A 576,716-nucleotide genomic window follows, 5' to 3' on the forward strand; every position below is an offset into this window, starting at 1 on the left:
TGCGTTTTTGTTGTGTTTTACCAATCCTTTCACTTTCCTTTTTTTCCCATCCCATCAACCCCAGCCCCCCCCCCCCCCTTTCCACTCTAAGGCCCCTTGCACCGTTGTGTGGTATTTTCTCAGATATTAATTTCCTCGAGAGTCCACATCTTGATGTCTGATCCTTGAATTTACTTGCCACTGTAGGTCATCTCTTGCCGTTATTCGCTCCTGACTATTTGCGTATTTTTCCAGTTCTGGGGAGGGGATTTCTAGTTTGTTGCAAAAGTCCGGAATCTCCTCCACATGTCTTAGCCTCGCACTTATTCCGTTTTTCCTTGCTATTAGACATGCTGGAAAACCCCAGTTGTATTGAATTTCTTGCTCCCGGAGGATTTCTAATAATGGCTTTAGTATCCGTCGTCTTTTCAACGTTTCTTGAGATAAGTCTTGAAATATTTGTAATTTACCTCCCGCAAACTCTATTTGTGTTTTCCTCTTTAGGTTTATCCAGATCTGTTTTTTTTCTTCCCATTTTTCAAAGCGTACGATTACATCTCTAGGTGTTTCCCTTGCAAACCTTTGAGGTTTTTTTACTCGAAAGACACTTTCTATTCCTATTGTGTTAGTTGTTTCCTTTCCCAAGATTTGGTTGAAGAGATTGTTCATTTTTTCTATTAGATTTTCTGCTTGTTCTGTTTCCGGTAACCCACGTATTCTCAAGCTTTTCTTTTTATCTCTATTTTCTTGCTCTTCTATTTTATATGATTGTTCCTGTTGTTCCCGTTTTAATTTCTTTATTTCATCTTCTAGTTCCTTTATGTTTTTTTGATGTAGGTCTACTTTGATCTCTACTTCTTCCACTCTGTTTAACATATATCCCATATCTTTATGGAGTGTTGACATCTCTGCTTTTAGGGAATTCTCTAGTGCCGCAAACATTTTTTCCATATCCTGTTTTGTTGGCAACTGTGGCCCTTGTTGTCCTTCCTCCTTTCCTCTGTCTTCCTCTCCCATTTCTGGCTCCATTCTGGGTTCTGAGAGGTGGCTGGTTTCTGTTTGTACTTTATACTGGCCTTTTTTATCCTTGTTGTCCTTCTCTTTTGTATCTATTTGTCTGCCCTTTGAACCCACTTGTTTCTCTCCTTCTCCGATTCCTTGCTGTATATACCTGTTCATAGGGCCTGGACTTGGGCCTAGGCTGGTCCTAGGTGATTTCGGTATTGCTCCCGCACTTCTTGTTGTTTTCCCCTTCATGTTTGTTTCTATGGCTGGATTTATAAGATCTTCAAAGCTGCCTTCCAGAATACCCCTTGATTGGGATTTCTTAATGATGAAAAAATCTCCCAGCCTTTTTAAATTGACTTATTTTTACTAATATTTCTTTTATTCCGTTCTCATACCCGGCATCCTCCCCACAATCCAATAATAGAAATAAATTAATGAGATATGAGTGGTCCCCGTTTTCCAGAAGTTATGTTACTACCTTAAATACATTAAGCATTCCTTAGTGCTGTTCAATTGTTTAAGCGTTCTTAAGCTGGAAAAAAAAAAAAAAAAAAAAAAAGGCTCAAAAACGCTCAAAAACGCTATTGCAAAAATGCTGAAAAAAAGCTGGAAAAAGTTAAAAAAAAAAAAAAAAAAAAAAGTCACTGCAAAGACACCGGCGTCTTCACAGCGCTTTTCCAGCAGCCCGTGTGCATGGGGGCCCAGGTGCTCAGCAAAATAATTCAAATGTTTTAGCGATATAATGCAATCTAATTCAAGTATTCAGCAAGATGATTTATATATTCAGCAGTATAGTTCCAGTATAAGCTTATTTGTTCCACATTTTGTTACTATGGAATTTCTTCTTATTCTATAGTTTGTACTATCAAGCCTATAATTAGTACCCTTTGCAAAAAAAAAAAAAAAAAAAAAAAAAAAAAAAAAAAATTCACAAGAAAGGGAGATACTGCAGCAGCAGCAGCAGCAGCAGCAGCAGCAGCAGCAGCAGCAGGCAGGTGGGGGCTGGGAGACAACTCTTCCGTTGGCTTGTCTTTCTTTCACCTTCTCCTTCTCTTCTCCCCTGTTCCCCCCCCCTGTTTTTATTGTTTTTCTTAGCTCACTTGATTCTACTTTTTCAGCTCTTTCGCCTTTTCCCCTGCTTGTTCACTTCAAGACAATTGCAATAGAAGAGCCAAAAGAGGAGGAAAAAACAAAAACAAAAAAAAAACGCTCCAAAAACGCTCAAAGACGCTATTGCAAAAACGCTGAAAAAAGTAAAAAAAAAAAAAAAAAAAAAAAAAAAAAAAAAAAAAAGTCACTGCAAAGACACTAGCGTTTTCACAACGTTCTCCCAACAGCCCATGTGCATGAGGGCCCAGGTGCTCATAAAAATAATTCAAATGTTTTAGCGGTATAATGCAATCTAATTCAAGTATTCAGCAAGATGATTTATATGTTCAGCAGTATAGTTCCAGTATGAGCTTATATGTTCCACATTTTGTTACTATGAAATTTCTTCTTATTCTATAGTTTATACTATCGAGCCTATAGTTAATACCATTTGCAAAAAACAAAAACAAAAAAAAGACCAAAAAAAAAAAAAAGGATCACAAGAAAGGGAGCTACTGCAGCAGCAGCAGCAAACAGGTGGGGGCTGGGAGACAACTCTTCCGTTGGCTTGTCTCTCATTCACCTTCTCCTTCTCCCCTGTTCCCCCCCCTGTTTTTATTGTTTTTCTTAGCTCACTTGATTCTACTTTTTCAGCTCTTTCGCCTTCATTTACTTTCGCTTTTTATTCCATTTTATTTCGTTTTATTTCAATATGTTCTTTCCCTTTCCCTTTCTCTTGCTCCATTACTTTTCCTTTGCCTTTTCACTTCAAGACAATTGCAATAGAAAAAAAGCCAAAAAAAAAAAAAAAAAATACGGTACTTATCTTTTAGTTGTTGTTGAATTTGGGACAAAAAGGGACGCTCACTACAGCTTGTTGCAGTCAGACGCAGGTACAAACTTCCTCTGGCTTACTCCACAAGACAGCTCAGTGAGTGATGAGCAGGGGGGGCGGGGAGGGAAGCTACCTACACCTTCTCATCAGGCCGATCATTCCTCTCAGCTGCAGGGAGAGGGTTCTCAGGATCCTCACGCCGTGCACAGAGCCATTACCAGGCTCCTCCCTCCCTCATCATTCCGTATCTTTGATCTTAAAAACTGCGGGATAATGGTGTTGTGGTAACTTGCCCAAATAATAATAATAAAAAAAGAAAAAACGTAATATTATTATTCTTGTTATCACTAGAAAAAAAAGCCTTTGAAAATTTGTTTGCAATAACTCCATCAGTATCACCAGCAAAACAGCTTCATTATTATCCCATTAAAGAAGAAGAGAATTGTGCGCATGTTTTTCGAGATTTCATAATTTGCCACGTCATGAATGTTAATTCTCCATTATGAATGCTAGTTTACAAGACTGACCGCTTCTGAGGAGAGTGGAAGGTGTTCTGTAGTCCTCTTCTATGGTCACAATGCTGCTCCTACATAGATACAGTACAGTGAGAGCTCATTGTCACCCTAGGATAGGAAGTGTGTTACTGGCAGGATCACCAGGGGAAAGTCTTATCCAATTGAATTCCTGAGCCCCTTGACTTGTAGAATGCAGCCTATGCTGCATGCAGAGAATGCAGGTGTGAATGCAGCCTCCTGTTCACACTTGGCCTGTGTTAAACGGGGTTCAATAGGGGCTAACAGAGCTTAATAAAAGCTGAATTACAGGTACCATTTCATGTTTGTTAAAGTGGAACTTCACTCTCTGAATCAACATTAAAGCAGACCTTCAGTCATTTTTTCACCTTTACATCTATTAAATCTTCTGCCCTTGTTGTTTTAACTTTGGATAGTAAAACATTTTTTTTCTGCCAGTAAATACCTTATACAGCCCACTTCATGTTTCTTGTCTGGTCATTACCCTAGGCTTATGACATCACACAGCTCTCTCTCTCTCACCCTCATGAGAGTTTGCCAGGAAGGAAGGGGGGATGAGTCATAAGAGGGCCAATGAGAGTTGCAGAGCTGGAGGTGTGTGTCTGTGTGTCTGTGTAAATCCAGGAAGTGAACAGCTTCAGCTGCCCACAGTTAAAGGGGGGTTCTGGCCCTGATTTTTTTTTTTTTTAAAGTCAGCTGTTACAAATACTGTAGCTGCTGACTTTTAATAAGGACACTTACCTGTTCAGCGAGCCCGCGATGTTGGCCCCCCGAGGCCGATCCGTCCATCGGACGCCTCCATCCTAACTAAGGGAAACAGGCAGTGGAGCCTTGTGGCTTGACTGCCCGATTTCTACTGCGCATGCGTGAGTCGCGCGGCGCTTTGTGAATGGCCCCGTTGTTTCCTGGGACACACACAGTTCCCAGAAGGCAATGGGGTCGCTCGCCGAAGAGGAGGAAGCACCGCGGAATAGGAATAGGCAGATTAGGATGACTGCCTAGCAACAGGGGTTTCAGGTAAGTTAAAAACATTTTTTTTTTCAAATGTTTTTTTTTTTAAAGAATTTTAATGCTATTTTTTATTTTAGGGTGGCCCTCCACTTTAAAATGGTTGCAGCCAGACTCAGTGGAGGAAGATTTCTGCAGCATATTTGGCAAGTACAGAATCACAGTATATATAAAATAAAAGGCAAAGTGGTTGGAGGGAAGCTTCCGAATGGCAAAGATGTTTTTATTACAAATTATGTGAGCAGACTGCAGTTCCTCTTTATTTTTAAGCCTTATGCTCCTAGCATTAGTAAATAGATAGGAAAGTATATAATAATTTCTCGTTTGAACGTTATTTTTACATTTTTTCAGTTACTTTCTGGTTTCCGTCCCTAGGTTAATGATGTCGTACTTCCCAGCAGTCTTCAGGAAAGGAGGAGGGGTTTTCTCGGCTAAGCACACCCTACTGTTTGCATGCCTGAGCTAAGGGCAGATGGAGTCCAGGAAGTAAATACTACAAGAATCATCTGCCTTTACTTAAGATTCCAGAGATGCTAGGGGGTGCTTTTCAAAGTGTTTTCTTAACCAAAATAAAGCATAGAGACATGGATGGATGGGGAGTTTGATTTGAATAATAAAAAATGAATTAAATGTTGTTTTTGGTTTGTGGTGCTCAGATGCAGTGCAGTTCCGCTTTAAAATAGTTTTTTATTTTGAAATGTAACTACTGTAAGTTAATGAAAAAAAAAAGTTAAGAAAAAAAGGCAATTTACTTTCTCCTGCTTTTTCCATTTGCTTTTGCAAACTAAAGGCATTTGTATGTGTCATGCTCTTGATGGGATGTGGGAAATACTACTAGTAGCAAAACAGTTGGAGCATTGTAGAGCATCAGCTACCATGGACAGCTCAGTCTCAATCATAGGGGAGGTACTATATATTAAAAGATACTGTAATAGAAGATATGACAGCATAACTATCATAAAAGGAGATATATGCTAACAAGAAGAATATTATAATGGAATTAGTAATACAGTATAACAGGAGATACAGTATATTATAACAGGATAAGTATTATGATAAGAGATTATTATAGCATAGTAAATATTCAAACTGTAGCGTTGTTATAAACAGAATACACATTATGAAAGGAGAGATATTCTAATAGGAGAAATATTATAAAAGGAAATATATTATAACAGGAGAGATATTATACCCATAGATATAACAGAATAAATATAATAATAAGATATATATTATAACCTGATAAATTTTATAACATGAGATATATTATAACCTGATAAATATTTTTAACAGGAGATACAGTATATTATAACAGAAGAAACATTATAACAGGAGATATAATAAGATAAATATTAATAGGAGATAATTTATAAAGTAATAAATATTATAAAATGGGATTATAACCTGATAAATATAATAAGAGATAATATTATAATGTGATACATTTTATAATAGGAGCTATACTATAAATTGATACCTATTATAAAAGGTGATTATAACCTGATAAATATTATAATAGGAGATAATATTATAATGTGATAAATGTTATAATAGGGGATATATTATAACATAGTAAATATGAAAGGAGATATATTAAAACAGGATAAATATAATAACAGGAGACATATTATAACTGGGAATATAATAGATATGGGAAGAGAAATATCATAATAGGAGATAAATTATAACAGGAGAAATAATGACAGGGGATTTATTATAATAGGAGAAATACCCTGTCTTTGACAGGTATCCTGTTCCCACTTCCGGGAGTCTGCGCCACGGCCCGTGACATCACCGCTCGGCTCCCTCCTCCTCCCCCTATCGCCGGGGCAGTAGGACAGAGGAGTGGGGCCTCGCGTAAGCACAGTAGGCAGTAGGGTTCCCGGCGTGAAACCGTAGGGCTGCACTGCTGGGTTCCCTTACCCGCTATGGCAGCGGCAGCACCCGACAGCTGATGGAAACATCAGCTGCGGTGCCAACATCGCTGGACAGGTAAGTGTCCTACTATTTAAAGCCAGCAGCTGCAGTATGTGTAGCTGCTGGCTTTTAGTTTTATTTTTTATTTTTTGGGCAGACCTCCGCTTTAAATTCACTTATTGTTGACTGACTACCTCTCATGGAGGTCTGTCCCAAGCATTAACTACTCTTTTGGCACAATAACTCTTTCTAATGTTAGTTTTGAACTTTCTTCCTGCTAGTTGGAGGTCATGTCCCTGTGGTCCCATTTATTTTCATGAATGGGAAAAGACAAATGAAACTTCTGGGAGGAGAAGACCTTTGACGGGTCATGTGACCAGCCTCTCCTTCTGTGTTCTCTGTAGCTTTATGCAGCGTATACTCTGATGGACATCGCAGTCTACGCATGGCAGCTTGCACTGTCATTGTAAAGGACCAGCAAAATGCTGGCTCATTGTGGAGAAAACACTGTGGTGACTGTTGGAGAACGGATCGTGATATCGGCTTTCCATTATGAATAGCCCCATGCCTCAGACTGTTTGCAGCCTTGGTTTTATACCCATGTGTATGCGCGAGTTTATGCAAGGGCTCATGTATAACATATAGCAACGTACATTGCAATGGATGTACATACAGCCAAAAAAAGGACATATTTATGAAAGGGAAACTGGCCTTGAAGGTGAACTCCAGGCACAAAATCTATAATTTAAGGATATTTCTCGAAAGCCACAAAGGATATAAATCCACTTTGTGTGCACCAAATGCTTTTGCAAACCCAGAACTTACCTTATAAAAATAGTAGTGACATCATCACTGTGCTATAGTTAGCCTGTGCAGAGAGCAGAGCTGTGGGAGGGGCCCAGCATGCTCCACCAACTACAGGCTGCTTGCAGATATCTACAGGAGGGGGCGGAGACAAGACCAAACACCCGGCACAAAGAGAGAGAGAGCAGCAGTGACTGGTCTTTATTACAGGAAGCTCCTACACAGAGGCAAAGTTTCAAACTGGAATACGGCACAAATCTGGAAGAAATACACAAAGAACAGCAAGGGGGGCATTGTTTTTTATTTTTTTTAATAAAGGAATTGTCAAAAACTGCCTCCTGTCTGTATTTTTGACACTTTGTTTTGGTGAATGGGTAGGGGTACAATGTACCCCATACTCATTCACATAAGGAGGGGGCCAGGATTGCAAGGCCCCCTTGTTAAAGGGGTTATACTTTTGCTATAATAAATATCCAAAAAAAAAAAATTCTTCATCAGTTTAGGCCAATATGTATTCTTCTACAAATTTTTGGTAAAAAAAATCCACAATAAGTGTATATTGATTGATTTGTGCAAAAGTTATAGCGTCTACAAAATAGGGGATATATTTATGGCATTTTTATTATTAATTTTTTTTCACTAGTAATTGCGGTGATCAGCGATTTTTAGTGGGAACATTGCGGCGGACAGATCGTACACTTTTGACACCTTTTTAGTGACATTTATACAGTGATCAGAACTAAAAATAGCCACTGATTACTGTATGAATGTCACTGGCAGGGAAGGGGTTAACACTAGGGGGCGATCAAGGGATTAAGTGTTCCCTAGGGAGTTGTTTCAAACTGTGGGGGCAGTGTACTGACTGGGAGTAGAGAGAGATCGCTGTTCCTGATCACTAGGTACAGCAGATCTCTCTCTACTTCCCTGACAGAGAAGAGATCTGTCTGTTTACATTGACAGATCCTCGTTCAGGCTCTCTAAGGAGTGACTGCAGGTCGCCGGCGGACATCGCTGCCTCCCGCCACGCGCATCGGCTCCGGTGTCGCGCCGCAGACACGCGCGTCCCCTAGAGCACTTAAAGTGGCCGACATACACTTTTTATGGCCAATAATTTGCATATAAGCCTTCAAGTTCGAGACCAATAGACTTTAATAGGGTTCGGGAAAAACCCGACCTACTGGTTCCCAATCAGGAGCCCTGACTAGGAGCTGTTGGTGAGAGCATGGTAAGTGAGAGCATGCTGTCCGCACACAACCTTTTGCCACTGTGGACTGTGCCCCGAGCACACCCACTTGTGTGACAATAGCGAATGAATATTCGCTATTGTCTCCCTCATTCTCCTCCCATCCAATCAGGAAGCCCCTATTGGCCAAAGACTCCCTGGTCAATCGTGTCTCAGGACACACTTAATGTTCCTGTTTGGCTGGGAGGAGAATGTCTCTCCGTGTGCTCCCTGGCAGAATCGGTCAGAGCGGCCCTGGCTTTTCCTTCCCCCCTGCCTCCAAAAGGTAAGGCATCCGCTGTCTGTCTCCCGCAGGGGGGCGGGGTGCCGGGTGAATGCCACCATCTGTGTCTCCCAAGGGGGGGTGTTAGTTTGTGCCACCCCCCGAGAATTTTGAGCACCAGCCGCCACTGGGTGTCAGTGGGAGAAATAGTGCCCCATCATTGGTGCCAGTGGGAGGAATAGTGGCCAAAGGGCTGGATAAAGGCAAGCAAAGGGCTACATCTGGCCCCTGGGCTGCAGTTTGGAAACCACTGGTTTAGACGCATTCACCTGTTTAGGCGTGTCAGATGTTTCTAAGGCCTCATGCACACTGGACATTTTTTTCAGCTGCTCCTAGGGGCGTTGGGCATTTTCCTTTCCTACCTCCAAATGCCCCTACATTTAGGACTATTGATGCTTCAAAATGAGTGTAAGGGCTAGATGCGTTTAGCACCTAAGCATTAATTCATTTCAGTGGCCAGAATAAATTATTTTTCTGGCCAAAAAAATGAACTAGCACCCAAGCTCTTTACACACTTTTACAAGCATCGGGTGTTTTTTTCTGTCAAAATGCTTCTGCTATGAGGAAAGGCTTCTAGGAGAGTTGTCAATAGGTCCTGTGTGCATGAGCCTAAAATTGTATTCTTGGCTTTGGATACATTACATTTTTATAATCACTATTTTATACAAGTCTTTTAACTGGTTCCCACCCACCGTAAAGCCAAATAATGGCTGGGCAGGACTGCTCACTTTCTGGGAGGATGTCATGCGATGTCCTCCCATTCTTAATGCACATGCACGCCCCCAGGGGCATGCGGTGATCGTTGGTAAGCTGTGTCCCTAGGACACAGCCCATCACCGATCAGGGTAAAGAGCAAATGACAGCGGCTCTTTACCACTGTCCAATCACAGCTGATCACGATGTAAACACACTTACTGGTTATTGGCATTCCTTTCCTCATTCTAGAGTGGGTAACCGGCAAATGTGAAAGGGGACATCTTCACTCATAATCAAGGTACTGATCATCAGTGTCCTGATTATCAGTGCAGCACCAACAGTGACCATCTTTGCTGCTTATCAGTGCTCATCAGTGCTGCCTATCAGTGCCTACTGATACTACCTATCAGTGCCCTTTGGTACTGCCTATTAGTGCCCATCAGTCCCGCCTATCAGCGCCATCTATCAGTGCCACATATCAGTGCAGCCTCATCAGTGCCCACCAGTGCCCTATCAGTGGCACATATGAGTGCAGCCCCATCAATGCCTCATTAGTGCCCACCAGTGCCCTATCAGTGCCATATATCAGTGCAGCCCCATCAGTGCCTCCTCGTCATTGCTCACCAGTGCCCTATCAGTGCCACATATCAGTGCAGCCACATCAGTGCAGCCTCATCTGTGCCCCTCAGTGCAGCCTCATCAGTGCACATCAGTAAAGGAGAAAAATTACCTGTTTGCAAAATTTTACAAAAGAAACTTAGAAAAACTATTTTTTTTCAAAAATGTTTTTGTTTGTTTAGCAAAAAAAAATAAATAAAGAAACCCAGCAGTGATTAAATACAACCAAAAGAAAGCTCTGTGTTTAAAAAATGATAAAAATTTCACATGAGCAAATAGTTGCACTACTGAGCAATTGTCATTCAAAGTGTGACAGCGCTGAAAGCTGAAAATTGGCCTGGGAAGGAAGGGGGTAAAAGTGCCCTGTAGCATTTATATCAAGGCTGGATGAGAACTTCAGAGCTCAATAAAACACTTTACTGTTCCACAAGTCTATCCATCATAGCAGCAGGAGGAAGAGGATCTGCAAAAAGTAATACAATAGTAAAGAAAATGTACTGAGCCTGGAAAGGAAAAGCTAATGCAGCCACCACTTCTAAACAATGGAAAGCCCCAATATATTGTATTGTGTTCTTTGAGTTTAGTTAGTTTTATAACCATTTTTTTTCCTTATACAAGTGTTTCATTGTAACCAGAGCATTTTTATTTAAGGCTGGATGAGAACTTCAGAGTCCAATTTAACACTTTCCAGTTACACAAGTCTGTCCATCACAGGAGCAGGGGGAGAGGGTCTGCAAAAGGTAAAAAAAAAAAAGTATAAACCTGCAAAAAAAAGCAAATGCAGCCACCACATCTAAAGACTGGAAATCTCCAATATATTTCTTTGTGTTCCTAGGTTTAGATACATTTTATTGTTTTCTTTATACAAGTGTTTCATTGTAACCAATGCATTTTTTAAAGGCTGCATGAAAACTTCAGAGCCCAATAAACACTTGCAGTTCTAGGGGTCTATCCATGCTAGGAGCAGGGGGAAGAGGGGCTCTTGGTGGAGGGACAGTTGTGTTCTCTGTGCTGTGCTTGGCAGGTGTCTAAAGCAAACTAACAGCGAGCTGAGAAAGGAGCAATGCGGAGCCTTGTCAGTGACCCCTGTCCCCAGCCATTGTCCCAGCCAGGGGGGGATGAGTGCCAGGGGGACCCGCACACTCCGAGCTCAGGCGTGCTCCCCAATAAATCTGCAGCCATTCATGCAGTCACATTACCTGTTCCCCTTGTAACGTGCATGAAAACCCTCCATAAGTGACCATGTCATTTGATTTGCCAGGCAATCTGCACAGCGATTGCCCACCATTTATAATGCTCAGTCAGCATTTAGCTTTTAATTGTGTGCGTGGGTGAAAGGGGAGCGGAACCCCCCTGGCTGCTGGGCGCACAAGTGGTGAGATTCCCATGTATCGTGCAGCTTGGCTCTCAGGCCAGCGGGGGGAATGGCGTCGCCAGAAGGGGGAGCCAGGTACAAGGCGGCTCAATTCACAACCCGCCCTTGTTGCAGGTGCTGCTTTTGACGGCCTCATTAAGTCATTGCTGTTCACTTCTTATGTTCACTTCCTAACCCCGAAGTGCTTCTAATTGTTCTCTATGGCAGCTTGTGAGAATGGACTGTAAGGGGGGGGGATCATTCTCATGTAGGACAAACACTGGGCACCTCCGAGTCCGACTCCTGCCATGGCAGTGCTGATCATTGCACACTACTCCCTGGAGCCCTAATACAAGGACAAGGCACATACAGTATAGGGGGAGACCCTAATACAAGGCATGTGCAGTATGGGGGAGGGGGGATATAAGGCACATACAGTATGGGGAGGGGGGGGGGCGTAATACAAGGCACATACAGTATAGGGGGGACCCTAATACAAGGCATGTGCAGTATAGGGGGGAGTGGACCCTAATACAAGGCATGTGCAGTATGGGGGGACCCTAATACAAGGCATGTGCAGTATGGGAGAGGGGGGATATAAGGCACATACAGTATGGGGAGGGGGGAACCCTAATACAAGGCACATACAGTATAGGGGGGCTAATATAAAGCACATACAGCATGGGGAGGGAGGAACCCTAATACAAGGCACATACAGTATAGGGGGGCTAATATAAAGCACATACAGTATGGGGAGGGGGACCCTAATACAAGGGACATACAGTATAGGGGGTCTAATATAAAGCACATACAGTATGGGGAGGGGGGAACCCTAAGACAAGGCACATACAGTATAGGGGGGCTAATATAAAGCACATACAGTATGGGGAGGGGGACCCTAATACAAGGGACATACGGTATAGGAGGGGCTTGGAAGGTACTAGCTGACTGACATGCTGATCCGGTTGCTTCATCGGACCCGTAGATTGTGCACAAATGACGTTTCTCTGATTTTTTTGTTCTATCTATCGCTGTCAGAGGTAGGCTGCCATCATCTGCTGAATCATGATTGCCATTTTTGAGCCAATTAAAACCAAATTTGGGTCACAGCAAGTGGGAAGGTATCACCACACCACATCCAACCACCTGTAAAATCTGGAAACATGAAAAACAAACTGTGGATGGTCATGTGCCTTCTGATAGGGAAAGAAAGAAAGAAAGAAAGAAAGAAAGAAAGAAAGAAAGAAAGAAAGAAAGAAAGAAAGAAAGAAAGAAAAAAAGAAAGAAAGAAAGAAAGAAAGAAAGAAAGAAAGAAAGAAAGAAAGAAAGAAATTTTAAAAAATATTTAGCTTAATTAAAAAAGATAAATAGATAGAGTACCTATAAAATGCAAATGACCTAATTCAATCTTCTAACAGGGAAAGAAAGAAAAAAAAAGAAAGAAAGATAATAGCTATAAAATAAATTAAATAAATAGGTTGCTTGGCTACATTTAAAAGATGGATAGATAGATAGATAGATAGATAGATAGATAGATAGATAGATAGATAGATAGATAGATAGATAGATAGATAGATAGATAGATAGAGATAGATAGAAAAACGCAAATTACCTAATTCCATCTTCTAACAGAGAAAGAAAGAAAGAAAGAAAGAAAGAAAGAAAGAAAGAAAGAAAGAAAGAAAGAAAGAAAGAAAGTTTGCAATGGGTAGATAGAGCAATTGATTAAATAAGGATACATTTGTTTCTTTTTAAATAGGAGGAAGTTGTAGGAACTCAGATGACCCAGATAAAAGGAATAATACACAGAAGGAATGATACAATGATAATAATGGTATACTTGGGGTGTAATTGCAGTGTTTGCTAATGTCTCCTGCTGGTGCCTGTAGGGTTAATGCTGGCATCATTGTGTATGCAGAGTCGGTGTTCCCATCCATAGACAGAATTATGAAGCTCTCCGGATGATGTCCCTGATGGTGGGACAGCCATGTCCTCCTTGTCATTTCATTTGTCGGGAAGTGTGCAGATCGATGGCCCCTCATTTGTTCCCCTGGCTGGCTGTTTTGCAGGCGGTGGAGGGGGGGTGGGGGGTGAGCGGCACAAGTGGCCGGATTCCCATGGATGTCCCAGCTCTGCAGCTTGCACTGGCACCTAGGGCTGCACTCCAGTCCCCGGGAGGGGGGCACACACACTGACCTCCATGAAAGGGTCTGAAAAGCGGCTCTTTATGGTGCATTACCAGTAAAGCACACAGGTACCAGCTCCTGTATACACAGACTGTCCGGGCTGCAGGTGCCTCCTAGGACTGAGAGGAGGAAGAATGGGCTGATTAGTGAACAAAGCGGAGCCCACCTAGCGCAGAATAGCGCACCAGACACAGCCGACAAATAGCGCACCAGACAGAGCCGGCCTGTCCACATGGGAGAGTCTTCTCTTCTTCTCCTAAATGGACCTGAACTGCCCCAAATAACCCATCTGGGGTAATTCTGGGATAAGCATTGGGGCAGCAAGTGAAATGGTGGCTGATTATTAACGAGCTGCCTTATTCTGTCCCTCCAGGCTACAAAAAAACAGTTGGTATTGATATTCTGTTAAGCACACTTGGAATATAAATAGAATTTTAGCTTCAAAAAGGTCCAGCATTAGATGCATAACAGGCATACAGAGCATGAGCTGTCACCTAAAATATACTTAATATGGAAAACGTCTATTAGTTGTGGATAGTATGGAGTGCTTACAGCTGAACTGCAGGCAAATAGAAAGACACAAATGAATACAGCTATGTAATCATCATTAAACGGCATTAAACCCGAAAGCAGTCATTTATTAATGTATTTCAGCTTCCTGATTCTTAGATGTGATGGCTGCATTAGCCGTTTTTTTCCTTTCCTTTATTTTCATCTGGTGATCTGGTCAGTAAGTCTGTTGGAAATAGCTGTCCTGCAGACATTTGGCCATGGGTGCTTACAATGAAAAACTGTTACTTATTTATGTAAAACCTATCCCAAAAGAAACAAGACTGTCACTGTAACTGAAAGTGTTTGCTGGAGTTCAGCTTCAATATGTATCTAAGGCCTCTTGCACACTGCAGCTTGAAAAAGCTCAGTACAGTTTTTTTTTTTTTTTTTTTTTTTTTACTGAGCAAAAATAAAGCCCATTAATTGTAATATGCCTATGCACTCAGACTTGTAAACAAACGCTGTGCATTCTTCAGTAAAAAAAAAATAGAAAAATCTGTGTTTTTGGTCAGTAATGTACGCCTCATGCGTGCAAATATTCACGATTGCACACAAATGTGCTCAAATGCTCATTCACATATTGTGCAGAAAAAACCCCGCATTTGCACAAAAATGCGTGCAAATACATACATTAAAAAACCCAAAAAACGGCTGAAAAGGTAGATGCTCAAACAGGAGTATCCTGTGCAAGAGGCCTAAATCTGCTAGTACATCCAATGCTTGCCTTCCACTCATGCTGCTGTTCAACAGTGCCCCTGTGCTCCTTCATCCAGAGTGGGGGCATTCTAATACAGGAGGTGTGTTAATGGTCAGATCACCGGGTGAAAACAGAGAGAAAAAAGCCTAAAAAAAGAAAACGGATGCAGTCACCACATCTAATGATTGGTAAGCTGCAATATACTACATGTTTGTTTTGGGGTTATACACTTTTTTAAAAGGAGAATTATACTCAGTTTATACACACCTGTCAGTGGCAGCTCATACATAAGGGGGGCAGGGGTGCCATCCCCCTAATCCATGTGCCTGGCCCCTAATCTACATGCAGGGTGCCGGACGCATGGATTCCAATGGAGTTTTTTTTTTTTTTAAAGCACATGATTAGAGCCTGAGGCTCTAATTGGCGTCAAAAAAATCATGGGCTGGGGCACAGAGCACTGTGCCCTGAGCCCACCCAGTTGTGTGACAATAACGAATTATTATTCACTATTGTCTTCCCAATTCTCCTCCCGGCCAATCACAAAGTGGGTCCTGAGATCTGATTGGCCAGGGATCTTAGGACTCCCTGGCCAATCGTGTCTCAGGACACACTTCCTGTTCGGCCAAGAGGAGAATGCACGGTCCTGCTCTTCCTGCCCTCTGCCTCCTAAGGTAAGGCCTCTGATCGCCACCTTCCTGACCATCTCCCGCCTGGGGTGGGGGTTTCGATCGCCACCTTCCCGTTCCATCTCCCGCGGGCGTGGGTTGGTGTTAGTTTGCAGCCCCCCCAAATATTGAGCATTGGCGCCACAGCTACCTGTGCATACCTTATAAATCCCTCAAAACCCCTCCATTCCTGAAATGATGCTGTTTATTTCAGCCAGGTCACATGCACAGTTTAATCTACATTCATGGCACACTATCTGTGCCATTAAATTTGGAATGCCTGTGCTGTCATAATGTAATTCCCTGTCTGCGGCACAGGCGCTTGTATTCATATATCTATACACAAATGTTTTGCCTTTCAATACTATTTTTAAACTGAATGCGTTGTTTTACAAGATAAGGATTCACAGATACTCTAATTCCACTTTAAATACAAGCAACAGAGGTACCTGAACTTGATTTGGTATCAGCCACTTGCAGTCCTTATACAGCAGAACTCGGATTTGGAAAAGGAGAAGCAGCACAAGAAGCCAGTTAGGTGTGCTATAGTAATCACATGTCAACAAGGGACCTGCTGACAGGAGGAGAGAGAAGAGAGATGGGCTCATCAGTCTGCTGCTTCTCTTTTCACTTTCCAGCTACAGGCTAGGGAAGGGACAAGACCTGCGAGTGTTTAGACTTGTGTCAGGGGAGTACAGCTTTTCACATACACAGGTTCACATGAGTTGTAGCATTAGGCCCCTTACACATGGGGCAGGCTCCGCTGGAGTCTGCTTGCTCAGCAGAGGATATGCCCGCTAATTCCCACTGAGCGGACACAGAAACAGCCTGCTCTCCTCTATGGGCAGTCGCATGTAAATGGACCGCCTGTCTGTTTACACCTAACTGCCATCTGAACCGATCCGCCAAACGGATGGGGAACAGATCTCTATCCATCTGTTTTTATTGGACAGGATCAGATGTTGGCAGATGTCAAAGGACACATGTTGCTTGACACCTTCCGCTCCATAAAGCTGATTGGAGGGTCCAATCGGGTCCACCTAAAAACCTGACAGGTGGACCCAATCGGGCCACTGGTGTGAAAGGACCCAAAGCTGCATGCAGCCACATTACTATGGTTGGCTTTACATGGCAGAGGTAATTAAGTGCTGCATTTGCAGGTATTTGAGTGTTGAGACAAACCATTTAACACTGACAGGGCTGCTTACAATGATCAGCTTTTATTTATTTATATTAAACCTTTATCCCAAAATGAAAACAAATTGTTGCTGTAACTGCATATAAAGTGTTAGCATGAGTTTTTAGTGTATCTAGATCTGCATGTGCAAGTAACACTCCCCTCCCCCCCCAGACTGACAATGCTGCTGTCCAAAGGTGTCTCTGTTGCTCCTTCATCCAGAAAGGGGGTGCTCTAATACAGGCCCTGTGTTACTGGCCAGATCACCAGGTGAAAACAGAAGGAAGAAATTCTATAAAAAAAATAGAAAACTAATGCAGTCAACAATCAGTAGTCAATCCAATGACTGGTAAGCTACATATTACATTTTTGGATTTGAGTTTAATACCCATTTAACGTGAAACTGTATCTCTTTTTCTTTCTTTCTCTCTCTATTTCTCCAGATTTGTAGATTACTGAGAAAAAGGGAATGGGGTGGGCAATGCTTTGATGACAGACTGCCCTTAGCAGGTTGGCTTAGGTCCCTATGTGACTCTCAAGGTTTGATCTTCACTTTTGACTGCAGAGATGACTGGAATTCTCCAAAGAGTTTTTGATCTCTGGTTGTGCTACTGTAAATGTACAGTTTACTTTGTATTAATGATTGCCTACCTGACCTTGTCGCTACTACATGACATCAATGTTGTGTAGGCCAGAGGTGTCACGCATCTGCTAAATATTTAATAAATGGCTAGTGATTGGAAAACAGTAAATGTGGATTATGTGTTAAAGAAAATGAAAATAGGTGGTTCTACCCATGACAAGAAGATCTAATCCTTAAAGTGGAACTCCAAGGACTGGCCAGCTGAGCACCTTATTAATATGCCCAATTGTTGTGAAAGTGACACATAGAAAATATTATTCCTGGGGTTGTGTTCCTTTAAATTTCACAGGCATCACACTTATATGAATTTTCAAAGTGAGGCCTGGAGGAGACCAGAGCAATGCAAGGATTGCAATAGGTATATGGCCCTTTTCCATACTGGATGCTGTCAACCAGTGGTTTCCAAACTGCAGCCAGGGGCTGGATGTGGCCCTTCACTTTCTTTTACCCAGCCATTGGGGCACTATTCCATCCACTGACGCCAACAATGGGGTGTAATTCCTCTCACTGCCCCCAAAAAGGGGCACAATTGTTCCCAATGACACCAATGATGGGGCACAATTCCTCCCACTAACACCAATGATGGGACACTATTTCTCCTAATGACACCAATGAAGAGACACAATTCCTCCCACTGACACCAAGGAAGGGGCACAGTTCCTCCCGATGACACCAATGATGGAGCAATATTCCTCCAACTGACACTAATGATGGGGCACTATTCCTCCCATTGACACCAATGATGGGACACTATTCCTCCCACTGACACTGACAATAGGGGACTATTTCTCCCACTGACACCAACAATGGGGCACTATTTCTCCCAATGACACCAACAAAGGGGCACAAGTTCTTCCACTGAAACAGAGGAAGGGGCACAATTCCTCCCAATGACACCAATGATGGGGCACTATTCCTCCAACTGATACCAATGATGGGGCACTATTCTTCCTACTGACACCAACAAGGGGGCACTATTCCTCCCACTGACACCAACAATGAGGCACTATTCTTGCCACTGACACCAAAAATAGGGGACAATTTCTCCCACTGACACCAACAATGGGGCACTATTTCTAGAACTGACATCAATGATAGGGCATTTTCTACTGCCATTGACCACAGTCCGGCCCCTCTAAAGTCAGTAGGACACTAAACTGGCCCTTAGTTTAGAAAGTTTGGAGACCCCTGCTGTATACTTTTGTCTCAACCCAAACGGAATTCTTTAATTATGGGGTTTGTTTAATCATCCACTTCTTCTATGTTTTTTAGGCTCCAGTGAACAGATCTCTGGACAGAAAGTCTCACTTGGCTGTATTTTTTATTCCATTTACATGGCAGAGTATTCAGTATACAGTTCTTTAACCTCAGCAGAAGGATTGATACTCCATCAAAGATAATGGAGATACTCTGAGAAGGTGATAGAACTTGACACTCCATTGAGAAGTTATCTCCATTAAAGGCAGTGATTGATCCAAGTCATAGCTAAGTGAAACATCAACTTTCCTTATATTGATCACTGCTAGCCCCCTAGTAGGGAAATGGTTAAGTGATATTTCCTTAATGACACCTTGCAGAAGCTTCACCAGGACAGAGGTCGCAGACTGATAACGTCCTTGTCATGAAAAGCTGTGCCTGTCCTTTTCCCTGCCAGACACCTTGCCCCTCCACTTGTTGATTGATGAGGATCCAGAGACAATTATCATGTCCTGCTCCCAGGGTGACAGTCATTAGGGTGAGGTGTTTACAGAGCTCAGATAGGAGATACAGACCATTGCAGCTATACAGGACAGTTTTATTCAGTTTCAAATGCATTATAATAGCTAAAAGAACTTATTTTTGAAAAAAAAAAAAAAAGAAATCACTTTATACTTATCTTGAATTTGGGTGTCTTCTAGCCAATCCAATGACACCTTGTTCACCCCATAGCGGTATGCAATTCTTAGTCCTGAACAAAATGGCATTCACTTAATATTCATCTCCAGGCAAAACTTTTTTTAGGATTGAGCAGGAAATGATTAGAGACTTTGTCAAGTTTTTGTTTCAGTCTTTGTCCCAGTCGGGGAGATTTAACCCTCTATTTGTACTGGTGTCACAAAAAATGAAATGAGTTGTCCCCAGAACAGGAGGTGGGGGAAAATCTTCCAATGGTGACACCTGTCCTGGGGACAATTTCCTAACAGGGAGATTAATATTAGAGATTTGTCTCCACAATGAGACAAAGATAGATAGATAGATAGATAGATAGATAGATAGATAGATAGATAGATAGATAGATAGATAGATAGATAGATAGATAGATAGATAGATAGAACGAACATAATTAAATATGTGTATACAATAATTTTTATTCGCAGAACTTTGCTACACTCCATGGGTAGAATCTAAATCAGGTTGTTAGGAGACTGTTAGGAGGTTGTTAGAAAGAGAAATCAGTAAATTGTATCTAATTCTGTAAATAACAAAATATAGAGATAAGAAGGAGTTCCATATGCAGCCAGTAGGATCACACTGGTCACATATACTGTATATCTCTGACAAATATGGATCTATCAGATATTTTTGAAATATTTTCTCTTTCGCTGGTACATGTAGTACATCTGTCGGTCCTCGTTGTAAGAAGCCAGGAATGGACGAGCCTCCCATATCCCCCCACCCTCAGCCCCCCAGGTCCGGATATCTCCGTTGAATATTTTACTTAAACTTCTGTCTCTAATTTAAGCAAACAAATAGTACAAAACAAATATATTTTAGATAATATTGGTGAGGAGGGCTAATTGAATGTTGTTTATGTGTAGGAAGAGGCGACCATACACATAGCGATTATCTTCTTGACGAATGTATTGGGGACATATGATTCGTGTAGAAAAATGATAGGAAATATCTGATCAGAACAGAAGATATTGTTCAATATGTTATATATTGAAATCTTACTCTATGGACAGTGGTATAGGAGAAATAATACACAGCCGATCGATTGGAGTATGATAACAAGAAAACCAGCACACCTCCCACCCCTCAGTCCTATCTCTAGTAATACAGAAAACTGATTACTGATATACCGGTATGTACTGCGGGCTATAGATCTGACGATAACTTTTTATTGCAATGGTGTTGGTGTTGTTTGCACTTTTATGATTCCGCATATGTATGATAAATTGGACATTGAGCGCAAAAATGTCATTTTATTGCTGTCTGGAGTATAGGACGATCACAGAAAGATATCTGATTCTGTTCAACATGCAAAAGATCAAAAACAAACAACACGTCACCCCCAAATCATATGAATTACAAAAAAAGTTACATAAAATGTCATATATGTGTGATTATGTATATATTTTACTGACTGGCCATACAAGGATCAATTGCTTGGTTATCAACCAATATTATATTTGATATAAAATACACATTAAATATATATATATATGTATATATATATATATATATATATATATATATATATATATATATATATTAAATATGATATATATATATATATATATATATATATATATATATATATATATATATATATATATATATATTAAATATGATAGATAATTTAAGAATAATCTGTTATGTAGATATAAATATACATTGTATGAGAAGAGCGAGTATATTAAATCAACGAAGATTTAATATATCATATCTGTAGTTATAAATAATGTACAATTTATTTATCAAAGACATATAAAGCAGCAATCATTTTTAAAACACACACACAATGTATAGATATCGATATTCTAAAGTTTTGCTGTATGTTTTTTTCAGGCACTAATGTGTTGAATACAATTATTAAAATTGTAAACAATATTCACATAATTCAGCTAATAAAAAGAAGCAACTCTTCTGAATACAAAGCAATGTAAAGGTGGCCATACAATCTGATAGTGCAATCTCCTTTAGATTTACCATCAGCTATAGCGCAAGAGCCTGCCTGATTCTACACAAATTGGGGTTGATTTACAAAAGGCAAATAGTCTGTGCACTTTGCAGGTGCACTTGCTGGAGATCTTTGAAAACCGAGGAATATCTATTATTATTATTCTTGCATGTAATTAGGTATTCTTTGCAAAGTGAAGCTTCACCTCATTTACTAAGCTCTGGTGCAGAGTGCACAGTCTATTCGACTTTAGTAAATCAACCATTTAAAAAAAAATTTTTTGAGTGTTTTATATCCTATTGACACCTCTAAAGAAATTGCACAATCAGACAGTGTATAGGCAGCTTTGAATTATTTTTTTGATACATGTGACTGAGTGATAGAAGTGATAGCATCACCTTTTCACAGGGTTCAGTTCTCTGCTTCTACACAGGTCTGGAATTACTTTTGGTAATAGGCAAAGGTTTTAGTAAAAAATCAATGGGGTTGATTCACTAAAGGCAAATAGACTGTACACTTTGCAAAGTGAAGTTGCTCCAGAGCTTAGTAAATGAGTAGAAGCTCTGCTGACTTCCATCAGCCAATCATGTGCAAGCAAAAATGCATTTTTTCCCCCCTTGCATGTGATTGGGTATTCTTTGCAAAGTAAAGCTTTACCTCATTTACTAAATTCTGGATGCCCTTGCAAATATGTTGGGGAACAGGAGAAAGTGTAGAGAAGGGCAACCAAACTGATAAGAGGCATGGAGGAACTCAGCTATGAGGAAAGATTAGAGGAAAGGAATGTATTCTCTCTTAAGAATAGGAGATTAAGGGGGGATATGATCAACATGTACAAATACACAAGGGACCTGTATAGTGAACTTGGTGTGAGTTATTCACTTTAAGGTCATCACAGTGGACAAAGGGGCACTCTTTCATCTAGAGGAAAAAAATATTTCATCTCCAAATATGGAAAGGTTTCTTCACAGTAAGAGCTGTGAAAAGGTGAAGTAGACTCCCCCAAGAGATGGTTCTGGTCAGCTCAGTAGATTGCTTTAAAATATGTCTGGAATATTTCCTAAATGTACATAACATAACTGGATATACTAGCATGTATAGTTAATGTTGATCCAGGTAATATCTAATTGCCTCTTGGGGGACTAGGAAGGATTTTTTCCCCTGCTGGAGCAAATTGGTTCATGCTTTGCTGGGTTTTTTCCTTCCTCTGGATCAACTTATATACTGGTTGAACTAGATGGGCTTGTGTCTTTTTTCAAGCAGACTGTAACCTATTTGTCATTAGTATCTGCCATGTGTATTATATATTTATTATTTAAGGAGATTAGGATGTAAGGTTCCCTATATGATTATTCACTTTACAGATGTCGGGGTGCTAGGCTAGTCTGTATAAGCGTGTTATGGGACTGAGGAGGGGACTTGCTGTGACATTTAATTGTCTCTGGCTGTGTCTATGCAGTGTGCTGTAGGCTGCTGTCCACATGGAGTGTCCTGATTATGGGCGGCTGACACCATGATTTGTGCCCATTGTCCCCCTACAAGCCCATGATGCCCCCCCCCTCCACATTGTGCTGGCCGCCTCCCCCCCCCCCCCCCCCCCTTGTGTTGGGAAGACTCAGCAGCTGGGTGACCCATTACCTGTGTGAGAAGCAGCGAGGGGGGCGTGGCTGCCCGCCTAGCACCTGTAGGTGTTTGTAGGGGGGGAGCGAGGCGCTCGCTGATTGGCGGAGGGCTGACGGTCCAGGCACGCGTCTCTGGATGTTCTTATAAGAATCCTGGCGTGTCCTCATCTAACAGCACTGCAGAGCTCGCAGCCCCCCGGGACCCCCGCCATGGACACGGTGCTGGAACAGTTCACAGGGCTGGAGTCCTTTCCTTCCCCTTACTTCGATGAGGAAGACTTCTTCACCGATCAGTCCTCTAGGGACCACCTGGACACCGAGGACTTCTTGGAGGACGACGTTGACTTCTTGACCGGCCAGATCCAGGACTATTACAAGGACAGCCGCATCCTGCACGGGGAAGACTACTGCGACGCCGGGAACTTCTCCTTCTCGTCCACCTCGTCCTCCGGGGGCTTCCACTATGACTGCGGGGAGGTCGGCTGCGACCTGTCCCCGGGCATGAAGGGCTCCAGCTGTGGGGCGATGAAGAGGAGGAGGAGGATGAGGTCTGATGCTGAGATGCAGCAACTCAGGCAGGCGGCCAATGTCCGGGAGCGCAGGAGGATGCAGTCCATCAATGATGCCTTCGAGGGGCTCCGGACCCACATCCCCACCCTGCCCTACGAGAAGAGGCTCTCTAAGGTGGACACCCTGAGGCTGGCCATCGGCTACATCAACTTCCTCAGCGAGCTGGTGCAGTCTGATCTGCCTCTGAAGAACCAAAATACTGAGAGCTCCCTGCAACCCAAGAAGGTCATCATCTGCCACAGAGGAACAAGTAAGTGCTCACCTGGGGTGGGAGACCTAAACTTCTGGGGACCTGGAGGCTGTAGACCTAAACTTCTGTACACCTGGGAGTTGTAGACCTAAACTTCCGGGGACCTGAGGGTTGTAGACCTAAACTTCTGCACACCTGGTTGTAGACCTAAACATCTGGGGACCTAGGGGTTGTAGACCTAAACTTTTGCACACCTGGGGACCTGGGGGTTGTAGACCTAAACTTCTGGGGGCCTGGGGGGTTATAGACCTAAACTTCTCCAGGTGATGGAGGGCAGCAGGTGCTAAAGGGACCTTGAGCTAGATATGGAACTCTGTAGTTGCTGAAGAACCATCACAGTATGAGTTCAAATCTGGGAACACCAGAGAGGGGACAAAGAATCTGGGATGGTCTACATCAGTGGTTCCCAGCCTCAGTCCTTAAGTACCCCCAAAAGACCATGTATTAGAAATTTCCCTTAGATAAAATATTTGTCATAAATACCAAGCCATTGACATTGATTTAAAGCAAATGTGCATGAAAACATGACCTGTTTATTTATTTATTTAATTTATTTATTTCAGGTACTTATATAGCGATGTCAATTTACGCAGCGCTTTACATATACATTATACATTCACATCAGTCCCTACACCCTCATTCATACATACTAGGGCCAATTTAGACAGGATCCAATTAACCTACCAGCATGTCTTTGGAGTGTGGGAGGAAACCGGAGTACCCGGAGGAAACCCACGCAGACACAGGGAGAACATGCAAACTCCAGGCAGGTAGTGTCGTGGTCGGGATTCGAACCAGCGACCTTTCTTACTGCTAGGCGAGAGTGCTACCCACTACACCACTGTGCCGACCTGTTGGAGGTACTTGAGGACTGAGGTTGGGGTCCATTGGTTTACACCAGCCTTTTTTAACATTTTCAACACATAAGAACCCTTAAAATAACTTTCTGATCTCAGGGAACCCAGGCTAAAAATTACTGTATGCTCAGGATACATTAGTGTGATGGTCAGTGGAAAGAATGTTTCTTACACTTGTAATTGGGAAAAATTCCCCCTTACAGATAGCTAAAGAGAACGATGGTGTCAATGGGAACATATCTGAGAGGCAGAAATTGCTCATTGGTCAGGAAATCACTAGCAACCTCTGGAGGAACCCTGATTGAGAAAGCCTGGTCTACACCATGAAGGTCTACAAGACCTGACATTACACCATGGGACATATAAGAGAAGAACAAATAAATATGAACACTTGAGCTTCCAGAGAACTTTGAACCTCTATAAAAACTCAGGTCTCTTTTCTCTGTAGCCTCTGAAGAACTAAGAACCCAGCAAAGAAGGGTTCCTAGTTAGAAAAACGTTAGAAGTACTAGCATTGTTATGTCCTAAAGTTGTTGAGAATTTTGAAGTCCCAACTTGGTTGACTCCAGAAACAGTAGAAAGCAGGCACAGGATTCTGCTTCCGAAGCATTACTCTCAACAGGAGCTTCCAACCCTTAGCTGGTAGAGAATAGTTCTCTCTATAGTTGTAGGGGAGGTAAAGCACACTATGAGTTCTAGAAAATTGAAGTGGAAAGTCTGGATATGGGGACCTCCAATGCTGTAGCAGGCTGGGAACTCTATGTAATGGAGAACTACTATTGCTAGAATTATTGAGGAGACACAGGTGCCATCATAGTCCACACCTGCTAAGACTAGAGGACTTCTAGTCTCTGGGATTACTGGAGAGGAGGGGCAGGAGCTAAGGCTCTGGGGCTTTGGGGGCACTACATGTCCCAGCCTAAGTTCATTTAGGATGCATATAATAACAATCTTTAGATTTTGGGACATTAAAGTCCTGGTAAAGATTTGGAAGTGACATTGGAGAGGAGTGGGGCTTTGCTCTCTGGTTAGATGTTACAAGTAGTAGGTGTTCAGGAGTTAGGAAGGACCCTGGATTCGCTTTAATGTCCTTAACTGGAGTCTGTTGGGTTGATTTAATAAAACTGGAGAGAGCAAAATCTGGCACAGCTCAGCATAGAAACCAGTGCGCTTCCAGTTTTTTTGTCAAAGCTTAATTGAACAAGCTGATTGGCTACCATGCACAGCTGCACCAGATTTTGCACTCTCCAGTTTTAGAAAATCAACCCCTTTGACTTTGTCAAAGAAGTGCAGCATGTACAGAAGTTTACACTTCCACAGCAGATGTAGGGCAACTATCTGGCAGAGTTATGTGCACCTGCTAGCTCCTAGTTCTTGTGGCACTACTGGTCCCAGCTTGCCCCGAAGAAGCATGTTAGGATTAAAATTTCCCCATTTTGTAAAAAAGCCCTCTTAGTGAATATTCTGTTCAGTCATATGTTTACTGATCAACTCTGCTAGTACAGTCATTGTAGCTGAAATTAATTTCCAATCAATGATTCCAATTGTGTCAAATCGTTGGCTGCCCGAGGCCAGTGTCACCCCAGCTAAAGAACAGAAATGTCAATGTAGTGGGACTGATTTACTAAAGGAAAGGATGTACATCATGCAAAGTAATTGTTCACTTATCTTAGTAGATCAGATGAAGCGGTGTTCACGTTAATCATCTGATCATGTCCAGAAAATATTTTTATTGTACTTGATTGGTTGTTCAAACCTAACGCAACTTCACCCTTTAGTAAATCATCCACAATGAGTGTCACCATCTATGGAATATTATTGGAGACAGATTGTAGAAATTCAGCACTAGCTAGTGATTCACCTAGGAGCTGACAACAACCCGGGACATTTGTGAGACATCTCCCAATGCCATCGATCCACTTTGAATATAAAAAATCTCCATATTTCCTATAATATGATTAATAACATGTAGCAGCAACATGCATAATTAAAAATAAAGGAAAGCAGTATTAATACTGTAGTTTGTTAGAAACAGAACTGCATAACAAGATTCTCCATTCTATCTTCTAATGAAAATAGTTAAAGCTCACTAGTTGTAGAATCAGCAGAAACCCCCCTTAGGAAATGACTGCTGGACGTCTTTCAAGAATGTGAGCTGCATTACCTAAATACTTTAGAGATTAAACAGGCAAAAAGCAAATTCTGTAATAAAATGTTGACCAAATTAGTAAATATATCTTGGACAAATACACTTCAATGATTTAAAATCAATGCGCCAATATATCACTTTTAATACCTGCACATGAATTTTGCTGACCATATTGAGTTTTGCTTGCAATGTGAGTGATAGCTTCACTACCACTAATTAGGCTATTTTGACAGTGACCAGCATTGAGGGATTTTTCCACCATGCTGGATGGTCATTATGATTTATCATAGACCATTCTTCATTTGGATTCTGGTCAGCTACTGTAGTTAATTATAGGGTGTGCCCACCTGTGGTCAGCCTTAAAGGAAACCCGTTTGTAAGAGAAATGTGGAGATTGCCATTGCTAACCACCATCTGAAAATGCAAGCCCCCTGCTTGTCATGATGACCCTCTTACTTCAATCATTTGAGTCACTGACCTGGATCAAGTTTTCAGATCTGCATTTTCAACTTACTGCATGCTGGTTTCTGGTAAATAAATTAAAGTACTGAATCCAGATCAGCCAGGCAGCTTGCATTCTCAGTGCTCATCATTGTCAGCACACATACTGTATTGTTTCAGTGCAGATTTCTCTTATAGTACTCATAAACGTTAAATTACTATTAGGGTCCATACATGCTTAAGGGTTCCATTGCGGTGTGTTAATGCACATGCGTTTTTAGCATGCCTTACCGCAATGCACAAGTGTGAATAGGCCCTACTTCTCCCAATTGTGGGCATAGATACATACATAACTTACTGGAAATGGTGACAGGGGCACAAATCATACCTTGATCTTTCATTCTTCTACACGGAATGATGAATATAGCCAGTTCCATCACGATGGCAAATCACCTGGTGTGATGCCAAGCACGTTCAGCCACCAAAGATTTCCGCTACTACCCCCTTGTAGGCCAGAAACAACCCAAAGATCATAATTGTCCCTCCAAGGAAAGTCACACTTTCTATTTTTCCTGGTGGCCATTGTCACCAGGATTAAAGTGGAACTAAAGTCCTGCTGTAAACTGTGAGCAGGCAAGCTTTTTATTGCAAAAGAGACATGCACTGTCTCTTCTGCAATAAAATGCCTCTACCCGCCTGCTCACTGTTTCCTCTGACACTGCAAACTGAGCTGCGAATGCGCAGCTCAGCTTACAGTGCTGGGTCGGTCTCCAAGTGCCAGGATGATGGCCTCCTGCGCATGTGTAAGAGTGACTTCATCCCCCGCCGGCCAATAAAGAGGCCCGAAGGCCAAAACTTAGAAAAAGATGGTGGAGTAGGACCGTTGGACAAGTATGTAGACTTTCGTTCCCCTTGAATAGTCAGGGAAATCTACAAATTTGAGTTGTGATAGGAAGAGAAATAGAGTGAAAATCTTCTATTGAGGTCACAACTGGTAAAGATGGGATTTCTCACACCTTGGAGAGATCTCCTCTCACTTACTCTTGTGTCTTCAGACAGAAAGTGAAGGAAAATCTCAAAGTGCTTCAACGCTGAACATCAAGATTCCCATTGTAGCCTATGGTCTGAGCACTGTATTACTTAAAGCATTTCACTCAAAGCCCAAAAAAGTACATGTGCTTATTTGGGACAGAGTTGTGCATTTTTGTTATCTATAGACTTCAATGGAAGCTCCTGAAAAACATATTTTTATGGAAATGTCTTGCCTCTCCTTCTCCTATGCACTAGCTTTCCATTGGCTAAAACAAAAATGCTGATGCCTAAAATTGTGTGTACGAATGTGCATAAAAAATGCTTGCAAAACACTTAAGCAAGCTCAAGTGTGAACCAATGGGGCAATTATTACAGCCTAGGGATGATTCTCCTATTCTACAGAATGTTGAATGACTAGCAATAACTAGGAGAAACAAACCTATCTCTCCCTAACCTATATCTTTTGGTCTCTCTTCTTTAGGATCTCCATCTCCAAGTGACCCAGATTATGGTCTGCCCCCTCTAGCCGGCCATTCGTTATCCTGGACCGATGAGAAACAACTCCGGGACCAGAACATTGTCCGGACAGCTAAAGTCTGGACCCCGGAAGACCCCAGAAAACTAAGCAAATCATCTCTTAACAACATTGAAAATGAGCCACCCCTGACACTGTGTCTGGACATTTGAAGTGGACTTGCACTTTATTGACACTTTTGTAAATATTTATTTGTGTGTGTGTATATTTGTACATAGCTCACCTTGTGCAATGTAATTTATCATATCTGTACAAATCCAATGGCAATCAAGTTAATATTTATATATTTATTACAATTTGTTTAGGTAAACCTGGAAATTGAATGTATAATTTATATTTAATTTAATCTGATATATGCAAAAAATGAAGAAACACTTGTTAAAAATTTGGAGAAAAGTGAATATAATTTATTTTTTAATATTTCTCCTTTTTGAATAAAAGTTTTTTATACAGTATGCTGGTTTGTGTTGGAAGTAAAACCATACTTACTAAAGTAATATGGCAGAAAATAGGCTTGCTGAGTGTGAGTTTATACAGCTGTAGTCAGGCAGTATATAGGCCTTCTGGGTCAGTGTATTATTCACGGGGCCCCTCCTGTGTGGGAGTCCTGGTAGTATGAGGACATGTAAACGCTAATGCCCTGTACACACGATAGGATTTTCCGACAACAAAACCGTGGATTTTTTTCCAAAGGATGTTGGCTCAAACTTGTCTTGCACACACACGGTCACACAAATGTTGTCGGAAATTCCGAACATCAAAAACGTGGTGACGTACAAGACGTACAACGAGCCAAGAAAAATGAAGTTCAATAGCCAGTGCGGCTCTTCTGCTTGATTCCGAGCATGCGTGGACTTTTGTTGCGTCGGAATTGTGTACACACGCTTGGAATTTCCAACAACGAGTTTTGTTGTCGGAAATTCCGAGCGTGTGTACACAATTCCGACGCACAAAAGTCCATGCATGCTCGGAATCAAGCAGAAGAGCCGCACTGGCTATTGAGCTTAATTTTTCTCGCCTCGTCGTACGTCAGTTTTGTTGTCAAAAAATTTGAGAACTTGCTCTCAAACATTTGTTGGTGGAAATTCCGACAACAAATGTTCTATGGAGCCTACACATGGTCGGACTTTCCGACAACAAGCTCACATCCAACATTTGTTGTCAGAAAATCCTATCGTGTGTACAGGGCATTAGGCTGGGTTCACATATGTGTGAATTGGATGTGTTTTAAACTGGCTCACATGGTTCACGTATGTCCGTGGCGGCTGCAGTGCGGTTTAAAAAAAGGGTCCTGTGTGTTTTTGGGTCTGGTTCAGGTGCGAATTCAGGCAAAAATTTGCACCTGAATCTCACCTGAACCAGTGAACAGGAATGTACCGGACCCCAGACTGCAAACTGCAGCCGCCCATATATGAACCCAGCCTAAGACATTAGTCACCAGAACAGATGACTAATTAGAACATTCCCCCTCTTTTCCTTTTTCTAGGACGATTCAAAATGTTATGAATTCCCATCACTTTATGCAACAGAGACATTGGCCACCAGGACCAGTAGTGAGGGTCACGGGGGTCCGTAAGGGAGGGCAAGTGCCCCTCCCCTGGAATCGGCAAGGTGTCTGCACACCATCCCGTGAGCGATCCTTGCAGGGTCCGCTGCGGCCACTGCAGACTTTTTTCTGAATCTGCTGACAGCTGCTGCACCTGCTCTCTGACATCTGATTCACTCACTGTCTGAGACCATCCCTCCCTCACCTCCGATCATCCGATGCGATGGCTCGCTCGGGCCTCCGCTCGGTCGCTCTACTTCAGTCCCTACTTGTAGACTGTAGAGAAAGATGTCATGTAGATTCGGCCGGTGCCGCCCATTCAAGTGGAGTGGTGTAGAAACGCTTAGAGGGTGCCTAGGCCACTTACTCATCACAGGAAATCCTGAAGTGGCATCAACAGTAAAGAACCACAGGTAACAGCAGTTACAAATAGCAGGAGCATTTTTGATATATTATAATATATATTGGTGGGATTTGGAAAGTTGGAACAGCTATTATTGCTGAAAAGATATATGTGTTATATAAGAGATACTTCATCTTCACTTTGTGTTGGAAGTTACTCAGCCGTAGCATGCCCATATATATAGCCTAGAGAATGTACATCTTTTTATATTGCAATGTATTGCAATACATCTGTTGTGGCCATATTTTGATCTTGATGAAAACAGCCTATACACAAAAAATCTTTGTGGTTTAAAAAAAGTCTGAATTGATACTTTACAGCCCATTCTCTAGGTTTCCTCCTCAAGACTGAAAATGTTTCAGTGCTCACTATAACATAGAGTGAGGTCCGAGTTACCAAAAAAGTGATAACCTGATTATTAAATATAATAAACTATTAGTAGTCAACAGCTGTAAAAAAACGTTTACATGCCTGCGTTTCATGTGATGATGACTAAGCCCCTCCCCTTTATGACATTGTCGAAAAGGGGCGGAGCATGGGTGATCTTAAAATGATGCCCTTCCCCCCTAAAGAAAGTTCTGCAGATGCCCATGGTGAGGGTGAATGTCCTCTGCAAGAACATAAACAGCAAGCAATAGAAACCTAACAGGGGTTCCAACCCCCCATAACTCTTCAACCTCATCCAGAGCTTAAAAAAAGTGTTTGGGCTTTACATACACTTTTACCAGGGCCATCAATCAGAATTACTATTTCATTTATTTTTCTGATATTATTTGTGCCTATATTTCTTGCTAAGCTGGGGAGGTGACGGCACATTCTCCACTTGGAAAATAAGTAAATTTAAGTATGTCTCCATGGCATGGCCACCACGGACATACTGAAGTGCACTGTGCCATGTCCCTGAAAGACACAGGAGAAAAAATTGCAATCGCAGGAAGATGGGACTTTATGGGCACCGTATCAACGATAAAGAAACAAAAGTATATATTTAAACATGGTATTTTATTGACAGAATCATTAAAAAACATTAAAAACCTATTTTTGGGAGGGTGGGTACACTCACACACTAGTCCAGGCCATTCTAGATATGTTTTATTTGGTTTTAATGATTTTGTCAACAATATACCATGTTTAAATATATACTTTTGTTCCTTTTTTGTTGATACGGTGCCCATAAAGTCCCATCTTCCTGCGATTGCAATTTTTCTCCCACATTCTCCACTTGATCCAATTAATCATTTCATTTGGAAAATGCAAAGCATTCTTTGAATGACACTTGTGCTGAGCATACGACCTCCTTTCTTTTGGGGGTATTTGATCGCCTCTGCGGTTTTTATTTTTTGCGCTATAAACAAAAAAAGAGTGACAATTTAAAAAAAAAACACAATATTTTGTACTTTTTGCTATAATAAATACCCCCATTTTTTTTTAAAAAAGCTATTTTTTTCTCAGTTTAGGCCGATATGTATTCTTCTACATATTTTTGGTAAAAAAAAAAAAAAACTGCAATAAGCGTATATTGATTGGTTTGCACAAAAGTTGTAGCGTCTATAAAATAGGGGATAGATTTATAACATTTTCATTATTATAATTTTTTTTACTAGTAATGGTGGCAATCTGTGATTTTTATCGTGACTGCGACATTATGGTGGACACATTGGACATTTTTGACACATTTTTGGGACCATTGGCATTTATATCAGTGCTATGAAAATGCATTGATTACTGTAAAAATGTCACTGGCAGTGAAGGGGTTAACACTAGGGGGCGATCAAGGGGTTAACTGTGTTCCCCGGGGGGAGGGGACTGACTAGAGAAGTGGCAGATCGTGGTTCCTAGCTAATAGGAACACACGATCTGTCACTCTTCTCAGAACAGAACAGGGATTTGTGTGCTTACACACGCACTTCCATGTTCTGTCTCTCGTGCTTGCGATCGTTGGTGGCCGGCAGTCATCGCGAGCGTAAGCCACGGGCACCGGCACCCCCGCTGTGCAGCGGGCGTGCGCCTGCTATGCCGATCCCGCGAGCCGGAGTATTGCTACGACGGTTCGTGGGATCGTGCCGACCTGCCGCAGTAAAAATGACGGCGGCTAGTCGGCAAGTGGTTAAATATTAGCAAACTACACAGCAAGGATCAACTGTTGAAAATGTAAACACTTTGGCCAGGACTATGCGCTGTAAAATACACAACGTGGGCGAAATTTACTAAAACTGGAACACTCAGAATCTGGTAAAGCTGTGCATAGTAGCCAATCAGCTTCTAACTTCAAATACTAACAAAGAAAGTAAAGCGCTCCCTCCCTAAAACATGGCAGACTATGACAACTTACATCTCAAGAGAAAATAAATGTGAATATGTGTAATAACCTAACAATAATGGTGGTAACCCCCAAATCTCAGGTTTATAATCAATAAAGTGCCAATTACAATACAGACATATACAAACATATGCAAATGTAAATTGTGACAAAGTGACCACCCTAATGGTGAATCTTGAATGAAATCAGTGTAAATACATATTATTAAAATTATATATTTATTTTATATTTAAGCCCATCAGAAGGTGAACATGCCAAGCGAGCAGGCTTGGTTGTTCCCTCTGGGGCCATTTATATCACACAGGTTTTCATCCATCCTGCTGACCACCACCCAGCCATGGCATCCACTTAGAGCTGGCAGGTTTTGTGAGCAGCCAGTACACTCCCCCTCTGGGAACTGGATTTTCTCCCCTCCATTACCTTGGATGGTGATTGATGTTCAAACCATCTCCAGGCATGCCTCCCGAATGATTTATTTATTTATTTTATTTTTTTCAGGTACTTATATAGCGCTGTCAATTTACGCAGCGCTTTACATATATATTATACATTCACATCAGTCCCTATACCCTCAAGGAGCTTACAATCTAAGGTCCCTAACTCACATTCATACCTATACTAGGGCCAATTTAGACAGGATCCAATTAACCTACCAGCATGTCTTTGGAGTGTGGGAGGAAACCGGAGTACCCGGAGGAAACCCACGCAGGCACAGGGAGAACACGCAAACTCCAGGCAGGTAGTGTCATGGTCGGGATTCGAACCAGCAACCCTTCTTACTGCTAGGCGAGAGTGCTACCCACTACACCACTGTGCCGCCCACAGTGATTGTTTCCAATCCACTCTGAGGTCACTGGGAACGTTCAGGACCATTTATTTTAAACTTTGACTGTTCAACAATTTTTTTACTTTATGGAATAAATAGCACTGTTTATGCATACAGTACAATGTTGGAATTTATTTGATCATTCTTTCAGAGCACTGCATTTTGTGTTTTTTCTTTGACTGTCGCATCTCTTTCCATGCTGTGCTGGCTGCACTGGGTCGTAGTGCCGGTTCACACTACCGCGACTTGGGATCCGACTTGTCAGACCTCAAGTCGCCCCAAGTCGCTTGACATCTGAAAGTCCATGTAAGTGAATGAGAGCCGTCTATATGTACGCTCCTGAAGTCGCTCCGACTTCAGAAAAGGTCCCTGTACTACTTCAAGGCGACTTGTAGGCGACTTGTACCCATTGATTTCAATGGAAGTTGCCTACAAGTCGGATCGTGGTCTATAGTGAAGCGACTTCACAGGAAGAGAAGATGTTTTTTTCACGCAAACCCCTCCCTCCCCCAGAGCGGATTGTAGTTTGATTGGCCACTGGAAAGTCGCCTGTCTTGGAGGCGACTTGAAGTCGCCTTGTAAGTCGCCCCAAGTCACGCTGAAGTCGCGCTGAAGTCGCGCTGAAGTCGCGCTGAAGTCGCCTTGCTAAGTCGCGCTGTAAGTCGTGTTGCCCCTGTGTGAACCAGCGCTTATCCACTTATCTGATTAATCCTCATGAGAGCACTCTACTTGGCCCCTAGACTCGCAGCGCTCCAGGTGTTCTGTGTTTTTTTAGTAAGTAGGATTATGGCCACAGTGCTGAGTGCAGTGGTTGGAATTAGGGTCAGATTGCTGAGTGCAGTGGTTGGGATTGTGGTCAGGGTACTGAGTGCAGTGGTTGGGATTGTGGTCAGGGTACTGAGTGCAGTGGTTGGGATTGTGGTCAGGGTACTGAGTGCAGTGGTTGGGATTGTGGTCAGGGTACTGAGTGCAGTGGTTGGGATTGTGGTCAGGGTACTGAGTGCAGTGGTTGGGATTGTGGTCAGAATGCTAATTGCAGTGGGTAAGATTGTGGTCAGGTCATTGAGTGAAGTGAGCAGGATAGGAGTACAGTGGTTAGGACTGTGGTCAGGGAGCTCTACTGTGCAGTGGGTAAAATTGTGGTCAGGGTGCTAAGTGTAACGAATTGGAATATGATCAGGGTGCTGTGTGCAGAGGGTAGGGTTGTGGTCAGATTGTGGTCAGGGTGCTGAGTACAGTGGTTAGGATTGTAGTCAAGGAGCTCTGCTGCGCAATGGGTAAGAATGCGGTCAGGGTGCAGTAGAAGGATTGTAGTCAGGGTGCTAAGAACTTTTTAACACATCTTTTTAAAACTTTATGATACTAAATAAAATTGTAATACTTTTTATATACTTTATGAGTCAGCGTCTAATATACCCTAGAATGTACACCTAAAGTCCCATTCAGATTTTTGGTTAAGTACATTTGTTTATTGGGGACAGTACCTTCTAGGGGTGGATTCAATTGAACATTCTGTTCCCACATCCCACAATTTATCTTAGGGTGCCAAGAAAAGTAGTTAGGTGTGTGGACAGGAAGCCTTGTGCAGTAGGAAGGTTTATGGACAGGATGCTGTTTGCGGTGAGTAGTAGTATGCTGGTCAAAGTGCTGTTTGCAGAGGGTAGGTTTGTAGTAAGAGTGCTATGTTCAGTGGGCAGGACTGGGGTGAGGATGTTGAGTGCAGTAATTAGGTCTGTGGTCATGGTGCTAAGTGCAGTAGGTAAGTTTGTGAACAGGGTGCTGGTGCAGTGAGTAGGATCATGGCCACAGTGTTGTATGCAGTGAGTACGATTATGGTCATGGTGCTGTGCGCATTGTGTATTTCAGTCAGGGCACTGTGTGCAGTGAGCAGGATCATGGTGGGAATGCACTGTGCAGCAAGTAAGATTGTGGTCAGGTTGCTTGCAAGTAAGATTGTGGTCAGGGTGTTGTGTGCAGTGGGTAGGATTGTGGTCAGGGTGCTGTGTGTATGATTGTGGTCAGGGTGCTGTGTGCAGTGGGTAAGATTATGGTCAAGGTGCTGTGTGCGGTGGGTAGGATTGTGGTCAGGCTGCTGTAGGCGGTGGGTAGGATTGTGGTCAGCATGGGCATCTGCAGGTAGGGGCAAAGGGGGTCAAGTACCCCCCCTGGAATCAGGGATTGGATCGGCACTGTTAAATTCAGCACAGTGGCGTCGCTATGGGGGTGCGGGTGCCCAGGATGCCACCGGAGAGAGAGTCATGCTGCTCAGAGCCACCAGAGAGAGAGTCACACTGCCCAGCACCACTGGAGAGAGAGCCACGCTGCTCAGCACCACCAGAGAGAGAGCCACGCTGCCCAGCGCCACCAGAGAGAGAGGCATGCTGCCCAGCGCCCCCGAGAGAGAACCATGCTGCCCAGCGCCACCAGAAAGAGAGCAACACTGCCCCAGCGCCACTAGAGAGAAAGCCCTGCTGCCCAGCACCACCAAGGAGAGAGCCACACTGCCCAGCACCACCAGAGAGAGAGCCACGTTGCCCAGCACCACCAGAGAGAGCCAGACTGCCCAGCGCCACAAGAGAGAGAGCCACGCTGCCTAGTGCCACCAGAGAGAGAGCCACGCTGCCCAGCGCCATCAGAGAGAGAGCCATGCTGCCTAGCTCCACCAGAGAGAGTGTCACGCTGCTCATCTCCACCAGAGAGAGAAAGACTGAGCCACTGCCAGGGTACAGACATGCTACACTACCGAGCAGAGTCGCCCCGGAGGAACCCAGAGTGAGCGATCATCCAGCCGGAGGGATCACTGCTGTAGTTTTGCTGGGTCTGGTAAGGGGGCCTGTACTATGTCTGCAGTCTCTGACCATGACAATGTGATAATGATATTGTCAGGGTGCTGTGTGCAGTGGGTAGGATTGTGGTCAGGGTGCTGTGTGCTGTGTGTATGATTGTGGTCAGGGTGCTATGTGCAGTGGGTAGGATTGTGGTCAGGGTGCTGTGTGTATGATTGTGGTCAGGGTGCTGTGTGCGGTGGGTAGGATTGTGGTCAGGATGCTGTGTGTATGATTGTGGTCAGGGTGCTGTGTGCGGTGGGTAGGACTGTGGTCAGGGTGCTGTGTGCGATGGGTAGGATTGTGGTCAGGGTGCTGTTTGCGGTGGGTAGGATTGTGGTCAGCATGGACATCTGCAGGTAGGGGCAAAGGGGGTCAAGTGCCTCCCCCTGGAATCAGGGATTGGATCGGCACTGTTAAATTCAGCACAGTGGCGTCGCTATGGGGGTGCGGGTGCCCAGGATGCCACCGGAGAGAGAGTCACGCTGCTCAGCGCCACCAGAGAGAGAGTCACGCTGCCCAGCACCACTGGAGAGAGAGCCATGCTGCCCAGCGCCACCAGAGAGAGAGCCACACTGCCCAGCGCCACCAGAAAGAGCCACGCTGCCCAGCGCCACCAGAGAAAGCCACACTGCCCAGCACCACAGAGAGAGAGCCACGCTGCCCAGTGCCACCAGAGAGAGAGACGCGCTGCCCAGCACCACCAGAGAGAGAGCCACGCTGCCCAGCTCCACCAGAGAGAGTGTCATGCTGCTCATCGCCACCAGAGAGAGAAAGACTGAGCTACTGTCAGGGTACAGACATGCTACACTACCGAGCAGAGTCGCCCCGGAGGAACCCAGAGTGAGCGATCGTCCAGCCGGAGGGATCACTGCTGTAGTTTTGCTGGGTCTGGTAAGGGGGCCTATCGGGCATTATCCATTACCTATCCTAGGGACTGTACTATGTCTGCAGTCTCTGACCATGACAATGTGATAATGATATTGTCAGGGTGCTGTGTGCAGTGGGTAGGATTGTGGTCAGGGTGCTGTGTGTATGATTGTGGTCAGGGTGCTGTGTGCAGTGGGTGGGATTGTGGTCAGGGTGCTGTGTGTATGATTGTGGTCAGGGTGCTGTGTGCGGTGGGTAGGATTGTGGTCAGGATGCTGTGTGTATGATTGTGGTAAGGGTGCTGTGTGCGGTGGGTAGGATTGTGGTCAGGGTGCTGTGTGCGATGGCTACGATTGTGGCCAGGGTGCTGTTTGCGGTGAGTAGGATTGTGGTCAGCATGGACATCCGCAGGTAGGGGCAAGGGGGGTCAAGTGCCCCCCCCCCCCTCCGGAATCAGGGATCGGATCGGCACTGTTAAATTCAGCACAGTGGCGTCGCTATAGGGGTGCGGGAAGCCTGCACCCGGGTGCCACCAGCCAGTCAGGTGACACCATCAAGGTGCTGTCAAGCCCCCCCATCAGTGTAGTGTGACTGCGGGCTCTTTTCCGTGGTCAGTCCAGCAGAGAACTCAGCGGCGCTGTGACAGGAGATAGGCAAGCTGCGGGCTGTAAGAGGTTTCCCCTGCTTGCCCCCCTCTTTCTCCTGTCAGGGAGAAGAGACGGCGGCTCTCACTAGGTTTGCTGCCAAGCTTCCTGCCCACTTCATTCCTTCCTCATTGGCCATAACTGAGGGCCAATCAAAGGAGACAAAAGCATTATGGGACATTTAGTCCCGAAGATTGGCGGCTCCATTTTCCACAGGGAGGAGGCTACAACTCGATCAAGAGAGAGATTGAGAGACTGCAGCCTGGAAAAAATCTGAGGGAGTGAGTGCTACAGGACAAAGAAAGAGGAGTGTGCTGGGCTGAAGCCAGAGAGAGAGTCACGCTGCCCAGCGCCACCAGAGAGAGAGTCACACTGCCCAGCGCCACCAGAGAGAGAGTCACGCTGCCCAGCTCCACCAGAGAGAGAGCTACGCTGCCCAGTGCCACTGGAGAGAGAGCCACACTGCCCAGCGCCACCAGAGAGAGAGCCACGCTGCCCAGCACCACCAGAGAGAAAGCCACGCTGCCCAGCATCTCCAGAGAGAGAGCTGTGCTGCCCAGCGCCACCAGAGAAAGAGTCACACTGCCCAGCGCCACCAGAGAGAGAGAGCCACGCTGCCCAGCGCCACCAGAGAGAGAAAGACTGAGCCACTGCCAGGGTACAGACATGCTACACTACTGACCAGAGTCACCCCGGGGGAACCCAGAGTGAGCGATCGTCCAGCCGGATGGATCACTGCTGTAGTTTTGCTGGGTCTGGTAAGAGGGCCATTATCCATTACTTATCCTAGGGAGTGTACTATGTCTGCAGTCTCTGACAACGATAATGTGATAATGATATTGTCGAAAGGGGGCGGCGCATGGGTTACCCTAAAATCATGCCCCCCCCCCGAAAAAAGTTCTGCAGATGCCCATGGTGGTCAGGGTGCTGTGTGCGGTGGGTAGGATTGTAGTCAGGGAGGGTGCTGTGTGCGGTGGGTAGGATTGTGGTCAGGGTGCTGTGTACGGTGGGTAGGATTGTGATCAGGGTGCTGTGTGCGGTGGGTAGGATTGTGGTCAGGGTGCTGTGTGCGGTGGGTAGGATTGTGGTCAGGGTGCTGTGTGTGGTGGGTAGGATTGTGGTCAGGGTGCTGTGTGCGGTGTGCGGTGGGTAGGATTGTGGTCAGGGTGCTGTGTGCGGTGTGCGGTGGGTAGGATTGTGGTCAGGGTGCTGTGTGCGGTGGGTAGGATTGTGGTCAGGGTGCTGTGTGCGGTGGGTAGGATTGTGGTCAGGGTGCTGTGTGCGGTGGGTAGGATTGTGGTCAGGGTGCTGTGTGCGGTGGGTAGGATTGTGGTCAGGGTGCTGTGTGCGGTGTGCGGTGGGTAGGATTGTGGTCAGGGTGTTATGTTTGTGTGCCGTGGGTAGGATTGTGGTCAGGGCGCTGTGTGCGGTGGGTCGTGGTCAGGATGCTGTGGCAGTGGGTAGGATTGTGGTCAGTGTGATGTGTGCAGTGGTTAGGGTAGGATTATGGTCAGACTTTGTAAATATAGGTTATTGGTCGCTATAAGAAGAGATTACTGGCATGGAAACATGTGAAGATGCTACTAAGATTTGCTAATCTACTGGCAGAGTGTGAAGTGCTCTCAGATCCCGCTACACTAGCTAAGAGGAAAGAAGAATCTGAAATAACAGCGTGTGATGCAGTTGTTGCTTGTGGATCCCATATGTACTGTGGTGTGTGCACTGTGCCAGCCCTCATAGCTCAGCACTAGATCCAGCCATATCTCAGCACTGATCTCAGCCCCAGCCGAGTCTCGCACGACCCCTCCGCTTCCCCCCGCTAATTGAGACCAAGTTCAACTGTGACTTCTTGGAGTTGAGCTAAACTCTAATTCGATTGCTCCATACATTAGGCGCTCATTAAACACAGTAAGCCGCTTCTGTACAACTGCTTCCATCAGGCATGAAATCTCATTACACTCATTACAAAGTCAAATGTTACTTAGTCGGAGTTCATCACTCTACATGGAGGTGTTCCCTGGGTATAAATCAGCTGGCTGGACCTCCCTTTCCCCAGCTGGCCTGAATAGTGGCCATTTAACTCCCAATACAATGGTGCTGCAATTCCAGTATATCAGCACACAGACTTATATTGTAGGACTATAGATTTAGGGGTGCCTTGCATGCTGATATTTATAGTTCCCCAGCAGCTGGAGAGCTACAGATTCACCTTCTTAAAGTGATTGTAAACGATTACCTTGTAAAACAACCCATTTAGTTTAAAATTGAAATGAAAGGCAAACATTTGTGTATAGATATAAAAAAAAATATATATAAATACTTCCCCCCCCCCTTTTTTTTTTTATAAGTGTTCACATACACTCTGTTCCCTCTGCTCTCCGCTGTATAAAAGCTGGGGGGGGGGGGGGGGGGGGGGATAAGCAACAGCACACTGATCTTCCCAGTGAAGGGTTGTGCAGGGGGACAAGTCTGAACATTGGAGGAGAGTACACTGAGTTCCCAGCACAGCTAGGGAATAGACCACAGTGAGCTCTCCTGCCTAGTGTGGTCAGTTTTGAACAGGAAAGCAGAGGGGCTGGCAGGAACACCAGGGGTTTCACATAAAGGAAGCAAAAAAGAGAACAGGATACTTTTTCATACAAGTACATGGTACAGAAGGCTCATATCAGGAACATGAAATGATGGGGCAACAAACACTTTAGGACAACAGCAGTACAACTTTGCAGCAAAGTTTCCATTTTTTTAATATAACATTTTCACAATTTACTTTCCTGCTGAACCATATTATAAAGATAGATTTCCTATACAAATATGTATGTGAGACAGTACAATCAGCATCCTTGCTGAACAACTGCTGGGATTAAATCAATTACAGATGAGACACATAGGGGGTTATTTACTAAAGCTGCAGAGTGCAAAATCTGGTGCAGCTCTGCAAAGCATCCAATCAGCTTCCGGGTTTTTATTGCCAAAGCCTATTGAACAAGTTGAAGTTAGAAGCTGATTGGTTACAATGCACAGCTGCACCAGATTTTAGTAGATCCCCCCATAGTAGCATTATTATCAAATCATTTTGGCTATATGTAGCCATGAACTGGCCAATATCTTACTGACATCTTGCTATTGGCGAATGTGCTGCTACGCCACCTGGACCTGCTGCAATTGCCTCCACAATTCACTTGACGCATGCGCAGAGAATTACAATATAAAGGAGAGAGCAGCCGTTGCCTGCGCACACAGTAAACCTTAGCGTTCAATAACTGTCGCCTCTGACGTTCGGAGGTACTTGCTTTCGCCATCCTGGAAGCCATACCGATCTTCACTCATTTATCAAAAGCGTCGCCAGGAAAGGGCGCTTTGCTCGCAGAGAGGGAAGGCCTGGAAATTGCATAGAGATACGAAGTGGCACACCACTTTTAGGTGATGGGCAAATATGGCTGCCCCCATGTGCACGAAAATCATTTAAAATAAACATAAAAACAAAGGTTTAAAAATATAAATACACATTTATAAGACCATATGCATTAGGCTGATCACGTTCACATACACATCTCACCAAATTTTAGAAAGCTATAGATTCCCTTTAAATAGAGTAAGCTGGGAATTAAAATGTGACTACACTGTCCCCCAATTGTGCTCCCTGCCCTGCTCCCGGCAAGGGAAGCCAGCTAGCTCTGCAGCATATGTCAAGGCTTGCTATGTGCCAGTTGGTATGTTCTCTGGGCACAGCCAGACAGGGCTTGGGTGTCAACACTACGCTATTCAATTATCCCTAATCACACTGCCCATTCTTCTGCCAACACCAAATATTCCTCTACCAGGCTATGAAAAGATCAGTGTCAGGGCACTCTGCTGCCAGACACCAACCACTTTACACAGGCATGGGGTACAATGCACATGATGACATTACTAGTAGAACATTAAAACGGTTTTGTATATAAATACATTGGACATTCTTAGGTTTATAAAATTGTCGCATTTATCATCTCCCCTAACAGGAAACCTAATAATAACACATTTTGTTAAAACATATTTTGTATCTATATAAGTAAATATTATGATAAAAAGTTTAAAAATCGATACAATGATAAAAAGCATTAAAAGCATCCATGCACTAACTTGCAACATTCAGCATCCTAACTGCATAGTAAAAAATAAATAAAAATGATATATATATATATATATATATATATATATATATATATATATATATATATATATATATATATATATATATATATAAAAGCATACACAGTATATATGTATATATATGTGTGTGTATATATCTATATCTATCTATCTATCTATCTATCTATCTATCTATCTATCTATCTATCTATATATAATATATGAAAAAAATATAGATATATACATAGATATATATAGATATAGATATGTGTGTGTGTGTGTTTTTGCACAGGTCATCTTCAACTACTCCAAAACTTTTCACTGTCTGCTATGACTGATAACCTCCAAATCACCTGATTCTTCCAATTTACAAGTATAAAGTCATCTGCTATGTATATGAATAGGGTATATTCCTATAGATAATCAAAGTGAGTTTGAGTCATTGTAGCTGAATCATGGATCCCCCCCATTCCTATCCTAATTAAAATAAAGATCCTGCTAATAGCAACCAATCAGGTCATAGCTCGCATTCTGTAAAGCCCACTGCAAAAATGACAGATGGCACCTCATTGGATGCTGCTGGCAATGCACTCAGCACCGACAGCTCCAGTGAGCTTTATAACCTAAACTAGTCATGAAATGCAGGAACCCTTGGATGCCAAAAGTCATCACCTTTTAGCACTTGAGGGCTCTCAGTGACTTTTTGCTATAGGTAGATATATAGGCTTTTATTGAGTTGAGTTTATTGAGCTGATGCAAATGCTGAAAGATTGTACAGACTTTACCATTTTAACACCATTCCATAAATATTTCCTTCAATAACATAAAGTCAATTGATCATCCATGACCTGGTGTAAGGCCACCTGTGGGGCGCAGAGACCTACAGCATTTACAACCCCGCTGCATCCTCAGGACATAAGGTGACCCAGTATGTCGCCGACAATAGCTGAAGCGGTGTACTGTACATGAGCCTTTTGGCGCAGAGCTGTCAGTCCAGTGAGAAGCTGCCCCATTCTGCTTCCCATGCCTTCTAATCTGCCAATAGTGGAGGATTAATCATATAGGGTGTGAAACCTGCTAATTCCATGAACTCATCCTATTTTCATTAATGTATCCTTGTGTGCCACCGACTACCAGCTGCCAACTTGAACAAACACCAGTTGAATCCACTCTAGAAAGAGAGAGAGGGAGAGAGAGAGGGGACAACAAGCTCTGGAGGGTAAATCTCTTCTATCCAAATGGCTTTTTCTTTTCCTGCTGGGGGGGGCTCTAAATAATTCCACTCTGGATATCTGGAATCAGAGGGGGTGAACGATTCCCACGGCGGTTTGTGATGTCTGGCCAACAGGTGTTCGGATCTGGCTGAGCAAGATTGAGTCTTGTAGGGGCAGAGCCAAGGGCTAGGCTTTGCCAGAGTCACCCTACCCAGGCGCCTGTGTGCTCTTTACATGGCGTGCAATCCCTACACAATCAAAATGATATCTTTATAGCTAGGTTCATGTCCTGGGCTATAACATATCAATCCCTGTCTTTGCTGCTCTGGGATGCACCTGGTATTCACCAACTTGTCCTTTTTGTTTTATTTTTCTGCAGCTGCCCTAATAGAAAAGGGGGCCCTTACAATGTCTCCAAGAAGTGTTGGCATGGGCTGCCACCTCTTTAATGTACCATCCACCATTGTCCTTGACACAATATGGGAACTGTAAAGCATTATAATAAAACACATTTTCAATGATACACTTTAGACTGGGAGCCTGGGTAGCAAGTAAACAACAAAAAAAAAGCCAATGGTTTTTTGTTTTGTTTTTTTTTTTGTCTGGCTTGCAGCAATTAAACTTCAGCCAATTAAATTTTATGTGCCTTTTAATTTTTTTTTTTTTAAAGTCTGGGGTGTTTTGGAAATAGACACACATTGATTTTCCTCTGCTATCACCTGCCGTTCAGAATGTACTTCCATTTATCAAGAGCAGCCAAGTCAGACGTTACTTGGAGGGACTCAACAGCAAACATAAGGCTCTCTCCATTGTCTGGCCTTGTTAATAACTCATTAGGATTTAACAAATCAACCATTACATATGTTTTCTGTCTCCATATTTTGATCCGTACGATTAAGCAGATGTTACGATTGAGATTTGTGAAAAGTCCAAGGCTGTTCCAAGCTTAAAGAAGAAAAGGGAGGGCAAGGCTTAATGACAGCCAAGGGAACATTTACTACCCCCCCAAAAAAAGAAAAAAAAAGACTCCAACCTGCTCCATTTCAAGCATTGTGTTGTTTTTGAATAATTAAGTTTAATAGGGGACCAAAAAAAAAAAAAAAAGAGGTGGGTAGACTTTTGAATGTCAAGACCACAGGTGCAGGGTTGACATGCTGAATGGTTCTCTTGATTTTTGCCAAGCTCAAGGGTCCTTCTCTTGGACTTTCAAGCAGATAGAAAATATTGTCATTTCTCTAATTCACGGCATTACTTTCAGCCAGAACAAAGGAAGCCGATGAAAAGCTGATGCTGTAATGAAACACACTATGTGGTGGCTGGTGGGGGCTTCCCCCCAAAAAGAAAGAGCCAACTCAATGGCGCAATGCGTTCATGCGCAAGTGCTCTCCCTCTTCTAACCACACAAAAGTCCCTTTTCTGGGCTATAAAGACTTCATTTTTTATCTTTTCAAGCCCATACAGCTTTATTCACGGAGCATACGGTGCTCCAGCAGCTTTCATTTGCATTGCCGAAGGCTGCAGACCTGCCTTGTGTCGGAGGAAAAACTTGCTTGACTTTGGCCAACTTTTCGCACCTTCTTCTGGCACTGGAGGACAGGAGTGCGCACGCGTAAGGCACTGCTTTGACAGCTGCAAAAAGGCTGATTTGGGCATTTTATGGCTCTGACAGGGGGTCCTGCTGGTGCTATTGGCCCCTGGGGAAATTCAGATTTGACCATTGAAGGGTTAACAGCGATGTGATCCTTGCAGTGGAGGGACACAATGGTCCTGTGCAAAGAGTGCTGATTACGCATGAATAGGCTACACAGGCACTTGTAGCTGCAGAGGCTGGAGAACACTGGGGGAGTGACAGGTAATTCTGGGACTTAAAGGGTTACCTGTAGTTCTATGCCTCTCATGTATCTCAAGGGGGCCAAAACGTCATACAACTTTCAATGACCTCTGGCATGCAAGATGTGACCTCCTGATGGAATAGCTTGTCACGTAAAGATCATCGATCAAACCTGGAGATTTTAGTTTTGCTTCCAATTAAAAAAATAAACTTTTGTTTTAGTCTGGCGTACAGTGTGGCTTTGTTTTAACCTCCAGCAGGCATGAATGCATTACAAAGGCTGCATGAGAAGCCATAGCTCATTTGGAGGGACTGTTCTTCTTTTGGAAGACCCTCTGTCCTTCTTTCTTCAGTTGTCCCTGTTTTTAGCCTGAGGCTTGTCATGCAAACATTATTGATCAAACCTGGAGATTTTAGTTTTGCTTCCAGTTAAAAAAATAGACTTTTGATTTAGTCTGGTGTACAGTGTGGCTTTGTTTTAATCTCCAGCAGACATGATTGCATTACAAAGGCTGCATGAGAAGCCATAGCTCATTTGGAGGGTCTGTTCTTTTTTTGGAAGACCCTCTGGGGTTGATTTACTAAAGGCAAATAGACTTGAATTGCAGTTGCACTCCGCAAGTGTAGTTGCTCCAGAGCTTAGTAAATGAGGTAAAGCTTCACTTTACAAAGAACAACCGATCACATGCAAGCAAGCAAAGTAAAAAAAAAATCAATGTTTGTGTGCACATGATTGGATGATGGAAGCCAGCAGAGCTCTCCCTCATTTACTAAGCTCTGGAGAAACTGCACTTGCAGAGTGCAACTGTACTTTCAAAAGTGCACAGGGGGTTATTTACTAAAGCAAATCCACTTTGCACTACAAAGTGGATTTACAAAGTGCACTTGATTTGCAAAGTGCACTTGAAATTGCACTGAAAGTGCACTTGTAAGTGCAGTCGCTGTAGATCAGAGGGGGACATGCAAGGAAAATAAAAAACAGCATTTTAGCTTGCACATGATTGGATAATAAAATCAGCAGAGTTTCCCCTCATTTCAGATCTGCCCCTCAGATTTACAGCAACTGCACTTCCAAGTGCACTTTCAGTACAATTTCAAGTGCACTTTGCACTTGTAGTTTGCACTTGTAGTGCAAAGTGGATTTGCCTTTTGTAAATAACCCCCAAAGTCTTTTTTGACTTTAGTAAATCCACCCCATTGTCCTTCTTTCTTCTTCTTCAGTTGTCCCTGTTTTTAGCCTGAGGCTTGTCATGCAAAGATCATTGATCAAACCTGGAGATTTTAGTTTTGCTTCCAATTAAACAATAAACTGCTTTAGTCTGGTGTACGGTATGGCATTTGTTTTTACCTCCAGCAGACATGACTGCATTACAAAGGCTGCATGAGAAGCCATAGCTCATTTGGAGGTACTGTTCTTCTTTTGGAAGGAAGTCCCTCTGTCCCACTTTGTTACTCACTTGCTCACTTTTGTCCCTGTTTTTAACATCCATAAAAAAAACCTCTATAAAAATGTTTTAACATCCAGAAGGCATGGTTGCATTACAAAGGCTGCATGAGAAGCCATAGCTCATTTGCAGGGACTGTTCTTCTTTTGGAAGACCCTCTGTTCTTCTTTCTTCTTAAGTTGTCCTTGTTTTAGCCTGAGGCTTGTCACGCAAAGATCATTGATCAAACCTGGAGATTTTCATTTTGCTTCCAATTAAAAAATAATAAATGGTCTGGTGTACAGTGTGGCTTTGTTTTAACCTTCAGCAGATATGACTGCGTTACAAAGGCTGGATGAGAAGGCATAGCTCATTTTAAGAGACTGATCCTCTTTTGGAAGGAAGCCCCTCTGTCCCTCTTTTTTTGCTCAGTTGTCCCTGTTTTAACCTTCATAAAAAAAAAAACCTCTATAAAAATGTTTTACCCTCCAGCAGATATAATTGCATTAAGCTGGCCACACATTATACAATTTTCATTTCCTTTAGATTTACCTTCAACTATGTAGTGCAAGGGCCTGCCTGATTGCATACAAGTTGAAAATGTTTCGGTTTGACCTCATATTATATGGTTTTAGAAAATCTAAAGGAAAATTGTACAAGAATGTTTGTATAATGTATGGCCACAAACCTGGAGATTTTAGTTTTGCTTCCAATTAAAAAAATAAACTTTTGTTTTAGTCTGGTGTACAGTGTGGCTTTGTTTTAACCTCCAGCAGGCATGAATGCATTACAAAGGCTGCATGAGAAGCCATAGCTCATTTGGGGGGACTGTTCTTCTTTTGGAAGACCCTCTGTCCTTCTTTCTTCAGTTGTCCCTGTTTTTAGCCTGAGGCTTGTCATGCAAACATTATTGATCAAACCTCGATATCTTAGTTTTGCTTTCAATTAAAAAATAGACTTCTGATTTAGTCTGGTATACAGTGTGGCTTTGTTTTAATCTCCAGCAGACATGATTGCATTACAATGGCTGCATGAGAAGCCATAGCTCATTTGAAGAGACTGTGGGATTGATTTACTAAGGCTGGGTTCACCTTTGTGGGATCACAGACATCGCATGTGATTCACACCGCATTGCTGTGAAGATCACATGCGATGTCTGTCCGATGACAAACTGTATGGCTGAAATTGCATTGCATTCGCACCAAACCCTTTTTTTAGACGCACTGGAACCAGTTCACATGGGTGTTCACACCTATGCACTCCGATTCCTGCACCATTTTACAGTTCGCACTGCGATCTGCAAACCGATCTGGGGGCGTCATTAACTTTACATTGACACCCATTGTGGTTCGCAGATGTCAGGGTGAACTGCTGGAGATTCAGGTGCAATGCGGTAACCCACACAGGGTTTGCAGTGTTTCCCGCATCGCACCAGTGTGAACCCAGCCTTAAACTGGAGAGTGCAAAGTCTGGTGCAGCTGTGCATGGTAACCAATCCGCTTCTAATTTCAGATAGTTAAATTAAAGGGTAAGTTCACCTTTGTACACTTTTTTTTTCCCTCTAAATTCCAGCTCCCCTATGCGCCAATATAGCATTCTTGTACTTTTTTTGCAAAAAATGTCAAAACTTTTCATTAAATCTACAGTCACTTACTTTTCTTTTACTCATCCATGTATCCAGACATTTCCATTAGTAATGTCTTCTTCCTGATCAGACTTTAGGTCATGACACAGGAAGGAGTTGATCAGCTGACCTCATTAGCACACACCCTGCATCATCCACCCTCCCACTCCCAGCTGCATGTTTTTTAAATGAAATACAATCAATCAGTGATCACCCTTCTCACTAAATACACAATCAGATTGCATAGTGTATGGCCATCTTTATACAAGTACATAGGAGGGAGTGGACAGAAACAGAGCTGTCAAGCCCCATTCACGTCTCTGCATAGCGGGAATTCTCATTCCCACATGCATTTTTTTTTTTTTTTTTAGCGGGGGGGGGGGGGGGGGGGGGGAGGCATTTGAGCATTTTCACTCATCACACATAGGGCAGCTCATCCACCTGAATGTGCTGCCCTACACGCAGCAATCACACCAAAGAAGTTTCAGAACTTTTTTTAGAGTGGAGCTTGGTGCGATTTTTGAAATGCATTGAAAGACACAGATATGAATGGAGCCTCATCGTTCTTGTGTTATCGCACCAAATTCCCTTTCAGACCCCATTCACATCTAGCATAGGGGAAGAGCACATTTTGTGGCTCGTTTTTTCTGTGACACGCATAGGGCAGCCCGTTGATTTCAATTGGCTGTGCTATATGTGGTTAATGGGACATTTTGGCGTTTTGTGGGTTGTGTGTTTTTTACTTTGCGTTTTGCAGCATTTGCTCCTCGTTTTTTTTCACATGGCAAAATGTGTGTTTGCTTCTGTGTTTGGTGTGTCGGTAACAATTAAAGGCAATGAAAGCGCAACTAGTAATTTTAGTTGTATAAAAATGGCCATACACTATACAATCTGATTGTACAAACATCTATGAGGACAATGAAGTAGGTGTCTGTAGAATTAATGGAAAGCTTTGATATTTTTGCAAGAGAAGTACATTAATGGTATATTGGTACAACGGGGAGCTGGAATTTAGAAAAAAAAGGTGAACAAAGGTGAACTTAGCCTTTAAGTTTAATCTTGCATCGATCTTTCATTTGGCATTTTGAAGTGTGCAGGAGATGAGATAACAGCCTATGTGGATAGAGCTGTAGTATTGAAAACAGGAGAAGGGTATCCTGAGTTCTGTAAAGTTCACCATACACTCTACAATCTAATTGTACAATCTCCTTTAGATCTACTATCAACTATGTAGTGTAAGGGCCTGCCTGATTGGATACAGAGTGATTGACTAGATAGAACAATGAGGCTCCATTCACATCTGTGTATTTCCTTGCATTTTAGAAATGCACTGCACCAAAAATCGCAATAAAAAAATGCACCAAGCTCCACTCTAAAAAATAGTCCTGAAGCTCCTTTGGGGCAATTGCTGTGTGTAGGACGGCCCATTCAGGTGGATGGGCTGCCCTATGTGTGTTGAGTGAGAATGCTCAAACCCCCCCCCCCCAAAAAAAAAAAAAAAAGGACGTGGGAATGCGAGTTCCTGCTATGCAGAGATGGGCACGAGGCTTGACAGCTGAGTGTTTCTGTATACTCCCTTCTATGTACTTGTAAGAAGATGGCCATACACTATGCAATCTGATTGTGTATTTAGTGAGAAGGATGATCACTAATTGATTGCATTTCATTTAAAAAAACGTGCAGCTGGGAGTGGGAGGGTGGATGATGCAGGGTGTGTGCTAATGAGGTCAGCTGGTCAACTCCTTCCTGTGTCATGACCTCTAGTCTGATCAGGAAGAGGACATTACTAATGAAAATGTCTGGAAATGTGGATTAACACAAGAAAAGTAAGTGACTGTAGATTTAATGGAAAGCTTTGAAATTTTTTTCAAAAAAAGTACATGAATGCTATATTGGTGCATAGGGGAGCTGGAATTTAGAAAAAAAAGTCTGCAAAGGTGAACTTACCCTTTAAGCTTTGACAATAAAAAGCTGTGCAGAGCTACACCAGATTTAGCATTCTCCAGTTTTAGTAAATCAACCCCAAAGGCCTTTATTGAGCTGGTGCTAATACTGAAAAATATGGTGTGAATAGGTATGAACACCCATGTGATCCAATTCCAATGCAGAGAAAAAAAAGGGTCCCACACCTTTTTTTTGTGCAAATGCATGGCTCAAATCGCACCGCACAGACATTGCATGTGATTTGAATAGGAATGTGGTGAGATTCCTATCCAAATCACATGTGGTGTCCTGCACCGCATATATCTGAACCAAGCCTTATCTCTTAAAGAGAGAAATCAGAACAATGCAAAATGCATCCTACTCTATAAGAACGTAGTGCAATATATATACAGTGAGTTGAACTGCTCTTCAGATGAAGGCAGCCTGAAAATGTAAAACAATCCTATACATGTCTACATTATTTATATTTTTTAAAGCAGGCCCCATTCTCTGTAAGAATGCCACCTCCTTCCATAATCAGTATAAAACTACAAACTTTCAGCAATACTTCAATCAGTGACAGTGTTATGGAAATGATTAAGAGCTCCAATCGAGCCCAAGGTTATCTGCTGCTGTCTCTAATTTTGAAAGTGGTGATATGCATGCATATAAAAGTAAACACACTGAGACACGCTCAGTTTCGTTACTGTTACACTTCTAATTTATTCAAGGCGGTGTTAATGTTTTATACACACAAATACGTCATTGCTATGTCAGTCTAATAGGTACATCTCATTGGTTAAGAAGATAAAAGAAGATGGAGAATTTTCATAACGAGGTTTGGCTCTCTTTGGTTTTATCTCCAGTTCCGCGTTCTTTTGATGTGTGGGAGGTAGGGGGTACACGCCATCTTGAGAAAATATAGGAACAGAGCAAATCTGTATACTTATATAATGAGTAAGGAGAAAAATATGTATACACATAAGAAAATAGACATTTTCAGATTACTATTATTATTATTTACATCACATTCCTTCACAATCCCCCCTAAAATGACTATTTTCTCTTTTCTGTCCCTAATACTAAAGGTCCTACTTTTTGGCCTGGCCCTTCTCCTCAGCAACTCTTTTAGACTGTATATAGAATTGGGCAGTAACTGTTCACTTCCCTCCTCGATACAGCTGGAGAGGTGCAGTCAGGTGCTATCTATCCCTATAATCCTATAGGATTGTGAGATTATGGACAGGGAGTGACTGTAGGGGAGTGAAGGGTTTGTCATCTTCCATCATAAGGAGGTCCTCTTCTTCTTGGTGGAGAAATGTAGGTGTGCTATTGTCTACAGCCTTGCTCATTAACTTTTTTACAAAAGGTAGAATACAGCATATAATCAGGGCTAAAAGATCCAGGATTATTAATACCGTTACCCGTATCTGGGCGAACACCTTCTGCCACCCACTCATCCAGCTAAAATATTGATCCCATGGGTCTGTGATACCTGAGTTCTTATTCAACTCTAGTGACAGATCTTCTAATTTCTTTATAGCTAAAGTAACCTTACCATTTGGGCCAATATTATCAGGAATGTATGTACAACAGGTTCCCGTTTTTTCCTATGATTTTACAAAACACCTCCTTTCCCAGATAACACCATGTCTAAGGCCATCCGGTCCTGGAATGTCATGTAGGAAGTGGGGGCTAACTGATCAGAAATTCCCTGGAGGGCATCTTTAGAGTAATTTACAAATCTCTGTTGGTTATAATATGTGTAGTGTCAGGTCACCTAGAGGCTGGGTGACAGATGCACACCGTTGGGATCAGGAGTGCACTGCAAGGTAGTGGACCCTACGGGTGACTGCTGCGGATTGTACCTTGGGAGGTTCAGGAAGCAGGTCTACTGGACCACTGACACAGATCCCACTGGGAGCTAGAGCATAGATTCCCCAGGGCGCGGAGTCTAAGAGCCAGCAGGTGTTCACCAGAGCCTCTAGTGGTGAGGATGGACTGCGCTGCAGTCTGGCTCCAGGTCGCGGCCCCCAGGGTCTCACAGCTCACGCTCACGCTAGACTACAGGAGAAGAGGAAGGAGGGAGCTGGCTGGAACATCAGGGTCACAGGCAAACAGGGATGGTCAGGAACAGGCCAAAGTCGGTAACAGGAATCAGATGTAGGAAACACAGCAAGTACACATAGAGGCTAAAACACAGTGGTTGATCAGCACTGCTGGCTTGCAGTGCACAGGTTAATATAGGGTTCCCTGATATGGCCTGGGGTGGGGCCATGCTTAGAGGGGAGTTTACAAAAGCAGTCAGGTGAGGGTCAGCTGGTCTCTAGAGATGAACACATGGAGACAGGTATGCTGATCGACAAACTCTATTGCATAACCATGACATGTAGTTAATTCAATCTACATTCTTGCTGACAGTTGTTATGGGGATCAAAGACTCAAAACCAGCTTTTACCTGATCCCTGGCTTTAAACTCATCAGGGACCCCCCTTGTAACCCCTATGACATGTATGTATACATGAGAATCAAAGCTTCCGGAGAGAGCTGCTCGCTTCCTCCTCTGACTGTGTGCTGGGTCAGTGCATGTATCAGGGGTATCTTTGGTTAGGATATGGGGGCTTTCTATTTTCATCTTTTTTGTCTAATGCACTCTGTGGTCGCCCAGTCTGGCCCTGTGTTCCAACCCACTGGCCCCCACAGAAACCACAACTCTGTCCCCAGTAACTGTCTGTGTGGCATACATATATGTCCTTACCGTCAGGGATATCACTGTACCAATGGCATCACCATGAAGGGTCAAACGGACAAGGTACTATGTCACAGTAATCTAAGGTAAAGGTGGTCACATGTGTACCTGAAGAGTTACACCAAAACGTAATTATGTTATCATTTTTGTGATGGCCACCTCCTGGGCCCCTCCCCCCTAGATCAAACAGAAAAAGGATATGCAGCACCCGAAAACACGCTCTCCTGCAGTGATAAGCGTGCATTCAGGTGTTCTTCCTGGCCAACTTGACTGAGGTGGCTGTGGTCAGCAAAACTTGGAATGGACCATCATAACTTGGCTCAAGGATCTCCAGACAGTAGTTGGTGTGTTCCTGTATCTAATTCAGGATCTGGAATGGAAGAAAACACCTGGACATGCATTCAGGTTAATTCTCGTGATAATGTGGTTACATAATTAGTCAACACATCAGACTGTAACTGTTGTGGAAAGTAACAACCAAGTCTGGGAGCTGAACCAAACAAAATTTCATAAGGGGATAGGGCATGTTTCCCCTGGGGGTGTGTCTGACACTGAACAGGGCAATGGGCTAACTGTCTGGCCAACTCAAGTTAGTTAGTCTCTTGGGCCATCTTTAACATCCTGTTTTTAGTGTCCCATTCATCCTTTCTACCTTCCCGCTACTTTGAGGGTGGTATGGGATGTGTAGTGCCAACTGAACCCCCAGTGCTGCCCAAATCTCTTTTGTAAGGGTTGTTGTTAGGGCTGGTCCCTGATCTCTCAATATTACCTCTGGGACCCCAAATCTACATACTATCTCACTCAGTAATTTCTTAGCTGTGGTCCTGGCAGTCATGACCACTTCCACTAGGGCGTATTCGAATCTGCCACTTCTTGGCACTTGAGAATGATCAATTTGCATCCTCTGGAATGGGGTATAGGGGTTTTGCCAGGTGCTTCTTCTGTGCTTCTTCTGTGCAGCCTGGGTTACATTTAGTGCAGATAATGTATGATCTGCAGAAGCTGTCGGTCAGTGGAGTAACTCTTGGTGCAACACTTGTTGATAAGAGAGTTCATAAAAGTCTTTGTCAAGTGGGCAGCTCCATGTGCCCATTGCACCACGGTTGGGTACATACTCCTGGGTAGACAAGGCTTCTTGTTGCACTCGAATAGTCCATTTCTGAGAGTTGTTCCTCTCCGTTTCCAGCTTTCCTTCTTATCCGGACTTGCTGTTTCCTGTAGTTCTTTTAGATAAACTCTGTCCACTGGGAAAGTCTGTAAGGTAAGCACGGGGTGGCCTTCTTCTACCACCCTGCTGTCCACTTCCAGTGGACCACCAGCTGTCTTTTTGGCAGCTGAATTGGCTAGATGATTGCCTTAAGCTTCCTTTGAGTTCAGTTTGTCGTGTGCTTTTACTCATAATAGTCACTTGGGTTGTGAGAAGCAAGTCATCAATCAAGTTTTTACAGGTGTTCCTGCAGCCATCAGGAATCCTCTGTCTTAGATAACACCATAATCATGGGCAATGCTGAAAGCATATCTTGAGTCCATATGAATGTTGGCTCTTTTTCCCTCTGCCCATTTACGTGCTGTAGTAAGTGCTTACAGCTCTGCATCCTGTGTAGACATCACCGGTGGTAAGGCTTCAGCTTGTAGAACAGTGTTTTCAGTGGTGACCGCGTGTCCTGTGCGGTCACGGGGGTAACAAGTCAAGACTCTACTCCTCCTCCTCCTTTCCCCCCTCGAGAAGTGGAAGAAGGGTGGTAGGGTTCAGTGTTTGACAACTTAATAGAGTAATGCTGTCCAGTAGGAGGGAACACAGGAGTCTCAAGTGTCTGGTAGTGGACAAGTGTTTCGGCTGGATCTTGGTTGAATATGGCAACAACGTCATGGGGAACAAGCAGAACGAGGCAGTGTCCGAGGACCAAGTTCAAAGTTTTGTCAAGCAAGTCTTGTGTAGCAAATCCAGCTCGCAGACACAATAGGCCTCCTCTTGCTACCGCATCCAGCCGACAGGAATAATATCCTATGGGGCGTAGGCTGATGCCGTGTGATTGGGTGAGTACACCTGCAGCATGTCCCAGACGTTCGGATACAAAGAGCTTGAGCGTTTTGTCGTAGGCTGGGAGCCCTAGCGCCGGGGGTGGCGCACTCAAGGGTTTCAAACTTTAGATATTTCTTCAGGAGACATCTGGAAGGGTCTGATTGCAGAGCATCAGTAGGAAGGCTTCTGGAATCCATGCTCTGCACTAGGAAATTAGTCCAAGGAAAATGACAGGTGTTGAGCACCACTGCAATTTGGGCTTTGAGGCTCTGCAGCCCTGGTTGGCAAGATAGCACAACAGGCTTTCTGAGGTGACTTCAACAGGGGGTAAGTCCGCTGCACAAAGGAGAAGGTTATCAACATGTTGGAAGAGAATCACTTCCGGGTGTTCCTCTTGTCATATGTTAAGGATGATAGCCATAGCTTTTGCAAACTGGCTTGGAAAGTTCTGTGCCCCTTGTGGCACAACTGTTTAGGTATGTTGCCGTTTCTTTCCGTGGATGAATGCGAAAAGGTACCAGCAGAAGGGGTGAGGGTGGACACTGAAGAAAACGTTTGTAAGGTCCACCTCTGTGAGGTATTTTGCAGTCAAAGGCATCCACAGTAGGTACCTGGTTCTCTTTTTAGGATTCTCTTCTTGGGGTTATTGTGGTTTCCGGGGCAATGAAGCGCCCTCTTTTAGCTTGACTGAAACTGGTGGCACCTTTAAGTTACCGTTGTCTCCCGGTCCTGTGGACCATAGGCACGCAGGGATTCTGTCAAGTACTTCCTGCAGTATTGAACTTGATGTTTTTTTTTCTTCATTAAGTGTCATCAGGAGAGGCAGAGAACACAAAGCAGATGAGTCTTCTAAAGATAGGGGAGTATGTAACTTCACCCCCCTTCAGGCGTGTCCTGATTGAGGCCTGTAGTCTGGACAACACATCAGCTCCTAGTAGATTCAAGGGACATGTAGAGGACACCACAAATCTGGCAAGCAAATCAGGAAGTGGAAAGGAAAGAATTATTAGGCAGGTTCACCGCTCTCAACACACTTTTGGCTGCACCCCTGTCAATGAGGAAAGTGGTAGGTTTTTCGTCTGGGACATCTTGGGGCTCTGCATTCTTTCCTTATGTGACCCTGTTTCCCACAGTTGTAACAGGTGATCCTTACCCTGGTATTGGGCAGTGGTGGTGGACGAGTGTAGGCGGGATCTTCATCATGGGTTACCATGAGGGGCGTTGGTTTTTTACCTTTTTTGATTTTCTATACCTCTGGCCACCAACAATAAATCAGACATTTTCATTGAATAGTATTCAGGGCGGGCCACCATCAGGCCTTTTCTGATATCCTCTCTGAGCCCTGAAACAAAAGCAGTTGATAACATGTGTGTGTGTGCCTTTATGAGTCTAGCATGATACTTCTTCACAGACTCCCCTTTATCTTGGGTAATATCTTGGATTGTGGTCTTCTGATCCGTCAACTTCTCCTTTGCCCAGTCGTGGGGTTGTGCACAGAACTCCACGCCTGAGGTGTAGGAAGTGGCACTTATCAGGCAGGCATCATTGAAGGCCATCTGCATGACTGGCCAAAAGACATATCCTGCTTTGATTTGGCATAGGCTGATCAAGTCTCTCCAGGCAGCTGAGTAAGTTTCTTGTATCTGCACTATCCTGTGGTAGAAGGGAATTGGCTGCTTCTCTGGGTCAGGCAGACTTGTCACTAAGGCCGCTGTTTGTGATAGAGTAAAAGCGACATACATCACTGGTGCCCCTTCTGGTAACCGAGACTGTTGTTGGGGCAGGGGCTGACAAGAGGCACTGTTCTTTACGGTTGCCAGCATGTGTTTGAGATCCTCTCGGAACTGAGAGTCTGGAGCCGGATTGGGGGTTAAATCAGTGGGTGGCCTTGCTGCCTGCTGTCGGGCTTCCCACTCAGATGCTTCTTCAGCATTAACATATCCGGCCTGGGAATGTGATGCTCCCGTATTGGGGAAGACAGGTGTGTGGTATGAACCATCTTGGTTTAAAACAGGGAGGGCTGGGTACAGGCTGTTTAAGCTTACTGGGTGTACCAAGATGGCCGCCGGCAGGAAGTGCACTGGACTGGGTAGAAAGTGAAGGCATGGGTGCACTAAGATGGCCGCCGGGCTGAGTTGTCACAGTGGGTTGTGCTTGGGTGGTGAGAAAGGAGTGGTTGTTAGACGGAGGGCAGTGCTGTCCCTCCCCTCCTTTGTTTAAAGTTCCAACATATCATCAGCTCTGTGACACACATATTAATACAATCGCCATCTTTCTTAACTTCCTTTATCCAATTTTCTTTATCACACAGGATTTTTCTCCCTGTCTCTTCAGCAACATAACTTTTGCCATTTCTTTCAACTTTGTTAACTATTTCAACATCTTCTTTGCAATATCACTTTCTTTTCCTTTTTTTAAAAGAGAAAAATCACTTTCTTTTTTCTCTCGTACAACCAAGGGGTTAATATTTTTCTCAGCGTTCTTATCAGCAAATTCCTTCGGTGGGAGCTCATAAGACTAATGTACGGTTAATCTCAGAACAAGAACAAACACATCAGGGGTAGTGAGGAGCTACGGCCCGCGACCCAACAGATCCTTCGGGTAGCCTCCTTCTCTGACTTTCACCAGTCCCCACCCCCTCTCATGTATAGCAAACAATAGACCACAGATACACTCAGGACAGGACATTACACCTGCCACTCTCTGAACCGTAAAGCCTCAGCAGGCTAAGATAACAACAAGGGCAGACCACCCTGTCAAAATAAACCCGTTTATAGACGTTTTTTCTACAGCTCTACACCAAGAGGCCGACAACTCGTCTTGGGGTGAGACTTCTGTAACACTTTCAGACTGCAAAGCCAGCAGCTGAGATAACCCTCAAAGGTTCCTCGAACCCAGAGTACGCCCGTCTATAAACGACTGCCACATGGAAACTATCTCATGCCAGAGGCCGACAGCTCGTCTGGAGATGAGAACACACATTCACTCATGTAGCACTTTTAGACTGCTGAGTTTCGTAGCCCAAAGAATGGCAGACAGTGAACAAATACAGCCAGCAGAAACCCATTGACAGGTTCGTTAAAACAACCTCAGGCGAGGAAATACCTGCCTCTAAAACAGTCTCAGCATACCGACAGAATCCAGCCGTCAACCGAAAGATAAGAGAGTCGTACAGTGGTAAGAATATCAATCAACTCACCGGTACTGTTAGGGCTGCGCAAACCCCACTCTCATTAATCAGTTAACGTCCGAATGCTTGTCGCGGTATAACTTCGACCGTAGCCTGAGGTCCCGGGTTTCGGCACCATCTGTTATGGAAATGATTAAGAGCTCCAATCGAGCCCAAGGTTATCTGCTGCTGTCTCTAATTTTGAAAGTGGTGATATGCATGCATATAAAAGTAAACACACTGAGACACGCTCAGTTTCGTTACTGTTACACTTCTAATTTATTCAAGGCGGTGTTAATGTTTTATACACACAAATACGTCATTGCTATGTCAGTCTAATAGGTACATCTCATTGGTTAAGAAGATAAAAGAAGATGGAGAATTTTCATAACGAGGTTTGGCTCTCTTTGGTTTTATCTCCAGTTCCGCGTTCTTTTGATGTGTGGGAGGTAGGGGGTACACGCCATCTTGAGAAAATATAGGAACAGAGCAAATCTGTATACTTATATAATGAGTAAGGAGAAAAATATGTATACACATAAGAAAATAGACATTTTCAGATTACTATTATTATTATTTACATCACATTCCTTCACAACAGTCCTGATATAGGTGTGTGAGTCATTTTCCTATCACAGCCTATTCTAACTAACTACATGTTCAATGTCCATGACCGGTTACCGTCCATCTGACTTCACTTCAGATAGACCACACTTCCCAGCAATTCCCTTTTCTTCTCCAAAAGGAACACCAGGGACAGGGCATAACTGCATTTCAAATAACAAGCAGTCAGGCCAAATTGCAAGAGACCACACTTCAGGACACAGGTCCCCTTGCAGGAATATCTTCAGTCCTCCCACATGGCAGCCAAAGACAGAACTTTCTTCATTCTTTGGCAATTGACAACCTGCTGAAGTTTACAGATTGCTTTTCAGGGTGAAACACCCCAACAACTTTAATCTTTTAGCCAAAGTGGCTCAAATGATTGTTCCCTGTAACTGCCGGCAGCATTCAGTCCAGCACAGTCCTGGGGTTACAGCTTTCTGGGATTTTCCCATTAGTAACATTTTAAATGGGTTTGCAAGGTAACTATCAGAAGAGCGTCCTTGCCATCACACAACCCATATTTGTAATTCACAAGGTATCATATTGAAAAGATTTCACCAGTAATATCTGGGATCCGGCAGTGTCACATCTTCTCCTTTGGCATTCACAGTGACAATGTGGTATTTACCATCTCGCTTGTCTGGCCTACGGAAGATAACTCTGTCTAGAAGGTATAGAGATGGCGAAGGTATTGACTTTCTTTTCCTCAGTCTTCACAAGGGAATTTGGGGGCTTCAGTAACCAAAACTGCAGTGTTTGTCCTCATGACAAATCACAGGAAGCGCCCTCATGGCTAACAGAGGACAGAATTAGAAATAGACTTGGGAAACATAACATTAATAAATTACTGGGACCAGGTGGCTTGCACCCGAGGGTACTTAGGGAACTCCAATGTAGCACCATTATTTAAAAAAGGGCCAAAATTCATCCCTGGGAATTACAGACCAGTTAGCCTAACATCAATAGTATGCAAGCTCTTAGAGGGGATGATAAGGGATTATATACAAGATTTTAGTAATGAAAACGGTATCATTAGCAGTAATCAGCATGGATTCATGAAGAATCGTTCTTGACAAACCAATCTATTAGCCTTCTATGAGGAGGTGATCTGTCATCTAGATAAAGGAAGGCCCGTTCTGTGCTGGGACCAATCCTGTTCAATTTGTTCATAAACAACCTGGAGGGTGGGGTAAACAGCTCAATCTCTGTATTTGCAGACAACACTAAGCTAAGCAGGGCAATAACTTCTCCACAGGAGGTGGAAACCTTGCAAGAAGATCTGAACAAATGAATGGGGTGGGCAACTACATGGCAAATGAGGTTTAATGTAGAAAAATGTAAAATAATGCATTTGGGTGGAAAATATAGTAGATGATAGGCTCAGCAATAGCATGCAATGCCAAGCTGCTGCTAACAAAGCAAACAGAATATTGGCATGCACTAAAAAGGGGATCAACTCCAGAGATAAAACGATAATTCTCCAACTCTACAAGACTCTGGTCCGGCCGCACCTGGAGTATGCTGTCCAGTTCTGTGCACCAGTCCTGAGGAAGAATGTACTGGAAATGGAGCGAGTACAAAGAAAGGCAACAAAACTAATTAAGGGCCTGGAGGATATTAGTTATGAAGAAAGGTTGCGAGCACTGAACCTATTTTCTTTGGAGAAGAGACGCTTGAGAGGGGATACGATTTCAATTTACAAATACCGTACTGGTGATCCCACACAAGGGATAGAACTTTTTCACAGAAGGGAGTTTAATAAGACACGTGGCCACTCATTACAATTAGAAGAAAAGAGGTTTAACCTTAAACTACGTAGAGGGTTCTTTACTGTAAGAGAGGCAAGGATGTGGAATTCCTTTCCACAGGCGGTGCTTTCAGCGGAGGGTCATCGATACTTTTAAAAAACTATTAGATAAGCACCTGAATGACCCTAGCATACAGGGATATACAATGTAATACTTTGGACTTGTGTCTTTTTTCAACCTCACCTACTATGTAACTATGTAACTACAACTGCTCCTTGTAGTTCTTCAATACTGAGCTCCTGGTCTCTCGCTAGACCCCCTGATTCACTGACTATGGATCCCTTGATCTCCTCCAAGGTTTGCAGTGGTATCAGGGCCGATCCTAGGGTCACAGATGCCTGGGTGCAGAAACAGTTCTGGCGCCCCCACATGGGCGTGGTCATCTTACTAACTCCTCCCCTTTACTGAAATGGGCACAGTGGCTGTGTTTGATGGGCACAGTGGCAGCTTTTGATGGGCACAGTGGCTGTGTTTGATGGGCACAGTGGCAGCTTTTGAGAGGCACAGTGGCAGCGTTTGATGGGCACAGTGGCAGCGTTTAATGGCACAGAGGCAGCGTTTGATGGGCACAGTGGCTGCTTTTAATGGGCACAGTGGCTGCTTTTAATGGGCACAGTGGCTGCATTTGATGGGCACAGTGGCTGCGTTTGATGGGCACAGTGGCTGCTTTTAATGGGCACAGTGGCTGCTTTTAGGTGGGGCACAGTGGCTACGTTTGATGGGCACAGTGGCTACGTTTGATGGGCACAGTGGCTGCTTTTAATGGACACAGTGGCTGCGTTTGATGGGCACAGTGGCTGCCTTTGATGGGCACAGTGGCTGCATTTGATGGGCACAGTGGCAGAATTTGATGGGCACAGTGGCTGCATATGATAGGCACAGTGGCTGCATTTGATGGGCACAGTGGTAGCGTTTGATGGGCACAGTGGCAGTGTTTGATGGGCACAGTGGCTGCTTTTAATGGGCCCAGTGGCTGCGTTTGATGGGCACAGTGGCTGCGTTTCATGGGCACAGTGGCTGCTTTTAATGGGCAGAGTGGCTGCTTTTAGGCGGGGCACAGTGGCTGCGTTTGATGGGCACAGTGGCTGCTTTTAATGGGCACAGTGGCTGCGTTTGATGGGCACAGTGGCAGCGTTTGATGGGCACAGTGGCTGCGTTTTATGGCACAGTGGCTGCGTTTGATGGGCACAGTAGCAGCATTTGATGGACACAGTGGCTGCGTTTGATGGCACAGTGGCTGCATTTGATGGCACAGTGACTGCATTTGATGGGCATAGTGGCAGCGTTTGATGGGCACAGTGGTAGCGTTTGATGGGCACAGTGGCTGTGTTTGATGGGCACAGTGGCAGCGTTTGATGGGCACAGTGGCAGCTTTTGATAGGCACAGTGGCTGTGTTTGATGGGCACAGTGGCAGCTTTTGATGGGCACAGTGGCTGTGTTTGATGGGCACAGTGGCAGCTTTTGATGGGCACAGTGGGCATTTGATGGGCACAGTAGCTGTGTTTGATGGGCACAGTGGCAGCTTTTGATGGGCACAGTGGCAGCTTTTGATGGGTACAGTGGTTGTTTGATGGACACAGTGGTAGCATTTGATGGGCACAGTGGCTGTGTTTGATGGGCACAGTGGCAGCTTTTGATGGGCACAGTGGCAGCTTTTGATAGGCACAGTGGCAGCTTTTGATGGGCACAGTGGCTGTGTTTGATGGGCACAGTGACAGCTTTTGATGGGCACAGTGGGCGTTTGATGGGCACAGTAGCTGTGTTGGATGGGCACAGTGGCAGCTTTTGATGGGCACAGTGGCAGCTTTTGATGGGCACAGTGGGCGTTTGATGGGCACAGTGGTAGCATTTGATGGGCACAGTGGCAGCTTTTGATGGGCACAGTGGCTTCTTTTAATGGGCACAACTTACTTAAAGTGGAGGGCCACCCTTAAAAAAAAAAAATCACCAAAAATCCTAAAAAAAATAAAATTAAAAAAAAATTAAACTTACCTAAACCCTTGTTGCTAGGCAGTCTTCCTAATCTGCCTTTTCCTATTCGGCGGTGAGTTCTTCTCCTTGGTGAGCGGCTGCAAGGCTCCACTGCCTGTTTCCCTTTCCTAGGATGGCGGTGCCGGGACCCGAGAGCTGAGGGACGGGTCAGCCTCGGGTGGCCGACATCACGGGCACCCAGGACAAGTAAGTACTTATTTAAAGTCAGCAGCTACAGTGTTAGTAGCTGCTGACTTTAAATTTTTTTTTTTTTAGGACGGAATCCCGCTTTAAGTTACACTTATTTGAGGCCGGCCTGGTGCAATGCAGGGGAGTCACTCACTCACAGCAAGGCAGCTGTTCTCTCTTCAGAAACGCTCCACTCCCTGTGAGCCACACTGTCTAAAGAACATGGTAGATGTGGGCAGAGCTTGTTCACCAGCCGCGGAGGCGGCTTGCTATGAATGCTGGGGCGGCCGTGGCGCGCTCTGAATGCTGGGGTGGCCGCGGCCTCTGACTGACGTCACTGTCTGCTAGCTAGACACCGGGCGATTCTAGCAAGTGAGCAACCAGTGCAGTCAACTTCAAGTAAGTGCCACAGACAGCTTCGGCACCCCTCTTCTGCAGCAGATTGCAGCGCTGGGGCGCAGTGCACCACGTGCACCCGCCCAGGACCGGCCCTGAGTGGTATCCCCCCCAAGCATCGTCCCCACTTTTCTGCTGGGTCCCTAGCTTGGCACTCCAGATACTCCTTAAGCTCCACCCCTGCTAACCGGCTCGGTCCGAGGCTTGACACACAAGGCTGCTCTGCAAACATCTCTGTGCCCTTCGGTGAGAATATGGTTCTGGTACTTGCTTCAGTTACTCACTGTGGTCCCTGGTAAAGGCGATTGGTCCCTTTGTGGCGACAGCTTCCCTTCTACCTCCGACCATGACAGGTTCTCCGGCCGGCAGAACCGTCACTTTTGGTTTGACTGCAAGCCGCGGTCCCAACCCTGTGAGGGCCTATCCACAATGTTCACCTAAAGTGGAACTTTTGCCAGCATCGGCCGGTTCAATAGAAACCGGCCAACATTCGGCCAATGTATATGGCAGCCGGTCCCACAGAAGCCGGCCGTCCGGCTCATGACCAAAAAAGGTTTGCTGACCAGCTCCCGTTCAGCGCTCTCAGCCAATGGCTGAGAGCGCTAACCAGAGTGTTCTGGTAAGCATCGGATTGTGAGTACAGTGACTCCGAGTTTAGCTGTCAGTTTTTTTTCTTCAAACCCAATAGTGGTGTGTACCAGGCTTAAGGTTGTACTTAGCTAAGAAAACACCTCCTCCCCTCTTCCAGATGAAAGAAAAAAATTTTTCCAGACTACTGGGATGTATGACATCATTTTGGCCTAGGCCAATAACCAGGAAGCAACTGAAGAAATATAAATAAAAAGGGTAAAACAAGTAAATATAATATACCTACCTATCTCTTTACTAAGGCTAGCAGCATAAGGATTAAAAATAGCTGATTGAGAGTGTTTAGTTCAACTTTAACTAAGCAAGGATTAGCTTCTCAGGCTTAAAAACCTGATGGTCTCAGAGTTACATCTAGAATGGGACATTGCCTTCCTTGAGCAGTACACCAAGGAACGCATGGTCCCAAGGGGCCTAAGGTGGACAATCCACCCACAACAAGGGGACCTTGATATAGAGTCCTGGTACCATTATTTTAATGAAGCAGGAATATCCCTATTGGGGTTCCTTATAGATAGAAAACGCACGAGAAGAACCTTTATAGATAAGGAAATCAAAGAAATTAGGGATAAACTCCTTCCACATAAATCCACCACAGAGTACATTAGTCTTTCCACTAATCTTAAAAACCATCTCGAAAAGGAAGAAAGAGAACAAAAAACCAAAAAGCAGAAGAAATACAACAGAGACCTTAGTGACTACAAAAATAAGAATGTCTTTAGCTGGCAATCCAATAGCCAGGCCAAAGACTCATCTGCCAGTACCAGCCACCCCATGGAAACAGAATATCTGGATGATTCCAGGGCTTCACATACCCCGCCAGTACTCCCCTCCCCCCTTACTGGCAACATTAGATGCCCGTCTTTCCCCCCCCCTGCCCCTGTGACCCTTACCAAGAATCCCCCTTCCCATTCTGGGAATAGAGGACGAAATAACAGGGGAAAAGGCAGGGGCAACAGAGATCGTTCCGTCCACTATGAGGACTATAGACAGGACTACTCCCCCCGAAGACGCGACACAAGTCGAAACGAATACCAATACTATCAACCCTACCCGCAAAGAACCCCGATTAATACAAGAAATAGATTTTCACCTCTTAGAGATGAACGACCGAATGATTACCGCAATTCTCAATACCGTTATGAAAACGGAGATAGAGACTACCCTGACAGGTCACCTTTTAATTACAACCAGGCCAAACCACAACCTCTGTACCAGGGGGGTTTTCACAGAGAACAGGAATACCCCATACGAAACCTAGAACAAAACGCGGCACCCGAGGGGGGAGGCGTTCCAATAAAGAGAAAAAGGGTTTAAAAGACAGTGGCATCTTCAATCTAAGCAAAGCTGACTTCTCCCCAGCGGAACTCAACGTTCTTAACAAAGGTTTAAAATTTGCCCCCCCTAAAACACTAAGCAAATTCTCTACTTTTATAGATGTACATAAGTTTGTACGCAAACTTAATGTACAAAGATATATTGCGTACAATCCGAGTAGGCCCTCACATCTTCCCACTAACTCTCATTCAGTTCACTCGGGATTAGCGAATCCGTCTCTTTTCAACCCTCCAGCTCCTATAGCTCCTTCTATTAAGGTATTCCGTGATCTAGTATTGGAAGATCTAGAGGCACTCCCAAAGAAGAAATATTACTCTGACCCCAATATTAAAATCGGCCTGAGGTCTCTTTGCGAACGCAAAGAGCTTGTTATCCGCCCGGCGGATAAGGGCGGAGGGATAGTCGTTCTCGACAGTAAAGATTACCATGCTGAGATGACAAGGATCCTAAGCGACACAGAAACGTACCTGCCCCTTGGATCCAATCCCACTACAAGCTTTAAAAGAAGACTAATAGACCTGATTGATACTGGCTTCCAGCTTGGCATACTAGACAAAAAAGAAAAACATTTTTTGGTCCCGGTAGCTCCGCGTATCCCCATAATGTACTATTTGCCCAAAGTACACAAGAACATTACTCAACCTCCTGGTCGCCCAATTATAAGCGGAATCAACTCCGTGACCTCCCGCATAGGGAAATACATTGATTACTATTTACAACCCATAGTAAAATCACTACCATCCTTTCTGAAAGACACTCGAGATACTATTAACAAATTACAACAAATCACGTACACTAACGATCTTATACTAGTAACCGCGGACGTTACTTCCCTATACACTATCATCCCCCACGATTTAGGTATAGGTGCAGTTGAACTCTTTTTATCGAGAGAAAAGAACATCCCATTGACACAAAAAAGGTTTATCATAGATTTGCTATATTTTGCCACCAAGTCAAATTATTTTTGGTACGACAACCGTTACTACTTACAGACGAAGGGAGTAGCCATGGGGGCTAAATTTGCCCCCAGCCTGGCTAATATCTTTATGGCCAAGTGGGAGGAGGATGTCGTCGGCACCCAGAGACCATTACAGCTAGTCTTCTGGGCCAGATATATCGACGACATCCTCCTCCTATGGAGAGGCTCCATGGATTCCCTCAATCGCTTTATGCTAGCCCTAAATACGAATGAGGTAGGCATACACTTGTCATACGAAGCTAGCCCGTCTGTAATACATTTCCTAGACTTAGAAATCACAGCTGTCAACGGTCAATTGGAAACGAAAACCTTCTTTAAGGCCACCGACCGCAACGGGTACATCCCGACTGACAGCTGTCACCACACAGCATGGCTGAAATCGGTACCTCGAAGCCAACTGATGAGAATCAGACGTAACTGTTCTCTCTTGCCGGATTTCTTTAGACAGGCAGAAACTATTAAATGTAGATTCCAAGAAAAGGGCTACGATGGAGGATTAATCGACCAGGAGATACAGAAAATAGCACGCATTGACCGCTCCTCACTACTAGTGGAACATCCAAAAAAACCTCTTGATGCTAAACATAGATGGGCCTTCCTCACCAACTATTCTATCCAACACAAGCAAATAAAGAATATCATTTCCAGACATTGGAAGGTCTTGAAAAATGATCGAATACTGGGCCCATTACTTCCCGACCAAGCTGGAGTGATATATAAAGGAGCACCATCAATAGGTGGCAAAATTGCACCAGGAGTTGTCGACCCTCCGAAGACGCCATCTTTCTTTCATGACCTTAAGGGTTTTTTCCCCTGCAGGAAATGTACAGTATGCAAACTTAATGTTTGCAAATCTCGCAAAATTGAAACCTTCTCATCATCTTCCACTGGGAAGGAATTTAAGATGAAACAATTTGCAACATGCACCACAAAATTTATCGTTTACCTTATTACCTGCCCTTGTGGTAAACAATACATAGGACGTACCAAACGCAATTTCTCCATACGAGTGAACGAACACATCACAGCTATACTAAAAGGACGCACCAATCATAGTGTTCCCAAACACTATTTACTTCACCATAATCAGAATCCATCTGGAACAAAGTTTCAAATTATTGACAAATTTGTTCCACATTGGAGGGGGGAACCAAACACAAGGGGTGTCTCCAAGCTTGAAGTTTTTTGGATACATCTCATGAAATGTTATGTACCATATGGATTGAACGTGGAGTGGGATATCAACGCCTTTATAAATCAGTCTTAGGCGTTGATACACCACCCCCCCTCCCCCCTCCTTTGGCAACTCTATGAATTACACAACACCTCCTTGGACTATCTATTTTTATAAATATTTCTATTTTTATAAATGTCACCAGATTGCTGTCATTTATTAATATTTTTTGAACATTTGACTTTTTCCCTTACTATGTTCTCAAACTCCCTATGGGGCTTTAAATAAGCGTCTATTCTTGCTAGATCAAATAAACATTTTCACTTTTCCACCCTGCTATCTTGTTTAGATAGGATAAAGAGTTCCTCGAATTCCCTAGTCTCTAGTCCATTAAGGAATCTTTTAACTCAATAGAATTAAAGTGCACAGTACATACTAAGTACATGCACCTTCTTTCCATAGATTCCCTTATGAGTCTCTGTTGTATACTCCCTTATTTCCCTATTAGGTATAACTCCCTTTACATTTCTCTTTATACTTCTTTCAATTCCTAGAAAATGTCACATATATTGCTGTTATACTTTTACATGTGTACTCACTAAGATTTGTTAGTAAACATCCATTGGATATACACCTTTATTTCTATATGTCCATATGCTAATATGCTGGGAACACTTCCGGGATCGGGATCACATCAGTTTATTACAAATAATTACTATCAGCGTGGATCGCTGCCGTGTTGTGCGTTCCACGCCTCTATCCATTAGGCTTTTACTTCCTCCTCTCCTTGACACGCACTTTAGAGCGTCCCATCGTCATTGCCACATCAGGTGACCGTCACATATGACGAATGGGATTGCTTCTCTGCCTATAGGTGGTCAAAAGTGAGGCTTGGCTTCTAACCACCCTCTCTAGCCCGTGATTGGCCAAAAAAAGTCATGTGACCGGTGTGTCACGGATGACGCTGCCGAACCCGGAAGCTGTCCCGTGTAACAGCGCCGATCAGCTGTTACACTCCAATCTCTCTGTATATAAAGCGCAGTTGTGTGTGGGGGGCTTATTCATACCCCAGCAGAAGCCTTAGGAGGCGAAACACGTCGGGTCCTATGTTTATACCCCACCACTATCTACTGCGCCTGTTTTTATTACTTTTATGCCGGTTTTTAATTTATTTTGGGCCGAGTTTTTACCGCCCCTTGCCTGTAACAACATTTTTTTGGAGTACACTCCCTAAATAAAGTGCTCTTATGCTTTTTGCTAATTAAGGATTTACACTATGTGGAGTTTTCTTCCTTTTTTTTTTCCTTTTTTGCCTATTTGCACATATGATGTTTTTCTGAGGAAACGGTGATCTGCTGATCGGAACCACACCCTGGGGATCCCGGACTCCAAATCGGTGCTTCGTATGAGGACTGCTGACAAGATGGTTTACAAGTTCTCCCACACACCTTTACCCCACACCGTTTAACGGTACAGGCTCGTTTGACTCACCGCTACGGCCCGTGAGTCCACCGGATCTGGTAAGGGCATTCTTTTGCTTTTTGCTTCTGCCTGTCTCCTGGTGGGAATTATCCGTTTGAGCCAAGATCCAACACATTGGTCGGGTCCTTTCCCAATAACCCTCAGGTTACCTCTTGAGAAGACAGTTCACCTGTGGGATTGAATGAGACTATCCCATCTTGCCATTTAAAAGACTTTTGAGTTCCTCTGTATATATATTTTTTGTATTTTTTCCCCTTAGGGATACCGGTGCTCTCTTTCTGATCTACCACCTCCACTGAACTCCAATTCTGTGGATTAACACACTCAGCTCACCTTACATTGATATGTATTTGCTGTACCATATATTTTTGATTGTTTCTTAACCAGTTTCTTTTAAATTTTCTTATTTACTGAGTTTTTTATATTCTTTAACACACACTGGGTTTTCACTTGTACTGTGTTTATTACCCAATATATATTTTTATGTATACCTTACAAACACTTTTACACTAAAGGAGTTTTCACTCTCTCCTAACCACTTTTTCTACCTGTTTTAGCGACAGGAGTCCCACTACCCATTAGCGCCACACTTCTTCACTCCAACTTTCACTTTGCAACGGTCATATTGCTGTGTTGGCTGCTTCACTTCCATCCAAGAGCTGGCGCAACTTTTACATTTTTTCCTTACAAGGATTAGCTTCTCCTTTAGTAAATAATCACTGGGGATAAGTGAAATTATCTGGCAAAGTTGATCTTGGCTCCATAATAACCAATTTTGGCTTTCTTTTTACTCTGGGAGGGTGGTTGGTGAACAAGTAGTTAGGGTAGTTTAGCTTATTTGATTTAAAGTTCTTTGTAGTGCCCCCTTTGTTGTGTATTTGATAATTATTTGTACAAGGAATTAATATACAAATACTGTGCTATGCACATAAGTAAACAATAGCAGCCAGCACTACAATCTTAACAAAAATTGTGTGAATGAATAAAGTGAAAACAGTGCAGCGCTAAGAATCAAATGTTGAGTATTGACATATCAACATACGGTGATATACAAAAATAAATTGTGATTAGCATATACAAAATACTCTAACACCATCATCTGGTTGATAGTGTCTCTAAATAAAGGTACCCCAGTTGAAGTCTTTGTAGACACAGCGTGTTTGATGAGCCCTTTCCATGCCATTATGCCTTTTTGAATTTTATGCTTTTGTGATCATAGAGGAGATTTTTTACTTGATGCAATACATCTTGGAATCTATGTAAAGCCTTTTTATTCCAAATAAACCCGTACCCATATGGTTTTTCACTATGTGGAGGCTTTCTGTTGTTTTTTATGGATGTTGTTAACCATAAACCTACCAAACGGTTCTGTGGTGGAAGGAGGTTTTTACCATCTGGGACATTGCCATCCTGATCCATATTCTGACATGCCGGGTCGAGGTTACCTGAGGTGCCTCAGCTGGGGAGGAGGAGCTATCCAGAGCTTTGGTGTCACATGCCACTATCCCTCTGCCACTGATCCCACCATCCCTCTGCCCCCAATCCCACCATCCCTCTGCCACTGATCCCACCATCCCTCTGCCTGATCCCACCATCCCTCTGATCCCACCATCCCTCTGCCTCTCATCCCACCATCCCTCTGCCCCCGATCCCACCATCCCCCTGCCACTGATCCCACCATCCCTCTGCCACTGATCCCACCATTCCTCTGCCACTGATCCTACCATCCCTCTGCCCGATCCCACCATTACTCTGCCTCTGATTCCACCATCGCTCTGCCTGATACTACCATCACTCTGCCACTGATCCCACCATCCCTCTGCCCCCGATCCCACCATCCCTCTGCCACTGATCCCACCATCCCTCTGATCCCACCATCCCTCTGCCACTGATCCCATCACCCCTCTGCCCGATCCCACCATCCCTCTGCCACTCATCCCACCATTACTCTGCCTCTGATTCCACCATTGCTCTGCCTGATCCCACCATCACTCTGCCATTGATCCCACCATCCCTCTGCCACTGATCCCACCATCCCTCTACCACTGATCCCACCATCCCTCTACCACTGATCCCACCATCCCTCTGCCCGATCCCACCATCCCTCTGCCACTGATCCCACCATCCCTCTGATCCCACCATCCCTCTGCCTCTGATCCCACCATCCCTCTGCCACTGATCCCACCATCCCTCTGCCCCCGATCCCACCATCCCTCTGCCACTGATCCCACCATCCCTCTGCCACTGATCCTACCATCCCTCTGCCCGATCCCACCATTAATCTGCCTCTGATTCCACCATCACTCTGCCTGATACTACCATCACTCTGCCACTGATCCCACCATCCCTCTGCCCCCGATCCCACCATCCCTCTGCCACTGATCCCACCATCCCTCTGATCCCACCATCCCTCTGCCACTGATCCCACCACCCCTCTGCCCGATCCCACCATCCCTCTGCCACTCATCCCACCATTACTCTGCCTCTGATTCCACCATTGCTCTGCCTGATCCCACCATCACTCTGCCATTGATCCCACCATCCCTCTGCCACTGATCCCACCATCCCTCTGCCACTGATGCCACCATCCCTCTGCCTGATCCCACCATCCCTCTACCACTGATCCCACCATCCTTCTGCCCAATCCCACCATCCCTCTGCCTCTGATCCCACCATCCCTCTGCCCCTGATCCCACCATCCCTCTGCCCCTGATCCCACCACCCCTCTGCCTATGATCCCACCACCCCTCTGCCTCTGATCCCACCACCCCTCTGCCTCTGATCCCACCATCCCTCTGCCACTGATCTCACCATCCCTCTGCCCAATCCCACTATCCCTCTGCCTCTGATCCCACCATCTCCCTGCTTGATCTCACTATCCTTCTGCCTGATCCCACCATCCCTCTGTCTGATCCCACCATTCCTCTGCCACTGATCCCACCATTCCTCTGCCTCTGATCCCACCATCCCTCTGTCTGATCCCACCATCCCTCTGCCACTGATCCCACCATCCCTCTGCCTGACTCCACCATCCCTCTGCCACTGATCCCACCATCCCTCTGCCGCTGATCCCACCATTACTTTGCCTCTGATCCCACCATCGCTCTGCCTGATCCCACCATCACTCTGCCACTGATCCCACCATTCCTCTGCCTGATCCCACCATCCCTCTACCACTGATCCCACCATCCCTCTGCCTAATCCCACCACCCCTCTGCCCGATCCCACCATCCCTCTGCCACTGATCCTACCATCCCTCTGCCCGATCCCACCATTACTCTGCCTCTGATTCCACCATCGCTCTGCCTGATACTACCATCACTCTGCCACTGATCCCACCATCCCTCTGCCCCCGATCCCACCATCCCTCTGCCACTGATCCCACCATCCCTCTGATCCCACCATCCCTCTGCCACTGATCCCATCACCCCTCTGCCCGATCCTACCATCCCTCTGCCACTGATCCCACCATTACTCTGCCTCTGATTCCACCATTGCTCTGCCTGATCCCACCATCACTCTGCCACTGATCCCACCGTCCTTCTGCCACTGATCCCACTGTCCCTCTGCCACTGATGCCACCGTCCCTCTACCACTGATCCCACCATCCCTCTGCCCCATCCCACCATCCCTCTGCCTGATCCCACCATCCCTCTGCCTCTGATCCCACCATCCCTCTGCCTTTGATCCCACCAACCCTTTGCCTCTGATCCCACCATCTCTCTGCTTGATCTCACTATCCCTCTGCCTGATCCCACCATCCCTCTGCCACTGATCCCACCATCACTCTGACTGATCCCACCATCCCTCTGAAACTGATCCCACTATCCCTCTGAAACTGATCCCACTATCCCTCTGCCACTGATCCCACCATCCCTCTGCCCGATCCCACCATCCCTCTGCCACTGATCCCACCATCCCTCTGCCACTGATCCCACCATTACTCTGCCTCTGATTCCACCATCGCTCTGCCTGATCTCACCATCACTCAGCCAATGATGCCACCATCCCTCTGCCACTGATGCCACCATCCCTCTGCCACTGATCCCACCATCCCTCTGCCTGATCCCACCATCCCTCTACCACTGATCCCACCATCCCTCTGCCGCTGATCCCACCATCCCTCTGCCACTAATCCTACCATCCCTCTGCCCGATCCCACCATTACTCTGCCTCTGATTCCACCATTGCTCTGCCTGATACTACCATCACTCTGCCATTGATCCCACCATCCCTCTGCCACTGATCCCACCATCCCTCTGCCACTGATCCCACCATCCCTCTGCCTGATCCCACCATCCCTCTACCACTGATCCCACCATCCTTCTGCCTGATCCCACCATCCCTCTGCCTCTGATCCCACCATCCCTCTGCCCTTGATCCCACCACCCCTCTGCCTATGATCCCACCACCCCTCTGCCTATGATCCCACCACCCCTCTGCCTCTGATCCCACCACCCCTCTGCCTCTGATCCCACCATCCCTCTGCCACTGATCCCACCATCCCTCTGCCACTGATCCCACCATCTCTCTGCCACTGATCTCACCATCCCTCTGCCCAATCCCACTATCCCTCTGCCTCTGATCCCACCATCTCTCTGCTTGATCTCACTATCCTTCTGCCTGATCCCACCATCCCTCTGTCTGATCCCACCATCCCTCTGCCACTGATTCCACCATTCCTCTACCTCTGATCCCACCATCCCTCTGCCTGATCCCACCATCCCTCTGCCACTGATCTCACCATCCCTCTGCCCTATTCCACCATCCCTCTGCCACTGATCCCACCATCACTCTGCCACTGATCCACCATTCCTCTGCCTGATCCCACCATCCCTCTACCACTGATCCCACCATCCCTCTGCCTGATCCCACCACCCCTCTGCCACTGATCCCACCATCCCTCTGCCACTGATCCCACCATCCCTCTGCCACTGATCCCACCATTACTCTGCCTCTGATTCCACCATCGCTCTGCCTGATCCCACCATCACTCTGCCACTGATCCCACCGTCCTTCTGCCACTGATCCCACTGTCCCTCTGCCACTGATGCCACCGTCCCTCTACCACTGATCCCACCATCCCTCTGCCCCATCCCACCATCCCTCTGCCTGATCCCACCATCCCTCTGCCTCTGATCCCACCATCCCTCTGCCTTTGATCCCACCAACCCTTTGCCTCTGATCCCACCATCTCTCTGCTTGATCTCACTATCCCTCTGCCTGATCCCACCATCCCTCTGCCACTGATCCCACCATCACTCTGACTGATCCCACCATCCCTCTGCCACTGATCCCACTATCCCTCTGCCACTGATCCCACCATCCCTCTGCCCGATCCCACCATCCCTCTGCCACTGATCCCACCATCCCTCTGCCACTGATCCCACCATTACTCTGCCTCTGATTCCACCATCGCTCTGCCTGATCCCACCATCACTCTGCCAATGATGCCACCATCCCTCTGCCACTGATGCCACCATCCCTCTGCCGCTGATCCCACCATCCCTCTGCCTGATCCCACCATCCCTCTACCACTGATCCCACCATCCCTCTACCACTGATCCCACCATCCCTCTGCCCCTGATCCCACCATCCCTCTGCCACTGATCCCACCATCCCTCTGCCACTAATCCTACTATCCCTCTGCCCAATCCCACCATTACTCTGCCTCTGATTCCACCATCGCTCTGCCTGATACTACCATCACTCTGCCACTGATCCCACCATCCCTCTGCCACTGATCCCACATCCCTCTGCCACTGATGCCACCATCCCTCTGCCTGATACCACCATCCCTCTACCACTGATCCCGCCATACCTCTGCCCCTGATCCCACCATCCCTCTGCCTGATCCCACCACCCCTCTGCCTCTGATCCTACCACCCCTCTGCCTCTGATCCCACCACCCCTCTGCCTCTGATCCCACCACCCCTTTGCCTCTGATCCCACCATCCATCTGCCAGTGATCCCACTATCCCTCTGCCACTGATCTCACCATCCCTCTCCCCATTCCACCATCTCTCTGCTTGATCTCACCATCCCTCTGCCTGATCCCACCATCCCTCTGCCACTGATCCCACCATTCCTCTGCCTCTGATCCCATCCCTCTGCCTGATCCCACCATCCCTCTGAAACTGATCCCACTATCCCTCTGCCACTGATCCCACCATCCCTCTGCCACTGATCCCACCATCCCTCTGCTACTGATCCCACCATCCCTCTGCCACTGATCCCACCATCGCTCTGCCTCTGATTCCACCATCGCTCTGCCTGATCCCACCACTCCTCTGCCACTGATCCCACCATGCCTCTGCCACTGATCCCATCATGCCTCTGCCACTGATGCCACCATCCCTCTACCACTGATCCCACCATCCCTCTGCTCCTGATCACACCATCCCTCTGTCCCTGATCCCACCATCCCTCTGCCCCTGATCCCACCATCCCTCTGCCCGATTCCACCATCCCTCTGCCTCTGATCCCACCATCCCTCTGCCTCTGATCCCATCACCCCTCTGCCTTTGATCCCACCAACCCTTTGCCTCTGGTCCCACCATCTCTCTGCTTGATCTCACTATCCCTCTGCCTGAACCCACCATCCCTCTGCCTGATCCCACCATCCATCTGCCACTGATCCCACCATCCCTCTGCCTGATCCCACCATTACTCTGCCTCTGATTCCACCATTGCTCTGCCTGATCCCACCATCACTCTGCCACTGATCCCACCATCCTTCTGCCACTGATCCCACCATCCCTTTCCCCGATCCCACCATCCCTCTGCCACTGATCCCACCATCCCTCTGCCACTGATCCCACCATTACTCTGCCTCTGATTCCACCATCGCTCTGCCTGATCCCACCATCACTCTGCCACTGATCCCACCATCCTTCTGCCACTGATCCCACCATCCTTCTGCCACTGATCCCACCATCCCTCTGCCACTGATGCCAGCATCCCTCTACCACTGATCCCACCATCCCTCTGCCCTTGATCCCACCATCCCTCTGCCCGATCCCACCATCCCTCTGCCTCTGATCCCACCATCCCTCTGTCTGATCCCACCACCCCTCTGCCTCTGATCCCACCACCCCTCTGCCTTTGATCCCACCAACTCTTTGCCTCTGATCCCATCATCTCTCTGCTTGATCCCACCATCCCTCTGCCTGATCCCACCATCCCTCTAAAACTGATCCCACTATCCCTCTGCCACTGATCCCACTATCCCTCTGCCACTGATCCCACCATCCCTCTGCCACTGATCCCACCATCCCTCTGCCACTGATCCCACCATTACTCTGCCTCTGATTCCACCATCGCTCTGCCTGATCCCACCATCACTCTGCCACTGATCCCACCATCCCTCTGCCACTGTTGCCACGATCCCTCTGCCACTGATCCCACCATCCCTCTGCCTGATCCCACCATCCCTCTGCCTGATCCCACCATCCCTCTGCCTGATCCCACCATCCCTAAACCACTGATCCCACCATCCCTCTGCCCCTGATCCCAGCATCCCTCTGCCCGATCCCACCATCCCTCTGCCGCTGATCCCTCTGCCTGATCCCACCATCCCTCTGCCACTGATCCCACTATACCTCTGCCACTGATCCCACTATACCTCTGCCACTGATCTCACCATCCCTCTGCCCAATCCCACTATCCCTCTGATCCCACCATCCCTCTGCCTCTGATCCCACTATCTCTCTGCTTCATCTCACTATCCCTCTGCCTGATCCCACCATCCCTCTGCCTGATCCCACCATCCCTCTGCCACTGATCAAACCATTACTCTGCCTCAGATCCCACCATCCCTCTGCCTGATCCCACCATCCCTCTGAAACTGATCCCACTATCCCTCTGCCACTGATCCCACCATCCGTCTGCCCGATCCCACCATCCCTCTGCCTCTGATCCCACCATTCCTCTGCCACTGATCGCACCATCCCTCTGCCTCTGATCCCACCATCCCTCTGCCTCTGATCCCACCATCCCTCTGCCTTATCCCAGCATCTCTCTGCCTCTGATCCCACCATTCCTCTGACCGATCCCACCATCCCTCTGCCTCTGATCCCACCATCCCTCTGCCTAATCCCACCACCCCTTTGCCTCTGATCCCACCATCCCTCTGCCACTGATCCCACTATACCTCTGCCACTGATCTCACCATCCCTCTGCCCAATCCCACTATCCCTCTGCCTCTGATCCCACCATCCCTCTGCCTCTGATCCCACCATCCCTCTGCCTTATCCCAGCATCTCTCTGCCTTTGATCCCACCATTCCTCTGACCGATCCCACCATCCCTCTGCCTCTGATCCCACCATCCCTCTGCCTAATCCCACCACCCCTTTGCCTCTGATCCCACCATCCCTCTGCCACTGATCACACTATACCTCTGCCACTGATCTCACCATCCCTCTGCCCAATCCCACTATCCCTCTGCCTCTGATCCCACCATCCCTCTGCCTCTGATCCCACCATCTCTCTGCTTGATCTCACTATCCCTCTGCCTGATCCCACCATCCCTCTGCCTGATCCCACCATCCCTCTGCCACTGATCAAACCATTACTCTGCCTCAGATCCCACCATCCCTCTGCCTGATCCTACCATCCCTCTGAAACTGATCCCACTATCCCTCTGCCACTGATCCCACCATCCGTCTGCCCGATCCCACCATCCCTCTGCCTCTGATCCCACCATTCCTCTGCCCCTGATCCCATCCATCCCACATCCCTCTGCCCCTGATCCCATCATCCCTCTGCCACTGATCGCACCATCCCTCTGCCACTGATCGCACCATCCCTCTGCCACTGATCGCACCATCCCTCTGCCACTGATCGCACCATCCCTCTGCCACTGATCGCACCATCCCTCTGCCTCTGATCCCACCATCCCTCTGCCTCTGATCCCACCATCCCTCTGCCTCTGATCCCACCATCCCTCTGCCTTATCCCAGCATCTCTCTGCCTCTGATCCCACCATTCCTCTGACCGATCCCACCATCCCTCTGCCTCTGATCCCACCATCCCTCTGCCTAATCCCACCATCCCTCTACATCTGATCCCACCATCCCTCTGCCTGATCCCACTATCCCTCTGCCTCTGATCCCACCATCCCTCTGCCTCTGATCTCACCATCCCTCTTCCACGGATCCAATCCCACATTCCTCTGCCCCTGATCCCACCATTATTCTGCCACTGATCCCACCATCCCTCTGCCACTGATCCCATTCACCCCCCCACCACCATCCTTCTGACTGATCCCATCCCCCACCACCATCCCTCTGTCACTATCACTTATATTTTGTGCATTTAGGACAGGAATGCATGTCAGGTCTTTGTTAAAACAATCTACTGAGCAGTCCAGAACTAGTTTATGAGAGAGTCAGTCTGTTCCACATTTTCACCGCTTTTACGGCAAAGAAGCCTTTCTGTTTTTCCTCTAGACGTAAAGAATGCCCCTTTGTTCTCTGCAATGAACTGAGGGTGAATAACTTGTAGCCCTCTTTTGGGATGGTTATGAGAATTACCCTCTCCAAACAGGATGTTGTGCTAAGAGCAGATGAAAATAAAGAAATGGAGTCCTTCTGACTGCTTGAAATTTTGGATAAAAACCACGCGCAGTAATCCTGATGCATCGCGGAATCGAATCAAATCGTGGCCAGGATAATCGTAATCGAATCATGAGACCAGTGAAGATGCGCACCCCTATAATATAATGAGGCTAATGAGAGCCCATTTTTGGTACAAGAATGGAAGGAACTTCCATAATGCCCAGGGGTCTTTTAAATCTCACTGCACTTTTAAAACCACAAAAAACACCTTCATTCTGGATGTCAAAGCATTTTTCCAAATGTGATATTGGAAATAGACAAATCGTTTAAAAAAATATATGATTGCGGGATGCCTTAGGCCCCATACACACGAACCGAAGATCAGGTGGTATCGCCCGTTCAATAAAAACCGACCTTCGGCCCGTGTGTACAGCAGCCAGGCCGATAGAAGCAGGCTGAACATCCTGCTTCTGTCAAAGGGGTGTGACCGAAAAAGGTCTGCTAATCGGGATCAGATCAGTGCTCTCAATCAATGGCTGAGATAGCTGAAAGTGTGTTCTGGCTCAATGACAGAGTACATGGGCAGTGCACATTTGGCTGTGGAATTCAATTTACAATTTTCTTGACTTACTTACAGCATCAGCTCCCTAATTTAGTTAAATTCAGCCTGAATAAAAAGTTTTTCCTGACAGACTCCATGGCAGCCTACGCGTGGGTTAACCCCGCCTCCTCTCCAATGCTATAGGACCTCATTTCCATAAATGAGTACTCACCACTAGCTACTGCGTGCCTTTTTTGTCCTCCTCCTATGGACCTATACATGCTGTTTGCGTCAGGATTGGATGGATCCAGGATTTGGCATACCTTTATGCGGTGCAGCTCAGAGCCCAGCCATGGGTGGGCAAGTAGCTTTAAGAGGCTTGAGTATTTCCCCTTTGGTGGATGGGTGGTCGCCTCTGTATGCCCGACGGACGGACGCATCAATGGCTGGCAAGGTCTGTGGTATCCTCATCTCTTTCTCCATGGCAGTTTTTCTATGTTTCCTAGCTACAGTGGCACTCATAAGATCAAAAGGGGTACGTCTTTACCACTACCTCGACAACCTGTTGGTATTGTCCCAAAACAGGGATCAGTTGCTGGCCCACCGGGAACAAGTGATCTCCACCCCGTCCAGCTTCGGTTGGCTCCTGAACTTAGGAAAGAGTCAGCTGGAACCAGCTCAATGTCTAATATACCTAGGAGCTCAGTTCGACACAGTGGCAAACACTATCTCCCTTCTACTACAGAAAATCCCGATGGTTCGGGACAGAGTTTCTCGGGCCCTACATGCCCGGCGACTGAAAGCCTCCCAGTGTCTGAAAATTGTCGGCACGATGGTTTCCACGACTCCCATGGTCAAATGGGCCTTATGGAGATTACGTCCCCTTCCAGTCAGGTCTCTTACAACAATGGAAGACGGGGACAAGAATCAAGTCATCCACATAACATCTACAATGAGGAACAGCCTCTTCTGGTGGCTTCAGCGAAAGAACCTCCTGACTTGCCACTCCATCGCTCCCATCTCTTGGGTGACGGTCACGACCGATGCCAGCGGTACCGGTTGGGGAGCCCTTTGCGGCTCAAACCTTGCTCAGGGCAAGTGGGACACATGCCTCCCCAACCCAGTTTCAAACATCTTCGAACTTCGAGCGGCCTGGTGTGCCCTACAGTCCTTCTCTCGCCTCCTGATAGGGGAGTCAGTGTTGTTAAGAATGGACAACACCATGGCGGTCTCGTATGTGAAGAGGCAAGGGGGTACTCGGAGTCCCACTCTCCTTCGGGAAGTCGAGCCCATTCTATCTTGGGCACAGAAGAACATTTCCAACATTTCAGCAGTCTTCGTCCCAGGGGTCCAAAACACTCAAGCAGACTTCCTATCACGTACCAAGCTGGACAACAACGAGTGGTCCCTTCATGTAGAGACGTTCAAGTGGATTTTGTCACTGGAGACCGATCCCGAAGTAGATCTGTTCGCTTCCCCCTGCAATTGCAAGCTGAAGAAGTTTTACACCAGGAGCCTCTGCACTCAGGCCTTCGGAACGGACGCCCTGACGGATCAGTGGAGGTTCAAGAGGGCGTATGCCTTTCCGCCACTTCCAGTTATGATGAGATTCCTGCAGAGGCTCCAAGTGGAAGCAGTCGAAGTGGTGACAATAGCCCCCTATTGGCCGAACATGACTTGGTTCGCTCTCCTTGTCCAACTCAGCTGTTGGGACCCAGTGCCTCTCCCTCTCAGACCGGATCTTCTTTCTCAGGGGTCAGTCCTGCACCCTTGTCCGGCAGTGCTGAGACTGATGGTCTGGTTCTTGAGAGGGAGAGGCTGGAATCCCTGGGCTGTGCCTTAGAAGTGATCTCCACTCTCATGAGTTCAAGAAGATCTAGCTTGAATAAGGTCTATGGAAGAATCTGGTCCAAATTCGTGGAATTTTGCTCTCCTCAGGGCAGGTCTTTTAGACATCCAAAAGTCCAAGATGTTCTCAGCTTTCTTCAAGCGGGCCTAGATCTACCTTTGTCTATCAGCTCTCTTAGAGTCCAATGAAGAACCCTTCTTGACGTTTTTCCTGGACCGTGTAGTTCTCATCCCTATGCTGGGTTCAAACCCGAAAGTGTCTTCAGTATTCCACGTCAATCAGGAGATCGTCTTACCTACATTCAGGTCCCCGGGGTCCACTGAAACTCACCCTCTGGATGTAGGAGAAGCTATAAAGGAATATCTCAAAGTTACTTCTCCCTTTAGACGTTCTGATCATCTCTTTGTCCTTCATTCGGGCAGCAATATAGGGAAGAAAGCCTCAACCAGGACACTCGCAGCCTGGATCGTACAGACCATACAGCAAGCATACTGGGCTAAGGGCTTGGTTCCTCCAAAGGCAGTGACAGCTCATTCCACCAGGGGAATGGCAGCTTCGTGGGCGGCAGCCCGGCACGTGGCTCCAGATACCATCTGCAAAGCAGCCTCATGGGCTTCTATTAATACGTTCATGTCTCATTACTGTATAGAGCCTGCTTCACTGTCCTCTGTAAACTTTGGGTTGAAAATCCTATCGGTTGATAGGGCAAATTAAAATTATGTTTTGTTCAGCATACCCACCAGTGTGGTTGGCTAGTTATTTCCCACACGTAGGCTGCCATGGAGTCTGTCAGGAAAAAGGAAAATTTATTGTCAAATACTTACCGTAATTTTCCTTTCCTGATGGACTCTATGGCAGATGGAGTTCCCACCCATTGGTCAAAGAGTAGGCTAGTTACGGAATGCAGTAGCTAGTGGTGAGTACTCATTTATGGGAATGGGGTCTCTTAGCATTGGAGAGGAGGAGGGGTTAACCCACACGTAGGCTGCTATGGAGTCCATCAGGAAAGGAAAATTACGGTATGTATTTGACAATAAATTTTCCTTTTCTTCATGTAGTTTTAGCAGAAGCACATGCTTTTTCATTCGTAAAAAGACCCACTTTGACCGGCGGTTAGAAATTGGCCAGATGTTCTCTGTGGCCTTCACTGTTCTCAGTGATGCAAAACTGTCCTGCCCCTAGCTAATTTCTTTTACAAGCTCAATAAGAATAATTAGACCACAGATGATACAGTAGTGTAAAAATTGACAGCTTTAGGACATTTTTTAATGAGGGAGAGTTGGCCAAAATGTACTAGAGAAAAAGAGTAAAGACTAGAGTTTGACTACCAGAATGTAAGGGGTGTTAAACCCAAAAGCAAACATTTATCATATTTCCGCTTACCAATTCTTGTATGTGATGGCTGCATTAGTTTCTTTTCAGGTTTTCTTTCATTTATATCATCTGGTGATCCAGTCAGTAAGTCTGTTGTTTTTCAAAAGAACAAGCTCACCTCCAAATGAAGGAGTTTAGAGTTTTGCGATAAACCATTTACCACTGACAGGGGTGCTTAAAATTATCAACTTATATTCATTCATGTAAAACTGTTATCCCAAAAGAAAATAAACTGTTGCTGTAACTGCTTGTGTGATTGAGCGTGAACTAGAATTTGGTTTCAATTTGTTAGTGTATCTAAATCTGCTAGTACATCTATTTACCACTCCCTTCCCCCAGACTGACAATGCTGCTGTCCAAAGATGCCCATATGCTCCTTCATCCAGAGTGGGGGGCAGTCCACAGTAGGTGTGTTACTAGCCAGATCACTAGGTGAAAACAGAGGGGGAAAAGCCTATGAAAAGGAAAATGTATGCAGTCACCACATCTAATGATCGGTAAGGTGCAATTTATTACATTTTCTGGTTTAATAACTCCTTAGGAGACTGCAGATGACACAGCAGTGTAAGATTGGTCAGCAGCAGGACAATTTTAAATAGCAAGGCAAGGCCTAAATTTAATAGAGACAAAGAGCACAGGCTGGGGCTTTATTACAAGAAATGCAATACTGCAGAGGATCCAGCAGTATAAAATTGGCCAGCAGCGGGACAGTTTTTTTCAGAGATGAATGGCCTAACTGGTGTATGCCTAACCTTTATTTTATCCATAATGATGGGGTTTGGGGTGCAGGTAAATTTGAGTGATATCATTTGAAGTGGTTTAGGTGCACATTGTTCTTGCATTTTTCTTTCGAAAGATGCAGCGGTGTGCTGCGAACAAAAGGCAGCAAAAGAACAGATGGTCAGTAACAAGTGAATGCCCTGCTTTGAGCACCCCGAGCTTAAAAAAGGCTTTATTAACATAAAAGTAAAAAATACTCACATAACAAAATACATTTCCCCAAAATACCAACCCTAAAACAACAGCCTGTTTTGCAAAGGAAAGCCTTGCAGAAAAAAAAAATAAAAAAAAAAAAAATAATAAAATAAAACCTTGCTAAGGGCCACTAATCTCAAATCAACCATGCAATAAAGTTAAAGAAAAAATCCCTCAATAATAAGAACAAGAAGCTAACAATCAAAATGAAATTACAGTTTCCCAATTGTCCTTATTCTTCCCATATGCAGTTTGTCAGTTTCCTTATACGTCCAATTCCCTGGCACTATAGCTGTTATTTCCCCCTCTTTTATAGTGAAGGGGATTAACCAAAAGCCATAAGCCTCCTTATTGGCTCTTCTAAGCTGTTGGCCATAATCCAAAGCCCATGTAATGCATTTTGGTTTAAAAACATTCCCCTGTGTGTATCTGCACATAAATTCACTAGGATTGAAATGCACATTTATGGGCCTAAACCTCATGCCTAACTCTGTATTTCCTAAAAACTTTGCAGGCAGTTACACAGTCACTTTGCTCTGGGACGCGATACTGGCTTTAGAGGGGGGAAACTTTTAGAAACTGGTATTATTTGCAGGTGTAAAGAGCAAGTTAACAGGCATTGAGAGCCTGTGCCCCCAATGGTGACAGTGTGACAGGGACAGCTGGCTGAAGGATTTCTGTGAAAACCCCCCCTTGGTGGACCAAACATAACGACACTGACCTTTCTGCAGGGGAATGAGGGATGTGCTGTGGACTGAATTAGGCACAAAGACGTCTTGCTATGACTTTTGTTCCTCTATAAGTGAAGAAATATTGCGTTTAATATGAGAAGTATTGTTCCCAGCCTTGCAGTGCCCTGTAAGAAATATTACAGTGACCATGCTTCACAATCACTTGTCTACAGCACTGGCTCTTCTAGACGCAGCTTTGGTGGTTAAAGTGTATGTGAACCTTAACAATGAACTTCTCTTATTTGCTTCCTTTTGGTCTGTAAAATGTACCATTGGAATCAGTTTGTTATATCTGTTCTGCTCGCTGCATTCTTATTATTTACATTTTTCCTGGCTATTTCTGAGGACTACAGACCTCCTCCCCTCTATGTTATGAATAAGAAAAGAGAGTAAGGTGATTGTAGCTCTGAAAAAAAAGCCTTAAAATAAATAATGACTGCGGCCACCAAATCTAATGCCGCGTACACACGGTCGGACTTTTCGGCTACAAAAGTCCGACAGACTTTCGATGGACTTTTGGTGGACTTTTGGCGGACTTGCGGCAGACTTTCTAACAAACGGACTTGCCTACATACGATCACACAAAAGTCCGACAGATTCGTACGTGATGACGTACACCGGACTAAAATAAGGAAGTTGATAGCCAGTAGCCAATAGCTGCCCTAGCATGGGTTTTTGTCCGTCGGACTAGCATACAGACGAGCGGATTTCTGGGTCTGGCGTAGTTACGATGTAAAGATTTGAAGCATGTTTCAAATCTAAAGTCCATCAGATTTGCGGCTGGAAAAGTCCACTGAAAGTCCGGGGAAGCCCACACATGATCGGATTGTCAGCCGGCTTTAGTCCGTCGGACTTTTGCAGACGAAAAGTCCGACCGTGTGTACGCGGCATTAGGACTGGTAAGCTGTTATGTACAGTGGGGAAAATAATTATTTGATCCCCTGCAGATTTTGTAAGTTTGGTCAGTTACAAAGACATGAAGTGTTTATAATTTTTATCATAGGTGTATTTTAAATGATAGAGACAGAATATCAACCAAAAATCCTGAAAAGGCACATGGTGCAAATGCTATCATTTAAGCTGCAGTTTAGTGAGTAAAAGCAGTAAAACCTTGGTTTAAGAGTAGCTTGGTTTGAGAGCGTTTTGCGAGACAAGCACATTTTTAAAATAAATTTTGACTTGATATACAAGCGATGTCTTGATATACAAGTAGCGTCATGTCACAACTGAGTATAAAAGAAAAGAGAGGCGCCTCTCAGTGTAGCAATATGGTTACATTTAATGAAGGTACAACATTTAGCAACATATTGCTACACTTAGAGGTTCTCTTTTATACCCTGTAGCTCCTGCTGGATTTTGCTTCTAATCCCTTTGTGGAGGCTTCCATTTGTGGATGGACATTTTATGGTTACACAACCACATTGCTATAATCTTTTTATATAGACTATAAACTGAAGGACCAATGAATAAATGGTTGTGGAACAAATCATTTGAGTTTCCATTATTTCTTATAGGAAGAAGTGCTTTGGATTACAAGCATGTTTCTGGAACAAATTATGCTTGCAATCCAAGGTTTTACTCTATTTGATCCCCAAGCAAAACATGACTTAGTACTTGGTGGAGAAACCCTTGTTGGCAAGCATAGAGGTGAGACGTTTCTTGCAGTTGGTGACCAGGTTTGCACACATCTCAGGAGGGATTTTGGTCCACTCTTCTTTACAGATCCTTAAGGTTTCTTGGCTGTCGCTTGGCAACTCGATGTTTCAGCTCCCTCCATACATTTTCTATAGGATTAAGGTCTGGAGACTGGCTAGGCCATTCTATGACCTTAACGTGCTTCTTCTTGAGCCATTCCTTTTTTGTTTTGGCGGTATGTTTTGGGTCATTGTCATGCTGAAAGACCCATCCACGACCCATTTTCAGTGTTTTGGCTGAGGAAAGAAGGTTCTCATCCAAGATTTTACAATACATTGCCCCGTCCATTGGCACTTCAGTGCGGCAAAGATGGTCTGTATCTTTAGCAGAGAAACACCTATAAAGCATAATGTTTTCACCTCCGTGCTTGACTGTAGGGACGGTGTCAGGGCTGGCCCAAGACATTGTGCTGCCTGGGCCCAAGAATGAAATGCTGCTCCCCCCCCCCCAAAAAAAAATCACGCCCACCAAAAGTCCCCACATCAATTATTTTATATCATGACAATTAAAGCTAAAATTAAATATATCAGGAAGTCGGATTTACATGCAACAGTGGTGGTGGTGGGGGGTTCCGTCCAATGCAGCTGTGGTGGTTCAGACAGAGGCAGTAGTGGTGGGAGGGTTCAGTCAGAGGCAGATGTGGTGGTGGGGAAGGGGGGGTTTAGTCAGAGGCAGTGGTGGTGGGCATGGGATCAATGACGCTGGAACTTACTTGCTTACAGTGTCAGTCGTGCCTCCAGCAATGCCTTTTCCAACATAGGGTCTCTGCTCACAGCAGAAAGCTGCTCCCCCTTCACGCTGTTGGCTGTCAGCTGACTTATTCTTGCAGTTTCTGCCTCGTCCTGACATGGCATTTGTCTGCAGCAATAGGAGGGAGCCGCGAGGAGGATGGGCGGGCAATCCGCTGTGTGGGTATGGAAGCGAGTGCTCTGCCCAGGCCTGGACTGGGACAAAAATTTGGCCCTGGACTTCATCCAGACCGGCCCACTTTACTCCAAACATCTATTGTTGGCACTTCACTCATCATGGCACCATGGTTGTTATGGTGTCAGGATTATTGAAGCGCATTATTTCTATTATTACATTGTAATATATAATGAAATGGTTCGACTCACCATAATGCAGAATCAGTGGGAGCCCAGAGTGTGTCACTTGCCACCAGATGCAGCATGTCACTTGCCACGTCACTTGTCAGCAGATGCACCACGTCACTTGTCAGCGGACGCAGTGTGTCACTTGCCACGTCACTTGTCAGCAGATGCAGTTTGTCACTTGCCACGTCACTTGTCAGCAGATGCAGTTTGTCACTTGCCACGTCACTTGTCAGCAGATGCAGTTTGTCACTTGCCACGTCACTTGTCAGCAGATGCAGTTTGTCACTTGCCACGTCACTTGTCAGCAGATGCAGCATGTCACTTGCCACGTCACTTGTTAGCAGATGCGTGTCACTTGCCATGTCACTTGTCAGCAGATGCATGTCACTTGCCACGTCACTTGTCAGCAGATGCAGGATGTCACTTGCCACGTCACTTGTTAGCAGATGTGTGTCACTTGCCATGTCACTTGTCAGCAGATGCATGTCACTTGCCACATCACTTGTCAGCAGATGCAGCATGTCACTTGCCACCAGACGCAGCTTGTCACTTGCCACGTCACTTGTCAACAGGTGCGTGTCACTTGCCACGTCACTTGTCAACAGGTGCGTGTCACTTGCCACGTCACTTGTCAACAGGTGCGTGTCACTTGCCACGTTACTTGTTAGCAGGTGCGTGTCACTTGCCACGTCACTTGTCAGCAGATGCAGCATGTCACTTTCTACGTCACTTGTCAGCAGATGCAGCATGTCACTTGCCACCAGATGCAGCTTGTCACTTGCCACATCACTTATCAGCAGATGCAGCATGTCACTTGCCACGTCACTTGCCACCAGATGCAGCTTGTCACTTGCCACATCACTTGTTAGTAGATGCGTGTCACTTGCCACGCCACTTGTCAGCAGATACAGCATGTCACTTGCCACGTCACTTGTCAGCAAATGCGTGTCACTTGCCACGTCACTTGTCAGCAGATGCAGCTTGTCACTTGCCACTTCGCCTGCCACCGGGTCGAAGGGGGCCCCATCAGGTAGGCTGTACGAGGCCCCATGATTTCTAACAGCAGCCCTGATGCCCACTGTAGTGGCTGTCGTGTCCAGAGCAAGAAGGAACTCTGTGGACAGGGGAGGAGAGAGAGATACACAGCGCCCACTCTGCTGCTTATTTCACAGGGACCGATCGGGGGAGTAGATGCAGTGGAACGCACGATAGGGCAGACATGATATCATCAGCCGGAAATGATGCAAGATGTGGGAGGTGATGCGGCCATCATTTTCAGCTGATGACATCACGTCCACCCCATTGTGCGTTCCACTGTCACCAGGAAGTACACACTGGTGCTCTACTGGCCCGATCGCTTCCTGTAAAATAAGCAGCGGGCAAAATGGGCTGGCTGGCAAGCGGGTGGGAGTTTGCCGCCCCTCTGAAAGTGTCGTTTGGGACCCATGGTCGGGTCGGCCCTGGATGGTGCTCTTAACTGCTTCAGCCCCCGACCATTTGGCTGGCCAAAGACCAGAGCACTTTTTGCGATTCGGCACTGTGTCGCTTTAACTGACAATTGCGCAGTCATGCGACGTGGCTCCCAAACAAAATTGACGTCCTTTTTTCCCCACAAATAGAGCTTTATTTTGGTGGTATTTGATCACTTATGTGGGTTTTATTTTTTGCGCTATAAACAAAAAAATAGTGACAATTTTGAAAAAAACACATTATTTTTTACTTTTTGCTTTAATAAATATCCCCAAAAAATATATAAAAAAACATTTTTTTCTTCAGTTTAGGCTGATATGTATTCTTCTACATTCTTTTGGTAAAAAAAATCACAATAAGTGTTTACTGATTGGTTTGCGCAAGAGTTATAGGGTCTACAAAATAGGGGATAGTTTTATGGAATTTTTATTAATAATTTTTTTTTTTACTAGTAATGGCGGGGATCAGTGATTTTTATCGTGACTGCGACATTATGACAGACACATCGGACACTTTTTGGGACCATTCACATTTATACAGCGATCAGTGCGATTAAAAATGCATTGATTACTGAGTAAATGTGACTGGCACTGAAGGAGTTAACACTAGGGGCGCTGTAGGGGTTAAGTGTGTCCTAGGGAGTGATTCTAACTCTGGGGGGGAGGGGCTATGTGTGACACAACACTGTAAATGAGACTGGCAGTGAAGGAGTTAACACTAGGTGGCACTGTAGGGGTTAAGTGTGTCCTAGGGAGTGATTCTAACCCGATTACAGGGAGCTGTGATCAGTGTCCTCTCACTAGGCAGAACGGGGAAATGCTTGTTTACATCAGCATTTCCCCGTTTTTCCTTTCCGTGAGACGATCGCGGGTATCCCTGCGGGCATCGAGTCCGCGGGACCCACGATCACACTCACAGAGCGCACGGTTGGTGCGCGCGGTGGCGTGCACGCGATGGCATGGCGGCAAATTTAGAGGGACGTATCTCTATGCCCATTTGACTGTCCGTGCCATTGTGTCGACGTAAATGTACAATCGGCGGTCGGCAAGCAGTTAAAGTCATAATCAGCATTTTTCTTCCTCCAAACACGGCGAGTCAAGTTAATGCCAAAGAGCTCAATTTTGGTCTCATCTGACCACAGCACTTTCTCCCAATCATTCTCTAAATCATTTAGATGTTCATTGGCAAACTTCAGATGGGCCTGTACATGTGCCTTCTCGATGAGGGGGACCTTGCAGGCGCTGCAGAATTTCATCTATGGCGGCGTATTGTGTCACCAATGGTTTGTTAGGTGACTGTGGTTACAACTGCCTTGAGATCATTCACAAGCTCCTACTGCATAGTTCTGGGCTGATCCCTTACTTTTCAGTGAGGGATCAGCTGAAAAGTGAGGGATTAGCAGGAGAATCGGGTGGAAGATGGAGTACTGAGGAAACTGTTGGTGGCCTTGGAGGGGAACCTCTGGTCTGGGGGAGGCACTACCCCAGGCTGAAGCTCGGGCTGGCAGTGCGGTTTGAAAGCAATGTTGTCTGAGAAGCAGCGGGAGCGAGGACATCAGCACACCTAGCAACACACAAGGGGAGATACTGCCACATGTAGCAAGCCGTTCTGGAAGACAGCGCTGTGCTTAATCTTTCCTTTCCCTTGTCCTGGGAGATCTTCGGAGTAGCCAGGTGGGCTGGTGAAGAAGCAGCCAGGTGGGTTGGTAGTTCCAACTGGGCCAATGTTCACATCCACCTGTCCAGTGTTTTCCACTACTACTCCCCAGTAGCAGAGCTGGCCCTTAACTTAGCTCTTGAACCTCCGTACCTCTGTACAGTATGGGAACCTCTGTGGTGCAATCTGCTTCCGTAGCTATGGGAGACAAACCTCTGGCTGAAGGAGTGTCAACAACATCTCCCTCAGTGCTAGAGGCTGTTCCAGCTATAAGAGGTACACTTTATTGACAGACTGCGGTAAAACTTCCATTTCCCTAGGCAACCACTTGTGTCTTCACACTACTCCACTTTACATTGATGTCGTCATACCCCAATGTGTTTAAGACCCACTCAGTGAACCATGTGTGCCAGTTACTTACATTACACCCCATGCAGTAACTTTAGACCAGTCAAGGACAAAGTTTTAAACGCTTTACTTAAGAAAGTGCAAAATATACATTTCACAGTCCAACAAATAAAGGCATTATTCTTCCCAATTCCCTAACTCTACATACTGTACTATAGGCTTGAGTGCTCCGGCCCAGCATACCTGCAAAGGTAGTGTGCATGTGGGACCAGGACCAGTGATTCAGGCCCAGAAAAGTACCCGCCAAAAACCAAAGAACCGGGAAAGGCATTAACTCCTACCCTCCAAGTCGGCCAAAACATCTAACTATTTTGACCTACCCACATGCAGCATTTCTGAGTCAGTACCGTGGAGCTTGTACCAGTCTCCACTAACTGACATATACTGACATATAATCACACACATAGGTTGGACTTGATGGATTTGTGTCTTTTTTCAGCCTCACCTACTATGTAACCAAACCAGCAGTCCTGACACCTCACTCCCAGTGACAATGTTCCATGTGTTACTTCTGATTACAGGAAACACTCTATTCTATAACTCATGCTTGTTCTCCTCCTGGGGCCTCATCACATCACCTGTGGCTCCCATGATAGATCCCTAAGAACTCTATACCACAAGGTTAGTCCCAGTATGAGGGGAACCGGTTGCTAGTGAAGAGGCCAAGCATGGTATCCCTTCACTACCAGAGTATCTGTCACCTCTGCCATGTCACCCGTTTCCTGGCTGGTTGGCTGTATGGCAAGTGACACAAATACTGTAATCATTAGCAACAACAATATAGCTTCCTCCGGACAGCATTATGCTCATTAGGTCCATGCACTGAATCTTCTCTAGCCTCTTTACCCCCCTATTGTAAGCCCTGTTCTTTTGCTACCCCTTATATGCATCCCTGTAGAGACTTCACATCAAGCAGTTTATATGAACAAATAAAGATTGTTTACTCAGGTTGTTGCAGGTAACAAGTAAACATTTCTCACAGACTTCTATACACTTTCCTATATACAGTTCTCTAGTGCCCTGAATAGTGCCCCATGAGGTGGTCATACCTTAGGCAGATGGTTAAATCCATAAAAAGTCCTTCTCAAAGCAAGACAAGTCCAGATAGATCCATAGGTTTTAGACTCCATTGGGAACCCCTGAATGGGCTCCCCCCAAGGGGTGGTTCAGACCAGCAGCTTAAAAGCTATATTTTGTCAGTCTTTCCCCTAACTACTTTTTATAGGGCACTTATGGAAAACCTGGCCAGCAGTGTTAACCCTTCTTTCTCAGACACCACCAGCTCAGCAGGTCAATCTGAGGACACAGTGCAACATTTATACACAGAGGCGTAGCTTGAAGCTTGTAGGCCCTGATGCAAAAGTTGACCTGGGCCCCCCCCCCACTACTTCCAACGTGCGTGCAGATACATCCACCACACGCCAAGATACTCAAAGTGGCTTAAGAGTTTTGAGTTCCCAGAGTTCCTCCTTACATCAGAGGACAGGGATTACCGCTGGAGAATCAGAGGACAGGGATATCACTGGAGAATCAGAAAAGAGAAAAAAAAACAGCAACAGGAGCCTCTTAGTAAGATTGCAACATTTAATGACAAATTATGCATTAAAAACACTCACATGTAACAACATGTTTGTTCGGCACAGGGGATTCCAGTAGGAGCCATGGTTGAACTCTGCAGTCCGAGATGAAGGGGAGCTTTGTTACTCTGCGCTGCGCTGCTTAGTGTATCTGCAGCGGACTTCCGGGATTCGATCGTAATCCGGAACGAGGCTTGCAACTCAGTCAGGCAGTCACATGAAGGGCTGGAGTGCAGAGTCAGGTATGGGCTGTACTGCCGTAAAGCAACGCGTTTCAGAGCATGCGATGTGGGGCGCGCTCCTTTCTCAAGCTGGAGTGAATGGATCATATGCAGCCTATTTAAGTGCTTACTCAGCACTGCCACCTAATGGTTAGAGCCGATATTGCAGACCATGTAAATACAACAGGACTGTGTCTATGGCATCTAAGTAAGGGGGATTATAGTGTATATGTATATTATGCTACATCATAGCTTGTACTGTATTTTGGTTACTTGCCTTAAAAATTGAATAATAGGTTCATATACATATATATTACGAAAAGTACATACATACATATATTAAATAAGATAAATAAATTAATATAAAGAATATATATCTACTGCAACTCCCTCCTCATTGGCTTAAAAGACTTAAATACCTTTAAATAGACTATCCCCCCCTTCAGTCCATCATGAATGCTGCTGCCAGACTCATCCGCCTTACAAACCGCTCAGTGTCTGCTACCCCTCTCTGCCAATCCCTCCACTGGCTACCACTCACCCAACGAATTAAATTCAAAATACTAACAATAAGTTACAAAGCCATCTACAACTCTGCCCCCAGCTATATCACTAGCCAAGTCTCAAAATACCAACCTAATCGCCACCTCCGTTCCTCCCAAGACCTTCTGCTCTCTAGCTCCCTCATCACCTCCTCCCATATCCGCCTCCAGGACTTCTCCCGAGCCTCGCCCATCCTCTGGAATTCGCTACCCCAATCTGTCAGACTGTCTCCAAATGTATCCACCTTTAGCTGATCCCTGAAAACTTTCCTCTTCAGAGAAGCCTATCCTGCCTCCATCTAACAACTGCACTATTTTCTCCATTAGCTCATCCCCCACAGCTATTACCCTTTTGTATAACTTGACCCTCCCTCCTAGATTGTAAGCTCTAACGAGCAGGGCCCTCTGATTCCTTCTGTATTGAATTGTATTGTACTTGTATTGTCTGCCCTAATGTTGTAAAGCGCTGCGTAAACTGTCGGCGCTATATAAATCCTGTATAATAATATATAAAAATATATATGATATATATATTTATACGCATATGTACACATGGTATGATATCAAATCAAGTATATTTGGGAAATTCATAAAATCTACATTTAATAGTAAAATAAATTAAAATTATTATATCAAAAACAAGGAGACATTTTATTGGACCATATATACGAAAGTAATTATTGTTGTGTATAATACACTCATGGGAACTGACGGATGCTCTGAAATGCGTTGCTTTACGGCAGTACAGCCCATACCTGACTCTGCACTCCAGCCCTCCATGTGACTGCCTGAGTTGCAAGCCTCGTTCCAGATTACGATCGAATCCCGGAAGTCCGCTGCAGATACACTAAACAGCGCAGCGCAGAGGAACAAGGCTCCCCTTCATCTCGGACTGCAGAGATCAATCATGGCTCCTACTGGAATCCCCTGTGCTGAACAAACATGTTGTTACATGTGAGTGTTTTTAATGCATAATTTGTCATTAAATGTTGCAATCTTACTAAGAGGCGCCTGTTGCAGTTTTTTTCTCTTTTCTACATATTGGAGTGGCTTCACCTCCCCTAACAAGGCTGCCCTGCAAATAGACTGTTACTCTCACAAAGAGCTGTAATTTGCTCTAAAGGACTATTTGGTGTTTTGCATTGTGTTTTACACTTCTTATATTGTGACCTGCACTGCTATTTGCTGTTGTATTTGCTGGAGAATCAGAGGACAGGGATTACCGCTGGAGAATCAGAGCACAGGGATCACCGTTGGAGAATCAGAGGACAGGGATCACCGCTGGAGAATTAGAGGACAGGGATCACCGCTGGAGAATCAGAGGACAGGGACCTCTGGCAGGTTACTTGGCAGAGCTCCTTTCCCATCCCAGCACTGTATACAGCCCCCCCCCCCACTACACAGGGTTGAAATCACATTCCTTTACACACAGTCTGTCAGTCTTCACAGGGTGTATCTGGCTTTTATGTTGCCCTTCTGACCTGGTCAGAATGACAGTGTAGTTGCAGTAGGCAGATACACCCTGTGCAGATCATGGCTAACTGGCTGTGTTGTAAAGGAATGTTATTTCAGACCTACGGAGGAGGAACAGTATAGAGTGCGGTAATGGGAAAGGAGCTCAGGAGCCGGGCATAGCGTGCAGGGTGGAAGGGGTGGTCAGGGGGCTTTGGGGGGGCAACTTAGATCTGGGAGGGCAAAGACATGTGACACAAAATCTGGAGCCTCCACACCTACAGGGGCCCCCTGAGGAGGTGTTAAGGGATTTGTTTTAGCAATTTCTGAAGGTTTCTCTGTCAGTGTTGGCAGGTGTTGGAGGAAGGTCACCTCCCAGAGGTGTGTGTCTTTTCCCAGTTGTCAGGGAAGTGGGGTAGGTAGACATCCCCAGGGTGGAGGGTACAGAGAATCCCAGATGGTGACTAGGAGACACTGAGCAGTGTCATACCTCACCAGTGACATTGGTCCCATCGTGGCTACAGGACGGCACTCTCCTCCTCTTGTCTTGCTGAGCTCGGTTACCATTCCATGTGCCAGCACACAGCACAGACATTTCCCCACCCTGGGCTGTTCTCACCTTGTGCTCCTCTCTATTCAGGAAATGGCTCACAGCTTCTCCCCAGCCAATGGGAACAGAGGGGTGTGGACTGTGGAAGCAAAGTAGAAGCCCAGTATTGGAGTGTGGCTGTGGGGCCCTAGGGCAGATCGGAGCTGGATTTTGTGGAGGATATGATAATATGACAGGGAGGCTGCAGAGGCTAGGAGTGGGGTTGTGATTGTGACCCCTGCAACCCCTTATGCTACGCCCATGTTTATACATTGTAACTAGGGGTTGCACCGATAAGACCGAGTACAAGTATTGACACTTTTTTTCAAGTACTTGCCCATACCGATTACCGATACTTTTTTACTTATTTTAAATGTCATGTGACAGTGGACTGTGTCAGTAGTTTTTTATTTTTTAACAATTTTATTTTCTACAATTTATTTGTTTTTATAATTTTTTACAATTTCTATTTTTTTTTTTTTTACAATGCTTTCTTTTTTTTGGGGGGGGGGGGGGGGGGAGTGGACGGTGTCAGTGTTTTTTTTATTTTATTTTTCCAATTTTACATTTTAAATATTTATTACAATTTTTTATTATTATTATTTTTTTTTTATTAGCCCTGTTTGGGGGGCTTTGGTAAGATACCAGTGAGATAAACGGACCCCTGACATCTCCCCTTTGAAACAGGGAAAGGGACTGAGGACACAGATTCCCCAGTCCCTTTCTCTGCAGTCTCAACTGCACTGAAAATGAATGGGCAGGAGACAGGGGCTCCCCCCCATTCATAAACGGAGACATCGTAACCACAGATTATGATAGTCAGTCATGTGAATGGACAGAGTCAGTGATCCCTGACTGTGTGCATTCAGAAAAAGGAAGGAGCCGGTAAATGTAATTTACCGGCTCCTTCCTCCACTCTCCATCCTGACAGAACTGGGACAGGGGGAACCGGAGGAGGACAAGGGAGGACCGGATGACAGAGGGGGACTGGAGGAGCAGGGAGGACAAGGCGGGGGACCAGAGGAGCATGGAGGACATGGCGGGGGACCGGAGGAGCAGGGAGGACATGGTGGAGGACTGGAGGAGCAGGGAGAGAGGGACATGGAGGAGGACACAGGGAATAGTCAGGGATGATCGGTGCAGCGGTGGGGGGAGTTACAAGTACCAATCTCCCTGTATAGATTTCAATAAAGCAGCTGGGGGGGGGGGGTTGAAAAGCGTCTGTCAGCTGTTTTCTTGAAATCAATACAGAGCGATCAGTGCTTGAAACTCCCCCCACCGTCGCACCAATCACCCCAACTGCCCAGGTATTGGGCGAAGCATTGGAGCATTTGTAGGAGTACAAGTACTCCTGAAAATGCTTGGTATCGGCACTAAATTTTTTTTTTTTTTTTTAGGTAAAATGTTGTAACTCTGGGGAATGCCTTGTCTGCTTATTTTTAGTTTTTCTGGTAATGGCTCTACATCTGCTTTAATGATAGTTGATAAAAAGAAGCCTAAAATACAAGACAAGTCTATCTTTTTGGTATATTGTGCATGGTTATGGTGGGTGGTGGACTTTATAGAGCAGATAGCAGGAGCAATCTCATCCAAAGGAACCTACAGTCATTAATGAGTTGAGAGATCCTGTTTCGTTCTCAGCCAAGTCCTTCACTGTTTTCTGACCATAAATGGATGCACCATGCATAGAGATTGCAGTATATTTACTTTATTTATTGCGGGTATTTATATAGTGTCGACAATTTGTTAATTACTTTACATACTATACATTCACATCAGTCCCTGCCCTCAAGGAGCTTACAATCTAACTACCTATTTCACATGTATGCATACATATACCAGAGCCAATTTACAGCAACCGGATCTTCCCCAGAATCAGGCACACGACATTTCACTCTTTCTGGCTTAATAATCAGGCTAGGGTTGGTCTTTTTTGGATTGTTTTAAGAACTTGGGATGGGGGAGGGGTGGTATGGGATACTTCAATTTTCCTATTTGCTTGTATGAGGACCTTTCACTTTGCTCACTCTCTGTGACTAGTCCGAATGCAGATTCAGCACAGGAAGTGTTCGTTACTAAATCATTTCTTTGGCAGCTAACCCAGGTAGGAATTCTGTAGGCTTGCCCACACAGAGGAGTACAGCACACAGTCACTAACATTGCTGGGCCCAGGTTAGTAATCACAATGTCTCAGGATCGCTGGATGCCTCCTTCCAGTATCCACGGACATTTTTCAGTGAGCTCTTTGGGACAGGTCCTCAAGTGATGAGTCCCTTGATTAGCTCCAGAAGAGATCATAAGACATAGGCTCCCAGCTCTGTCACAACTAAGACCTTGATAAATGGCTGCTAGAACCAGGATAGCTTCTGCAGGTGAGGGTAGCCACCCCCCACCAAGGCGGGTGGATTCCCTTCAACAGGGAGAAGAAGAGAAAAGCATGTTGCTCTAAGTTTCAGACTATTTATATCCCTCTCCAGCCACCTTCTGGGCACACCTCTCCAGGGATTGACTGGAGCACAATAAATATTCTGGATGAATTTTGCCTTGCTCAACCCTCTGGAAACCTCTGGAAGACAGGGGAGATCAACCAAACCTGCAGTCTGTGGAGCACAATAAATATTCAGGCTGAGGTTTGCCTCAGAAGTTCCCGTAAGACAGGGGAGAGCAATCAAACCTGCAGTCTGTAAGATCCAGAGCGGCCAAAAGCAATCAACAACTGCTCCACTGACTATAGAGGAGCCACAAAGAACAAAATTTGCATAGCTTCCTAGCAACCTAACTAGGAGGGTGCTAAACAATATGTTTGCTTTTCACCTTTGTGTATGGGATTGTATGATTTTTTTTTATTGGTTGAGCTAGATGGACTTGTGTCTTTTTTCAACCTGACTAACTATGTAATTATGTAGCTATGTAACTTGAGTATGGCAATTGTTATGTGACTTTGTATAGCTTTGCAGACATTTTGCTGAGAATTCTCTTCTGGGTCCCAATACAATAATTATTTTAGAATTTAGATACTCAGATTAAAAAAGTTTAGAACCCCCCTGCTGTCTCAAATACATACTCAAGCTTCCCAAATGCATCAAAGTAATCCCTGCTATACTTTGTAAAATGCAAAATACATACTAGCTCATTGCAGAATTTATTGGGTATACAGTGCCAGTATATGATAAACTGATAGACTGATATGGGAGAGACTAGAGATGGGCCGAACACCCCCTGGTTCAGTTTGCACCAGAACTCCCGAACATTGCAAAAGTTCGGACCCGAACTCGGAACCCCAATGAAGTCTATGGGACTCGAATTTGAAAAATCAAAAGTCCCCATTTTGAAGGCTTATATGCAAGGTATTGGCAACAAAAAAGGTATGGGGGGCCCAGGTACTGCCCTGGGGGACATGTACCATTGCAAAAAAAAAAAAAAGTTTTAAAACAGATCGTTTTTAAAGGAGCAGTGATTTTAATGATGCTTAAAGTGAAACAAAAAATAAAGAAAAATTCACTTAAATATAGTGCCTGGAAGGTCCCCTTAGTCTGTCTACAAAGTGGCACATCTGTACTGTGTATAGAACATACTGCAGCAAAACTTGCATTTATAAAGAAAGAAAAATGGCATTTAAATTGCCGTCAATGCAAAACCATTGTCATCAATAGAAAAATGTGAAAAAAAACAAAAACAGTGTGGAGTCCCCCCCCCCCCATCCATACCAGGCCCTTCAGATCTGTTATAGATTTTAACCACTTCCCATCCCGCCTATAGTAATATGACACCCGCAAGGTGGCTCTCCCATCCCGGGCGGGCATTGTATGATGTCCTTGGCTCTCCGGCGGTATAGGGGGCGCGCACGCCGCTGCGTCACTTGGGAGCCGATGCTCGTGTCCGGCGGCCGCGATGTCCGCCGGGCACCCGCAATTGCTTGTGACAGAGCAGGAACGTGGATCTATGTGTGTAAACACACAGATCCACATCCTGTCAGGGGAGAGGAGACAGATTGTGTACTCCTAGTATATAGTATAGTATAGGAACACCGATCTCTCTCCTCCCCTAGTCAGTCCCATGCCCCCCCAGTTAGAACACACCTAGGGAACACATTTAACCCCTTGATTGCCCCCTAGTGTTAATCCCTTCCCTGCCAGTGACATTTACACAGTAATCATTGCAAATTTATAGCACTGATCGGTCAGTGGTCCCAAAATAGTGTGAAAAGTGTCCGATCTGTCCGCCGCAATGTTGCAGTCCTGATAAAAATTGCAGTTCGCCGGCATTACTTTGGGGGCACCTTGTCCCTATGTTGATGGGGACAAGGGCCTCTTCCCGACAACCCTGGGATGTGTTTGTGTGGGTCTGCGGGCAGGGGGCTTAGCAAAATCTGGAAGTTCCCAGATCCCCCCCATGTGAATGAGAATTGGGTACATAGAACCCCTACCTGTTCACCAAAAAAGTGTCAAAAATAAATAAAAACACACATTTTCAATGTCCATCCATCTTCAATCACGCCGCCCGACGAACCCGAAAAATATAAAAAGAATGAAGCTCCGCCTCAATAGGAGACGTCCCGCCGACTGCTGTATCTTGGCTGTGACAGCTGTTATATAGGCAAGGGCGGGGCCACCCAGTGACGTAACCGGGTGACACTGCCCCTTCTGACATCATGTGCCATCAGAGGGGGGGCGGAGTCATCCAGTTACGTCAGTGGGTGGCCCCGTCCTTGCCTATATAACAGCTATCACAATGAAAAGACAGCAGTCGGCGGGACGCCTTCCATGGAGGCGGAGTATTTTCATTTTTTATTTTTCTATTTTTCGGGTCCGTTGGACGGCGTGATTGACGAAGGATGTACATCGCGGGACACTTTTTTTAATCTTCTTTAATAAAGAAATTGTCAAAAACTGTCTTTTGTGGTTTTTACTTTTTGACACTTTTTTGGTTCACATGGGGGGGTAGGATCTGGGGGCCCCTTTTAAAGGGGGCTTACAGATTCCAATAAGCCCCCCGCCCGCAGAACCCCACAACCAATGGCCAGGGTTGTGGGGATGAGGCCCTTGGATGGGACCCCAAAGCACCCTCCCCATGTTGAGGGCAAGCCCCGAAGTGCCTGGTATGGATTTTGGGGGGACCCTATGCTGTTTTTTTTTTTTTTTCCATTTTGGCATGGCGTTCCCCTTAATATCCATAGCAGACCTGAAGGACCTGGTATGGACTGGGGGGGAACCCACGCCGATTTTTTCATTGATTTCTATCCATATTGCCGGGACCCAGCAATACATTACAGCCGGAGCAATTTACATTTACATTACTTTGCAAGGGCATTTTCACTTAGCTTAGTAAATGTGGTTCAAATTTTCAAAGAATACCCAGTCACCTGAAAATCAAGAAAAAGGAAGTCAGTAGAGTTCACCAATGACTAAGCTAAAGCCACGTACACACGAGCGGAATGTCCAACAGAAAAATTCCGACATAAGCTTTTCATCGTCTATTCCGATCGTGTGTAGGCCTCATCGGACTTATTTTTTTCGAAAATTCTGACGGACCTAGAAATGAAACATGTTCTAAATATTTCCGACGGAACCAATTCCTATCGGGAAAACCGATCGTCTGTATGCTGTTCCGACGTACCAAAAACGACGCATGCCCTAAAACAAGTACGAGATGGAAGCTATTGGCTACTGGCTATTGAACTTCCTTTTTCTAGTCCCGTCGTAAGTGTTGTACGTCACCGCGTTCTTGATGGTCGGACTTTGGGTTGACTGTGTGTAGGCAAGACCGCTTGAATGTAATTCCATCGGAGTTCCCTCGGAGAAACCTTCGGAATTTATTCCGATGGCAAAACCGGTTGTGTGTACACGGCATTAGAGAAATTTCGCCTGCAAAGTGAAGTCTATTTGCCTTTAGTAAATCAACCCTAATGTCTCTGCTCAGATCCCAAAAGCATATACATACACTGATCAGCCATAATATTACCGCCCACCTAATATTAATCAGTTCCCCTTTTACCACCAAAACAGCCCTGACCCATCGAGGCATGAACTCCACTAGACCTCTGAAGGTATGCTATGGTATCTAACACCAAATCATCAGTGGGAGATTATTTAAGTCCTGAAGTTTGTGGTGAGGCCTCTATTAATTGGACTTGTTTTTCCAGCACACCCCACGAACAGTCAATTAGATTAACATCTGGAGACTTGGAGGCCAAGTCCACACCTTACAGACACCTACCTCCTTTGCTCTGTGGTCCAGTTCTGATACTCACATGTCCATTGTAGGTGCTTTTGGCAGGAGACACAGATCAACATGGGCACCCTGACCGGTCTGAGGCTACTTAGACTCATATGCAACAAACTGTGATGCACTATGTGTTCTGGCACTTTTTTTGGGAACCAGCATTACATTTTTTTATCAATTTGAGCTGCAGTAGCTCGTCTATTGGATGGCACTACATGGGCCACCCTTCACCATCCACATGCATCAATGGGCCTTGGCATCCCATGGCCCTTTTGCTGGTTCATCGTTTTTTCTTCCTTGGACCACTTTTGGTAGGTCCTGACCACTGCAGACCAGGAACATCCCACAACAGCTGCAGATATGGAGATGCTCTGAGCCAGCCATCTAGCCATCACAATTTGACCCTTGTGAAAGTTGCTTAAATCCTTACAATTGGCCATTTTTTCTGCTTTCAACACATCAACTTCAAGGTCAACATGTTCACTTGATGCCTAATATATCCAACCTACTTTTAGATGCCATTGTAATTAGATAATTCATGTTATTCACTTGTCAGAGGCCATAATGTTATGGCTGATCTGTGTATTTGAGATTCTTTCTCCTTTTGACACACCACTGTTCCCGCTAATCATTCTGGGATAGGGAGCTGTTTTTTCCTTCTCGTGGGACAGCCCTGGACTTCTGGGGACTCTGCAACTGGAAGTTCAAATCACTTTTTAAAAGCCAGCAAGTGATTCAGTGAAACTGTGCCCACCTACAGCTGAATGTTTGGGTGGAGTTGGACTTTAAGCTTTCTGTTGTGCAGAGCAAAATTTGGTCACTCTGAAGGACACTTGTAATAGATGTAAACTCCAAATGAATGACCTTTAGCTTGCTAAAGCATCATGTATAATAAACTGCTGGCTTTTCATTCTTGATCAAAAACTTTTTTTCACCTTTTCTGTAACCTTTGTTCCATCCCACTGCTGCTGATCTCTTGCAACTACTCCCTTCTACATCATTGATATTAGTGGGAGGAATAGTGTTCCATCAATGGTATTAGTGGGAGGAATAGTGTCCCATCATTGGTATTAGTGGGAGGAATAGTGTTCCATCAATGGTATTAGTGGGAGGAATAGTGTCCCATCATTGGTATTTGCGGGAGAAATAGAGCCCCATCATTGGTATTAGTAGGAGGAATAGTGTCCCATCATTGGAATTATTGGGAGGAATAGTGCCCTATCATTGGTATTAGTGGGAGGAAGAGTGCCTCATCATTGGTATTAGTGGGAGGAATAGTCCCCCATCATTGAAATTACTGGTAGGAATAGTGCCCCATCATTGGTATCAGTGGGAGGAAGAGTGCCCCATCATTGGAATTACTGGGAGGAATAGTGCCCCATCATTGGTATTACTGGGAGGAGTAGTGCCCCATCATTGGTATTAGTGGGAGGAAGAGTGCCCCATCATTGGTATTAGTGGGAGGAAGAGTGCCCCATCATTGGTATTAGTGGGAGGAAGAGTGCCCCATCATTGGTATTAGCAGGAGGAGGAGTGCCCCACCATTGGTATTAGTGGGAGGAATAGTGCCCCATCATTGGAATTGCTGGGAGGAATAGTGCCCCATCATTGGAATTACTGGGAGGAATAGTGCCCCATCATTGGTCATAGTGGAAGGAATAGTGTCCCATTGTTGGTATTCTGTCGAATGAATAGTACCTCATTGTTGGTGTCAGTGAGAGAAATAATGCCCCAAGGGCCAGATAAAGGCAAGCAAAAGGGCTGCATTTTGCAGACCACTGCCTTATAACACATAGTCTCTTAACTGGAACATTCATGACAGGATAACCTAAAATTTTTGTAATAAAAGTTCCCTGATTTAAAAATATTAAAAATGACTTTTGAAATTACATTAACATGTTAAAGCTTATATGAGATTATAGTGAATGGGTGTACAGATACTTTAAAGTGGTATTAAAGCTTAAAGCTTTTGTTAACCCCCCCCAAAAAAACAGATCCTGTCCCCTAAAGCATGTTATAGAGCACAGTGTTTGTGCTGTGTAATTTGGACCCTTGTATCACCTACAAAACCTGGCTGATCCTGCCTGGCTATGCCCTCCCCCTGTAAGCCGACCACAGTGTATCACGGCTGCTGAGCCCTGACACGTGGTCAGTTTACGTGCCTCCGTCATCTGCAGCACTGCTCTGTCCTCTCCTCCATTCCCCCCCCCCCCTGCCTGTGTGCTCGTGTCAGCGCCCGCCCCCTCTGCTCCTGCTGCTCTCATAATTAATACAAAATGCTCCCATCCCCTCTGTAATATAACAATAAGTGGCCCTGTGCCTCTGTTGTAAAAAATATGCATATCTGTCAAAGCTGCTCCCGGCGATCACGTGACTCCTCGGCTCTCTCCTCTCTTCCCCTCCTCTCTGGCTGACGTCAGTGGGAGTGCTTGGCCCTGCCCGCTGGAGCTGTCATTAGGGCAGCGGAGAGAGCTGAGGAGTCACCTGGTCGCTGGGAGACGCTGTGATTTAGGTACAGATCAGCACATTTTTTATATAACACAGGCACAGGGGCACTTATTGTTATATTACAGAGGGGATGGGAGTTTTTTTTATGGAAGTGGGTTAACAACCACTTTAAGACCACCTTTTGTTAAAATAAAAAAAAAAAAAAAAAAAGTCATAAATGCACCCATATGTGCAGGTGGAGTCAAGCACCACCTTAAAATTTGACAGGAGCTAGTGGAGAGAAGAACTCCCAGCTTTCGTAAAGAAGGTTAGGGGAGCAGTTTGACAGTAAGGCGCTGCTTGACAGTGGGGAGCTGCCTACTCTGACCATGCTTTACGTTACACCCTCAATATGGGAGAAAGTTATCAGAAAGATGGAGTTAGTCTTTAAACCCAAAAAAATAAAAATGCATATTGCAGATTAACAATTCTTACATGTGATGGCTGCATTCGTTTCCTTTTTAGTCTTTTTTTCCTTTATTTTCACTTGGCAATCTGGCTAGTAAATCTGTTATTCTTCAACTACCTTTACCAGACCAAGCTGTCCAGTAAAAGTGTCAGTTAGAGGGTTGAGAACAACAATTTACCACTGACAGGGGTGCTTGAAATGATCAGCTTTTATTAATTTATGTAAAATCTTTATCCCAACTGGAGAAAATTGTTGCGGTCACTGGAGTTAAGCTTTAGGCTGGGTTCACATATGAGCACGCAGTGTCTCATAGCAGGAGTCCGGTACGTCCTTGTTCACCATTACAGGTCTAATTTCAGCCTGAATTTTTGGCTGAATTTGAACCTGAAACAGACCAAAAGACGCACAGTGTTCCTGTGCAAAAGGACAAGGAAAACTAGCCCATTGGGACTTTGAACGAGGTGAGAGGGATAGGCACACGTACACACAAACTGCAATAAAAATTTATTTATTAATACAGAGGCTGTATAAACAAGTGGGAACAACAATAAATGTGCGTTACCGGCATAGTAGCCTAGTTAACAGCATGGGTAAAAAACAAATACAATTTCACTGCAATCAGTTTGTACATCCATAAAAAGTAGCAAGATCCATGATGAACATTAAAACCAATAAATACATATACATCATCTAACATTTGAAGGTACACAAGCATAAATAGAAGCAGTATATGAACATGGTATGGCCAACTGTGGATACCCAGCAGAATGGGCATGTGGGTAGCATCGATGGTGCCCTATGCGTTTCGCGAGTCTGTTCTCACTCAACAGGGGCAGATGCATACTGGGTTTTTTCTATAAGAGAAATATTAAAGTAGTGAATATATGTAAATATGCCCCTTCAGCTCCCGAACCAGCACTGCTCATGGCCACTATTTTGGCAACCACCTCTCCCGCCTTGATCCATCCAATGAATTACATATATTCACTACTTTAATATTTCTGTTATAGAAAAAGCCCAGTATGCATCTGCCCCTGATGAGCGAGAACAGACTCGCGAAACGCGTAGGACACCATCGATGCTACCCGCATGCCCATTCTGCTGGGTATGCGCAGTTGGCCATACCATGTTCATATACTGTTTCTATTTATGCTTTTGTACCTTCAAATGTTAGATGATGTATATGCATTTATTGGTTTTATTGTTCATCATGGATCTTGCTACTTTTTATGGATGTACAAACTGATTGCAGTGTAATTGTATTTGTTTTTTACCCATGCTGTTAACTAGGCTACTATGCCGGTAACGCACATTTATTGTTGTTCTCACTTGTTTATACAGCCTCTGTATTAATAAATCAATTTTTATTGCAGTTTGTGTGTACGTGTGCCTATCCCTCTCACCTCATTCAAAGTCCCAATGGGCTAGTTTTCCTTGTCCTTTTGCAGAATTTAGGGATGGAGGTGTCAGAGGGGTCTCTCCAGACTATAACTCCCTTTTCTTAGTGTTCCTGTGCAAATCGCACAGGAGCCGCTGTGGAGATATGTGAACCGGCTCCATAGAGCCGGTCACAATCTCCTGCTACTGCAAATTGGTTGCGGGGAACCCACATCCAATTCGCACTAGTGTGAACACAGCCTCAATTTGTTAAAGCCCATCTACATCTGCTAGAACTTCTAACACTATCCCTCTTCCCAGATAAACAATGTTGCTGTCCAAAGGTGTCACCATCCAGTGGAGTGCAGCCCCCCTAAGATAGGAAGTGTATTACTGGCCAGGTCACCAGGTAACAGTAAGCAAAAAAAAAAAAGCCTTAATAAAATCAGTCATCACATTTAAGAAGTGGTAAGCTGAAATATTAAAATTTTTCGTTTTTTGGTGTAATGCCGCGTACACACGAGCGGACTTTTCGACCGGACTGGTCCGATGGACCGAAAGCCGACTCTAGGGCAGCTATTGGCTACTGGCTATCAACTTCCTTATTTTAGTCTGGTCGTACGTCATCACGTACGAATCCGTCGGACTTTGGTGTGATCGTGTGTAGGCAAGTCCGTTTGTTGGGAAAGTCCGTTGGAAGTCTGCCAAAAGTCCGTCGGATAGTCCGTCGGACCAGTCCGGTCGAAAAGTCCGCTCGTGTGTACGCGGCATCATACTACTTTTAAATTCCCAAAGATGTGTTATTAAAATGGATAGATTGCATAGCACTTAATGGGGAATAGCCCTGAAGATTTGAAAAGTCTTGTCCAATTAATGTTGTTTTGCCCTTAATAGTCCATCATCGAGAGAGTAGCACCTCGCTCATCTGGCTAGCAATGGAGTGACACGTGGAGGCAGTTATTTTATCTGCATTTTAGCAATCCTTTTGCTGGGGCCAGGATATCTACGATGACTTAGCTGTCACACTGGCAACCTGTGTTCTCTCTACTGTTTGTTTTATCCTTTTAGCTGTTCAGTACACCCATATAACTGCCAGTACACAAGCCCTGATGAAGGGGGCTTGTGAGCCCCCAAAACACGTTGGGTATATCCTGAGAAATGTTGTCGAGATAAATGAACATTGGCTGGACTTGATACAAACTTGTAGTGCTCTCATCCTTTTATTTACCATTTTGAAGGACCTTAAGCCAGCAGTGGTGACAGAAATTCCAAAAAGCAGGTTCCTAGAATTGCCTTCACCAATCTCTTTTTATCTCCACCAGTCCCAGCAACTCTGTATTACCAACTTTCCAGCTCAGAAATGTACATGGTCCCCCTTTCCCCAACTTAGACCTCTCTATTGGGGGCAAAGTGCAGACTTCCAAATTAGAGGCTACCTTTATTGGTTACCAGGTCACTCTAGAGCACAAAGGGCCCTTGTGCAGTTACACAATTCAAAGTTCTCCTGTCGTTCGGATTATCTGAGTTGGGAAACCTAGGACTGAAAACTTGTATTTCAACTTTTTTAAGCAGTTTAAAAGTTCAAATAATTTGTAATTTTTATAAACATTGCGGAGAATAAGTACATACAGTATATGACCAAAGCCATAGGTCATTCCTATTGGGCAATTATTGAGGTAAATGCCTGTTTATGTGTACTTTCTTTTGTCTTACATGTGGAACAGTCAAATGTATTCCAACATTATGGTTTTCTTGGCATAGAAATACAGTGCCTTGAAAAAGTATTCATATCCCTTGAAATTTTCCACATTTTGTCATGTTACAACCAAAAACGTAAATGTATTTTATGGGGATTTTATGTGATAGATCAACACAAAGTGGCACATTATTGTGAAGTGGAAGGAAAATAATATATGGTTTTCAACATTTTTTACAAACAAATATGTGAAAATTTTGGTGTACATTTGTATTCAGCCCCTGAGTCAATAATTTGTAGAACCACCTTTTGCTGCAATTACAGCTGCAAGTCTTATTGGGGGTGTCTCTACCAGCTTTGCACATCTAGAGAGTGAAATGTTTGCCCATTCTTCTTTGCAAAATATCTCAAGCTCTGTCAGATTGGATAGAGAGCGTCTGTGAACAACAATGTTTAAGTCTTGCCACAGATTCTCAATTGGATTTAGGTCTGGACTTTGACTGGGCCAATCTAACACATGAATATTCTTAGAGCGAAACCATTCCATTGTAGCTCTGGCTGTATGTTTAGGGTTGTTGTCCTGCTGGAAGGTGAACCTCTGCCCCAGTCTCAAGTCTTTTGCAGACTCTTATGCCCTGTACACACAACCGGTTTTGCCGTCGGAATAAACTCTGAAGGTGTTTCTAACGGAGTTCCGACGGAATTCCGCTCAAGCTGTCTTGCATACACATGGTCACACCAAATTCCAACCGTCCAGAACGCGGTGACAAACAACATGCATCAGGGGACTAGAAAACGGAAGTTCAATAGCCAGTAGCCAATAGCTTTCGTCTCGTACTTGCTTCAAAGCATGCGTCGTTTTACGTGCGTCAGAACAGCATACAGATGAGCGTTTTTTCTGATAGTTATTTGTTCCGTCAGAAAAATATAGAACATGTTCTCTATCTAAGTCCGTCTGAATTTTCGACGGAAAAAGTCCGATTGGGCATACACACAGTCGGAATATACGATGAAAAGCTCCCAGCTCTTTCTGTCGGAAATTCCGCTCGTGTGTACGAGGCATAACATGTTTTCTTCCAAGATTGCCCTGTATTTGGCTCTATCCATCTTCCCATCAACTCTGACCAGCTTCCTTGTCCCTGCTGACAAAAAGCAGCCCCACAACATGATGCTGCCACTACCATGTTTCACAGTGGGGATGGTGTGTTCAGGGTGATGGGCAGTGTTCATTTTCCACCACGCGTAGCGTTTTGCTTTTAGGTCAAAAAGTCAAATTTTGGTCCTCATCTTACCAGCACCTTCTTCCACATATTTGCTGTTTCCCCCACATGGCTTCTCGCAAACTGCCAATGGGACTTCTTATGGCTTTCTTTCAACAATGGCTTTCTTCTTGTCACTTTTCCATAGAGGCCAGATTTGTGGCATGCGTGACTAATATTGTCCTGTGGACAGATTCTTCCACCTAAGCTGTGGATCTCTGCAGCTCCTCAAGTTACCATGAGCCTCTTGGCTGCTTCTCTGATTAATGCTCTCCTTGCCTGGCCTGTCAGTTTAGGTGGACGGCCATGTCTTGGTAGGTTTGCAGTTGTGCCATACTCTTTCCATTTTCGGATGATGGATTGAACGGTGCTCCGTGAGATGTTCAAAGCTTGGGATTTTTTTTATAACCTAACCCTGCTTTAAACTTCTCCACAACTTTATCCCTGACCTGTCTAGTGTGTTCCTTGGCCTTCATGATGCTGTTTGTTCACTAAGGTTCTCTAACAAACCTTTGAGGGCTTTACAGAACAGCTGTATTTAGACTGAGATTATATTACACACAGGTGGACTAATTAGGTGACTTCTGAAGGCAATTGGTTAGACTAGATTTTAGTTAGGGGTATCAGAGTAAAGGGGACTGAATACAAATGTAAGTCACACTTTTCAGATATTTATTTGTAAAACATTTTGAAAACCATTTGTCATTTTCCTTCCACTTCACAATTATGTGCCACTTTGTGTTGGTCTATCACATAGAATACCCCCCCCCCCTTTTTTTTTTTTTTTACGTTTTTGGCTGTAACATGACAAAATGTGGAAAATGTCAAGGGGTGTGAATACTTTTTCACGGCACTATAGTTGAAATATGCACTCATCTAATACACTTAATGCCCAAAAGTTTCTAAATATTTGGCCATCACACCTACAATATATGGGCAAAAGTACTTTAATACCCCATCCAAATCATTAAAGTAATTCTAAAGCCTAGCAGGTTTTTTTTTAACCTTAAGCCCGGGTTCACACTACAATGGGCTGCGGATCGCACAGGAGCGCTGTGCGTCCCTGTTCCCCATTTCAGGGACGAATCAGGGCCGATTCTATGCCTGAATTCGGTCCTGAAACGGACCCAAAGACACACAGCGTTTTTGTGCAGTGCGCTCCGGAGCCTCCCCGGAGATATGTGAACTGGCTCCATAGGGAGCCGGTCACATTCTCCTGCTATGCGAATTAGATGTGCGGAAACGCACATCTAATTCGCATAGGTGTGAACCCGGGCTAATGCATTTCCTGCAGTAGAGTAAAAACTCCCCACTAACTGTTTCCCCTTTAACGTCTTTTTTAATTGAATAAACACAAATGAGAATTTATAATCATTTTAAGTTCATGTATTTCCAGTAAAGGGTACTACAAAATACGAAGGCATTATGGACAACTGTGCGCTTTCAACCTTGTAGTGATGATCAGGGGCAGGTCCTTTTAGTCCCACCATGACTGTACCCCTGTGCACAAAGCCAGCTCTATAAAGACATGGTTTGAGGAGTTTGGTGTGGAGAAACTCGAATGGCCTGCATAGAGTCCAGACCTCAACCCTACTGAACACTTTTGGGATGAATAGGAATGTAGACTGCAAGCTAGGCCCTCTCCACTAACATCATGCCCGACCACGTTTGGCATTCAAATGGAATGTCCAAGAAGCTCATAATAGGTGTTCACAAAACTAGGTGTTCACAAACTATTGCCCATATAGTGTACTTACTTTTTTTGAATGTTATACACAAGCTTTGGAGCTTGTGAAAATAATTTTAACTTTTTACTTTTGCATGTTCTCCCTGTGCCTGTGTCAGGGGCGGATCCAGGGGGGGGGCAACGGGGCAATTGCCCCCTCCGAAAAAAATGCAGGTGAGTGTCACTGTCACTGTGAGAGAGCCGCCGGGCGGCTCTGTGAGTAAAAGAGCCGCTGAGTGGCTCCGTGAGTAAAAGAGCCGCCGGGCGGCTCCGTGAGAGAGAGAGCCGCTGGGCGGCTCTGTGAGTAAAAGAGCCGCTGGGCGGCTCTGTGAGTAAAAGAGCCGCCGGGCGGCTCCATAGGTGACAGAGCCACCGCTGACGTGTTTGTGAGCGGCTGCTGGCCAATCAGGGAGCAGGCGGGCGGGGGAGCAGAGAGATGACATCATCTCTCACCGCCCGCCCTGCATCCCTGCAGTTCCCCCACCATGCAGGCAGCTGCGGCAGCAGAGAGATTACATCATCTCTCTGCTGCCTGTCTCTGGGACACAAGAGACCACCTTAGCAGGTGGCAAGTGACAATCTGCATCTGGTGACAGGCGACATGGCACGTGACAATCTGCAACATGTGGCAGGCGACGTGGCAAGTGACATGCAAGTGACAATCCGCAAACGTGGCAGGCGACGTGGCAAGTGACAATCCGCATCTGGTGACAAGCGACGTGGCAAGTGACAATCCGCAACATGTGGCAGGCGACGTGGCAAGTGACAATCTGCATCTGGTGACAGGCGACGTGGCAAGTGACAATCCGCAACATGTGGCAGGCGACGTGGCAAGTGACAATCTGCATCTGGTGACAGGCGACGTGGCAAGTGACAATCCGCAACATGTGGCAGGTGACGTGGCAAGTGACAATCTGCATCTGGTGACAGGTGACGTGGCAAGTGACAATCCGCAACATGTGGCAGGCGACGTGGCAAGTGACAATCTGCATCTGGTGACAGGTAACGTGGCAAGTGACAATCCGCAACATGTGGCAGGCGACGTGGCAAGTGACAATATGCATCTGGTGACAGGTGACGTGGCAAGTTACACACTCGGGGCTCCCACTGATTCTGCATTATGGTGAGTTAAACTATTTAATTTTTTATAACAATGTAATAATAGTAATAATGCGCTTCAATCATCCTGACACCATAACAACCATGGTGCCGTGATGATTGAAGCGCCAACACCAGCCATTTACCCGATAGATGTACCCCAAAAAAATATATTTTCTGGCAGTGTCCCTCCCGAGACTAGACTCTGGATCCGCCCCTGGCCTGTGTGGGTTTCCTCCAGGCAATCCGGTTTCCTCCCACAATCCAAAGACATGCTGGTACACTAATTGGCTCCTGTCTAAAATTGGCCCTAATATGTGTATTTATGAATGTGATCTAGAGACCTTAGATTCTACATTGCTGTTAATTAAAAATCTTGCAAGCATACAGCTTGTTATTAAAACATATTTACATATATACAAAAATTAATCAAAAAAGAATATATACATAAATAACAAAAAACAAACGGCTTTTTACCACAAAGCATAAATAGAACTATATACAAAGAAACATAATTGTATTACTAGCAAACTACAAAATTATGCAAACCAAAGCCATAACCTACGCCTAAACACACCCTCGGGCTAAGAAACGATTACACATGGAACCCATGCATGCAGCCTCTTCCCAAAAATCTGATCTTATCAAAATCTAGGGGACCTGAAAAGACAGAAAAAAACTGCACACCCAGAAACAGACAAACAGCAGATACGAGGACCTGACATTCTTCCACGCCTTTGTCCAGGCCCCAGGCCCACTGGTCCTTCTCAAGACCCCGAATCTTCCCAACCTCACCCAGAATGTTGTTCACCACCGCCTCAGCGACAGGAAGGACTTTTTTTTTTAATGGAAACCTGACACTGTGCATTCCATGTGAAGAAACAGACTACTAAGCTAACTAAAAAAAGTGTCTCAAAATCAAAATCCCGATGCGTCTCAAAAGACCCATATGACCACTCCGCATAACTCAAGCGGGAAAGGGATACCCAGAGCCCCACCCACCTGCTTTTTAGACTTCTATATTGAAGGGGCACTGAAGCAAGAAATGGTCTATCGTTTCCTCCACACCACCACACTCCACTCTCGGACAACCACGGTTCTCTGCAGAGCGATGCTTCAGGTTGCCCTTCACATAGTCTGCCATGGAACAAGCAGGGACCTTAGATTGAAATCCCCTTGGGGGTAGAGACTCATGTATAATAAATGTAAAGCGCTGTGTAAATTGATGGAAATATATAAGTACCTGTAATAATAAGTAATAATAATAAATGCAGTAAACCAATGTAAGTGGGTGAAGAAATAAGTCAGAAGGATTTTTTTACCGTGATGGAGAAAGTTGGACCATGTTAAAGTCTTTGCTGCCTTGCTCTTGATCAGCTGCAAGTTTAGAATTTTTTTTATTACCTTTTTTTATGTCTAATTCAACTTGACTAAGTAAGCCATTACTGTAAGTACATCTGAGAATTTTTGCTTTGTGTTTTTATCTAATCAGTATGAATCTACTTGGTAATAATATTCAGAATAACAATAATTAAGCAAGAAATAACAACAAACATATTTAAATTAAAAAAGTAAACTTAAAGAAGCTTTCGCCCATCTATAAATTCATCAGAACACACCACAGAGACGAGCTTGCCCCGTATCCTAGGTTTCTTTTTTTTCTCGTAAACTTTTATTTACACAGCAAAAAATGATGAAGACAAATGTGATAAATTACAGATATGCAAATTTCTTTCAAGTACGAGTCTAGCTGGAGCTGAATGAGACCACGCAAGTGAATGTGTGCTCACTCTGGACCCCAGGGAGCTGATCAAAGCACCCTTTCTCTTTCATGCCTAGAGTCCAAACTATCTCTATACAATATGTTTCCATCATGCACTTAATGTGCTCAGACATAGAACTGATTGCCATCGTGCTAGTCCCCCCCGACCCTCCTTTTGTTCCCGGGCTTAAAGTGAGAAAGGACCGTGCTTTTCCTTGCTGCTGGCTTTCTCAAATGCTAAAACATGCGTCATTTTTCACCAGCTTCCTTCTTGATATTTTCAAAAGCCACACCATAAAAACCAACCTCACATCTCTTTTTAACATTAATTACCTTGCTGTCCAGCCGATCTTTTTTTTTTTTTTTTTTTTTAGCCCATTATAGGCAGTTCACAGCAGGGACTTTTATACTTGCAAGCCCATTGCAGCTGGGAATGAGGGCATTTTATAACTGGAAAATTACTTGAAAATGGAACACAAGTGGAGAATTCAGGCACTCAGTCTTATCCTATAGATTGCCATAAGGCACAATAGCTATAGACATCGCATTGTGTCTGTGCATACTAAGTGATGCCGTTGGCTTAAAAAAGTTTTTTGACTGGATTCAAACTTTTGCATTAGGTTGCCAAGGGGGACTAAAAAGTATAGGAGAGGGTCATGGTGCACAGCATTGCTTCTGTGTATACCTAAGTTACTACAGGTGATAGGGAAGCCACTATATAGGCCAGTTCCTGTAGGTTTAGGCCATTATTGGCTATGGCTGGAAGCCAGTTCTGGGAAAGATTCCAGAACTGACTCCTATTAACCCTCTCTGGTTTAACTCTGCTGGAATCCGCCTCACCAGCAACTGCCATTAATCTACTTACTAATTAAGCCAATTCATTACTAAAGGGGGAAAATTCCCCTCTTTGGAAAGAAATTTGAAAGAAGTGCCAAACTGTGTAACTGTAATTAAACCAGAGACTACGAGAACAAGGTGTTGATATATAGCAGTTTGTTTAGGGGGAATTTAACAGGTTTCTAGGGCAACACTGCTGTGAAGATTGGAAAAGAGTCCGGAGATTAGCAAGGCTCTACTTGCTAGGCATTCAACAATAGCTTGGTGCAAGTTATATAGGGTAGAAGAAAGTTTGCTTACTACAGACAATGCTTTAGAAAACACTTCAACCAATGTGCAGCAATGTCCTAGAAATTTCAATTCATAAGCTTTATTTTCAACAGCTTTTCTATAAATCCAGTGTTTAGAAAAATAAACAAATAGGTAGCCCATAAGAATAAAAAAATAAAATAAAAAAGCAGTTTTCCTTACAATTATCACTTTCAATCAGCCACTGACCCCTACAGCAGGTTTGTTTCTCCAACAGGGGGCACTCCTCTTTTGAGTTGGATGATAGCCAGTGTCATTCAACCCACTTTCTAAGAACCCAGGCAGTCATAGTCACAACCTCTGAGAGTACATTATAATGCCAGAATAGGAGTATTATTATACAAAACATAATTATGTGTGTACCACCCAGGCAACAGTAGGGACCACCCAACGCCACAGGAGAAGAGAAAGAATCCATGACATCACTGGACCAGACAGGAGGCCCTTGAAAGAAAGAAATGTACTTTTTTTATTTTTGATGTGAGGGAAGGTGCTCAAAACCAAAGTTCTTCTAATTTTAAAATATTTAGGCAAGTATAGGAAATCTGTTGCCGTAATGAGTGTTTGAAGGACATGGAGCAATCCAATCAATAGATAACAAAGTGTTAGCAACAAGTCCATTAGTGCCTGGATTTTTGTTACAGTATTGCATAATATTCACTCAGGGTACACCTGTCCTGAGTTACTAATTCCATTGTTTAGGCACAAAAGCAGTGTAATGAACTATTGAGACTAGTAGCATTCTGGTATAGAGCCGCCCCCCCCAGTCAGTCGGGTCACGTCTGGGCTGCGGGCGGCTGCTTCCTCTGCATCTCCTGCCTCCTCCTCATTGCGGCCAATCCGATTGGACCTCCTTTCGACCAATCAGGTGACGGGTCTCAGGACTCGCTTCCTGAATGGCCGGGAAGAGAATCAGTGTGACAATAGTGAATATTCATTCGCTATTGTCAGACAACTGGGTGGGCTTCTGGCGCAGTGCTCTGTGCCCCCGAGCCCACCCTTTTTTGAAGCCTATTAGAGCCTCTGGCTCTAATCACGTGCTTAAAAAAAAAAACAAAAAAAAACCCTGACTGGAATCCATGCATCCGGCGCCCTGCATGTAGATTAAGGGGCTGGACCCATGGATAGGGTGGGCGGCGCCCATGTGCCCCCTATGGACGGGCTGTTACTGGAGCTGGGGATTTAAAAATGGATACAAAAAAAGGAGCCACAACTTGGATTTCCATTACTGATCACTTGGTCATGAAGCATGCATTCTAAAAGCATGATAATATCTACTTTTTTATGCCTTTTCTTCATCACTGTGGTGTTCCTTCTTGTTTGTTGGGGTGGGAGTGTGGTGTCCTGGGTTTGGAGCCTGGTCTGCAGATTTCAGAATCTTGGTAGCATAGCTGTTTTGTATAATTTCTACAAGGAGGACTACTGTTCTGGGCATTTTATTTACTTGAGGTTGATGTCAGCACTTGTGAGAGACTCAAAAAAACATAAAATTGAAGCTGCACTCTTTATAGTATTTTACCTTTGAATAATTGGCAGGTGCTTGAAGTGATTGCTAAGGTTGGTGCTGTGTCAAATGTCACAAGATACAAAGTCACCAGCGCTCAAAATAAATGCCTTTCAAATATTTATTCTGAAGACAGCATTACAAAGTCATAAGAAACCAATGTTTCAGGGCCTCGCAGGGTCCCTTTCTCAAGGCGATATAGTGACTTGAGGAAAGGATCCAGTGAGGCCCCAAAACATTGGTTTCGTATGACTTTGTGATGCTGTCTTCACAAAAACGTTTGAAAAGCATCTATTTGGGGTGCTGATGATTTGCTATCTTCTTAGCATCTGTGAGAGAACTAGCTGTGACCAAACGTGCCATTCACAGACTGGACTAAGCTTAGTATGACAGGTGCTGTGTTCTTGAATCCTCTGGAAGTTGACCAGCATCACTGAGGGGCAAGTGAGGTTAGCCATCTCTATATAGCTTGGTGTCTGACATGTTCTCCAGTGTGGGGAGTTCGAAAAATGTACTGCTAAAGTTGTACCACAATTCCCAGCCAGAGCCACCAAGTTCCATCTTGTGCCTATAGTATAGCCTACAGAGTCAGCTTGAGGGAGTAGTATCTGCCTAGAGAGGCTTTATGGACTGTGCTCCTTGGATGGTTGCAATGTTTTCCTACAATGGAATGAAAGGCTCTGCCACTGCTTAGCCTCTAAAGAGTTCCCAGGTTTGCCAGTTGTTTGGACACCAGACTATGTTGGTGTTGTTTTTTTATCATCATCACTTGTGTGGTTTAAGCTGTTCTGAGGTGGAAATATTTAATTAATTGAGCATATCCTGTTCACTATATGCCCACTGCCACCTCTCTACCCTCCTATCACATAAATAAGTGAACAGTACATAAATTAACATAATGTTTGTAGGGAGCAATGATATATTTCTGCGCATTTAAGGGTATCATCATTTATTCAATGAATTTATTAAAACATAAATGTGCCATGGGGAGAAGTTTGAGTATCCTTTTAGCTTATCCCTTTGCATTTTTATTTTGCATGATAAAACAAAAAAAAAATACTTATTGGGCCTTAATTCTAGACAGAGAATGACAGTTCTCGAGTTTAATAATTGTTCTGACTCTTGTACTCTGTCCAGGTACTGTACCTACATACAGCAGCTATTGACCTCTTTAGAGTTCGTTCACACCAGCAGCCACATTCTACCATGGCAGCTGATGAATACCTTAAGGGAGTGGTGATGATGATGCGGTGTAAATGAAGCATTGTACTGCTAACTTTTTTTTTTTTACTTTGTTAAAAGGAAACTAATTTACATACCAAGAAAAGGAAAAAAAAAACACAAATATTTTCTTCTTTCATGTTACACTTTTCAGGTTAAGCCCACCTTTTGCAAAAAAAAAAAAAAATAATAATAAATTGGCACCATGTTACATGTTATTCCCTAAATATGGATGTATCATTGTCTAAAAGGCAGAGTTAGTCTTTAAGAAATGGAAGTCAAGGTGAATTGTTGATGTTACAGACATTGTAAGTTTACCTCTTTTCCCATTCCAATCCACCCAGAAGTGTATGCTGCAGGAGACCACCTTGGGTATGTTCATGTGTCAGATGGTGTTCAAAAGAGGAAGATAATCCACAAAGTAGCCTAGGCATGAGCCCAGTTAATTGTCCCAGGGTACCAAGCGACAACCTACCAAGCACAACTGGCCAAAGCTGTGCACCTGCCTATCACTTCACAAGGGGGTATGCACTTAGAGGCAGGAGCTATTTGATGGGGAGAAATGTCACTTCTCTGTGCCTACTTGGCTTGGGAAAAATTGTACATATTGCAATGAAACCTGTTTAATATGTCTGGCATTACATTCAGATGGCAGGTCTGGACAAAATTTTAAAGGCTTTCAAATGAAATAAATTGATTCAATGATGGTAAGAAAGAATGTTCAGGCAATGTGTCATAATTTCTGTATAAATGAAAATCTAACCAAGTTTGGTCATGTTTAGTTCATCTCTGCAGTTGGAGCTTAACCAGTTTGATCCCCTTGCTGTGCTCAGTGATTTCTTATTCTGGGGAGCTGATAGAGAAGATTAATGCACAGAATATAACTGGCAATTAACATTTATAAACAATAATACAATAGATTGTTAATCCACGAAATATCTAATTGCCTTAGGGGGTTAGAAAGGATGTTTTCCCCTAGTGGAGCAGGTCAGATCATGATTTAAAGTTTTTTTTGCCTTCCTCTGGATCAACCATGCACAAAGGGTTCCATAGGCGTGCACACACCCTAATCACCTCCATGCACTGGGCTTTCTTCTGGCAGAATTGCCAGAACTCAGTCTGGCATCTCTACTAAATATACACCAGTGGCAGGGGCTGTGCTGTGAGTGGGAGGACATTTTGTGTGTAAGATCCTAAGCAGGCAGCCCTCCGGTGTCTCTACTGCCTTCATGGGACAGGAGCAGAGTGGAGGATAGCGGCAGGCCAGTCAGCAGCTAGATGCGAGCAGGTGAGAAGACTGACAAATCAAAAAATGATAATGTAAAAAAGGCAAAGACTTATGACAAACGGTTGGCCCAAAGAGAGAAATGCTTGGCTCAACCCCAACCTCCAACATTCTTAGGAGCCACAAGTGATGCTCTGAGTGAAGATTGCATCATGTGAATTTGAACTCCCAGAAGTGTTGGAGGTGTTTTGTTTGCAAATGCTGGCTATCAAAAAAGTGGTACTTCATATGCTGAGCTGTACTGTAAAAAAAAAAAAAATGTGTATATATACAGTGGGGAAAATTATTATTTAATGGCAACAAAGGAATGGCTCAAGAAGAAGCACATTAAGGCCATAGAGTGGCCTAGTCAGTCTCCAGACCTTAATACCATAGAAAATGTATGGAGGGAGCTGAAACTTTGAGTTTCCAAGAAACCTTTGATGTAGATTTAGAGAAAATCTATAAAGAGTGGACCAAAAACCCCACCTGAGATGTGTGCAAACCTGGTAACCAACTATAAGGAACGTCTTACCTCTGTGCTTTCCAACAAGGGTTTCTCCACAAAGTACTAAGTCATGTTTTGCTTCAGGATCAAATACTAATTTTACTCACTGAACTGCAACTTAATTTATATTTGTATCATGTGTTTTTTCTGGATTTTTGGCTGATATTCTGTCTCTAAAATTTAAAATACACCTAAGATAAAAATTATAGACCCTTCATTTCTTTCTGAGCGGGCAAACTTAAAAAATCTGCAGGCAATCAAATAATTATTTTCCCCATTGTATATAATATTTTTTTTACAGTACAGCTCAGCATATTAATGTCTGCTTTTTTTGACAGCCCCTCCTTCCCCAAAAGAACTGTCTTTAAAAAGCCATTTGCAAACAAACCGTTTGCCCCCCAAAACAAACCTTACCTCAACCATACATACACTTTAAACAGAACAAGGGTGCACACACCGCTTCAGGCAAAAATGGACACACCTGGTCCAAGGTGCTAATCCCGGCTCATCACAGTAGGCAATATCAAGAAAAGAAGAAAAGAGATTTCTTTATTGTCATGAGCCAGACAAAATTGCAATGATGATCAGTTGATGCGTTTCACACGAAAAGAACCGTGCTTGTTCACAACAATTGAAATGCTTTTAACTGGTAATTGCTAAATAAACAAAAAAAAAAAAAGAACATTTTGAAAAAAAAAATATTTTCAACATTCTGTTATAAAACATATCCAATAAAATCATATTTCTTCATACATTTAAGTCAAAATGTATTCAGCTACATGTCTTTGGTATTAAAAAATCCAAATTACTGTATATTAATTGGTTTGTGTGACAGTTATAGCGTCTAAACACTATTGTATATATATTTGAAAATTGATCAATCCTGATGTACTGACAGCCTCGTTTCTTGAGCCCCTAAATTGCCAGGACAGTTCAAATACCCCACAAATAACCCTTTTCTGGAAAGTAGACAGTCAAATATATTTAGTAGGAGGCATGGCAAGTTTCTTGAAGTTGTAATTTTTTGTCATAATTTTTTGGAAAGTTAAGAAATAAAATACATTTTTTGTTCATAATTTCTTTTTTTTTATATACTGTCCCCAGTGCAGTACAGCATCATCATATGACTGGTGTGGCAGTGATCAGGAGGGATGATGACTGGTGACAGTATAAAAAAAAAGAATTGTAATATATTTTCTTCAATTTTTCAACATTTCTTTTTCTTTTAAAAAAATGTTTTTTCTTTTTCAGACTTTCATTAGAGTAGTTCAGTGTCACCTACTTACAGTGCACTTTGTGTAAACATTTCTTATTTAAATTAGAGATTTATTTAAAGGGTTTGTTTATATTAATTGGTTATTTAATTAATAAGTTAAAAAATTAAAGTGTTTATTTACATTGATAATTGTCTATTTAATGAAAAAATGTTTTAATACATTTTAAAATATTTGTTTAAATTAATGAGTGTGTCTGTGTGTATATCTATATATATATATATATATATATATATATATATATATATATATATATATATATCCACGAATGGGAGAGGTGTCACGGTGGGCTCTCAATTATCCACCAATTGCCAATAAGAGAAAAAGAAGGGACACGATCTCTAATGCAAAATGTTTACTGAATATTTATCCATACAATACATGAATTCAGCAGCAACTGTACAGTTTTGAGCAAACCATGCTCTTCATCACAGAGTATAGGGAGAGAAATATTCAGTAAACTTGTTGTATACAGTGGAACCTCGGATTACGGGTATAATCCATTCCAGGAGTATGCTCGTAGTCCAAAGTACTCGCATATCAGAGCGAGGTTTCCCATTGAAGTCAATGGACACAAAAAGAATTTGTTCCGCATTGACTTCAACGGGATGCAATACTGCATGCGGCCAGAGGCGCCAGAGAGCCTCGGAAACGTTCGAAAAGGCCCGAGGACACTTCGGCTGACCTCGGCAAACCTCGGAAAGACTTCCTACCCGAGATTTGCCAAGGTCAGCCTTACTGTCCTCAGGCCTTTCCGTGAATTTCCGAACAGCGCTGATCGGCTGCGATCGGGCGACGTTTGGCTCTGCTCGGCTCCATTGCCCCCCCACCTCAGGCCAAAAGTGGTACTGCACATCGCTTTGGCCTGAATCGTGCTCGTTTTGTGAGGCAACACTCGCAAACCAAGTTACGATTTTTAAAAATACAGTGCTCGTATTGCGAAACGCTCGTTAATCGCGTTACTCGCAATCCGAGGTTCCACTGTACACATATACATATACACACACATACACATGTGTTTGAGCTTTGCTTTGGGGTGCACACACTAATGCAATAGGCCTATGAACGGTTCTGGATATTGGAGTTTTCAATTTAATTATTTATTCATTAATTTTTCAATTGGTTGAACTAGATGAACTTGTGTCTTTATTACACTAATTATATACTGTAACAACAAATGCCAACATGATTCAAAAAGAAACCTGTTATTCATAGACAAATAATAGACCATAGTTGCTTGATATGCACAGTTCATGCAAGTTTAATAAACAATACACAAACAAACCATTACATTTTTTTTACAATTTTTCAAAGCAAAAAAAGACTTTCGCTGACATAATTTTAGTTTTTCTGACCTAATTTCCTACGATCATGTCAGAAGGTGGAGGCGGCAGAGGCGGAACTCCTTCGATGTCCTCATCATTGTCTGACACCACCTGCAATTCTGAAATAACAGACAACAGTTACAAGTTGCTTCCACTGAATAATCCAACTGTCAATCTTGCTGCGCTGGGCTCCAGCGTTTTATCTGATTAGTAAAATCCCTTGTTGTTCCGGCTTTACGTGGACATGCTCTCTCTGCATGCCTTAGTACAGGCTAAAAGGATTAACAATTTCTACACTGGGCAGAAATAAAAACCGAATAAATGATGGTCTCCTAACTGAACGTAATCTGTAATAACACTACTATAATTGTCACTGGGGTCTTGTTAGGACTGAAGTATTTGCATGTGAAACAGTCAAGAGTTCTCAATGACTACATGTGAAGGCACACTTTTATACACACAGTCAAATGGGTGATGGCTTTCACTCTTTCAACTGCAACAAAAAATTTTAAAATAAAGGTGAATTGTAATTGGTTGTTCCTGTGGAACCTCTTACCATCTCAAAGATAAAAGTTCCATGCAATGCAGAACACACATTTTCTTTTTTTTTTTAATACTGGAAGAGTGCCAATTAGATAATAATTTCTTCATATTGCTTTATTTGGCTGGATTAGGAAAGGAGCAAGAGGCTATAGGCTCTGGGCAGCCAAGATAAGCTGATATAAGCTGATAGTCTATGGGCAGCCTAAAGCTGGCCATACATGGAGTGAATGTCGGTTGGTTCCTGGTGAACTGGCTTAAATTCAACCTGAGAGGTGGCCTTATCAGCACCCTTCCACCCCACATCCTTCAATCTGAAAATCGAAAGAGACAGGCAGAAAATTGTTGGCTGAACAGCCCCTGCATTCTGCATCACCAACAGAAGAAATCTATCAATCCCCCATGGGTCCAGGCGTTGTTCGGCAGTCAATCTTCAACCTGGCTCCTTCGGATTTTCAGATTGAAGAATGTCGGATGGAAGGGTTCTCACAGGGCTACCATCAACTCAAATTTTGGTCAGTTCATAAGGAACCATCGTATATGGCCAGCTTAACACTGCAGAGTTTATATTTTTCCTGCATTGTAGTGCTCAAATAGCTCAATATATTTTCCGACCAATGCATTTGCAAAAAAGCTAATTTTTGGCATGCATTATTGCATGTGCTTATATGTGTTTTAGATGCACGTTTCTGTGTAGGCGTCAAAACACATAAAACTGAATTATACGTTATTATGCATTTACCATTCATTGCATTAAATGCTTAAAGGAAATATAAATCTGATAAAAATCTAATTTTAATGTATACTTAAACACATGGGTTCTTACATTGGAAATAAACTATACAATACTCACCTTCCCTGATATGACATCTGCATAATCCCTCGCTGGCTGTCAGAGATTGACTACCAGACGTTTGGTTAATAGAAATGTGCATGCATGAAGATTGGTTAATAGAAGTGCGCACGCGTGCAGAATATTTGGCAGGATGGTAACTAGGCATGCACGCACGAGTACGGGTGCTCACTTAGTGCTTGTTGGCTAGAAATGAAGAAAGAGCTGCGTAAACCAAATAAAATAATAATTGCAAGTAAGTGACCAAAGCAGCTGACACACAAACAAACCAAGTCCACTAAGTCTACAAAAAACCAAAGCCCGGTCCGGAATTGGAGGACGTATGCAGGAGCTGTTCGACTTCCACCTGTGATCATCGCTTCCTTTCGGTGACCGTGGCCTGTGGGATACCATCTGGCTGGATATCACGGGAGATCATCCCCTTATGCCTATTTGACGCACTGCTATACGGTATGTGCGTCCTACGGATCCGGTAAGGGTATCCATTTATACTCATTGGAGATCTATGTGCTGTGGTATCTGCTGTCGCCTTCCCATTTGAGTGCGCCCACACCTCCCAGCGTCTACTGTTACCCTCCGTTTGGAGAAGACACCTTTCTTTACCTCACATGTTATAGACTTTCACCATTTGCTGTCCTGGTTTTTTATTTGGACACTCCAATTAAAGCAGGGCTTTTGCCTGGCTTTTCACATTTGATGGTGTTATATGTATATGTTCAATAATTATTTTATTTGTTTTTCACATATGTGTCTAGTATATACTGGATACTCCTAGTGCTGCACTTTGGTTTTTTGTAGTGCTTGTTGGCGCCAGACGGACTATTTAAAGGGGCTCTTGCTCATGCTCCAGTGCTGACTGACCTTTCAGCTGTTCCCTGTATCCTGCTATTACTCTGCTTGTTCCCTTGTTGCTAACTTGGATTGCCTGAACTTGGATCCTGCCTTTGCTTTGTTGCCAGTTCCTGACCACGGCTTCGTTCCTGACCACATCTGTCTTATGTCTCAGTACCTCACTGCCCACCTGCTTCTGACCTTGGCTATCCCTGTGACCACGCTGCTGTTACCGACTCTGCTCTCACATCTGATTCAAGTGCCTATCCGGCTGTTATCTGTGTCAGCTGTGCTCATCACAGTGAGTTACTGTCTCAAGCCTGCTGGGAACTCTGTCAAGCCTTGCATTTTGAACCCGCTGCCTGTGTGGAGTGCCCCTTTAACTTCAGCTGGATCAGCTAATGTTCCTGACTTGATGTTCTGCCAGCCTACCAGGGTCTGCATCTCCTGCTGCAAGCACTCCTATCAACACTTGCCAACACTCATGTTCCTCCTGTTCACAGAGGTGAACTGGGCTGAGCTGATAACAGAGCTGATTTGCATAGAAACCTACTAGCTCACTGGATTTCTAGCAGGATAAACACCTTTTTTTCACTCATTGAATATATATTACAAGATGCTTTCAAAGGTAAATTTAATAAACAAAAGAGGAACATATAAAAAATCCCCAATAGGACACAAATGGCAAAAAAACGAACAGGGTTATAACCCTCCCTTACGCTATCCAAAAATGAAAAAAACATATTTTTTTCTCGTTTTGAAGGGAAACTATAATGGTTTGGGGTTGATTCTATATTCCTTTTTTCAAATTGATGTTTTATCTCACTTTTTTTACTCCATGTATACCACCTTTGACAAATATTTAATGCATTACAAAGTATTATCAGAGCAGTATGGGTTAACTAAAGAGACAGTACACTGGTTGCAATCTACTTTGTGGAGCTGTCTGACAAGTAATGAGTCACCATGATAAGGCATTCACTTGTGTATTTATATGCTTAAGCTATGGAGCTTTGTAAACAACTGTTTTTTTTTTGGAACAGATAGCTAAACTGTCTAAGTAAAACATATGAAAAAAAAAGACTAAAGCTGCACTTGGAGGCTACAATAGGAGAATACAACATATTAATATGCAACATTTAAATGTCTAAAAAATAGTTTTTAAAATTGTATTGTTTTCTCCTGTCCATAATACAGAAAGTACAAAACTACTACATATCCCTTTAAAAGTTGAGCTCCAGGCAGATATAAAAATATTATGTAATCCTGTTGAAGAATAATTTTTTAAGATTGTGACAAGCTGGGGTTGTTTAGCTTGTTGGTAGTGCCAAACAGTGAGTTTACTCACCAGAAGTGTGTTTTCAGGGCTTTTTATGCCCACTTTTATTTAAACAAAAGAAAAGTTCACAAATGAATATCTTCCCATGCAGGGGCTTCTCACCATCAATATGAATCAAACATAGGATGCAGCCTCCCAGCTCTTTATAAGCCCTGCGTTTCCGGCCTGGTGCCTCGTCCTCCTGATATCAAACACACTTCCTAGTGCTTGTGCACAAAATGCTGTACCTGTCAGCTTGGCTTTCCAGTTACTCTGTCTCTCACAGACTGTCTCTTTCTCTCTCTCTCTCATGCTCAGACCTTGGTCTGTCCAGACCCGGACAGCACGGTGCAGACGTACACCTCTCACTGCTCCCTTCACACACTGACCTCCTCGGGAGGGTGGGGCGATGAGCTCTAACTCTGGCTCTAATATGAAGTCAGCATACACCTGTATCATTAATCACTTGAGGATCGTAAGATTTTCCCCCTTAACTACTTACAGACCACCCACCGTCGTTATAGGTCGGCAGTTTGAAGAGGAATATCGTTGTTATAGCAGCAGCTATCTGCTATAACCCCGGTATCCTCTTCTTCAGCGGGCAGTCCGCTTTCAGATAAAAGTGGTCTCTGTGGCGGATTCCCAGCGAGATCACTTTTATTGGGGGCGGGAGAGGGGCCCCCCTCCCAACGCGCTCCAGTCGTCCCTGCCGCTTACTGGAGCCGTCGGTAGCGGTGGAGATGAGCCTGGATGCCGAGTGAGGGGAAGATGGCCCCCACTCGGCTCCATAGCATTGGAGGGCGGAAGCAACGTCAAACGTCACTCCCACCCAGTGCTCTTAAAGGGGAATTTTTTATTTTTATTTTCTATTGCATCTTAGTGTAAATATGAGGTCTGAGGTCTTTTTGACCCCAGATCTCATATTTAAGAGGTCCTGTCATGATTTTTTTCTACATGTAATAGGAATAAAAGTGACCCAATTTTTTTTTAAAAAAAGGACAGTGTCAAAATCAAAAATCAAAAGTAAAATAAATAAGGAAAAAAATAAATCAAATTAAAGCGCCCCATCCCGCGAGCTCGCACGCAGAAGGCGAACACATACGTAAGTCGCGCCTGCATATGAAAACGGTGTTCAAACCCCACATGTGAGGTATCGCCGCGAACGTTAGAGCAAGTGCAATAATTCTAGCCCTAGACTTCCTCTGTAACTCAAAACTGGTAACCTGTAGAAATCTTTAAACATCGCCTATGGAGATTTTTAAGGGTAAAACTTTGTTGCCATTCCACGAGCGGGCGCAATTTTGAAGCACAATGTGTTGGGTATCAATTTACTCGTCTAAGTAATTTTCTAGCAAAAAAAAAAAAAAAAAAATGATTTTAACTGGTAAACACCGAGTCTGAAAAATAGGCTGGGTCCTTAAGTTGCTAATGACTAGGCCATTTTTTGAGTTACAGCACTGCGTAACCTGTGTTATGGTGCACAGGTTAATGTGCAGTATTTCAGGTTCCTTAACCACTTCAGCCCCGGAAGAATTTACCCCCTTCCTGACCAGAGTACTTTTTACAATTTGGCACTGTCGATTTAACGGACAATTGCGCGGTCATGCGACGCTGTACCCAAACAAAATTGATGTCCTTTTTTTTCCCACAAATAGAGCTTTCTTTTGGTGGTATTTGATCACCTCTGCAGTTTTTATTTTTTGCGCTATAAAAAAAAAAGCAAAATTTTGAAACAAAAAAAAAAAATTTTTTACTTTTTGCTATAATAAATATCCAAAAAAAGTACATATTTTTACCAAATATTGTACATATTTTTGTTAAAAAAAAAAAATCACAATAAGCGTTTATTGATTGGTTTGCGTACATAGTGTCTACAAAATAAGGGATGGATTTATGGACTTTTTATTATTTATTTTTTACTAGTAATGGCAGCGATGAGTGATTTTTAGCGGGACTGCGACATTGCAGCGGACAGATCAGACACCTAACTGACATTTTTGGGAAACAGTGACATTATTACAGTGATCAGTGCTAAAAATATGCACTGTTATTGTACTAATGACACTGGCAGGGAAGGGGTTAATATCAGGGGTAATCAAGGGGTTAAATGTGTTCCCTCAGTGTGATTACTAACTGTATGGGGGACTGTGTGACTGGGGAAACACACAGATCCGTCTTCCTGCATAGCAGAAAGACAGGATCTGTATGATCTCCACTGTCAGAATGGAGATTTGCCCTGTTTACAATTTGAGGAATATTGCAGGGTCTACATCCCTTTAGATGTGTTTTCCTATTAGGAGTATCTCCCCAAAAATTGAATTTTTGCTGAAGGGCATGCCTGATATCCGATTTGTATCTTAGTGCAGACTTCTGGGAAAATCAGTTAGCCAATCACACAAGCAGGAAGTTATGTTTCTGGGGGCATTCTGTACACATTCTGTGTACGGAACACCTCCAGGCAGCCATATTGTGATGCATTTTACAGAAAATAGTGCTGCAGATTGAACAGGAAAGGTCATTTTTGAATAACATTCAATTACAAAATGACTTGTGTCGCAATTGTATATGCTAAATTATATATTTTTTTCATTTGCTATTTTTTTTCCCCATGAAAGTGGAGTTACCCTTTAATGTGCTTCTTTCCTCCAAATTCTGGCCCAGGCTGGCCCTGCCACAAGGGATAAAACATAGGGAGATCTGCATGTCTTTCAGAGATGTACTTTGTATGTTTTTTCCCAGACATACACAGATTTGCAAGTGCTTGGAAGTCTGTAAAACATTATGTTAATGGTCCTTGAGGAAGCTCTTAAAGCGTTTGTATACCCGCACATGTCAAAAAAAAAAAGAAAAAGGAAAAAAAAAAAAACCCTGTAAAGGCAAAGGCATAATGAGCTAGTATGCACCACATACTAGCTCATTATGAAATACTTACCTTAGAACGAGGTCCCCGTATTGAAGCCCGGTCAACGCCAAGGGAGCTGACATTTTGCCTTCTGCATTTCGCGCTGTGAGTGGCCGGAGACGCGATGACGTCACTCAAAGGTCACTTACCTACAGGTAAGCCATATTATAGGCTTACCTGTAGGTAGAAATTCAAAATAAGGGTATACAATCACTTTAAGAGACACTGCTCTTGTAAAATTTGTTTTGGTTTTGAATTGATGAAATAAGCCTCACTCGTTTCACACTGCTGCGACATGGGATCCGACTTGTGAGACCCCAAGTCACATGACAGGTCCAATTCAATGTTTCCCTATGATAGCTGTCTTAACTGATACTACACAAGTCGTTCCGACTTAAGACAAGGTTCCTGCACTACTTTGGTCTGACTTGAGTGCGATTTTAGCCCTTGTACAGGCTCCTAAATAGCATCTAAGTCGGATCAAGTCGGAAGGAAGTTGCAGGCAAAGTCGTACAGCTGTTGCAGCAATATGAACTGAACGAGACTTCGTTCATCAATTAAAAGTCAAAGAAAATTTAACAAGAGCAATGTCTCTTAAGAGCTTCCTCAGTGACCATTAATTAGGTACTCAGGCCAGGCCTGGAACACTGTACAAATACCTCAAATAGCTAAAGCGCAATTGCATAAAAAGTAAAGTATTATTTGCATATATTTTTTTATTTTAATGGTGCTCCAACCCTACATCCTTCTTCCCTGGCAGTAAGCTGGAGATCTGAACCGCTGAGGTCTGTATGGGAGAAGCAATCTACTAAAGCCCCAATTAACCACGTTTATGCTCCCTGCTCTCTGAAAAAATTTGCGTTGAAAGACAAGCTGAGTTATCTACAGAATAGAATTGCACTACATGATCAACAGTTTGTGGACATCTGACCATCACACCTAAATGTGCACGCTGGATATTTTATTCCAAAACTATGGAGTTTCCTTTTATCTTTTCTCCACTCTGGGAAGGATTTTCAAAAGATTTTAGAATGTGTCTGTGGGAATGTGTGCTCATCTAGCTAAAAGGGCATTTGTGAGGGCAGTTAATGATGTTGGATAAAGAAACCTGGCTCGCAATCAGCATTTCAGCTCATCACAAAGGGTTGAGGACAGGACACTTGAGATCTTCTACACCAAACTCATGTCATGTCTTTATGAAGTACAGGGGCACAGTCATATGGTAACAGAAAAATGGTCTTTAACAAACTGTTGCTATAAGTTTGGAATGGTACAGTTGTCTAAAATGTCTTTGTATGCTGTAGCTTTAAAAGTACCCTGGGTTACAAACATCCGACTTATAAACGACTCCTACTTACAAACGGAGGGAGACAACAGGAAGTGAGAGAAAATTCCCCCTAGGAAGGGATATTCTCTCCTGTATGACTTATCAAGGGAAAAAGGTGTCTCCACTGAAGCTTTAATCACCAATCCTTGTTTCCACAACAACCCAAAATTTTCTAAATCCGATTGTCACAGGACAGAAAGTGAGGTGAAATCTTCTGAACAGGGGCACAGCCAGCAAAACAAACATTGCAGGGGTGGTAACCCTTCCCTATGCTATCCAAAAAACTTAAAACATTTTTTTTATTGGCTGAAGCTACACTTAAAAAATGTACCTGTTCCGACTTATAAAAACAAACAAATTCAACTTAACAAATCCACAGTCCCTATCTTGTTTTTAATCCTGGGACTGCCTTTACCCATCACTGGAAACATCTGAAGTCAACAATCCAGACAGATGTCCACATATTTTTAGCCAAATAGGTATATGTGATGGTCAGGTGTCCACAAACTTTGACAAATAGAGTACATTTCTGATCCACATGCTCTGAGTCTTCCTGATTACTTCTATTAGATTTGTACTGTATATACCATATGGCCCAGCTAAGATAGTTATACAGGATAGAGCCAACTTATGTTATCATCACAAGACCCATAAATTCTGAAAGGGAACAATCTGCCACCAAAAACACCTATGCAATCTTTTGGGCAGAATCCTGATCTGGACATTCTACTATTGGCTAGTCAAATCTCTGGGGCAGCATTTCTGCAAAGCCGATATAGGCCATGGCCTAGGGCAGCAGGGTTGCCTGGGGCAGCATACGTCCAAACAGAAATAATATAGAGGTCAAGAAAGCATTACAATCTATAATAAAATATTTCATGTGGCCACCTGTCTGCCAGTGCCATCTGGCTGGGTCTTTGTTGGCGTCATTGCATAATTTTTTATGTAATAGTGTGTACCTGCATTTCCCTGAGTCCAACACCTAGAACCAAACTGTTAACAATGTATGTTGGCATTTTACCTTCTTCTTTATTAAGCTGGTCATAGACAGTTCAAACCATATAACAGCCCCTAGCAATAATCGCATATAAAATCTGACAGACTGGTTGTACACAAGTTGATTGATCGAACAACTTGGGTACATTCAGCCTGCCCATACATAGTTTGAGTCTCAGCCAATTCAGCAGTGATCGGCCGAGACTCAAACCATGTATGGGCAGGCTGAATGTACCCAAGTTGATTGATAAATTAACTTGTGTGCAACCAGCCTGTCAGATTTTACATGACTGACAGGCAGCAGCTCTCTGCTTGTGAGAACCGAGTGAATGGCGGTGTTCGATCGCTCGGTTCTCAGTGCAGAGGCGCCGGGGGACAGATGCAACATCTACTTAGATAAGTATGATGGGCAAAAAACCCCCCATATAAACATTTGGAAATACTTTGTCACATAACTGAATGTCTGAGCAAGTACAGGTTCTTTGGGCCATCTTAAAAATGACTCTTTTACCAGATCGCTCTTCTTTAGCTTTTTATCTGTCTGGGTCATTGGGGTATTTTAGGCCAGGTCAAGGCTTGAGAATTGGCCACTACTTCACACATATGCTAAAGCACTGGAGCAACTGGTTCAAATGGTCACTAAGCAGGCGTAAAAACCTTTGATGAATTCTCTCTGAGCTTGCTTTGTTGACTTAGCATTGTGGGACAATAAGCTAGCGTCTAGACATGTCTCTTGCTGTGACCAACAGGGCCTGTCCATTGGATAGAGAAGAGAAAATAGAAATAAAAACATACATATACAGAGTCAAGATATATATGTATATATGTATGCCTAATAAAAGCATAAGACACATAACAGTGGTATTACAGTATGTGTGAGTACTATGCAAGTTCATTTTTTTATTTTTTTTATTTGCACATACAGTCCATTTTTCAAGGCAAGCTTCAGAGAGATGCGGAGAGCAGTACTAAATCAAATAGGTAAAAGATCCCGGCAGTGTTTGGGCAGTAGATCCCCACAGTCCTGGAGGCCCTCTCCTTAGGCCAGAGATGCTCAGGACACAGCTCTATAGAAGTCTAAGTAGTGCTACTGTGCAAGTTCAGACCGGGCACTGAAGATGTATTGTGAGGGATCTGAAGTCTAATGCCCTGTACAAACGATCGGACATTCCGACAACAAAATCCATCAGACTTTTTCCGACGGATGCTCAAACTTGTCTTGTATACACACGGTCACACAAAGTTGGTTGGAAATCTGAATTCTGAATGAGAAAAATGAAGTTCAATAGCCAGTGCTGCTCTTCTGCTTGATTCTGAGCATGCGTGGCACTGCGTCGGAATTGTCTACACACGATCGGAATTTGTTGTCGTAACATTTTAGATCCAGCTCTCAAACTTTGTGTGTCAGAAATTCCGATGGAAAAAGGCAGATGGAGTCTACACATGGTTGGAATTTCTGATAACAAGCTCCGATCGCACATTTTCCGTCGGAGAGACCGACCGTGAGTACAGGGCATTACAGTGTAGACCTCAATGTGGGGAGCAATGAGCCCTGATTGGAGGGAAGGGACATAACCCCCTTCACTCAGTATACAGAGAGCATGCAGAGCTAAGGATATGAATCACAGGCTGTGTGCTGGAGTTCTCTTCCCCTGTTGCCTTTGTATCTCTTGGTGTTGGAAAAGAAGTTACTCATACAGATAACAGAGGAACAGGGAGAAATCACACTCAGTGCTTTGGATGGAGCCCGTATAAAAAGATGTGACTTGTTCATATTTCATGTCTGAGGCTTACAACCACTTTACACCCAATCACTAAAATCTCATATAGGGTTAACAAGTTACTATCATTTCAGAGGTCATTTTTAATATTTTTATAGCTGGCTTCACTACTATGTGTTAAAACGCACATTTATGCATGATAACAAATGGCACTGTGTGCTTGCTGTACACTGCAGTGCTATTCCTTTACAAGGCACAAGTACAATAGGTGCTGATGAACCACATTGTGGTTGCACCATAACATATATTCTGTGATTTGTGGTGTTCTACATTAACAAAAGGATGCAATTCTGGTTTGCCTTCCATTGTCATGTGCTACAAGCCCATTCTAAATGATGGGACAGCTTTAAAGTGATACTAAACATACACTGTTACATTTACATTGTCCCTTCTATTTCTGTATATGGATGATGGCATTGTAATTATTTTAATAAAAAAAAAAAACCCATCTAAGTACCTTTTTCCTAATCGATATACAGAAGTCACGTGACCCAGATCTTCCCCAGCCTGTCTACAGGGAAACATAAGCAGGAGGAGCTTCTAGTCCTCTGCTGCTGGTCACATGTTCAAAATAAAATAAAATAAAATAAATAAACTGCCTTTGGAATACAGTGTAAAAATAAATACATAATTTCAATAAACTGTTTAAATTGGCATACACATATATATTTGAAATCAAATCTTTATTATTTTGTGGAAATAACATGGTGTGGGCGGATTTCTGTCAGTCACAGGCTGTGTCACGCCCCTCCAGCATGTGTCTTCGAATAAGAGGGAGGTGAAGCCACCATTAATCTACATGTAATATCCCATCCCCATTGTGTTTAGCTGGTTAGTGGGCATGGAGGAGGAGGGAGAGAGTGGGCAGCCATTTATTACTGTGTATACGTCCACATGTGTGACTATGGTCACATGGGCTGTTTAGATGTGATAGGGAGGAAATGCTCAGCATAGAAATGCACTGAAAACTGAGCATGTGCAGAGTTGCCACCACAGCTGCAAAATCCCTGAGCTGAATTGGGGACATAGACAGAAGTGGGAGAGTAGCAGGATCAGATGAATCCCATAATGACTGAGTGAGTATGAACAGCATGTAATACACCATTTATTGATAATTTTTTATGATGTGAGTTTAGTGATACTTTAACCGGTTCCCGACCGGCTCACGCAGATTTACTGCAGCAGAATGGCTCTCCTGGGCGAAATCCTTTATGGGTACGTCCTTCCCTTTAGCGACCACCAGAGGGTGCGCCCACTGCACGGCGGGGACCCGATGCGCGTGGCTGGCAAGCACGATCACCACTGGCCACGCGCGATCTCATGCACGAGAGCCAGCACGGGGATTTGTGTGTTTAAACACACAAATCCCTGTGCTGTCAGTGGAGAGGAGACATATCGTTTGTTCCTAGTAAGTAGGAACAATGATATGTCTCCTCCCCTAGTCAGTCCTATCCCCATACAGTTAGAACACACTGAGGGAACACTCATACAACCCCTTGATCGCCCCCTAGTGTTATCCCCTTCACTGCCAGTGACATTTACACAGTAATCAGTGTATTTTTATAGCACTAATTGCTGTATAAATGTCAATGGTCCCAAAAGTGTCCGATCTGTCGCAGTACCGCTAAAAATCGCAGATCACCGCCATTACTAGTAAAAAAAAATAATAATAAAAATGCCATAAATCTTTCCTATAGTTTGTAGACACTATAACTTTTGTGCAAACCAATCAATATACGCTATTGCGATTTTTTTACCAAAAATATGTAGAAGAATATATATTGGCCTAAACCGATAAAGAAATTTGTTTTTTAAAAAATTTGGAGATATTTATTATAGCAAAAAGTTAAAAATATAGTTTTTTTTCCAAAATTGCCGCTTTTTTTTGTTTATAGTGCAAAAAATAAAAACCGCAGAGGTGATCAAATACCACCAAAAGAAAGCTTTATTTGTGGGAAAAAAGGATGCAAATTTTGTTTAAGTACAGCATTGCATGACCGTGCAATTGTCAGTTAAAGCGACACAGTGCCAAATTGTAAAAAGTGCTCTGGTCAGGAAGGGGGTAAAATCTTCCGGGGCTGAAGTGGTTAAGGAACCTGAAATACTGCACATTAACCTGTGCACCATAACACGTCACAATGGAACAACCTGTGTGAAGGGAGCCATAAACTGCTGCTTTAATTTAAAAAAAAATTGAATGACCCTTCCATAAAGATCCTTGTTTAGGCACTTCTTGTTATAATGTGACAACGTTTTGTCCCCGTCTCCAAACTGTGCTGCTACGTTGGCATCCTAACACACAGGTTTTCTGATGGAGTCTACAAGTGGCTCTTTGAACACACATTATGCAGCCATGACCCACTGTTTTCACCACCAGGAAACTAGCCCTGAAAAATGCCATGAAGCCCTTGATGAAGTGTATGCATTCAGACAGGAAGTTGCTGCATAGAGGCTGCAGAAGATCAGCAGCACTGAGATGCATGGCCACACCCGTACTGCAAGAGTTTATTGCTTGTTTCAGTCTAGGGCAGTGATGGCGAACCTTGGCACCCCAGATGTTTTGGAACTACATTTCCCATGATGCTTAACCACACTGCAGAGTGCATGAGCATCATGGGAAATGTAGTTCCAAAACATCTGGGGTGCTAAGGTTCGCCATCACTGGTCTAGGGGAACAAAAAAAAGAAATATACTAGTCCAATTAGTCACCCAGCAGCTAGACTAGTCCCCACAGCCTCTTCTCCCTTGCGCTCCAGCAGTCTAGGGTCCTGATATCATAAAAAGTCTTGTTTTTTTGTTTAAAAATAACAAACATTTTATACTTACCTGCTCTGTGTAATGGTTTTGCACAGAGCAGCCCAGATCCTCCTCTTCTAGAGTCCCTCACTGGCGCTCCTGGCCTCTCCCTCCTGCTGAGTGCCCCCAGAGCAAGCAGCTAGCTATAGGGGAACCCGAGCTGAGCCGCTGCTCTGTGTGTCCATTCAGACACGGAGCCGCAGCTCGGTCCAACCCCCTCTCTCTCCTCATTGGCTTACTGACTTTGATTGACAGCAGTGGGAGCCAATGCTGCCTGTTGCTGTGTCTCAGGCAATCAGGAGGGAGAATCCCAGACAGCCTCGGGTCTTGTGTACATCGCTGGATCGTATTAGGGGGGCTGAGGGGGGCTGCTGCACACAGGTTTTTTAAAGCATTTGTTAACCCAAAAAGATAAAAATAAAGATCCTGTTTTCTTAAATTATGTTATACAGCACAGTGCTTGTGCTGTGTCATTTGGACTACTGTATCACCTGAAATACCTGGCTGATCCTGCCTGGCTATACCCTCCCCTCTGCAAACTGACCCCGATAATCGTGGCTGCTGAGCCCTGACATTGTGGTCCATTTGTGTGATTCCGTCAGCCACAGCCTGCTATCTGTCTCCTGTGACCCCCTCTCCTCTCTGTCTGTCTCTGCTTGTACCAGTGTCTGCTTCTGCCTTAAGAACCACTTAAAAGCCCATAAACTCCACTCTATGTGTCCATGCACACATGGACGTTTTTTAGCTTTAATGAGCAGTGGAGTTTATGGGCTTTTTTCTAAACGCCACAAATTCGCATTCAAAGTTCACCGCTAAAAAAACTCTAAACGCCGATAAACGCGCTTTAATTAGCTTTCGGCGTTCTATTTTTTGAATGCATTGTGGGAGTTTGGAATGCATTGTGGGATTTTTGGAGTATCCTCTGTGTATTTTTATTAAAAACGCCCATAAACGCTAACGCTAAAAAACGCTCATAAACGCTAGTACAAAATGCTGTTAAAAGTATGTTTGTCAACCAGTGTTTTCTGCCAGCAATCTGGTGTGCAGAAAAAGCTTTTTTGAGCTTCAGTGTACATGGAGCCTAAAACCAAAGCAGGGTCTATAGACCTTGCAATGGACGTGGTGTTGTCGAGCGACAGTCCATCACTGGAGAGCATAATCTGGGATCAGGTACGTAAAACTGTTTCTCCTCTCCCCTAGACAAAAAAAGTACATCCTTGCAGTACAGGTGTGGCCCAACTGCAAGGGATCATTTTTTTAGTTTTCCGGAGTTGGGCTTTAAAAAAAAATGTAAGTGTTTATGTAAACAGTTCACTAGCAAACTAAATATTATTCAGTTAGGGTTCACTCTACTTTAATATGAATGATATAAACTGGGGGAGATTTACTAAAACTGGAGCTTGCAAAATCTGGTGCAGCCCTGCACAGAAACCAATCAGTTTCCAGGTTTTATTGTCAAAGTTTAATTAAACAAGCTGAAGTTAGAAGCTGACTGGCTGCCATGCACAGCTGCACCAGATTCTGAGTGCTCCAGTTTCACCCCCCCCCCCCCCCCCCGTGTGTTTGAACCTCCAGCTGCACATCGTTATGAAAGAAACAAGTAAAATTACTGTTTTTTCAAATATAAGTGATAATTGAATTGAAAAATACAACAAATTTAAAGGTTGTGTTAAAAACTTTGAAAAAGTTATTAAAATCAACCTAACGATGCTTGGGAAGGCTAATGACATTTCACAGGTAATGCAATTTGGGATGAATCACTCCCATGTTTTCTGTGCTAACAATGTGAATTTTTGTAAACTACTATAAATTGCAATTGAAAAGCACTAATCTTCCCGTCCCCAGTCATTTTTTATACGGATGAAATGAATGCAGATACTCCCCTTTGGGAGGGGCGACATGACACTTAGCTGGCCTCTTCTAAACAGGTCAGGGACCGTAGGAGGGAGCTCTTTGCTAAAGCGTGTAACCAAATCAAGCCAATGGTTAGCTCTTTTCAATACCACTGGAATGGCCTTGCACAATGCTCATTCACATAGCAGCACACTGGCAATGAAAAGGATGGTCAAGCTTATAGCTAACTCCCCTTTCAAAGAAAAGGCTTCCCCTTAGTCATTTAGACTGTAACGTTCAAACAAACTTCAACAAACCCTAAAAAAAGTGAACTTAAACTTTCTAAAATGAACCGATCACATAAAAACGCCAAAAATTATTAGTTATAGAATCTTGAGAAATTGTGCTCATTATATCGCTGCAAGTGTCTTTGTTTGAATCTCAAGACACAAAGACCCAACAAGCCTGCCCTGGAGATGACCTATTGCTTTCAAGTCGCTTAAGCACATCAGAAATTCCATTGTTGGGGTTGATTAATTGAAACTGATAAGTTACCATGAATAAAGATTGTTTTTTTCTGTTTAATGTGCTGGGGCTGATTTGGTAAATGCTTATTCATGTAGCTATGCAGTGCAGCATATGGACCAAGTGCATTCAGCATTGCAAACATATACAATTTATTATGCTTGTATGGCCACGGCCAAAAGGCCTTTTCTGCCTTTTAATGGTAAAGTGTGAAAAAAAAAAAAAAAACCCATTTAAAGAGTCACTAGTATTATTACATGGACAACAATGTAGGCTTGACTGTGTCTGCGTCCCCTATGAATAAGGGACAGGGAAAGGGGTGGACAAAACCCCTAAAGTACATGTCAACAAAGAGGCCCTTGTGGATTTTAATACAGCAGACAAAGAAATTTTAAGTCAAGGGGTTCGCTGGTTCATTGAGTGAAGATATTTAGGCAAGCTCATGTCAAGTGTCAGATTAGTCTGATTAACTCATCGTTTATATGAAAGGAAATATTTAATTTAGGAGAGGGGTGAGTGTTAGATCACAGATATATTTAATTATACTTTAACTACACTAATGTGTTTGGTCACACTTTCGGTCAGATTATTGCAGGAGCACAGCTGGAAAGCAAGATCGGGCAAGATCAGACAATAAATTAGAGCTTGTGTTTTTTTTCTGGTTCTCTTACAAGATGAGAGGCAAGGGATGTAGATATGTTAGGGTACAGAGTCAGGACTAAAATATGTATTTGTTTATAAGACAATGATGTAAAGTTTGACTGCCACACAGCAGAAAGTAAATGTCTGGCAGCACAACTTGATAATCAAAGCCCAACAGCTTAAACCACTCTAATTACATTCCAAGTGCATCAAAGCAAAAGGTGTTGAATGGCTTTACAGCTTGTTTTCTTTGGGAAGTAGCTAACAGCTTGAGCATAAAAGTCTGTCCCCTACCAGCATGCTATAGTAAAGGACTCTTGCTCTCTGTGTGGAAGCAGTGATCTCTCTGCAGAGGTACAACACGCCCCTGGCTGTGCTGTCTGCCAGAGTTGTGCAAATCTCAGGACCGGCTGAATTTTTTTTTTACAAACCGTTGGCAGGTAAAAGAGCCCCCTTATATACAGTATCTCCCAAAAGTGAGTACACCCCTCACATTTTTGTAAATATTTTGCTATATCTTTTCATGTGACAACACTGAAGAAATGACACTTTGCTAGAATGTAAAGTGGTGAGTGTACAGCTTGTATAACAGTGTAAATTTGCTGTCCCCTCAAAATAAAGCAACACACAGTCATTACTGTCTAAACCACTGGCAACAAAAGCGAGTACACCCCTGAGTGAAAATGTCCAAACTGGGCCCAATTAGCCATTTTCCCTCCCCGGTGTCATGTGATTCGTTAGTGTTACAAGGTCTCAGGTGTGAATGGGGAGCAGGTGTGTTAAATTTGGTGTTATCGCTCATACTGGTCACTGGGAGTTCAACATGGCACCTCATGGCAAAGAACTCTATGAGGATCTGAAAAAAAGAATTGTTGCTCTACATAAAGATGGCCTAGGCTATAAGAAGATTGCCAAGACCCTGAAACTGAGCTGCAGCATGGTGGCCAAGACTGTACAGCAGTTTAACAGGACAAGTTCAACTCAGAACAGGCCTCGTCATGGTTGACCAAAGAAGTTGAGTGCACATGCTCAGCATCATATCCAGAGGTTGCCTTTGGGAAATAAATGTATGAGTGCTGCCAGCATTGCTGCAGAGGTTGAAGGGGTGGGGGGTCAGCCTGTCAGTGCTCAAACCATATGCCGCACACTGCATCAAACTGGTTTGCATGGCTGGGGTCCCAGAAGGAAGCCTTTTCTAAAGATGATGCACAAGAACGCCTGCAAACAGTTTGCTGAAGACTAAGGACATAGATTACTGGAACCATGTCATGTGGTCTGATGAGACCAAGATAAGCTTATTTGGTTCATATGGTGTCAAGCCTGTGTGGTGACAACCAGATGAGGAGTACAAAGACAAGTGTGTCTTGCCTACAGTCAAGCATGGTGGTGGGAGTGTCATAGTCTGGGGCTGCTGGCACTGGGGAGCTACAGTTCATTGAGGGAACCATGAATGCCAACATGTACTGTGACATATTAAAGCAGAGCATGATCCCCTCCCTTCAGAGACAGGGCAGTATTCCAACATGATAATGACCCCAAACACAACTCCAAGATGACCACTGCCTTGCTAAAGAAGCTGAGGGTAAAGGTGATGGACTGACCAAGCATTTCTCTATACCTAAACCCTATTGAGCATCTTCGGGGCATCCTCAAATGGAAGGTGGAGTAGTGTAAGGTCTCTAAAACCCACCAGCTCCGTGATAGTCATGGAGGAGTGGAAGAGGACTCCAGTGGCAACCTGTGAAGCTCTGGTGAACTCCATGCCCAAGAGGGTTAGGGCAGTGCTGTAAAATAATGGTTGTCACATAAAATATTGACACTTTGGGCCCAATTTGGACATTTTCACTTAGGGTGAACTCACTTTTGTTGCCAGTGGTTTGGACATTAATGGCTGTTTGTTGAGTTATTTTGAGGGGACAGCAAATTTACACTGTTATACAAGCTGTATACTCACTAATTTACATTGTGGCAAAGTGTAATTTCTTCAGTGTTGTCACATGAAAAGATATAATAAAATATTTACAAAAATGTGAGAGGTGTACTCACTTTTGTGAGATACTGTACTTAATACTATACTTAAACTGCATATTCAGCTGTTTACTTTGAGTTTACAAGAGTATAAATGGTGGTGGCCCATTTCACATAGGCTGTCCGAACAGGTCCGCCTGTCAGTTTTCCAGGCAGAACCTGAACGGACCATCCAGTCTCCTCTATGGAGCGGTGGATGTCACCTGCTGCCATCCCATCCATCCAGTGGATCAGATGGAAATAGATGAAAACAGACAGCTGGTACGTTTTTATCCGATTGCCCCATAGAGAAGAGCGGGACGGTGTCTGTATCCACTCTGCATAGCGGAGCGGACACGGACCTGTCATCTGCCCGCTCAGCGGGGATCAGCGGACAGATCCCCCCGATGAGCAAGCAGATTCCGCTTAGCGGAGGTGCCCGTGTGAAAGGGGCCTTAATTCCACAAACAATACTCCATAATGACAATGTGAAAGAAGTTAGTTTGAAATCTTTGTAAATTTATTAAAAAAATAAAAAATTGCATGTACATAAGTATTCAGAGCCTTAGCTCAATACTTTGTTGAAGCACCTTTGGCATCAATTACAGCCTCAAGTATTTTTTGAGTATGAAGCTACAAGCTTGGCACACCTATTTTTGGGCAGTTTCTCCCATTCTTCTTTGCAGAACCTCTTAAACTCCATCAGGTTGGATGGGGAGCTTCGGTGCACAGCCATTTTCAGATCTCTCCAGAAATGTTCAATCTGGTTCAAGTCTGGGCTCTGGCTGGGGCACTCAAGGACATTCACAGAGTTGTCCCATAGCCATCCCTTTGTTATCTTGGCTGTGTGCTATCTTGGGCCGTTGTCTTGTTAGAAGATGAACCTTCGCCCCAGTCTGAGGCCCAGAGCGCTCTGGAGTAGGTTTTCATCAAGGATGCCTCTGTACATTGTTGCATTCATCTTTCCCTCAATCCTGAATAGTCTCCCAGTTCCTGCTGCTGAAAAACATCCCCACACCATGATACTGCCACCACCATGCTTCACTGTAGGGATGGCATTGGCCAGGTGAATAGCGGAGCCTGGTTTCCTCCAGACATGACACTTACCATTCAGGCCAAAGAGTTAAATCTTTGTTTCATCAGACCAGAGATTTTTGTTTCTTATGGCCTGAAAGTCCTTCAGGTGCCTTTTGGCAAACTCCAAGCGGGCTGTCATGTACCTTTTACTGAAGAGTGGCTTCTGTCTGGTCACTCTACCAAACAGGCCTGATTGGTGGAGTGCTGCAGAGATGGTTGTTCTACTGGAAGGTTCTCCTCTCTCCACAAAGAAACACTGGAGCTCTGTTAGAGTGACTATCGGGTTCTTGGTCAACTCCCTGACCAAGGCCCTTCTCCCCCAATCACTCAGTTTGGCTGGGCGGCCTGCTCTAGTAAGAGTCCTGGTGGTTCCAAACTTCTTCCATTTATAGATGATGGAGGCCACTGTGCTCATTGGGACTTTCAATGCTGCAGACATTTTTCTGTACCCTTCCCCAGATCTGAGCCTTGATACAATCCTGTCTCATTGGTCTACAGACAATTCCTTGGACGTTGTGGCTTGATTTGTGCTCTGACATGCACTGTTAACTGTGGGACCTTATATAGACAGGTGTGTGCCTTTCCAAATCATGTCCAATCAACTGAATTTGCCACAGGTGAACTCTAATCAAGTTGTAGAAATATCTCAAGGATGATTAGTGGAAATAGGATGCACCTGAGGTCAATTTTGAGTGTCATGGCAAAGGATGTTAATACTTATGCACATGTGATTTTTTTGTGTTTTATTTATTTATTTATTTTAAATTTGCAAAGATTTCAAACAAACTTCTTCACATTGTCATTATGGGGTATTGTTTGTAGAATTTTGAGGAAAATAATTAATTTAATCCATTTTGGAATATGGCTGTAACAAAATGTGAAAAAAGTGAAGTGCTGTGAATACTTCCCGGATGCACCATACCTGCAAGCCACACAAAAGAAATCTAACAGATTCCTCCATCCATGCTAATTAGTGCACATGGATGCATCTTCCCTGCTGGCTAATTATTATTATTATTATTATTATTATAATACAGGATTTATATAGTGCCAACAGTTTACACAGTACTTTACAATATAAAAGGGAGACAATACAGTTATAATACAATAAAATACAAGAGGATTAAGAGGGCCCTGCTCAGAAGAGCTTACAATCTAATAGGGTGGGTCAGGTGGTACAAAAGGTTGTAACTGTGGGGAATGAGCTGATGGAAGTGGTAAAAGATTAGTTAGAGACGTGATAGGCTTTCCTGAAGAGATGAGTTTTCAGGGATTGCCTGAAGGTAGCAAGAGTAGGGGATTGAACAATGATGATGAAGATGTGTTGGGCAGTTTGAGCTCCCTGTGCCATAAACCACATTTTTTGGCTGATAATGAGTCTGCATATAGACTCCTTTAATATCTATGGCTAGCAACAGAAATGCCTTCTTCAAGACTCATATTGTACTGGAGAAGCATTTATCTAGGTTAACTTGAGTCTATGTATTCAAGAGGACCTTTCTCACAGTCCCGTAATTTGGCACTATTGACACAGTGATCATTAAGTCTCTTCTTAATGAGCAGGCAAGACACAAATGCTGTAGATAAAGCTCTGAAGTCACAGCAATTCTTTACCTGCATGTCAACAAAAGAAAGCTCAAACACAGGTATCTGATGCACAGAAGTCACACATATTATCCCAACTGATTACATTGTTTTCCCTTTTCTTAGCACATTCCCTCTGATAATACATGTGAGGTTGGGAAGAGCATAGCAGACTATAGCTGACCAAAGAGCAAGCCAAGCTTCCAATTCTATCTCTTCTAATGCATATTATTTCTAAATGTAGTAGAGTGTGATAAAAAAAATGATTTTCCAGCTTCTTGCCAAATTTTACTGAGTGGGACCCATTTTAAAATCAATTTAAAAATCAAGCAACAATCTGGTTGGGTAGGTTATTCTGAGAGAGCACTAAAGTGTGCCTTTGACTCCCTTGCTTCTTATTGTGCAAATTGGTATTTCAACAAGTCAAAAAATCTCTGTAAAAGTAGTTGCTAATCCTTTCTTTTTTATTAATTAAATGAGATAATCATTACATTTCTAATTAAAGCAACTGCCATACATAATGATAAACCTTGATCGTTCTGCAAGAATATCCCAGTTCCTGCAAAGACAGTTAATGTCTGGAGTGGCCAGTACCCCAACAATGTGAGTGTAAAAATCAACTACATTAGCTATGGACTCATTGTAGACTGCTTTTTTCACCTCCCTGTTGTCCCTTAGACCACCCAATGTGGCCAACAGGGGTCTCTGGACATTAGCCATCATGTGGCAGCAAAAGGAAATGTCTGTGGTAAGATCCTGCAGATGCTTCAGACCCACCAGAAGCCACAGGGTATCTTTAAACTGCAAAGGTAAATATACATTGGAGAACTAATCACAAGTGTAAGAATATGAATATTCAAATCCTTATCATGACTGGTTCTCAAGATTTCCTTACAGTAGCAAAAATACATGCAACTTATGCCAATCAACCACTGACTTAAAAATGTAAGGGCCAAGGAGTGTCACTGGCAGTATCAGTGGGTGGAACATAATTAAAAATAAATAAAAAACAATGTAATAGTTATAGTCTTGACTGTAGAACCTGTGTGAACTTATATTACATTACACATTCACAGGAAAAAGCACAGATAACAGAGGGGGCATAGTTCTATATAACAACAATGGCTATACCAGGTGTTTTACACTAGCTGGAATGACTCCATGTAGTTACGTTACCATAGCACAAAAGCACATATTTTCATATACAACCTGATTTGCATAATCTCCAGCTCCCTGATGATGCTGCTAACAACAAATCCGAATCATCTGTATTACAGAATGTTATTGTTGGGGCTAATTGCTCAGTGAAGCAAAGAGAATTTATAATTAATTCTGCTCTAGCATGCGGTTTTCCATGTACAGGATACAAGAGATTCATTATTGAACTGTTACCATAATTTTATTGACCGAGGTATAGTTACATATGGCAGACAAAATATGTTGCATTCCAGTATTCATAAATATCTTAAACAACCAAGAAAAATATCTAATGAAGACTACAACCAAAAGCGATATTTCAGTCTTTGGTAGATGCTAGAGATAATAATATTTTATCATGTTCCCCAGAAACCCTGCCGGTCTTCAGTTCCCAAGCCTTGTTACAAGGGGGGTTCATATCCCTTCTATTGAACCACACATCAACTCATTTGACCCTCATAGAAATGTAGTTTCCAACCAGGACATTTTATACCTGAGAACTAACTTATAATTAGTTCTGTCCCTGTATGGGATCATTTTTTAATTGTTTGTAGTATGTGGAATGCAATATGAGGAGTGGGACAAGCAAGAATGGAGCTAGGAACTATAGTGAGGAGATGGGTAATTTGGATCTTCTATAGCTAGACTGAAAGTGGTCACATATATAACATTGACTGTATATATCCTGTTTTCTTGCAAAAGTTTTAACCATGCTTTTAATTTCTTATGAAGGAATTTGCAAGCTTCTAATTACAATGAATAAGGAAATCATTAATGGTCCAATCCTGTCCCTGATCTGGCGCCCAAAATGAAACTACTCTAACAAGTACTTTCATCCATCTAAAGGCCTCCTTATCACTCACTTTTGGGAAATATCTGTGGATTTAGCTAATCCCTACAGATTTTCACTGAGGAGGCAGAAAGGGGTTAACCACATACTTGCTACCTCCATCCCTCAGGTGAGTCCCACACATCCCATCAATACAACCGATGGGAAGATTTCTCCTCACTTTGTTCTTTTAAGGAAAGCACCTGCCTGTCTATGAGCACAAAGAAAAAAGGGTGGGACTTTGAATGTGCTAGTAAATCAACTTACAAATTAGAACATAATTAAAAGAAATACAAGGTTTATTAACAAAATTTAAAAAATTCCATGCTAAAAACATTATAATAACATGGTCTTGGTATCCTCATATATCACAGCGGTACTAAGGTTGGTACTCCCAACATGTTTTGCCCTTTGGGCTTCTTCAGGGGGAACAGCTGCTGGTACCTTACAACCCAGTATTTATTTACCAATCATCAAACAAAGTTGGCAAAAAATGGTGTAAAACCAAGGAAATTCTTTGGTGACCACAGGAGGTATAACTGGGCCAGACTTAGATGCTGAATGTACAAAGGAACAGGGCCGTCCACCTGGCTCCATCCAATCTACCTGTCTATGGCTTGCTTTGTAGCACATTTAATATAATTAGTGCTCCTAAGTATACTGTATATTGCTTTAGAATTTCCTTAAAGGATTGTCCAAATACATAGCACCCTGGCATAAATCATGTGGACAATGAGCTTAGGGTAAAGGTTCTAGTTAACGTAAACAGCACTAGAGCAAACGTGTAAAAGCATTTTTTCAATTTCAGTCCTTCTGTTACTTTTAAGTCATTCACGTTAGCAAGTAAACACAGACTAAATTAGCGAAATTAAAGTAGTACTTTTCCCTGTTGGGCAAATATTGCATTTACATCCATAGCATCACTGCGTAATAGTGCCTGAAATATTTACCTTTTCAGGTCCAGGCTTTCACCTGGGTCCTTCTGGCTCCAATCACAGCATCGAACCATGGCAGGGGGTGGGATCTGTGTACAGGGGAAGGCACTGATTGGCTGCCTCTGTGTGCACATAAATTCTGCCCAACACTGCAAATCTGCCCCAGGAAAACCATTGCACCAGTAGCTGAAAAAAGATCAAGTTTGCAAAGTGGCACGCATTCTTGATGTCTATTGGCTAGCAAGCAGCAGGAAGGTGGAAGAATACCAAAAGTTTTGCTCTTCCTTAAAGTTTAAAACTTAAGTGATCTAGTTTCACATTTAATACATATCCTGCCTTCTGTGAATTATCATCATTCACTGAGAAATCCATTGACCATAGAAATACATACGGCTGTGGGAATGCCTTGGTGATTCGTTATATCAAAATTTATTAGGAGGGTAAGTTATTCTTTATATACACGAACACCAATGTTTACATAGATTGAGGCAAAAAGAAAATGATTTGTTGATGATCACAGACACAGACTCCGATTGCTAGACACGTGTGCAGTGCCCACCTCAGAAAGCTCCACCTACCATTAGGAAGTTGACCATAATCAAATGGAGTTTTGATTTAGAAGGCCGGAGTTACAGCTTCAATAGTGTAAATTGAGCAATAGCTTTCAGACTTCAAAAAGAACACACTGCCATATCACATCATTTATTAGGTGCAAACCTTACCATTCTCCACATATACTTCTTGCTCAGAAGCATCTAGTTGGTCATCAGAATTCATATGCATAGCAGAAGGTGGCTTAGCTCCTATTTGGGGCTAGAAAAGACAGTTAGGTTAGCTTTTATTCCTTTCAAATACAAGTCAAAAAATATGTATCATATGTACTTACTAGAGGTAAGCTGAGGGGATAGAAGCTGTTCCGTACAGGTAGATCAGAAGGCAGGGATCCCAATGTACCATCTGTCTGCATACAAGATGACAACATAATGTACTATGGATTACTGAACTGAAATTCACACCCCATGGGAAACCACACTAAGAGAACATTCTACTTTTCTATGTTCATAACATGTAATGAAAAAAAAAAAAGATTCTTTATCAAAGGCCTCCAATATTTCTATCTTTGGTTGAGTAAATGGAGTATGAAACAGAGGAGCTTGGAGCAGAGAGAATTCAATATGCTGGGAACTATAGCAGGGAGATTTAAAATCTGGGGTTCCCAAGATATATCAGAAATGAGTGGGTGATTCAGCCCACAAGACATCACCTAACTGAAAAATAGCTTTTGACTGTACAGACCTTTTAAATACAGGTAACAGTGGCGGAACTACTAGGGTCGCACCGGTTGAACTTGTGACTGGGCCCTGGCTTTCCGCCACTGTGGGGGGCCCATAGCTGTCACCAGCATAAGGCACTGTGCTGAATCCCAGAGCCCTGTGCTGGAACAACTTCAGGCACTGAGCTCCGGGTTACTTGCCTAACTGTGTACGCTAGCGTGGGCACCCAGTTCACCTGCACCCCATCTCTTGCGGGGTGCATGGGGCCCCACACTGATGATCCCTCCCTCCGTGGCATCCGGCATGTCTCACCGCCGACTGCCTGCACACAGAACTCTCTGAAGCCGGCTCCTCCTCCTCAGCTCCAATGTTCTCCTGTACACAGACAGGAGGAGCCATGGAGGAGGGACATTACATTGCAACAGCCGCACTGATGATCTGAGGTCTGTGTTTATGGGAGTGCATATACAGAGGGACAGAGTAACGGGGTGGGGGCTAGTAAGCTTATACACCTGGAGGAGGGATAGGTGGTAAGAGGATGTGTGCTGGGGGGTGCTTTGGGAGGGGAGGGACTCCTTGCACCCGTAAGAGATGAGGGGCAAGTGCCCCAGGTGCCCATTCTGGTGTGCCCCGTCAAGCAAGTTACTGAAGCCAAGGGCCAGATTCACGGGACACCAGGATTTTATTTATTTTTGGGTGGACAGACCTCTAAATATACAGTATACATAGATAAAGTACATACCATATAACTGACAGACACTTTATGCAGGTTCATTGCCTGGCGATGGAGAGTTTGCCTCAGAAACATCTCATCTTTAATGGCATGAAAGCTTAATGAAAAACGAAAACAGACATCAATGTGCATTTCTCCAGAAACAATGATAAATGTCATGTTAAAGTAACAAAGTTCATGAGTAAGTCAAATGATTTAAAATAAAATGTGATCCCCAGAAAACACTTTAAAAATAAACCAGGGCCAATAGAACCCAACCCATGACGGTGCACTGTGACCTTCCGTCGACCCCCTTGGGGGGGGTGTGTGTGTGGCTGCAGATGAAGCGGAGTCCTCCGCCCCTCCCATCTCTCTATTCCCTCTGTGATTCTAATGTCCCCCCAATTCCCTGCCCCCCCCATTTTCTTTTTTCTCCACCTTTTGGCCCTCTCTTCTTTCTTAACCCCCTTGTACAGGGGGCTAGAGAGGCCCCTTTCTGCTTTTGTTACATTAAGTACATTTAACATGGGATAATAATTAACTGTGCAATGTAGCCCATGTTTATTGTAGGGTTCTATGGGGTACAACAACGTCCATCAATAGTATTACTTTGATCCAGATGATCCGGGCCAGTATGTCTGCTCTTTACTATCGGGCCTGCACAAGCTGCATGGTCTGTCAGTTGTGTTCTGTTAGACTTTGCCAAGAGGTCCATTACTTACGCTTGGAATGTCTGGTCTTACTTAATTATTGTATTGTAACACCGAAAATTTATGTCTGGAGTACACTGTGCAATTACCTGTATTATAATTGCACAGTGTACTAAATAAAAAAATAAATAAACCAGGGCAATTCAACTTAAGCATTACATTAAAATGTATTATCAGAGGTTACTTCCCTGAAAACAGAAAGTCAAAATAATCAGTATATCAAAATTCAGGCAGCTAAAATTATATGCAAATCACTACGTTTCTAGAGAAGCATAGTTGGGCCCCACCTCTTTTTACCCCAGGCCTTGACAGAGGTCAGTAAGGCTGCTTGTAACTTAAAGTGTATCTAAACTCAAAACAATTTTTTTTTGCAGTTTACCAGTCCTTAGACGAGGTGGCTGCATTGATTACATTTTTTTACGGGTTCTTTGCTTTATTGTCCCCTAATGATCCTGTGAATAACTCACTTACTGTCCCAGGGTAGCTACGTCACCCCCTCCACTGTATCTATGGAGGGAATTATGGTAGTCAACCTAGGCTGCTCTTCTGATATGGACTACAAACTTGTCCATATCTTTCCATCTACATTACATGGGGGCAGAGCAATGGGAAGTTTAGATATAGCTAGGAAGGAAGAAAAACTTTGCTCAGCTTACAGGAAGTGACAAGGACACAACATTTTTTGCAATATCAACAGGTATCTGCTGTACTTGCTAAAAAAAAATTCTTAGCTTTAAAAAAAAAAAAAAAATTATATATATATATATATATATATATATATATATATATATATATATATATATATAAAGAAAAACATAAAGAAATATATAGAGATCTGAGTCAAACTCAACATTTTCTAATACAGTTTATGAATTGTATCCCTTATTATTGTGTTGTATATCCTTCCTCCCCATGAAATAAGATTAAAACTGACAATTGTCATAAAATCTCCTGGGAGACACTATTCAGTTAAATTACAGAATATTCAATAAGTGCCTTTGAGTGTCCACAAGGTTTTATAGACCCATAGCCAGTATTAATATGCCTTATCTAGCTCTACTTCCTAGAAATATCACTGTGTATCCATATCAACATAAACTACACTGGCATGCAAATCATAGCATTCATCGTATAATTAGGTAAATCACAAAGTGGTCCACCTTTATCATGGAAAAGAATTAATCAATATGTTGAACAAGTACTCTGTCATAATCTCTCATAGAACGAATTGATCAAGGATTGACTAATGTCCTACATGTAGCTTGTCCTCTATATGAATAGCCACATACGGATCTAGTTGAACAACTATTTCTCGTATGCAGGAAAAGGATGATTGATGTGTGTTCACTGAATATCCATTCCTGGTAAGTAACAATGTATCTTCACAGTTGGCCATACTAAACATGAATGATTTCTAACCAAAAGTTATCCATGGAGCTCGTGGACAGATGCATTGTTACTTACAAAGAAAACATATTCAGAGGACACACATACAGTATATCACCCTTTTCTCACATATGAGAAATAGTTGTTCAAGTAGATCCGTATGTGGCTATACATATTGAGGACAGGCTACTGGAGGACATTAGTCAAGCCTTTATCAATTTAGTCTATGAGAGATCATAAGAAAAAGACTAATTGTTAAAGATATTGATTTTTTTCATAATAAGAAGGGTGCACCACTTTGTAATTCATCTATATGTTTTATACTTTACTTGCCATAATTTGCTTAACATACCAGTCAGGTAGACAATAAACTAGATAAGAGGCTCAGCACATATTGTTGTCCTCATGTATCCATATAACTACATATAATACAAATAACAGAAACAATGCTTTCAGAACATTGGAACACAGTGGTAAGAATATTTACATAAAGCACATCTATTTCACAGGCTAGGTTTAAAAAACAAGCATGGTGGCTTATTGGTTAGTATTGCTGCCTGATAGTACTAGGGTCATCCGTTCGAATCCCGACCAAGACATGTTCTTCATGTGCCTGCGTGGGTTTTCTCTTACAATCCAAAGACATGATTGTAGGTTAACTGGCTACTGTATAAATTGGCCCTAATATGTGTATTTATGAATGTGTTAGGGAACCTAGATCAGTCCCTGCCCTTGGGGGCAGGGACTGATGCAAATATACAATATGTAAAGTACTGCTGAAATTCTTAGTGCTATATAAGTAGCTGTAATAATAAATGTAATGCCCTGCCAAAAGTTAGGCAAAATGTAGTTTTTGGCTTCACTGAAGTCAGGGGAGTAAGGATCTGTTCTTTTGGTCTGGTTAAGGTTTCCTAAGCTGAGTGATTGATTGCCCCTGCCTGTATCTGGAAGAAGCTTCTAGTAGATAGAGCAGGAAGGTCAATCTCTCAGTTATGAATATTTATCAAACTTAGCCAATCCTTGGAGGGGGTGTCCAGCAGGTGGCTGGGAAAGTGGTAAAATTCTGGGAGGCCTTTCTAGAGTGTTCTTCTTCTGCAAGGAGGGCTCCACTTCTTCTGGGGCTGCTGCCCCTGGGAGGCAGCTATTGGAAATGCAGTTGGACCTCAGCTTGTGCCGAGGGCCTGAAGAAGATTGCTAAAAGGATTATTACAGGAAGGGCACTGGAGTTCTGGTCTGGAGACGGTCTCCCTCACTTAAGAGTGTCATGTGAAAGCTGGGTGGCAGTCAGCTCCTGGGACAGTGTGTGTAGGGCCTACTGTGGGACATTCATGTGTGTCTGCAGCTATAAGGGTTTGTGCTAAAAGTTTGTCCTCCTGATGATTACAGATATCATTTTGGAGTATCCTGAACCCCTAAATCTCCTCCTGTTCAAGTTTTCTGCAATTAATTCATGAAAAGTCATCCCCTAGACTGAGCCTGTTTTTTCGGTGCACATGGAACTGTGGCAGGCAGCCTCTGTACTAGCAGGTCAGACCTGGGCATATTTTCAGCGGCCCCTCTTGTAGGTGAGTGCTACATAAATTAAAGTGATTATTATTCCCCTTTTAAGGTCACTTTCAGCACATTTACACTAACACTACAGATACATTTTAAAATGATCCTGTACATTACCTATACAATATAACAGGTTCACGTAATAGACCACAACCTGCCCACCTGACTGCTTGAAACATTCTCTCCTCTACATTCCCCAGATACCCCATTCCCCAGCTGAGCACGGACAAAAAACCCTAAAGTCCAAGTTTGTCTGGTCTGAGCTTTCATAGGACTGAGGTGGCTCCATTTGCTTCCATGTGACAGGCCTGTGCAACTGGCCATATAAGAATGTACTGCTGGATTATGGAAGGGGAGAGTCACAAGTGTTTTATATAAAGGATAAGTGAACTCTTAACTGCACTCCACAGATCTGTACTCTCATAGTAAATATATTTTTCCCTGCCTGTCCAATGCTTATGTTTTCTCCCCACTCCCCAGGACCATGGAGGACAGAGGACATCTCAGACTTTAAATTTGCAAATCAAACATAACATTGGCTGACCACCCACATAAGTAGCCTAACAAAGAATGGCAATATAAAATAAATGGTAAATATCTCAACAGTTTTGAATTAAATTAGAAGCCATTTTTTCTAACTTTAATTTTCTATAACTTTTTTTGTGTTACATTCAGGGGTCAGGATATGTAGAAAGAGACCATTTATAGCAGAGAAAAAGACAAAGAGAAGTTAAAAAAAGGAGTATAAACATGTATTTCAGAAACAGCATCCTTGAGTTGACACAACTGAACAATGTTTAATAAAGTCAAAGATAGTGAAAGGGAAAATATGACTCAAAGCACAAACAGGCAAATCGCAGTCTATGAAATGAGAGGCAGATAAAGGACAACATACACCCTCTGGCTTATCACACAGCAGCCACAAATCATAAAGCTGTCTCTACTTATCTTTCTTCTCTCTTACTAGCTGGGGCCATACCATAAGGATGCAATTGTAGTTAATGAGCAGTCGCATCAGGCCCAAGTTTAATAATGAGTCAGTCAAATCTAATCTGAAAAACGAGGTCTCACATTCAGCCTATTCATCCTTGAAGCAAACAAGTGGCTGTGGCCTTTATAACCGCCACTTGTGTTGTAGAGATGGCGATACATAGCATCTAATTCTCTTTGGAGCGCCCTGAAAAAAATTGATGTTCTGATATGCAACTAGTTTTTCTTTTTTCTTGCCAGTTCTGCCTGAACTTTACCCTTAGCTTGTGAGACTGGCAATGATAGTGCAAAGCCAACATTGAGGTGCCAAATGTTGGAGAAGGCAGCAGAGCTAATTTTTGCATATTGCTTACAGTTGATGGATCTTGCCAGTCAACCTGTACTCTAAATTTTATTTACCTTTTTTTATCATGTTAAGTGGAAATATTGTGTGCAGCCCTCACATGAGCAACCAGCAGAATTTGGTGTGTTGGCTAGTTACACCATTATCATATCTTTTGGAGAGCCATAAGCTTTGGCTCTAATACGAGTAATAGTAATGTTGTTGCAATGCTGGGCTAATATACCAAGGGTCTGTGCTTGTGGGTATCAGTCTGTCCATCCTCTGTCTGTGCAGAAATATACAGTTAGGTCCATAAATATTGGGACATCGACACAATTCTAATATTTTTAGCTCTATACACCACCACAATGGATTTGAAATTAAACAAGCAATATGTGCTTTAACTGCAGACTTTCAGCTTTAATTTGAGGAAATTTACATCCAAATCAGGTGAACGGTGTAGGAATTACAACAGTTTGTATATGTGCCTCCCACTTTTTAAGGGACCAAAAGTAATGGGACAGATTAACAATCATTCATCAAACTTTCACTTTTTAATACTTGGTTGCAAATCCTTTGCAGCCAATTACAGCCTGAAGTCTGGAAGGCATAGACATCACAAAACGCTGGGTTTCATCCCTGGTGATGCTCTGCCAGGCCTTTACTGCAACTGTCTTCAGTTCCTGCTTGTTCTTGGGGCATTTTCCCTTCAGTTTTTACTTCAGCAAGTGAAATGCATGCTCAATTGGATTCAGGTCAGGTGATTGACTTGGCCATTGCATAACATTCCACTTCTTTCCCTTAAAAAAAACTCTTTGGTTGCTTTCGCAGTATGCTTCGGGTCATTGTCCATCTGCACTGTGAAGCGCCGTCCAATGAGTTCTGAAGCATTTTGCTGAATATGAGCAGATAATATTGCCTGAAACACTTCAGAATTCATACTGCTGCTTTTGTCAGCAGTCACATCATCAATAAATACAAGAGAACCAGTTCCATTGGCAGCCATACATGCCCACGCCATGACACTACCACCACCATGCTTCACTGATGAGGTGGTATGCTTGGGATCATGAGCAGTTCCTTTCCTTCTCCATACTCTTCTCTTCCCATCACTCTGGTACAAGTTGTTCTTGGTCTCATCTGTCCATAGGATGTTGTTCCAGAACTGTGAAGGCTTTTTTAGATGTTGTTTGGCAAACTCTAATCTGGCTTTCCTGTTTTTGAGGCTCACCAATGGTTTACATCTTGTAGTGAACCCTCTGTATTCACTCTGGTGAAGTCTTCTCTTGATTGTTGACTTTGACACACATACACCTACATTCTGGAGAGCATTCTTGATCTGGCCAACTGTTGTGAAGGGTGTTTTCTTCACCAGGGAAAGAATTCTTCGGTCATTCACCACAGTTGTTTCCCATGGTCTTCCGGGTCTTTTGGTGTTGCTGAGCTCACTGGTGCATTCTTTCTTTTTAAGGATGTTCCAAACAGTTGATTTGGCCACACCTAATGTTTTTGCTATCTCTCTGATAGGTTTGTTTTGTTTTTTCAGCCTAATGATGGCTTGCTTCACTAATAGTGACAGCTCTTTGGACCTCATATTGAGAGTTGACGGCAACAGATTCCAAATGCAAATAGCACACTTGAAATGAACTCTGGACCTTTTATTTGCTCCTTGTAAATGGGATAATGAGGGAATAACACACAACTGGCCATGGAACAGCTGAGCAGCCAATAGTCCCATTACTTTTGGTCCCTTAAAAAGTGGGAGGCACATATACAAACTATTGTAATTCCTACTCCGTTCACCTGATTTGGATGTAAATGTCAAATTAAAGCTGAAAGTCTGCAGTTAAAGCACATCTTGTTCATTTCATTTCAAATCCATTGTGGTGGTGTATAGAGCCAAAAAGATTAGAATTGTGTCGATGTCCCAATCTTTATGGACATCTTTTAATTTTAGCTATATGTAGCCTTATTGGATCCTTCATGTTGAAGAATCCTCTTACTGGGTTGGGCTGAGTGCTTTGTTACATTAATCTTTCCTTTGTAAATTCCTTTTATATCTGTATCTGAGGCACCTAGGGGTTGATTTACTAAAACAGAGAGTGCAAAATCTAGTAGAGTGCTGCATAGAAACCAAACCAAGTTAGAAGCTGATTGGTTTCTATGCAGAGCTGCACCAGATTTTGCACTCTCCAGCTTTAGTAAATCAACCCCATGGAGTGGACCTACCTGGCCTGCATTTTCAGATGAAGGTACTATGCCATATTACCAACAAGATTCAATCAACAGGGTGATCTGGTGCACTACACTATGCTTGGAAAAAAGGAAGCCCTGAGCAGGTAGACTTTTTTAACCACCTCAATACAGGGCACGTACACCCCCTTCCTGCCCAAGCCATTTTTCAGTTTTCAGCACTGTCGCACTTTGAATGACAATTGCGCGGTCGTGTTACACTGCACCTTAATTAAATTTTTATCATTTTTTTCCCACAAATAGAGCTTTCTTTTGGTGGTATTTGATCACCTCTGCGGTTTTAATTTCTTGCGCTATAAACAAAAGAAGAGGGACAATTTTGAAAAAACACAATATTTTTTACTTTTTGCTATAATAAATATCCAATTTTTTTTTTTTTAACAAATTTTTTCCTCAGTTTAGGCCGATACGTATTCTTCTACATATTTTTGGTAAAAAAAAATTGCGATAAGCGTATATTGATTGGTTTGCGCAAAAGTTATAGCATCTACAAAATACGGGATAGATTTATAGCATTTTTATTATTTATTTATTTTTTACTAGTAATGGCGGCGATCTGCAATTTTTATTGTGACTGCGATATTGCGGCGGACACATCGGACACTTTTGACACATTTTTGGGACCATTCACATTTATACAGCGATCAATGCTATAAAATTGCATTGATTACTGTGTAAATGTGACTGGCAGGGAAGGGGTTAACACTAGGGGGCGCTCGAGGGGTTAATGTATTACCTAAGGAGGTGATTCTAACTGTGGGGGGAGGGGACTGACTGGGGGAGGTGACCGATCGCTGTCCCTATGTACAAGGGACACGCCATCGGTCTCCTCTCCTCTCTGACAGGACGTGGATCTGTGTTTACATGCACAGATCCACGATCCTGCTGTGTTACCCGGCAATCGCGGGTGCCCGGCGGACATCGCGGCCGCCGGGCACGCGCACCGGGTCCCGAGTGACACGGCGGGCGCGCGCACCCCCTAGTGGCTCGGGAAGGCGAGGACGTCATATGACGTCCTCCCAGAATAACAGAAGCCTCGTCCAGCCGTCATATGACGGTGGGCGGTGGCTTAGTGGTTAAAGACCTTTAAAACTTAAGTGTCATTAAACCCAGACTATGAAAAACCCTCATTACATGTTATATAACAGAGTGTGCATACTCACAAAGCCACTAAGGCATTCGTCTTGTGTTGAGTAAAATATACCTGGCTGATCCTTGCCTTCAGCTGTTCTTCTCTGTGTCCCCATTGCAGGCTGAAATTGTGTAGACCAACTGGTGTCCTTTACTGAGCAGGTTCATATTTTAATTCCGTTCTAAGCTCTTCATTTCCTCCTTTTTCCTATCTGTGCAGCCCACTTGAGTATAGAGTCACACATGTGGGCATATACACAGTGCTAAATGACACTCCCTGCAAAGTCTGTCTGTGCCAGTCGTTATAAATTCAAAGGACTGTGTTGTCCAATAAAAGTGAAACTGTCAACCATTTTAAAATGTGAACTTACTTTTATTAGCTAATATGCCCTTTTCTGTGTGCTTCTCTGAATCTACTTTCATTTACACATTATTATCAGGGGTCTGACTTCTTTAAATTCTGGGCTAAAGCCCACCAGCTGCCATTTTCCGATCCAAAAAGTGTGCCCTTATAAGCCATTGAGGGTTTAAGTTTTGTATATCAGGAGATGGCATTTGGCATGGCTTAGCCAAGTTTACACCTTATAAAAAATCAAACTAGTTTCAGAGAGGCACAGAAAAAAGTGTTCCCTGGTTAATAAATATAACAGCAAAAATGTAAAAATGGCAGACTGCTTCACTTTAATGAGATCATACTAGGTCCCCAACAAATAAAAATGTCAGTTCCCCACAAAAAAAGAAGTAATTACAGTATACTTACCTCTAGAGCATCTCATGTCTCATGCCTTCCCTCCATTCCAGAGCTGCAGTCTCCATCAGTCTCTTCAGTATTCAACATTTCCAGAGAGTGTCAGATGCCTGTGTCCCCCACTGCACACTGTGGTTCCTTCCTCCTACCACTACATCACTTCTGAGTTCTGAGTCAAAGAAAGGATCCACAGCGCACTGAAGGGAACACAGGCTTCCAACACTCCTAAAAGTGTAGAATGCTGTAGAGACTGCAGTGGATTGGAGGCTGCAGTATTGGAATGATGGGGATATAGGAGACAGATGTTGCCAGGGAGGTTCCTATAATACTTCTTCTATTGCAGGGAACTGCCATGACTGACCAAAAATATCACAGTGTGCAGGAGGCTTGTCCTGTCGAATTATTCTGTAAGTGGTTTTATCCTGGCATTTGTTCATTCAAGGTGCCAACTGCACTGGCTGATATACAGTTGTGCTCATAAGTTTACATACCGTGGCAGAATTTATGATTTCTTGGCCATTTTTCAGAGAATATGAATAACACAAAAACTTTTCTTTCACTCATGGTTAGTGTTTGGCTGAAGCCATTTATTATCAATCAATGTTTACTCTTTTTAAATCATAATCACAACAGAAACTACCCAAATGACCCTGATCAAAAGTTTACATACCCCAGTTCTTAATACCGTGTATTGCCCCCTTTACCATCAATGACAGCTTGAAGTCTTTTGTGGTATTTGTGGATAAGGCTCTTTGTTTTCTCAGATGGTAAACCTTCTAATTCCTCTTGGCAAAATCCTCCATTTCCTGTAAATTCTTGGGCTGTCTTGCATGAACTGCATGTTTGAGATTTCCCCAGAGTGGCTCAATAATATTGAGGTCAGGAGACTGAGATGGCCACTCCAGAACCTTCACTATATTCTGCTGTAGCCAATGACAGATCAACTTGGCCTTGTGTTTTGGATCATTGTCATGTTGGAATGTCCAAGTATGTCCCATGCGCAGCTTCCTGGCTGATAAATGCAAATGTTCCTTCTGTATTTTTTGATAACATACTGCATTCATCTTGCCATCAATTTTTACCAAATTTCCTGTGCCTTTGTAGCTCACACATCCCCAAAACATCAGCGATCCACCTCCGTGTTTCACAGTAGGAATGGTGTACCTTTCATCATAGGCCTTGTTGACACCTCTCCAAATGAAGTGTTTATGGTTGTGTCCAAAAAGCTCAATTTTGGTCTCATCACTCCAAATGACTTTGTGCCAGAAGGTTTGAGGCTTGTCTCTGTGCTGTTTGGTGTATTGTAAGAAGGCTACCTTGTGGCATTTGCATAGTAATGGCTTTCTTCTGGTGACTCGACCATGCAGCCCATCTTTCTTCAAGTGCCTCCTTATTGTGCATCTTGAAACAGCCACACCACATGTTTTCAGAGAGTCCTGTATTTCACCTGAAGTTATGTGTGGGGTTTTTTTTGCATCCCGAACAATTTTCCTGGCAGTTGTAGCTGAAATTTCAGTTGGTCTACCTGACCGTGGTTTGGTTTCAACAGAACCCCTCATTTTCCACTTCTTGATTAGAGTTTGAAAACTGCTGATTGGCATTCTCAATTCTTTGGAAATCTTTTTATATCCCTTTCCTGTTTTATACAGTTCAACTTACCTTTTCCCGCAGATTCTTTGACAATTCTTTTGCTTTCCCCATGACTCAGAATCCAGAAACGTCAGTGCAGCACTAGATGAAAGATGCAAGGGTCCAAACTCATTGACCTTTTATACACACCCACTAATTACAAACAAACAGATCACAGGTGAGGATGGTTACCTTTAATAGCCATTCAAACCCCTTTGTGTCAACTTGTATGTTATCAGGCCACAATCACCAGGGTATGTAAACTTTTGATCAGGGTAATTTGGGTAGTTTCTGTTGTAATTATTTAAAAAGAGTAAACAGTTTATTAATAATAAATAGCTTCAGCCAAACACTAACCATGAGTGAAAGAAACGTTTTTGTGTTATCATTCATATTCTCTGAAAAATGGCCACGCAATCATAAATTCTGCCAGGGTTATGTAAACTTATGAGCACAACTGTATGTAGGCCTATTCAGGACCAAACCACAAATATGTATATTGAACATCACAGAGATAAGGGACATCAAGGAAATAGGAGATAAATAACTGGAACTATACACTGAAAGCGTCCTTTAAAATTAAATAAGAAGAAAATTAAAGCAGGATTTAATCGTATACCTTTGTTTGAGAATTTGAAATTTCTTTTCCCAAGTTTTGTTGAGTCTGTCAAGCTCCCTCTGCAATCTATAAAGGTATAGTGACAGATATATCATAAATGTAAACGGTACCAAGATATTTTCTCTGAATGATACACTGACTATACCTGTCAATAGTCTTCAGATCTTCTTCTCTTACAGATAAAAGTTTTTTAATCTGGGCTTGAAGCTTGTCTTTATCTGCATTCATATTCTGAAATAAACATTGTACTCAGATAAATACTACATGTAACTCGTGAAAAAAAACAATGGAATCTTAAAGAATAAGTTCACTTTTGTAAAAAAAATAAAATAAAATAAATGCATGCCTTTTTGCAGGTAAAAAATGTGCATTTATTATTTTTTACTCTGCACCTTTAATGCATTGCACCCACCTCCACCAAGATCCTGCAGACTCAGTAGGCTGCTCGTACCTCCAATATGGGCAGGCATTCACTGAATGGCAAGAAGATCAATGAACTACAGTCACTAGCACCCTCTCAGTTCTTTGAGAACTACAAGCCGTCAGCCACAATGACTGATGCTACTTATAGTCTAATTCACATGATGTGGCCATGTGGGGTGAGCCTCGCACGGCTGCGCTGTTTTCAAACTGAGACAGCGGGTGCAGGGAGAGTGTCACAAAGTGGGGAGCATTGGCAGCAGGAGGTTGCTGTATAGAAGCATGTGACATCCTAACTATGAGTGTAAAATGTAACATGCTCCTAAAGGTGAACTTAGCCTTTAAACAGGTTCTCAAGAGAATAGTTAAAGGTTCTGGAGTTTCCTGATTTTTACTCCTATGGTTTACATCTAGTGACGGTTGTGGATCTTTATGACTTACTGTGTGATTTTGGTTTCTCCCTCTGTCCTTCCCCCTATTTAATGCTAGTTTGTTCACTCCTAGCTAAACCCTCCCCATTTCATGTTTGTTCACTCAGTCAGTGCTAGTACTTCGCAGAGACAGGGTTTAGGAAAGTTATTGGGGGGCTAAAAGTGAAGCAGACAGAATCTGGTGCAGCTATGCATGGCATCCAAACAGCTTCTATCTTCAGCTTGTTCAGTTAAGCTTTGAAAATGGGCGACAGAAGAGGGGCGCATGTGTGCGAGTGAAGGAAATGGATGCCTGATTCCTCCGCTCCGTGCCGTCGGAACAAACTACCCGGCCTAACAAAGCACGGATCAAGCGTGGACGCTGCTTACCCACCTCCAGAGGCTCCGGAACACCCCAGGCTGCTAGTGGTTATGTACCGCTCTGTAAAGAACAAGTCCAAAAACCAGCAGCTTAGCAAGCCCTCCCCAGCCTCAGGCAAGGGCAAAAGCAAGATGGCGCCCGACCCTCCGGAGCCAGACAACACTACACAGCTCTCTGCAGCGGATCCAGTGTCACCTGCTGACAGCCTCAATCAATTCCCTACGGACCTGGTGAGTCATCTGCCTGTTGATTCAGATAATATGCTGGCCAAATTCCGCAGTATTGCATGAGATGAGATTACTGCGGCTTCCCGCAAGCTTTCCTCAGATTTAGTGTGGGGCCTTAAAGAGATAGGCCACCGCACTAACCAGCTAGAACAGAGCATGGACTTGGCCACCACTGTGCTAGAGGAACATGAGGAGGAGGTAGATAAAATGTCTGCTGAACTGGAGAGACAAATTAGAGGATACAGAAAATAGGGCCCGCAGGGACAATCTTCGCATTCGTGGTATCCCTGAAGTTATGACCTGCAGGGAACAGCTACCGCTTTTTTCCAGGAATTGGCCCCGAGATCCCAGTGGACAGATTTGAATTTGACCGTATCCACAGGTCCTTGGCCCCTAAACCCTCTGACAGCCCCCCGAGGGATGCCATCATTAAATTTCACTATTACCGTACTAAAGAGAAACTCTTATGCCCTGTACACACGGTCGGATTTTCAGACGGAAAATGTTCAATGGAAGCTTGTTGTCGGAAATTCCGACCGTGTGTAGGCTCCATCAGACATTTTCCATCGCAATTCCCGACACACAAAATTTGAGATCTGGATCTCAAATTTTCCGTCAACAAAATCCGTTGTCGGAAATTCCGATCGTGTGTACACAATTCCGACACACAAAATTCCACGCATGCTCGGAATCAAGCAGAAGAGCTGCACTGGCTATTGAACTTCATTTTCTCGGCTGGTCGTACGTGTTGTACCTCACCGAGTTCTTGGCGATCAGAATTTCTGACAAGATTTTTGTGACCGTGTGTATGCAAGACAAGTTTGAGCCAACATCCGTCAGAAAAAAAACATGGATTTTGTTGGCGGAAAATCCTATTGTGTGTAGAGGGCATTACAGTCAGCAAGGGAGCAGCAAGACCTCTCCTTTCAAAGGAACTCCCTCCAGCTGTTCGCGGATCTCTGGCCGGTTACTATTGCCAGACGATGGGGCCTCAAGCCCTATCTTCATATTCTGCAAACCCAGGGGATCTAGTACAGATGGGGGTTCCCATTTAAGCTCTCTTTCTCCCACCTGGGCAGCCGGTTCCACGCCACTTTTCTGTCCGAACTAAGGCGCCACTTCCTGGACCTACAACTGGGCCTGCCTTCGTCTCAATCTGATGCACTGTCCCCGTTCCCCAGACCCGGACCCTCTCGGCCTCGTCAGCCCTCCCAAGCATCCCAAAGGTCTCAATCCGGATCCCAGGCGCTGCAGAACCTACAGGCCCAACGTTTTCAGATGTCCAACAATGGCTGAATGCACCTAATTCATATCCTTGAATAACCTAGCGTTTCTTGCCACTTGACCTTGAGCCGCACCTGATGGATTTTGTCCAACTACAAGCTCTATATGGAGATCAGAGCGGCGTATTCTGGAACATGTCCCCTGCCATACTTGCACCCTGCTTTGAACCTTGCTGCAGAGCCATAGGGGGTCACCCTGCTATAGGCCACCCCACCTGTGAGATGGCGGCCAGGGGTGTTGCCTACCTCCCCTATGAACTCACGCAGGGTTTTTGGCTTCAGATGGCCTCCTAACCCTTCCCCATACTGCTGCACCTACGTTAGCCTGAGTCTGTTTACCGGGCTGTTTTTGTCTTATTTTCTTTAGCTGACTATGCCACAACTTGGGAGGGTAATGCATTTATTGCAAGGGTAACCTTCCACTGTTTACCAAATTGGTTGTGGTTTTTGTTTCCGCACCACAGTTCCCCACTCCTGTTTGGTGGTTTGGCAGAACTAAGGGAACTAAGGGGTCTCTGGCATTTATACCTTCACAAATTTATATCTTCACAAGTTTGTATATATGTACTAAGTTTTTCTATATTGTTTTTGCTTGTTCCTTTTGACCATGTTATCAGAAGTTTGTTAGATTTTGTGCTAATGACATTTAAGTTGACTGTACTATTTCACGGTAGGCTGGTGGTTGTGACGGACCACTGCCCCCCCCCATGAGTTGGCACTTGGCTAAGACGGCTGTCTTGGCCAACGTTCCACCCCACTGTGGGCCTTACAGCCCACGAACTGATGCATCTAAGTTCTCAATGCTTACTCAACTCCGAGTTCTTCTAGGTACCTTTAAGTCTTATGTCATGCCCCCACCCCCCCTTTCTGTCTCTTCTCCTTTCCACCCTTTTCTGCCTCCCTTTCAGTCCCCGGGGTGTGTGGATGGAGCACCACATAGCCATACTTTCCCGATTCCATGACCCTCCATTGGTTGTCCCTGAATGTTCAGGGCATGAATTCCCCCCAAAAAGGGTCAAGGTTTTTAAATACCTCAAAAAACAAAATATAGATATAGCATGTTTGCAGGAAACCCATTTCAGTTCCTCTTCCTGTCCAAATATTTTGCTGCAAATTGCCCCCATGTCTATTTGGCTAATGGCCCTACAAAACAGAGAGGAGTTCTTATTGCTATACGAAAATCGGTTCCATTTATTTGCAGTAAACAAATAGCAGACCCAAACGGCAGATACCTTATTTTAAAAGGTAAGATTCAAAACAATAAGGTGACTATCATGACATACTACGCCCCCAAATAACAATCCGGGGCCTTTCCTGACCCACATCTGCTCCCTGTTAATGCCCCACCAGAAAGGCACCCTTCTGTTGGCGGGTGACTCTAACGTGACACTTAACCCTTCTCTTGATAACTACCCATCAGATCATAAACTCCCCTCCCCTGCCGCAAAAAAAATCTTACATTTCTTGCAGAGCCACGACTTAGTAGATATCTGACGGGAGCTTTACCCCCTGGGAAGGGACTATACCAACTATTCCCATCCCCATCACTCTCACTCCAGGATCGATCATATGTTCGTATTACTGAAATACCTCCCTTTAACAGTTTTATCCCCAGAGACGCTGTGGGAAGCATATAAGGCTATCCTTTGGGGCCACGTTATTCGCCTAGCGCTGAAACGCAAAAAAGAGCAAGCCCAGGCTCGCCGCAATATGGAGCAGCGACTGGAGGCCCTGTCGCAGGCTCTTAGACAAAGCCCGCACAGATCTAGACTTATGCTTAACCGACGAAGCAGAACGTACCCTACGCTGGGCCCGACCAAAGTGTTATGCCAAGGCGAACAAACCTAACGCGATGCTGGCCAATAGATTGTGCACCTTCTCCCCAAAATATGCTACCATAACTTTGCGCACCTGCCACAACATCCTCACTGGCAACCCTCAGCGGGTTTTGGACGAATTTCGTCACCGCCTTGCTAAGCTTTATTCTGCCCTCGATCATTCTTCGACCCAGGGCCTTGACGCCTTCTTGACAGACTTATCTTTACCCTCTCTATCCAAAGCCCACTCCTCTCTAATGGACCGAAACATATAGATCTCGGAAGTTCTCCAGTGCATTAAAGAGTTGAAGGTAGGTAAATGGCTGGGCCCAGATGGCTTCAAGGCACTATACTACCGGAAAATAGCAGATGTTATTGCCCCCAACGGCTATGTATAATTCAGTAAAGAAGGGTCATCCATTCACACCAAACTTGCTGACTGACAACATTGTAATGATCCCTAAACCAGACAGGAACCATTCTTCTTGGGCTAACTTCAGGCCGATCTCCCTAATCAACATAGACATGAAAATCTTGACGAAGATCTTGGCCAATCGCCTGAATTTCTACCTCCCACACCTGATAAAGAAGGACCAGGTGGGTTTTGTCCCAAGGAGACAGGCGGGTGACGCCATTAGACTCCTCCTTCAAATCCAACATATAGTCCACAGTAGGTCCTTAGAAACAGTGTTTTTGTCACTGGACGTTAATAAGGCCTTTGACACTTTGTCATGGCCTTACTTGACACAGGTGCTTCGCCATTATGGTTTCGGCACCTCCTTTTTGAGCTGGGTTTCAGCTATTTATGACTCCTCCCAGGCCAACGTAAAATACTATGGTTTTGAGTCGCCTACCTTCCCTATTAAAAAGGGAACTCGCCAGGGTTGCCTGCTGTCCCCACTTCTGTTCATCCTAGCACTGGAACCCTTGGCGGAAGCCATCCGATCCCACCCGGATATATCGGGGGTGGAAATAGCGGGCACTTCCCACAAACTGTCGTTGTTTGCAGATTATATTCTGCTGACTATTACTAAACCCAGAATAACCCTCCCTAACCTACTTTCTCAACTAAATACTTTTCCTACGTTTTCGGGCCTATCAGTCAACCCTGCGAAACCCAAAGCAATGTCGATCAATCTTTCGCCCTCAGAGCTGGACTCCCTACAAGATGCATTCTTCTTTCAATGGTTAAATTCATTACCCAACCTGGGGATCAGGCTTACCCCAAAATACTCGGGACCATACCAAGCCAACTTCCCTTTACTTTTTGGGAAGTTGGTGGCTATGCTCTCCTTTTGGTCCACTCTCTCATTGTCCTGGTTCGGTAGAATTGTGACTGTGCGTATGACTTATCTCCCAAAGCTGCTTTATTTTTTTAGAGTCTTGCCGGTCCAGGTTGCTTTTCACATTTTGCGTATACACCAGCGCAAAATCATGCAGTTTATCTGGGGTTCTACGAGACCCAGGATAAAAAAACAGGTTCTATACGGCCGCAGAATCAATGGTGGCCTCACGGTTCCCAACCTACACGCATATTACACTGCAGCAGCCATCGCCCCACTGTCTCATCTTCATGAGAAGCACCAAATGCCACTGTGGGCTACCATTTATCTAGTGGATTCTCATCCAATACCATTAGCCTCCCTCCCTTGGCTCCCTCGAGTCCACTGCCCAAATACAATAGGTCCATGTCTGGCCCATTCACTTCGGTGGTGGGACATGGTCAAATACTCAGTGGGCCTGATCTCCCCCATCTTCCCCTACTCCACCTCCTCCATTGCCCATTATTCCCACCGGGTTGCGATAACCCACTTCAATTCTCATGGTGGATCGAGAACGGCTTTGTGGATATTCACTCCATGTTCACCCCCACTAAGATCATCCCATTTGCAACCTTACGTTCTTCTCATGACACCCCTCTTAGGGAGCATTATGTTATCTGCAACTCCAACATTTTCTCCGACTCATAAAATCTCAACACGCCCCTTATACTTTGACCCCTTTCGAAAGCCTTTGTAGATCACGTCCTCAATCCTCCGGTCTAATTTCTTTGATCTATACAGCCATAATTGGTTCCAAAAAACCACCCTTGAGACCTTATCACCTCCAGTGGGAGATGGAGTTTGGAAAACAGCTAGACCCGGAGGATTGGCAGATCATGACTATTGCACTGTCCAAATGATCCAAGAATGTCCTCTTTTTGGAAAACGCTCATAAAGTGTTCTACAGATGGTATTACACCCCAGCCAGATTGGCAAGTTTTTTTCCATCTTATTCCCCCTTATGTTTCCGTGGGTGTTCCCAAGAAGGTACAATGGCGCACATCTGGTGGACATGCCCCAAGGTTTGTAGATTTTGGGTCAAAGTCTATACGCTCCTTCGCAATCTTTTCAACACTAATCTAAAGAGGGACCCTTTTGAGGCTTTTCTGTGGAAACCGATCACAAAACTACTTCGCCCGGAAGGCCAACTGACATTTGCATATTTTTACTGCAACTGAATTGACCATAGCAAGGGCTTGGAAAACTCAGGCCCTCAGTTTTGAAGCAGTTAAAAACCGCGTTAGAGACATTATGGTAAATGAGAAACTGACAGCAGTGTTAGCAGATACCCATGACAAATTCCTCCGGATATGGCAACCCTGGGTGGCTCATAACCACCCTTCACGATTTGACCCAGCGCTCCTCTCTCTCTAGTGCGCATCCATTCCCCCCACCCTGTGGACTACCCTCTTCCCTTACCCCCCCCCCCTTTTCTTTTTTTTTTCTCCTCCTTTTCCTTTTTTCTTTGCCTTGCACACCTATTATATTCTTTTTCCGGTCTTCCCCTCACTGCTTCTTCCTATCTTCTTTTTTATATCTCTCTGACCCACAGGCTTGGTCCTGTTGGGATTGGACACATGATGTGAAAATGTTTTTTATTGAATAATGGTATAAACTACCTTTCTTTATGTATTTTTAAAAAATATTTTTCCTTTTTTGAAATGTTATGTTTTACATTGTCCTCTCGACACGCGAGTTACATATGGTTCTGCAAGACCACTAGCACGCAAACCTAGTTTAACGTGCTATCATCTTATCAGGACTTACGAGTGGTTGGCTACCTCTTGCTGACCATACATGATTGCCTTTGGATCTCCAAGAACTTGCATAAATATCTGTGTCTTTGATACCTGAAGTTTTTACAACTATTTCTCTATGATGTGTCCACCACTGTTTTTGTATTAACCTGTTGATCTGTATTTTCAATAAAACCCTTTGTACAAGATAGAAATCGATTGGCTGCCATACACAGCTGTTCCAGATTTCATCTGATTTAGTCTTAGTAAAAACCCCTCAATGTCTTCTTATACTTCAAAAGACTGGAAAAACATCCTCTGTACTGCAATTAACTGAAGTAAAATTAAACTGGGTTCAACTTCTGTGTCTTATTGAAGCGTTAAGCTGCCTGTGGATGATGCCAAGTCAGCAGGTGACCATACGGTCCGGATCAGACTGTATCTAAGGAGGTACTGTATGTCAGTGCATAAAGCGACATTTTAAACAGAACACTTACTAATGTAACATCCAGGTGATATGAACTATATGTTATTTATTCCTATTCTTCCCTGCGTGGCAGGTTGTTTCTCTGTGTATTCAAAAACTTAAAAAAAAAATCTAATAAAAAAAAATAGTCAAAAGACAACTTCATTTTTATTAAACGTTACAAACACTAGTCCAGCCTTTTTCAACCAGGATTCCCGGATACTCTGGGGTGCCTTCAAATTTCTTAAGGGTTGCCTTGGCAAAATGGCTAAATATTGGCCAAAAATTGTATACAAGCCAGCCTGACTTTTAGTTACACAAAGCCACAGGCTTTCATTGTGCACTATTACAACCTTCTAGCCACTGGCATCGTAATAACCAATGACGTCATCAGGTGATAGGAAGCATGTCGGGGACTTGCCAAGCATCTTTGTTTGCCCCTCTCTATCAGCACTGGGGGTCACATTAACTGAATGAGAGAGAGAAACTGAGAGAGAAAAGAAATACTGGACTACTAGTCAATGGCAGTGTGCAAAGGTGTGTTTGCTTTGTAAGAAAAAATCCCCTCCAATGTTGGGTGTCCTATGTGTGCATTTGTTGCTGTATTCTGTTAAAACAATTAGTGTCATTTTTTTACATTTTAGAATGGGGTGCCTCATGATTGTGTAGCATTTTCTGCTCCAATGTTTTTTATTCATTTAAAACAAAGTAACACAAATCCGCCCACATAGGGGCGAGAACTGACAGCATGGGCACAGTAAGGCTTATGCGATGCAAATAAAGAGGAAAAAAAAATCAACATCAGTATTCAAATATAATGACTATGGACACCAGGAAGGGGAGGTCCGGGAAAGATCCACATAGTTGGTAGATGTAAACCTGGACATACTAGGTAGCAGACAACTGTACAATATGCAATAAACCCATGTAAAAAACAATGGAAGGGAGCAGGGTCCCATGAAGAAAAAAGGAGAGCAAAAAAAAGAGGCAGGGCCATGAGAGGAAAGGAGATAAAGGGGCACGGGATCATCAGGGGCGTCAATCATAGACAACCCAAACTATTCGGAAGGAGAGTAGGAAAACCATACGCCAACCATGTTTCCCAAATCTTTAAAAACTTGGCATGGGAGTCTTTAAGGATACTAGACATTTATTCATTGAACATCAAGGCTGTCATAAGGTCTCTCAGTCCCTGAAAAGGAACCGTAGGTTTATTTCTAGTATTGGGCAATCGTTCTTTTAGCTGATAAAAATAAATAAGATACAAATGTTTGCTAGTGAGCAAACAAGTTTAGCATCCTTTAGAATGTTCACATGGAATAAAGTGTGCAATTGTCTAAAAACTCGAGACCGGAAGCCAACTAGTCACGGACATATCCACCAAGTGTGCAGAACATCTTCACGATGGCCACAACCTTAAAAACAGTGGTCAATGGAATTCGGGTTGGCATGGGCGATCTGGGCTGGAACCCAATACCACAGTAAAAGCACTTTATATGTGCCTCTAGGGTGGCAGTGTTAAATGAGCATTTAGCAGCAGAAGACCAGGCTTTGCTCCAGTCTGCCAGATCTACTTCTTTATCGTACATCACGGGACACAGAGTACCATAGTAATAACTATATGAGTTATAAGCCACCTTTAGGTGAATGGACACTGGTATAACCAAAAATGAAACAGGAAGTGCCCCTCCCTATTTAACCCCTCCCATACAGGTAGTATCTCAGTTTTTTCGCCAGTGTCTAAGGTGTTGGTCACGGTTGATGAAGTGTTAAGAAAGCTCTGCCAAGTAATCCCTGACGGGATCAAGGGGCTGTGCAAAACAGATCCATCTAAAGTGCTTGAAAGCCAAATGGATGGTACCCGGGCCTCGTACAAGAAGAAACAAGTTTTTTGCCTGTAATGCTGCTCTTTTGAGAGCTGGACCCTGGGACCTGGCACCTTGGTCATGTAAATACAGCCAAAGAGTTTTCCAGCAGTGGTGCTGTACAGGTCCAAGGGAGTGGACCCGTGAAAGGGGACTCGGTCCTTGAAGGTCTGGCATGACCCGCCGTGATGTGTGAAGGCTGGATCTGTCTGTGATAATTTCCAGCAGTCCTGCGGCAGGGATCAGGTAAGTCAGAAAGACAGGGAATGCATATATTTATATATAATTCACTTGATCTTTCTGGTGTGAGTATGCGATGCCTTGCCTGTGTTTTGCCACTAGAGGGTGTAAAAGCTACATACCTGGCTTCCAGCATTCCATGTTTCCCCTGTGATGTGCTCAAGTGTTAGCAAAGGCTTCCTGCGGCAGCTTTGCTATTTCTCCTGCTCTGTCAGCCATCAGTAGAGGTTTGGGGGGACCATCCACCATCAGAGAGGTCAGGTTCCCCCCTGCTGAAGACCCCCCCCCTCGATCCGCCATCACTACAGGGCCGGCTATCTCAACGCAGAACGCGGGAAAGGGAAAGTCAGTGGGGGCGTGGCTTAAACGCCACCGGCATGCACAAGGCTCACTGCTTAAAATCTGTACACTCTGGGAGTGTCTGGTTGGCTGACGGAGGGACACAGAGCGCACAAAGGCATGTAAGCTGTATGGGTGTGTGGATACAGGCATTTCCAAGGGGTACGTTTACTCAGCATTGAGACTGAGCATTTATAGCAGCATATTATGTAAACTGCTAGACTAACGCTCGGCAGTAGATGCATTTTATTTAGTACCTCTGCTTTTTTTGTGCTTAGGACTAGGTCTGCCTGTAGGAGGGGTAATTCATCAGGTAGGAGTGCAAAGTTGCTGCGGTCAGAGCCTGAAGCTCCTAGTCGCACGCCCGCAGTTCCATCCTCCCCTGAAGAACCTGGAGCATCTGGCGATTCTGAGCCATCTTGTCTCACAGGCATGGTGGCTACCCCCAACATGTCAGCTTCTGCATTCGTCACTAAGGACGATTTAGCTTTGGCTCTAGCTGGTTTGGAGGGAAAAATAGCCGATTTGTTCGCATCATCCTTCCAGGAGGTGAGAAAACGTGGCAGGTCCCCTTCTCATGCTCTTGACCTTCCCGTTTTGGAACAACAATGGGCAGATGATAGTGGGGTACCGTTGAGGGAATCAGGTTCAGGTGACTCCTCTTCTGAGTATTCAGCATCTGAAGAACCTTTCTCAACTTCGCAATTTCAGAAATTGCTAATTCAGTCCCTTACGAACTTGGTCCGCTCTGAATATAAGTTGCCTCCTGCAGAGGTGGATAAGGTTTACTTCTCCTCTTTGGGTTCGCTAAAACCCCCACAGGGTTCTCATGCTTTCCCTATGCACCCGTTACTGGAGCAACTGATTTATGCTGATTGGGATCACCCAGATAAGCAGTTTTCTCCCCCTAAGAAATTTTCATTTCTTTACCCTATGGAGAAAAAGTTCTCAAAGGGATTTGCCAGCAGTGGATGCTGTTATCTCCTCTGTGAACAGGAGTTTAACTTGTCCAGTGGACAATGTACAAATATTTAAAGATCCAGCTGATAAAAAGTTGGAATCTCTACTAAAAATCTCATTTGCTGTATCCGGTAGGGCTGGTGCAAGGATTCTTGACACCCTAGACGAAGCCTAATTTTGCCATCCCCTGGCTCCACCCCCTTTGCCCTGCCCATGTATACCCCACCTTTTTAATGAAGCGCCCTATAAATGCAGCCCACCAGCACCCATCAAATGCAGCCTCACCAGCGCCCATCAAATGCAGCCTCACCAGCGCCCATCAAATGCAGCCTACCAGCGCCCATCAATGCAGCCTGCCAACGCCCATCAATGCAGCCTGCTAGCGCCCATCAATGCAGCCTGCCAGCGCCCATCAATGCAGCCTACCAGTGCCCATTAATGAATGCTTGCTTGCTTCTATTCATTTGGGAGTCAGGACACAGATACAGTCCACTGCTGTCGCTGCACCTCTGGCACTAAGTGCGAATGGAGCGGCAGCTGCCTGCTGATGCTGAGAGTTAGTTACTTTATGCAGAGAGAAGATAGTAGGAACACCAGTGGCTGGGCGCCCTAGGCAGCAGTGAGCCCTAGGCAGCTGCCTAGTTTGCCTAGTGGTAGCACCGGCCCTGGTAGCCGGTGCAGTGGTACAGCCTGCAGTAGCAGCAATAGGCATCTGTCAATCCCTTCGGGATGAACTCAAGCAGGTTATTAAAAAAGTTCCTGCTCAGGCTGATGAGGCCCAAAGTTTAGCTGAGCTACCTAGGGCCCTATACTTTGCAGTGGATGCTATCAAGGATTCCATCCATCCGGCATCTCGCCTTGCGCTTATGTTGATACATATGCACAGGACTCTGTGGCTTAAAAATTGGTCAGCCGAGTTACCATGCAAGAAGCTCTTGGCTGGGTTACCCTTTCATGGAGAAAGGTTGTTTGGGGAAGATTTGGATAAGTATATCCAAAAGATTTCTGGGGGTAAGAGTACCCTTCTGCCGGTTAAGAAAAAGAATACACGGCCTTCGTTCAAGACTTCCCCTCCTATGCCTGGGGCAACAGCCTCCAGGCAGTATCGACGGCCTCCACCGTCAGGGGCAAAGGGTAAGCCTCATAACCAGACACAGGGCTACAAAAAGCCCTGGGGTTAGAAGTCCACAAAGCAGAATCCCAAGGCTTCCTTCAAGGAAGGGTGGGGGCGCCCCCGCTCGAGCGAGTGGGGGGAAGACTGCGGTGGTTTTCAGAACCTTGGCAAGAGGAAATCCAAGACAAGTGGGTCCTCTCTGTAGTAGCCCTAGGCTACAAACTAGAGTTCCAAGAGTTTCCACCATCACGTTTTCAAAAATCAAACGTTCCCAAGGACCCAGAAAAAGTCCTTATTTCTGGCACTGGACCGATTACTGCATCAGGGACTGATAATAGAGGTTCCCTCAGAAGAGAGGGACATGGGGTTTTATTCAAATCTCTTTATGGTACCAAAGACAAATGGAGATGTCAGACCCATTCTAGATCTCAGGGATCTGAATCACTCCCGCTTACCAGAAGTTTCTGCAGTTTGCGGTAGAGCAGCACCACTTTCAGTTCATGGCCTTGCCTTTCGGGTTAGCCGCCGCTCCCTGACTGTTTACAAAAGTGTTAGCCCCAGTACTAGCAAGACTAAGGGGCCAGGGTATAGCAGTAATAGCATACCTAGACGACCTGCTACTGGTAGATCAGATAATAGCAGGGTTAAATCAAGGGGTGTCCAGAACAGTCAGTTATCTGAGACACCTGGGTTGGATTCTCAATCTAGAGAAATCATCCTTACAGCCGGTAAGAAGGCTGCAGTATTTGGGCCTGATCATAGACACAACCCAGGAAAGGGTGTTCTTGCCTCAGGCAAAGGTCAACGCTCTAAGAGAGCTGGTCCAGGCGGTCAAGGCAAAGAAGGGTCCTTCTATTCGCCTTTGTATGAGACTACTAGGGAAGATGGTAGCTTCCTTCGAAGAGGTTCCCTATGCCCAGTTTCATTCAAGACTGTTGCAACACAGAATTCTGTCTGCTTAGAACAAACGGATCCAAGCCTTGGCTTATCCAATGAATCTGGCTCCAAAGGTACGCCAGAGTCTCAACTGGTGGTTGATAACCAGGAATTTAAAGAAGGGGAAATCTTCCATTCTAGTTTCCTGGAAAGTAGTAACAACGGATGCCAGCCTATGGGGCTGGGGAACAGTTCTAGAAGAGACCACTGTTGAAGGGAAGTGGTCAGAGTCCTAGAAGACCTTGCGCATCAATATCCTAGAGATTCGGGCAGTACATCTGGCTCTAATAGCCTGGACATCCAGGTTGTGGAATGCTCCTGTCAGGATACAATCTGACAATGCCACAGCAGTGCCCTTTATCAATCACCAAGGGGGCACCAGAAGCCACGCTGCCCAAAGGGAAGTGGACCATATTCTGTCTTGGGCAGAGAAGCATGCCTATCTGCAGTTTACATTCCAGGAGTGGAATACTGGCAGGCAGATTTTCTGAGCAGGCAGATTTTCTGAATGGTCTCTGTCTTTTTGGCCATATGCCAAAGATGGGGTACGCCGGACGTAGATCTATTGGCGTCCAGGGTCAACAACTTTGGGATCTGCTTGCACTCTGAGTAGATGCGTTAGCGATCCCGTGGAATCAGTTTTCACTAATTTATGCATTTCCTCCAGTTCAACTGCTACCACGGCTGCTTCACAGGATGAGTGAAGAAGGGAAGCCGGTAATCCTAGTGGCCCCGGCATGGCCCAAAGACCCTGGTATGCAGGGATCGTGAGAATGGCAGTAGGGGAGTCTTTGACTCTTCCAACTCGTCCGGACCTGCTGTCGCAGGGACCGGTGTATTCCATCCTGCCTTACAAATTCTAAATTTAACGATGTGGCTATTGAAGCCCACATTCTAAAAAATCGGGGACTTTCAGGTTCGGTAGTAACCACCCTGATTAATGCCAGAAAGCCGGCCTCCAGGACCATTTATTACAGGGTCTGGAAGGCCTACGTCACTTGATGTGAAACCAAGGGTTGGCATCCTCGTAAGTATGTCATAGGAAGAATTCTGGCCTTTCTACAATTAGGAGTAGAAATTAAGCTGGCCTTGAGTACAATCAAGGGTCATATTTCGGCCTTGGCAGTATTTTTCCAAAGGCCGCTTGCTTCGCACTCTTTAGTCCGGGCATTCATACAAGGGGTAACTCGGATAACTCCGCCAGTTAGAATACCCTTGTGCACATGGGATTTGAATCTGGTTTTGTCGATGTTGCAAAGACAACCCTTTGAACCTATACAGAATATTCCTTTGATCCTTTTGACAAGGAAATTGGTATTCCTAGTTGCGATAACCTCTGCAAAAAGAGTATCAGAATTGGCTACTTTCTCCTGTAAAGAGCCATACTTAATCATTCACAAGGATAAGGTTGTGCTGCGTCCGCACCCAAGCTTTTTGCCAAAGGTAGTGTCTGGTTTTCATCTGAATCAAGATGATTCCTTACCTTCCTTTTTCCCAGAACCTCTTTCTGCAGAAGAAAAATTATTACATTCTCTCGATGTAGTTAGAGCAATTAAAGCCTATTTAAAAGCAACGGCTCAGATACGGAAAACTGATGTTTTGTTTGTGTTGCCGAAAGGCCCTAGAAAGGGTCAGGCAGCATCGAAATCTACTGTTGCTAAATGGATTTGTCAGGTGTATAGTCAGGCTTATGGCTTGAATAGAAGGGTTCCTCTATTTAAGATTAAAGCGCACTCTACCAGGGCAATCAGTGCTTCATGGGCAGTGTATCACCAAGCCTCTGTGGCTCAGGTTTGCAAGGCCGCTACTTGGTCGTCAATACATACATTCACGAGATTCTATCAAATGGATGTAAGATGGCAGGAGGACACCGCCTTCGGGCGCAGTGTGCTGCGGCGGCTATTTGCTTTGTGTCTCCCTCCCCTCAGGTGGCATTGCTTGGGACATCCCATATAGTTATTACTATGGTGCTCTGTGTCCCGTGATGTACGATAAAGAAAATAGGATTTTTATAACAGCTTACCTGTAAAATCCTTTTCTTGGAGTACATCACAGGACACAGAGGTCCCACCCCTCTTATTTGGGATATGTGTATATATTGCTTTGCTACAAAACTGAGATACTCCAAGTATGGGAGGGGTTATATAGGGAGGGCACTTACTTCCTGTTTCCTTTTTTTTGTTATACCAGTGTCCATTCACCTAAAGGTGGCCTATAACCCATATAGTTATTACTATGGTGCTCTGTGTCCTGTGATGTACTCCAAGAAAAGGATTTTACAGGTAAGCTGTTATAAAAATCCTATTATCAGATGCCAAGTCCCATTCCCTCTGGGTCTCATAGAAAAGAGAAGTAGAAGGTGATTGACTATTCTGGGACACATAGAGAGTGGAGATGAGCCCTGGAGCTTCCCGAGAGTGTTGGCAGATGTGCTCAAACGTTGTAGTCCGAAAAAAATAGGTAGAGGTGCAAGGGAGAGAAGACAGCCAATGCTGAAGCTTAAGATAATGAAAAAAACTCCAACTGTGGAGCGCCATGAGTCTCATGAAGAGCAGCCCACGTTGGAAAAGACCAGGTGGTCAAGAATTGTTGCATATACATAAAGCCATGAGAAGTCCACCAAAGGAACGCCTGAGGCTGATCTAGGCCATGGGGAAACAAAGGATTGTTGGTAGCAGGTTACAAAGGCAAGAAAGGAAACATAAGAGAGATTGAGTATCGCATTGAATCCCATAGTTTCACGCTATGTTGCATATATGGGTTCAGGGTCACAGGGTGAAGTCTATGAGGAAGCCATAACAGCGTTTGCAAAGTAATAGGGGCGCAGTTGGGGAGCTCCACAAACACCAACAAGTGGACATCCGAGGAGGCATGAAGATAGATAGCGGAGAGATCTGGGCAGCTAAGTAATACTTAGAAATGTTAGGGTCCCCAGTCCACCCTTTAATCTTTGTGTGAAAAGAGTGGCTCTAGGGACTCTGGGATGCTTATTAGCACAAATGAAGTGTAGAATCCTACTCTGGAATAAACTGAGGAAGTGAGGAGGGAACCGGACAGGTAGGGTGTGGAAATAATACAACAGCTTGGGCAAAATCAATATTTATATTGAGCTGATACGACCTATCCAAGACAAATGCAGCAACTGACAGGACTGCATAAGGGTGGACATTGACCAGAACAATTGATAATTGGCTGCAAATAAAGAAGAGTAAAAAGAGGTCGATCGGACGCCAAGATATCCAATAGAGGAAGATGCCCAATGATAAGGAAAGTGGGACTGTAATTGCGTAGATTGTGCAGAATTTTAAAGGGTTCCTTGACTAAAAAAAGGTTGAGAAACACTGCACTAGTCTGGAGGGATGGTAGGGTACTAGGGTGATTGTTGAGCATACTAAATCTTACTAGAGCTGCACAATTAATTGTTAGAATCGAAATCGTCATTCTTTTCCCTTCCCGATCTTCAAAAGAGCATTTCACGATTCTTTCTAACAAGTGCAGAGAGTTCTCACAGCTGAAAAAAAAATTAAAGATCCAGGCAGCCTTCCAAGTTTCATCACAACATCAGTGGATAAGTATAAACAAAGTAACATTTCTGCTTAGATCAAAGGAATGAACTTCTGCCTGTATATGAGGGAAGTTTAACCACTTAAAGACTAAACCTTTTTCTGGCACTTGCTGCTTACAAGTTAAAATCAATATTTATTGCTAGACAATTATTTATGATCCCCAAACATTATATATTTATATTTTTTAGCAGAGACCCTAGAGAATAAAATGGTGGTTGTTGCAATATTTTATGTCACACTGTATTTGCGCAGCGGTCTTTGAAACATAATTGCTTTTGAAAAAATACACTTTAATGAATTAAAAAAACCCCAAAAAAACAGTAAAGTTAGCCCAATTTTCTGTACAATTGGACAGATTATGTTACGCCGCGAGAATCGTGATCTTTATTCTGAGCAAAAAAGTTGTGATTCTCATTTTAGCCAAAATCGTGCAGCTCTAACTCTTACTAACAGGGGAGTGTTAAAGGAGTGAATAGAGATCCCATCTCCACTAACCTCTATGCCCAGTTTGGCTGTCCTGGCTTTCTCATTTATCCTCTTCAGCTGCTCAGCTTCATCCTTCAATTTATTTGCCCGCTCTGCTTCCAACATCAGCTGCTCTTTATGTCTCCTAAGCTCATCATGCAGCTTTTCTTCTTGTTCTTGTTGTATTCGGGCTTGCTATAAAAATAACAACACATTTTTCAATGTTCTAATACTATATGTGGACAATTAAAATAACATTATAAGCCCTCAGAGAAATCACAGAATTAGGGGAATGCCATTTCTTCACCAAGATTAGACCCGGGTCTAACATATAGACATTGGGGTTGATTTACTAAAACAGAGTGCAAAATCTGGTGCAGCTCTGCATAGAAACCAATCAGCTTCCAGTTTTCTTTTGTTTCTGCACTTTCTAGTTTTAGTAAATCAACCACTTTGTCTCATGATACTGCTGCAAAGGACATAGATAATGAAGCAATAAACTGCAATGTGCATTGCGCAAAGGACAAGACAACCGATCAATGTGTTTATCACTTAAGATGAACAGTAAAAAATTATGTAAATCAATAAACGAATAAAAAAATATATAAGAAATATACTATAAATATTTGGTAAGAATCAAAACAACAGCAAACGTTCCCTCCCTAAAAAAAAAAAAATTAAAAAAAAAAGGGATTGGAATGCAGAAGTACAAATAAGCAATCACAAGGGCAGCAGGGAGCAGGGAAAAAGGAAAATGGTGAAGCGCAAGTCCCTTAGCGGAGAAGTGGGGGAGTGTTGTGGTTTGATGAAGAACCATCTCGTAGTATGGCTTACAGCTACTTCCTCAGGGTATTGTCATGTATAGTTACAAGGAATATAAATGAGAACAGAATACTTATATACTTGAAGGGAACATAGAGTCTTAAACAGAAGGTATTCACATCTCATTTCATCGCATATCTTTTTTTGAAAATCTTTTTATTGAGTAAAAAACATACCACATATACAGACAGACAAACAAACCATTAACCTGCCACAGCATTGGAACAAGACCCACACAGGGGTCAATGCCAGCCGGCACAATGTAATGCAACATTCATTAATTTTGAACACCTGTGGCACGTTAAAACCTTATTGCTACATTGGCTCTTTCTCAGGGATAAGAACAAGGAAATTATGACTTCCAACCAAGACAAAAATAAAAAAACAAAATAAAAAATAAGAATGGCCCCTAGAGTAACCATGGACCTCCTCATCAAGTGGTGGGTCATTTTGTTAAGGGACTGTTCAGTCAGCTGTTGCCATGAAGGTTTCAACCAGAGATTTGGCCCACACTCTATCATATTTTTTTGGGCAACCTCTATTTTGATCTATTTATTGTTTCCTTATTAAGAGCCCTTTAACACTGCCAGCGCCCGAAAAACGCTGGTAAAGCGCCGCTTAAACTAGCGGCACTTTACCAGCATTTTTCGAGCACGAGCGGGGCGCTTTAACCCCCGCTAGTGGCCGAATAAAGGGTTAAAAGCGCCCGCAAAGTGCAGCTGCCAAAGCGCTTTTCAGGCGCTTCCCACTGATTTCAATGGGAAGGGGCGCTTTAGGAGCGGTGTATTCACCGCTCCTAAAGCGCTGCAAAGAAGCTGCTTGCAGGACTTTTTTTGACGCCCTGCCAGCACAGTACCTCAGTGTGAAAGCACTCAGGCTTTCGCATTGGGATTGCAGATGAGGCTTCTTTCAGGCGCTTTACAGGCACTTTTTTTAATGCTAAAGCGCCTGAAAATGCCCCAGTGTGAAAGGGGTCTAAGAGACAAAACGTTGTTAACATGTGTTTTCCATAAAAGGAGGGAAGGTGGAGCCCGTTTCTTCCAACAGAGAGTGATCATCTTCCTGGCGTAGAAAAGTAGAAGTCCTATCAGTGTTCTCTCCGCTACCCTGGGGGCTAATTCTTCTACTAAGCCCAGTAAACAGATCTGCGGGGTTGGGGCTATGTCTATTCCCACTATGTCTTTTACTACAGAGACTACTTTTGACCAGTAAACCCTAATTGCTGGACAGGACCAGAAGACATGTATAAAATCACTGGGTCTTTGGTACATCTCCAGCACTTCGAGGACAGGGAGGTTCTCATTTTATGCAGTCTGTACGGGGTGATATATGCCCGGTGGACTATGTTGTATTGTATGAGACCATCTCGTAGCCAGACAAGTATTTTGAATGGGAAGTCCCATACGTCCTCCCAGTCCTCTGAGTCCAGTCCCGGAATATCCTGCATCCATTGCTGATGAAGCAATGACAGTTCCGGGCAGGAAACCCGGAGGAGATGTGCATATAGGACAGATTCTTCGTACACTCATATAGGACAGTTTCTTCGTACATAGCGTACGACCCTCTCTAAATCGGGTTGCACTACCTGTGTGTCATTGGGGCGTATTTGGGTCTTGAAAGCATGGGACAACTGTAAATACCGGAATAGGTATGAGGGCGGGACATTATTGTGAAACACTAGATGGTTGAATGGGTATATGGTGGTATCGATGGTAAGGTCAGAGATCAATTTGATACCCCATTTGGCCCATATTTTGGGTTCAGGTAGTGCGTAGAAGTGAGATAGGGTGTGGTTGTTCCACAGGGGAGCGTTTGGGGAGACTGCAGTCCGTGTGTATTTTTCAAGACCCAGTCCTGCTTTCCAGGTCCTTAGGGTCGTAAGCATTGAGGGGGTTAAATCGTATGGAGTTTTGGGTCCCCGAAGGGGTAGATGTGAGAGGGCCTCCACAGAGCGGACCACCGCAGCTTCCAGGACTGCCGCGGGGTTGGATGCATCCGGTACCAGCCACCAAACTGATGTGACCAACTGAGCTGCCAAGAAATATTTCTGACAGTCCGGAAACGTCAAACCCCCCTGCGATACCGGACGCTTTAGGGTGGTCAGTTTAAATCTAGGGAGAGTTGGGCCCCACAGGAAGGAGGAGAATATTCGATTTAGTTTCATGAAAAAGGAACAGGGAATCCATTGTGGATAATTACGAAACAGGTATGTGAATTTAGGTATTATTTTCATTTTTAAAAGATTAACGCGGCCTAAAAGGGATAGGGGGAGGTTCTCCCAAGCTTTCAACCTGGCCTTGACTCCGTGAACCACTGGGTCTAAGTTTAAGGGGATAAAGCTGGTTGCGTCTCTCGAAACTCGTACCCCCAAGTATACCAATTCGTCTACCCATTGGAGTTGCAGATCTGGCGGGGTTAGCCATTTGGCATCAGGGTCAATAGCAAGCAACTGAGACTTAGACCAGTTCACTCACAGTCCCGTTACTCTTGAGATTTCAGTCAAAATTTGTAGCACTCCACGAAGGGAGGAGTCTGCATTGTTCAGAAACAGTAAGAGGTCATCCGCATACAGGGCTACCCTCGCCTCCAGCCATGCCAGTTTAAGTCCTTTTATATGTGGCGAGACACGTAGTGCCTCCACCACTGCCTCCATGGCTATAGCAAATAGTGCTGGGGAGAGGGGGCAGTGGACAGTGGAAAGCAGGACATACCCCCTAATCTTATGGCCACACTTGGTGACCTGTATAGGGTTTGCAGCCACTGAATGAAAACCAATGAAAATCCCATGCTTCAGAGAATTTCCCAGAGGAATGGCCATTCGATCCAGTCAAATGCCTTCTCGATATCAAAAGAGGCAACCACTCTAGTGCCCACATTGTCATGTTTGGCATGTATATTAGTGAAGAGTCTACGAAGGTTAATGTCCGTTGACTTATGGGCCATGAACCCTGTCTGATCCATGTTTATAATGGAGGGTAAAAGAGGGTTGAGTCTAACGGTGATAAGTTTAGATAAAATTTTGAAATCTATGTTAAGGAGTGCAAGGGGTCTGTAGGAGGCGCATAGTTTGGGGTCTTTGTTGGGCTTAAGGATTAGAATAACGTGCGCATCTGCCATAGGTGGTGGAAGTGCTCCATCCTCCAGGCATTGGGTATACAGAGTGGCCAGAAGGGGAGCCAGGAGATCGGCATGAGATTTGTATACCATCAGGGCCCGGGGCCTTCCCAATAGCTAGTGAATTAATGATAGCATGAACCTCTTCAGCAGTGATGGGCCTGACTAGATGAGACCTTTCCATGTCTGAGAGCCACCCTAGGGCCAGTGGATCCAAGAGAGGTGCCATCTCGCCACAGGCCATATCTGGTGGCAACCTGGTACTGTAAAGTGTCTGATAGAAACCCTGAAACTCTTAATATATCTTCCGGGGATGAGATGGAATCACCTGTGGAAGATGTAAGTTTGGGGGTCAAGGTGAGAGGGGTATCATGATGGGACATCATTGCCACCGCTCTGCCATTCCTATCCCCTGTTCAAAAAATCTTTGTTTGGTGTGGAATAGATCTAAGCGTGTGACCTCTGTGAGATGCAGGTGGAGATCCCTTCTAGCGGCCTTTAACAGTTCAAAGTTGGAAACAGAGGAGTCTGACCCGTATCTGACCAAGGACGACTCGATTTCCTTTTCCAACCACATTGTGTTGGCTTGTTGATGTAGTTTTACCGCCTTAATTGCAGATATATAGTGTCCCCTAGTGAAAGCCTTAAAGGCGTCCCAAACCATGGAAGGAGAGGATGACCCAGCGTTATTCTCCCAGAATTCATGTAATGTTTGTGGAGTCTGCTCTGAGATTTCTTCGTGAGAGATCCAGTGAGCACCCAGGCGCCACTTGGAGCCACTGAGCCTATGTGGGTCCGCAATGTGATCCTGAGGGGGGTGTGGTCAGAAAGCCCACTAGGTAGGTACGTTGCATCTGCTATGTCATTCAGCATAAATGGATTTGCAAAGGCGTAATCAATCCTAGAGGAGGTTTTGTATGAGGTAGAGAAATAGGAGTAGGTTTTAGTGTAGGGGTGCTTCCACCTCCACACTTCCGTAACTCCCGCTGAAAGGGCCCACCCTGGTAAGTCTCCAGTAGAAGACTGGGTCGGAGTGGGCCTGTCTAGATCCGGGGAAATTATGCTATTAAAATCTAGCAACAGCAATTTGGCTGGACAGTACAGGATGATCCTCTCCAGAATGGTGTACAACACCTCGGATTTGAAAGGTGGTGGGATTCAAATTCCTGCAAAGACATAGCGTTGTCGCCAGGCCGTTAGTACCAATATCACAAATCTGCCGAGGGGGTCAGTGTGGACCGCCTCAACAGTACAGGGAAGGGATTTATTGATCATAATCAAAACCCCTCTGGCATATGAAGAGTATGAGGCGTGGAAGGTTTTCTGAACCCAGGGCTTTTTTAAAGCCAGCAGCTTACTGCCCATCAAATGGGTCTCCTGCAGGATTAACACTTGAGGGTTATATGTCTTAACATACTGGAACAGTAGTGCCCGTTTAAATGCAGAGTTGAGGCCCCTCACGTTCCAGGATATCACTGACATTGTTCCCTGATAACGTGATGCCATGGTCACAGGGGAAGGTAGTGAAAGCAGGAGGTTTGAGTCCTGACCGGACCCTATTAGATGGGCAGTAATAGAGCTTGAGCCAACCCGCAAGGGGGGTGTAGCAACTAACACACATAAACCAAATGTACAACTTCCCAAGCACTGTGTGCTTTTCCTACCAGTTCCCAGCGCCCCCCAAAAACACAGGGGATAGGCCGGGACCCAGTCTATACCCAAAACTGAATTGAACATTGTTCTTATCTAAACCTGAGAACACTGAATACTGTGAACTGCAGTAGTAAATAGTCCATCCACCACAAGTCTGCACGCATTCAGACAGTACTGCAGTGTCGGCTAAGCCAGTGGGGTAAGAGGAAAACTAAGGGCAACTGACCCAAAATACGGTCCAAGAAACTACAGGCAGAGCGAGATGCACTTGTGTGGGGAACAGGGAGAAACTACAGTAAGAGAGTCCACTTGGAGAAGGTGGCAGATAATTGGAGAGGGGGTTACCCGGTGTTTACTCTGCCTGGCTCCCTATCTACAGGATCCTTCCCATGGTAAGGTTGGAAGGACTGGTCAGGATGTTAGCCAAGGAGTATGGGCATGTTGGGCAGGTGGCAGAGATGGGACTGCAGCATATCGACTCCTATCCATATGAAAAAGTCTACCCCAGCGGGAGCAAAGTGAAAAGGAAAAAAGGGGTAAAAAAGAAAAATAGGTGGGGAACGGCAAAACAATTGTAAATGAAAGAAAGGATAACCCCAGAGTTCAAGAGGACCTAGGTCCAGATACTTGCGGATGTTTGATATCCAAAGAGTGCCTCCAACTGGGGATCATTCAATGGCAAGATCAGCGACCGTCCAGCCAGGAGCCTGCTGCCTCAGGGGTCCCTGAACTTGGTGCGATCTCCATCCACCACTCGAAGTTTGCTGGGGTAAAGGAGGCTATACTTGAGGCCTTGTTCTCGGAGACACTTGCGGATCTCTGTATAGGAGCGGCATCACTGTTGGACCTCCGGGGAATAGTCAGGGAAAAGTAGAATCTTTGCGCCTTCATGTCTCAGGTCTTGCTTCTGTCGTGCAGCTACCAGCACTCGATCCCTGTCCCTGTAATTGAGCAGCCTGAGGAGAAAAGGTCACGGGGGTGCCCCCCCCCCGTATAGGAGGGTTGGGGGGGACCCTATGGGCCCTCTCCACCACATATGTAGGCAGCATGGCGGGAAAATCAAGCAACTTGGCGAGAAATGTCTCTGCAAACTCTGTAGGTCTGGGGCCCTCTGCCCTCTCTGGGAGGCCTAAGATACGGATGTTATTGTATCTAAGTCTATTTTCTGTGTGGATGGCCTTGTCCTGGAGAGCTTTTACCTGTATTTGCAGGGCATGCATTTCTCTGGATTTTGCTCTAGTGTAATCTTCCAGCTGTGAGGTGCATTCTTCCGCCTCAGACACCCTGGATCTGAACTTGTCCATATCATGGTGTATCAGGCTGATGTCCGGCCAGATAGTCAATTTTCACCATAAGAGTGTCTTTGCATGTTTTTATGGCATCATTGCAGGCTTTAATCGCTGCTAGTATGTCAGCAGAGGTAGGATTCGCTGGTACCTGTTGTCCTGGAGGTGTTCGTGCTGCTGCTGACATGTCTGTTACAGGCTGCCTCGTGGACAAGATGGCTGCTGTAGGAGAGGAGACGCGCTGTTGGTCGGTATATTTCTTAAGCTTTCCCGGGGAAACCGGAAGGAGCCCATGGGGTGCCCAGTGCCTTCTTGGAACCCAGGGTGTCAGAAGGGGGGTTGCGGAGTGGACGAAAGGATCCCGGATGGGTTGCAGGATTCAGTCAGGAATGGAGCTCAGGCAGTGTGCGTCCTCTCAGTTACACATCCCGGCCACGCCCCATTTCATTGCATAGCTTTAAAAAAGAGGCTTATTCCATATTTCACAATGGTTTAAGAGATTCAAATCTTTCTAAAATGCCCCAAACAGCCAAATACACATCCGCTGAATATAGTGCAAATATAGCCTAATATTACAAAGAAATTTATTCCAAACTGCATACAGTTGTTTCAGGCTTTTAGGCCATCATCAGTGCAGTGTATAGTAAACCGTGGCTTCTGTGGAGTAGGGCTTGGGACATGAGATAGTATAACTATACAGGTTATAGTGAGAAGGGACTAAAGAAATCAAAAAGTCCTCAGTTTGGCTGAACCTTAGCTCATCCTTAAGTATTACTTTTTGTTTGACTTGCCCCTGTCTCTCTATAATATTAATATTAAAAATAAGAGCAAGCATATAAAATTCAAAAGGTGTGTCAACATTACTTTAGGGTAAATACTGCAATAACATCTCAAAATGTGTGCTAAACATATATTCTTTGCACTGGGCACGACAGTTCATGTTACTAAAAATTACACTTGACACCAGAATTTGTCTTTCACGCACCTATATTGCACTGGGTGGATGGAAGAAAAATGTGATTGGGTGTCTTAAATGTTTTTTTTTGGGGCACTCATTATTTTTATTATCAGAGAAGTTTTTGAGTCATAATTAACATAATTAGCTCTCTAAGTGAGAACATACATACAATCTGTGTGCTGGGTAATCGGTTTCCCCAACGCCGTCCCAATAACTGTGCTGGGAAAGCTAGGTTGCATAGTTTGCCCTTTTATGCAGCGTACACACGAGCGGACTTTTCTATCGGACAATCCGATCGTGTGTGGGCTTCATCGGACCTACAGCGGACTTTTCCAGTCGAAAATCTGACAGACATTAGATTTGGAACATGTTTCAAATCTTTACGTCGTAACTCCACCGGACCCAGAAATCCACTCGTCTGTATGCTAGTCCGACGGACAAAAACCGACGCTAGGGCAGCTATTGGCTATCAACTTCCTTATCTTAGTCCGGTGTACGTCATCACGTACGAATCTGTCAGACTTTGGTGTGATCATGTGTAGGCAAGTCCGTTCGTTAATCTGTCGGAAGTCCGTCAAAAGTCTGTGGAAAGTCCGTCGGACCAGTCCGGTCGAAAAGTCCGCCCGTGTGTACACGGCTTAAGACTCATCTTTCTGGAGCCACTGGAACTGAGTAATTATGAGCCACCCAGACTTTAAAAAGATTTGTAAGGGAAGCGAGGTTAAATTTTGCTGCCACTGATTGAACTAACCACCAATGCTGAGGGGAGGTGGTAATTTACACAGTCACTATTACACTAAAGACCACCAGTGTGGGGGAAGGAGAACCTAAATTTCACTAAAACTCAGTGCACTAAGCAGCAATGCCAGGGGGGTTTAATATTAATATCATTGCCACTGACTGCACCGACCGCCAGTAATGGGAAAAGGTGGAGGGGGGAATTTCACTATTACTGACTACAAATGTAGGGGGGGGGGGTGATTGGATTACATTTCACCACCCCTGACTGCACCAAGAAAGTTAACATCACTTCTACAGACTGTATACTGGGGGATTGTATTGAGCCCACTAATACGGGGGTAATTACAGTCACGGACACAAATTTGGGGGGTTATTATTGCAGTCACTGATACAAATGCTGGGGGTTATTATTGTGGTCACTGACACAAATGTTGGGTATTATTATTGTATTCATTGACACCGAAGGGGAATTGCGGCCACTGACACCAATGAATCCAACTTTCCTGTCGGTGTGCATTGTGGTATGTTGTAAAAAATGCACCTGGAACTAATTTTCCTGGTGTTAAAATACCTTAAAGCGAATGGGCTGGCTCACTTGAAGCAATGCACCTCAGCAGACAAAACTATGTTGCTATTGTGCGCTGGTCCTCTTAAAGTGTCAGGGGCCCTACTTGATACCAGATACCAGACATCCTCTGAAATAGAGTCTTACTTAAAGTGGAACCTTTTTTTAGACAAAAAAATCTGAAACTTTTTCTATTAAAATTAACCTTTTAAAGTGATTCACATATTATTAAATTCTGCTATGTCAAAAATTGTAAAGACAGTTTTATGGTGCTCTGCCAGCTATTACATGCAATGACAATACAAAGTGTTGCTAAAAGAAATATGACATGTAAGGAACAGAACAGAGGGGGGTCTAGCTTTGCATTTAAGCACACTGCCCACGCTTGGCTTTCATGCAGCGGATCACATTAAGCCATGTTCTTCCAAACTGTCACTTCCCTCATCAGCTACTGACACATCCATATTCAGGGTGACACCATCCCCTGTTTACAGAGCCATCACCTTCACACTTTCAAACACTTCACAATTAACATCATTTGGTTTAACTGCATCAGATACAGCTGACTTGTGTTGTGAACTCTGCAGCAGGATACCATGCATATTTATATTGTCCCTTCTCTCAGGCCTTAGGATAACAAGCATTTTCAACTAATTAAAATAACAATAATATAAAAGTAACTTTATAGTGGGAGTACTGTCATTAGAGGAACGTTAGGTGAGTACAAAATCTCAGCTTAGGCTAAACTTATATGCACTTTTTTCAAAGGGATAAAGATCTTTATTTTTAATCACATGACTGCAATTTTCATCTCATCGGGTTAAAATTAACTGTAACTTTTTAGAAAAAAATAGGGATCCTTATCCAGGTGTTTAAGCTTTGTTAGTTGAACCCAAAGATTTATAACTTTATATTTTAAACTGTTCTATATGTTTCGGCTTTAAACCTTCTTTAAGTTAACTTCCTGTTACCTCTTGTACACCAACTAACATTTGGGTTTTAAAGTAGGAATTCCTGCTAAAAGCAGAGCAAGAGGTCAGTATGCAGCGTTTATAAGCTTTTTTTTATGGTTACATGTTTTGGCAAGGGGAGTGGTCTAGGAAGCATATATTAGACAGCGGGGCATCAACCACATATAAAATTAATTTTAGACTTTTGAACGCAAGTTTGACCTCTCACACTTCAAGCAAGGCTGAACTTCAGGTAAAAATCTAAACACAAAATTAAAATACAGAAACTGTATGTGAACTAATTTAGCTGTCACATTATGTATAATTCTGTTCAGCCAGTTTTTTTTATCCAGACAGTGAGTGTAGCTCTAGATTAATTTTCACATTAGTCAATCTACGCTAAACTGCCAGCTGATAAAAGCCTGGTGTTTACAGAGCGCAATAGCTCAAGGCTAAATTGAATACTAATTATTAGAAGAGTGACTCATCCCCCCTTCCTCCACTCACTTCTTGCTGAGAGTTTAAATGAGAAAGAAAGAAAGAAAGAGAGAGATACTGAAAGGAAACAGAAAAGAGAGACTGAAAGGAGAATGTCAGGAGTATGCAATGAATTTTCAAAATAAAGATGTGAATACAGTGCAATGTGTGTGTAGTATTGGGCGCAATTTTCTAAGATGGATATTTTGTATCTTCTGGATTAGTGTTTCAACAGAAAAGGGTGCATTATGGAGTTCCAAAAATTCCTTTGGCCAAAATTGACACAATTCAATAATATGTTTGAATGTCCTGAAAAGGGAATAAAAATGGAAATGAAATAACCATATTAAAAATGTGACATTTCAGTAGATGTGTCAAATTTTCCACAAAGGCAATGTGAGCATAGTAAAAAGACACAAGGTGGCCATCCTGCATCATCAAGGTCCTTCTGAACCAAAAATGTAATGTTAGACAGTGGTGTTCAAGTGCACTGTCCAAGCCCAAAGTGGATGGCCATAAACCGAGTGCAGCAAGTAAGTAGTACATCAAATAGGTGTGATACTGAATATGTCCAGTCTCACAGGGGTCCTGGTACATCCAACAGTCAAGAGAAGTCTTATCAAACGTAGTCATAAAAGAATTGCAACCAAGAAGCTATTCCTCCAAGATGGAAACAAACCTCAATTACTATCCTGTGCACAAAAACAAAAGGACTGTGGCGCAGGAAAAATGGCCGCAGGTGCTCTGGACTGAGGAGTCAAAATCTGAAAGATAGTTTGGTTGCTAAATGGGCTGGAGACTTTTACATGGATGAATGTCTGCTAGTAGCTGTGAAGTACATTTGATGTTTCTTGCAGGGTTGGGGCTGCATTTTTGGAAAAAAAAAAAATTATGATTTGATTTGGTCAAAATTGTTCTCCTCAGAAAAGTACAAGTAGATTCTTATCCTGCATGCAATACCTTCATGGAGGCATATTACCTGTCCCCACTTTATTCTGTTGTGTGAAAATGAACCAAACAGCCAAAAACATAAAAAAAAAAATCTACTTGCAACAAAAAAAAAGAGAAACAGGGAATCTAGCAAAAAAATTAAGGCCTCCACAAAGCCCTAATCTCAATCATCAAGCTAGTCTAGGATTAAAGGGGTTGCAAACACCTGTGTTTTTTCACCTTAATGAATCCTATGCATTAAGGTGAAAAAACACCTGGCAGTGACCGGCCCCCCAGCCCCCCATTTTACTTACCTGAGCCCCTTCATTCACTCGGCGGAGACGCGCCCTCCCTCTCTCCAGGCTCTTGATTGGATAGATTGATAGCAGCGCAGTCATTGGCTCCCGCTACCGTCAATCAAATCCAATGACGCGGGCACCAGGGGGCGGGGCCCAGTCCAGCATTCGTGTCTATGGACGCAAATGCTGGACTCGGGAGCACGCCGCAAGGTAACCCCCGGGAGAGCGCTTCTCCTAGGGGGTTATCTGATGCGGGGAGAGGCTGCGAGAGCCGCCAGGAGACCCCAGAAGACAAGGTTCGGGGCCACTCTGTGCAAAACGAGTTGCACAGTGGAGGTAAGTATGATATGTTTGTTATAAAAAATAAAAAAAACGAGCCTTTACAATCACTTTAATTTAGAGGCAGCCAAAGTCTCAGTGGAACTATGGTAAGTTCTTCAAGGAGCATGGAATAAACTACTGTTCGAGTACCTTAAGAAAGTGCATGCAAGGTTACATAGCATAACTTCTGTTGTTTCCAAGATATACTGTTACATGGTAGAACTACAATGTTTGCTGACCGCAACCCAGCATGGTATACTAACTTATCCCCGCTTCCTTGTCAGCTCCCCATAGCAGGAGTACATCCTGTCTAAACACTGGTGACATCATGGCCGCTCAGACCCAAGCACTATCACATGGGAATAGAACTTGGTGGAATTTCCCTTCACTAACCACGACTATACATGAATTGAGGCGATTGCCCCTCTTTGTTCCATTCACTCTTTGTAATATTGCAGCCATTTGCTAAAATCTTTTACAGAGCACCCCATATTGACAGAAAAACAGAGAATTGTTGACATTTTTGCAGATTTATTAAAAAAGAAAAACTGAAATATCACATGGTCCTAAGTATTCAGACCCTTTGCTGTAACACTCATATATTTAACTCAGGTGCTGTCTATTTCTTCTGATTATCCTTGAGATGGTTCTACACCTTCATTTGAGTCCAGCTGTGTTTGATTATACTGATTGGACTTGATTAGGAAAGCAACACACCTGTCTATATAAGACCTTACAGCTCACAGTGCATGTCAGAGCAAATGAGAATCATGAGGTCAAAGGAACTGCCTGAAGAGCTCAGAGACAGAATTGTGGCAAGGCACAGATCTGGCCAAGGTTACCAAAAAAATTCTGTTGCACTTAAGGTTCCTAAGAGCACAGTGGCCTCCATAATCCTTAAATGGAAGACGTTTGGGACAACCAGAACCCTTCCTAGAGCTGGCCGTCCGGCCAAACTGAGCTATTGGGGGAGAAGAGCCTTGGTGAGAAATGTAAAGAAGAACCCAAAGATCACTGTGGCTGAGCTCCAGAGATGCAGTCGGGAGATTGGAGAAAGTTGTAGAAAGTCACCCATCACTGCAGCCCTTCACCAGTCGGGGCCTTATGGCAGAGTGGCCCGACAGAAGCCTCTCCTCAGTGCAAGACACGTGAAAGCCCGCATGGAGTTTGCTAAAAAAACACCTGAAGGACTCCAAGATGGTGAGAAATAAGATTCTCTGGTCTGATGAGACCAAGATAGAACTTTTTGGCCTTAATTCTAAGCGGTATGTGTGGAGAAAACCAGGCACTGCTCATCACCTGTCCAATACAGTCCCAAAAGTGAAGCGTGGTGGTGGCAGCATCATGCTGTGTGGGGTGTTTTTCAGCTGCAGGGAAAGGACGACTGGTTGCAATCGAGGGAAAGATGAATGCAGCCAAGTACAGGGATATGCTGGATGAAAACCTTCTCCAGAGTGCCAGAGCCCTGACTTAAACCCAATTGAGCATCTCTGGAGAGACCTAAAAATGGCTGTCCACTAACATTTACCATCCAACCTGACAGAACTGGAGAGGATCTGCAAGGAGGAATGGCAGATAATCCCCAAATCCAGGTGTGAAAACTTGTTGCATCTTTCCCAAAAAGACTCATGACTGTATTAGATCAAAAGGGTGCTTCTACCAAATACTGAGCAAAGGGTCTGAATATTTAGGACTGTGTGATATTTCAGTTTTTCTTTTTTAATAAATCTGCAAAAATGTCAACAATTCTGTGTTTTTCTGTCAATATGGGGTGCTGTGTGTACATTAATGAGGAAAAAAAATGAACTTAAATGATTTTAGCAAATGGCTGCAATATAACAAAGAGTAAAAAATTTAAGGGGGTCTGAATACTTTCCGTCCCCACTATATATTAACAGTGTCCATTGTTTCTGCATTAATAAAAATTTCCATCTTATCAATTATAATGAAAACATTGGCAGAATGACAAAATCCTTTGCAAACAATACCCACAATAATATAAGAATGATCTGGAAAGAAGGGTCACTCTGATGCTGTATCAAACCACAAAACTGCAGTGTGCACGGGTCTTCTTCAGAAGAGGTTTCTAATCCTTCACCACACCAAAGCAGACATTCTATTATTCAATCTATACATTTCATGTGACAACAAAAACGTGGACAGCAGCAATCCAACTCACATAACTTAATGGACACAAAGAAAAAGTGATCTCTTTGTCATCCTCCTTGTAGCTTCTTTCACACTCACACATTGCTATTGTCTGTGACTTTATTTGTACTCCTTTTGACTTCTTCTCGGCCCATCTGCCAGCAATAAGGTGACAGGAAATTTAAGAGCACTTCCCTCTGTTGTTAGGGATTGGACGTAGTTCCACACTTCTCTATCTCTATAGTACAGGAAAAAGACTAAGCCTCAGATATGCCAATGCCTCTTTGACATTGTTTGTCAACAATATCAAAAACATATAACGGGTAAGATCACCTTAAATGGATATTTAATTTGTGGTTGGGCATCTGGAGGAGGAATCAACAAACTGGCATCAAGTTTTTGTTAGATGAAAGAGGGGAGTTATGGGACATTAAATGAGGCACAATGAATGTACCTCCATCCCTGATTCAGGTAAACAAGAAAGGAATGGGGGACTTTAAATGAGGCAATTGACTTGTGGAGGTAGGGTGGTTAGTAAACATTATTTATTTGTGACAATAGTATGAAACAAGTGAAAAAGTAATTTCATATATATACATACACATGCACACACGGCATGAACATAATGGATACAACAATACATATATGTCAGCTTGGCAGCACATAAGAAGTAACTAATGTTGATAAAATGTTATATATTTATATATGTACACATGTCATAGAAACGGCATTTGGCAATAGGATGAATGATATCGATCTTGAGCATTATTAATTGTAAATATAGTACAAGATATTTCCTATTAGTATTGGTACATTGGTACACCATATGCAACAGAGCTGCTGAAAAAACAGAGGAAGATACACATAATTATTAATTAATAATTACATAGAACTCAATTAATTTTGAATGTACAAAAAGTATATATGGGCCTGTGAATAGGTAATGAGCCAGACTTGACAGCACCCCATAGAAACTCGACGTGTTTCATGGCTATATGCCATTCATCAGGAGTTGGGTAGAGAGATAAAAGGTCTGCTAAAACACTGTGCTAGCCTAGCATCGAGGAAGATGGAACCCCAAACTGGTTGTCTGTTCCGGAACTGAGGCAAGGAAACCCGCCCCGGCCAAAGAAAACCCACATAGCATGCCCGATCGCCATAACACTTTCCACATGTGTGGGGATGATTGCAACTATAGTGTTGTGTGTGTATCCAGTGAATGGGCTGTGTGTGCTACCTCCCTGGTATAAAACACATAGTGAAAATATAAATTGAAGTAGTTTTACTGGGTTTATGGCTGCAGCTGTCAGCCTTCCCCCACATCATTTTCTTCAGCAGGCAATGCTCTACAAAGTAAAAGCAATCCTAGTGGCTAATTAGCTGCTGGATTGCTTTTACAGATGGTGGAAATGGGTCCCCCCCCTCCAGTGCCTCTCTGGATCCAAAACCAGCGGTACAATAGAGGTGGTCAGGGACCACGTCATCTCCGATAACCTCTATAATCCAGGAGACCATAAGTGATGAGCATTTTCGCCACTTCTGGTTAGGGCAGATGTAAACACTGCCATTTTTTTTTTCTGGAAAGCATGAGACCAATGTTTGTTTTTTTTATGTCATGCTTTCAAGGGTAAACGAGAGATCTGGGGTCTTATGGACCCCAGATGTCTCCATAAAGAGGACCTGTCCTGCTTTATTTCTTTCACAAGGGATGTTTACATTTCTTGAGATAGGAATAAAAGTAAGCAAACACGTGAGGTATTGCCGCAAACATTATAGTAAGAGCAATAATTCTAGCGCTACGCCTCATAAATAATGTTTGGGGGTTCTAGGTAGATTTCTACTAAAAAAATGTAGTAGAAAAGTGTCAGAATAGGCCTGGTCTTCAAGTGGTTATCCTCGGCCTCATAATGGGCAACAGATGGGTGTAGCCAAGAGCTGAGATCTCACAACCCCTGAGGATCAGTCTGGTGGTTTATTTAACATTTTGGCCAAATAACCCCTTATAACAGGTAATCATGTAGTTTGAACACTTGAAAAAATACGAAATAAAAACTACAAGTAAAATTGGCACACACATATCGAGACTGTAATACATTTCTTTGAAGTAGAAGTCCAGCAATCTCACCTTGTAGAGGGCACTAATAGAGAAATGGCTGAGAGAGCCCTGCTGTTCTTTAAGGAGATTCGCTGAGTTGGAAAATTTAGCACGAACTTCTGTTGTTATTTGCCAGTTAAGCAGAGATAAGATGTTGCTGAAACTTCCAAAGGGAAGCTTTGTCTGTTAAACAATGTACATGCATGCTGGATAATAAAGGGATCTTTTAAAGCTTTTATCAAAAACAAGCAATTTCCTTTTTATATGGCTGACCCAAAAAGGGAGATAATAGTAATGGAGTGTATTCCATTCACAAACAATTGCATCATATTTTTTATTATTATTAGAGCACAGATTAGTGTTAAAATACAATAAATGAATCAGCAACCATTTTTTTATGATTCTGCATTATTAATATTATAATACAGACCTATATAGCACCAACAGTTTAAACCGTATGATATAAAGGGAGACAGCGCCGTTACAATATAACTAAAAAAAACATGGTTAGGAGGTCCCTGCTTGTGAGAGCTTACAATCTAGGAGGGAGGGGCAATTGGTACAAAAGGTAATAGCTGTGAGGGGATGAGTTGATGAAGAAAGGTTAAGCTTTCAGGTGGAGGTTGGATGGGCTTCACTGAAAGTATGAGTTTCCAGGGGTCACCTGAAGGTTGACAGAGAAGGAGATAGCTGGACAGATTGGGGTAGGGGGGTACAGAGGATGGGTAAGGCTCTTTTGAAGTCCTGGAGGTGAAAATGGGAGGAGAATTTGAGGGGGGTAGAGAGCAGGAGGTCTTGATAGGAGTAGAGGGTTTGAGTGTTATTTTGAGAAGAAGTTGGCTTTGTATGTGGTTGAATGCAGATCTTGTTTCTGTAGAATATGGCACTTTACACCTCACCACTGCACTCCCCTATTAAATAATATCTTTTTGGCATAATTATGGATGCAATGAGTGCTCCTGATTCCACAAAAAAAAAAAAACAGGCTTGAATGAAATAGAAATCCCTAATGTGTAGGGTTTTGTAGCAAGACCTATTTTTGCCATTAGGACCCATTTTTACTTTAATGCACAATCCCCCTTTTTGCATCCCTGAAGGAAAATAGTGTGGTCTTTCAGTACACCTTTTGAGTTATTATAAAGGTAAACCTTGTAAAACAACCCATTCAGTTCAAAATATACATGAAAGGCAAAACTTTTGTGTATACAGTAAATATATATATATATATATATATATACACCCTTTTTTTAAGTAATCACATAAGCTCTGTTCTCAGCTGCATAAGGGGAGAGCTGGGGGGAGAAACAGGAGTACACAAATCTTCCAGTGATTAGCAACGGCACAAATCTGAGCACTGGAGGACAGCCAGACTGTGCTCCCAAGTAGAATGCAAAGAAGAAAACGGACAACGTTGGGATGGATGTGCTTCCATGCCTGGTGTGGTAAGTTTGCAACAGGAAAGCAGGGGGACTGGCAGGAGCCCCAGGTATTTCACACAAAGGAAGAAATACAAAGAGAACAGGTTACTTTTTAAAACAAGTACATGGTACAACTTTAGATTTATTTTATGTTTTACAACTGTACTGTGGCATACTATGCTATTATTGACTATGTGACACTATTTTATTCTCCACTTTTTTGTATATCTCACCTCCAAGGCTGTGGGGGAATGTCTGTTGATGACCACTGGAAATAATAATCTGCTTTGCTATTACATTGTACATGCTGCATTTACTCTTTTGTCAAAACTGTTCAATAAAATACAGTGTATAAAAAAAGTACATGGTACAACAGACACATATCAGGCATATGAAATGTTGGGGTAACATTCTTTAACGTAAAAGTAACCATTTACCTAGCAAAGGATCTGTAAATCTGACCAGCCAGTCTGGTGATTCACACAAGACTTCCACAGACAGGCAGGTGACACACCTATTTCCAGGTTCAGCTTTGCAGCTTCCCGTGTCACCTCTTTGCCACCAGCCTGTAATGAGGCTTACAATAATGATACATGATCTAATAAGCAGGAAGGTGATGGAGGTAGCTTTAAACCTGAACCAAATAGTATCAAAGTCATGTTTCTGATTGTGTGTAAATCACCAAGCATGCTGCACAGAATTACTAAACTTTGGCAGTTAAAAGAGAAGTACTGTATGGGGTATGCAAAAAAAAACAAAAAAAAAAACCTTATACTAACCAAGGTGGATGCCTCTACACTGAGAAATGAGCAATCAAACACTGCTGCTCCAGTGCTCACTGGAGCGCTGGGCTGGGAAGGGAAGAGAGCAGCTGGCTCAGTCTCCCAGCAGTGCAGCTGAGAGGCTGAGAGCCAGCTGCAGTCCAGGCATTTGGGTGGATCCCAACTGTAAAGTTGGGATCTTTTCCCAGCCTGACAGGGTGTCACTCAAGTGCAGAATGAACTACACTCCATTGATTCATAGGAGGTTTGGCCACATTTCTCCTTTAAAGTGGTTGCAAACCTCTGAATATGAAAAATGAACAATGCACATCTCTTTACAAGCCTCAATCCAAACCACCTAGTAGGATTTCTGTCTGCTTCCCTCTGCTATCAGCATGAACCACTTCTGAGAGATTATGCCAAAACTGCAGAATCCCAGGGGGGACAACCACGCTCCCCCCCTAGCAGTCAGCAAGTGATTGACTGCCTCAGCTATGTATGTTTCCCCATGAGACTGTGTAGAGGGGGGTGTATACTCCCTCCACTGAGGTCTCAGATTACACTCAGCTCCCTGATCTATGCTGTGCAGTGTGTGATGTTAAATACCCACTCCCTGGTTTCAGAAGCTCAGAAATTATATGTCAATTCTAGACTTTGAATGGATGTAGAGAGAAGTTCGCACATAAACAGGTACAACTGTTGTAAGAGGACCTGCTTTGTTTTTGTGTATCGCCTGAGGCATGTAATTTGTATGGGTATATGTAAGGGTTTTCAATCAAATACATATATCTGCTCCCAAGTATGTTCATACTTTAATCCACTTTATGTTTCTTGCGGCAAAAATCACTATAGCGACTGCTTGGAAGAAACCAGTGGTAGATCTGGCTATTATGAAAAATAAGCTGACATGGATCATGCTCAACAAAAATCTGGTCAGTATCTTGAAGGATAAGACTGCTAAGTTTGACCGTGTTTGGGATCCTTGGATTAAGCATCTCCAACTTCCAGCTGAATGAGAAGCGTGGGCAGGGCAGGTGGGCGTTCGGATGGTCCTTCTTTTTCTTATTTCTCGTTCCTTTTCCTCTCTTTGTCTCTTCTTCCCTCTCATTCTCCCTTCTTCCACCATCTTTCTTCAATTTGCACTTTATTTTCATTTAGTTATGTTTCTCACATCTTTTGTAGTGCATTTTGTATACTCACATCCCATACCAGCTAGCCAGTGGTGAAGTATAGGTTCTAATATTTCCCCTAGCGGGGTTTTCTGAGTAGGATTGTTGTATGCTTTACAAGAACTTTTCTTTTTGTTGAACTTATACTTTTTATGGCAACCCTTTGTATTGAGAATGACTGGTGGTATACTATTTGGATCCTTTTTACATTTGTTCCTGATGTTTTGATATGTTCCACCTGTGTTGTGTTATTCCTGATGTCATTCTTTTCCTACAATTTGTGTCCTCTTTGAAAAAAACCTTCCAATAAATATATTGAAACATAGAATACATACAGTATCTCACAAAAGTGAGTACACCCCTCATATTTTTGTAAATATTTTATTATATCTTTTCATGTGACAACACTTAAGGAATTACACTTTGCTACAACGTAGTGAGTGTACAGCTTGTATAACAGTGTAAATTTGCTGTCCCCTCAAAATAACTCAACACACAGCCATTAATGTCTAAACCGCTAGTAACAAAAGTGAGTACACCCCAAAGTGAACATGTCCAAATTGGGCCCAAAGTATCAATAGTTTGTGTGGCCACCATTATTTTCCAGCACTGCCTTAAGCCTCTTGGGCACTGGGTTCACCGGAGCTTCAGAGGTTGCCACTTGAGTCCCCTTCCACTCCTCCATGATGACATCACGGAGCTGGTATATGTTAGAGACCTTGCGCTCCTCCACCTTCCGTTTGAGGATATCCCACAGATGCTCAATAGGGTTTAGGTCTGGAGACATGCTTGGCCAGTCCATCACCTTAAGAGCCCTTGCACACTGGGGCGGGGGGCGACGTCGGCGGTAAAACGCCACTACTATTAGCGGCGTTTTACCGTCGGTATGCGGCCGCTAGCGGGGCGGTTTTACCCCCCGCTAGCGGCCGAGAAAGGGTTAAATACCACCGCAAAGCGCCTCTGCAGAGGCGCTTTGCCGGCGGTATAGCCGCGCCGTCCCATTGATTTCAATGGGCAGGAGCGGTAAGGGAGCGGTATACACACCGCTCCTTAACCGCTCCGAAGATGCTGCTGGCAGGACTTTTTTTACCGTTCTGCCAGCGCATCGCTCCAGTGTGCAAGCCCTCGGGGCTTTCACACTGGAATGAAAGCAGCGGCACTTTCGGGGCGGTTTGCAGGCGCTATTATTAGCGCAATAGCGCCTGCAAACCGCCCCAGTGTGCAAGGGCTCTTACCCTCAGCTTCTTTAGCAAGGCAGTGGTCATCTTGGAGGTGTGTTTGGGATCATTATCATGTTGGAATACTGCCCTGTGGCCCAGTATCTGAAGGGAGGGGATCATGCTCGGCCTCAGTATGTCACAGTACATGTTGGCATTCATGGTTCCCTCAATGAACTGTAGCTCCCCAATGCCGGCAGCACTCGTGCAGTCTCAGACCATGATACTCCCACCACCACACTTGTATTTGCACTCCTCACCTGGTTGCCAACACACGTTTGACACTATATTATTATTATTATTATGTAAGGTACTTATATAGCGCCGTCAATTTACACAGTGCTTTACATATACATTGTACATTCACATCAGTCCCTACCCTCAAGGAGTTTACAATCTAAAGCCCCTAACTCCCATTCATATACTAGGGCCAATTTAGACAGAAGCCAATTAACCTACCAGCATGTCTTTGGAGTGTGGAAGGAAACCGGAGTACCTGGAGGAAACCCACGCAGGCACAGGGAGAACATGCAAACTCCAGGCAGGTAGTGTTGTGGTTGGGAGTCAAACCAGTGACCCTTTTTACTGAGCAAGAGTGCTACCCACTACACCACTGTGCCGCCCAATAAGTTTATCTTGGTTTCATCAGACCACAGCACATGGCTCGAGTAATCCATGTCCTTAATCTGCTTGTCTCCAGCAAACTGTTTGCAGGCTTTCGTGTGCATCATCTTTATAAGAGGCTTCCTTCTGGGATGACAGCCATGCAGACCAATTTGATGCAGTGTGCGGTGTATGGCCTGAGCACTGACAGGCTGACCCCCACCCCCCCCCCCACCCCTTCAACCTCTGCAGCAATGCTGGCAGCACTCATACGTCTATTTCCCAAAAACAACCTCTGGATATGATGCTGAGCATGTGCACTCAACTTTTTTGGTAGACCATGGCGAGGTCTGTTCTGAGTGGAACCTGTCCTGTTAAACCGCTGTATGGTCTTGGCCACCGTGCTGCACCTCAGTTTCAGGGTCTTGGCAATCTTCTTATAGCCTAGGCCATCTTTATGTAGAGCAACAATTCTTTTTCATCAGATCCTCAGAGAGTTCTTTGCCATGAGGTGCCATGTTGAACTTCCAGTGACCAGTATGAATGAGAGCGTTAACACCAAATTTAACACACCTGCTCCCTATTCACACCTAAAACCTTGTAACACTAATGAGTCACATGACACCTGGGAGGGAAAATGGCTAATTGGGCCCAATTGGAACATTTTCACTTAGGGGTGTACTCACTTTTGTTGCCATCGGTTTAAACATTAATGGCTGTGTGTTGAGTTTTTTTGAGGGGACAGCAAATTTACACTGTTATACAAGCTGCACACTCACTACTTTACATTGTAGCAAAGTGTAATTTCTTCAGTGTTGTCACATAAAAAGATATAATAAAATATTTACAAAAATGTGAGGGGTGTACTCACTTTTGTGAAATACTTTATTTCCAAACCATTTATCTACCACAGGATCTGTAATTCTGAGCAGCCAGTCTGGTGATGAAGACTTCCACAGACAGGTAGGCGACACACCTTTTTTCCAGGTTCAGCTTTGCAGCTTCCTGTGTCACTTCTTTGCCTCCAGCCTGCAATGAATCAGCATAATTACTATACTGATACAGGATCTAATAAGCAGGAAAGTGATTGACTTAGCTGTAAAAGGAAGTATCAAAGTTATGTTCCTGGCTGTGTGTAAATCACCAGACTGGCTGCACAGAATTACTTATCTTTGGCAGTTAATTCAGATCACATGTGTATATCAATATAGCCATTTGTCTTGAGTTCCATCTTTTACCATCATGTTGATAAGATTATTTCCAGAAGGTGATCTAATTTGATTCTACATATAAAACACTATAGAGTCCCTTTAAAAGTACCCATTTGCTGAAAAGAGTATATAACAATTATACAAGTGTGTTTGATGTCAACCCGTTCTTTTGTGGCTAAGAGGTCTGATATTTGTATAAATGGGATTGTTTTATTGCTGTCTCTGTCCTTTTTAATGGACCTTAATAATCTGCTATGAAGCACTGCTACTTCAATTGCCATTGAGTCAACATGACAGCTCAGCACCGTAACACAAAAATGCTATTATTGCCCACACATCGGGCTTTGGAGCGGTGAGCAAATAGGCTCAGTTAAAAATAAATATCAAACCTTTGCGAAGGCTCTGAATTAGCTGCAGGTGTCCAGGGTTTTTTATGTGTTTATGTACAAAATCCAATCAGTGCCACAATGCAAACAATGAACAAAATGTGCGTTAATAGTATGTGAGGACGTTTTCATGGTCAATGTGGTGGCTTCTTTATGATTATATTTATTCAATGTATCAGGCCAGGAACAGGAATATTGTAAAACAAATCCTAGTTCGAGTGCTGTGTTTAAACACACAGCGGAGTAAGATTGGTGGTCAAGATAGGAGTAGTATGAGCAGCTAAAACGCAGCAGGATATTAAATAAAAGTACACACATACACAAGTCACAGTTATGAAAATAAGAAAATATGGGATTGATCAAAGGATACAATTAGGAGAAATCTTATTGGTTATGGTACTGATACAGCTTATACAGGGCCTCCTCTCTATCTAGCACCTATGTTAAAGCGGACCTCAGCCTAAGGCAGTATTAACCACTTGCCCACTGGGCAAGGCCCTCTAATGTGTAGAAGAGTTCTGCTGCCTGTAAGACAGTGGGCTCCATTCATAGAACCAGATCGCCTGCAGTAGTTAGGTATTTTCCCAAATACCGTATGCGATCCTGAAAATGTCAATTCACTACTGCTTTTTGTGTTATGTACCGTATAAAGCACACATGCTCGTTAAATACTGCATAAAACAGGAGTGAAAGTCAATTCACAAAAAAAAAAAATTGCATTCGGTAAATAAGTGGTGGTTCCGGCCTGCAATATTTAAAGAGGAACTGCAGTCTGCTCACATAATTTGTAATAAAAACATCTTTGCCATTCTGAATCTTCCCTCCAACCACTTTGTATACTATTTTATATATACTGTGATTCTGTACTTGCCAAATATGCTGCAGAAATCTCCCTCCACTGAGTCTGGCTAAAACCATTTTAACTGTTGGCAGCTGAAGCTGCTGCTTGTTCACTTCCTAGATTTATATATACACACACAGACACAGAGGCACACCTCCAGCTCTGCAGCTTTCATAGACCCTCTTATGACTCATCCCCCCTCCCTTCCTGGCAAACTCTCACGAGAGTGAGAGAGAGAGAGCTGTGTATGATGTCATAAGCCTAGGCTTATGACCAGACAAGAAACAGGAAGTGGGCTGTATAAGGTATTTACTGCCAGAATTTTTTTTTCTTCACTATCCAAAGTTAAAACAACAAGGGCAGAGGATTTATTAGATGGAAAGTTGACAAAAGGACTGAAGGACCGCTTTAAGGAACCAGCAGCCACCTGCATTCTTAACAACCAGTAAACAACCTGGTTGTTAAAGAGCGGGCAGCCACCGTGCCTTTAACAACCAGCTAGTGACAGCCTGTCGTAAGGACGTCTGGGGTAAATTACTGCAAGATTTCACTACTAAAATACCGCATGACTACATAAAATAACTCATGCTGTATTTTAGCAGCAGTAAGATACAGCTTTGTGAATAGAGCCCAGTGTATGTGAAAAGTTAATTTTTTTATTAAATTGCTTTAATTTACCACAGTAAAGTGTGCTGAATAATCCTATTTAAGCAACCAGTTAACTAATATTTTATGAAGTTTGGTTTTATACTATTCTTATTTTGCACTATTATTTGTATATCTCTACTTCTGTGTTTTGCATTCCACATTATTTAAACAGAGCTTTTATATTTGGATATAAACTATGCAACACACAATATTAAATCATTTATTAATATTCATTAAAATAAATGTATCACTATTCATAGAATCGATTATATATTTGACTGTATGTGTTTTTAGCCCTGATGAAGGAGGGATGCATGTAGTCCCCGTTACCATGTTGGTGCATCTGGCTGAACACAAATTAAGCCTATTTTGTCACTTATACCAGGTGAGTGGTGCTTCTCTCTTCTAAATCTTTTTCACAATTCCATAGGGAGCTCACCAAAAAGGGTCAGTAGGAATAAAATAGCTGCCTACTAATCTCCATGTGCCTCTTGCCATAAACCATGACACACTAAGCATCACTTTCTTGAGGAATTAAAACTTTGGGCGACATCACCAGAGGGGGCGAGCTTTTACAGTTCTCGGATCTTAAACAGAAGTTTGAGCTCCCAAATCCTTATTTATTTCGCTATCTCCAGCTACGTCACGTTTTTGTGTTCCAGTTTGGCTCTGCTAAGCTGGACATTAGACCTTCAATTTTGGAGAATGTTCTCTTGGCTGACTGAAAAAACGTTAGCTGCAAAAATAAAAGTGTAGCTCTATATATTATACAAACATATTAATCAAAAAAATCCATAAGTGTATACAGACAGTAAGTGGAACCACACTTATGCCCCGTACACACGGTCGGATTTTCCAATGGACAATGTCCGATCGGAGCGTGTTGTCGGAAATTCCGACCGTGTGTGGGCGCCATCGGACATTTTCCATCGGATTTTCCGACACACAAAGTTGGACAGCAGGAGATAAAATTTTCCGACAACAAAATCCGATCGCGTCAATTCCGACCGTGTGTGGCCTGTTCCGACGCACAAAGTGCCACGAATGCTCAGAAGAAATTCCGACACGGGACAGCTCGTTCTGGTAAACTTAGCATTCGTAATGGATACAGCACTTTCGTCACGCTGCAATGTTAAAAATGGTTTAATACAGCGCACTCTCTTCTTCTTTATAATGTGACAAGAATTAAGTCGTTTTGCTGCTCATATTCACACACACTTCTCACAAAGTTTTATTTGTGTTTTTTTAGTGGGATTCCCTCAATATATTGTTATTAGTTGTCACATCTGACAGTTTTATATATTTTTTTTTTTTTTGGATTTTCAGCCTTTTTTCTTCTTTAATGTTTGGATTTTTTCCAAGGCTGATCTTTGTTCAATGTTATTTTTATTTTTACTCCAGAATATTTTTGTGTGTGTTTTGTGTGTCAAGTTACCCCAACGCCATTGATATCTTTTATTATTTAATCTCCAGGAGATTGTTTGGTGTTGGTGTCCCTTGTTCATTTCACATTGTATATTTGAAATGTACCTGAATCCTCACAAACCAACTGTCATTTTTGAAGTTAAACACATAGGAGAGTATAATTCAAAACAAAAATCCTTTATTAAGGGATCAGAACCAAACAAAGAGGAAGGCAACACTGGATCAACAGGAGAAATTAGCGAAGCCTGGGACCCCCACGGCAGACATCAATTCTTCAACATCAAAATTGGTGGCCTGAGGAGTCCATATGTAAGGGAGGGCAATCTGGTCCAGAATTCGCAGAGATCCGGATAGTAGCAGATGACATCTGTGTCCCCAGGCTGTGGTACCACAAGAGGCTGCATCTTTTGGCCAACCAGACTGAACCCAGGGCAATCACTGTCTGGTCTTCCTTCCACGCTTCCTTCTGGGCTGTGGCTGTGCAGTTGGAGATGTGGCAGGAGGAGGAGTAGGACCTGGAGGAGGAGGAGGAGGAGGACTGGGAGGACCTGGAGGACTGGGAGGACCTGGAGGAGAGGGAGGAGGAGGAGGAGGACCTGCAGGAGGAGGACCATCCCAAAGCTGTGTTTGAGGTGTAATTTGGCCCCTCATACCTTTCTTCAGAGCCTCCGATATGAGGGCCTCACACATGGCTTTTTGGCCCTCCTCCATCCTCTGCATTTTATATGCTATGAATGCAGCAATGTTCTCCTGCATGGTGTGGGGTGCTCCCAGGACCTCTGTAGCCCTCCAAAAGAATGCTATAGCCGCCTCCTCTAGGGTACTCGTCCTACTGCCACTTTCTGTTTTCAGGTGTGGTGGAGGGACCTTGATATCAGCCAGCCGGCTCGGCCCGGCCACCTCCTGGCTGAGACTTCCCTGTGTATGAAAAAGGGACATGGTTGTAATGTTTTGCATCATCAATCACAATCCTAAATTAGTACTCCCAACTAACATCTAGTTAACATCATTGATTGGACAAGCAGAAATATTTAGAGGAATGCTATACCTGGCTCAATCTGGGCTCCTCCACATATGGCCTGGAAGGCCCAGGTTGGGCGTCAGAAGCCTCAGCCAGGGGGGAAGGAAGCGTGGAAGGAAGACTGGAGAGGGATGGCCTGGGTTCAGTCTGGCCTGCCAGAAAGTGCAGCCTGTCGTAGTACAACATCCTGGGGACATAGATGTCATCTGCTGCTCCGGATCTCTGTGAATCCAGGACTTTCTTGCGCTCCCTCAGATATGTGCTCCTCAGGCCACCAATGAAAATCTTTAAATAAGTGATGTCTGCCGTGGGGATCACCTGCTTCACAATTTCACACAATTGCTCCAGTGCTGCCTTCCTCTTTGCTTGGTTCTTGAAATGGGGGTGGGTAATCTCCCACAGACAGGGCAGCTCACTTAGCATATCTATGAATACTGACATGAAGTCATTATCTTTCATTAAGATATCCATGTTCACTGCAAGACACAACACAAGACAAAGCCTAATGTCAGACAAAACTCTCCTAATCTTGTTACAATATAGGCCTCAATCTAGAAGCAGTATAGGCACAAGTTTGTCTCTTACCTTCGTTCTTACGATCGGCGCGTCCAATGCTCCTTCCTCCGCTCACAGATCGTACGTAATACGCACGCCTGTTATGCTTTATACACACTGCGCATGCGTGTAACTCCGCCCGCCCCTGACGTTCTTTCTAGTCTATTCCCCGACCCTTTTCGTTCGGCGCAGTGGGTGAAGAGCACATGGCGGAGTTACAGCAGGTGCGTGCTAATTCTAGCAACGAGGAGGAGGAGGAGGAAAGCCCGGATCCAGGCACGTCCCGATCCAGAAGGAGACGTTTTAAGGCCACAAATATGTCGTTTGGGGAGATGTTGGAGATGGTCGACATCATGACGAAGTCCGACTATGACGGAAAATATGGGCCTTACCCCAACCCCAACATCCGAAAGGCCAAGATCATGGCGAAAGTGGTCAGGAGTCTTGAGAGGAATTTCGGGGTACGACGATCGAAAGATCAGCTCAGGAAGCGGTGGTCGGACCTGAAGTTGAGAGAGCCAGAGCAGTACCGAAAGATCCGGAGAGTGCTGCAAAAAAGTAAGTAGTTGTGCTGTGTTCCTATTCTTTCTGTCTTTATTCCGTTCGTTCTGCTCCATATGCTTTTAGTAATTGTAACGTTTCAAAAGGTCAACTTTAATGTTCATGGGCCCATTATTCGTTCGTATCAAACATTTTTCTTTCGGCCTCTAGAACACCATTGCATTTTCACACGTTTTTGGGGGCCTACTTGGATGCCAAATATTTGTTTGTGTAGATGGGTTTGTTACTAGAATGAAATGCCAACTAGATTGTATGTAAGGAGAGAACACTGAGCAGCTGTTTTCACATCTGGACACTGGAGCACTAGTGTGGGACCCCAGAACACCCTTTTTATTAGGGGGGCCATACAGGTGCTCCAGTGTATACTATAGGGGGGGCTACATCTGTGAAGCTTGTACCAAACAGGTAAAGTATTGCAGCTTGACAAAGGGCAATAAAAAATATACATCTTGGAACTCGGCTAAAATAGATAATTGTACCCCACTTCCAAGCAATGTTTCCTATTTCTAGTTCTGCCATCAAATATCTGTGTGCTTATTATACCATTTTTGTTTTACATAGGGGAGAAAAGACTCGGAGGACACCCCTCATCCCAGGAGAACACAGACCCCCCCCCTCTGGAAGAAGGGGAAATACCGCAAACCCAAGAAGCTGAGCAGGAGGAAGAAGAAGATGTGGTGGAGATTGGCACCACAACAGGTGAGTGTCTGCGACCACAGACTCAGGTAAAAGAGATGGATGGTGGCAGATTTTTGAGACCTTTTTTTTTGTTCTTTATCTCTTTTTAGGTGATCGTGATCCAGAGCGCTTTACATCTGAAAGTGCCCAGATACTCATCGGGGAGATCATGGGGTGTAATCTCCAATTGGAAAACATCCAGCAACAAATCACTGATGTTATTAAAAAAAATAATAACATCATTGATGTTTTGGGGCGAATTTAGACCCCACAAAATCACCTGTTTTATCTTACGAAAATTTTTACAATGTTTAGAAAAGCCAAATTTGGAGGATGCACACAGTGTGCCAACATGTGCTATCTGCCATCACGGGAGATCAATGGATGCGTTTTGGGGGTGCAACCCCTTCCTCAATTATAAAGTCGCATTGAGGAAGGGCTTGCTCCCCCAAAACACGTCCCTTGATCCCCCCTGAAGGCAGATAGCACATGTTGACATTCGTAAATTGGTGTGCATCTTCCAAATTTGGCTTTTCCAGGGGTGATTTCCCCCCATCTGAACGCTATATCAAACACAGTTCCTAAATACTCATGTCTGATATAGCCTTCAGGTTTTACCATATGTGAACTTTGTAAGTTCAAGTTTTTTGGCTTTCTTGTTGGTTTTACACAGGCCTGTTTTATCTGAAATGGATATTTCAATTTTTGCAAAACATGCAAACATTGTTATACAACAAACATGTTGGTTTGTTTTAAAAACCTTTCGTAAATGCACATGTGATTGTGCAGCTATAAAAATGTGCCTTACTCAAGAATGTGTGGATTATTGTCTCAGCACTACAACACTTTTGGGGTGATGTAATTGCTGTTTTATGCACAAATGGGGGTTATTTCCTAAGGGCAATTACACTTTGCACTACAAGTGCAGGTTCAGTGCAGTTGCAAGTGCACTTGTAGTGAAATGTGTTTTGGCATTTAGGAAGTACCAGCCAACACTATTTTTTATAAGGTTACCCAATCACGACATTTTCTGCACTCAAAACATTTCTGTCAGGGTCAGCTAAAACAAACACAAGCAGTAAATGTCCACCAAGAATTTCTTTTGTTTGTTTTTTATTTGAAAAAGGTGTCACAGATTCTCTGGCATATTGATAGCCCCCCTACCCGCAAAGAACTCCAGGTAGCGTAACCGGACATCACGGGCATTCAGGGAGGGCAAGCCAGGACGGCCACTTTCAAGCGCCGTCAGTGTTGATGGATTTGGGATTCCGGCCTCAGGCCCAACTGAGCCAGCATAGTTGGCTGAATGTTTTCTTAAAAAATTATGGAGAACACAGCAGGCAAGTATTATATGGTTCAGTTTATACTCCGCATATGGATGGGTGTCAGAAATAATCGGAACCGGCTGGCCAGGACTCCAAATGTGTTCTCCACCACTCTTCGGGCTCTGGCCAGCCGGTAATTAAAAACCCTCTGTTCCGGGGTGAGGGTCCTCATCGGGAATGGCTGCATCAGGTGGTCCCCCAGCGCAAATGCTTCATCAGCAACGAACACAAATGGGAGACCTTCAACATTGTCCTCTGGAGGTGCCAAGTCCAAGCTGCCATTCCGGAGACACCTGTAGAACTCCGTCTGGGCGATCACTCCACCATCGGACATCCGGCCATTCTTCCCCACGTCCACATACAAGAACTCGTAATTAGCCGACACCACCGCCAACATCACTATACTATTAAACCCCTTGTAATTATAATAGTACGACCCCGAGTTGGGTGGTGGGACGATGTGGATATGTTTCCCATCAATTGCCCCTCCGCAGTTAGGAAAGTCCCACCGCTGGGCAAAGTGGGAGGCCACAGTCTGCCATTCCTGTGGCGTGGAAGGAAACTGTTGAGGAAAAAACAATAAACATTACTATTTTTTCACAGAAACATGGCAAGCAGATTATACACAAACATTATGGGGCAACCTCCAGATAGCATTTACTAAGGGGAATTTAACAAGGCCAAAGTATAAGGTACACCTATCATATTCCCCCTCCCCCCCTCTCAAGGGCCATTTCTAACATTATAGGGGGGGGGGGAACTCTTGGACAGGTAACCCTCTTCACTTCATTGAGAGATGAATGCCTAAATACAGGGTATTACTTGGAACAGCCCCTCCTTAGTTACACTATTAGCAGACCACTGGACAGGTAAGAAGTTTCTGAATACAAATATATAAATACACATTGTACACATTTGAGGACATTTGGACATTCTGCTATTACCTATCAAGATAATAATAGGATACAAAAACTTTAAACAGTTCCATTGGAAAGTATACAGGCAGGCCCTTGCACTACATGCTTTGGGGAATTCATCCATAAATCTGACCAGTAAAGAGATGGGTATAGTGTGTATGGGTTTGGCAAAGTCAGCAGATAGATGATTGAGGATAGAGAATTGGGATCAGCTGACTTAGCAGTTGGGGGGAGGGAGGGTTACCAAAAATTTGTGGACACCACAAAAAAAGCCTCTGGCACTCTGCCTGAATTTAAAGCTAAAATAACATTAACAAACATTTTAGGGGGTGTTTGGGGTAAAGCACTACTATAGAGCTGATAAAATACATTGTTAAGTGACTACATGAGGTGAATATAGGGCAGGAGACACCATGCTGGAGAGGTTATTGAAGGGCAAATATGTATGAAGGACATAAAATAATAATTACATAAAAATCCAGCATGCATGAGAACAAAGGGGACATTCACAGCATATTACAATCATGGTCATTAGGGAATGAGGAAAGAAATACAATATATTAGCAAACATTCAATACAATAAAATGTGATATAAAAGGAAAAAAATCTTACCTTCATATACTCCTTCTGCAGGACCTGTATGATGGCAGAACAGGTCTCTGGGATGATGATACCCAGAGCCTGGGGGGAGATGCCTGTCGAGAACTTCAAGTCCTGCAGACTTCTCCCTGTGGCCAAATACCGCAAGGTAGCGACCAACCTCTGCTCCGGAGTGATGGCTTGCCTCATGCAGGTATCCTGCCTGCTGATATAGGGGGTCAGCGAAGCCAACAAACGGTGAAATACGGGGTCCGTCATCCTGAGAAAGTTCCTGAAATCATCAGGATTATTCTCACGGATCTCACGGAGCAAAGGCATATGACAGAACTGGTCACGCTGAAGCAACCAATTCTTGGTCCATGAACTCCTCCCCACCCTGTTCATGGACTGGACTTGTGTCAAGGTCAGGACCCCAACACCAAGCCCCCGCACAGCACGAACTCTACGAGGAGTACGCATACGAAACATGGCTAGAAAACGGTTGGCTGCTCAGAACGAAGTAACAGAACGCACTGAAGAACAGCAAGGCCTGTGAAGAGCGACCTGAAAAACAGCAACGAGCAGGCAAGATCACACAGAAAACTCCGATACGAACTGACTGCACGCACTGAAGAGCAGATACAAACCCACAAGCACAAACTGAACGGCAGAAAACGATCTGAAAGCCACGAGTCTGAAAAAGCGCGAATCGTCTCTCACCAAACTTTTACTAACACGAGATTAGCAAAAGGAGCCCAAAGGGTGCCGCGCTTGGTTCTGAACCGGCCTTTTCTAGTCTCGTCGTACGTGGTGTACGTCACCGCGTTCTTGGCGATCGGAAATTCCGACAACTTTGTGCGACCGTGTGTAGGCAAAACAAGTTTGAGCCAACATCCGTCGGAAAAAATCCTAGGATTTTTTGTCGGAATGTCCGAACAAAGTCCCGTGTGTACGGGGCATTATAGTTATCCCCTACCTTGAGTCTATAGGTGTGTTAGCTGCTATTTTAGTGTTTTTTCTGATTTAGCGCAGCGCTGTACTTATCTCCCTATTGTTATTAAAAAACGTTAGCTGGATTATATAAGGAGCCATTTCCTGTCTCGCCTCCTTCGGTGATCAAATGTAAGGAGCAGTGGGTGGAAGAGGTCCCAGATTTGGGTGGAGAAGAGTGGGACGATACGTGGAGCATTCCCTTCACTCACTTAGTGTCCACTAGAGATCGATTAATTCAATTTAAATTCCTGCACAGGATATATTACACCCCAGCAAAGTTATCTAAAATTTACAAGGGTACATCGGCTGAATGTTGGCGCTGCTCACTCTCCCTGGCCAATTTTAGTCACGTCTTTTGGCATTGCCAGGTGGTCAAGGAGTTTTGGTCTGATGTTGGGCGCTGTATTACATTTATAGATGTGCCCTTGACAGTGGCAACATGCATACTTGGCTTGGTGGAGAGCTTAACCCAACGTACCTTACTTAGCCTGTTATTGTTTTTTTGCGCGTAAGACACTGATCCTATACTGGAAAAAAACTGTGATGCCCTCACTATCATAATGGAAAGGGCTTGAAAACAGAGTGATTCTGTTCTTTAGAGCAACATACCTGAGCAGAGGATTCCCAAATAAATTTGACAAAGTTTGGAAGATTTGGTTGGACAGTGATCTCTCTGTAGCCTAATGACTACATAGACTTCACTGAGTTGGAAGGGGAGGTCTTCCTAAGCCTGGATATTGGAATATAGGGCTCTGTTGTTCCTGCATCCCCACTGGGATTATTCAGGGACTGACTGCTGTTACAATGGCTGTATGTAGAGATGACTGCTGGACCCATTACTATGAGCACTATACATTTGCTATATTACTGTCTTTAATATGATGTTGGTATGTGTACCAGTATTGTTTTGGGGACCTTGCATGCATCCAGGAGGGTGGATTTGCTCACAAGGTGGTGAACCTAGATTGGGGGGGGGGGGGGGTGTTATGTTATGTTGAATATGATTCCTGGCCTGCGCGGCGTGTTGTTCTTTTATTTCTCTTTTTGTACTATGCAAAAACTTATAAAAAAACTAAATAAAAAAGAAATTTGCAAAAAAAAAAAAAAAAAGCATCACTTTCTTCACAAGATAACCAGTATGTAAGCAGTGATTTACCTTACTCTCATCGCTCTTCCAGCTTGTGTGGGGGGGGGGTCACCAGGTATGACCTAAACCAAGGGTGCTCAACCTTTTGAAGAGAAAGGGCCACTTAAGTGATTTGGTAACCGGTTGCAGGCCACAATTACCGATGGGGTTTTTCCACCCCCCCAAACCTCAAATATAAATGAGCCCCTACTGTCCTGAGCCCCCTATAAGGCTGCTTTCACACTGATGCGCTGCTGTTTACCCATGCCTTCTTTTACATCTTGCAGGTATGGTGCACTTTCTGAAAGCATTCCAAATGCCTTGGTGCGCTTTCAGGAAGGGCACCAAAACCGCAGAATATAAAAGAAGTCTAGGGCTCTTAGCTAACCTGCAGAAAAGCTGCAGGTGCACTGCGCATGTGAAAGCAGCCTAATAGTTAATTATTATTATTGGGTGCTAATATGCCCATTGCAAAAGTGCAGTGTATGTGATGTTTAATACACTGACCTTTTCCTCTTCAAGCTTCTGTTGGCATCGCTCTCCAGGCTGCTAGAAAGGTCCCAGGCAAAGTGCACTTGGTATCATTCCGCCTGGGACAGGAGCCAGTGCTACACTACAAAGGGAGCATCTGCTTATGCGGTTCCTGCTCCCTCTGCAGCCGCCTTTTTCCTCTGCTGTCGGTGTCAGCTCCATGCACTCTGATGCTCTGGGATGGCGGGTTGGCAGTTGGTGAATCACGATCTGGGCTTGCTTACCCGCCATCCAAGAGCATGGGCATGCGCTTCCCCGATTTGAGGTTGCGGGCCACATCAAGGGGCTCCGCGGGCCACAGGTTGTGCAATCCTGACCTAAACCCTGTAGTTTGGGCCGGCTTAACAAAGCTACTTTCAGCAAACTTTGCATTTTTACTGATCTCTTTATTGGATTGGCACAATCTTTTAAACCTGCCTTTAGAAGACACGCAGCCAGTGTTGGAGCTATGTGACTTGTGCCCCCTTATGCTTTCTGACTGTATGACCCCCTAGAGAGGAAATTTCAGGCAAGTAAAATAAATCAAATGCTATACAGAAAATGTTGTAAATGTCTTTGAAAGTCTACCAGTATCTTCTAACTTGAGTGTTATATAATTTATCACATAATCTGGAACATGCAAGCTCCATCTTAAGTTCTAATGTGTATTGGTGCAGTTGGGCAGAAGAGCAGTACCAGAATTTGGGAACACAAGGCCCTCCATTTTCTCAGGTTCCTCTTTTAACTAGCAGGGCACTCAAGTACAGAGGATAAAGTTAAGTAGATACACACAACATATATGCCGATTCCCATGAGTAAGAATAAATGCAAAATTCACATCTCATCTCACTTGAGTGAAGTGTAGGTTTAAAGGTCAAATCCACCCAAACTTATATTTCAGTTGTGGCTTTATGCTGAAGCCACTGGCTTCTTATATCTCTAGGAAGATCTCCTTCCTGGGGACTCTACAGTTCTGCTCCACATGAAACCTCCAATCAAAGAAGTGAGGCCAATTCAAAATTAGTGCTCCGATCTCCCCATCAGAGCACCCAATAAATATAAGACTGGTAACCCGTCAGCATCTACATTTACCAAAATATTGATTTGGCATAGACTCATCTTTTAAAGAAAGCCTATTTAAACCTATTATGCTGCCCCCAGGAGGGGATAGCATGTAAATACAGGCGTCCCTTTTACTTTTAGGTAGCTACTGAAAGACTCTCAAAACCTGCAAATATCAACTCCTGCAGAGGATATCTGTCTTGCCTCCACCATCAGCCCAACGCTGCTTCCTTAGAAGAACCAATAATGAGGCATACGAGGAAACAGGCCAGTGCTCATCTTTTCTGCACAATATCTGCCTAATAAAACACTTCATGTTTCTGAGGTAATTGCACTCAAAAAAGTACCCATTAAACTTTTTTTCCAACTTATAAAAATATGTGGCAATATTTTTAAGGCCACATGTGCAGTCAAAGCAATAAATGGATTGAGATCGAACTTTCTTTGTAAAGAATACCCAATTAGGTACCAGGAAGATAAAAAAGACAATTTTTGCTTGTATGATGGAAATCAGCAGAGCTTTTCCAAATGTACTAAGCTCTGGGGAAAATGAGTGAAACTGCACTTGCAAAGTGCATAGTCTATTTGCCTTTAGTAAATCAACCCCAAAGTCTCACAAGGTAGATGAATTGGGAAAGCCTGTTCTCAACATATTTAATGCCTTAAATGTGCTAGTGTCTGTACTCCCATGGATTATAGTGGAAGCACAACATAGTGGTACCTTGACATGGCACGTGAATTTTACATAATGATTATTTGAAAATGTATGCAACCAAGACCTGTATTTGTTAGAAATTAAAAATAGGTGTAATAGGTCCCCTGGGTTTTAGGAATTAATGTGGGGGATTCCTGTATTATGTGCTGGGCACTTCCCTAGCAAGTAATAACTTGCCATTTTTGCTTTCTACACAGCAACAGTGGATATGAAGGGAAATCTCCCCAACGGGATACAGAGAGCAAAAAAGAAACAGACAGGTGTTTTAACCCTTCTCTGCTCTATCCATGACTAAAAAAATGTAGCCATGCATATACCTTAAGGCTAAATGACAAACTGACGATTTAGGAAAAAGACTGTACAAAATTGACATGCATGAGATAGTGACCATCCATGGAGGTTTCAAGCCCTCGATTGTGGCCATCTTACTGCTTGTATTACATGTATTACATTATGCATTTCCAAGCAGTGATAACTGCCCTCTATTTGTTCAGTCTTATCAGTCACACAGATACAATCAATGCACACTTACTGTACATTAATACTCATCACTCAAGCATCGACAAATGTTTCTTGTTGACCAAAGTAAACACCCCACACCTGTTTTGTGTGAAAGCCAAAATCTCAGGAAAAGAGAACCCAATGATAAAACAATAAAAGGAAAATAAATAATAATGAGAGTGGGAGTTCACAATAGCAGCACTTACAGCCTATGAAAATGAAATATAAGGCACTTGGGTTTTATTGAAATACGGCTGCCCACACTTGTCCTAATTCCCAGCCACTGTGAAGTAGTTGGGTCTCAGCACTGCTAGCTGGTATTACCATATTCATTAGGCTGGTAGTCTGTGGAAAGCAGGAGGTGTCAATGAATGTTTCATTCTTTTAAAGGGTGTTTGATCCTGTCCCCAATTTAGACACAATAAATTGTATTGACAAGCTGGTTGAAAGTAGGCAATGACTGAGGTTTCAAAGCCAGTGTGGCATGCCTGGAGACGAGAATAGAAGAATAATGACATCAAGGGTACACAACCCAAATGATTTACAAACACAACAAACCCAAAACAAGAGGATTAAGAGGAATCAATTAGCAGGAGATTAAGGGGCAAAGAAGCACCTGTGTGTGTGAGAGAACAGCTATTGCTTCTCCTGGCTTTCCATGATATTAGAATACCACAACCCTTGTTTAAAAGGAAACTCTAAGTTATGCCACACCATTTTTAATCAATATATATGGAACTTCCAAGCTTCCACTCACCTACTTGAGGATGCAAAAGTGCATTACCAGCTCCCAAACCATCACTTATTTCTGTTTGGTCAGCCGTACTGTCTATTAGGCATCTTCCATGGCCAATTCTGGCTTAAATATGAAACAGGATGATCATCAAGTCTGTAATGCCGCGTACACATGATCAGAAATTCCGCCAGCAAAAGACGGATGTGAGCTTTTGGTCAGAAATTCCGACCGTGTGCATGCTCCATCGGACTTTTGCTGGCAGAATTCCAGCCAGCAAAAGACTGAGAGCAGTTTCTCTATTTTTCGGTCAGAAAAAGTTCCTATCTGAAAATGCGTTCATTTGTATGCAATTCTGACGCGCAAAAAATCATGCATGCTCGGAAACAATTCGACGCATGCTCACAAGCACTTATTTTTCTCGGCTCGTCATAGTGTTGTACGTCAACGCGTTCTTGACAGTCGAAAGTTGAGAGAACTTTTGTGTGACCGTGTGTATGCAAGGCAAGCTTGAGCGGAATTCCATCGGAAAAACCATCCAAGTTTTTCTGATGGAATTTCTGATTGTGTGTATGGGGCACTAGTCATCTCAAGCATTATCTTTCTTTATGGTGTATGAATTTCACTCTATTTTTTTTTCCATTCAAGGCTTTTTAGTTATTCACACTTCTAACAAAGCTATGGTCAGTCTGTAGTATATTTGAAATGACACTCTGAAGTGTTACAGAAAACTTCCATGAACATGCTCACAGTTTGACCTTGCTAACAGTCTACAATATCTAGCTATGCGAACATCCTTCAAAGTGGCTCTTTTCAACACTTGCCATTATTGGTTCAGAAACTGGTTGCCTCCAAGCCAAAACTCCCACTGACCCTCAACAAATCTCATTCTTATAATTTCTCCCTTCTAAAAACTTTGATTTTGAATCAAAACTTTGTAAATCCTTCTATCCTGATCCAGTTCTGGCAAGCAAGGGCATATCATTTAAAATGAACCACATCTTTGATTCTGAATTCTCTTAAAGCAAACACCTATAAAGGATTATTTCAGTAGATTCACATTACACATACTTTTCAGATGTACTGTACATGTAAAACAAACCACCATGATATAAATACTCTTTATAATGAGTGCTTCTAAATACAGTTTGTATTACATACAATAAGTACATGGAAGCAGCCATATTAGCTCATTAAGTACTGAGACTCTATTACTGTTTTGTAGTACTACATGACGGTGGTATCCGCACAAAAAATGTTTGTTAGTGAAAGTAATAACTCCATGCTAAGGGGCATGTCAGGCTGGCACCAAAATCAAACTTCCACTTTTCTTGATATAAGTTGCTATCTTGAAGATCCTTGAGTGCTAGTGAGAACATTATGAAACGTAGAACTTATAGTAGATTAAACAGCCTAAACAATCACCAATTTTTTCCCATAAAACACTTCTTCACCAATGTTTTATCCATTGTTGTCAATCTCCTACAGCCTCTTTTACATACAATCACTTAACATTGCATCTTGACCAGTGCTGGTGAACTTTCTTTATATGGGGGGCCTCAAATGTGGCTTTTCTGACATTACAAAAGGGCTGCAAATAATATTCAGTAAATTTAGTGCTACAGAAAGCTGTCAAAGTCTGTAGACGTTCAAAAAAAGATGGTCTAAGACTACAAACATGCTATAGGAGTTGTTGGAGACTGAGGATATGGTTTAGAAGATATAGACTGGAGACACATCATATAAGACGGCTATAGATCACTGTTTATACAAGGGAATAGGGAAAAACAGTGTAATGTCTGCAGGGGCGCCAAGAGTTGCACAAAAAATGGCCAAATGTACATATGTTGGCCAGCAGGGCTATAGGCCATCTGTAAGATAGTGACAATGATGGACCATGCCTGCACAATATGTGTTGGAATGGCTGTTTGTAATTTCCACCAAGGAAGTATGTGACAAGATGGTAGAAACACAATTGGAAGATGGTTGTCACCCCATTACAGAAGTGCCTAGACATGGACCTTTGTGGCAGATTCACCAGGTATTCTTATAATGAAAGCTGCATATTTAAAATGACTGAAAGCAACTTTTGAAATTAAAACGAACATGTTACTTTAAGCCAATTTGCTTTCAGGATTTTGAGATAACTCCCAAACATTATGCGCAGTATAAATCTGAGTGCAAATTTTATACCTGCAATTAGAATTTTTGCATTTAAGGCCAAAATTTTGTTTGCCGAAATCTGTTTCACCAAGATTCCCAAATCAACTGCATTAACTCTCCCCCTACATACCCATTCTTGAGCCTGTATTTTTGCAACCAAACACCTAAAGCATTATTTTAGGAATCATGAAATCATCCCACATGTTCCATCCCTCGTCACAGTTCAGGCAGCACAAGCTCATCGAATATCACCACCGACGTGTGAAGTGTGTTAAGGCTTCAGTAGGTGTTACAAAGATGTAAACTGCTACTAAGGATGTCAAAATGCCTCACAGTATTGCCACTGTCAAGCTGTCATTACAATAAAATAAACATATAACAAAAGTCTTAACAAAATTAGCAAAAAAACATACATTAGCACTATCAATCTGGTTATTTATTCAGCCCCAAGGACACCTTGCTTTCTCAGCACCCTATCAGCAATCAGGGAATGCATTGTGAAACTGGGTGTTTGTTGTACCAAGTGAAAATATGCTTGTTTGACTGGAGGAGGTCTACGTATATTGCAAAAACAGTTGCTTTACACCCTGATGTATTAGCTCAGCAAATGATCAACATATGGAAACAATTAAAAATGAAGCAAGAATAGCAAAAAAAAAAGTCTTATAGAAAAGAACACTCGTTTCAAGAAATACTCAAGAAAACTGACAGAGTTGCTTGTTAGTCCACCTCCCAACTCCATTATACTCACCTTTGCCATGCTGCCTTGCAAATCCTTGAGCTTTGATAAAATACCCAGATTTTCTAGCTATAAGGGAGCAGGTAACCAAACCCAATGTTTAGATAATGGCCAGGTATGAACACTGTCACATTACAAAAGGGGGGCCATCATCAACCTTGTGTAAGCTCTGACTATCAAACACAGTGCTTACACAGTGTTTGCTCCTTAATTCCAAAGGAGCAATGGTCCGGTTGGAGAACATGGTAAAGTTCACAATAAGTGGGTTGGTTGGTGGCCTAGCAAAAGTCTCTATGTCATGGGTAACGAAAGAATAAAATGTCTGCAAAAGGGCTGAAGGACATCAGCATCACTGGGGAGCAAAACAGATAAAAAAAAAAAGAAGAGGTGGAAACACTGATTCCCAAAAGGAAAATAAAATGGAAAAATGAAAACAGATTATGATGTACAGTGCTTTATCAAACAAAATGCTATCCAGTTAGGGGTCACTTATACTTTAAAGTGGTTCTAATTCACTTTTCACCCAAATGCTTTCTCTAGAAAACCTTCTGTGTCCAGGATTCCCCCTAGCCCCCACCTTATACTTACCTGAGCCCGATCTTGATCCAGCTCTGTGTCGGAAAGCAGTGGCTCTCTTTGCTTTCTCCCTCCTCACAGGGCAGATCGATAGCAGTGAAAGCCATTCATTCCTGCTGCTGTCAATCAAATGCTGTGATAAGGGAGCAGGGGGCAGGGCAGAGCCCCCCCGTCTGTGTCTATAGAAGCAGGCAGTGGGGATTCACCCGCACAAGTCCCCCCTTAGGGAACAGCTTTTTATGGTGGGAACTCACCAAAGAGGAGGAGCAAGGAGCGCCAGCGGGGGACCTAAGAGGAAGATCATTGCCGCTCTGTGCAAACCTATTACACAATGCAGGCAAGTGCAACATGTTTATTATTTAAAAATTAAAAGGTTTAGAATCACTGTAAAGCAGAGTTTTAAAAAATTGCCTTGCCACCCCCCCACTCATGTTTTAAAAATACCCCCCTATACACACCTAAAACAAAGGCTTCTACTGGTCAGACACATGGCATTCCAGGGTCCTCTATCTTATTCCAGCAGTGGCACTGACACCGTGGTATCAGCATTGCACTGCAGTATAATACCTTGAGCCGAGACCAACCTGTGGCATGTGCCCAGAATGCAGGTCTGTAACACCATGGGCATACAAGATTTGGGTGACCCCAAGCGCCATTCAACCCAAAAGAGGACTGGTGTTGGAAGTCTGGAATGGTGAATCTGCAGGCATAGTCCTGGAGAGGAGGCGATTAAAAAAGAAAGGGCAAATGTAGTGATGAAACTCCATTTGAATTATGGAATATGGCCAGGATATATACACTATATTATTAAAAGTATTGGGACGCCTGCCTTTACATGCACATGAACTTTTTTTCCCAGACTGGCATCCCAGTCCGTAGGGTTCAATATTGGGTTGGCCCACCCTTTGCAGCTATAACAGCTTCAACTCTTCTGGAAAGGCTGTCCACAAGGTTTAGGATTGTGTCTATTGCCATGAACACACGACCGGACTTTCCTTCAGAGTAGACTCCGACGGTCTTTCCAACAGAGTCCAATTGAAACGGACTTGCCTACACATGATCACACCAAAGTCCGTTTGTTTAGAACGCGATGAGGTACGACGGGACTAGAAAAAGGAATTTCAATAGCCAGTAACCAATAGCTGCCCTTGCGTCGTTTTTGGTCCGTCGGACCAGCATACAGACAAACGGTTTTCACGATAGGAATTGAGCCCATCGGAAAGATTTGAAACATGTTCTATTTCTAGGTCCGTCAGAATTTTAGAAAGAAAAAGTCTGATGAAGCCCACACACGATTGGAATGTCTGACGGAATGATTCCATCGGACCTTTTCTGCCGGAAAGTCAGGTCGTGTGTACACGGCATTAGCGAATGTTTGACCATTCTTCCAGAAGTGCTTTTGTGAGGTCAGGCACTGATGTTGGACAAGAAGGCCTGGCTCGCAGTTTCCACTCTAATTCATCCCAAAGGTGTTCTATAGGGTTGAGATCAGGACTCTGTGCAGGCCAGTCAAGTTCTTCTACCCTAAACTCTCTCATTCATGTCTTTATGGACCTTGCTTTGTGCACTGGTGCGCAGTCATGTTGGAACAGGAAGGGGCCATCCCCAAACTGTTCCCACAAAGTTGGGAGCATGAAATTGTCCAAAATGTCTTGTTATGCTGACGCTTTAAGAGTTCCCTTCACTGGAACTAAGGGGCCAAGCCCAACCCCCGAAAAACAACCCCACACCATAATCCCCCCTAGACCAAATGATTTGAACCAGTGCACAAAGCAAGGTCCATAAAGACATGGATGAGCGAGTTTGGAGTGGAGGAACTTGACTGGTCTGCACAGAGTTCTAACCTCAACCCGATAGACCACCTTTGGGATGAATTACAGTGGAGACTGCAAGCCAAATCTTCTTGTCCAACATCAGTGCCCTGACCTCACAAATGTGCTTCTGGAAGAATGGCCAAAATTTCCCATAGACACTCCTAAACCTTGTGGACAGCCTTCCCAGAAGAGTTGAAGCTGTTATAGCTGCAAAGGGTGGATTGAACCCTACGGATTAAGACTGGGATGCCATTAAACTTCATGTGCGTGTAAAGGCAGGCATCCCTATACTTTTGACAATATGGTGTATACATATATATATAAATCATAGCTATGGTACGGTGCATATGTAGTTTTTCACCTCTTAGGCATGTTTGCAACTGCACTTCCAGCACTGCTCTATTTTTTCAGCATGTAACCAAAAGTAGTCACAACACTTCAGAAAGATACAATTTCTGACATTCATTATCTCCGAAGAGTAATAGCTTTTTGTCAAGCTCACTAGCCTTTGAACAGGTTTCACTTTAGAGCACAGCATTTCTACACCCACAGTTACTCTATATAAAACAGCATTCCCTCTGTACTAACAAACATGCCATTTTCTTGTACCAACTGCACCTTACAATAAGAAAACCTTTACATGACCTCTTGTCTCTTATAAACGTTCACCTCCTCTCACCACTTCCACTCATCCTGGGCACTGTCAATGGCTTGTTTACAGCCGATTGACCCTCTTCTCTCCTTCAATTGTCCACATGACCTCTTACAATCTGTTTTACGCCCACAGCATTCTCCTGGAACGATGTTCACAAAATTGGCCGGTGACTTTCTCAAAGCTCCACGGCCAAATTTTTATCAGGCTGGGAGTCATGGACAGGGTTCAGGGATATTTTAGACATATCCATTCCTCTGTTCTTAGGATGGCCATACACACAATGCTACAAATGTAGATTTCAATATCTGATCACACTAAATTGGTGATTTGATAAAAAAATGTTTTTCATCAAGAAGAAATAATTAATGCTGGTACAAAATTCAACTGATTTTCACCACTAATGATCTTTTTCTTTGTTGTATTGAAGGATCATTTGGTGGAATCTGTGAAAAAGCAATCATATATAGCTGGGTGAATGGCATTATATGGATTTTCATCTGGTATCATGACACTGTTAGAGGGTGTGGACTTGCACTACTGCTGACTATTAATTCTGAATGGGCCCTGAAGCAGGAGAATTAAGTTAACTTATATTTTGGTTCCCTATAGCATAGTTGTGTTCTCCAATAATGTTGGTCTTCAATTCAATATAAACACACTGCTGTGTGCGCGACTCATCCCTGTGCAAAATCATAATGCAGTGGTGTGAATGGCCCCTAACTGCCATAAAGAGCAATTTATATAAATGTGTCAGAAGGTATGACTGTCTATGTTCAGGAAACTAGATGTTCCCTTTCATCCTCCTATACTTCAAGAGAAAGCAGAGAAGACAGAATCAATTTGGTTCTTACTGGCAACAAGGGTGTTCATAATTTTTGGTGTCCACCAGCAAACACATCTTCCATATGAATGAATTCACGGTCTGTAAAATGCATCAAAGCTGAGCCATATAAAAACATAGCTACGTAGTTGTGTGATCTGGCCCTTAAGCCTGGTACACACGGGCCGAATGTCAGGAGACATCGACCAGTTAAAAAAATTAAAAAATGGCCAACATTCAGCCCATGTGTATGTCGGTCTCTCCTTCTGTTGGATGAGCATACTGGAGAACCAGCAGCCAATAGCAGAGAGCGCTGATTGGTGTGTTATGGTGGGGGGGGCGTCTCCCTGTGAGAACACAACAGCTCAGCGGGAGAGATTGCTGTATTAACTTGGCATAGTGAGTACCAGAGCTGAAAGGTTTCTTTTTCGTTCAACTCATAGTTTGTACCCGGCTTAAGCCTTCAGCTCTTCTTTGTTGGGTTACAATGATGTCTGATTTACCAACTATAGAAACTTTGGGGTAGATTTACTAAAACTGCAGAAGGCAGAATCTGGTGCAGGTCTGCATAGAAACAAATCAGCTTCCAGTTTTTTTTTGTCAAAGCTTAATTGAACAAGCTGATATTAGAAGCTGATTGGCTACCATGCACAGCTACACCAGATTCTGAGTACTCCAGTTTGGCTAAATCTCCCCCATTGCCTTCCTAAACCTATACAAAGGTGTTTAGTGTTAATCATCTACTTATGATTGAGTATAATATAATTTTATGAGCATCAGGGCAATCTTTTAATCAGCTGTGCTGGACTAGAGAAAGGGGTGGTCCAATAATTCACATACAGTATCTCTCAAAAGTGAGTACACCCCTCACATTTTTGTAAATATTTTATTATATCTTCTCATGTGACAACACAGAAGAAATTACACTTTGCTACAATGTAAAGTAGTGAGTGTACAGCTTGTATAACAGTGTAAATTTGCTGTCCCCTCAAAATAACTCAACACACAGCCATTAATGTCTAAACCGCTGGCAACAAAAGTGAGTACACCCCTAAGTGAAAATGTCCAAACTGGGCCCAATTTGCCATTTTCCCTCCCCGGTGTCATGTGGTTCATTAGTGTTACAAGGTCTCAGGTGTGAATGGGGAACAGGTGTTAAATTTGGTGTTATCGCTCTCACTCGCTCATACTGGTTACTGGAAGTTCAACATGGTACTTCATGGCAAAGAACTCTCTGAGGATCTCAAAAAAAAAGAATTGTTGCTCTAAGTAAAGATGCCCTAGGCTATAAGAAGATTGCCAAGACCCTGAAACTGAGCTACAGCACGGTGGCCAAGACCATACAGCGCTATTACAGGACAGGTTCCACTCAGAACAGGCCTCGCCATGGTCGACCAAAGAAGTTGAGTGCACATGCTCAGTGTCATATGCAGAGGTTCTCTTTGGGAAATAGACATATGAGTGCTGCCAGCATTGCTGCAGAGGTTGAAGGGGTGGGGGGGTCAGCCTGTCAGTGCTCAGACTATACGCAGCACACCATCAAATTGGTCAAGCACCAAATCGGGTGTGAAACAAGTTAGCTGTACCTGTTAGTTCACCATCCTGTGCCATTGATGTTCTGTTTTTATTACACGCAATAAAGGTGATTGCATTGGGGTGCGGCTATCCAGCTTTGTTTTGTTCTATGATCTGCATGGCTGTTATCCCAGAAGGAAGCCTCTTCTATAGATGATGCACATGAAAGCCCGCAAAGTTTGCTGAAGACAAGCAGACTAAGGACATAGATTACTGGAACCATGTCCTGTGATCTGATGAGACCAAGATAAACTTATGTCGCGTACACACGGACGGACTTTTCGACGGACTTTCCGAATGAACAGACTTGCCTACACACGATCAACTAATGTCCGACGGATTTGTACGTGATGACGTACGACCGGACTAAAACAAGGAAGTTCATAGCCAGTAGCCAATAGTTGCCCTAGCATCGGTTTTTGTCCGTCGGACTAGCATACACGCGAGCGGACTTTTCGACCAGACTCGAGTCCGTCGGAAAGATTTGAAACATGTTTCATTTCTAGGTCCGTCAAACTTTTGGGAAAAAAAAGTCCACTGGAGCCCACACACGATCTAATTATCTGACGGACTCCGGTCCGCCGGACCAAGTCTACCATAAAGTCCGCTCGTGTGTGCGCGGCATTAGTTGGTTCAGATGGTGTCAAGCATGTGTGGGGTTAACCAGGTGAGGATTACAAAGACAAGTGTGTCTTGACTACTGTCAAGCATGGTGGTGAGAGTGTCATGGTCTGGGGCTGCATGAGTGCTGCCGGCACTGGGGAGCTACAGTTCCTTAAGTGAACCATGAATGCCAACTTGTACTGTACAACTTGATCCCTTCCCTTCGGAGACTCCTCTAAGACGACCACTGCCTTGCTAAAGAAGCTGAGGGTAAAGGTGATGGACTGGCCAAGCATGTCTCCAGACCTAAACCCTATTGAGCATCTGTGGGGTATCCTCAAATGAGTGGAAGAGGACTTCAGTGGTAACCTGTGAAGGGGTGTACTTACTTTTGTTGCCAGTGGTTTAGACATCAATGGCTGTGTGTTGAGTTATTTTGAGGGGACAGCAAATTTACACTGATATACAAGCTGTACACTCGCTACTTTACATTGTAGCAAAGTGTAATTTCTTCAGTGTTGTCACATGAAAAGATATAACAAAATATTAACAAAAATGTGAGGGATGTACTCTCTTTTGTGAGATACTGTACTTACTAGGGATGAGCCGAACACCCCCCGGTTCGGTTCGCACCAGAACCTGCAAACGGACCGAAAATTCGCACGAATGTTAGAACCCTATTGACGTCTATGGGACTCGAACGTTCGAAATCAAAAGTGCTCATTTCAAAGGCTAATTTGCATGGTATTGTCCTAAAAAGGGTTTGGGGACCCGGGTCCTGCCCCAGGGGACAAGTATCAATGCAAAAAAAACTTTTAAAAACGTCAGTTTTTTCGGGAGCAGTGATTTTAATGATGCTTAAAGTTAAAAAAAAAAAAAGTGAAATATTTCTTTAAATATCATACCAGGGGGGTGTCTATAGTACGCCTGTAAAGTGGCGCGTGTTTCCCGTGCTTAAAACAGTCCCTGCACAAAATGTCATTTTTAAAGGAAAAAGTCATTTAAAACTGCTTGCGGCTTTAATATAATGTCGGGTCCTGGCAATATGATTGAAAATCAGGGAGACAAACAGCATGGGTACCCCCCCCAGTCCATTACCAGGCCCTTTGGATCTTGTATGGATATTAAGGGGAACCCCGCACCTAAATTAAAAAAAGGAAAGGCGTGGGGCCACCAGGCCCTATATACTCTGAACAGCAGTATACAGGCGGTGCAAACAAGACAGGGATTGTAGGTTTGTTGTTAAGTAGAATCTGTTTGTAATTTTGAACTGGTACATTTTTAACGTGTTTAGCTCCAGCCAAAAAATCTATTTTAAGCTTTTTGGAAAACATAGGGAAGGGTTATCACCCTTGTGACATTTGTTTTGCTGTCTGTGCTCCTCTTCAGAAGATTTCACCTCATTTTTTGTCCCAATGACAAATGTTTTTTGAAAATTTGGGGTTTTTTGTGAAACAAGGATTGGTGATAAAGCATCAGTGGAAAGGAGAAACGTTTTTCCCATATTAACTCTTACAGGAGAGAATTTCCCTTCCTAGGGGTAGATTTCATCTCACTTCCTGTTGTCTCCTTCCGTTTGCAAGTAGGAGTCGTTTGTAAGTTGGATGTTTGAAAGTAGGGGCCTGCCCTATATACTCAGCAGAAATTTGGGCCTTAGATGTTGTTGTGGCCACAACACTGTAAGCCCTCACAGGGCCCTGCTGTGAAATATTAGATCAAGAATTGTAATTACATGCCCCTGTTGAACAGGGGCTGAAAAATTGGGCCTTAGGCACTGGTGCCACAACACTGCAACCCCTCACAGATACTCTAGTTGGAACGCAGAAACGAGCCCTGCTGCAAAGTATTGCATCAAAAATTGTAATTACACTCCCCTGTTAAACAGGGGCTGAAAAATTGGGCCTTAGGCACTGGTGCCACAACACTGCAACCCCTCACAGATACTCTAGTTGGAACGCAGGAACGAGCGCTGCTGCAAATTATTGCATCAAAAATTGTAATTACATGCCCCTGTTAAACAGGGGCTGAAAAATTGGGCCTTAGGCACTGGTGCTGGTGCCACAACACTGCAACCCCTCACAGATATTCTAGTTGGAACGCAGGAACGAGCCCTGCTGCAAAGTATTGCATCAAAAATTTTAATTACACGCCCCTGTTAAACAGGGGCTGAAAAATTGGGCCTTAGGCAGCAGTGGTGGCGCCCAGAACCAAAAATGTTCTTACAAGCTATCAGCGTGATCATTGAGGAGGAAGAGGATAATTACTCAGGATAGTCACTCAGCATCAGCATAGGCAGTCTTTGAAGGGATCTGAGATTTCAAAAAAAATTATTCGGTTACATCAGCATCAGGTGCTTGGTAGCTGGTGGTGATCCAACACTTATTAATTTTTATGAAGGTCAGTCGATCGACCGAGTCGGTGGACAGACGCACCCTGTGATAGGTTACAAAGCCTTCAGCAGCACTGAATGTGCATTCCGAAAGAACGCTGGATGCAGGACAGGCCAGTAGCTCAATTGCATACTGTGCAAGCTCTGGCCAGTGATGCATCCTCAAGACCCAGTAACCCAGAGGATTTTCAGTGGGAAAGGTGTCGAAGTCAGATCTTGCCCCTAGGTATTCCTGCACCATGTAAAACAGACGCTGGTGATGGTTGCTGGAACCGATCATACCTTGGGGCTGCGGACCAAAAAATTGTCTGAACGCATCGGTCAGACGGCCACCTTCTCCACCGCTCCTTCATTGACTGACCGAAGCCTCAGTAACACGTTGTCCAGAAACAGGAGTTTGTAACCTCCCAGTCTCTGGGAACGCGTTGCACAGACCTTTCTGCAAGGCCTCCCGAAGATGTTTCATCCTCTGCTCCCTCTGCGATGGCAAGATAAGGTCCGCAACCTTACCCTTGTAACGTTGCCAGCCAGTATTGGTCCTTCTCCTTGATACCACGAATACGAGGATCCTTTGCAGGATCAGGGAGGCCATGCAGCGTAGGTTTGCTGAGGCATTCAGTCCGGAGTCCTCTGGGTCACTAAGGATGATCACCTCCTCCCAGCCACGTACAAGTCCATGTGTTTCTTGGGACTGATCCCTTAAAGACTGCTGCTGATGCTGAGTGCCAGGTTCCACCTCCATACTGACACAATCCTCCTCCTCTGTGATCGGTGGGCACACAGGAACACTGTCTGGATAAAGGGGGCCTTGAGAGCTAAGGAAGTCCTCCTCTTCCTGCCTCTGTTCTGCCTCAAGTGCCCTGTCCATTATTCCACGCAGCGTGTGCTCCCACAGGTGGACAAGGGGGACAGTATCACTGATGCATGCACTGTCACTGCTCACCATCCTCGTGGCCTCCTCAAATGGTGACAGGACAGTGCATGCATCCCTGATCATGGCCCACTGGCGTGGGAAAAAAAAACAAGCTCCCCAGACCCTGTCCTGGTGCCATAGTCGCACAGGTACTCACTGATGGCCCTCTGCTGCATGTGCAGCCGCTGCAGCATGGCCAACGTTGAGTTCCACCTGGTGGGCATGTCACAGATTAGGCGGTTCTTGGGCAGGTTAAACTCCTTTTGGAGGTCTGCCAGCCAAGCACTGGCATTATATGACCGGCGGAAATGCACACAGACTTTCCTGGCCTGCCTCAGGACATCCTGTAAGCCCAGGTACCTGCCCAAGAACCGCTGCACCACCAAGTTAAGGACGTGAGCCAAACAGGGCACATGGGTCATTTGTCCCCGTCGGAGGACAGAGAGGAGGTTGGTGCCATTGTTGCAAACCACCATTCCTGCCTTAAGTTGGCGTGGCGTCAACCACCTCTGAACCTGCCCCTGCAGAGTTGACAGAACCTCTGCCCCAGTGTGGCTCCTGTCCCCCAAGCACACATGCTCAAGCACCGCATGGCATCTTTTGGCCTGCATACTTGCATAGCCCCTTGAATGGCTACGGAGCACGGCTGGTTCCGAGGACAAAGCACAGGAACAGGCCATGGAAGAAGAAGAGGAGGGGGTGGAGGAGAGAGGCGTGTCACAATCATTAGTAGTGGCATTTTGGTGGCATGGTGGCGGAACAACCTCCAACACTACTAAACCTTGTCCTGCATCCTTCCCAGCTGCCAGCAGAGTCACCCAATGCGCGGTGAAAGTTAGGTAACGTCCCTGTCCATGTCCGCTGGACCATGAGTCAGCGGTAATAGGCACCTTACCGCTGACCGCCCTGTCCAGCGAGGCCAAGACATTGCCTTCCACATGCCGGTAGAGAACCGGGATCGCCTTCCGTGAGAAAAAGTGGCGTTTGGGTACCTGCCACTGAGGAACCGCACATTCCACAAACTCACGGAAGGGGACAGAGTCTACCAACTGAAAAGGCAGCAGTTGAAGTGCTAGCAATTTTGCCAAGCTAGCATTCAACTGCTGGGCATGTGGATGGCTCGGAGCAAACTTCTTTTTGTGGTGCAGCAGCTGGGGCAGGGAAATTTGCCTGGTACAATCTGACGTTGGTGTACCGAAAGCAGATTGCCCACAAGTACTTGGCTGTGACACACCTAATTTTACACCTTCATTCCTTTCAGTGCAGGTCTCAGAGAGGACTGAAGGTATAGTGGGGTTGGAGATCTCAGCTGATGAGGAGCAAGGAGAGGTCCTCTTTGTTCTTTGGTGTGGGTCTTTTAAATACGCTTGCCAACGAACTGCATGGCAGGTCAACATATGTCTGGTCAAACATGTGGTGCCCAAGCGGGAGATGTTTTGGCCATGCGAGATACGCTTGAGACATATGTTGCAAATAGCAGCGGTACGATCTGATGCACTCATCTCAAAAAAGGCCCACACCAAAGAACTTTTTGAATAACGCGCAGAGACTGCAGCGCCCTGCACATGCGGAGCTTTGGGGTGTGATGCAGTCAGTGTGCTGCCCTTAGGCTGGCCCCTGGAGGGCATCCTGCCTCGTTGGTGATTTGCCACCTCCTCCTCCTCTCTCCTATCAGGCACCCACGTTGAGTCAGTGACCTCATCATCCCCTCCCTCCTCATCAATGGAGCAAACCTGGCAGTATGCTGCAGCAGGGGGAGCATGACTGCCAGATTGCTGTCCTTCTTGGGCACCCCCTCTGTCCGTGCTCACGTTACTGCCTTCATCTAGCTTAGTATCATCATCAGAGCCTTCCAAACGCTAGGCATCCTCCTGGAGCATGTACCCAACACTGTGGTCAAACAATTTGAGGGACTCCTCAGGAGGACATGGTGGGGTTATTTACCAAAAATATGTAGAAGAATACGTATCGGCCGAAACTGAGGAAAACATTTGTTTTTTAAAAAAAAAATTGGGATATTTATTATAGCAAAAAGTAAAAAATATTGTGTTTTTTTCAAAATTGACGCTCTTCTTTTGTTTATAGCGCAAAAAATAAAAACCGCAGAGGCGATCAAATACCACCAAAAGAAAGCTCTATTTGTGGGGGAAAAAGGACGTCAATTTTTTTGGGGTATAACGTCGCACGACCGCGCAATTGACGTTCAAAGTGCGACAGCGCTGAAAACTAAAAATTGGCCTGGGAAGGAATGGGGTGAAATTGCCCTGTATTGAACCGGTTAATTAAGCTTTGACAATAAAACCTAGATGCTGATTACTATGCACAGCTACACCAATTTTAGTAAATCTCCCCATGTTGTGTTCGGTTGGAATTGGATTTGCAGTGTCTTTTGTAGGAACTGAACTTGCCAGTGTGTGCTGTTGAAACTGGATACAGCAGTATTTTCCTTGGGATCTGGACCTGCTGTATTGTTTGGCTGGAACTGGACCCGCTAGTGTGTTCTGTGGAAATTTGACCAGCCAATGTGGTCTGTTAAAAGTGCATTTGTGGAAATAGGACTCACCAGTGTGTTCTGTGGCAACAGAATTCAACGTTTTCTGTGGGATCTAGATGCACCAACATGTTCTCTTGGAACTAGACCAGTCAGTGTGCTCCGTGGGAACTGAATCCACTGGTATTCTCTGTGGGAACTGAACCCGCGGTGTGTTTTGTGGGAAGCAGGCATAGGTATGGAAAGACAATAGGGTTACCCGTGTCATTGTGATTCTCTAGTTACATTCACAGTATCCAAGAAACCCTTTTAACAATTGGATTTCAAGAGCCAGCTGAATGTTGTTTGTCTATTATCAATTGAATGGCTCATCCTCACATGGACAACATAGATTCACATTGACTGTACTCCCGCAGAAGGATGAGAAAGGGGTTTGAGGTTTCCACATATAATAAAAACTGCGCAACACCTGTTTCTAACTGAGCAAATCCTCTCGTTTAAAGATCATCCAAATAATGCGTATTTTTTCTATATATTTTTTTTTTTTTTACATTTGTAGAAGAATATAGAGCCAACGATCAACATAAGACTAACCAAAGGGCAACACAGAAAGAATTGATGCTACCAACAGGAAGCCTTCCTGACTTGTCACCAAAGGGTCCAATCTAATTTCTAGAGATGTGCATGATGGAAAAATGTGTTCAGTTTCGGATTCATTTGTTAAGTTAATCATCTCATCACATTCGTTATGTTAGAATGATTTGTTTTTGGAATTTGTTTCCTATACTTGGGATTGTTTTGTATATTCGTTGTTCCAAATCGATTCGTATTTCCGAAGTTATTAAGGAAGAATGGCTATATTTGTTTTAACGTGTTAATTGGTTATTGCAGGAGATTACTTATGCACTCTGGGTTGGATGGAGGTGGATCCATCAGAATCTCCAAATCATAACATAACAAATGGAACAAAATTATTTCAGATTCATTTGTTATGTTATGATTTGGAGATACTGATTGATACACATTCATCCAACCCTATTTCACTTTATACCTTACTGTATTTACTGCAATATGTTTCCATTTCAAAGGTTGGGCATTTTTATTTATAATAATGAAAAATGTTATTGCAACATAAAAACCAAATGGATCCAAATCATTTCGGATCATTCTTTATGTCATTACATTATTTTGGATGCTTCAAACAATACCAAAAAGCCCAAGCTATCGCATCATATCATCAAATGAATTTGTTGTTTCAATTTACTTGGGATTCGTTGAAATTCTTTACTTTTGTGATTCAGAGATTCGGAAACATCCAAATCTCAGACTAATGAAAATTTTGTCCAAATTTTGATTCATAATGAAACAAATCACACATCTCTACTAATTTCTCAGGGTGCCAACACAAATGTGAATTAGAACTGGATGACACAGTATCTGCTCGATATTGATGAGCCACTCTAAACTTCTGAAGCCACTGCATCTCTATGAGAGCCAGAAAACCCTTATTTTTATAAGGAGGTCAGCAATGGCAGCCCCCTTATTTTTTGGGTTTATTTTAACCTCCCTGGCGGTATGATTATTTCGGATTTTAGGTGCTGAAAGCGGTACAATTATTTTGCATGGAAATTTGGCGTTTTATATTGTAGGTCTGTAAATCTTAACAATAACACACTTAAATCTGTCCAAACCAGAGTCTAGTAGATATCCCGGGTATGATAAAGTTTGAAACACAAAAACATAAATTATAATATAATAAATAAAAATAAATAATTTAAAAAAATTTTAAAAAATAGTAATAAAATAAATTTCCCCACAATTCACTATCGCTCAATTCTGCAAGTGTTCTAATTTACTATCGCTGTTTTCTAGCTGGTCTAAAGCCACTTTTGACGTAAAGGGACACTTTTTGGTTGCTATGGACAATCTCCAGTTTCCAGGCAGAAAGAACAGTGTATATCATGTAAAACTGCATGCAGGGCATGGGCCAGAGCACTGGGGACAAAAGGGATGTGAAATCATTTCATACAGTACTGTAATCTGTAAGATTACAGTACTGTATGTGTTATGATTTTGACAGTTTTTTTAATTTGCCGCCAGGCTCCGCCCCCGTGTGTCGCGCCGCTCGCAGGGAACGGAGCCTGGCACGGAGAGGCTTCGGAGGAGGACGGAGCCCTCGGACACTGCGGGGGACATCGCAGGATCCCGGGGACAAGGTAAGTAACGCCGCCCCAGGATCCTGCAATGCGATCCCGAGTGTGGCTCGGGGTTACCGCTAATGGTACTGAATTTTAACCCCGAGCCACACTCGGGAATACCGCCAGGGAGGTTAAGGCCCATGTAGTGTCTGGGCAAGTGCTGGGCCCTCTAACAGCAATGAATATAGCAGCTGCTGCCTCATTACTTCACCACTGTCAGCTAAACACAACAAAACATTATCTATGTGTAAACATGCACATTGCTTTACAAATCTGCATTAAACGAACATAAATTTAGGCCAACATAGATATTCATAAGTATTCTTAAAGTACATGTAAACTCAAACAATGAACTTCTCCTATGTGCTTCCTTTGGGCTGTTAAATCTTAAAACCATTTATAATAATTATATTATTATTATTATATCTGTTCAATAATTGCATAAAACTACCCGTCAATCCTACCAGAAATCCAGTCATGTCTTGTGTCCTGTGCTCTCTGCAGTGTAATCTGAGACAATGTTACTAGGTGTGTTAAGGACTATAATATGCCTCCCCCTTTTGTAATGGAGGATGAAAGAGGAGAGGGGGAGATGTTCTCTACTCCCAACATGCTGCCTGTTCTAGGATGACAGCACTGCAGCTTCATAGAGAGTGAATTCTGTCACCCCAGGACAAAAGGTTGGTTACTGTCAGGATCACCAGGTGAAAACAAATGCAGCCACCACATTTAAGGGCAAGTAAGCAATATAATACATTTTTATTCTTGGGTTTAGATACACTTTAGGTATCCATTCCACAAACTGCCACAGAGCCTGCTAAATGTGCTTCTGAGAACATAGATGACTCATGCAGCAATTATTCTGTTAACCACTACACACTGTAAATTGTAGTGGCAATAGCATATCTTTCATTATATTAATTTCCACATTTCATTTATATCTAGCCTACTCCTTTTGCTATAATATCTTGAAGTTTGTAAAATTACTTTGTGAAGATCCCCACACATTTACTTCCGTGAATTCTGTGACACTTATTTACGATGCCCTGTGAGTAGGCACTGTGGTGTCACACATTTCACAGAGCCTGCCTACTAAACTACAGAGGAGGGATTTTAAGAGGCGAAGTTAGTACAGGAATCAGTGCATGCAGACAGCAAGGTACCATGGGATATGCAGTCCTTAAAAATGAGGAAGCTGCAAAGCATGCAGGCAATCCAGGAACTCATGGAAAGAGACGGCCAGCAGACATGCAGCACACACAACATGAAAGAAGATTTTTCAAGTAAGCTTATATTGGATTATTAAACAGAAGTATTGTTTGTATTATTATTACAATGCTGATGTTGTAAAATGAAAGCGTATGCTGTAACCACAGATTTTTTTAAAGTATATATGCTGTTAAGTATATTAGATTTTTTAGTGGCAGAATATAAAGCTTGCATTTAATAACCTAGTTCGAATCTTACTGGTTGTCATCAACAGAATTTTTGGGGTTTGGAAATCGGAAACCTCAAGGCTAACATTTGATGAACAAATGTTATCATTACTGTTCAGATTGGTAAATAAGACTACCAGGTGCAAACATATAATTCCACTGTCCTTCTGATAACAGGCATTTGAAGGGATACAATTTTGTCCTCCTACTTCCACCCACTAGCCCCTTCCTTCCCTGCAGAGCACACGGAGTGAAGAGCTGTCAATGTATTGTGAATGTGCCTATTATTAGTGTTTTGACAAAGGTAAGCCTGATCCATTTTACTTCTGTGTTTATCATAGTACATGTGCCAGTCCTTGTACTACACTGAAAAACTGTGGGAATTCCAGTCCAAGCATTTTTTAGATAGATTTTACCAACAGGGCTGTTCAGATCTCTAATCTTAACCTTAAAGCCCCATACACACTATCAGATTTTCTGCTGATTTTTGTCTTAAGATTTACCAAAACCATATGATATGAGGTCAAACCTTAGGCGTTTCAGTTTGTATGCAATCAGGCAGGCCCTTGCACTACATGGTTTTGGTAAATCTGAAGACAAAAATCAGCAGAAAATCTGATAGTGTGTATGGGGCTTAAATGTATCTCACACCTTTATAATCAAAACATCCAAATTCATGCTTTTGTCTTTACTGCTTCTTTCTTAAACTGATACTAAAGTATCGTTTTTTTTCCGTTAAAATAACATGTTATATTTACCTGCTTTGTGCAGTGGTTTTGCACAGAGCAGCCCGGATCCTCCTCTTCTTGGGTCCCTCCTTGGTGCTCCTGGCTTCTCCCTCCTGTTGAGTGCCCCCACAGCAAGCTATGCGGGCACCCGAGCCGCAGCTCCGTGTGTCCATTTAAACACGGAGCCATGGCCCGGCCCTGCCCCCTTTCTCTCCTCATTGGCTCACTAACTTTGATTGACAGCAGCAGGCGCCAATAACGCCATGCTGCTGTCTCAGCCAAATGAGGAGGGGAGTCCCGGACAGCCAAGTCTCTCGTGCAACATCGCTGGATCTAGATGGACCTTAGGTAAGGTCATAGGGGGCTTTTTATCCTAATGCATATAATGTATTAAAATAAAAAATTGTCTGCCTTTACAACCACTTTAACTTGGCTTTTCAGAGCATAGTGACAGAGCCTCTCAACCACTTGTACCAAGCTTTATAGCACTCACCTGAAACACATGTGGCCATGTGTAAGTTCTATCTTGAATGGTGTCAGAGCTTACACATTATTTATGATTCCCCTCCCTCACATGACAGTATTCAAAGTAAAACTATAAAAATAAAAAAATAGGCACTAGTCCTCCTCTATGAATTATACACAATATCCAGTGATGTTGATAAATTCAACACATGTACAAATGTGGTGTAAAGTCCAACTATATTAAATGAAGAAACGTCCCCAATCACCGTGATCTTGCAAAATCAAGTGTAAAGTGATCATTTCTTTATGTTTAAAAAAAAAAAATGCTTCTCCGTGTGAAATGTACACTCACCAGATGGTTGCGGCCAACAAACCTTGTGTGCTAGATCCTGCGCATGGATCCTGTGCATTCAGATTCAGAAAATTCTGCCTTACAAAAAGAGCAAAACCAATGTTCACCCAAAAACAATTTTTTACAACTATGGCACTTTTAGGGTGCTAATGAATGCATGAAATATGCTACACAGTAAAATCCAATCATTTATAGTAAAATTATTAAAACATAAGTAATTTTGATTTTAGAATACGCGTTTCACAGACATCTATTGCACAGCATAAGTATATAAAAATCCTTTACAGTTTTAATGATTTTACAATAAACTAAACTATTGGATTTTAACAGTATAGCATATTTCATGCATTATTTTGCGCCTAAAAGTCCCATATTTGAAAGAAATAGTTTTTGGGTGATTAGTGATTTTAGGGCTGTTGGTGTCAATCCATTCAATATGTATATATATAATAATACCAATGCTGTCTACATATTCGTAAAGGATAATGGCCTATCAGAAGCAAAAAGGCACAAAAAATAAAGAAAAAACACTTTGTAATGTAGTATTCCAATATTTCTATTGCATTTCAAATCTTACATTTATTTCTGGAACTGTGAATTAGTAATGAGATAACTGTTTGGATGAAACACATTATCATAATGAGCATGAAGTGTTATTCAGAAATATCAGTCCACTAGTAACATATTTACCTGGTTATAAGTCTATTATTTGTTAGGGAAACAGTTACACGTTTGTCTTATCGCACCATGTGTCTGGTTCCCACCAAGTGTCATGATTTCTGGAAATAAGTGTGATTGATACAAAGAGTAAACAGCTCAGCATTAAGTTCTAACAAACTAGGGGAATCATTCCTATATACACTATATGTACATATTTACGGCCAAATGTTTGTGGACACCTGACCATCACACCTATATGAGATTGTTGGACATCCAATTCCAAAACCATAAGTAGTTGGCTCTCCCTTTAAAAAAGTCTCAACTCTTTTTGGAGGGCTTTCCACAAAATTTGGAGGGTATTTGTGCTAATTTGGTCAAAAGAGGATTAGTGAAGTCAGGCACGGATGTTGCACAAGAAGACTTTGCTCAACATCGGCGTTCCACTTCATTCCAAAGGTTTTCAATAGGGTTGAGGTCAGGGCTCTATGCAGGCCACTTGAGTTCCTCCACTTCAAAGCCATCAAATATACATTTATGGAGCTGGCTTTGTGCACCTGAACTCAATAATTTGTAGGGGCGTCCACATACTTGTATCCATATAGTGTACATAAATAAAAAAAGGCCCCTCAAAGACCAGTACTACTGCTCTATGAATGAGATACAATCTGTGAATGAATGGGTTGTTTGAGATATTCCTGGGTGGGAAAAGCCTATCGCTCAATGCATACATCCTACTCCCGGGGGGTTAGCGTGCTGATACATAGTGCTCTGGACTTCCGGGAGTATGATAGTAAAATTTACTCTAAAGGGCGATATATTTTTCTCCATTGTCGTTTTGAAATGTGTACTGGCATGTGTTTATGTCCCTTCACCTCTTACAGCAGTGGTGCTATGGCTTTTGCTCTCTTACCTGGATGGCAGGCCGGACGTGTCATTGCTTATAATTGGTGATTTCAACTGTTGTTTGAATCCTGCCTTGGACAGACATCCAGCTCCTAAGTCCTCTGCCTTCTCCGGGGGTACTCCTTTGGCGAGGTTGATGCAAGAGGTGGGCTGGGTTGATTTCTAGCAAATCCATAATCCAAATACTAAACAATTTTCATGCTTTTCTAAATGTCATGGTACCTTATCTAGGATAGACCTTGGGCTGGAAAGCTCGTGTATACTTCCACTTGTCTCTGATTTGACCTATAGACCCTGCCAGACCACTCTCCTTTAGTGGTGCACCTTACGGTATCTCCGCCGGCTACTAGTAGTTTAACATATTCTGGCAAAAGCTATTTCACTCTCATGGTGGTATTGAGCGGGGTATGCAGAAGTTTTTTACATTCCAGCATCTTTCTGCCTCTTGTTTACAACAGTGGGAGGTGTTTAAGGCTTATCTCAGGGGACTGTTGATAGTAGAAATAACCAAGGTTAAATGTGCATCCGCAGGTGTGCATCCGCAGGTGTAAAGGACTAGGTAGAATCTCGGGTCCAACTACTGGAGCAACAATATATTGATGATCCCTCTGACTCTACCAAGGAGGCCTGGCAGCCAGCCCAATCTGCCTATGAGCACTTGCTCTCCTCCTTGGCAGAGAAGGAGATTTTTCTCCAAGCAGGCCTTCGAGGAGGGGGAGAAAACTGGTTGCCTGTTGGCGAGGATTGCTACCTCTCAGCAATTAATCCTGCCATAGGAGCGATTAAATCTCGGCAGGTCCCTTAGTGAGCTCACCAGACATGATTATGCAGGAACTAGCCATTTTCTATTAAACCCTTTATCTCCCTGGTACCTCCTATACCTCTGAGGAACTTGAAGCTTATCTACAAAGTATACCCTTCCCTGAACTCACGGTGGCCCAGCGGCGTGGGTTGGATGCTCCAACTACCTTAGAGGAACTCCAGGAGGCCGTTGGCTCCTTTCCTAACTGTAAGGTGCCTGGGAAAGATGGGATCCCTATGGAAATATACAAGCAATACTCTGAGGTATTGCTGCCGTGCCTGCTGCAGGTTTTCAATGTGTCACGGGAGCAGGGAGTTATGCCTTCTTCTATGTCTAAAGAGAATAACATTCTGCTCCTAAAACCGGTAAAGACTCAGTCGATCCAGGATCTTATCAGCCGATCTCGTTGTTGCAGTGCGACGTGAAGGTCCTGACAAAGGTGTTAGCAATCCGACCGAATGGGGTTATCATGTCTATTGTGTATTTCAATCAAGCCGGCTTCATTCCAAATGAGTCTACTGCCATTAATTTAAGACGACTGTTCCTAAACATACAGTCTCCAGCTGACAATGTACGATTTAGGGCCCTGCTATCATTGGACGCCACAAAGGCTTTTGATAGCATAGACTGGACATGTTTATGGGCAGTATTGGAGAAATTTGGGTTCGGACTGAAATTTTTATCATGGGTACGCCTTCCCTTTAGCCAACCACAGGCAGCCTTTTGGTAAAATGTCACATACGTTCAATTTGGAGAGGGGTACTGGGCAAGGTTGCCCGTTGTCTCCCCTCCTCTTCATCTTGGCGATTAGGATTAGGTCTAACCCAGATATTGTTGGGTTCTGTTATGGTGTCATGCAGGAGAAGGTGATGTTGCATGCTGACAACACACTGCTTATGTTGAGTGACACAGATGCCTCCTTGAAGGCAGCTATGGCCACTATTACCGATTTCGGTGGATTCTCTGGACTCCACATAAATTGGTCAAAGTCTGCATTGTTGCTGTTGGATGGATGTGCCACGCAAACCATTGCCTCTGTCTGCCCTAAACCCATTACCACCTGTCCTCTGGATTTTTAATAGGTATGATTGAATATTTTGCCCCTTCTCCAACGGTTTAGGGATAGAATCAAAACATGGAATAGCCTCCGCTTATCTGTGGCAGGGAAGGTGAACTAAAACAAGATGATACTTATGCCACTGCTTCCTTACCTCCTACATAATGCCCCCATGGTAATTCCTCTAAAAAGATTTTCAGAATAGTTAACTCCCTGTTACGTACCCTAATCTGGAAGCACTGGGCCCCCAGAATAAAGTTAGAGCACCTACTAAGGCCCAAAGACGAAGGTTGGTTGGCTCTGCCCAACGCATGGTTGTACTATTTGGCGGCGCAGCTGCAACATCTGGTTGGCACTATGCGGGCTGACAGGGTGTCAGATGGCATGGGATGCAGCTCCTCCCAGGCACTGATTCTGTACACTACTCGTAAAGGTCCTATTCCACAGGCGCTGGAAGCTCAGGTTTTCGGAAAACAGCACAAACGATATCCGACATATAACCTCATTCAGAAGGTGTGGAACAAAACTAAATACCTTCAAAAAGGTAACTGGATATACTGAATTCAGTCCCATCTGGCTAAATGACACATATATGGAGTTGGCTAAACTACAGTCTGGAGCAAAGTGGAAGAAATATGGGGTGACACATCTTAAGCATTTATTTTACAACGGGGTACTCTTGTCATTTGCTGCGTTGCAGAATAAGTATAATTTACCATCCTCTATGCATTTTAATTACATACAGCTTCACCATGCTGTCAAAGCACAAAGTAGATAAAGTAATTCCTCGGAATGGCAGATGTCCAATATTCAGTCTTAATAGGGGTGTGTCAAGGCTGGGTTCAGCCCTTCCTTCTCTAAGCTGGCCGCTCAGCTGTTGGCTAATTGCCAGCTCCCATCTCTCCACAGTGACTCACCTGTTGATGATATCCTGCTCATCAGTCCTGCCTACTTAAGCTGTCCAGCCCAGATGATCTCTGCCTTTGCCTTGGTCACATCTCTAGAGACGCTCTCCTGTGTTCCTGTTAAAGACTTGCTTGGCTGACATTCCTTCTGGCTCCAGATCCTGCTTGCTGTTCTACTACACTCATTTATGGCTCCCTGACGTTTTGGCTTGTCTGACTATCTGTTCCGGTTCCTGAACTCTGGCTATGTTTTGACCTTTTTTATTATTATGAAACAAGTGTGATTTAACTGTACTTCTGTCTCAGTCTGATTCATGGTTTCTGACAGGATGCTGATTCATCTAAGGGCTTTATATCACAAAGTTACGCCATGCTCTTACACTCTTTTTTGAGGCAGTATCCCCTGAGAGTGAGGCAGAGGCAGGAGCAAGATGCTGGGCATCTGGAGGGTGGAGTAATGGGAATAGGCCTTTCAAGTAGTGGATATGTGTTCCTTGAACGTGACGCAAAGATTGACTCAACTGTACATATTATTGATGGTATATTACACTCCTTATAGACTCCAACTGATGAATTTGCAATCAGAGTCTACATGTACAAGCTGCACCAACCTCAGCCTGTTTACGGATGATGCCTTTGCCTGTCGTTTTAACCACGTTTCTGACTTCCATGTGCACCTACATCGGATCAGGCTGTTAATCGACCATGTTTTTGCCTGCCATTTGGACTGATCTTTTGCCCTTCTACTTTAGTACACAGGGGTATCACATATGTGAGGGGCTTCAGAATAGTGTTGAGTAGAGAAAATCAGTTTTTGGTTTTCTGTGTTCCCAGAACAGGGTCTGGTTGCATGGAGGCTTCAAAGAGATTTGGGTGGAGGAAGCTTCTACCCCGTCATGCTGGCCCTAAGCTTGATGGTCCTTCTTTCTGCCTGGACCAATTCTTTGGCTGTGCTGACCATAGCGCTGCCTGTAATAACCCAGGACTTTATGGACTTGGTTTCTTTCTGCTGCCTGGACCAATACTTTGGCTGTGTTGACCATATCTCTGCCTGCTGCCTCTACTGACTATGGACAGTATTTCTGCCTGGACATCTCTGCCTACTGTGCTGACAATATCTCTGCCTGTACTATGGACAGTATTCCTGCCTGCTGCTTGGACGATTGCTTTTGCCGTCGCTGACCACATCCCTGCCTGCTGCCTGGACCGATGCTCTCCTCTGTGGACCACTGCACTACTAAAACCAGATAACAGATAATCTTTTGTTATTTGGTATATACATGTTATGTGTTAGAAATATGAAGGGCCTTCAAAAATGTGATCGGTAGTCAGGAAATTATATGTGTATATAATTTATGCTCCTAGAATGCCTGGAGGTGCTATTTGGAAGTTGGGCCTCTGTATATGGCCAGGCTGTGTAAAAGTCTCACACATGTGGTATCATTATTAGTTGTAATTATCAAATTACAACTTCAAAAAACTCACCATGCCTCTTACTAAATACCTTGGACTGTCTACTTTCCAAAAAGGGGTCATTTGGGGGGTATTTGTACTTTCCTGGTTTGTTAGTGTCTCAAGAAATGAGATAGGCCTTCAGTACATCAGGTGTGATCAGATGTGATCAATTTTCAGTGATCTGCACCCTAACTTGTAGACTCTATAACTTTCACACAGACTAAATAATATCCACTAATGTGGGTTATTTTTTACCAAAGACATGTAGCAGTATAAATGTTGACCCAAATTTATGAAGAAAAATGACTTATTTGCAAAATTTTACAATAGAAACTTTAAAAAAGTGTTTTTTTTTCCAAAATGTTTGCTCTTTTTTCACTTATATCGCAAAAATAAAAAAAACAGCAGTGATTAAATACCACCAAAAGAAAGCTCTATTTGTGAGAAAAAATGATAAAGTGATAAAAATTTTGTTTGGATACAGTGTAACATGACTGAGTAATAGTCATTCAAAGTGTGAGAGCACTGAAAGCTGAAAATTGGTCTGGGCGGGAAGGTGTTTAAGTGCCCTGTATTGAAGTGGTTAAAGTATCTCTTCCATTGGATCCGAGAGTATGCCTATTGGGTGTCTTGGAGGAATACGACTGAAAAACTCACACCAGGGAGGTTATACATAGAGTTCTATTCCAGGCACGGAAATTGATTATAGTTCATTGGAAACCCGAGGATCCTCGAAGATAGGGGAATGGGTTAAAAATGATGGCGAGGTGTTGAGAATGGAGAAGCTTATTTACCAACATAGAGGCAGTACGCTTAAATATGAGCGACTATGGGCACCATGGCTGGATGTACCGGGGCTTCCCCTGGTGGATCTGATTATGAATAGACTACTTGGGCTTAATGTTGGATAATGTGTTATCTACAGATGTTCTTATATCTACTTAGTCATTATGGTGTAAAGTCATTGGCGAATGTATTTTCATTGTGTTTGGCATTGTAATATAAAGCTGGCAATGTAAGATGCTATTTCTTTAATAAACATATTTTTTGGATTAAAAAAAAAATCTGTGAATGAAGGACGGTCAGTTGATTGATAGATCCACACCCTCCATTTATAGATTGTTTATTCATAGAAGCTGTAGTACAGGCTTTTATGAATGGAGGATGGGAGACAGAAAGGACAGGCATAGTTTGGCACTCTTGATGAGTGCAAATGACAGCTCTGTCAGTTCCATTAATTCCTGTCGCATTGAAGATTATGGCAGCTAGCAGGGTTAGGGGGAAATAAATGGAGGACAATTTCAAGGAAACCAGGAGCCAGCAGAACAAGGGACACAGTGTATGAATAGTAAGTCATGTACCTTGTGCTAATTATGTTTTTATTTTTTACTACACATAAGCTGGGTACACACGGGCCAAATGTCGGGAGACAATGGCCGGTTCTAAAAAAAATAAAACGGCCGACACTGTGTATGTCAGTATGTCCAGCACCCGACCAACTCCCGATCAGCGCTCTCAGCCAATCGAGTGTTTTGAGGGGGGCTGCCCCCCTGTCAGAACACAATAGCTCAGAGGGGGAGATCGCTGAACTAACCTCGCATGGTTAGTACACCAGCTCCGACCGGAGCCGATAGTTTTTTTCTTTCAATCCGCGGGGTTGAAGGAAAAAATAATAATAGTGTGTACCTGACTTTAGGCTTTACCCTTAGTTAGAATAGACAGTGTTCAAATCTAGTTTACAACTGATAATGGGATATGCCAGCGCAACAGACAGAGTTAATTATGCTTAACATTAACTCCACAGCCCCCCTCTGCATAGCAATTTGGATGTAAGCATGGAAATACACTTTAAGGGGAAACTATACTGGTTTTAGGTCAGTTTTATTTAATGTTTTTAAAGTGGGTATGTTTTTAAATGTATGTTTTATGTCTGCTTTTTACTTTATACGAAAAATATTAGTTTTACAAATTAATTTAAAATATAGTACACCCATGACTCAGGACTTATACATTTTTAAAGAAAGCGTACAGCATGAGCTATTTACTTTTAGGCTTTGCACCTGATTGAAAGCCAATAACTCCCATCTGAAAAGCAAAAGTAGGGTAGGGTAAGGTAATAGGTCACTCCTTTGACTCACTCAGTTTCGTGTATCTTTTTAGTTTGAGTTACTGAACTCTGTGTACAACATGCTTTTTTACCCAACACAGTAGTTAAACGTAGATAGGTAAACAAGTGGAATTAAATCTACAGTTGCTCCTGCTGGCTGGAAAGGGAAATACAATAATAAGCAACATAAATGTATAGTTACATAGTTATTGAGGCTTAAATAAAGACAAATTAAACCAAAACAAATATAACCTAAATAACTAAAATTGAAAACCTGTATATACAAACCCACAGGTGCTCCAGAGGAAGGCCAATCAGATAATTCCTTAGATCAACAATATCTGGTTTTATTTCTCATAAATGTTATTCGTCTGCCCATTTAGTAATTTAATTAACAGCCTGTGCATTTGGGAATCAATCCAGTTTTTTAAAACAATAAACTGAGCTGGTTAGATCTCGTTCCTGAGTCTATTCCACATTTTTACAGCTCTTACTGTGAAGAACAAAGAGTGCCCCCTTGTCCTTTCTAATGACCTTAAAGTGAATAACTTTGCACCAAGCTCACTATATGGACAACGCATGTATTTATACACAGTGATTATATCCCCCCTTAAATGTTTATTCTCAAGAAAGAATAAATTCAGTTCAGCTAATATTTTCTCATAGCTGAGGTCCTCTATGTACAGTGCCTTGAAAAAGTATTCATGCCCATTAAAATTTTCCACATTTTGTCATGTTACAACCAAAAACGTAAATGTATTTTATTGGGATTTTATATGATAGACCAACACAAAGTGGCACATAATTGTGAAGTGGAAGGAAAATGATAAATGGTTTTCAACATTTTTTACAAAGATCTGAAAAGTGTGGTGTGCATTTGTATTCAGCCCCCTTTACTCTGATACCCCTAACTAAAATCTAGTGGAACCAATTGCCTTCAGAACCTAATTATTATCACGTGTATAATTTAATCTCAGTATAAATACAGCTGTTCTGTAAAGCCCCCAGAGGTTTGTTGGAGAACCTTAGTGAACAAACAGCATCATGAAGGCCAAGGAACACACCAGACAGGTCAGGAATAAAGTTGTGGAGAGGTTTAAAAGCAGGATTAGGTTATAAAAAAATATCCCAAGCTTTGAACATCTCATGGAGCACTGTTCAATCCATCATCCTAAATGGAAAAAGATTATGGCACAACTGCAAACCTACAAAGACATGGCTATCCACCTAAACTGACAGGCCGGGCAAGGAGAGCATTAGCCAGAGAAGCAACCAAGAGGCCCATGGTAACTCTGGAGGAGCTGCAGAGATCCACAGCTCAGGTGGGAGAATCTGTCCACAGGACAGCTATTAGTGATGCACTCCACAAATCTGGCCTTTATGGAAGAGTGGCAAGAAGAAAGCCATTGTTGAAAGAAAGCCATAAGAAGTCCCGTTTGCAGTTTGCCAGAAGCCATGTGAGGGACACAGCAAACATGTGGAAGAAGGGGCTCTGGTCAGATGAGACCAAAATCGAACCTTTTGGCTTAAAAGCAAAATGCTATGTGTGGTAGAAAACTAACACTGCACATCACTCTTAACACACCATCCCCACCGTGAAACAAGGTGGTGGCAGCATCATGTTGTGGGGATTTTTTTTTCAGCAGGGACAGGGAAGCTGGTCAGAGTTGATGGGGAGATGGATGGAGCCAAATACAGAGCAATCTTAGAAAAAAAACGGTTAGAGTCCACAAAAGACTTGAGACTGGGGCGGAGGTTCACCTTTCAGCAGGACAATAACCCTAAACATATAGCCAGAGCTACAATGGAATGGTTTAGATCAAAGCATATTCATTTGTTAGAATGGCCCAGTCAAAGTCCAGACCTAAATCCAATTGAGAATCTGTGGCAAGACTTGAAAATTACTGTTCAGAGACACCCTCCATCCAATCTGACAGAGCTTGGGCTATTTTGCAAAGAAGAATGGGCAAAAAGTCACTCTCTCGACGTGCAAAGCTGGTAGAGACATCCCCAAAAAGACTTGCAGCTGTAATTGCAGTAAAAGGTGGTTCTACAAAGTATTTACTCAGGGGGGCTAAATAGAAATGCATGCCACACTTTTCACACATTTATTTGTAAAACATTTTGAAAACCATTTATCATTTTCCTTCTACTTCACAATTATGTGCCACTTTGTTTTGGTCTATCACATAAAAACCCAATAAAATACATTTACGTTTTTAGTTGTAACATGACAAAATGTGGAACATTTCAAGGGGTATTATTATTATTATACAGGATTTATATAGCGTCAACAGTTTACGCAGCACTTTACAATAGAAAAGGGAAACAATAAAGTTATAATACAATAAGATACAAGAGGATTAAGAGGGCCCTGCTCAGAAGACCTTACAATCTAATAGGGTGGGGCAGGTGGTACGTTGGTAAGGTTGTAACTGTGGGGAAAGAGCTGCTGGAAGTGGTAAAAGATTAGTTGGAGACGTGATAGGCTTTCCTGAAGAGATGAGTTTTCAGGGATCGTCTGAAGGTAGCAAGAGTAGGGGATAGCCGGACAGGTGGAGGTAGCGAGTTCCAGAGGATGGGAGAGGATCTGGAGAAATCCAGGAGACAAGCATGAGAGGAGGAGACGAAAGAGCTTGAGAGTAGGAGGTCTTGAGAAGAGCGGAGAGGACGATTTGGGTGATATTTGGCTTTGTATGTTGTGGTTAGTATTTTGAATTTAATTTGCTGAGTGATTGGGAGCCAGTGTAGGGATTGGAGGAGAGGGTTGGCAGACGCTGAGCGGTTGGTAAGGTGGATAAGTCTGGCAGCAGCATTCATGATAGACTGAAGAGGGGAAAGCCTATAGAGAGACAGGCCAATGAGAAGGGCGTTGCAATAGTCAAGGCGAGAGATAACGAGGGAGTGAATGAGGAGCTTGGTGGTTTCATTTGTTAAAAAGGGGGGAATTTTAGAGATGTTACGGAGGTGAATTCTAGAAACTTTTGACAACGATTGGATTTGAGGCTGAAATGACAAGTCAGAGTCTAGGCTTACACCTAGTACCCTCCCCTCGAGTGAGGGGAGGGACTGATGGTTGCATTGTTGATTTTGATGGAAAAGTCGTGGAGGGGGGCACGGGCGGGTATGAATACTTTTTCAAGGAACTGTATCTTATCAGTTTGGCTGCCCTTTCTGTGAACTCTCTCAGGTTTTCCAATATCCTTTTTGAGACCTGGTGCCCAAAACTAAACTGCATTTTCCAGATGAGGTCTTACTAACACTTTCTACAAGGGCAAGATTTATTTTAAAATTACTTACTGTATGTCACAAATACCTGCACTGTGCATAACATTAGGCTTGTCCAAACCAATATCGTACAGATAAACAAGCAGGACACTTTAATGCTACTGACAGAAAGCAGAGAAATTTCAAGGTCCCTAAGAGTATTTTTCTTAGGTAGCAGTGAGGTCATTGCTGCCTGTGAAAGCGGCCCTCACTGATCTTGACACATCACTACTTTCTGTTGGTGGCATTAATATGTCCTGTCTGTATGTTCTGTCTATTTATCATGGTGCGCTGGTGATATCTTGGACTGGACTTGTGCTTTGGCGGCGCCATCCATCATTTCCCCCCCAGCACCATTCCCCAACAGTCCGGTGCCATGAAAGTGAGGATAGTGGATACAAAAGCTATTCCTTGTGCATGGATTGAATGCATGAAGTTTGTGGGTTTTTATTTGTTTTAAATTAACAATAACTCATTGGAAGGTACTAAACAAAGTAGTTACGGTATTTTCTTCTTCTATATCTGTTTGATAATCGTTTATGAGTCTAAGGATTATTGCAGAGACCGTGGTCCGCAGTGGATAACTAACCTGAGATTGGGCAAACGGTGTATGTATATTCTATCTTTTTGTTTCAAAAGTTTTTACTGAATTTGTAGAGTGGGTATCAGATATGTTACTTGTAGTTACAATATCAAGGAATATACAGTATATAAAGTCAAAAGAAGTATACCACAATCATTAAAATATCAAGCATAACCAATAAAACAGTTGAAAGTGAACAATTACAATGTAATCGAAAAAGAGAAAATATATAAATTGCTTGTTTAAATTTAGAAATGAGACTGGAAATAAAAGAAAAGAAGAAAAAGAAAAAAGGGGGGTTAGGGAATGGGTGTTGGTAAGGGGGAAAGGTGGAAGGAGAGGGTTGGAGCATGACAGAGATCAGATTCCACCTAAGTTGGTTAATATAATACGACATAATATAGGAAGCTATAGAGACCATGTAGAGTCGGTAAGATTTTCGCCTACCGACTCAATGTAATCCAGAGGTCCCAAATTCTTTGAAAAATATTGGTTCGATCAAGCATAGTGGCAACAAAATTTCGCATTAATGAAGTACCATGCTATTTTATTTTTGACTTGTACTATCGTTAGGAAATTATTTATGGTTATTATTAATTTAACTGGAATTTAACCATGTTACATCATAAAGGGCGAGTCCCTGTCTATACAAGAAAAGGAGTATGACACAAAGGTGTAAACACTGGGGGAAGTATCACTTATACTTTGTCCTTTTATGTGATGGATCATATTTTTCTTTATAGGAGTATGATCTTGAGCAGTTTGGGTTTATGCTGGGTTTATACATTATGGAGGAGACTTTAGAATCTTATTGCTTCACTGTATATGTGCAGTTTGTTTGCGTATTTGATCATTTACCGCTTATAGTTGGGTTTGTGTGGGTTTTAATTTGTGTAGAACTGCGCCTGGTTCTTATGATTTTCATTTGGTTTACAATATTTTATTTAAAGTAAGGCACTAATGATGATGTGCAAACTGCAGAGTTCATAAGTAACCAAGCAGATTTTAATTTACTTTGGTCAGACCAATGAAAACGACATATTTTTCTGGCACTATAGGTTAATGCATGACTTAAATAAGTCCCATGGCTCTGATGTCCTATTTGTTCATCTGCATCTGTTACGGTTATGTACAAAGTTTTAGAATGTACCTCTTTTTCTTTTTCTTTCAGCTTTGATTTTAGAGCGTTTTCCATTTCTTCCTTTTGCTGATGCAGCTGTAAATAGATATAACAATTTTAATAATAGTTATAATTGACTACCTTTATATGAAGCAGTGACTAGACTTATAAAATATATTTGTTTTTGGAAGATGTTTGTGGGTTTAAGGGTCATATTTAAAATGATACTAAAGCTTTTTTTTATTGTAAATAAAAAAGATGTTATACTTACATTATTGCATAGCGCGGTCTCTTACTCCCTCTTCTTTAATTCCCCACTAGCACTGTCCGCTTCTCCTTCTTCTGGGTGCCAGGTGCTAAGGGGGCACCTATGCACATGCACTCCTGAGCTGGGCTGTGTGTGTCCAAACACACACACAGCGCCAGTAAGTCACGCCCCCTCTCCTTCCCCACAGGAGTTTGACTGACAGCAACAGCCTATAGCTCCCGCTGCTGTCATTTTCAACTGCGGGATCAGGAAGTGAGAGGAGCAGCCCTGCAGCGTGGACAGCACCGAAGCAGTGACAGGAGGCAGGTAAGTGTTTAGGGACGGGTCTATGACAGCTAGTTGGGTGTTTTCCAACTTAAGGCAGAGAATGCAATAAGTTAAAAAGGTTTTACATTTAGTACCACTTTAACCACTTGCCGACCGCCTCACGACGATGAACGTCGGCAGAATGGCACGGGCAGGCAGAATCACGTACCTGTACGTGATTTGCCTCCCGCGGTCGGCATTTGTCCCCCGGCGATCGGAGGTGAGGGGGAGGCCATCCATTCGTGGCCCCCCCCTCCCGATCGCTCATTTCCCTGCCTCTCTATAGTACACAGAGGCAGAGGAAATTATGTCATCTCTCCTCGGCTCGGTATTTTCCGTTCCGGCGCCGAGGAGAGAAGACTGTAATGTGAGTGCACAACACACACACACTCAGTAGAACATGCCAGGCACACAATACAGCCCCGATCCCCCCCAATCACCCCTCCCCTGTCACACTGACACCAAGCAGGTTTTTTTTGTTTTTTTTTGTTCTTTTTTCTGATTACTGCATTGGTGTCAGTTTGCGACAGTTAGTGTGGTAGGGCAGTTAGTGTTAGCCCCCTTTAGGTCTAGGATACCCCCCCAACCCCCCCTAATAAAGTTTTAACCCCTTGATCACCCCCCGTCGCCAGTGTCGCTAAGCGATCATTTTTCTGATCGCTGTATTAGTGTCACTGGTGACACTAGTTAGGGAGGTAAATATTTAGGTTCGCCGTCAGCGTTTTATAGCGTCAGGGACCCCCATATACTACCTAATAAATGTTTTAACCCCTTGATTGCCCCCTAGTTAACCCTTTCACCACTGATCACCGTAAAACTGTTACGGGTGACGCTGGTTAGTTCGTTTATTTTTTATAGTGTCAGGGCACCCGCCGTTTATTACCGAATAAAGGTTTAGCCCCCTGATCGCCCGGCGGTGATATGCGTCGCCTCAGGCAGCGTCAGGTTAGCGCCAGTAGCGATAACACCCATGCACGGTACACCTCCCTTAGTGGTATAGTATCTGAACGGATCAATATCTGATCCGATCAGATCTATACTAGCGTCCCCAGCAGTTTAGGGTTCCCAAAAACGCAGTGTTAGCGGGATCAGCCCAGATACCTGCTAGCACCTGCGTTTTGCCCCTCCGCCTGGCCGAGCCCACCCCACCCAAGTGCAGTATCGATCGATCACTGTCACTTACAAAACACTAAACACATAACTGCAGCGTTCGCAGAGTCAGGCCTGATCCCTGCGATCGCTAACATGTTTTTTGGTAGCGTTTTGGTGAACTGGCAAGCACCAGCGGCCTAGTACACCCCAGTCGTAGTCAAACCAGCACTGCAGTAACACTTGGTGACGTGGCGAGTCCCATAAGTGCAGTTCAAGCTGGTGAGGTGGCAAGCACAAGTAGTGTCCTGCTGCCACCAAGAAGAAGACAAAACACAGGCCCGTCGTGCCCATAATGCCCTTCCTGCTGAATTCGCCAATCCTAATTGGGAACCCACCACTTCTGCAGCGCCCGTACTTATCCCATTCACATCCCCAACCAAATGCAGTCGGCTGCATGAGAGGCATTTTCTTTATGTCCTCCCGAGTACCCCTACCCAACGAACCCCCCCCCCCAAAAGATGTCGTGTCTGCAGCAAGCGCGGATATAGGCGTGACACCCGCTATTATTGTCCCTCCTGTCCTGACAATCCTGGTCTTTGCATTGGTGAATGTTTTGAATGCTACCATACACTAGTTGAGTATTAGCATAGGGTAAAGCATTGCACAGACTAGGCACACTTTCACAGGGTCTCCCAAGATGCCATCGCATTTTGAGAGACCCGAACCTAGAACCGGTTACAGTTAGAAAAGTTAGTTACAAAAAAAAGTGTAAAAAAAAAAATATATATATAAAATAAAAATAAATAGTTGTCGTTTTATTGTTCTCTCTCTCTCTATTGTTCTGCTCTTTTTTACTGTATTCTATTCTGCAATGTTTTATTGTTATTATGTTTTATCATGTTTGCTTTTCAGGTATGCAATTTTTTATACTTTACCATTTACTGTGCTTTATTGTTACCAATTTTTTTTGTCTTCAGGTACGCAATTCACAACTTTGAGTGGTTATACCAGAATGATGCCTGTAGGTTTAGGTATCATCTTGGTATCATTCTTTTCAGCCAGCGGTCGGCTTTCATGTAAAAGCAATCCTAGCGGCTAATTAGCCTCTAGACTGCTTTTACAAGCAGTGGGAGGGAATGACCCCTCCCACCATCTTCCGTGTTTTTCTCTGGCTCTCCTGTCTCAACAGGGAACCTGAGAATGCAGCCGGTGATTCAGCCAGCTGACCATAGAGCTGATCAGAGACCAGAGTGGCTCCAAACATCTCTATGGCCTAAGAAACCAGAAGCTACGAGCATTTCATGACTTAGATTTCGCCGGATGTAAACAGCGCCATTGGGAAATTGAGAAAACATTTTATCACACCGATCTTGGTGTGGTCAGATGCTTTGAGGGCAGAGGAGAGATCTAGAGATCTAGGGTCTAATAGACCCCAATTTTTTCAAAAAAAGAGTACCTGTCACTACCTATTGCTATCAAAAAAAAAAAAAATGAAAGGAACAGTTTAAAAATAAGATAAAAAAGCAAAAAAATAATAAAGGAAAAAAAAAAAAAAAAAAAGCACCCCTGTCCCCCCCTGCTCTCGCGCTAAGGCGAATGCAAGCGTCAGTCTGGCGTCAAATGTAAACAGCAATTGCACCATGCATGTGAGGTATCAACGCGAAGGTCAGATCGAGGGCAGTAATTTTAGCAGTAGACCTCCTCTGTAAATCTAAAGTGGTAACCTGTAAAGGCTTTTAAAAATGTATTTATTTTGTTGCCACTGCACGTTTGTGCGCAATTTTAAAGCATGTCATGTTTAGTATCCATGTACTTGGCCTAAGATCATCTTTTTTATCTCATCAAACATTTGGGCAATATAGTGTGTTTTAGTGCATTAAAATTTAAAAAAGTGTGTTTTTTCCCCAAAAAATGCGTTTGATGTAGTGAGTATTTTGCAGACCTCACTTTTTGTCACAAAGTTTTGAAAATTGAAAAAAGAAAAAAAAAAAGTTTTTTCTTGTCTTTCTTCATTTTCAAAAACAAATGAGAGCTGCAAAATACTCACCATGCCTCTCAGCAAATAGCTTGGGGTGTCTACTTTCCAAAATGGGGTCATTTGGGGGGGGTTGTGCCACCTGGGCATTCCATGGCCTCCAAAACTGTGATAGGCAGTGAAGAGTGAAATAAAAAATTTACACCCTTAGAAATCCTGAAGGTGGTGATTGGTTTTCGGGGCCCCGTACGCAGCTAGGCTCCCAAAAAGTCCCACACATGTGGTATCCCCATACTCAGGAGAAGCAGCTAAATGTATTTTGGGGTGCAATTCTACATATGCCCATGGCCTGTGTGAGCAATATACTTTGTGCAAAAAAAAAAAAAAAAATGTGTCACTTTTCCGCAGCTTTTGTCAAAATATAAAATATTCCATGGACTCAATATGCCTCTCAGCAAATAGCTTGGGGTGTCTACTTTCCAAAATGGGGTCATTTGGGGGGGGTTTGTGCCATCTGGGCATTTTATGGCCTTCAAAACTGTGATAGGTAGTGAGGAGTGAAATCAAAAATTTACGCCCTTAGAAATCCTGAAGGCGGTGATTGGTTTTCGGGGCCCCGTACGCGGCTAGGCTCCCAAAAAGTCCCACACATGTGGTATCCCCGTACTCAGGAGAAGCAGCTAAATGTATTTTGGGGTGCAATTCCACATATGCCCATGGTCTGTGTGAGCAATATATCATTTAGTGCCAACTTTTTGTAATTTTTTGCTTTGTCATTATTCAATCACTTGGGACAAAAAAATTAATATTCAATGGGCTCAACATGCCTCTCAGCAATTTCCTTGGGGTGTCTACTTTCCAAAATGGGGTCATTTGGGGGGGTTTTGTACTGCCCTGCCATTTTAGCACCTCAAGAAATGACATAGGCAGTCATAAACTAAAAGCTGTGTAAATTCCAGAAAATGTACCCTAGCTTGTAGACGCTATAACTTTTGCGCAAACCAATAAATATACGCTTATTGACATTTTTTTTACCAAAGACATGTGGCCGAATACATTTTGGCCTAAATGTATGACTAAAATTGAGTTTATTGGGTTTTTTTTATAACAAAAAGTAGAAAATATCATTTTTTTTCAAAATTTTCGGTCTTTTTCCATTTATAGCGCAAAAAATAAAAACCGCAGAGGTGATCAAATACCATCAAAAGACAGCTCTATTTGTGGGAAGAAAATGACGCAAATTTAGTTTGGGTACAGCATTGCATGACCGCGCAATTAGCAGTTAAAGCGACGCAGTGCCAAATTGTAAAAAGTGCTCTGGTCAGGAAGGGGGTAAATCCTTCCGGGGCTGAAGTGGTTAAAGTATATCTAAGCCCAGGGATGCTGGCGCTTGTCATTACCCAAAATATGGCAATGACTATATTTGGTTAATGACAGGAATTTGAATAGGGCATGTGAGGCCTCATTGGTTGCTACAACACTTCTTATAAAGTCCTGGGAACATTTTTATTTTATTTTGAATACATCAGGGAAGGGACAGAGCCCTTGTCAGGTTACTATTGCTGTTACATAGTTACATAGTTAGTGAGGTTGAAAAAAGACACAAGTCCATTAAGTCCAACCTATGTGTGTGATTATATGTCAGTATTACATTGTATATCCCTGTATGTTGTGGTCGTTCAGGTGCTTATCTAATAGTTTTTTAAAATTATCTATGCTCCCTGCTGTAACCACTGCTTGTGGAAGAGAATTCCACATCCTTACCCTACTGTAAAGAACCCTCTACGCAGTTTAAGGTTAAACCGCTTTTCTTCTAATTGCGAATGGCCGCGTGTCTTTTTATGTTCCCTAGCGTGGAAAGGTTTTATCTCTATTGTGGGGTCACCAGTATGGTATTTGTACATTGAAATCATATCCCCTCTCAAGCGTCTCTTCTCCAGAAAGAATAAGTTCAGTGCTCATAATCTTTCCTCATAACTAAGATCCTCCAGACCCTTAATTAGCTTTGTTGTCCTTCTCTGGACTCTCTCCAGTTCCAGCACATCCTTCCTGAGGACTGGTGCCTAGAACAAGACAGCATACTTCAGGTGCGGCCAGACCAGAGTCTTGTAGAGTGGGAGAATTATCATTTTATCTCTGGAGTTAATCCTCTTTTTATTGCATGCCAATATTCTGCTGACTTTGCTTGCAGCAGCCTGGCATTGCATGCCATTGCTGAGCCTGTCATCTACTAAGACCCCCAGGCCTTTTTCCATCTTAGATTCCCCCAGAGGTTCTCCCCCTAGGGAGTAGATTGCATTCATATTTTTGGCACCCAAATGCATTATTTTACATTTTCTACATTAAACCTCATTTGCCATGTAGTTGCCCACCCCAGTATTTTGTTTGGATCTTCTTGAAAGATTTCCACATCCTGCGGAGAAATTATTGCCCTGCTTAGCTTAGTATCATCCGCAAATACTGAAATTGAGCTGTTTAGCCCATCCTGCAGATCGTTTACAAATAACTTAAATAGGATTGGTCCCAGAACAGAACCCTGGGGGACCCCCCTTTCCACACAAGACCATTCTGAGTACTCCCCATTTATCTATCTATGTCTCTGATGGGGAGCTACGACCTTTTTTTTGTATTTCCTATCAATTTCTGTTCCAGTGACAATGGTAACCAGCACAGAAAGTGATAAGTAATACATAAATTAACAGTTGTCACCAAATAAAGGGGAAACAGTCTTGGCACTGGTGACAATTGTCTAAAATGGGACTCTCCTTCATATAGGATTGGTAGGATAGAGGGGTTCCCAAGATGTAAACCAGCTGATGAGCGATTAAAGGAAAATCCCAGGCTAGGTATATTATTATTATATAGTTTGGACCAATGTAACTATGTATACCTGGCTGATGCCCCTGTAAGCTGGCAATCACCGAAGTAAAAAACACTACTCCAGTGATCTCCACTTGCTTTCGGTCCTTTTCTGAGTGGCCGGTCTGATGCAATGTGAACATAGGAATGCTTTCAAAGATATTTTAATTGTTTATTTTTATCAATTTACATAATGCAAAGTGAGCAAACAGAAGAAAATGGAAATCAAATAATATTTGGTGTGGTTACCCTTCAGCTTCAAACCAGCATCAATTCCAACACTTCTACACTTGCACAAAACCAGGAATTTCATAGGATTAGAGTCAGATGTATGCATAAACAATTATACCAAGTAGGTGCTAATGATCAGCAATTTCATATGTAGGTTGAAACACAGTCATTAACTGAAACAGAAACAGCTGCTGTGTAGGAGGCTTAAACCTGGTGAGGTCAGTTGTGCCTACGTTGGCTGAATGTGTACTGGAAATAGATTCACTTATGGACTTGCAATATTTACTAGCAGTAGAACATGATAGCCTAGATAAACATGTTGCGACCTGGGCCACATTTCATAACACACGAGAGTTTAGAGCCCTCCTTTCCTCTTAAGGTGATCTTCAAGGTAGGGTGGAGAGTATTCACTAATTTTTTTTCTTTGTTATATGTTTGACTAGGTCCTTGACTTTAAGCTTAGCCAAGTCATTTTGTTTTATTTCTTTTCATTATGAGACTTTGAGATCTGTGAGGCTATCATGGTGTGTTTGGGTTTTACATTATTTTTAAAGATACACTTAGGCATTGGAAGATGTCCAGCAGTGTCATCAGCACAGAATTGGCAGAAACCCATGGAACCCAGGTAACACCATCTACTGTCCAGAGAAGTTTCGGCAGAAGTGGTTTTCATGGAAGAATTGCGGGCAAAAAGCCATACCTCCAACGTAGAAACAAGGCTAAGTGACTCAAGTATGCATGAAAACATAGGAACTGGGGTGCAGAAAAATGAAGGCAGGTGTTCTAGACTATAAGAAAAAAAGGGTTTTTTTTTTCGAAAAAAAACCCGGGGGGGGAGGGGGGGAGACACTTTAGTCCATCCAGAGTTGATCCCAGTGGATTGGGTTTCGGGGATGTATCTGGAGCTATCACAGCATACACACACCTAGAGATAACCCGTAGACATTAAATAATGTGAACAATAGCCATCCACCTGGAGGTCATTAACAAATATTTTCCTCCAGGATGGCAATCCTCTGAATAAAATGGCATATACAAAAAGGACGGAATGGCCTTGGAAAAGCCTGTTTAAGTTCTATCTTTATTATTGTTATTATTCCGGCTGGGGGAACATTTGGTTTGCTGGTTGGCATCTACAAGAACTAATGGTAGATGACACTAGTGACTTCACCCCGCCGGGTCTCTTTATATGTTAAATTGATCTGTCCATTGGCTCTGCCGAAATATTTTGGCACAGGGTAGATGCACGGGGTGTTTGTTATGTTTGTGTGTTGTGTTGAATGCTGTCAAATTAGCCGCAGTCCAGAGTTCTCTACCTTGATTCCAAGTTATCTAATTAAATCCCTGATTACTTAAGGACTCTCCTGTTGCAACTGCGCATGCTCTGAGGAAGCTTGGTACACAAGCGAAAAATGTAAGCAAGACAGACTTTTGTTTCCAGCAAAATGAGCACCAGCCTATCTGCCTATACGATGGCCCTATGGTGAAACTTCATCCATCCACCTGTAGCTCCGCTCTGCTTGGCTGACATACTCAGCCCACAACAAACAGTGGATTTAACTGGGCTGACGTGAACTGGCTAAATACATGGACTCTGCACGGAACGTAACAAAACTTCAAAAAGACACTTATCAAGGTTAACCAGCCAGCGGAACCCTCTGAAGAGATACACTATGCGATTGATAACCTGCCTATGGTCTTCCTCTGAAGCATTGGGATCGTCCTGGTGAAGTCTATATAAAGGGATAAAGGACTGCTGGGTCAAGACGTCAAAACGGTGAGCTGTGACAGTCTCCACACAATGTGAAAATTACTGCTACCATCACCTGTATTTGTTTCCTTGACCCGTGCCATTCCCTATCTTACTCACCATGTTCCATACCTATCGAATCACTCCTTTATTGATCCCCATGGCTGATAGATGAACTCTGCTGTATATGATAGCCTAAACCCATTGATCATACTCGAGTGAAGATCTAGCAGGACTATCCCACTTACACTTGGACAATTCCTTTTCCAAAGTGGCCAGCTGGCCTTGAAGTGTCTGCAAGACTTTTTTAGGCTACACCTTGAATCACTCTTCGGAGTGTGTGTCATGATAATCAATTAACATTTAACCAACCCATGTCCGGATCAGAGTCCCCAATCCCCTGTCAAGCTGTGTGTATGGAGTGTCAAACAGTGTGGTTGACTGTGATAGACACCGGTGTCTCTCTTTAAGACCCTTTGTAGTCTTAATTTTAAACTAAATGTTTTTTGGAGGAGGGTTATTTAATTACACCACATATAAATGTTGTTTCTAATTTTTGTATGGATAATTAATAAAAATTGTTGGTCCCGCTTACTTACGAATCCTTTCTGAAGAATACTCTTTTTGGAATCCTTTTCATTCCGTCCTTTTTGTAGGTGTTCTAGACTAATGAGTAAAAATATGAAACATTTGACTGTACCTGTAGGCGGTTTGTTCTCCAAAGGGCTGGAAAGCGTTACAATAATGAGTGACTGCAGGTAACAGTGAAGCATGGAGGAGGTTCTTTGCAAGTTTGGGGCTGCATTTCGACAAATGAACTTGGAGGTTTGGTCAGGGACAATGATGTCCTCAATGCTGAGAAATACAGCCAAATACTTATACATCATGCCATATCATCAGAGAGGCCTGTGATTGGCCCCACATTTATTCTGCAGCAGGACAACGACCCCCAAACATACAGCCAATGTCATAAAGAACTATCCTCAGTGTAAAGAACAAGGAGTCCTGGAATTAATGGTTTTGGTCCCCACTGAGCAGCCTACATCTACAGAAGATCAGTGGTTAGTTCTCCAAGATGTCTGGAACAACTTACCTGCTGAGTTCCTTCAAAAATTGTGTGCAAGTGTACCTAGAAGAATTGATGCTGTGTTTAAGGCAAAGGGTGGTCACACCAAATATTTGCCATGGATTTCCCTTCTATTCATTCACCTTTCATTTTGTTAATTGATAAAAAATAAACTCTTCTATATCTGAAAGCATTCTTAATTTACTGCAATTTTTCACACCCGCCTAAACCTTTTGTACAGTAATATACAGATTTAGATTTACAAACACACAATCTAATAGAATAAGTGATATACTTGATATTATCCAGATTACAAAATAGACTTATAAGACCCCCACCAAGCGTCCATAACCAACAGATTGATGCAGTGGAGTGCAGCTTCAGAAAAAAAAAAAAAAAATAGCAATACTAAAGCAAAAACAACATCCAAACATAAAATATGCTTCAAAAACATAAGGCACTAAAATAACCATAACTCTAAAATGCAGAATTTCTAATTCATATTCATAATGGTCCTAATTGCAGTGGTTGCAACACAGCTCTTAAAAAAAACGTATTGCTTGTTTCTTTGGCAACAATAGAATTTAAGCATTAGCAAGGATTCAACATGCCAACAGACTTCTCATTATCTCATTATTGAGCGCAATAAGATTCCATAGAACCCTTTATGCTTGCTAGTATGCCCTCACCAGTGGGTTTCATAGAAAGGCCCTATTGTAGTGGTGAAGTGTCGTTTTTCATGAATTTCTAAACCTGACAATGCAGAAGGCAGAGCCTAGTGGAATCAAATAGTTGCCATGACTTGGCACAGAGTTTGACAAGTGGCATGGAAGTGACTCTTTACATATCTAAAGACGGTGGGATTTGGTGACAACGACAGCAATGTCATATTCTTATGCCGAACATGCATGAATGTTGGGACCAAGCTGTGTTTTATTTTGTGATAAACAAGGCAGGCTGCTTGTGTAACAAAAGCAGTTTTATTGATGCTGCGAGGAAAAGCGAGCCGCAGACTGCTCAGATAATGGAGCAGTAGGATGGGAAGCCGTGCTATCAATAGGCACATTGCTTTCTTGGTGTGAAGAGTTATGAATTATTACTCTGAGCTCACTTGTTTGAACTAAGACAAACTGACTGCATAAAACAAGGGTCTCTTGTTCATGTAAGACCCTAAACTAACAGCAGTCAAAACTAGGTGCTCAGACTTGTTTCCAGCCCTCGATGACTGTTCTATGACTCTGAGGGCAGAAAAAGACTACTTAAATCAGGAAGGCTGGCAACTCGGATGCTCTTGAATAAAAGTACTTTATAAGTTACTTGGGTACACGCGTATAGGCTATACGCGGATGCGTTTTGGCTAAGAAGCCTTCATCAAAGCAATCTTTTTCGCAGAAATAGATTGTACTGACTATTAGATTAAACAGGTATGAGCATGGCCTACAGCATCCAGGTACCTTGATGCTTCAATTTTCAGTCTTCTGAATAGACCACCCCAAACAGTAATGCTTGCTTGCATGACCCTTTAAAATTAAACCATACTTTGTCCATGCGTGGCAATACAACAGATTCACTTTAATGCCACCCCCCACAAATAGTAAAAGTTGCCTTGCCTTTAAATCCCTGCTTTTCTATTCACCTATGATGCAAAAAAAGCTTTGTGTAAGCTGTGGTAAATCATTTAGGATACCCATAGAATACCCAGTACTTCCAGGGACAAGTAAACAGGTTGAAGTGAAACACATACAGAGTATACAGCACACTAGTATGGACAGTAAAGGTTACACAGCTTACCAGAGTGGCAGCGGCAGATTTTTCACTCTCCAGTTCCATTTTTAGCTGCTCCTGAGCACGAGATAGCTGTAACAAAGAAAGCACTATTATATTTCCCATTACCACTATAGAAATACCGCAAAAGTGTTTGATGCAGACATGCCTAAAACCAATGGTTCCTTATGGGCTAGTGCTGGGGTTAGAAGTGGCAACACTAAGCCTTAAATTACACAAACTGTAATCTTTTTTTTTTTTTTACCTTCCTTCTGGATCTACTGCTGGTTTTATTTTTTTAGGATGAATTTGATGACTATGGGCTTTCTGCAACTTAACTATGTAATCCAACTATTGAGCCACTAGCGGCTATGATACGTACTAATCCCTAAATACAGGGTTTTAGATATGCGGACATTCAAGAGAAGGTCATCATGTATGCTGATGACACTATGCTGCTGCTTGGTGATACATCCACCTCACTGACGGAAGCAATGAGGGTCATTAGCCAGTTTGGGAAGTACTCAGGCCTAGTTATTAATTGGACCAAATCCTCTCTGCTACTGCTAGACTGTGACCTGCCCCCATCCCAACAAAATATGCAGGATATCCCAGTGTCAAAAATCCCTTAAATATCTGGGCATACAGGTTACAGCCCGTACACTGGACTATGTCAATCTTAACCTAACCCCTTTGATCAATCACTGTCGTGATCGTGTCAAAGTATGGAGTAAATTGAAACTATCCCAAGTAGGGAGGATAAACCTAATAAAGATAATCCTCATGCCACAATTACTTTATGTACTTGACAACTCTCCAATAGTTATCACTTTGAAAAAGTTTAGAATCATTAACTCCCTCTTCTGGTCATTCATATGGCTATCAAAACCTCCTAGAATCAAACTTGAGCAGTTACAGCGTCCCAAAGATAATGGAGACTTAGCGTTGCCTAACCCCTGGGTTTATCATTTAGCCTCCCAACTGCAACACGTTGCAAGAGTCATAAGACCTAGACAAGAATTGGAAATGAACCTGAGGGACTCCTCGGCTCAAATAGTCCGGTTCACGTCCAAGAGAGAGGTAGTGGATGGTTTAGTGGCTCTACAATACACTAAGTCCAATAAACTCTTCCCAACCTACGCTCTTATGCAGAAAATTTGGAACAAGGTCAGGATGCTCCAGGGGGTAGAGGGCTTCACCAAGTATAGCCCCATTTGGGAAAATAATCACTACTTAGAGATAGCTAAAATACCATATGGTCTAAAATGGAAACAATACGGAGTGTCACACATGATACATATATTCAGAGATGGCAAATTGAGATCCTTCTCAGAGCTCAGAGAGGCCTTTCAATTGCCGGGGTCTATGTTTTTTTATTATAGGGAACTTAAACACGCAATAGATGCCCAGAGGGGTGCTGACAGTTGGAACTTGGAGCCCACGCCCATTTTTAATCACCTATTTGCAATAACTACTTATAAAGGGTTTATATCGGATTGCTATGCCATGCTTCCGAATCTCTTCCTAGGGGACACACCCCTGAAGGTTGTGTCTCATTGGGAACAGGATGTTGGTGCATTTGAAGAGGAACAATGGGAGGAAGCCTTACAGGCAGTTCCCACGTGCTTGCTGAATGCTGCTCAAAAACTCTCTCAGCTTTATATACTTTCCAGAGTACACTACACACCGGCTAGAATGGCCCGTATGGGAATAGGTACTGACCCCACCTGCACCAGATGTTCCAGAGATCATGGAGATTTCATCCATCTCTTATGGAGATGCCCAAAACTGCACCTCTATTGGAGTGGTGTCATTGACACTATTAATAAAGTTTTCCAGATACTGATACCTTTAGACCCTAAACCATGTTTGCTGGGGATAATGGATGATCTTCTGACTGAGGATATCCTTAAGCAGGCTATTAGAAGAGCTTTGTTTCAGGCCCGTCTGCTTATCCTCAGGCACTGGAAGTCCACAGACCCACCCATGGTGCAAGAATGGATCACACAAATGGGGGTCACACTCCGTATGGAAAAATTATATATCAGCATAGGGGACCCTCTAAAAAATATGAGAAATTATGGGCTCAATGGCTGGATGTACCAGGTCTAGCGCCAGTAGATTTGGTGATTGACCGCTTACTCTAAAGTTTACTCTTATCAGAGTACCTTAAAATGGATGTACGGAAAGTATTACACGAATGGTTATTAAGGTAAGGGAGAAACGTGGAGGGTGTACGGGTCTTATAAAGTACTTTGTTTCTGATAAGAGACTTCGGTGTAATGTCCTGAATGCCTCGTTTGTGTAAGATGTGATTTACATTCTGTAAACTATTGTTTATGCTCTGGAACTGTATGCAATAACTTACTTTCAATAAAAAAATAAAAAAAAACTATGTGATCCAATACTTAACTTTTCTGCACACACCACTGCACCATTTGTCTGCCGGAGCCCCATGGAATACCCAGTACTTTCATGTATGGGTGATTATATGATCTTCTCCTCTGCCTCCCATAATACTGTTCTTAGCATCTAAAGCTTGATTAAAACCTATGCATTTTTAGTGCTTTTTGCATTTTGCAGATTTGCTCTACAGAACGTGTTCCATAGGAAACCATGTTAAATGGGCTGTAGTGCAAATCTGCAAAAATGCAAAAAGCACTAAAAATGCATAGGTTTGAATCATGCCTTAGAGGCCAATTCTGAGTAATTCTGAGCTTACACAGGGGGTTTTACTCCATCATATGAATGGGCAGAAGGGGATTACAGGGGATGGAAGCATCAGCAGCAAATGAGGTAGGCTTCTAGTAGAACTTGTTACTTTTCCCTAATTGTTCAAGGTTCACTTCAAGCACATAAGGAAAATAAACAATTATTACATTTTATTTTAAAAATTAACTATAAGAATAAGTGTATGTAGGAAATATTGAGAGGGAAGATTTACATCAAACCATCTCTCCTTTGATTGCCTATACAATTAAAGAGTAGCTGCTTCTAATAGCACACATTAGCAGTCCTTTTTAATTATATAGTCACATGACACAAGAGGGAAACGTGTACAAAAAGACATCACCAAAGTGTGACTGGAGCAGTGTAATATCTACAGTGCCTTGCAAAAGTATTCACCCCTTGGCATTTTTAGTGTTTTATTGCCCCACAACCTGGAATTAACATGGATTGTTTGAGGATTTGCATCATTTAATTTACAGAACATGCCCACAACTTTGAAGATGTTTTTTTATTTGAAGTGAAGCAAACAACAAATAGGACAAAATAACAGAAAAAGTCAATGTGCATAACTATTTACCCCCTCTAAAGTCAATACTTTGTAGAGCCACCTTTTGCGCCTACCACAGCTCCAAGTCGCTTTGGATAAGTCTCTATGAGCTTGCCACATCTTACCACTGGGATTTTTGCCCATTCCTCCTAGCAAAACTGCTCCTGCTCCTTCAAGTTGGATGGTTTGTGCTTGTGAACAGCAATCTTTAAGTCTGACCACAGATTTTCTACTGGATTGAGATCTGGGCTTTGACTAGGCCATTCCAACACATTTACATGTTTCCCCTTAAACCACTCAAGTGTTGCTTTAGCAGTGTTTTTGGAGTCATTGTTCTGCTGGAAGGTGAACCTCCATCCTAGCCTAAAATCACACACAGAGTGGTACAGGTTTTGCTCAAGAATATCCCTGTATGTAGCACTATCCATCTTTCCCTCAACTCTGACCACTTTCCCAGTCCCAACTGCTGAAAAACATCCCCACAGCATGATGCTGCCACCACCATGTTTCCCTTTGGGATGGTGTTCTTTGGGTGATGTGATGTGTTGGTTTGCGCCAGACATGGCGTTTTCTTTGATGGCCAAAAAGTTCAATTTTAGTCTCATCAGACCAGAGCACCTTCCTCCATACATTTTGGGAGTCTCCCACTTGCCTTTTCGCAAATTCAAAACGTGCCATTTTGTTTTTTGCTGAAAGTAATGGCTTTCTTCTGGACACTCTGCCATAAAGCCCAACTCTATGGAGCGTACGGCTTATTGCCGTCCTATGTACAGATACTCCAGTCTCTGCTGTGGAACTATGCAGCTCCTCCAGGGTTACCTTAGGTCTCTGTGCTGCCTCTCTGATTAATGCCCTCCTTGCCTGGTCCATGAGTTTTGATGTGCGGCCGTCTCTTGGCAGGTTTGCTGTTGTGCCATGTTCTTTCCATTTGGTTATGATAGATTTGATGTTGCTCCTAGGGATCATCAAAGATTTTGATTTTTTTTTATAACCTAACCCTGACTTGTACTTCTCAACAACATTGTCCCTTACTTGTTTAGAGAGTTCCTTGGTCTTCATGTCAGTGTTTGGTTAGTGGTGCCTCTTGCTTAGGTGTTGCAGCCTCTGGGGCCTTTCAAAAAGGTGTGTATATGTAATGACAGATCACATGACACTTAGATTGCACACAGGTGGAGATCATTTCACTAATTATGTGACTTCTGAAGGTGTTTGGTTGCACCAGAGCTTTTTACGGGCTTCATAACAAAGGGGGTGAATACATACGCACATGCCAATCATCAGTTTTTAATTTCTGAAAAATAGTTTTATGTATATATTTTTCTAATTTTACTTCACCAACTTAGACTATTGTGTTCTGATCCATCACATATAATTCATATTAAAAAAACATTGAACTAAAGGCTGTAATGTAACAAAATAGGTAAAAAGCCAAGGGGGGTGAATACTTTTGCAAGGCACTGTAAATACAGCCTTGTTTAGAATATCTTGAATTTAACCAAAAGGACAAATTCCTTCTCTTTTCAGTTTTGTACCAAAATCTCCAGTTGACACAGTATTAGCGCTTTAATCCTATGGTTTTAAATATTTAACGCGTTGACTAGTTTACATAAGTTTAAGAGCCCTTTCACACTGGGGTGTGGGCCGCAGTAGTGGTAAAGCGCTGCTTGTTTTAGCGGCGCTTTACCGGCGCTGTGCGGGCGGGAGCAGGGCGCTTTTAACCCCAAAGAAGGGGTTAACAAGGGGTTAAAAGTGCCCGCAAAGCGCCGCTGCCAAATCGCTTTGCTGTAGCTTTGGCAGCGCTGCCCATTGATTTCAATGGCAGGTGCAGTTTAGGAGCGGTGTATACATCGCTCCCACACCGCTCCCAAAGATGCTGCTTGCAGGACTTCTTTTTCAGTTCTGCAAGCGCAGCGCCCCATTGTGAAAGCACTGAAACGCCTGAAAAGCACCTTCAGTGTGAAAGGGGTCTTAAGCAAAACTCCAGCCAAAGATAAAAAATTAAAAATATTTAAAAAGCTAAAATGAAAAAAAAAATTCAAAACTAGCTTTTGCTGCAATATTCAGCTTCAGTTCAGTGATTTCACCAGCAGTACTTTTTATGTTGCTATAAGTCCTTATTCTGAGGGCCATCGTTATTAACCCATCACTCCCTCTAAGACCAGGACATCCAGCACATTGAAAGGAAAAGCAGCACAGTGCTGAGCTCATTCCTCTGTAACCCTACTCCAGGGTTAAGCAACCGTAGCACTCCAGCTGTGCTGAATCTACAAATCCCATCTTGTTTCTACCTTGGGGAATCACTCTTGTGGCTGTAAGAGATATGCAATGCCTCATGGAACTTGTGGTTCTAAAACAGCTGGAGTGCCATGGTTGACCACCTCCACTCTACCCTGTTTCTTGTCTGGTAAAAAGCCTAGGCTTATGACATCATGCACAGCTCTCTCTCTCTCTCTTTCGTGAGAGTTTGCCAGGAAGGGAGGGGGGATGAATCATAAGAGGGCCAATGAGAGCTGCAGAGCTGGAGGTGTGCCTCTGTGTGTCTGTGTAAATCCAGGCAGCGGCTTCAGCTACCCACAGTTAAAATGGTTGCAGCCAGACTCGGTGCAGGGAGATTTCTGGAGCATATTTGGCAAGTACAGAATCACAGCATATATAAAATAATATGCAAAGTGGCTGGAGGGAAGCTTCAGAATGGCAAAGATGTTTTTATTACAAATTATGTGAGCAGACTGCAGTTCCTCTTTAACCGCTTGCCGACCAGCGCACGCCGATTTACGTCGGCAGAATGGCACTGCATGCGATCGTGTCACGGAGAGGAAGAACGGGTAGATGCTTTTGTAAACAAAGCATTTCCCCGTTATGCCTAGTGATAGGACAGAGATCACTGCTCTCTGTGATTGAGAGCAGTGATCACTGTCCTGTGTGTTGAAGCCCAGCCCCCTTCACCGCCCCCTAGTGATTAACCCCTTCACTGCCAGTGTCATTTGCACAGTAATCAATGCATTTTTATAGCACTGATCGCTGTATAAATGACAATGGTCCCAAAATAGTGTCAAAAGTGTCCGATCTGTCCGCCATAATGTCGCAGTCCTGATGAAATTTGCAGATCGCCGCCATTACTAATAAAAAAAATTAAAAATAAAAATGCCATAAAACTATGCTCTATTTTGTAGATGCTATAAATTTTGCGCAAACCAATCAATATACGCTTATTGCGATTATTTTACCAAAAATATGTAGAAGAATACATATCGGCCTAAACTGGGGAAAAAAATAGTTTTTTATATATTTTTGGGGATATTTATTATAACAAAAAGTAAAAAATGTTGAATTTTTTTCAAAATTGTCGCTCTTTCTTTGTCTATAGCGCAAAAAATAAAAACCGCAGAGGCGATCAATTACCACCAAAAGAAAGCTCTATTTGTGGGAAAAAAAGGACATCAATTTTGTTTGGGTGCAACGTCGCACGACCGCGCAATTGTCAGTTAAAGCGACGCAGTGCCGAATCGCAAAACGTGCTTTGGTCCGGAAGGGGGTAAAATCTTCCGGGGCTGAAGCGGTTAATCTAAAATTCACTTCACAGTTGCAAATCCAAAACTAACTCTTTGAAAATGCTTTATTTGAAGGCCTTATGCACACAGGATATTTTGCAAACTCTCCTAGAAGCCTTTCCTCCTGTTTTGGCAGAAAAAAAGCCTGACGCTTGTTAAAGTGTCTAAAGCTTTTACAAGCTTTTAGGCACGTTCAAGGTGTCAAAAGCTTGAGTGTTAAATAATTTCATTCGCCAGAATAAAAATTTATTCTAGCCATTGAAATTAATTAACGCTCAAGCGCTAAACATGCCTAGTGTTTAGATGTGTTTAGACGCGTTTAGCAGCATCAAGCATTTTTGCTGCCAAAACTCTGCTGCTCCTGGACACACTGGCAGTGGGTTTTTTCCTGCCTCTAAAAGCCCCTGCCACTAAACGCTGCTAAAAGCCTATATATGCATGGGCACATAGGATAACATGCAGGGGAGTTTAGAGGCAGGAAAAAACAAAACAAAATGCCCGATGCCCTTAGAAGCAGCTGCAAATATGTCCAGTGTGGTAACATCAGAATTCCCCTTAAAAAAATGAGATTCACCAGATTTTTTCAGCAGTAAAAATGCCATACAGGAGTGCTTGTAATACAAACCCCTTCCTCTGTATTGATTGTTTTATTTACTCCTTGTTTAGAACACCCCCCCCCCCCGGAGCAAAAGATGTTCATTTTCATACAGAGTTTATGGCCCAAAAAAAAAAAGTCTGTGAATACCTTGCTATTACTTCTACACTATATGAACAAACCACTCATTTATGCGACCATAGTACCTTTCAGAATGAGCCCTTCAATATGTTTTTTTTTACAATTTTATTTTTTCCATTTTTTTTTTTTAACAGCCTTATGCCGCGGACACACGATCGAAATGCCGCCAGCAAAACTCAGATGAGAGCTTTTTTGTCGGAAAATGCGACCGTGTGTATGCTCCATCGGTCTTTTGCTGGCGGAATTCCAGCCAGCAAAAGATTGAGAGCATGTTCTTCAGTCAGGAAAAGTTCCTATCCGAAAAATGCGATCGTCTGTACAAATTCCTACGCATGCTCGAAAACAATTTGACGCATGCTCGGAAGCATTGAACTTCATTTTCTCGGCTCGTCGTAGTGTTGTACGTCACCGCGTTCTTGACGGTCGAAAGTTCAGAGAACTTTTGTGTGACCGTGTGTATGCAAGGCAAGCTTGAGCGGAATTCTGTCGGAAAAACCATCCAAATCCGCTTGTGTGTACGGGGCATTAGGCTGTTAAAAAAAAAAATGGAAAAAATAAAATTGTAAAAAAATATTGGAAAAAAAACATATTGAAGGGCTCATTCTGAAAGGTACTATGGTCGCATAATATGAGTGGTTTGTTCATGCGGCTGGAGGCACCTGTTACTAGGGGGATGCAGGGTGAAATATCAGGGACCTTCATGATGTGGTTTGTTCACTAAGGTTCTCTAACAAACCTCTGAGGGGTTCGCAGAACAGCTGTAGTTATACTGAGAATAAATTACACACAGATGGACTCTATTTACTAATTAGGCGACTTCTGAAGGCAATTGGTTCCACTAGATTTTAGTTAGGGGTATCAGAGTAAAGGGGACTGAATACAAATGCACGCCACACTTTTCAGATATTTATTTGTAAAAAAAATTGAAAACCATTTATCATTTTCCTTCCACTTCACAATTATGTGCCACTTTGTGTTGGTCTATCACATAAAATCCCAATAAAATACATTTACGTTGTTGGTTTTAACATGACAAAATGTAGAAAATTTCAAGGGGTATGAAAACATTTTTAAGGCAATATATGAGCTTTAAAATGTATTTTTTAAGAAAAAGTGTTTTAGACTTTTAAAATCTGAAACCTTTATTGTTCTGGCGCTTTCTGTTATAGGGTGACAACACCCCTTCCCTGTGCTCCTACATTGTCAACCTGTAATATGCTCTCCAATGGAGACTACAAGCATCACATATCAAAGGTGACACACATTTCACAGGCATGGTCCACTGTTGTCACCACCAGGAAACTGGTCCAGTAACTTCATCACTGAGTCTCTGTGCTTCTCTATCCAATGCAGGCAGGTTATTGCTGGTGGGCATGGCCATAAGAGCGCTGTAAGTAGCGTCCTGAAAACATCATAACACTCTGCCTTAGTGCTCCTCTAAAGAGAAGTACTAAGGCAGAGGGGGAGATTTACTAAAACTTGAGAATGCAAAATTTGCTGCAGCTCTGCATAGAAACCAATCAGCTTCCAGGTTTTATTGTCAAAGCTTAATTGAACAAGCTGAAGTTAGAAGCTGATTGGCTACCATGCAGAGCTGCCCCAGATTCTGAATGCTCCAGTTTTAGTAAATCTTCCCCCCAGAGTGTTATGATGTTTTCAGAATTCTATATACAGCACCCTTATGCCCCCCCCCCCCCCAATAACCTGCAAACAGTGGGCTAGCTCTTGGGAGGAGTTATGAAAATATCAAAATTACTTGATGGGTGGGTATCCTTCTGGAAGAGAGGGCATTGCAAAGCAGATTACATTTGCATGCAGACTGCCCTAGGTAATGCTTACATGTGATGCTGTGCCTCCATGATTGAAATAATAGAAATGCAATGAATGAAAGGGGCAGGCCAGGGGATTATCAGGCTTTAAAGGAAAGGTCTAGATCAGGGATATGCAATTAGCGGACCTCCAGCTGTTGCAAAACTACAAGTCCCATCATGCCTCTGTCTCTGGGTGTCATGGTTGTGGCTGACAGAGTCTTGCTATGCCTCATGGGACTTGTAGTTCTGCAACAGCTGGAGGTCCGCTAATTACATATCCCTGATCTAGATGATGCTCTGCAGAAAATGAGGCGGGCTCTATCTGACTAGCTGCAGCTTCTAATGCACACTGTAAAAAAGCTCACAGTGTGTAGTGAAATCAGAGTTAATTTCAGTACAGGAGAGTCTGTACAACTGTGAAAGACTGAAGGGAAGGCTGGAGGTTAGGTTTAAAAAACTGCAATTGTTTATGACACGCAGTACTTTAGGCAAAGTAAATGTTATTCCGTTAGCATTTAGGTGTACTTTAGTTTTCTAGCTTTGAAATATCAGTTTAGGGTGGACTGAACCTTTACGTAAAATAAATTAATAAATACATAAAATATACTGCATGGCTTTATCTTTTAATGCAATATAGACCTCCTTTTTTTTTCGTGCTTTGGAAGCAAAATCTTTCAAACTAGCTAGCCTAAAAGTGGTGCAATTTGTTTGTGTTTGTGTACTTTGTAGTGAATTGCCCCTTCCCGCTGAACTTTGTGTGGGTTTTAATGTGATTAAGCAGCCTACCCTTTTTGCTAAATGTTAGCACATTGCTAATAATGTAATCATTTAATTTAATGAGCTATTGCCCTGCTCTGGTCGATGACATAATACCGTTGTAGTTAGCCCTGTAATAAACCAGTTTTCTATGCACCGTACTTTGATAGGCCGCTTGTCAACTTTTCATCGCCTTCAAATAAGCCATCAATCTGAGCATACAAAACGGTTTTGTTCGCTGGTTCTTTTTTTTGTTTGGTCTGTTTTGTAACAGATTGAGATAATGCTACAGGCTGGCTATTAACATACTTAAAAAAGCCATCACTAAATGTCAAAAGTCACACCTTTTCAATGGTCCTTTGGTCCTCTTCCATTCTCACTTTCATGGCGCCCACATCCTGATCTGGAACAAAAGAACAAAATAGCAGAGCGTGAAATCTCATTCCTGTGGCTGAGCATTGAAAGCTTGCTGCGGAGGTCGGCACAGAAGACCCGGTCAGTTCTCTGTGGCCAAGTGTCCTGGCATCACTCTGACCCTCAAAGCCGCCCTTGACATTCGAGGTCTTTTTCCTGCTGTTCGGCCGGCTGCTTGCAGGGAAATTAAGCAGTAAGTTCAAGAGCCAAGTGTGGCTCCGAGGACCTCCTGCTTTTCATCAATACCAATACTGGACATCCTCGCTGTTAGTCACAGCAAATTCGAAGAGCTTTAGCAGGTGGTTCTCCTGAGCTGAATAGCTCTGGCATGAAAAGATAAGCAGTCCCATTAAGTAATATGACAAACATGTGGGCAGAATATGGTTCTTGTCCCATTTCACAGATTAATGATCTCATCGGACAAGAGTCAGTAACATAAATCCTAATAGTTTTTATGAGGGTAGCATTAATACAGTAACAGTATCTACATGTTGTTAAAACCTGGACCTGTAGGTGGTCAGGCCAGACTAATGATCACAGCATGCATAACATTTTTTACAGCATTTTTACTGGCCACACAAGGATCATTAGTCTTCAGAATATGAACACTGGTAGAATAAAGGAATGATAACATATCCATCATCATACTTATGGCTGAGGCATTTTATGTGTCTCCTTTTACCATTTTGACAGACTAAAATGGAAAAATTTGATTGGATGTCATATGTTACTTTGCTTTGCTCTGCTAATTGTTACATAAGTATGAGGGCTCTACTGTAAGTAATGCAAAAGCGGGCATTAACGTTTTTTAATAATTTACATAGGTCATTCAAATTTCACATGTTTGTAGAGTAACTCTTCCTCTTATTTTTCATTGCAGGTAAATAATAGATTTCAAGCAGACGCAACATGCCATCATTGAGTCCTTGATGAAAGAGTAGTGCAGGCTGTCCAATGTCCGCAGAAGGTTACAGAATGTTTACAGAGATGTAACCATTGACAAGAGCAATGTCTTGTCACTGGTGACTCTTGACAATGGTATCATCTCTGTAAACATTCTGTAGCCTTCTGTGGATATCGGGCAGCTTACACCCCTCCTTTGTTAAGAACTCAATGACGGCACGTTGCTTCTCCTTGGAATTTACCTGCAATGAAAAAGAGTTACTATAGAGGAACAGATGCTCTACCAACATACGAAATTTAAACTACTGATATAAGTTAAAGTGGATGTAAACCCGAATTTTTTTTTTTTTTTTTTTTTTTAATGTCATAATGTAGAGTATAAGATTTCCTACCATTTGAGCCCAGTCTTGCCACAAAGAGTTAATACAGCTCCGAGCAATCCTCTTTTATTGTTCAGTGAGATAAAACTTGACAAACAGAGAAAAACTTTGTCAAATCCTCCCCCTTGCTGTGAGTGACAGGTGATTTACATATCTCGTGCACTAGCCTAAGACATGCATTATTTTTTATTTCCCACCCCCACTCCTTTCTTCGGCAGCTCTGCAAGGATTGGCTGTTCCACACCTCAGCATGATTTGGCATGCTGAAGTCATGTGGTTACTTTCCTGTCTTTTCACTGGATGTTAGAGATCATAGCAGAAGTTCAGTGTAAGAAATACACAGGAGAAAATGCATATTGACAAGGGGAGTGTAGAGGTGGGTGGGGAGTCTACTGACATCACGACTCCACCCACCGAGCTCCAGACAACAGACCCACCCACAGAATATGCAGTTTTTCGGGTCTCATAACAGACAGAGGGGAGACATTTGACAGGTAAAGATACATGCAGGAGGCATGTATATCCTTATAGATAACCCCTATGGCAGTAGTTTAGGAAGGATGACATTGGGTTTACATCCACTTTAAGTTAAAAAATTGTGCCCAATTTTGCATTACTTTCAGCATAGCCCTCGTATTATTTAACAATGTTGATTCTTCTGCTGGTGCCAAATTCTTCTAAGAAAGTTGCTTTTCCTCTCTGTATGAAATGCAGAAAGTCTAGATCACTAGTGAGGGAGCAGTGACAGCGCAACACTTTGCCATTGCAGGGCAGTGAGGGAGCGACAGGACAATTCATTTACAAAAGTTCAGTGGGTACTTGCTATAGGTTCAGTCGGCCTTTCTGCTTGTAAAAATTCACACAGCACTAAATAAGGCTTGTCATTTAAAAAAAAAAAAAAACGAAAAAAAAAAAAAAAAACATAAATGTAAATTTTTTAGTAACACACATACAGTTTATATGGCTGAAAATTAAATCTGTCTATTCTACAGCCATCTCATATGTACATTAAAGACCACTGATATAGTAGTCAGAGTATTACAGAGGGTAAAGAAATCTTTCACATCGGTTCTTGCCCCCAGATGAACATCTTATGTCCCTACCACACTCATGCATCGGGGCTAATATGATTATATCCTGTTTATACTACCAGTACATTTTTGGCACTAAACCAAAATATACAACTTCCTTGCAGGAATTCAACCCAATATCCCACCACTGGAAGGCAAGAGTTTGAATAGTCCTTTAATGCCCAGATCTTAAGAATGCCTATATACATGGCAGGTATCAGTAACATTTCTTTAAAAGAACAATCACTAAAGTGTCTTTAACGACAGCCTGGGCCCAGAGGTATCTGCTCCCTCTCCATCACTGAATTAAATCAGACCTATACACCAAACTCAAAACAGCTTTAACACTATATAATCTAGCAAACTTGATAAAAGAAATGTTTATAAAAATGCTAATCCAGAATTCTTATGGCAGCTGGTCATATGACCAGTGCAGAGTCCTTGGTTATTTGGTGTCTGCTGATCGAGAAGATTTTGGACTTCAACCCTATAAGGAGACTGAGCTGCTGATTGGCTGGCCCTGCCTAAATGCCAGTATACCATGATTAATTTGGCCAAGGCAATGTGACCATCAAAGGTGGGAGCTCAAATCTCACTTACCCCAGCAACAGGCAGATTGTTCAGCAGTTTAACATAAACACACACACACATATATATACACACACACGTATATCAAGCTTACTCAATTTAAATGAACACTGCAATAAATTTGAGTATTAGTAGTCTAACAAACATTTTTTGGTGATATGCATATACTAATAGAATATTTAAAAACAACCGTTAGGCAGGATTCACATATTTGCATTGTGTTATTGCAGGTATGTAAAGTGGAACTTCACTCTCTCAATCAACATTAATTATTTGTAATCCTTATGCTTGCTAGCGCTAGTAAGTAGATTTCCTATCATATTTACTTGTTTTAAACTTTTTTTTTTTACTTTTTTTTAGTTACTTCCTTTTTCCATGCCCAGGCAAATGATGTAATATATCCCAGGAGTCTTCAGAAGGGAAGGAGGAGTTTGCTGAGCTAAGCACACCCTCCTGTCTGTGTGAATGAGCTAAGGGCAGATGGATTCCGGCAAGTAAAGGCTACATGAATGACCTGCCCTTACTCAAGATTGCCAGAGCCAGAAATGCTAGAGAGTGTTTTTCAAAGTGATTTGTCAGCAAAATAAAGCATGGAGACATAGATAGATGGTTGAGTTTGATTTGAATAACGAAAATGAATTATATAGTGTTTTTGGTTTGTGGTGTTCAGATGCAGTGTAGTTCCCTTTAATGGCATTATGTCTTGTGCTATCATGCATTGCAGTTCATTTTGAATGACCTGCCAACACACCACAACTGACCTTTTAACCACATGCCGACCGGGCCATAGCTGAAAAACAGCTACAGCACAGTAGGCTTATTCTGGGAGGGCGTCCATGGACGTCCTCCCAGATTTGCACTCCCGCGCGACCTCTGGGGCGCACACCCAGGAATGTTTGTGACCGTCGGGTCCTCCGGACCTGGCCCGTCACGAAACGGGGTAAAGGGCCAATGACAGTGGCTCTTTACCACGTGATCACTCCGTCCAATGACAGAGTGATCACTTGTCGATAACCTGGAGCTTGTCCGTTACAGCTCCTCCCCTCTCCTTGCAGCGATCGGTACAGTGTCCGAGGAGAGGGGGGAGCTGGGTGCAGCAGCGCTGTGGGCTGTCTCTGGAGTGCCCACAGTGCTTATTTGTGCCCATCCATGTAACATCCATCCATCCCTGGCTCATCCATGCTCCATATGTGCCCATCCATGTAACATACATCCATCCCTGGCTCATCCATGCTCCATTTGTGCCCATCCATGTAACATCCATCCATCCCTGGCTCATCTATGCTCCATCCGTGCCCATCCATACTCCATCCATCCCTGGCTCAACCATGCTCCATCCATCCCTGGCTCATCCATGCTCCATACGTGTTCATCCATACTCCCTCTATCCCTGGCTCATCCATGCTCCATCCATCCTCGGCTTATCCATGCTCCATCCGTGCTCATCCATGCTCCATCCGTGCTCATCCATACTCATCCATGCTCCACTCATCCCTGGCTTATCCATGCTCCATCCGTGCTCATCCATGCTCCATCCATCCCTGACTCATCCATGCTCCATCCATCCCTGGCTCATCCATGCTCATTCATGCTCAATTCGTGCTCCATCCGTGCTCATCCATGCTCCATCCATGCTCCATCCATGGCTCATTCATGCTCATCCATGCCATTCATGCTCATCCGTGCCACAGCGGTGCTCATCAGTGCTTATCCATGCCACATCAGTGCTCATCCATGCCACATCAGTTCTCATCCACACCACATCAGTGCTCATCCACGCCACATCAGTGCTCATCCGGGCAACATCAGTACTCATTCTTGCCATCAGTACTCATTCTTGCCATCAGTACTCACCCGTGCCACATCCATGCCACATCAGTTTTCATCCATGCCGCATCCTTGCCACTACAGTGCCCATCAGTGTCTCACAAAAGTGTAATAGGTAGTCAAATTAGATCTGAAATGTATGTCCCTGATGGTGCTCCCTGCATGTTGAGCCTCTGTATGTGGCCAGGCTGTGTAAAAGCCTCACACGCGGTATCGCCATACTCAGGAGGAGTAGCAGAATGTATTTTGGGGTGTAATTTTTGTTATGTACATGGTATGTGTTGGAAATATCTTATAAATGGACAACTTTGTGTTAAAAAAAAATGCATTTTCATTTTCTTTCCATGTTTTCCACAAACTTGGGGAAAAAATGACATGTTCAAAAGACTCATTATGCCTCATAGAATATATGTTGGGGTGTTTATTTTCCAAAATGGGGTCATTTTGTGGACGTAGTCAAAAAATTTAATGTGTAATTTATGTCCCTAGAATGCTTGATGGTGCTCCCTGCATGTTGTATGTGGCCAGGCTGTGTAAAAGCCTCACACATGTGGTATCACCATACCTGGGAGGAGTAGTAGAATGTGTTTTGGGGTGTAACTTGTGGTATGCATACGCTGTGTGAGAAAAATAACATGTTAATATGACAATTTTGTAGAAAAAAAAAGAAAAAAAATCAGCATTTTGCAAAGAATTGTGGGGAAAAAACGACAACTTCAAAAAACTCACAATGCCTCTTACTAAATACATTGGATTGTCTACTTTCCAAAAAGGGGTCATTTGGGGGGTATTTGTACTGTCCTGGCTTGTTAGGGTCTCAAGAAATGGGATAGGCCTTCAGTGCATCAGGTGTGATCAATTTTCAGTGATTGGCACCATAGCTTGTAGACACTATACCTTTCACAAAGACCAAATAATATACACTGATTTGGATTATTTTTACCAAAGAAATGTAGCAGTATAAATTTTGGCCAAAATTTATGAAGAAAAGTTACTAATTTGCAAAATTTTATAACAGAAACAAAAAAAATTGAATTTTTTTTTTTACAAAATTTTCGGTCTTTTTTCATTTATAGCGCAAAAAATAAAAAAACCCAGTGGTGATCAAATACCACCAAAAGAAAGCTCTATTTGTTGAAAAAAAGGACAAAGATTTCATATGGGTTCAATGTTGCCTGACAGTAATTTTCATTCAAAATGTGAGAGCACTGAAAGCTGAAAATTGGTCTGGTTAGGAAGGGTGTTTAAGTGGGCAAGTGGTTAATGCACCTGTGACCTAATTTTTATTGTAACATAATGTGCATATGTGCATTGTGTTGGGTTGGGCATGTAGTTTGGGAGCTATTGAAAAGGAATGTACACTACTGCAATGCAAAGTATTGAATTTGGCCTTAGGCTTGATTCACACCTAGGCATTTTTAGTGCTTTTTGCATTTTGCAGATTTGCTCTACAGAACGTGTTCCATAGGAAACCATGTTAAATGGGCTGTAGTGCAAATCTGCAAAATGCAAAAAGCACTAAAAATGCATAGGTGTAAATCAAGCCTTAGACAGTGGAAACCTATCCATATGTCCATCCACCAGCTAATGTTCATGGTTAGCATCAGCTGAAAAAATAGACACATTTACAGCCATTTTCAGTGTAACGGGAGCCTTAAAGCTCAAGACTTTTGCAGTTTGTACCTAATGAGTGGATGCGTTTCTCTCTCTCCTTCAGGACCAGTTCCAGCTGGAGGACCTTGTCCTGCAGAGCGTCCATCTCTCCTCTCATCTCCTTATTTTCTTCCAGCAGCCGCTCTTTCTCTGGGTCATCTTCTGATTGGTAAACGATCTGCAATATTACAGACTCTTTTTATCTTAAAAACGCACAGAACAAAAGGGCTTTCTAGCATGCTGCTGAGCTGTAATAATTATCCAGGATGCTCGTCATATTGTTTTCTGCATACTGCTGCATATTTAAAATATGAATAGGAAAAGAGGACCAAGGCCAAGGGGGAGGAAAAAAAAAAAAGGGGGTTCTTGAAAGCCTCGAGTACATTACATTCAAAGACTATAAACACATGGGGGCATTTTTATTGACAGGGATAATGCCTATCATACTGTTTTGCATGGCCTCATCATTCAGGTCAATTTATTATGGAGGCTGAGTCCAGGACGGCAGCTGGGCCTAGCACACCCACACTTCCCCTATGAGCTTTTTTTTTTTTTATTTAGAAAAATATAGGCCGTAACTAGGGTAAAGCTGGGAGTTTTGTGGTACGGACAGTGCTGGGGGGTTGTGAAGTGCTCTTGTTGGGAGGGGGGCTTGTTGTCTTTGTACTGTTCCTCTGTGACAGCGCAGCTAGTGTCACAAGGAGCACATCACATGTCAAAGCACTGAAGTTTTCAGCCTGGAAGCCGCATGGAGTCCATCAGGCCCACTGATAGCAGCACAGTTGGCTCTCTCCTTGGTGCTGCTGCATCCACCCGCAGGTCATTCATATTCTGAACATTAACGTGGCTTTGCATGCTTGTCACACAGAGGGCCGTGCAGACGTCTTGTGCTTTTGAGCCCTTTCCCTTTAAATCTCTGGGCCAACGGTGATTACCTTGTAAGGCAGCTTCGGGATAACGCCCAACAAAAGCCTTTAAAGTTATCATTTTCGCAAAGCAAGGCCATTTGCATTTTTATTATGCATGCCCCTTTTGTTTAAAGCTTGCCACTTGTATTATGAAAAAGTCTTTTTCGAAGGCAGCGGAGGCTCATTGCCACTGATAACATTCATGGGTCTGATTCAAAGACTTTCAGAGCATTGGATGATGGTTGTCTAGACTAAAACATACACTGTAAATATGCAGCAAATTCACAACTCCAAATACTGCGAAGGCTCCCTATGCAGGCCTGGAATTGTACACTGTGTGATAAGTAAGACATCAGCAGATCTGTAGTTATCAGGCTTAAAAAATGAGGATAGAGGAAATTGCACTAACTGCTGTACACTGATGGAATACTGTTGCTATTGGTTACTGAACTTTGCTTTACTATGAAAGTCTGTATCACTCTATATCATGAAATCCATTATATCAATGCAACAGTTATATGTACTTACATACACACACACAACAGCCATTTTCCCAAAAAATGGGGAAAAGAATGCCCAGGGAAAAGTGGAGCAATTACCAACAGCATTCAATCAAGTTCAATCAGCCAAATGAGGCAAGAAATCGAATTGGTTGCTATGGTAACAGTTTCAGTTTTATGCCTGTCCTCTTTGCTTGCAAAAGCAGCTTCTCTGGTACCCACAAACACTTCATCTATTTAAGTCAACACTTTTTTTTTACCACTAACATAAATTGTTTTTGACATCTGATTACATTTTGTGTCTTATAAATATGTTTATTATACCAGTACACAAAAAAACCTGCTCTCCAGTTTCAGAAGACTGCTATCTTATAATATAATATAATATAATATAATTGGAATCTATCTAATAGAACATTGTTCAGTGTATGAGCAGCCAGTTGTAGAAGAACACTTTCTTTAATTTGTTTTCCAAGGGTAACATGGATAATAGTACAACAGTACATGTGTTTTCCAATTTGGATTGCTAGCTCAAAAGCATAGCACAAATTTAATATACTATATTTCACATTTACTGGGTTAAAAGAGTGTACAAATATTTTAATATATTTTTTAAGTCCTTTGAAGGGCTGCAGAATGGAAGTTTATTTTAAAATGCAATACAAACAGCACTGATGTGTGGCAGTTAAACATGATCATTCTTGCATCAGTCTAGAGCAGTCAGCACAATGGTTGGTGAGTTTTGATTAGTTGTTATTTGTTACTGCACTTTGCAAATCGTTCTTTGATTTCATTAATAAGAGCCTTGACATTTGTTGCTTATAACGCAGCTCCACCCTTTTTCATATATACATATACAGTATCTCACAAAAGTGAGTACACCCCTCACATTTTGTCACTTAGGGGTGTACTCCCTTTTGTTACCAGCGGTTTAGACATTAATGGCTGTGTATTGAGTTATTTTGAGGGGACAGCAAATTTACACTGTTCTACAAGCTGTACGCTCACTACTTTACATTGTAGCAAAGTGTCATTTCTTCAGTGTTGTCACATGAAAAGATATAATAAAATATTTACAAAAATGTGAGGGGTGTACTCACTTTTGTGAGATACTGTAAATGAAACATGTTGAGGATAAGCCGCACATATGTCCCTGAGAAATCTTATGCTTTAAGCTATATGCTGTTGATTTTCAACACATGTGATTGGTTTTGGGCATCATGTTGTGGCTGTATTAGGAGCCATTTTCGTAACTTGTTGTTACTGATAAGCTTGCTGACTATTCAGCGCGATTTTAAATGTAACAATTTTTGAGGTAATAAATTTGTAATATTTTATCATTGCTGTAATTGTACTATTGGGGCACCGAGAAAACTCATCTTTTCTGTATTTTACCATATTCTGTAGTCTGGGTTGTGGTGCCCTGGTTCTTCTTCTCTATCACAAGGCACAACATGAACTTAAATTTTCTTTATATATACATATATTTTTTTGAAGTCTTGAGGCCAGTCACGGGACAGGCAGGGTCCTCCTATTTTATATCTCCAGCACTCAGAGGGCTGCAATGATGCAGAGAGTATTGCTAAAGTCGTTGCACTGCGATTACGGGGTGGTGTGAACTGAATAACTCACTTAAAAATGTAACAATAATTATCAAAAAACAATATAAGATAAAAATTGCTAATTTTTTTGTCCGAATCGGTTTTCTACGCGTTTCACAGATTATCCTAAACCACGTAGATGACCAGCTAGGACACAATCAGCAATGTTTATCTTATGGTGTTTTATGATCATTATTGTGATGTTTTTAAGGGAGCTATTTGTAATAAACATTCATTTTTATGTGACATTCTTATATGCTTAGTGGTCATCCTTGAACTCCTGATCTTTTTGACCAATTTTGTTCTGGTTGAGCTGAACAAAAAAAGCTATCACAGGCTCAAATATTTTTGATTGTCTTGAGTAGGGGTTTTAAGGTGTGTGATATCAAGAAGGATTATTTTCCTTTTGATTTGTCATTTTTATTTGAACCATAAAGTCAATCAAATGATGATTGCTTCCCAATTGTAAAAATATTAAATGATATATTAAACAAACAAAAAAAAAAGAAATGTGTGCATGGCCAATCACACATGGATCATATTGAACATCTTGATCACATCTACATACCATCAAACAAAACATTGACCCGTGTGTGGCTAACATTAGATGAAGATTAGAAAATCAAAGGTACACAGCTTAACGCTAAGCCTAATTTTGTATGTATTGGCTTTTTGGACGAGTCTCAATCTATTCAGAGTAAGAAATTTCCAACAGAAGGTTGGAAAAACCTATTTTAATGCAACTGGTAGTACGATGGTGGTTACGCTGTCTTGTTGAGGACAGCAAAGCATCCTTGTTCACTTCAGGAAGGAGATACTAGCAAATTAAAAAAAAAAAGGCATACAATTACGTGACAAGAGATACTGAAATTGAAAAACTGCCCATAGCCAAACAAATATATAGGTAATTTTGTGTATGTTTTAAGATGGTAATTTTTGAGGACAGGTGCGCTTCAAAGGCTTGGCGACACATACGGATTCCAAACAAACACAATGCATGGATATGGTGGGAAAAGAGAACTTGGCTCACAAAAGCATACTGCGTGAATGGGACTAAAGCATAAAGTGTACTTTCCTCAATGGTCGCTACACTCATTTGCATGACTTTATTGAGGAGTAGAAGTGATCATCCCATGAGGCATCATGAGAACCTATTTTTGATGGCAAAATCCCAGCGGGGGCAGAGAATAAGATGCTTCTGGCCCACAACTTTATGGTACCCATATAAAAAAAACTAAAAGTCATTTATTAGTAAATGATGCTACTGTGGAAAAATCCCCAGTACACAAGACAAACAAACACAAGTCTCTTTAGCCTTGAGGTCTCATGATTAATGCGTCTGAAGGAAAAACAATTTTGTTGTCCCATTCCAACCAATCAGCTTCTTCCCTTCATGCCTCTAGTGCTGTATGAATGAACCATTCATTAAGTGCACAGCATCCATCCATCAGTTGATTGGGGAGAACATTGAGGTGTATTCTTGGGAAGGAAGGATTGATTGAGAATGCCTAGAAGTCTCATTGCCCATTCAGCTTAATACCTCATCTGCCCATCTATAAACTGCCAACACTGGGTGATTTGTTATAAGATTACACTAAGATTGGACAAAAAACAACAATCACGGCATACTAGGTACAAAAAGGACCTACTGACGAAGGTAGACGTTAGGAGATATCAGCCAAAATGATTTTCCAGCTTCTTTGATAATCCTCCTCTGCAGATAATTGTTTTCAATAAAAATTATAAGTGCAAACAGTACAGAACAATTACAACCTATTTGACATCTACTACTGTAAATAATGGGGAAAAAAACAGCCTGATATTGTACAGTTGAAGAAAACTGAAAAGCATATCTCTATAATTTGTTTTTTTATCAATTGTCTTCTCTGTTTCTGATAAAGACATTTCTAAAAAAATAAATAAAAATATAAATCAATTAAAAAAAGCCCTCTAAAAATCTGTCACATTCATAGTTGCCTAAAGTTTGAGGATTCATGATTGATATGTCCGAAGGAGAACCCGATCTGTTGTCCTTTTAACACAGTGCTTCTCAACTTTTTTTCCCATCAAGGCACCCTTTAAAATTATGGACAATCTCGAGGAACACTCCAAAATTATGGACAGTCTTCAGATGCCCCATTCTAAAATGTAAAAACTATTCTGATAGTTTTATATAATGCAGTAACATCAATACATGTAGGACACTAAATGTTAAAGGTGATTTATTCTTCCAAAGCAAATACACTTTTGCAAACTGGTACTGACTAGTATTCCAATGTTTCTCTTCTCCCTGTTTTTCTCCATTACTTAGCTAAAGAGACCCCACAGCTAATGGAGAGAGGCAGGGGAGGGTCAAACAAGGATGATATGCAGGCAACTGACATCCTCCTTATCAACTGATGATGTCATTGGTCATTTGGAGGTTGGCAGCTAGAAGGTTGTAAGCCACAGGTTTTCACTGTACACCATTGTGCTGTACAATGAAAACCTGTGGCTTTGTGTAACTAAAAGGCAGGCTTCATCCACCCACCAGCGTTTATACAATTTTGGGACATATTTTAGGCATTTTGCCAAGGCACCCCTAAAGAAACCTCAAGGCACCCCAGGATGTCTGGGTACCCTGGCTGAAAAAGGCTGTTCTAACCAATAAGCGTCTTCTTTTCACGTCACAGTGCTTTGTGAGGGTAGGAAAATATCATCTGTTTTGAGAAACAAGATTATGTGTTCCATTGGTACATGGATCTATATCCCCAGGGCTACAGTCTGTTCGAATGTTGGTTTGGAAACATTTTACTGCATTGGTATCTTGAAGGTTTACATTACAAATATCAGTGCCCTTTACAGTGCACAGTCATCAAACATGTAAAAGGGGGTTTTGTAAAATGAACATATATAAAAACCCTTATAAAGGGGAACAAGGCTTTATTTTTAGCAATCCATAACCCTAGTTATTGTGCCTTACGTTTTACATTATTGCTCTAGAAGCAGTATTCTTGATATAATAGGCAAGAAATCTCATTCCTGATTTGGAGCAACAGCTTCTATGGGCTGTACTAGTGGCACTTTATTAAATGGCAACAAATCTATTTCTTTCTTTGCCAAGACACTTTCAAGAACTGAGTGGAGGCATTACCCTCCTTATACATCTGCGCATCTACCTCAGTCCCAGAGGTTGATTGATCACATATAGTACCTTAAGCTGACCACACATTATTCAATTTTCTTATTCAATTTCTTTTACATTTACCTTAAACTATGTAGCGCAAGGGCCTGCCTGATTGCATACAAATTTAAAAATATTTGTGGTTTTGGTATGACCAACCTTACGATTTTTGTATTCTGTAAAAAGTTAGTATATAACTCATCAGACATAAGGAACCATGATGCAGATGATAAGCTCACATATTGTGATCAAAATACAAACTAAAATGTTATGAATTTTCTATCCTTTGGTCTATTGGGAAGCATTTTAAAGAACATAATTATGGCTACCAGACCACCTACTTAAAGCTAAACTCTATGGGGAGAATTCAGTAAAGCTCCTGTGCCACTTTTCTGGCGGTAATTGCTCTCATTAATGTGCTGTGACTACTTAAAAAAACATCTGCAATGGTTTTGGTTCTGACTTGTGCGCTAAATGTGCCAAATCAGGTAGTTCTAATTTGCTCCACTTCTACATTGTGGTGAAACACCCGTGCCAAATTCAAATTGAAATACAGACAGTTCATATGTTACAAAAGTGGAGCTAATTAAGACCAACCTTCTTTTGGCGTGCAGAGACAGATTTAGCAAAAGTGCATCCCATGCATTCTAAAAGTGTTGTCGCAATGCGCCAAATTTTAAGTACAAGTTCTGGACAGATACAGGAATTTGACACATGGTGTGCCACTTTTAGAACGCATACAATACACTTTTGCAAAATCTGTCTGTGCCAGTCTTTAGGAATTCCAGGGAATGTTTACAACTTCTGTTTCTATCAATAAGCACACCTTGGATCAGTCTAAAGTAGGCCTTAACCTAAAACTTAGTTTTTCAGTGTTGAAAATCAATGGAAAGTACTACACATGCTTAGCAGCATTATTTTGCAAATGCAGACAGATAGCTATAAGCACAAAGTAAACAATTGCTCTCCTATGGGCATGAGGTGATTGTAGCCGCACTTGCTACAGAAACAACTGAGGACGGTTCATGATACTTTTTATTTGCACCAACATTCACATTTTCAAGACAAACTTTTGGCATGTACCCCCTTCTTTAAGGGCCAAGCAGTACTACTTGGACCTTGTAGAAGGGGGAACACCTCAAGAGCTTGTCCTGAAAATTTGGATGTTACTGCAAATTAAAAAAATGTATCATGAACAGTCCTCAATTGTTCTCTCTTTTAAGCAATCTCGAGTAGGATATAACTGTGGTTAAGCAGTACCCTGAAATGTACACCATTTACCTGGAATGCTTCATTAGACTTAGCAGTGCCCTTCTGTACATATGACATTGCCTTGGCACCCCGTCCACTTACACTTACAGTGATATATCAGAAATATGAGATCATCCTCCTGAGCATTGGCTTATCTCCCTGAGCTTTCTAATGACAGTTGGCAATGTCACTACTGTACTACACCTTGTTCTTTGAGGGTTTGATGGAGAGGAAGCTGCACCTGGGGTTCAGCAGTGCAAGAATCTCTATGCCCCAAGTTTATTCACGCTGAGGATTTGTGCTGCTTTAACCTTTCCTACTGCTTTATGATGGCCCGTATTTTTCTATAGTGCTGTCTATTGACCTGTGTCTCCTTCACCTTTCCTGCTGCCTATTCATCACCCCAGTTAACTTATGACATGTGGGGGTTGATATGAGGAAGCAATGCTCTTCCCCTCTACCACAGCTCAGAAAAAGGCAAGCTGTATCAGTCTTGGGAAAAAGATCAGCAGCAGAGAGCCTAGTGATGGTTAGTCCTTGGCCCTTGTTTTTTTTTGGCATGGCTTCCCCCATATAGGTCCACTGAAAATGTCAGTAAATGCAGCTAACATTAACAACTAATTAAATACCAAGCAAACACAACTTGATATTATGTGGGTTTACTGGTGTCAATAAAAAATATCAAACATACTGCTTAACTGAAGTTCTCCTTTACAGTGAGAACCTAGAGTGATGGCTCTGCTTTAAACAGGTTCACCTTGACAAATGTAATTTTCTTTTAACCACTTGTTTACTAGGCACTTAAACCCCCTTCCTGCCAAGACCAATTTTCAGCTTTCAGCTCTATCACCCTTTGAATGACAATACAACACTGTATTCAAATGGAATTTTTATAATTTTTTCCCCACAAATAGAGCTTTCTTTTGGTGGTATTTAATCACTGCTGGGTTTTTTATTTTTTTGTTAAAAAAATGAAAAAAGACCAAAAATTTGGGGAAAAAAAACAAAACAAGTTTTCTATTTTGTTATAAAATTTTGCAAACAGGTAATTTTTCTCCTTCATTGATGTACGCTGATGAGTCCTCACTGATGGGCACTGATAGGCTGCACTGATGGGCACTGATAAGGCAGCACTGGTGGACACTGATGAGGCGGCACTGGTGGGCACTGAGAGGTGGCACTGAAGGGTGGCAGCGATGGGCACTGATGGGTGACACTGATAGGCAGCACTGCTAGGCGGAAATGATGAGGCACTGATGGGCATTGATAGGTGATCTGCTGTCAGTGTGAGGAGGAAAAAAAAAACATTACCGATCTTCTGTTTACATAACGTGATCAGCTGTCATTGGCTGACAGCTGATCACGTAGTAAGGGGCCGGGATCGGCCCATTACACCAATCTGTGATCAGTTGACTCTCATTGACTCGGTCATCACAGAGCACGTCGCGCGCAACCCACAGGGGGTAAGAAGGGAGCGTGCAAAGGAGCAGATGTTACATGACGACATCCTGGCAAAGTAGGTCCATGCTGTAGCCATCATTCGGTTATAGCGCGGACGTGAGGAGGTTGAAGACAAACCAGTCACAACTGGGTTTATACAAGAATCTAAACATTGAGTCTTACTTTTTTAATAATTGTGTATGTAGCACTCTTGTCCCAAAGCAGGGATGCAGGTAAATTTAGTTGTACTGGGTGGTAGCTGTGGCTTCTCCTTTTTTTCAGTAGGGAATGAATGCTGGGAGGAGGTATTTATTCGGAAGGAGTCAGATGACCGGGTTCTTTCCCACCCAGGCTGCGGTCTGGGTGGATGTGTGTTAAACAGCTCCTGGCTGCTAGGCCTGAAGCCTGAGGCCTATCCAGGTGTTCTCCTGGCTGCTAGGTCTATCCGAGTGTTCAAGATTCTGCTAAGAAAAGCCTGCTCAATAGTTGGAAGCATGAAGGAAAGGATGTGGACCTGAGATGAACTACCAGAGGTGACTCTTGCGTGGACTGGGGATCAAGGGAGAGCCTAGGAAAGTGTCAAGTGGGAATCATCCATAAAATTCCTGTGACAAAAACAAAGAAAAAAAGTGCGCTAAACCCTCATACCATGTGTAAGGGTATATGTGAAAAAACGCCAAATTGATTGTAAAAGTATATGTGAATCCTCTAAAAATTAAATTAGTTAACATACAAAACAATAATAAACAATCAATATTGTATAGTAAAAGTCACAAAAGTGCCGAAAGCACAAAATAGTGAAACATAAACAAAAAAATCCCAGGACCAAAAAGTAAATCTTCTAAAGAGATAGGAAGAGTCCCCAATTGGCTCTTTATAGGAATCAGTGTCTGAAAGTAAAAAGTGAAAACGACACCCCTTTAATGATCCTCCACCTTTAAGAATGCATGCTTACCAGATAGTAAGCTCAATAAGCTCGTAGATAAACCAAGGGCCTGATAGCCAGCAAATATTGGAACAACCCTCTGTTGGCGTGGCAGATGACAGGCAAACCAGGTTTGTATAGGACCTTGTATTCAGGCATCCAGCAGCATCAGGACATCACTCAATCAATGTACCACGGACATGCATGGGGCAGGAGGGGGTTGCCACAACCCAAGTCACCTCCCCTGCGTAGAAGCCAGCTACCCCTCTGTTGTCAGACTGTCCATTGTCAATAAAGTTACATGAAGGTTCCTTCATGTAATCTGCCATGCCATAAAAAAACCTTCAGACCCCTGATGCCCAAGCTGTAACTGAAGTAAAGTTACATAGGTAGGCAAATAACAGTTTTTCCTAGGTAAACCTGCCTGGTTATAATAATTTAATGATTGATTACCTAGATTCTTCTAAACATTTAACTGTGATGTGTCCTCAAGTTATCAGGTATTTTCACTGAATACACATTGTACCATTTGCTCTAAAGAAAACACGTCAAACATGGGCTTATGTAGGAATCTGAAATTTTATTCAAATTTTTAGAACCCTACAGGATTACTGGTGTAGGATTTATATTTAATATTTAATTAGCTATACTTACTAGACCTGACACATTACATGGGTCAGACGTCACCAAAGGATGACAGTTGCGGTTCTGTTAAATGCTAAGCCTTTTATACCACACAATCAGAAAAGGAGATACAGTGGGGAACATTTTTTAATTCAGTCACATTGCAAATCAGAGGTTAGACTGTCTGGCTCTTTTCTCCTTTGTAAGATATTAACCGCAGCGCTGTCAAAGAACTTATAACTGCTAGGAAGCACTTTTTAACCACTTCAGGACCAGAAGGATTTGCCCCCTAAATGACCAGGCCATTTTTTACGATCCGGCACTGCGTCGCTTTAACTGACAATTGCGCAGTCTTGCGGCAGTGTACCCAAACAAAATTTATGTCCTTTTTTTCCCCACAAATAGAGCTTTCTTTTGGTGGTATTTGATCACCTCTGCGGTTTTTATTTTTTGCGCTATAAACAAAAAAAGACCAACAATTTTGAAAAAAAAACAATTTTTTTAACTTTTTGCTATAATAAATATCCAAAAAAAATGTAAATAAAAAAACAAATGTCTTCATTAGTTTAGGCCAATATGTATTCTTGTACATATTTTTGGTAAAAAAATCGCAATAAGCGCATATTGATTGGTTTGCGCAAAAGTTAGTGTCTACAAAATAGGAGATAGATCTATGGCATTTTTATTTATTTTTTATTAGTAATGGCGGCAATATGCAATTTTTAGCGGGACTGCGACATTGTGGCGGACAGATCGGACACTTTTGACACATTTTTGGGACCAGTGACATTTATACAGCGATCAGAGGTAAAAATAGCCGCTGGTTACTGTATGAATGCCACTGGCAGGGAAGGGGGCGATCAAGGGGCTAAGTGTTCCCTAGGGAGGTGTTTCTAACTTTGGGGGGAGTGTACTGACTGGAGAAGGAGAGAGATCCATTCCTGATCACTAGGAACAGCAGATCTCTCTCTACTCCCGTCAGAACGGGGATCTGTTTGTTTACATACACAGATCCTCTTTCTGGCTCTCTCTGGAGAGATCGTGGGTGGCTGGCGGACATTGCTGCTGCCGTCCACTTGCATCGGCTCCGGCGTCGTGCGCACGCCCCCACTATCACTCTTAAAGCGCCCGACATACAGCTACGGCGATTCACGCAGCCATGCCAACCTGCCGCCATATAACAACTGCGGCTGGTCAGCAAGCGGTTAAACATTCGCAGATAGGTTCATTTTCACAGCGGCTAATTTAATATGCAACATGTGCACAAAAACAGGCAGACAGTCAGAAGAGTCAGGAGCAACAGATTAACAACCGCAAAAAAGAAAATTTTCATAAATGCCCTCCAGCAATTGCCAGACTTCAAGTGACCTCAGACACGGACTACTGTACCTCAGCAATGACCTTTCTTATATTTATATGCTGACTGGCTCCATTAGTGTAGGTGTGACTTGCATATTTGAACATACTTTCTGCCTAACATTTTCACAAAAGTATTTTATATACAGACCATAGGTTCTTCCTTTAACAACTTCAATACTGGGCACTTTTACCCCCCTTCTTGCCCAGGCCAATTTTTAGCTTTCAGCGCTGTCACACTTTGAAGGACAATTGTACAGTCATGCAACACTGTATCCTTATGAGATTTTGTATCATTTTTTTCCCCACACAAATAGGGATTTCTTTTGGTGGTATTTATTCACCACTGGGTTTTTATTTTTTGATAAAAACATTTTTTGAAAAAAAAAAAAAAAACAGTTTTTCTTAGTTTCTGTTAGAAAATTTTGTAAATGCCAATTTTTTTTCCTTCACTGATGTGCACAGATGAGGCTGCACTGATGGGCACTGATGAAGCGGCACTGGTGAGACGACAGTGAAGGGCACTGATGTGGTGGCACTAATATGCAGCACTTATGGGCAATGATGGGTGGCACAGATAAGCGGCACTGATGGGCAGCACTGACGGACACTGATGAGCAGGCACTGAAAGGCAGCACCGATTGGCATCACTGGTGGGCACTGTTGGGGCTGCACTGATCATCAGGTCACTGAGGCGAGGAGAGCCGATGACTGGCACTTCCTTGTTTACATGTGATCAGCTGTGGTTGGACACATCTGATCACATGGGTAAAGAGCTTCGTCATCGGTTCTTTACAGAGATCGGGGTTGCGCCTTGCCCCAGGGACACAGCACGCTGCCGATTGCTGGCTGTGCACCCCCCACGGGTGCGCAAGCACGGTGAGACTGGGGCAACGTCATATGAATACGTTGTCCCAGAATGAGAGCGCCACCCCACCACCGTCATTAATCTATATGGCGAGCGGGAGGTGGTTAAAGGTCATCTGTAGATCAGACATTGCCATTAGCATCTACCTTTCCATCTAACAATTGTATTATTATTATTACTACTACAGGTATCTATACAGCAAAGGCAATTTGTGAAGCAATTTACATACTGCACATTCACATCAGTCCCTGCCATCAAGAAGCTTACAATCTAAGGTCCACACCTCACATGATACATGCTCACACCAGGGCTACTTTGGACAGAAGCCAATTAACCCACCAATATGTCTTTGGAGTGTGGGCGTAAACCAGAGTACCCGGAGGAAACCCACATAAGCACAGGGAGAACATGCAAACTCCATGCAGATAGTTTATGTTGTTTTAATCTACCTAAACTGACTGACTTGCAGTGTAAAAAATTAACTTCCTGTTACTGTGCAGCAGGGCTTGCATTAGAGGGGACGGGCATCCCTCCCATACGGGTCAGGCACCAGGGACTCGGCAGAGGGAGGCATTCAGGGTCCTGGCACAATCATTTGTTATGGCTCCTGAGTGATTATGAAGAAATTTTCCTTGTAGGTCAAATTCTGGAGGAGTGCCCTGTCTACCAACTGCTGATTGAAGAAGTGGACTGGGGCAGAGACCGTTTATTCAAACTTCTCTGCAGAGAGGAATCATGTGATGTGGTTGAGAGGAGGAAGTCAAGAAAAGCCTCATTTCTCTATGATCTCAGTCACAGAGAGGCAGCATCCAAATGGATGCTGGCATCCCATGTTAGTTTGGTGGTCATCTTGGGTCAGGCAAAGTCTATTTAAGACCCTGTCCTCCAGGTTTGGCACGCTTTTGCGTGTGGATAGAGTAGGGACAGATCACCCTGTCTGTCAGGGACAGTGCTTAGCGTCAGGGAGAGGTTCCAGACAAGTAGAGAAAGTGCAGGCCATCCTTCCTGGAAACCTCCCTCCTTGTGTATGGACCAACCAGGCCACATTCCGCCGCTTGAAACAAACGTTGTTGGCACACCTGGAACCTGCTGCTACTACTCATCACTGTACATCCTGTGAGTGTGCCTGGTCAAGTTGTCTTCCTGCCACTAGACAAAAACTGAGTGTTTACTGCCTCAGACGCACCATGCTGCACCTACCCCACACTTGGCAGCAGTCGACAGGATATGTCCCTTCTTGCAGTGGGTGCCATCAGCGGGAACCATCATGGCACCGTTAGGATCAGCCATGGCACTGGTGCCTAAGTTTAACAACTCCAACATTGCCCTGGCTGAGTGAGGGAGAGACTAGAGAGTGCTGCACGCCTGTATCAGGTTCCCGCCCTGCTGATCCTGGACCTGGTTATTAGCTCCTTGAAGGATGACACCTGCAGAACGGTGATGGCCCTTCTAAAAAAGGTCCGGGCCAGCCTGAAACAGATTGTAGCATGCCTGGAGGGCCTGTTTGGAGAGAACGTGACAGTTCTAGAGCTGAGGCAGGGGTTCTTTCTCTGGAGGCAGTGGGAGGACGAAAGCCTCACCCACTTCACGGTAGCACTCCAGAATTTCTGGAAACTCCTGGAGCAGAGGCATGTGCACGGCTGTGCTGATATAACTGCATCAGACCACCTACTGAGGGACCAGTTTGTGGTGGGAATGAAGGCTGGTCCGTCAGGAGAGCCCTGGCAGATCCAGAAGCAACTGTGACAGTGACAAAAAGGTATGAACCGTTACAGTGCCTTGAAAATGTATTCACACCCCTTGAAATTTAGACATTTTGTCATGTTGTCATGTTACAACCAAAAACGTAAATGTATTTTATTGGGATTTTATGTGATAGATCAACACAAAGTGGCAAATAATTGTGAAGTGGAAGGAAAATGATAAACGGTTTTCCAAATTTTTTACAAATAAATACCAGAAAAGTGTGGAGTGCATTTGTATTCAGCCCCCTTTACTCTGATACCCTTAACTAAAATCTAGTGGAACCAATTGCCGTCAGAAGTCACCTAATTAGTAAATAGAGTCCAACTGTGTGTAATTTAATCTCGGTATAAATACAGCTGTTCTGTGAAGCCCTCAGAGGTTTGTTAGAGAACCTTAGTGAACAAACAGCATCATGAAAGCCAAGGAACACACCAGACAGGTCAGGGATAAAGTTGTGGAGAAGTTTAATGCAGGTTTAAGTAAAAAAACCCAAATAGCCGCGCTTAGGAAGAAAGAACTGCAGCCTCCCTAATTAGGAACACCACCTAGGTGGGGTCCTGAAATATTAAAAACTCTACAAAAGGGAAAGTGGCGCTGTTCAAAAAATATGATATTAGAAAAAACTGTGTAAATTCAATCCACTACTGTGAATATTGCCAACACTCCGTATAAAGTAAATAGTGCTTCAATAAATCCAGATGTCTTAAGCCTGGGAAAGAAACAAGTCTTCTCTGTTAGAGATAAAGAGGGATGGGCGTGGCCTGGCAAGCGATGGTGTAGGACGCAGCTAACGGGAGCTCCTCTTGCCAAACTCTCCTGTTTACCAGCCTGACTGCTAATTAGCTCTCACAAGAGCCCGAACGGACGCTACATTAACCCGGGATCGGGATCCACTATGTCGCCAACGAAAAAGGCACCAACAGCGGTGGATAAGCTAGCCAAATACCGGCATGAGGGTGAAGAAGGGCAGGCCAAAGATGGTGCCACCGCGTGTCCAGGAGAAGACCGTCAGGCCGCAGAGACAGCAAAAGTACTGGAGGCAATAGCGGTTCTTCAAACCATTCTCACTACCAAAATAGATGAAGTAAAAACTGACATATCGCTTCTCAGACAAGATCTATCTAAGGTGAGAGACAGGGTCACAGAAACTGAAGCTCGCATCAGTAATATGGAGGATATCCTGCATCCATTACAGCATACAACAGAAGACATGCAGCGACAGATCCAGCAGCTCCACTCCCACCAGGATGACCTAGAGAACAGAAGTCGCAGATGCAATCTTACATTTATTGGATTGCCTGAAAGACTCGAAGGAAAAGACCCTGCAGAATACCTGGAGAATCTTCTCATTACCACTTACGGCTGGGAGGCTTTTTCGGTGATGTTTGCGGTGGAGAGGGCGCACCGAATACCTGATAAACCCCCACCTACAGGTGCACCTCCCCGCACTCTTATTGCTAAATTTCTGAATTTTAAGGACCGTGACAAGATCATGCGACTTAGAAGGGAGAAAGGCAATATACGGCTAGAAAATGGCCACGTGGCGGTATACCCGGATTTCTCCAGTGAAGTGCAGCGGAAAAGATCCCAATTCCAAGATGTCAAGTGTCGTCTGAAGGTACTGCACCTTAAATATGCCATGCTTTTCCCAGCTAGACTCAGGGTGGAAGAGGACGACAGGGTGCAATTTTTTGAGACCCCCGCCGCAGCAATGGCATGGCTGGACTGTCGTGATAGACCGACCTAAGGACTACACTACAGAAATAGAACTGTGAATACATTTGTCCAACCCCATTATTGCTCTGGAACCCACAATGACTTCTCTTCCTGACAACAGCCGGCAGTATATTTTTTTCTTTTAGGCTGCTGGATGAACATTAGGATCCAGACTAGCCAAGTCCTTAACAGTTATGTGGGGTTGTTTTATACTGCATGGGTTTGGTAATTGTTCACCTAGTCTCACTACACCTAACTGATCCCGGTTATAGATCTTCTGAAATGCGGCTCAAATGCTGGGACTGAATTGCTAGTTGGCAGACGAGTCTCCTTCCAAGAACAAGAGATAAAGAAGGATACCTTCATTAAAAGGGGGATACCGCCATTGGGATACAGCTATTACGCCTGTTACCCCTGCAGGGGTGAGGCGCTCTGGTGAGTGCAGGCACAAGAGGGTGATGCGGATGGAAGTGGGGAGCACTGGAGAATAACTTTTATTTTCATTTGTGCATGGATCACTATTCACAGACTGCAATTTAATAGTGTATAATCATATACGCATACAGATTATATATATATATATATATATATATATATATATATATATATATATATATATATATATATATATATATATATATATATATATATTGTTTTGGGACTTATCACTCTGTAATTAGCACTTGTCACTTTATTTTGGTTATGTGCAGGAGCAGCACACGGTAAACGTTTTTTAGATCTGCTGTTTTTTCAACATGTTGTTCATTTGAGTTCACATACATATATATACATTTGAGTCACGCAGCACTAAGCACTTATCACTTTTTTATTTTTGATGTGCTGAAGCAATAAAGTGCTTAGTGCTGCACGCCAATATTTAAACCCAAGCCTAGCCCAAAACCCTAACATTTAACCCTAACCCTAGCTCTTAACCCTAACATGTGACTTAGGACACACAAAGCTTCCTGCACTACGTTGTTGATACTTAAGTGCTAGAGAGTGCAAAGTCACATCAAAGTCGCACTACATGAACAGAACTGTCATACTTTTCTATTAGCCAAAAAAACACAAAAAGCATAAAAAAATGCAACACTTGCGTTTTTGGTGCGGGTTCATTGAAGTCTATTACATGCAAAACGCAATTTGCTGCGGGAAATAAGTCCCTGACCCTTTCCAAAAAAATGCACAGATATATTCAAAACTCACAGATGGGAATTAGATCCATAGAAAACCATGTCAAATGGACTGTAGTGCGTTTCTGCAAAACGTACTAAAAAAAGCATATGTGTGAACCAGGTGTATGGGGGTAAATCTGTTATGGAGGGACCCAGAGGTGGATGGAACATGCTGGCAGAGCGGCCGCTTTGGACATGTAGTCAAGAACTGAAACAGGAGGGTTGGGACTTTAGATGAGGTGAGCAAAGAAGGCCAGGGGGACAGTCAAACATTACATAAAACACTTTATTGATACATAGTAGTGCAATAGACACAATTGAAGTTCAAGTGTGGATTGTCATAACAAGTCATGTAGCAGTCACATCCTAACTGATACATGGCAGACGTGGTAAACAACCCCCAAATGGATGCAGGGAAAATAATCCTATTCTGGAAAAAATGTTCACTAAAGTAACATAGAATCATAAAGTAATAAAAAACTTGTAGGTATATGATTGTCTGGTGCATGTCGTAAGCCCGACGCGTTTCGTGTATTGAACACTCTTCAGGGGCGATATAGCACCAGGGTCTACAAAGGAAAAGAACAATGGGATAAAAACTGTATGAAAAAGAAAAAACAAAAGAAAGAAAATAAAATAAAAAAAAGGGAAGAATAACAAAGGAGGAAACAAAACCCCTAGTCTCCAATGGGTACTCACATGCCACGCGGTAGTGAAACTAAGGGGGTCCACGACTGCCGGCAGCCAAATAGCCCGGGCCCGGGAGCTGAGGGAGGAGCTCAAAGAGAGGGGCAGGAGGAGATTCAGACACAACACAGGGGTCCCCAGAAAGTAGTAATTCACACTGGTAATTGGTGGGGATAGGGTCCTAAAGTAATAAAAGTAAATAATATAAGAAGTAGCCCCAAAATAGGACTGGGGCCCCTGCTTACAACGTAGTCAAGAACTGTGCCCAGCCTGATGCCAAAAGTACCCATAGGCCACCGGTAAACGAAAGGATCCTGGGGCAGAGGGACGACCCCTGGGACCGCCAGCACAAGGTTCCAACAAACCAGAGTCCATGGTTGCACCAAGTCCAGTATTGAATGCCCTTGTTACCGGACAAGTGGTCCCATGCCCAATTGACACAAGGTCTGAGGTCACCATCATGGAGTATGACTTCCACGCCCAGCGGTCCAGGATGCAAGACCAGCTGGGCCCCTCTTGGATATCCCTTGAGGTGGTAGTAACCTGACTATTCTGGTAAAAGGTGTGACATGGGTAAAAATTCAAATAGATGACCAGATGGTGGAGCAAGTAGGGGTAGTGGTGACCCGCAGCCCAGTAAGCTCAGCAGTACCTATTGTTCTGGGCATGAACATACTGAAGAACGTGGACTTACCCCAGTTTGCTGGCCAAATTTGAGCATTCAGGCCCGCATGCGCAGGGCTGCAGTCTGCGAGCTGTTTCGCTCAACATGATACGGGCCTATGTGGCCTACCAGAAGGCAGCAAGGAAACCGCCTGAACAGGTGGGGAATATCCGCAAGCCTCCTAAGCAAAAACTACTCCTGGCACCCCTCCAAGAAGTGGTCTTGTCTTTGCACATCAGGGCTCATAAGAAGCTTCAAGGGGTCACAGTAATGGTGGAACCCCAGAAGAATTCAGTGATACCAGGGGAGTGGCTGGTTGCTCACACCTTATCCAAGGTCCACAAAAGGGAAGGTGCTGGTGCAGCTCATCAACCTGGGGACAACCCCGATCACGCACCCCAACCATGTCAACCTAGCAGACCTCTATGTGGTACCCAGTCACTGTGTTTGTGAGGCCCAACCAGGGGTAGAAGCTGTTTGCCCCCCACTACAGGGGACCATGGCCTTGTTAGACGCCACGATACAAACTACTGATGGAAAAGCCAGCAATTCTCTTCCAGAACTATCCTCTACCCCAGCAGCAGCTGCTGCATTAACTGCTAGAGAAACACCTACTGGTTTTTGCCACCAGCCCAAAAGACTACGGATGCACAGAGGCCATCGACTACCCGATTCATATGGGGGATACTCCACCCATCCGGGAGCAGTACCGCCACATTCCCCCAGCCCTGTACCAGTAGATCAAGGACTTGCTCCACAATAAGCTACAGAGTGGGGTAATTCGGGAAAGCCGTAGCCCATGAGCTGCCCCCATGATTCTGGTGCGAAACAAGGATGGAAGGCTGTGATTCTGTGTGAACTACCACAATTTAAATGTCTTCACCCACCGGGATGCTCACCCATTACCCCGAGTGGAGGAGTCGCTCCTGGCAAGTCTCAGTGAGAGACCAAGACCATGAAAAGACTGCTTTTATCACACCCTTGGAACTAGTTGAGATTACCTGTATGCCCTTTGGGCTGAGTAATGCCCCCAGTACATTCCAGCGCCTATCGGAGAGATGTCTGGGAGATTTCAACTTCAAGACTGTTAGTCTACTTGGACGATATCACCATTTTCTTCAAAACCTTCGAGGACCATGTTGAACACCTGGACCGGATGTTGGTGAAGAATACCAGAGGTAGTAAATTGGATCCCAATTGGTAATGCACCCCCTACCGGGTTAAGAAGCAGCCCTTCCCTCCGACTCCGGTTTATGACGTGATATCAAAGGGTCCCAACTCCACCGCAACCTGTCGAGACCCCGTGTACTAGGTCCTGATTGCTCTTCCAAACCTGCCAGTAATAGAGAGTTCTCCAACTTGATGGATGTCCCATCAGTTCCAGACGAATGGTACCTGCCTCCTCTCGTGCTAGAGCCTCCATTCCTGGTAGATTCTGAAGAACTAAATAGTTTCTTGAGAAAGGATACCACAAGGACCATATACAGAAAGCGGTTGAACGTTACCGCTATGGGCTAAATGGAAATAAACAGAGCACAGAAGTGGATAGGCAGACAGACACATTGTTCATCACCAAATTTAATGATCAGCACTGGGCCATAAAAAGGGCTATTCAAAAACATTGGCCAATTCTTAAACAAGACCCTGCTCTTCATTAGGTGCTTCCTGATAAGCCACAGGTGGTCTTTAGAAAGGCCAACAGTGTTAAGAGCATCATTGCCCCAAGTTGTATCCAAACCAAGCAACATAGGGCCAAGGATGTGCCCACGTTTCTTAACTTGACAGGATCTTATAGGTGTAAATCATGTAGATGTAAGGCCTGTCAGTTCATGATACATGGCAAAAAGAGGTTTACCACTAAAGATGGCTGGGAGTTCGAGATCAGTTTATAAGTTGCAATACCCAGTTTGTGGTCTATGGCTTAAGGTGCCCCTGTGGGCTCCTCTAGGTGGGGAGAATTGTACGCACCATGCGGGAGAGATTCGGAGAACACCGACGTTTTGTCGAAAAAGAATGGGATAAACAATGTCCCGTGGCATTTTTTGCACACATATGTGCAATTTATGGGAGAGGAAAGTGAATATGTGTATATTGTATAATATTGCACCAAAATAATACTTTGCTTTCTTAATGGGAGTAGTATGCTCTCTGTCTCTAGGTTGATCCCTTAATTAGCATATTAAGCATATTCAAATTATTGACTTTAACATATTAATGTTTGCAGGGAGCAGATACATCTTTATAAATTGTTTAATTGTTTTTATTACCATCTGTTAAGGAATCTATTATGATGTTTTATCTATTAAGTTGCTATAGTCCCACTGTTGTAACCAATGGTTATAAGTATGTTTTGCCTTCCCTACCCCTGTGTCCCCTCAAGATCTGAGACAGGGAAGGCATCCCCATGAGCGCGTCTCTCTTCCCCTATAAATTGGCGAGTTACTAGGGAGTTAGCGGGCATGACCTGAGGAAGGAGGCCATGCCTCCGAAATGCATTGTCCTGGCAACTGTGTGACGTCCTCATTCTCTTCCCCCCTGTATCCTGCTCGTGTGGGTTTGTGTGTCCTCGAAGTGCAGCGCCGACTGGACGCAAGCACATTAGGCTCTGCACGTCGAGACTGGTGGTGGATAGCCTCTGATGTGCTGCCAGGATCTGGGAAGCTAGGTTAACGTCCAAGACTCCCCCTTCCCCTGTCGGGATCTTAAGGTGAATATAAGAGTGCAGCCACAGTGGAATCCTTATGCTGTATCCATCTTCGCACAATGTGAGTTTGACCATTGTAGTGTTTTTAACTTTACCATATTAAAGCCGAGTTACACTAGGGAGGCTTTGCGCTCTCTTTTGTGCTTTTTTTTAGATTCTGAAGAAGGAAGCCCCAGCACAGTGTCTGTGGACAGTCTAGAGGCTCCTGCAGACCCAACTGACCGTTTTAGCTCTTTTGAAGAGCCAGCCTTGAGCCTGGGTGAAGGGAGTATTACTGGTTCTAACGACTCGCATCTATCCAAGGCTCCAGAACTACCAGCAGAAGATGACTATGCAAATGGGGATTTCACAGAGGACACTGAAGCTCGCCTCCCCAAGCGGTCTAAACGCGGCCAGCTTCCTGTAAAGTACTTTGATCATGTTGTTTGAACTGTTGATGCCATTGCCTTAACCATGTTTGCTGCAGTTTCTTGTTGTTCTTTCCTGTGTTGAGATGCCAAGGACAGCATCTGTCTAAGGGAGGGGAGTGTAGGTAGGTGCAGTCTATTTTTTCCACTGCAGGTGGCGCTCATCCCAAACGGCAATGTAGGTGGAGGAGGAAGTTGAGAGGAGCCTTGTACCTCTATGATCTCAATCACAGATTGGATGCTGGAGTCCCATGTGACCCATGTTGGCAGCCCTCTTAGGTCAGGCAGAATCTATTTAAGACTCAGGCTTCCGGGTTTGGTGTGCCTTTTGTGTGTGAATAGAGTGGGGACAGGTCACCCGCCTGTCAGAGACAGTGCTTAGCATCAAAGAGAGTTTCCAGATGAGTAGGGAAAATGCAGGGACATGCCATCCTTCCTGGAAGCCCCCCCTATTGGGTTCAGACTGGCCAGGCCACATTCAGTCCCTTGAGACAGACGCTGTCGACAAATCTGGGACCTGCTGCTACTAGTCATCACTGTACATCTTGTGAGTGCGCCCGTTTAGGTTGCCTTCCCGCCTGGTCTGTTGTGCAATACTGATCAACAATTTCAATAGAGTTCTGTTTTTTCAACTGGACTCTGAGTGTTTATACTTTACTTAGTGTGCCCTCTCACTCTCACCAAATATTTATTTGCTGTTTGACATATGTCATCCTTCCATGTGCTCCTTGCTGTTTTTGATAGAGTTATAGGTTGGGGCAATTGCCGTTTGTTTGTACCGTTGGCTATTTGGTGAGATGGCGCATTGGACACCTTTGCTGCCATTGTGCCATTTGCTGGGTGTCCAGTGCACCCCTGTGCCTTTAAGGAGGGGTGGGGTACCTCCCAGTATACCTGCCCTCAATCTATCCATTATTATATATGTGCTCCTACTATGGAGGCTCTCAAAATTTATAGTTAGGACTGCGGATAATACTGGGGTGCCGTGCCGTGGCCTCTGCAGCTTACACATGTATTTACCAATGTGTGCAAACGAAACCACTGTTTTTAACGTGAACTGTTAAACAGGACAATTTGGTTTGTTGCAGGCTGGCTGGTAAGTTGAGCTGGGAATTTTTCTTTTCCGTTGTTTGACCCCATACTATGTACCCTGTACGTTACATAAACATAACTCCTACACTATATTCATTACAGACACCTGACACATACAGTGATTGCGTTGCCCACATACACTGTTTGCATTGCCCACTACATGCGTTACACATGCTCCTAACCTCTACACTCTGTAGGTTACATACTTCTGACCTCTGCACTCAGTATGTAGGCTCAGGTTTCTCACAGTTAGTGCAGTCTTGCACATCAGCAGTTTGCTGCAACGCACTGTGTGCACTGGCTCATTTTGCTCCTCTAGGTGCCCAAGGGTGTTATGGAAAATCCCAAATTGCTTCATTGTCACCGGAACAAGAAGCAAGGGAAAAATTTCCCACGGGGCACCTGTTCTGGTACTACAGTGTACACCAGTGCGAGGACAGTAGAAGGAAATAAGGCTGGACGGCCGTACTCCTATGCAAAATCTTTATTCAAGTACCGGATACAAAGGTGAACTACAGGTATCAGCTTACATGTTTCACACTAAAGTCGGGTGCTTACTCATGAGCTATGAGTAAGCACCTGACCTTGGTGTGAAACATGTAAGCTGATTCCTGTAGTTCACCTTTGTATCCGGCACTTGAATAAATAAATTGCATAGGAATGTGGCCGTCCAGCCTTCTTTCCTTCTAAGTATCTGTTTGCATACAGGGCTCGCACCCTCCACGTGGGACAGAGGCTTTTTGGAGCAGCAGGGTAAGAGAAACTGCCTTAGAGCGATGTACATGCACAGTGCGAGGACAGTGTTTAACCACACGGGATGCACAGGTGTTCTGTGCATTCAGTCCCATTCATGTCAATTAGGCTGCAGTGGCTGCCAATTTGACGTCCATGCAGGGGAAGGTGTACAGCCCCGAACACACACTGTCTGCATTCGGGCCGTGCACCCTCATGGATGTAAAAAACAAATTGCCGCGCTATATAAAAAATACAATACTATATGGTGCTCAAAAAGTATGTGAATAGTGACAAGCAAATAAGAAGAATCCTTGAAACAGTGTCCAAAGAAAATGGATGATTGGATGAAATTCCACTAAGTACACCTCCACCGTAATAATGAGTAAGGTGTATGCTTACCAGACCCCTAGGCTCCACATTATAAGAGTCTAGACAGGCATTAGGTTATGACCCAGCACTTAGATCATATCCGTCAGTGTTTGGACCAGCAAAGGTGGTATCATGGCAGATTAAACAAATCTCTAGTGATCCTCAGACATGATCAATAAGGGAGAGAAAGACAACCACATAGTGTAAAAACCATAAGACACGTTATTTTGAAAACTAACTGCTAAACACTTACATCAATCCAGTTAAAAGCCAGCATTTAAAACCATGGTTCTCACGGTAAAGTCCACTTATGTACAATCTCGGAAAGTATGGTAACTTCAGACATAGACTCCGCCCTACATGTTTCATCAAATGTGACGTCACCTGGGGCATGGATGTCAATTTGGGCCAGCACAGGAGAAGAAGTAAAAAGAAAGGGGACCTTGTGCGTCACATGAGCAGCCTGAGGACTTCTAAAAATCGGTAAGTATAAACTAAAACTAGCAAAAAATACTGCCGAGTGGGAGCAGGACCAGTGCAGGGATTTTTGTCTACTTAGGCGAAGGTGAATTTTGCGAGTTGGTCGCACGGGGAGGGCGCCACATGGTGGTAGTGGTGGAAGTGATAGGCGGCTTCACAGCCGCTTGTATCACTTCCACAGGAAAGCTGACAGTCAGCTTTACTAAAATAAATACACACCCATATCTGCAGCACTGTAAATTGAAACTGGCATTATGAATGGTGGCAGCTGGCATACCCACAAGCAGAGGGTGTCCCAGTGACTACCTGAAAACAAACTACTTCTTAAAGCTGAACTTTAAAAACTTTAAATGGTTATAGGCAGCCATTTTACACGGGCTTCAGCTTGTATAAGAGCACCTCCACCGTGATAATGAGTAAGGTGTATGCTTACCAGATCCCTAGGCTCCACATTATAAGAGTCTAGACAGGCATTGGGTTATGACCCAGCACTTAGATCACATTCGTCAGTGTTTGGACCAGAAAAGGTGGTATCATGGCTGATTAAACAAATCTCTAATGATCCTCAGACATGATCAATAAGGGAGAGAAAGGCAACCACATAGTGTAAAAACCATAAGACACTTTATTTTGAAAACAAGCTGCTAAACACTTACATCAATCCAGTTAAAAGCCAGCATTTAAAACCATGGTTCCCAGGGCCCTCATCTTTCCGTGCATGTGCACAGAAGCGAACACATCCATAATCACAATCGCATATGTAAACAGTGTTTGTTCCACAAGTGTGAGATATCGCCCCGAACTTTGGAGCAGGAGCAAAAATTCTAGCGCTAAGACCTCCTCTGTAACTTTAAACAGTTAACCTGTAAAAAATATTTTAAAGCGTCGCCTATGGAGATTTTTAAGTACCGTAATTTGTCGCCATTCCAAATGTGCGCAATTTTAAAGTGTGGCATGTTAGGTATCTATTTACTCAGTGTAACATCATCTTTCATATTTAAAAAAAATAATTTTTCAAAAAAAATTGCGTTGGCAAGGATCACCATTTTACTGGCAGCGTTATGGTTTATGTGACCCTTTTCCTTGACACAAATCTAAATAGGAACAATTGGGTAAGAGAAGGTAAAAGTATTTTTGCAGCCTTGTTTGTAATTCCTTCTGTGATATATCAAATCAATATTATAGTAGATGTTGGTCATATTTTAAGAGATGTCGTTAAGATTTTTGCCCATTTCAATTTTATCTATTTCTCCTGCACACAGAGGATGCCAATGGAGACCGGACCAGCTTAATAATAGATAAGTATAGCAAATTTTTCCTTACAGGGCAGGATATATTAGGCTTAGAATGTGGCTGAGAGTAGGTTTGGAGATAGTTAGGTTTTGCCTTTACTTCAAAAAAAATTGCGTTGGCAAGGATCGCCATTTTATTCCCCATGGTCTGTGCTAAAAAATGTGTATATATAATGTTTGTGAGTTAGAAGTAATTTTGTAGCAAAAAATACTGATTAAAACTTGTAAAGAAAAAGTGCCAGAAAAAGCTTGGTCTTCAAGTGGGCAAGCTGCTAGAAGGCTTCAGCAGGCTTTCAGGAAGCTTCAAGAAGTGTTAAAGTGGCAATCAACACCCCCATGAGGATCTGTGTTCAACATTTACAAACTGGAGTGGAATGCTACTTTAAAAACTTCAACAAAGTGTGCAGATGTTTTGAACCTGCCATTATTGCCCTTCTGAAAATGCTAGCTGCCTGGCTTGAATTCTTTTTATTTACTAACCCAGCACAAGCATCCTGCACATAGGTATCAGAATTTTTTTACTCCATATTCATTGCCAGTGGCTCACAGAGTAATAAAGCTATTAGGACAACATGACAGTCAGACAACTAGCATGATCAAATTTACTTTAAGCCACGTACTCACTGCCTATGCATATCATCCACAAAAAGCCAACATAACAAGTATGAGCAATAGAAATAGCTACAATGAGATGCTAGCAGCATCATCTCAATTTCTGGGTCTGGGGTCCCAATATGTCCATCCCGAGCATCTAATCTTTATCACTAGCACACTAGCACCATCATCTGTCTGAAAGAGGAACTGCAAGTAATTCGCCATTAGGTCTCCCGTCACTATGAAGATGCTCATTAGCAAGATGAACAAAGAGTCAGACCTCTGTAGCTACAGTCATCTGTTACACTTTAATTTTCGGGTTTTGTTATAGTATTCTTCGTGCCATCTGTCCACAGCAGTAGACCTTGACTTACTGAATTCGGGAGCCAATGAGGTTAAACAAAACCACATGCTGTACTGTAAGCTGACTGTGGCCAAGACACTGGCAGCGTTATGGTTTATGTGACCCTTTTCCTTGACACAAATCTAAATAGGAACAATTGGGTAAGAGAAGGTAAAAGTATTTTTGCAGCCTTGTTTGTAATTCCTTCTGTGATATATCAAATCAATATTATAGTAGATGTTGGTCATATTTTAAGAGATGTCGTTAAGATTTTTGCCCATTTCAATTTTATCTATTTCAGTGCTTTGAACCACCTTATGAAAAGCAAACACTATCCCCCTTTTCACAGGTATGCAACTGATTTTCCTTCTTACGATAATGCAGTGAAATCAAACTTATTAACAGGTGACAATAAGTCTCATCTCCAAAATGTATTTATTCAAAAATACAACATACTTAAAGTGGAAGTAAAGCTAAAACCTAACTAACTCTCTGCCACATTCTAAGCCTAATCTATCTAGCCCTGTAAAGAAAAAGAAAAAAATCACTATACTTACCTATTCTGCAGCCGCTTCGGTCCAGTCCCAGGTTGAGCTCTCAGTGACGGCTTCAATGTGTAGGAGAGGCAGTTGACAACGGAAGCCCCATAGTAAGTCTATGGGTGACATCACTTCCCAGGCATTACCCAACCATTGTCAGCTTTCTCCTGCACACAGAGGATGCCAATGGAGACCGGACCAGCTTCATAATAGATAAGTATAGCAAATTTTTCCTTACAGGGCAGGATATATTAGGCTTAGAATGTGGCTGAGAGTAGGTTTGGAGATAGTTAGGTTTTGCCTTTACTTCCACTTTAAAGTGGTTTTAAAGACTGAAAGTTTTTTTACCTTCATGCATGAAGGTAAAAAACCTTCTGTGTGCTGTTCGCCCAGAGCCCCCCTAATACTCACCTAAGCTCCCCCTCTCGATCCAGCGATGTGCATGAGAGCCTCGGTTGTCCCAGACTCCCTCTCCTCATTGGCTGAGACAGCAGCAGGAGCTACAGTGCCTTGCAAAAGTATTCACCCCCTTGGCTTTTTACATATATTGTTACATTACAGCCTGAATTATATGTGATGAATCAGAACACAATAGTCCAGGTTGGTGAAGTAAAATTAGAATATATATAATATATATATATATATATATATATATATATATATATATATATATATATATATATATATATATATATATATATATATATACACATATATAGAATATTTTACATACATAAAACAATTTTTCAGAAATAAAAAACTGACAATTGGCATGTGTGTATGTATTCACCCCCTTTGTTATGAAGCCCATAAAAAGCTCTGGTGCAACCAATTACCTTCAGAAGTCACATAATTATTGAAAGGATGTCCACCTGTGTGCAATCTAAGTGTCACGTGATCTGTAATTACATATACACACCTTTTTGAAAGGCCCCAGAGGCTGCAACACATAAGCAAGAGGCACCACTAACCAAACACTGCCATGAAGACCAAGGAACTCTCCAAACAGGTAAGGGACAATAATGTTGAGAAGTACAAGTCAGGGTTAGGTTATAAAAAAATATCCAAATCTTTGATGATCCCTAGGAGCACCATCAAGTCTATCATAACCAAATGGAAAGAACATGGCACAACAGCAAACCTGCTAAGAGAAGGCCACACACCAAAACTCACAGACCGAGCAAGGAGGGCATTTATCAGAGAGGCAGCACAGAGACCTAAGGTAACCCTGGAGGAGCTGCAGACTTCCACAGCAGAGATTGGAGTATCTGTACATAGGACGACAATGAGCCGTACGTTCCATAGAGTTGGGCTTTATGGCAGAGTGGCCAGAAGAAAGCCAATACTTTCAGCAAAAAAACAAAATGGCACGTTTTGAGTTTGCGAAAAGGCATGTGGGAGACTCCCAAAATGTATGGAGGAAGGTGCTCTGGTCTAAAGAGGCTAAAATTGAACTTTTTGGCCATCAAAGAAAACGCTATGTCTGGCGCAAACCCAACACATCACATCACCCAAAGAACACCATCCCCACAGTGAAAAATGGTGGTGGCAGCATCATGCTGTGGGGATGTTTTTCAGCAGTCGGGACTGGGAAACTGGTCAGATTTGAGGGAAAGATGGATGGTGCTAAATACAGGGATATTCTTGAGCAAAACCTGCACCACACTGTATGCGATTTGAGGCTAGGACAGAGGTTCACTTTCCAGCAGGACAATGACCCCAAACACACTGCTAAAGCAACACTTGAGTGGTTTAAGGGGAAACTTGTAAATGTGTAAATGGCCTAGTCAAAGTCCAGACCTCAATCCAATAGAAAATGTGTGGTCAGACTTAAAGATTGCTGTTCACAAGTGCAAACCATCCAACTTGAAGGAGCTGGAGCAGTTTTGCAAGGAGGAATGGGCAAAAATCCCAGTGGTAAGATGTGGCAAGCTCATAGACACTTATCCAAAGCGACTTGGAGCTGTGATAGCCGCAAAAGGTGGCTCTACAAAGTATTGACTTTAGGGGGGGGGGGGTGAATAGTTATGCACATTGACTTTTACTGTTATTTTGTCCTATTTGTTGTTTGCTTCACAATAAAAAAAAAAAAAAATCTTCAAAGTTGTGGGCATGTTCTGTAAATTAAGGCACTGTATTGTCTCCCACTGCTGTCAATCACAGCCAGTGAGCCAATAAAGAGACAATGGGGGGGGGCAGGGCAGAGCTACAGCTCTGTGTGTCTTATGGATGCATACACCAGGGCAAGGGAGTGAGCATGCACCAGTTCCCCATATAGCAAGCAGCTTGTTATTGGGGCACTGGTCAAGGGGGTGAAGCCAGGAGTGTCGGCAGGAGACCTGAGAAGAAGAGGATACAGTCCATGTACAGCAGGGCTGAAGAAAAAAGCAACACAAGGAGCCAAAAAGTTCAAGTGCTGACAAGAAGCATACCGATAGGAAGAAAGAACAGAGAGACAGAGAGATGAGCTCATCACTGTGTTGCTTCTCTTTTACTGTCCAGTCAGAGGTTGGGGTGGGTCCAGGATAATTTGGGCTCAGGGAAAAGGGGTTGAATGGTGCTGGACTTTAGACTGAGGACCTCTAGCAGCAGGAAAAAGTACTGCAGGGGAAAACTCTGGAGTGAAGGAGAATTCTGCAGCAAAAGCTGGTGCAGCAAGATCCTGGAGGGGTGGCCAGGATATTCAGAGTTAGTTTACTTTTTTAAGTTTGTGAAAATGTGAACTTACCCTTTAAGGACAACTTTAGTTTAAATGGAATAAATGTGTTTTTTTTTTTTAAAGGACATGCTTCCAGAAAAAAAGAAACATATACATAGCATGTTCAATGATAGTACAAAGCATTAGAAATGTGTCACTTACACAGTGTTTTATACTGTAACAATTGCAGAGATGGAGTGGTCTTAAAGAAGAGATTGAGCTAGACTAAGGCTTCATGTACACTTCCTGAACTACTTTGACAGCCGGCCGTTGGAAAAAAGCAAAACGCGGCAAAATCGCCCCACAATTTTGCACTTTTTGCAGCCAGCAGTCAAAACCTTCGTATCCTGAACGCGATTCTTCTGCGTTTAGGAGAGGGAGGTTAGGGGGAGGTTGTACCTCCTCTGACCTCAACAGCTCTTAAATGATCCTAAAGGCCTATACATGGACACATAGACTTTTATGGAGTTGCATTTAGGAACTTTGGCAAAAAACACCAATAGCTCCTAAACACATGTTTAGGAGCTGCTAGTGTACGTGGAGCCTAAGCGGTTCTCATCACGGATTATAGGGAAGTCAACTAATAAAATTCAAAGTACTAACAATAATTTACAAAGCCATCCATAACTCTGCCCCCAGCTAAATCACTAACCTAGTCCGAAAATACCAACCAAGCTGCTCTCTTTGGTCATCCCAAGACCACCTACTCTCTAGCTCCCTTGTCACCTCCTCCCATGCTCGCCTCCAGGATTTCTCCAGAGCTTCTCCCATCCTTTGGAACTCCCTACCACAATCTGTCCAACTGTCCCCTAATCTATCCATCTTTAGGCGATCCCTGAAAACCTCTCTCTTCAAAGAAGCCTATCGTGCTTTCAACTAACACTGTTTTACTTCCTCCATAAGCTCATTCCCCCCACAGCTATTACCTTTTGTATCAATTGACCCTTCCTTTTTAGATTGTAAGTCTAATGAGCAGGGGCCCTCTGATTCCTCTTGTACCAAATTGTAATGTAACTGTAATGTTTGCCCTCATGTTGTAAAGCGCTGCGCAAACTGTTGGCGCTATATAAAACCTGTATAATAATAATAATAATAGGGAAAGGGATAGGGTAGGGCTAGGGGAGGGAGGGAGTAGGAAAAGAATAAAGGTTGCGGTACCAAGCCTGTGTCTTCCTCACAACCAGAGCTACACAAAAGGTATGAAAGCAGGGAGAAAAATAAAAAATAAAAAAGGGCAGGGGAAGGAAAGGAAGGAAAGGGATGTTTTTCCTTATGTCCATCCACTGGGAGCAAAAAGTGGGTGGTAAATAAAACTCGATCTATGGTTCTGTACCTTCCATAATTATGCCATCTTATCGTTTTGTCTAGCGGTTCGTTTTTCAAAGATCATGACTTGAGAGACCCCATGCCTGAACTCCTATGAAGGAGACAGTCTAGGTTTTCCACATACAAGCGATTACTGTTTCTGCAGCTGGGAAATTTGTTGACAGAACATGTCAAAAGGATATGGTCAATCTAAACAGGGGCGCAAATGTATGCTTTCAAGGAAACCCACAAGGGGGCCCCCTTGGTGGACTGCCACTGCTCCATTTAGTTGAAATGGGCTGCTTGGAGGTATCTACGGAGAAGGGGGAGGCCTAAGCCTCCCTGGAGTTTGAGTTTGTGTAAGATTGATTTAGTCGCTCAAGGTAAGGTACCCTTGCAGACATATTGTAAGATTCCAACAAAAATGAAGAAGAGGACATTTGAAGAGGACATTTGAAAAGATGTACCTCCATCCCTAATTTGTCTACAACAAAAATGAAGAAGGGCGGTTTTGGGACTTTAGATGAGGCATGCAGCCGGGAAGGTAACACAACAAAATAGTAATGGTGAGAAAATGGATACACCATGCATGCGACCACATCGTATTGCATAAAAACAGGTTGTAAACAGTAGATTAAAATAAATCATGGAGACTTTATTTCATAGTGATATACATAGAAAAAACATCATAAAACAGCATGATAGCATAGCAGCATGTAATAGTCATAATGGTACCATAATAAAAAATCATCAGACACTTTATTGCATGTGACTGCATCATAGTAACAATAGTGTCTGGTGATTGGACCACATCAATGACCAAATAGCCTGCGTGTAGTAACATATATACAGAATAGTATAATAAAGCATACGAGTAAAAGTTCCATAAATCTGATCCATAATAACATAGTGACCTAGCAAAATAGCAGCACGATGTGAATCGCAATGGTGAAGTAAAAAACTCAAACTTATAGTTGTGTGTCTTCACTGTAACATAGTAACCGTGGGTGGGATCCAAACGGCATAATTTAGTAGAAGTATACATAGGTTATTGGTGTGAATAGCATCTAAAAGCTCAACGCGTTTCATGGATCTTTCCAATCTTCAGGAGCAGATGCGATATAGCTATCTATAAAAATGTATAAGGAGATTTTAGGGACTGACCCCAGGACATGCATGAAAAATTATAATTAGATCTTAAAGTAGTAATGGTAAATAAAAACCATAATGTAATACTTACAATGAACCTATGTGGATTGGTGGAGGGCACCGAGGGTGTATACCCGCCAGGGATATAGGTCAACAATCCCGGGAACTGAAGCGGCACCCAGAGGGGCAACTGGTAGAAACCCCGAAAGGGGACTAGTGTTTGTGAAGAGCTTAAAGCATAATAACCACATAATCATGACCTATAAAAATAAATATAAAAATATTGAAAGTGACTATCAAATAGTACGTAGATAAAGTAGAATGGTTGTAATTGTAAATAATTATGTGTGGGTACAAAAATGAAATAGAAGATAAAGCAGTAATGATGTTAGAAGATTTGAGAAGAAAAGGGGGGGAGAGTGAAATATTGTACAGGTATGTAATGACGTAGTGACCAAACAAAGGAAGTGTAGTAAAAAAGAATAAAATCCTGGTGTATGTGAATGTACCAACAAGAAGGGGATAGTAGCAGCAATGGTAGAGGCAAGAAAAGATCCATAATGTTACCTGTGATTCCCAAGAACCCAGATGCCACCTAATTGGCCACCGGTAGAAAGTGTTTGCGGGGAGTGTGTATCCAGCTAGAGGGAGTATAAATGCTCTAATGCCACCAATAGGTAACCGCCAACGCCACGTGGGCGACTAAACACGGAAGAGACCGGCCGCCAGAGCGGAAAAAACTGACCGCCCTGCGGTTGGCTCCTCCTATAGGCGCTTAGGTATACGACGCACAGTGTCGGCGTGATGGCGTCGAAAGCAACGTCACACGTCAGACACTGGGAGCGTGGCGTCGATGCGTGATGGGATGTCCGCCCCAACCCCCACGTCACATGGACGAAGGGGGGAAGGGGGGGGCCCCCAGCACGCATCGCAGTTCCCGGGATTGCGAACCCCGGCAGGGAGAACATCCCGGAGACCGATGCATGTCTCCATCCCCGGTATGTGAAAAAGAGAAAACTAAACTATGTGGGACTTTAGATGAGGACATTTGAAAAGATGTACCTCCATCCCTCACATGCATGCCACTCTAGTTATACTACATACAATGGTGGCATCCAATGTAAGTGCTATTTAGGCTTGTATCTTTTTATTAAGGTTTTCAGCTTTGTTGTGGATAGGATCATATGTTTTTTATTATTACTTTCATTATTTTGGCATCTTCCATCATTAGTAACTGATTATTTTATAAACATTTTTTGTTACAAATTTTTTTTTTTTTTTGGGGCCCCCCTTTTATGGACAGTCATCCATTTATGATCATTACTATCTTCTAATACCCTATTAGTTTATACATTCTTGCAGACACTACCCTGTGGAGGGGGTGTGGTCGGTCTCCGGGATGTTCTCCCTGCCGGGGTTCGCAATCCCGGGAACTGCGATGCGTGCTGGGGGCCCCCCCCTTCCCCCCTTCGTCCATGTGACGTGGGGGTTGGGGCGGACATCCCATCACGCATCGACGCCACGCTCCCAGTGTCTGACGTGTGACGTTGCTTTCGACGCCATCACGCCGACACTGTGCGTCGTATACCTAAGCGCCTATAGGAGGAGCCAACCGCAGGGCGGTCAGTTTTTTCCGCTCTGGCGGCCGGTCTCTTCCGTGTTTAGTCGCCCACGTGGCGTTGGCGGTTACCTATTGGTGGCATTAGAGCATTTATACTCCCTCTAGCTGGATACACACTCCCCGCAAACACTTTCTACCGGTGGCCAATTAGGTGGCATCTGGGTTCTTGGGAATCACAGGTAACATTATGGATCTTTTCTTGCCTCTACCATTGCTGCTACTATCCCCTTCTTGTTGGTACATTCATATACACCAGGATTTCATTCTTTTTTACTACACTTCCTTTGTTTGGTCACTACGTCATTACTTACCTGTACAATATTTCACTCTCCCCCCCTTTTCTTCTCAAATCTTCTAACATCATTACTGCTTTATCTTCTATTTCATTTTTGTACCCACACATAATTATTTACAATTACAACCATTCTACTTTATCTACGTACTATTTGATAGTCACTTTCAATATTTTTATATTTATTTTTATAGGTCATGATTATGTGGTTATTATGCTTTAAGCTCTTCACAAACACTAGTCCCCTTTCGGGGTTTTTACCAGTTGCCCCTCTGGGTGCCGCTTCAGTTCCCGGGATTGTTGACCTATATCCCTGGCGGGTATACACCCTCGGTGCCCTCCACCAATCCACATAGGTTCATTGTAAGTATTACATTATGGTTTTTATTTACCATTACTACTTTAAGATCTAATTATAATTTTTCATGCATGTCCTGGGGTCAGTCCCTAAAATCTCCTTATACATTTTTATAGATAGCTATATCGCATCTGCTCCTGAAGATTGGAAAGATCCATGAAACGCGTCGAGCTTTTAGATGCTATTCACACCAATAACCTATGTATACTTCTACTAAATTATGCCGTTTGGATCCCACCCACGGTTACTATGTTACAGTGAAGACACACAACTATAAGTTTGAGTTTTTTACTTCACCATTGCGATTCACATCGTGCTGCTATTTTGCTAGGTCACTATGTTATTATGGATCAGATTTATGGAACTTTTACTCATATGCTTTATTATACTATTCTGTATATATGTTACTACACGCAGGCTATTTGGTCATTGATGTGGTCCAATCACCAGACACTATTGTTACTATGATGCAGTCACATGCAATAAAGTGTCTGATGATTTTTTATTATGGTACCATTATGACTATTACATGCTGCTATGCTATCATGCTGTTTTATGATGTTTTTTCTATGTATATCACTATGAAATAAAGTCTCCATGATTTATTTTAATCTACTGTTTACAACCTGTTTTTATGCAATACGATGTGGTCGCATGCATGGTGTATCCATTTTCTCACCATTACTATTTTGTTGTATTACCTTCCCGGCTGCATGCCTCATCTAAAGTCCCAAAACCGCCCTTCTTCATTTTTGTTGTATACAAATTAGGGATGGAGGTACATCTTTTCAAATGTCCTCATCTAAAGTCCCACATAGTTTAGTTTTCTCTTTTTCATATTGTAAGATTCACCTCTGTATTGCTCAAAGTCAATATGACAGAATTGGTATAGGCAAGACTTGGGCATAGTAGAGAAATTTGGATAACAATGTCATCTTCACTGCGGCAATCCTAATGAACCAGGACATATTGTGGTTTTCCAAGGATGTCAGTAACAAAATCTAGAACAGTTTAAGATAGTTGGCCTGGTAGACTGACAGAATAAGATAGTTGGCCTGTCATATGACAGAATAAGATTAATGCCAAAATACAGCAGGGAGGAAGGGGCCCAGGAGAAGGCAAAGGCTTGTACGAGAATATGCACAGTATCAGGGGGCAAGGAGATGTTTAGGGCCTTAGATTTGGTCTCGTTAACACATAGACCAGAAAGTTGGCCAAACTGGATCAAAATTGGCAAAAGATTGTGAAAAGAGATCAACGGGTTGGCTATGGTAAAAAGCAAGTACCCAAACTTTGTGGTGGTCACCTACCCACTTTGATCCCTTGCACTTCTCTGCGTTGGTTGATAGTCTGGCCCAGGGGTTCTATTGCAAGAGCAAACAAAAGTGGGGACAGGGGGCAACCCTGTCTCATTGCTCTGTTAAAAGCAAGTTTGTCTGATCAAAAACCAGAATATCTAATTTGGGGCTGTGGGGCGCTATATTGAACCCTGATCCAGGTAAGAAATCCAGGACCAAACCCACAGTATTGAAGTGCTAACTGCAGGTAATCACAGCCAAGAGAACCGATGTCCAAGGAGAGAAGCATTGGGGGCTTTTCCTTTGGTATACTATGCGCAGTGGAAGGGAAATCTGTAGTACGTTAACACCTGCTTGCCTGCCTGGAATGAACCCTACTTGGTCTTTGGAAATAAAATCTGTGAGCATTAAATTTACTTTGGTTGCTAATACTTTGGTCACCATTTTGATGTCTGAAATAGGGCAATAATTGGTGCAAGAGGTCTGTGGCTGGTTTAAAAATCATACAGACAGTTGACATTAGGAAATTACAGCCAAGGGGAGGTCCTTTCCTAAGTTCATCAAATAGTCTAGTTAGAAATGGTGAAAATGGTCAGTGGATTTTTGGTAATAAGCAGCCGTGAATCCATCAGGGCCTGGTTGTTTTTCTAGGTTTCATCATCTTTACTGCCTGCTGTACTTTCAGTAAAGATTTTCTGCATCCACAGAGGTTCACATGAGATCTGGAAGTTTAGGGAAAGATCTGCAAAAAAGGGTGTGGAAGAACAGTAATCTATAGGGCCTGTACTGCTATATCGTTTTTTCAAATGCACCTGAAAAATATGCAAGATGTTAAGCAGATTCACTGTAAGGCTACCATTGCTGGTGCGTAGATGAAATAGTTTACAGGCTGGCTGGATGTCGTGAAGCCTATTGGCTAAAAATGTCTCCGGCTTGAGGGGTGCATGCGTGGCGCAAAGCTGGGCGGAAGCAGGGGATAAGAGCTCCGTAAGCGAAGGAGACAAACGCCATTTCCCCAGGGCTTGTCAGCAGCAATTTCTGCCTGTAACTACCCCGCACCCCTGGCGGAACACACAGAGCATGCTGGGCTTGAGGAATCACCAAAATAAACCGGCACAAAGATCCCTCCGGGTGAGGGAGTAGAGCAACATGGCCCAAAATGGCACCCAGCCAGGAACTGCTCAGGCGAGCACACAGCCCGCAGATTCTTCACCGGCGCACTCCATGGGAGATAGTGAGTACTCACTACAGCTCACTAAGGCTGATTTAGATGATAGCATCACAAATAGGTATGACAACATTGCATAAAAAATTCCAATCTGAACTGCACAAATCCACAAATACTCTGTCCCTGGAGATTGCTACTCTGGGCAACAGAACTGATTTGCTGGAAACCAAGCATGATGAGCTCAGTCTGGCAAATTCTGACCTTAGAAAGGAGCATGAATCCCTTTCTGAATCAGTGTTACAGCTACAAGCCCACCTTGAAGACCTGGACAACAGGAATAGGCGTAACAATCTGAGAGTATGTGGGATACCAGAGACAATGACAGACCTGCTCCCTGCCATACAAAAGCTGTTTCAGTCGCTTCTCCCTGACTCTCCCACCTCAGCCTTTACCTGTGACAGGATTCACAGAGCTTTATGCCCTAAACCTCCTCCTGAAAACCCCCCGATATCCCACATATTCAGCTAGATGGCACTCCTGTTCAAATATATCCAGACCTCTCACCTACCACCCTGGATAAACGCAGGAAGATGAAGAAAATAACCATTGTGCTCCAAGCGGCTAGAATCTGATACCACTGGGGATTTCCCTTCAAATTTCAAGTCCCTCACAATGGCACCACCTACACGGCTACTACAATTCCGGAAGGAAAAGATCTTTTGGTAAAGTTGGGCCTCAGCAACGCTGCAGATCATCCAAGGTAGAGGTCGACCGATATATCGGCCGATATTTGGCTTTTTTTACTTAATCGGCATCGGCCGATTGTGCTAATAAAAAAAGCCGATTCAGCGGGACTTGCAAATGACTTCTGTAATTGAAGTCAATTGCAAGCTGTCTGAAGTTTTCTTCTCTCCTCCTCTGGGCAGCCTGCCAAGTCTGATAAGAAGATACATTTGTATCTCTTTCAGGTTCTTTTATCAATAGACTGAACTCCGTGGAGAAGTTTTCAGTTTAACCATTTAAAGACTAAATCTTTTCTGACACTTGTTGCTTACAAGTAAAAATCCTGTATTTTCTGCTATAAAATCACTTAGAACCCCCAAACATTATATATATATTTTTTTTAGCAGAGACCCTAGGGAATAAAATAGCGGTTGTTGCAATATTTTATGTCACACGGTATTTGCGCAGCGGTCTTTCAAACGCAATTTTTTTAAAAAAAATACGCTAATGAAATTAAAAAAAAAAAAAAAAAGCAGTAAAGTTAGCCCATTTTTTTTCGTCCAAAAGTTTTGATTACCTGTTTTTGTGTATTTAATATTTAAGATATAGTTATTTTTTTAATCTAAATTCTACATACAAGTGAACTGATTGGAGGTTTGTTTTGTTTAATAAATGTTTAAATATAAAAAATTTTCTGTATCACTTATTACTTAAGGCTGCTTTCACACTGGAGCGGGCAGGCGTTGACGGTAAAATGCTGTTAATTTTAGCGGCGCTTTACCGTCATTTTAGCTGCGCTATTCGACTGCTAGCGGGGCGCTTATAACCCAGCTAGCGGCCGAAGAAGGGGTTAAATGCGCCCCTGAAGCACTGCTGCCGAAACGCTTTGCAGGCGCTTCGGCAGTGGTGCGCATTCATTTCAATGGGCAGGAGTGGTGAAGCAGCAGTATGCACCGCTCCAAAGATGCTGCTTGCAGGACTTTTTTTTAACATCCTGCCAGCGCATCGCCTCAGTGTGAAAGCACTCGAGCTTTCACACAGACTGCAGGGGAGCCGTTTTACAGGCGCTATTTTTAGCCCAAAAGCCCCTGAAAAACGCCCCAGTGTGAAAGGGGTCTAACTGTTAGATTTTATGAGATGAAGGGAAAAAAAAAACGGCCTAATATATCGGCCCTAAAAAATCGGCATCATATATCGGCCATCGGCCACCGCGATTTCTAAATATCGGCTTTGGCATCGGCCAGAGAAAAACCCATATCGGTCGACCTCTAATCCAAGGATGCCATCCACTCCACGTCCCTCTGAGTTACATTGTGGTCAACGTCAACAATGGCCTTCTGTTACATTCCCTGTAACAACAACAGTCATTCACAAATTCATTGCAACCGACATGCTCAGTTGATATTTGTTCACCTTCAAACTATGCTGAAGTTCTGTTTTTCAAGTTACTATGCAATTTTTTTCTGCTCTTTTTTGCCTCACTCTGCATACCTATTCCTCTGACTCCTGTGCTACAGTATTTGAAATGCATGATAGCTGACACTGTACTTGCATTGGCCACCTACTATTACTGTTTATGGTTGGCATAGGCTTCGGCCGCAGGGACCCTGCACACACCTCACGGTTTGGACTACATTCTATCCTTTTGTATACTACATTAATCTAAAATGGGTCTTAAAGTGATCTCCCATAACCTTAAAGGTTTTTAGCTCACCGTACAAACGTAGAAAAGCCTTTCGTTCCTATAAATTACTGGGTGCAGATGTTCTTCTGCTTCAGGAGACACATTTCTCCTCACACAATCACCCATCATACTTGGATAAAGCTTTTCAGCAATGTTACTTCACCACTTATGAGTCCAAATCACGCGGTGTAGTCATACTCATTAGAAACTCGGTTATGTTTGATGTACAACAAACCTATAGAGACCCTGGCAGTCACTTTGTAATTGTTAAAGGCTCAATACAGGGCAAGGGAATCACTATGGCTTCTGTGTACACCCCGAATGAGTCCCAGGCCTCTTTCTTTAAAACTTTTTTTCAGACATTAGATAAATATCACTCACCCCACCTGTTGGTGGGCAGTAACTTTAACCTGGTAGCTCACTTGGGCCTGGACAGAAGTTGCACGGTGACATCAGCTAATGCCTTTCCAAACTCACTCCAACACCTACTTAGGTCACATCAATTGCTAGACACCTGGAGAGCGCATAAGGTAGGGGCCCAAGTATATACCTTTTACTCCCATCCCCATGACAGCTATTCTCGGTTAGACTATATTTACTGCTCCCCTGTCTTAGTCGTGAACTCAACCTCAGCCAAAATTTATACTTGCCCTTGGTCAGACCATCAGATAGTGTCTTGCCCCTTTTCCCACACTGGCCTCTTTCCGTCTCTAGGAGCCTGGCGTCTTAATGACTCCCTACTCACAGACCCCATAGTGCTTACCCAAATATCAGACCACATCACAGAGTACTTTACTCATAATGATGTGGAAGGAATCTTTCCCACATCCTTGCGGGTGGCCCACAAGGCAGTGTTGAGGGGCCATCTCATGGCAATAGCCACCACTAGGAAACGCCAAAAATCGCATGACATACGTTCGTTATAATTAGATAGGCTTTATCATAAGCATAGCTGAACCCCAACTCAAGATTTACTGCGTCTAATCAACCAAAAAAAGAGGTGCTCTGGAAACTTTGCTCTCGGAGCAAACAGAAAAGTCCCTTCGCTGGTCCAGAGCCCGTTTCTTCTTCTTGCACAGCAATTTGGCTTTGGCTATGTTTGCGAGAAAGCTAAAACAATCGATCCAACCGTCACATTCCTATAAACTCTGAGGCTCTGATGGTAATAGAACTTCCCACCTGAAAGAGGTTTCATTTTATCAAAAGATTCTTGCTGATCCGCTAGCCGTTGCGTGCTCTACACCCCAGTCCTGGCTTGATACACTCCCATTGCCAGTGCTCACAGATGAATAACTACAATCTCTAAACGCACCTTGCACAGAAGGAGATAGCCTCCATTATCTCCTCCCTTAAACCCTCTAAAGCTCCGGGCCCCAAGGGCTATACAGCACTGTATTATAAAAAATTTGCAGGACTACTAAACCCCAAAATGGCAAAACTATTCAACCGCATTTTAAAAGGCAACCGATTCCCCACAGATATGCTATTAGCAAATATGTCCTTAATCCCAAAACCGGGCAAAGACCACGCCCTCCCTCAAAATGATCACCCTATATCAGTAATTAATGATTTGAAGATCTTTGGTCGTATCCTAGCAGACCGACTAGCGGCAGCGAGTACGTCTTTGATTTCCACAGACCAAACCGGTTTTATACCAACCCGCCAAATTATGGATAATATAAGCCTGCCATCTAACATCATCCAAGATGCAGATACTAACTCCCATAAGGTCTTGTTTCTGAGCCTAGATATAAACAAGGCTTTTAACAGCGTTCTCTGGCCCTACCTCCATACTATCTTATCTGAATTTGGATTTTCAGGCAAATTTGTTAACGGTTTTCAAGCCCTTTACCACTAGCCCCGTACACGAATCAAGCTCCCTGGGTGTAACCCTGATTATTTTTTCCTGGGTCGAGGTACAAGACAGGGATCCCCTCTATCCCCCCTTCTATTTGCCCTCTCAATAGAACCCCTAGCCTGCTCTATCACCTGCAACCCAAACATCAGAGGTTATATCAAAACTGACCAAGAATTTAAACAAAGTTTATATGCGGACAATGTTATTTTGTTCCTATCTGACCCCTTATCTCTTTACCCAACCTTCTTACCACCTTAGACACCTTTCACAACATATCAGGCTTAGTAGGGAACCCATCTAAATGTATTGCCATGCCGATTACCACCTTTACTGACTGCCCTTAAGGATAGATTTGAATTCTCCTGGAGCATGGGCACCCTATCACATTTAGGAATTCGCTTGGCCCCTTCATTACAACAGATGTATGCAAAACTACCCACAGGCTTTTTCCAACATTAAGCGGTTGCTCGCCCACTGGTCCCCATACCGAATTTAATTCCTGGGTTGAATACAAGCTGTAAAAATGTCTTTCCTCCCGATTTCGAAATTGTTGTTCTACTTTAGAGCTCTTTCACTATATGTACCCCGCTCAACCATAGAGGCGATACAGGCCGAATTGCTCCGATTTATCTGGCAGAGCAAGAAGCCTCGTCTGAATCATTCACTAATGTATAGGGCCAAAGCTAGGGGGGTTGTCCGGACTTATGGAAATATTTTCTAGCAGCACGATTAACACAATTAGCACAATGGCACACTCCCCCAACTCACATACTGTGGCTCCAATTTGAAAGGATTTTGATTGAGCCTTTTTACCTTCCAGGCCTCCTATGGTCATGTTATATTGGCCCAAGATATATTGCTCTGCTTAACAGCATAGTGAGCCAGTTCCTATACCTCTGGACCTTATATAAAGAAAAGTTCATGCTGCCTTTCAAATCCCCTTGATTGGCCTCCTTTTTGGGTGACCCCAAGTTTACCGCAGCTTTAAACACAGGTATGGAATTTGACATATGGTCTTCACACGGTCTGGTAACCTTAGACTCGTTGCTACAAGGCACCTCCTTTTGCTCATTTGAACACCTCCAACATACCTACGCATTCCCCAACTCTGAATTTTATAAATATTTACAGATTCGCCACTTCTTTACCGACATCCTTATTCGGGGGGCCAAAACACTGTTTGAAAACTTATGTCACAAGTGGTCTAGAGATAGGGGGACCATTTCTACCCTTTATTGTTGCCTCAATGACCATCTCACCACAGCAAAGTCTTCAGCAATGCTGAGCTGGGAGACCGAAATGGGCCAAGAGCACTCTGCAGAAGATTGGCTTGATATGGTGTCCAACATACATAAATGCACATGTTCAGTTGCCATCAAAGAGACTGTAGTTGCTACTACACCCCTGTTAAAACACATAGAAATGACCCTTCTAATCCAGATTCGTGCTTTAGGGGATGTGCTGAAAGAGGTATACTCCTCCATATATTCTGGAGCTGTACAGCCTTACATACAGCCTTACAGTCTCTATGGCAACAAACCTCTATGATAGTGTTGCAGATAACAGGTACACCTATCACACGGTGTGTATCCTGTTCACAGATCTCCCAAAGGTCCCACCCCCTTGTCAAAAATTGACTCACACGCTATGTAGTGCTATTCATTGGGCTGTAGCTCTTAACTGGTGATCCCCGTCAGTCCCATGCTCCCAGGTGCTTCTCCGAATGGAGTCCATTAAACCAGTGGAGAGGATATACCATACTCTTATGGACTCCATGCAAATTTTTGGCCGCAAGTGGGACTCATGGTCTGCCTATTAGGTAACCAGTAAGGTCAGGAAACCCTTTTATCTTGCTCCGCCAACCATGTGGGATCTGCCCATGGGAATTGAGCCATATGCCAGTAACTCCACCCGCCACATGAATAAAATTGCGCAATCTTCAATATGATGCCAAACTACCCTGTTTATGCAGATATGGTATTGTCTTGTTATATACACTCTTTATTATTTCTGATCTTTATTTTGATAAAGTTAGGTTTCTTTTATTGCAGTACTGAGTAGAGAGGTACTTACTTAATAACCTGTTACTCATCCTCTGTATGGAAGGATTTATTTCCAGTACTCTCTATGCTTGTGTTAATTTCTGTCATTACTATTTTTACCACGGTAAAAAAGTTGGTAAACAAAAAAAAAATGTGTCCGGCTTGTCACCTTTTTACATAGAATCGATATTGGGTCCATCTTATTTATTGGTCTGCTAAGTGGGAAAGCAAAGGCTCAGTTCTGTTTTCAGGTGAGACCGCCTTTATCAATAAGCAGGACTCGGTTCTGCTTGAAAGGCCTCAGGTGCATGAAGGAAGTCACCCTTGTTTAACCTGGGCCTCTCCATTAATTTATTTTTTGCTGAGAGGCTAATTGGATGAATGGTTGCTTTGTGTCCACAGTGGAGTGTTCCACAAGGACCAGGTCCTCTGGACAATTTTAGCTCTATACAAAAGTCCTAGGACTTTCCTGCTTATTCTCGTCCTCAAAAATACAACTGTAAAAACATACTGATACAAATTTAAATTGCGGAGCTCCTGAAATTAATAACAACTTCAGTACTGGGCACTTTCCCCCCTTCCTGCCCAAGCCAAATTTCAGCTTTCAGCGATGTCGCTTTTTAAATGACAATTGTGCTGTGATGCTACACTGTACCCAAGCAAAATTTTTATCATTTTGTTCCCACAAATAGAACTTTCTTTTGGTGGTATTTGATCACCTCTTAGGTTTTTATTTTTTTGCTAAACAAAATAAAAAAAGACCGAACAGTTTGAAAAAAAAAGGGTTTTTTTTTGTTTCTGTTATAAAATTTTGTAAATAAGTAGGTTTTCTCCTTCACTGATAGGCACTGATGTGGCTGCACTGACCGGCACTGATAAGGATAAGGTGGCACTGATGAGGTGGCACTGATGGGCACTAATATGCAGCACTGATAGGCGGCACTAATGGGCACCGATAGGTGGCACTGATGGGTACTCATGGGTGGCACTGATAGGCAGCACTGATGAGCACCATTAGGCATCACTGATAAGGAGGCACTGGCAGGCATTACTGATGTACACTGATTGTCATCATTTGTGGGCACAGATTGGCATTTGTGGGCACAGATTGGCATCCTTGTTGGCCATGGGTGGCATACCTGGTGGTCATCAGTGGTGGGCATCCATGGTGGTCCTGGTGGCATCCCTGATGGTCCTATGTGGGCATCCTTGGGGGGGGCTGCACTGATAATCAGCGCAGACCCCCCTGTCAGTAGAGCAGCCGATCGGCTCTCCTCTAGTCGTGTCTGTCAGACGCGATAGAGAAAAACCCAATACATGGCTCTTCCTGTTTACACCGCGTCAGCTGTAATTGGACTGACACACCGCACCACCGATCACCGCACTGCATGCCCCCACGGCACGCGCCAGCTCGTTATCCTGAAAGACGTCATATGAGGATAACGGAACCACCGCCCGGCTGTCATTTTGCTATAGGCCGGGCGAGAAGTGGTTAAAGAAACAGTTCTAAATTTGAAAAGCATGTATATTCTTGGTTTGATATGTGTATTTCTTCCAGACTTCAGTAATACAGCATAAAACTATGCCTATGTACAGGAGCTGCCTGTAATAAAGACCGTCCACTCCTTGCCTTGTGCGGAATGACTGGTCTAATCTCTGCCCTCTTCTGTCATTTTCTGCAGCCAGCTTGGTCACTCCCACAACTCTGACTTCTGCACAGGCTATGTGCAGCCCAGTTATATTGTCACCGCTGCTTTTACAGTGTAATAACTGGGTTCACAAAGGTATTTGGTGCACACAAAGTGAATTTATATCCCTTGTGGCTATTGAAGAAGATATTTACATTTTTATTATATAGGATTTATATAAAACCAACAGTTTGTGTAGCAACTTACAACATAAAGGGAGACAGTACAGTTACAATACAGTAAAATACAAATGGGATAAGAGGGCCCTGCTCGTAAGAGCTTACAATCTAAAGTTTTTTTGCTGGAGTTCCACTTTGAATCTCAATTTCCCCCTTCCTCCCCCAGTAAACTTTTATTTATTTTTAATTTATTTTTTATAATTACCTTTTTTTCAGGTATAAAGGGTATGGTAGTAAACTCTGTTACACCACTTGTACCTACAGGCAAGCCTATAATAAGGCTTACCTGTAGGTACTGTGAATATCTTTTAAACTTCCACAGTTTAGGAGATATTCAGAGCTGTATGCAGCCGATGACATTACAGGCGCATGTGCTCTGAAGGTCCGATTTACAGTGCCGGACCTTCAGAGCCTGTGCCGTAAACAGTCGATTCCGCGCGCATGCACGGAAGTGACGTCATTGCGAACCCTGGCAATTCGTTTAGCCAGAGGCCGAGAAAACCCAGAAGGAAGACCGGGGAAAGATGTCATACTAGCACATTATGACGTTGCCTTGCAGGGAATTTTTTATAACCACCTGAGGTTTACTACTGCTTTGATACTGTAGAGAGTGTCAAAGGATGTTAGCACTGTTCTCAACATTATTGTACTGTAAGTGCAGGGCATCATGGTGATTCTTAGCCCACCCCCCCACAAGGAGCAGGCCCATGAGGCTCTGCACGCGCACAAACTGGGTTGAATGATACTGCCCATGCAACCTCGTACAGTGGTGAGTCTATGAGGGACAGCGCAAAACAGGAGGTGAGCATTGCAGCGAGAGCTGCTTTTTTATTTTTACAATTGCTTGCTACCTTCAAAAAAATTGAAATGGGCAACACATTTATATCCTGTTAGTGCAATTAAAGAGCAGTTAATATGCAGTTCTGCACCCGATTCCCCTTTTTTGTGGTTCAGATCTAAATAAATTTGGTGTGCTAGTGAGGGATAGTGGGAGGACTGGCCACAAACAGGCAACTAAACACAGCTCAAATACTTGTATGAGAACTGTCTTATATGCCAAAATATCTGTGATTTGGTACATCATCAGGTCCTGCACTTCAACCACAGACAGGTAACACAGACAGGTCCAGGACTGTGTACAGTTGCAGAGTCGTTCTGCCTACTATTGCGGACCTTCCCTCTCCCAGTCTGGGTCTTGCTGTGCAGATTACAAAAAGCTGCTAAAAATACAAACGTGGGCATTTATGCCAGATGCCTTTAAATTAAATTGTAATACTTTTAATAAATACATATACTTTTTAGCATTACTCGAATATTTGTCAGCAGTTCAGCTACACTTTATAAACAAATGTCAAAGCAGATGCACATGGAAACCATGTTTTTTTTTTTTTTTTAAGAAAACATTGCAGATTTTTAAGCATTACAATGTATACATTTCATGTGGCAATTTTAGATGTCAGATTACACTCTCTGGAGTTTACTTTGCACATGCACATTGTAGTAGTTTCAACAGTTCACCACACGAGGGGGCAATTGTATAAGTCAGGATTATAGACCACTTTGTGAACCATTCATGATAATGCATGTTTATTTTAGGGTCGAATTCAGGAAAAAATTCATCTCTGATTGGTCCCTTAAACGTAGAGAACAGGGATGCACCGGACCCCTGCTGCGAGCCGCATGCGGCTTAGATGTGAACCCAGCCTCAATGACAGGACCATCCTAATTTTAATTACCAGACAAGTAAAATTATTCAAGATCTGTTGTGATAATACGAAAGACAGAAGAAAAGCTCTAAAATTTTTAAAGCTATCATCACTTAGCCATCAACTGCATCTAAAATTATATTTTAGTTATTAAAAAATGATATGTTGCAGAGTTTAATTCCAACCCGGTTTCCTTCATTGGGAAAAATTTAACAGTTGTGTATATGAGGCAGGTAAAAGAGCGCAAATAGGAACATTTCTTGTTGCTCATTATGACCAGTTTCCAACAGTCATCTCTGTACAGTACAGAACTGAAAATTAAACAAGCATTCTGATTGGCTGCTGTAACAACAAACCTACTTGTTAGCGTACTATAGTATTTTATTCAAATATACGGCCCATTCACACTGTGCAGTGGGTTAAAGCAAGGAGTTACTGTGCCATACGGCACACTGCAGCCTGTTTTTTTGGGTGGACTGGCAGCGTACCTATGGAAAGTCAGACCTGATCCTTTTCTTTTTAAGGATAAGTTCACACTGCTGTGATCAGATTTTGATCTGACTTTCAGTATGATTATGTGATAAAACTTGGATACTACGTGGATGGGGTTTGCATATTCATTAGGGCTGAAATCGCACCAATATTGCACAGGACCCTTTTCCAAAATTGCACTGCAATGATGTGAAAACACACCGCTGAAAAACAATGGGGTTGACTTACTAAAGGCAAATAGACCATGCACTTTGCAAAGTGCACTTGCACCAGAGCTTATTAAATGAGCAGAAACTCTACTGACTACTCCATCATTCAATCATGTGTAAGCAAAAATGCTGTTTTTTTTTTTTTTTTCCTTGCAAGTGATAGGGTATTCTTTACCTCATTTGCTAAGCTCTGGAGCAATTGCACCTGCAGAGTGCAACGGCACTTTGCAAAGCGCACAGACTCTTTGCCTTTAGTAAATAAACCCTGATGTGTTTTCCATTGTCATGTGATTCTGTGCGGTTCAAGTCGCATCTGAAATCCCACTAGTGTGAACCAAGCCTAACAGCGCAATACAACGCGCATCATGTAATCGCTTTCTTGTCAAAAACAGTAGGACTGGATGGCAATCGGGAAGTCAAAAAAAAAATATCCAACTGCAGGGTAATATCCATTTTAATAGTACAGTCGTTTTCAACTTTTTTTTTTTTTAACTTGCGTACTTCTTGGCAGCCCATTTCTATTTCCTCCATCCCCTTACCTCTCCAAAATCGAAATAGGGGGCACGGCTAAAAGCAGCACATTAAGCTTGCTGTGCCAAACTGACATCTCTACTGGTCAGGACTGGAGTGCAGCAGAATGTGACATGCAGCATGTGTGTGTGTCATTTTCTGTTCCTCCCCCCCCCCCCAATGATGCTGTGCAACTAGAACACTTGGAACCACATGACACTATGCCTAGCATACCCCTAAATATTTTGGCACACACCTTGAGACTATTGCATTCCGTTCTAATGTGCACACACAGGATATGTATAAACTTGTACATTAAGAGTGTGATTATTGGAAAGGATCTCTGCTAGTTGGACTGCTTAGCTAATTCCTAAACAAGTGATAAAAAGGCCTGTTCAGTAAATAAACTCATATATATATATATATATATATATATATATATATATATACAGACACACAGTGTATATATACACATGCACGCATACACCCGCACACCTGTTTAGGCTCTTCATTTTCCACCAGCTGTAATATCTGTGCTTCCAGCGACTGAATAAGTAGATCTTTCTCATCAAGCTTTCTTTGGAATGTTTGGATTTTTGCAGACTCTGCTTCATGCATTTCATGGCCTTTCTGACTTCCCGAGATTCCTTTATAATAATTCTGTTGAGAAATGTATTTAAAAAATGGCTAGGATTTACCAGTTTTATTCTGTTCCACAACCACTATATTCCAACCACAGATTTGAAACACAAGCACAAGAACATGGGGGGGGGGGCCTAAGCCTGGGCACTGACTTTCAGAAAGTCCTTATTTAGGAAAAATAGACACACTTGTGGGTGTGACCGGGAATAGCTAGTATGAATTAGACGATGGTGTTCCCAGAATTCATTACTGCATGACACTTCTGGGGAGTGATGTACAAGTCAGCAGGGGAGGCGGGTATTCACATGCCCAAAAGTGTGTGAATATCTGTAGTGGCTGGGGAGCAGTGAAGGAGCAGGGCTCTAAATACAGGACATTGGAAAGGTAAGTACAAATTGACTGCTTTACAGGGCATTGGGTTTTTGTAATCAAGGTCCCTGTAATGACAATATTACAATTAATTACAATTAGATCCTCCTTTCTTTATGTCTTAAATGCAAATTCCACCTTGTGTAAAAAAAAAAAACAAAAAAATAAATAAATAAAATAAAAAGGAAGAATAAATGCAACCATATTTCAAAAATAATTTTTGCATTTTTTATTAATGTTTTAAATTGGAGTATGAAAAGCATTGCAACCACGATCAGTGCACCACGTGTGCAATGCACTATTCTTTCAACCCTAGGTCTGTACAGAGGTACAAATCTTTGGTTATAACGTTGGAGGATGTAACTAATGGATGAGTTTGGTGACATCTCCTTTGAGAACTATGAGTACCTCTGCCACAGTCTTCCACTGAATGAATGACATGGATGTGCAGGTGGAAATATGCCAAATAAAAAAAATTGAGGATGCTCTGGGAAGAAGAGCTCTGTAATTCAGGCTCTTCTACTGCCCCCTGGCTGCCCACCCAAATCCTAACATTACAGCCTGAAAAGGTTGTATACATGCCACGGTCACGGTGCTTTGCTTAGTGGCTGCGGCATCTTTAACTTGGGATGGCCTATAAAACTCGCTCATTGAGATCAAAGGGGGCCACATCGCAGCTGCAAGCCAAACACTTGGTTTGCATTTGCAGTGTGGCCCCCTCAATCAGCAATTTAAAAAGAACAAAAACAATTCAGCATCAGGAGGCATCAGGCGCTGCTACCCACTGTGACTCACCGCAGATCGCTTTTCAGGGGGCAAAGCTTGCTGCCTGTCTAAAAAAGCCTTCTGGTAAGTGGGGGCTGCAGTATATTCCATGCCTCTCCCTAAATATGGGCGTAATATGAAACATTGGGAATAAAGGTGGAATTAGCCTTTACATATAAAAATGACGTGCTCGTGTTAAGCATTTTGTTGAATTTGTTACTGTAATGCACATTAGATAATAAAAAGTGTTAAAAAATATATATATATAAAAATGACAAACTGTGAAAGCAAATAAAACATATCAATAACCTTTTTTTTATGTCAAGCAGATGTAAAGCGAAAACCAGCTTACCAGGTCATCGATGAATAACAATAATGATTACCGGTATTTCATAGCACAAGAATTGAAAATAAAGGTGGTGAAGCTGACTTGTAAAGTAACACCGGCAATCTTTTATGCTACACACTGTACATATGCTCACCTCATAGCTTGATCTCATTACAGCAAGAGCGTCTGCCAGCTGTTGCTGGAAACTTTTTCTAATGGTGAACAGTTTCTGTAAAGAAACAAAATGGAAATCACAGGTTAAATTATAATAAATATTAGGATTTAGCTTTAAAAAAAAATTCTTGGAGTACATCACAGGACACAGGGTACTTCACATTCATGACTACATGGGTTAAAGTGGTTGCAAAGGCTGAAGGTTTTTTACCTTCATGCATATGCATGAAGGTAAAAAACCTTCTGTGTGCTGCACCCCCCACAGCCCCCTTAATGCTCACCTGAGCCCCCTCTCAATCCAGTGATGTGCCCGAGACACTCGGCTGTCCCGGGATTCCTTCTCTTCACTGGCTGAGCCAGCAGCTGGAGCCACTGGCTCCCACTGCTCTCAATCACAGCCAGTGAACCAATGAGGTGAGAGCGGGGGACGGGGCCAAGCTGCGACTCTATGTGTCTTATAGATGCATAGAACAAGGCTCGGGAGCGAGCACGCACTAGTGCCCCATAGCAAGCCCCTTGCTATTGGGGGCACTGGTCAAGGGGGAGGAGCCAGTGGAGCAGTTCCGGCAGGGACCCAAAAAGAGGAGGATCAGGCCTGCTCTGTGCAAATTCATTACACCGAGCAGGTAAGTACAACATGTTTGGGGGTTTTTTGTTTGTTTTTTCTAAAGCCGAACCTTTAATACCACTTTAATGCTGCCACCTTCAGATGAATGGACCCTATCCAAAAAAAATACAATAAAAATGCAGGATCCCCTGCCCAGGCATAACCCCTTGCAAACTATCTAAACCTCAGTTTTGTAGTAAGCAAGGAGGAACACAGAAAAAGTGGGAAGTGTCCTGTGAAAAACTGGCATCCACAGAGGAATGAACATCTATCTGGTAAAACTTAGTAAATGTGTGAAGAGAAGACCAGGTAGCAGCTTTATAAAACTTGAACAATATAAGCTTGATGATTAATGGCCCAGGAAGCACTGACACTCCTAGTGAAATGGGCCCCGACTGGGAAAGAGGAACCTTGCCCTTGATTTTACTGGCCTGAGAAATAAGTTGAAATAGTGGATCAAGAGAATGCCTGACCCTTGTGAGTACTCTCAGGTAGCACAAGCAGGGACAAGCAGCCTGTTAAAACAAAACTCTACCAGGGGTCTCCAAACTTTGGCCCTCCAGTTGTTCAGGAACTACAATTCCCACCATGCCTAGTCATGTCTATGAATGTCATAGTTTTACAATGCCTCATGGGGCGTGTAGTTCCGCAACAGCTGGAGGGCAGAAGTTTGGAGATACCTGCGTCTAGACTTCAAATAAATTCCAACAGCTGGAACAACATCCAAAGAGTGAAGTACCTCCTCTTTAGAATGTTTAGGATTATGACAAAAAGATAACACAATGTCCTAATTCAGGCTGCACAAAGAAACAACCTTAGATTATTATATTATAAAAAAAAAAGAGAACCGAGGCCTCAATACAACCTGACCCAGGTGACCTAGAGACATCCCAAAACAGGGTCTGATTAACATAGGGGCTATTGGAGATGCAGCTCCAGGCCCCTTACCTTAAGATAGGCCCATTTAAAAAACAAAAAAAAAAAAATCACAAAAAAACAAAACAAAAAAAAACGATTGACTTCAAAAGTGCTGGCTCGGCGACCAGGGGTCACATAGCGGAGTAGGTAGCTGAAGGTCTACCTCACTACTGGTCAAAATTTGGGGCTCCTATCACCCATGGTCCTGGAGATACGGGGCTCCTTGCACACCCTGTCAGAAGCTACATACAGAGCGGCCAGTTTAAATACAAGCTGGCTACAGCAGACTGAGAGGATGAGCTCACAGTGCCTCTCCTCACTTCTTGTCAGAGGCACTGAGCTCAATGGACAGCTTGGAGCCTGCAGAGTTTGACAGGCAGCACCGCCTGTCAAACTCACTTGCAGTAGCAGCATAGTCCAACAATGTAAAACTGCCATTCAGCAATGTATAAAAAAAGGAGGCGGCAGTAGCACCTCATGAACGCCTGTCAGCTGCTGCTATACCACTCGTTGAAAAGAAATACACCACAGATCACTTTTCAGAGGGCAGTAAGCATTACTGCAAATGTGAAAGAAACTTGAAACACATCATCCATTTCACACTCCCCACCAACCAGGTCACTCCCCAGTCACTTTCCATGTTAGCCACCCCCCTTTAACTTATATCACAGGTGACCATTTCCCAACCTGCAGATGACAGACCCTACTCTAAAAGATATCACTCCCAGTTACTCCCTCCACCCCACCCACTGATTGATATCCCTCCATGACCACCTCACACCCCCCTGCTGACAGACCTCTCTCCCCAGCCTGTCCCCACACACCTTCTCACCTGTGGATGGAGGAATCACTCCCGCAGTGTTATTGTGTTCTGCCAGTGGGGAACCTTCCCAACCCACACAATACAATGATCAGTGTTGCTAACTATAGCTGGCAGCACTGACTGTTTTGGGAAAAACCTGACAGGCTGGTTGTACTCAAGTCGATTAATAGATTGACTTGTGTACAACCAGCTAGCCCATACATAGATCGACTATGGCTGGTCTCTGCTTAATTGGCTTGATTTCAATTCACATATGGCCCGCTTAACCACTACGCAGTCCCTAAACATCCTTCCACAAACCTTTACATTTTTCCTTCCCAGATTCCTACATCCTTCTCACCTGTACATAGTGCCCACTGTCATACCCTCCACACTCCTCTCCTGTACATACTGCTCACTGTCATACCCTCCACATTCCTCTCCTGTACATACTGCTTACTGTCATACCCTCCACACTCCTCTTCTGTACATACTGCCCACGGTCATACCCTCCACACTCCTCTCCTGTACATACTGCCCACTGTCATACCCACCACACTCCTCTCCTGTACATACTGCCCACTGTCATACCCTTCACACTCCTCTCCTGTACATACTGCCAACTATCTTTCTCTCCACACTCCTCTCCTGTACATACCACCCTCATAATACCTTCCACACTCCTCTTCGGTACATACTGCCCCTATCATACCCTCCACACTCCTCTCCTGTACATACTGACCCATCATACCCCCCACACTCCTCTCCTGTACATACTGCCCCATCATACCCCCCACACTCCTCTCCTGTACATACTGCCCACTGGCATACCCTCCACACTCCTCTCCTGTACATAGTGCCCACTGTTATACCCTCCACATTCCTCTCCCTCACCTGCACATACTTCCCACTTTTATACCATCAATACTCCTCCCCTATGCCTCTTACACACAAAAACAGTTCTTTAAAATGATATTGAATATCCTCAATGTTACCAGCTCTGGAATGGGCACACTTATGTTCCATCTTCACCCTGTCTTCCTTCCGGGTTCTGTGCCTTCGGTCACTTGCCTTGGCCGGGCTTTGTCACTTCAACGCATGCTCATTCGCATCCTTTCTCTCTCTCTCTAATCCCCCCTCTATCTCTCATCCTCCCTCCCATACCCCTCTTTCATCCCCTTTCTGTCTCTCTCATCCTCCCTCTATTTAATTTAATTTGTTATAACAAAAAATTGTTTGCATTTTTAATTATTATTTATTTTTATTTTTTTAATAAAGAGCCCCACCATAATCCTTAGCGCCAGGCCCATGATGTTCTTAATCCGGCCCTGTCCCAACACCAGTCTGGAGAAAGGCCAAAATACACCCCACAACATACTGTCAGGGATGAAACTCACAAGCCTCACTACAAGCAAAAAGTATGATGGTACAGTGAAAATACCAGATGAAGGCTGAATTCTCAGGTGATCTCACCCTAGGGAAGCCATTACAAGGCAAACTGTAAAGAAGTCTTACCCACTTGATAGAGGAATTTAGGAGCCAAACCCTATCGTCCCCCTCACACCCAACACCAGACTGGAGAAAGGCCAAAATACACCCCACAACATACTGTCAGGGATGAAACTCACAAGCCTCACTACAAGCAAAAAGTACGATGGTACACCTTCCTGGTGGTTGACTTTCTTGCCTTGAAGAGGGAAAAAAGATTACTCCCTTCTCCCTCAGAACATGAGATTCAATAACCAACAAAGATAAAGCAAGATGGAAGATCAAACCCTGTGACACCAAATCTGTTTGATATAAATGAGATCACATCTCGTCTGCCAAAAATCTACAATGTCTGCATACCACACTATTCTTAGCTAAGCAGGTGTGATCGGAATCACCAGGATGCCTTCCACTTATATCCTTCACAATAGGTGAGAAAAAGGTTTTCCACTACTCAGGAAAATCAAGGGATCCCCCTAGCGGTGACGGCGGTAACTGCATGCTATAATCAACATTGAGGTAAGAGTCCTGGGAGTCCAGACTGTTAAAGGAGCCACAGTAGGAGTATTGGGAATAATTACCTACATCTGGTCTAACACTTACAGAACTCTATTATCCTCCAATTACTGCAACATTTATTGGATTTCCTTAATACTGTTCCTCACTATTACTATATAGACAATTTAAAGTGAAGTTTTATTGAATACAGCTTCACAAGGTTATATCTACTTTATCTATATATATTCTATATTTGCACTAGGTCATATTTACTTATCATTGTCACTAATATATGAAGAATACTGTGAATCTACCTACGGATATTATTATTGTATTATTTTTATATCAGAGATAGATATTATATGCACCACTCGTTTTTATTTAATATGGAAATAATTTAAATACTCTTCTGAAACACCTTAATTTATGAATTTAACATTATTTATTAGAATTTGCGCGAAATCTCTTTACTAATAATTATTTCATTTGGCTAGTGACTTATGTTGCACTATAGATTTTGCTGCATTTATATTTACTTACGTTTACATCACTTATCCTATTCGCACATCCATAGTAGCGCGAAAGCACTTTTTTCACTGTCCCAGAGCAATGCTATCTGAGGGGGGGAACCACAACCAAGTAGGGTGCAATCAGACCTGAGGACCCTGTACCGCTGCCTGCAGCACACTACGCCCAAAGGCGATATCCTCATGCCTTCTCACATCCACCTGATAGAATCTGGTGAATGTATGGACTGAAGACCAGGTTGCGGCCTTGCAGATTTGATCCATAGAGGCTCGGTGATGCACTGCCCAAGAAGCACCAATAGCCCTTGTGGAATGTGTTCTGATCTGAAACGGAGGAATCCTCTGTTTCAAACCGTAAGCTTGAATAATCATTTGTCGAATCCATTTAGAAATGGTAGCTTTTGACGCTGCCTGTCCTCTACTGGAACCCTCTGGTAGCACGAACAAAACATCCGTTTTGCGAATCTGAGTAGTTGCTTCCAGATAGGCCTTGACTGCTCTTACTACATCCGAAGAATGTAGTGATCTTTCTTCCGGAGAACAGGGATCTGGAAAAAAGGAAGGCAGAACAATGTCTTGGTTTAGATGAAAATCTGAAACCACCTTCGGTAAAAAATTAGGATGAGGGCGCAGTACCACTCTATCCTTGTGTACAATCAAATAAGGCTCTTTACAGGAAAGAGCTGCTAATTCTGATACTCTTCTAGCAGAAGAAATGGCTACCAGAAAAATTAACTTCCTTGTCAATAAGACCAAAGGAATCTGACGTATTGGTTCAAAAGACTGTTTCTGTAACACAGACAGAACCAAATTCAAGTCCCAGGGGTTTAGGGGCGCCTTAACCGGAGGATTAAGACGCGTCACCCCCTGCATAAAGTTTTGGACCAAAGAATGCGAAGCAAGTGGCCGTTGAAATAATACAGATAAGGCCGAGACCTGGCCCTTGATGGTACTCAAGGCCAGTTTCATCTCTAATCCCAATTGTAGAAAATCAAGGATTCTACCTATCACATATTTTCTGGGATGCCAACCCCTGGATTCACACCAGGATATATAAGCTTTCAAGACTCTATGATAAATCATTCTGGAAGCTGGCTTCCTCGCATTGATCAAGGTAGATATCACAGGACCTGAAAGCCCATGACTCTTCAGAACATGGGTCTCAATAGCCAAACCGTCAAATTTAGCGTTTGTAAGGCAGGATGGAACACTGGACCTTGAGATAACCTTGAGGTCTGGGCGCACCGGTAGTGTCCACGGGGAACCCACAGTCATCCTTACTATTTCCGCATACCACGTCCTTCTGGGCCAAGCGGGGGCCACCAGAAGTACTGACTTCCTTTCCTGCCTGATCCTGCGAAGGAGTCGTGGCAGTAGCAGAATAGGCGGGAATGCATAAATCAGTGAGAACCGATGCCACGGAATCACCAACGCATCCGTCCCGCATGCAAGAGGATCTTTTGTCCTTGCCACAAATCTGTCTATCTTTTTGTTGAATCGGGATGCAAAGAGATCTACATCTGGAACCCCCCATCTTTGGCATATGGCCCAAAAGACGTCGGGATGCAGAGACCATTCCCCTGGAAGTAACTGCTGGCGACTTAAATAGTCCGCCTGCCAGTTCTCTATCCCTGGAATGAAAACTGCCGAAATGCATGGCACATGCTTTTCTGCCCAGACTAAGATCTGGTTCACCTCTTTTTGAGCAGCTTGGCTCCTGGTGCCTCCCTGATGATTGACATAAGCCACTGCTGTGGCATTGTCGAACTGGATCCTGACCGGGCAAACCTGTAGCCTGATAGTCCAGGCCTTTAGGGCTAGATATACTGCATGGATCTCCAGAATGTTGATGGGTAAGGTCCTCTCGGTTTTGGACCATACCCCCTGAACCGCAGACTGTTCCAGAAATGCTCCCCAACCCGACAGACTGGCATCTGTTGTTACCACTGTCCAGGTAACCGGTAGAAAGGATTTCCCCTTCTGCAGGTTTTCGGGTATTAGCCACCAATTGAGGCTCTGACGCACCGCATGAGACAGGTGCATCGGAAAGTCTAATGCCTGAACCTTCTTGTTCCAGGCCGACAGAATACTGTGTTGCAGCAGTCTTGAATGAAACTGAGCATAGGGAACTGCTTCGAATGAAGACACCATCTTCCCTAGTAGTCTCATACAAAGACGGACAGAAGGACCCTTCTTGGTCCTGACTGCCAGAATCAGCTCCCTCAAAGCAGTGATCTTTGCCTGAGGTAGAAATATTTTCTCCTGGCTTGTATCTATGATCAGACCCAAATACTCCAGTCTTCTTACTGGTTTTAGGAAAGATTTTTCTAGGTTGAGGATCCAACCTAGGTGTTCCAGATACTCGACTGTGGTCCTCAAGTTCCCGTTCAAGGAGGCTACCGACCGGTCTATCAAGAGCAGGTCGTCTAGGTATGCTATGACAGCTATACCCTGAGCCCTTAATCTGGCCAGAGGAGGAGCCAAGACCTTTGTGAACACTTGAGGTGCAGTGGCTATCCCAAAAGGCAGAGCCACAAACTGGAAATGGCGCCCTCCTATCTCGAAGCGCAGAAACTTCTGATGAGCAGGAAAAATGGGCACATGCAGATATGCATCTCTGATGTCTATTGATGCCAGAAATTCTCCTCTCTGCAGGGTGGAGACTACTGTCCGAATTGATTACATGCGGAAGAACTGAATCCTTAGGAATCGGTTCAGATCCCGTAAATCCAGAATGGGTCTGACATCCCCATTTGGTTTTTGGACCGTAAAAAGGTTGGAATAGAAACCCAATCCTTGCTCCTTTGCGGGAACCACCATAATGACCTCCTGCGACAAAAGTCGCTCTAACGCTAGAAGGAGCGACTGCTTTTTCTCTGGATCTCTGGGGACACTTGATCTGAGGAAACGAGGAGAGGGAAATTCTTGAAACTCCAGTTTGTCCCCTAAGGTTACCGTGGAGAATACCCATCTGTCCTGGAAGTCCTCCTGCCAGAGCCTTGAGAACTGTAGCAGTCTTCCCCCCACTCGAGCGAGCGGGGGCACCCCTTCATAAAGAAGTCTTAGTGTTTTGCCTAGTAGGCTTCTTCCCCCCAGGACTTCTTTTGTCCCTGGGGTTGACTCTTGTTTCTTGACCCAGACGGAGGAGGCCGTCGAGACTGCCTGGAGGCTGAAGCCCCTGGCGCTGGGGAAAGAGTCCGTTTGAAAGAGGGACGCTTACTCTTCTTCTTAACAGGTAAGAGAGTGCTTTTCCCACAAGAGATTCTCTTGATATAGTTATCCAAGTCCTCTCCAAACAACCTTGCACCACGAAATGGAAACCCAGCCAGCAGCTTCTTACATGGTGCTTCGGCTGACCAATTTTTCAACCATAGGATTCTACGTATATGTACCAACCCCAGTGAAAGATGAGAGGTTTGCATGATAGAATCTCTGATGGTGTCAACAACATAACATAAGGCCGCTGGAAGGTTAGCCAACCCCTGGGCCTGCTGTTCAGGTAAAAACTTTGATGACCTGCTTAACATGGTCTCTTCAGGAATTGACAGACTCCAATCACTGCTACTGCAGGTTGAGCCACTGAACCTGCTAAGGAGAAAACATCCTTCAATAGGGATTCCATCTTTTTATCCACAGGATCCCTGAGCATCTGAGCATTGTCTACAGGACAAGTCAGACTATTATTTACGGAGGAAATGGCGGCATCAATGGCCGGTATTCCCCACATTTTAATAAACTTTTCTTCCATAGGATAAAGTGTTGAAAACTTTTTCGGCGGAAAAAAGCGTTTATCTGGGTGATCCCACTCAGAATAAAGGAGCTTTTCAAGTAAATTATGAACAGGAAACGCCTGTGCTGTTTGAGGAGGTTTCAGTGACCCTAAAGAAGAGGGTTCTTTAACTGATTCAGATATGGGCAACTTAAATGTGGAGCGGACCAATCCAGTAAGGATCTGCACTAAGACTTTCTCCTCCTGGGAAGCCGAAGAGGGCCCCTCTCCACCTGATTCCTCCGAAGAGGAATCATCCGTCCCATCCTGATCCTCTGAAAGGGATTCCTCTCCTTTATCCCAGAGCTCCTCTGCCTGAGGGTCTTGGGGAACAGAGGAAGGCCTAGTGCGTTTTCTTCCACTGAGTGAAGATGTAATCACGGCCATTAATCTTTCCTTTAAACCATTAATAGTTGAGGAAAAAACCTCCTGTGTAATGTATACAGGGGCTGAAGTGCCAAAAGCAGGTGTAGCCCCTGACACCAACGGCTCTCCCTGGCTAGCCGTCCCTGGCCCCTCAGGGGGGGAGGATGCTGCAGAAAGGGGGTCATAAGAACCTGAACGAGATCCCCTAGAGCAGGGGTCTTCAAACTGTGGCCCTCCAGGTGTTCAGGAACTACAATTCCCATCATGCCTAGTCATGTCTGTGAATGTCAGAGTTTTACAATGCCTCATGGGATGTGTAGTTCTGCAACAGCTGGAGGGCCGTAGTTTGAGGATCCCTGCCCTAGAGTCTCTGGTTCTTGGGGTATTTGAACCTCTTCTACCCATAGTGCAAAGCAACAAGGTGGAGGTATCACAAAATGAACACTGACTGCTGAGCGATGTAGTCTGGCTAAATCCTTGCTACCAAATGCCCAGTCTGGTGTTACCTTAGTAAATGCTGCCTAGGAGAATGCCTGTGTCCCACCTTACATGCAACCGTCAGCTCTGTGTCCCTCCAAAGGCTTAGTGCAACTGTAATCTGTGCCTTTAATAGCCTGCAGCCGGCACCTGTGGGCGTCTGAGCATGCTGGACGCTGTGCTGACGCCCCCCCCCCCCCCTTCGTTTTCGAAAACCTCGCGCTTCCAGCGCGGGCCGACCCTCCGGGATCAGCATGGAGGACAGGCTGGGGGAGGGGGAGGAAGGAGAGAGGCCGGTAGTGATGGGGCCTGCACGTGGCAAAATGGCGGCGGCGGTGAAAGTGCGGTGTATAACCGCCTCACAGACCACCTGCGGCCTCCCCCTAGTCTGGGGGGAGATATCCCTAAGGAGAGCCCCCCATCCCATCCTACCTGAGCCGGCCGGAGGAGCTTGTGCAGCGTGGAACACTGAGATAGACATCAGCATGAGAAGGTATGTGCTCTTGGCAGCCCCCGGTGGCGACAATAGGCATAGCATGCATTTACCTTAAAGGAGAAAACCTACTAGAATTAAAAAATTCTGTGGAATCTCCCTTACCTTATCCAGCCATAGGGTTCTGTTATACTGACCCTATCTTCACCTCTCACGGTGGGCTCTGTTTGAAAAAACCTTCAGAGACTGGGGCCCCCTACGAATAGGGGGATCCACAGTTCTGGGCCTGTAAAGCACCCGGCCAGAAATAAGGATAGAAAACCATTTTCTGATATGCGGGGTCCAGCTCTCTAAAAAGAGGAAGTGTTACAGGTAAAACCTCGTTTCTTCGGACACGAGGCCCGGGTACCATCCAATTCGGCCTACAAAAGACACTTTGAAATGGATCCGGTTCGCCTGGCTTGCCCGAGTATAGGATAATCCCTTTGGAGCTCAGCACAGGACATCTTTACACGTCCATCACCTAAGACACTGGCGTAAAAACTGAGGTATCCCTGCAAGGGGAGGGATTATATAGGGGGTTGAACTTCCTGGTTAGGGTGTGCCAGTGTCCAATGACCTAGTGATACCTATATAACCCATCAGTTATTATTGAGGCTCTGTGTCCCATGATGTTCGATAAAGAAATTTTATTTTTCAAAAATTAAACCTCAGCTACTGTATCCTAACACAAAAAAACATTTGTCTTGTCTATCTGTACACATATACATTCCTGTACCTGAACTCCATGATCCCTTATTTACCAGTGGCGCTTGTATCCCTTGAAGTGAAAACCATCCAGGAGTACCCTTGAGCACATAAAACATGGGGGGGGGGTGAAACCAACTGCTTTTAATCTCTGGACATCATGCTGCAGAACCAGTCACTTCCTAAAAGGTGACTTCCTAAAAGGTGAGTGGGGCAAGCCCCTTCACTCCAACCACTTATCCGTGGAGTCTTTAAAGACCAGGACTTCATCCACTGAATAAGACCATCAGAAATGGCTGGGTAAACAGGAGTCCCACTTCTTGTAGAATTCCTCCTCCATAGGGTACTGATAAGCAAAATACTTTGACAGTAAAAACACCTTCTCCGGATGAGCCCAATCGGCATACATTACTTCCACCAGGACCCAATGCCAATGGCTTTGGGAGAAGCGGCCAAGTCCAGTGTGGTCTTCTGTGTCTGAAACAACCTTATCCTTAGAGGACTCGTCTACAGAGGAATCATTCTCCTCAACAGATTTTTCCTCTTCATTCTTTTGTTCCAAACAAGTGATGAACCCTGAGAGCTGATCATGCAAACCAAAAATAGCTACTGAAAATTCCACCGACACAAAGAAACTAGAGGATTGTGCCCCTGAAACAGGGAAAATACCAGATGAAGGCTGAATTCCCAGGTGATCTCACCCTAGGGAAGCCATTACAAGGCAAACTGTAAAGAAGTCTTACCCACTTGATAGAGGAATTTAGGAGCCAAATCCCATCGTCCCCCTCACACCCCTCTGCCTGCATAATGCCATGGGATGGTGAGGGTCAGTAGGCCTGTAAACCTATTTTGGAAGTGGCCACACAGCTTAGAGGATTGTCTGCGAATGCCAGACACCTAAGTGGCAAGTCACCCTTGAATAACAAGTGTCCCAATATTTGCAAAGCACTGGCACTGCTGCACTGTACATGAGCTATGGCTGTACAGAGGCTGTGCCAGAATACTTTAGGAACTGGGCTGGAGCTGCGTAGGTGACAGTGCTTTATCTGCTCAGGAGCTGCCGATCGCACATGTTTCCATGCCCAATCCACCCCTTGAACACAGCTACAGCGTAAAAAGCCTTCAATGCCAGGGCCATAAGGGCTAATCTTCACTCCTCACAGTGGGTGCATCCTGCAGGGCCTTCAGAAACTCAACTCTATATAAGGGGATCACTGTCCTGGACCTGTAGAGTACCCTGCCAGTGATATAACCGATACTGAGCACCCTGGAGATTGCTGATCCAATGCCGACTGGCTACTTTATAGGCCTCTTGCATGCAGGGTCTGGGTACAGTCCCTTTGGCCTCAGGGCTGTAGGTGACCTATCCTTGTGAAGCCTTTCCATTCCCCAGCAGCAGTGTGCAGAATAGGCCAAGAAATAGGGGACTAACAAAATAGGGAGCCCACGATAAGAAATCTTCAGAGATTCAATGTAAGCACATCACCAAAAGACACTAGGTAAAAACTGAGGCTTAGCTGAGATAGGCAGGATTATGCCTGGGAGGAGAATCCTGCCTTTTTTTGGCCAATGTCCTTCCACCTGAAGGTGGCAGCATAACCCAAGTAGTTATAAATATGAAGTACCCTGTGTCCTGTGATGTACGATTAAGAAAGCAAAAATTCATACAACAGATGACATAGCGTTGTAAAATATATGGATTGTTATCACAGGAATGGAGCCAGATGAATTAAAGGTAATTTCACATAACACAGGAAAAAACAAATAATTATTTTCGGGGGAACCTATGTAAAAACCTAAACATATAGTTTTATTCCGTGCACACCATGCAGAATCTGTAAACCTAAATATGCATTAGCACGTGAGGTTAAAGGGAGATTTCTTGCTAATAAGTGGGTATTATATTTAGATGTCCAGCAGCCAGTTTCTCCTATCTTTGTACCATTACCACTTGCCGACCACGCACATTTACTGCGACTGTGCGGGCCAGCTGAACAGAATCACATATAGATACTGCGCGTGATTCTGCATTTCTGAGTAGGGGGCCGCCAGCCCAGCTGTGCTGTGATGTGTCACAGCAAATGCCGATCACTGGGTCCTGACCAGCGATTGACCGTTGGCACCTGTGATCGGCTCCCAGTGAACTGCCCAGAGTGTAAACAGCACAGAGCTGTGTTCAGTGACAGGGGATCTAGTTGCCAAGCAGGGTATGAAAACAACTAGATCCCCAGTAAAAGCAGCACACAATGCACACATAAAGACTCCTTAGGCACATATTTAACCCCTTGATCGCCCTCCTGTTAACCCCTTCCCAGCCAGTGTCCAGTGTATATGCCATAGTTTGTAGACACTATAACTTTCAGGCAAACCAATAAATATACACTTGTTGGGATTTTTTTTTACCAAAGACATGTAACAGAATACATTTTGGCTAAAATTTATGAAGAGATTTGATTTTTTAAATGGGATATGTTTTATAGCAGAAAGTAAAAAATATTGTTTTTTAAATTGTCGGTCTTTTTATGTTTATATAATAGTAAAAAAAAAAACCTAGAGGTGATCAAATACCACCAAAAGAAAGCTCCATTTGTGTGAGAAAATGATATACATTTTGTTTGGGTACAGCGTTGCATGACTGCGCAACTGTCAGTTAAAGTAGTGCAGTGCTGCAAAGCAAAAAATGGCCTGGTCATAAAGGGTTAACTGAAGTGGTTAAAGCACTACAGCCTCTATCAAAATTTTCATATGACAGTTCTGGGTGTGTTATTTTCCTGTATCCCCCACTGCAAGCTGTGGTTCCATCCCCCAACCTCTATGTTACTACAGGACACACTAGTTCAGCAGACAAAACCACAATGCATAGTGGGAGACACAGGCGTCTGACACTCCTGGAAATTTCAAATGCTAAAGAGTCTAATGGAGCCAAGGCAGGTAAAGTGAACCACTGGGGAGGTGAATACAATAACACCTGTCAATTTCTCTCTCTAGGGTACTATATTAGTAGTTCCCAGTTCTGCACACTTGCTATGGCAGTCATGAGATTTCATCTAACTACCTGTTCTGTACACACAACAAATTGAGAGAAATTCCCTTTTAGCTGTCACCGGACCAAGTGTTACTATTAGAAGATTTCGCCTCCATTCCTGTTCTGGTGACAATTCAGAATTTCGTATCTTCCCTTACTTTCAGGGCTCCACCACACCACACAGTGCGTATGTTCGTTCGCATAACACATGTGCGTTGGTGTAAATCGTGAACGCGCACTGCAATGCGTAATTCTCTGTGCTACAGCATACTGTGATGCGTTACTGCACGTTAAAATGCATTGCGCTATTTTTTTATTCAGTGCACACCAATGCAGTGCTATGGTGTCAACTGACTCCATAGGGCTGGCCATACGCGAGTCATTTCTTTCATTCAACTAGCAGGTTGAACGAAAGAAAATGACTCAAATTACCTGATCACATACTAGATGTGGATGGGGGAATCCCTCTTGCTGTGCTTTTGTAGGCTACAGTGGGGGAAACTTTCATCAATTCAGAATACAATGATCAGTACCGCCAGCTATACCCAGTAGCACTGATGAAGAGAACATTTTCCAACAGGCTGGTTGCACACAAGTCGACCGATAGATCACCTTGTGTACAACCAGCCTGATCATATATGGATCAAAATGTGGCTGGTCCCTGCTGAACCAGCCAGATTTCAATCTGTGTATTGCAGGCTTAAAGGCTAAGTTCAACTTTTTTGCATATTTAGGGTTACTTGTTCCATCTCAGCCCCATCTCCCCCACAAACCCCCCCCCCCCGACAGCAGGTGGGAATCCTTTCCCGCAGCCTTGTCACAATTTAAAAACAGCTCGGCCCACACGCCCATGTCATTCATTCACATAGTTCTGTGGATGAATGAACTACAAGTACCATCATCCACCACGGCAGACAGCTTGTAGTTCTCAATGAACTGTGAGGGTGCTGGGCTCATAGTTCACTTATTTTCCTGCAGTTTACTAACTGCCTGTCCATTTTGGAGGTACGGCAGACGGTGTACTGACAATCTGCAGGTTCCTGGCATTGTATCCACAATCTGCTGATCACTGGTGCAATGCTTATCTCTGCACCGTTGGTGTGAACAAGCGCTCACTCCCAGTGACAATGGCCACCAGGACAAATAAAGGGTGAATCCCCCCAGGGGGGACATAGACAGTAATAACATCCTAACATGAGCTCTAACCCATAACTACAATTGTGGCTTTGGATACGCTTTGATGTTTAGTGATTTGGAATAAAGTCTGGGTTGGGTGTTTTCCTTAGCTGTAGAAGAGCCAAACCTTTTTATGAACTGCTTCAATATCCCTTATGGTATCAGTCATACGATTAGAAAGTTCCAAGGCCTGAGCTTCAATCTTCTGTTCATATTCCCCTTGCAAAAGAGTCTTCTGGAACACGACTTCTTTCTTTAGTATTTCAAGAGACTGGAGAAAAACAAAGTTAGACAGTACATCAGAAGTCAAGTATTGGTTCAAACCCTAATTCTGAGGGGGGTTTCCTGTTGGTGACAACAGTGGTCCTTGCCTCCAAAAATGCATATTGAAACAGCCACTCCATCAGAAGCCCATATGATAGACTGACAACACAGGAGCACAATTAAAGGGATTGTAAATTCAGAAGTCATTCTATGCATTAACCGCTTCAGCCCCGGAAGATTTTACCCCCTTCCTGACCAGAGCACTTTTTGCGATTCGGCACTACGGCGTTTTAACTGACAATTGCACTGTCGTGGGATGTTGTACCCAAACAAAATTGACGTCCTTTTTTTCCCCACAAATAGAACTTTTTACTTTTTGCTATAATAAATATCCCCCAAAAATATGTAAAAAAACTATTTTTTTCCTCAGTTTAAGCCGATATGTATTCTTCTACATATTTTTGGTAAAAAAATTTAGCAATAAGCGTATATTGATTGGTTTGCGCAAAAGTTATAGAGTCTACAAAATAGAGGATAGATTTATAGCATTTTTATTATTATTTGTTTTTTACTAGTAATGGCGGCGATCTGTGATTTTTATCGTGACTGCAACATTATGGTGGACACATCGGACAATTTTGACACATTTTTGGGACCATTGGCATTAATACAGTGATCACTACTATAAAAATGCATTGATTACAGTAAAAATGTAAGATAAACAATTGGAAAATGGAACTGCGCTAATGAAAAAATTCTTTTACAGATGACAATTAACCATCATAAAGTGCAAAACCTTGTGAGAGGTATATGAAACATATATATAATGCACATCACAAAACATGTGCGTTTAAATAAACATACAACAGTGCATTTTCATGTGCAACAGTGCAAATGGTAGGATATTGAAAAGTCCATAAAATTATTAGTAGGATGGTCACCCAAGTGTTTAACTAAGGTGTAGAAAAATCTTGGCCGCTTACCAGAGACCCATGACCCCCCACTACAGAGGGTCTGGGTAAGCTGTCAAGAATGGTTACTCCAGACCACCATCAAGGAACCAAATGATGTCGTTACGTTGAGATATTGGGGGCCTCGATATAAGATGGATCAGTGGCACAATGACAGGGCATCAAACTCTCGGCAACGAAGTTGACCATAAATGGAAAAAGAGAGCTTTAAATCCCTCTTCATCCAGCATCACTGTGTAGTCTTCTGGAGTTTCCGTCAAACTGAAAAACTTGCATCTGGTCCGGTGCCGCAGGAACAGTAACTTGACAAGCGGGTGTGTGTAGGACCAGAGGCCGGACTTGTCTATGCTGGTCACCCGCATAGACCACAGTATTTTCTGACTACAGTAAAAATGTCACTGGCAGTGAAGAGGTTAACACTAGGGGGCGAGCAAGGGGTTAACTGTGTTCCGTAATATGTGTTCTAACTGAAGGGGGGAGGGGACTGACTAGGGGAGATGACAGATCGCTGTTCATACTTTGTATGAACAGACGATCTGTCACTTCTCCCCTCAGAGAACCAGGATCTCTGTGTTTACACACAGAGATCCAGGTTCTCGCCTTGTTACGAGCGATCGCGGGAGCCCGGCAGTCAACGAGACCACTGGGCACTCGCATTGGCTCTGGGGGCGAGCAGCGGGCGCGCACACACCCCCAGTGGCCGCCTTTGGAACCGACGTAACATAACGGCGATTCGCCTGCCTGTGACATTCTGCCGCAGTACAATTGCGGCGGCTGGTTGGCAAGCGGTTAAGATAAAAACCCAGTGTCCAGCAGCCCCCCTTAACCCCCCTAATACTTACCTGAGGTCCCTCTCTGTCCAACGATGTCCACGAGTGTGTCAGCCGTCCGGGATTCTCCCTCCTGATTGGCTGAGACACATCAGCGGCGTCATTGGCTCCCGTTGCTGTCAATCAAATCCAGCTAGCCAATCAGGTGAGAGAGGGGCGGGGCCGGGTCGGGGTTCTGTGTCTGTATGGACGCAGTAAGCTGTGACTCTGCTCGGGTGCCCCTATAGCAAACCACTTGCTGTGGGGGCACTTATCAGGAGGGAGGGGCCAGTATCACAGTAGAGGGACCCGAGAAGAGGAGGATCTGGGCTGCTCTGTGCAAATCCACTGCACAGTTTCTTTCATTCAACTAGCAGGTTGAACAAAAGAAAATGACTCAAATTCCCTGTTCACATACTTGATGTGGATGGGGGAATCCCTCTTGCTGTGCTTTTGTAGGTTACAGTGGGGGAAACTTCCATCAATTCAGAATACAATGATCAGTACCGCCAGCTATAGCCAGTAGCGCTGATGGAGAGAACATTTTCCAACAGGCTGGTTGTACACAAGTCGACCGATAGATCACCTTGTGTACAACCAGCCGTTTTAAATTGGTATTAAACTTAAAACCAAAAATGTAATATACAGTGCCTTGCAAAAGTATTCACACCCCTTGAAATTTTCCACATTTTGTCATGTTACAAAAAAAAAACGTAAATGTATTTTATTGGGATTTTATGTTATAGACCAACACAAAGTGTTGCTCGTACTAGTGTGACCCAGGTCTTAAATTCCTAACTACCCAGGTTTATATTGCAATCTGTGTCCCGACTAGGGATATTCACCATCTCTGTGGGAGCACACACATTAATCTGAATGTTAACATGCGTAGTGTTATGCAGCCTGCACATTTGAATGGGCTGCCTAATGCACCAAAAATACCAAAAAAGGCACATGTGCTATATTTTGCAACACAGTGCACTACAACACAACAAATGATAGTGCAATACTGATGTGGTGCACTGCAATGTACTGTACATAATGTTGGCAAGATGGGTAGGAATGCCATTCAGAATGGTGTGAGCAGACCCTTAAATTGAGGGAACATTCAAAATTTTGAAGTAGAACTGAAGGCAATTCTTTTTTCATTTTGTATAGAGTAAGAGAGGGTTATAACCCCTTTTGGATTTTTTGCCATCTGTGTTCTATTGGGGAGATTTCCCTTCACTTCCTAAGGGAAATCCCTAGCAGTCACCAGAACTTGTGGGTCTATTTGAAGATTTCCCCCTTTATTACGATTCACATGACAACTCAAAATTTGGCATTTCCTTTTTAATTTTTTGTGAGAACAGTCATCAGGACAAATAGTGAGGGTGACCACCCTAATGGGGACACAGACCACAATAAAAACCTGACAGGGGTTCTAATTCCTCTCTGCTCTGTCCAAAACTAAAAAAAAATGCATTTACTTATAATTTATCATCAGAACAGGAATAGAAGGGAAATCTTCTAATGGGGACACTTCTACTAACACTGGCTACTAGAGAATTTTTCCTAACTTTGGAGAGATTTCCTCTCATTTCCTATTGTGCCTACAGGGCAGGAAGTAAAGGAAAATCTCTTTTTTTTAACCATTCCCCCCTCCATCTAAAAAAAGTTTTACATTTTAACTACAGTTTAACCACCTCCCACCCACCCTATAGACAAATGACAGCGGCGGGGTGGCTCTCTAGTTCTGGGATGACCTCATGTGATGTCCCACACTCACTGCACTTGCGCACCCGGGGGGGCACACAGCGCGGTGATCGGTGGTGCGCTGCGTCCCTGGGACACGGCGCATCCCCGACCTTGGTAAAAAGATGATGAAGAGGCTCTTTACCCATGTGATCAGCTGTGTCCAATCACAGCTGATCACATGTAAACAAGGAAATGTCAGTCATCAGCTTTCGTCTCCTCACTCTGACAGCGTGTGAGGAGAGTCGATCAGTGGCATTTTCTCACAGGGGAGACCTGCACAGATAATAAGGGCACTGATCATTAGAGCTGATGATCAGTGCAGCCCCAAAAGTGCCCATCAGTGATGCCAGTCACTGCTGCCTTTCAGTGCCGCCTATCAGTGCTGCATATTAGTGCCTCCTCATTCAGTGCCACCTATCAGTGTAGCCTCATCAGCGCACATCAGTGAAGGAAAAAAATTAACTTCTTTACTAAATTTTCTAAGAGAAACGTTTTTGTTTTGTTTTTCAAAATTGTATTTTTTTATTTTTTAAAGCAAAAAATAAAAAAGCCCAGTGGTAATTAAATACCCCTAAAAGAAAGCTCTATCTCTATCAAAAAAATGATAAAAAATGAATTTGTGTACAGAGTTGCATGACCACGCAATTGTCATTCAAAGTGCGTCAGCGCTGAAAGCTGAAAATTGCCCTGCGCAGGAAGGGGTTGAAAGTGCCCGGTACTGAAGTAGTTAAATTAAAAAAAGATCTTACCTGTGTCAGTGTTTGTATCACATTTCTCAGCTCCTTTATTTCCCAAACCTCTGTGATGTCTGTCTGTGTGGCCTGATCGGACTCAAAGTTCCCCACTCTGAGCTGTGCAGAGATTGTGTGACTGTAAAGACAGAAATACCGTTACAATTCAGTGTAATGATACATTTTATTACACGTTGCCACAACACATAGAAATGCACTTGCTCTATTTATTGTAAATGGCATCCCAACACATTGTACAGTACTAGAGTCCATCCCACATGGCGCAAAAACACATACTAAATTTCAACTGTCATTTTTAATATTTTTAAAGGGTAACTCCACTTTTTTGGGGAAAAATAATAGCAAATAAAAAAAATACTCAAGTCATATTGTAATGGAATGTTATTAAAAATGACCTTTCCTTTTCAATCTGCAGCTCTGCAATTTTCTATACAATGTAATATGGCTATCCGGAAGTGTTCTGTACACAGAATGTATACAGAACGCCCCCAGAAACATCATTTCCTGCTTATGTGATTGGCTCACTGATTTTCCCCAGACGTCTTCACTAAGCTACAAACCAGATATCAGATTGCTGCTGATCTGCGCGGCAGGGGGCGCACAGGCAGTGCAAGCAAAGTGAAGGCGCGCTGTGGCCGTCATTCGTCAAGGGGTTAAACAGTATAGGCATTTATTTTTAATGTTTTACATCGCTATACCTACAAAAGGGGCCAGCCTGACATGATCTAGCAGGACTAAATTTTTCTGACTTAAGATCCACTTTAACCACTTCAATACTGGCACTTATATCCCCTTCCTGCCCAGGCCAATGTTCAGCTTTCAGCGCTGACGCATTTTAAATGACAATTGCGCGGTCATGCAACACTGTACCCAAACAAAAATGTATTTTTTTTCCCCACAGTTAGAGCTTTCTTTTAGTGGTATTTGATCACCACTGCGTTATTTATCTTTTGCTAAACAAATAAAAAAAGACCAAAAATCTTGAAAACAAAAAAGTTTTTCTTCATTTCTGTTATAAAATTTGTAAATAAGTACGTTTTCTCCATTACTGACGGGCACTGGTAAGGCGGCACTAATGAGGTGGCACTAATATGCAAAACACTGATGGGCACTGATAGGTGGCATTGATATGCAGCACTAATAGGTGGCACTGATGGGCTGCATTGACGGGCACTGATAGATGGCATTGATAGGCAGCAGTGATGAGGAGGCACTGGCAGGCATTACAAATGGGCACTGATTGGCATCTCTTATGGGCACTGATTTGCATCCCTGGTGGGTCTGCACTGATAATCAATGCGCTGAGGAGTGCCCCGCCGCTCAGGAGAGCCGATCTGCAGATCGGCTCTACACTACCCGCGCCTTGTCAGCGCGAATAAAGGAAAAGCTGATAAACAGCACTTCCTGGTTACGATGTGACCAGCTGTGATTGGACACAGCTGATCACATGGTAAAGAGCCTACATCATAGGCTCTTTACCAAGATCAGAGAGCGACACACCGCACCACCGATCGGCTTATCCTGCTGGACGTCATATGACGCCCAGTCAGGATAACTTAACTACTTTGTGGCCGTCATTCTGGTATATGGCGGGCGGGAAGTGGTTAAAGTGTAACTCCACTTTTGTTGAGAAAAAAAACATTCCCCTCTGGGTGATCAAATTGTGTCGCAGATTCCTACCTTTTGTTATTCTGAAGAAATCCCTGTGTGTTCCTCTGTGTCTTGTTCTAAGTGAGCCTAATGGGAGTGGTTTCATAATTATCAACCAGCTGCTGCATCTGCAGGGCTCTAATGAGGAAAACTGCAGGGTCTGCATCCCTTTAGACATGATTTTCTATTGGGAGTATCTCACCAAAAATGACATTTTTGTTGCAGGGGATGCCTGAAATCTGACTTGTATCTCAGTGCAGACTTCTGGGAAAATCAGTGAGCCAAACACACAACAGGACATTCTGTGTACAGAACACCTCCAGGTCGCCATATTGCATTGCATTTTACAGAAAATTACAGCGGCTGCAGATTGAAAAGGAAAGGTAATTTTTAATTACAATATGACTTGTGTCACAATTGTATGCGATATATATATTTTTTTATTTGCTAATTTTTTTTCCCCATGTAGTAGAGTTACCCTTTAATATGGAGAAAAATATAAATTTGCAGAAGACACAAAAATGAAACAATCATGGTCACACCTAAGCAATTTAACGCACGCTGTCTAGCACACAAGAGGATTCCTGTTCTCTTCTATTGGGCCCATTTACACCTGTGCGCTGTGCTGGAATAACAGTGTGTTTTTTATGTGTTTTACTGCGTTCCAGCACAGTCCAGCCCAGGAAAAATGCAGCATGTTCTACTTTTTTTCTGGAACTGACCGCACTGGTGTGAACTAGGCCATAGGAAACCATATAACCTACTTGTCATGCGTTTTTGATGCAGAAAAAATGCACTGGACTGCATGTGGTGTGAAGTGGCTCTAAGGCAACATAAAAGTGCTGCAACGCATGGCAATATACCACAGCGTTTTGCAGCAAAAAATAAAATAAAATTGTGACATTCGATTTTTGGATTGTCTATTGATTTCATTGGCCTGCCTTAATGAAACGCACGTTCTATGCGTGCCATAATGTGCGTTAACGCACTGCAGAAATATAAATGGACCCTAAGGACCCATTTACACATAGAACTCTGCAAACATGCGATTTTGTGCGTTTTCACGCGACACACATAGGGCATTTGTTTCAAAGAGCTGCCCTACGCAAGACAAATGTGCCAAAGTAGCTCCTATACTTTTTTGGGGGCATTGAGCATTGCACGTGATTGGCTAGCTTTTTTTTTTTTTTCACGCACGTAAAAACACACCATGTTCTCTTGTCACACTTGGGGTGCCATTAATTATGAATAGCACCTAAAATAAAATAAAAAATAAATAAATAAAAATGAATGGCACTGCAAGTACAAAATGCGTTTTTTTGGGGTTTATTTGTGCATATTTCACGAACATGCGCATTTATGATATGCCCGGTGTGAATGAGCCCCCGTCACGTCTTCATCATCTACACACATTTATCAGATGTGTTCCATGGAAGTCACCCTACTTCTCCATCACTCATCATAGTTCTACTCCCTGGATCGCCATTGTGAACAGACTGAAGTCGGTCGGTCAGTGTGGAAGTCGTGCAGCTGACATTACAGATCGGATACCTGAGCTCAATCTCCCGCACATAGGCGGCCACAGAATCCTCATCAAAGCCGCCGGTCCTCCCCGTTGTCACCCGCCGCTCCATGCTGATCCAACTTTTCCCCGCACAAAGTTCTCAGCGTTCTATCTCCATGGCAACCGGATCCCCGCAGGAAGAGGCACTTCCGCTCTGCACACTTAGCCGCGGCCATCTTTAGTTTGGGAGAATTTAACCCATTCCCATGATTACTGCGGATATACAGCGTGATCAGTGCAGTGTAGGGGTGACATAAACAGGAATTTCACCCAAATCTAAGAAATTTCTAAAATGTCACAGTTAAAGAACTTTATTAACCACTTCCAGTCCGGGCCAATCCAGATTTTTATAACATATATGTAATAATCAGCATTTTTTTTTTTTTTGCTAGAAATTAGAACCAAACATTATATATGTTTTCTGAAAGCAGAGGCCCTGGAGAATAAAATAATGGTTGCTGCAATTTTTTATTTTGCACAATATTTGTGCAGCCGTTTGTCAAACACAAATTTTCAGGATAAAATGCACTTAAATGTATTTTAGTGCAAAACAAACACAATATAATACCACATTTATTGGTAACATATAAAAATGTTGGGCTGAGTAAATAATACCAAACATGTCAAGATTCTGGGCCAGATCTAGCCTATCTGATCTGGGGGTGCAGTAAAAAAATGTCAGGGGGCATAATATCAACACTGTGTGAATCACTGACAGTCTGTCACATAGTGTCACAACTGGGAAACACTAGCATACAGTGGGGATGGAAAGTATTCAGACCTCCTTAAATTTTTCACTCTTTGTTATATTGCAGCCATTTGCTAAAATCATTAAAGTTCATTTTTTTCCTCATTATTGTACACACAGCACCCCATATTGACAGAAAAACATAGAATTGTTGACATTTTTGCAGATTTATTAAAAAAGAAAAACTGAAATATCACATGGTCCTAAGTATTTAGACCCTTTGCTCGGTATTTAGTAGAAGCACCCTTTTGATCTAATACAGCCATGAGTCTTTTTGGGAAAGATGCAACAAGTTTTTCACACCTGGATTTGGGGATCCTCTGCCATTCCTCCTTGCAGATCCTCTCCAGTTCTGTCAGGTTGGATGGTAAACATTGGTGGACAGCCATTTTTAGGTCACGGAGTTGTTGTGAAGCCACTCCTTCGTTATTTTAGCTGTATGCTTAGGGTCATTGTCTTGTTGGAAGGTAAACCTTCGGCCCAGTCTGAGGTCCTGAGCACTCTGGAGAAGGTTTTTGTCCAGGATATCCCTGTACTTGGCCACATTCATCTTTCCCTCGATTGCAACCAGTCATCCTGTCCCTGTAGCTGAAAAATACCCCCACAGCATGATGCTGCCACCACCACGCTTCACTGTTGGGACTGTATTGGACAGGTGATGAGCAGTGCCTGGTTTTCTCCACACATATCGCTTAGAATTAAGGCCAAAAAGTTCCATCTTGGTCTCATCAGACCAGAGAATCTTATTTCTCACCATCTTGGAGTCCTTCAGGTGTTTTTTTAGCAAACTCCATGCGGGCTTTCATGTGTCTTGCACTGAGGAGAGGCTTCCGTCGGGCCACTCTGCCATAAAGTCCCGACTGGTGGAGGGCTGCAGTGATGGTTGACTTTCTACAACTTTCTCCCATTTCCCGACTGCATCTCTGGAGCTCAGCCACAGTGATCTTTGGGTTCTTCTTTACCTCTCTCACCAAGGCTCTTCTCCCCTGATAGCTCAGTTTGGCCGGACGGTAGCTCTAGGAAGGGTTCTGGTCATCCCAAATGTCTTCCATTTAGGAAATATGGAGGCCACTGTGCTTAAGTGCAGCAGAAATGTTTTTGTAAACTTGGCCAGATCTGTGCCTTGCCACAATTCTGTCTCTAAGCTCTTCAGGCAGTTCCTTTGACCTCATGATTCTCATTTGCTCTGATCATGCACTGTGAGCTTTAAGGTCTTATATAGACAGGTGTGTGGCTTTACTAATTAAGTCCAATCAGTATAATCAAACACAGCTGGACTCAAATGAAGGTGTAGAACCATCTCAAGGATGATCAGAAGAAATGGACAGCACCTGAGTTAAATATATGAGTGTCACAGCAAAGGGTCTGAATACTTAGAAACATGTGATATTTCAGTTTTGAGAGGGGTAGAGAAGGAAGCGCCACCTGAGTGTAGTATTAACAAATGATGTTTAATGACACCAGGTAAAAACACACTTACAGGATAAAAACATATAAAAGGCTCATCTGTATAGGTATGTGGTCCTCGGTGTTCCCTCTGATCCTGTGGTGGTGACGCTGCAGGGATGCTGGGCTGCAGAAGGTGGATTACCAGCCAGGAGCTTCTTCTGTGGCCATCAGGAAGAGACTAGGGGCCGGCATTGAGGGTGCATGACGTCACAGGTCATCCGTCTGCTTCCGGGTTCGGTATCCAGGGGAGGGATCGTCCAGGGAGGAGGGCTAGCAGAGAGGTTGAGAGAAGGCTACGCGCTCTGAGCCACTGCTTCAATAGGCCTCTTGAAGCAGATGGATGACCTGTGACGTCATGCACGCTCCACGCCGGCCCCTAGTCTCTTCCTGATGGCCACAGAAGGAGCTCCCGCCTGGTAATCCACCGTCTGCAGCCCAGCATCCCTGCAGCGTCACCACCACAGGATCAGAGGGAACACCGAGGACCACATATCTGTGGGCAGCACAGTGGTGTGTGGGCAGCACAGTGGTGTAGTGGATAGCACTCTCGCCTAGCAGTAAGAAGGGTCACTGGTTCGAATCCCAACCATGACACTACCTGCCTGGAGTTTGCATGTTCTCCCTGTGCCTGCGTGGGTTTCCTCCGGGTACTCCGGTTTCCTCCCACACTCCAAAGATATGCTGGTAGGTTAATTGGATCCTGTCTAAATTGTCCCTAGTATGTATGAATGTGAGTTAGGGACCTTAGATTGTAAGCTCCTTGAGGGTAGGGACTGATGTGAATGTACAATGTATATGTAAAGCGCTGCGTAAATTGACAGTGCTATATAAGTACCTTAAATAAATAAAAAAATATATACAGATGAGCCTTCTATATGTTTTTATCCTGTAAGTGTGTTTTTACCTGGTGTCATTAAACATCATTTGTTAATACTACACTCAGGTGGCGCTTCCTTCTCTACCCCTCTCTCATCCATCACAGAGCCAGCTCTCTGAGGACAGCAGCCGCCTAGCCTACCAGCCTACTTTAACCATTACATTACCGGTTACCACTTAACCCTTGAACTTCCAGCCTATCCCCTATGGACTAAGTTGCTCAGCCCTTTATATCTCCTGTTATATATGGACTTGTGTGTTTGCGCATACAGTTACCAATACTCTGATATTTCAGTTTTTCTTTTTCAATAAATCAGCAAAAATGTCAACAATTCTGTGTTTTTTTCTGTCAATATGGGGTGCTGTGTGTACATTAATGAACTTAAATGATTTTAGCAAATGGCTGCAAAATAACAAAGAGTGAAAAATTTAAGGGGGTCTGAATACTTTCCGTCCCCACTGTATATTAATTAGGTTATCATTGGATTAGAAATTAAATAGAATCTGTACCCCCTTATATCACGTGTCCCTATCATAGCCCCCCTTTACATTGGATTCCCATCAGCTTGCCTCCTTACATCAGGTGTCCCCATCAGAGCGCCCCCTTACATCAGGGTCCCCATCAGAGTGCCATCTTACATCAGGTATCCCCACCAGAGTGCCCCCTCACATCAAGGTCCTCATCAGAGTGCTATCTTACATCAGGTGTCCCCAGTAGAGTGCCCCCATCAGAGTGCCCCCTTACATCAGGGTCCCCATCAGAATGCCCCCTTACATCAGGGCCCCATCAGAGTGCCCCCTTACATCAGGTGTCCTTATCAGAGTGCCCCCTAACATCAGGGTCCCCATCAGAGTCCCCCTTACAGCTATTGACCCCAGAACCACCCAGCACCCCCCTAGATCCGGCCCTGTCAATATTTAAAATTTTGCACGTCCGTAAAATGGCGACAAACTATGGTTACTAAAAATCTCCACAGGTGAAGCTTTAAAAGCCTTTACTGGTTAGTGATTTAGTGTTAACAATTAAATATGGCCCTAGAAATATTGCTTTCACTCCAACGTTCGCAGCAATACTGATGTAGCACCCTGATGTTTAGGCAAGGTTGCTCTTAAATTTATCTGCCAAGTTATAGTTGCCTTGGCCAATTGCTAGGGGGTCAACTGACTTCACCCTTATTCTGGAATTGCTGCACTTCTCACTTCTGTCGCTAGGTGGCTTGGTACCTGGCGACATTAGTTAAGACAAGGGCATTGCAAGGACAGATGATGATTATATGGCGTATCTCAGCCAATGGGGAGGGATTTTCTAGCTGTTCGGGGGGTTTTGTGCCACCTGGACGGCTGTCTGGGTGGACGTATGTTGTGCTGCCCCGGGCTGCTAGGCTTGCTCCGGCTTGCAGAACTGGAGAACCTGTTGTGGGCGGAGGTAGAGAGGAAGCTGTTGCCACTAAGGGACCATCCACCTTGTTCCCGGGGACCACTGTAAGTAGCTGAAGCAAGTACCTGAGCAGTATTCATTTCTCACCAACCGGGGGGGGTGAAGAATTGGGAAACTTCAGCAGGTGTCAAGCCAGGGACTCAGCCAGCAGAGGTGATGCTTGCAGAGCAGTCTTGTGTGCCAAGCCAGGGACTGAGCAGGCCAGCGGGCGGCGCTTGAGGAGTATCTCAGTGCCAAGCTAGGGACGGAGGACATTAAACTTTTCGTTACCACGGTAAATGCAAAAGGAGAGGATTTGAAGTTGCCAGATCCCAGGTACTGCTGGTAAATGCTATGGAACTATATCTGTTCACCAAACCCTGTGGATTACAAATGTGGGCTTTGTGGAGTTAAGGACGCTATGCTGAAGCCACTTTACTCCTGCACAGAAGTTGTTGCTAGTGGAGAACATTCCTGTTGGCTGTACTGCTGAGATTGTGCTGGACTGAATACTGCCGGCAGATACAAGGAGTGCCCACTTGAGTCATGCTGGCCAGTGCTCTGAAAGTTGCCAGTATGACTCCCTCTAAAAAGTGACCTGTGATGCTCAGCAGGTTGTTTCTTCAATTGTTAAAGAGCTCTTTCTCAGTCCCCAGCTGTCATGCGGACAGACTGTGTGTTCAGAAGTGCGGTCCTGCAGGACCTGTGTTCAGAAGTGCGGTCCCTTGCACCATGGCCTGTCTGCAAGGGGACCTGTGTTTAGAAGTGCGGTCCCGCTCGGCGTATAAGTTCCCCCCTCTACTGCGCAGTAGGTATCGGCGGAAATAGCCGAAGCAGAACAGCTGAAAATCAGCTGTACACGGCGCCTGTAAGAGGGCCCCTCGCCACGCTTCGGGCACGGCCTCGCTGCGCTCGGCACTTTTAGATTCCCCCTCTAGGTCCACTTGGATGGTGGGGAAGGAACCTGGACCCAGAGCGCAGGCGCCGTGTACAGCTGATTGAAGCATTTGAGCTTCGGCTATCTCCGGCGGCTGAGAGTAGTATGTACTGCGCAGGCGCTGCGCCTGGGCAGTACAGGGGGGGAACTTATCCGCCGAGGGAACATTCTCGGCAAGACACCGGCCTGAGCAAGCTCTCATTTACCTTATGTGTTCATATATAGGAAATGCTAAGAATGTTTGTAGAATGGGGAAGGGGGGGGGGGGCATTCTCGGATGTTTATTTGCCAAGTGATAGTTGCCTTGGCCAATTGCTAGGGGGTCGACTGACTTCGCCCTAATTCTGGAATTGCTGCACTTCTCTCTTCTGTCGCTAGGTGGCCGAGTAACTGGCAACATTAGATAAGGCAAGGGCATTGCAAAAACAGATTAGGAGTATATGGGGTATCTTAGCCAATGAGCAGGGATTTTCTAGAATCCCTTGGCCTGCTGGGAGAGCCTATTTATTTGGGTGGAGTCAGGTAATCGGGGTTCTGAGCCACCTGGACAGCTGTCTGGGTGGACGTGTGTTGTGCTGCCCCGGGCTGCTAGGCTTGCAGAACCGGAGAACCTGTCGTGGGCGGAGGTAGAGAGGAAGCTGTTGCCACTAAGGAATCCACCTTGTTCCCGGGACCACTGAGTAGCTGAAGCAAGTACCTGAGCAGTATTCATTTCTTACCAACCGGGGACGGTGAAGAATTGGGAAACTTCAGCAGGTGTCCAGCCAGGGACCCAGCCAGCGGAGGTGACGCTTGCAGAGCAGCCTTGTGTATCAAGCCAGGGACCGAGCAGGCCAGCGGGGCGACGCTTGAGGAGTATCTGAGTGCCAAGCTAGGGATCCAGCAGGGATGCGGGAGTGACGCTTGAGGAAGATACTGTGTGAGAAGATTGGAAGAGATCAGGAGATCCAGTGGCAGTGGATCAGCGAGTCTAGTGAGAGAGACTGGGACCTCAGTTGAGTGAAGATCTACAGAGATTGTAGAGGAAGTAAAGGGATTTGTTACAACTTGTGTTAGAAACTGTTACAAGACTGTTGCCATAGGAGACAGCGGTCCTACACATGCAGATGTGGTGTCTTGCTGGATGCCTTTCCCTGCATGGCTGTCTACTTATAGAGATCTCAGAGTCTGCTAATTAGCATTGCAACTACTAAAGAGTGTCCTGGCCCTAACCCTCTCTCCCACAGTTCTGTTTTAAGAGAAAATAAATCTCTGCATTCAAAAAGTGTCTGGCGCCCATGAATCTATCTTGAATTACACCCACCATGCCTCGTAACCCACTCTACATAGAAAGATGTCAGCTGTCCCTAAGTCTGGAGGTCACCATTAGGCATGGAGAGGCCCGGGACTTGGCTACACTTGTGTGGTACAATCGCTGTTTACGTATGCGTGCCATACCTATGTGGATGTTTGCGTGTATGCACAGGTGGACAGGGGTGCTTTTAACATTTTAAAAAGTATATATTTTTTTTACATTTTTTTTTTATTGTTATCAAAAAAGCTTTGTGCAGGTGATAGGTACTCTTTATCAGTGGCAGCCCATCCATACAATGTAATAATAGAAATAATGCGCTTAGATCCACGCCCACTATTTAGCTGAAACCACGCCCATTTTCACCAAGTGGGAGGGGTCAAAAAGGAAGGGCGGGGCCTGGCGCCCCCCATCCTAAAACTTCACCAGCAGCCACTGCTCTTTATGGAGAAATCAGGTGTCTATGAGACCCCAGATGTCTCCCCTGCCCACCAAAGCAACTAATGAAGCACACATCATGCTTAATTAGCTTCTTCCCTGACTAACAGCTCTGAAACTGGAAATTACAAAATCATTGTCACTTCTGGGATCATTAGTCACAGAGATTGGGGAACAGATGTTGCTCCATCTCCTCTCTTGGAAGCCATCCCAACCCTGGGGAGCGGCAGAGGGGGGCGCTGTAAGTGATCTGCCACCCTGATCACTTTTACAACATAGTCAATCGCCAGCTGTATAAAACTGTACCAAGACCATAGCTGCATCTGCTATGTAATAACCACTTCCTTACAGGACGTTTTTACATGTACGCTAGGTCAGCAAGTAGTTAAAGCGGAACTTCACCCTAAAGGGAAGGCTCCACACATTCATCCCCCCCCCCCCCGCCACATTTGGCACTTTTTTGGGGGGGAGCAGGTACCTGGGGTGACAGATACCCGCTCCCATTTCTTGTCAAATACCAACGGTGATCCAAGCAGAGGTCCGCCCCACCCCAGCAGCTCGTGCATGCACAGTGGGAAAGTACTGTAAAGGCAAGTCTTCACTGCCGGTTTCCCCAAGTCAAGATGCCGGCACCTGGACCTGAAGACGATTGAAGAATTGCTCTGATGAGGACAATGCTGAATCCTTGGACAGGTGAGTGTCCTTATATTAAAAGTCAGCAGCTACAGTATTTGTAGCTTATAACTGTTATTTTTTTGGGGGGAGACTGGAGCTCCTCTTTAAATACCTAATCTCCTCACTATAAAAAATTAGTGCATGGAAAGGATAGGGAAAGCTGACAAACTGCATGGGGAGAGATTAGGATCAGTTAGAAATCTGTGTTTTAATTCTGATTGCTCGCTTTTGGCAATCAACCCTATTACTTCCTTGTTTGTTCCTTCTATTGGGGTCTTTTTGTATTTAATTATATTTACTTTATTTTGAGGTTGATTTGAGTCCAGAAGTCACTTTTAGCTGCTGTCATGTCTTTGGCATTTTTTTTGCTGCAAGGCTTACCTTGAAAAAAAAAGTTGTTCTGATTCAGGGGCAATATTTTAAGGCTTTATTTTATTTGGGGTATTCTGATTTTATCTGTTGGTAGGGACCTTTATTTTAAGTTAAACTATTTTTATGTATTTATTTTTTTATTTTTTTAGGCTTTACTGTAAAAAAAGTTGATATTTCTTTCAGTGGCGGTAGTTTGGGGTGCTCGAGGCACAGCACTGACTTGTTAAAGCGGAGTTCCACCCAAGAATGTAACTTACGCTTTAAGGGAAGGCACAGTTGCCAACATTGCAAAAAAATATGTGGGACACTTTTTTGGCTGTAGGCGGAGCCGTATAATAATTAGGGGGTGTGGCATGCGTTTGTAGGCGTGACATAGCAATAAAAAATAAAACTGCGGTGTGCTAAGCGCACCGCGGGGGAAAATGGGCGTGGTTTACGTGAAATAGTGGGCGTGGCTTAAATGGGATGGCTCAAAGGGGGTGTGGTTAGAGTCTGAGATGAATGAGGGATGGAGATGGAAAGGGGGAGAGAGGGATGGAGGGACAGCAGCCCCAGATCCTACACAACAATAGAAATATGTGTATTCTAGAAAGTTGAACAATCAGCAGATAAAGATAATCCAAACACCTGGTGTTAGCGCTTCAATCATCCCGGCACCATGATTGTTATGGTTTCAGGATGATTGAAGCGCATTATTTCTATTATTACATTTAAATATAAAATTAAATCATTCAACTCACCATAATGCCAAATCAGTGGGATCCCTGAGCGTGTCACTAGCCACTAGAAGAGTCCATCCTTGCATCAGGTGCCACCAGCAGAGTCCATCCTTGCATCAGGTGCCACCAGCAGAGTCCGTCCTTGCATCAGGTGCCACCAGCAGAGTCCGTCCTTGCATCAGGTGCCACCAGCAGAGTTCGTCCTTGCATCAGGTGCCACAAGCAGAGCCCGTCCTTGCATCAGGTGCCACCAGCAGAGTCCGTCCTTGCATCAGGTGCCACCAGCAGAGTCCGTCCTTGCATCAGGTGCCACCAGCAGAGTCCATCCTTGCATCAGGGGTCCCGAGCAGAGTCCGTCCTTGCATCAGGGGCCCCCAGCAGAGTCCGTCCTTGCATCAGGGGCCCCCAGCAGAGTCCGTCCTTGCATCAGGGGCCCCCAGCAGAGTCTGTCCTTGTATCAGGTGTCCCCAGCAGAGTCTGTCCTCGTATGAGGTGTCCCCAGCAGTCTGTCCTCGTATCAGGTGTCCCCAGCAGAGTCAGTATAGACCACCTCAGTGCAGACCCCCCTCCATCAGTGCAGACCCCCTTCAGTGCAGACCCCCTCCATCAATGCAGACCCTCTCAGTGCAGACGCCCTCAGCAGACCCTCCTCAGTGCAGACCTTCCCCTCCCATAATGCCTCCCAGGCCCCAGCACATGTCCATTACAGCATGATGATGAGCGGCCGCCGTCGCCGTGTGTTCAGTGGAGAGGGGAGGGGCCGATCTGTGCGAGAGGAGAAGCCGATTCATTGGCTTCAGGGATCGAGCCCCCTTCCTCTCTCCACTGAACACAAGGAGGAGCGATCTAGCGGCGGCACAGGCGGCGATATTGCTGAAGCCAGCTCCAAAAAAATTGTAAAATGCAAACATTCCCGATTTCCCTGGGCAAATCCCGATTTGGGACAGGCTCCGATCAGGACGAGGGTCCAAAAATCGGGATTGTCCCAGGAAAATCGGGACTGTTGGCAAATATGCACTTGATCATGGCCAAAAAGGCAGAGAAGCTATAATGCTGGAATGGCAAAAGAGGTTAGTAGGGTGGATCACAGTCTTTCCGTGTGGGGACTAAGCCTCTAACCCAATAGCAGCAAGTAGGTGAAGCCAAATTTAATCGACGATCCTACAAGGCCGAGCGGAGGGTACCCCATAGGGACCAAGTGGCTTGGGCAGATCAAAGTGCCCATCAACGTCCCAGCTGGGCAGCAGGGACACCCCTAAGGGCTAAAGTCGACGTGACACTTGATCATGGCAAAAAAGGCAGAGAAGAGATAATGCTGGAATGGCAAAAGCGGTTAGAAGGGTGGATCGCAGTCTCGTTCCGTGTGGGGACAAAGCCTCTAACCCAATAGCAGCAAGTAGGTGTAGCCGAATTTAATCAACGATCCTACAAGGCCGAGCAGAGGGTACCCCACAGGGACCCAGTGGCTTTGGCAGATCAAAATGAATATCAACGTTCCAGCTGGGCAAGAGGGACACCCCTAAGGGCTAAAGTCGATGTGTCACTTGATCATGGCCAAAAAGGCAGAGAAGCGATAATGCTGGAATGGAAAAAGTGGTAAGGTGGATCGCAGTCTCTTTCCGTGTGGGGACTAAGCCTCTAACCCAATAGCAGCAAGTAGGTGAAGCCGAATTTAATCGACGATCCTACAAGGCCGAGCAGAGGGTACCCCACAGGTGCTCAAATGGAAAAATAGGATTTTTATAACAGCTTACCTGTAAAATCCTTTTCTTTTGAGGTACATCACAGGACACAGAGCCTCAGTAATTACTGATGGGTTATAGGGTATTACTAGGTGATTGAACAGTGGTCCCACCCTAGACAGGAAGTTCAACCCCCTATATAACCCCTCCCCTTACTGGGGATACCTCAGTTTTGTAGCAAAGCAATATAAGTGTATTAGAAGAGGGGCGGGACCTCTGTGTCCCGTGATGTACCTCAAAAGAAAAGGATTTTACAGGTAAGCTGTTACAAAAATCCTATTTTCTTTCTCGTACATCACGGGACACAGAGCCTCAGTAATTACTGATGGGATGTCCCAGAGCAATGCTATTTGAGGGGAGGGGAACCACAACAAAGTAGGGTGTAATCAGACCTGAGGACTTCGTACCGCTGCCTGCTGAACACTACGCCCAAAGGCGATATCCTCATGCCTTCCCACATCCACCTGATAAAATCTGGTGAATGTATGGACTGAAGACCAGGTTGCGGCCTTGCAGATTTGAGCCATAGAGGCCCGGTGATGCACCGCCCAAGAAGCACTAATAGCCCTTGTGGAGTGTGCTTTGATTTGAAAAGATGGAATTTTCTGTTTCAAACCGTAAGCTTAAATAATCATTTGTCGAATGCATTTTGAAATGGTAGACTTTGACGCTGCCTGTCCTCTATTGGGACCTTCTGGCAGTACGAACAAAACATCCGTTTTTCGAATTTTAGTAGTTGCTTCCAGATAGGCCTTGACTGCTCTTACTACATCCAAAGAATGTAGTGACCTTTCTTCCGTAGAACAGGGATCTGGAAAAAAGGAAGGTAGAACAATATCTTAGTTTAGATGAAAATCTGAAACCACTTTCGATAGAAGCTAGGATGAGGGCGCAATACCACTCCATCCTTGTGTATGATTAAATAAAGCTCTTTACAGGAAAGAGCTGCTAATTCTGATACTCTTCTAGTAGAAGAAATGGCTACCAGAAAAATTAACTTTCTTGTCAACAAGACCAAGAGAATTTGACGTATTGGTTCAAAAGGCTGTTTTTGTAAAACTGACAGAACCAAATTCAAGTCCCAGGGGTTTAGGGGCGCCCTAACCAGAGGATTAAGACGCGTTACCCCCTGTATAAAGCTTCAGACCAAAGAATGCGAAGCAAGCGGCCGTTGAAAAATACTGACAAGGCCGAGACCTGGCCCTTGATGGTACTCAAGGCCAGCTTCATTTCTAATCCCATTTGTAGAAAGTCAAGAATTCTACTTATGACATATTTTCTGGGATGCCAACCCCTCCTGGATACACACCAGGAGACCTAAGCTTTCCAGACTTTATGATAAATCATTCTGGAAGCTGGCTTCCTTGCATTGATCAAGGTACAAATCACAGGACCTGAAAGCCCACGACTCTTCAGAACATGGGTTTCAATAGCCAGACCCTCAAATTTAATTGTAAGGTAGGATGGAACACTGGACCTTGAGATAACAGGTCTGGACATGACGGTAGTGTCCACGGGGAACCTACTGTCATTACTATTTCTGCATACCAAGCTCTTCTGGGCCACCAGAAGTACCAACTTCCTTTCCTGCCTGATTCTTCGAAGTCGTGGCAGTAGCAGAATAGGGGGAAATGTATAAATCAGGGAGAATTGATGCCATGGAGTCACCAACGCATCTGTCCCGCATGCAAGAGGATCCCTTGTTCTTGACACAAAGTTGTCAATCTTGTTGTTGAACCTGGATTCAAAGAGGTCTACATCCGGAAACCCCCATCTTTGGCATATGGCCAAGAAGACGTCGGGGTGAAGAGACCATTCCCCTGGGAATAACTGCTGACGACTCAAGTAGTCCTTCTGCCAGTTCTCTACTCCCGGAATGAAGATTGCCGATATGTACGGCACATGTTTCTGCCCAGATTAAGATCTGGTTTACTTCTCCTTGGGCTGCACGACTCCTGGTGCCTCCTTGGTGATTGATATAAGCCACTGCTGTGGCATTGTCAGACTGGATCCTGACAGGGCAACCCTGTAACTTGAGTGTCCAGGCCTTTAGGGCTAGATACGCCGCACGGATCTCTAGAATGTTGATGGGTAAGGTCCTCTCTGTCTTGGATCATCTCCCTTGGACAGTCGACTGTTCCAGAACTGCTCCCCAACCCGAAAGACTGGCATCTGTTGTTACCACTGTCCAGGTAACTGGAAAAAAGGATTTTCCCTTTTTCAGATTTTCGGGTATCAACCACCAACTGAGGCTCTGACGCACTGTAGGAGACAGACGCATCGGGAAATCCAATGCCTGAACCTCCTTGTTCCAGGCAGACAGGATACTGTTTTGCAGCAGTCTCGAAAGAAACTGAGCATAGGGAACTGCTTCGAATGAAGCCACCATCTTCCCCAGTAGCCTCATACAAAGGCGAATAGGAGGATCTTTGTTTGCCCTGACTACCTGAATCAGTTCTTTTATGGTACTGATCTTTGCCTGGGGTAAAATACCCTCTTCTTGACACAAAGTTGTCAATCTTGTTGTTGAACCTGGATTCAAAGAGGTCTACATCCGGAACCCCCCATCTTTGGCATATGGCCAAGAAGATGTCGGGGTGAAGAGACCATTCCCCTGGGAATAACTGCTGACGACTCAAGTAGTCCTTCTGCCAGTTCTCTACTCCCGGAATGAAGATTGCCGATATGTACGGCACATGTTTCTGCCCAGATTAAGATCTGGTTTACTTCTCCTTGGGCTGCACGACTCCTGGTGCCTCCTTGGTGATTGATATAAGCCACTGCTGTGGCATTGTCAGACTGGATCCTGACAGGGCAACCCTATAACTTGAGTGTCCAGGCCTTTAGGGCTAGATACGCCACACGGATCTCTAGAATGTTGATGGGTAAGGTCCTCTCTGTCTTGGATCATCTCCCTTGGACAGTCGACTGTTCCAGAACTGCTCCCCAACCCGAAAGACTGGCATCTGTTGTTACCACTGTCCAGGTAACTGGAAAAAAGGATTTTCCCTTTTTCAGATTTTCGGGTATCAACCACCAACTGAGGCTCTGACGCACTGTAGGAGACAGACGCATCGGGAAATCCAATGCCTGAACCTCCTTGTTCCAGGCAGACAGGATACTGTTTTGCAGCAGTCTCGAATGAAACTGAGCATAGGGAACTGCTTCGAATGAAGCCACCATCTTCCCCAGTAGCCTCATACAAAGGCGAATAGGAGGATCTTTGTTTGCCCTGACTACCTACTAGTTCTTTTATGGTACTGATCTTTGCCTGGGGTAAAATACCCTCTTCTGGGCTGTATCTATGACCAGACCGAAATGCTCTAGTCTTCTTACTGGTTTCAAAGAAGACTTCTCTGAGTTGAGGAGCCAACCTAGGTTTTCCAGGTAGTTGACTGTGGTGACCAAGCTTTGGTCCAAGCGGGCTACCGAGCGGTCTATCAAGAGCAGGTCGTCCAGGTATGCTATTACCGTTATGCCTTAGGCCCTTAATCTGGCCAGCGGAAGGGCCAAGATTTTTGTAAACACCCGAGGTGCAGTAGCTAGCCCGAAAGGCAGAGCTATAAACTGAAAGTGGCATTTTTCTACTTTGAAACGCAGGTACTTTTGATGAGCAGGGAAAATAGGTACATGCAGGTATGCGTCCTTGAAGTCTATTGACGCCAGAAATTCTCCTTCTTGTAGGATGGAGACTACCGATTGGATCGATTCCATGCGAAAGGATCGTATCTTTAGGAATCGGTTTAGATCCTTGAGATCTTAAATGGGTCTGACATCTCCATTTGGTTTTGGAACTGTGAAAAGGTTTGAATAAAACCCCAATCCCTGCTCTTGCGTGGGAGCAACCAACTTTTTGCGACAATAGTTGCTCCAATGCTAGAAGGGAGACTTCTTTTTCTCTGGGTCTCTGGGAACATTTGATCTGAAGAAACGAGGAGAGGGGAATTCTCAGAACTCTAGTTTGTAACCTAGAGTTAATGTGGACATCACCCATCTGTCCTGGAAATCCTCCTACCAGAGCCTTGAGAACTGTAGCAGTCTTCCCCCCACCCAAGCGAGCGGGGGCACTCCTTCATAAAGAGGCTTTAGCGTCTTGTCTAGTAGGCTTCTTCCCACAGGACCTGGGTCGACTCTGAGATTTATTTCTTAAGCCTGACGGAGGAGGCCGTCGGGACTGCCTGGAGGCTAATGCTCCTGGCACTGGGGACAGAGCCTGTTTAAAAGAGGGACGTATACCAAATCCTCTCCCGAAAGACTTGCACCATGAAGGGGAAACCCAGCCAGAAGCTTCTTACATGGTGATTCGGCTGAAATTTTTCAACCATAAGATTCTACGCATATGTACCAACCCAAGCGCAAGGCGAAAGGTTTGGATGATAGAATCTCTGATGGCATCAACAGCAAACACAAAGCCACTGGTAGGTTGGCAAACCCCCGGGCTTGCTGTTCAGGAAAAACTTTGAGGACCTGTTTAACATGGTCTCTCAAGTATTGACAGACTGATTGCTGCCACTGCAGGTTGAGCTATTAGGACCTTCTGCCACTGAACCTGCCAAGAAGAAAACACTTTTCAACAGGAATTCCAATTTCTTATCAGTTGGATCCCTAGGTATCTGAGCGTTGTTGACAAGACAAGCCAGACTTATTTACGGAGGAATGGCGGCGTCAACTGCCGGTATAACCCCCATCTTGGTAAATTTTTCCTCCATAGGATAAAGTGTTGCAAACAGGCAGAAAAAAATGTTTATCTCGGTGATCCCACTCAGAAAAAATAAGCTTTTTCAGTAACCATAAACAGAAAAGCATGTGTAGTTTGAGGAGGCTTCAGTGAACCCAAACCAAAGGAGGGTTCTTTGACTCAGATACGGGTAACTTGAATGTGGAGTGGACCAATCCAGCAAAAATTTGCACTAACACCTTCTCATCCTGAGAAGCTGAAGAGGGCCCTTCTCCACTTGATTCCTCAGAAGAGGAATCATAAGTCTCATCCTGATCCTCAGAGGGATTCCTCTCCTTTGTCCCCAGAGTTCCTCTGTTTGAGGGTCCTGGGTGGCAGAGGGGGACCTAGTGCGTTTTCTTTCACAGAGTGAAGATGCGATTAAGGACACCAGTCTTTTCTCCAATCCATTAATGGTTGAGGAAAGAACCTCCTGTGTATACAGGGGCTGAAGTGCCAGAAGCAGCTGCAGCCCCTGACCCCGACGGCTCACCTGGCCAACTTCCCCCTGTCTTTCGGGGGGGGGGGTGCTGCAGAAGGGGGGTCCTCAGAGCCTGAGGAAGTCCCTTAGAGCCCCTATTTTTCGGGGTATATGTACCTCTTCTGCCCATAGTGCAAAACACAAAAAGCAGAGGCACTACCAGAATGCACTGACTGGTGAGCAATGTAGTTCAGCAACTGCCACTGCTACCAAGTCTCAGGCAGTTGCTCAGGTAAATGTTTGCGTGGGAATGCCTGTGTCTCCCACCTCACATGCGCCCGTCTGCTCTGTGTCCCTCCATAGGCCGTGTGCATCTGAAAAGAGTGCACCTTATAGCCTGTGTGCAGCCTGCAATGTGAGCGTTTCACCACTCCGATGTTCTGTTAATGCTTAGTCCCCACACGGAAAGAGACTGTGATCCACCTTACTCACCTCTTTTTCCATTCCAGCATTATCGCTTCTCGGCCATTTTGGCCATGATCAAGTGTCACGTCAACTTTAGCCCTTAGGGGTGTCCCTGCTGCCCAGCTGGGACGTTGATAGGCACTTTGATCTGCCCAAGCCACTTGGTCCCTGTGGGGTACCCTCTGCTCGGCCTTGTAGGATCATTGATTAAATTCGGCTACACCTACTTACTGCTATTGGGTTAGAGGCTTAGTCCCCACACGGAACGAGACTGCGATCCACCTGTTTCCCACGCGAGCCGAGGCTCTAGATCCTCGGAACTAGCATGGGAGGGGGGGGCCGGGGCGGAGGAGAGAGGAGGGCTGGTGGATGGGAAGCTGCTGTAATGGCGGCGTGCGGTGCGGCATACTACCGCTTCCCTGTGCCTTTACCTAAGCCGTGGGGGGAGAATCCCTGTAGGAAAAAAACCCCCTTCCCACATCCTACCTGGAGCATGGCTTGGTGGAGCGTACAGCGTGGACACCGAGACAAGACAGGTCAAGCATGAAAAGGTATGTGCTCTTGACAGCCCCCGGTGGCGACTTTAGGCATAGCATACATTTACTTAAAGGAGAAACCTTATAAGAACTGGAAAAATTCTTAAGCAGTATAGGATATTCCTTTGAAGCTCAGCACAGCACATCTTATTCATGACCAAGACCTAAGACACTGGCGAAAAAACTGAGTTATCCCCAGTAAGGGGAGGGGTTATATAGGGGGTTGAACTTCCTTTCTAGGGTGTGACCAGTGTCCAATCACCTAGTGATACCCTATAACCCATCAGTAATTTCTGAGGCTCTGTGTCCCGTGATGTACGAGAAAGAAAAGAGGTGAGTAAGGTGGATCGCAGTCTCTTTCTGTGTGGGGACTAAGCCTCTAACCCAATAGCAGCAAGTAGGTGAAGCCGAATTTAATCGACGATCTTACAAGGCCAAGCAGAGGGTACGCCCTAGGGACCAAGTGGCTTGGGCAGATCAAAGTGCCTATCAATGTCCCAGCTGGGCAGCAGGTCGATGTGACACTTGATCATGACCAAAAAGGCAGAGAAGCCATAATGCTGGAATGAAAAAAAGATATTAGCTGGGCAGCAGGGACACCCCTAAGGGCTAAAGTTAATATGACACTTGATCGTGGCCAAAATGTCCGAGAAGCGATAACGCTGGAATGGCAAAAGAGGTTAGTAGGGTGGATCCCAGTCTTGTTCCTTGTGGGGCCTAAACCTCTAACCCAATAGCAGCAAGTAGGTGTAGCCGAATTTAATCGACAATCCTACAAGGCCAAGCAGAGGGTACCCCCTAGGGACCAAGTCGCTTGGGTAGATCAAAATGCCTATCAACGTCTCAGCTGGGCAACAGGGACACCCCCAAGGGCTTAAGTCGACGTGACACTTGATCATGGCAAAAAAGGCAGAGAAGCGATAATGCTGGAATGGAAAAAGAGGCGAGTAAGGTGGATCGCAGTCTCTTTCCGTGTGGGGACTAAGCCTCTAACCCAATAGCAGCAAGTAGGTGTAGCCGAATTTAATTGACGATCCTACAAGTTAGAGCAGAGGGTACCCCACAGGGAGCAAGTGGCTTGGGCAGATCAAGTGCCTATCAATGTCCAAGCTGGGCAGTAGGGAAACCCCGAAGGGCTAAAGTCGACGTGACACTTGATCATGGCCAAAAAGGCAGAGAAGCGATAATACTGGAATGGAAAAAGATGTTAGTAGGGTGGATCGCAGTCTCGTTCCGTGTGTCGACCAAGCCTCTAACCCAATAGCAGCAAGTAGGTGTAGCCAAATTTAATCGACGATCCTACAAGGCCGAGCAGAGGGTACCCCACAGGGACCAGGTGGCTTGGGCAGATCAAAGTGCCTATCAACGTCTCAGCTGGGCAACAGGGACACCCCTAAGGGCTTAGGTCGATGTGACACTTGATCATGGCCAAAAAGGCAGAGAAGCGATAATGCTGGAATGGAAAAAATAGGATTTTTAAAACAGCTTACCTGTAAAATCCTTTTCTTGGAGTACATCATAGGACACAGAGCCTCAAGTAATTACTTGGTGGGTTATGGGCCTACCTTCAGGTGTTGACACTGGTATAACCAATACAGTAAGTTGACTCCCCTATACAACCTCTCCTCCTTCCAGGAGTCCTCAGTTTTTGTAGCCAAGCAATATACTCTCACCCCATAAAACAGAGGGGCGGGAGCTCTGTGTCCTATGATGTACTCCAAGAAAAGGATTTTACAGGTAAGCTGTTTTAAAAATCCTGTTTTCTTTATCGTACATCATAGGACACAGAGCCTCAAGTATATCTTGGTGGGATGTCCCATAGCAATGCTACTTGAGGGGAGGGAGACACAACCCATAGGGCACCCCCAGACCTTGAGGAATTATACTGCTGCCTGCAGCACACTGCGCCCGAAGGCGATATCCTCATTTCATCTTACATCTACTTGATAACATTTTGTAAATGTATGCACTGAAGACCAAGTCATGGCCTTGCAGATCTGAGACATAGAGGCCTGGTGACGCACTGCCCAAGAAGCACCAACAGCTCTGGCAGAGTGCGCCTTAACTTGAAAATTGGGAATCTTTCCCTTTAAATCATAAGTTTCAATTATAACCTGCCGCATCCACTTAGCCACAGTGGATTTTGACGCTGCCTGTCCTTTTTTAGAACCCTCTGGCAGAATAAATAAGACAACAGTCTTACGAATCTGAGCAGTTTTCTTTAAATAGATCTTCACTGCTCTCACCACATCAAGACAATGTAGTGACTTTTCTTCTTTGGAACATGGTTTTGGATAAAACGATGTCAGGACAATATCTTCATTCTGATGAAAGCCTGAAACTACTTTTGGCAAAAAGCCTGGACGAGGGCGCAACACCACTCTGTCCTCATGAATAACCAACATGGTTTTGGAAAAAAACGGCAGGACCATATCTTTGTTTTAGGTGGAAACCTGAGACCACTTTTGGTAAAAAACTTGGACGAGGGCCCAACACCACTCTGTCCTCATGAATAACCAAATATGGCTCTTTACAGGAAAGAGCAGCCAATTCTGAAACCCTCCTTGCTGAGGATATAGCAACCAAAAATATCAGCTTCCTAGTCAGAAGGACTAAGGGAACATGCTGTAATGGTTCAAATGGCGGTTTTTGTAACACTGACAAAACTAAATTCAAGTCCCAAGGGCTTAAGGGTGATTTAACTTGCGGATTAATCCGCATCACTCCTCGCATGAAACCCTGAACTAAAGAATGCGTATCAAGTGGTCTTTGAAATAAAATTGATAAGGCTGAGACTTGGCCCTTAATAGTACTCAGGGCCAACATCATCTCTACGCCTACTTGTAGAAAGGCAAGAATTCTGCCTATAATATATCTCCGAGGGTGCCAACCCTTGGATTCACACCAGGAAACATAAGCTTTCCAGACTATAATATATAGCTCTAGAAGCTGGCTTCCTAGCATTAAAGTAGAAATAACTGCCCTGGAAAGCCCACGTCTTTTCAGAATGTGGGTCTCAATAGCCAGGCCATTAAATTTAGCATTCGTAAAGTAGGATGGAATATCGGCCTCTGTGAGAGCAGGTCTGGCCTTAGTGGAAGGGACCACAGATCCTCCACTGCCATCTTTACGACCTCTGCATACCATGACCTTCTGGGCCATGCTGGTGCTGCCAGAATTACCAGTTTTCTTTCCAGCTTGATCCTGCAAAGAAGTCAAGGCAGCAACTGAATAGGGGGAAATGCATAGATCAGTAAAAGCTGATCCCACAGTATCATCAACGCATCTGTTCTGCATGCGAATGGATCCTTTGTTGTGGACACAAAGTTGACTAACTTTATGTTGCACTGGATGCTAGAAGATCTACATCCGGAGTCCCCCATCCTTGACAAACATCCCGAAACATGTCGGGGTGAATAGATCATTCCCCTGGGAATATTCTGCTGGCGGCACATGTAGTGCGCATGCCAATTCTCTATTCCCAGAATGAAGACTGCCGATGGGCACGGAATATTTCTTTCTGCCCAAGTTAGAATATGGTTCACTTCTCTCTGCACTGAGAGATTCTTGGTGCCCCTTTGGGTGATTGGTATAGGCCACAGCCGTGGCATTGACGGATTGGATCCTGTCAGGACAATCCCTTAAGCTGGAAGTCCAGGCTTTTAGAGCCAGATGCACTGCCCGAATCTCTAGGATGTTGATGGGCAAGGCTCTTTTGGTTCTTGAACACTGTCCTTGGACAGTTGTCTTCTCTGTCATTACCACTTTCCAGATAAGTGGTCTGAAGGATTTACCCTTTAGGACATTCTTTAGTAATTGGCAAGTCCAAAGCTTGGATTGTTTGTTCCAAGAAAATAGAATACTGTTTTGCAACAGTCTGGAATGGAACTGGGCAAAGGGAACTGCTTCGAATGAAGCCACCATCCCTTCTAACAACCTCATGCAAAGGTGAATGGAGGGACCTCCTTTTGACCTGACCATCTGCACCAACTCTTTTATAGAGTGGTGTTTTTTTTTTTTTTTTTTCTGGGCAAGAAGACCCTTTTTCTGGGCTGTATCTATGATCAGACCCAAATACTGCAGCCCTTTTTTAGCGATTTTAATGGAGACTTTACTAGGTTGAGAATGCAACCCAGACCTTTCCAGGTAACTGGTTGTAATGCGTACATCTTACTCCGAACAGCGATTGGTCTATTAGCAATAGATCATCTAGGTATGCCAAGACTGTTTAAGCCCTGTGCCCTTGACCTGGCTACAGGTGGGGCTAGCACCTTTATTAACACTCGAGGTGCTGTAGCTAGCCTGAAGAGCAAGGCTATAAACTGAAATGCTGCTGTTCTACTTCGAGCCGCAGAAACCTTTGGTGAGCGGGAAATATATGGACATGCAGATATGCGTCCCTGATGCCGATAGGTGCTAGAAGTTTTCCTCCTTGCAGGATAGAAACTACTGACTTGATCGACTCCATAGAAAGGAGCAGATCTTCAGGAACTGATTTAGATTCTTTTAGATCTAGAATGGATCTGTTGAATTTCTGCGTGGCTCTGTACATGTATAGGAAACGCATGAAAAAAGCAGTAAAGGTTCCATGAAACCTAAGAAAAAACAGAACTATCAGCTGACTCTATTAGAGGTAGCTTGAAAGAGGCACAAATCATCTCTGTAAGAGGTTTGTACCAGCAATTTCTCAGATTGTGAGGCTGAAAAAAAGTTCAACTCTAGTTGTCTCCTCTGTAGAGTACTCGGTTTGCCTTTCTTCCTGATTACCTGAGGGTAATCCTTCATCCTCTACCCACTGTTCCCTTGATAAGGGATCTCAGGTGGGGGAGGGGATCTAACAAGCTTCCCATCCTTGGATAGTGGATGCGATTAAAGTCGCTAATTTTCCTTCTAGGCCCTGCAGGGCGGAGGAAAAACGCATCTTCAATCATGTATACAGGGGCTGAATATTTTCTCCTCTTAGGCTCAGTTTCCACTATTGCAACCCCAAAGTTGCGTGATTTTACTATGATCCTTTGCCGCCGAGAATACGTTGGGGTGCGATTTTGATGCGACAGGAAACAATGCCTGTGTATTCTAGAGGTTTATGGACCTCAAGTCGCATCAAAGTGGTACCAAAGTAGTGCAGGGACTACCTTGAAGTCGACCCAGATCTGAACAGTATTTCTTGGAATTCATGCCCAAGAGTCTGACGGTGGAGGCCGTCACCGCTGCCTAGAGGCAGCAGCCCCTGTGCAGGGGAAGGAATCTGTTTAGGAGCCAACGTTAGGACGAGGTCCCACGTCTTTCAGGAAGCTTCCCATGGCTACGCTGGCCATCAGAGTAGTTAACCTGTGAGGAGTGATCCTTCACTAGTGAACGCCGACATGTGGATCTGAACCCATGTCTGTCAGGAAGTCTCCCATGGCTGCACTGGCCGTCAGAGTACTTAACCTGTGAGCTGTTGTGGCTTCACTTTAAATAAAAGGACATTTAAATATAAAAAACCAGGAGGGTAAAAGCTGCGCTCAGAAAACAGAAAAAACAAAAAAAAATGACAAAAGGAAATCGCAAGCTGCCAGCACTCTAAAAGTCCAGTATCTGACTCAAAAGTGTATAGTAAACAGAAAAGTCCTACTATGTTGTTGTAATATGTTGTAATGTTCACCGATTTATGTGGGACATTGTTGTGTGTATGTACACATGCAGTCAATGTTGACCAGGCCAGAATTGAGTTGACGATGGTCTATTTTGTCCAAACCAACTCAATTTTAATATAACAGCTGAAAACCCTTTGATGTGTAAGTCTCATGCAAGTCTACCTAGGGGTGTGAGGTATGGGCTGTTAACCTAATTGAACATTTCAAAGGGTACATTGTTTAAAGGACCATAGAAGAAATATTTATTGATGGTAATTAGACTTGAGGGGGTAACAATGGGATCAAGGAGTGTTTTGGGTTGGCCAAGCGGAGGCTCCCTCCTGTGGGGCTAATTTATCAGGGGGGCTTGTTGATATGCAGGAATGTAGGTATTCCAAGGGCTCAAAAGGGTGTTCTGTTTATCTAATTAATATATCGAAAGGGGACTTGTTGATGTTGATATGCGGGAGTGCAAATTGGGGTGGTTCACGGCTGTTCACGGCTGGGGGTTATTGTCTGTTTGAAAGACTAAAGCTAATCAAAGTCCTAAATTGAAACAGCCAATCAAATTGCTCAGCCATTCAATATTCAGTGAATATAACACGGCATTCAGTCTATAGGTTTTGGTAAGTGAGGCTTGTCTGTGTATAGGTGAGGCTTGTCTGTGTATGGCTGGGAAGACACAGACCTAGGAGATGGGTTTCTGAATTATATTTCCTCTGTCGGATTTCTTTGTCATCTGTGGACTTTGGACTTTGTTCTGTGTTGGAAGTCAATAAAGTGCATCTCTCTGGAAGAATTGGGTTGCTGCGGAAGAGTACTTACATCATCATTATAATAATACCTAAATATTAATTATCATACCCACTCTACATCATATCACCCAATATTCATTAATAGACCCGATCACTACATATGTGACTTTAACATAAATGGTGAGCAAAAAAAGTCAAATATAAAACATCAAATAATAAACAAACAGCATATGTTGCAAATGCATGTAAAAAAAAAGAGAATAAAATCTGAAAAAAAAGTCCAAAACAGGGATATTTAATCCATAGGTAGATATAAAGCACCAATCCAAGAGAAATGTGAAGGAAAAAAAACGCCAGTAGATGATCCACCATGAAGTGAGTATATAGATTCTGCTTACCAGACGGCGATGACTGCTATAACGGCAGTCTCGCCCAGCATAGGGATTAGGGTCTCCCAAAACCAAGGGTGCAATACAGGACCAGAAGCCTTAACAGTCGATCGTAACCGGAAACATAAAACAAAATACTCCCATAGCGTAAAACCATATGATAAAAGGGGGGTTTATTAAAATAAGTGGAATCACACTTACAATATTGTAGAGAACATGTAGCGTAAGGGATATCAAACAAAACGGCGGTGTCTCCGTGTGCCGCAAATCACTTCCTATACTCGTAAGCCCATCTAAGAACGTGATGACGTCACCGTCGTAGGCTCCTCCATACGCGTTTCATCACGATAGGTCGTCGTCTGGGGATTGGCCAATTTTGTTTTATGTTTCCGGTTACGATCGACTGTTAAGGCTTCTGGTCCTGTATTGCACCCTTGGTTTTGGGAGACCCTAATCCCTATGCTGGGTGAGACTGCCGTTATAGCATCGTCTGGTAAGCAGAATCTATATACTCACTTCATGGTGGATCATCTACTGGCGTTTTTTTTCCTTCACATTTCTCTTGGATGGGTGCTTTATATCTACCTATGGATTAAATATCCCTGTTTTGGACTTTTTTTTCAGATTTTATTCTCTTTTTTTTACATGCATTTGCAACATATGCTGTTTGTTTATTATTTGATGTTTTATATTTGACTTTTTTTGCTCACCATTTATGTTAAAGTCACATAGTAGGATCCCACTTTTGCCAAGATCCTATATGTTTTTTATATATATTTAGTGCTGCACTTTTCTGTTTACTATAAAAGGACATTTAAACCTTCTACTGGACAAAAGAGCTATACTGCTAGAAATCATTTGGATGTATTTCACCAAACCTTCCCCAATGAAAAGGGAAACTAGTCAGACAGCCTTTTTTGCAAGATGCTTCTGCTGACCAACCCTTTTAACCACAGGGTCCTAAGCATGTGTTTTAGCACAAGCGCAAGGCGAGACGCCTGGTGGATAGGTAAGGTTCTAAACAGGGGAAGTGGCGCTGTGGATTTCACCTAGGTGATTTTCATTTATAGGGGGGCAGCAGTCCCTTCCACCTGTCTCGTATTCCTAAGCGCGGAATCACTGTCATACGCCTGGTGGATAGGGTCTTTTATGGCATCTATGGCGAAACATAGCGCCATTGGTAGGACGATTTTAACCAAAAAATTCCAACTCCTTATCTGTTGGATGCTTAAGCAATTATGCATCTTGAGGCTGGAAATCGCAGCATCTACTGCTGGTACTTTCCAACCTTTGTGAATTTTTCCTCCATGATAAAGAACTGAGAAACTCTTTGGAGGGAAAAAATGCTTATCCAGATGATCCCATTCAGCATAAATAAGCGCTGTAAAAAGTTTTTTGTTTTTTTTTAAAAACAAAAAGAAGGGACCTGGACTTTCAGCTTACTCTGTTAGGAGTAGTATAAAAAGTGGAATGAACTTTTCTATTCACTTGGAAAAAGGGGTTTGAGGTGGGGGAGGGGGATCTAGCATGATTCCTATCCTCTTGGATGGAGAATGCGATTAAAGCCGCTAATCTTCCTTCTAAGCCCAACAGGGCAGAGGAGAATGCATCTTCAGTCACATACACAGGGGCTGAAGTGTGAGAAGCAGTTGCACCACCAATTGCTTCCAATGACTCACCCTGGCTTGCCATGTCAGGTATCTCCGGAGAGGATGACAGTGTGGAGGCATGACTGGAGTTCCCAGCACCTGGGGGTGGAATCCTTGGTACCTTTGTGGTACACTGGAAATCAAATGTGCTAAGAACAACAGCAGAGGCACTTTAACAAATTATGGTATTTGCTGAACAATAGTTTTAGCAAAAGAAAACAATGTCACCATAAGGATCAACCTTTGATGCTGAGTACCATAATATTTCCTGTGCTGGAAATGCCTGTTTACACACCTTTACATGCCCAGCACTCCTGTGTCTCTTAGTGTGACAGACTTCTGTCTTCAGCATATGAACTGAGAGCGTCTGTGTTAAGCCTCAGGTGAGAACCTGATTACACATAGGTGTCAGCTGTTACCGCACCTCTCCAGGAAGAGAGGGGAAGGGGAGGGGGAGGGGAATTTTTATCAGCAGTGTTTGTTAAGCTCCTAGTTTTAAAGGAAGACTTCACTTTATACAAAAAAATGCAAATGGCTGGTTTTGTATGTTCATAAACTACTGCTGTAACCCCTTTAGATCCCTCAGAAGAGGAACACCATCTGTTCAATTAAGAACTCCCCTCTGGCTGCAGGGACCACACCCGCTGCTATAGCCAGACACAGAGCTGCTGAAAAAGGCATCGTACTAGGCAAGTGTAATATACTCCCTCTAGGGGAGACATTTTAAGGCATACAGTTATACATTTTATATATATATATTTTTTTTTTGGAGAAAAAGGCATAGGTGGAGTTTTTACAGTTCCTAGGCTTCTCCCCTTACCTTATCCTCGCTGCAGGATACTGCTGATTTAACAAACAGACCCAACCTGCACCCATCACAGCGGGCAGTGTAGTTAAACCTTCAAAGACTGGGGCCCTTTTTTAAATGGGTTCCGCTCCTTTGGAACTGTATACAACTTTAGGTAATATGAAAAACCAAAAAGAGTCCTGGTTCCTAGGGTCCAGCTCTCAAAGAGAAGCTTACAGGCAAAACCTTGTTTTTCAATGCAAGGCCCAGGTACCATCCTATGGCCTCAGTGGCGAGGATGGATCCGGTTGTGGAGGTTTTTAAATCCAGCATGGATCCCTCCCTGGAGCTCCTCAGAGCACATCTTCATTCGTGACCAACACCTTAGACACTGGTGAAAAAACTGAGGACTTCTGGAAGGAGGGGGGGTTATATAGGGAAGTCAACTTCCTGTATTGGTTACACCAGTGTCAACACCTGAAGGTAGGCCCATAACCCACCAAGTAATTACTTGAGGCTCTGTGTCCTATAATGTACGATAAAGAAAGAGGTGAGTAAGGTGGATCGCAGTCTCTTTCCGTGTGGGGACTAAGCCTCTAACCCAATAGCAGCAAGTAGGTGAAGCTGAATTTAATTGACGATCCTACAAGGCCGAGCAGAGGGTACCCCATAGGGACGAAGTGGCTTGGGCAGATCAAAGTGCCTATTAAAGTCCCAGCTGGGCAACAGGGACACCCCTAAGGGCTAAAGTCGACGTGACACTTGATCATGGCCAAAAAGGCAGAGAAGCGATAATGCTGGAATGGCAAAAGAGGTTAGTAGGATGGATCGCAGTCTCGTTCCATGAGGGAACTAAGCCTCTAACCCAATAGCAGCAAGTAGGTGAAGCCGAATTTAATCAAGGATCCTACAAGGCAGAGTAGAGGGTACCCCACAGGGACCAAGTGGCTTGGACAGATCAAAGTGCCTATCAACGTCTCAGCTGGGCAACAGGGACACCCCTAAGGGCTAAAATCGACGTGACACTTGATCATGGCCAAAAAGGCAGAGAAGCGATAATGCTGGAATGGTAAAAGAGGTTAGTAGGATGGATCGCAGTCTCGTTCCATGAGGGAACTAAGCCTCTAACCCAATAGCAGCAAGTAAGTGAAGCCGAATTTAATCAAGGATCCTACAAGGCAGAGTAGAGGGTACCCCACAGGGACCAAGTGGCTTGGACAGATCAAAGTGCCTATCAACTTCCCAGCTGGGCAACAGGGACACCCCTAAGGGCTAAAGTCGACGTGACACTTGATCATGGCCAAAAAGGCAGAGAAGCGATAATGCTGGAATGGAAAAAAATAGGATTTTTTATAACAGCTTACCTGTAAAATCCTTTTCTTTCGATTGACATCACGGGACACAGAGCCACAGTAATAACTGATGGGTTATGTAGGTACCTTTAGGTATTGGACACTGGTCACACCCTAATCAGGAAGTTCAACCCCCTATATAATCCCTCCCCTTCCAGGGATACCTCAGTTTTGTAGCAAAGCAATATAAGTGTATTAGAAGAGGGGCAGGACCCCTGTGTCCCGGATTTTACAGGTAACCTGTTATAAAAAATCCTATTTTCTTTCTCGGACATCACGGGACACAGAGCCACAGTAATAACTGATGGGATGTCCCAAAGCAATGCCAACTCGGGGGGGGGGATCACAACCAAGTAGGATGCAATCAGACCTGAGGACCCTGTACCGCTGTCTGCAACACACTACGCCCAAAGGCGATATCCTCATGCCTTCTCACATCCATCTGATAAAATCTGGTGAATGTATGGACTGAAGACCAGGTTGCGGCCTTGCAGATCTGAGCCATAGAGGCCTCGTGATGCACTGCCCAAGAAGCACTAACAGCCGTTGTGGAATGTGCCTTGATCTGAAATGGAGGAATCTTCTGTTTCAAACCGTAAGCCTGAATAATCAATTATCTAATCCATTTAGAAATGGTAGCTTTTGACGCTGCCTGTCCTCTACTGAGACCCTCTGGCAGCACAAACAAAACATCCGTTTTGCGAATTTGAGCAGTTGCTCCCAGATAGGTCTTGACTGCTCTTACTACATCCAAAGAATGTAGTGACCTCTCTTCCGAAGAACAGGGATCTGGAAAAAAGGAAGGCAGAACAATGTCTTGGTTTAGATGAAAATCTGAAACCACCTTCGGTAGAAAACTAGGATGAGGGCGCAGTACCACTCTATCCTCGTGTATGATCAAATAAGGCTCTTTACAGGAAAGAGCTGCCAATTCTGATACTCTTCTAGCAGAAGAGATGGCTACCAGAAAAAAATGTTTCCTTGTCAGCAAGACCAAAGGAATCTGACGTATTGGTTCAAAAGGTTGTTTCTGTAACACTGACAGAACCAAGTTCAAGTCCCAGGTGTTTAGAGGTGCCTTAACCGGAGGATTAAGACGCATCACCCCCTGCATAAAGTTTCGGACCAAAGAATGCGAAGCAAGTGGCCATTGAAACAATACTGATAAAGCCGAGACCTGGCCCTTGATGGTACTCAAGGCCAGCTTCATCTCTAATCCTAATTGTAAAAAATTAAGAATTCTACCTATGACATATTTTCTGGGATGCCAACCCCTGGATTCACACCAGGATACATAAGCTTTCCAGACTCTATGATAAATCATTCTGGAAGCTGGCTTCCTTGCATAGATCAAGGTAGATATGACAGGACCTGAAAGCCCACGACTCTTCAGAACGTGGGTCTCAGTAGCCAAACCGTCAAATTTAGTGTTTGTAAGGCAGGATGGAACACTGGACCTTGAGATAACAGGTCTGGGGGTACCGGTAGGGTCCACGGGGAACCCACCGTCATCCTTACTATTTCTGCATACCAAGTCCTTCTGGGCCAAGCGGGGGCCACCAGAAGTACCGACTTCCTTTCCTGCCTGATCCTGCGAAGGAGTCGTGGCAGTAGCAGAATAGGCGGGAATGCATAAATCAGTGAGAACCGATGCCACGGAATCACCAACGCATCCGTCTCGCATGCAAGGATCCCTCTTCCTTGCCACAAATCTGTCTATCTTTTTGTTGAATCGGGATGCAAAGAGATCTACATCTGGGACCCCCCATCTTTGGCATATGACCAAAAAGACGTCAGGATGCAGAGACCATTCCCCTGGGAGTAACTACTGGCGACTTAGATAGTCCTCCTGCCAGTTCTCTATCCCTGGAATGAAAACTGCCGATGCGCATGGCACATGCATCTCTGCCCAGACTAAGATCTGGTTCACCTCCTTTTGAGCAGCTCGGCTCCGGGTGCCTCCCTGATGATTGACATAAGCCACTGCTGTGGCATTGTCGGACTGGATCCTGACCGGGCAACCCTGTAGCCTGATAGTCCAGGCTCTTAGGGCTAGGTATACCGCACTGATCTCCAGAATGTTGATGGGTAAGGTCCTCTCGGTCTTGGACCATAGCCCCTGGATCGCAGACTGTTCCAGAACTGTTCCCCAACCTGACAGACTGGCATCTGTTGTTTCCACCGTCTAGGTAACCGGTAGAAAGGATTTCCCCTTCTGCAGGTTTTCAGGTATGAGCCACCAATTGAGGCACTGACACACCGCATGTGACAGGTGCATCGGAAAGTCTAATGCCTGAACCTTCTTGTTCCAGGCCGACAGAATACTGTGTTGCAGTAGTCTTGAATGGAAATGAGCATAGGGAACTGCTTCAAATGAAGACACCATCTTTCCCAGCAGCCTCATACAAAGGCGGACAGAAGGACCCTTCTTGGTCCTGACTGTCAGAATCAGCTCCCTTAAAGCAGTGATCTTTGCCTGAGGAAGAAATACCTTCTCCTGGCTTCTATCTATGATCAGACCCAAATACTCCAGTCTTCTTACTGGTTTTAGGAAAGATTTTTCTAGGTTGAGGATCCAACCTAGATGTTCCAGATACTTGACCGTGGTCCTCAAGTTCCCGTTCAAGGAAGCCACCGACCGGTCTATCAAGAGCAGGTCGTCTAGGTATGCTATGACAGTTATACCCTGAGCCCTTAATCTGGCCAGAGGAGGGGCCAAGACCTTTGTGAAGATTCGAGGTGCAGTGGCTATCCCGAAAGGCAGAGCCACGAACTGGAAATGGCGCCCTCCTATCTCGAAGCGTAGAAACTTCTGATGAGCCGGAAAAATGGGCACATGTAGATATGCATCTCTGATGTCTATCGATGCCAAAAATTCTCCTCCCTGCAGGATGGAGACTATTGTCCAAATTGATTCCATGCGGAAGGACTGAATCCTTAGGAATCGATTCAGATCCCTTAAATCCAGAATGGGTCTGACATCCCCATTTGGTTTTTGGACCGTAAAAAGGTTGGAATAGAAGCCCAATCCTTGATCCTTTGTGGGAACCACCATAATGACCTCTTGCGACAAAAGTCGCTCTAATGCTAGAAGGAGCGACTGATTTTTCTCTGGGAACACTTGATCTGAGGAAACGAGGAGAGGAAAATTCTTGAAACTCCAGCTTGTACCCTAAGGTTACAGTGGAGGTTACCCATCTGTCCTGGAAGTCCTCCTGCCAGAGCTTTGAGAACTGTAGCAGTCTTCCCCCCACTCGAGCAAGCGGGGGCGCCCCTTCATGAAGAGGTCTTAGTGTCTTGTCTAGAAGACTTTTTCCCCCAGGACTTCTTTTGTTCCTGGGGTTGACTCTTGTTTCTTGCCCCAGACGGAGGAGGCCGTCGTGACTGCCTGGAGGCTGAAGCCCCTGGCGCTGGGGAAAGAGTCCGTTTGAAAGAGGGACGCTTACTCTTCTTCTTAACAGGTAAGAGAGTGCTTTTCCCACAAGAGATTCTCTTGATATAGTTATCCAAGTCTTCTCCAAACAACCTTGCTCCACGAAAAGGAAACCCAGCCAAGAGCTTCTTACATGGTGCTTCGGCTGACCAATTTTTCAACCATAAGATTCTACGCGTATGCACCAACCCAAGTGAAAGGCGAGAGATTTGCATGATAGAATCTCTGATGGCGTCAACAACATAACATAAGGCCGCTGGAAGATTAGCAAACCCCTGGGCCTGTTGTTCAGGTAATACTTTGATGACCTGCTTAACATGGTCTCTTAAGTATTGACAGACTCCAATCATTGCTACTGCAGGTTGGGCCACTGATCCTGCTAAGGAAAAAACATCCTTTAATAAGGATTCCATCTTTTTATCCACAGGAACCCTGAGCATCTGAGCGTTGTCTACAGGACAAGTCAGACTACTATTTATAGAGGAAATGGCCGCATTAATGGCTGGCATTCCCCACGTCTTAATACATTTTTCTTCCATAGGATAAAGTGTTGAAAACTTTTTTCGGCGGAAGAAATCGCTTATCTGGGTGATCCCACTCAAACTAAGGAGCTTTTCAAGCAAATTATGAACAGGAAAAACATGTGCTGCTTGGGAAGTTTTCAGTGACCCCAAAGCAGAAGAGCATTCTTTAACAGCTTCAGGTACGGGCAACTTAAATGTGGAGCGGACCAATCCAGTAAGGATCTGCACTAAGACTTTCTCCTATTGGGAAGTCGCAGAGGGTCCCTCTCCACCTGATTCCTCCGAAGAGGAATTATCTGTCCCATCGTGATCCTCTGAAAGGGATCATTTTCTTTTATCCCAGAGCTCCTCTGCTTGAGGGTCTTGGGAAACAGAGGAAGGCCTAGTACGTTTTCTTCCACTAAGTGAAGCTTTAATCAAGGCCATTAATCTTTCCTCTAACCCAGTAATGGTTGAGGAAAAAACCTCTTGTGTAATGTATACAGGGGCTGAAGTACCGGAAGCAGATATATCCCCAGACCCCAACGGCTCTCCCTGTCCAGCCGTCCCTGGCCCCTCAGGGGGGGGGGATGTAGCAGACAGGGGGTCCTCAGAACCTGAACGAGATCCCCTAGTGTCTCTGGTTCTGGGGTACTTGAACCTCTTCTACCCATAGTGCAAAGCAACAAGGTGTGAGGTATCCAAAATGAACACTGACTGCTGAGCGATGTAGTCTGGCAAAAGCCTTGCTACCAAATGCCCAGTCCGGTGTTACCTTAGTAAATGCAGCCTAGGAGAATGCCTGTGTCCCACCTTACATGCGACTGTCAGCTCTGTGTCTCTCCAAGGCTCAGAGCACCTGTAGAGTGTGCTTTAAGTAGCCATGCTTCTGGCACTGTGGGCGCCTGAGCACGCCGACGCTGTGCTGATGCCCCGCCCCCCCCCTGCCGCCCCCCCCCCTTAGTTTTTTCAAAAACGAGCGCTTCCCGCGCGAGCCTGACCCTTCCAGAGTAAGCATGGAGGAAGGCTGGGGGTGGAGGAGGAAGGAGAGAGGCCGGCAGCGATGGGATGTGCATAGATGCAATGGCGGCCTGGCGGCGGCGGCGACAGTGCGGTATAAAAACCGCTTTACAGCCCACCTGCGGCCTCCCCTTGGCCTGGGGGGAACATTCCTAAGGAGAAATCCCCCTATCCCCATCCTACCTGGAGGGGGTCGGAAGAGCTGTGCAGCGTGGAACGCTGAGACAGAAACAGCATGAGAAGGTATGTGCTCTTGGCAGCCCCCGGTGGTCACACTAGGCATAGCATGCATCTACCTTAAAGGAGAAAACCTACTAGAATTCAAAATTCTGTGGAATCTCCTCTTACCTTATCCAGCCGCAGGGTGCTGTATACACAGACCCAATCTTCACCTCTCATGGCGGGCTCCGTTTGGAAAAACCGTCAGAGACTGGGGCCCCCTACGAGTAGGGGGATTCTGCAGTTCTGGCCCTGTAAAGCACCCAGCCAGAAATTAGGAGGTTTAAAGCCATTTTCTGATCTGCGGGGTCCAGCTCTCTAAAAAGAGAAGCATTACAGGTAAAACCTAGTTTCTTTGGACACGAGGCCGGGTACCATCCAATTCAGCCATGAAAAGACACTTTGAATGGATCCGGTTCGCCTGGCTTGCCCCAGTATAGGATATCAGGATATTCCCTTTGGAGCTTCAGCACAGGACATCTTTACACGTCCAACACCTAAGACACTGGCGTAAAAACTGAGGTATCCCTGGAAGGGGAGGGATTATATAGGGGGTTGAACTTCCTGATTAGGGTGTGACCAGTGTCCAATATCTAAAGGTACCTACATAACCCATCAGTTATTACTGTGGCTCTGTGTCCCGTGATGTCCGAGAAATAAACAGGATTTTTAAAACAGCTTACCTGTAAAATCCTTTTCTTTGAGGTACATCAGGGGACACAGAACCACAGTAATTACTATGTGGGTTATAGGCCACCTCTAGGTGATGGACACTGGCACGCCCTAAATTAAGAAGTGCACTCCCTATATAACCCCTCCCACTACTGGGAGTATTCAGTTTTGTAGCCAAGCAATACACGTGTATACCAAGAAGGGAGGGACCACTGTGTCCCCTGATGTACCTCAAAGAAAAGGATTTTACAGGTAAGCTGTTTTAAAAATCCTGTTTTCATACATCAGGGGACACAGAGCTACAGTAATTACTATGTGGGATGTCCCATAGCAATAGCAACTGAAGGGAGGGAGACACAATAAAAGGTAGGGCATTAAGAGGCCAGAGGACTTATACTGCAGCCTGCAGTACACTATGCCCCAAAGCAATATCCTCATGACCTTTTACATCGATTTCATAGAATCTGGTAAATGTATGGACTGAAGACCAAGTTGCGGCCTTGCAGATCTGAGCCATAGAGGCCTGGTGACGCACCGCCATGAGGCACTAACAGCCCTGGTGGAATGTGTTTTAACATGAAAAGGAGGAACTTTCTTCCTCAGACCATAAGATTAAACAATCACTTGACTAATCTATTTGGAAATAGTAGATTTCGATGCTGCTTGTCCTCTTTTAGGACCTTCTGTCAGCACAAACAAAATATTTGTTTTTGTGAATCTGAGCGGTTTCCTAAAAATAGGCCTTAACCGCTCTTACTACATTAAAAGAATGTAGTGCCTTCTTTTCCTCAGATCGAGACTCTGGGAAAAAGGCAGAATAATATCCAGGTTCAGGTGAGAACCTGTTATCACTTTCGGTAGAAATTTAGGATGAGGCTGCAATACCACCTTATCCTTATGCATGATTTAAAATATGGCTCTTTACAAGACAGAGCCGCCAATTCCCCAATTCCGATATTCCTCTTGACAGAAGATATGGCAACCAAAAAGACTGTTTTTCTTTAAAAGAACTAAGGGAATTTCCCGTATAGGTTCAAAAGGCTGATCTGTAGAGCCGACAAGACTAAAATTCAAATCCCAAGGATTTAGAGGTGCCCTGACAGGGGGATTTATTCTTGTTACCCACTGAATAAAAGTACGCACCAGAGAGTGAGAAGCAAGAGGCCGTTGAAATTGAAAAAATATTGATAAGGCCGAGACCTGGCCCTTGATCGTACTCAGGGCCAGGTTCATTTCTAATCCCATATACAGGAATTCAAGAATCCTACCTATGACATACTTCCTGGGGTGCCAACCCCTGGATCCATACCAGAAAATATGTGCCTTCCAGATTCTAAAGTAAATGACTCTGGAGGCCGGCTTCCTAGCATTAATTAAAGTAGACACTACTGAAGGAGATAACCCAAGATCCTTTAGAATGTGGGTTTCAATAGCAAAAGCACTAAATTTAGCGTTTGTAAGGTAGGATGGAATACCGGACCTTGAGCTAGAAGGTCTGGCCATAATGGCAGGGTCCAAGGGACTTCTACTGCCATCTTTATGATCTCGGCAAACCAAGATCTTCTGGGCCACACTAGGACCACCAGAATCACTTCTTCCCCTTCCTGCTTGATTCTGCAGAGAAGGCGTGGAAGTAGCAGAACTGGAGGAACGCATAGATCAGGGACAAAACTGATCCTGTTGGGAAGACCAAGGCATCTGTTCCGCACGCTAGTGGATCCTTCGTCCTAGACACAAAGTTGTCGACTTTGTTGTTGAAACTGGACGCGAACAGATCTATGTCCAGAATACCCCATTCTTGACATATCGAGAGGAAGATGTCGGGGCGAAGGGACCATTCTCCCGGAAACAATAGTTGGTGACTCAATAGTCCGCCTGCCAATTCTCTATCCCTGGAATGGACATTGCTGATAGACAAGGTATGTTGCTTTCTGCCCAAGCTAGAACATGATTCGCTTCTTTTTGGACTGCAAGACTTCTCGTGCCCTCTTGGTGATTGATGTAAGCCATAGCCGTGGCATTGCCGGATTGAATCCTGACAGGACAATTGCGCAGCTTGAGCGTCTGGAAATCCAGGGCCAGATGTACTGCCCTAATTTCTAGAACATTGATGGACAGGGTCCTTTCTGGTCCTTGGACCATTTCCCCTGGACAGAAGCTTCTTCCGTTGGCATCCGTTGTTACCATTTTCCAAGATACTGCTAAAAAAAGAATTTCCCCTTTTGGAGGTTGCTGACACCAATTGAGGCTCAGACACACCTGGGGGGATAAGAGCATTGGAAAAAAACCAAAGCCTGAACCTTCTTGTTCCAGACTGACAGAATAGCGTTTGTAGCAGTCTTGAATGAAACTGCGCATAAGGAACGACCTCGAAGGAGGCCACCATTTTCCTTAACAATTTCATGCACATCGGAATGGAAAGATTTCTCTTTGCTTTGACAAGTTGAATCAGTTCTTTACTGGAACCAATGCTTGCCTGGGGTAGGAATACCTTCTTTGTACGGTATCTATGACTAGCTCCAAGAACCGTAATCTCCTTGATGGTTTTAAGGAGGATTTTTCTAGGTTGAGTATCCAACCTAGGCATTCCAGGTAGCTTACAGCAGAGATTAAACTTTGGTTTAGGCCAGAGACTGATTGATCTACTAAAAGCAGATCATCTAAATAGGCTAAGACCGTTAACCTGACTAAGGGAGGTGTCAAGATTTTTGTGAATACCCGTGGTGCAGTGGCTAGACCAAATGGCAGAGCCACAAACTGAAAATGGCGATTTTCTACTTCGAAGTGTAGAAATTTCTGAAGAACGGGAAATATTGGGACGTGGAGATATGCATTTTTGATATTGATTGATGCCAGGACTCTCCTCCTTGCAAAATGGAGACAACCGAACGGATTGCCTCCATGCGAAAAGACCAGATATTTAAGTGCTGGTTCAGATCTATGAGATCTAAAATGGGTCTTACCTCCCCGTTTGGTTTTGGAACCGTAAGAAAAAATGGTTTGAATAAAACCCTGAACTCTGTTACTCTAAGGGAACCTCTGATATCACCTCTTGAGATAAAAGATGATCCAGAGCTAAAAAGAGAGACTTCCTTTCCTCTGGATTTCTGTAAACATTTGACTTTAAAAAACAAGAAAACGGGAACTCTCGGAAGTCTAGTTTGTAACCTAGAGAAACTGAGGAAGCCCATCTGTCCTGACATTGTTCCTGCCAGATTTGAAAATTGCAGAAGCCTTCCCCCCACCCGACCAAAGGGGGGTGCTCCTTCATAAGGAGGCCTTAGCATTTTGCTTTGTCAGGCTTTCTGCCCCAAGACCTCTTCTGGTCCTGGGACTGCCCCTGAGGTCTACCTCTTGAGCTTGACAGTGAAGGCTGTCGATACTGCCTAGGGGCAGATGCTCCTGGTACTGAGAGGAAGCACGCTAAAAGGAGAAATGTTTGAACAACTTCTTTTACTGGCAAAAGAGAACTTTTCCCATTAGAAAACCTTTGGATATATTTATCCAGATCGTCTCCAGTAACCGTTTGCCATGAAAAGGGAAACTGGCTAGGAGCTTTTTACATGGTGCTTCGGCTGACCAATTTACCAGCCACAGGACTCTGTGTGTGTGTACTAGTCCCAGCATAAGCCGTGAGGCTTGAATGATACAATTCATTATTGCATCCACCGTAGTGCATCTGATACGCCAGCCCATTGCTGGGCCTGCTGATCAGGAAGAATCTTAAGTATCTCTACAAACTGATCCTTTTTGGATGGAGATACCCCAATTGCCGTAAGAATCGGCTGCGCTACTGAACCTGCCAGAGACATGTTGTTCTTAAGCAGAAGTTCCAACTTTTTATCTGTTGAATCCTTTATCATTTGCGCATCGTCTATCGGACAAGTGAGATTTTTATTCCCCGAGGTGATTGCAGCATTAAATTGCTGGAACCTCCCACTTCTTATAGATATATATATATATATATATATATATATATATATATATATATATATATATTTTGGAGGAAAAAAAAACAGCTTATCCAGGTGTTCCCATTCTGAATATAACAGCTTTTTTAGCCCTGAATGGATAGGAAAAGCGTCCCCAGACGGGGAAGGTTAGTGATCCCAACCAGAGGTGGGCTCATCACTAGACTGCACTACAGGCAGCAAAAGGGTTAAACGAACCAATCTAGTGAGGGAGTGTACCAGAAATGTGAGATTACTCCCTTCATACTAGGATCCTCAGAAGAGGATATATTAGTATCTTCCAGGTCTCTTTGGAAGACCTTCTTCATCCCCTGCCCCTTGTACCTCAAAATGAGGGTCCTGAGCACTGGATGGGGATCTGCTATGATTGAACCCACTATGGAAAGTGATCATAGCATCAATCTTCTTTTTCCACTAGAAATGGTAGAAGAAAAAATCTCCTGTGTGATATATATACAGGGACTGAAGTGTTCAGCGCTGCTGCAACACCAGTCTCCCCTGACGGCTCATTCTGACCGACCACATCACTCTCAGAGGAGGATGACATTCTTTTGGACATGGATTTAGGTTGTTTGTAAAATAATCAAACCACTACCACTCATAGCCTAATGCACAAAGCAGAGGCACTACCAAAAGAATGCATACACTGCTAGGCTATAGTCCAGCAATAAAAATGCTGCTGTTAATGCTCAGCCTGAAAACAATGTGTCAAAGGAAATACCTGTGTTACCAACCTCAGAAAAACAACCTCTGCTTTAGTGTCCCTCCACAGCCTGCAGCAGCACACAGTGTGCTTTTAAAAACTACCTCCATGCGTCCCTGGCATTGGAGAACACAGACAGCCCCGCCCCCCCCAGCGCTGCTTACGGCTCCACCCTCCTTTCAAAAGTATGGGTTTTCCCGCATGAGCGGCGGGCTATAGATTCATCTGAATCTTTCCAGAGCTGTCCGGCAGGGGGGGGGGTAAAACAGCCGCCAGGCGGCCCGCATCGGTTTTCTTTTTTTTTTTTTTAAATGAATCTGGGCCTCTACTCTCCCCCGAGGGGGGAATCCCAGCGCAGGGGCTACCCACAGGAAGACAAGTTACCCCTCTTACCAGAGGATCTGCTTTGCCAGAGGAGAAGGAGGAAGTGTTCGCTCCTGACACAGCGGCTGTTTTCAGCATGAGGCGGTGAGTGCTCAATACAGCCCCCAGTAGTGACACATAGACGTGACAATATTATTCAGTTAAAGGAGACTTTCATGAAAAAATTCAAAAATCTCCACTTACCTTTTCCCGCCGCAGGGTTATCTGTGGTAAACCATCAGACCCAATCTTCACCCTTCACGGTGGGCTCCGTAAAACCTTCAGGAACAGGGGAACCTCGAGGTATCCCACAATGCTGGACCTGCAACAGCACCCTGCCAGTAAAACTTTATTGGCCTTACTATCAAAAAGTACTGGATCCCAGGGTCCAGCTATCTAGAAAGAGAAGCATTCGCAAGCAAAAACCTTGTTTCTTAGGATACGAGGCTCGGGTACCATTCAACCTGGCCTGAAAGACACTCTGTATGGATCCGGTCAGCATGGCTAGCCCCAGCAAAGATTGTTCCAGTGGAGCTCAACACAGCACATCTTTACTCGTGACCAACACCTTAGACACTGGCGAGAAAACTGAATACTCCCAGGGTATGAGGGGTTATATAGGGAGTGCACTTCTTAATTTAGGGCGTGCCAGTGTCCATCACCTAGAGGTGGCCTATAACCCACATAGTAATTACTATGGCTCTGTGTCCCCTGATGTATGAAAAGAAAAAGATGAGTAAGGTGGATCACAGTCTCTTTCCATGTGGGGACTAAGCCTCTAACCCAATAGCAGCAAGAAGGTGTAGCCAAATTTAATCGACGATCCTACAAGGCCGAGCAGAGGGTACCCCACAGGGACCAAATGGCTTGGGCAGATCAAAATACCTATCAACGTCCCATCTGGGCAGCAGGGACATCTCTAAGGGCTAAAGTCGGCGTTACACTTGATCATGGCCAAAAAGGCAGAGAAGCAATAATGCTGGAATGGAAAAAGAGGTGAGTAGTGTGGATCGCAGTCTTATTCCATGTGGGGACTAAGCCTCTAACCCAATAGCAGCAAGTAGGTGAACCGAATTTAATCGACGATCCTCCAAGCGGAGCAAAGGGTACCCGACAGAGACCAAGTGACTTGGGCAGTTCAAAGTGCATATCAACGTCCTAGCTGGGCAACAGGGACACTCCGAAGGGTTAAAGTGGACGTGACACTTGATCATGGCCAAAAAGGAAGAGAAGCGATAATGCTGGAATGGTAAAAGAGGTTAGTAGGGTGGATCGCAGTCTCGTTCCATGTGGGGACCAAACCTCTAACCCAATAGCAGCAAATAGCTGAAGCCGAATTTAATCGACGATCCTACAAGGACGAGCAGAGGGTACCCCACAGGGACCAAGTGGCTTGGGCAGATCAAAATGCCTATCAACGTCCCAGCTGGGCAACAGGGTCACCACCCTAAGGGCTAAAGTCGACGTGACACTTGATCATGGTCAAAAAGGCAGAGAAGCAATAATGCTGGAATGGAAAAAGATGTTAGTAGGGTGGATCGCAGTCTCGTTCTGTGTGAGGACTAAGCCTCTAACCCAATAGCAGCAAGTAGGTGGAGCCGAAATGATTTGACGATCCTACAAGGCCGAGCAGCGGGTACCCCAAAGGGACCAATTGGCTTGGGCAGATCAAAGTGCCTATCAACAACCCAGCTTGGCAGCAGGGACACTCCTAAGGGCTAAAGTCGACGTGACACTTGATCGTGGCCAAAAAGGCAGAGAAGCGATAATGCTGGAATGGAAAAAGATGTAAGTAGGGTGGATCGCAGTCTCGTTCCGTGTTGGGACTAAGCATCTAACCCAATAGCAGCAAGTAGGTGAATCCGAATTTAATCGACGATCCTACAAGGCCGAGCAGAGGGTACTCCACAGGGACCAAGTGGCTTGGGCAGATCAAAGTGCCTATCAACGTCCCAGCTGGGCAGCAGGGACACCCCTAAGGGCTAAAGTCGACGTGACACTTGATCATGGCCAACAAGGCCGAGAAGCGATAATGCTGGAATGGAAAAAGGTGAGTAAGGTGGATCGCAGTCTCTTTCCGTGTGGGGACTAAGCCTCTAACCCAATAGCAGCAAGTAGGTGAAGCCGAATTTAATCGACAATCCTACAAAGCCGAGCAGAGGGTACCCCACAGGGACCAAATGGCTTGGGCAGATCAAAGTGCCCATCAACATCCCAGCTGGGCAGCAGGGACACCCCTAAGGGCTAAAGTCGACATGACACTTGATCATGGCCAAAAAGGCAGAGAAGCGATAATGCTGGAATGGCAAAAGAGGTTAGTAGGATGTATCGCAGTCTCGTTCCATGTGGGGACTAAGCCTCTAACCCAATAGCAGCAATTAGGTGAAGCCGAATTTAATCGACGATCCTACAAGGCCGAGCAGAGGGTACCCCACAGGGACCAAATGGCTTGGGCAGATCAAAATGCCTATCAACGTCCCAGTTGGGCAACAGGGACACCCCTAAGGGCTAAAGTCGAGGTGACACTTGATCATGGTCAAAAAGGCAGAGAAGCGATAATGCTGAATTGGAAAAAGGTGAATCGCAGTCTCTTTCCATGTGGAGACTAAGCCTCTAACCCAATAGCAGCAAGTAGGTGAAACCGAATTTAATTGACGATCCTACAAGGAAGAGCAGAGGGTACCCCACAGGGACCAAATGGCTTGGGCAGATCAAAGTGCTTATCAACGTCCCAGCTGGGCAGCAGGGACACCCCTAAAGGCTAAAGTCGACATGACACTTGATCATGGCCAACAAGGCTGAGAAGCGATAATGCTGGCATGGAAAAAGGTGAGTAAGGTGGATCGCAGTCTCTTTCCGTGTGGGGACTAAGCCTCTAACCCAATAGCAGCAAGTAGGTGAAGCTGAATTTAATCGACGATCCTACAAGGCCGAGCAGAGGGTACCCCACAGGGACCAAATGGCTTGGGCAGATCAAAGTGCCTATCAACGTCCCAGCTGGGTTTGCAGGGACACCCCTAAGGACTAAAGTCGACGTGACACTTGATCATGGCCAAAAAGGCAGAGAAGCGATAATGCTGGAATTGAAAAAGATGTTAGTAGGGTGGATCGCAGTCTCGTTCCGTGTGGGAACTAAGCCTCTAACCCAATAGCAGCAAGTAGGTGCGATAATGCTGGAATGGAAAAAGATGTTAGTAGGGTGGATAGCAGTCTCGTTCCATGTGGGGACTAAGCCTCTAACCCAATAGCAGCAAGTAGGTGAAGCCGAAATGATTTGACGATCCTACAAGGCCGAGCAGCGGGTACCCCACAGGAACGAAGTGGCTTGGGCAGATCAAAGTGCCTATCAACGTCCCAGCTTGGCAGTAGGGACACCCTTAAGGGCTAAAGTTGACGTGACACTTGATCATGGCTAAAAAGGTAGAGAAGCGATAATGCTGGAATGGAAAAAGGTGAGTAAGGTGGATCGCAGTCTCGTTCCGTGTGGGGACTAAGCCTCCAACCAAATAGCAGCAAATAGGTGAAGCCGAATTTAATCGACGATCCTACAAAGCCAAGCAGAGGGTACCCCACAGGGACCAAGTGGCTTCGGCAGATCAAAATGCCTATCAACGTTCCAGCTGGGCAACAGGGACACCCAAAAGGGCTAAAGTCGACGTGACACTTGATCATGGCCAAAAAGGCAGAGAAGCGATAATGCTGGAATGGAAAAAGATGTTAGTAGGGTGGATCGCAGTCTCGTTCCGTGTGGGGACTAAGCCTCTAACCCAATAGCAGCAAGTAGGTGAAGCCGAATTTAATCGACGATCCTACAAGGCCGAGCACAGGGTGTACCCCACAGGGGCCAAGTGGCTTGGGCATATCAAAGTGCCTATCAACGTCCCAGCTAGGCAGCAGGGACACCCCTAAGGGCTAAAGTCGACATGACACTTGATCATGGCCAACAAGGCCGAGAAGCGATAATGCTGGAATGGAAAAAGGTGTTAGTAAGGTGGATCGCAGTCTTGTTCCGTGTGGGGACTAAGCCTCTAACCCAATAGCAGCAAGGACGTGAAGCCGAATTGATTTGACGATCCTACAAGGCCGAGCAGAGGGTACCCCACAGGGACCAAATGGCTTGGGCAGATCAAAGTGCCTATCAACGTCCCAGCTGGGCAGCAGGGATATCCCTAAAGGCTAAAGTCGACGTGACACTTGATCATGGTCAACAAAGCCGAGAAGCGATAATGCTGGAATGGAAAAAGATGTTAGTAGGGTGGATCGCAGTCTCGTTCCGTGTGGGGACTAAGCCTCTAACCCAATAACAGCAAGTAGGTGAAGCCGAATTTAATCAACAATCCTACAAGGCCGAGCAGAGGGTACCCCACAGGGACCAAGTGGCTTGGGCAGATCAAAGTGCCTATCAAAGTCCCAGCTTGGCAGCAGGGACACCCCTAAGGGCTAAATTCGACGTGACACTTGATCATGGCCAACAAGGCCGAGAAGCGATAATGCTGGAATGGAAAAAGATGTTAGTAGGGTGGATCACAGTCTCGTTCCGAGTGGGGACTAAGCCTCTAATCCAATAGCAGCAAGTAGGTGAAGCCGAATTTAATCGACGATCCTACAAGGCCGAGCAGAGGGTACCCCACAGGGACCAAGTGGCTTGGGCAGATCAAAGTGCCTATCAACGTCCCAGCTTGGCAGCAGGGACACCCCTAAGGGCTAAAGTCGACGTGACACTTGATCATGGCCAACAAGGCCGAGAAGCGATAATGCTGGAATGGAAAAAGATGTAAGTAGGGTGGATCGCAGTCTCGTTCCGTGTTGGGACTAAGCATCTAACCCAATAGCAGCAAGTAGGTGAATCCGAATTTAATCGACGATCCTACAAGGCCGAGCAGAGGGTACTCCACAGGGACCAAGTGGCTTGGGCAGATCAAAGTGCCTATCAACGTCCCAGCTGGGCAGCAGGGACACCCCTAAGGGCTAAAGTCGACGTGACACTTGATCATGGCCAACAAGGCCGAGAAGCGATAATGCTGGAATGGAAAAAGGTGAGTAAGGTGGATCGCAGTCTCTTTCCGTGTGGGGACTAAGCCTCTAACCCAATAGCAGCAAGTAGGTGAAGCTGAATTTAATCGACAATCCTACAAAGCCGAGCAGAGGGTACCCCACAGGGACCAAATGGCTTGGGCAGATCAAAGTGCCCATCAACATCCCAGCTGGGCAGCAGGGACACCCCTAAGGGCTAAAGTCGACATGACACTTGATCATGGCCAAAAAGGCAGAGAAGCGATAATGCTGGAATGGCAAAAGAGGTTAGTAGGATGTATCGCAGTCTCGTTCCATGTGGGGACTAAGCCTCTAACCCAATAGCAGCAATTAGGTGAAGCCGAATTTAATCGACGATCCTACAAGGCCGAGCAGAGGGTACCCCACAGGGACCTATGGCTTGGGCAGATCAAAATGCCTATCAACGTCCCAGTTGGGCAACAGGGACACCCCTAAGGGCTAAAGTCGAGGTGACACTTGATCATGGTCAAAAAGGCAGAGAAGCGATAATGCTGAATTGGAAAAAGGTGAATCGCAGTCTCTTTCCATGTGGAGACTAAGCCTCTAACCCAATAGCAGCAAGTAGGTGAAACCGAATTTAATTGACGATCCTACAAGGAAGAGCAGAGGGTACCCCACAGGGACCAAATGGCTTGGGCAGATCAAAGTGCTTATCAACGTCCCAGCTGGGCAGCAGGGACACCCCTAAAGGCTAAAGTCGACGTGACACTTGATCATGGCCAACAAGGCTGAGAAGCGATAATGCTGGAATGGAAAAAGGTGAGTAAGGTGGATCGCAGTCTCTTTCCGTGTGGGGACTAAGCCTCTAACCCAATAGCAGCAAGTAGGTGAAGCTGAATTTAATCGACGATCCTACAAGGCCGAGCAGAGGGTACCCCACAGGGACCAAATGGCTTGGGCAGATCAAAGTGCCTATCAACGTCCCAGCTGGGTTTGCAGGGACACCCCTAAGGACTAAAGTCGACGTGACACTTGATCATAGCCAAAAAGGCAGAGAAGCGATAATGCTGGAATTGAAAAAGATGTTAGTAGGGTGGATCGCAGTCTCGTTCCGTGTGGGAACTAAGCCTCTAACCCAATAGCAGCAAGTAGGTGCGATAATGCTGGAATGGAAAAAGATGTTAGTAGGGTGGATAGCAGTCTCGTTCCATGTGGGGACTAAGCCTCTAACCCAATAGCAGCAAGTAGGTGAAGCCAAAATGATTTGACGATCCTACAAGGCCGAGCAGCGGGTACCCCACAGGAACGAAGTGGCTTGGGCAGATCAAAGTGCCTATCAACGTCTCCAGCTTGGCAGTAGGGACACCCTTAAGGGCTAAAGTTGACGTGACACTTGATCATGGCTAAAAAGGTAGAGAAGCGATAATGCTGGAATGGAAAAAGGTGAGTAAGGTGGATCGCAGTCTCGTTCCGTGTGGGGACTAAGCCTCCAACCAAATAGCAGCAAATAGGTGAAGCCGAATTTAATCGACGATCCTACAAAGCCAAGCAGAGGGTACCCCACAGGGACCAAGTGGCTTCGGCAGATCAAAATGCCTATCAACGTTCCAGCTGGGCAACAGGGACACCCAAAAGGGCTAAAGTCGACGTGACACTTGATCATGGCCAAAAAGGCAGAGAAGCGATAATGCTGGAATGGAAAAAGATGTTAGTAGGGTGGATCGCAGTCTCGTTCTGTGTGGGGACTAAGCCTCTAACCCAATAGCAGCAAGTAGGTGAAGCCGAATTTAATCGACAATCCTACAAGGCCGAGCACAGGGTGTACCCCACAGGGACCAAGTGGCTTGGGCAGATCAAAGTGCCTATCAATGTCCCAGCTAGGCAGCAGGGACACCCCTAAGAGCTAAAGTCAACGTGACACTTGATCATGGCCAACAAGGCCGAGAAGCGATAATGCTGGAATGGAAAAAGATGTTAGTGGGGTGGATCGCAGTCTCGTTCCGTGTGGGGACTAAGCCTCTAACCCAATAGCAGCAAGTAGGTGAAGCCGAATTTAATCGACGATCCTACAAGGCCGAGCACAGGGTGTACCCCACAGGGGCCAAGTGGCTTGGGCATATCAAAGTGCCTATCAACGTCCCAGCTAGGCAGCAGGGACACCCCTAAGGGCTAAAGTCGACGTGACACTTGATCATGGCCAACAAGGCCGAGAAGCGATAATGCTGGAATGGAAAAAGGTGTTAGTAAGGTGGATCGCAGTCTTGTTCCGTGTGGGGACTAAGCCTCTAACCCAATAGCAGCAAGGACGTGAAGCCGAATTGATTTGACGATCCTACAAGGCCGAGCAGAGGGTACCCCACAGGGACCAAATGGCTTGGGCAGATCAAAGTGCCTATCAACGTCCCAGCTGGGCAGCAGGGATATCCCTAAAGGCTAAAGTCGACGTGACACTTGATCATGGTCAACAAGGCCGAGAAGCGATAATGCTGGAATGGAAAAAGATGTTAGTAGGGTGGATCGCAGTCTCGTTCCGTGTGGGGACTAAGCCTCTAACCCAATAACAGCAAGTAGGTGAAGCCGAATTTAATCAACAATCCTACAAGGCCGAGCAGAGGGTACCCCACAGGGACCAAGTGGCTTGGGCAGATCAAAGTGCCTATCAAAGTCCCAGCTTGGCAGCAGGGACACCCCTAAGGGCTAAATTCGACGTGACACTTGATCATGGCCAACAAGGCCGAGAAGCGATAATGCTGGAATGGAAAAAGATGTTAGTAGGGTGGATCACAGTCTCGTTCCGTGTGGGGACTAAGCCTCTAATCCAATAGCAGCAAGTAGGTGAAGCCGAATTTAATCGACGATCCTACAAGGCCGAGCAGAGGGTACCCCACAGGGACCAAGTGGCTTGGGCAGATCAAAGTGCCTATCAACGTCCCAGCTGGGCAGCAGGGACACCCCTAAGGGCTAAAGTCGACGTGACACTTGATCATGGCCAACAAGGCCGAGAAGCGATAATGCTGGAATGGAAAAAGGTGAGTAAGGTGGATCGCAGTCTCTTTCCGTGTGGGGACTAAGCCTCTAACCCAATAGCAGCAAGTAGGTGAAGCCGAATTTAATCGACAATCCTACAAAGCCGAGCAGAGGGTACCCCACAGGGACCAAATGGCTTGGGCAGATCAAAGTGCCCATCAACATCCCAGCTGGGCAGCAGGGACACCCCTAAGGGCTAAAGTCGACATGACACTTGATCATGGCCAAAAAGGCAGAGAAGCGATAATGCTGGAATGGCAAAAGAGGTTAGTAGGATGTATCGCAGTCTCGTTCCATGTGGGGACTAAGCCTCTAACCCAATAGCAGCAATTAGGTGAAGCCGAATTTAATCGACGATCCTACAAGGCCGAGCAGAGGGTACCCCACAGGGACCAAATGGCTTGGGCAGATCAAAATACCTATCAACGTCCCATCTGGGCAGCAGGGACATCTCTAAGGGCTAAAGTCGGCGTTACACTTGATCATGGCCAAAAAGGCAGAGAAGCAATAATGCTGGAATGGAAAAAGAGGTGAGTAGTGTGGATCGCAGTCTTATTCCATGTGGGGACTAAGCCTCTAACCCAATAGCAGCAAGTAGGTGAACCGAATTTAATCGACGATCCTCCAAGCGGAGCAAAGGGTACCCGACAGAGACCAAGTGGCTTGGGCAGTTCAAAGTGCATATCAACGTCCTAGCTGGGCAACAGGGACACTCCGAAGGGTTAAAGTGGACGTGACACTTGATCATGGCCAAAAAGGAAGAGAAGCGATAATGCTGGAATGGTAAAAGAGGTTAGTAGGGTGGATCGCAGTCTCGTTCCATGTGGGGACCAAACCTCTAACCCAATAGCAGCAAATAGCTGAAGCCGAATTTAATCGACGATCCTACAAGGACGAGCAGAGGGTACCCCACAGGGACCAAGTGGCTTGGGCAGATCAAAATGCCTATCAACGTCCCAGCTGGGCAACAGGGTCACCACCCTAAGGGCTAAAGTCGACGTGACACTTGATCATGGTCAAAAAGGCAGAGAAGCAATAATGCTGGAATGGAAAAAGATGTTAGTAGGGTGGATCGCAGTCTCGTTCTGTGTGAGGACTAAGCCTCTAACCCAATAGCAGCAAGTAGGTGGAGCCGAAATGATTTGACGATCCTACAAGGCCGAGCAGCGGGTACCCCAAAGGGACCAATTGGCTTGGGCAGATCAAAGTGCCTATCAACAACCCAGCTTGGCAGCAGGGACACTCCTAAGGGCTAAAGTCGACGTGACACTTGATCGTGGCCAAAAAGGCAGAGAAGCGATAATGCTGGAATGGAAAAAGATGTAAGTAGGGTGGATCGCAGTCTCGTTCCGTGTTGGGACTAAGCATCTAACCCAATAGCAGCAAGTAGGTGAATCCGAATTTAATCGACGATCCTACAAGGCCGAGCAGAGGGTACTCCACAGGGACCAAGTGGCTTGGGCAGATCAAAGTGCCTATCAACGTCCCAGCTGGGCAGCAGGGACACCCCTAAGGGCTAAAGTCGACGTGACACTTGATCATGGCCAACAAGGCCGAGAAGCGATAATGCTGGAATGGAAAAAGGTGAGTAAGGTGGATCGCAGTCTCTTTCCGTGTGGGGACTAAGCCTCTAACCCAATAGCAGCAAGTAGGTGAAGCCGAATTTAATCGACAATCCTACAAAGCCGAGCAGAGGGTACCCCACAGGGACCAAATGGCTTGGGCAGATCAAAGTGCCCATCAACATCCCAGCTGGGCAGCAGGGACACCCCTAAGGGCTAAAGTCGACATGACACTTGATCATGGCCAAAAAGGCAGAGAAGCGATAATGCTGGAATGGCAAAAGAGGTTAGTAGGATGTATCGCAGTCTCGTTCCATGTGGGGACTAAGCCTCTAACCCAATAGCAGCAATTAGGTGAAGCCGAATTTAATCGACGATCCTACAAGGCCGAGCAGAGGGTACCCCACAGGGACCAAATGGCTTGGGCAGATCAAAATGCCTATCAACGTCCCAGTTGGGCAACAGGGACACCCCTAAGGGCTAAAGTCGAGGTGACACTTGATCATGGTCAAAAAGGCAGAGAAGCGATAATGCTGAATTGGAAAAAGGTGAATCGCAGTCTCTTTCCATGTGGAGACTAAGCCTCTAACCCAATAGCAGCAAGTAGGTGAAACCGAATTTAATTGACGATCCTACAAGGAAGAGCAGAGGGTACCCCACAGGGACCAAATGGCTTGGGCAGATCAAAGTGCTTATCAACGTCCCAGCTGGGCAGCAGGGACACCCCTAAAGGCTAAAGTCGACATGACACTTGATCATGGCCAACAAGGCTGAGAAGCGATAATGCTGGCATGGAAAAAGGTGAGTAAGGTGGATCGCAGTCTCTTTCCGTGTGGGGACTAAGCCTCTAACCCAATAGCAGCAAGTAGGTGAAGCTGAATTTAATCGACGATCCTACAAGGCCGAGCAGAGGGTACCCCACAGGGACCAAATGGCTTGGGCAGATCAAAGTGCCTATCAACGTCCCAGCTGGGTTTGCAGGGACACCCCTAAGGACTAAAGTCGACGTGACACTTGATCATGGCCAAAAAGGCAGAGAAGCGATAATGCTGGAATTGAAAAAGATGTTAGTAGGGTGGATCGCAGTCTCGTTCCGTGTGGGAACTAAGCCTCTAACCCAATAGCAGCAAGTAGGTGCGATAATGCTGGAATGGAAAAAGATGTTAGTAGGGTGGATAGCAGTCTCGTTCCATGTGGGGACTAAGCCTCTAACCCAATAGCAGCAAGTAGGTGAAGCCGAAATGATTTGACGATCCTACAAGGTCGAGCAGCGGGTACCCCACAGGAACGAAGTGGCTTGGGCAGATCAAAGTGCCTATCAACGTCCCAGCTTGGCAGTAGGGACACCCTTAAGGGCTAAAGTTGACGTGACACTTGATCATGGCTAAAAAGGTAGAGAAGCGATAATGCTGGAATGGAAAAAGGTGAGTAAGGTGGATCGCAGTCTCGTTCCGTGTGGGGACTAAGCCTCCAACCAAATAGCAGCAAATAGGTGAAGCCGAATTTAATCGACGATCCTACAAAGCCAAGCAGAGGGTACCCCACAGGGACCAAGTGGCTTCGGCAGATCAAAATGCCTATCAACGTTCCAGCTGGGCAACAGGGACACCCAAAAGGGCTAAAGTCGACGTGACACTTGATCATGGCCAAAAAGGCAGAGAAGCGATAATGCTGGAATGGAAAAAGATGTTAGTAGGGTGGATCGCAGTCTCGTTCTGTGTGGGGACTAAGCCTCTAACCCAATAGCAGCAAGTAGGTAAAGCCGAATTTAATCGACAATCCTACAAGGCCGAGCACAGGGTGTACCCCACAGGGACCAAGTGGCTTGGGCAGATCAAAGTGCCTATCAATGTCCCAGCTAGGCAGCAGGGACACCCCTAAGAGCTAAAGTCAACGTGACACTTGATCATGGCCAACAAGGCCGAGAAGCGATAATGCTGGAATGGAAAAAGATGTTAGTGGGGTGGATCGCAGTCTCGTTCCGTGTGGGGACTAAGCCTCTAACCCAATAGCAGCAAGTAGGTGAAGCCGAATTTAATCGACGATCCTACAAGGCCGAGCACAGGGTGTACCCCACAGGGGCCAAGTGGCTTGGGCATATCAAAGTGCCTATCAACGTCCCAGCTAGGCAGCAGGGACACCCCTAAGGGCTAAAGTCGACATGACACTTGATCATGGCCAACAAGGCCGAGAAGCGATAATGCTGGAATGGAAAAAGGTGTTAGTAAGGTGGATCGCAGTCTTGTTCCGTGTGGGGACTAAGCCTCTAACCCAATAGCAGCAAGGACGTGAAGCCGAATTGATTTGACGATCCTACAAGGCCGAGCAGAGGGTACCCCACAGGGACCAAATGGCTTGGGCAGATCAAAGTGCCTATCAACGTCCCAGCTGGGCAGCAGGGATATCCCTAAAGGCTAAAGTCGACGTGACACTTGATCATGGTCAACAAGGCCGAGAAGCGATAATGCTGGAATGGAAAAAGATGTTAGTAGGGTGGATCGCAGTCTCGTTCCGTGTGGGGACTAAGCCTCTAACCCAATAACAGCAAGTAGGTGAAGCCGAATTTAATCAACAATCCTACAAGGCCGAGCAGAGGGTACCCCACAGGGACCAAGTGGCTTGGGCAGATCAAAGTGCCTATCAAAGTCCCAGCTTGGCAGCAGGGACACCCCTAAGGGCTAAATTCGACGTGACACTTGATCATGGCCAACAAGGCCGAGAAGCGATAATGCTGGAATGGAAAAAGATGTTAGTAGGGTGGATCACAGTCTCGTTCCGTGTGGGGACTAAGCCTCTAATCCAATAGCAGCAAGTAGGTGAAGCCGAATTTAATCGACGATCCTACAAGGCCGAGCAGAGGGTACCCCACAGGGCCCAAGTGGCTTGGGCAGATCAAAGTGCCTATCAACGTCCCAGCTTGGCAGCAGGGACACCCCTAAGGGCTAAAGTCGACGTGACACTTGATCATGGCCAACAAGGCCGAGAAGCGATAATGCTGGAATGGAAAAAGATGTAAGTAGGGTGGATCGCAGTCTCGTTCCGTGTTGGGACTAAGCATCTAACCCAATAGCAGCAAGTAGGTGAATCCGAATTTAATCGACGATCCTACAAGGCCGAGCAGAGGGTACTCCACAGGGACCAAGTGGCTTGGGCAGATCAAAGTGCCTATCAACGTCCCAGCTGGGCAGCAGGGACACCCCTAAGGGCTAAAGTCGACGTGACACTTGATCATGGCCAACAAGGCCGAGAAGCGATAATGCTGGAATGGAAAAAGGTGAGTAAGGTGGATCGCAGTCTCTTTCCGTGTGGGGACTAAGCCTCTAACCCAATAGCAGCAAGTAGGTGAAGCTGAATTTAATCGACAATCCTACAAAGCCGAGCAGAGGGTACCCCACAGGGACCAAATGGCTTGGGCAGATCAAAGTGCCCATCAACATCCCAGCTGGGCAGCAGGGACACCCCTAAGGGCTAAAGTCGACATGACACTTGATCATGGCCAAAAAGGCAGAGAAGCGATAATGCTGGAATGGCAAAAGAGGTTAGTAGGATGTATCGCAGTCTCGTTCCATGTGGGGACTAAGCCTCTAACCCAATAGCAGCAATTAGGTGAAGCCGAATTTAATCGACGATCCTACAAGGCCGAGCAGAGGGTACCCCACAGGGACCTATGGCTTGGGCAGATCAAAATGCCTATCAACGTCCCAGTTGGGCAACAGGGACACCCCTAAGGGCTAAAGTCGAGGTGACACTTGATCATGGTCAAAAAGGCAGAGAAGCGATAATGCTGAATTGGAAAAAGGTGAATCGCAGTCTCTTTCCATGTGGAGACTAAGCCTCTAACCCAATAGCAGCAAGTAGGTGAAACCGAATTTAATTGACGATCCTACAAGGAAGAGCAGAGGGTACCCCACAGGGACCAAATGGCTTGGGCAGATCAAAGTGCTTATCAACGTCCCAGCTGGGCAGCAGGGACACCCCTAAAGGCTAAAGTCGACGTGACACTTGATCATGGCCAACAAGGCTGAGAAGCGATAATGCTGGAATGGAAAAAGGTGAGTAAGGTGGATCGCAGTCTCTTTCCGTGTGGGGACTAAGCCTCTAACCCAATAGCAGCAAGTAGGTGAAGCTGAATTTAATCGACGATCCTACAAGGCCGAGCAGAGGGTACCCCACAGGGACCAAATGGCTTGGGCAGATCAAAGTGCCTATCAACGTCCCAGCTGGGTTTGCAGGGACACCCCTAAGGACTAAAGTCGACGTGACACTTGATCATGGCCAAAAAGGCAGAGAAGCGATAATGCTGGAATTGAAAAAGATGTTAGTAGGGTGGATCGCAGTCTCGTTCCGTGTGGGAACTAAGCCTCTAACCCAATAGCAGCAAGTAGGTGCGATAATGCTGGAATGGAAAAAGATGTTAGTAGGGTGGATAGCAGTCTCGTTCCATGTGGGGACTAAGCCTCTAACCCAATAGCAGCAAGTAGGTGAAGCCAAAATGATTTGACGATCCTACAAGGCCGAGCAGCGGGTACCCCACAGGAACGAAGTGGCTTGGGCAGATCAAAGTGCCTATCAACGTCTCCAGCTTGGCAGTAGGGACACCCTTAAGGGCTAAAGTTGACGTGACACTTGATCATGGCTAAAAAGGTAGAGAAGCGATAATGCTGGAATGGAAAAAGGTGAGTAAGGTGGATCGCAGTCTCGTTCCGTGTGGGGACTAAGCCTCCAACCAAATAGCAGCAAATAGGTGAAGCCGAATTTAATCGACGATCCTACAAAGCCAAGCAGAGGGTACCCCACAGGGACCAAGTGGCTTCGGCAGATCAAAATGCCTATCAACGTTCCAGCTGGGCAACAGGGACACCCAAAAGGGCTAAAGTCGACGTGACACTTGATCATGGCCAAAAAGGCAGAGAAGCGATAATGCTGGAATGGAAAAAGATGTTAGTAGGGTGGATCGCAGTCTCGTTCTGTGTGGGGACTAAGCCTCTAACCCAATAGCAGCAAGTAGGTGAAGCCGAATTTAATCGACAATCCTACAAGGCCGAGCACAGGGTGTACCCCACAGGGACCAAGTGGCTTGGGCAGATCAAAGTGCCTATCAATGTCCCAGCTAGGCAGCAGGGACACCCCTAAGAGCTAAAGTCAACGTGACACTTGATCATGGCCAACAAGGCCGAGAAGCGATAATGCTGGAATGGAAAAAGATGTTAGTGGGGTGGATCGCAGTCTCGTTCCGTGTGGGGACTAAGCCTCTAACCCAATAGCAGCAAGTAGGTGAAGCCGAATTTAATCGACGATCCTACAAGGCCGAGCACAGGGTGTACCCCACAGGGGCCAAGTGGCTTGGGCATATCAAAGTGCCTATCAACGTCCCAGCTAGGCAGCAGGGACACCCCTAAGGGCTAAAGTCGACGTGACACTTGATCATGGCCAACAAGGCCGAGAAGCGATAATGCTGGAATGGAAAAAGGTGTTAGTAAGGTGGATCGCAGTCTTGTTCCGTGTGGGGACTAAGCCTCTAACCCAATAGCAGCAAGGACGTGAAGCCGAATTGATTTGACGATCCTACAAGGCCGAGCAGAGGGTACCCCACAGGGACCAAATGGCTTGGGCAGATCAAAGTGCCTATCAACGTCCCAGCTGGGCAGCAGGGATATCCCTAAAGGCTAAAGTCGACGTGACACTTGATCATGGTCAACAAGGCCGAGAAGCGATAATGCTGGAATGGAAAAATATGTTAGTAGGGTGGATCGCAGTCTCGTTCCGTGTGGGGACTAAGCCTCTAACCCAATAACAGCAAGTAGGTGAAGCCGAATTTAATCAACAATCCTACAAGGCCGAGCAGAGGGTACCCCACAGGGACCAAGTGGCTTGGGCAGATCAAAGTGCCTATCAAAGTCCCAGCTTGGCAGCAGGGACACCCCTAAGGGCTAAATTCGACGTGACACTTGATCATGGCCAACAAGGCCGAGAAGCGATAATGCTGGAATGGAAAAAGATGTTAGTAGGGTGGATCACAGTCTCGTTCCGTGTGGGGACTAAGCCTCTAATCCAATAGCAGCAAGTAGGTGAAGCCGAATTTAATCGACGATCCTACAAGGCCGAGCAGAGGGTACCCCACAGGGACCAAGTGGCTTGGGCAGATCAAAGTGCCTATCAACGTCCCAGCTGGGCAGCAGGGACACCCCTAAGGGCTAAAGTCGACGTGACACTTGATCATGGCCAACAAGGCCGAGAAGCGATAATGCTGGAATGGAAAAAGGTGAGTAAGGTGGATCGCAGTCTCTTTCCGTGTGGGGACTAAGCCTCTAACCCAATAGCAGCAAGTAGGTGAAGCCGAATTTAATCGACAATCCTACAAAGCCGAGCAGAGGGTACCCCACAGGGACCAAATGGCTTGGGCAGATCAAAGTGCCCATCAACATCCCAGCTGGGCAGCAGGGACACCCCTAAGGGCTAAAGTCGACATGACACTTGATCATGGCCAAAAAGGCAGAGAAGCGATAATGCTGGAATGGCAAAAGAGGTTAGTAGGATGTATCGCAGTCTCGTTCCATGTGGGGACTAAGCCTCTAACCCAATAGCAGCAATTAGGTGAAGCCGAATTTAATCGACGATCCTACAAGGCCGAGCAGAGGGTACCCCACAGGGACCAAATGGCTTGGGCAGATCAAAATGCCTATCAACGTCCCAGTTGGGCAACAGGGACACCCCTAAGGGCTAAAGTCGAGGTGACACTTGATCATGGTCAAAAAGGCAGAGAAGCGATAATGCTGAATTGGAAAAAGGTGAATCGCAGTCTCTTTCCATGTGGAGACTAAGCCTCTAACCCAATAGCAGCAAGTAGGTGAAACCGAATTTAATTGACGATCCTACAAGGAAGAGCAGAGGGTACCCCACAGGGACCAAATGGCTTGGGCAGATCAAAGTGCTTATCAACGTCCCAGCTGGGCAGCAGGGACACCCCTAAAGGCTAAAGTCGACATGACACTTGATCATGGCCAACAAGGCTGAGAAGCGATAATGCTGGAATGGAAAAAGGTGAGTAAGGTGGATCGCAGTCTCTTTCCGTGTGGGGACTAAGCCTCTAACCCAATAGCAGCAAGTAGGTGAAGCTGAATTTAATCGACGATCCTACAAGGCCGAGCAGAGGGTACCCCACAGGGACCAAATGGCTTGGGCAGATCAAAGTGCCTATCAACGTCCCAGCTGGGTTTGCAGGGACACCCCTAAGGACTAAAGTCGACGTGACACTTGATCATGGCCAAAAAGGCAGAGAAGCGATAATGCTGGAATTGAAAAAGATGTTAGTAGGGTGGATCGCAGTCTCGTTCCGTGTGGGAACTAAGCCTCTAACCCAATAGCAGCAAGTAGGTGCGATAATGCTGGAATGGAAAAAGATGTTAGTAGGGTGGATAGCAGTCTCGTTCCATGTGGGGACTAAGCCTCTAACCCAATAGCAGCAAGTAGGTGAAGCCGAAATGATTTGACGATCCTACAAGGCCGAGCAGCGGGTACCCCACAGGAACGAAGTGGCTTGGGCAGATCAAAGTGCCTATCAACGTCCCAGCTTGGCAGTAGGGACACCCTTAAGGGCTAAAGTTGACGTGACACTTGATCATGGCTAAAAAGGTAGAGAAGCGATAATGCTGGAATGGAAAAAGGTGAGTAAGGTGGATCGCAGTCTCGTTCCGTGTGGGGACTAAGCCTCCAACCAAATAGCAGCAAATAGGTGAAGCCGAATTTAATCGACGATCCTACAAAGCCAAGCAGAGGGTACCCCACAGGGACCAAGTGGCTTCGGCAGATCAAAATGCCTATCAACGTTCCAGCTGGGCAACAGGGACACCCAAAAGGGCTAAAGTCGACGTGACACTTGATCATGGCCAAAAAGGCAGAGAAGCGATAATGCTGGAATGGAAAAAGATGTTAGTAGGGTGGATCGCAGTCTCGTTCTGTGTGGGGACTAAGCCTCTAACCCAATAGCAGCAAGTAGGTAAAGCCGAATTTAATCGACAATCCTACAAGGCCGAGCACAGGGTGTACCCCACAGGGACCAAGTGGCTTGGGCAGATCAAAGTGCCTATCAATGTCCCAGCTAGGCAGCAGGGACACCCCTAAGAGCTAAAGTCAACGTGACACTTGATCATGGCCAACAAGGCCGAGAAGCGATAATGCTGGAATGGAAAAAGATGTTAGTGGGGTGGATCGCAGTCTCGTTCCGTGTGGGGACTAAGCCTCTAACCCAATAGCAGCAAGTAGGTGAAGCCGAATTTAATCGACGATCCTACAAGGCCGAGCACAGGGTGTACCCCACAGGGGCCAAGTGGCTTGGGCATATCAAAGTGCCTATCAACGTCCCAGCTAGGCAGCAGGGACACCCCTAAGGGCTAAAGTCGACATGACACTTGATCATGGCCAACAAGGCCGAGAAGCGATAATGCTGGAATGGAAAAAGGTGTTAGTAAGGTGGATCGCAGTCTTGTTCCGTGTGGGGACTAAGCCTCTAACCCAATAGCAGCAAGGACGTGAAGCCGAATTGATTTGACGATCCTACAAGGCCGAGCAGAGGGTACCCCACAGGGACCAAATGGCTTGGGCAGATCAAAGTGCCTATCAACGTCCCAGCTGGGCAGCAGGGATATCCCTAAAGGCTAAAGTCGACGTGACACTTGATCATGGTCAACAAGGCCGAGAAGCGATAATGCTGGAATGGAAAAAGATGTTAGTAGGGTGGATCGCAGTCTCGTTCCGTGTGGGGACTAAGCCTCTAACCCAATAACAGCAAGTAGGTGAAGCCGAATTTAATCAACAATCCTACAAGGCCGAGCAGAGGGTACCCCACAGGGACCAAGTGGCTTGGGCAGATCAAAGTGCCTATCAAAGTCCCAGCTTGGCAGCAGGGACACCCCTAAGGGCTAAATTCGACGTGACACTTGATCATGGCCAACAAGGCCGAGAAGCGATAATGCTGGAATGGAAAAAGATGTTAGTAGGGTGGATCACAGTCTCGTTCCGTGTGGGGACTAAGCCTCTAATCCAATAGCAGCAAGTAGGTGAAGCCGAATTTAATCGACGATCCTACAAGGCCGAGCAGAGGGTACCCCACAGGGACCAAGTGGCTTGGGCAGATCAAAGTGCCTATCAACGTCCCAGCTTGGCAGCAGGGACACCCCTAAGGGCTAAAGTCGACGTGACACTTGATCATGGCCAACAAGGCCGAGAAGCGATAATGCTGGAATGGAAAAAGATGTAAGTAGGGTGGATCGCAGTCTCGTTCCGTGTTGGGACTAAGCATCTAACCCAATAGCAGCAAGTAGGTGAATCCGAATTTAATCGACGATCCTACAAGGCCGAGCAGAGGGTACTCCACAGGGACCAAGTGGCTTGGGCAGATCAAAGTGCCTATCAACGTCCCAGCTGGGCAGCAGGGACACCCCTAAGGGCTAAAGTCGACGTGACACTTGATCATGGCCAACAAGGCCGAGAAGCGATAATGCTGGAATGGAAAAAGGTGAGTAAGGTGGATCGCAGTCTCTTTCCATGTGGGGACTAAGCCTCTAACCCAATAGCAGCAAGTAGGTGAAGCTGAATTTAATCGACAATCCTACAAAGCCGAGCAGAGGGTACCCCACAGGGACCAAATGGCTTGGGCAGATCAAAGTGCCCATCAACATCCCAGCTGGGCAGCAGGGACACCCCTAAGGGCTAAAGTCGACATGACACTTGATCATGGCCAAAAAGGCAGAGAAGCGATAATGCTGGAATGGCAAAAGAGGTTAGTAGGATGTATCGCAGTCTCGTTCCATGTGGGGACTAAGCCTCTAACCCAATAGCAGCAATTAGGTGAAGCCGAATTTAATCGACGATCCTACAAGGCCGAGCAGAGGGTACCCCACAGGGACCTATGGCTTGGGCAGATCAAAATGCCTATCAACGTCCCAGTTGGGCAACAGGGACACCCCTAAGGGCTAAAGTCGAGGTGACACTTGATCATGGTCAAAAAGGCAGAGAAGCGATAATGCTGAATTGGAAAAAGGTGAATCGCAGTCTCTTTCCATGTGGAGACTAAGCCTCTAACCCAATAGCAGCAAGTAGGTGAAACCGAATTTAATTGACGATCCTACAAGGAAGAGCAGAGGGTACCCCACAGGGACCAAACGGCTTGGGCAGATCAAAGTGCTTATCAACGTCCCAGCTGGGCAGCAGGGACACCCCTAAAGGCTAAAGTCGACGTGACACTTGATCATGGCCAAGGCTGAGAAGCGATAATGCTGGAATGGAAAAAGGTGAGTAAGGTGGATCGCAGTCTCTTTCCGTGTGGGGACTAAGCCTCTAACCCAATAGCAGCAAGTAGGTGAAGCTGAATTTAATCGACGATCCTACAAGGCCGAGCAGAGGGTACCCCACAGGGACCAAATGGCTTGGGCAGATCAAAGTGCCTATCAACGTCCCAGCTGGGTTTGCAGGGACACCCCTAAGGACTAAAGTCGACGTGACACTTGATCATGGCCAAAAAGGCAGAGAAGCGATAATGCTGGAATTGAAAAAGATGTTAGTAGGGTGGATCGCAGTCTCGTTCCGTGTGGGAACTAAGCCTCTAACCCAATAGCAGTAAGTAGGTGCGATAATGCTGGAATGGAAAAAGATGTTAGTAGGGTGGATAGCAGTCTCGTTCCATGTGGGGACTAAGCCTCTAACCCAATAGCAGCAAGTAGGTGAAGCCAAAATGATTTGACGATCCTACAAGGCCGAGCAGCGGGTACCCCACAGGAACGAAGTGGCTTGGGCAGATCAAAGTGCCTATCAACGTCTCCAGCTTGGCAGTAGGGACACCCTTAAGGGCTAAAGTTGACGTGACACTTGATCATGGCTAAAAAGGTAGAGAAGCGATAATGCTGGAATGGAAAAAGGTGAGTAAGGTGGATCGCAGTCTCGTTCCGTGTGGGGACTAAGCCTCCAACCAAATAGCAGCAAATAGGTGAAGCCGAATTTAATCGACGATCCTACAAAGCCAAGCAGAGGGTACCCCACAGGGACCAAGTGGCTTCGGCAGATCAAAATGCCTATCAACGTTCCAGCTGGGCAACAGGGACACCCAAAAGGGCTAAAGTCGACGTGACACTTGATCATGGCCAAAAAGGCAGAGAAGCGATAATGCTGGAATGGAAAAAGATGTTAGCAGGGTGGATCGCAGTCTCGTTCTGTGTGGGGACTAAGCCTCTAACCCAATAGCAGCAAGTAGGTGAAGCCGAATTTAATCGACAATCCTACAAGGCCGAGCACAGGGTGTACCCCACAGGGACCAAGTGGCTTGGGCAGATCAAAGTGCCTATCAATGTCCCAGCTAGGCAGCAGGGACACCCCTAAGAGCTAAAGTCAACGTGACACTTGATCATGGCCAACAAGGCCGAGAAGCGATAATGCTGGAATGGAAAAAGATGTTAGTGGGGTGGATCGCAGTCTCGTTCCGTGTGGGGACTAAGCCTCTAACCCAATAGCAGCAAGTAGGTGAAGCCGAATTTAATCGACGATCCTACAAGGCCGAGCACAGGGTGTACCCCACAGGGGCCAAGTGGCTTGGGCATATCAAAGTGCCTATCAACGTCCCAGCTAGGCAGCAGGGACACCCCTAAGGGCTAAAGTCGACGTGACACTTGATCATGGCCAACAAGGCCGAGAAGCGATAATGCTGGAATGGAAAAAGGTGTTAGTAAGGTGGATCGCAGTCTTGTTCCGTGTGGGGACTAAGCCTCTAACCCAATAGCAGCAAGGACGTGAAGCCGAATTGATTTGACGATCCTACAAGGCCGAGCAGAGGGTACCCCACAGGGACCAAATGGCTTGGGCAGATCAAAGTGCCTATCAACGTCCCAGCTGGGCAGCAGGGATATCCCTAAAGGCTAAAGTCGACGTGACACTTGATCATGGTCAACAAGGCCGAGAAGCGATAATGCTGGAATGGAAAAAGATGTTAGTAGGGTGGATCGCAGTCTCGTTCCGTGTGGGGACTAAGCCTCTAACCCAATAACAGCAAGTAGGTGAAGCCGAATTTAATCAACAATCCTACAAGGCCGAGCAGAGGGTACCCCACAGGGACCAAGTGGCTTGGGCAGATCAAAGTGCCTATCAAAGTCCCAGCTTGGCAGCAGGGACACCCCTAAGGGCTAAATTCGACGTGACACTTGATCATGGCCAACAAGGCCGAGAAGCGACAATGCTGGAATGGAAAAAGATGTTAGTAGGGTGGATCACAGTCTCGTTCCGTGTGGGGACTAAGCCTCTAATCCAATAGCAGCAAGTAGGTGAAGCCGAATTTAATCGACGATCCTACAAGGCCGAGCAGAGGGTACCCCACAGGGACCAAGTGGCTTGGGCAGATCAAAGTGCCTATCAACGTCCCAGCTTGGCAGCAGGGACACCCCTAAGGGCTAAAGTCGACGTGACACTTGATCATGGCCAACAAGGCCGAGAAGCGATAATGCTGGAATGGCAAAAGAGGTTAGTAGGGTGGATCGCAGTCTCGTTCCATGTGGGGACTAAGCCTCTAACCCAATAGCAGCAAGTAGGTGAAGCCGAATTTAATCGATGATCCTACAAGGCCGAGCAGAGGGTACGCCAAAGGGACCAAGTGGCTTGGGCAGATCTAAATGCCTATCAACGTCCCAGCTGGGCAGCAGAGACACCCCTAAGGGCTAAAGTCGACGTGACATTTGATCATGGCCAACAAGGCCGAAAAGCGATAATGCTGGAATGGAAAAAGGTGAGTAAGGTGGATCGCAGTCTCTTTCCGTGTGGGGACTAAGCCTCTAACCCAATAGCAGCAAGTAGGTGAAGCCGAATTTAATCGACGATCCTACAAGGCCGACCAGAGGGTACCCCACAGGGACCAAGTGGCTTGGGCAGATCAAAGTGCCTATCAACATCCCAGCTTGGCAGCAGGGACACCCCTAAGGGCTACAGTCGACATGACACTTGATCATGGCCAAGAAGGCCGAGAAGCGATAATGCTGGAATGGAAAAAGAGGTTAGTAGGGTGGATCGCAGTCTCGTTCCATGTGGGGCTAAGCCTCTAACCCAATAGCAGCAAGTAGGTGAAGCCGAATTTAATCGACGATCCTACAAGGCCGAGCAGAGGGTACCCCACAGGAACCAAATGGCTTGGGCAGATCAAAGTGCCTATCAACGTCCCAGCTGGGCAGCAGGGACACCCCTAAGGGCTAAAGTCGACGTGACACTTGATCATGGCCAAAAAGGCATAGAAGCGATAATGCTGGAATGGAAAAAGATGTTAGTAAGGTGGATCGCAGTCTCGTTCCATGTGGGGACTAAGCCTCTAACCCAATAGCAGCAAGTAGGTGAAGCCGAATTTAATCGACGATCCTACAAGGCCGAGCAGAGGGTACCCCACAGGGACCAAGTGGCTTGGGCAGCTCAAAGTGCCTATCAAAGTCCCAGCTTGGCAGCAGGGACACCCCTAAGGGCTAAATTTGACGTGACACTTGATCATGGCTAGGGATGAGCCGAACACCCCCCGGTTCGGTTCGCACCAGAACCTGCGAACGGACCGAAAGTTCGCACGAACGTTAGAACCCCATTGACGTCTATGGGACTCGAACGTTCGAAATCAAAAGTGCTCATTTTAAAGGCTAATTTGCATGGTATTGTCCTAAAAAGGGTTTGGGGACCCGGGTCCTACCCCAGGGGACATGTATCAATGCAAAAAAAACTTTTAAAAACGGCCGTTTTTTCGGGAGCAGTGATTTTAATGATGCTTAAAGTAAAAAAAAAAAAAGTGAAATATTCCTTTAAATATCGTACCTGAGGGGTGTCTATAGTATGCCTGTAAAGTGACGCGTGTTTCCCGTGTTTAGAACAGTCCCTGCACCAAATGTCATTTTTAAAGGAAAAAATCTCATTTAAAACTGCTTGCGGGTTTAATGTCGGGTCCTGGCAATATGGATGAAAATCAATGAGACAAACGGCATGGGTACCCCCCAGTCCATTACCAGGCCCTTTGGGTCTTGTATGGATATTAAGGGGAACCCCGCACCCAAATTAAAATAAGGAAAGGTGTGGGTCCACCAGGCCCTATATACTCTGAACAGCAGTATACAGGCTGTAGGTTTGTTGTTAAGTAGAATCTCTTTGTAATTTTGAACGGGTACATTTTTAACGTGTTTAGCTCCAGCCAAAAAATCTTTTTTAAGCTTTTTGGAAAACATAGGGAAGGGTTATCACCTCTGTGACATTTGTTTTGCTGTCTTTCCTCCTCTTCAGAAGATTTCACCTCACGTTTTGTCCCAATGGATTGGAAAGCATCAGTGGAAAGGAGAAATGTTTTTCCCATATTAACTCTTACAGGAGAGAATTTCCCTTCCTAGGGGTAGATTTCACTTCCTGTTGTCTCCTTCCGTTTGCAAGTAGGAGTCGTTTGTAAGTTAGTTGTTTGAAAGTAGGGTCCTGCCCTATATACTCAGCAGAAATTTGGGCCTTAGGTGTTGCTGTGGCCACAACACTGTAAGCCCTCACAGGGCTCTGCTGTGAAATATTAAATCAAGAATTGTAATTACATGCCCCTGTTGAACAGGAGCTGAAAAATTAGGCCTTAGGCACTGGTGCTGGTGCCACAACACTGCAACCCCTCACAGACACTCTAGTTGGAATGCAGGAACGAGCCCTGCTGCAAAGTATTGCATCAAAAATTGTAATTACACGCCCCTGTTAAACAAGGGCTGAAAAATTGGACCTTAGGCACTGGTGCTGGTGCCACAACACTGCAACCCCTCACAGACACTCTAGTTGGAATGCAGGAACGAGCCCTGCTGCAAAGTATTACATCAAAAATCGTAATTACACGCCCCTGTTAAACAGGGGCTGAAAAATTGTGCCTTAGGCACTGGTGGTGGCACCCAGAACCAAAAATGTTCTTACAAGCTATCAGCGTGATGATTGAGGAGGAAGAGGATAATTACTCAGGGATAGTCACTCAGCATCAGCATAGGCAGTCTTTGAAGGGATCTGAGATTTCAAAAAAAATTATTCGGTTACATCAGCATCAGGTGCTTGGTAGCTGGTGGTGATCCAAGACTCATTCATTTTTATGAAGGTCAGTCGATCGACCGAGTCAGTGGACAGACGCACCCTGTGATCGGTTACCACGCCTCCAGCAGCACTGAATGTGCGTTCCGAAAGAACGCTGGATGCAGGACAGGCCAGTAGCTCAATTGCATACTGTGCAAGCTCTGGCCAGTGATCCATCCTCAAGACCCAGTAACCCAGAGGAATTTCGGTGGGAAAGGTGTCCAAGTCTGATCTTGCCCCTAGGTATTCCTGCACCATGTAAAACAGACACTGGCGATGGTTGCTGGAACCGATCATACCTTGGGGCTGCGGACCAAAAAATTGTCTGAACGCATCGGTCAGACGGCCACCTTCTCCACCGCTCCTTCTTTGACTGACCGAAGCCTCAGCAACACGTTGTCCAGAAACAGGAGTTTGTAACCTCCCAGTCTCTGGGAACGCGTTGCGCAGACCTTTCTGCAAGGCCTCCCGAAGATGTTTCATCCTCTGCTCCCTCTGCGATGGCAAGATAAGGTCCGCAACCTTACCCTTGTAACGTGGATCAAGGAGGGTTGCCAGCCAGTATTGGTCCTTCTCCTTGATACCACGAATACGAGGATCCTTACGCAGGCTTTGCAGGATCAGGGAGGCCATGCAGCGTAGGTTTGCTGAGGCATTCGGTCCAGAGTCCTCTGGGTCACTAAGGACGACATGGTCCGCAGCCACCTCCTCCCAGCCACGTACAAGTCCATGTGTTTCTTGGGACTGATCCCTTAAAGACTGCTGCTGATGCTGAGTGCCAGGCTCCACCTCCATACTGACACAATCTTCCTCCTCCTCCTCTTCCTCCTCGTCCTCTTCCTGTGTGATCGGCGGGCACGCAGGAACACTGTCTGGATAAAGGGGGCCTTGAGAGCTAAGGAAGTCCTCCTCTTCCTGCCTCTGTTCTGCCTCAAGTGCCCTGTCCATTATTCCACGCAGCGTGTGCTCCAACAGGTGGACAAGGGGGACAGTGTCACTGATGCATGCACTGTCACTGCTCACCATCCTCGTGGCCTCCTCAAATGGTGACAGGACAGTGCATGCATCCCTGATCATGGCCCACTGGCGTGGGGAAAAAAAACCAAGCTCCCCTGACCCTGTCCTGGTGCCATAGTCGCACAGGTACTCATTGATGGCCCTCTGCTGCGTGTGCAGCCGCTGCAGCATGGCCAACGTTGAGTTCCACCTGGTGGGCATGTCACAGATTAGGCGGTTCTTGGGCAGGTTAAACTCCTTTTGGAGGTCCGTCAGCCGAGCACTGGCATTATATGACCGGCGGAAATGCACACAGACTTTCCTGGCCTGCCTCAGGACATCCTGTAAGCCCGGGTACCTGCCCAAGAACCGCTGCACCACCAAGTTAAGGACGTGAGCCAAACAGGGCACATGGGTCATTTGTCCCTGTCGGAGGGCAGAGAGGAGGTTGGTGCCATTGTCGCAAACCACCATTCCTGCCTTAAGTTGGCGTGGCGTCAACCACCTCTGAACCTGCCCCTGCAGAGCTGACAGAACCTCTGCCCCAGTGTGGCTCCTGTCCCCCAAGCACACCAGCTCAAGCACCGCAATGCATCTTTTGGCCTGCGTACTTGCGTAGCCCCTTGAACGACTACGGAGCACCGCTGGTTCTGAGGAAGAGGCCATGGAGGAAGAAGAAGAGGAGGGGGTGGAGGAGAGAGGTGTGTCACAATCATTAGCATTTTGGAGGCGTGGTGGCGGAACAACCTCCAACATTACTGCACCTTGTCCTGCATCCTTCCCAGCTGCCAGCAGAGTCACCCAATGCGCCGTGAAACTTAGGTAACGTCCCTGTCCATGCCTGCTGGACCATGAGTCAGCGGTAATATGCACCTTACCGCTGACTGCCCTGTCCAGCGAGGCATGGACATTGCCTTCCACATGCTGGTAGAGAGCCGGAATTGACTGCCCTGTCCAGCGAGGCATGGACATTGCCTTCCACATGCTGGTAGAGAGCCGGAATTGCCTTCCGTGAGAAAAAGTGGCGTTTGGGTACCTGCCACTGAGGAACCGCACATTCCACAAACTCACGGAAGGGGGCAGAGTCTACCAACTGAAAAGGCAGCAGTTGAAGTGCTAGCAATTTTGCCAAGCTAGCATTCAACCGTTGGGCATGTGGATGGCTGGGAGCAAACTTCTTTCGGCAGTGCAGCAGCTGGGGCAGGGAAATTTGCCTGGTACAATCTGACGTCGGTGTACCAAAATCAGATTGCCCACAAGTACGTGGCTGTGACACACCTAATTCTACACCTTCATTCCTCTCAGTGCAGGTCTCAGAGAGGACTGAAGGTCTAGTGGGGTTGGAAATCTCAGCTGATGAGGAGCAAGCAGAGGTCCTCTTTGTTCTTTGGTGTGGGTCTTTTAGATACGTTTGCCAACGAACTGCATGGCAGGTCAACATATGTCTGGTCAAGCATGTGGTACCCAAGCGGGAGATGTTTTGGCCACGCGAGATACGCTTGAGACATATGTTGCAAATAGCAGCGGTGTGATCTGATGCACTCGTCTCAAAAAAGGCCCACACCAAAGAACTTTTTGAATAACGCGCAGAGACTGCAGCGCCCTACACATGTGGAGCTTTGGGGTGTGATGCAGTCAATGTGCTGCCCTTAGGCTGGCCCCTGGAGGGCATCATGCCTCGTTGGTGATGTGCCGCCTCCTCCTCCTCCTCCTCCTCCTCCTCCTCCTCTCTCCTATCAGGCACCCACGTTGAGTCAGTGACCTCATCATCCCCTCCCTCCTCATCACTGAAGCAAACCTGGCAGTATGCTGCAGCAGGGGGAGCATGACTGCCAGATTGCTGTCCTTCTTGGGCACCCCCTCTGTCCGTGCTCGTGTTACTGCCTTCATCGAGCTCAGTATCATCATCAGAGCCTTCCAAATGCTGGGCATCCTCCTGGAGCATGTACCCAACACTGTGATCAAACAGTTCGAGGGACTCCTCAGGAGGACATGGTGGGGCTAGGGAAGGAGTCACTGATGACATTGAGCCAAGGGAAGAGGCCGCTGCTTTGCCAGACAAAGTACCCTGGGCATGGGTGAGAGAGGATGAGGAGGATGAGGACGGCTTGGTCATCCACTCGACCAAGTCTTCCGCATGTTGCGGCTCAACATGGCCAGCTGCCGAAAAAAAGGCCAAGCGTGTCCCATGGCCACGTGCTGATGAGGATGCACCGTCTCCACGACCAGCACTAGACACAGAGCCTGCTTGCCCTCTCTTATTGGCTTGTGACTGTCTGCCTCTCCTTCTTGGCCTTCCAGACATACTAATGGCCTGTAGCTGCACTAAGCTGGGATATATATATATATATATATATATATATATATATATATGTACTGATACTGCAGCTAGCAAAATCAGCTGCCTGCCTGTAGTATGAGAACACCACCAACCTTCTACAGGTAGCTTTAGCTGAACACTGTGAGGTGGACGCACCCCACTAACTTGTAGGTTTAGCTGAACACTGTGAGCAGGGCGCACCCCACTAACTTGTAGGTTTAGCAGAACACTGTGAGCAGGACGCACTGCACTAACTGTAAATAGTCTAGCTGCCTGACTGTGGTACTAATAGGATCAAAAGAACACCAGCAATTTTCTTTAAAATACTGTAACAAGACAAGCCTGCCTGTTAGTAAGAAGATAACAGAAACGGATCTAGCTGAACACTGTGAGCAGGACGCACCCCACTAGCTTGTAGGTTTAGCTGAACACTGTGAGGTGGACGCACCCCACTAACTTGTAGGTTTAGCTGAACACTGTGAGCAGGACGCACCCCACTAACTTGTAGGTTTAGCAGAACACTGTGAGCAGGACGCACTGCACTAACTGTAAATAGTCTAGCTGCCTGACTGTGGTACTAATAGGATCAAAAGAACACCAGCAATTTTCTTCAGGTAGCTGTATTTACTGTAACAAGACAAGCCTGCCTGTTAGTAAGAAGATAACAGAAACGGATCTAGCTGAACACTGTGAGCAGGACGCACCCCACTAGCTTGTAGGTTTAGCTGAACACTGTGAGGTGGACGCACCCCACTAACTTGTAGGTTTAGCTGAACACTGTGAGCAGGACGCACCCCACTTACTTGTAGGTTTAGCAGAACACTGTGGGCAGGACGCACTGCACTAACTGTAAATAGTCTAGCTGCCTGACTGTGGTACTAATAGGATCAAAAGAACACCAGTAATTTTCTTTAAAATACTGTAACAAGACAAGCCTGCCTGTCAGTAAGAAGATAACAGGAACGGATCTAGCTGAACACTGTGAGCAGGACGCACTGCACTAAATGTAAATAGTCTAGCTGCCTGACTGTGGTACTAATAGGATCAAAAGAACATCAGTAATTTTCTTCAAAATACTGTAACCAGTGGTGTATTTAGGTTTTGTGCTGCCCTAGGCCTGACTAAACTCATGCACCCCCCTAATTTAAATATGACCCACCCCTTGCTGCCGAGGCCACACCCCTTCCTGTTTAAGACCCACCCTATCATCTGTAAACCACACCCCTTCCTCTTTTTAGGCTCATTTGGCACCTTTCAGGGGGGAGGGGGGAACAGGTACCTGTTTTTGACAGGTACCCTTCCCCGCTCCCTGGAGACTGCAACTAAATGTGGACTGTTTAAAGGGTTTGCATTGATTTTAGCATGCATGGAGCACTTTGCACATGCCAGTGGCGGCTGGTGCTCAAAATTTTTGAGGGGGTGCAAACAAACTAAGAAATTCAAAAAAAAAGACATCAATTGCAGCCTCACTGTGCCCCATCAAATGCAGCCACTGTTCCATCAAATGCAGCCACTATTCCCACCAAACGCAACCACTGTGCCCATCAATTGCAGCCACTGTGCCCCATCAAACGCAAACACTGTGCCCACCAAACGCAGACACTGTGCCCACCAAACGCAGACACTGTGCCCACCAAACACAGACACTGTGCCCACCAAACGCAGACACTGTGCCCATCAATTGCAGCCACTGTACTCAACAATTGCAGCCACTGTGCCACCAAACGCAGCCACTGTGCCCCCCAAACGCAGCCACTGTGCCCACCAAACGCAGCCACTGTGCCCATCAATTGCAGCCACTGTGCGATCAAACGCAGCTACTGTGCCCACCAAACGCAGCCACTGTGCCCCATTAAATGCAGCCACTGTGCCCACCAAACGCAGCCACTGTGCCCATCAATTGCAGCCACTGTGCCATCAAATGCAGCTACTGTGCCCACCAAACGCAGCCACTGTGCCCCATCAAATGCAGCCACTGTGCCCACTAAACGCAGCCACTGTGCCCACCAAATGCAGCCACTGTGCCCATCATTTGCAGCCACTGTGCCAGCAAACGCAGCCACTGTGCCCACCAAACGCAGCCACTGTGCCCACCAAACGCAGACACTGTGCCCACCAAACACAGACACTGTGCCCACCAAACGCAGACACTGTGCCCATCAATTGCAGCCACTGTACTCAACAATTGCAGCCACTGTGCCACCAAACGCAGCCACTGTGCCCCCCAAACGCAGCCACTGTGCCCACCAAACGCAGCCACTGTGCCCATCAATTGCAGCCACTGTGCGATCAAACGCAGCTACTGTGCCCACCAAACGCAGCCACTGTGCCCCATTAAATGCAGCCACTGTGCCCACCAAACGCAGCCACTGTGCCCATCAATTGCAGCCACTGTGCCATCAAATGCAGCTACTGTGCCCACCAAACGCAGCCACTGTGCCCCATCAAATGCAGCCACTGTGCCCACTAAACGCAGCCACTGTGCCCACCAAATGCAGCCACTGTGCCCATCATTTGCAGCCACTGTGCCAGCAAACGCAGCCACTGTGCCCACCAAACGCAGCCACTGTGCCCACCAAACGCAGCCACTGTGCCCACCAAATGCAGCCACTGTGCCCACCAAATGCAACCACTGTGCCCATCATTTGCAGCCACTGTGCCATCAAATGCAGCTACTGTGCCCACCAAACGCAGCCACTGTGCCCCATCAAACGCAGCCACTGTGCCCACTAAACGCAGCCACTGTGCCCACCAAATGCAGCCACTGTGCCCACCAAATGCAGCCACTGTGCCCATCATTTGCAGCCACTGTGCCATCAAACGCAGCCACTGTGCCCACCAAACGCAGCCACTGTGCCCACCAAACGCAGCCACTGTGCCCACCAAACGCAGCCACTGTGCCCACCAAATGCAGCCACTGTGCCCACCAAATGCAACCACTGTGCCCATCATTTGCAGCCACTGTGCCCACCAAACGCAACCACTGTGCCCACCAAACGCAGCCACTGTGCCCACCAAATGCAGCCACTGTGCCTACCAAATGCAACCACTGTGCCCATCATTTGCAGCCACTGTGGCATCAAATGCAGCTACTGTGCCCACCAAACGCAGCCACTGTGCCCCATCAAACACAGCCACTGTGCCCACTAAACGCAGCCACTGTGCCCACCAAATGCAGCCACTGTGCCCACCAAATGCAGCCACTGTGCCCATAATTTGCAGCCACTGTGCCCACCAAACGCAGCCACTGTGCCCACCAAATGCAGCCACTGTGCCCACCAAATGCAACCACTGTGCCATCAAATGCAGCCATTGTGCCCCACCAAACGCTGTCACTGTGCCCATCAATTGCAGCCACTGTGCCTTTAAAACGAAGCCATTGTGCCCCATCAAACGCTGTCACTGTGCCCATCAATTGATTTATTCAATAACTTTACCTGCTGTTCTTTGGGGTTCCCTTGTGCCTCTCTCTCTCTTCCTGACGTCACTGCCAGACCCTGCCCCAGTGCCGAGGAGAAGGGTCAAGCAGTGTGGAGGAGGGTAGGCGGAGCATAAGGCTCCACCTCCGCCAGTCATCGGCCGCTTATGGGGGCATGAGTCACATGCCGCCCCCCCGCATGAGAGGAAGTCCCCCCACCCGTCTTTCTGATTCCCGGCTCCCGCGGCCGCCCCCCGCACACATGCAGCCCACGGCGGCCGCCTTGCTGTAGCGAGCGGCGCTGCTGTGTATGGGCGTGCTTGTCAGAGGGTGGAGGGGCGTGAGCTCTGCTAAGCACGCCCATACACACGCCCCTCCACCCTCTGCCAAGCACGCCCATACACAGCAGCGCCGCTCGCAACAGCAAGGCGGCCGCCGTGGACTACATGTGTGCGGGGGGAGGCCGCGGGAGCCGGGAATTGGGTGGGGGGACTTTCTCTCATATGGGGGGCGGCTTTTTTTGCCGCCCCCCGCAAAGTGCCGCCCTAGGCCTAGGCCTTGTCGGCCTAGGCCAAAACACAGCCCTGCCTGTAACAAGACAAGCCTGCCTGCCAGTAGGAATATAACAGGAACGGATCTAGCTGAACACTGTGAGCAGGACGCACTGCACTAAATGTAAATAGTCTAGAAGATAACAGGAACGGATCTAGCTAAACTGAATACAGTGTATATATATATATATATATATATATATGCAACACCTGGGATGCATATATATACACAATACACTTTAAGTGCAGCTAACTGACTGACTGTCCTGCCTAATCTAGCTAACTCAAATGAAATGACACTGTCTCTCTCTCTCTCTAAGCACACCGGAACACACTGCACAGGGCCACCGTGCAGGCGGCCTTATATAGTGTGGGGCGTGTACTAAATCCCCTGAGCCATAATTGGCCAAAGCCTCCTTGGCTTTGGCCAATTATGGCTCTCTGTTAAGGCGGCGCTGTGATTGGCCAAGCATGCGGGTCATAGTGCATGCTTGGCCAATCATCAGCAAGCAATGCACTGCAATGCCGCAGTGAATTATGGGCCGTGACGCGCCACACGAATTTGGCGCGAACGGCCCATATCGTTCGCAATTCGGCGAACGATCGAACAGCCGATGTTCGAGTCGAACATGGGTTCGACTCGAACACGAAGCTCATCCCTAATCATGGCCAACAAGGCCGAGAAGCGATAATGCTGGAATGGAAAAAGATGTTAGTAGGGTGGATCACAGTCTCGTTCCGTGTGGGGACTAAGCCTCTAACCCAATAGCAGCAAGTAGGTGAAGCCGAATTTAATCGACAATCCTACAAGGCCGAGCAGAGGGTACCCCACAGGGACCAAGTAGCTTGGGCAGATCAAAGTGCCTATCAACGTCCCAGCTTGGCAGCAGGGACACCACTAAGGGCTAAAGTCGACGTGACACTTGATCATGGCCAAAAAGGTAAAGAAGCGATAATGCTGGAATGGAAAAAGATGTTAGTAGAGTGGATCGCAGTCTCGTTCCATGTGGGGACTAAGCCTCTAACCCAATAGCAGCAAGTAGGTGAAGCCGAATTTAATCGACGATCCTACAAAGCCAAGCAGAGGGTACCCCACAGGGACCAAGTGGCTTGGGCAGATCAAAATGCCTATCAACATCCCAGCTAGGCAGCAGGGACACCCCTAGGGGCTAAAGTGGACGTGACACTTGATCATGGACAACAAGGCCGAGAAGCGATAATGCTGGAATGGAAAAAGATGTTAGTAGGGTGGATCACAGTCTCGTTCCGTGTGGGGACTAAGCCTCTAACCCAATAGCAGCAAGTAGGTGAAGCCGAATTTAATCGACGATCCTACAAGGCCGAGCAGAGGGTACCCCACAGGGACCAAGTGGCTTGGGCAGATCAAAGTGCCTATCAACGTCCCAGCTTGACAGCAGGTACACCCCTAAGGGCTAAAGTCAACGTGACACTTGATCATGGCCAACAAGGCCGAGAAGCGATAATGCTGGAATGGAAAAAGGTGAGTAAGGTGAATCGCAGTCTCTTTCCGTGTGGGGACTAAGCCTCTAACACAATAGCAGCAAGTAGGTGAAGCCGAATTTAATCAACGATCCTACAAGGCCGAGCAGAGGGTACACCACAGGGACCAAATGGCTTGGGCAGATCAAAGTGCCTATCAACGTCCCAGCTGGGCAGCAGGGACACCCCTAAGGGCTAAAGTCGACGTGACACTTGATCATGGCCAAATCGGCAGAGAAGCGATAATGCTGGAATGGAAAAAGAGGTTAGTAGGGTGGATCGCAGTCTCGTTCCATGTGGGGACTAAGCCACTAACCCAATAGCAGCAAGTAGGTGAAGCCAAATTTAATCGACGATCCTACAAGGCCGAGCAGAGGGTACCCCACAGGGACCAAGTGGCTTGGGCCGAGAAGCGATAATGCTGGAATGGCAAAAGAGGTTAGTAGGGTGGATCGCAGTCTCGTTCCATGTGGGGACTAAGCCACTAACCCAATAGCAGCAAGTAGGTGAAACCGAATTTAATCGACGATCCTACAAGGCCGAGCAGAGGGTACCCCACAGGGACCAAGTGGCTTGGGCAGATCAAAATGCCTATCAACGTCCCAGCTGGGCAGCAGAGACATCCCTAAGGGCTAAAGTCGACGTGACACTTGATCATGGCCAACAAGGCCGAGAAGCGATAATGCTGGAATGGAAAAAGGTGAGTAAGGTGGATCACAGTCTCTTTCCGTGTGGGGACTAAGCCTCTAACCCAATAGCAGCAAGTAGGTGAAGCCGAATTTAATCGATGATCCTACAAGGCCGAGCAGAGGGTACCCAACAGGAACCAAATGGCTTGGGCAGATCAAAGTGCCTATCAACGTCCCAGCTGGGCAGCAGGGACACCCCTAAGGGCTAAAGTCGACGTGACACTTGATCATGGCCAAAAAGGCATAGAAGCGATAATGCTGGAATGGAAAAAGATGTTAGTAAGGTGGATCGCAGTCTCGTTCCGTGTGGGGACTAAGCCTCTAACCCAATAGCAGCAAGTAGGTGAAGCCGAATTTAATCGGCGATCCTACAAGGCCGAGCAGAGGGTACCCCACAGGGACCAAGTGGCTTGGGCAGCTCAAATTGCCTATCAAAGTCCCAGCTTGGCAGCAGGGACACCCCTAAGGGCTAAATTCGACGTGACACTTGATCATGGCCAACAAGGCCGAGAAGCAATAATGCTGGAATGGAAAAAGATGTTAGTAGGATGGATCACAGTCTCGTTCCGTGTGGGGACTAAGCCTCTAACCCAATAGCAGCAAGTAGGTGAAGCCGAATTTAATCGAGGATCCTACAAGGCCAAGCAGAGGGTACCCCACAGGGACCAAGTAGCTTGGGCAGATCAAAATGCCTATCAACGTCCCAGCTTGGCAGCAGGGACACCCCTAAGGGCTAAAGTCGACGTGACACTTGATCATGGCCAACAAGGCCGAGAAGCGATAATGCTGGAATGGCAAAAGAGGTTAGTACGGTGGATCGCAGTATCGTTCCATGTGGGGACTAACCCAATAGCAGCAAGTAGGTGAAGCCGAATTTAATCGACGATCCTGCAAGGCCGAGCAGAGGGTACCCTATAGGGACCAAATGGCTTGGGCAGATCAAAGTGCCTATCAACGTCCCAGCTGGGCAGCAGGGACACCCCTAAGGGCTAAAGTCGAAGTGACACTTGATCATGGCCAAAACGGCAGAGAAGCGATAATGCTGGAATGGAAAAAGATGTTAGTATGGTGGATCGCAGTCTTGTTCCGTGTGGGGACTAAGCCTCTAACCCAATAGCAGCAAGTAGGTGAAGCCGAATTTAATCGACGATCCTACAAGGCCGAGCAGAGGGTACCCCACAGGGACCAAGTGGCTTGGGCAGATCAAAATGCCTATCAACATCCCAGCTGGGCAGCAGAGACACCCCTAAGGGCTAAAGTCGACGTGACACTTGATCATGGCCAAAACGGCAGCGAAGCGATAATGCTGGAATGGAAAAAGATGTTAGTAGGGTGGATCGCAGTCTCGTTCCGTGTGGGGACTAAGCATCTAACCCAATAGCAGCAAGTAGGTGAAGCCAAATTTAATCGACGATCCTACAAGGCCAAGCAGAGGGTACCCCACAGGAAACAAGTGGCTTGGGCAGATCAAAGTGCCTATCAACGTCCCAGTTTGGCAGCAGGGACACCCCTAAGGGCTAAAGTCGACGTGACACTTGATCATGGCCAACAAGGCCGAGAAGCGATAATGCTGGAATGGAAAAAGATGTTAGTAGGGTGGATCGCAGTCTCGTTCCGTGTGGGGACTAAGCCTCTAACCCAATAGCAGCAAGTAGGTGAAGCCGAATTTAATCGACGATCCTACAAGGCCGAGCAGAGGGTACCCCACAGGGACCAAGTGGCTTGGGCAGATCAAAGTGCCTATCAACGTCCCAGCTTGGCAGCAGGGACACCCCTAAGGGCTAAAGTCGACGTGACTCTTGATCATGGCCAACAAGGCCGAGAAGCGATAATGCTGGAATGGCAAAAGAGGATAGTAGGGTGGATCGCAGTCTCGTTCCATGTGGGGACTAAGCCTCTAACCCAATAGCAGCAAGTAGGTGAAGCCAAATTTAATCGACGATCCTACAAGGCCAAGCAGAGGGTACTCCACAGGGACCAAGTGGCTTGGGCAGATCAAAATGCCTATCAACGTCCCAGCTGGGCAGCAGGGACACCCCTAAGGGCTAAAGTCAACGTGACACTTGATCATGGCCAAAACGGCAGCGAAGCGATAATGCTGGAATGGAAAAAGATGTTAGTAGGGTGGATCGCAGTCTCGTTCCATGTGGGGACTAAGCCTCTAACCCAATAGCAGCAAGTAGGTGAAGCCGAATTTAATCGACGATCCTACAAGGCCAAGCAGAGGGTACCCCACAGGGACCAAGTGGCTTGGGCAGATCAAAATGCCTATCAACGTCCCAGCTGGGCAGCAGAGACACCCCTAAAGGCTAAAATCGACGTGACACTTGATCATGGCCAACAAGGCCGAGAAGCGATAATGCTGTAATGGAAAAAGGTGAGTAAGGTGGATCGCAGTCTCTTTCCGTGTAGGGACTAAGCCTCTAACCCAATAGCAGCAAGTTGGTGAAGCCGAATTTAATCGACGATCCTACAAGGCCAAGCAGAGGGTACCCCACAGGGACCAAGTGGCTTGGGCAGATCAAAATGCCTATCAACGTCCCAGCTAGCCAGCAGGGACACCCCTAGGGGATAAAGTGGACGTGACACTTGATCATGGCCAACAAGGCCGAGAAGCGATAATGCTGGAATGGAAAAAGGTGAGTAAGGTGGATCGCAGTCTCTTTCCGTGTGGGTACTAAGCCTCTAACCCAATAGCAGCAAGTAGGTGAAGCCGAATGTAATCGAAGATCCTACAAGGCCGAGCAGAGGGTACCCCACAGGGACCAAATGGCTTGGGCAGATCAAAGTGCCTATCAACGTCCCAGCTGGGCAGAAGGGACACCCCTAAGGGCTAAAATCGACGTGACACTTGATCATGGCCAAAAAGGCAAAGAAGCGATAATGCTGGAATGGAAAAAGATGTTAGTAGGGTGGATTGCAGTCTCGTTCCCTGTGGAGACTAAGCCTCTAACCCAATAGCAGCAAGTAGGTGAAGCCGAATTTAATCGACGATCTTACAAGGCCGAGCAGAGGGTACCCCACAGGGACCAAGTGGCTTGGGCAGATCAAAATGCCTATCAACGTCCCAGCTGGGCAGCAGAGACACCCCTAAGGGCTAAAGTCGACGTGACACTTGATCATGGCCAACAAGGCCGAGAAGCGATAATGTTGGAATGGAAAAACGTGAGTAAGGTGGATCGCAGTCTCTTTCCGTGTGGGGACTAAGCCTCTAACCCAATAGCAGCAAGTAGGTGAAGCCGAATTTAATCGACGATCCTACAAGGCCGAGCAGAGGGTACCCCACTGGGACCAAATGGCTTGGGCAGATCAAAGTGCCTATCAACGTCCCAGCTGGGCAGCAGGGACATCCCTAAGGGCTAAAGTCGACGGGACACTTGATCATGGCCAAAAAGGCAAAGAAGCGATAATGCTGGAATGGAAAAAGATGTTAGTAGGGTGGATCGCAGTCTCGTTCCGTGTGGGGCCTAAGCCTCTAACCCAATAGCAGCAAGTAGGTGAAGCCGAATTTAATCGACGATCCTACAACGTCAAACAGAGGGTACCCCACAGGGACCAAGTGGCTTGGGCAGATCAAAATGCCTATCAACGTCCCAGCTAGGCAGCAGGGACACCCCTAGGGGCTAAAGTGGACGTGACACTTGATCATGGCCAACAAGGCCGAGAAGCGATAATGCTGGAATGGAAAAAGATGTTAGTAGGGTTGATCGCAGTCTCGTTCCGTGTGGGGACTAAGCCTCTAACCCAACAGCAGCAAGTAGGTGAAGCCGAATTCAATCGACGATCCTACAAGGCCGAGCAGAGGGTACCCCACAGGGACCAAGTGGCTTGGGCAGATCAAAGTGCCTATCAACGTCCCAGCTTAGCAGCAGGGACACCCCTTAGGGCTAAAGTCGACGTGACACTTGAATATGGCCAACAAGGCCGAGAAGCGATAATGCTGGAATGGCAAAAGAGGTTAGTAGTGTGGATCGCAGTCTCGTTCCATGTGGGGACTAAGCCTCTATCCCAATAGCAGCAAGTAGGTGAAGCCGAATTTAATCGACGATCCTACAAGGCCGAGCAGAGGGTACCCCACAGGGGCCAAGTGGCTTGGGCAGATCAAAATGCCTATCAACGTCCCAGCTGGGCAGCAGAGACACCCCTAAGGGCTAAAGTCGACGTGACACTTGATCATGGCCAACAAGGCCAAGAAGCGATAATGCTGGAATGGAAAAAGGTGAGTAAGGTGGATCGCAGTCTCTATCCTTGTGGGGACTAAGCCTCTAACCCAATAGCAGCAAGTAGGTGAAGCCGAATTTAATTGACGATTCTACAAGGCCGAGCAGAGGGTACCCCTCAGGGACCAAATTGCTTGGGCAGATCAAAGTGCCTATCAACGTCCCAGCTGGGCAGCAGGGACACCCCTAAGGGCTACAGTCGACGTGACACTTGATCATGGCCAAAGCGGCAGAGAAGCTATAATGCTGGAATGGAAAAAGATGTTAGTAGGGTGGATCGCAGTCTCGTTCCGTGTGGGGACAAAGCCTCTAACCCAATAGCAGCAAGTAGGTGAAGCCAAATTTAATCGACGATCCTACAAGGCCAAGCAGAGGGTACCCCACAGGGAACAAGTGGCTTGGGCAGATCAAAGTGCCTATCAACGTCCCAGTTTGGCAGCAGGGATACCCCTAAGGGCTAAAGTCGACGTGACACTTGATCATGGCCAACAAGGCCGAGAAGCGATAATGCTGGAATGGCAAAAGAGGTTAGTAGGGTGGATCGCAGTCTCGTTCCATGTGGGGACTAAGCCTCTAACCCAATAGCAGCAAGTAGGTGAAGCCGAATTTAATCGACGATCCTACAAGGCCGAGCAGAGGGTACCCCACAGGGACCAAGTGGATTGGGCAGATCAAAATGCCTATCAACGTCCCAGCTGGGAAGCAGAGACACCCCTAAGGGCTAAAGTCAACGTGACACTTGATCATGCCCAACAAGGCCGAGAAGCGATAATGCTGGAATGGAAAAACATGTTAGTAGGGTGGATCGCAGTCTCGTTCCGTGTGGGGACTAAGCCTCTAACCTAATAGCAGCAAGTAAGTGAAGCCGAATTTAATCGACGATCCTACAAGGCCGAGCAGAGGGTACCCCACAGGGGCCAAGTGGCTTGGGCAGATCAAAATGCCTATCAACGTCCCAGCTGGGCAGCAGAGACACCCCTAAGGGCTAAAGTCGACGTGACACTTGATCATGGCCAACAAGGCCAAGAAGCGATAATGCTGGAATGGAAAAAGGTGAGTAAGGTGGATCGCAGTCTCTATCCTTGTGGGGACTAAGCCTCTAACCCAATAGCAGCAAGTAGGTGAAGCCGAATTTAATTGACGATTCTACAAGGCCGAGCAGAGGGTACCCCTCAGGGACCAAATTGCTTGGGCAGATCAAAGTGCCTATCAACGTCCCAGCTGGGCAGCAGGGACACCCCTAAGGGCTAAAGTCGACGTGACACTTGATCATGGCCAAAGCGGCAGAGAAGCTATAATGCTGGAATGGAAAAAGATGTTAGTAGGGTGGATCGCAGTCTCGTTCCGTGTGGGGACAAAGCCTCTAACCCAATAGCAGCAAGTAGGTGAAGCCAAATTTAATCGACGATCCTACAAGGCCAAGCAGAGGGTACCCCACAGGGAACAAGTGGCTTGGGCAGATCAAAGTGCCTATCAACGTCCCAGTTTGGCAGCAGGGATACCCCTAAGGGCTAAAGTCGACGTGACACTTGATCATGGCCAACAAGGCCGAGAAGCGATAATGCTGGAATGGCAAAAGAGGTTAGTAGGGTGGATTGCAGTCTCGTTCCATGTGGGGACTAAGCCTCTAACCCAATAGCAGCAAGTAGGTGAAGCCGAATTTAATCGACGATCCTACAAGGCCGAGCAGAGGGTACCCCACAGGGACCAAGTGGATTGGGCAGATCAAAATGCCTATCAACGTCCCAGCTGGGAAGCAGAGACACCCCTAAGGGCTAAAGTCAACGTGACACTTGATCATGGCCAACAAGGCCGAGAAGCGATAATGCTGGAATGGAAAAACATGTTAGTAGGGTGGATCGCAGTCTCGTTCCGTGTGGGGACTAAGCCTCTAACCTAATAGCAGCAAGTAAGTGAAGCCGAATTTAATCGACGATCCTACAAGGCCGAGCAGAGGGTACCCCACAGGGACCAAGTGGCTTGGGCAGATAAAAGTGCCTATCAACGTCCCAGCTTGGCAGCAGGGACACCCCTAAGGGCTAAAGTCGACGTGACTCTTGATCATGGCCAACAAGGCCGAGAAGCGATAATGCTGGAATGGCAAAAGAGGTTAGTAGGGTGGATCGCAGTCTCGTTCCATATGGGGAATAAGCCTCTAACCCAATAGCAGCAAGTAGGTGAAGCCAAATTTAATCGACGATCCTACAAGGCCAAGCAGAGGGTACTCCACAGGGACCAAGTGGCTTGGGCAGATCAAAATGCCTATCAACGTCCCAGCTGGGCAGCAGGGACACCCCTAAGGGCTAAAGTCAACGTGACACTTGATCATGGCCAAAACGGCAGCGAAGCGATAATGCTGGAATGGAAAAAGATGTTAGTAGGGTGGATCGCAGTCTCGTTCCATGTGGGGACTAAGCCTCTAACCCAATAGCAGCAAGTAGGTGAAGCCAAATTTAATCGACGATCCTACAAGGCCGAGCAGAGGGTACTCCACAGGGACCAAGTGGCTTGGGCAGATCAAAATGCCTATCAACGTCCCAGCTGGGCAGCAGGGACACCCCTAAGGGCTAAAGTCAACGTGACACTTGATCATGGCCAAAACGGCAGCGAAGCGATAATGCTGGAATGGAAAAAGATGTTAGTAGGGTGGATCACAGTCTCGTTCCATGTGGGGAATAAGCCTCTAACCCAATAGCAGCAAGTAGGTGAAGCCAAATTTAATCGACGATCCTACAAGGCCGAGCAGAGGGTACCCCACAGGGACCAAGTGGCTTGGGCAGATCAAAATGCCTGTCAACGTCCCAGCTGGGCAGCAGAGACATCCCTAAGGGCTAAAGTCGACGTGACACTTGATCATGGCCAACAAGGCCGAGAAGCGATAATGCTGGAATGGAAAAAGGTGAGTAAGGTGGATCACAGTCTCTTTCCGTGTGGGGACTAAGCCTCTAACCCAATAGCAGCAAGTAGGTGAAGCCGAATTTAATCGATGATCCTACAAGGCCGAGCAGAGGGTACCCCACAGGGACCAAATGGCTTGGGCAGATCAAAGTGCCTATCAACGTCCCAGCTGGGCAGAAGGGACACCCCTAAGGGCTAAAATCGACGTGACACTTGATCATGGCCAAAAAGGCAAAGAAGCGATAATGCTGGAATGGAAAAAGATGTTAGTAGGGTGGATTGCAGTCTCGTTCCCTGTGGAGACTAAGCCTCTAACCCAATAGCAGCAAGTAGGTGAAGCCAAATTTAATCGACGATCTTACAAGGCCGAGCAGAGGGTACCCCACAGGGACCAAGTGGCTTGGGCAGATCAAAATACCTATCAACGTCCCAGCTGGGCAGCAGAGACACCCCTAAGGGCTAAAGTCGACGTGACACTTGATCATGGCCAACAAGGCCGAGAAGCGATAATGTTGGAATGGAAAAACGTGAGTAAGGTGGATCGCAGTCTCTTTCCGTGTGGGGACTAAGCCTCTAACCCAATAGCAGCAAGTAGGTGAAGCCGAATTTAATCGACGATCCTACAAGGCCGAGCAGAGGGTACCCCACTGGGACCAAATGGCTTGGGCAGATCAAAGTGCCTATCAACGTCCCAGCTGGGCAGCAGGGACATCCCTAAGGGCTAAAGTCGACGGGACACTTGATCATGGCCAAAAAGGCAAAGAAGCGATAATGCTGGAATGGAAAAAGATGTTAGTAGGGTGGATCGCAGTCTCGTTCCGTGTGGGGCCTAAGCCTCTAACCCAATAGCAGCAAGTAGGTGAAGCCGAATTTAATCGACGATCCTACAACGTCAAACAGAGGGTACCCCACAGGGACCAAGTGGCTTGGGCAGATCAAAATGCCTATCAACGTCCCAGCTAGGCAGCAGGGACACCCCTAGGGGCTAAAGTGGACGTGACACTTGATCATGGCCAACAAGGCCGAGAAGCGATAATGCTGGAATGGAAAAAGATGTTAGTAGGGTTGATCGCAGTCTCGTTCCGTGTGGGGACTAAGCCTCTAACCCAACAGCAGCAAGTAGGTGAAGCCGAATTCAATCGACGATCCTACAAGGCCGAGCAGAGGGTACCCCACAGGGACCAAGTGGCTTGGGCAGATCAAAGTGCCTATCAACGTCCCAGCTTAGCAGCAGGGACACCCCTTAGGGCTAAAGTCGACGTGACACTTGAATATGGCCAACAAGGCCGAGAAGCGATAATGCTGGAATGGCAAAAGAGGTTAGTAGTGTGGGTCGCAGTCTCGTTCCATGTGGGGACTAAGCCTCTATCCCAATAGCAGCAAGTAGGTGAAGCCGAATTTAATCGACGATCCTACAAGGCCGAGCAGAGGGTACCCCACAGGGGCCAAGTGGCTTGGGCAGATCAAAATGCCTATCAACGTCCCAGCTGGGCAGCAGAGACACCCCTAAGGGCTAAAGTCGACGTGACACTTGATCATGGCCAACAAGGCCAAGAAGCGATAATGCTGGAATGGAAAAAGGTGAGTAAGGTGGATCGCAGTCTCTATCCTTGTGGGGACTAAGCCTCTAACCCAATAGCAGCAAGTAGGTGAAGCCGAATTTAATTGACGATTCTACAAGGCCGAGCAGAGGGTACCCCTCAGGGACCAAATTGCTTGGGCAGATCAAAGTGCCTATCAACGTCCCAGCTGGGCAGCAGGGACACCCCTAAGGGCTAAAGTCGACGTGACACTTGATCATGGCCAAAGCGGCAGAGAAGCTATAATGCTGGAATGGAAAAAGATGTTAGTAGGGTGGATCGCAGTCTCGTTCCGTGTGGGGACAAAGCCTCTAACCCAATAGCAGCAAGTAGGTGAAGCCAAATTTAATCGACGATCCTACAAGGCCAAGCAGAGGGTACCCCACAGGGAACAAGTGGCTTGGGCAGATCAAAGTGCCTATCAACGTCCCAGTTTGGCAGCAGGGATACCCCTAAGGGCTAAAGTCGACGTGACACTTGATCATGGCCAACAAGGCCGAGAAGCGATAATGCTGGAATGGCAAAAGAGGTTAGTAGGGTGGATCGCAGTCTCGTTCCATGTGGGGACTAAGCCTCTAACCCAATAGCAGCAAGTAGGTGAAGCCGAATTTAATCGACGATCCTACAAGGCCGAGCAGAGGGTACCCCACAGGGACCAAGTGGATTGGGCAGATCAAAATGCCTATCAACGTCCCAGCTGGGAAGCAGGGACACCCCTAAGGGCTAAAGTCGAAGTGACACTTGATCATGGCCAAAACGGCAGAGAAGCGATAAAGAAAAGCCTGGAGCAACAGCATGCAATGCTGTAGGCAAAGGGCGAACATGACAGTGGGAACAGGGTAAGGGATAATGATAGAGGGTTATGGTGGAGCCGAGGGGGAGGGAGAATTAGGGGAGGGGACAGTTAAAAGGGCTTCCCGCTCTGGGAGGGACAGCAGAAGATCGTGGAAAGTTCAGTGAGAAGGTCAGTGTCCCAACATGTCTGAGTTAGACAGGCTTATGGCTCAGCTAAGGGAGGAAGCGTCGGTGCGGGGTGCGGGGTGGCTGCAGGATACGATCGCAGCCGCGATCCGGGGTCCCAATACACAGGCTAGGGAGGGGGAGAGAGGCGGCACCAGAGCGCGCCGTTCCCGACCGCCTGAGCGGTTCTCCCCGGACCGCGTCCTACCTTCACAGCGGCACCCGGGTGTTATGGAGGCCAGTGTCCAGGGAGGCCCTCCAGCTAAAAGAGCGGCAGGAAGAGAGCGGGTCAGCGGGCGGGCGGCCCCGACAGGTCAGGAGAAGAGCCCAGCAGTAGAACGGACGGGAGAGAGGCCTACTTACAGGAGGCATGCGGAGAGTGCGAGCCCCGCCCCCAGGAAGAACTCTGCCATCGCTCACGCGGCCATGCCAGTAGGGGTCCCTGGGCTTTCTGCTTCGTCGGCAGGGGACAGGCAGACAAGAGGAAGGAGCAAGACTGGCTTACCACCAACCGGAGCGGAGGCCGACAGGACTGCGGTAACACACACCGGTCCTGGAAAGGCTGTCCGGAAATCAACGGGAGGATTCGCTGCGCGGAGGAAGGAAAGGATTGCGGGTAGTGCGGCAGCCGCGGTCAACATCCCGGGCGGGCCAGTATCTGATGCGGGAGAAGAATCGGGTCGGAGCGGGGGAGAAGAGATGTCCGGATCGGAAGAGGAGACGGCCCAGCTGCCCAGGAGGATGGGGCCAGGAGAAAGCAGACGGTCGGCTGATGGGGCGACACCTATGCAGCCCGGTGAGTTACCACATGATATTGCAAATGCTAGTTTAAATAATGCAACAGTGTCAGGAGCTGGGGTTGGAGGATCGGTGGAAAGTAGGGTAGGAACTGACATGGGGGGAGGTGCTTCGGGATTTTTGGGGTTTCTGACAGGAATTAAGGAGCTTGTGCAGAGGCTGGAGGCGGCAGAGAAGCCGGCGGGGGGGCCAATAGCTGCATGGGTACCGCAGACGGGGAAGGAATTGGATAACGCAGGGCGGGGGGCCGCCATACCTACAGTTGCAGCTGAGGTCACGGTGCCAGCGCAGGAGGCCGTGGCGAGCGTAGCGGCGCAGGGGAAGGACAAAGCGGCGCCGTCAGGGGAGGCTGCGGCGAGAAAAGATATTGTTAGGCTGGCGGACGCAGCTCGCTGCGAGGTGTACGTGTGCTACGAAGGACCGTTGGGGGCTCACCTGAAACAGGAGGTTCGGGAAAAATTATGGAAGGGTGAGTATGTAGAAATATTTTCATTATTGCCCTTGGAAAAATTCAATCTTGATAGAGTTAAGCCGGATGATTCCAAAAAGGAGGACGAGGAGAAGAGGAGGTATAGGCTGATACCTAGGACATTTACGAATTGGTTGCAAGCGTTTGCAATCATGGCTAGTGTGATAGGGGAGAAACAGCCGGAACATTGTTCGGCGCTTTTCTGCTATCAGGACGCGATAGGGGAAGCGTACAGAGTATACGGGGGTACGGCATGGTTGAGGTACGATGAACAGTTCAGGCAGCGGAGAGCAGTGCGCCCGGAACTACGTTGGGACCACAAAGACATCAGCCTGTGGATGCGTTTGATGACGACGGCGAGGGCACCGAATCAGTTTTTTCAGGGGGGAGCCGGTGGACCGTCAACCCAGGGACATGCGGCTGGAAACAAAAAAGGGGTCTGTTGGCAGTACAACTCAGGGGTCTGCAGGTTCGGAGGATCATGTAAGTTTAAACACGAATGCTCCGGCTGCGGGGGAACACATCCGTCATCCAGGTGTTTTAAGCAGGGAAAAGGTCGTCAGGGAGAAGCTGGGAACAAAAGGGAGGACTCCGGTGATGGTGGAAAAGATGCGACCGTTTCTCGGTAAGTACCCCGACAAACAAGCAGCACGGCTATTAGAAGAAGGTTTTACGGTAGGATTTAGGATTCCATGCAATTTAGCAGCTGTCCCCCCAGTACCCAAAAATTTAAAGTCAGCCTTGCAACATCCGGAAGTGGTTTTGGAAAAACTACAGAAGGAGGTTGCATTGGGTAGAATGAGTGGACCTTTTCCAGTGGCGCCAGTGGCGGATTTGGTGGTATCACCTTTAGGTGTGGTGCCCAAAAAAGAGCCCAATAAATTTAGGCTCATTCACCACTTATCCTTCCCAAAAGGGGGATCCGTGAATGATGCCATTGACCAAGACGCGTGCTCAGTGACGTATACGTCGTTTGATGCCGCGGTAAGGTGGGTGCGCCACTATGGAAAAGGGGCATTGATGGCAAAGGCAGATGTGGAATCAGCTTTTCGACTGCTGCCAGTGCACCCCGAGAGCTTTCGGCTACTGGGGTGTCATTGGAATGGTGGATTCTACATTGATCAATGCCTACCGATGGGTTGTTCGGTATCGTGTGCGCTGTTCGAACAATTCAGCTCCTTCGTAGAGTGGGTAGTAAGGGATGTATCCGGAGTGAATTCGCTAATTCACTACTTGGATGATTTTTTATGCATTGGCCCGGCGGATTCTAGAGTCTGTGCAGTGCTACTAGCGTCATTGCAGCACATAGCAGAAAAATTTGGCATTCCATTGGCAGCTGAAAAGACGGAGGGACCCTGCTCGGTCATCACGTTCTTGGGTATTGTATTAGATTCGGATGCGATGGAATGCAGATTACCGGAGGAGAAATTGGAAGATTTGAGGAGGGAAGTGGCAGGTTTGATAGGTCTGAAAAAGGTACAACTGAGAAGGTTACAATCGGTTTTGGGCAAACTGAATTTTGCTTGCCGCATATTACCGATGGGGAGAGTGTTTAGTCGCCGGCTGGCGGCCAGCACGAGCGGGATCAAATCCCCAAAACATTTTGTACGTTTAGTTAAAACACATAGGGAGGATCTCAGGGTCTGGAATACCTTTCTGGAATCCTTTAACGGTAGGGCAATGTGGATGTCGGGTCCAGTCAGTAATTTTGACTTGGAACTATTCACTGATGCCGCTGGATCAACAGGTTTTGGGGCGTTCTTTCAAGGGCAATGGAGCGCAGGCCCATGGCCTCAATCGTGGGTAAAAGAAGGTTTCACGAAGAATCTGGTTTTGCTGGAACTGTTTCCAGTGGTACTGGCAGTGGAGTTATGGGGCGCATCGTTCAGGGATCTGAAAGTGCGTTTTCATGGGGACAACATGGGGGTGGTGCAAGTGATAAACAGGGTCACGGCGTCATCTCCGCCGGTGATCAGGATGCTGCAACACTTAGTGTTAAGATGCTTACAACTGAATGTCTTCATTCATGCTGTTCACTTACCGGGGGTGGAGAACGTAATTGCTGATGCGTTGTCTCGCTTCCAGTGGGACAGGTTCAGAGAGTTGGCGCCGGAAGCGGAGCAACAGGGGGTGCCTTGTCCAGACTGGCTGTGGGAGATTGCACTGGAGTCGTCGAGGGATGGATTAAGCGGTCGGTAAGTGGGGCTACTTGGGCAGCATACAATAAGGTATGGCAGGAGTGGAGGTCCTTTGGGCGAGCGTTGAGGGAGGAACTTATAGGGCAGGGAGTGCGTTCGCTATTACTGTATTATCTGGCAAGAAAATTTAACGAGGGTGCGTCGGTATCTGCGATCAATATACAGCTAGCTGGTTTAGCTTTCCTTTTTAAGCTACAAGGGCAGCCCGACGTCACCAAGGATTTTTGGGTGAGACAGGCGTTGAAGGGTTATCGGAGGGCGGCGGTTCAGCGAGATTCGAGGAGACCAGTAACTTTTGAGATACTGGGGGGTATCGTGGAACAATTGATGGGGGTTTGTTCGTCTGATTACGAAGTTAGTCTGTTTAAGGTAGCTTTTGTATTAGCATTTTTTGGTGCATTCAGGATAGGGGAGTTGGTCAGCCCTTCAAAAACAGTGCAAGGGGGAGTTGGGTTGAAGGAGGTTACACTTGAGGAGGACGGGGTATCGATATTCCTGCGGAAGTCTAAGACAGATCAGGAAGGGAGAGGCAGGATGGTGCGAGTTTATTCCATCCAGGGATCCCCTCAGTGCCCAGTGGGTGCAGTAAGGGAATTTTTGAAAGTTAGGCCGGACTGTCAGGGCCCTTTATTAATACATTCAAATGGAGATATGTTATCGCGTTTTCAGTTTATTGCTGTTTTTAGGAAATGTTTGCTTGGGCTGGGACTTGAGGAGCGGGATTTTTCATCACATTCATTCCGGATAGGAGCCGCAACAGAGGCGGCCAGATTGGGTATGGATGTGGAAACAATAAAACGGATTGGGCGGTGGGAATCTAACAGATTTCAATCTTATGTGCGACCGCAACTAGCGGTAAGATTATAAGGGGTTAGGTTTGTTTTTTGTGGTTTTATGGCCGGTGGGACAGTAGTTAACTGGTCAAGGTTGAGCATGGTTTGTTTTCTTCTAATTTCAGGTGCAGCTCCAAGTGTGGTCTGGATTATGGGCCATTCTTATGTGTGTTGGGGGGCTCGGAGGGGAGACGCTCGACCTGAGGGTAGGCAGTTAGGCTTTGATAGACGGGAAGTGTATTTAAAATGGTTTGGTATACCAGGGATGTTGTGGGGCAGGTTGGTTCAGGAGGTACAACGATATGCAAACAGGGAGGGCCCTCCGGATGTGCTGGTAATACATGTGGGCGGCAATGATCTTGGTATTCGCTCAATGATAGACATTACGCGAGACATTAAATTTGACGTCTGGCGCTTAGTGAAGGAATTTCCAAAAATGATCATTGTCTGGTCGGACATGGTTGCCCGCATGTGTTGGAGAATGGCCAGGTCTGTGGAGGGGGTGAATAGAGCAAGGAAGAAGATCAATAGGGAAGTGAGTAAATTTGTGGTTAGTTGTGGAGGGTTGGCAATCAGGCATAGTGAACTGGAATTCGAGACATGGAGGTACTTAAGACGTGATGGGGTACATCTTAATGAGGTGGGGACGGATTTGTGGGCTTTGGGCCTACAAGACGGTATACAGCGAGCTATTCGGGTGTGGAGGAGCACCCAAGAGTAAGGTATTACTATTGGGATGCTGTGGCGGGCGTTGGTCTGGGCAAGGGAAGGAAGATGGCTAAAAAGTAAGAGTGGGGATCCAACGTTGATATGGGTCCGGAGGTTTTTTGGTTCCCGGTTAGCCGGGAAGTGATATGGGGCACTGCAGTCACGGCAGTCTCTGAGCCAGCTTGTCGGCTTGAGGCCTATTGGAGATTTTTGGTTTAGGGCTGCAGTGCTATAGTTGTTATGGCCATCAGATGGATTTGTTAAAGCTATTGCTCAGACCAACGTTCTTTTTTGATCCAGGTTGCATAACAGATGTTTGTTTTTCTCGATGACGGAAGTTTTATATTTTTGATATATAATTTTATATTAAGTTAATAAAGTAGGCTGCTACGGCCTTTGTTTTATACTCCAGAAGCTGGTGTGGTCTCATTATTGGGAATAGGAGTATAATGGTTGGGTAATGTTTAATAGGCATCTGTTATCCAATAGTCAAGAAAAGCCTGGAGCAACAGCATGCAATGCTGTAGGCAAAGGGCGAACATGACAGTGGGAACAGGGTAAGGGTTAATGATAGAGGGTTATGGTGGAGCCGAGGGGGAGGGAGAATTAGGGGAGGGGACAGTTAAAAGGGCTTCCCGCTCTGGGAGGGACAGCAGAAGATCGTGGAAAGTTCCCGCCCACCCTCCCTAGGAATAGAATATGTTATTGTCGTAGGGTTTGTGGTTTTTCTTTTGTCAACAGGTGAAAGAAGAGAGATTGTCGTGGCAGTGGCGGGCGTTGGTCTGGGCAAGGGAAGGAAGATGGCTAAAAAGTAAGAGTGGGGATCCAACGTTGATATGGGTCTGGAGGTTTTTTGGTTCCCGGTTAGCCGGGAAGTGATATGGGGCACTGCAGTCACGGCAGTCTCTGAGCCAGCTTGTCGGCTTGAGGCCTATTGGAGATTTTTGGTTTAGGGCTGCAGTGCTATAGTTGTTATGGCCATCAGATGGATTTGTTAAAGCTATTGCTCAGACCAACGTTCTTTTTTGATCCAGGTTGCATAACAGATGTTTGTTTTTCTCGATGACGGAAGTTTTATATTTTTGATATATAATTTTATATTAAGTTAATAAAGTAGGCTGCTACGGCCTTTGTTTTATACTCCAGAAGCTGGTGTGGTCTCATTATTGGGAATAGGAGTATAATGGTTGGGTAATGTTTAATAGGCATCTGTTATCCAATAGTCATGCTGGAATGGAAAAAGATGTTAGTATGGTGGATCGCAGTCTTGTTCCGTGTGGGGACTAAGCCTCTAACCCAATAGCAGCAAGTAGGTGAAGCCGAATTTAATCGACGATCCTACAAGGCCGAGCAGAGGGTACCCCACAGGGACCAAGTGGCTTGGGCAGATCAAAATGCCTATCAACATCCCAGCTGGGCAGCAGAGACACCCCTAAGGGCTAAAGTCGACGTGACACTTGATCATGGCCAAAACGGCAGCGAAGCGATAATGCTGGAATGGAAAAAGATGTTAGTAGGGTGGATCGCAGTCTCGTTCCGTGTGGGGACTAAGCATCTAACCCAATAGCAGCAAGTAGGTGAAGCCAAATTTAATCGACGATCCTACAAGGCCAAGCAGAGGGTACCCCACAGGAAACAAGTGGCTTGGGCAGATCAAAGTGCCTATCAACGTCCCAGTTTGGCAGCAGGGACACCCCTAAGGGCTAAAGTCGACGTGACACTTGATCATGGCCAACAAGGCCGAGAAGCGATAATGCTGGAATGGAAAAAGATGTTAGTAGGGTGGATCGCAGTCTCGTTCCGTGTGGGGACTAAGCCTCTAACCCAATAGCAGCAAGTAGGTGAAGCCGAATTTAATCGACGATCCTACAAGGCCGAGCAGAGGGTACCCCACAGGGACCAAGTGGCTTGGGCAGATCAAAGTGCCTATCAACGTCCCAGCTTGGCAGCAGGGACACCCCTAAGGGCTAAAGTCGACGTGACTCTTGATCATGGCCAACAAGGCCGAGAAGCGATAATGCTGGAATGGCAAAAGAGGATAGTAGGGTGGATCGCAGTCTCGTTCCATGTGGGGACTAAGCCTCTAACCCAATAGCAGCAAGTAGGTGAAGCCAAATTTAATCGACGATCCTACAAGGCCAAGCAGAGGGTACTCCACAGGGACCAAGTGGCTTGGGCAGATCAAAATGCCTATCAACGTCCCAGCTGGGCAGCAGGGACACCCCTAAGGGCTAAAGTCAACGTGACACTTGATCATGGCCAAAACGGCAGCGAAGCGATAATGCTGGAATGGAAAAAGATGTTAGTAGGGTGGATCGCAGTCTCGTTCCATGTGGGGACTAAGCCTCTAACCCAATAGCAGCAAGTAGGTGAAGCCGAATTTAATCGACGATCCTACAAGGCCAAGCAGAGGGTACCCCACAGGGACCAAGTGGCTTGGGCAGATCAAAATGCCTATCAACGTCCCAGCTGGGCAGCAGAGACACCCCTAAAGGCTAAAATCGACGTGACACTTGATCATGGCCAACAAGGCCGAGAAGCGATAATGCTGGAATGGAAAAAGGTGAGTAAGGTGGATCGCAGTCTCTTTCCTTGTAGGGACTAAGCCTCTAACCCAATAGCAGCAAGTTGGTGAAGCCGAATTTAATCGACGATCCTACAAGGCCAAGCAGAGGGTACCCCACAGGGACCAAGTGGCTTGGGCAGATCAAAATGCCTATCAACGTCCCAGCTAGCCAGCAGGGACACCCCTAGGGGATAAAGTGGACGTGACACTTGATCATGGCCAACAAGGCCGAGAAGCGATAATGCTGGAATGGAAAAAGGTGAGTAAGGTGGATCGCAGTCTCTTTCCGTGTGGGTACTAAGCCTCTAACCCAATAGCAGCAAGTAGGTGAAGCCGAATGTAATCGAAGATCCTACAAGGCCGAGCAGAGGGTACCCCACAGGGACCAAATGGCTTGGGCAGATCAAAGTGCCTATCAACGTCCCAGCTGGGCAGAAGGGACACCCCTAAGGGCTAAAATCGACGTGACACTTGATCATGGCCAAAAAGGCAAAGAAGCGATAATGCTGGAATGGAAAAAGATGTTAGTAGGGTGGATTGCAGTCTCGTTCCCTGTGGAGACTAAGCCTCTAACCCAATAGCAGCAAGTAGGTGAAGCCGAATTTAATCGACGATCTTACAAGGCCGAGCAGAGGGTACCCCACAGGGACCAAGTGGCTTGGGCAGATCAAAATGCCTATCAACGTCCCAGCTGGGCAGCAGAGACACCCCTAAGGGCTAAAGTCGACGTGACACTTGATCATGGCCAACAAGGCCGAGAAGCGATAATGTTGGAATGGAAAAACGTGAGTAAGGTGGATCGCAGTCTCTTTCCGTGTGGGGACTAAGCCTCTAACCCAATAGCAGCAAGTAGGTGAAGCCGAATTTAATCGACGATCCTACAAGGCCGAGCAGAGGGTACCCCACTGGGACCAAATGGCTTGGGCAGATCAAAGTGCCTATCAACGTCCCAGCTGGGCAGCAGGGACATCCCTAAGGGCTAAAGTCGACGGGACACTTGATCATGGCCAAAAAGGCAAAGAAGCGATAATGCTGGAATGGAAAAAGATGTTAGTAGGGTGGATCGCAGTCTCGTTCCGTGTGGGGCCTAAGCCTCTAACCCAATAGCAGCAAGTAGGTGAAGCCGAATTTAATCGACGATCCTACAACGTCAAACAGAGGGTACCCCACAGGGACCAAGTGGCTTGGGCAGATCAAAATGCCTATCAACGTCCCAGCTAGGCAGCAGGGACACCCCTAGGGGCTAAAGTGGACGTGACACTTGATCATGGCCAACAAGGCCGAGAAGCGATAATGCTGGAATGGAAAAAGATGTTAGTAGGGTTGATCGCAGTCTCGTTCCGTGTGGGGACTAAGCCTCTAACCCAACAGCAGCAAGTAGGTGAAGCTGAATTCAATCGACGATCCTACAAGGCCGAGCAGAGGGTACCCCACAGGGACCAAGTGGCTTGGGCAGATCAAAGTGCCTATCAACGTCCCAGCTTAGCAGCAGGGACACCCCTTAGGGCTAAAGTCGACGTGACACTTGAATATGGCCAACAAGGCCGAGAAGCGATAATGCTGGAATGGCAAAAGAGGTTAGTAGTGTGGATCGCAGTCTCGTTCCATGTGGGGACTAAGCCTCTATCCCAATAGCAGCAAGTAGGTGAAGCCGAATTTAATCGACGATCCTACAAGGCCGAGCAGAGGGTACCCCACAGGGGCCAAGTGGCTTGGGCAGATCAAAATGCCTATCAACGTCCCAGCTGGGCAGCAGAGACACCCCTAAGGGCTAAAGTCGACGTGACACTTGATCATGGCCAACAAGGCCAAGAAGCGATAATGCTGGAATGGAAAAAGGTGAGTAAGGTGGATCGCAGTCTCTATCCTTGTGGGGACTAAGCCTCTAACCCAATAGCAGCAAGTAGGTGAAGCCGAATTTAATTGACGATTCTACAAGGCCGAGCAGAGGGTACCCCTCAGGGACCAAATTGCTTGGGCAGATCAAAGTGCCTATCAACGTCCCAGCTGGGCAGCAGGGACACCCCTAAGGGCTAAAGTCGACGTGACACTTGATCATGGCCAAAGCGGCAGAGAAGCTATAATGCTGGAATGGAAAAAGATGTTAGTAGGGTGGATCGCAGTCTCGTTCCGTGTGGGGACAAAGCCTCTAACCCAATAGCAGCAAGTAGGTGAAGCCAAATTTAATCGACGATCCTACAAGGCCAAGCAGAGGGTACCCCACAGGGAACAAGTGGCTTGGGCAGATCAAAGTGCCTATCAACGTCCCAGTTTGGCAGCAGGGATACCCCTAAGGGCTAAAGTCGACGTGACACTTGATCATGGCCAACAAGGCCGAGAAGCGATAATGCTGGAATGGCAAAAGAGGTTAGTAGGGTGGATCGCAGTCTCGTTCCATGTGGGGACTAAGCCTCTAACCCAATAGCAGCAAGTAGGTGAAGCCGAATTTAATCGACGATCCTACAAGGCCGAGCAGAGGGTACCCCACAGGGACCAAGTGGATTGGGCAGATCAAAATGCCTATCAACGTCCCAGCTGGGAAGCAGAGACACCCCTAAGGGCTAAAGTCAACGTGACACTTGATCATGCCCAACAAGGCCGAGAAGCGATAATGCTGGAATGGAAAAACATGTTAGTAGGGTGGATCGCAGTCTCGTTCCGTGTGGGGACTAAGCCTCTAACCTAATAGCAGCAAGTAAGTGAAGCCGAATTTAATCGACGATCCTACAAGGCCGAGCAGAGGGTACCCCACAGGGGCCAAGTGGCTTGGGCAGATCAAAATGCCTATCAACGTCCCAGCTGGGCAGCAGAGACACCCCTAAGGGCTAAAGTCGACGTGACACTTGATCATGGCCAACAAGGCCAAGAAGCGATAATGCTGGAATGGAAAAAGGTGAGTAAGGTGGATCGCAGTCTCTATCCTTGTGGGGACTAAGCCTCTAACCCAATAGCAGCAAGTAGGTGAAGCCGAATTTAATTGACGATTCTACAAGGCCGAGCAGAGGGTACCCCTCAGGGACCAAATTGCTTGGGCAGATCAAAGTGCCTATCAACGTCCCAGCTCGGCAGCAGGGACACCCCTAAGGGCTAAAGTCGACGTGACACTTGATCATGGCCAAAGCGGCAGAGAAGCTATAATGCTGGAATGGAAAAAGATGTTAGTAGGGTGGATCGCAGTCTCGTTCCGTGTGGGGACAAAGCCTCTAACCCAATAGCAGCAAGTAGGTGAAGCCAAATTTAATCGACGATCCTACAAGGCCAAGCAGAGGGTACCCCACAGGGAACAAGTGGCTTGGGCAGATCAAAGTGCCTATCAACGTCCCAGTTTGGCAGCAGGGATACCCCTAAGGGCTAAAGTCGACGTGACACTTGATCATGGCCAACAAGGCCGAGAAGCGATAATGCTGGAATGGCAAAAGAGGTTAGTAGGGTGGATCGCAGTCTCGTTCCATGTGGGGACTAAGCCTCTAACCCAATAGCAGCAAGTAGGTGAAGCCGAATTTAATCGACGATCCTACAAGGCCGAGCAGAGGGTACCCCACAGGGACCAAGTGGATTGGGCAGATCAAAATGCCTATCAACGTCCCAGCTGGGAAGCAGAGACACCCCTAAGGGCTAAAGTCAACGTGACACTTGATCATGGCCAACAAGGCCGAGAAGCGATAATGCTGGAATGGAAAAACATGTTAGTAGGGTGGATCGCAGTCTCGTTCCGTGTGGGGACTAAGCCTCTAACCTAATAGCAGCAAGTAAGTGAAGCCGAATTTAATCGACGATCCTACAAGGCCGAGCAGAGGGTACCCCACAGGGACCAAGTGGCTTGGGCAGATAAAAGTGCCTATCAACGTCCCAGCTTGGCAGCAGGGACACCCCTAAGGGCTAAAGTCGACGTGACTCTTGATCATGGCCAACAAGGCCGAGAAGCGATAATGCTGGAATGGCAAAAGAGGTTAGTAGGGTGGATCGCAGTCTCGTTCCATATGGGGAATAAGCCTCTAACCCAATAGCAGCAAGTAGGTGAAGCCAAATTTAATCGACGATCCTACAAGGCCAAGCAGAGGGTACTCCACAGGGACCAAGTGGCTTGGGCAGATCAAAATGCCTATCAACGTCCCAGCTGGGCAGCAGGGACACCCCTAAGGGCTAAAGTCAACGTGACACTTGATCATGGCCAAAACGGCAGCGAAGCGATAATGCTGGAATGGAAAAAGATGTTAGTAGGGTGGATCGCAGTCTCGTTCCATGTGGGGACTAAGCCTCTAACCCAATAGCAGCAAGTAGGTGAAGCCAAATTTAATCGACGATCCTACAAGGCCGAGCAGAGGGTACTCCACAGGGACCAAGTGGCTTGGGCAGATCAAAATGCCTATCAACGTCCCAGCTGGGCAGCAGGGACACCCCTAAGGGCTAAAGTCAACGTGACACTTGATCATGGCCAAAACGGCAGCGAAGCGATAATGCTGGAATGGAAAAAGATGTTAGTAGGGTGGATCGCAGTCTCGTTCCATGTGGGGAATAAGCCTCTAACCCAATAGCAGCAAGTAGGTGAAGCCAAATTTAATCGACGATCCTACAAGGCCGAGCAGAGGGTACCCCACAGGGACCAAGTGGCTTGGGCAGATCAAAATGCCTGTCAACGTCCCAGCTGGGCAGCAGAGACATCCCTAAGGGCTAAAGTCGACGTGACACTTGATCATGGCCAACAAGGCCGAGAAGCGATAATGCTGGAATGGAAAAAGGTGAGTAAGGTGGATCACAGTCTCTTTCCGTGTGGGGACTAAGCCTCTAACCCAATAGCAGCAAGTAGGTGAAGCCGAATTTAATCGATGATCCTACAAGGCCGAGCAGAGGGTACCCCACAGGGACCAAATGGCTTGGGCAGATCAAAGTGCCTATCAACGTCCCAGCTGGGCAGAAGGGACACCCCTAAGGGCTAAAATCGACGTGACACTTGATCATGGCCAAAAAGGCAAAGAAGCGATAATGCTGGAATGGAAAAAGATGTTAGTAGGGTGGATTGCAGTCTCGTTCCCTGTGGAGACTAAGCCTCTAACCCAATAGCAGCAAGTAGGTGAAGCCAAATTTAATTGACGATCTTACAAGGCCGAGCAGAGGGTACCCCACAGGGACCAAGTGGCTTGGGCAGATCAAAATACCTATCAACGTCCCAGCTGGGCAGCAGAGACACCCCTAAGGGCTAAAGTCGACGTGACACTTGATCATGGCCAACAAGGCCGAGAAGCGATAATGTTGGAATGGAAAAACGTGAGTAAGGTGGATCGCAGTCTCTTTCCGTGTGGGGACTAAGCCTCTAACCCAATAGCAGCAAGTAGGTGAAGCCGAATTTAATCGACGATCCTACAAGGCCGAGCAGAGGGTACCCCACTGGGACCAAATGGCTTGGGCAGATCAAAGTGCCTATCAACGTCCCAGCTGGGCAGCAGGGACATCCCTAAGGGCTAAAGTCGACGGGACACTTGATCATGGCCAAAAAGGCAAAGAAGCGATAATGCTGGAATGGAAAAAGATGTTAGTAGGGTGGATCGCAGTCTCGTTCCGTGTGGGGCCTAAGCCTCTAACCCAATAGCAGCAAGTAGGTGAAGCCGAATTTAATCGACGATCCTACAACGTCAAACAGAGGGTACCCCACAGGGACCAAGTGGCTTGGGCAGATCAAAATGCCTATCAACGTCCCAGCTAGGCAGCAGGGACACCCCTAGGGGCTAAAGTGGACGTGACACTTGATCATGGCCAACAAGGCCGAGAAGCGATAATGCTGGAATGGAAAAAGATGTTAGTAGGGTTGATCGCAGTCTCGTTCCGTGTGGGGACTAAGCCTCTAACCCAACAGCAGCAAGTAGGTGAAGCCGAATTCAATCGACGATCCTACAAGGCCGAGCAGAGGGTACCCCACAGGGACCAAGTGGCTTGGGCAGATCAAAGTGCCTATCAACGTCCCAGCTTAGCAGCAGGGACACCCCTTAGGGCTAAAGTCGACGTGACACTTGAATATGGCCAACAAGGCCGAGAAGCGATAATGCTGGAATGGCAAAAGAGGTTAGTAGTGTGGATCGCAGTCTCGTTCCATGTGGGGACTAAGCCTCTATCCCAATAGCAGCAAGTAGGTGAAGCCGAATTTAATCGACGATCCTACAAGGCCGAGCAGAGGGTACCCCACAGGGGCCAAGTGGCTTGGGCAGATCAAAATGCCTATCAACGTCCCAGCTGGGCAGCAGAGACACCCCTAAGGGCTAAAGTCGACGTGACACTTGATCATGGCCAACAAGGCCAAGAAGCGATAATGCTGGAATGGAAAAAGGTGAGTAAGGTGGATCGCAGTCTCTATCCTTGTGGGGACTAAGCCTCTAACCCAATAGCAGCAAGTAGGTGAAGCCGAATTTAATTGACGATTCTACAAGGCCGAGCAGAGGGTACCCCTCAGGGACCAAATTGCTTGGGCAGATCAAAGTGCCTATCAACGTCCCAGCTGGGCAGCAGGGACACCCCTAAGGGCTAAAGTCGACGTGACACTTGATCATGGCCAAAGCGGCAGAGAAGCTATAATGCTGGAATGGAAAAAGATGTTAGTAGGGTGGATCGCAGTCTCGTTCCGTGTGGGGACAAAGCCTCTAACCCAATAGCAGCAAGTAGGTGAAGCCAAATTTAATCGACGATCCTACAAGGCCAAGCAGAGGGTACCCCACAGGGAACAAGTGGCTTGGGCAGATCAAAGTGCCTATCAACGTCCCAGTTTGGCAGCAGGGATACCCCTAAGGGCTAAAGTCGACGTGACACTTGATCATGGCCAACAAGGCCGAGAAGCGATAATGCTGGAATGGCAAAAGAGGTTAGTAGGGTGGATCGCAGTCTCGTTCCATGTGGGGACTAAGCCTCTAACCCAATAGCAGCAAGTAGGTGAAGCCGAATTTAATCGACGATCCTACAAGGCCGAGCAGAGGGTACCCCACAGGGACCAAGTGGATTGGGCAGATCAAAATGCCTATCAACGTCCCAGCTGGGAAGCAGAGACACCCCTAAGGGCTAAAGTCAACGTGACACTTGATCATGCCCAACAAGGCCGAGAAGCGATAATGCTGGAATGGAAAAACATGTTAGTAGGGTGGATCGCAGTCTCGTTCCGTGTGGGGACTAAGCCTCTAACCTAATAGCAGCAAGTAAGTGAAGCCGAATTTAATCGACGATCCTACAAGGCCGAGCAGAGGGTACCCCACAGGGGCCAAGTGGCTTGGGCAGATCAAAATGCCTATCAACGTCCCAGCTGGGCAGCAGAGACACCCCTAAGGGCTAAAGTCGACGTGACACTTGATCATGGCCAACAAGGCCAAGAAGCGATAATGCTGGAATGGAAAAAGGTGAGTAAGGTGGATCGCAGTCTCTATCCTTGTGGGGACTAAGCCTCTAACCCAATAGCAGCAAGTAGGTGAAGCCGAATTTAATTGACGATTCTACAAGGCCGAGCAGAGGGTACCCCTCAGGGACCAAATTGCTTGGGCAGATCAAAGTGCCTATCAACGTCCCAGCTGGGCAGCAGGGACACCCCAAAGGGCTAAAGTCGACGTGACACTTGATCATGGCCAAAGCGGCAGAGAAGCTATAATGCTGGAATGGAAAAAGATGTTAGTAGGGTGGATCGCAGTCTCGTTCCGTGTGGGGACAAAGCCTCTAACCCAATAGCAGCAAGTAGGTGAAGCCAAATTTAATCGACGATCCTACAAGGCCAAGCAGAGGGTACCCCACAGGGAACAAGTGGCTTGGGCAGATCAAAGTGCCTATCAACGTCCCAGTTTGGCAGCAGGGATACCCCTAAGGGCTAAAGTCGACGTGACACTTGATCATGGCCAACAAGGCCGAGAAGCGATAATGCTGGAATGGAAAAACATGTTAGTGGGGTGGATCGCAGTCTCGTTCCGTGTGGGGACTAAGCCTCTAACCTAATAGCAGCAAGTAAGTGAAGCCGAATTTAATCGACGATCCTACAAGGCCGAGCAGAGGGTACCCCACAGGGACCAAGTGGCTTGGGCAGATAAAAGTGCCTATCAACGTCCCAGCTTGGCAGCAGGGACACCCCTAAGGGCTAAAGTCGACGTGACTCTTGATCATGGCCAACAAGGCCGAGAAGCGATAATGCTGGAATGGCAAAAGAGGTTAGTAGGGTGGATCGCAGTCTCGTTCCATGTGGGGAATAAGCCTCTAACCCAATAGCAGCAAGTAGGTGAAGCCAAATTTAATCGACGATCCTACAAGGCCAGGCAGAGGGTACTCCACAGGGACCAAGTGGCTTGGGCAGATCAAAATGCCTATCAACGTCCCAGCTGGGCAGCAGGGACACCCCTAAGGGCTAAAGTCAACGTGACACTTGATCATGGCCAAAACGGCAGCGAAGCGATAATGCTGGAATGGAAAAAGATGTTAGTAGGGTGGATCGCAGTCTCGTTCCATGTGGGGACTAAGCCTCTAACCCAATAGCAGCAAGTAGGTGAAGCCAAATTTAATCGACGATCCTACAAGGCCGAGCAGAGGGTACTCCACAGGGACCAAGTGGCTTGGGCAGATCAAAATGCCTATCAACGTCCCAGCTGGGCAGCAGGGACACCCCTAAGGGCTAAAGTCAACGTGACACTTGATCATGGCCAAAACGGCAGCGAAGCGATAATGCTGGAATGGAAAAAGATGTTAGTAGGGTGGATCGCAGTCTCGTTCCATGTGGGGAATAAGCCTCTAACCCAATAGCAGCAAGTAGGTGAAGCCAAATTTAATCGACGATCCTACAAGGCCGAGCAGAGGGTACCCCACAGGGACCAAGTGGCTTGGGCAGATCAAAATGCCTGTCAACGTCCCAGCTGGGCAGCAGAGACATCCCTAAGGGCTAAAGTCGACGTGACACTTGATCATGGCCAACAAGGCCGAGAAGCGATAATGCTGGAATGGAAAAAGGTGAGTAAGGTGGATCACAGTCTCTTTCCGTGTGGGGACTAAGCCTCTAACCCAATAGCAGCAAGTAGGTGAAGCCGAATTTAATCGATGATCCTACAAGGCCGAGCAGAGGGTACCCAACAGGAACCAAATGGCTTGGGCAGATCAAAGTGCCTATCAACGTCCCAGCTGGGCAGCAGGGACACCCCTAAGGGCTAAAGTCGACGTGACACTTGATCATGGCCAAAAAGGCATAGAAGCGATAATGCTGGAATGGAAAAAGATGTTAGTAAGGTGGATCGCAGTCTCGTTCCGTGTGGGGACTAAGCCTCTAACCCAATAGCAGCAAGTAGGTGAAGCCGAATTTAATCGGCGATCCTACAAGGCCGAGCAGAGGGTACCCCACAGGGACCAAGTGGCTTGGGCAGCTCAAATTGCCTATCAAAGTCCCAGCTTGGCAGCAGGGACACCCCTAAGGGCTAAATTCGACGTGACACTTGATCATGGCCAACAAGGCCGAGAAGCAATAATGCTGGAATGGAAAAAGATGTTAGTAGGATGGATCACAGTCTCGTTCCGTGTGGGGACTAAGCCTCTAACCCAATAGCAGCAAGTAGGTGAAGCCGAATTTAATCGAGGATCCTACAAGGCCAAGCAGAGGGTACCCCACAGGGACCAAGTAGCTTGGGCAGATCAAAATGCCTATCAACGTCCCAGCTTGGCAGCAGGGACACCCCTAAGGGCTAAAGTCGACGTGACACTTGATCATGGCCAACAAGGCCGAGAAGCGATAATGCTGGAATGGCAAAAGAGGTTAGTACGGTGGATCGCAGTATCGTTCCATGTGGGGACTAACCCAATAGCAGCAAGTAGGTGAAGCCGAATTTAATCGACGATCCTGCAAGGCCGAGCAGAGGGTACCCTATAGGGACCAAATGGCTTGGGCAGATCAAAGTGCCTATCAACGTCCCAGCTGGGCAGCAGGGACACCCCTAAGGGCTAAAGTCGAAGTGACACTTGATCATGGCCAAAACGGCAGAGAAGCGATAATGCTGGAATGGAAAAAGATGTTAGTATGGTGGATCGCAGTCTTGTTCCGTGTGGGGACTAAGCCTCTAACCCAATAGCAGCAAGTAGGTGAAGCCGAATTTAATCGACGATCCTACAAGGCCGAGCAGAGGGTACCCCACAGGGACCAAGTGGCTTGGGCAGATCAAAATGCCTATCAACGACCCAGCTGGGCAGCAGAGACACCCCTAAGGGCTAAAGTCGACGTGACACTTGATCATGGCCAAAACGGCAGCGAAGCGATAATGCTGGAATGGAAAAAGATGTTAGTAGGGTGGATCGCAGTCTCGTTCCGTGTGGGGACTAAGCCTCTAACCCAATAGCAGCAAGTAGGTGAAGCCAAATTTAATCGACGATCCTAAAAGGCCAAGCAGAGGGTACCCCACAGGAAACAATTGGCTTGGGCAGATCAAAGTGCCTATCAACGTCCCAGTTTGGCAGCAGGGACACCCCTAAGGGCTAAAGTCGACGTGACACTTGATCATGGCCAACAAGGCCGAGAAGCGATAATGCTGGAATGGAAAAAGATGTTAGTAGGGTGGATCGCAGTCTCGTTCCGTGTGGGGACTAAGCCTCTAACCCAATAGCAGCAAGTAGGTGAAGCCGAATTTAATCGACGATCCTACAAGGCCGAGCAGAGGGTACCCCACAGGGACCAAGTGGCTTGGGCAGATCAAAGTGCCTATCAACGTCCCAGCTTGACAGCAGGGACACCCCTAAGGGCTAAAGTCGACGTGACTCTTGATCATGGCCAACAAGGCCGAGAAGCGATAATGCTGGAATGGCAAAAGAGGTTAGTAGGGTGGATCGCAGTCTCGTTCCATGTGGGGACTAAGCCTCTAACCCAATAGCAGCAAGTAGGTGAAGCCAAATTTAATCGACGATCCTACAAGGCCAAGCAGAGGGTACTCCACAGGGACCAAGTGGCTTGGGCAGATCAAAATGCCTATCAACGTCCCAGCTGGGCAGCAGGGACACCCCTAAGGGCTAAAGTCAACGTGACACTTGATCATGGCCAAAACGGCAGCGAAGCGATAATGCTGGAATGGAAAAAGATGTTAGTAGGGTGGATCGCAGTCTCGTTCCATGTGGGGACTAAGCCTCTAACCCAATAGCAGCAAGTAGGTGAAGCCGAATTTAATTGACGATCCTACAAGGCCAAGCAGAGGGTACCCCACAGGGACCAAGTGGCTTGGGCAGATCAAAATGCCTATCAACGTCCCAGCTGGGCAGCAGAGACACCCCTAAAGGCTAAAATCGACGTGACACTTGATCATGGCCAACAAGGCCGAGAAGCGATAATGCTGTAATGGAAAAAGGTGAGTAAGGTGGATCGCAGTCTCTTTCCGTGTAGGGACTAAGCCTCTAACCCAATAGCAGCAAGTTGGTGAAGCCGAATTTAATCGACGATCCTACAAGGCCAAGCAGAGGGTACCCCACAGGGACCAAGTGGCTTGGGCAGATCAAAATGCCTATCAACGTCCCAGCTAGCCAGCAGGGACACCCCTAGGGGATAAAGTGGACGTGACACTTGATCATGGCCAACAAGGCCGAGAAGCGATAATGCTGGAATGGAAAAAGGTGAGTAAGGTGGATCGCAGTCTCTTTCCGTGTGGGTACTAAGCCTCTAACCCAACAGCAGCAAGTAGGTGAAGCCGAATGTAATCGAAGATCCTACAAGGCCGAGCAGAGGGTACCCCACAGGGACCAAATGGCTTGGGCAGATCAAAGTGCCTATCAACGTCCCAGCTGGGCAGAAGGGACACCCCTAAGGGCTAAAATCGACGTGACACTTGATCATGGCCAAAAAGGCAAAGAAGCGATAATGCTGGAATGGAAAAAGATGTTAGTAGGGTGGATCGCAGTCTCGTTCCCTGTGGAGACTAAGCCTCTAACCCAATAGCAGCAAGTAGGTGAAGCCGAATTTAATCGACGATCTTACAAGGCCGAGCAGAGGGTACCCCACAGGGACCAAGTGGCTTGGGCAGATCAAAATGCCTATCAACGTCCCAGCTGGGCAGCAGAGACACCCCTAAGGGCTAAAGTCGACGTGACACTTGATCATGGCCAACAAGGCCGAGAAGCGATAATGTTGGAATGGAAAAAGGTGAGTAAGGTGGATCGCAGTCTCTTTCCGTGTGGGGACTAAGCCTCTAACCCAATAGCAGCAAGTAGGTGAAGCCGAATTTAATCGACGATCCTACAAGGCCGAGCAGAGGGTACCCCACTGGGACCAAATGGCTTGGGCAGATCAAAGTGCCTATCAACGTCCCAGCTAGGCAGCAGGGACATCCCTAAGGGCTAAAGTCGACGGGACACTTGATCATGGCCAAAAAGGCAAAGAAGCGATAATGCTGGAATGGAAAAAGATGTTAGTAGGGTGGATCGCAGTCTCGTTCCGTGTGGGGCCTAAGCCTCTAACCCAATAGCAGCAAGTAGGTGAAGCCGAATTTAATCGACGATCCTACAACGTCAAACAGAGGGTACCCCACAGGGACCAAGTGGCTTGGGCAGATCAAAATGCCTATCAACGTCCCAGCTAGGCAGCAGGGACACCCCTAGGGGCTAAAGTGGACGTGACACTTGATCATGGCCAACAAGGCCGAGAAGCGATAATGCTGGAATGGAAAAAGATGTTAGTAGGGTTGATCGCAGTCTCGTTCCGTGTGGGGACTAAGCCTCTAACCCAACAGCAGCAAGTAGGTGAAGCCGAATTCAATCGACGATCCTACAAGGCCGAGCAGAGGGTACCCCACAGGGACCAAGTGGCTTGGGCAGATCAAAGTGCCTATCAACGTCCCAGCTTAGCAGCAGGGACACCCCTTAGGGCTAAAGTCGACGTGACACTTGAATATGGCCAACAAGGCCGAGAAGCGATAATGCTGGAATGGCAAAAGAGGTTAGTAGTGTGGATCGCAGTCTCGTTCCATGTGGGGACTAAGCCTCTATCCCAATAGCAGCAAGTAGGTGAAGCCGAATTTAATCGACGATCCTACAAGGCCGAGCAGAGGGTACCCCACAGGGGCCAAGTGGCTTGGGCAGATCAAAATGCCTATCAACGTCCCAGCTGGGCAGCAGAGACACCCCTAAGGGCTAAAGTCGACGTGACACTTGATCATGGCCAACAAGGCCAAGAAGCGATAATGCTGGAATGGAAAAAGGTGAGTAAGGTGGATCGCAGTCTCTATCCTTGTGGGGACTAAGCCTCTAACCCAATAGCAGCAAGTAGGTGAAGCCGAATTTAATTGACGATTCTACAAGGCCGAGCAGAGGGTACCCCTCAGGGACCAAATTGCTTGGGCAGATCAAAGTGCCTATCAACGTCCCAGCTGGGCAGCAGGGACACCCCTAAGGGCTAAAGTCGACGTGACACTTGATCATGGCCAAAGCGGCAGAGAAGCTATAATGCTGGAATGGAAAAAGATGTTAGTAGGGTGGATCGCAGTCTCGTTCCGTGTGGGGACAAAGCCTCTAACCTAATAGCAGCAAGTAAGTGAAGCCGAATTTAATCGACGATCCTACAAGGCCGAGCAGAGGGTACCCCACAGGGACCAAGTGGCTTGGGCAGATAAAAGTGCCTATCAACGTCCCAGCTTGGCAGCAGGGACACCCCTAAGGGCTAAAGTCGACGTGACTCTTGATCATGGCCAACAAGGCCGAGAAGCGATAATGCTGGAATGGCAAAAGAGGTTAGTAGGGTGGATCGCAGTCTCGTTCCATGTGGGGAATAAGCCTCTAACCCAATAGCAGCAAGTAGGTGAAGCCAAATTTAATCGACGATCCTACAAGGCCAAGCAGAGGGTACTCCACAGGGACCAAGTGGCTTGGGCAGATCAAAATGCCTATCAACGTCCCAGCTGGGCAGCAGGGACACCCCTAAGGGCTAAAGTCAACGTGACACTTGATCATGGCCAAAACGGCAGCGAAGCGATAATGCTGGAATGGAAAAAGATGTTAGTAGGGTGGATCGCAGTCTCGTTCCATGTGGGGACTAAGCCTCTAACCCAATAGCATCAAGTAGGTGAAGCCGAATTTAATCGACGATCCTACAAGGCCAAGCAGAGGGTACCCCACAGGGACCAAGTGGCTTGGGCAGATCAAAATGCCTATCAACGTCCCAGCTGGGCAGCAGAGACACCCCTAAGGGCTAAAATCGACGTGACACTTGATCATGGCCAACAAGGCCGAGAAGCGATAATGCTGTAATGGAAAAAGGTGAGTAATGTGGATCGCAGTCTCTTTCCGTGTGGGGACTAAGCCTCTCACCCAATAGCAGCAAGTAGGTGAAGCCGAATTTAATCGACGATCCTACAAGGCCGAGCAGAGGGTACCCCACAGGGACCAAGTGGATTGGGCAGCTCAAAGTGCCTATCAAAGTCCCAGCTTGGCAGCAGGGACACCCCTAAGGGCTAAATTCGACGTGACACTTGATCATGGCCAACAAGGCCGAGAAGCGATAATGCTGGAATGGCAAAAGGTGAGTAAGGTGGATCACAGTCTCTTTCCGTGTGGGGACTAAGCCTCTAACCCAATAGCAGGAAGTAGGTGAAGCCGAATTTAATCGATGATCCTACAAGGCCGAGCAGAGGGTACCCAACAGGAACCAAATGGCTTGGGCAGATCAAAGTGCCTATCAACGTCCCAGCTGGGCAGCAGGGACACCCCTAAGGGCTAAAGTCGACGTGACACTTGATCATGGCCAAAAAGGCATAGAAGCGATAATGCTGGAATGGAAAAAGATGTTAGTAAGGTGGATCGCAGTCTCGTTCCGTGTGGGGACTAAGCCTCTAACCCAATAGCAGCAAGTAGGTGAAGCCGAATTTAATCGGCGATCCTACAAGGCCGAGCAGAGGGTACCCCACAGGGACCAAGTGGCTTGGGCAGCTCAAATTGCCTATCAAAATCCCAGCTTGCCAGCAGGGACACCCCTAAGGGCTAAATTCGACGTGACACTTGATCATGGCCAACAAGGCCGAGAAGCGATAATGCTGGAATGGAAAAAGATGTTAGTAGGATGGATCACAGTCTCGTTCCGTGTGGGGACTAAGCCTCTAACCCAATAGCAGCAAGTAGGTGAAGCCGAATTTAATCGAGGATCCTACAAGGCCGAGCAGAGGGTACCCCACAGGGGCCAAGTGGCTTGGGCAGATCAAAATGCCTATCAACGTCCCAGCTGGGCAGCAGAGACACCCCTAAGGGCTAAAGTCGACGTGACACTTGATCATGGCCAAAACGGCAGCGAAGCGATAATGCTGGAATGGAAAAAGATGTTAGTAGGGTGGATCGCAGTCTCGTTCCTTGTGGGGACTAAGCCTCTAACCCAATAGCAGCAAGTAAGTGAAGCCGAATTTAATCGACGATCCTACAAGGCCGAGCAGAGGGTACCCCACAGGGACCAAGTGGCTTGAGCAGATCAAAGTGCCTATCAACGTCCCAGCTGGGCAGCAGAGACACCCCTAAGGGCTAAAGTCGACGTGACACTTGATCATGGCCAAAACGGCAGCGAAGCGATAATGCTGGAATGGAAAAAGATGTTAGTAGGGTGGATCGCAGTCTCGTTCCTTGTGGGGACTAAGCCTCTAACCCAAAGGGCTAAAGTCGACGTGACACTTGATCATGGCCAAAACGGCAGCGAAGCGATAATGCTGGAATGGAAAAAGATGTTAGTAGGGTGGATCGCAGTCTCGTTCCTTGTGGGGACTAAGCCTCTAACCCAATAGCAGCAAGTAAGTGAAGCCGAATTTAATCGACGATCCTACAAGGCCGAGCAGAGGGTACCCCACAGGGACCAAGTGGCTTGGGCAGATCAAAGTGCCTATCAATGTCCCAGCTTGGCAGCAGGGACACCCCTAAGGGCTAAATTCGACGTGACACTTGATCATGGCCAACAAGGCCGAGAAGCGATAATGCTGGAATGGAAAAAGATGTTAGTAGGGTGGATCGCAGTCTCGTTCCGTGTGGGGACTAAGCCTCTAACCCAATAGCAGCAAGTAGGTGAAGCCAAATTTAATCGACGATCCTACAAGGCCAAGCAGAGGGTACCCCACAGGGAACAAGTGGCTTGGGCAGATCAAAGTGCCTATCAACGTCCCAGTTTGGCAGCAGGGATACCCCTAAGGGCTAAAGTCGACGTGACACTTGATCATGGCCAACAAGGCCGAGAAGCGATAATGCTGGAATGGCAAAAGAGGTTAGTAGGGTGGATCGCAGTCTCGTTCCGTTTGGGGACTAAGCCTCTAACCTAATAGCAGCAAGTAGGTGAAGCCGAATTTAATCGACGATCCTACAAGGCCGAGCAGAGGGTACCCCACAGGGACCAAGTGGATTGGGCAGATCAAAATGCCTATCAACGTCCCAGCTGGGAAGCAGAGACACCCCTAAGGGCTAAAGTCAACGTGACACTTGATCATGGCCAACAAGGCCGAGAAGCGATAATGCTGGAATGGAAAAACATGTTAGTAGGGTGGATCGCAGTCTCGTTCCGTGTGGGGACTAAGCCTCTAACCCAATAGCAGCAAGTAGGTGAAGCCGAATTTAATCGACGATCCTACAAGGCCGAGCAGAGGGTACCCCACAGGGACCAAGTGGCTTGGGCAGATAAAAGTGCCTATCAACGTCCCAGCTTGGCAGCAAGGACACCCCTAAGGGCTAAAGTCGACGTGACTCTTGATCATGGCCAACAAGGCCGAGAAGCGATAATGCTGGAATGGCAAAAGAGGTTAGTAGGGTGGATCGCAGTCTCGTTCCATGTGGGGACTAAGCCTCTAACCCAATAGCAGCAAGTAGGTGAAGCCAAATTTAATCGACGATCCTACAAGGCCAAGCAGAGGGTACTCCACAGGGACCAAGTGGCTTGGGCAGACCAAAATGCCTATCAACGTCCCAGCTGGGCAGCAGGGACACCCCTAAGGGCTAAAGTCAACGTGACACTTGATCATGGCCAAAACGGCAGCGAAACGATAATGCTGGAATGGAAAAAGATGTTAGTAGGGTGGATCGCAGTCTCGTTCCATGTGGGGACTAAGCCTCTAACCCAATAGCAGCAAGTAGGTGAAGCCGAATTTAATCGACGATCCTACAAAGCCAAGCAGAGGGTACCCCACAGGGACCAAGTGGCTTGGGCAGATCAAAATGCCTATCAACGTCCCAGCTGGGCAGCAGAGACACCCCTAAGGGCTAAAATCGACGTGACACTTGATCATGGCCAACAAGGCCGAGAAGCGATAATGCTGTAATGGAAAAAGGTGAGTAAGGTGGATTGCAGTCTCTTTCCGTGTGGGGACTAAGCCTCTAACCCAATAGCAGCAAGTAGGTGAAGCCGAATTTAATCGACGATCCTACAAGGCCAAGCAGAGGGTACCCCACAGGGACCAAGTGGCTTGGGCAGATCAAAATGCCTATCAACGTCCCAGCTAGCCAGCAGGGACACCCCTAGGGGCTAAAGTGGATGTGACACTTGATCATGGCCAACAAGGCCGAGAAGCGATAATGCTGGAATGGAAAAAGGTGAGTAAGGTGGATCGCAGTCTCTTTCCGTGTGGGTACTAAGCCTCTAACCCAATAGCAGCAAGTAGGTGAAGCCGAATGTAATCGAAGATCCTACAAGGCCGAGCAGAGGGTACCCCACAGGGACCAAATGACTTGGGCAGATCAAAGTGCCTATCAACGTCCCAGCTGGGCAGAAGGGACACCCCTAAGGGCTAAAATCGACGTGACACTTGATCATGGCCAAAAAGGCATAGAAGCGATAATGCTGGAATGGAAAAAGATGTTAGTAAGGTGGATCGCAGTCTCGTTCCGTGTGGGGACTAAGCCTCTAACCCAATAGCAGCAAGTAGGTGAAGCCGAATTTAATCGGCGATCTTACAAGGCCGAGCAGAGGGTACCCCACAGGGACCAAGTGGCTTGGGCAGATCAAAATGCCTATCAACGTCCCAGCTGGGCAGCAGAGACACCCCTAAGGGCTAAAGTCGACGTGACACTTGATCATGGCCAACAAGGCCAAGAAGCGATAATGTTGGAATGGAAAAAGGTGAGTAAGGTGGATCGCAGTCTCTTTCTGTGTGGGGACTAAGCCTCTAACCCAATAGCAGCAAGTAGGTGATGCCGAATTTAATCGACGATCCTACAAGGCCGAGCAGAGGGTACCCCACAGAGAGCAAATGGCTTGGGCAGATCAAAGTGCCTATCAACGTCCCAGCTGGGCAGCAGGGACACCCCTAAGGGCTAAAGTCGACGTGACACTTGATCATGGCCAAAAAGGCAAAGAAGCGATAATGCTGGAATGGCAAAAGATGTTAGTAGGGTGGATCGCAGTCTCGTTCCGTGTAGGGCCTAAGCCTCTAACCCAATAGCAGCAAGTAGGTGAAGCCGAATTTAATCGACGATCCTACAACGCCAAACAGAGGGTACCCCACAGGGACCAAGTGGCTTGGGCAGATCAATATGCCTATCAACGTCCCAGCTAGGCAGCAGGGACACCCCTAGGGGCTAAAGTGGACGTGACACTTGATCATGGCCAACAAGGCCGAGAAGCGATAATGCTGGAATGGAAAAAGATGTTAGTAGGGTTGATCGCAGTCTCGTTCCGTGTGGGGACTAAGCCTCTAACCCAATAGCAGCAAGTAGGTGAAGCCGAATTCAATCGACGATCCTACAAGTCCGAGCAGAGGGTACCCCACAGGGACCAAGTTGCTTGGGCAGATCAAAGTGCCTATCAACTTCCCAGCTTAGCAGCAGGGACACCCCTTAGGGCTAAAGTCGACGTGACACTTGAATATGGCCAACAAGGCCGAGAAGCGATAATGCTGGAATGGAAAAAGAGGTTAGTAGGGTGGATCGCAGTCTCGTTCCATGTGGGGACTAAGCCTCTATCCCAATAGCAGCAAGTAGGTGAAGCCGAATTTAATCGACGATCCTACAAGGCCGAGCAGAGGGTACCCCACAGGGGCCAAGTGGCTTGGGCAGATCAAAATGCCTATCAACGTCCCAGCTGGGCAGCAGAGACACCCCTAAGGGCTAAAGTCGACGTGACACTTGATCATGGCCAACAAGGCCAAGAAGCGATAATGCTGGAATGGAAAAAGGTGAGTAAGGTGGATCGCAGTCTCTATCCGTGTGGGGACTAAGCCTCTAACCCAATAGCAGCAAGTAGGTGAAGCCGAATTTAATTGACGATCCCACAAGGCCGAGCAGAGGGCACCCCTCAGGGACCAAATGGCTTGGGCAGATCAAAGTGCCTATCAACGTCCCAGCTGGGCAGCAGGGACACCCCTAAGGGCTAAAGTCGACGTGACACTTGATCATGGCCAAAGCGGCAGAGAAGCGATAATGCTGGAATGGAAAAAGATGTTAGTAGGGTGGATCGCAGTCTCGTTCCGTGTGGGGACTAAGCCTCTAACCCAATAGCAGCAAGTAGGTGAAGCCAAATTTAATCGACGATCCTACAAGGCCAAGCAGAGGGTACCCCACAGGGAACACGTGGCTTGGACAGATCAAAGTGCCTATCAATGTCCCAGTTTGGCAGCAGGGATACCCCTAAGGGCTAAAGTCGACGTGACACTTGATCATGGCCAACAAGGCCGAGAAGCGATAATGCTGGAATGGCAAAAGAGGTTAGTAGGGTGGATCGCAGTCTCGTTCCATGTGGGGACTAAGCCTCTAACCCAATAGCAGCAAGTAGGTGAAGCCGAATTTAATCGACGATCCTACAAGGCCGAGCAGAGGGTACCCCACAGGGACCAAGTGGATTGGGCAGATCAAAATGCCTATCAACGTCCCAGCTGGGAAGCAGAGACACCCCTAAGGGCTAAAATCAACGTGACACTTGATCATGGCCAACAAGGCCGAGAAGCGATAATGCTGGAATGGAAAAACATGTTAGTAGGGTTGATCGCAGTCTCGTTCCGTTTGGGGACTAAGCCTCTAACCCAATAGCAGCAAGTAGGTGAAGCCGAATTCAATCGACGATCCTACAAGGCCGAGCAGAGGGTACCCCACAGGGACCAAGTGGCTTGTTCAGATCAAACTGCCTATCAACGTCCCAGCTTAGCAGCAAGGACACCCCTTAGGGCTAAAGTCGACATGACACTTGAATATGGCCAACAAGGCCGAGAAGCGATAATGCTGGAATGGCAAAAGAGGTTAGTAGGGTGGATCGCAGTTTCGTTCCATGTGGGGACTAAGCCTCTATCCCAATAGCAGTAAGTAGGTGAAGCCGAATTTAATCGACGATCCTACAAGGCCGAGCAGAGGGTACCCCACAGGGGCCAAGTGGCTTGGGCAGATCAAAATGCCTATCAACGTCCCAGCTGGGCAGCAGAGACACCCCTAAGGGCTAAAGTCGACGTGACACTTGATCATGGCCAACAAGGCCAAGAAGCGATAATGTTGGAATGGAAAAAGGTGAGTAAGGTGGATCACAGTCTCTTTCTGTGTGGGGACTAAGCCTCTAACCCAATAGCAGCAAGTAAGTGAAGCCGAATTTAATCGACGATCCTACAAGGCCGAGCAGAGGGTACCCCACAGAGAGCAAATGGCTTGGGCAGATCAAAGTGCCTATCAACGTCCCAGCTGGGCAGCAGGGACACCCCTAAGGGCTAAAGTCGACGTGACACTTGATCATGGCCAAAAAGGCAAAGAAGCGATAATGCTGGAATGGAAAAAGATGTTAGTAGGGTGGATCGCAGTCTCGTTCCGTGTAGGGCCTAAGCCTCTAACCCAATAGCAGCAAGTAGGTGAAGCCGAATTTAATCGACGATCCTACAACGCCAAACAGAGGGTACCCCACAGGGACCAAGTGGCTTGGGCAGATCAAAATGCCTATCAACGTCCCAGCTAGGCAGCAGGGACACCCCTAGGGGCTAAAGTGGACGTGACACTTGATCATGGCCAACAAGGCCGAGAAGCGATAATGCTGGAATGGAAAAAGATGTTAGTAGGGTTGATCGCAGTCTCGTTCCGTGTGGGGACTAAGCCTCTAACCCAATAGCAGCAAGTAGGTGAAGCCGAATCCAATCGACGATCCTACAAGTCCGAGCAGAGGGTACCCCACAGGGACCAAGTTGCTTGGGCAGATCAAAGTGCCTATCAACTTCCCAGCTTAGCAGCAGGGACACCCCTTAGGGCTAAAGTCGACGTGACACTTGAATATGGCCAACAAGGCCGAGAAGCGATAATGCTGGAATGGAAAAAGAGGTTAGTAGGGTGGATCGCAGTCTCGTTCCATGTGGGGACTAAGCCTCTATCCCAATAGCAGTAAGTAGGTGAAGCCGAATTTAATCGACGATCCTACAAGGCCGAGCAGAGGGTACCCCACAGGGGCCAAGTGGCTTGGGCAGATCAAAATGCCTATCAACGTCCCAGCTGGGCAGCAGAGACACCCCTAAGGGCTAAAGTCGACGTGACACTTGATCATGGCCAACAAGGCCAAGAAGCGATAATGGTGGAATGGAAAAAGGTGAGTAAGGTGGATCGCAGTCTCTATCTGTGTGGGGACTAAGCCTCTAACCCAATAGCAGCAAGTAGGTGAAGCCGAATTTAATTGACGATCCTACAAGGCCGAGCAATGGGCACCCCTGAGGGACCAAATGGCTTGGGCAGATCAAAGTGCCTATCAACGTCCCAGCTGGGCAGCAGGGACACCCCTAAGGGCTAAAGTCGACGTGACACTTGATCATGGCCAAAGCGGCAGAGAAGCGATAATGCTTGAATGGAAAAAGATGTTAGTAGGGTGGATCGCAGTCTCGTTTCGTGTGGGGACTAAGCCTCTAACCCAATAGCAGCAAGTAGGTGAAGCCAAATTTAATCGACGATCCTACAAGGCCAAGCAGAGGGTACCCCACAGGGAACACGTGGCTTGGGCAGATCAAAGTGCCTATCAACGTCCCAGTTTGGCAGCAGGGATACCCCTAAGGGCTAAATTCGACGTGACACTTGATCATGGCCAACAAGGCCGAGAAGCGATAATGCTGGAATGGCAAAAGAGGTTAGTAGGGTGGATCGCAGTCTCGTTCCATGTGGGGACTAAGCCTCTAACCCAATAGCAGCAAGTAGGTGAAGCCGAATTTAATCGACGATCCTACAAGGCCGAGCAGAGGGTACCCCACAGGGACCAAGTGGATTGGGCAGATCAAAATGCCTATCAACGTCCCAGCTGGGAAGCAGGGACACCCCTAAGGGCTAAAGTCGAAGTGACACTTGATCATGGCCAAAACGGCAGAGAAGCGATAATGCTGGAATGGAAAAAGATGTTAGTATGGTGGATCGCAGTCTTGTTCAGTGTGGGGACTAAGCCTCTAACCCAATAGCAGCAAGTAGGTGAAGCCGAATTTAATCGACGATCCTACAAGGCCGAGCAGAGGGTACCCCACAGGGACCAAGTGGCTTGGGCAGATCAAAATGCCTATCAACATCCCAGCTGGGAAGCAGAGACACCCCTAAGGGATAAAGTCAACGTGACACTTGATCATGGCCAACAAGGCCGAGAAGCGATAATGCTGGAATGGAAAAACATGTTAGTAGGGTTGATCGCAGTCTCGTTCCATGTGGAGACTAAGCCTCTAACCCAATAGCAGCAAGTAGGTGAAGCCGAATTCAATCGACGATCCTACAAGGCCGAGCAGAGGGTACCCCACAGGGACCCAGTGGCTTGTTCAGATCAAACTGCCTATCAAGGTCCCAGCTTAGCAGCAGGGACACCCCTTAGGGCTAAAGTCGACATGACACTTGAATATGGCCAACAAGGCCGAGAAGCGATAATGCTGGAATGGCAAAAGAGGTTAGTAGGGTGGATCGCAGTTTCGTTCCATGTGGGGACTAAGCCTCTATCCCAATAGCAGTAAGTAGGTGAAGCCGAATTTAATCGACGATCCTACAAGGCCGAGCAGAGGGTACCCCACAGGGGCCAAGTGGCTTGGGCAGATCAAAATGCCTATCAACGTCCCAGCTGGGCAGCAGAGACACCCCTAAGGGCTAAAGTCAACGTGACACTTGATCATGGCCAAAGCGGCAGAGAAGCGATAATGCTGGAATGGAAAAAGATGTTAGTAGGGTGGATCGCAGTCTCGTTCCATGTGGGGACTAAGCCTCTAACCAAATAGCAGCAAGTAGGTGAAGCCGAATTTAATCGACGATCTTACAAGGCCAAGCAGAGGATACCCCACAGGGACCAAATGACTTGGGCAGATCAAAGTGCCTATCAACGTCCCAGCTGGGCAGCAGGGACACCCCTAAGGGCTAAAGTCGTCGTGACACTTGATCATGGCCAAAAAGGCAAAGAAGCGATAATGTTGGAATGGAAAAAGATGTTAGTAGGGTGGATCGCAGTCTCGTTCCATGTGGGGACTAAGCCTCTAACCCAATAGCAGCAAGTAGGTGAAGCCGAATTTAATCGACGATCCTACAAGGCCAAGCAGAGGGTACCCCACAGGGACCAAGTGGCTTGGGCAGATCAAAATGCCTATCAACGTCCCAGCTGGGCAGCAGAGACACCCCTAAAGGCTAAAATCGACGTGACACTTGATCATGGCCAACAAGGCCGAGAAGCGATAATGCTGTAATGGAAAAAGGTGAGTAAGGTGGATCGCAGTCTCTTTCCGTGTAGGGACTAAGCCTCTAACCCAATAGCAGCAAGTTGGTGAAGCCGAATTTAATCGACGATCCTACAAGGCCAAGTAGAGGGTACCCCACAGGGACCAAGTGGCTTGGGAAGATCAAAATGCCTATCAACGTCCCAGCTAGCCAGCAGGGACACCCCTAGGGGCTAAAGTGGACGTGACACTTGATCATGGCCAACAAGGCCGAGAAGCGATAATGCTGGAATGGAAAAACATGTTAGTAGGGTTGATCGCAGTCTCGTTCCGTTTGGGGACTAAGCCTCTAACCCAATAGCAGCAAGTAGGTGAAGCCGAATTCAATCGACGATCCTACAAGGCCGAGCAGAGGGTACCCCACAGGGACCAAGTGGCTTGTTCAGATCAAACTGCCTATCAACGTCCCAGCTTAGCAGCAGGGACACCCCTTAGGGCTAAAGTCGACATGACACTTGAATATGGCCAACAAGGCCGAGAAGCGATAATGCTGGAATGGCAAAAGAGGTTAGTAGGGTGGATCGCAGTTTCGTTCCATGTGGGGACTAAGCCTCTATCCCAATAGCAGTAAGTAGGTGAAGCCGAATTTAATCGACGATCCTACAAGGCCGAGCAGAGGGTACCCCACAGGGGCCAAGTGGCTTGGGCAGATCAAAATGCCTATCAACGTCCCAGCTGGGCAGCAGAGACACCCCTAAGGGCTAAAGTCGACGTGACACTTGATCATGGCCAACAAGGCCAAGAAGCGATAATGTTGGAATGGAAAAAGGTGAGTAAGGTGGATCACAGTCTCTTTCTGTGTGGGGACTAAGCCTCTAACCCAATAGCAGCAAGTAGGTGAAGCCGAATTTAATCGACGATCCTACAAGGCCGAGCAGAGGGTACCCCACAGAGAGCAAATGGCTTGGGCAGATCAAAGTGCCTATCAACGTCCCAGCTGGGCAGCAGGGACACCCCTAAGGGCTAAAGTCGACGTGACACTTGATCATGGCCAAAAAGGCAAAGAAGCGATAATGCTGGAATGGAAAAAGATGTTAGTAGGGTGGATCGCAGTCTCGTTCCGTGTAGGGCCTAAGCCTCTAACCCAATAGCAGCAAGTAGGTGAAGCCGAATTTAATCGACGATCCTACAACGCCAAACAGAGGGTACCCCACAGGGACCAAGTGGCTTGGGCAGATCAAAATGCCTATCAACGTCCCAGCTAGGCAGCAGGGACACCCCTAGGGGCTAAAGTGGACGTGACACTTGATCATGGCCAACAAGGCCGAGAAGCGATAATGCTGGAATGGAAAAAGATGTTAGTAGGGTTGATCGCAGTCTCGTTCCGTGTGGGGACTAAGCCTCTAACCCAATAGCAGCAAGTAGGTGAAGCCGAATCCAATCGACGATCCTACAAGTCCGAGCAGAGGGTACCCCACAGGGACCAAGTTGCTTGGGCAGATCAAAGTGCCTATCAACTTCCCAGCTTAGCAGCAGGGACACCCCTTAGGGCTAAAGTCGACGTGACACTTGAATATGGCCAACAAGGCCGAGAAGCGATAATGCTGGAATGGAAAAAGAGGTTAGTAGGGTGGATCGCAGTCTCGTTCCATGTGGGGACTAAGCCTCTATCCCAATAGCAGTAAGTAGGTGAAGCCGAATTTAATCGACGATCCTACAAGGCCGAGCAGAGGGTACCCCACAGGGGCCAAGTGGCTTGGGCAGATCAAAATGCCTATCAACGTCCCAGCTGGGCAGCAGAGACACCCCTAAGGGCTAAAGTCGACGTGACACTTGATCATGGCCAACAAGGCCAAGAAGCGATAATGCTGGAATGGAAAAAGGTGAGTAAGGTGGATCGCAGTCTCTATCTGTGTGGGGACTAAGCCTCTAACCCAATAGCAGCAAGTAGGTGAAGCCGAATTTAATTGACGATCCTACAAGGCCGAGCAATGGGCACCCCTCAGGGACCAAATGGCTTGGGCAGATCAAAGTGCCTATCAACGTCCCAGCTGGGCAGCAGGGACACCCCTAAGGGCTAAAGTCGACGTGACACTTGATCATGGCCAAAGCGGCAGAGAAGCGATAATGCTGGAATGGAAAAAGATGTTAGTAGGGTGGATCGCAGTCTCGTTTCGTGTGGGGACTAAGCCTCTAACCCAATAGCAGCAAGTAGGTGAAGCCAAATTTAATCGACGATCCTACAAGGCCAAGCAGAGGGTACCCCACAGGGAACACGTGGCTTGGGCAGATCAAAGTGCCTATCAACGTCCCAGTTTGGCAGCAGGGATACCCCTAAGGGCTAAATTCGACGTGACACTTGATCATGGCCAACAAGGCCGAGAAGCGATAATGCTGGAATGGCAAAAGAGGTTAGTAGGGTGGATCGCAGTCTCGTTCCATGTGGGGACTAAGCCTCTAACCCAATAGCAGCAAGTAGGTGAAGCCGAATTTAATCGACGATCCTACAAGGCCGAGCAGAGGGTACCCCACAGGGACCAAGTGGATTGGGCAGATCAAAATGCCTATCAACGTCCCAGCTGGGAAGCAGAGACACCCCTAAGGGATAAAGTCAACGTGACACTTGATCATGGCCAACAAGGCCGAGAAGCGATAATGCTGGAATGGAAAAACATGTTAGTAGGGTTGATCACAGTCTCGTTCCATGTGGGGACTAAGCCTCTAACCCAATAGCAGCAAGTAGGTGAAGCCGAATTCAATCGACGATCCTACAAGGCCGAGCAGAGGGTACCCCACAGGGACCCAGTGGCTTGTTCAGATCAAACTGCCTATCAAGGTCCCAGCTTAGCAGCAGGGACACCCCTTAGGGCTAAAGTCGACATGACACTTGAATATGGCCAACAAGGCCGAGAAGCGATAATGCTGGAATGGCAAAAGAGGTTAGTAGGGTGGATCGCAGTTTCGTTCCATGTGGGGACTAAGCCTCTATCCCAATAGCAGTAAGTAGGTGAAGCCGAATTTAATCGACGATCCTACAAGGCCGAGCAGAGGGTACCCCACAGGGGCCAAGTGGCTTGGGCAGATCAAAATGCCTATCAACGTCCCAGCTGGGCAGCAGAGACACCCCTAAGGGCTAAAGTCAACGTGACACTTGATCATGGCCAAAGCGGCAGAGAAGCGATAATGCTGGAATGGAAAAAGATGTTAGTAGGGTGGATCGCAGTCTCGTTCCATGTGGGGACTAAGCCTCTAACCAAATAGCAGCAAGTAGGTGAAGCCGAATTTAATCGACGATCTTACAAGGCCAAGCAGAGGATACCCCACAGGGACCAAATGACTTGGGCAGATCAAAGTGCCTATCAACGTCCCAGCTGGGCAGCAGGGACACCCCTAAGGGCTAAAGTCGTCGTGACACTTGATCATGGCCAAAAAGGCAAAGAAGCGATAATGTTGGAATGGAAAAAGATGTTAGTAGGGTGGATCGCAGTCTCGTTCCATGTGGGGACTAAGCCTCTAACCCAATAGCAGCAAGTAGGTGAAGCCGAATTTAATCGACGATCCTACAAGGCCAAGCAGAGGGTACCCCACAGGGACCAAGTGGCTTGGGCAGATCAAAATGCCTATCAACGTCCCAGCTGGGCAGCAGAGACACCCCTAAAGGCTAAAATCGACGTGACACTTGATCATGGCCAACAAGGCCGAGAAGCGATAATGCTGTAATGGAAAAAGGTGAGTAAGGTGGATCGCAGTCTCTTTCCGTGTAGGGACTAAGCCTCTAACCCAATAGCAGCAAGTTGGTGAAGCCGAATTTAATCGACGATCCTACAAGGCCAAGCAGAGGGTACCCCACAGGGACCAAGTGGCTTGGGAAGATCAAAATGCCTATCAACGTCCCAGCTAGCCAGCAGGGACACCCCTAGGGGCTAAAGTGGACGTGACACTTGATCATGGCCAACAAGGCCGAGAAGCGATAATGCTGGAATGGAAAAAGGTGAGTAAGGTGGATCGCAGTCTCTTTCCGTGTGGGTACTAAGCCTCTAACCCAATAGCAGCAAGTAGGTGAAGCCGAATGTAATCGAAGATCCTACAAGGCCGAGCAGAGGGTACCCCACAGGGACCAAATGGCTTGGGCAGATCAAAGTGCCTATCAACGTCCCAGCTGGGCAGAAGGGACACCCCTAAGGGCTAAAATCGACGTGACACTTGATCATGGCCAAAAAGGCAAAGAAGCGATAATGCTGGAATGGAAAAAGATGTTAGTAGGGTGGATCGCAGTCTCGTTCCCTGTGGAGACTAAGCCTCTAACCCAATAGCAGCAAGTAGGTGAAGCCGAATTTAATCGACGATCTTACAAGGCCGAGCAGAGGGTACCCCACAGGGACCAAGTGGCTTGGGCAGATCAAAATGCCTATCAACGTCCCAGCTGGGCAGCAGAGACACCCCTAAGGGCTAAAGTCGACGTGACACTTGATCATGGCCAACAAGGCCGAGAAGCGATAATGTTGGAATGGAAAAAGGTGAGTAAGGTGGATCGCAGTCTCTTCTCGTGTGGGGACTAAGCCTCTAACCCAATAGCAGCAAGTAGGTGAAGCCGAATTTAATCGACGATCCTACAAGGCCGAGCAGAGGGTACCCCACTGGGACCAAATGGCTTGGGCAGATCAAAGTGCCTATCAACGTCCCAGCTGGGCAGCAGGGACATCCCTAAGGGCTAAAGTCGACGGGACACTTGATCATGGCCAAAAAGGCAAAGAAGCGATAATGCTGGAATGGAAAAAGATGTTAGTAGGGTGGATCGCAGTCTCGTTCCGTGTGGGGCCTAAGCCTCTAACCCAATAGCAGCAAGTAGGTGAAGCCGAATTTAATCGACGATCCTGCAACGCCAAACAGAGGGTACCCCACAGGGACCAAGTGGCTTGGGCAGATCAAAATGCCTATCAACGTCCCAGCTAGGCAGCAGGGACACCCCTAGGGGCTAAAGTGGACGTGACACTTGATCATGGCCAACAAGGCCGAGAAGCGATAATGCTGGAATGGAAAAAGATGTTAGTAGGGTTGATCGCAGTCTCGTTCCGTGTGGGGACTAAGCCTCTAACCCAATAGCAGCAAGTAGGTGAAGCCGAATTCAATCGACGATCCTACAAGGCCGAGCAGAGGGTACCCCACAGGGACCAAGTGGCTTGGGCAGATCAAAGTGCCTATCAACGTCCCAGCTTAGCAGCAGGGACACCCCTTAGGGCAGTGGTTCTCAACTCCAGTCCTCGGGACCCACCAACAGACCAGATTTTAAGTATTACCTTGGGGAGTTGCAGACTAGAATACTGCAATCACTGAGCAGCAAGTGATATCACCTGTGATGTATTTCAGCTATCTTGCAAACCTGGCCTGTTGGTGGGTCCTGAGGACTGGAGTTGAGAACCACTGCCTTAGGGCTAAAGTCGACGTGACACTTGAATATGGCCAACAAGGCCGAGAAGCGATAATGCTGGAATGGCAAAAGAGGTTAGTAGTGTGGATCGCAGTCTCGTTCCATGTGGGGACTAAGCCTCTATCCCAATAGCAGCAAGTAGGTGAAGCCGAATTTAATCGACGATCCTACAAGGCCGAGCAGAGGGTACCCCACAGGTGCCAAGTGGCTTGGGCAGATCAAAATGCCTATCAACGTCACAGCTGGGCAGCAGAGACACCCCTAAGGGCTAAAGTCGACGTGACACTTGATCATGGCCAACAAGGCCGAGAAGCGATAATGTTGGAATGGAAAAAGGTGAGTAAGGTGGATCGCAGTCTCTTTCCGTGTGGGGACTAAGCCTCTAACCCAATAGCAGCAAGTAGGTGAAGCCGAATTTAATCGACGATCCTACAAGGCCGAGCAGAGGGTACCCCACTGGGACCAAATGGCTTGGGCAGATCAAAGTGCCTATCAACGTCCCAGCTGGGCAGCAGGGACATCCCTAAGGGCTAAAGTCGACGGGACACTTGATCATGGCCAAAAAGGCAAAGAAGCGATAATGCTGGAATGGAAAAAGATGTTAGTAGGGTGGATCGCAGTCTCGTTCCGTGTGGGGCCTAAGCCTCTAACCCAATAGCAGCAAGTAGGTGAAGCCGAATTTAATCGACGATCCTGCAACGCCAAACAGAGGGTACCCCACAGGGACCAAGTGGCTTGGGCAGATCAAAATGCCTATCAACGTCCCAGCTAGGCAGCAGGGACACCCCTAGGGGCTAAAGTGGACGTGACACTTGATCATGGCCAACAAGGCCGAGAAGCGATAATGCTGGAATGGAAAAAGATGTTAGTAGGGTTGATCGCAGTCTCGTTCCGTGTGGGGACTAAGCCTCTAACCCAATAGCAGCAAGTAGGTGAAGCCGAATTCAATCGACGACCCTACAAGGCCGAGCAGAGGGTACCCCACAGGGACCAAGTGGCTTGGGCAGATCAAAGTGCCTATCAACGTCCCAGCTTAGCAGCAGGGACACCCCTTAGGGCTAAAGTCGACGTGACACTTGAATATGGCCAACAAGGCCGAGAAGCGATAATGCTGGAATGGCAAAAGAGGTTAGTAGTGTGGATCGCAGTCTCGTTCCATGTGGGGACTAAGCCTCTATCCCAATAGCAGCAAGTAGGTGAAGCCGAATTTAATCGACGATCCTACAAGGCCGAGCAGAGGGTACCCCACAGGGGCCAAGTGGCTTGGGCAGATCAAAATGCCTATCAACGTCCCAGCTGGGCAGCAGAGACACCCCTAAGGGCTAAAGTCGACGTGACACTTGATCATGGCCAACAAGGCCAAGAAGCGATAATGCTGGAATGGAAAAAGGTGAGTAAGGTGGATCGCAGTCTCTATCCTTGTGGGGACTAAGCCTCTAACCCAATAGCAGCAAGTAGGTGAAGCCGAATTTAATTGACGATTCTACAAGGCCGAGCAGAGGGTACCCCTCAGGGACCAAATTGCTTGGGCAGATCAAAGTGCCTATCAACGTCCCAGCTGGGCAGCAGGGACACCCCTAAGGGCTAAAGTCGACGTGACACTTGATCATGGCCAAAGCGGCAGAGAAGCTATAATGCTGGAATGGAAAAAGATGTTAGTAGGGTGGATCGCAGTCTCGTTCCGTGTGGGGACAAAGCCTCTAACCCAATAGCAGCAAGTAGGTGAAGCCAAATTTAATCGACGATCCTACAAGGCCAAGCAGAGGGTACCCCACAGGGAACAAGTGGCTTGGGCAGATCAAAGTGCCTATCAACGTCCCAGTTTGGCAGCAGGGATACCCCTAAGGGCTAAAGTCGACGTGACACTTGATCATGGCCAACAAGGCCGAGAAGCGATAATGCTGGAATGGCAAAAGAGGTTAGTAGGGTGGATCGCAGTCTCGTTCCATGTGGGGACTAAGCCTCTAACCCAATAGCAGCAAGTAGGTGAAGCCAAATTTAATCGACGATCCTACAAGGCCGAGCAGAGGGTACCCCACAGGGACCAAGTGGATTGGGCAGATCAAAATGCCTATCAACGTCCCAGCTGGGAAGCAGAGACACCCCTAAGGGCTAAAGTCAACGTGACACTTGATCATGGCCAAAACGGCAGCGAAGCGATAATGCTGGAATGGAAAAAGATGTTAGTAGGGTGGATCGCAGTCTCGTTCCATGTGGGGACTAAGCCTCTAACCCAATAGCAGCAAGTAGGTGAAGCCGAATTTAATCGACGATCCTACAAGGCCAAGCAGAGGGTACCCCACAGGGACCAAGTGGCTTGGGCAGATCAAAATGCCTATCAACGTCCCAGCTGGGCAGCAGAGACACCCCTAAGGGCTAAAATCGACGTGACACTTGATCATGGCCAACAAGGCCGAGAAGCGATAATGCTGTAATGGAAAAAGGTGAGTAAGGTGGATCGCAGTCTCTTTCCGTGTAGGGACTAAGCCTCTAACCCAATAGCAGCAAGTTGGTGAAGCCGAATTTAATCGACGATCCTACAAGGCCAAGCAGAGGGTACCCCACAGGGACCAAGTGGCTTGGGAAGATCAAAATGCCTATCAACGTCCCAGCTAGCCAGCAGGGACACCCCTAGGGGCTAAAGTGGACGTGACACTTGATCATGGCCAACAAGGCCGAGAAGCGATAATGCTGGAATGGAAAAAGGTGAGTAAGGTGGATCGCAGTCTCTTTCCGTGTGGGTACTAAGCCTCTAACCCAATAGCAGCAAGTAGGTGAAGCCGAATGTAATCGAAGATCCTACAAGGCCGAGCAGAGGGTACCCCACAGGGACCAAATGGCTTGGGCAGATCAAAGTGCCTATCAACGTCCCAGCTGGGCAGAAGGGACACCCCTAAGGGCTAAAATCGACGTGACACTTGATCATGGCCAAAAAGGCAAAGAAGCGATAATGCTGGAATGGAAAAAGATGTTAGTAGGGTGGATCGCAGTCTCGTTCCCTGTGGAGACTAAGCCTCTAACCCAATAGCAGCAAGTAGGTGAAGCCGAATTTAATCGACGATCTTACAAGGCCGAGCAGAGGGTACCCCACAGGGACCAAGTGGCTTGAGCAGATCAAAATGCCTATCAACGTCCCAGCTGGGCAGCAGAGACACCCCTAAGGGCTAAAGTCGACATGACACTTGATCATGGCCAACAAGGCCGAGAAGCGATAATGCTGGAATGGAAAAAGATGTTAGTAGGGTGGATCGCAGTCTCGTTCCGTGTGGGGACAAAGCCTCTAACCCAATAGCAGCAAGTAGGTGAAGCCAAATTTAATCGACGATCCTACAAGGCCAAGCAGAGGGTACCCCACAGGGAACAAGTGGCTTGGGCAGATCAAAGTGCCTATCAACGTCCCAGTTTGGCAGCAGGGATACCCCTAAGGGCTAAAGTCGACGTGACACTTGATCATGGCCAACAAGGCCGAGAAGCGATAATGCTGGAATGGCAAAAGAGGTTAGTAGGGTGGATCGCAGTCTCGTTCCATGTGGGGACTAAGCCTCTAACCCAATAGCAGCAAGTAGGTGAAGCCAAATTTAATCGACGATCCTACAAGGCCGAGCAGGGGGTACCCCACAGGGACCAAGTGGATTGGGCAGATCAAAATGCCTATCAACGTCCCAGCTGGGAAGCAGAGACACCCCTAAGGGCTAAAGTCAACGTGACACTTGATCATGGCCAACAAGGCCGAGAAGCGATAATGCTGGAATGGAAAAACATGTTAGTAGGGTGGATCGCAGTCTCGTTCCGTGTGGGGACTAAGCCTCTAACCTAATAGCAGCAAGTAAGTGAAGCCGAATTTAATCGACGATCCTACAAGGCCGAGCAGAGGGTACCCCACAGGGACCAAGTGGCTTGGGCAGATCAAAGTGCCTATCAACGTCCCAGCTTAGCAGCAGGGACACCCCTCAGGGCTAAAGTCGACGTGACACTTGAATATGGCCAACAAGGCCGAGAAGCGATAATGCTGGAATGGCAAAAGAGGTTAGTAGTGTGGATCGCAGTCTCGTTCCATGTGGGGACTAAGCCTCTATCCCAATAGCAGCAAGTAGGTGAAGCCGAATTTAATCGACGATCCTACAAGGCCGAGCAGAGGGTACCCCACAGGGGACAAGTGGCTTGGGCAGATCAAAATGCCTATCAACGTCCCAGCTGGGCAGCAGAGACACCCCTAAGGGCTAAAGTCGACGTGACACTTGATCATGGCCAACAAGGCCAAGAAGCGATAATGCTGGAATGGAAAAAGGTGAGTAAGGTGGATCGCAGTCTCTATCCTTGTGGGGACTAAGCCTCTAACCCAATAGCAGCAAGTAGGTGAAGCCGAATTTAATTGACGATTCTACAAGGCCGAGCAGAGGGTACCCCACAGGGACCAAGTGGCTTGGGCAGATAAAAGTGCCTATCAACGTCCCAGCTTGGCAGCAGGGACACCCCTAAGGGCTAAAGTCGACGTGACTCTTGATCATGGCCAACAAGGCCGAGAAGCGATAATGCTGGAATGGCAAAAGAGGTTAGTAGGGTGGATCGCAGTCTCGTTCCATGTGGGGAATAAGCCTCTAACCCAATAGCAGCAAGTAGGTGAAGCCAAATTTAATCGACGATCCTACAAGGCCAAGCAGAGGGTATTCCACAGGGACCAAGTGGCTTGGGTAGATCAAAATGCCTATCAACGTCCCAGCTGGGCAGCAGGGACACCCCTAAGGGCTAAAGTCAACGTGACACTTGATCATGGCCAAAACGGCAGCGAAGCGATAATGCTGGAATGGAAAAAGATGTTAGTAGGGTGGATCGCAGTCTCGTTCCATGTGGGGACTAAGCCTCTAACCCAATAGCAGCAAGTAGGTGAAGCCGAATTTAATCGACGATCCTACAAGGCCAAGCAGAGGGTACCCCACAGGGACCAAGTGGCTTGGGCAGATCAAAATGCCTATCAACGTCCCAGCTGGGCAGCAGAGACACCCCTAAGGGCTAAAATCGACGTGACACTTGATCATGGCCAACAAGGCCGAGAAGCGATAATGCTGTAATGGAAAAAGGTGAGTAATGTGGATCGCAGTCTCTTTCCGTGTGGGGACTAAGCCTCTCACCCAATAGCAGCAAGTAGGTGAAGCCGAATTTAATCGACGATCCTACAAGGCCGAGCAGAGGGTACCCCACAGGGACCAAGTGGATTGGGCAGCTCAAAGTGCCTATCAAAGTCCCAGCTTGGCAGCAGGGACACCCCTAAGGGCTAAATTCGACGTGACACTTGATCATGGCCAACAAGGCCGAGAAGCGATAATGCTGGAATGGCAAAAGGTGAGTAAGGTGGATCACAGTCTCTTTCCGTGTGGGGACTAAGCCTCTAACCCAATAGCAGGAAGTAGGTGAAGCCGAATTTAATCGATGATCCTACAAGGCCGAGCAGAGGGTACCCAACAGGAACCAAATGGCTTGGGCAGATCAAAGTGCCTATCAACGTCCCAGCTGGGCAGCATGGACACCCCTAAGGGCTAAAGTCGACGTGACACTTGATCATGGCCAAAAAGGCATAGAAGCGATAATGCTGGAATGGAAAAAGATGTTAGTAAGGTGGATCGCAGTCTTGTTCCGTGTGGGGACTAAGCCTCTAACCCAATAGCAGCAAGTAGGTGAAGCCGAATTTAATCGGCGATCCTACAAGGCCGAGCAGAGGGTACCCCACAGGGACCAAGTAGCTTGGGCAGCTCAAATTGCCTATCAAAATCCCAGCTTGCCAGCAGGGACACCCCTAAGGGCTAAATTCGACGTGACACTTGATCATGGCCAACAAGGCCGAGAAGCGATAATGCTGGAATGGAAAAAGATGTTAGTAGGATGGATCACAGTCTCGTTCCGTGTGGGGACTAAGCCTCTAACCCAATAGCAGCTAGTAGGTGAAGCCGAATTTAATCGAGGATCCTACAAGGCCGAGCAGAGGGTACCCCACAGGGACCAAGTGGCTTGGGCAGATCAAAATGCCTATCAACGTCCCAGCTGGGCAGCAGAGACACCCCTAAGGGCTAAAGTCGACGTGACACTTGATCATGGCCAAAACGGCAGCGAAGCGATAATGCTGGAATGGAAAAAGATGTTAGTAGGGTGGATCGCAGTCTCGTTCCTTGTGGGGACTAAGCCTCTAACCCAATAGCAGCAAGTAAGTGAAGCCGAATTTAATCGACGATCCTACAAGGCCGAGCAGAGGGTACCCCACAGGGACCAAGTGGCTTGGGCAGATCAAAGTGCCTATCAACGTCCCAGCTGGGCAGCAGAGAGACCCCTAAGGGCTAAAGTCGACGTGACACTTGATCATGGCCAAAACGGCAGCGAAGCGATAATGCTGGAATGGAAAAAGATGTTAGTAGGGTGGATCGCAGTCTCGTTCCTTGTGGGGACTAAGCCTCTAACCCAAAGGGCTAAAGTCGACGTGACACTTGATCATGGCCAAAACGGCAGCGAAGCGATAATGCTGGAATGGAAAAAGATGTTAGTAGGGTGGATCGCAGTCTCGTTCCTTGTGGGGACTAAGCCTCTAACCCAATAGCAGCAAGTAAGTGAAGCCGAATTTAATCGACGATCCTACGAGGCCGAGCAGAGGGTACCCCACAGGGACCAAGTGGCTTGGGCAGATCAAAGTGCCTATCAACGTCCCAGCTTGGCAGCAGGGACACCCCTAAGGGCTAAAGTCGACGTGACACTTGATCATGGCCAACAAGGCCGAGAAGCGATAATGCTGGAATGGAAAAAGATGTTAGTAGGGTGGATCGCAGTCTCGTTCCGTGTGGGGACTAAGCCTCTAACCCAATAGCAGCAAGTAGGTGAAGCCAAATTTAATCGACGATCCTACAAGGCCAAGCAGAGGGTACCCCACAGGGAACAAGTGGCTTGGGCAGATCAAAGTGCCTATCAACGTCCCAGTTTGGCAGCAGGGATACCCCTAAGGGCTAAAGTCGACGTGACACTTGATCATGGCCAACAAGGCCGAGAAGCGATAATGCTGGAATGGCAAAAGAGGTTAGTAGGGTGGATCGCAGTCTCGTTCCGTTTGGGGACTAAGCCTCTAACCTAATAGCAGCAAGTAGGTGAAGCCGAATTTAATCGACGATCCTACAAGGCCGAGCAGAGGGTACCCCACAGGGACCAAGTGGATTGGGCAGATCAAAATGCCTATCAACGTCCCAGCTGGGAAGCAGAGACACCCCTAAGGGCTAAAGTCAACGTGACACTTGATCATGGCCAACAAGGCCGAGAAGCGATAATGCTGGAATGGAAAAACATGTTAGTAGGGTGGATCGCAGTCTCGTTCCGTGTGGGGACTAAGCCTCTAACCCAATAGCAGCAAGTAGGTGAAGCCGAATTTAATCGACGATCCTACAAGGCCGAGCAGAGGGTACCCCACAGGGACCAAGTGGCTTGGGCAGATAAAAGTGCCTATCAACGTCCCAACTGGGAAGCAGAGACACCCCTAAGGGCTAAAGTCGACGTGACTCTTGATCATGGCCAACAAGGCCGAGAAGCGATAATGCTGGAATGGCAAAAGAGGTTAGTAGGGTGGATCGCAGTCTCGTTCCATGTGGGGACTAAGCCTCTAACCCAATAGCAGCAAGTAGGTGAAGCCAAATTTAATCGACGATCCTACAAGGCCAAGCAGAGGGTACTCCACAGGGACCAAGTGGCTTGGGCAGACCAAAATGCCTATCAACGTCCCAGCTGGGCAGCAGGGACACCCCTAAGGGCTAAAGTCAACGTGACACTTGATCATGGCCAAAACGGCAGGGAAGCGATAATGCTGGAATGGAAAAAGATGTTAGTAGGGTGGATCGCAGTCTCGTTCCATGTGGGGACTAAGCCTCTAACCCAATAGCAGCAAGTAGGTGAAGCCGAATTTAATCGACGATCCTACAAAGCCAAGCAGAGGGTACCCCACAGGGACCAAGTTGCTTGGGCAGATCAAAATGCCTATCAACGTCCCAGCTGGGCAGCAGAGACACCCCTAAGGGCTAAAATCGACGTGACACTTGATCATGGCCAACAAGGCCGAGAAGCGATAATGCTGTAATGGAAAAAGGTGAGTAAGGTGGATCGCAGTCTCTTTCCGTGTGGGGACTAAGCCTCTAACCCAATAGCAGCAAGTAGGTGAAGCCGAATTTAATCGACGATCCTACAAGGCCAAGCAGAGGGTACCCCACAGGGACCAAGTGGCTTGGGCAGATCAAAATGCCTATCAACGTCCCAGCTAGCCAGCAGGGACACCCCTAGGGGCTAAAGTGGATGTGACACTTGATCATGGCCAACAAGGCCGAGAAGCGATAATGCTGGAATGGAAAAAGGTGAGTAAGGTGGATCGCAGTCTCTTTCCGTGTGGGTACTAAGCCTCTAACCCAATAGCAGCAAGTAGGTGAAGCCGAATGTAATCGAAGATCCTACAAGGCCGAGCAGAGGGTACCCCACAGGGACCAAATGACTTGGGCAGATCAAAGTGCCTATCAACGTCCCAGCTGGGCAGAAGGGACACCCCTAAGGGCTAAAATCGACGTGACACTTGATCATGGCCAAAAAGGCATAGAAGCGATAATGCTGGAATGGAAAAAGATGTTAGTAAGGTGGATCGCAGTCTCGTTCCGTGTGGGGACTAAGCCTCTAACCCAATAGCAGCAAGTAGGTGAAGCCGAATTTAATCGGCGATCTTACAAGGCCGAGCAGAGGGTACCCCACAGGGACCAAATGACTTGGGCAGCTCAAAGTGCCTATCAACGTCCCAGCTGGGCAGAAGGGACACCCCTAAGGGCTAAAATCGACGTGACACTTGATCATGGCCAAAAAGGCAAAGAAGCGATAATGCTGGAATGGAAAAAGATGTTAGTAGGGTGGATCGCAGTCTCGTTCCGTGTAGGGCCTAAGCCTCTAACCCAATAGCAGCAAGTAGGTGAAGCCGAATTTAATCGACGATCCTACAACGCCAAACAGAGGGTACCCCACAGGGACCAAGTGGCTTGGGCAGATCAAAATGCCTATCAACGTTCCAGCTAGGCAGCAGGGACACCCCTAGGGGCTAAAGTGGACGTGACACTTGATCATGGCCAACAAGGCCGAGAAGCGATAATGCTGGAATGGAAAAAGATGTTAGTAGGGTTGATCGCAGTCTCGTTCCGTGTGGGGACTAAGCCTCTAACCCAATAGCAGCAAGTAGGTGAAGCCGAATTCAATCGACGATCCTACAAGTCCGAGCAGAGGGTACCCCACAGGGACCAAGTTGCTTGGGCAGATCAAAGTGCCTATCAACTTCCCAGCTTAGCAGCAGGGACACCCCTTAGGGCTAAAGTCGACGTGACACTTGAATATGGCCAACAAGGCCGAGAAGCGATAATGCTGGAATGGAAAAAGAGGTTAGTAGGGTGGATCGCAGTCTCGTTCCATGTGGGGACTAAGCCTCTATCCCAATAGCAGCAAGTAGGTGAAGCCGAATTTAATCGACGATCCTACAAGGCCGAGCAGAGGGTACCCCACAGGGGCCAAGTGGCTTGGGCAGATCAAAATGCCTATCAACGTCCCAGCTGGGCAGCAGAGACACCCCTAAGGGCTAAAGTCGACGTGACACTTGATCATGGCCAACAAGGCCAAGAAGCGATAATGCTGGAATGGAAAAAGGTGAGTAAGGTGGATCGCAGTCTCTATCCGTGTGGGGACTAAGCCTCTAACCCAATAGCAGCAAGTAGGTGAAGCCGAATTTAATTGACGATCCTACAAGGCCGAGCAGAGGGCACCCCTCAGGGACCAAATGGCTTGGGCAGATCAAAGTGCCTATCAACGTCCCAGCTGGGCAGCAGGGACACCCCTAAGGGCTAAAGTCGACGTGACACTTGATCATGGCCAAAGCGGCAGAGAAGCGATAATGCTGGAATGGAAAAAGATGTTAGTAGGGTGGATCGCAGTCTCGTTCCGTGTGGGGACTAAGCCTCTAACCCAATAGCAGCAAGTAGGTGAAGCCGAATTTAATCGACGATCCTACAAAGCCAAGCAGAGGGTACCCCACAGGGACCAAGTGGCTTGGGCAGATCAAAATGCCTATCAACGTCCCAGCTGGGCAGCAGAGACACCCCTAAGGGCTAAAATCGACGTGACACTTGATCATGGCCAACAAGGCCGAGAAGCGATAATGCTGTAATGGAAAAAGGTGAGTAAGGTGGATCGCAGTCTCTTTCCGTGTGGGGACTAAGCCTCTAACCCAATAGCAGCAAGTAGGTGAAGCCGAATTTAATCGACGATCCTACAAGGCCAAGCAGAGGGTACCCCACAGGGACCAAGTGGCTTGGGCAGATCAAAATGCCTATCAACGTCCCAGCTAGCCAGCAGGGACACCCCTAGGGGCTAAAGTGGATGTGACACTTGATCATGGCCAACAAGGCCGAGAAGCGATAATGCTGGAATGGAAAAAGGTGAGTAAGGTGGATCGCAGTCTCTTTCCGTGTGGGTACTAAGCCTCTAACCCAATAGCAGCAAGTAGGTGAAGCCGAATGTAATCGAAGATCCTACAAGGCCGAGCAGAGGGTACCCCACAGGGACCAAATGACTTGGGCAGATCAAAGTGCCTATCAACGTCCCAGCTGGGCAGAAGGGACACCCCTAAGGGCTAAAATCGACGTGACACTTGATCATGGCCAACAAGGCCAAGAAGCGATAATGTTGGAATGGAAAAAGGTGAGTAAGGTGGATCGCAGTCTCTTTCTGTGTGGAGACTAAGCCTCTAACCCAATAGCAGCAAGTAGGTGAAGCCGAATTTAATCGACGATCCTACAAGGCCGAGCAGAGGGTACCCCACAGAGAGCAAATGGCTTGGGCAGATCAAAGTGCCTATCAACGTCCCAGCTGGGCAGCAGGGACACCCCTAAGGGCTAAAGTCGACGTGACACTTGATCATGGCCAAAAAGGCAAAGAAGCGATAATGCTGGAATGGAAAAAGATGTTAGTAGGGTGGATCGCAGTCTCGTTCCGTGTAGGGCCTAAGCCTCTAACCCAATAGCAGCAAGTAGGTGAAGCCGAATTTAATCGACGATCCTACAACGCCAAACAGAGGGTACCCCACAGGGACCAAGTGGCTTGGGCAGATCAAAATGCCTATCAACGTCCCAGCTAGGCAGCAGGGACACCCCTAGGGGCTAAAGTGGACGTGACACTTGATCATGGCCAACAAGGCCGAGAAGCGATAATGCTGGAATGGAAAAAGATGTTAGTAGGGTTGATCACAGTCTCGTTCCGTGTGGGGACTAAGCCTCTAACCCAATAGCAGCAAGTAGGTGAAGCCGAATTCAATCGACGATCCTACAAGTCCGAGCAGAGGGTACCCCACAGGGACCAAGTTGCTTGGGCAGATCAAAGTGCCTATCAACTTCCCAGCTTAGCAGCAGGGACACCCCTTAGGGCTAAAGTCGACGTGACACTTGAATATGGCCAACAAGGCCGAGAAGCGATAATGCTGGAATGGAAAAAGAGGTTAGTAGGGTGGATCGCAGTCTCGTTCCATGTGGGGACTAAGCCTCTATCCCAATAGCAGCAAGTAGGTGAAGCCGAATTTAATCGACGATCCTACAAGGCCGAGCAGAGGGTACCCCACAGGGACCAAGTGGCTTGGGCAGATCAAAATGCCTATCAACGTCCCAGCTGGGCAGCAGAGACACCCCTAAGGGCTAAAGTCGACGTAACACTTGATCATGGCCAACAAGGCCAAGAAGCGATAATGCTGGAATGGAAAAAGATGTTAGTAGGGTGGATCGCAGTGACGTTCCGTGTGGGGACTAAGCCTCTAATCCAATAGCAGCAAGTAGGTGAAGCCGAATGTAATCGACGATCCTACAAGGCCGAGCAGAGGATACCCCACAGGGACCAAGTGGCTTGGGTAGATTAAAGTGCCTATCAACGTCCCAGCTTAGCAGCAGGGACACCCTTAAGGGCTAAAGTCGACGTGACACTTGAATATGGCCAACAAGGCCGAGAAGCGATAATGCTGGAATGGAAAAAGAGGTTAGTAGGGTGGATCGCAGTCTCGTTCCATGTGGGGACTAAGCCTCTATCCCAATAGCAGCAAGTAGGTGAAGCCGAATTTAATCGACGATCCTACAAGGCCGAGCAGAGGGTACCCCACAGGGACCAAGTGGCTTGGGCAGATCAAAATGCCTATCAACGTCCCAGCTGGGCAGCAGAGACACCCCTAAGGGCTAAAGTCGACGTAACACTTGATCATGGCCAACAAGGCCAAGAAGCGATAATGCTGGAATGGAAAAAGATGTTAGTAGGGTGGATCGCAGTGACGTTCCGTGTGGGGACTAAGCCTCTAATCCAATAGCAGCAAGTAGGTGAAGCCGAATGTAATCGACGATCCTACAAGGCCGAGCAGAGGATACCCCACAGGGACCAAGTGGCTTGGGTAGATTAAAGTGCCTATCAACGTCCCAGCTTAGCAGCAGGGACACCCTTAAGGGCTAAAGTCGACGTGACACTTGATCATGGCCAACAAGGCCGAGAAGCGATAATGCTGGAATAGAAAAAGATGTTAATAGGGTGGATCGCAGTCTCGTTCCGTGTGGGGACTAAGCCTCTAACCCAATAGCAGCAAGTAGGTGAAGCCGAATTTAATCGACGATCCTACAAGGCCGAGCAGAGGGTACCCCACAGGGACCAAGTGGCTTGGGCAGATCAAAGTGTCTATCAACGTCCCAGCTTGGCAGCAGGGACACCCCTAAGGTCTAAAGTCGACGTGACACTTGATCATTGCCAACAAGGCCGAGAAGCGATAATGTTGGAATGGAAAAAGGTGAGTAAGGTGGATCGCAGTCTCTTTCCGTGTGGGGACTAAGCCTCTAACCCAATAGCAGCAAGTAGGTGAAGCCGAATTTAATCGACGATCCTACAAGGCCGAGCAGAGGGTACCCCACAGGGACCAAATGGCTTGGGCAGATCAAAGTGCCTATCAACGTCCCAGCTGGGCAGCAGGGACACTCCTAAGGGCTAAAGTCGACGTGACACTTGATCATGGCCAAAAAGGCAAAGAAGCGATAATGCTGGAATGGAAAAAGATGTTAGTAGGGTGGATCGCAGTCTCGTTCCGTGTGGGGCCTAAGCCTCTAACCCAATAGCAGCAAGTAGGTGAAGCCGAATTTAATCGACGATCCTACAACGCCAAACAGAGGGTACCCCACAGGGACCAAGTGGCTTGGGCAGATCAAAATGCCTATCAACGTCCCAGCTAGGCAGCAGGGACACCCCTAGGGGCTAAAGTGGACGTGACACTTGATCATGGCCAACAAGGTCGAGAAGCGATAATGCTGGAATGGAAAAAGATGTTAGTAGGGTTGATCGCAGTCTCGTTCCGTGTGGGGACTAAGCCTCTAACCCAATAGCAGCAAGTAGGTGAAGCCGAATTTAATCGACGATCCTACAAGGCCGAGCAGAGGGTACCCCACAGGGACCAAGTGGATTGGGCAGATCAAAATGCCTATCAACGTCCCAGCTGGGAAGCAGAGACACCCCTAAGGGCTAAAGTCAACGTGAAACTTGATCATGGCCAACAAGGCCGAGAAGCGATAATGCTGGAATGGAAAAACATGTTAGTAGGGTTGATCGCAGTCTCGTTCCGTTTGGGGACTAAGCCTCTAACCCAATAGCAGCAAGTAGGTGAAGCCGAATTCAATCGACGATCCTACAAGGCCGAGCAGAGGGTACCCCACAGGGACCAAGTGGCTTGTTCAGATCAAACTGCCTATCAAGGTCCCAGCTTAGCAGCAGGGACACCCCTTAGGGCTAAAGTCGACATGACACTTGAATATGGCCAACAAGGCCGAGAAGCGATAATGCTGGAATGGCAAAAGAGGTTAGTAGGGTGGATCGCAGTTTCGTTCCATGTGGGGACTAAGCCTCTATCCCAATAGCAGTAAGTAGGTGAAGCCGAATTTAATTGACGATCCTACAAGGCCGAGCAGAGGGTACCCCTCAGGGACCAAATGGCTTGGGCAGATCAAAGTGCCTATCAATGTCCCAGCTGGGCAGCAGGGACACCCCTAAGGGCTAAAGTCGACGTGACACTTCATCATGGCCAAAGCGGCAGAGAAGCGATAATGCTGGAATGGAAAAAGATGTTAGTAGGGTGGATCGCAGTCTCGTTCCATGTGGGGACTAAGCCTCTAACCAAATAGCAGCAAGTAGGTGAAGCCGAATTTAATCGACGATCTTACAAGGCCAAGCAGAGGATACCCCACAGGGACCAAATGACTTGGGCAGATCAAAGTGCCTATCAACGTCCCAGCTGGGCAGCAGGGACACCCCTAAGGGCTAAAGTCGTCGTGACACTTGATCATGGCCAAAAAGGCAAAGAAGCGATAATGCTGGAATGGAAAAAGATGTTAGTAGGGTGGATCGCAATGACGTTTCGTGTGGGGACTAAGCCTCTAATCCAATTGCAGCAAGTAGGTGAAGCCGAATTTAATCGACGATCCTACAAGGCCGAGCAGAGGGTACCCCACAGGGACCAAGTGGCTTGGGTAGATCAAAGTGCCTATCAACGTCCCAGCTTAGCAGCAGGGACACCCCTAAGGGCTAAAGTCAACGTGACACTTGATCATGGCCAACAAGGCCGAGAAGCGATAATGCTGGAATGGAAAAACAGGTTAGTAGGGTTGATCGCAGTCTCGTTCCGTTTGGGGACTAAGCCTCTAACCCAATAGCAGCAAGTAGGTGAAGCCGAATTCAATCGACGATCCTACAAGGCCGAGCAGAGGGTACCCCACAGGGACCAAGTGGCTTGTTCAGATCAAACTGCCTATCAAGGTCCCAGCTTAGCAGCAGGGACACCCCTTAGGGCTAAAGTCGACATGACACTTGAATATGGCCAACAAGGCCGAGAAGCGATAATGCTGGAATGGCAAAAGAGGTTAGTAGGGTGGATCGCAGTTTCGTTCCACGTGGGGACTAAGCCTCTATCCCAATAGCAGTAAGTAGGTGAAGCCGAATTTAATCGACGATCCTACAAGGCCGAGCAGAGGGTACCCCACAGGGGCCAAGTGGCTTGGGCAGATCAAAATGCCTATCAACGTCCCAGCTGGGCAGCAGAGACACCCCTAAGGGCTAAAGTCGACGTGACACTTGATCATGGCCAACAAGGCCAAGAAGCGATAATGCTGGAATGGAAAAAGGTGAGTAAGGTGGATCGCAGTCTCTATCCGTGTGGGGACTAAGCCTCTAACCCAATAGCAGCAAGTAGGTGAAGCCGAATTTAATTGACGATCCTACAAGGCCGAGCAGAGGGTACCCCTCAGGGACCAAATGGCTTGGGCAGATCAAAGTGCCTATCAATGTCCCAGCTGGGCAGCAGGGACACCCCTAAGGGCTAATGTCGACGTGACACTTGATCATGGCCAAAGCGGCAGAGAAGCGATAATGCTGGAATGGAAAAAGATGTTAGTAGGGTGGATCGCAGTCTCGTTCCATGTGGGGACTAAGCCTCTAACCAAATAGCAGCAAGTAGGTGAAGCCGAATTTAATCGACGATCTTACAAGGCCAAGCAGAGGATACCCCACAGGGACCAAATGACTTGGGCAGATCAAAGTGCCTATCAACGTCCCAGCTGGGCAGCAGGGACACCCCTAAGGGCTAAAGTCGTCGTGACACTTGATCATGGCCAAAAAGGCAAAGAAGCGATAATGCTGGAATGGAAAAAGATGTTAGTAGGGTGGATCGCAGTGACGTTCCGTGTGGGGACTAAGCCTCTAATCCAATAGCAGCAAGTAGGTGAAGCCGAATGTAATCGACGATCCTACAAGGCCGAGCAGAGGATACCCCACAGGGACCAAGTGGCTTGGGTAGATTAAAGTGCCTATCAACGTCCCAGCTTAGCAGCAGGGACACCCTTAAGGGCTAAAGTCGACGTGACACTTGATCATGGCCAACAAGGCCGAGAAGCGATAATGCTGGAATAGAAAAAGATGTTAGTAGGGTGGATCGCAGTCTCGTTCTGTGTGGGGACTAAGCCTCTAACCCAATAGCAGCAAGTAGGTGAAGCCGAATTTAATCGACGATCCTACAAGGCCGAGCAGAGGGTACCCCACAGGGACCAAGTGGCTTGGGCAGATCAAAGTGTCTATCAACGTCCCAGCTTGGCAGCAGGGACACCCCTAAGGTCTAAAGTCGACGTGACACTTGATCATGGCCAACAAGGCCGAGAAGCGATAATGTTGGAATGGAAAAAGGTGAGTAAGGTGGATCGCAGTCTCTTTCCGTGTGGGGACTAAGCCTCTAACCCAATAGCAGCAAGTAGGTGAAGCCGAATTTAATCGACGATCCTACAAGGCCGAGCAGAGGGTACCCCACAGGGACCAAATGGCTTGGGCAGATCAAAGTGCCTATCAACGTCCCAGCTGGGCAGCAGGGACACTCCTAAGGGCTAAAGTCGACGTGACACTTGATCATGGCCAAAAAGGCAAAGAAGCGATAATGCTGGAATGGAAAAAGATGTTAGTAGGGTGGATCGCAGTCTCGTTCCGTGTGGGGCCTAAGCCTCTAACCCAATAGCAGCAAGTAGGTGAAGCCGAATTTAATCGACGATCCTACAACGCCAAACAGAGGGTACCCCACAGGGACCAAGTGGCTTGGGCAGATCAAAATGCCTATCAACGTCCCAGCTAGGCAGCAGGGACACCCCTAGGGGCTAAAGTGGACGTGACACTTGATCATGGCCAACAAGGTCGAGAAGCGATAATGCTGGAATGGAAAAAGATGTTAGTAGGGTTGATCGCAGTCTCGTTCCGTGTGGGGACTAAGCCTCTAACCCAATAGCAGCAAGTAGGTGAAGCCGAATTCAATCGACGATCCTACAAGGCCGAGCAGAGGGTACCCCACAGGGACCAAGTGGCTTGGGCAGATCAAAGTGCCTATCAACGTCCCAGCTTAGCAGCAGGGACACCCCTTAGGGCTAAAGTCGACGTGACACTTGAATATGGCCAACAAGGCCGAGAAGCGATAATGCTGGAATGGCAAAAGAGGTTAGTAGGGTGGATCGCAGTCTCGTTCCATGTGGGGACTAAGCCTCTATTCCAATAGCAGTAAGTAGGTGAAGCCGAATTTAATCGACGATCGTACAAGGCCGAGCAGAGGGTACCCCACAGGGGCCAAGTGGCTTGGGCAGATCAAAATGCCTATCAACGTCCCAGCTGGGCAGCAGAGACACCCCTAAGGGCTAAAGTCGACGTGACACTTGATCATGGCCAACAAGGCCAAGAAGCGATAATGCTGGAATGGAAAAAGGTGAGTAAGCTGGATCGCAGTCTCTATCCGTGTGGGGACTAAGCCTCTAACCCAATAGCAGCAAGTAGGTGAAGCCGAATTTAATTGACGATCCTACAAGGCCGAGCAGAGGGTACCCCTCAGGGACCAAATGGCTTGGGCAGATCAAAGTGCCTATCAATGTCCCAGCTGGGCAGCAGGGACACCCCTAAGGGCTAAAGTCGACGTGACACTTGATCATGGCCAAAGCGGCAGAGAAGCGATAATGCTGGAATGGAAAAAGATGTTAGTAGGGTGGATCGCAGTCTCGTTCCATGTGGGGACTAAGCCTCTAACCCAATAGCAGCAAGTAGGTGAAGCCGAATTTAATCGACGATCCTACAAGGCCAAGCAGAGGATACCCCACAGGGACCAAATGACTTGGGCAGATCAAAGTGCCTATCAACGTCCCAGCTGGGCAGCAGGGACACCCCTAAGGGCTAAAGTCGTCGTGACACTTGATCATGGCCAAAAAGGCAAAGAAGCGATAATGCTGGAATGGAAAAAGATGTTAGTAGGGTGGATCGCAGTGACGTTCCGTGTGGGGACTAAGCCTCTAATTCAATAGCAGCAAGTAGGTGAAGCCGAATTTAATCGACGATCCTACAAGGCCGAGCAGAGGGTACCCCACAGGGACCAAGTGGCTTGGGTAGATCAAAGTGCCTATCAATGTCCCAGCTTAGCAGCAGGGACACCCCTAAGGGCTAAAGTCGACGTGACACTTGATCATGGCCAACAAGGCCAAGAAGCGATAATGCTGGAATAGAAAAAGATGTTAGTAGGGTGGATCGCATTCTCGTTCTGTGTGGGGACTAAGCCTCTAACCCAATAGCAGCAAGTAGGTGAAGCCGAATTTAATCGACCATCCTACAAGGCCGAGCAGAGGGTACCCCACAGGGACCAAGTGGCTTGGGCAGATCAAAGTGTCTATCAACGTCCCAGCTTGGCAGCAGGGACACCCCTAAGGGCTAAAGTCGACGTGACACTTGATCATGGCAAACAAGGCTGAGAAGCGATAATGCTGGAATGGAAAAAGAGGTTAGTAGGGTGGATCGCAGTCTCGTTCCATGTGGGGACTAAGCGTCTAACCCAATAGCAGCAAGTAGGTGAAGCCGAATTTAATCGACGATCCTACAAGGCCGAGCAGAGGGTACCCCACAGGGACCAAGTGGCTTGGGCAGATCAAAATGCCTATCAACGTCCCAGCTGGGCAGCAGAGACACCCCTAAGGGCTAAAGTCGACGTGACGCTTGATCATGGCCAACAAGGCCGAGAAGCGATAATGCTGGAATGGAAAAAGAGGTTAGTAGGGTGGATCGCAGTCTCGTTCCATGTGGGGACTAAGCCTCTAACCCAATAGCAGCAAGTAGGTGAAGCCGAATTTAATCGACGATCCTACAAGGCCGAGCAGAGGGTACCCCACAGGGACCAAGTGGCTTGGGCAGATTAAAATGCCTATCAACGTCCCAGCTGGGCAGCAGAGACACCCCTAAGGGCTAAAGTCGACGTGACACTTGATCATGGCCAACAAGGCCGAGAAGCGATAATGCTGGAATGGAAAAAGATGTTAGTAGGGTGGATCGCAGTCTCGTTCCGTGTGGGGACTAAGCCTCTAACCCAATAGCAGCAAGTAGGTGAAGCCAAATTTAATCGACGATCCTAAAAGGCCGAGCAGAGGGTACCCCACAGGGACCAAGTGGCTTGGGCAGATCAAAATGCCTATCAACGTCCCAGCTGGGCAGCAGAGACACCCCTATGGGCTAAAGTCGAAGTGACACTTGATCATGGCCAACAAGGCCGAGAAGCGATAATGCTGGAATGGAAAAAGATGTTAGTAGGGTGGATCGCAGTCTCGTTCCGTGTGGGAACTAAGCCTCTAACCCAATAGCAGCAAGTAGGTGAAGCCGAATTTAATCGACGATCCTACAAGGCCGAGCAAAGGGTACCCCACAGGGACCAAGTGGCTTGGGTAGATCAAAGTGCCTATCAACGTCCCAGCTTAGCAGCAGGGACACCCCTAAGGGCTAAAGTCGACGTGACACTTGATCATGGCCAACAAGGCCGAGAAGCGATATTGCTGGAATGGAAAAAGATGTTAGTAGGGTGGATCGCAGTCTCGTTCCGTGTGGGGACTAAGCCTCTAACCCAATAGCAGCAAGTAGGTGAAGCCAAATTTAATCGACGATCCTACAAGCCCGAGCAGAAGGTACCCCACAGGGACCAAGTGGCTTGGTCAGATCAAAGTGCCTATCAACGTCCCAGCTGGGCAGCAGAGACACCCTTAAGGGCTAAAGTCGACGTGACACTTGATTATGGCCAACAAGGCCGAGAAGCGATAATGCTAGAATGGAAAAAGATGTTAGTAGGGTGGATCGCAGTCTCGTTCCGTGTGGGGACTAAGCCTCTAACCCAATAGCAGCAAGTAGGTGAAGCCGAATTTAATCGACGATCCTACAAGGCCAAGCAGAGGCTATCCCACAGGGACCAAGTGGCTTGGGCAGATCAAAGTGCCTATCATCGTCCCAGCTGGGCAGCAGAGACACCCCTAAGGGCTAAAGTCGACGTGACACTTGATCATGGCCAACAAGGCCGAGAAGCGATAATGCTAGAATGGAAAAAGATGTTAGGAGGGCGCATGCGCGGCGCGATGCTGGATAGACGCGAGTGCTGAGAGCTCCATCAGTCCGGAACTGCCAGGCACGATTCCCGGGGCTATTATCCTCTAAATCGGCTCGAAATACTCCATCACCCCCGGAGAACACAGCGGTGCATGCAATCCGAGGGAAAAAGGAGGGGAAAAAGCCGCTCCGGACACTCTATCACCAACTATCTGCTCAGCCTGGAGCTAAAGCAGAGGAAGATGTCAGTGTGGAACAGCTCCACACCACTACAGCAACCATCCTATAAAGAATGTGAGTACAATCCTCCCTTGTCCAAGGCGGATCTGGACGCTAGCCTGTCAGCTATATATGATAAACTAGCTAATAAGATAAAGCATGAGCTCCACAAATCCACTAATGCTCTGACTCAGGAAATTGCTAATATTGGAAGTCGCACAGACATACTAGAGACTAAACATGACGAACTCTCTCTGGCTCACAGTGACCTCAGAAGAGATTATGAAACTCTGGTTGATAGCTTTTCCTACATGCAAGCACACGTGGAGGATTTGGACAAACGTAATCGTAGGAATAATATCAGAGTCCGTGGTATTCCTGAGTCTGTCACTGAGCTCTTTCCTGCAGTATCAAAAGTCTTTCACTCTCTTCTACCTGACAGACCCGTGTCAGCATTTGCTTGCGATAGGATACATAGAGCCCTTCGCCCCAAACCACCCCCAGACAGACCTCCCCGCGACATCATAATGTGTATGAAGGACTTCCTCACCAAAGAGGACATCATGAGGGCCTCCAGAAACACACCTAATATTGAGCTAGATGGATCCAGATTGCAAATTTACCCCGATATCTCTCCAGCCACCCTGGATCGCAGACGCAGGATGAAAGAGGTCACCTCTATCCTGCAGACAGCCAGAATCAAGTATCGATGGGGTTTCCCTTTCAAGCTGTTGGTAATACATAATGGCTCCACTCACACAGTCTACAACATTATAGAAGGAAAAGAACTACTCGTCAAACTAGGACTGCTGGAACCTGAACCCCCAAAGCGCCTCCCAGTAACACCCCGGGCTTCTCCTATCTGGTCCACCCCTTCTTCACGTCGTAACTCAAGAGAACAAAGAAGATGGCGCCAACCTTTTCAAGACCCGGCTTAAAATAACTATTATTTTTCCCCCTTTTTTTTTTTTTTTTGTTTGTCTACTGCCCAGTTAACACAGGACTCTCTTACTTTAATTTTAAGCAGCTAATATTATTTTTTATTTTTGGGGGCTCCGCCATCCCTTCTCTCAACCAGTTTTATCAAATTCAGATTCTCCTCACAGATAAAAGTTTTTTGAACATCCCCAACATTAGATAGGGTCTACCTGCCCAAATGTGTTATGGGGATTCATATAAATGAGAGGGGCGGCTGTGGACCCCCCCCTCCTTTTTTTTTTTTTTTTTTTTTTTTTTTTTTACTTTAATAGATGGTTCTCTGACTTCTCTTTTTTCAAAGAGAACTTATTAGATATATGTTTCACTATTGTGCTGTTTAGCCACTAACTTTCAATTTGCGCATAATGTTCAAAATTTTTTGTTTATGATTTTGTTTAGATCTTTACAATAACCATGCTTACTGTTTACTCCATCTATTATATTTGCCTGGCACATCCGCCACCGCTGGTTTGACCCCCTACTCTCATTCCCGGCTCAGTGTGGCCCCCTCAGTTTCAGCGGATCCGCGCGGGACCTGGTTTGAGAGTTTTGGACCTTAGTGTCCCTCTTTAAGTTTGTATTAGTCAGAGGACTTCCTGTCTTCTGGCTCCTTTATGATATATTATATATTTCTAGGTATTGCCCTTATGGCACTTGTTCTATTCAAAATGTTCTCAGGAAGATTATATTCTTACTTTGTTGTAGGTTTACAGATTAGAAAACACATTACACTGTATTACAGATGTTCACTTAACATAATTTACTGTCTTGAACTACATCACATACTGCCTTTTTCTAGGTATAAAATTGACTGCAACCATAGACATATACTTTTTAATATCTATGTCCTAGTAGTTCAATGCCCTATCAGATACCCCACTTACTTAAATAATATATTTAGCTTGTATCTCTCCCTTAAAAATGGGTCTTAGAGTTTTCTCACATAATACTCAAGGGTTTAACTCCCCCCACAAACGCAAAAAGGCATTTAGACACTATAAAAGACTGGGTGCAGACATCATTCTTATACAAGAAACACATTTCTCCACAGCAAATCATCCCCTCTATTTTGATAAAACATACAACCAACACTATTTTACCACATACGCCAATAAATCTAGAGGCGTAGCAATTTTTATCCGTTACTCTATTATTTTCGATATTCAACACATATATAGAGACGTGGATAGCCGTTATATCATTCTAAAAGGCACAATGAACAATCGTTCACTAACAATCGCGTCCTTATACGCCCCCAATGAAGCCCAAACTACATTTTTCAATAAATTTTTTGAAACCCTAGACCGTTTCAGTTCCCTACATATGATATTAGGAGGAGATTTTAATTTAACTGCACATCCCTCTCTAGATAGAAGCAGGGTTACTCTATCCTCTAAGGCCTTCTCCAAATCAATAAATCGCTCACTAAGTAAATTCCAACTAATTGACTCTTGGAGAGCTCACAATACTTTTACCAAAATTACTTTACCAATAATTCAAATGAGGACATATCCCCCACTGTACTCTGGTCTGCACACAAAGCGGTCCTCAGGGGACACTTGATCAGTATCGCAGCTGCCAAAAATAAATCTAAACTTACAGAAATCAAGTCCCTCACTAGCGATCTAGACCTCTTATACATAAAGCTAAGCCATTCTCCCTCTCCGGAGATTACATCTCAAATCCAATCTAAACGTCAAGCTTTAGACTCTATCCTTTCTTCAAACACTGAGAGGTCATTTAGATTCTCAAAAGCCAAATTTTTATTACATGGCAATTCTACTTCCACCATGTTTGCCAAAAAGCTCAATCAGGAACACAAACCCCCTCATATATATAAGCTGCGTGACCGCACTGGTAACCTCGTCACTCACCCTCGTGCTGTTTTAGATATTTTCTCTACATTTTATAAAGATCTTCTTTCCGGTCCCCAATCTCAAACCCACCACACTTCGCTCAACTGGCTGAATAATATAAATTTACCCACACTTAATGCTCACCAAGCCTCCACCCTCAGTGATCCCTGCACAGACCAGGAAATTACCAATATTATCAAATCACTTAAAACATCGACTGCCCCTGGCCCAGACGGTTTCACTTCATCATATTATAAAAAGTTTGCACCTCTCTTAGTACCCAGACTAACCAAACTTTTTAATCATATCCTTAATGGTGGACAATTCCCTGAAGATATGCTGTTAGCGAACTTATCTCTTATTCCCAAACCTCTTAAAGATCATACCCTACCACAAAACTTCCGCCCCATTTCAGTCCTCAAAAACCACTTGAAGATCTTCGGCAGACTTCTCGCCGACAGATTAGCATCTGTCATCACATCCCTCATACACATAGATCAAACTGGTTTCATCCCGGGCGGACAGATAACTGATAACATTAGACTGGTTACTAACATTGTCCAAGACGCTAACCTCTCTTCCCGCTCTGTCTGCCTACTCAGCCTAGATATCCACAAGGCATTCGACAGCGTGAATTGGTCATATTTGAACCATTTACTCCCCAAATTTGGTATTTCTGACAAATTTATCCACGGCTTTAATGCCCTCTATCACCTCCCCCAAACCAGAATTAAAATCCCAGGCCACAACTCAGAATTTTTCTCTCTAAGTAGAGGCACTAGACAGGGCTGCCCCCTCTCCCCATTGCTATTCGCATTAGCCATTGAACCCCTGGCACAAGCTATAAGAAACAACACTAACATTTGCGGATACCTTAAAAACTCAAACGAATTTAAATTAAGTCTTTACGCAGATGATGCCTTATTATTTATCACAAACCCACTCACATCCATTCCCAATCTCATCTCTGAACTTAACTCTTTTCGCTCCATTTTAGGTTTAGGCATTAACTTGAATAAATGTTCGGCCCTGCCTATCAATCTTTCCCCCGATTCGATCATAAATTTACAACGAAACTTTAAATTTATATGGTGCACCAAGTCATTCAGATATCTTGGTGTTCACATCACACCCAACTACAAATCACTATATAAAACCAATTATTCTCCCCTTCTCTCGCACATTAGCGCACTACTTAAAACATGGTCCACATATCATATCTCCCTTTTGGGTAGGATCTGCGCTTTCAAAATGACAATCCTCCCCAAAATACTATATTACTTCCGTGCTCTACCCATCAATGTACCTAAAACCAAAATTGAAGCCCTACAAAGGGAGATTAATAAATTTATTTGGTCGAATAAAAAACCAAGATGCAGCTATACTCTCATGTTTAGACCTCAAAAACTAGGCGGACTTGGAATGCCCAATATATGGCAATACTTTATAGCTTCCAAACTCACACAGCTGGCTCATTGGTTTGCACCCTCCCTGCACATTCCATGGCTTAAATTTGAAGCATCCTCAATCTCCCCTTACCACCTACAGGGCCTCCCATGGTGCAATACTAACCTTTACCATAAAATTATTAAACTAAATATCATAGTAGCCCACATTCTACAAACATGGACTAAAATTAACAAATCCATTAAACTTTCCTCAGATACCCCCCCCTCTAGCATCCTTTTTAGGTGACCCTAGACTATCTCAGAATCTCAATGACAGTAATCCATTCCCTCATTGGCGTGTCAATAACTTGATTACCCTGAAATCGTTGATATCAAACAAGGGGTTCTCTACTTTTTCTGAGCTCCAATCCAAATATAATCTCCCCCCTTCTGAACTTACAAATTATCTACAAATCAAACACTTTTATATAGAACACTATTCACTAAACTACCAACCCCCACGACCTTACTTGAACATATTTGCATAAATACCGCAAGAGATAAAGGTCTGATCTCTCTGCTTTATAGACATATTAATAATAATATGATGCCTGAAAAATCTAAACCAATGCTACAATGGGAATCTGAGTTAGGTTGTACTTTCCCCATAGATAATTGGAACAAGATGATCGATAACTGTCGTAAATGCAACCTAGCAGTCTCGTTTAGGGAAACACCTACTAAACTACTTTCTAGACTATACCTGACCCCTTCTATTATACACTCCTTTTACCCATCAGCTCCTCCAGGATGTTTCAGAGGTTGTTCTGAATCTGGCACTTATCTCCATATCTTCTGGAGTTGTAAGCACCTAGACCATATTTGGAACGCTGCCTCTTTGAAAATAAACTCAATTACGAAAAAAGAAATTAGTCTTACACCTCAAATTTGCATATTATATGCGAATATCCCTGACATACCATCCCCATGTATTAGATTAATTCATTCCTTATTCAGCTCCATCCAATGGATGATTGCTCTCAACTGGAAATCTAGCAACCTACCTTGGTCTCAGGTTTTGAATAGGATGGAACTACTCAAGCTATCTGAAAAAATCCATCATACTTTACACGATAGTATGCACATTTTTAATGCTAAATGGTTGTATTGGTCTGACAATTAATCATTATACTAATGAGATATATAGATCTCTCACCATCTCCATGATACACACACACCAAAATCCTTTTCTTACTACTTGGTGACTATACTCTACTCATTTATGACAGTCTGCCACATTCGATTTCTATTGGAACTCTCTCCTTCTAATGTTTGTTCAATATCTCTGCTTATCGAACATCTTTAAGAATATGTACATTACTCTAATGTTTAAAGTCTGTAATCCTATTTTATACGGTACTCGATGTTTTGTAACCTTTGTATTAATCTTCCTAATAAAAACTTTTGTAAACGGAAAAAGATGTTAGTAGGGTGGATCGCAGTCTCGTTCCGTGTGGGGAATAAGCCTCTAACCCAATAGCAGCAAGTAGGTGAAGCCGAATTTAATCGACGATCCTACAAGGCCAAGCAGAGGGTACCCCACAGGGACCAAGTGGCTTGGGCAGATCAAAATGCCTATCAACGTCCCAGCTAGGCAGCAGGGACACCCCTAGGGGCTAAAGTGGATGTGACACTTGATCATGGCCAACAAGGCTGAGAAGCGATAATGCTGGAATGGAAAAAGATGTTAGTATGGTGGATCGCAGTCTCGTTCCGTGTGGGGACTAAGCCTCTATCCCAATAGCAGCAAGTAGGTGAAGCCGAATTTAATCGATGATCCTACAAGGCCGAGCAGAGGGTACCCCACAGGGACCAAGTGGCTTGGGTAGATCAAAGTGCCTATCAACGTCCCAGCTTAGCAGCAGGGACACCCCTAAGGGCTAAAGTCGACGTGACACTTGATCATGGCCAACAAGGCCGAGAAGCGATAATGCTGGAATAGAAAAAGATGTTAGTAGGTTGGATCGCAGTCTCGTTCCGTGTGGGGACTAAGCCTCTAACCCAATAGCAGCAAGTAGGTGAAGCCGAATTTAATCGACGATCCTACAAGGCCGAGCAGAGGGTACCCCACAGGGACCAAGTGGCTTGGGCAGATCAAAGTGCCTATCAACGTCCCAGCTTGGCAGCAGGGACACTCCTAAGGGCTAAAGTCGACGTGACACTTGATCATGGCCATCAAGGCCGAGAAGCGATAATGCTGGAATGGAAAAAGAGGTTAGTAGGGTGGATCGCAGTCTCGTTCCATGTGGGGACTAAGCCTCTAACCCAATAGCAGCAAGTAGGTGAAGCCGAATTTAATCGACGATCCTACAAGGCCGAGCAGAGGGTACCCCACAGGGACCAAGTGGCTTTGGCAGATCAAAATGCCTATCAACGTCCCAGCTGGGCAGCAGAGACACCCCTAAGGGCTAAAGTCGACGTGACACTTGATCATGGCCAACAAGGCCGAGAAGTGATAATGCTGGAATGGAAAAAGATGTTAGTAGGGTGGATCGCAGTCTCGTTCCGTGTGGGGACTAAGCCTCTAACCCAATAGCAGCAAGTAGGTGAAGCCGAATTTAATCGACGATCCTACAAAGCCAAGCAGAGGGTATCCCACAGGGACCAAGTGGCTTGGGCAGATCAAAATGCCTATCAACGTCCCAGCTGGGCAGCAGAGACACCCCTAAGGGCTAAAGTCGACGTGACACTTGATCATGGCCAACAAGGCCGAGAAGCGATAATGTTAGAATGGAAAAAGATGTTAGGAGGGCGCATGCGCGACGCGATGCTGGATAGACGCGAGTGCTGAGAGCTCCGTCGGTCCGGAACTGCCAGGCACGATTCCCGGGGCTATTATCCTCTAAATTGGCTCGAAATACTCCATCACCCCCGGAGAACACAGCGGTGCATGCAATCCGAGGGAAAAAGAAGGGGAAAAAGCCGCTCCGGACACTCTATCACCAACTATCTGCTCAGCCTGGAGCTAAAGCAGAGGAAGATGTCAGTGTGGAACAGCTCCACACCACTACAGCAACCATCCTATAAAGAATGTGAGTACAATCCTCCCTTGTCCAAGGCGGATCTGGACGCTAGCCTGTCAGTTATATATGATAAACTAGCTAATAAGATACAGCATGAGCTCCACAAATCCACTAATGCTCTGACTCAGGAAATTGCTAATATTGGAAGTCGCACAGACATACTAGAGACTAAACATGACGAACTCTCTCTGGCTCACATTGACCTCAGAAGAGATTATGAAACTCTGGCTGATAGCTTTTCCTACATGCAAGCACACGTGGAGGATTTGGACAATCGTAATCGCAGGAATAATATCAGAGTCCGTGGTATTCCTGAGTCTGTCACTGAGCTCTTTCCTGCAGTATCAAAAGTCTTTCACTCTCTTCTACCTGACAGACCCGTGTCAGCATTTGCTTGCGATAGGATACATAGAGCCCTTCGCCCCAAACCACCCCCAGACAGACCTCCCCGCGACATCATAATGTATATGAAGGACTTCCTCACCAAAGAGGACATCATGAGGGCCTCCAGAAACACACCTAATATTGAGCTAGATGGATCCAGATTGCAAATTTACCCCGATATCTCTCCAGCCACCCTGGATCGCAGACGCAGGATGAAAGAGGTCACCTCTATCCTGCAGACAGCCAGAATCAAGTATCGATGGGGTTTCCCTTTCAAGCTGTTGGTAATACATAATGGCTCCACTCACACAGTCTACAACATTATAGAAGGAAAAGAACTACTCGTCAAACTAGGACTGCTGGAACCTGAACCCCCAAAGCGCCTCCCAGTAACACAACGGGCTTCTCCTATCTGGTCCACCCCTTCTTCACGTTGTAACTCAAGAGAACAAAGAAGATGGCGCCAACCTTCTCAAGACCCGGCTTAAAATAACTATTATTTTTCCCCCTTTTTTTTTTTGTTTGTCTACTGCCCAGTTAACACAGGACTCTCTTACTTTAATTTTAAGCAGCTAATATTATTTTTTATTTTTGGGGGCTCCGCCATCCCTTCTCTCAACCAGTTTTATCAAATTCAGATTCTCCTCACAGATAAAAGTTTTTTGAACATCCCCAACATTAGATAGGGTCTACCTGCCCAAATGTGTTATGGGGATTCATACAAATGAGAGGGGCGGCTGTGGACCCCCCCCCCTCCTTTTTTTTTTTTTTTTTTTTTTTTACTTTAATAGATGGTTCTCTGACTTCTCTTTTTTCAAAGAGAACTTATTAGATATATGTTTCACTATTGTGCTGTTTAGCCACTAACTTTCAATTTGCGCATAATGTTCAACATTTTTTGTTTATGATTTTGTTTAGATCTTTACAATAACCATGCTTACTGTTTACTCCATCTATTATATTTGCCTGGCACATCCGCCACCGCTGGTTTGACCCCCTACTCTCATTCCCGGCTCAGTGTGTCCCCCTCAGTTTCAGGGGATCCGCGCGGGACCTGGTTTGAGAGTTTTGGACCTTAGTGTCCCTCTTTAAGTTTGTATTAGTCAGAGGACTTCCTGTCTTCTGGCTCCTTTATGATATATTATATATTTCTAGGTATTGCCCTTATGGCACTTGTTCTATTCAAAATGTTCTCAGGAAGATTATATTCTTACTTTGTTGTAGGTTTACAGATTAGAAAACACATTACACTGTATTACAGATGTTCACTTAACATAATTTACTGTCTTGAACTACATCACATACTGCCTTTTTCTAGGTATAAAATTGACTGCAACCATAGACATATGCTTTTTAATATCTATGTCCTAGTAGTTCAATGCCCTATCAGATACCCCACTTACTTAAATAATATATTTAGCTTGTATCTCTCCCTTAAAAATGGGTCTTAGAGTTTTTTCACATAATACTCAAGGGTTTAACTCCCCCCACAAACGCAAAAAGGCATTTAGACACTATAAAAGACTGGGTGCAGACATCATTCTTATACAAGGAACACATTTCTCCACAGCAAATCATTCCCTCTATTTTGATAAAACATACAACCAACACTATTTTACCACATACGCCAATAAATCTAGAGGCGTAGCAATTTTTATCCGTAACTCTATTATTTTCGATATTCAACACATATATAGAGACGTGGATAGCCGTTATATCATTCTAAAAGGCACAATGAACAATCGTTCACTAACAATCGCGTCCTTATACGCCCCCAATGAAGCCCAAACTACATTTTTCAATACATTTTTTGAAACCCTAGACCGTTTCAGTTCCCTACATATGATAGTAGGAGGAGATTTTAATTTAACTGCACATCCCTCTCTAGATAGAAGCAGGGTTACTCTATCCTCTAAGGCCTTCTCCAAATCAATAAATCGCTCACTAAGTAAATTCCAACTAATTGACTCTTGGAGAGCTCACAATACTGGCATTACAGCGTATACCCATTACTCTCACCCACATGACTGTTATGCCAGACTTGACTATATTTTTAGCACCCCCATCCTTTTAGCTAATTCCTCGAGAGCTCGAATCCACCCTTGCCCATGGTCTGACCATGACATGGTTGCATTTGATACTTCTCACATAGGCCTTACTCCTACGCCATTTAACTGGCGCCTGAACGACTCGCTCCTCTCTGACCCATCCATAATTCAAAACATTCATACACATATTGAGGATTACTTTACCAATAATTCAAATGAGGACATATCCCCCACTGTACTCTGGTCTGCACACAAAGCGGTCCTCAGGGGACACTTGATCAGTATCGCAGCTGCCAAAAATAAATCTAAACTTACAGAAATCAAGTCCCTCACTAGGGATCTAGACCTCTTATACATAAAGCTAAGCCATTCTCCCTCTCCGGAGATTACATCTCAAATCCAATCTAAACGTCAAGCTTTAGACTCTATCCTTTCTTCAAACACTGAGAGGTCACTTAGATTCTCAAAAGCCAAATTTTTATTACATGGCAATTCTACTTCCACCATGTTTGCCAAAAAGCTCAATCAGGAACACAAACCCCCTCATATATATAAGCTGCGTGACCGCACTGGTAACCTCGTCACTCACCCTCGTGCTGTTTTAGATATTTTCTCTACATTTTATAAAGATCTTCTTTCCGGTCCCCAATCTCAAACCCACCACACTTCGCTCAACTGGCTGAATAATATAAATTTACCCACACTTAATGCTCACCAAGCCTCCACCCTCAGTGATCCCTGCACAGACCAGGAAATTACCAATATTATCAAATCACTTAAAACATCGACTGCCCCTGGCCCAGACGGTTTCACTTCATCATATTATAAAAAGTTTGCACCTCTCTTAGTACCCAGACTAACCAAACTTTTTAATCATATCCTTAATGGTGGACAATTCCCTGAAGATATGCTGTTAGCGAACTTATCTCTTATTCCCAAACCTCTTAAAGATCATACCCTACCACAAAACTTCCGCCCCATTTCAGTCCTCAATAACGACTTGAAGATCTTCGGCAGACTTCTCGCCGACAGATTAGCATCTGTCATCACATCCCTCATACACATAGATCAAACTGGTTTCATCCCGGGCCGACAGATAACTGATAACATTAGACTGGTTACTAACATTGTCCAAGACGCTAACCTCTCTTCCCGCTCTGTCTGCCTACTCAGCCTAGATATCCACAAGGCATTCCACAGCGTGAATTGGTCATATTTGAACCATTTACTCCCCAAATTTGGTATTTCTGACAAATTTATCCACGGCTTTAATGCCCTCTATCACCTCCCCCAAACCAGAATTAAAATCCCAGGCCACAACTCAGAATTTTTCTCTCTAAGTAGAGGCACTAGACAGGGCTGCCCCCTCTCCCCATTGCTATTCGCATTAGCCATTGAACCCCTGGCACAAGCTATAAGAAACAACACTAACATTTGCGGATACCTTAAAAACTCAAACGAATTTAAATTAAGTCTTTACGCAGATGATGCCTTATTATTTATCACAAACCCACTCACATCCATTCCCAATCTCATCTCCGAACTTAACTCTTTTCGCTCCATTTTAGGTTTAGGCATTAACTTGAATAAATGTTCGGCCCTGCCTATCAATCTTTCCCCCGATTCGATCATAAATTTACAACGAAACTTTAAATTTATATGGTGCACCAAGTCATTCAGATATCTTGGTGTTCACATCACACCCAACTACAAATCACTATATAAAACCAATTATTCTCCCCTTCTCTCGCACATTAGCGCACTACTTAAAACATGGTCCACATATCATATCTCCCTTTTGGGTAGGATCTGCGCTTTCAAAATGACAATCCTCCCCAAAATACTATATTACTTCCGTGCTCTACCCATCAATGTACCTAAAACCAAAATTGAAGCCCTACAAAGGGAGATTAATAAATTTATTTGGTCGAATAAAAAACCAAGATGCAGCTATACTCTCATGTTTAGACCTCAAAAACTAGGCGGACTTGGAATGCCCAATATATGGCAATACTTTATAGCTTCCAAACTCACACAGCTGGCTCATTGGTTTGCACCCTCCCTGCACATTCCATGGCTTAAATTTGAAGCATCCTCAATCTCCCCTTACCACCTACAGGGCCTCCCATGGTGCAATACTAACCTTTACCATAAAATTATTAAACTAAATATCTTAGTAGCCCACATTCTACAAACATGGACTAAAATGAACAAATCCATTAAACTTTCCTCAGATACCCCCCCCTCTAGCATCCTTTTTAGGTGACCCTAGACTATCTCAGAATCTCAATGACAGTAATCCATTCCCTCATTGGCATGTCAATAACTTGATTACCCTGAAATCGTTGATATCAAACAAGGGGTTCTCTACTTTTTCTGAGCTCCAATCCAAATATAATCTCCCCCCTTCTGAACTTACAAATTATCTACAAATCAAACACTTTTATATAGAACACTATTCACTAAACTACCAACCCCCCACGACCTTACTTGAACATATTTGCATAAATACCGCAAGAGATAAAGGTCTGATCTCTCTGCTTTATAGACATATTAATAATAATATGATGCCTGAAAAATCTAAACCAATGCTACAATGGGAATCTGAGTTAGGTTGTACTTTCCCCATAGATAATTGGAACAAGATGATCGATAACTGTCGTAAATGCAACCTAGCAGTCTCGTTTAGGGAAACACCTACTAAACTACTTTCTAAACTATACCTGACCCCTTCTATTATACACTCCTTTTACCCATCAGCTCCTCCAGGATGTTTCAGAGGTTGTTCTGAATCTGGCACTTATCTCCATATCTTCTGGAGTTGTAAGCACCTAGACCATATTTGGAACGCTGCCTCTTTGAAAATAAACTCAATTACGAAAAAAGAAATTAGTCTTACACCTCAAATTTGCATATTATATGCGAATATCCCTGACATACCACCCCCATGTATTAGATTAATTCATTCCTTATTCAGCTCCATCCAATGGATGATTGCTCTCAACTGGAAATCTAGCAACCTACCTTGGTCTCAGGTTTTGAATAGGATGGAACTACTCAAGCTATCTGAAAAAATCCATCATACTTTACACGATAGTATGCACATTTTTAATGCTAAATGGTTGTATTGGTCTGACAATTAATCATTATACTAATGAGATATATAGATCTCTCACCATCTCCATGATACACACACACACCAAAATCCTTTTCTTACTACTTGGTGACTATACTCTACTCATTTATGACAGTCTGCCACATTCGATTTCTATTGGAACTCTCTCCTTCTAATGTTTGTTCAATATCTCTGCTTATCGAACATCTTTAAGAATATGTACATTACTCTAATGTTTAAAGTCTGTAATCCTATTTTATACGGTACTCGATGTTTTGTAACCTTTGTATTAATCTTCCTAATAAAAACTTTTGTAAACAGAAAAAGATGTTAGTAGGGTGGATCGCAGTCTCGTTCCGTGTGGGAACTAAGCCTCTAACCCAATAGCAGCAAGTAGGTGAAGCCGAATTTAATCGACGATCCTACAAGGCCAAGCAGAGGGTACCCCACAGGGACCAAGTGGCTTGGGCAGATCAAAATGCCTATCAACGTCCCAGCTAGGCAGCAGGGACACCCCTAGGGGCTAAAGTGGACGTGACACTTGATCATGGCCAACAAGGCCGAGAAGCGATAATGCTGGAATAGAAAAAGATGTTAGTAGGGTGGATCGCAGTCTCGTTCCGTGTGGGGACTAAGCCTCTAACCCAATAGCAGCAAGTAGGTGAAGCCGAATTTAATCGACGATCCTACAAGGCCGAGCAGAGGGTACCCCACAGGGACCAAGTGGCTTGGGCAGATCAAAGTGCCTATCAACGTCCCAGCTTGGCAGCAGGGACACTCCTAAGGGCTAAAGTCAACGTGACACTTGATCATGGCCATCAAGGCCGAGAAGCGACAATGCTGGAATGGAAAAAGAGGTTAGTAGGGTGGATCGCAGTCTCGTTCCATGTGGGGACCAAGCCTCTAACCCAATAGCAGCAAGTAGGTGAAGCCAAATTTAATCGACGATCCTACAAGGCCGAGCAGAGGGTACCCCACAGGGACCAAGTGGCTTGGGCAGATCAAAATGCCTATCAACATCCCAGCTGGGCAGCAGAGACACCCCTAAGGGCTAAAGTCGACGTGACACTTGATCATGGCCAACAAGGCCGAGAAGCGATAATGCTGGAATGGAAAAAGATGTTAGTAGGGTGGATCGCAGTCTCGTTCCCTGTGGGGACTAAGCCTCTAACCCAATAGCAGCAAGTAGGTGAAGCCGAATTTAATCGACGATCCTACAAAGCCAAGCAGAGGGTATCCCACAGGGACCAAGTGGCTTGGGCAGATCAAAATGCCTATCAACGTCCCAGCTGGGCAGCAGAGACACCCCTAAGGGCTAAAGTCGACGTGACACTTGATCATGGCCAACAAGGCCGAGAAGCGATAATGCTAGAATGGAAAAAGATGTTAGGAGGGTGCATGCGCGGCGCGATGCTGGATAGACGCGAGTGCTGAGAGCTCCGTCGGTCCGGAACTGCCAGGCACGATTCCCGGGGCTATTATCCTCTAAATCGGCTCGAAATACTCCATCACCCCCGGAGAACACAGCGGTGCATGCAATCCGAGGGAAAAAGGAGGGGAAAAAGCCGCTCCGGACACTCTATCACCAACTATCTGCTCAGCCTGGAGCTAAAGCAGAGGAAGATGTCAGTGTGGAACAGCTCCACACCACTACAGCAACCATCCTATAAAGAATGTGAGTACAATCCTCCCTTGTCCAAGGCGGATCTGGACGCTAGCCTGTCAGCTATATATGATAAACTAGCTAATAAGATACAGCATGAGCTCCACAAATCCACTAATGCTCTGACTCAGGAAATTGCTAATATTGGAAGTCGCACAGACATACTAGAGACTAAACATGACGAACTCTCTCTGGCTCACAGTGACCTCAGAAGAGATTATGAAACTCTGGCTGATAGCTTTTCCTACATGCAAGCACACGTGGAGGATTTGGACAATCGTAATCGCAGGAATAATATCAGAGTCCGTGGTATTCCTGAGTCTGTCACTGAGCTATTTCCTGCAGTATCAAAAGTCTTTCACTCTCTTCTACCTGACAGACCCGTGTCAGCATTTGCTTGCGATAGGATACATAGAGCCCTTCGCCCCAAACCACCCCCAGACAGACCTCCCCGCGACATCATAATGTGTATGAAGGACTTCCTCACCAAAGAGGACATCATGAGGGCCTCCAGAAACACACCTAATATTGAGCTAGATGGATCCAGATTGCAAATTTACCCCGATATCTCTCCAGCCACCCTGGATCGCAGACGCAGGATGAAAGAGGTCACCTCTATCCTGCAGACAGCCAGAATCAAGTATCGATGGGGTTTCCCTTTCAAGCTGTTGGTAATACATAATGGCTCCACTCACACAGTCTACAACATTATAGAAGGAAAAGAACTACTCGTCAAACTAGGACTGCTGGAACCTGAACCCCCAAAGCGCCTCCCAGTAACACCCCGGGCTTCTCCTATCTGGTCCACCCCTTCTTCACGTTGTAACTCAAGAGAACAAAGAAGATGGCGCCAACCTTCTCAAGACCCGGCTTAAAATAACTATTATTTTTCCCCCTTTTTTTTTTTTTGTTTTTTTTGTCTACTGCCCAGTTAACACAGGACTCTCTTACTTTAATTTTAAGCAGCTAATATTATTTTTTATTTTTGGGGGCTCCGCCATCCCTTCTCTCAACCAGTTTTATCAAATTCAGATTCTCCTCACAGATAAAAGTTTTTTGAACATCCCCAACATTAGATAGGGTCTACCTGCCCAAATGTGTTATGGGGATTCATACAAATGAGAGGGGCGGCTGTGGACCCCCCCCCCCTCCTTTTTTTTTTTTTTTTTTTTTTTTACTTTAATAGATGGTTCTCTGACTTCTCTTTTTTCAAAGAGAACTTATTAGATATATGTTTCACTATTGTGCTGTTTAGCCACTAACTTTCAATTTGCGCATAATGTTCAACATTTTTTGTTTATGATTTTGTTTAGATCTTTACAATAACCATGCTTACTGTTTACTCCATCTATTATATTTGCCTGGCACATCCGCCACCGCTGGTTTGACCCCCTACTCTCATTCCCGGCTCAGTGTGTCCCCCTCAGTTTCAGGGGATCCGCGCGGGACCTGGTTTGAGAGTTTTGGACCTTAGTGTCCCTCTTTAAGTTTGTATTAGTCAGAGGACTTCCTGTCTTCTGGCTCCTTTATGATATATTATATATTTCTAGGTATTGCCCTTATGGCACTTGTTCTATTCAAAATGTTCTCAGGAAGATTATATTCTTACTTTGTTGTAGGTTTACAGATTAGAAAACACATTACACTGTATTACAGATGTTCACTTAACATAATTTACTGTCTTGAACTACATCACATACTGCCTTTTTCTAGGTATAAAATTGACTGCAACCATAGACATATGCTTTTTAATATCTATGTCCTAGTAGTTCAATGCCCTATCAGATACCCCACTTACTTAAATAATATATTTAGCTTGTATCTCTCCCTTAAAAATGGGTCTTAGAGTTTTTTCACATAATACTCAAGGGTTTAACTCCCCCCACAAACGCAAAAAGGCATTTAGACACTATAAAAGACTGGGTGCAGACATCATTCTTATACAAGGAACACATTTCTCCACAGCAAATCATTCCCTCTATTTTGATAAAACATACAACCAACACTATTTTACCACATACGCCAATAAATCTAGAGGCGTAGCAATTTTTATCCGTAACTCTATTATTTTCGATATTCAACACATATATAGAGACGTGGATAGCCGTTATATCATTCTAAAAGGCACAATGAACAATCGTTCACTAACAATCGCGTCCTTATACGCCCCCAATGAAGCCCAAACTACATTTTTCAATACATTTTTTGAAACCCTAGACCGTTTCAGTTCCCTACATATGATAGTAGGAGGAGATTTTAATTTAACTGCACATCCCTCTCTAGATAGAAGCAGGGTTACTCTATCCTCTAAGGCCTTCTCCAAATCAATAAATCGCTCACTAAGTAAATTCCAACTAATTGACTCTTGGAGAGCTCACAATACTGGCATTACAGCGTATACCCATTACTCTCACCCACATGACTGTTATGCCAGACTTGACTATATTTTTAGCACCCCCATCCTTTTAGCTAATTCCTCGAGAGCTCGAATCCACCCTTGCCCATGGTCTGACCATGACATGGTTGCATTTGATACTTCTCACATAGGCCTTACTCCTACGCCATTTAACTTGCGCCTGAACGACTCGCTCCTCTCTGACCCATCCATAATTCAAAACATTCATACACATATTGAGGATTACTTTACCAATAATTCAAATGAGGACATATCCCCCACTGTACTCTGGTCTGCACACAAAGCGGTCCTCAGGGGACACTTGATCAGTATCGCAGCTGCCAAAAATAAATCTAAACTTACAGAAATCAAGTCCCTCACTAGGGATCTAGACCTCTTATACATAAAGCTAAGCCATTCTCCCTCTCCGGAGATTACATCTCAAATCCAATCTAAACGTCAAGCTTTAGACTCTATCCTTTCTTCAAACACTGAGAGGTCACTTAGATTCTCAAAAGCCAAATTTTTATTACATGGCAATTCTACTTCCACCATGTTTGCCAAAAAGCTCAATCAGGAACACAAACCCCCTCATATATATAAGCTGCGTGACCGCACTGGTAACCTCGTCACTCACCCTCGTGCTGTTTTAGATATTTTCTCTACATTTTATAAAGATCTTCTTTCCGGTCCCCAATCTCAAACCCACCACACTTCGCTCAACTGGCTGAATAATATAAATTTACCCACACTTAATGCTCACCAAGCCTCCACCCTCAGTGATCCCTGCACAGACCAGGAAATTACCAATATTATCAAATCACTTAAAACATCGACTGCCCCTGGCCCAGACGGTTTCACTTCATCATATTATAAAAAGTTTGCACCTCTCTTAGTACCCAGACTAACCAAACTTTTTAATCATATCCTTAATGGTGGACAATTCCCTGAAGATATGCTGTTAGGGAACTTATCTCTTATTCCCAAACCTCTTAAAGATCATACCCTACCACAAAACTTCCGCCCCATTTCAGTCCTCAATAACGACTTGAAGATCTTCGGCAGACTTCTCGCCGACAGATTAGCATCTGTCATCACATCCCTCATACACATAGATCAAACTGGTTTCATCCCGGGCCGACAGATAACTGATAACATTAGACTGGTTACTAACATTGTCCAAGACGCTAACCTCTCTTCCCGCTCTGTCTGCCTACTCAGCCTAGATATCCACAAGGCATTCCACAGCGTGAATTGGTCATATTTGAACCATTTACTCCCCAAATTTGGTATTTCTGACAAATTTATCCACGGCTTTAATGCCCTCTATCACCTCCCCCAAACCAGAATTAAAATCCCAGGCCACAACTCAGAATTTTTCTCTCTAAGTAGAGGCACTAGACAGGGCTGCCCCCTCTCCCCATTGCTATTCGCATTAGCCATTGAACCCCTGGCACAAGCTATAAGAAACAACACTAACATTTGCGGATACCTTAAAAACTCAAACGAATTTAAATTAAGTCTTTACGCAGATGATGCCTTATTATTTATCACAAACCCACTCACATCCATTCCCAATCTCATCTCCGAACTTAACTCTTTTCGCTCCATTTTAGGTTTAGGCATTAACTTGAATAAATGTTCGGCCCTGCCTATCAATCTTTCCCCCGATTCGATCATAAATTTACAACGAAACTTTAAATTTATATGGTGCACCAAGTCATTCAGATATCTTGGTGTTCACATCACACCCAACTACAAATCACTATATAAAACCAATTATTCTCCCCTTCTCTCGCACATTAGCGCACTACTTAAAACATGGTCCACATATCATATCTCCCTTTTGGGTAGGATCTGCGCTTTCAAAATGACAATCCTCCCCAAAATACTATATTACTTCCGTGCTCTACCCATCAATGTACCTAAAACCAAAATTGAAGCCCTACAAAGGGAGATTAATAAATTTATTTGGTCGAATAAAAAACCAAGATGCAGCTATACTCTCATGTTTAGACCTCAAAAACTAGGCGGACTTGGAATGCCCAATATATGGCAATACTTTATAGCTTCCAAACTCACACAGCTGGCTCATTGGTTTGCACCCTCCCTGCACATTCCATGGCTTAAATTTGAAGCATCCTCAATCTCCCCTTACCACCTACAGGGCCTCCCATGGTGCAATACTAACCTTTACCATAAAATTATTAAACTAAATATCATAGTAGCCCACATTCTACAAACATGGACTAAAATTAACAAATCCATTAAACTTTCCTCAGATACCCCCCCCTCTAGCATCCTTTTTAGGTGACCCTAGACTATCTCAGAATCTCAATGACAGTAATCCATTCCCTCATTGGCGTGTCAATAACTTGATTACCCTGAAATCGTTGATATCAAACAAGGGGTTCTCTACTTTTTCTGAGCTCCAATCCAAATATAATCTCCCCCCTTCTGAACTTACAAATTATCTACAAATCAAACACTTTTATATAGAACACTATTCACTAAACTACCAACCCCCCACGACCTTACTTGAACATATTTGCATAAATACCGCAAGAGATAAAGGTCTGATCTCTCTGCTTTATAGACATATTAATAATAATATGATGCCTGAAAAATCTAAACCAATGCTACAATGGGAATCTGAGTTAGGTTGTACTTTCCCCATAGATAATTGGAACAAGATGATTGATAACTGTCGTAAATGCAACCTAGCAGTCTCGTTTAGGGAAACACCTACTAAACTACTTTCTAGACTATACCTGACCCCTTCTATTATACACTCCTTTTACCCATCAGCTCCTCCAGGATGTTTCAGAGGTTGTTCTGAATCTGGCACTTATCTCCATATCTTCTGGAGATGTAAGCACCTAGACCATATTTGGAACGCTGCCTCTTTGAAAATAAACTCAATTACGAAAAAAGAAATTAGTCTTACACCTCAAATTTGCATATTATATGCGAATATCCCTGACATACCATCCCCATGTATTAGATTAATTCATTCCTTATTCAGCTCCATCCAATGGATGATTGCTCTCAACTGGAAATCTAGCAACCTACCTTGGTCTCAGGTTTTGAATAGGATGGAACTACTCAAGCTATCTGAAAAAATCCATCATACTTTACACGATAGTATGCACATTTTTAATGCTAAATGGTTGTATTGGTCTGACAATTAATCATTATACTAATGAGATATATAGATCTCTCACCATCTCCATGATACACACACACCAACATCCTTTTCTTACTACTTGGTGACTATACTCTACTCATTTATGACAGTCTGCCACATTCGATTTCTATTGGAACTCTCTCCTTCTAATGTTTGTTCAATATCTCTGCTTATCGAACATCTTTAAGAATATGTACATTACTCTAATGTTTAAAGTCTGTAATCCTATTTTATACGGTACTCGATGTTTTGTAACCTTTGTATTAATCTTCCTAATAAAAACTTTTGTAAACGGAAAAAGATGTTAGTAGGGTGGATCGCAGTCTCGTTCCGTGTGGGGACTAAGCCTCTAACCCAATAGCAGCAAGTAGGTGAAGCCGAATTTAATCGACGATCCTACAAGGCCAAGCAGAGGGTACCCCACAGGGACCAAGTGGCTTGGGCAGATCAAAATGCCTATGAACGTCCCAGCTAGGCAGCAGGGACACCCCTAGGGGCTAAAGTGGACGTGACACTTGATCATGGCCAACAAGGCTGAGAAGCGATAATGCTGGAATGGAAAAAGATGTTAGTAGGGTGGATCGCAGTCTCGTTCCGTGTGGGGACTAAGCCTCTATCCCAATAGCAGCAAGTAGGTGAAGCCGAATTTAATCGATGATCCTACAAGGCCGAGCAGAGGGTACCCCACAGGGACCAAGTGGCTTGGGTAGATCAAAGTGCCTATCAACGTCCCAGCTTAGCAGCAGGGACACCCCTAAGGGCTAAAGTCGACGTGACACTTGATCATGGCCAACAAGGCCGTGAAGCGATAATGCTGGAATAGAAAAAGATGTTAGTAGGGTGGATCGCAGTCTCGTTCCATGTGGGGACTAAGCCTCTAACCCAATAGCAGCAAGTAGGTGAAGCCGAATTTAATCGACGATCCTACAAGGCTGAGCAGAGGGTACCCCACAGGGACCAAGTGGCTTGGGCAGATCAAAATGCCTATCAACGTCCCAGCTGGGCAGCAGAGACACCCCTAAGGGCTAAAGTCGACGTGACACTTGATCATGGCCAACAAGGCCGAGAAGCGATAATGCTGGAATGGAAAAAGATGTTAGTAGGGTGGATCGCAGTCTCGTTCCGTGTGGGGACTAAGCCTCTAACCCAATAGCAGCAAGTAGGTGAAGCCGAATTTAATCGACGATCCTACAAGGCCAAGCAGAGGGTACCCCACAGGGACCAAGTGGCTTGGGCAGATCAAAATGCCTATCAACGTCCCAGCTAGGCAGCAGGGACACCCCTAGGGGCTAAAGTGGACGTGACACTTGATCATGGCCAACAAGGCTGAGAAGCGATAATGCTGGAATGGAAAAAGATGTTAGTAGGGTGGATCGCAGTCTCGTTCCGTGTGGGGACTAAGCCTCTATCCCAATAGCAGCAAGTAGGTGAAGCCGAATTTAATCGATGATCCTACAAGGCCGAGCAGAGGGTACCCCACAGGGACCAAGTGGCTTGGGTAGATCAAAGTGCCTATCAACGTCCCAGCTTAGCAGCAGGGACACCCCTAAGGGCTAAAGTCGACGTGACACTTGATCATGGCCAACAAGGCCGTGAAGCGATAATGCTGGAATAGAAAAAGATGTTAGTAGGGTGGATCGCAGTCTCGTTCCATGTGGGGACTAAGCCTCTAACCCAATAGCAGCAAGTAGGTGAAGCCAAATTTAATCGACGATCCTACAAGGCTGAGCAGAGGGTACCCCACAGGGACCAAGTGGCTTGGGCAGATCAAAATGCCTATCAACGTCCCAGCTGGGCAGCAGAGACACCCCTAAGGGCTAAAGTCGACGTGACACTTGATCATGGCCAACAAGGCCGAGAAGCGATAATGCTGGAATGGAAAAAGATGTTAGTAGGGTGGATCGCAGTCTCGTTCCGTGTGGGGACTAAGCCTCTAACCCAATAGCAGCAAGTAGGTGAAGCCGAATTTAATCGACGATCCTACAAGGCCAAGCAGAGGGTACCCCACAGGGACCAAGTGGCTTGGGCAGATCAAAATGCCTATCAACGTCCCAGCTAGGCAGCAGGGACACCCCTAGGGGCTAAAGTCGACGTGACACTTGATCATGGCCAACAAGGCCGTGAAGCGATAATGCTGGAATAGAAAAAGATGTTAGTAGGGTGGATCGCAGTCTCGTTCCATGTGGGGACTAAGCCTCTAACCCAATAGCAGCAAGTAGGTGAAGCCGAATTTAATCGACGATCCTACAAGGCTGAGCAGAGGGTACCCCACAGGGACCAAGTGGCTTGGGCAGATCAAAATGCCTATCAACGTCCCAGCTGGGCAGCAGAGACACCCCTAAGGGCTAAAGTCGACGTGACACTTGATCATGGCCAACAAGGCCGAGAAGCGATAATGCTGGAATGGAAAAAGATGTTAGTAGGGTGGATCGCAGTCTCGTTCCGTGTGGGGACTAAGCCTCTAACCCAATAGCAGCAAGTAGGTGAAGCCGAATTTAATCGACGATCCTACAAGGCCAAGCAGAGGGTACCCCACAGGGACCAAGTGGCTTGGGCAGATCAAAATGCCTATCAACGTCCCAGCTAGGCAGCAGGGACACCCCTAGGGGCTAAAGTGGACGTGACACTTGATCATGGCCAACAAGGCTGAGAAGCGATAATGCTGGAATGGAAAAAGATGTTAGTAGGGTGGATCGCAGTCTCGTTCCGTGTGGGGACTAAGCCTCTATCCCAATAGCAGCAAGTAGGTGAAGCCGAATTTAATCGATGATCCTACAAGGCCGAGCAGAGGGTACCCCACAGGGACCAAGTGGCTTGGGTAGATCAAAGTGCCTATCAACGTCCCAGCTTAGCAGCAGGGACACCCCTAAGGGCTAAAGTCGACGTGACACTTGATCATGGCCAACAAGGCCGTGAAGCGATAATGCTGGAATAGAAAAAGATGTTAGTAGGGTGGATCGCAGTCTCGTTCCATGTGGGGACTAAGCCTCTAACCCAATAGCAGCAAGTAGGTGAAGCCAAATTTAATCGACGATCCTACAAGGCTGAGCAGAGGGTACCCCACAGGGACCAAGTGGCTTGGGCAGATCAAAATGCCTATCAACGTCCCAGCTGGGCAGCAGAGACACCCCTAAGGGCTAAAGTCGACGTGACACTTGATCATGGCCAACAAGGCCGAGAAGCGATAATGCTGGAATGGAAAAAGATGTTAGTAGGGTGGATCGCAGTCTCGTTCCGTGTGGGGACTAAGCCTCTAACCCAATAGCAGCAAGTAGGTGAAGCCGAATTTAATCGACGATCCTACAAGGCCAAGCAGAGGGTACCCCACAGGGACCAAGTGGCTTGGGCAGATCAAAATGCCTATCAACGTCCCAGCTAGGCAGCAGGGACACCCCTAGGGGCTAAAGTGGACGTGACACTTGATCATGGCCAACAAGGCTGAGAAGCGATAATGCTGGAATGGAAAAAGATGTTAGTAGGGTGGATCGCAGTCTCGTTCCGTGTGGGGACTAAGCCTCTATCCCAATAGCAGCAAGTAGGTGAAGCCGAATTTAATCGATGATCCTACAAGGCCGAGCAGAGGGTACCCCACAGGGACCAAGTGGCTTGGGTAGATCAAAGTGCCTATCAACGTCCCAGCTTAGCAGCAGGGACACCCCTAAGGGCTAAAGTCGACGTGACACTTGATCATGGCCAACAAGGCCGTGAAGCGATAATGCTGGAATAGAAAAAGATGTTAGTAGGGTGGATCGCAGTCTCGTTCCATGTGGGGACTAAGCCTCTAACCCAATAGCAGCAAGTAGGTGAAGCCAAATTTAATCGACGATCCTACAAGGCTGAGCAGAGGGTACCCCACAGGGACCAAGTGGCTTGGGCAGATCAAAATGCCTATCAACGTCCCAGCTGGGCAGCAGAGACACCCCTAAGGGCTAAAGTCGACGTGACACTTGATCATGGCCAACAAGGCCGAGAAGCGATAATGCTGGAATGGAAAAAGATGTTAGTAGGGTGGATCGCAGTCTCGTTCCGTGTGGGGACTAAGCCTCTAACCCAATAGCAGCAAGTAGGTGAAGCCGAATTTAATCGACGATCCTACAAGGCCAAGCAGAGGGTACCCCACAGGGACCAAGTGGCTTGGGCAGATCAAAATGCCTATCAACGTCCCAGCTAGGCAGCAGGGACACCCCTAGGGGCTAAAGTGGACGTGACACTTGATCATGGCCAACAAGGCTGAGAAGCGATAATGCTGGAATGGAAAAAGATGTTAGTAGGGTGGATCGCAGTCTCGTTCCGTGTGGGGACTAAGCCTCTATCCCAATAGCAGCAAGTAGGTGAAGCCGAATTTAATCGATGATCCTACAAGGCCGAGCAGAGGGTACCCCACAGGGACCAAGTGGCTTGGGTAGATCAAAGTGCCTATCAACGTCCCAGCTTAGCAGCAGGGACACCCCTAAGGGCTAAAGTCGACGTGACACTTGATCATGGCCAACAAGGCCGAGAAGCGATAATGCTGGAATAGAAAAAGATGTTAGTAGGGTGGATCGCAGTCTCGTTCCGTGTGGGGACTAAGCCTCTAACCCAATAGCAGCAAGTAGGTGAAGCCGAATTTAATCGACGATCCTACAAGGCCGAGCAGAGGGTACCCCACAGGGACCAAGTGGCTTGGGCAGATCAAAGTGCCTATCAACGTCCCAGCTTGGCAGCAGGGACACTCCTAAGGGCTAAAGTCGACGTGACACTTGATCATGGCCATCAAGGCCGAGAAGCGATAATGCTGGAATGGAAAAAGAGGTTAGTAGGGTGGATCGCAGTCTCGTTCCGTGTGGGGACTAAGCCTCTAACCCAATAGCAGCAAGTAGGTGAAGCCGAATTTAATCGACGACCCTACAAAGCCAAGCAGAGGGTATCCCACAGGGACCAAGTGGCTTGGGCAGATCAAAATGCCTATCAACGTCCCAGCTGGGCAGCAGAGACACCCCTAAGGGCTAAAGTCGACGTGACACTTGATCATGGCCAACAAGGCCGAGAAGCGATAATGCTAGAATGGAAAAAGATGTTAGGAGGGCGCATGCGCGGCGCGATGCTGGATAGACGCGAGTGCTGAGAGCTCCGTCGGTCCGGAACTGCCAGGCACGATTCCCGGGGCTATTATCCTCTAAATCGGCTCGAAATACTCCATCACCCCCGGAGAACACAGCGGTGCATGCAATCCGAGGGAAAAAGGAGGGGAAAAAGCCGCTCCGGACACTCTATCACCAACTATCTGCTCAGCCTGGAGCTAAAGCAGAGGAAGATGTCAGTGTGGAACAGCTCCACACCACTACAGCAACCATCCTATAAAGAATGTGAGTACAATCCTCCCTTGTCCAAGGCGGATCTGGACGCTAGCCTGTCAGCTATATATGATAAACTAGCTAATAGGATACAGCATGAGCTCCACAAATCCACTAATGCTCTGACTCAGGAAATTGCTAATATTGGAAGTCGCACAGACATACTAGAGACTAAACATGACGAACTCTCTCTGGCTCACAGTGACCTCAGAAGAGATTATGAAACTCTGGCTGATAGCTTTTCCTACATGCAAGCACACGTGGAGGATTTGGACAATCGTAATCGCAGGAATAATATCAGAGTCCGTGGTATTCCTGAGTCTGTCACTGAGCTCTTTCCTGCAGTATCAAAAGTCTTTCACTCTCTTCTACCTGACAGACCCATGTCAGCATTTGCTTGCGATAGGATACAAAGAGCCCTTCGCACCAAACCACCCCCAGACAGACCTCCCCGCGACATCATAATGTGTATGAAGGACTTTCTCACCAAAGAGGACATCATGAGGGCCTCCAGAAAAACACCTAATATTGAGCTAGATGGATCCAGATTGCAAATTTACCCCAATATCTCTCCAGCCACCCTGGATCGCAGACGCAGGATGAAAGAGGTCACCTCTATCCTGCAGACAGCCAGAATCAAGTATCGATGGGGTTTCCCTTTCAAGCTGTTGGTAATACATAATGGCTCCACTCACACAGTCTACAACATTATAGAAGGAAAAGAACTACTCGTCAAACTAGGACTGCTGGAACCTGAACCCCCAAAGCGCCTCCCAGTAACACCCCGGGCTTCTCCTATCTGGTCCACCCTTCTTCACGTCGTAACTCAAGAGAACAAAGAAGATGGCGCCAACCTTCTCAAGACCCGGCTTAAAATAACTATTATTTTCCCCCCTTTTTTTTTTTTTTTTTGTTTGTCTACTGCCCAGTTAACACAGGACTCTCTTACTTTAATTTTAAGCAGCTAATATTATTTTTTATTTTTGGGGGCTCCGCCATCCCTTCTCTCAACCAGTTTTATCAAATTCAGATTCTCCTCACAGATAAAAGTTTTTTGAACATCCCCAACATTAGATAGGGTCTACCTGCCCAAATGTGTTATGGGGATTCATATAAATGAGAGGGGCGGCTGTGGACCCCCCCTCCTTTTTTTTTTTTTTTTACTTTAATAGATGGTTCTCTGACTTCTCTTTTTTCAAAGAGAACTTATTAGATATATGTTTCACTATTGTGCTGTTTAGCCACTAACTTTCAATTTGCGCATAATGTTCAAAATTTTTTGTTTATGATTTTGTTTAGATCTTTACAATAACCATGCTTACTGTTTACTCCATCTATTATATTTGCCTGGCACATCCGCCACCGCTGGTTTGACCCCCTACTCTCATTCCCGGCTCAGTGTGGCCCCCTCAGTTTCAGGGGATCCGCGCGGGACCTGGTTTGAGAGTTTTGGACCTTAGTGTCCCTCTTTAAGTTTGTATTAGTCAGAGGACTTCCTGTCTTCTGGCTCCTTTATGATATATTATATATTTCTAGGTATTGCCCTTATGGCACTTGTTCTATTCAAAATGTTCTCAGGAAGATTATATTCTTACTTTGTTGTAGGTTTACAGATTAGAAAACACATTACACTGTATTACAGATGTTCACTTAACATAATTTACTGTCTTGAACTACATCACATACTGCCTTTTTCTAGGTATAAAATTGACTGCAACCATAGACATATACTTTTTAATATCTATGTCCTAGTAGTTCAATGCCCTATCAGATACCCCACTTACTTAAATAATATATTTAGCTTGTATCTCTCCCTTAAAAATGGGTCTTAGAGTTTTTTCACATAATACTCAAGGGTTTAACTCCCCCCACAAACGCAAAAAGGCATTTAGACACTATAAAAGACTGGGTGCAGACATCATTCTTATACAAGAAACACATTTCTCCACAGCAAATCATCCCCTCTATTTTGATAAAACATACAACCAACACTATTTTACCACATACGCCAATAAATCTAGAGGCGTAGCAATTTTTATCCGTAACTCTATTATTTTCGATATTCAACACATATATAGAGACGTGGATAGCCGTTATATCATTCTAAAAGGCACAATGAACAATCGTTCACTAACAATCGCGTCCTTATACTCCCCCAATGAAGCCCAAACTACATTTTTCAATAAATTTTTTGAAACCCTAGACCGTTTCAGTTCCCTACATATGATATTAGGAGGAGATTTTAATTTAACTGCACATCCCTCTCTAGATAGAAGCAGGGTTACTCTATCCTATAAGGCCTTCTCCAAATCAATAAATCGCTCACTAAGTAAATTCCAACTAATTGACTCTTGGAGAGCTCACAATACTGACATTAAAGCGTATACCCATTACTCTCACCCACATGACTGTTATGCCAGACTTGACTATATTTTTAGCACCCCCATCCTTTTAGCTAATTCCTCGAGAGCTCGAATCCACCCTTGCCCATGGTCTGACCATGACATGGTTGCATTTGATACTTCTCACATAGGCCTTACTCCTACGCCATTTAACTGGCGCCTGAACGACTCGCTCCTCTCTGACCCATCCATAATTCAAAACATTCATACACATATTGAGGATTACTTTACCAATAATTCAAATGAGGACATATCCCCCACTGTACTCTGGTCTGCACACAAAGCGGTCCTCAGGGGACACTTGATCAGTATCGCAGCTGCCAAAAATAAATCTAAACTTACAGAAATCAAGTCCCTCACTAGGGATCTAGACCTCTTATACATAAAGCTAAGCCATTCTCCCTCTCCGGAGATTACATCTCAAATCCAATCTAAACGTCAAGCTTTAGACTCTATCCTTTCTTCAAACACTGAGAGGTCACTTAGATTCTCAAAAGCCAAATTTTTATTACATGGCAATTCTACTTCCACCATGTTTGCCAAAAAGCTCAATCAGGAACACAAACCCCCTCATATATATAAGCTGCGTGACCGCACTGGTAACCTCGTCACTCACCCTCGTGCTGTTTTAGATATTTTCTCTACATTTTATAAAGATCTTCTTTCTGGTCCCCAATCTCAAACCCACCACACTTCGCTCAACTGGCTGAATAATATAAATTTACCCACACTTAATGCTCACCAAGCCTCCACCCTCAGTGATCCCTGCACAGACCAGGAAATTACCAATATTATCAAATCACTTAAAACATCGACTGCCCCTGGCCCAGACGGTTTCACTTCATCATATTATAAAAAGTTTGCACCTCTCTTAGTACCCAGACTAACCAAACTTTTTAATCATATCCTTAATGGTGGACAATTCCCTGAAGATATGCTGTTAGCGAACTTATCTCTTATTCCCAAACCTCTTAAAGATCATACCCTACCACAAAACTTCCGCCCCATTTCAGTCCTCAATAACGACTTGAAGATCTTCGGCAGACTTCTCGCCGACAGATTAGCATCTGTCATCACATCCCTCATACACATGGATCAAACTGGTTTCATCCCGGGCCGACAGATAACTGATAACATTAGACTGGTTGCTAACATTGTCCAAGACGCTAACCTCTCTTCCCGCTCTGTCTGCCTACTCAGCCTAGATATCCACAAGGCATTCGACAGCGTGAATTGGTCATATTTGAACCATTTACTCCCCAAATTTGGTATTTCTGACAAATTTATCCACGGCTTTAATGCCCTCTATCACCTCCCCCAAACCAGAATTAAAATCCCAGGCCACAACTCAGAATTTTTCTCTCTAAGTAGAGGCACTAGACAGGGCTGCCCCCTCTCCCCATTGCTATTCGCATTAGCCATGGAACCCCTGGCACAAGCTATAAGAAACAACACTAACATTTGCGGATACCTTAAAAACTCAAACGAATTTAAATTAAGTCTTTACGCAGATGATGCCTTATTATTTATCACAAACCCACTCACATCCATTCCCAATCTCATCTCCGAACTTAACTCTTTTCGCTCCGTTTTAGGTTTAGGTATTAACTTGAATAAATGTTCGGCCCTGCCTATCAATCTTTCCCCCGATTCGATCATAAATTTACAACGAAACTTTAAATTTATATGGTGCACCAAGTCATTCAGATATCTTGGTGTTCACATCACACCCAACTACAAATCACTATATAAAACCAATTATTCTCCCCTTCTCTCGCACATTAGCGCACTACTTAAAACATGGTCCACATATCATATCTTCCTTTTGGGTAGGATCTGCGCTTTCAAAATGACAATCCTCCCCAAAATACTATATTACTTCCGTGCTCTACCCATCAATGTACCTAAAACCAAAATTGAAGCCCTACAAAGGGAGATTAATAAATAAATTAAACCAAGATGCAGCTATACTCTCATGTTTAGACCTCAAAAACTAGGCGGACTTGGAATGCCCAATATATGGCAATACTTTATAGCTTCCAAACTCACACAGCTGGCTCATTGGTTTGCACCCTCCCTGCACATTCCATGGCTTAAATTTGAAGCATCCTCAATCTCCCCTTACCACCTACAGGGCCTCCCATGGTGCAATACTAACCTTTACCATAAAATTATTAAACTAAATATCATAGTAGCCCACATTCTACAAACATGGACTAAAATTAACAAATCCATTAAACTTTCCTCAGATACCCCCCCCTCTAGCATCCTTTTTAGGTGACCCTAGACTATCTCAGAATCTCAATGACAGTAATCCATTCCCTCATTGGCGTGTCAATAACTTGATTACCCTGAAATCGTTGATATCAAACAAGGGGTTCTCTACTTTTTCTGAGCTCCAATCCAAATATAATCTCCCCCCTTCTGAACTTACAAATTATCTACAAATCAAACACTTTTATATAGAACACTATTCACTAAACTACCAACCCCCCACGACCTTACTTGAACATATTTGCATAAATACCGCAAGAGATAAAGGTCTGATCTCTCTGCTTTATAGACATATTAATAATAATATGATGCCTGAAAAATCTAAACCAATGCTACAATGGGAATCTGAGTTAGGTTGTACTTTCCCCATAGATAATTGGAACAAGATGATCGATAACTGTCGTAAATGCAACCTAGCAGTCTCGTTTAGGGAAACACCTACTAAACTACTTTCTAGACTATACCTGACCCCTTCAATTATACACTCCTTTTACCCATCAGCTCCTCCAGGATGTTTCAGAGGTTGTTCTGAATCTGGCACTTATCTCCATATCTTCTGGAGTTGTAAGCACCTAGACCATATTTGGAACGCTGCCTCTTTGAAAATAAACTCAATTATGAAAAAAGAAATTAGTCTTACACCTCAAATTTGCATATTATATGCGAATATCCCTGACATACCATCCCCATGTATTAGATTAATTCATTCCTTATTCAGCTCCATCCAATGGATGATTGCTCTCAACTGGAAATCTAGCAACCTACCTTGGTCTCAGGTTTTGAATAGGATGGAACTACTCAAGCTATCTGAAAAAATCCATCATACTTTACACGATAGTATGCACATTTTTAATGCTAAATGGTTGTATTGGTCTGACAATTAATCATTATACTAATGAGATATATAGATCTCTCACCATCTCCATGATACACACACACCAAAATCCTTTTCTTACTACTTGGTGACTATACTCTACTCATTTATGACAGTCTGCCACATTCGATTTCTATTGGAACTCTCTCCTTCTAATGTTTGTTCAATATCTCTGCTTATCGAACATCTTTAAGAATATGTACATTACTCTAATGTTTAAAGTCTGTAATCCTATTTTATACGGTACTCAATGTTTTGTAACCTTTGTATTAATCTTCCTAATAAAAACTTTTGTAAACGGAAAAAAGATGTTAGTAGGGTGGATCGCAGTCTCGTTCCGTGTGGGGACTAAGCCTCTAACCCAATAGCAGCAAGTAGGTAAAGCCGAATTTAATCGACGATCCTACAAGGCCGAGCAGAGTGTACCCCACAGGGATCAAGTGGCTTGGGCAGATCAAAGTGCCTATCAACGTCCCAGCTTGGCAGCAGGGACACCCCTAAGGGCTAAAGTCGACGTGACACTTGATCATGGCCAACAAGGCCGAGAAGCGATAATGCTGGAATGGCAAAAGAGGTTAGTAGGGTGGATCGCAGTCTCGTTCCATGTGGGGACTAAGCCTCTAACCCAATAGCAGCAAGTAGGTGAAGCCGAATTTAATCGACGATCCTACAAGGCCAAGCAGAGGATACCCCACAGGGACCAAGTGGCTTGGGAAGATCAAAATGCCTATCAACGTCCCAGCTGGGCAGCAGAGACACCCCTAAGGGCTAAAGTTGACATGACACCTGATCATGACCAAAAAGGCAGAGAAGCGATAATGCTGGAATGGAAAAAGATGTTAGTAGGGTGGATCGCAGGTCTCATAAACATATATATATATATACATATATATATACATACATATATATATACATACATATATATATACATACATATATATATATATATATATACACATACATATACATACATATATACACATATATATATATATATATATATATATATATATATATAATATATATACTCATACATATATATATACATACTCATATATACATACACATATATATATATACATACATATATATATATATATATATATATATATATATATATATATATATATATATATATATATATATATATAAATACATATTTATATATAGATCTATATATTAATATGTATATATTTAATACATACAGTATATACACAGCAGGGAGGGACCTTATAGAACACACATACACATTATTTAAATATATATATATAAATATATTTATATATATAGTGTGTGTATTCCATGAGGTCCCTCCCTGCTGTATATATAAATATATAGATCTATATATAAATATGTATATATAGATATATCTACCTATAGATATATATACTCATACATATATATATACATACTCATATATATACATACACATATATATATACATACACACACACACACACATATATATATATATATATATATATATATATATATACACACACATACATATATATATATATATATATATACACATACATATTTATATATATACTCATACATATATATATATACATACACACATATATATATATATATATATATATATATATACATATATATATATATATATATATATATATATATATATATATATATATACACATACATATTGTATTGTATACATACTGTACATCCCTACTGAACTGACTTTGCTGAGTCTGCTGTTAATATTTTTGGTAATTGTCTCCTGCTGCCATATCTTTAAACTTCTATATTTACTGCTAGCTCTATAACAAACACACTGCAATAGCAATATTACTGGTGATTGATTCTCAACTCCATGTGGCTTGAGTGATCAAAAGAGGTAATTAGCTTTACGACCCTAGCCTGTGTCTGTAGCTGGTCTGGCCCTGGCCATCTCCTCCCCATATTCAGGTGTCTCACATCAGACCCAATAATGACCAACTGAGAAATGCATCCCAGCTTAGTCTCTCTATAAATTTATGGCAGCTTATGGGGTGGCGCAGACATCATGGCTCTGTCACGAGTGATGCGCAGTTTCACCGACGCAGTTTAACTAAAGCTGCATGAACAGGAACTCTGCTCCACTCTGCACGACGACAAGCAAACCAGCTTTGACATTTATTTTATATTAGGTTAGTTTCCCACTCTCTATCCACTAACATGCTCCTTATTCTCTTCCTTCTCACATTGGTGTCTTCTATCCTCAAATTATCTTTACTCTACCCCTCCTCTCTTCCCTGCAGCATGCGCATATCACCCTCACTCCTACCCTCTCCCTACTATGGCACCCATCATCTCCTGCAGTTGTTGCACCCACATGCTGACATAAACACCAGGGCCACTAGACACGTGTGCTCATGCACATCCTACTCCCACCTTGCCTTCCTCACCCTTCTCCTTCTCCTAATCTCAGGAGAAATTTCTACTAATCCTGGTCTGCCATTTTCCAAATGCAAGCCACATATCCAATCCCCCTCCCCCTCTGGCAACCACCACAATCCACTCAGTTTAATTTCTATCCCCCTGCTTCCTCAAAGCAGTCCACCAATCTCATGTGCCCTTTGGAACGCCCGCTCCATCTGTAACAAGCTAACATCTGTACATGACCTCTTCATCTCTCATGGCTTGAACATACTCGCCATAACAGAAACCTGGCTCCAAAATTTTGACTCAGCTTCTCCTGCTGCCCTCTCCCATGGTGGTCTCCATTGGACTCACTCCTCCAGACCCAACAGACAGAAAGGAGGTGGAGTTGGCATCCTTCTGTCCCCACAAAGCACCTTCCAAGTCCTTCCTGTCCCTCCCTCTCTTCTTTCGAGATGCACTGTATTCGTCTGTTCTCTCCCATTTCTCTGAGGATTGCAGCAATGTATAGGCCTCCAGGACCGGTATCGCGCTTTCTTGATGACTTTGCTGCCTGGCTACCCTACTTTCTCTCCTCAGAAATACCCACCATTATTCTTGGTGACTTTAACATTCCTGTCAATGTTAACAGCCCAACTACAGCTAAACTTTTCGACTTAACCTCATCTTTTGACCTAACCCAATGGACACATACTTCCACTCACTCCAATGGTAATACCCTTGACCTTGTATTCTCCCATCTCTGCAACCCTGGCAACCTCACCAACACCCCCTTTCCTCTATCTGATCACAACCTCATTACTTTCACTGTATCCTTGCCTCCAACCAAACTTTTCGACTTAACCTCATCTTTTGACCTAACCCAATGGACACATACTTCCACTCACTCCAATGGTAATACCCTTGACCTTGTATTCTCCCACCTCTGCAACCCTGGCAACCTCACCAACACCCCCTTTCCTCTATCTAATCACAACCTCATTACTTTCACTGTATCCTTGCCTTCAACCAAACTTTTCGACTTAACCTCATCTTTTGACCTAACCTAATGGACACATACTTCCACTCACTCCAGTGGTAATACCCTTGACCTTGTATTCTCCCATCTCTGCAACCCTGGCAACCTCACCAACACCCCCTTTCCTCTATCTGATCACAACCTCATTACTTTCACTGTATCCTTGCCTCCAACCACCCATCCCTCCAAGCAGCAAACAATTACTTGTAGAAACCTTCGCCACTTTAACCCTTCTCTTCTCTATTCTGCTACTGACCACCTATATGACATAATCTCTCCCCTGTCCTGTCCTGACCTGGCCACTTCTGTCTACAACAGTTCACTCTCATCATCACTAGATGCACTTGCTCCTCTAACCACACGCAGAATCAGGCCCTGACCGTTACAACCCTGGCAAACTGACAACACTAGAAATCTCAAGAGACATTGCCGTGCTCTTGAACGACTGTGGCGTAAAACCAAATGCCTGCAAGACTTCACCCTATATAAATCTGCCCTTCTAAAATACAATTCATGCCTCCATGCTGCCAAACAAGCCTACTTTGTCTCTCTTATTAATTCCTGGTCATCCAGTCCCCATCGGCTCTTCTCAACCTTTAACTCTCTGCTTCGTCCACCACCCCCTCTACCCACTAACTCACTCTCTGCCCAAGAGATTGCCAATCACTTCAAAGACAAGATCAATGCAATTCGTGAGGACATCTCCACTGTGCATACGTCTTCCCCACCCATCATACCTTGCCTAGCAGCACATTCAACACTCTCCTCTTTTGAATTGACTACTACGGAAGAGGTTACAAAAATTTTCTCGGATGCCCACCTAACCAATTGTCCCTTGGATCCTACTATGGTCACCCTCTTCTTCTATCCTATGCTCCCTCACCCACATCTTCAATCTCTCCCTCTCTAGTGGCATTTTCCCCTCCCCTCTAAAACATGCGCAGATCACTCCCATTCTTAAAAAGCCCTCACTGGACCCTACCGACCTGAACAACTTAAGACCCATCTCATTACTCCCATTCACATCTAAACTTCTAGAACGCTTAGTCTACAACCGTCTTAGCTCCTACCTCAATGAAAACTAGAAAATGCATTTCCTGGGGAAAATGCGTGGGAATGCTGAATTGCTAAAATGGCCCCCAGCAAAACTGCCCCCATCATATTGCCATCAAAACTGCCCCATCATATTGCCACCATCAAAACTGCCCCATCATATTGCCACCATCAAAACTGCCCCATCAGAATTGCCCCATCAAAACTGCCCCATCAGAATTGCCCCATCAAAACTGCCCCATCATATTGCCACCATCAAAACTGCCCCATCAGAATTGCCCCATCAAAACTGCCCCATCAGAATTGCCCCATCAAAACTGCCCCATCATATTGCCACCATCAAAACTGCCCCATCAGAATTGCCCCATGAAAACTGCCCCATCATATTGCCACCATGAAAACTGCCCCATCAGAATTGCCCTATCAAAACTGCCCCATCATATTGCCACCATCAAAACTGCCCCATCATATTGCCACCATCAAAACTGCCCCATCATATTGCCACCATCAAAACTGCCCCATCAAAATTGCCCCATCAAAACTGCGCCATCAGAATTGCCCCATCAAAACTGCCCCATCATATTGCCACCATGAAACTGCCCCATCAGAATTGCCCTATCAAAACTACCCCATCATATTGCCACCATCAAAACTGCCCCACCATATTGCCACCATCAAAATTGCCCCATCAAAACTGAACCATCATAATGGCCCCATCAAAACTGCCCCATCAGAATTGCCCTATCAAAACTGCCCCATCATATTCCTCTATTATAAATCAGTACATGGTGTGTCTGTCCCCTCCCCCGGGCTCTGTAATCAAAGCTGAGATGCTCCAGCCACCTCCCCCCCTGTGTATAACAGAAGCTTTGGTAACCATGGCAACAAAACAAACACAGTACACTCTGATTAATGGCTAAAATTTCTTGAAATGACCTCTAAACAAAAAGCTTTTTCTCAAAAACTGTAAAAGATATCAAACTGAAAAGATATAGCCAGATAGCTGAATATTTTGTGAACATTTTAAAGTTTGTTTGGTGTCTCTAGGTGAAAGTATGAAGGAGCTGAAACTTTTGGGAGCGGAAGAAGAATTTAAGGATTTCAAGCATGCTCCCATTGACTTCAATGTTAAAAAAAAGTGATAAAAAGCTTAATATTTTAAAAAGTATAAATGGTAGAAAAAAAGTTGAAAAAGAGCACACCTCAGCTAAAAGAGACGAACATTTTAATAGTTGAATGGTTTTAATAGCTGAAAGTATGCAGAAGTTACGCAGAACCAAAAAACGTACGGAATAAAATTATAATTAAAACTAGAAAATGCATTTCCTGGGGAAAATGCGTGGGAATGCTGAATAGCTAAATTGCTAAAATGGCCGCCATCAAAACTGCCCCATCATACTGCCATCAAAACTGCCCCATCATACTGCCATCAAAACTGCCCCATCATACTGCCATCAAAACTGCCCCATCAGAATTGCCCCATCAAAATTGTCCCCATCAAAACTGCCCCATCAAAATTGTCCCCATTAAAACTGCCCCATCATATTGCCACCATGAAAACTGCCCCATCAGAATTGCTCCATCAAAATTGTCCCATCATATTGCCACCATCAGAATTGCCCCATCAAAGCTGCCCCATCATATTGCCACCATCAAAACTGCCCCATCAGAATTGCCCCATCATATTACCACCATCAAAACTGCCCCATCATATTGCCACCATCAAAACTGCCCCCATCATATTGCCATCAAAACTGCCCCATTAGAATTGCCCCATCAAAATTGTCCCCATCAAAACTGCCCCATCAGTATTGCCCCATCAAAACTAAAAGTAATTTTTTTTTCAAAAGTAATTTTTAGTAATTTTTTTTTTCAAAAGTAATTTTTTTTTTCAAAAATGAATTTTTTTTTCAAAAATATTTTTTTTTTTTTCAAAAATATTTTTTTTTTTTTCAAAAATAATTTTTTTTTTTCAAAAATATTTTTTTTTTCAAAAATAATTTTTTTTTTTTCAAAAATATTTTTTTTTTTCAAAAATGATTTTTTTTTTTCAAAAATATTTTTTTTTTTTCAAAAATAATTTTTTTTTCAAAAATATTTTTTTTTTTCAAAAATGATTTTTTTTTTTTTCAAAAATATATATTTTTTTTTTCAAAAATATATATATTTTTTTTCAAAAATATATATATATTTTTTTTCAAAAATATATATATTTTTTTTCAAATATATATATTTTTTTTCAAAAATAATTGCTGAATAGCTAAATTGCTAAAACGACCGCCATCAAAACTGCCCCATCATACTGCCATCAAAACTGCCCCATCAAAATTGTCCCCATTAAAACTGCCCCATCATATTGCCACCATCAAAACTGCCCCCATCAAAACTGCCCCATCATATTGCCACCTTTAAAACTGCTCCATAAAAATTGTCCCCATCAAAACTGCCCCATCATATTGCCACCATCAAAACTGCCCCATCAGAATTGCCCCATCAAAACTGCCCCATCATAATTGCCACCATCAAAACTGCCCCATCAGAATTACCCCATCAAAACTGCCCCATCATATTCCTCTATTATAAATCAGTACATGGTGTGTCTGTCCCCTCCCCCGGGCTCTGTAATCAGAGCTGAGATGCTCCAGCCACCTCCCCCCCTGTGTATAACAGAAGCTTTGGTAACCATGGCAACAAAACAAACACAGTACACTCTGATTAATAGCTAAAATTTCCTGAAATGACCTCTAAACAAAAAGCTTTTTCTCAAAAACTGTAAAAGATATCAAACTGAAAAGATATAGCCAGATAGCTGAATATTTTGTGAACATTTTAAAGTTTGTTTGGTGTCTCTAGGTGAAAGTATGAAGGAGCTGAAACTTTTGGGAGCGGAAGAAGAATTTAAGGATTTCAAGCATGCTCCCATTGACTTCAATGTTAAAAAAAAGTGTTAAAAAGCTTAATATTTTAAAAAGTATAAATGGTAGAAAAAAAGTTGAAAAAGAGCACACCTCAGCTAAGAGAGACGAACATTTTAATAGTTGAATGGTTTTAATAGCTGAAAGTATGCAGAAGTTACGCAGAACCAAAAAACGTACGGAATAAAATTAAAATTAAAATTAAAAATAAATAAATTTGAATAACAATAGTGGGACTGCTAAAGCAGTCCCACTAATTAAAAATAAATAAAATTGAATAACAATAGTGGGACTGCTAAAGCAGTCCCACTAATAACCTTCTTGACCCCTTACAGTCTGGCTTTCGCTCGCAGCACTCCACGGAAACTGCCTTACTAAAACTCACTAACGATTTACCAACTGCTAAAACCAACAGCCAGTACTCCATACTCCTACTACTTGACCTCTCTGCGGCATTTGATACTGTTGACCACCCGCTCCTTCTCAATAAACTACATTCCCTTGGCCTCCGAGATTCTGCTCTATCCTGGTTCTCTGGCTATTTATCACAGTGCTCCTTCAGTGTCACCTACAACTCTGTCTCCTCCTCTCCATTGCCCCTTTCTGTGGGGGTCCCCCAAGGCTCGGTTCTTGGACCCCTTCTCTTCTCTATCTACACCTCCTCCCTTGGTCACTTAATAACTGCCCACGGCTTCCAATACCACTTATACGCTGATGACACCCAAATCTATCTGTCTACTCCTCACCTCACTCCTTCAGTCTCCTCTCGCATTACTTACTAACTGACATATCAGCATGGATGTCGCACCACTTCCTTAAACTAAATCTCTCTAAAACTGAGCTATTAATATCCCACCCCCCCCCCCCCCGCTCGTGCCCCCCTCCATGACTTTTCCATCAAAATCAACAATGCAACCATCAGTCCCTCCCCTCGCGCCAGGGTACTAGGTGTAATCCTAGACTCTGACTTGTCATTTCAGCCTCAAATCCAATCATTGTCAAAAGTTTGTAGAATTCACCTCCGTAACATCTCTAAAATTCGCCCTTTTTTAACAAATGAAACCACCAAGCTCCTCATTCACTCCCTTGTTATCTCTCGCCTTGACTATTGCAACTCCCTTCTCATTGGCTTACCTCTCCATAGGCTAGCCCCTCTTCAGTCTATCATGAATGCTGCTGCCAGACTTATCCACCTTACCAACCGCTCAGTGTCTGCCAACCCTCTACTTCAATCCCTACACTGGCTCCCAATCACCCAGCGAATTAAATTCAAACTCGCTACCTCCATCTATCCGGCTATCCCCTACTTTTGCTACCTTCAGGCAATCCCTGAAAAATCTTTTCAGGAAAGCCTATCACGTCTCCAACTAATCTCCTACCACTTCCACCAGCTCATTCCCCACAGTTACAACCTTTTGTACCACCTGCCCCACCCTATTAGATTGTAAGCTCTTCTGAGCAGGGCCCTCTTAATCCTATTGTATTGTATTATAACTGTATTGTCTCCCTTTTATATTGTAAAGCGCTGCGTAAACTGTTGGCGCTATATAAATCCTGAATAATAATAATAAAAAAATACATATATATATAAACATATATATATATATATATATATATATATATATATATATATATATATATATATATATATATAATATAGTATCTCACAAAATGAGTATACCTATAGATCTATATATAATTCCCTTTCAGATATGCGTACTCGGCTTTCCGGACTTATACCGGGATGATGCCCGCAGCTGCAGGCATCAGCTCGGTACCGTTGTTTACAGCGGGCGATCGGCTATCCGAGTATAACAACCGATGCGGCTAAAAGCCGCTCGGTTGTTATAACGGAGGAGCGGGAGGGGACATCCCCCCTCCCGCCGCCTCCCGCCACTGTTACCGGGCCTCCCGTGCGATCGAGAGGCCCGGTGTCTGATCCTGTGCCTTCGGCGGCTGGGGGCGGGCTGGAACGAAGCTGTGGGCGGCTTCGTTCCAGCCTTCCCGTTTACTCGGCTGCCAATGGCGCCGAATTAAAAAAAGTACACAGTATTCAGAATCGCCGTTTTCAGCGATCTGAGTACTTTGAAGTGTAAAGGAGGGATGGGGGGTCTTTTAGACCCCCCATCCCTCCATAAAGAGTACCTGTCACCACCTATTACTGTCACAAGGGATGTTTACATTCTTTGTGACAGCAATAAAAGTAAAAAAAAAAATTTTTATTTTTAAAACACAATTTATAAAGTAAAAAAATAAGAAAACGCATACGGAAGTCGCGTCCGCATATGTAAATGGTGTTCAAATCACACATGTGAGGTATCGCCGCGATCGTCAGAGCGAGAGCAATAATTCTAGCCCTAGACCTTCTCTGTAACTCAAACCTGGTAACCGTAAAAAAAAATTTAAAGCGTCGCCTATGGAAATTCATAGGTACCGTAGTTTGTCGCCATTCCACGAGTGCGTGCAATTATAAAGGGTGACATGTTTGGTATCTATTTACTCGGCGTAACATCATCTTTCACATTATACAAAAAAATTGGGGTAACTTTACTGTTTGGATTTTTTAAAATTCATGAAAGTGTCCCTTTTCCAAAAATTTGCGTTTAAAACACCGCTGCACAAATACCGTGTGATAAAAAATATTGCAACAATCGCCATTTTATTCTCTAGATTCTCTGCTAAAAAAATATATATAATGTTTGGGAACTCTAAGTAATTTTCTAGCAAAAAATATGGATTTTAACTTGTAAACACCAAATTTCAAAAATAGGCTTAGTCATGAAAGGGTTAAATATGTATATATTTAATACATACAGTATATACACAGCAGGGTGGGACCTTATAGAACACACACATTATTTAAATATATATATATATATATAAATTTATTTATATCTATAGTGTGTGTATTCCATGAGGTCCCTCCCTGCTGTATATATAAATATATAGATCTATATATAAATATGTATATATAGATATATCTAACTATATAAATAGTTTCGCTCCAGCCTTCCGCTACCCTTTCTTTAGTTTGCTTCTTGCAGACTTCCCTTCCCATGTGATCAGGGATAGCGGTGGCTGAGACCAGAGCTAACAGAAAGACGTGCTCCTCCGCCGAGAGCCGGAGAAAAACTGTGCGCGTCGTCTTCTGCTGCCTCTATTTATAGCTGCGGCCTTTGTGACTCCTCCTACTGTGACGTCATGTGTAACGGTCTTCTTGGTAGCAGCTGATCACGTGTCTGTAGCTAATCCGTCAACGTGACTGTAGCTCATTAGTCGCGTGACTGTAGCTCATCAGTCACCTGATTGTAGCTAATCCTGATTCACATAATTACTTCCCGCCATTATTCATATTTATTTTCTATTTATTATATATTCTAAATATTGTTTTTTTTCTTCATTCCTATTCATCATTAATAAACTATTACTATTCAATATGTATTTCTATCTATTAATGATTTTGTTGCCTCTGTCTACGATAAAATGTCTCCTCTACTGCGGACAGGAAAGATCAGTGGAGAAATCCAGGCAGTTTGGGACGTCACGTGATCGCGCTGGTCCGGCCCCCCCTCCGCTCTGGAGTTCCCATGGCGATGCTGGCTGATCGAGAGTGTGAGGTGATCTGCGTCCATTGGGTTCTGTGTATGTTGGATGAAGGGACTCCTCTGTATTGTAGTTATTATGATGGAGTGAATGAGCTGTACATGTGTGGAGCGCTCTGATCTGTATCCCTGGAAACATGGAGAGACTTCTGTGTTCTTATATCTGATATTCTATCAGTTCTCTCAATATATATATATATATATATATATAAAATATGCTGTATCTCACAAAATGAGTATACCTACAATTCATGTTTTGAGCCCTGACAGGTCATCTATATACTCCTATACATGTATAGAGCCATGACCAGTCCTCTTTATTAGCCTATATACAGTATCTCACAAAAGTGAGTACACCCCTCACATTTTTGTAAATATTTTATTATATCTTCTTATGTGACAACACTGAAGAAATGACACTTTGCTACAATGTAAAGTAGTGAGTGTACAACTTGTATAAGAGCCCTTTCACACTGGGGCGGGGGGCGGCGTCGGCGGTAAAACGCCACTATTATTAGCGGTGTTTTACCGTCGGTATACGGCCGCCAGCGGGGCGGTTTTACCCCCGCTAGCGGCCGAGAAAGGGTTAAATACCACCGCAAAGCGCCTCTGCAGAGGCGCTTTGCCGGCGGTATAGCCGCGCCGTCCCATTGATTTCAATGGGCAGGAGCGGTATACACACCGCTCCTTCACCGCTCTGAAGATGCTGCTGGCAGGACTTTTTTTACCGTCCTGCCAGCGCATCGCTCCAGTGTGAAAGCCCTCGGGGCTTTCACACTGGATACACAGCAGCGGCACTTTCGGGTCGGTTTGCAGGCGCTATTATTAGCGCAATAGCGCCTGCAAACCGCCCCAGTGTGAAAGGGCTCTAACAGTGTACATTTGCTGACCCCTCAAAATAACTCAACACACAGGCATTAATGTCTAAACCGCTGGCAACAAAAGTCATATATTATATATATTTTGGGAGTATTTATTATAGTAAAAAAAATAGCTTTTTTTTTTTTTCAAAATGTTCGCTCTTTTTTTGTTTATAGCGCAAAAAATAAAAAATGCAGAGGTGATCAAAAACCACCAAAAGAAAGCTCTTTTGTGGGGAAAAAAGGACACCAATTTTGTTTGGGTAGAACGTTGCACAACCGCGCAATTGTCAGTTAAAGCGATGCAGTGCCGAATCGCAAAAAAGGGCTTGGTCAGGAAGGAGGTAAATCCTTCTGGGGCTGAAGTGGTTAATGAAGATACAACATTTGGCAACTCACATGTTTGATGATTAAAAGAGGCACATCTAAGTATGCAGGCTTCCAGGGTTAAGCTGTCCACATAGACCACCTTCCGCATCGCCGGCTCTCACTGCTGTCAGTCTGCAGTCGTGACCGGGAAGACTACCCTGCAATAGGGCGATCTGAAAGCGAAGCTTGAAGCGCTCATGGAGCGTAGAGTGGAAGGAATGACGTCGATGGTGGTGCAGAGGACGGTCTATGTGGACAGCTTTACCCCGGATCCCTGCATACTTAGATGTGCCTCTTTTATTCATCAACCATGTGAGTTGCTAAATGTTGTACCTTCATTAAATGTAACCATGTTGCTACACTTAGAAGCGCCTCTGTTTTGTTTTATACTCAGTTGTGACATGACACTACTTGTATATCAAGACATCGCTTGTATATCAAGTCACAATTTATTTTAAAAAAATGTTCTTGTCCTGCAAAACGCTCTCAAACCAAGGTTTTAGTGTGTGTGCGCGCAAACACATTATATGTATTCTCATACACACATAGTGTCTGATAGTCTTATGCCGCATACACATGAGCGGGCTTTACGGGAGACTTTGTCCTGCAGACTTTTTGACGGACTTTACGAATGAACGGACTTGCCTACACACGATCAACCAAAGTCCGATGGATTCGTATGTGATGACGTACGACCGGACTAAAACAAGGAAGTTCGTAGCCAATAGCTGCCCTAGCGTCGGTTTTTGTCGGACTAGCATACAGACGAGCGGACTTTTCAACTGGACTCCAGTCTGTCGAAAAGATTTGAAATATGTTTCATTTCTAGGTCCATCAAACTTTTGGGGTAAAAAAGTCCGCTGGAGCCCACACACGACTTGTCCGACGGACCCCGGCCTGCCGAACCAAGTATGCCGTAAAGTCCGGTCATGTGTACACGGCATCAGTTCTCTCACCAACTCGCAGGAAGCAGAAGTGGTTGGTGGACCCCAGGAACAGCCCTGAACCAAGGACGACTCCCAAGTTCGGGCAGAAGATGCTGGAGAAGATGGGTTGGTCCAAGGGCAAGGTGAGCGCAATATGTCAGAGGAGGCCAGATATCAAGCGTCAACTTCACCCCACCCCTATTATCCTTTTTATAGTCTTTTGATCTGTCTCTAGTCCAGCCTATTTGTTTTAAATAGCGCAGCAAAGGGTTTTCTTCCTGTTGGTGTCCCCCATGTGGGAGATTTCTTATCAGTTCCTTTTTGATGGGTGTCTGTCAGAATGATGTCATTGGGATGCTCCTGAAAAAGGATCCAGGCTGCATTTAGAACCTTTCTTCGCTGCGTGCAAAACTATAAAGAAAGTCACCGCGGCAGATGGGATTTGTAGAGGACGCCATCAGTCCCCTCCTGCCTCTGCGTCCCCTCCTGCCTCTGCGCCCCCTCGGTCCCCTACTGCCTCTGCGCCCCCTCGTACCCTCCTCCTTCTGCGCCCTGTAGTTCAGCAGCACTATGTTTTTACCTCTGTATATACCGAGGCTGGGGGAAACACTGATAGAGCCAGAGCATTGCACCCAGGATGCACTGGAAGTGGTTGCAATGCTCTGCAGGCCTCAGTGCAATAATTAAGGACTTGCAAATTTTTTTATTCTATCATTGTTGGCGCATTTACTAAAATTTAGCAAAAGGTGGACTATGCCTTTCAATATAGAGGAGAAGGATTATACGTTACATCTGTGCCACAAAATAACGTACTTTGAATTGCACCGGGGGGAGGGGGGGTACACTGTGCAGATATGTTCCGGGAAGAGAAGGGTGGGGTGACCCCCATAGGGGAACTGTAGACACATGTGGTAAACCAATGCCGATGTTCTATTCAAGGGTCTCGGCTCAGGAACAAGGATCCACGGAGCACATCAAAGTTCAAGTGAAGAACAACCCTCTGGGCCTTGGAGCTTGCAACAATTATGAGGTAATGAAGTTTTTTTGTACCAGATAAGAGCATTGATGTCCTACAACAACTAAGGCCCCTTTCACACTGGGGTGGTTTGCAGGCGTTATTGCGCTAAAAATAGCGCCTGCAAACCGCCCCTAAACAGCCTCCGCTGTTCAGTGTGCAAGCCTTCGGGCTTGCACACTGAAGCGGTGCGCTGGCAGGAGAAGAAAAAAATCTCCTGCAAGCCGCATCTTTGGAGCGGTGTATTCAGTGTATTCACTGCTCCTAAACCGCTCCTGCCCATTGAAATCAATGGGACAGCGCGGCTATACCGCGGTAATACCGCGGCTATAGCCGCGCTATACGAGGGGTCTTAACCCTTTTTCGGCCGCCAGCGGGGGGTTAAAGCTGCACCGCTAGCGGCCAAATACCGCGGTAAAACAGCGCTAAAAATAGCGCTGTTTTACCGCTGACGCCCCCTACCGCCCCAGTGTGAAAGGGGCCTAATAGTAGGTATAGAGGACCTCATCTGGGGCCCCTGATAGCTACAAAGGACTACACATAACATTCATCATACAAAAGAAGACTGTCCGATAATTTAAATGTATTGGAGTAGATGGTCAGAGACTGCCGACATGATACAGGAGATGGTCAGGGACTGCCGACATGATACAGGAGATGATCAGAGACTACAAACATGGTACAGTAGATGATCAGAGACTGCAGACATGGTACAGTAGGTGATCACAGACTGCAGACATGGTACAGTAGGTGATCACAGACTGCAGACATGGTACAGTAGGTGATCAGAGACAGCAGACATGTTACAGGAGATGGTCAGAGACTGCAGACATGGTACAGTAGGTGATCAGAGACTGCAGACATGATGCAGGAGATGGTCAGAGACTGCCAACATGGTACAGGAAATGGTCAGACTGCAGACATGGTACAGGAGATGGTCAGGGACTGCCGACATGGTACAGGAGATGGTCAGAGACTGCCGACATGGTACAGGAGGTGATCAGAGACTGCCGACATGGTACAGGAGATGGTCAGAGACTGCCAACATGGTACAGGAGGTGATCAGAGACGGCCGACATGGTACAGGAGGTGATCAGAGACGGCCGACATGGTACAGGAAATGGTCAGAGACTGCCGACATGGTACAGGAGATGGTCAGAGACTGCCGACATGGTACAGGAGATGGTCAGAGACTGCAGAGGCTCCTGGGCCAGAGGATGGGCACCAGGTCCCTAGGGGCCTTTACACGGCACTCTAATCAGATGCTTTTGATGGTCACTCAGCAAGGATCCTATAGGGAGACCACTGCAGAGCCCCCTCCCAATCCTCCCTAGTGGCTCTTCTGTGAGCCTTGCATGGCTGCAGGGAATCGAGAATGTCGCTCGGCTGAATGAACCTGGAAGTCCTCAGAGTTTCCAAGTTGTAAAATCATGACCCCAACAGCCATGTGCTTTGTCTACCTTATACCTACTGGCTGTAGGCAGCAGAGGAGGCATTGTAATCTACTAGACCCGGATGCCTCTATAAAGAGTACCTGTTACTTCATACAGGGGATCGTCAGCCCACTTGTGAGATTAATGAAAATAAAACGTATTTCCTGCAGACTGCTGCTATGGCTTTACAACAGGCACTGCTTGAGTGAAGAGTTGCACCATTCCCTTGCCCCCTTTGCCATTCAGAGACCTTGTACTACTATTCATTCACAAAGCATAGTGGCAATATGGTGGAGATCCTGTCATTCATTTGCTCCTCCCTAATTCATTCTCTAGGCCCCGTTCACACCTGTCCAGTTTTAGGTGCGGTGCTTGATGCATCCTTCATACGCTTACATAAAAGTACATGTCATTTAGGCCTTTTTCACATGGGCTTCAGCTTGTATAAGAGCACTGTGCACAGCAAGATTTTACAACGCATTTGCAGAGCTTTCAGCAAGCTAAAGTACCTTTCAACTCCAGTTTGTAAATGTTGAACACAGATCCTAATGGGAGAGCTTATTGTTGCTTTACCCACTTTAATACCAGACACTTTCACCTCTTTCCTGCCCAGGCCAATTTTTTTACTTTCAGAGCTGTCACACTTTGAATGACAATTGTCATGAGACAGAGCTTTCTTTTGGTGGTAATTAACGTCTGTTATAAAATTTTGCAAATAAGTACTATTTTTTTTTATTCTGATGAGGCGGTGCTGGTGTGCAGCTGATGAGGCAGCAGTGATAGGGTTGCACTGATAGACACTGATGAGGCTGCACTGAAGGGCACTGATGAGATGAGTCTGCACTGATGGGCATTATGAGGCGGCGCTGGTGTGAGCTGATAGGCTTTGATGGGGGCTGCACTGATAATCAGGGCACTAATTATCAGTGTAAATCAGGGCTTGACGGATTTGCTTTGAATTTAGGAGCCAGCTGAAAAAGTTAGGAGGCAGTCTAATAAAGCTCACGGGTAGAACATGTAACATGTTCCTGAAGCTGAACTTATCCTTTAACCCTTTCATAGCCAGAGCCATTTTTTGCATTTTCTGCACCTTTAAAAAAAAATCATTTTAGGCCTGAAGATTACGTAAAACCCCCAAGCATGATATATTTTCTGAAAGCAGACACCCTAGGGAATAAAATAGTGGTAGTTCCAATTCTGTTATGTCAAACAATATTACCGCAAAGATCTAGGAAACACAAAATTTCAGTAAAAATAATCCGCAATAAAAGTTAATTTTGGGGGCCACAAAAACACCCAATATTTGGTAAAATATAAAAGCTGAGGTTGCACCGAGTAAACGGATACCCAACATATCGAACCTTTAAACATGTCAGTACCCTATATTTTCCATAGGCGGCGCTTTACAAGCTCCCCCTCCCCTTTTTTTTTTTTCCTTTCTTCTCCCCACTTTTGATTTTCCTTTCTCCCCACCTACTGTCCAAAGCTATTTCTTTCTACTCTTATTTAGGGGTGCAACGGATCAAAAAACGTACGGTTTGGATCAACAAAAAAAAATCTCCCCCACTGTAATATCTACATCGTCTCCCCCACTGTAATAATATCCACAATATCCCCCACTATAATAATATCCACAATCTCCCCCACTGTAATAATATCCAGTTGGCAGGGTATTGGCAGGGTATGGCAGAGTATGGAGATCCATGGATGTGACTGCAATTTCACAGCGCAGCGCTGTGGGCACTACAGATCCAGCCCACAGCGCTGCTGCCATCCGATCTCTCCCCTCCACTGTACAGATCAGTACACAGAGGGGAGAGAGGAGCGATCACGTGGTAAATGGCCGCCGGGTGTACCAAGATGGCTGTCGCTCTGGATCTAGGCCGAAGCCGCGGCCTTTCTTAAGGCCGAGGCAGCTGCGCGCTCTGCGGAGCGCATGCATGTGTGCCGATCCGAACAGGTTGAACCGTTCGGATCACGGATCGGTGACGATCCGTTGCACCCCTACTCTTATTACTTCAGATATAAGGAAAACTGTAAGGGATGAGACTCATGGAATAGCACTGTATTTTCTCACCACGCATACAAACACGCTCCCTTAGGGAGTGCATACTATGCCTAGTAGAACTATATATCAAGACGATCTGTCGTACTATAAACTCTGCAAATCAATTTAATCTCAGTCGTTAATCTCTCCTCTTCTGTAATATTACAAACTGTAATGAGGTGTAGCACCACATATGCTCATGGATTATATTTTGCTACTGTATCTTCATTATGTTGACCCTGTAGGTCTTGTCTCTTGGATTAAATAAAAAATGTAAAAAAACAAAACAAAAAAAAAAGCCCCCTATAGGTCATCAGTTTAGTGTTACGAAGGGGGTCTGGTGCTGGAATTATTGCTCTCATTCCGTCGCGTGCGGTAATATATGTATCGCAATTGACTTTCTTAGGCATAGGCACCCGTCCACATGTGTTTACGTTTGTTTGTGTGTATATGTGGGGGATATGTGCGTATATGTGGGTGACCTGGCGCCTGGGGTTTGATGATCCCTGGTCAGAATTGCCAGTTACCTGTTCTCATTTTCTCACGCTGTGACAGCGCGTGAGGGAAGGACTGCCGATAACCGGTAAGTTTGTTTACATGTGATCAATTGTGATTGGACACAGCTGATCACATGGTGAAGGGCCGCTGTGACCATAGAGCGCGCCAAATGCATCTCCCCAGGGGGTTCTGGGAGGACATCCTCCCAGAACTGGACGACTGCGCTGTAGCGCGGTCGGGGAGTAGTTAGGCAAGCTGCTAGCAAGCTTCAAGACGTTCTGAAGCTTGTAGGAGTTTGCTTAATCCCTTCATGCCTAAGCCTTTTTCTGACTCTTGCTTACAAGTTAAAACCAGTATTTTTTGCTAGAAAATTACTTAGAACTCCCAAACATTGTGTGTGTGTGTGTGTATGTTTGTTTATATACTTCTTTTTTTTTTTTTTTTTTTTTAGCAGAGACCATAGAGAATAAAATGGCGATCGTTGCAATATTTTATGTCACAATGTATTTGCGCAACAGTCTTTCCAATGGAATTTTTTTGGAAGAAATACACTCATGAATTAAGAAAAAAAAACAAAACCGTAAAGTTAGCCCACTTTTTTTTTTTTTTTTATATATGTGAAAGATGTTACGCAGAGTAAATAGATACCTAACATGTACAAACACCTAACACCAACAAAAAAAAAAAAATCCCAAGAAATTCTTTAAGTATGTAAACGGTAAAAAAGGGAGGACAGACCATATTGACCCCATAAAGAATGAGGAAGGACATCTGGTTACAAATGGGGAGATGGCGAAGGTATTGAATTTATTCTTCTCCTCAGTCTTCACGAGTGACTCAGGGGGCTTCAGTAACCAAAACTGCAGTGTTTATCCTCATGACACAACACAGGAAGCACCTCCATGGTTAACAGAGGACAGAATTAAAATTAGACTTGAGAAACTTAACATTAATAAATCACCGGGACCAGATGGCTTGCATCCGAGGGTACTTGGGGAACTCAGTTAAGTGATTGCCAGACCGTTGTTCCTAATTTTTACAGACAGTCTACTGACTGGAATGGTACCAGCTGATTGGAAAAAAGCCAATGTAGCACCAATATTTAAAAAGGGCCCAAAATACATCCCTGGGAATTACAGACCAGTTAGCCTAACATCAATAGTATGTAAACTCCTGGAGGGGATGATAAGGGACTATATACAAGATTTTAGTAATAAGAACGGTATCATTAGCAGTTTATTAGCATGGATTCATGAAGAATCGTTCTTGCCAAACCAATCTATTAACCTTCTATAAGGAGGTGAGTTGCCATCTAGATAAAGGAAGGCCCGTAGACGTGGTGTATCTGGATTTTGCAAAAGCATTTGACACAGTTCCTCATAAACGTTTACTGTACAAAATAAGGTCCGTTGGCATGGACCATAGCGTGAGTACATGGATTGAAAACTGGCTACAAGGGCGAGTTCAGAGGGTGGTGATAAATGGGGAGTACTCAGAATGGTCAAGGGTGGGTAGAGGGGTTCCCCAGGGTTCTGTGCTGGGACCAATCCTATTTAATTTGTTCATAAACGATCTGGAGGATGGGATAAACAGTTCAATCTCTATTTGTGGACGATACTAAGCTAAGCAGGGCAATAACTTCTCCGCAGGATGTGGAAACCTTGCAAAAAGACCTGAACAAATTAATGGGGTGGGCGACTACATGGCAAATGAGGTTCAATGTAGAAAAATGTAAAATAATGCATTTGGTTAGCAAAAATATGAATGCAATCTATACACTGGGGGAGAACCTCTGGGGGAATCTAGGATGGAAAAGGACTTGGGGGTCCTAGTAGATGATAGGCTCAGCAATGGCATGCAATGCCAAGCTGCTGCTAACAAAGCAAACAGAATATTGGCATGCATTAAAAAGGGGATCAACTCCAGAGATAAAACAATAATTCTCCCGCTCTACAAGGCTCTGGTCCGGCCGCACCTGGAATATGCTGTCCAGTTCTGGGCACCAGTCCTCAGGAAGGATGTACTGGAAATGGAGCGAGTACAAAGAAGGGCAACAAAGCTAATTAAGGGTCTGGAGGATCTTAGTTATGAGGAAAGGTTGCGAGCACTGAACTTATTCTCTCTGGAGAAGAGACGCTTGAGAGGGGATATGATTTCAATATACATATACCGTACTGGTGACCCCACAATAGGGATAAAACTTTTTTGCAGAAGAGAGTTTAACAAGACTCGTGGCCACTCATTAAAATTAGAAGAAAAGAGGTTTAACCTTAAACTACGTAGAGGGTTCTTTACTGTAAGAGTGGCAAGGATGTGGAATTCCCTTCCACAGGCGGTGGTCTCAGCGGGGAGCATTGATAGCTTCAAGAAACTTTTAGATAAGCACCTGAATAACTGCAACATACAGGGATATATAATATAATACTGACACATAATCACACACATCGGTTGGACTTGATGGACTTGTCTTTTTCAACCTCACCTACTATGTGACTATGTAACGCTTTTAAAATTGCGCACACTTGTGAACTGGCGACATTTTTTACATTGAACACTGTTTACATTTGAGGGCACAACTTGCGTATGCGATCGCTTCTGCGCGTTCGCACCCAGGGATGAGGCGCTTTTATCCTCCTCCCTCCCATCACAAGGAATGTAAACATCCCTTGTGGCAGTCACAGGTACTCTTTATGGAGGGATTGGGGGTCTAGAAGACCCCCAATCCCTCCTTTGCACTTAAAAGCATTAAAGACGCCACGTTTGGCAGTTTTGAATACTGTCATTTTTTTTTTTTTAAATGTGGTGCCTTTAAGCTCCAGTAAACAGGAAGAGATGTCATGACATTGCTTCCAGGTTACTAGATCTGATTCTGGCTTCATTCGGGTCTCCGGCAGCTGAAGGATGTGCCAGCTGGTCACTCGGGCCTCCCGGTGGGATGGGAGAGTCAGGGAAGGCGGCGTGAAGGAGTTAAAGTGTCAATCAGCACTTCCATTAGGATCTCTATTCAACATTTTACAGACTGGATCTGAACGGCACTTTAAAAGTTTCAACAAATCTTGCTGAAAGCTCTGCAAATGCTTTGTCAACGCTTGCTGCTCTTATACAAACTGAAGCCCCATGTGAACCAGACCATAGAGATTAATGCTTCGAAAATGTGTGTAAGATGAGTTTAAAATCCAATACGTTGCAGATGTAAATGAGCCCTCCTGGGCTCATTCCTAACTACTACCAGAGGGGCGGGGGTAAAACCAGGCGGTTTTGCCACCCTGGTACTCAACCACCTGGTTTCACCCCCCCCCCCCCCTTTGCAGTAATTAGAAACGAGCCCAAGTGGGCTCATGTCCATGTCCATATTTTTTTTTTTTTTTTTTAATTGTTTCACCCCAGACATCCCCCTCCCACCTCTCGCCGGCATTTCTCTGCCTTACCGTTTCTGCCGGTTCTCCTTGCTGGAGAGGAAGCTGTACCAAGGATCTCCCTGCTTCCAAACCGGGTAACACTGGTGACTAGTACTTCATCCTCTACTTTGTTTTTTGTGCAGTTTCCATCTCTGAACCTCTTAGAAGTGTGTGCGCGTGTGTTTTTTTTTTTTTTTTTTTTGCTGGGTCCAAAGTGTTGTGTCAAAAGGGCCTCCAACCACTTTTACTCACCTGACTTTCTCACCACTCCTTCCTCCTTCACAGCAGGTGACACTAGGTATGGGGGAGCCTGTGACCACCTCTCCTCTGTCTGTGCTCAGGCCTAATAACCACTTTATAGGGTCCAGCACTGTCACATGACCAAGGGAGTGACATCTTCTCTCCCTGGTTCTCCAAGACCGCTAATTTCAGCACCGGCTGCGTTGGAGGTAGAAGCTGTAAAGGAGTCCATATAAGGGGAGTATAGGTGGGTCATTAGGGGCCCTTTGCAGATACGCTGTTCCTCTTTTCTCATGGTCAATATGTCTGTTCATTTTCGGAATTCTTTTTAAGCAGAATCCCTTTTATTTGTTTATTTATTTCATGGTTAAATGGATCGCCCATCAAGATGATTTAAACTAACATCTGGCCAAACTGAATGATTGCCATGGCACAGTAAGATCCGTGGATGCAGAATTTTGACATATTATTGTCATCATAGTGCACTGATTGCTTTAAATGCCACCTTTTTGCACCATGTTACACCGGTATTTAGGATGTAACATGGTGAAATGTGCTGTACAGATGATGAATCCTGGTTTGGATGGGTGTAGAGGTGTACTTGATATGGAAGATCGTCACAGTTGGGGTTACTCTTAAAATCTTTTATTGAAATCATGGTTCAAGTGATGAGTAGAGCCAATGTGTTTCAGGGGAAATACCTCTCACTTTGTTAGGGCTGTGATGGTTGATGTGGTCGAGATTGGCCTTGGACCCAGGGGTCAAATACGAATTGAGCCTTTTAGGTGCTGTAAAATGATGGAGGATTGTATTTGACCTTCAAGTCCAGACCAATTACAACCATCACAGCCCTGACGAAGGGGGAGGCATTTCCCCCGAAACACGTTGGCTGCTGTCATCACTTGTGAACTGTGAATTTCAATAAACTTTTTTAAAAGCAACCTCAAGTGTGATGACCTTCTATACCAAGTACACCTCTACACCCATCCGAATCTATCTTGCTTGGCACTTTTCCGTCTCTACCAGAGAGGTAGCAGCCGAAACTCCAATGATGCTCACCCACATCTTGCCTTCAACTGCCATATATCTCTGTGATGGAACAGACAACAAAGGTCCTGTGCTCCGCCCATCACTGCAAGACCCTGTGAATGTGTAAAATGACAGCCTCGGCCAAGCCACGCCCCCAATGCATCACACACACACACAACCTGTGACCAGACTAACTATAGCAAATAAGTTACTTATCCAAACACAATCTTTTAACCAGTTGTGGACCCTGAACATACTGTACATGCCCTTAACCACTTGCTTACTGGGCACTTAAACCCCCCTCCTGTCCAGACCAATTTTCAGCTTTTAGTGCTGTCGCACTTTGAATGACAATTGCGCGGTCATACAACACGGTACCCAAATGAAATTTTTATCATTTTTTTTCCCACAAATAGAGCTTTCTTTTGATGGTATTTGATCACCTCTACGGTTTTTATTTTTTGTTAAAAAAAATTTAAAAAGACAGAATTTTTTAAAAAAAATTATATTTTTTTTATATTTTGTTATCAATTTTTGCAAACAGTTAATTTTTCTCCTTCGTTTATGTACGCCGATGAGGCGGCAGTGATGGGCACCTATAGGTGGCAGTGATGGGCACTGATGGGTGGCGGTTATGGGCACTGATGGGTGGCAGTGTTGGGCACTGATTGGGCACTGACTGATGGCAGCACTGCTAGGTGGCACTAATAAGTGGCACTTGTGGGCATTGATAGGTGGCACTTGTGGGCATTGATAGGTGGCACTTGTGGGCATTGATAGGTGGCACTTGTGGGCTTTAATAGGTGGCACTTGTGAGCTTTAATAGGTGGCACTTGTGGGCACTGTGGGCACTGGCAGATGGCACTTAGAGGCACAGATGAGGCATCTGTGCCTCCTTCCTCTTCGGGACCGATGTCCCTTTGACATGAGCCGGTGATCGGCTTTTTTTTCCTCCTCACGCTGTCAGCGTGAGGAGAAAACGAAACCGATCACCGAGCTTTTGTTTACATCATGTGACCAGCTGTCATTGGCTGACAGCTGATCACATGGTAAGGGGCCGGGACCGGCCCCTTACTCGGATCTGTGATCACCTGAGTCTCCGTGACTCGGTGATCACAGCGCGCACACCGCGCGCCCTGCAGGGTGCGCGCGGTGTGCGTGCATAGGGGAGGACGTCATATGACGTCCTCCCGGAGATTGAGGTCCGCGCTGTAGCCGTCATTCGGCTTTGGCCCGGACCTCAAGTGGTTAAATGTTATCAACATGTACAGGATGTGTAGTCCCTTCTCCCACTTGCTGGAGATTCCCAGCTGTCATAATGACAGTTGCTGCGTAAATGTAGAAGCTGCTGCTGTCAAAAGAAAGGCTCCAATGGCACAGTGTTTATAAACGTTGTTACTTTTGTATCTAATCTCATTCATCTGCAGATCAAAGGGATGAACTTCTATCTTTATATGTTATCAGTTAAAGCAACCTGACAAGTTTGAAAAAAAAAAAAAAAAGTTCCAATGTATCACTTAAACCCTCTCCCTGCCCAAGCCAATTTTCATCTTTCAGCACTGTCACCCTTTGAAAAACAATTGCGCGGTCATGCAACACTGTACCCACATGAAATTTTTATAATTTTGTTCACACAAATTTGATTGGACACAGCCGATCACATGGGTAAAGAGCCACGTCATTGGCTCTTTACCGAGATCAGGCGCTGTAAGACTGGGACAACGTCATATGAACTATTATTATTCACATGCTGAAAAATCACCTCCCACTCGCCGTATAGAGAAATGGCGGGAGGTGCTTAAACTAATGGTTTTTAGCATGTGAATATTTGTAAAATATGATGTTGCCCTGTCACTGAAAAGTTTGCGTTTTTTTTTTTTTATTTATTATATATAATGGAAATGGTATCACTATTCCAGAAGGCAAATGACAATTCATATCCATTACAATTCAAACAATACAGTGTATTCGTAGGGCCCACATATTGCTCTCCTAAGTACGCTTCTATTCTTTAACCACTTCAGCCCCGGAAGATTAGGCTGCTCAATGACCACAGCACTTTTTACAATTTGGCACTGCGCTGCTTTAACTGATAATTGCGCGGTCATGCAATGTTGTACCCAAACAAAATTTGCATCTTTTCCCCCACAAATAGAGCTTTCTTTTGATGGTATTTGATTGCCTCTGCTATTTTTATTTTTTGCTATAAACGGAAAAAGACTGAAAATTTTGAAAAAAATTATATTTTCTACTTTTTGTTATACAAAAAAAATCCAATAAACTCAATTTTAATCATACATTTAGGCCAAAATGTATTCAGCCACATGTCTTTGGTAAAAAAAAATGTCAAACGTGTATTTATTGGTCTGCACAAAAGTTATAGCGTCTACAAACTAGGGTACATTTCCTGGAATTTACGCAGCTTTTAGTTTATGACTGCCTATCTCATTTCTTAAGGTGCTAAAATGGCAGGGCAGTACAACCCCCCCCCCCCCCCAAATTACCCCATTTTGGAAAGTAGACACCCCAAGGAAATTGCTGAGAGGCATGTTGAGCCCATTGAATATTTTATTTTTTTGTCACAAGTGATTGAAAAATGACTAAAAAAAAAAATTACACAAAGTTGTCACTAAATGATATATTGCTCACACATGCCCTGGTTATATATGGAATTACACCCCAAAATACATTCTGCTGCTTCTCCTGAGTATGGGGATACCACATGTGTGAGACTTTTTGGGAGCCTAGCCGTGTACAGGACCCCAAAAACCAATCATCGCCTTCAGGCTTTCTAAGGGCGTAAATTTTTTTACTCCTCACTACCTATCACAGTTTCGGAGGTCATGAAATGACAAGATAGCACAACCCCCCCCCCAAATTGCCCCATTTTGGAAAGTAGACACCCCAAGCTATTTGATGATGGGCACTTCCTCACTACCTATCACAGTTTCGGAGGCCATGAAATGACAAGATAGCACAACACCCCCCCCCCCCCAAATGACCCCATTTTGGAAAGTAGACACCCCAAGCCATTTGAAAACGAGAAAACTAGCTAAATGGGACTTTAAATGAGGACATTTGAGAACATGTACCTCCATCCCCAAAATGTATACAATAAAAGGAAAAAAGGGGGTTTTTTTTGGGACTTTAAATGAGACATGCAGCTGGGAAGGGAACACAACATAGTACTAAAAAGGATATCCAATGAATGCACCGTGTATGCGACCACATCGTGCTGCATAGTAACAAGTTAGTAAACAGTCAAGTAAAATAAATCAAGGAAGCTTTATTGGATAGTCAAATACATAGTATTAAAAAGTCATATAACAGCATGATGGTATGGCAGCCTATTAAAGTCATAGTGGTACCAGAATACAAAGTCATCAGACTACTATTTGCATGTGGCTGCATCATAATATCAGTGATGTCTGATGAGTGGACCATATTGGTGACAAAATAGCCTGCATATACACATAATCATATAGTAAGACATATAAGTACACGTTCCATAAAGCTAATCCAGAATAACAAAGTAACCCAGCAACAAAGCAGTATGATGTGGATCGCAATGGTGAGGTGAAAATTGGATTCAAGCTAATAGTTGTGTGTCTTCACAGTATCATAATGATAATTGGTGAAATCCAAACGGCATAATAAGGTGGAGGTATAGGGAGGTTGTAAATGTGAATAGCATCTAAAAGCTCGACGCGTTTCATGGATCTTTCCAATCTTCAGGAGCAGATGCAAAGTAGCTATCTATAAAAGATATATATAAATAGGGAGATGTTCAAGGGTTGACCACAGGATAGGCAAAAAAAAAAAAAAGGGTTTTTTGTAATAAGATCTTAAAGTAACAGTGGTAGCTTTGGACCATAGTAAATTACTTACAGAGAACCTATGTGGGTGGGTGGAGGGCATCGAGGGTGTAAACCTGTCAGGGATAAATGTACACAATCCCGGGAACTGAGGCGGCACCTAGAGGGCAACTGGTGTTTGTGAGGAGCTTAAAAAGTTGTGACCGCATGTTCATAACCTAAAAAATGAATAAAAATGCTGAATGTGACTATATAATAGGGCAAGGGTGAAATTAAATAATTATCATTGAGTGAATATAAGTGGATACCAATGTGAACCAACGAGTATAGAAGTTACGAAGTTTTGAAATGTAGGGAGAAAAGAAAAGGAATGAGTGGATATGTACAGGTAGATAATAATGTAATAACCAATACCAGGAAAGAGTAGTAAAAAGAGGTAAAGATTCAATACGTAAACCTATACCGGAAAAGGGGGGGGAAGTTGCCCTCTAGGTGCCCTCCACCCACCCTCTAGGTGCCCTCCACCCACCCACATAGGTTCTCTGTAAGTAATTTACTATGGTCCAAAGCTACCACTGTTACTTTAAGATCTTATTACAAAAAACCCTTTATTTATTTATTTATTTATTTATTTTTTTGCCTATCCTGTGGTCAACCCTTGAACATCTCCCTATTTATATATATCTTTTATAGATAGCTACTTTGCATCTGCTCCTGAAGATTGGAAAGATCCATGAAACGCGTCGAGCTTTTAGATGCTATTCACATTTACAACCTCCCTATACCTCCACCTTATTATGCCGTTTGGATTTCACCAATTATCATTATGATACTGTGAAGACACACAACTATTAGCTTGAATCCAATTTTCACCTCACCATTGCGATCCACATCATACTGCTTTGTTGCTGGGTTACTTTGTTATTCTGGATTAGCTTTATGGAACGTGTACTTATATGTCTTACTATATGATTATGTGTATATGCAGGCTATTTTGTCACCAATATGGTCCACTCATCAGACATCACTGATATTATGATGCAGCCACATGCAAATAGTAGTCTGATGACTTTGTATTATGGTACCACTATGACTTTAATAGGCTGCCATACCATCATGCTGTTATATGACTTTTTAATACTATGTATTTGACTATCCAATAAAGCTTCCTTGATTTATTTTACTTGACTGTTTACTAACTTGTTACTATGCAGCACGATGTGGTCGCATACACGGTGCATTCATTGGATATCCTTTTTAGTACCCCAAGCCATTTGCTGAGAGGTATGGTGAGTATTTTGCAGAGCTCGCTTTTTGTCACAAAGTTTTGAAACGTTTTTTCTTTTCTTTCTTCACTTTCAAAAATAAATGAGAGCTGCAAAATACTCAACATGCCTCTTAGCAAATAACTTGGGGTGTCTACTTTCCAAAATAGGGTCTTTGGGGGGGGGGGGTTGTGCTATCTATACATTTCCGGGTCTCCGTAACTGTGATAGGTAGTGAGGAGTAAAATCACAATTTTTCGCCTTTAGAAAGCCTAAAGGCAGTGATTGGTTTTTGGGGTCCTGTACGCGGCTAGGCTCCCAAAAAGTCTCACACATGTGGTATCCCCGTACTCAGGAGAAGCAGCAGAATGTATTTTGGGGTGTAATACCACATATAACCATTCCATGTTTGAACAATATATCATTTAGTGGTATCATTTTGCAGCTCTCATTTGTTTTTGTACATTAAAGACAAGAAAAATGTTTTTTTTTCTTTTTCAATTTTCTAAACTTTGTGGCAAAATGTGAGGTCTGCAAAATACTCACCATACCTCTCAGCAAATATCTTGGGGTGTCTACTTTCCAAAATGGGGTCATTTGGGGGGGTTTTGTGCCATCTGGGCATTCCATGGCCTCCGAAACTGTCATAGGCAGTGAAGAGTGAAATCAAAAATTTACACCCTTGGAAAGCCTGAAGGCGGTGCTTGGTTTTTGGGGTCCCGTACGCAGCTAGGCTCCCAAAAAGTTTCACACATGTGGTATCCCCGCACTCAGGAGAAGCAATAGAATGTATTTTGGGGTGTAATTTCACATATTCCCATGCCATGTTTGAGCAATATATCATTTAGTGACAATTTTGTGCAAAAAAAAAAAAAAGTGTCTTTTTTCCCGCAACTTGTGTCACAATATAAAATATTCCATGGACTCGACATGCCTCTCAGCAAATAGCTTGGGGTGTCTACTTTCCAAAATGGGGTCATTTGGGGGTGTTTTGAACTGTCCTGGCATTTTATGCACAACATTTAGAAGCTTATGTCACAAATCACTCACTCTTCTAACCACTTACACAAGACAAAGCCCTTTCTGACACTTTTTGTTTACATGAAAAAATTATTTTTTTTTGCAAGAAAATTACTTTGAACCCTCAGACATATATATTTTTTAAAGCAAAGGCCCTACAGATTAAAATGGTGGGTGTTTCATTTTTTTTTTTCACACAGAATTTGCGCAGTGATTTTTCAAACGCATTTTTTTGGGAAAAAACACAATTTTAAATTTTAATACACTAAAACACACTATATTTCCCAAATGTTTGATGAAATAAAAAAGATGATCTTAGGCTGAGTACATGGATACCAAACACGACATGCTTTAAAATTGCACACAAACGTGGAGTGGCGACAAACTAAATACATTTTTAAATGCCTTTACAGCTTACCACTTTAGATTTACAGAGGAGGTCTACTGCTAAAATTACTGCCCTCGATCTGACCTTTGCGGTGATACCTCACATGCATGGTGCAATTGCTGTTTACATTTGACGCCAGACTGACGCTTGCGTTCGCCTTTGCGCGAGAGCAGGGGGGGACAGGGGTGCTTTTTTTTTTTTTTTATCTTATTTTTAAACTGTTCCTTTCATATTTTTATTGTTATCTCAGGGAATGTAAATATCCCCTATGATAGCAATAGGTAGAGACAGGTACTCTTTCTTTTTTTTTTTTTGAAAAAAATTGGGGTCTATTAGACCCTAGATCTCTCCTCTGCCCTCAAAGCATCTGACCACACCAAGATCAGTGTGATTAAATGCTTTCACAATTTCCCAATGGCGTTGTTTATATCCGGCGAAACCTAAGTCATGAAATGCTCGTAGCTTCTGGTTTCTTAGGCCATACAGATGATTGGAGCCGTTCTGGTCTCTGATCAGCTCTATGGTCAGCTGGTGGAACCACCGGCTGCATTCTCGGGTTCCCTGTTGGGACAGGAGAGCCTGAGAAAACCATGGAAGACGGTGGGAGGGGGGGGACGTTCCCTCCCACTGCTTGTAAAAGCATTCTAGAGGCTAATTGGCCACTAAGATTGCTTTTACATGAAAGCCAACCGCTGGCTGAAAAGAATGATACCAAGATGATCATTCTGGTATAACCACTCAAAGTCCAGCAACATACCAGTACGTTGCTGGTCCTTGTTGGGCATATATTGTAATGTTCTTTTTTTCTTGCAGCCTGTGGGCTGAATGGAAAAAAAAGAGATTGATCGGTGGGTATGCCCACCATTAGAATACCGCCCTTCATCAGCCCACTTCTAATTATGGGCATAATGCACCATTTTCTTTTAACTGTGGTGTTGAAATCGCCTCCTACAGCGCTGGAGTCGCTGATTTACGTATCGTGGGAGCAAACGCTGTTAGTGTCAAGATAAATAAATCAGTGCTGCAGCTGAATGGCGTACCTGCTAAGCAAATGATGGTTAATAATAAAACAAAGTAACATTACAGTATAACAGTAAGACTTGCCATACCCGCAAAGCAAATACAGTAAAACATTAATAGTCAAAATTAAACATTTTTTTAACGCAATCTGAGCCTAAAAATATATGCCGAAGCATGGGGGCAATCCGCCCCTAATGTTAATGCAAATCGCTCCTCCACCCCTGCCCCCATGCTTCGGCATATATGCTCTTTTTTTTTTCTTAACTGTGGTGGTGAAATGGTATATTACAGTAACTTTGATACGTCACATGTTACATATTCAGTGTCCAATGTTCAGTATAAACAGTGAATCAATACAAGAAAAGGTACAATAAGAGAAAATTATGTTCAGGAATTAGGTCCCAGTAAGGGGGGGGGGTATAGGGGGGCGAAGAGGGGGAAGGGTAGGAAAGTGGGAGGAGGGGAGAGGAAGGACCATAGTCAGCTACATCCAGTTAATTAAAAAGCTGTCCATGGCAACCACACTTTATCAAATTTCCAGGGGCAGCCATGACTGATGTACGTTAACTTATAAAGTGGTGTTTCTGTTTTCCCAGGAGGATAAAGCGGGGGGGGGGGGGGGGGGCGGGCAGAGGAGGTCCACTTACATAAGATTTCTTTTTTGGCATAGAAAAGAAGATATGAGATCAGCAGTTTACTATGATGAGATCTTTGTTCATTTTCATAAATACCCAGCAAAGCTAGTTCAGGTGTCATGGAAACAGAGCTCAAGACGGACATTTAATTGTTCAAATATCCCTGACCAGAAGGTCGATAGAACGGGGCAGTCCCAGAACATATGTAGATAGGTGCCCAGGTGCATCCGACACCGGGGGCAGTGTGGGTCTCTATCAGGATATATTCTGGACATGCGCACCGGGGTAAAATGCACCCTGTGAAAAAATTTAGTTTGTATGAGCTTGTCCCCTGCAGAGATGACCAACTTGGGACCTTGTTCCAAACAATCCACCCAGTCCTCCCTCTCCAGGGCAGGGACATCTGCTTTCCACATTTCTCAGAGCCTATCCATTTTTGGGGAGTCTGTGGGAAGCAGGGTACCATATAGAGCAGAGTGAGGCTTCAATTCACTCTTTTTAGTTACGCCCATGAGGAGGGATAGGCCCAGGAAGGTCTTAAATTCGGAAACCGTAATTGGTTCCCATTCTCTGGCAAGGGTCAGCTGGGGATTAGCGGCGATGAATTGACCAGCATATAAATTGCTTTGGCCCACAATAGATCTATAGAGTTCTTCGGTGAAAAACAGCAAATAAAAATCAAGTATCGTAAAATCAACTGTTTCCACCTGAATTCCGGGTTGGCCAGTGAATGGAGGGAAGTACAGGTGCTGCAGAAGTGGTGGGCTCCCAATTAGGATTGACGAATGCAGCAGGAAGGGCACTATGGGCTCGATGCGCCTGTCTTTGTCTTCTTCTTGGTGGCAGTGGGACACTACTCACGCTAGCCACCTCGAACTGCACTTATGGGACTCGCCACGTCACCACGTGATACTGCAGTGCTGGATGTACGACCAGGGTGTACTAGGCCGCTGGTGCTTGCCAGTTCACCAGAAGGATGAGCGGCGCTAGTACTGGATCTCTGCTCCATACGAGACCTGTGGTTCTTCCACCTCAACGACAGCACAAGAATGGGGTCTGGTACGGGACCACAACTCCGTCGTCAGAGCTATCTGTCAGGGTGCCGCTGCTGTCTACAGGTTCGTATTCTGAGCCTGAATCTGACAGATGAGTGACATCCTCTTCACTATCTGTCATGCTCAGAAACGTGTAGGCCTCTTCACTGCACCTTCGATTTTTACATTTTGGTCTCTAAATTTAATGGTACAGTAGTGAGACTCACAAGAAAAAAAGCACCTGACTGTCAGCGACTGATTCAAACGCTACCAAAAAAACTGTTAACGTTCACAGGGATCAGGCCTGACTCTGCGAACACTGTGGTTATGTGTGTTGTGTTTCTGTAAGTGACAGTGATCGATTGATACTGCACTTGGGTGTGCTGGGCGGAGGGGCTAAACACAGGTGCTAGCAGGTATCTAGGCTGATCCCGCTAACACTGCCTTTTTGGGAACCCTAAACTGCTGGGGACGCTAGTATAGATCTGATCAGATATTGATCTGTTCAGACACTATACTACTAAGGGAGGTGTATGGTGCATGCGTGGGTGTTAGCGCTACTGGCACTAATCTGACGCTGCCTGGGGCGACGCAGACCCTATCTGACTCTAAAACTGATCTCATCCACCGGGTGATCAGGGGGTTAAACCTTTATTGAGTAATATACAGCGGGTGCCCTGACGCTATAAAAAAAAAAATCTAGTTAACCAGCGTCACCCGTGACACTTATACAGTGGTCACTGGTGACGGGGTGATCATGGGGTTAAACCTTTATTAGGGGGGATCCCTAGACCTATCTGGGCCTAATACTAATTACCCTAACACTGATTAGTGTCACTAATGACACCAGTACAGCGATCAAAAAAAAATCTGATTTCTGTGCTGGGTGACAGTGACGGGGGGTGAAGGGGTTAACTGGGGGGGTGATCGGGGGTGGCAAGTGTACCCATGTCAACTGGTGTCAGTGTAGTGTTGGTGCACCTACTGTGAGATGCTCTCAATTTCTATGATATACGACTGTCTGTTAGAAGGACAGTCCCCTAATCCCCTTCCATATATGGAATATTGAGAGAGGGAGACATTGGAGGCACTCTAGACCCAGATAATTGGAGACAAATTTTGGAAACCACCTCTCATTGCTCATTTAACGTATTGGTAATTGAATATATTTACAGATTACAAATGCGTTGGTATATGGTCCCTTGGTATTTGGCAGAATTTAACCCCATCAATACTTTAGGGGATGTCAAACCCAGAGTAATCCTTTACACATATGGGTGGAATGTTCCAAAGTTAGGAGATACTGCACTGGTGTATACCAATTGGTCTATACGCTGCTTTATTACAGTGAGTATAGAAAAGAATCATGCCCCCCCCCCCCCCCACATCCCCCCCCCCCCAATACAGACACAGTTTTTGTTTTATCCAGCTGTATTTACTAGTGCAACTAGAACATCCAAGTGAAAGATATAACACCAACATGTCAGTAAAAATAAGTCACTCCCTTATGTCAGTATTTTGCTGGACCACCTTTTGCTTTAATTCCAGCCTTTAGTGTGTTGGGATATATCTCTACTAACTTTGCACATCTAGACTTTAAAATATTTGCCCACTCTTCTTTGCAGAACTGCTCAAGTTCAGTTACACTTGATGGTGAGCGTTTGTGGACTGCAGTCTTCAAGTCATTCCACAGATTTTTAATGGGGTTTAAGTCTGGGCTCCGACTAGGCCATGCAAGGACATTCACCTTTTTCTCATTCAACCATTGTGTGCTCATTTTTGCTGTGTGCTTTGGGTCATTGTCATGTTGGAAGGTAAACCTTCTTTCCATTGACAACTTTCTGGCAGAGGGCAACAGATTTTCCTCAAGAATTTGACGGTATTTTGCCCCATCCATTTTTCTTCTATCCTGACAAGTGCTCCAGTCCCTGCTGCAGAGAAACGTCCTAATAACAGGATATTACCACCTCCATGCTTTACTGAAGGAATGGTGTTATTTGGATGGTGAGCTGCAATGAATATCTGCCACACACATCGTTTGGTGTTTAGGCCAAATAATTAAATTTTAGACTTATCTGACCAGAACACCTTTTTCCATGTGGACTCAGAATCTTCAAGGTGCATTTTGGTAAAGCTCAGTCATGACTGCATGTGGCCTTTTCTTGAGGAGTGGATTTTTTCTTGCAACCCTCCCATACAAGCCACATTTGTGGAGAATTTGTGATCTTGTTGTCACATGCACACAATGACCACTCTTTGTCATCAATTTCTGCAGCTGTTTCAGAGTTGCTGTGGGCCTCTTGGTAGGCTCTCTGACCTGTTTCCTCCTGGTTCATTCATCCAGTTTGGAGCAACGTCCTGATCTAGGAAGGGTCTGTGTTGTACAAAATACCTTCCACTTCCTAATAATAGACTTCACTTTGCTTCTAGGCATTGATAAAGCCTTTTACATTTTTGTTGTATCCATGTCCTGACTTGTGCCTGTCCACAACTTTATCCCAGAGATATTGGTGTCAGTGCCTTGCCACCCATAGTTGATTGTCTGCTTCAGTTGCACTACCAGGGACTAAAATGCTCCAGGAAAGCTCTTTTTATGCTAAACTAATTAAAATTAATCGATTAGATTTTTTTTATATATATTTTTCCGACATGTTTGTGTTATATCTTTCACTTGGATTTTATGAGTTGCACTCATAAATACAGCTGGATAAAACAAAAACTGTGTCTGTCTTCATTTCAGGTTGCAAAGAAACAAAATGTGATTATTTTAAAGGGGGTGATTCTTTTCTATATCCACTGTAAATCTGAAACCTGAACTCTGTATACAGTAAATAACCCATTTCATTTACTGACATTTCTCTTCAGAGAAGTCAAACGGGTTCTAGCAAAAGCATGGTGGTCATCAACCCAAATCATTGGCTAACTGAAACAGAAAATTAATTGTTTCCCTTAATAAGAAAATGGCCATATCCCTTAAAGATTCCATCTCTAGGTTCAAACAAATTTGGATACCCTGGATCAACCACTATGTCCCATCTGATTTTGACGGCTTGTTGTTTTAACTTTGACAAAGTAGTCATTCATATCAACAACCCCAATCCTTACCCTTCTTCCTAGAACTCTCAATAACTCTCAACTCTTTCGTATTCTTTTTCTGACTTTTTACTTTTGTCTACCACCAATTATTGATGAGATACAGTCTAGGAGATCTCTTTCTTCTGCTTCCTTTTTGACTTCCCCAGGAACCATTGAATATTAAAGGGTATCTCCACTTTTGTGGGTAAAAAAATATAAAATAAAGAAAAAAATAATATAGCGTAGGCAATTGCGACACAAGTCATATTGCAATTGAATGTTATTAAAAATTACCTTTCCTTTTCACTCTGCAGCTGCTGTCATTTTCTGAAAATGCATTGCAATATGGCTACCTGGAGTTGTTCTGTACACATACAATGTACTGACCACCCCCAGAAACATATTTTCCTGCTTGTGTGATTGGCTCACCAATTTTCCCAGAAGTCTGCCTAAAATAAAAGGCAGATTTCAGGCATCCCCTGCAACAAAAATTTTATTTTTGGTGAGATACTCCCAAAAGGAACACGTCTAAAGGGATGCAGTCCCAGCATTTCCTCATTAGTGCCCTGCAGCTGCCACAGCTGACTGATAATTATGAAACCACTCCCATTAGATCCACTAAGCACAGGGGCACAGAGGAACAAACAGCGATTTCTTCAGACTAACAAAAGGTAGGAATCTGCAACAAAGGTTGTTATAATAAACTCCACTCCTTTGGTCTCTGTGACTGTACTCTTCGCTGGTTCTCATCCTACCTATCCCACCGCTTCTTCAGTGTCACTTACAACTCTACTTCCTCCTCTCCTCTTCCTTTCTCCGTTGGGGTCCCCCAAGGTTCTGTTCTTGGACCTCTCCTTTTCTCAATCTACACCACCTCCCTGGGTCAGTTGATTGCCTCCCACGGCTTTAAATATCATCTCTACGCTGATGACACACAAATCTATCTCTCCACCCCCAGCTCTCTCCATCTGTCTCCTCACGCATTACCAACTTACTAGCAGACATATCAGCCTGGATGTCACATCACTTCCTCAAACTCAACCTATCCAAAACCGATCTCATGATATTTCTTCCCTCAGGTCCCGCTTCCCCTGATTTCTCTGTCAATATCATAGGCTCAACTATCAACTTGTCCCCCCACACCAAGGTCCTAGGTGTAATCCTGGTCTCTGAACTAACCTTTCGGCCCCACATCCTATCGCTATCCAAAATTTGCCGCCTCAACCTCCGCAACATTTCCAAGATATGCCCCTTCCTAACCAATGTCACCACAAAGCTTCTAATCCAATCCCTGGTCATCTCTCGTCTCAACTACTGCAACTCCCTCCTCATTATCTTACCTCTAAATAGGCTATCCCCACTTCAGTCCATCATGAACGCTGCTGCCAGGCTCATCCACCTCACAAACTGCTCAGCGTCTGCTATACCCCTCTGCCAATCCCTCCATTGGCTGCCAGTCAGTCACCGAATTAAATTCAAGATACTAACTATAACTTACAAAGCCATCCACAACCTGGCCCCCAGCTACATGATTAACCTAGTCTCAAAATACCAACCTAATCGTTCTCTTCGCTTCTCCCAAGACCTCCTGCTCTCAAACTCCCTTGTCACCTCATCCCATGCTCGCCTTCAGGACTTCTCCAGAGGCTCTCCCATCCTCTGGAATGCTCTACCCCAATCTGTCCGATTTTCTCCCACTTTATCCACTTTCAGACGATCCCTGAAAACTCATCTCTTCAGAGAAGCCTATCTGGCCCCCACCTAACAACTGTACATTTGACCTTCCCTCGTAGATTGTAAGCTCTAAGGAGCAGGGCCCTCTGATTCCTACTGTATTAAAGTGTATTGTATTTGTACTGTCTACCCTCAAGTTGTAAAGCGCTACGTAAACTGTTGGCGCTATATAAATCTTCTATAATAATAATGCAATGTACATAGATCACCCAGAGGGGAATGTTTTTATCTCAACAAAAGTGGAGTTACGCTTTAACTAAATTATATTTGAAAGCCAGAGAGCAGATCCATTCACGATCAAGGACCATCCATAATTGTATACTGTGTGTCTGTGTTTTGTACCACCCTGTCTTGCTGTGCATTTAAAAACTTTAATAAAAACTCATTAAAACAATACACCTCCCATGTTATTTATGTTAATACTTCATAGCCTTTGCTAATAAAGGCATCATGCCAAGGGACAGGGTGCAGACAGTACGAATGGGCTTATGGTGTGCAACTAATCCTACATCTCCTTAGGCTGGCCTTACATTTATAGAATTTTTTTTTTTTTTTTGTACGTTTTTCCTTTGGATTTACCAAAACCATATACTATGAGGTCAAACCTAAACACTTTTTTAATTTGTATGCAATCAGGCAGGACCTTGCACTACATAGTTGAAGGTAAATCTAAAGGAAATTGAAAGGAAAATGTTATCATGCAAGGCCAGCTTTACACCTTTGTTTGCTTTAAAGGGGTTTTAAACCCCCTGGTTTTTCACCTTAATGCATTCTATGCATTAAGGTGAAAAACCTTTTTTAGTGCTGCAGCCTCCCCCCCGTTTTACTTACCTGGATGCGGTCATCCTTTATCCGGGAACGAGCACACCATCTGTAGCTGGTGTCTCGTCTTCCGATTGGATAGATTGATAGCAGCGCAGCCATTGGCTCCCGCTGCCGTCAATCAAATCCAATGACGCTGCGCTAGGGGGACGGGACTGAGTCCTGCATTCTGTGTGAATGGACACAGATGCAGGATAGAGCACGCCTGCACGAGTGTCTACCAAGGAGAGAGTTTCTCCAGGTAGACACTCGATGCGGGGAGGAGCCACCAGCGCCGCCGTGGGACCCCAGAAGAGGAGTTCCGGGGCCACTCTCTGCAAAACGAACTGCACAGTGGAGGTGAGTATGACATGTTTGTTATTTGAAAAAAAAAATGAGGGTTTACAACCCCTTTAAGGCCCCTTTCACACTTGTACGAGTTGTCCTGTGACTTGGGACTGCAAAGTCGCATGACAAGTCGTACTCAGATTTCCAATGAGTACCATTCTTCAAAGTAGTCCCTGCACTACTTTGGTCCGACTTCAAAATTACACAGGCATTGCTTCAATCCCCGTCAAAGTCGCATGACTTTCAGGTCGCACAAGTGTGAAAGGGGCCTAAAGTGTTACTAAACCCAGGAGCCTGTAGTCCCTATCTGGTCTCCCACAGTACACAGAACATGGAAATGCAATTATTTTAGTAAATATAAAGTGCTAAATACCTTTTCTCATCAGCAGTATATAGCAATCATGTGATTTCTATCAGTGTCTGGCTAAAGCTTGTAGGAAGAGTTTTGAGTCTCCTCTGACTGTCCTATGAGGCTGCATGACCCCTGACCCTCTGGACAGTGCTGATTGGCCCTGTGCTGATCACATGCACCTTCCCAAGAAAAAAAAAACTCTTTAGCAATACACACCAAACTGAGCATGTGCAGATTGCCCCCAGGTCTCTGTACTATCAGGAGATGGATTTGGGGACAGTGGAAGAAGGGGAGGATCAGAGAAGACAGGCTCAAACAGCTTTTTTACACAATGCAGAGGTTTGACACATGTGGCCTGCCGCCTACTGCTCTAGGATGGCTGGTCAGCAAGCCCAGATCGCGGGCTCCCGACCCGCCATCCCAAAGCATCAATGTGAAGAACGGAGCAGGCGCTAGAGCAGGGATCTCCAAACTATGGCCCTCCAGCTGTTGTGGAACTACACGTCTCATGAGGCATTGTAAAACACTGACATTCACCGACGTGATGGAAAGTGTAGTTCCTGAACAACTGGAGGGTTATAGTTTGGAGATCCCTGCACTAGAGGAAGCAGAGCCGATGCTTCCTGTATAGTGCCGCCTCCTATCACGGGTGGAGTGATACCAAATGTACTCCGCCTGTGACAGGAGCGATACAGGAAGCATCGGCTCTGCTCTCTACTGCAGCCTCATGCTTCCTCTAGCTCCGGCTCCTGTCACACTCATGTTTGCGGATGGTGGGCCAGGAACCAGCCAGCAATACCTACCAACAGTATCAGTAAGCAGTACCCACCAGCAGCACCAGCCCTGGAGGACAACCAGCAGCCACCAGCCATACCTGCCTGGGGTACAGCAGCAGCCAGCGATACCTGCAGGAATCCTGAGGAAGACTGAAGATTGAGGCCCCATTCAAAAGAACAGTCCGATCGGGTCCGCCTGTATGTTTTTCAGGTGGACTCAGTCGGACGCTCCATTCACCTCTATAGAGCGGTAGATGTAAACAGACTTGTGTCTGTTTACACCCGCCTATCTCCACACCAATCCATATAAAAAAAACTGAAGGGGATCCATCGCCTTCTGTCTGGACGGATCGAAGGGCCCATTAAGTAGAGCGGGCTGTGTCCGTGTCTGCTCTGCATATGCAGAGTGGACACGGACCTGTCATCTGCCTGCTCCGCTCATTGGGGGTTATTTACTAAAGGAAAATCCACTTTGTACTGAAAGTACATCTAGAAGTAAAGTCGCTGTAGATCCAAGGGGGACATGCAAGGAAAATAAAAAACAGCATTTTAGCTTGCACGTGATTGGATGATAAAATCAGCAGAGCTTCCAGATCTACCCCTTAGATTTAGAGCGACTGCATTTCCAAGTGCACTTGCAGTGCAAAGTGGATTTGCCTTTCGTAAATAACCCCCATTGTTTCATTGTTTCTTTTCTAACATTCTTTTTTTTAAATCAGATTTTATTTTTGAACTTTTAACAACCACCCTCCTCCCCAAGAACAGGAAATTACTGCTCAGTTAAGCTGATAAAACAACAACATGTTTATTTTATTCTTATAAAGTATACCAAAAAATTCCAGAGATATTCCAGGACGTCCGATACACTGTATAAAATGTTAAATAAAACAGGCCAACCTGTTCTTCAAACACTACTTCTCTTTATCATGCGTTTAGGCTGGAACATGGAGCATCTATCCAGGGATGCGTTTCATTGAACATAGGTGTGTTTTTCAAACATAACATGTTTATCTATTCCCCGGATCCAGTCCCCCAGGGTAGGAGGATTGGGCGAAACCCAACAAGAGGCTATCAACTTACGGGCCATAAAAAGTGATCTTGCTCCAAATTGTTGGGATTTATGTACCCTAAAAGGCATAGAATGGGATCTGGAATAAATGTAGTGTTATAAATAGTTTGTCACATCTATTACATCCGGTCAATACTGGTGACATTTTGGACATCTCCAAAGCAAGTTCTAACAGTCTTTTGACTGGTCATGTGACATCCTGGGATTTTCTTTTTCTTCCCCCTGTGGTGGCAGTGAGCGGTTCTCTAATTTATATAGCAGGGGTCTCTAAAATTTCTAAACAAAGGGCCAACTTACTGAACCTCAGACATTAAGGGGCCACACTGGCCAGAGGGAGAATGAAATGTCCCAGTGCCAGAGGGACTAAATAATGCCTCAGTCTTGGTGGTTAGTAGGATTTAAAAAATTGAATAGCACCTGTGGTTAGTAGAAAGAGGAATATGGCCCCACCATTGAGTGGAAGAGTGCCCCATCGTTGGTGTCAGTGGAAGGAATAGTGCCCCATCGTTTGTGTCAGTGGGAAGACTAGTGCCCCATCATTGGCATCGGTTGGAGGAATAGTGCCCCAACATTGGTATCAGTGGGGGGAATAGTGCCCCATCATTGGTATCAGTGGGAGGAATAGTGCCCCATCATTGGTATCAGTGGAAGGAATAGTACACCATCATTGCAGTAAGTGGAAGGAATAGTGCTCCATCATTGTTGTCAGTAGACATGTGCAGGATGAAAAAATTTGTTTCGTTTCGTTATTTAACTAAATTCATTTTAAATTAAATTTTCGTTTTAAGTTAAATTTGTTGCATTCTTTACATTAGTTTTCGGGTTTCGTATTCGAAAAAATTCGCCCGCATTCGAAAAAAAATCTACCAAATTCGAAAAAACTATCAAATTCGAAAAAATTCTACCGCATTCGAAAAAAATCGACCGAATCTGAAAAATTAAACTATATATAACCATTTTCCGAAATTTGAAATTAGTATAGAATGAAATCAAATTCCAACAGAAAAGATTAGAATAGAATAGAAAAGAATAGCATAGAAAAACAATAGAACAGAATAGAAAAAAATATAATATATTCTATTCGAATTCAAATTCATTCTGTACCAAATTCGAATTTCAGAAGATGGATATATATATATATATATATATATATATATATATATATATATATAATTTTTTTTTTTTTTCTATTCTGTTCTATTGTTTTTTCTTCTATTCTAGTCTTTTCTACTAGAATTCTATCTATCTCTACCTCTATCCCTCTAACCCAATAGCAGCAAGTAGGTGTAGCCAAATTTAATCGTCGATCCTACAAGGCCGAGCAGAGGGTACCCCACAGTGACCAAGTGGCTTAAAATGCCTATCAACGTCCCAGCCGGGCAAGAGGGACACCCCTAAGGGCTAAAGTCGACGTGACACTTGATCATGGCCAAAAAGGCAGAGAAGCGATAATGTTGGAATGAAAAAAAGAGGTGAGTAAGGTGGATCGCAGTCTCTTTCCGTGTGGGGACTAAGCCTCTAACCCAATAGCAGCAAGTAGGTGAAGCCGAATTTAATGGACGATCCTACAAGGCCGAGCAGAGGGTACCCCATAGGGACCAAGTGGCATGGGCAGATCAAAGTGCCTATCAACGTCCCAGCAGGGACACCCCTAAGGGCTAAAGTTGACATGACAGTTGTATAGTTACCAACACTGCAAAAAAAAAACGTGGGAACTTTTTTGGCTGTAGGCGGAGCCGCATAATAATTAGGGGGCGGGGCATTTATTTGTAGGCATGACATAGCAATAAACAACAAAACAGCGGCGCGCTTTGCGCGCGCGGTGAAAAATGGGTGTGGTTTATGTTAAATGGTGGGCGTGGCTCAAAGGGGGAGTGGTTAGAGTCTGAGATCAATGAGGGATGGAGAGGGAAAGGGGGAGAGAGGAATGAAGGGACAGCAGCCCCAGATCCTACACAACAATAGAAATATGTGTATTCTATAAAGTTTAACAATCAGCAGATAAAGATACTCCAAACACTTGGTGTTAGCGCTTCAATCATCCTGGCACCATGATTGTTATGATGATTGAAGCACATTATTTCTATTATTACGTTGTAATATAAAATTAAATCATTCAACTCACTATAATACCGAATCAGTGGGATCCCTGAGTGTCACTAGCCACGTCGCCTGTCACCAGCAGAGTCCATCCTTGCATCAGGTGCCACCAGCAGAGTCCATCCTTGCATCAGGTGCCACCAGCAGAGTCCTTCCTTGCATCAGGGGTCCCCAGCAGAGTCTGTCCTTGCATCAGGGGTCCCCAGCAGAGTCTGTCCTTGCATCAGGAGTCCCCAGCAGAGTCCGTCCTTGCATCAGGTGCCCCCAGCAGAGTCCTTCCTTGCATCAGGTGCCCCCAGCAGAGTCCTTCCTTGCATCAGGTGCCCCCAGCAGAGTCTGTCCTTGCATCAGGGGTCCCCAGCAGTCTGTCCTTGCATCAGGGGTCCTCAGCAGAGTCTGTCCTTGCATCAGGGGTCCCCAGCAGAGTCTGTCCTTGCATCAGGGGTCTCCAGCAGAGTCTGTCCTTGCATCAGGAGTCCCCAGCAGAGTCCGTCCTTGCATCAGGTACCCCCAGCAGAGTCCTTCCTTGCATCAGGTGCCCCCAGCAGAGTCCTTCCTTGCATCAGGTGCCCCCAGCAGAGTCTGTCCTTGCATCAGGGGTCCCCAGCAGTCTGTCCTTGCATCAGGGGTCCTCAGCAGAGTCTGTCCTTGCATCAGGGGTCTCCAGCAGAGTCTGTCCTTGCATCAGGGGTCTCCAGCAGAGTCTGTCCTTGCATCAGGTGCCCCCAGCAGAGTCTGTCCTTGCATCAGGTGTCCCCAGCAGAGTCTGTCCTTGCATCAGGTGTCCCCAGCAGAGTCTGTCCTCGTATCAGGTGTCCCCAGCAGAGTCTGTCCTCGTATCAGGTGCCCCCAGCAGAGTCAGTATAGACCCCCTCAGTGCAGACCCCCTCAGTGCAGACCCCCTCCATCGGTGCAGACCCCCCTCCATCAATGCAGACCCCCTCAGTGCAGACGCCCTCAGCAGACCCCCCTCAGTACAGACCCTCCCCTCCCATATTGCCCCCCAGGCCCCAACACATGTCCATTACAGCATGATGATGAGCGGCCGCCGGCACAGTGTGTTCAGTGGAGAGGGGAGGGGCCGATCCATGCGAGAGGAGAAGCCGATTCATTGGCTGCAGGGATCGAGCCCCCTTCCTCTCTCCACTGAACACAAGGGGGAGCGATCTTGCGGCAGCGCTGGCAAAAATGTAAAATGCAAACATTCCCGATTTTCCTGGCAAATCCTGATTCGGGACAGCCTCCGATCGGGACGAGGGTCCCAAAATCGGGATTGTCCCGGGAAAATTGGGACTGTTGGCAACTATAGGAAGGGATCCTTCCCCCTTTCTTATATTACAGGACAGATAGGATGGATCCAAAAAGCCTGGGAACAGCAGTCTACAGCATTAACTCTTTACCCAGCCTGGGCCAGCCAACTGCCTAGCTGACAATCTGTAGGCAACCTGCCAACATGCTGCTGACCAATTTTACACTGCTGTGTCATCTGTAGTTTCTTAATTCTTGTGGTAAAAACCTTGCCTGTATTCTTTTTCTCTTATACATATCAGACAAGTCTCCCTCATTAAAAATGCCCTGCTGCTGGTCAATTTTACACTGCTATATTATCTGTAGTCTTTTAATTCTTAATGAGAGTTTCATAGAAATTGAGCAGTGGCATGATAGTTTTTCATCACGAGAACAGAGACAGCCTCGGTGAACCACTGGCCAATTTTTATCTGGTCAAAGCTGCCTGAAAAAGACATTATCAAATTGAAACATTTCTGTAACATCATGTACAGTTTTAGGGCACCCTCCATGCATGTCATTTTAAAAAGTTGTGTGTTTTCCATTTTGCTCAAAGGCCCTCTCCTTGCTGTACAGTATTTTTTAAAATTACCATATGTGTGCTTTGGTACATTCCCCATGGTGCCAAGCTTCCTGTGACTTCTACAGTAGCTTGCCTATTACCCCTTAAAAATCGCCAGAACATACTAATAGGATTTTCCCTGACAAGGGACCCACCTGACAGGAAATAAAGCATGCAACATGGACAGAAATAAAAATACGGTATGTTATGCTGGTGTGAGTGTCTTTTAGAAACTCATCCTCACTTCCTGTCTGGTAAAACTTTGTCAGCCGGAAATCTCTGTAGTGGAGCCTCAGATAACAGTAAAAACCTGAAAGAGAATCTATTCCTTCCCCCACTTCATTCAAAATGATACAAAAGAGTTTTGACTTAATATCATTTTAAGTATAGTCGTAGTGCCTATCTTTGCCATTGTCACTGGTGCTTCATCGGAAGCACCAGGGCTGCTGATAGGCCAATACAGCCGGCCCTGTTGTACCGGGTCAGGCGTCCATAGCAGGGGGGCCTGGGCAGCCTCACAGATGATCAGTGTGACGGTGCTGGGAGTTACAAGCCCCAATCTCCCTGTATAGCTTTCAAAAAAAAAAAGCTGACAGACACTTCTCCTCCTCTTCCTCCCATGGCTGTCAGCTGCTTTATTGAAAGCTATACAGGGATATTGGTGCTTGTGTCCTCCTCCGGCTCCCCGTGTCCTCCTTGTGCTGCTCTGGTTCCCCCGGGTCCTCCTCTGGTTCCGCTCTGTGCTCCTCTGGTCCCCCCCCCGTCCCGGATCTGTCAGGATGGAGAGCGGAGGTAGGAGCCGGTAAATGTGTAATTTACCAGCTCCTTACATTTTTGAATGAGCAAAGTCAGTGATCACTGACTGGCTATTTATAACTGAGCATTGTAAACTGCCACCCCAACAGGGCTGATAACAAAAAGAAAAAAAGAAAGAATTGTAATAAAAAAATATTTAAAAGTTAAATTGTAATAAACATTAAAAAAATATATAAAAAATCCTGACACTGTCCACTGCTCTACTGACACCGTCCAGCCATAACCGTCCACAGCACCCCCACCCCCAACTGACGCACTGTGAAAAAGATTATTAAAAATAAATTTGTAGAAAATATTATAATATAGCACCCTGCAGTCTAGTCAGAGTTTCTCCTGAAAATGTACTTGCCAGGAATAGTCATCTTGGCTAAATGTTAAAGATCCATTGATTTCTCCCTAAGTTTGGCCTTGTTGCACTTTTCTCTTCTACCACTAGGGGGCTAGGTACTTGGTGGTACTGGATACGAGAAGAGCAACGCAAGTTCAGAATATGGGTATATGGGGTATCTCAGTCAATGGGCAGAGGTTTTCTTGGATCCCTTGGCCTGCTGGGAGAGCCTATATATTTGGGTGGAGTCAGGTGATCTGTGTTCTGTGCCACTTGGATGGCTGTCTGAGTGGACGTTTGTTGTACTGCCTGGGTTGCTAGGCCAGAGATTGGGCCTATCCCGGGCACATCTGGCTGCTAGGCTGTCTGAGGGCTTATCCAGAAGCAAGAGAGCAGCGTAGGATTGGGATTGCGGGTTGCAGTCCAGCCAGAAGTGACGGTTCTATTGGCCGGAGAACCTGTCATGGTCGGAGGTAGAGGGGAAGCTGTCACCACTAAGGGTCCAACTGCCTTATTACCAGGGACTAACTGAAGCAAGTACCGGAGTAGCATTCTCACCAACCGGGGACGGTGAAGAATCGGGAAACTTCAGTGGGTATCAAGCCAGGGACCCAGCCAGCGGAAGTGACACTTGTAGAGCAGTGTTGTGTGTCAAGCCAGGGACTGAGCAGGCCAGTGGGGTGAAGCCTAAGAGGTATCTTGAATGCCAAACTAGGGCCCCAGCAGAGAGGTGGGGGTGATGCTTGAGGAAGATACCACCGTGAAGATTGGAGGAGCTCAAGGGATTCAGTGGCAATGAATCAGCGGGTCTAGTGAGAGACCGGGAGCTCAGTGGGCTGAAGAACTACAAGGAGTGATCATAGTGGAAGTGAAAGAACTGTTACACTTTGTGTTATGAACTGTTAAAGACTGTTGCCATAGGAGACAGCATTCCTGTACGTGCAGATGTGGTGTCTTGCTGGATGCCTTTCCCTGCATGGCTGTCCTCCTATTGAAGTCTCAGAGTCTGCCAATTGAACTTGCAACTACTTAAGGGTATCTTGGTCCTAACCCTCTTTCCCCCAAAAGTTTGTTAAGAGAAATAAAAGTCTCTTTTGCATTCAAGAAGTGTCTGGCGTCCAATGACTTTGACCACCTTGCACACACCATTCCTCACAACCCACTATATACAGAAGGATGTCAGCTATCTCTGGCCCTGGAGGTTCTCATTAGACCAAAGGAGGCCTGGGACCTTGCTACAATAAAAACAAAAAACTACTGACACCATCCACTACTCTACTGACACTATCCATTGCCCTCACAAAACCCCTGTAAAAAAAAAAAATAAATAAATAAAATTGTAAAAAAATAATAAACATTAATTTTCTTTTACACTGTCTATTGCTCTACTGACACCATCCACTGCCCTACTGACACCATCCTGCACGTACTACCCACCACCATATACTCCACACTCTTCTGCCCCGTACACACGGTTGGATTTTCCGATGGAAAATGTCCGATCGGAGCGTGTTGTCGGAAATTCCAACCGTGTGTGGGCTCCATCGGATTTTCCGACACACAAAGTTGGAGAGCAGGAGATAAAATTTTCCGACAACAAAATCCGTTGTCGGAAATTCCTATCGTGTGTACACAAATCCGACGGACAAAGTGCCACGCATGCTCAGAATAAATAAAGAGATGAAAGCTATTGGCCACTGCCCCGTTTATAGTCCCGATGTACGTGTTTTACGTCACCGCGTATAGAACGATCGGATTTTCCGACAACTTTGTGTGACCGTGTGTATGCAAGACAAGTTTGAGCCAACATCCGTCGGAAAAAATCCTAGGATTTTGTTGTCGGAATGTCCGAACAAAGTCCGACCGTGTGTACGGGGCATTATCCTGCACACATTATTCACTGTCATAAACTCTGCACTCCTCTCCCTTCGCTGATCATTATATTAGTGTTCCTGTTGATGTCAGTGTCAGTAAATCAGTTAAGCCAGCCATAGATGATTAGAATCTTGCCTGGTTTAGCAGGAATTGGCTAAGATTCAAACCTTCTATGCATACCTCCCAACTGTCCCTGTTTTGGAACAAAGTCCCTCTGTCCTTCATCCCTCTCATTTGTCCCTCATTTTGGTCTGATCTATATAATTGTATATAAAATGCACTTTTTATCTTTCAAAAAGTGTTTCCCAGTGCTAAACCTTTCATCCAATTACTAAATTGCTGCATTTGTAAACTTCAAAAGCCAATATAAATGAATAGTAGTGGTAAAAATAAAACACTTGTGGGTTTAAGTAATCATTTTTTTGTATAATTCTCCTTTAAGGGGGTGTGTCCTATGCATACATACATTTGCCAATAGGTGTCCCTCGCTCCAATCTCAAAAAGTTGGGAGGTATGTCTATGGGTAGGCTGATTGTACCAAAGTGATAGATCCACTTAGATACATTAAGCTAGAGTTGCCACCTCATCCCTTTAAACCCGAACACATATGAATTACACAGGTTCTGAGGTTAATTTAACGCAGGTAAGGCACCAAGTGAGTTTAACCACTTCAATACTAGGCACTTATACGCCTTCTTGCCCAAGCCAAGTTTCAGCTTTCAGCGCTGTCGCAATGTGAATGACAATTGCGAGGTCATGCTACACTGTACCCAAACTGATTTTTTATCATTTTATTCCCACAAATAGAGCTTTCTTTTGGTGGTATTTGATCACCTCTGCGATTTTTATTTTTTGTGCAACAAAAAAAAAAAAAAGACCGAAAATTTAGAAAAAAAATATGTTTTTCTTTGTTTCTGTTAACATTTTTGTAAATAAGTAAGTTTTCTCCTTCAGTGATGGCCACTGATAAGGCTGCACTGACGGGCACTGATAAGGTGGCACTGATGGGCACCGATGAGGTGGCACCAATGAGGTGGCACTGATGGACACTGATGATGGGCACTGATAGGCGGCACTGATGGGCACTGATAGGCGGCACTGATGGACATTGATAGGTGGCACTGATATGCAGCACTGAGGGGCACTTATAGGCGGCACTGATGGGTACTTATGGGTGGCACTGATGGGTACTTATGGGTGGTACTGATAGGTGGCACGGATGGGCACTGATGGTCACTAATAGGTGGGCACTGATGGGCACTGATAGGTAGCACTGATGGACACTGATGGGTGGCACTGATGACACTGATGTGTGGCATTGCTGGGCATCACTGATTTTCTTTGTTCCATAATGGTGCCAGTCAGTGCCCATTTGTGGGCACTGATTGGCATATACTGGGCATATGTTGGCACATGTGGATGGCCATGGGGGACGTACCTGGCCATCCACATGTTAGGGGCTTCCCTGGTGGTCCAGTGTGGGCAGCTGAGGGGGGCTGCGCTGATAAACAATCAGCGCAGACCCCCCTGTCAGACGCGAGTGAGGAAAAGCTGATCAGCGGCTCTTCCTGTTTACATCGTGATCAGCCGTGATTGAACATGGCTGATCACGTGGTAAAGAGCCTCCGCCGGAGGCTCTTTACCGAGATCGGTGTAACGGTGTGTCAGACTGATACGCCGCACCACGGATCACCACAATGCGCGCCCCCCACATGCACACGGCGGTTGTTATCCTCCAGGACGTCGTATGACGCCCAGTCAGGATAACTGAACCACCGCCTGGCCGTCATTCTGCTATAGGCCAGGCGGGAAGTGGTTAAAGTGATTGTAAAGTCTAATTTTTTTTTTCTATTACAAAAACAAACATGTTATACTTGCCTCCTCTGTGCAGATGGTTTTGCACAGAGCAGCCCGGAGCCTCCTCTTCTTGGGTCTCTGGCTGGAGCTCCTGGCCCCTCCCTCCTATTGAGTGCCCCCCCGCAGCAAGCAGCTTGTTAAAGGGGTACCCAACCCGAGCCGTGTATCTATTCAGACACGGAGCCGCGGTTCAGCCCTGCCCCCTATTTCTCCTGATTGGCTAACTGACTTTGATTGACAGCAGTGGGAGCCAATGGTGCCGCTGCTGTGTCTCAGCCAATCAGGAGGGAGAGTCTCGGATGGCCGAGGCACTCGTGGACATTGCTGGACAGAGATGGGGCTCGGGTAAGTATTAGGGGGGCTGCTGCACACAGGCTTTTTATCCTAATGCATAGATTGCATTAAAAAACCTTCTGACTTTACAACCACTTTAATTACCACTTTAATCAGCCACAGAACCTGTGTAATTTATATGTGTTTGGTTTTAAAGGGATGAGGTGGCAACTCTACAATCAGCCTTTCCAATTGTTACATACGGTTATTTTTTCAAAGCGGGTTCGGGGGAGGGGCTGAAGGGGACCCCGTCAGGTAGGCTGTACGGGGCCCCATGATTTCTATTAGTGGCCTGGGAAGCACCAAATACTTGTATTTGTCTTCAACACTTACGTTTGTGAACAGTTGTACTACGGATAATAAAATCCATGTCTCAGTATCAGAATGTCCTGGCTCCAACTGACATTCTTTTTTATGAATCAGAAGTCTTGTGAACTCTAAATAGAAAATATCTGCGTCGTGAAATGCCACACTGTGCTGGAAGCCATGCCACATTTTCTGAAACCCCTCTGCTGGGAGGGACCATGTAAATCTGAATGGGATCAAGGACAAGACAGCAAATCCGCCACATAGCGCGTTGCAGGCGTCTTGGATCTATATATAGATGGTGCTTTCAGAGCTTTTTTTGGATTAAATGCTCTGGAACATTATTATAGGCCTGTACATATTGTCGTATTTATTAAACTGAGATATAGATTTTTATATTTTTAATTTTTTGGCGTTTCATTTTTTTGCTTTTCTGTTTGGCCATGGAATACACATTTTTGTGATTTTTTTTTTTTTCTTTTTATGATCCTCCATTTAAAGGATATATATAATGGCTTTATATAAAAATATTTATGATAGTTAAAAGTAATTAAAAATAGTTTTTTTTTTTTGTCATGTTGTGACAGAGGTGTGGGTGGAACAGAACACATACGGAGATCAAGAGGGATTTTAGGGCCAATGACCAAGGGGGTTCTTTATTTTGGGGGTTTAAAAAAACAGGGAGTCAGATAAAGGAAAGGCCACAGGGCAATAATTCCAACACCGTGAGAGACATGCAAAAATATAGCAGGGTGGTAATAGGGCACATCAAGGGATAAGTCCAGAGGCACAGGGCAGCAATCTAGTAAAGCAGGGACTTAGTCCAGAATCACAGGGCACAATTTGGGCACAGTGAGTAGCAGGCCTCAATCCAGTACAGCAAAGTCCAGGAGCACAGTGAGTAGCAGGCTTCAATCCAGTACAGCAAAGTCCAGGAGCACAGCAAGTAGCAGGCCTCAATCCAGTACAGCAAAGTCCAGGAGCACAGCAAGTAGCAGGCCTCAATCCAGTACAGCAAAGTCCAGGAGCACAGCAAGTAGCAGGCCTCAATCCAGTACAGCAAAGTCCAGGAGCACAGCAAGTAGCAGGCCACAATCCAGTACAGCAAAGTCCAGGAGCACAGCAAGTAGCAGGCCTCAATCCAGTACAGCAAAGTCCAGGAGCACAGCGAGTAGCAGGCCTCAATCCAGTACAGCAAAGTCCAGGAGCACAGCGAGTAGTAGGCTTCAATCTAGTACAGCAAAGTCCAGGAGCACAGCGAGTAGCAGGCCACAATCCAGTACAGCAAAGTCCAGGAGCACAGCGAGTAGCAGGCCACAATCCAGTACAGCAAAGTCCAGGGGCACAGGGCAGTAATTCAGTGACTCACCAGCCAACAGTTGCCTCAGCAGAGGAAGTCCAGGCAGCTTGGCAGGGAAAAGGAGGTCTGGTGGGCAGAGGTGCTTCATAGGCACATCACAGGTCCTCAGAGGGCTGTGTGTCCTGGCCGCAGCATCTAGACCACAAAGACAGCAGTTGCAGGAAGGGCAGAGAATAAAGTAAGTCCCAGTGTCAAGGAAGCCACACTGACAATGCAGAACTACAAACCCCAGCAGTGCAGAAAGCAATGCACAGCCCATATGGAACTACACTATATTGTCAAAAGTGTTGGGACACCTGCCTTTACACGCACATAAACTTCAATGACATCCCAGTCTTAAGCCTCGTACACACGATCGGATTGTTGGCCAACAAAGCGTCAGACTTTTGTCCGAAGGGCGTGTCCCAGGAACTTGTCTTGCATACAAACGATACACTATTGTTGGCCAACAAACACGAACGTAGTGACGTACTACTTGGGATTTCAGCTCTTGAGCGCCACCGTTAGGGCATCTTCTGCTAATGTCGTGTTTGGTGAGCATTAGTTCAGAGCATGTGTGTTTGTACTTTGGACTTTTGTGCAACAGACTTGTGTACACATGATACGAAAATCTGACAACAGACCGTTGTCCGCTGAAAATGTACTAGCCTGCCATCCAGCATTTGTTGGCGGAAAGTTGGACAACAGTTGTCTGATGGAGCGCACTATCCATCGGATTTTAGGCAAACGGTCTGTCATCACACAATTCCCTGCCGAAAATCCGATCGTGTGTACGAGGCTTAAGTCTGTATTGAGTTGGCCCACCCTTTGGAGCTATAACAGCTTCAAGTCTTCTGGTTAGGCTGTCCACAAGGTTTAGGAGTGTGTCTATGGGAATGTTTGAACAGTCTTCCAGATGTGCATTTGTGAGGTCAGGCACTGATGTTGGATGAGAAGGCCTGGCTCGCAATCTCTGCTCTAATTCATCCCAAAGGTGTTCTATCGGGTTGAGGTCAGGACAGTCAAGTTCCTCCACCCCAAACTCGCTCATCAATGTCTTTATGGACCTTGCTTTGTGCACTGGTCTGAATGATTTGGTGGAGGGAGATTATGGTGTGGGGTTGTTTTTCAGGGGTTGGGCTTTACCACTTAGTTCCAGTGAAGAGAACTCTTAAGGCGTCAGCATAGTTGACATTTTGGACAATTTCCTACTCCCAACTTTGTGGGAACAGTTTGGGGATGGCCCCTTCCCATTCCAACATGACTGCGCACCAGTGCACAAAACAAGACATGGCTGAGTGAGTTTTTGGTGGAGGAACTTAACTGGCCTGCACAGAGTCCTAACCTAAACCCAATAGAACACCTTTGGGATGAATTAGAGCAGAGACCGCGAACTAGGCCTTCTCATCCAACATCAGTGCCTGACCTCACAAATGCGCTTCTGGAAGAATGGTCAAACGTTCCCATAGACACACCCCTAAACCTTGTTGACAGCCTTCCCAGAAGAGTTGAAGATGTTATAGCTGCAAAGGGTGGGCCAACTCAATATTGAACCATATTGAACATTAAAGTTCATGTGCGTGTAAAGGCAGGCGTCCCAATACTTTTTACAATATAGTGCATCTGTCTCCACAGTTCCATGTATCTTCTAGCCTCCTAGTGAGACCTGCAGTCATCAGCCCCTCCGTCCATCCCTGAAGAAACACTCAACAGAATATTGGCCTGTACACACAATCCGAAAATCGTACGACAGATCGTACGACCGTTTTCGCTTAATAGTCGCAAGTAGAAATTGAATAGGTAGATAAAGTCACGAAAATTCTCGTACGACAGAAAAAAAAAATCGGAAGTGTTGTAATGTATATGTATTGTATTTTCGGACGACAACTATACTGACTAAATGAAAATCGTACGATCTTGAATCGTACGAGGAAAATCTTCGTCCATGTCCGATTGAATAAACTGTCGTGATCGGCTGTCGAAAGTAGTGCACACACGATCCGGAAATCATACGATTCTTCCTCAGACGACAGTTTTCGTCCGATATTTCAGATCGTGTGTACAGGCCATAAGTCCCTTCTTTGTTATCTGTGTTTTGAATTCAGCAAGAGACCTCATGACAAATTCAGGTGGTGCCGAGGTGTCTGGCTCTTTCCTGCTACAGTACAATAACTTATGCGCTACCTGCTGAGTGCAACCTCATGTCCAACCCCCCATGGGGACACAGGAACTCACAAACCAAATTATGCAATTGACTGCCTTAGAAACTTCATTTGGACTAGAGACTGTCAATTTCGTAAAACAAAAGAAAATTTCAATATTTCTTCTCTCTGTTACACATGTAAACAAGACAGATTGAATGTGAATAGTTTGTATTTACTATAAACTCCAAGCCTGCACATGGAGCTCTAGGTGGCTTTTCACATACAGTATAACTGCTGAAAAAAATGTCCTCTAAAGCTCAAAGTACACACAGCTGAATGAGGATTGACTTACCTCTATCTCTCCTGCCTGCTCTCTACAGCAACTTATGGAGTTTTCATTATAGAGAAGGTCACAAAGGAAGAAACTACTGCTGTGATCTCTTTAACCATCTCAATACCGGGCACTTTCACCCCCTTCCTGCCCAGGCCATTTTTCAGCCTTCAGCGCTGTCACACTTTGAATGACAATTGCGCGGTCATGCAACACTGTACCCAAATGAAATTTTTATCATTTTTCCCCCACAAATAGAGCTTTCTTTTTGTGGTATTTGATCACCCCTGCTGTTTTATTTTTTGCGCTATCAACAAAAGAAGAGCGACAATTTTGAAAAAAACACAATATTTTTTACTTTTTGCTATAAAAAATATCCAATTTTTTATTTTTTATTTTTAAACAAATTTTTTCCTCGGTTTAGGCCGATATGTATTCTTCTACATATTTTTGGTAAAAAAAATCGCAATAAGCGTATATTGATTGGTTTGCGCAAAAGTTATAGCGTCTACAAAATAGGGGATAGATTTATAGCATTTTTATTTTTTTATTTTTTTTTTACTAGTAATGGCGGCGATCTGCAATTTTTATCGTGACTGCGATATTGTTGTGGACATATCGGACGCTTTTGACACATTTTTGGGACCATTCACATTTATACAGCGATCCGTGCTATAAAAATGCATTGATTACTGTATAAATGTGACTGGCAGGGAAGGGGTTAACACTAGGGGGTGATCGAGGGGTTAATTATGTTGCTAGGAAGTGTTTCTAACTGAAGGGGGAGGGGACTCACAAGGGGACGAGACTGATTGGTGTTGCTCTAAACTGAGAACACACATCGGTCTCCTCTCCTCTCTGACAGGACGTGGATCTGTGTGTTTACATACACAGATCCACGGTCCTGCCGTGTTACTGGGCAATCGCAGGTGCCCAGTGGACATCGCAGCCGCCGGGCACGAGCATTGGGTGCCCAGTGACACGGCGGGCGTGCGCGATTGCCACCGGCGGCGCGCGCACACCCCCTGGTGGGCAGGGAAGGCGAGGGCGTCATATGACGCCCTCCCAGAACGAGAGCCGCGCCGCCTAGCCATCATATGACAGCCGGCAGGCGGCAAGCGGTTAAAAAAAAACAAAAATGCCATGCAAAACCAGCTCCCTGGGTCATAGGTGTGTGCAGCCTATTTTATTAGGGTGTGCACCCCAAAGCTCAAACACACATCCCTTTTATCTGCAGCCTCAGCTGCATGAGACAGTGAATGATTGGGAAGTGCTCTGTGCTGAGTGGCTTCCTGTTCATTCACAAAACTGAAGTATAGTAAGCACAGTTTACTATGCTTCAGTTATGAATGAACACAGTGAGTGTGTTCACTGTGATGCCTATGATTTAAAAAATAAAGGCACTGGTAAATTACACATTTACTAGCCCCTCCCCCCACTCTCCATCCTGAAACATCCCCTGCAGCAGCTGGGGGGGAGAGGAAGCCCGGGCAGTAGGGGAAATTGGTACCACACGTAGTAATATACCCACCACCCCACAATGATTGCTTTCCACTATTAGATGTTCTTCCAGGTTGAATGATGCCCAATCACCAAGGATATACTGTGAGTGAAGGGCATCCCTGCACTTAGTTTACTGATGCAAAGAGCTGTGTTGACACCATCACAAACAGAGTGCTGCTCTATGTAACATTAAAGTGTTACTAAACCCACAACAGTAAAATCAGTCTCATACCTCCCAACATTTTGAGATGGGAATGAGGGACACCTACTAGCAAACGTATGTAGACATAGGACACACCCCCTTAAAGGGGAAATAACCCCCAAAAAAGTTAATTAAATCCACAAGTTCTTTTTTTTACCACTGTTCCTTTATATTGGCTTTTAAAATTGAAAAATGTAGCAATTTAGAATTTGGATGAAAGGTTTAGCACTGGGAAACACTTATTGAAAAAAGTGCATTTTATATACAACTATATAGATCAGACCAAAATGAGGGACAAATGAGAAGGAAAGAGGGACAGAGGGACATTGCTCCAAATCAGGCACAGTCCCTCAAAATCAGTGACAGTTGGGAGCTATGCAGTCTGTATATGCAGTAACACATGCTTGTTATACTCACTGTGGAACCTAAGGGATTAATCATCTGCATTGTGTAAAAATTCTGTTTGATCCTGTCTTCTCTGATCCTCCCCTTCTTCAACTTATCCCAAACCTGATCTATGGACCTATCTCCTGATAGAACAGAGCCTTGGGGGCACTCTGCACATGCTCAGTTTGGTGTGTATTGCTAGAGAGGTTTTTTTTGTCAGAGTGCATGTGATCAGCACAGGGCCAATCCGCACTATCCAGACAGAGGGTAAGGGGTCCTGCAGCCTCATTGGACTTTTAGAGGAGAATGAAAACTTCTCCTAAAAGCTTTAACCAGACACTCATAGAAGTCACAAGACTGCTATATACTGCTGACGAGAAAAGGTATTTAGCAGTTTATATTTACTAAAATACTTGCATTTCCATGTTCTGTGTACTGTGGTAGCCCAGATATAGTGAATGCAGGGTCCTGGGTTTAGTAACATTTAAAGGAACACCCAAGATCCATAGAGAACTCTGCACACCACATAACTGGTCTAAAGACATCTGGAAAGGATATTTCAAAAAAGCAAACAATACAGCAGAGGGAAGCACTGAGGGCAAGAGGTGGGGCAATGAGGGACATGATGGGGATCCCAGAATTGGGCTCTACATGTTTATTTGCAAAAAAAAATTATTTTCTATAATTATTTTCTATATTTCTTCTATATCCAATTGCCAACCAGCCGCCGCAGTTATACTGAATGGCACGGCTGGGCGAAATAACGTTATGTAACGTCGCGTCGCCCTGTGGCCACTAGAGGCATGCACGCCCCCTCCTCGCCCACGGAGCCGATGTGAGTGCCTGGCGGTCGCGATCACCGCCGGGCTCCCGCGATCGCTCGGGGCACACCGAGAACCGGGATCTGTGTGTGTAAACTCAGTTTCCGGTTCTCTGAGGGGAGAAGCGACAGATCGTCTGTTCATACAGAGTATGGACAGCGATCTGTCATCTCCCTTACACAGTCCCCTCCCCTTTCAATTAGAATCACCTCCCAGGGAACACAATTAACCCCTTGATCGCCCCCTAGTGTTAACCCTTTCCCTGCCAGTGACATTTTTACAGTAATCAATGCATTTTTATAGCACCGATCGCTGTATAAATGCTAATGGTCCCAAAAATGTGTCAAAATTGTTAGACCTGTCCACCATAATGTCGCAGTCCCAATAAAAATCGCAGATCGCCGCCATTACTAGTAAAAAAAATTATAATAAAAATGCCATAAATCTATCCCCTATTTTGTAGACGCTATAACTTTTGCACAAACCAATCATTATACACTTATTGCGATTTTTTTTACCAAAAATATGTAGAAGAATACATATCGGCCTAAACTGAGGAAAAAAATTGTTTTTTTATATGTTTTTGGGGGATATTTATTATAGCAAAAAGTAAAAAATATTGAGTTTTTTCAAAATTGACGCTCTTTTATTGCTTATAGCGCAAAAAATAAAAACCGCAAACACCAAAAGAAAACTCTATTAGTGGGGAAAAAAGGACGTCACGTTTGTTTGGGTGCAACACCGCACGACCGCGTAATTGTCAGTTAGCACGACGCAGTGCCAAATCGCAAAAAGTGCTCTGGTCAGGAAGGGGGAAAAATCTTCTGGGGCTGAAGTGGATATAATGAATTCTATATATTTCTTGTTTATAAAAAAAACTGACGTAAAACGAATACAGTTTTTCCTCTAAAATAGACAAAATTTGTCTCCAGTTATCAAAGCGCTTAAAGAAAGAACAGTCTGATATATAAATACAATTATTAGACTCTTCCTTTAATTATCCAGTACAAGAAAACAAGAATGTGACTTCTTTCGATAGAAACAAAAACGGCCCTTCCCTTAGACCCCTTGATAAATAACGCCTACTTTAATTAATGAAAACCACGTCTTTAGTGTCTTTTCTAATAAGTAAAATGCTGGATGATAAAATAGCATTTTAATTCTCAGCTATTGTCCTTGATGTATACAAGTAAATTGCACCGGACCTTTGCTGGATAAACATATTATTCAAGGCAAGTACCCACTAGAAACCCAAAGCAATTAATGCTGCATTGAATGTCAACACTATTTCAGGTTATTTGAGTTTGAGGACCCATGCGCAGAACACACCATCTGCGATAAAGTGGAATAACAAAGCTCTCAGAGAAAGGAACACAGCTCAAAGATTCCCCAGACTGGCAGAAAAAGTCATTTTTACGGTTTAGGGGTTTGCACAGCTGTTGCATATTGCTAATACAACCTCACTACATGTTTTCCACTTAATTAATATGAAACGGAGAATGAATGCAGAATGCAGATAATTAATCTCCTGAGCGCCAGAAGACCCCTAATCTCATTATATCGCAGACAGCCTTATGGTGTGGTCTGTCTCTGAACAAAGGGTTAACGCCATGAAAAAGAGGGGGAACTATTTGCGCTGTAAAGTTCTGTAATCTTGTTATAGCAGGCACACTGTTGCTGAATTTAGCGGCTCAGGGTATAATTATGGGAATATTAAAGTGAAACGCTTTGCCTGATCCCTAGTCTTCATTTAAAAATTCTGGACTAAGGCTGTCACTATTTGATGTTTTAAACACTGGCTGTTTTGGAGCAGTCCTAAAGCTGATATTCGCCAGATGCTTTTTGTAATGCATATTATTAGTTCATTTGAAGCTCTGGTTTTCAAAGAAGTGAACCTGAACTAAAAAAGTTAGGATTTTCTTTGTTATAGGAAACATTCAGAAATGTTAAATGTTCCGAAACAGTACCCTGAAAGCTTTACCTTTTGTCTTGATCTCCTCCTGAAAAATAGAAGTGCATTTCCTGTGCCTACCCTGTTTCCCCGAAAATAAGACCTAGCGTGATTGCCGGTGATGGCTGCAATATAAGCCCTAACCCCCAAATAAGCCCTAGTTAAAGTCATTGTAGGTCTTATTTTCAGGGTAGGGCTTTTTTTCGGGGAAACAGGGTAGGGCTTATTTGGGGGGTAGGGCTTATATTGCAGCCATCACTGACAATTACGCTAGGTCTTATTTTCGGGGAAACAGGGTAGGTACATCCATGTCCTCAGCCTCATAGATGTAGTGTATATCTGCAGTGTGAGATCTAAGTCACTGCTGCTTCTGACTGCAAGTCTAACCCGATTTGGAGTGAAATTTGCTGATGTAAATACAGTACTTCTCACCGTTTTCCTCACTGTAGAGGAAGCTGTACCTAAGAACCTGCAGTGCAAGGATCTCCCTGCTCTTGCTCCATTCATTCTGTGCTTCCTACATCTCTCCTGTTGCTTCTTGAATATTCCCCCATCGCTCATTAGATTACCAGTTATGATGGGAACAGCTCTGACATGAGGAAGAAAAGCTCTGCTCCTCTACCAAGGAAGCTACTTCCACATAGAGAAACAGTGCAGAACAAGGCACAGTAAGGCCCCTTTCTCACGGACGGATAGAATGGTGCTTTTAGCTGCAGATTTTCTAATTTTCTACCGCACACAATGCTTTCCTATGGCCCCATTCACACACTGCATTTAGCTGCGAATTCGATACATGCGGTTCTGTGCTGATAGAAAAAATAGAATTGACTGCGTCCAGGAACGATTTAGCGCAGCTATCCACACATAACCGCAGGTATTCGCAGTACACTGTGTTAGCTGCGGATAACAGCGCGGAGCTGCTCATCGGGAAAGGAAAAATGATTTTTCCTTTCCCAATAAGCGACAAGCACGGGGATCCAACTCGGATCCCCGCCAATGCCCGACACTGGTATGAATCTTGAGGGGGTACTCCACGCCAAATTTTAAATAAAAAAAATGGCGTGGGTTCCCCCCCAGGGGCATACCAGGCCCTTCGGTTTGGTACGGATGTTAAGGGGAACCCCCTACGCCGAAAAAACGGCGTGGGGTCCCCCCCAAAATCCATACCAGACCCTTATCCGAGCACGCAGCCCGGCCAGTCAGGAAAGGGGGTGGGGACGGGCGAGCGCCCCCCCCTCCTGAGCCGTACCAGGCCACATGTTTGATGCTTTGGGGGAGGGGGCGCCCTGCGGGCCCCCCACCACAAAGCACCTTGTCCCCATGTTGATGAGGACAAGGGCCTCTTCCCGACAACCCTGGCCGTTGGTTGTCGGGGTCTGCGGGCGGGGGGCTTATCGGAATCCGGGAGCCCCCTTTAATAAGGGGGCCCCCAGATCCCGGCCCCCCACCCTATGTGAATGAGTATGGGGTACATGGTACCCCTACCCATTCACCTAGTGAAAAAGTGTCAATAAAAAAAAAACACTCACAGGTTTTTAAAGTAATTTATTAGACAGCTGGGGGGTCTTCTTCCGGCTTCGGGGGTCTCTGCGGTTATTCTACGCGCTCTCCGGGTCTTCTGCCGGGCTCCTCCGCTATCTTCTGCTCTTTTGCCGCTCTTTTTGCTAGCGGAGGAGCCCGGTCTGCTGCCTTCTGCCTTCTTCCCTCTTCTCTTCTTCCGATGTTGACACAACGCTCTCTCCGGCTCTCTGTGCGCTCCG

General features: G+C 45.0%; 2 protein-coding genes across 3 annotated transcripts; one reads left to right on the forward strand and one right to left on the reverse strand.

The window, feature by feature from the left end:
* Window positions 1-22,949: 22,949 nt before the first annotated feature.
* On the forward strand, window positions 22,950-28,828 carry PTF1A (pancreas associated transcription factor 1a). Its single transcript, XM_073632664.1, has 2 exons — window positions 22,950-23,591; window positions 28,552-28,828. Exons 1-2 carry the CDS (start codon window positions 22,982-22,984, stop codon window positions 28,755-28,757), a joined length of 816 nt encoding a protein of 271 aa, XP_073488765.1. The 5' UTR covers window positions 22,950-22,981; the 3' UTR covers window positions 28,758-28,828.
* A 91,869-nt stretch (window positions 28,829-120,697) lies between these two features.
* Window positions 120,698-363,783, reverse strand: LG05H10orf67 (linkage group 05 C10orf67 homolog). 2 transcript variants are annotated; one of them, XM_073629770.1, is made up of 16 exons: window positions 363,713-363,783; window positions 343,743-343,863; window positions 339,340-339,483; window positions 324,360-324,434; window positions 322,597-322,761; window positions 273,973-274,120; window positions 267,452-267,510; window positions 257,004-257,069; window positions 245,696-245,761; window positions 175,606-175,770; window positions 158,173-158,258; window positions 158,028-158,093; window positions 146,716-146,803; window positions 145,586-145,660; window positions 145,422-145,512; window positions 120,698-120,845 (listed from the first exon to the last, which is right to left on the reverse strand). In XM_073629770.1, the coding sequence occupies exons 1-16, from the start codon at window positions 363,769-363,771 to the stop codon at window positions 120,757-120,759; spliced, it is 1,563 nt and encodes a 520-aa protein (XP_073485871.1). In that variant the 5' UTR covers window positions 363,772-363,783; the 3' UTR covers window positions 120,698-120,756. The 2 variants fall into 2 exon arrangements, with proteins under 2 accessions (XP_073485871.1, XP_073485869.1); XM_073629768.1 differs by lacking the exon at window positions 363,713-363,783 and adding an exon at window positions 346,947-347,593 and having other exon boundaries at window positions 120,699-120,845.
* Window positions 363,784-576,716: the final 212,933 nt, after the last annotated feature.

This window comes from Aquarana catesbeiana, linkage group LG05 (genome assembly GCF_042186555.1).
Source record: "Aquarana catesbeiana isolate 2022-GZ linkage group LG05, ASM4218655v1, whole genome shotgun sequence".
Classification (NCBI taxonomy): domain Eukaryota; kingdom Metazoa; phylum Chordata; class Amphibia; order Anura; family Ranidae; genus Aquarana; species Aquarana catesbeiana.

Excerpts from the sequence above, each read along its gene's own strand:
- PTF1A (XM_073632664.1), top strand. The coding sequence starts at position 22,982 with ATGGACACGGTGCTGGAACAGTTCACAGGGCTGGAGTCCTTTCCTTCC. Across the intron at positions 23,592-28,551 it reads CATCTGCCACAGAGGAACAA|GATCTCCATCTCCAAGTGAC; the intron begins GTAAGTGCTCAC and ends TCTCTTCTTTAG.
- LG05H10orf67 (XM_073629768.1), bottom strand. The coding sequence starts at position 347,029 with ATGGAGCGGCGGGTGACAACGGGGAGGACCGGCGGCTTTGATGAGGAT. Across the intron at positions 145,661-146,715 it reads AAGTGTCTGTCAGTTATATG|ACAGATGGTACATTGGGATC; the intron begins GTATGTACTTTA and ends TCTTGTATGCAG. Across the intron at positions 145,513-145,585 it reads ATCCCCTCAGCTTACCTCTA|CCCCAAATAGGAGCTAAGCC; the intron begins GTAAGTACATAT and ends TGTCTTTTCTAG.